This window comes from Anabrus simplex, chromosome 4, assembly GCF_040414725.1.
Source record: "Anabrus simplex isolate iqAnaSimp1 chromosome 4, ASM4041472v1, whole genome shotgun sequence".
In the NCBI taxonomy this organism is placed as follows: domain Eukaryota; kingdom Metazoa; phylum Arthropoda; class Insecta; order Orthoptera; family Tettigoniidae; genus Anabrus; species Anabrus simplex.
Window position 1 is genome coordinate 250,387,662 of NC_090268.1, and position 576,716 is coordinate 250,964,377.

At 39.1% G+C, this 576,716-nt stretch overlaps 2 protein-coding genes across 4 annotated transcripts in view; both read right to left on the reverse strand.

Annotated features, from left to right (window-relative positions):
- Positions 1 to 114,403: 114,403 nt before the first annotated feature.
- On the reverse strand, positions 114,404 to 456,286 carry Tnpo (transportin 1). Its single transcript, XM_067145500.2, has 19 exons — positions 456,155 to 456,286; positions 427,244 to 427,319; positions 420,968 to 421,224; positions 414,476 to 414,609; positions 413,985 to 414,066; positions 413,756 to 413,878; positions 388,766 to 389,114; positions 377,361 to 377,513; positions 377,104 to 377,276; positions 362,265 to 362,414; positions 361,882 to 362,043; positions 361,671 to 361,778; positions 342,045 to 342,291; positions 324,840 to 324,938; positions 299,775 to 299,870; positions 249,133 to 249,208; positions 189,896 to 190,070; positions 138,982 to 139,102; positions 114,404 to 117,895 (listed from the first exon to the last, which is right to left on the reverse strand). Exons 1-18 carry the CDS (start codon positions 456,257 to 456,259, stop codon positions 138,995 to 138,997), a joined length of 2,673 nt encoding a protein of 890 aa, XP_067001601.1. The 5' UTR covers positions 456,260 to 456,286; the 3' UTR covers positions 114,404 to 117,895; positions 138,982 to 138,994.
- Positions 456,287 to 575,881: 119,595 nt separating this feature from the next.
- Positions 575,882 to 576,716, reverse strand: part of LOC136871860 (SLIT-ROBO Rho GTPase-activating protein 1) — a 597,464-nt gene continuing 596,629 nt past the window's right edge. For all 3 annotated transcript variants that reach the window (XM_067145501.2, XM_067145502.2, XM_067145503.2), the window contains exon 15: positions 575,882 to 576,716. This exon is cut by the window's right edge and continues 735 nt beyond it. In XM_067145501.2, coding sequence (XP_067001602.2) covers positions 576,264 to 576,716 — 453 coding nt within the window. In that variant the 3' untranslated portion in view covers positions 575,882 to 576,263.

The window sequence follows — 576,716 nt, forward strand, 5'->3', positions numbered from 1 at the left end:
CTTTCACCACACTCGGCACACCACAATCTATCGATATATCGGCAATCGAGCTCATATCCATAAACTTGCTATGCTTATGGAATCATGGTACCTCGAATGAGAGTAAGTTTTCTCGTAAATAATATATTATCAGGTCCATATTTTGAAATTAACCATAGTTACTCATATGACAGATCTCTCTAAGAATGTGCAAAGTTTAATGAAATTTCGCCCATTGGTTTGGACGCCATGTTATGTCAGAAGGCAGGCAGCCGGCGGGTAAACGTTATTTCACTTTTATATAGAGAGAAGATGTTGCGGATATCCTCCGTTGGTAAAGCTACAAAAGATGAAATCCTGCTAAGAACTGAAGCACGCCGAGAACTTCTAAGGATCGTGAAATGCTGAAAAATCTATAATTTTAGGTCACTAGCAGAGAGGTAAAATGACCGAGCGAATTGGCCGTGCGGTTAGGGGCGTGTAGCTGTGAGCTTGCATTCGGGAGATAGTGGGTTCGAATCCCATTGTCGGCAGCCCTGAATATGGTTTTCCGTGGTTTCCCATTTTCACACCAGGCGAATGCCGGAGCTGTACTTTAATTAAGGCCACGGCCGCTTCCTTCCCATTCATAGACCTTCCCTCTCCCATTGCCGCTATAAGACCTATCTGTGTCGGTGCGACGTAAAGCAAATTGTAAAAGGGAGGTAAAAAAGAATCAGGTGCTGTATATTATCCTTCAAGGCCAGGTGGATATTCATCGTAGTGCTGGCAGAAGACGAACATCGTGTTCGTGCAAAATAACGAGTGGACACAACATGTCGTGCGATGTCGGCATAAAAAAAGATTTCTAATGTCGAATTTAATGTTCACCCGACAAAATTATTTAAAATTCAGCCGTTAAATCACCTTACAGAGGTCCGATTTACTCTTCTATCTGGTAATTGATGCGCACGGGGCAAAATTGCGTCAAATCGAAATGTCTGCACACAGTAGCTGAGGCCATATAATTAGTTTTTATTTTTATTTTTTACAGTTTTCTTTACGTCGCACCGACACAGAATTTATTATTATTATTATTATTATTATTATTATTATTATTATTATTATTATTATTATTATTATTATTATATTGTGATGGTAGGTGTCGACTACAGCTGGGATTTCGTTTGCTTATTCAGTACTTAAATTTGATTTCACTTAGGTCTTGTTCTTCTTCTTTATTGTAGTGTATTAAGTGTGCCTGATGTTGGCTACTAATCTAGCAAGTAGTATATACATTTATATTTAGACTAGCTGATGTACCCGTGCTTCGCTACGGGATTCTCAGAAAGACTGACTTGGTGGTTTTCCTAACTGAATTCAACATAGGTCATTACAAAAACGTCAGTAGGAATGTAGCGATTGAAAGCAATGTTATCATATAAAATACTCGATCAAATGAAAAACCGCACACTTTCTCACTTTCAACGAACGGTACTACGGTGCCGATCTAACAGTCCAAAGCTCCAGAGCTGGAATAACCAGGTCGCAGACTGCCGTGAACACTCCTCTGTCATTATTCCGTTAAATATGCACACTACTCATTCCAATCAGTGCTTCAGAGTAGGGACTGAATAGCTCGAATGCTATGATGAACCAGTGTGTTACGTACCAGCAATATCAGGAAATGTATGAGCCAGAGGAATGGCATACTAAAGAAGAAAGTTATCTAACTCCCCAGCTACTTCCCGCCAATATACAGGCAGGCTGTTACACTCGGTACGACCAGGCGAGTTGGCCGTGTGGTTAGGGGCGCGCAGCTGTGAGCTTGCATCCGGGAGATAGTGGATTCGAACCCCACTACCGGCATCCCTGAAGATGGTATTCCGTTGTTTCCTATTTTCACATCAGTCACACCAGGTTGTACCCTTAATTAAAGCCAAGGCCACTTCCTTCACACCCCTATTCCTTTCCTATCCCATCGTCGCCATAAGACTTACCTGTGTCGGTGCGACGTAAAGCAAATTTAAAAAAAAAACCTTGTTACGCTGCAGTAATCCTATCTATCGGGGATGAGTGGAAACAGACGACAAAAAGCACATCACAACAAACAATGGTCAATGTAACGTTATTGTTGATAAAGTTTATAAGCTTTCTATATTGCAGGCCTTCACATTGGTTACCTTTTCGACTCTGTGATATTAGAGCGTCTTACAAAATTATTTATATCGTAGATTGTAGTTTCTTATTCTCAGACTTTACATACCGATTTTCACTAAATTCTGTTTACCCATTTTCTCGTGACTCAGCGGTGATATGGACTTAGTAACAAAAATCCAAATTCATGAATATCTCTGTGATTATATGCGGTACGGTAACAATCTATAAGACATAAGTGATCGGAAACTTAATAACTTCTTACATAACTACTATTAACGACGTAAACTGAAGTTATGTTAGTTATGTAGTATTTATCGATACGACCACTAATAACATAAATAACTTATTTGAGAATTACATTTCAGGCCTTCCCCTAAACTACCATTTCACTCTGTGAATAAAATTATTGATGGCCTAGATTATAGCGACTTACTCCCCGACTTTGCATACCAATTTTTGTGAAGACACGACCGCTAATATAATAAATATTTGAGAATTAAACTTTAGGCCTTCCCCTCAACTACCATTTTTCTCAGCGTGAATACAATTGTGATAGCCTATATTGTAGCGACTTATTTCCCGTCTTTTTCACAGATTTCCATTAAGATACGACCACTAATAACATAAATATTTGAAAATTAAATTTTAGGCATTCCCCTAAACTGCCATTTCACTCAGCGTGAATACAATTATTTATGGCCTAGATTATATCGACTTATTACTCCGACTTTGCATACCGATTTTGATTAAGACACGACCACTAATAACAAATATTTGAGAATTAAATTTTACGCCTTCCCCTAAACTACCATTTCACTCAGCGTGAATAAAATAATATATAGCCTAAATTGTAGTGGTTCATCACCCGACTTTACATACCAATTTTCATTAAATTCTCTCCAGCCGTTTTCTCGTGATGCGTGTACATACATACATACAGACATACAGACAGACAGACAGACAGAAATTACGGAAAAGTAAAAAATGCATTTTCTTGTTACTGTGGACATGACCGATACAGAATTACCATTATTTTCAAATTCTGAGCAATGTACAGACAAAACTCTTATTTTATATATATAGATTGAATGGGGACCTGCACGTTTAGTCTCAACCTCGGCGCCAATTAACTGTCATCCTATTACTCCCAGTAAATTGTACTTTGATTAATACTGCAGCGAACTTCAGATCTCATTCGAGCCCACTTAAATGCCAACCGACTGCGCTGAGATTCGTTCTCAGAGCCTTAAGCACAAAAGGTAAGTGGCGTATCTTAATTCAGATCATGATGATGCTTGTTGTTTAAAGGGTTCTAACATCTAGGTCATCGGCTCCTGTGTTAATTCAGATGGCCAAGCAATTATATTATCAGTTTGCAATCTTTATAATTGCGGAAAGGACTACTTATAAAGCGATTTATTCTACACGAGAGGGCGATATGAAATACGCTGTAGACACTAGTTTTATGACAACGTTGTGCAATATTGTTCTTTAAGTCAATTTAACTTCTTGTGTTTTAGTTCAAAATATTCCCTCTCTCAATTTCAATGGGCGCAACAAAAAAAAGATAGCATCGCTGATTAATATTGAACGTTATATGGGTGTTGTATGATGAGAATTAGATGAACTGCATTCAATGAATATTAGCACGATTAATATTGTACATTAATATCGTACATTTTCATCCCGGATCCACAATCATTACATCATCTTCTTTTCCTGGTTTAGGTCAATCCTGTCTCCTTTCAAAATATAGACCTGTAGATTTAGTATTATACCGCCCAGCGTGTGATCAAATGAAATGGCGTATGTCTTTTAATACCGGGAGTGTCCGAGAGCATGTTCGGCTCGCCAGGTGCAGGTCTTTTGATATGACTCCCGTAGGCGACCTGCACGTCGTGATAAGGATGAAATGATGATGAAGACGGCACATACACCCAACCCCCGTGCCAGCGAAATTAACCAATGATGGTTAACACTCCCGACCCTGCGGGGAATCAAACCCGGACCTCCTGTGACCAAAGGACAGAAGGCTAACCATTAAGCTCTGGATTCGGATAGTGTGTGATGGGGGTGATTCTTGTTGTTCTAAAGGGAAAATAAGACAATCAACCCCACATAACATTAATGGAGGAAGGAAGGTGACGACGATGCTGTAAACAGGTTAATGTCAAGAGAAGAGGGGAAAAAGGTGGAGAAAATAGAGTCATTTTAGGCATCACAGTCATAACACACTGGAAAATAACAAAAGTTGACCAAACGAAGTCGTGCAGGAAAAAGCATTGTTTTCTTCCTAGCCTGCACACAGTGAGAGCTGCACCATTTGAAGCTCTCTGATGTTGTTCTCGCTAATCTCACAGATTAGGGAATATCAAAAGCAGAATTTCTGCTGTGGAAGACCAAGTCGTCAAACTGAGGGAGATTAATGGCTGGAGCTGTCCAAATCTCTTAACCTAACCCAATTACAAGTTCCCCTAATCTGGTGTGTCGCTCCAGATCAGTTCCACCTCGTCAGCTGTACAGTGTGGCCAGTAACGATGTGGTCAACCACACAGATATGTAAAAAGTACACTCTCATTTATGTTATTGATGTGGGAGTGTACGCACGTGCGCCGTGACACTCACTCCAATAGTACAAGCAGAGCACCTCCAATAAATATAGTCCATATTCAAATTAGACTGACATAAACCTGAGGTATTAAAAGTAGCGGGGGAAGAGCAGTTCTCTACTGCTCTGATGGTTTTCTCTACCAGTTCATTCATCGTCGATAAGAACACAATAAGCTCTTAAATTGGTTGAAGTAAGATATAGACCGAGCGCTGTGGCCGTGCAGTTAGAGTCGCGCAGCTGTGAGCTTTCATTCGGGAGATAGTGGGTTCGAATCCCACCGTAGGCAACCCTGAAGATGGTTTTCCGTGGTTTCCCATTTTCACACCAGAAAAATGCAGGCCACGGCCGCTACCTTCCCTATCCTAGCCGTTTCCCATCCTTCCGTCGCCGAAAACCCTCAATGTGCTAGTGTGACTTTAAACAAGTAGCAAAAATAAGAAATTACAATTATTTTTTCAATTGGCCTTAGGGCGCACCGACACAGATAGGTCGTGAATTTAAATAGCACATACGGATGTTCGAAAAATCAACCCACTAAATCAAAAATATTAGGAAATCAAGTAGTTGCAAAATAAAACAATTGAATTTCGTCTATAAAATCTATGCCGTTTTAGTAAATGTTTCTTTACGAATTTAATTAATAGTTACACTAAAAAATGAAAAATTTAGAATTTGGTGATAAATATGAACAGTTAGTTTTTAAAAATTAGACCTCATCATTTAATTATTTACACGCCAGACTAACTTATTCATATCTTTTTTTTTTTGTTAGGGCCTTATATAAGCATCATATAAATACAAGCAACGAACATAAAGTCTATCGTACCGAGCTCGATAGCTGCAGTCGCTTAAGTGCGGCCAGTATCCAATATTCGGGAGATCGTGGGTTCGACCCCCACTGTCGGCAGCTCTGAAGATGGTTTTCCGTGGTTTCCCATTTTCACACCAGGGAATTAAGGCCACGGCCGCTTTCTTCCCAGTCCTAGCCCTTTCCTGTCCCATCGTCGCCATAAGACCCATCTGTGTCGGTGCGACGTAAAGCCAATAGCAAAAAAATGTCTATCGTCTTAATAATATGCACGTTGAAATACATAGGCTAAATTTTTGAATTGTTAAAAGCCTAAAACTTTGTGACAATCCTTCGCCTTCAGTTTCTGACACATCTGTTATCAGTTAACGCGGATCATGTTTCAGATATACCTATCAATTTAAAAGCAGTCTACACAACACTAAACACACCTGGCAACTCATAAATGAAGTTCTTGGTAAATCTTCAAAATCAACAATCAATATTGCTCGTATCAAGCTAGGAAATGAATGTTTCGAAGATAAAAGTGACATTTGCAATGCCCTGAACAATTATTTTATCTCATTCCCTACCACACTATCTTCAAATATTTTTCCACATCCTGAACGTACTGCTACAATCAACAATAATCCTAACTCCCTTTTCTTATAACCATGTTCTCCAGAAGAAGTGTCTGCAATTGTCAATTCTCTCAAAAATGCTCGCTCACTTGCTAGCGATGGTATTTCCAGTAAACATCTTAAAATCTGTAATCAAGCACTCTCTATTCCAGTACATGAATTTATCAACTGCTTTTTGGCAAAAAGCATTGTCCCTGATTCATTTAAGATCTCTAGAGTGGTTTATATACACAAACAGAATGATATATCCGATCCAGGAAACTACCGACCCACCTCAGTACCACCTGAATTATCTAAAATCTTAGAAACTGTTGTCAAAGGCTTATTAGTTACCACGAAAAATGCCATTATTTTTTCAGACTTCAATATGGCTTCAGAGAAAAGGCTGGGGTGAATCCTGTCATAATGGATATTATAACTGAATTTCAAAATTAAATTGATAAAGGTGGCAAGGCTGCTGGGTTGTTTATTGATTTAAAAAAGGCTTCTGAAACTGTTAGCCATGAACTTATGATATAGAAACTGGAAAAGGCAGGTTTTAAAGGTTCCGCACTCCTCTGGCTTACGGATTTCTTATCAAATCGAAAACAATATGTTCAGATTGGCATGAATAAAAGTAAACTACAAAAGTTCTCCTTTGGTGTACCACAAGGTTCCATATTGGGTCCAATTTTATTTCTCATATATATTAATGACGTAGCCCTGAGCTCTTTTAACGGCAAAATATCGCTTTTGGAAGAATATACTTCACTCTTCTATTCATCAAATTCTGAAGATGAAATAGTTGCAGATATCCAGCATGACAGTCATATCTTAGATGAATGGCTAAGAAAAAATCTCCTAACAGCCACTTACTCAAAAACTGTCTATATGATGTTCCATAAATCAGAAAAAGACCTAAATACAACTAAAATATGTCATTTGGCACCTATAAGTAGCAATAGGTTAAAGAAGTTAAATATCTCGGACTAAAAATTGATAGCGCTCTCTCCTGGACACCTCATATAAAAGTAAAATCTGTCTTGGTTGGTATAATTCGCAAGATTAAGTACCTACTAACAACTGACACTCTTCGTCTAATTTGTTTCACAATGGATACAATACCGACTTTCTTACTTGTGTTTCATTTGGGGCAAAGCAACCCAAAATAACTTAAATAATTTGGAGGTCTTACAAAACAGGGTTATTAATTGACTCCGTCAACTATATTCTCGAAATAAATTGTACTCTGAAACCATTTAATCTCATTAAGTGTATCATTTCTTATTCATAAGGCCTTGCATAATAAAATGTTCACCAACTCTGAATTTCCTAAAGTCACTGACATCCATTCATATAAGACAAGGTAAAAAATAAATTACACGTTTTTCAAAATTATACAAGAAGGTTCGGCACTAAGGGAGTGCAACACTTACTAATAACTGAATATAACAGCATTCCTGGCAATATAGCAATCATCTCTAAAACTATGCCATTTCGTAATAAGCTTAAGAAGTACCTCTTAGGCACTATGAATGAGTAACAGTTAATTCTCTTATATTTTTTATTTCCAAAGTCACCTTAAAAGTCGAAAACGTTGTCCCTCTTGTATTGTTACTTTGATAATAATCCACTTAATGTAATCCTCTCCATCGGGTAAATAGCGATACTCGAAGCATATGTAAAACCACTATTATTACACCTTTAGACCTTAGACCTTAATCCGCCTTTGTTGTGATTATCTATGTATTGTTCCTCTTGACAGAGCTCTTACTCTCTGGAACCCTATTTATCAATAAAAAACAAAACGAGAGTTTGAAATATTGAAAATTAGAATACAAATAACAATTCGTTTTTAAACAATTCCGGATTGTACTCTCCAATTTTTCAGTGCGCTACTAAACTTCGTCCCGAACAACTGTCGCGTTCATGTTTATAAGAGAAAATTAATTATTTTTAAATACTTCATGGCGATTTATTGTTTCATCATTTTGAATTTCCCTTTGAGTAATACTTGTTTTCTTTGCTATTTGCTTTACGTCGCACCGACACTGATAAGTCTTATGGCGACGATGGGATAGGGAATGGCTAGGAGTGGGAAGGAAGCGGCCGTAGCCTTAATTAAGGTACAGCCTCAGCATTTTTCCGGTGTGAAAACGAAACCACGGAGAACCATCTTCAGGGCTGCAGAAAGTGGGGTTCATACCCACTATCTCCCGAATGAAAGCTCACAGCTGCGCGTCCCTTACCGCATGGCCAACTTTAACGGTTTGAGTAATACTATTGCATTTGTAAAACTCTTAACAGAGTCAGCCGATTATAAAATGGCTAAACGTTCACTCTATCCAGAGGCATAGAAATTTTCAGGAAAACCCGAATGGATGTGGGACGTCTTTCTCCTGTCAAATTCATTTTATTTCTACTTGTTTTGCCCACCTAAACAGTAATCTTTGCAGTAAATAAATGAATAAATTAAGCGAACTTAATTAGTCTAAGATCGTATTCGGACATCGCAAGTTTCTCCATGTCATCATTTCTCCTATCAGTTAACTTGCTAGTTATTAATAATGATAGTTTGATCGTAATCTTCCGAGTTGCTTATTCCAACATTACAACAGATCCAAAACATATTATAAAACATATCAGTAATAATAATAAACATTATTGTAAAACAAAATGTATTTATTTGGGTTAACTGTAATAGCTTACTGAATTATGGGGATGAAATTTTTTAACAGATTTTATACATCAATATACTTAGGTAAATACACGTAATAAGATAGTTAAATTTGCTGAATAATTATACTTATTCATTGATTTGTGTACACAAATGATGTAATATTCACCTTTACATACATACGTTTTGCTATAGGAGAGAAAGAATAATCAGTTTCCATTTAGCAAAGTCAGTCAGTTAGCACTGAAATCTCAAATTGTGAAAGTATTTTACCTTATAAAATGATGCCAAAATGCAAAATTCTGACAGCAAAACGTATAAAAAGAATTCCTCATCTACCCGTTAAAAAATTCGTGTGAGACAGACTTGAAGAATGAAGCAATAATGATAATATGAATGAGACAAAATACACGAATTGTTCCCCTGTTCCACAAACATTACCGAATTTCAAAAATTATATTATACTAGTGGACCGGTAATGCTCCACAGCATTCCTTACACTGTAAATAAGTAAGATAACTCGTCTTTATATGTCTGTCATAGTCATATTGCTTTGCCTGCCCTTTTCAGTAGTTTCATGAACATTTATACCGGTACATAATAACTGATACATTCGTAAATTAGTTTATTACACTTCTTTCCACACAATATTCTCTGTGCTTCGACCATTCGGCCGTACCTGGATTCTAACGTTTTAAAACGATCTTGCCCGAGATAGTGTAACATACAATTGGCCGTCGCTGAATACTGGTTTGGGTAAGCAGACTACCCACTTTTTCAAGATATTGTCCCTGCGCTTTATTAATGGTCATACAGAACGCTAGTAGACTTGGTACCTTCCCGGCTGTACGTACGTAGTGCACCTGTCCCGGACTCGGCAGGGCATTATTTAGACAGATTCACAAATAAATATCTGAATGGAAATCTTCTGGATGAGGAAATTCGGAAATCAATCCCGGGCGTCGAAGTCCATCCTCCCTACTTTCACTGTCACAACGGCTAAGCTCAAGAGCATACGGGTCAATGGACTGTTCGTAATAAAGTGGGCACTTAATTTAAATATATTAAAAGCAGGGTGTTCTATAATATGAGAGATATACACTATATTACTGAATGAGAAGAATGTTTGCTCCCATTTCAAAAACAAAAATTTAATAAAACTGACAGTCACAAGAAATCAACGTACCAGGTCGAGTACCGTAGACACATACCAACACCCAGGACAGCGAGAGTAGTAAGGACGTACACCAAGTGTCGTTACAGATCGTGTGAAAGCTACCCATGTAGACGAATTTGAACACATTGAAACTCCCAACACAACAGTGTATCTTCCGAAGGCAAATATGTAATATCAAGATAAACAACCTAGTTTACGAACCTTTAGAACATGTACTAAAGGAACTTCAAAATAAGTTTTATACCTGGAGATAAGAAGCTGGACACTCAAAAGAAAACGTCCAACACACTCCAACTATACTCAGTGAAAAGTAGACCAATATTTTAAAGTATATTCACATACTTTATAAGACATTTAAGCCATTTTAACTACCAAAAAGTATATACATGTTAGACGCTAAGTATCATTAAGCAACCACCTTCACCTCCGCACAATCCACACACAAGCCCTCCTCCCAACACTACCTTCCTCCCTCAATTAGTCTGTATGTTTTAGTTTCCCATGGGAAACTTTTTAAGATTAACTGAAGAACACACATGTGCTTACTTTTTGTTACGGAGTTATCCGTGGTAGTTAGAGGTGAAAGAAGGTGCCGGGATGAATAGGACTCAATCTACAAAATTAAAGTTAATTTTAAAATTTAACAAGGTTATATTTTTCTTTTCAAGATCAAGAAATAACAAATATAACAGGTACTCAGTAGCCTAACAACAAATCGAGAATGTACAATTACAGTGTTACAGGATTTGGGCTCCGAGAGCCAGATACACAATTCTTGAGCAGTAAGCCCAACTTTACCCGTATGCAAGATTCGACAAGGGGCAGAAAACCCCAATCATGCCCAGGAGCACTTGCTCCCAATTACCTAATAAAGAATCCTCGAGGCACACAAAATCAACTTTTAAGAAAGAGCAAACCCGCTCTCAAAATTCAAGCCTATCAAAGGCCACACCGAACTCCACCTTTAAGCTGTCCTCCAATTACAATAACACAGGGGTCAAAAATACCCAACCTACTGAGGCCTATTCAGTGAAGAAACAGGACAATTACATGGCCTCCAAAAATACCAACTTGAGAGGAGGCGTCCTTGCACTCCTAATACACTTTGTTTAAAACCTACTTGGCACTAGGCCGTTAATGCAAGGGCTAATCCCATCCTAAAGAGGTGACTTATATGAGAAAACGATTTACATTACATTAGAAGGGAAGAAACGGTTGTGAAAATAAGTTCACCTCAAAGCAATATGAGTGGGAGCTCGAGAGGGTTAAGCACTCTCTATCCCAATATGTAGTTTAAAGAGATAGAATTTTTTCCAAGAGCCTATTACATTTTAGATGAAAATTACATGGTAAAAGGTTTCGAACCCGCCCCGAGGGTTAAACTGCTGAGCTGGCAAGAAAATAAGTTATAAAACGGCCATTACCTGGTGGTTGAACTGCTGCCCGAAGAAAGAGGCGCTTCCCGCCCCCTGCTACCTAATTTACACAATGATAGGTGTTACTGAAGTGGCGCGGAGACCCGAAAATCAGCAGTTTATATACCCTCGCGGAACATTCGAGGCCTTTCATGAATGAGAACACCCGCCCACAAACCTTTTATTGGACGACCAAAAGAATGCATGTCAGAAGTGAAGAAGAAAACCAGGATTGGTGGAAAATTAATTACAGAAATTACTCATTGGTCGAATTCAAAACTGGCGGAAAGAGAGAGGTTGTACAGCCAACCTAAACAATGACTGAAAGAAATTTAACAAAGAACAAACTTATGAACACAAAATTTCTCCAAAAACACAGTTCTTTCACTTCGCACTATGGTGCATAATTGTAGTCCTTCAGTAGTGCCATCTAGAAGAGAATGTTCACACTTCTTACTACAGGCAAAACAAAAATACATCGAAAAGGACACCGTTCAGAACACTTCAAAATTTACAAGTAGGGACATCTTCTGAGAAACTTGAGAATTAGCACTGTAGTTAAAGTTCAGGCTTCCTCCAGCAGAGGAGTTTCAACTGGCGCAATGTTTGAATTAGCGGAGGTGTACCGCCCGGTACACTTTTAATGTATTATCACCTAAGCTTTTGTTCGTACAGCTGATTATGACTGCAAAGCAGTTGAAACATGTACTGTATTTGTTAATTTTCTTATAGATTTGCCGAATGCAAAGAATAAAATGCATCGATTGGGTGGAAAAACATTATTGTGATTATTAGATTGATTTATCGATACGAATATGAAGTGGATAGTTTGCAATCAAATCAGCTTGTTAACACGTACCAATAATTATCACACATCACACTAAATAAGGGTTTATCTCTTTACTTATTATCGGAACCTGATGCTATCCGTTACATTGATGCATAAACCAAACACATAATTATGCACATATAGATGACATTTCTCGTGAAGCAAACACTACATTTTATAGACATCATAGACAAGACACAGTTGCGCACACTTCCTTAACTATGAAAATCATGCCGCCACTTATCGCACATAAGGTTTACTTGATTACATTAATTATAATATCACATTATCGCATATACGTGTTTCTCCACGGTAGGATCTTAACCTACTACATTTTAAAGCGGGCCCATACAACGTTGGTATCCTGCAAATCACCATAAAACATCATAAAACAATACAAATACATGAATATAAACACACGAAAAATGAGCAATCATCTGTAAACAACACATCGACACACAATATACTTCACACACTTAAATGCATTCTGAAACTGTGACCCTTTCAGATCTCCCAGAGTTGATCCAGGTTCGTCGATATCATCCGGTATCGAACCCGTGTTCGTTGGGTTTCTAGGTGCGAGTTTGAAAACACTATTGCGACTTCATTTGAATATAAAATGGGGCGGATCACTTCATCTATCGAATCATAGAATCTACAACGCTGGTGGTAAAAATATTATTCGCATGTGAATACTCAATACAGTATTAAGTGAGGAAGATTTCTTATATGAATATTGCAAGCATTGACAGACAAAAAGACCCACTGCATGGGCTTGGCATTCCTGTCCCTCGTGAGGGCCATAAATATCTCTCTAAGCAGTAGCCTGTCACCATCAGCTAGGAGAATACTTTCACTTCGTTCCCCAAACATATAAATGGGGAATTCACTTCGCAATTCTTTCGCCCCTTCCAGGAAAATAATTATTTATGGCAACCAAATATCATTTTATCAATATTTCGAATATATTCAGCCCTATTCACTTCATGATTAATATTTTCATTATCATTTTCAATCCGGCATCTTAAACATTGTCACACATTCCGTCTCACCCCTACTTCACACACATTATTTATGCATTAAGAGGATTCTAGTCCAACAGGTAATTTAATTAACACAACTTCAGTCACGTAATTATATAAATCATGGTTTGCACCTCAAGCCATTATCTTCTTCTCCTTCCAAGAGTCATCATCCTTAAGATTTAAGGGCAGTAACTGGACGCATGTATTAAATTGTGAATCACTTAAACAAAATACTGTATATTTGAAATAATGTGAAGACCCGTATCGACTAATGGAACTTGGAATGAATTATGACGTATATTGAAGTATCAATTCCACCCTTAAAATGCTTCACACACTTATAAACACTAGGGGCCTTACAAACTACTTCATGCAAGAAAAATCCACGGAATAAATTTGTGATTATCCATAATTACGGAAGAAAAACCCAAATAAACTCAAACTAACAAAAGGCTTTACCCCCTTGAGCATTCACCTACACTTTATAAATTTACATGCTAGAAAAAGTTGTATATTCGAAATCAAAATTATTGCGGTCTTTATGATTTTCATGTATAGAAAAATGAAGTGTATTCAACATTACTGCGTGTAGTCATGATGTCATCCGGGGGTACACCTCCCGGTTTAAGCCTCTATCACTGAAGCCTCGTTAGCTGAGAGTCCTTGGTTCACCTTCTTCTGGGTCGCGAACATGATATCCTGATCTGCAACTTGCGGTCAGAAGTTCTGAACGGTCCCTAAAGGTATGATTGCAGGCATAATGGCGCGTTCTGGTAGTTTCCCCTCTGCAAATGCTGGTACAGTGGCGTGTTATGGTCGATTCCAATCCTGGATTCGACGAACACTCACATACATATAGGCAAATAGGAAACTGGTTAGTGAAGTACTGTTTATGCGTCTTCAAATAACATACTATAGCTAAACCCACTCATGAACTCGAATGGACTACCCGACCCGAGTAGCGGTTGTCCCTGGAGATCGTTACTCATTTCCCTTTTGTTGTCACACGACACAATTAATGATTGCCGTTATTTTTATGTGAGCGTCACTTATCTAATCATACATCACACCCTGGCTAATTTATCACTTACTGTTAGTTAGATTAGCGTCTCCTACTACCGCACCTGCCTCAATTCCGGCCAGTAATTATTAGTAGAATATAGTTAGCATATCATTACGTCTGAGCGATTATCAGAAGTTTTACCCACTTTCTAAATATTATTCATGTGAGCCGCTACTGATTTTAACATTCTGCATGCCCTTAATATGTGAATATGAGAATTACAGGCACCTATATTCGCACACCATAATCATTATTTTACACCATAAGGTCTGATTGCGTTATACGTGTATCGATGTAACACAGAACAGACTTCTGTCTAACAATTAGTAAAATTTAATAACACACAATATTCTTCAGTTGCACTGAATAACTGAGCACAATGGTTCACAATGACCGACGAAGTTTCACAACGAACATATAAAGACTGTGGTAGAATAGATCAGAATGGATACTAGGGTTTGTTCGGTGTTTTTTGTAGCGAATCCAGCTTGCCGGCTGGAGAGAGGGCTGACTCCGCCCACAAGTGAAAAATCGCTCCGTTAGCAATGCTCTCTCATAGTCGTGTGAATAGTCATTTTGTAGCTCCTGAATTCTACTTTACACTGATCTAATTTCATGTAGATCGCATCGCTAAATCTCTAGTAATCTTACAAGATTTCTCCTACCAATTTGCGCGCCAGCCATTATCAGCCGGGGAATCCCTCACTTCCGTCAGGCTACGAGCGTTCAACATCTGGTTTCCATTAGGCACATCTGTCTAAGGTGCGTCATTACCGATACATTGAAATGAAATGGCGTATGGCTTTTGGTGCCGGGAGTGTCCGAGGACATGTTCGGCTTGCCAGGTTCAGGTCTTTTGATTTGACTCCCATAGGCGACCTGCGCGTCGTAATGAGGATGAAAAGATGATGAAAACTACGCATACACCCAGTCCCCGTGCCGGCGAAATTAACCAATGATGGTTAAAATTCCCGACCCTGCCGGGAATCGAACCCGGGACCCCTGTGGCCAAAGGCCAGCACGCTAACCATTTAGCCATGGAGCCGGACACCGATACATTCATTAGTAGGACATCTTCTGACATCATTGAATAGTAGAAATTACGCTGATTCCAATGAGTCCTTACTCGTAAATTTCACAAGCTTGTATCAAAAATTGTATTATTATTTACGCGCGTGAATTGTGAGCTGACACTCGCGAATATACAGGGAAATCGCTGAGAATCTCCAGTTCTTGGGTTAAAACACTGAAAACAGCCTCCGCCTTCTGACCTAGATGTTCTCTGCGCTTGGCTTGCTATTTACGTACGCGTAACTAGATCTTCACCCTCCGAGCTAGCGCGACGCCGCTCGTATCCAGGATCTGGCGTAAATTGCTCAATACGACCACGTATGTTGTAGAATGACTCGGAAAATGGCATATATTACTTGTTGGCCCTCACGATATGCCAATTAGCATTGTAGTGAACGGTTACAGTAGATTGTTTTCCCCTGGCAGCATGTAAGTCATTAGAAACGTTTTGCCATCTGTTGAGTACATTTAGAAGCTGGGGAAGGTCAGAGAATCAAGGAGTATCTAACAGAGAATAGTACTCTTCCATCATCAGAGGAAGTGTATACTCTCGGGCTTGACATGCAGTAATCATTAATGAAAGGGTCAGTCGCTTAGAAACCTGATAAATGGAGAATGTATGGCGGGTTAGGTTAATATTCGCCTGCAATTATTGGAGTGATCATTTAATGATTCGATCATGAAAATAAATATATTTCCGTTGACTTTTCAAGGTATGCAAGATTTCCCTGTACTATTAAGGCGATTTTGGAAGGTTTTGGTGAAAACCGGACCTTTTAACTCCCTCTGGTTTAAGAGCTTGTGTTTTGTGAAGTATACACGTTAGCGTTTTATATACATAGATTTTAATAGAACCCTCAAAATGTAGTTTGGCTATAAGTACCTCACTTCATAAAATTCAGAATATTGTAAAAGGGATTTTAAGCAGTGTTTTTATGCAGTTTAAATGTAAGTTGTAAATTAATTAAATTCACTTATAGGCCTTATATGTAAACAGGGACGAACTATTAAAAGAAAAATATGTCACTCTGATGGCCTTCTTTTGATTTAAATTATCAATTTTGGTAAACATATATGCTCATATTATCGAGCAGCTCGAAGATTTTTCGAGAATGTATCGAATCTATAAATATGTTTAATAATTACATTGAAAAGTATTTTGGTTACCTCCATTTTTAAACAATTGACAGAACTTTCTGTCTCGTATTGCACGCACATGGTTTAGGACCCACTAGACCGCTATGAACTGACCCTTCCATTTAAACCGTTGAGTTGTTAAACGTAGTGTGCTACTGAAAGAAAATGAAAACATTTGTGTTCGTTAAAATCGTTTTTATAACATAAAAATTAAGCTTGTATTGTCAGGCAGTTTTACTTTCTTTCTTCCTGAGAACATGAAAGTGACCGGGGTCGAGGTATGAGTGATGATAGTAATGTCACTGCTTATGCATCCATTCCCTGTTATAATGTTACCCATATGTTCGGTTGGCGCATGCACTTCAGTGGGCTTGACAGATTGCTATGTAACAGCCACTTCTGGCTCGTGAGGAAAGCAACTGGAAACTACCTCACTCCGTGTTTGCCTAGTATACCTCTTCAGTAATGCCTAGTCCATCTATGACAGCTGATGGCGGAGCTGTTGAGGATCAAGCTGAGCATTCAACATAAATACTTAACGGATTGCGATAAAATAAAAAGTCGGTAAGTAGTTTTTTATTTCCTTCAGTCCATGCCGAATGACAGAGGGACGGACAGGCAGACAAAAATTATCGATATCGTATCATTAATCGTGTAAACTATGAAACCTATAAAAATCGTGACAAAAAACGAATGTAAGATAAGTGTCACGTTAATGTTACAGACTGGATGGGGTACTTGTCTTGCATTTTTCTTTTATACAACACGTATGTTGTATGTAGAGTATTCAGTCCAGAGGCTGGTTTGATCCTCCACAGCTCCACCAATAGCTGATATAGATTGCCTAGGTGTCGCCGAAGAGGCATACTAAGGAAATGAGGAGTGAGGTAGTTTTCCGTTGCTTTCCTCGCCAGGCCAGAAGTTGGTATTACATGTCAGTCTGCCAAGCCCGCTGATATGCATGCACCAACCGACCCTACGAGTGATATTTTCACACCATTCATACCAGGGACTGGCTGCATAAGGAATGGCATTTCTGGCGTCGCTCATACCTGATCACTTTCATATTATCAAAGCCAAGGATGAGACTGAGACAGGTCAATGAAAGTAAAATTTGTTCTAGCCCACACCAGAACACACAGAGCAGTGCAAACACTAGGCCTTGCTAGCAAACATACAGTCGCGAAATTTGTAGTAGGTGATGGCGGGGGTGATACTGTTTTAAGAACATTAAATGGACAACCACCTCTTTTAACACTAATCAGCAGAAAAATGGAAGAAATTTGACCCCTCGAAGAAAGAAGGCATCGGCAAAAGAGGGGGAAGGGTGACGAAGGGCGTGAAAATAGAAGAGTAGCTAAGCTTCACAAACCTAGTACCGTCGGGGTCGGAAGAGAAGAAGATTTAACCAAGCGATGTCGGAGAGGAAAACTGGAAGTGAGGAGCCTGGTATTAGTGCAAGTAATGTCAGACTAAGCTAGTCGCCAACCCACATTCCTTGAGGCTCCTCTTACGACAAACAGAAGATATCCCACAGGGGTTGAGATAATCTAACTGGAATGATCGAGATAGAGGGAGAGAAGACCTCCGAGCCTTCCAATGAAGGTATTGACATAAGAAAAGGAAGAGTTTCGTAAGATGCCATAAGGAAAAAACTTTTTTTTTTTTTTTACAATCTGCTTTACTTCACACCGACACAGGTAGGTCTTATGGCAACGATGGGATAGGAAAGGGCTAGGAGTGGGAACGAAGCGGCCGTGACCTTAATTAAGGTTCAGCCCCAGCATTTGCCTGGTATGAAAATGGGAAACGACGGAAAACATTTTTCAGGGTTGCCGACAATGGGGTTTGAACTCACTATTTCTCGAATGCAAGCTGATAGCTACATGACCCAAACCACACAGCCAACACTTGCACAGTAAGAAACATCTCCTTTAGCCTACTGTTGGAGTTCGAGAGTTGATCAGATAGGAAACATGAAGGTACAAGTAAGTGGAAGCAACGCTAGACTCTACTAGGGACCTTGTGATACAGCCACGGCCAGCTCAAAACAGGCATTGAGAAGTTTGATTGGTTGCTTATAATTTATCATTACACTGCCTCAGACTGGTTTTCGGCGACGAAGGAATGAGATTGGATAGGAAGAGGCCATGACTTTAATACGTCTGGTATGAAAACGGAGAAATCACGCAAAACCATCTTCACGTCTTCGTAGTGATGCATCGAGCCATATACCCAACGAGGAAGTATTGGTTGCGTTGGAATAGGGACAGAAGGTGCGTCTTTTTCGAAGTTTTTCACCCTCAAGGAGCTCTGATACCACCATTCGGAAATTTTTGCCGAATTTCCTCAAACAAACCATGCAAGCCATGTGCAAGGCAAGTTATATACAATACCAAGGCAATCAAAAGGCCAGAACGCCGACCATTTAGCCATGGAGCCGGACCTTACGTCGCTGATGGCCTACAGTGTGCTAGTGCGCCATTAAACTACTAGCGAAAAAAGTAAAAAATTAAAAAATAGAGGTGGCAGCGTGATTAGCTCAGTGGCTTAGAGGCTGACGCTCGAATCCAGGTGGATCCTGAGTTGAGATTTTCATGTCAAAATAACATGGCGTCAGGAAGGGCATCCAGCCAAAACCAAAGTGAACCTGGATGTCTGCAGAAACATCTGACATAAGCACAAGAAAGTTCCACTAATATGTCAATAACAACTTTAAGAAGGCAAAACGAGGTATTACATTTTTAAATAGACAACGGGAGCTAAAATAGGCAACAAAAAAGCAAAATAATACAGGTCCTACCGTTCCGAAACATGTTTATGTCTATCTGACACTTCGATATATCCACCCAGATAAAAAAGGCAGTTGGCCTAACTTTCGGGACTCTAGTGAATACGTGTTATTAAATGATAGCACAGAAGCCTCCGTGGCTCAGGCGGCAGCGCGCCGGCCTCTCACCGCTGAAGACCGTGGTTCAAATCCCGGTCACTCCATGTGAGATTTGTGCTGGACTAAGCGGAGGCGGGACAGGTTTTTCTCCGGGCACTCCGGTTTTCCCTGTCATCTTTCATTCCAGCAACACTCTCCACTATCATTTCATCTGTCAGTCATTAATCATTGCACCAGAGGAATGCGACAAGCCTCGGCAGCCGGCACAATTCCTATATTCGCCACAAGCTGAGGGCTTCATTCATACCATACCTGACCCGGCCATTGAATAGAAAACAGATTGTAAATTTTCACTTTCATAAATGATAGCACATTTATCTCTTTGGTCATATTTTGTCATTCTGTGATCATACTGAGCTATTTTCTTGCTTCTTTTGTTTTTAAATATCCAAAGCCTAGTGATCAATATCCACATCCAAAATTCCAAATCATTTTCCACCACTGGGACAGCAGATGAGCTCCAGTTGTACGGAAGTTCCCTCATCACACTCGGGTGCGGTAACTTCGAGGCGCTCCCGGTAAACCTTTTGACGCTCTGCATTGGACTTTGCAGAATTCGTACAAGTCTTTATTTATTTCCTTGTGAATGCTTCATTGATCATTTTGAAGCCATCTATTGCCCATATTTTGTGGTAGTTAATGGCATAAAATTCTCGCACTTGTTCGCATCACAAATTTCTCAGATATTCACTATTTGATTTTAATGTTGAATATATTTCTTAGGACGCAAAGTACCGAGCTCGATAGCTGCAGTCGCTTAAGTGTGGCCAGTATCCAGTATTCGGGAGATAGTAGGTTTGAACCCCACTGTCGGCAGCCCTGAAAATGGTTTTCCGTGGTTTCCCATTTTCACACCAGGCAAATGCTGGGGCTGTACCTTAATTAAGGCCACGGCCGCTTCCTTCCAACTCCTATCCCTTCCCTGTCCCATAGTCGCCATAAGACCTATCTGTGTCGGTGCGACGTAAAGCAACTAGAAAAAAAGGGGGGGGGCTAAGTTTTAAATTGTGAGTCTTCGTTAGCTCTATCAAACAAAAACAAATTTTGAAAATCACTTCCGGACTAAATGCAGTTCCGGAAAAACAGTCTAAAATCGCTTGTTTATTTATTCGTTTCCTTTTTTTTTTTCAAAACCTAGCTAAATTAACTTATTTACATAATTCATTCCGAAATGTGTTCCTTGGTTCAATACACTCAGGTGTTTTTTGTTATTTTGAAAAAAGTCCATACCGAATGTAAGCATTGACTCACATTAGCGCTCGTAGTGGTAGAAACAAGGGAAACTGCTAATCTAATCGACCAGATAACGATGATTAAGAAAAGGATTGTAATTTTGAGGAATAAATAGAGAATATATTCTCATACTTTATTATATTTTATTTTTCTAAAATTTGTAGTTCATATCCCTAGAATGTTTTCAACATTGAGTAGATTGCCTGAATTATTTTTTACCAGACGAAATTAACGACATGCTACCACGCCGGAGATCGGAGTCACGTGGCATGGCGAATTATGTACCTCAAGACAGCGGTGCTATTGCAAAATCTGATGACTTCACACCGAGGTTGTTAGATACACTGATATCGATTGTAAAAGTATAATGTTAAAAGATGCTCGCCGCGCTGGGAGACTATGGGATTAAAGGTATATTTTCAGAATCAATCAACGGCATTTATGATGGGTTGATGACAATTGGGCTGCAGTAAGAAGAGATGGCAGAATGAGTTCTTGATTCAAGTTACTTAACAGGGGTTAGACAAGGCTGTAATCTTTCACTGTTGTGGTACATGGATCATCTGCTGAAAGGCATTAACTGCCAGGGAGGGATTCAGTTATGTGAAAATAGTAAGCAGTCTTGCCTATGCTGACGACCTGGTCTTAATGACAGATTGTGAGAAAAACCAGCAGTCTAATAACTTTGAATTTAAAAAAAGGCGGAAAGAGTATGATATGCAAATGAGCCTTTTTAAGACTAAATTGATGTCAGTAGATAAGAAATCCAAGAGAACTGAAAACCAAATTGGGGATACAAAGCTGGAACAGATAGATAATTTCAAGTATTTAGGATGTGTGTTCTCCCAGGATGATAGTATAGTGAGAATGAATTAATATGCGGTAAAGCTAATGCAGGTGGTAACAATGGTAGGAGGGTACTCGTAATGAGGAGATAAAAGCTAAGTTATGAATTAACTCGATGGATGAAGCTGAACCCATTGTACTGTTTGTGCCAGCAATCATTCTCGCTACTTTCATGTCTTACTTCCGGCTTGTGAATAAGATATCCTGAGTCCACCCAGCTTTCACTCCCGTAAAGCAAAGTTGGTCTGAAAACAGACCGACGTTAGGATAGTTTCTTCCGGGAGCTGACTTCGTTCTCACAGAATACTGTTGGTCGCAATTGGGAGCTCACTGCATTAGCGAATAAGGCGAATGGAGTAGGATAGTTTACCTAGGAGAGTAATGGACTCTGTTATGGAGGGTAAGAGGAGTAGAGGGAGACCAAGGTTACGATGATTAGGCTCAGTTTCTAACGATTTAAAGATAAAAGAGACAGAACTAAGCGAGCCACAGAGCTAGTTATGCTACAAGTAGAGAACTGTGGAAGCAGTTAGTAAATTCACAGAGGCTTGCAGACTGAACGCTGAAAGGCATAGCAGTCTATAATAAAGATGTATGTATGTATGTATGTATGTATGTATGTATGTATGTATGTATGTATGTATGAACGCTAACCGGCCCAAGTACGGTTCCGAAACCTCAAACATTCTACGTCGAAACGGAACATCGAAACTGACGTTCAGGTAGCCTAAATTGCATCAAATGAATATGCCTGCATCATGGTAGTTGAGGTGAACATAGATATTGCATGAAGGTTAACAAAACAATTAAACGGTACTTATTTTCAAGGATGCTTATTTTGTGTCAGTTAAGAGTGGAAAGATTTTAAGAATCTAGCTGCCGTGCCCGCGTTACCAGGTCTAACGCTAAATTCCTTGAAGTCTCTCGCCTTATAAAATACCACACATATCAAATTACGTTGTACAGACTTGAGAATTGTATGTCACAGGATCATATGTGCACTCTCCACTCTTATCAAAGACATCTTCGCGGTAAGTACACAGTGCTCATAGCCTCGATGTCCAAAACCTATAAGTGAAATTCTTCTGCCACCAAAGCTTTACGTGGATTTCATATCTGATAGGACGCAGAAGCAGTTTGTTTCTTTCAAGTTGCTTTATGTCGCGCCGGCACAAATAGGTCTTATGGCGACGATGGGATAGGAAAGAGCTCGAAGTGGGAAGGAAGCGGCCGTGGCCTTTATTAATATACAGCCCCAGCATTTTTCTGCTGTGAAAATCGGAAACCGCGGAAAACCATCTTCAGGGCTGCCGACAGTGGGGTTCGAACCCACTATCTCCCGAATACAAGCTCACAGCTGCGCGCCCTCTACCGCACGGCCAACACGCTCAGTGAAGCATGTCAGACCGTACTGATGTAAATGGAACGATTGCACGCAGAAGCACGTCTGATCCTATGGCGGTAAATGAGACAACTGCTGACTTCCTCTATAAAGGCAATGATCTGCTACAACACATAATAAAGCTCCTATAAACATTAATGTGTATTTTTTCTCTATAAATATTTTATAAATTTTACTGAAATTTCTTTCACTGTGATGATAATTTGATATAGCATGCTGTATGAAATTACATTAAGAGAGCCATAGGTTAGGCGCGAAAAATTCAGTACGTCTTTGTTTAGATATACAGCAAACTCGTCGGTCAAATATTGTGATTAAGGTTTTTTCTGATCATTTTCGTTCATGGATTGGAAATTTATATTTCCCTTTTAAGAGGGCCCAATTTAATGATTCACTACGTTTTTAAACGCAATGAGGCTTTCCCTCAGATGAAAGGATGAAAGGAATCCATTGAGTTGACATTGTCATGGTTACGGCCGATCATTTCTTGATCAGAGTCCTAGAGCAGGGCTAGTGTGGTGCCAACATCTCGAAAACGGTTGATTTTAGAGCATTAAGACATTGCTTTCGGGGTCCCCTATGGACTTACAGAATTGTGTTCTTCGAGTCGTGAGCTTTGTCTCATCTTGTAGGACAAATTCAATATTTCGCCTATATTAGCCTATGTTATTGTGCCAAAGGGCTTATCTCTAGGGAATGGAGAGGGCTATCCATAAGGAACAGATAGACATACTTTCTACCTTATATTCGTATTGAACCCTTTGGTCCACTCTGAAGGATACCTACCTTCCTTATCTATCAGCAAAATTTCATGAGATCTGTCTCTTGGGTCGTATCGGGTTCTTCGCCACTTGCTGAGGTAAAGGTAGGGTTCAGTAATCCTAATCTATCTACTCAAATGAAAGGTCTTATTCATAAAATATCTGTATTTTAATTTGGAAACATTTACTGAAGAAACTAATAATTTATAACCCATGTATAATTCGGACTCTATCTTGTCCACTTGACACCACAATCATTTTTGCACAGAGGGACCAAACGCTGGTTTGAGCCTTTAACTTAACTGCCCGATAGGCATCCTTACTAGAAACCATTGTCTCAATTATTAAATAAAGAAAGGAAAGTCTGGAAATCCTTAAATTCGGCTTCCATGTGAGACTACATGTACCATCATAATGATTCTTGATGGTCCAGCCCTCGTAACACGAACTATGAACTCTGGGTATAATTAAGGCAGTCCAATAGGTGTGTGCCACAGAGTGGTTATACGGCATGGACCCTTAATTGAATCGATGTGACCTGCGACTATGCCATGGACCGACCTCTAAACTTCTAAGTTACTTTAAAGTCATTGTGGATGATGACCTCAAGGAAATGATGCTACAGTGGCATATGACCCTAAGTCGCTGAGGTTCATGACCCCATGACCATCCAAGTTTCTAAGCTGAAGGCTAAACACAATTAAGTTACATCGGTTGATGACCAAAGTTTCCACTTTACTAACCCCAGCACATTTACTGCTCAATCAATCAAAGTCAAATAATGCAACAACAACAACAACAACGCTCACAATACTTTGTGGCAGTAAATCCATTACCTTCGGATATGTCCCCTTACTCGCTACGTTAACATTTAAATATTCACAGAAAAATAAACTAAGATTTCCAGAATGCATCCTCAAGTTATTCGTTTGCTTTAAAGTTATTTCACAAATATGGTTCCACTGAATTTAATAATTAAATAAATTAAAAATGATTTAATGAAATCTTAATGAACAACAAATTCTATCTCCACGGACAAATGGTTTCTTTCACAAGTCCCTACTCAACGTTTTGACGCAGTTATATTCAATTCATGTTTAATGTTTATCATCTGGCATTATTTTGTAGCTGAATTTTTTTACATCATTCATTTCCAGTATTATATCTTGTTTCATTACATTACACTTTAAATCTAAACTAACCCTAGCCATTATTAATACTTGGATAATCCTAATAGTCTAGTACAAACCAAAAGTAACTCGCCGTATAGTGTAAGCCGATTACGATGTCATATCTTGTCATAACATTTCATAACGTTTGCGCACCGTCACAAACAAAACAATCATCACTACCACCACTCTATATATTGGACAACCTTGAAATTGGCTAACCTCGCTCATTATACTCTAACTTTGGGGTTTCAGATATACATTACAATCTCAATTAAACAAATCCACAGTACCTAATAACCTACACGTTATTCCCGGATGAAAATTTCAACTAGATCCAACAGTTAATGATATCCGCTGCCAAGAATGCAATCTCGTTTTAATGCGTAACACTCTACACGTTTCCGTTATACAAAAACTGTCCCCTATCGATCAGCTGGCGGTATCGAAACAGACGACCCTCGTCTGTCTGTCAGTTTCGACATGAAACATATGTCATCGTCATACATGACTGGCTTCAAATAATGAACTCTTTTGACTTCGCAAAATAGAACAAAATACGATATTCTTACCAAACCAAATATGCACATAGATATACTTTAAAATGTCCCACAGTAACTGTACACGTCGCAAATTAATACCGGCGCGGATTCTCGTACTCTACTTTCCATCCCAAACATTATAAAATCTTCTTCGGGCTCCCACAAAGTCCCGGTATGATCTACAGGCTTCCAATCACCTGATTCACAAATCTTATCTCAACTCATACGACAAATCTAATCTCTGTGTCTCAAACCCGACGACTCTCACTGACAAAAGAACTGAAATTAAAAAAATCCTTACTAGAATCCACGACGCCTAATAACGCACAATACTTTAATAATGAACAACTTCGCACAAAATGATCTCTATTTTAAAACTGAATTTTCACGAAAGTGACTGACAAATTTACTGTTATTATTTTCACTCAGACACGGTTTGAACGGACATAGAATACGTTACACTTCGAGAAAAATTCACCGATCTGCATTACTCAACACTACACACAGCGCTTCCATCCGATTGAAAATAGGCAACCACGGATCCCTTTGCACCAATTCTATCAAAATCCCAACTGAAAATTTTACGTCGAAAAAACATCTTAATTTGACATCACAAAATATAAGCAATAAAATACACGAAATGACGATCTACTTTGTACGTGTATTCACTTCGAAATCCTCATTAATAACTTTTTACAACATTACACGGCACTCGCAATACTTTAAAAATTATCCAAGCAGAAAATAAAACAGATGACCCTTTTCGTCATATTCTGACATTCACAAAGAAACAATATGGGTGACCAACTGCGTCATAAATACCCACTTCAAACACATATAAGTTTGACATCATGAAACAAGATATAGTAGGCGGTAAGATGGCATGTCACCTACCTCAAGTCACGCTAGCGTTCATCTTTGGGCTCAGCGGCCACCCTCTGTCATTCATTTAGCCATTTTTACATTTTTGGCTGTACATTGCATTTTTCTTCCTTTTTCCTGGAAATAAGGCATAAAAAAGGAAATGCCCTTCACTTGTCGTTTGTGTTGATCGCACTCGACTGATAGTATTTATTACACGCACAAATTTATAAATACTTCTTCGGTATCTTGACCGTCCTTTTTATACAATTACTTCTGCTCAAAGAAAAACTATCTCCACATGGAGTCAAGACCCCAGCCACATCGGCTAAAATCTGTTTGTTGGACTTAGTCTACTTGTCGATCGATTTATAGAACAGTTCAACCCTCTGTCTTCAGCCTCACGATACAAAATGCAGGGGTTTCAACATGGTGTCCCTTCTATATTTATAGACAGTACCCCCTCTCTCCAGGCATTTTCCCTTTGCCGCCAAGAAAATTTGCGTAACTTTTCGACTTAAATGAACTGTATTTAAAAGAGTTTTTGATGTAACCACATACTTGCTACATTGCTAACAGAAGTGTTCCTGGACATTTAAAAATTATTCTCATTAAATTAACCTGTTAAATGACCTCATTTGATAGGCACTACTTTTTGTGGACTTAGCGTGGGTAAGCTAGACAAGCGCGTCCATCTGAAATAATCTCCGGAAATGGCTTAGCAGTCTCAAATCCGTCTTACTGAAGATCAAGTGTCTTATAGATAAATACAGGACCCTCATTATATTGCGTTCACCACTAATTCTTTCATTTAATTATATTTATTCAACATAAACTTTCTTCTGTATCCTTCCACTGCCAATACGTGCGGATGACGTCACATATCATCGCGTGGGAATGAAGGTAGCCATCCCCTTGCCACGTGTCACTCCCGTGATATCAAGAAATGTTCAAGCTCCTCATCACAATTAACATGGGGCCTCATGTAGTAAATTTTCATACTTAAAATTCTTAGGGCACAAAAGTCATGGGTTCAGTATATATATAGATAATACTTCTATCAGTCGGAAAATACACCACGTCTAATAGATTTAAAAAGTAGTCAATTCAGCTGACGAACTCCGTCCACAAATGAAGCTTGTTATGTATAGCGGTGAGCAGGCAAGGAAGAGAACGTCCAAGTCACTAGCAGTCGCGAGAGCAGATAGGGGGGATTCGCGGTAATAATTCAATGGAAATGGCTCTTGAAGGTTACATGGTTATATCACATTCTAATAAATAAAATATATCTTGTGATCATTCCACTCGGAGAACAATAGGGTCATTGGTAGGGTATTGTCTCATAAGTGAGGATTTTCTGTTTTCTGATCCTCGTTCTGATGATATAGGATCACAAGAATAGCACTCCTCATATACAATGTTCGTTATAATGATCTAACTCGTTAGAAATAGTATGTACTAATAAATGAATTAATTAACAAAGGTTACTTAGGAGACTAGCCATAGGCCATAGACATAGGAGACGATGGTTAGGATTTATACTACACTAGCTTCTGTACCCGTCGTTGATAGTTTAGTTTTTGTACTATTGTAGTCACATAGCAGAGATGGTGGTGGTGGTGAATTTTGTTTATGATGATGATGATGATGATGATGATGATAATAATAATAATAATAATAATAATAATAATATTTGATTTACGTTCCACTAACTACTTTTACGGTTTTCGGAGACGCCGAGGTGCCAGAATGTTGTCCCGTAGGAGTTCTTTTTACGTGCCAGTAAATCTACCGACACGAGGCTGACGTATTTGAGCACCTTCAAATACCACCAGACTGAGCCAGGATCGAAGCTGCCAAGTTGGGTCCAGAAGTCCAGCGCCTCTGCCGTCTGAGCCACTCAGCACGGCGATTATTGTTTTAAGAGGAAGTAAACTGGGCAACTATCCTCTCTTAATAGTAACGAGAATAAAAATAGAAGAAGTCGGGAAAGAACAAGTCAGGTCAGATAGGAAAGATGAAAGCGAAAGACTGGCACAAATGAGTGGAAGCAATGTCAGACTCAGCTAGGGGAACCGTGGCCGCCAACTCACGCTTCCATGTTGAGAGTATCTGCACCTTTAGCCGCCTTGTATGACAGGCAGGGGATACGGTGGTTGGATATTCACAGGCTGTTAATGAAGATGATCTAGAGATGATCTAAGAACAGTGTCACTGTTATGTAATTTTTGATCACTTTTAAAGGTTTCGAACGTTTTAGACCATCACATCTTGTTTGTTAAATCATCCGAGGTTTCCCCTCATTGTCCCGTGTGTTCGTTCCTCCTCATTTCAATAGCCATCTCCATTATCTTCCTAATTAAAAGGGGCAGATGATCACGCGGTTGCGCATTATACAAAGAAAATCACGACTGCAACCACGACGATTCTCATGACGACTTGATAACATTCCCATGTCAGCGAAGTTCATCGATGATTAACTTGCCAAAAAACAACATTGACGAATATCTCCATTAACGTTTGCTTTATCAAAAAATGCCTAGGGATTACTTCACTTTCACGCCCTTCGGAACCCTTCTAATTAGCGTCAGACCATGGATGTCCAGCTGTACTTCATTCTAAAACAATAATCCCCATAACTATCACCACCACCGCATAAAAATATCCTGCCCTTCTCACGCAATACTCGAACACACACACACACACACACACACACACACACACACACACACACACACACACACACACACACACATACATACATACATATGTCATGGCAATGTTTCTTAAACATTATTGACAACATCCCACGTACATTTATTGAGCCAAATCTTGGGATCGAGTTCATTTAGTCTGCTGTAATCTCTTATACCTCTGAAAATGACCTTGACCTTGAAGTGTTCAGCGAATTCTTATTATCAGAATTGCTGTGACAGTAGTTAACGCTCTTTATTCACACGTGGAGTGTCGTTATACCCCCGCGCGACCACTATCGTAACATTTGTGGCTCAGTGCTCATCTCTCACTTGAGTAATGAAAGTCTTATTGTATGTGAAAATGTATAGCTATGAAAAGAGGCTAGACTACGCGAACTTTTAGAAGAAGATGAAAGTTGTGAGGAAGATTTCGATGAGTCAGATCCAGAAGAAAGTGATAATATTGTGAGGAACTTACCGATATTCTTCAGAATTCTTGTCATTGCCGGAATTAACGCAGCGATCACATTTTCTTCAAACAACCCTGAGAAGAAACTTTTACGCCCAATGTTCCTGCGTGAACTTGGTAGGGAATCAGTGAAGCCAACAATGTGTAAAAGAGTCTATACTGAAAGACTACCGAAGACCATTCGGGAAAAAGTGGCAAAACTAACTGATACTGATGACCGCAGTAAGACAATAAACGCCCGAGAACGAGCTCTGAAACAATCACGGTGCACAGTATGCCCTAGAAGCAAAGATGTAAAGACTAATGCCCCCTGTGGGTGGGGGCCGTAGAATAACGCCCACGGTATCCCCTTGCCTGTTGTAGGAGGCACCTGAAAAAGGCCCCAGAGACTCTGAACTTTGGAGCGTTGGTTGGCAACCACGGGGCCTTTATCTGAGTCCTGGCATTGCTTCCACTTACTTGTGTGCAAGGCTCCTCACTTTCATCTATCCTATCCGATCTCCCTTGGTCAACTCTTGTTCTTTTCCTACCCCAACGGTATTAGGTTGCAACGCATAGGGAATCTTTTATTTTCACGCTCTTCGTGGCCCTTGTCTTCATTTTTCGAAGTGTCGAATCCCGTCCATTTTTAGTCTCTGATTGGTGTTATATAATCACCACCACTGTAAAGAATAAGTTGTACTGTGATCGATGATGTAGCGCGATGTGTCAGAAACATTTGAGAAATGTTACCAAGATTCAAGTATAGCCTACTACAAAGTGATCACCTTGTGTTTAGTGCATTCTTACATGTCTTTACTTCAGTTGATAACAGAAACACTGGGTGCAATTGAAAAATATTCATATATTGATGTGTTTTGTACTGAAATGCAGAAATTGAGAAATGATTTCATTATTTTCATATTCTTGGCTTTTTTTAAGCTAACTTATATTGCGCATTTCATGATTTTCGTATGCTAGTCTCTTTTGCACATATACATTATACATAATATTAGTATTTTCGTTTTTGGAAAAAAAATATCTTTATGTAGGTAGTACTATGAAATGAGAGTTGGGGTGTTGTCAACATCCCGGGCGACTACTAACGTAGCAAATGAGTGCCCGACTCCGTGAGGGTTAAACAAACAAAAGGATCATTTTCATAATCAATGTCAACCATTAATCATCTCCATTTAAGACTGTCGCCTAGGTGACAGATTCTCTATCATTTTTTACCTCATACAAACATTTATTTATAATTGTTACCTAGCTTTTTCTTAAATATTTTCAACGAACTTGGAAATTCATCGAACATTTATCTTGATAATTTATTCCAATCCCTTACTCCTTGTCCTACAAATGAATATTTGCACCAATGTGTTCTCTTGAACTCCAGCTTTATCTTCATATTATGATCTTTCCTACTTTTAAAATCTCCACTCAAGTTTATTCTTTTACTTATGTCAGTCCTTGCCAACTCACCACTGACAGCTCGAAACATACTTACTCCCTAGTCTACAGATAGAACGTAAATGCTATTAGTAGATATGAAATGAAATGGCGTATGGCTTTTAGTGCCGGGAGTGTCCGAGGACATGTTCGGCTCGCCAGATGCAGGTCTTTTGATTTGACACCCGTAGGTGACCTGCGCGTCGTGATGAGGATGAAATGATGATGAAGACGACACATACACCCAGCCCCCGTGCCAGCGAAATGAACCAATTAAGGTTAAAATTCCCGACCCTGCCGGGAATCGAACCCGGGACCCCTGTGACCAAAGGCCAGCACGCTAACCATTTAGCCATGGAGCCGGACATTAGTAGATATAATCTCGCAGTACAATATCAATTCACTGCGACCGAGAAACGAATCCCTGGGCTTTGGTTCTCAGGTCTGTTGTTTACGACTTGTTTTAGTGAAGGTCTTCCGAGATCAATAGATCATTCCTCAGTTGTACTTCCTCTTAAAATAATACTCACGACCACTACTAACAGATATAACACAATGTTAATATAAAATAATCTTCTATGTTGCTTCATATTTGGAAAGCGGAACATGTGTACTTCTAAAACCCTTACTGGGGATCGAAGCTGCACCCCTGGGTATCTGCATGGGAGCACGGTCTGGGAGGACGAACGCAAATATAATAAGCGAAGGGGGAGGGGGAGGTTAGGCTGGGTGAGGGAGGGCAGGGAGAGGAGGGGGAAACGCTCGTAAAGCAATTCCCATGAATCAGTGCGGTAGTCGGCGGCGAGTAATCTCCGCGCTCACAGATATATCATAGGGTAGACAGGATTATGGGTGTCATGAATTTTGGATTATCTAAGATTGAATTAAAGTGCCGTTAAAACAGGACGCAATGTTTTTTTATCTAATAGAATAAACAGCTCCCTGTATATCACTTGCCATGCTGCGGTGGGAATGAGTCACAAGCCGCACAAATTGGCTGTGATTGTTCTCCAAAACATAGAGTATGGAGGTCTTAACCTGGGCACTCCTAGTTCTAACAACATCCACCATCACTCCTGTTACTGCATACGAACAATGAATTTGCAGCAGCTAATTCCATATTCATTTCTCCTGGATGGCAGTATCGGGAGAGAAATCGAAGATGCAAACAAGCTAATCCAGTGAGTTCACAGTTGTGATCAAGAAGAAGTGAGTTTGCTGGTATATAGTTGAATTTCCTGTATGGACGCGACACCTCGGTGTACTTCGAAAAAGTAGTTCAGGGTAAAAGACATCAGAGTACCAGCAGGGCCGCCGATAAGGGGGCAGAGGAAGCCCGGGACCAAAAAATGAATTAGAAATAAAAAATAAAATTTAAATACATTTAAATGCCAATAAGAATACAAACTTTTGTTGTTTAAAACGTGAAAAAACGAATCATCAAAGTAGAGCATGTGTCAGTGTGCAGCAGAAAAGTATGAAGTTGGCGTTGTTGTTGTTGTTGTTGTTGTTGTTGTTGTCGTTACCAATTTTGTACCATATTTGGGGGGTAAATGGAAAGAATGTGCAATAATTTTGCGACAAATTGGCACAAAGGTTGCTTCAGAAATGTACCACAAATGCTTGCTTCGGAAGATATAACAAAAATACATCAACTTTACACCAATATTACATCAGCTTTGAACCATTATATTTGTGGGGTAAATACGAAGAAAATTGCATAAATTTTGCACTAAAATGACACCAAGGTGATTTCACAAATGCACCCAAACCCTTGGTGTAACTTTAGAGCATTTTTTAAATAAATTTGGTTCAGCAGTGGTATAGACAATAAAGAAGGCTGAAAGAAAAACTGGTGTATTTTTGGCGCGAAATTGGTGCAGAAATTGTCTGATTAATGTACTTCATTTTTGGCGTAACTATGGTATAAAATGTCACTTTGTTGGTGTAAGAATAGTGTAAATTAATGTGAAAAAATATGTGGTGTAATTATGGTGCAGTTTTGATGCATTTTTCATTGGTGTTAAATCGGTATATCCATGATCACTTTTGTACCAAATTAGCATCACAAATACACCATGTTTGCACCCATAAAAATTATGCAGCAAATTTACTCCATTATTACACCAATTTTTGATGCAAACTCCGCCGCCAAGGGCTGATAATCAGGTAAGTCTTGGTTATAAAATAACCTGTAAGTTCACAGTTCTGGTCTAAATTAAGTGAGGGGGGGAGTGGGGACCAGGATTTAGAGGCTCGGGCCCCTCAGTTGCCCAGGGCCCGAGAATCTTATCACCAGGCGAGTTGGCTGTGCAGATAGCGTCGCGCAGCTGTGAGCTTACATCCGGGAGATAGTGGGTTCGAACCCCACTGTCGGCAGCCTTGAAGATGGTTTTCCGTGGTTTCCCATTTTCACACCATGCAAATGCTGGGGCTGTACCTTAATTAAGGCCAAGGTCGTTTGCTTCCGAATCCCATCGTCGCCGTAAGACCTGCCTATGTCGGTGCGACGTAAAGCAAATATAAAAAATAATCCTATCGTCGGGCCTGAATACACTGAAATTGTAACAACAGGGAAGATATCCAATCGACCCGATATCTATGGATCATGGAAGCACAAAAACATGATTAGCATCAAGAAGAGAGGAGTAGACTACAGATAGCTGCTGCATAGCCGAAGTTCGATAGCTGCAGTCGCTTATGTGCGGCCAGTATCCAGTATCCGGGAGATAGTAGGTTCGAACCCCACTATCGGCAGCCCTGAAGATGGTTTTCCGTGGTTTCCCATTTTCACACCAGGCAAATGCTGGGACTGTACCTTAATTAAGGCCACGGTTGCTTCCTTCCCACTCCCAGCCCTTCCCTTCCCATCGTCGCCATAAGACCTATCTGTGTCGGTGCGACGTAAAGCAACTAACAAAAAAAAAGTTTGTTTGCACAGAGGACATAGGTATGCCTCGCACAAAAATACGGCAGCCGTACCAGAAAGTTTCGGTTCTCTATCGAGAGAGAACTATAGACATGGCGACTGATGATTATAAGTTACTCCCAACTCACTGTTGCTTATGAACAGAACACGACCACGGTGATGTGAATATGGTGGGGGTCACGCCACTTCTAGCTCGGAGGTTTATTGTGGTTTCTACAGCTACATCACAAACACTCGGTGAAGAAGGGCGTATTGCACAACACGACGCCCAGTGTTCGCCTACCTTCGACAGCGTACACCGACGTAGATGAAAAGACGAAGAGTATGGCATCGTTTTTTCCAAAGAATTGCTCTTGGGTTACAGTACGGCGATAATCGTATACGTAACTAATGGCACCACGATGACGCATTTAGCGAGACCAAAAATATTAATCGCTATGGCGGTCCTGATCACCCGCTGTGGCAGAATACGTCCACGTAAGAGGCGACTGAAAGCCTGAGTTTTCGACCACAGTGCCCCGAGCTGAGTCTGGTATTGCTGGGCTGCTCATTTCGCCTCCTTTTCTCTTCGGACTCCGACGATATTAGGTTCGCGAGGCCTAGGATGTCTCATTTTCACGCCCTTCATGGTCTTTTGCAGATACCCTTATTCTTCGAAGATTCTCAACTCTTGCATTTTTTGTCTGATTAGTGTTAATAGAGGATGGTTGTACGTTCTCTAAAAACAATAACAACCACCACCAACTTCAGTCCTGTTCCTGACTAGTAATACATTATAGACTGTTCTGCTCTTCAGCGTTCAGTTTGTAGGCTTCTGTGAATTAAATACACGCCTCCACTGTCCTCTATTTGTAACTAGCTCTTTGGCCTCGTTTAGTTCCATACCTCTTACCTTTAAATAGTTAGAAACTGGGTCTAACCATCATCGCCTTGATCTCCCTCTACTTCTCTTACCCTCCATGACCGAGTGTATTACTTTCCTAAGTAACCTCACCTCTTTCATCCGCCTCACATAACCCCAGTTTCATCCATCGAGTTTATTCCTAACTTAGCCTTTATTTCCTAAATTACGTGTACTCTCCTGCCATTGTTCCCACCTGTTTGTACCAACACTAATTCTCTCTATTTTCTTGTCTGTTACTTATAGCTTATGAATACGACATCCTGAGTCCACCCAGCTTTCCCTCCTATAAAGGAACATTGGTCTGAAAACAGACCGGTGTAAAGATGGTTTCGTCCGGGAGCTGACTTCCTTCTTACAGAATACCGTTGATTGCAACTGCAAATTCACTGCTTTAGCAGTACTGCACCTTTATTCAATCTCTCTTTCTATACTATCATTCTGGGAGAACACTGATCCTAGATACTTGAAATTATCTACCTGTTCCAGGTTTTATCCCCAATATGACATTCAATTTTCTTGGATTTCTTACCTACTGACATCAATTTAATCTTGGAAACGCTAATTTTCATAACAATCATTTCACCTATTTTCAAGTTCTAAGATATCAAACTGCATCCTTCCCCGCCACTTAATACCTTTCAGCAGATAATCCACGTAAACTATGAACAACAAAGGAGAAAGATTACAGCCTTGTTTAACCCCTATACGTAGCTTGAACCAAGCACTTATTCTACCATCAATTCTCACTGCAGCCCAATTGTCAACATAAATGCCTTTGATTGATTTTAATAACTTAATCTATCCTTAATCCCATCTTTTCCCTCGGAACTCTGTCATGTTTTCTCTAGATCTACGAAACATAAATATAACTGTCTATTCCTCACCTGATACATAGTGACAATACATGATATTGTACCATTCTGTTAATTATAAGAATGGATATTTAACGGTGATAAAATAATGCGCAGCAGGACGCTAACTGCAAAGGCGTGATGCTATACCAAGCGCGGGAACTGAAGGGGATTCCCGAGGCAAGGCGTGGTCATGTGGGACGAAGAAAGAATATGTGAGGAAGAAAGAAAGAGAGATGGGATTTTGTCTGGGGGAGAGACCTGCCATCTTAACAGAGATTTTCAGCGGGAACAGACAGGCTCATCACATTATGGAAATTGAGTCGTAATTCCTATATTTGAAGGTTTCCCAGGAAAGTAAAAGGATGGAAATCAGTGCCAGAATTTTACGAAGCCATAGGTACATCAAAGTCTATTAATATATAATCGAATAAATAACTACGTGGGAGGCCGACTACCGTGAGAAAACATTTCGAGGCCACATGCCAATCTCAAGTTGTTTCCCGGGACTTCCCAGCACGTCGCGTGGGTTCCTGGATTCTATAAGAGCAGAGAAAGGTGGAAGGAGGTATTCAGTCCATGATAAGATCGCTGTCCGTGCGCGTCGCGTCTCTGCTGATATTCGCGTCAGAAACCTCGGTCTAAGACAAAGATTGTGACTAATAGGTGTTGTGGCGATAATTTGATTCAGTAGCTTCGAGATTTGTAAAATTCCCGGTAGCAATTTAAGTAAATGACAATATGTAGACGTGTGCAGTGAGACCGCGAGTGTTTAAGTATTTGACGCAAAGAATGCTACCTGTGTAGACTTTCATTATGAGGCGATGAGAGAGGAGTGGCGACGGGCGAAAGAATACCAATAACAATAAGCTAGGATAGTTGGTATTATTCCGGTCAGATGTAGAAGACTAGATTAGTGGACCAGGAATAGTAAAGTCAGTTTCGAGATTCCAGATATCCAGGACTGATTCCCATGTCAAAGGGAATAAATAGATCGGGAGGTGGTTTGCTGTGAATAAACTGAGTATTTCATTTTAGTGAAGAGCGGTGAGGTGTGCAGGAGACTGGTGTTACGAACTGCCGTCCACGACCCCAAGAAGACGACCAACGGGCCACCCAGACGGAATAAGACATCATGAACGTGGTACACTAGAAGACTGGACCTAAGGGATCGATCTGGGACAACGCTGCCGCCATGACTGCTTAAGCATTCGCAGTCAACCCGGACGGTGAGGAAGAGGTCTCCAAGATGATAGATAAGTGAACTATAATTAATATATATGTGTAGGGTCGGGGGGTTGTTATGCAGAAATACGGTGATTAATTTGTAAATATAGTAGGGAATATGATTACGGCCCATTAGGCCATTTATTGAGGTATTTTCTTTATATATTTTAGGGTAAGGCATATACATTTTATTCTATTTCATAGAAAGCAAGGATCAAGGTAGCTTAGGTGATAGTGTTGCTGTGTACATAGTCGTAGGGAAGCTTAATTACGAGCTTAGATCAATGTTTCTTAGTGCCTGGCATCAGTCGATATCTGCTTGTAATGATGGGTTATTAATGAGAGTGTACCATTTCTTTATATTGGGAAGGGAATCTGTCTGCATAATGTAGAGCACGCATGCGGCCTGGATTGAATTGTTTACTTCGTGTTTGTATTGAGTTTGATTAACTGTGAGTGTAATGAAACTACACCGTAGGCTATGTCACGAATATTTGCGACCCCTCATACTCTGCCAAGTAAGGGACTGAACCCTAGACTTGAGGGTAGCTGGAACTCGTCGCATGGGTTGACGGCGAGGTTGATGTGAATAACGGAATGTTATACTTCATATGTTATAATTGAGACCCAGGGCGGTCTGTCACGGGTGTTGGACAGTTAGAAAAATGTAGATGATTCCTCACTCATTTATATGGCTATTTTCGTCATGTGTAGAAGAGGGTAGAAGCAGGGGCAAAGGTCTTTGCATGCTTGGAAACTAGGCTATGTTTTATCTTCTTTTTGTTGTGAGGGTGTTTCACGGTCGAGTCTTGGAGGTCATTCCCCCAGCCTGCACGGCAGGGAGGCTCGACGCCATTTTTAAAAGGACTGCTGGTGCGTGGAATTCTCTCTTGCAGGCGAGACAAGCTGCCACGGCAGTTTCATTCATTCATTCTTTTTCTTTCTTTCTTTCTTTCTTTCTTTATTTTTTAATTGAGATAGGTAGGAACTGGGCACTAAGGAAACTAGCTTAATCAGTGCATTTTGTAAATATAACGTTTGTTTAATGGACCTTGGTTCACATCCATAAAATATTATTTCATGCGAGACGGAATAGATATGCCTGTAGTTGTAGGTTCAAACTTACTATTTTGTTGTGTGTATTTCCCAAAATTATGTATGGGGACCTTTTTGTGGCTTTATTTCTGCAGGACAATTTCTCACCCTGGCATCATTTCTCTATTTGTAGGTACAGCGATGCTGTTCCGTGTGAGGACACATTTGTTTCTTTGGTTCACTTATCGTCTCCCGCACGACATCAGCCAGCTATTGTATATTTTTGGATGTTTATCTTTGGATTTATGATGTGAGCCTTTGGGGCATCCATTTTAGCACTATTAGTGCAATCAATTGTAAAATAAAAGAAAAGTAAATATTGGTTTAAGAATACACAACTTTGGCTCAAAATGTTAGTAAATGCGTTTGTGTTCCTCATTTCGTAAGCATACGTATAGAACAATTTTTTTTATCTCCCTACTCTCGTTCACAAGAACCCTGTAAACGACCTTTCCTGCCGACTGCAGTTGAGCTGGCGCATTCATCAGATAACAGGTAAGAAGGTAAGATCGATTACACAGTGTTGTTTATGCCCTATAGGGTACAATATATATACTGACAATCTGATCCTGACAACCACTATGTGGTCTGAAAACACACTGGTTTTCATCCAAGTCACCCTCAACCACTGATATCACCCTCCCTTCCAAAATCCCAGCGAACACCTTCCCTGCTCCACTGATGAATGAGATGCCTCAATAGCTGTTGCAATCCTTCGTGCTTCCTTGCTTATTGATAGGTGCAATTACTGCTTTTGTCCAATCAGAAGGGCCCTTACTAACACTCTATGCTACTCTTATTACTCTATGAAGTCATTTCATCCCTGTCTTCCCATTATATTTCTCCATTTCAGGTCTAATTTCATCTATTTCGGCTGCTTTATGACAATGGGGTTTATTTACCATCCTTTCCACTTCCTCAAGTGTAATTTCACCAATAGGCCTATCATTGTCACCCTGGGATCTATTAAGAGTTCACCTGATTTAAACAAAACTCTATTCGTTTCCTTTTTCCCTCCAATAATAATGTTATTTGTTTTACGTTCCACTAACTACTTTTACGGTTTTCGGAGACGCCGAAGTGCCGGAATTTAGTCTCGTAGGAGTTCATTTACGTGTCAGTAAATCTACCGACATGAGGCTAACGTAACTGAGCACCTTCAAATACCACAGGATTGAACCTGCCAAGTTGGGGTCAGAAGGCCAGCGCCTCAACCACCTGAGCCACTCCGCCGGCCATTTTTTCCCTCCCTTTCAAAGATTATTTATTACTGTCCAGAAAGGTTTCCGTGCAGCTTGACGTAGCCTTGCCGGGTTATTACAAAAAATAATTCCCATGACATTTTCGTGCATTCAGCAACAATTTGTTTCGTTCTGTTTCCCTGTCTGCATCAGTCCTTGTATAGAACCTTTTCTGATATGCCTTCTTTTTACGTTTACAAGCTGTTCTCACTTTATCATTCCACCAAGATGTTCGCTTTTTCCCATCTTTAGACAGAGGCTGTTTCTACAACAGTAACCTTGTATGCCACCCCTTCTCTTTCGATATACTGAACCTGCTTACTATCCTTTGCTTGGAACTCTTCACTAATCATATCCATGTACTTTTGTCTGATTTCCTTGTTCTACAAATTTTGTGTCTCTATTCCTCTACTGACAGATTTCACTTTCTCTATCATAGGCTTAGAGACACTTGGTTCACTACAGGTCAGACAGTGGTCCGAATCATCAAAAAATATTCGGAAAACCCGCACATTCCTAACAGAATTCCTGAATTAAAAGTTGGTTAAGATATTTATTATCTATTGAGGGTCTGGTGCCCCTACCCTCCAATGTGTAGCGGTGAACAGCCGTATGCTTGGAAAATGTATTCGGAACTGTTAATGCCTTACCAGCACAGAATTCCAGCAAATGTTTCCCATTTATATTAACTTCCATTATCTTCCCTACATTTACTAATTACCCTTTAGTACCCTTCAGTTGTATTTGCAACTATCGCATTGAAATCGCCCATTAGCACTATCCTATCCTTGCTGTTGACCCTGACTACGATGTCACTCAATGTTTCATAAAACTTGTCAACTTCATCCTCATCTGCACCCTCACATGGTGAATACACTGAGGCAATTCTCGCCCTAATTCCTCCAACCGCCAAATCTACCGACATCATTCGCTCATTTACATGTCTAACAGAAACTATGTTGCGTGCAATAGTATTCCTTGTAAATAGTCCTACCCCACTCTGCCCTTCCCTTCTTACCCACTCATCAAGTACACTTTATAATCTCATACTTGTTCCTCGCTATCTCCCTTTACCCGAATATAATTTACTCCTAACACATCCAGATGCATCATCATTGCTGACTCAGCCAGTTCTACTTTCTTTCTTTCTTACATAAGCCCCATTAATATCGATAGCTCCCCATCGAATTCCATTTCGTTCACCAAGTTGTTTTCAAGGAGTCTCTCGCCTGTCAAATGGGAGTGCAAGTCCGTTACTTCCATAGGCTAGAGCAGGGCCTCTCAGGGTACATGCGCTTGTGCATGCACTGTGCACGGTGCAAAAGACGACTTCCCCCTTGGTTGACCAGAGTGCAGACCCCCACTCCTCGATTTGGAGCAATAACGCTTACTCTCCCTTTCCTCACGCCTGTCTCGCTCGCTCGCCCTGTCTCACTCTACCACACTTGCTCCGTAGCGCTCTAAATCCGAGTTGACTTGAGCCGAGTAGAGCCGAGCTTAGCCGAGTAGCCTAGAGACGAAGCGTTGGTCCGAGCTGAACCGAGCGGGACCGATGCACAGTGCACGGAGCTCTTGCGCCTCGATTTGCACGCGTGAGATTTGGGGCGATTGAGAGGCCCTGGGCTAGATGCTTGCTTAAAACGTTCTGAGCGTGTTCGATGAAAATTCTGTGCAACAGTATGCTAGTATGCTACCCTTACTTACACATAGTCCCAGTGAGGATCTCTCCTCTATCGGGTTAGGGACCATCGGTGGATGGTATAGTCCTAGCCGCCTGAGCACAAGGAGGCCCATGACCCAGAATAAGTCCCAGATGGCCATTCCCATTCCATAGCAACTGGTATCCCGTGCTCTCAGGACCACCTACTAGGCCACTCATATGGTTCACGAACCAGGACGGGACTACTGTAACACAGACTTGTCAGAACGTAGCAACACAGAAGAATCAAACCAACTTGATCTCTACAGGGATGGCGAACCTTTCCCGACTAGCGTGTCAATTAAGGTCTTGTTTATTACAATTTACTGTCTAGTGTGCCATCGGTTAATTTCCTTTAAAATCATCGTGAAACCTCTCATTTGACTTAACTTAGCTATTAGATTGCATTACGTATAAATCCGTTCGGCTGAAGGTTATATGAATGTATTATGCAAACATCACTGAAAATTACATTTCAAAAAACAGGTAAATTTTATGATTAATATACATTTTCGCTTTAACCTAATATAATATGTAAAAAATTAGGCCACAGCATTAATTGTGGCATACTTCTTTATTAAAGCGCAGTGTTAAAATATGTTATGTTGCTATAGCTCATTCCACGTTAAGAAAACAGTATTGCTCTTATGGACTTACAAGGAGTGAACACACCCCCTGTGAGACACCCATAACTTCTGCTGATTAAGGGATATTATACTGTACTTTGTAATGGATTATGAAAGATAGATAAAAAGGATGAGGCATTTTTGCCCGTGAATTATTCAAATAACTACATAATATTTTCTTTTTCATAAATACATGTGTAGAGAGGAAGCACAGTGGCGGTAACAGCCATCGTTTCGTTGCCTTCCTTCATTTTCCTTCTTCTGGTACAAGCCTCGTGTAATCGCTCACTCTGTGAACCGCCGGCAGTTCACTTCTGTAGTGAAGTGATCTAGAGCATTTATTTGTTACATGTGTGTTTTAGGCTTTAAATCAGTGCGTAATAGTCTTGTCTTGAGTGAGAGTTATGCGATAAGCCTACGTGTGTGATTTCTTTCTTTAACATTAATACTGTGATCTTTTGTAGTCATCTGAGGTATTTATTTGTTGCGTCGGTTTTCTAGATTTTATTGCCTGGAGAAATTTACTAAATGCAATTAAATGCATCGCTCACCACTCGAGCCCATAAAAATTATTTCTCTAATTTCTCTCCCACTTTGCCTTACATTTCAATGCTGAGGTTTTTGTATGTGCCGTAGTTTACCTGTGATTGTATGCAAACCTAAAATAGGCCCTGTACATCCCCTTTAGTTCATAGAAATACTTTGTAGATTAGTTTCTTCCGCTTTTTGTCTTGGAACTTAAATACTGAATTTCACACACTTATGTGCCGCCGCTTTCCCGTGTTGGTGTTGAGCAGAGCCGTTCGATATGGCAACCCTGTTGTCATAAAAGCAATACTGTTTTCTTACCACGGAATGAATTACAGAGCGAGCTCGATAGCTGCAATCGCTTAAGTGCGGCCAGTATCCGGTATTCGGGAGATAGTGCGGCAGCCCTGAAGATGGTTTTCCGTGGTTTCCCACTTTCACACCAGGCAAATGCTGGGGGTGTACCTTAAATAAGGCCACGGCCGCTCCCTTCCCACTTCTAGCCCTTTCCTGCCCCATCCTCGCCATGATACCTAACTGTGTCGGTGCGACGTAAAGCAACTTGAACTATAGATTTTCGACCTATTTATTAGGCTACATGATAAAATCATTAAAATATGTTAGTATGTTGCCTGACGTGGCACAGAAGTCATGTCATAGGTTCGCCATTACTGGCCTACATCATACATCAGGTGCCTAGCACGTTTTTAATAATTACCATGTCGCCAGGAGTTGAATCTGATTCTACCTAATACATTTTATGTACTTCTTAGTATCACACTAATTTTCTCAAAGCCTGGATTTTTTGAAAATTTGTTTTCTAGTTGAGTTTTCATGAGGTCAGCCAATTTATCATGTGTACCTTTAAACTCATAAACTGTGTGTTGCATACAACAGTAAACTTTCTCTCACTGAAAATGAGCGGAGTTTTGGTTAACTTTAGTATAGAAGAAAAATATGAATGAATATTGCATTATACTGGAACTACTAAATGTGATATAAACGTAGATGTATGGAATAATATGTTAAGTAAATTTGTATAATCCGTATTAACAAATAACAGCTGGAAAAGTTGTGTCGTTTTTCTTGTTTTTTATTCATTCGTAGTGGTATGGCGAGTAGAAGTGTGGAGTTCCTTACTCGTTGACTAGCTTTACAAACATATATAAAACTGCATTTAAATTGAAAAATATGAAAATTAATATTCATTAAATAAAATACACAATCGTCGGACCTTGTACTCACACTTACTTCTTACCTGCTTACTTACACATACGTATTTTGATGGGCGCCAGCTACCACTCAGTGCAGCAATAATAGAATGAGAATCTTGACTATCTCTAGGGTGTGGGGTAATAAGCTTACTTTTGACAACATACCATATAAGTTCTGGGAAAAGGAGATTGGCGGTCGGTTTCCCCATTAAATTTGAGGTTATGTTATTCTACTCAGGAAATGAAACGCTAAATTAATTTGATCGAACAAAATATATTCTTGAAATAATTTCAATAAAATAGTGAGAACTGCTGCGATTAAAATAGATGAGAATATGAAATTATGACATTGCAACTGAAAGAAACTAGGCACGAATTTGAATTTTTCTTGACCGGAGATTTAACAATTTATACGAAAGATATCCCTCACTGGTTCACTTGACTGTACGTTCAACACTTTGAGTGTAATTACGACGTATTTCTTAGATCTGGTGTTTACTGTAGATGTGTTCACGCCTAATTTGGTGATGTATCCATGTGATTGCTTCTTCTCAAAATTCAAAATCAAATCAATCAATACTGATCTGCATTTAGGGCAGTCGCCCACATGGCAGATTCCCTATCTGTTGCTTTTCTAGCCTTTTCCTAAATGATTTCAAAGAAATTGGAAATTTATTGAACGTCTCCCTTGGTAAGTTATTCCAATCCCTAACCCTTCCTGTAAATGAATATTTGCCCCAGTTTGTCCTCTTGAATTCCAACTTTATCTTCATATTGTGATCTTTCCTACTTTTATAAACGCCATTCAAACTTATTCGTCTACTAATGTCATTCCACGCCAACTCTCCGCTGACAGCTCGGAACATACCACTTAGTCGAGCAGCTCTTCTTCTTTCTCTCAATTCTTCCCAACCCAAACATTGCAACATTTTTGTAACGCTACTCTTTTGTCGGAAATCACCCAGAAGAAATCGAGCTGCTTTTCTTTGGATTTTTTCCAGTTCTTGAATCAGGTAATCCTGGTGAGGGTCCCATACACTGGAACCATACTCTAGTTGGGGTCTTACCAGAGACTTATATGCCCTCTCCTTTACATCCTTACTACAACCCCTAAACACCCTCATAACCATGTGCAGAGATCTGTACCCTTTATTTACAATCCCATTTATGTGATTACCCCAATGAAGATCTTTCCTTATATTAACACCTAGATACTTACAATGATCCCCAAAAGGAACTTTCACACCATCAACGCAGTAATTAAAACTGAGAGGACTCACAACCTGACTTTTAACCCCGTTTATCATCATACCATTGCCTGCTGTCCATCTCACAACATTTTCGAGGTCACGCTGCAGTTGCTCACAATCTTGTAACTTATTTATCACTCTATAGAGAATAACATCATCCGCAAAAAGCCTTACTTCCGATTCTACTACTTTACTCATACCATTTATATATATAAGAAAACATAAAGGTCCAATAATACTGCCTTGAGGAATTCCCCTCTTAATTATTACAGGGTCAGATAAAGCTTCACCTACCCTAATTCTCTGAGATCTATTTTCTAGAAATATAGCAACCCATTCAGTCACTCTTTTGTCTAGTCCAATTGCACTCATTTTTGCCAGTAGTCTCCCATGATCCACCCTATCAAATGCTTTAGACAGGTCAATCGCGATACAGTCCATTTGACTTCCAGAATCCAAGATATCTGCTATATCTTGCTGGAATCCTACAAGTTGAGCTTCAGTGGAATAACCTTTCCTAAAACCGAATTGCCTTCTATCGAACCAGTTATTAATTTCGCAAACATGTCTAATATAATCAGAAAGAATAACTTCCCAAAGCTTACATACAATGCATGTCAAACTTACTGGCCTGTAATTTTCAGCTTTATGTCTATCACCCTTTCCTTTATACACAGGGGCTACTATAGCAACTCTCCATTCATCTGGTATAGCTCCTCCGACCAAACAATAATCAAATAAGTACTTCAGATATGGTACTATATCCCAACCCATTGTCTTTAGTATATCCCCAGAAATCTGATCAATTCCAGCCGCTTTTCTAGTTTTCAACTTTGTATCTTATTGTAAATGTCATTGTTATCATATGTAAATTTTATTACTTCTTTGGCTTTAGTCTCCTCCTCTATCTCGACATTTTCCTTGTAACCAACAATCTTTGCATACTGCTGACTGAATACTTCTGCCTTTTGAAGATCCTCACATACACACTCCCCTTGTTCATTAATTATTCCTGGAATGTCCTTCTTGGAACCTGTTTCTGCCTTAAAATACCTATACATACCCTTCCATTTTTCACTAAAATTCGTATGACTGCCAATTATGCTTGCCATCATGTTATCCTTAGCTGCCTTCTTTGCTAGATTCAATTTTCTAGTAAGTTCCTTCAATTTCTCCTTACTTCCACAGCCATTTCTAACTATTTATTTCCAGTCTGCACCTCCTTTTTAGTCTCTTTATTTCTCTATTATAATAAGGTGGGTCTTTACCATTCCTTACCACCCTTAATGGTACAAACCTGTTTTCGCATTCCTCAACAATTTCTTTAACCCATCCCAGAGTCTGTTTACATTTTTATTTACCGTTTTCCACCGATCATAATTACTTCTTAGAAACTGCCCCATGCCTGCTTTATCAGCCATATGGCACTGCCTAACAGTCCTACTTTTAAGACCTTCCTTTCTATCACATTTATTTTTAACTACCACAAAAACAGCTTCATGATCACTAATACCATCTATTACTTCAGTTTCCCTATAGAGCTCATCTGGTTTTATCAGCACGACATCCAGGATATTTTTCCCTCTGGTTGGTTCCATCACTTTCTGAATCAGCTGTCCTTCCCATATTAACTTATTTGCCATTTGTTGGTCATGCTTCCTGTCGTTCGCATTTCCTTCCCAATTGACATCTGGCAAATTCAGATCTCCCGCTACAATCACATTTCTTTCCACGTCGTTTCCCATATAGCTGACTATCCTATCAAATAATTCCGAATCCGCGTCAGTGCTACCCTTTCCCGATCTGTACACTCCAAATATATCAAGTTGCCTATTATCTTTAGAAATGAGCCTTACACCTAGAATTTCATGTGTCTCATCTTTAACTTTTTCGTACCTTACAAATTCTTCTTTCACCAGAATGAACACTCCCCCTCCCACCCTTCCTATCCTATCTCTACGATACAAACTCGAGTGCCGTGAGAAAATGTCTGCATCCATTATATCATTTCTCAGCCATGATTCAACTCCTATTACAATATCTGGTAAATATATATCTATTAAATTACTTAATTCTATTCCTTTCCTTACAATACTTCTACAGTTCAACACTAACAATTTTATGTCATCCCTACTTGATTTCCAGTTCCCTGTTCCCTTATCACCGCTCCCTAGGCCATCCCGTTTCCCTGAATGTACCTCCCTATTACCCTTCCAAACAAATTTCCTAACTTATACGTACCACTGTGGTTTAAATGAAGGCCATCTGAGCGCAGATCCCTATCTCCTACCCATCTCCCTATCTCCATATAATGACTTCTTTGTAAGTCTGTATGGTATGACTTCATTGCAAGTGTACCCTTCTATGACTCCATCACTGTTCACCATCCACTTCTTCTCTCTTCACCTTCCGTTTAACTAATGACTGAGGCCACTCCATCTCGTTCAGTCAATGGCCAACTGTGCCTCTCCTTCCAGTAGAATAATGACTCACGCTACAATATGCAGCCACCTTTTATAGACGTTAGGTTGACGCACCTACGTAACCTCCAGAAATAACTTTTATCTACTCCCACCTCGCCACAAGTGTTACATACAATGGTGAAATAGCCCGGGGCTCCCTAGGTATCTCCAAGACCGTGAGCACATCGCTAAATGCTCACGATGACGTAGCCATGACTTAGCGATCACTCTGCATTTACTCCAGCAGTATTGCACAATGTAGCAATGTCACATCCACATCTGATATACAGCAACTCTTTACTGTACATGTCTTTAGTGTTAATCTACACACACGTATATATGCATGCAGTTAACTACAATCACGCAAGCGACAAGCATTGCAGAATTGAAATGAATAATAATTATATTACAATAATAGTAATCTCACAAATAAAATAGTAATACTATGGACATAATAATAATAATAATAATAATAATAATAATAATAATAATAATAATAATAATAATAATAATAATAATACAGATATCACCTTGTAATGGGATTTGAACCGTTACAGAAGAGAAAGTGCGATGTCTCCCTTAGTTCATCGGTTCCTCCGCTAGACGATTCTTCCTCCACACTTGAGCTTACAAGCACACGAATAAAACACAATTTTGCATGCAAAAATTATGCATTTACTTGCCATTCCAAAAGCCAGTTTACAGATAGTTTCCGGGTAGACTTGGAGGTCTCAGACAATTTTAGTTCCTTTCTCATCTGTCTTGTTACAAAATAAAATCGACACTTCGTATAATGTAAAACAAGCTTAGGGATAATGTGCACAACATAGCACAGAGCACTAATTCTTTCGAATTAGTATTGACATTGTGTAAACTGTCCAAACACTCGTAAAATCTATCACCCCATAGACTATGTTCATGGGAGAGTTTTTGTTCCACTACACTTTCAACTTGCACGAACACATTAAAAACGGTTCTTGAAGGATGGGTGAGGAAGTACTGTCAATGGCGTATTTATTCCTATAGTCCCTAATAAACGTGAGGGCTGCGGCAAGTATTTTTTCTGTAGGCTTTCCGTGAAGCAGGCTGTGATCTTGGACGCGTTACATACTATATGTCCTCCTAGATAATCATCATCATCACCATCATCTGTTTACCCCTCCAGGTTCGGTTTTTCCCTCGGACTTAGCGAGGGATCCCACCTCTACCGCCTCTAGGGCAGTGTCCTGGAGCTTCAGACTCTTGGTCGGGGGATACAACTGGGAAGTATGACCAGTACCTCGCCCAGGCGGCCTCACCTGCTATGCTGAACAGGGGCCTTGTGGAGGGATGGGAAGATTGGAAGGGATAGACAAGGAAGAGAGAAGGAAGCGGCCGTGGCCTTAAGTTAGGTACCATCCCGGCATTCGCCTGGAGGAGAAGTGGGAAACCACGGAAAACCACTTCCAGGATGGCTGAGGTGGGAATCGAACCCATCTCTACTCAGTTGACCTCCCGAGGCTGAGTGGACCCCGTTCCAGCCCTCGTACCACTTTTCAAATTTCGTGGCAGAGCCGGGAATCGAACCCGGGCTTCCGGGGGTGGCAGCTAATCACGCTAACCACTACACCACAGAGGCGGACCTCCTAGATAATACTAAATAAAATACTCCTTAGCAAGACTGTAGTTAAATTTTTCTCCTAGTCCGGTAAGAGGTCATCCATTTTCTCAGTAAAATCTAGTGCTTGCCTTATTTTATTTAGTACTTTTTCTACTGTACTATAACCTTACTTGTTTCTTCTGCCACATTGGCCAGTGTTCTCATTTGTTTGAGGAATGACGTAAATGGCAATTCGGATTTCAGCTCACATACTACCCTATGACAGAACAAGTTTTTTGATATAAATAGACTGCAACATGTGTAAATTCAGAAAATGTATCGTTGATGGTTGGTCGTCACAACTTAATGAACGTAATATACCAAAGCGCCGTTCTAGCGGATCATCATTAAATTTTGTTGTGAGCACATATCGGAATCCATTATTCCATAAATACCAAACATACTGTAAATGGTTTGAGCATGGTGTTAATAATGCCATTTTGCTTTCTGCTTAATATCGTCTCACTTAAATAATTTGGCTGTATCGACTTCAATCCTTATAAAGATCCCCTGCTGGTGTAGAAGTAGGCCTATTTAATACAACTATTAGGTTATTTAATTCCCTACTGGACGTTTTTGTCGGTTCACTGTCTTCAAATCCTTCTGAATTTATCTGTCTAAAAAAACTTTATGTCCCCAATTACGCAATAGGGGCACAATCATGAACACTAACGCATTATTTGAGAGACAAATTTGTCCCGTGTTCTTGGGTGTGTTCACCTACACTTACGAATCCATCAACTTTTAAAGAATTTGTTTTGAACTGAACCTTTTCTCATAGTTTTACTTCGTCAAATATAAGGATTTCCGTGCGATTGTATTCATTCTTCTCATCACGGAAATAGTTCTCAATAGCACTAATGATAAGGATGTTCACCCCGTAAGGGTACTTAAAACTTTTAAATCATTTTCACAGATGAACCTCCGGTAAAAGAGAAAACATGATATGCCTTAAACCAGACATTCCCAAACTGTGGTCCACGAACTCCTGGGGGGCCCCGACGATAATCCAAGGGGTCCGCAATAATAATGTAAGCTGCAAGTATTTAAAGAGCGAAATTTTATTGTACATACACAATTCATAGATCATTATTCTGAATTTAGGAACATATGTCTTCACTATTGTATAACTTACATACAGTGTATGTCATTCTTGGCCGATAAATGGCACAAGTTGATGGTGTTTTGTGTAGACTAAGTATCACAATTTCACGTCTCTGATAAACGTTTGGGTCCATCACATCCCGTATACCCTACAATTTCTAGAAAGGAAATACTCTGTTTAATACTTTTTCGTGACAACATGTCTGTGTGAGTCTACCTTTCCTGCTCTCACACAAATGAAAACGAATTACAAAAACGGAACTAATGTTGAAGCTGATCTTCGGTGCGGATGACTAAGCTCAACCAATAAGGCTGGAGATTCCTTGGGTGAATGGTCGGCGTTGAGGCCTTCGGTTCAGAAGGCCCAGGGTTCGATTCACGGCTGGGTCGGGGATTTTAATCGCATCTAACTAGCCCTTCAAGCTCTGGGACTGGGTGTTTGTCCCAACACTCTCCTCTTCATATTCAGACAACACATTACACTACCAACCACCACAGAAACACGTAATAGTGATTACATCCCTCCACATATTGTTGGCGTCAGGAAGGACATCCGGCCGTAAAACAGAGCCAAGTCCACATGTGTGACAGTTCTTACGCGCGCCCCCACGTTTGTTCTTTGGAAAACAGCACCGTCCATCCTATTGATCCAACAACTGTATCAAGCGAGTTTTCTCAAGCAAGTTTACAGATCCAGGCTATTATAATTATTAGCCACATGCTACAACATTTATTAATATATTAATGAAGTTGCATTTAAATTTAAAGGAAAGTAATTATTAGTCTTAAATTATATGAATTCAATCAAATATGGTAACAATACAAAATTCTGTTTTTTGTTCACTGAATTCAGCACTGTGTTCTGTGGCTAAGGGGTCCTTGGACATAAATACGATGTGCTAATGGGGCCTCACACACAAAAAGTTTAGGAAGCCCTGACTTAAACAGTGCCAAGAGCCCTTAGGTGATTTAATTTTAAATAAGAGACTACCTAAAAGGAATTCATTGTCATATCTCATTCCTGTCTTATTTCTTAGCTGAAATTTTTTGAGCATGGTGTAAATAATTACCTTTCGCTTTCTTTTTAATACTCGATCACATGACTGTATTGACTTGGAATCTCTTAGTTGTTTTTCTAGCATCAAAATCTTACCATTAGCTATTTTCAATTTAGTACGTTCCTGCCTCTTTAGATTTTTGCAAGTGAACTTCTTGTCTTCTTACAGTAAGTGTGTCTGAAATGACTTCATTTCTTTCAACACTCTCAGAACAAGTATCGAAATTGAATTCGCGGTGAGACCTGTGTGATTGATTGAATTTGTCTCCGTCTTCGGACGTTGTCTTTTACGGGGTGATTTTCGTTTCTTTAATTGTTTCGTGGGATATTGTGGCAAATTTGGGAATACGTGAGGGACAGCGCCAGTTTTCAATTTCCACCTAGGTCTATCTCTAGGAATTTCTACCTATTCGTCTTGTACGACAAATTAAACTGATTTAACTATAAATACGCCATAAAAATGCGAATCGCGCATATAACACACATCGGAAAGATATTTGTATTTTCTCGAACTCGTCTTTTTCTATTTTGAAAATTCATCTTTAAGTGGTTTGAAACTTTTTTTAGTCGAACTTACAGCCTGGAAAGAAGCAAGTAGGCCTAGGTATTTTCTTCTTCCTCGGTATGTTTGTAAGTTTTATAAGCTCAGCACTATGTTTACATTGACTAAAAATGTATACCATCACAAAATCACACGCTAGTCACTTTACTTGACAATAATACACGACACTAACGTGCTTACCTTCACAGAACAACACTACCGAACATAAACATATTACAACTACAGATATCAATCCTCAAATAGCAACGGCGCTGCTTCTAGAGGACAATTCACATTAGTCCGTGTACTAGCCAACAGAAACAACTAAGAGTTCACACTTTCTTCTCCACTCGCTATGCTAATGATTTAACGTCAAATATATTGAAGGTTTTCAACGACGGAAGGATGCCAAAGGGCTAACTAGAATTGTAAAGGTAGCGGTCGTGGCGTTAATTAAGGTAAATCCCCACCAGCATTTGTCTGGTGTGAAGATGAGGAAAACATAGAAAACCATCTTCGGGGTTGCCCACCATCTCCTGAATGCAAGCTTACAGCTACGCGACCATAACCGCACAGCTAATGCCTGTGTTATAAAGGAATATACAGTATATATTTGCATAAAAATCCAAGCCCTGTTTATTAAACATATATATTTTTGCTTTACGTCGCACCGACACAGATAGGTCTTATGGCGACGATGGGATAGGAAAGGCCTAGGAATGGGAAGGAAGCGGCCGTGGCCTTAATTAAGATACAGCCCCAGCATTTGCCTGGTGTAAAAATGGGAAACCACGGAAAACCATCTTCAGGGCTGCAGACAGTGGGATTCGAACCCACTATCTTCCGGATGCAAGCTCAGAGCTGCGCGCTCCTAACCGCACGGCCAACTTGCCCGGTTTAAACATATCTAGTGTGGCATGAGAATACTCATATAAAGCAAGGGAACCGTGAATTGAAAAAAGGTTATGGACCAGTGCATGTAATTATAATAGTTCAATATCACTCTCGTATAAGTAAACAGAGTATCAGAAAAGCATCCAGGGCACAATGCAAGGGACTCTGTCTCAGAGTTTGTATTTAAAATTCGATTATATTTAAAAATTAGGGAAGCGTTGATGACAGAATAACGTTCGAAGGTTTAGACATAGAATCACAGAATTCATAGAAACATCACGGTTAGGGGAAAGGAGACAACGGAATGAACATACAGGTAAGTCTGTTACATTAGTTTACAGTGTGATTTAGTGTTTCAACGTAGTCGAGTTCGTGAGTTGTCAAAAGCTATTTGTTATACGTCGCACTGACTCAGACAGGTCTTATGGTGACTATGGCATAGGAACTGGCTAGATTTCGGGAGGAAGAGATCGTGGCCTTAATTAAAGTGACTGCTGTGGAAATGAGAAACCATGGGAAAACCCTCTTCAGGGCTGCCGACAGTGAGATTCGAATGCTCCCTCTACCGAATGCAACCTCACAACTGCATGATTAAAACCATGTGGCTAACTTGTTCGGTAGTTGTCAAATGACTGCAAGTGAAGGAGATTTCATATTTGTTTCTCAGTTGTACACATTGATGCTTACGGTGGTAGAGGCTAAATCTCCCGGAGGAAGTTTGCATTGCGTGCCGGGGAGGACAAGCCACTGTAAAGGGGATATTCTAATGATTTTGTACTGTAGGAATAATTTTCGCAAAGATCAATTTTAGTTATTTTTGTTTTCATTTTTTAGCAGTTTTCTCCAGATCTGTGGCTTAATTTACCATTTTACTAATGTTTTACCTTTTTTCATATTTGCAGTACCGGCAGATAATTTCCTTAAACTTTATTCCTATTTTGATATGTTTTAAAGTGGGAAGATAAATCTGCACCAAAACACGCAATACTACATTCCTTTATATAGGCGTTTAATTAGTTCAGCCTAATGCCATAAAAATTCAGTATATTCATGAAAAAAAAAAACGGAAATATATTCGTTACGAACCCACTCCAAAAATCGAATCTGCGTTTGTCTTGCAACACTTTAGTTCTTTCTCTCCCCATTGGCTCTGAGACAATAACCCTTAAATTCTCTAAGTGATGGTACGGCGCTTCACCGCCTCGTTCGCGTGCCAGGGAGGACGGACAAACAAGTTGACTCTCTCCTGCGCCCTCCTTTACTTCCCGGATTACCACTCAATAGGGCCAAGCACTTCCAATTACCCAGAACACTCGCGATAAATTTCCCCGCGCGCTATAATCGCCGACTAATGGAATGAAAAGGGCGGCATCTTGCAGTAATGGGATTGTTCCTCACCCTCTTCTCGTTAATTGGGCCACACGACGCAACAGTTACAACTAGCGTACCTTTATAGCCAATATCTGAGTGAAAAACAATTCATTCGACTCACGGAACATTAATTCTTCTACCTGCCTAATGATGCCCACTGACAGGAACTACTTCTTACGCATCAACATTCACTTTGTCCAGTATTTTTGGGTATAAATTGAGAATTTTGGCTAGCGTAGAATAAAAATGAATATAGCATTTCAAGGTGGTGGTGGTGGTTCTGGTGCTGGTGGTTATTGTTTTAAGAGGAAGAATAACTGGACAACCAGTCTCTCTAAAGTTAATGAAAATGAAATGTCGTATGGCTTTTAGTGCCGGGATATCCCAGGACGGGTTCGGCTTGCCAGGTGCAGGTCTTTCTATTTGACCACCGTAGGCGACCTGCGCGTCGTCATGAGCATGAAAATATGATGAAGACAACACATACACCCAGCCCCCGTGCCGTTGGAATAAACCAATTAAGGGTAAAATCCCCGACCCGGCCGGGAATCGAACCCGGGACCCTCTGAACCGAAGGCCAGTACGCTGACCGTCCAGCCAACTAGTCGGAGTCTTAAGCTAATCAGACTGAGTAATAGAAAGAGTTCTGATCCTGCGAAGAATAAGGGATCGAAAAAAACCGCAAGGGCCACGGAGGACGAGAAAATCTAATATCGTCGAAGTAGGAAGAAAACAATAATCCACCAAGGAGACCGTGTATAGGAGTCTGGCATAAATAAGTGGAAGCAATGTCAGACCAGTTAGAAAACTTCTGGTTGCCAACCCACGCTACGAAGTTGAGAGTCGCTGTGAAAGGCGAGGGTTACCGTGGATGTATTCTATCACCATCATCGACAGGTTATTTCAAGGTACTGACTAGAACTTCTTCTTGTTCAGAATATCTGGTTTAAATAATATAAGTTCATGTTTCATATAATGACCCACTATTGTTCTTGGTCTGATACAGGCCTAGTTCAAACGAAAATATTCACCATAGCTCATAGCAATGTCATCACCTTGTCAAAACATACCCGGAATAATTATTTTTTCAAACAAAGTCACAGTCAATAGCAGTTCCAATGTTCACAAAGACCTCACGGAGAAAAAGTCTTCACGTGGAAGAAAGCAATATAAAATACTCACTCAATACCGGAATTTGACGATGTAGAAAGTAATTTAGAAAAATACACTTGTCCGTATTTATACTGAAAATGCCAGAAACATTGTTGTTGGAGATGAAAAAGCAAACTACAGTTATTTTCACTGCGCTGTCCATACTCCAAAAATAAGTTTAACGAGAGCTATTCAGGATGCTCTACTTGCAAAATACACGAAAACAGGGGTCATTTTAGACACAGCATTCATCTAAAAAAAATCAAATTGATAGGAAACTAAAAGAACTGTGCTCTGAACCATGCAAACTGAAAGAGGGCATAATAACTAGAGAAACAGTCAATCAATCACTACTGATCTGCATTTAGGGCAGTCGCCCAGGTGGAAGATTTACTACCTGTTATATTCCTAGCGTTATCTTATATGATTGCAAAGAAACTGCAAATTATTGAACATCTACCTTGGTAAGTTATCCCATTCCCTGACTCCCCTATCTATACACTAATATTTGCCCCAATTTCTCCTCTTGAATTCCATCCTTATCTTCATATTGTGATCTTTCCTACTTTTAAAAACACCACACAAATTTATTCGTCTACTTATGGCATTCCACGCCATCTCTCCACTGACAGCTAGGAACATACCACTTAGTCGAGCAGTTCGTCTCATTTCTTCCAAGTCTTCCCACCCCAAACTTTGCAACATTTTCGTAACGCTACCCTTTTGTCGGAAGTCACCCAGAACAAATCGAGCTGCTTTTCTTTGGATTTTTTCCAGTTCTTGAATCAAGTAATCCTGGTGAGGATCCCATACAGTGGAATCATATCCTAGTTGGGGTCTTACGAGAGACTTATACATATGCCCTCTCCTGCCCCTAAAAACCCGCATAACGATGTGCAGAGTTCTGTACACTTTATACACAATCACATTCATGTGATTACCCCAATGAAGATTTTTTATATTAACATCAAGGTAATTACAATGATCTCCGAAAGGAACTTTCAACCCTTCAACGCACTAATTAAAACTGAGAGGACTTAACCTATTTTAAAACTCACAACCTGACTTTTGACCGCGTTTCTCATCATACCATTGCTTACTGTCCATCTCACAACATTATCGAGGTCATTTTGCAGTTGCTCATAATCTTGTAACTTATTTAACCCCTGTGGGTGGGAGACGTAGACGAAGAATTCACCCACGGTACCCCCTGCCTCTCGTAAGAGGCGACTAAAAGAGGCGACCAAGGAATGATCAAATTAGAACCATGAAACTAATTGTGATTAGTACCACCACGCGGGGAACACAATGGGCCGCTTTTCCTTGCGCGTAGTACCACTATGTTGGGTACTAAACAGGTTTGTGATTATTAGCAACCGAAAGCGCGACGGCTTTTACAGTACATATGATAAGTAGCACTATATGAGCGACACCATGGGATGAGGGAACCCATGGTTCTGGCTTGCCTATGATTAGTACCTACTATATGAGGAACACCACGGGATAGTACGAGTCCCTGTGTTAGTACTCTTATGTGATGAACACCATAAGTTTGCGTTGCCTGTAAATGGCGCCGCAATGTGAGAAACACAGTAGGTCTGTAATACATGTGTGAATTTCATTACCTGTGAGTAGTACCATAATGTGTGGAACACTGCGAGTCTACGCCCCTCTTGATTAGTATCGCAATATGAAAAATACCATGGTTCTACTTTCCTAGCGATAAGTATCATTGTGAGGGGCCGCTGACTTGGATTTTTGACCCCTTTCGACTAAAAGTATCAACGATTCAGTATTGTGCTATAGAAGCAGTCCCTTGGTCAGTAATACAGTGGAACCTTGGATTGCGAGCATAATTCGTTCAGGCAACATGCTTGTAATCCAAAGAGCTCGTATATCAAAGCAAGTTTCCCCATAAGAAACAATTGAAACGCGCATGATTCATCCACAACACAAAAATATTTATTCGCATACCCCTTCTAAAACAAACTATAACGTAAAACAAATTCAAGTGCACATTTCCTTACAATAGAATCATTGTTGGTGTGAGGGAGACGAGAGATGACATGAGAAGAGTTACTGTGTAGCACGAATTTCACCACGGCTGTCTGTTGGCTCACTGGAATTGTTTTCTTTTCGTGCAACTTTAACGAAGAACCTGTCCAATGACTGTTGATTTTACCTCTTTTTTAGGATTTCACAAAAATGTGACATTGCATTGTCATTGAACTGATTCATCGCTCGCACTGGTACAGCCTCATTCGGGTGGAGTTTTTCTACAAAATTTTGCACCGTTTCCCACATTGTGCTCTTCTCCCGAATCTCAGTTGAAGTGAGAGATTCCTTTGAATTTTCCTCCTCCTCTTCCCCGGACGAGATCTCCAAAACCTCCTCCTATTGTTCGCGATGCAGGTCCATCACTTCGTTGGTGGTTAGTTCCTGGCTATGTTCTTCCACCAGCTCTTGAATGTCCACGTCATTCACCTCCAGCTCATTGTCACCAACAATCCCCTCAAAGTCACGTCCAAGAACACAGTCAGGCCACAGCATTCCCCAAGCGGAAGTGAGAGTTATCTTGGTGACTCCATCCCAGGCTTTACTGATGATCTTCAGGCAGTTCACGTTGGGAAAATGATTGCTCCCAAACTCTCGGAGGGTAAAGTTTGTTACTTCGGTCACTTCGAAGCATCGCTGAAATAGTGCTTTGGTGTATAGCTTCTTGAAGTTCGAAATGACTTGCTGATCCATAGGCTGGAATAGTGGAGTAGTGTTGGGAGGAAACAACTTAACCTCAACGAAATTGAATTCCTCCAGTAAGTCGTCCTCAAGGCCTCAAGGATGAGCAGGAGCATTGTCCATAACCAGCACGACGTTGAGCGGCAGATTATTTTCTGAAAGGTACTTCTTCACTACACCACCAAAGACCTCGTTTATCCATTCAAGACGCGAACAGGGGAGAGGAAAACGTAGACACACGTGACGCTCGTATTGCGGAACCTCACTCGCTTATCAAGTTACAATTTATTTAAAATGTTTGCTCGTCTTGCAAAACACTCGTAGACCAAGATACTCGCATTCTGAGGTTTCACTGTACTATTGTTCTACGCCAGCTTCTGTGCATGTGAGGCACTGTGGGTCGGATCCGTCCGTCCGTCCATCATCATCAGTAACTTATTTATTACTCTATGCGGAATAACATCATCTGCAAAAAGCCTTACCTCTGATTTCACTTTTTTACACATATCATTTACATATATAAGAAAACATAAAGGTCCAATAATACGGCCTTGTGGAATGCACCTCTTAATTATTACAGGGTCAGATAAAGCTTCCCCGCCAAACCCCATGGCACTGCAGCCCTTGAGGAGCCTTGGCCTACCAAGCGACTGCTACACAGCTCTAATGCCTGCAGATTACAAGGTGTCGTGTGGTCAGCACGACGAATCCTCTCGGCCGTTATTCTTGGCTTTCTAGACCAGGTCAAGATAAAGTTTCACCTACTCTAATTCTCTGAGTTCACCGAGCTCGATAGCTGCAGTCGCTTAAGTGCGGCCAGTATCCAGTATTCGGGAGATAGTGGGTTCAAACCCCACTGTCGGCAGCCCTGAAGATGGTTTTCCGTGGTTTCCCATTTTCACACCAGGAAAATGCTGGGGCTGTACCTTAATTAAGGCCACGGCCGCTTCCTTCCCACTCCTAGCCCTTTCCTGTCCAATCGTCGCCATAAGACTTATCTGTGACGGTGCGACGTAAAGCCACTAGCAAAAAAATCATAATAATTTTCTGAGTTCTTTTTTCTAGAAATATAGCAACCCATTCAGTCACTATTTTATCTAGTCCAATAGCTCTCATTTTTGCCAGTAGTCTCCCATGACCCACCCTAGCAAATGCTTTGGATAGGTCAATCGCGATACAGTCCATTTGACATCCTGAATCCAATATATATACTACATCTTGCTGGAATCCTACAAGTTGAGCTTCAAAACCCGAACTGTCTTCTATAAAACCAGTTATTAATTTCGCAAACATAGGCTATCTAACATAATCAGAAAGAATGCTTTCCCGAAGCTTACATGCAATGCATGTCAGACTGACTGACCTGTAACTTCGGATTTATGTCTATCGCCCCTTTCTTTTATGCACAGGGGCTAATATAGCAACTCTCAGTTCACAAATCTTATCAATTACAGCCGCTTTTATAGTTTTCAACTTTTGTATCTTACTGTAAATATCGTTGTTATCACAGGTAAATTTTAATACTTCTTTAGTATTAGTCACCTCCTCTATCTGATATTATTCTTGTAGAAAAACCATCTTTACATACTGCTGATTGAATATTTCTGCCTTTTGAAAATCGTCGCATACATACTCCCCTAATTCATTAATGATGCCTGGATTATCCTTCTTGGAACCTGTTTCTGCAGTACAGTTAAATTAGTACAGTTAAATATATATTTTCTTTTTAAAAACCAAAACGCAATTCAAACTAAAGGAAGAAACACTATTTTATAATAAAATTTGAATTAAGATAAAATGAAGCTGATATCAACTTAGGCTTCCTCAAAAAATGAAAGTTGAAAAACTCATAACTGATACCATAATAAAACAGTCAATTACGTTAACTTATTGTACAGAAGGATTAAAATATTTAAAAAAGGAAAATTGGTTGCAACCAGAATATTTGAACGATAAACACAAGGTAATTACTACATGGAAATTCGTTTTAAAGTAAAATAGACTATCATCAGTATGCGGGCCCGCGAATATTAATACTGATTAAAATTGAAATTTGCTACACTACCAAACAAGTAATAAGTCACACGCAAAGGCACACACAAGGACACACGTACAAGAAAATAGTGGCTCCAACCGCGAATTAAAACTACATAAATAAACCAAACAAGATTGAATTATAATAAAACAATAGTGGAAAGCAATCCCAACAAAATGAAGCATATCAGGGGAAAAATACTATAAAAGTTCCCAAATAATAACAGAACACGGAAGCACACAACAGGCGCGACCATTTACCGACGCCAAGCCATCATCCCATAATAATCATCAAAGCCCCAAAATTTATAACGTGTCCATCAGATAAGATAGAGGAGAAATAATAGCAAAGGCAAGGAAACCCAAACAATGAGTAGTATGTGACAAGAAAACGTTAAGAAAATAACAAATATCAAGTTAAATATCGACTAGCAAATTTCAATTTTTCACAGACTTGACGTTATTAAAATTATTATTATTATTATTATTATTTATCCAGTAAGTGACAGTCGAAATTACATTAGCTTTTGTTAAACAGTTCGCCTACAGCTTAGATAATTTAGAATGAAGGGGGCCTTGGATTACGCTAGGATACGTACATGAGGTGTCATTAATTAAAGTCCCGAAAAATGCAAATAACGATCACATCCAATCAATTAGCCGAGAAGGCAATAGCAACACAGAAGGCAAATACGAACAACGAAGAAAGTTAGGGAGGAAAATCCACACCAAAATTAAATGACAGAATAATAATAATAATCACAACGATAATAATAATAAACATCACGACGATAATAATAAAAATCTCAAAGAATGAGTAGGCAAACCTAGGTACGAACGACAACACAGTAAGATTTAAACAACTCACACAAAATACAACTTCATAGACGCATAACTAGCGATTCCAAATGTCCACACATTTCAGTTACATGCTTTTAGTTTTTTTTTTTTTTTTTTTTTTTTTTTTTTTTTTTTTTTTTTCTACGGATTCAGTCCAAAGCCGATACAAGATTTTGCTTACGAAGGTTTATGCGGTGCCGAAAGGGTGTGTTTATGATGTTGGTCAAATCCACAATAAGACCATTCACTTTTAATGCATGGTCGTACAAGATCGCCGGAGTTATTTGTAATTTACAGTACTTACTGAGTGGAGGTATCCAATATTAAGACTTACAACACACACACAAAGTTTTCTTCTTACACTAATGAAAAATCTAAGGTTGGAGCACACTGAGAAGCATTTAAAAGGTAAAGGGCATAGCCCTAACGTCCTCGGACTCATCCTCCAGAGTCAGGCTCCATTACAAACGCTCTCCCGTTACGCCAAGATGTCTCTTTAAGAGCTGTATTTAACGCAGCCATGTTGAACGGTGGCAGCACACACACTCTTCTTGCTCACACCGAGCAGGCGGAAGAAGGAAACTCCCAGCATTCAAAGTCCTCACTGCGCAAGCTCGCAACAATCGAACGATAATCGAGCGAATCAAATTAATCCAGCAAATACGTAACAATAGGAGATATAGTTTTGAAATTAAATGTGCATGGTAAATTCCACAATTAGACGACCGTTCCAAACAATGAGCGATAATGTTAGATAACGTCACGATACACAAGTAGACATGTCAAATAAATAAATAAATAAATAAATACTCTAGATGTTTTCATGTTACAATTCCACTATGCCAGATAAATATTAGTTGCCATTTTCACGTCACACTAGACAATATTTCTTTCCTTTCATTTTTATAGGCAATATTTCTTTCCTTTCATTTTTTTCTTCCCATTATTCCGTAAATAATGGCTACGCAGTGCAAGTGTAGGAACTGTGGGTGTGGTCAAGCATTAAGGAGTATAAGGGAGGAGTTGGAGAGTTTGAGGGAGATAATTAGGATTCTCTCAGAGGACAAGGAGGAAAGTATGCCTCCCTCAAATAATGTACAGGATATAGTAGGGGTAAAGGAGGGATGAGAAGGAAATGTGGGAATTGTAGAAAACAGGTGGTCTAATGTTTTAAGGGGAAGGAGATTGCAGGCTAAGGGCTCTGTTCAGGATCAGAATTCAGGACAGGTGTCTGTGAGAAATCGGTACGAGTCACTGCAGGTAGAACAACCGAGGGCAGATGAGGAACAGGGAACTGTTGCTGAGATGTGTGGAAGTAGGAGGAAGGGAAAAGGTAGGAAAGGGAAATGTAGTGTACTGGAAAGGAAAAGACAGGTGGAACAGGGTCATGGGAGGGAGAAAAGGGAGAAGGAAGTAGCTTCTGCAGCAGTGAGAGAAGATAGGGCTGACCAGGAGGGGAGGGGATCAAATGAGGTGGGTAGGGTTGAGGCTCTGGTCATGGGGGATTCCATCGTCAGACTGTGAGGAAAGTGTGTGGAGGAAAGGGAACCAGGGTAGAGGGTTACCCAGGAATTAGGTTGAGGCAGATGTTGAGGAAAGTAGAAGAGAAGGAAGAGGGAAAGGAGAAGGTGGTAGTGTGTCATGTTGGTACTAACAACGTAAGGCACGCAGGCATAAGTACCAACAAAGTTGGGGATGTGTGAGATCTCGTAAATGCAGCACGGATGAAGTTTAAGGAAGCGGAGGTTGTTATCAGTGGAATACTGTGTTGGAGGGATACTGACTGGAAGGTGATTGGGGATTTAAATGAAACTATGGAGTGGGTATGTGGGAAACTGGGAGTGAGATTTCTAGATCCTAATGGGTGGGTAGGAGACAGGGATCTGCGCTCAGATGGCCTTCACTTGAACCGCAGTGGTACATATAAGTTAGGAAACTTGTTTAGAAGGGTTATAGCCAGGTACATTCAGGGAAACGGGGTGGACTAGGGAGCGGTTTTAAGCGAACAGGGAACTACAAATCAAGTAGGGATGACATAAAAATGTTAGTGCTTAACTGTAGAAGCATTGTAAACAAAGGAATCGAATTAAGTAATTTAATAGATATATACATACCACATATTGTAATAGGAGTTGAATCATGGCTGAGAAATTATATAATGAATGTAGAAATATTCTCACGGAAGTGCAGTGTGTATCGTAGCGATAGAATAGGAATGGTAGGAGGGGGAGTATTCATTCTGGTGAAAGAAGAATTTGTAAGCTACGAAAAAGTTAAGGATGAAAAACATTAAATTCTGGGTGTAAGGCTCATCTCTAAAGATAATAGGCAAATTGATGTCTTTGGAGTGTACAGACCAGGAAAGGGTAGCGCTGACGCTGATTCAGAATTATTTGATAAGGTAATCAGCTATGTTGAAAATGATATGGAAACGAATGTGATGGTAGCAGGTGATCTCAAATTACCAAAAGTCAATTGGGAAGGCAATGCGAACGACAGGAAGCATGAACAACAAATGTCAAATAAGTTAATACGGGAAGGGCAGCTGATTCGGAAAGTGACGGAACCAACTAGAGGGAAGATTATTTTGGATGTGGTGCTGATAAAACCAGATGAGCTCTACAGAGAAACCGAAGTAATAGATGGCATTAGTGATCACGAAACTGTTTTGTCGTAGTTAAAAATAAATGTGAAAGAAAGGAAGGTATTAAAATTAGGACTATTAGGCAGTACCATATGGCTGATAAAACAGGCATGAGGGAGTTTTTAAAAAGTAACTATGATCGCTGGAAAATGGTAAACAAAAATGTAAACAGAGTCTGGGATGGATTTAAAGCAATTGTTGAGGAATGTGAAAATAGATTTGTAACTTTAAAGGTGGTAAGGAATGGTAAAGATCCACTATATTATACCAGGGAAGTGAAGAGACTAAGAAGGAGGTGCAGGTTGGAACGAAATAGAGTTAGAAATGGTTATGGAAGTAAGGAGAAATTGAAGGAACTTACTAGGGAATTGAACCTAGCAAAGGAGTCAGCTAAGGATAACATGATGGCAAGCATAATTGGTGGTCATACAAATTTTAGTAAAAAAATGGAATGGTATGTACAGGTACTTTAAGGCAGAAACAGGTTCAAAGAAGGACATTCCAGGAATAATTAATGAGCAAGGGGAGTGTGTATGCGAGGATCTTCAAAAGGCAGAAGTATTCAGTCAGCAGTATGTAAAGATTGTTGGTTACAAGGATAATGTCCAGATAGGGAAGGTGAGTAATACTAAAGAAGTATTAAAATTTACCTATGATCACAATGACATTTACAGTAAGATACACAAGTTGAAAAATAGAAAAGCAGCTGGAATTGATAAGATTTCTGGGGATATACTAAAGGCAATGGGTTGGGACGTAGTTCCATATCTGAAATACTTATTTGATTATTGTTCGATTGAAGGAGCTATACCAAATGAATGGAGAGTTGCTATAGTGGCCCCTGTGTATAAAGGAAAAGGTGATAGACATAAAGCTGAATATTACAGGCCAGTCAGTTTGACGTGCATTGCATGTAAGCTTTGGGAAAGCATTCTTTCTGATTATAATATACATGTTTGCGAAATTAATAACTGGTTTGACACAAGGCAGTTTGGGTTTAGGAAAGGTTATTCCACTGAAGCTCAGCGTGTAGGATTTCAGCAAGATATGGCAGATATCCTGGATTCAGGAGGCCAAATGGACTATATTGCGATTGACCTATCTAAGGCATTAGATAGGGTAGATTATAGAAGACTATTGGCAAAATTGAGTGCTATTGGATTAGAAAAAAGAGTGACTGAATGAGTGGCTATATTTCCAGAAAATAGAACTCAGAGAATTAGAGTAGGTGAAGCTTTATCTGACCCTGTAATAATTAAGAGGAGAATTCCTAAAGGCAGTATTATTGAACCTTTACGTTTTCTTATATACACTGACTGACAGAGCAAATGCAACACCAAGAAGGAGTGGTCAGAACTTTATGCCAATTGCAGGGTAGACTGACGTCACTGAGGTATGCTCATGATGTGAAATGCGCCGCTGTGCTGCGCACGTAGCGAACGATAAATGGGACACGGCGTTGGCGAATGGCCCACTTCGTACCGTGATTTCTCAGCCGACAGTCATTGTAGAACGTGTTGTCGTGTGCCACAGGACACGTGTATAGCTAAGAATGCCAGGCCGCCGTCAACGGAGGCATTTCCAGCAGACAGACGACTTTACGAGGGGTATGGTGATCGGGCTGAGAAGGGCAGGTTGGTCGCTTCGTCAAATCGCAGCCGATACCCATAGGGATGTGTCCACGGTGCAGCGCCTGTGGCGAAGATGGTTGGCGCAGGGACATGTGGCACGTGCGAGGGGTCCAGGCGCAGCCCGAGTGACGTCAGCACGCGAGGATCGGCGCATCCGCCGCCAAGCGGTGGCAGCCCCGCACGCCACGTCAACCGCCATTCTTCAGCATGTGCAAGACACCCTGGCTGTTCCAATATCGACCAGAACAATTTCCCGTCGATTGGTTGAAGGAGGCCTGCACTCCCGGCGTCCGCTCAGAAGACTACCATGGACTCCAGAGCATAGACGTGCACGCCTGGTATGGTGCCGGGCTAGAGCGACTTGGATGAGGGAATGGCGGAACGTCGTGTTCTCCGATGAGTCACGCTTCTGTTCTGTCAGTGATAGTGACCGCAGACGCGTGTGGCGTCGGCGTGGAGAAAGGTCAAATCCGGCCGTAACTGTAGAGCGCCCTACCGCTAGACAACGCGGCATCATGGTTTGGGGCGCTATTGCGTATGATTCCACGTCACCTCTAGTGCGTATTCAAGGCACGTTAAATGCCCACCGCTACGTGCAGCATGTGCTGCGGCCGGTGGCACTCCCGTACCTTCAGGGGCTGCCCAATGCTCTGTTTCAGCAGGATAATGCCCGCCCACACACTGCTCGCATCTCCCAACAGGCTCTACGAGGTGTACAGATGCTTCCGTGGCCAGCGTACTCTCCGGATCTCTTACCAATCGAACACGTGTGGGATCTCATTGGACGCCGTTTGCAAACTCTGCCCCAGCCTCGTACGGACGACCAACTCTGGCAAATGGTTGACAGAGAATGGAGAACCATCCCTCAGGACACCATCCGCACTCTTATTGACTCTGTACCTCGACGTGTTTCTGCGTGCATCGCCGCTCGCGGTGGTCCTACATCCTACTGAGTCGATGCCGTGCGCATTGTGTAACCTTCATATCGGTTTGAAATAAACATCAATTATTCGTCCGTGCCGTCTCTGTTTTTTCCCCAACTTTCATCCCTTTCGAACCACTCCTTCTTGGTGTTGCATTTGCTCTGTCAGTCAGTGTATATCAATGATATGTGTAAAGAAGTGGAATCAGAGATAAGGTTGTCTGCAGATGATGTTATTCTGTGTAGAGTAATAAATAAGTTACAAGATTGTGAACGGCTGCAGGGTGACCTCGATAGTGTTGTGAGATGGACGGTGGGCAATGGTATGATGATAAGCGGGGTTAAAAGTCAGGTTGTGAGTTTCACAAATAGGAAAAGTCCTCGGAGTTTTAATTACTGCGTTGATGGGGTGAAAGTTCCTTTTGGGGATCATTGTAAGTACCTAGGTGTTAATATAACAAAAGACCTTCATTGGGGTAATCACATAAATATGATTGTTAATAAAGGGTACAAATCTCTGCACATGGTTATGAGGGTATTTAGGAGTTGTAGTAAGGATGTAAAGGAGAGGGCATATAATTCTCTGGTAAGAGCCCAACTAGAGTATGGTTCCAGTGTATGGGACCCTCACCAGAATTACTTGATTCAAGAACTGGAAAAAATCCAAACAAAAGCAGCTGGATTTGTTCTGGGTGATTACCGACAAAAGAGTAGCGTTACAAAAATGTTGCAAAGTTTGGGCTGGGAAGACTTGGGAGAAAGGAGACGAGCTGATCGATTAAGTGGTATGTTCCAAGCTGTCAGTGGAGAGATGGCGTGGGAGGACATCAGTAAACGAATAAGTTTGAGTGGTGTCTTTAAAAGTAGGAAAGATCACAATATGAAGATAAAGTAGGAATTCAAGAGGAAAAAATGGGGCAAATATTCGTTTATAGGAAGGGGAGTTAGGGATTGGAATAACTTACCAAGGGAAATGTTCAGTAATTTTCCAATTTCTTTGCGATCATTTAGAAAAGGCTAGTAAAACAACAGATAGGGAATCTGCCACCTGGGCAACTGTCCTAAAGGCAGGTCAGTAGTGGTTGATTGACTGACATTGATTGATTGATTGATTGATTGATTGATTGATTGATTGATTGATTGATTAAATTATGCTTGCCATCATATTATCCTTAGCTGACTCCTTTGCTAGATTCAATTTCCTAGTAAGTTCCTTCAATTCTCCTTACTTCCACAGCGATATCTATCTGTATTTCTTTCCAAACTGCACCTCCTTCTTAGTCTCTTTACTTCTCTGGTATTCGTAATATAGTGGATCCTAACCATTCCTACCACATTTAAAGGTACCAACCTGTTTTCACATACTTCAACAATTGCATTAAGCCCATCCTAGAGTAAGCTAACATTTTTATTTACCGTTTTCCACCGATCATAGTTACTTTTTTAAACTCCCTCATGCCTGTGTTCTCAGGCATATGGCACTGCCTAGTAGACCTACTTTTAAAACCTTTGTTTCTATCACATTTAGTTTTAACTACGACAAAAACAGCTTAGTGATCACTAATACCATCTGTTACTTCGCTTTCTCTACAGAACTCATCTGGTTTTGCCAGCACCACGTCCAGAATATTCTTCCCTCTAGTTGGTTCCATCATATCCTGAATCAGCTGTCCTTCCCATATTAACATATTTGCCATTTGTTGGTAATGCTTCCTGTCGTTCGTACCTTCCCAATTGACATTTGGTAAATTGTGACCACCCGCTACAATCACGTTCCTTTCCATATCAATCACCCAATCAGTCACTACTGATCGGACAGTCGCCCAGGTGGCAGGTTCCCTATCTGTTGTTTTCCTAGCGTTTTCTTAAATGATTGCAAAGAAATTGGAAATTTATTGAACATTTCCCTTGTCCTCTTGAATTCCAACTTTATCTTCACATTGTGATCTTTTCTACTTTTAAAGACACCACTCAAACTTATTCGTCTACTGATGTCCTCCCACGCCATCTCTCCCTCATATTTGACCAAGTCCTTTGTTCAGATGAGTCAAGTGCACGACCGGGACAATAGGTTTACAGCTAACACCCTTGAGGTTCCACAGCATCGTACGGTAAAGTGCAGTAAGTCGTTCATTGTCACTGCCTCTCAATTATACAACGATCTTAAACTATATGAAATTCAGCAAAGTAGTGTTGGAACTCAGAAAAAATATCTTAAATACCGCTACCTTTCCACTTATTAAGCCATGTAAATGAATTTTCACCAAATTAATTAAATAGTACGAAATATCATAATCCCCTAGATACATTTTAGATGCTCAGTTTTATTAATTCATCCTCGGCTTTAAAAATCTTAGGTTTCTGTTTCGTCTTCTGTTCCTTGTTAGTATAGTGTATGTTTATGAAATGTTAAAGTATTATTGCAACCTCCTAGATGTTTAGTTTTTAATCTTATTCTTATATCCTCAGTAGGAAAATGTATCTTACGCCTTTTATGTATTCTCTCATTCGATTTTGTATGTTAGGTGATACATTTAAGTTAAAGTGGCAGTTAGTTACAGCCAAAGGGACCTCTGGTCCTACTTGTAATTAACTTTAAATAAATATATTTCTATTTCTATTTCCACTAACTGCTCGGAACATACCACTTAGTCGAGCAGCTCGTCTCCTTTCTCCCAAGTCTTCCCAGCCCAAACTTTGCAACATTTTTGTAACGCTACTCTTTTGTCGGTAATCACCCAGCACAAATCGAACTGCTTTTCTTTGGATTTTTGCCAGTTCCTGAATCAAGTAATCCTGGTGAGGGTCCCATACACTGGAACCATACTCTAGTTGGGTTATTTCCAGAGACTTATATGCCCTCTCCTTTACATCCTTACTACAGCCCCGAAATACCTCCTTAACCATGTGCAGAGATCTGTACCCTTTATTTACAATGATCCCAAAGGGAACTTTCACCCCCATCAACGTAGTGTTCCACATAGCTGGTTATCTTATCAAATAATTCCGAATCAGCTTCTGTATCTCTCTTTCCAGGCCTGTACACTCCAAAGACATCAAGTTGCCTATTATCTTTAGAGATGAGCCTTACATCTAGAATTTCATGTTTGTCATCTTTATTTTCATAGCTTAAAAATTCTCCTTTCACCAGAATGAATACCCCCCCCCTCCTATCATTCCTATTCTATCTCTACGATACACACTTAATTCTGTTCCTTTGTTTACAGGTCTTCTACTGTTCAACACGAACGTTTTTATTTCATCCCTACTTGACTTCCAGATCTCTGTTCCTTTATCACCTCTCCCTGAATGTACCTTCCTATAATCCATCTAAACAAATTTCTTAACTTATACGTACCACTGCAGTTTAAGTGAAGGCCATACAAATCAATCAATCAATCAATCAATCAATCAATCAATCAATCAATCAATCAATCAATCAATCAATCAATCAATCAATCAATCAATCAAAAATCCATCAGTCACTACAGATCTGCATTTAGGGCAGTCGCCCAGGTGGCAGATTCCCCTATCTGTTGTTTTCTAGCGTTTTCTTAAATGATTGCAATGCCTATCTGCTGTTTTCCTAGCCGTTTCTTAAATAATTGCAAAATATCTCTTGAAAGCTAAATTATAAATTATTTTCGACCAACTCCTCTGATATCGTACCAATAACTACAGTCGAGTGAGAAATGAAGGTAAATTGATTCTCAGTTTTAAGCCATAGTTAGAATATGTGACCTTTTTTGCAAGTAGGAAATATATGTAACACATTTAAGAAATGTCTTTGAATTCTACTGACGTCGATGCTGTGTATGTAGCCATATTTAAAAAGGATATTGTGAAATATTTGATAGAGAGGGGGAGGGTTGTAAATAAGGGGAGTACGTTACAAATCTATCAGCGAAGGTTCAAACCTAGACCTTAGATTTATGTATCTGAGATTCACTCAAAATCAATATATGGAACCTCTGTGGAAAATAATATCTGACAGAACCTTGGGCAGCGCACAAATTCTAAGAAAGCCATGCGTCAAGAAGGTGACATTGTCTTTCCACTTTAAGAGTGGGGATGGTGAAGATGGAACAAATCCATCTCGGTACACGACGGATCTTTCGACAACATTTGCGAAGGAGATCGAAATTTACAAGTCTTTGCAGGAACTAGAGGACGACTTCACAGACCCTCCGCAATGGTGGAAAATACATTTTCTCCAGCTTCGACATAGATTTTTACATACTGTTAGATAGTACTTTCTAAGTTACAGTTCTCAAAATGTATTATTGTTTACATATAAAGAACTCACTTCCTCCCAAACAGGTTCCCTATCTGTTTATAAGTAAATGTATTATTATTATTATTATTATTATTATTATTATTATTATTATTATTATTATTATTATTATTATTATTATTATGATGATGTTTTACCCTTGATCTATTACTTCCACAAAGAACAACAGAGCGTTCATTCGCGTCCGAGAACTACTGCATAATCACATCGTAAAAAGGAAGGAAATCAAAATAAATAAGAAATAAATAATATTAACACGTGATCTAACTGTTACAAATTGAAAACAGAAAATTCATAGGGGGAAGGGACAAGGGAGGGAAAGGAAGGTATGTATGGCCTTTCCCTATTGCCACCCACAGAACTCTGCGTACGCGAACGAAAATTTCTATGAGGAATTAGTACTAGAAACGAGTACCATGAGTGGGAAATTTGATTAAGATGGAACGTTGTTATTTGGGGACTGGAATGCCAGAATAGGAGAATTGTTCCCGGTTTACAGTAAAGAAGATGAGATGACGATGAGGGTAAGAAGTGCAGATTAAGAAAGGAATGGGTATGGATCAAAACTGTTGGAGCTATGCGCCACAGGCCAATTTTATATTTTGTTGATGCTTGTCGTTTTAAGGGGCCTAACATCTAGGTCATCGGCCCAATTTTATATTCTGAATGGAAGATGGGAAGGAGATGGGGGGGAGGGAGTAAGCTGACATTCATTACGGGAAAATGGAGGCGTGTGAGATTTAATATTGTGTACAGAGGACATGCTAGAGTATATAAAAAATGCAGGTTGGAGACTGGGCTCAGTCCCATAATGCACCGGTATGGGTAATGATAGAAAGAAGCGAGGTGAAAATAGAGGGGGAGGAGGCAAAGGGATGCATGGGGAAGGGCACTAGCTATACTAAATACAGGTGGGCGGATAAGACAGCACAGGACCTAAATGCCCTTTTAGAGAAGGAGCTGGATGTAATTAGGTGTGGATGGGAAGAGGCCTTAAGAGAAGGTAATACTGATAGAGCGCTAGAGTTAATCGAATACCCAATAAAAAGGGTAGCACAGGCGAATAGAGTCCCTAGGAGGTCGAAGAAGAATGAAGAGGGCTGGTACAACAATGAATGTAAAGAAAAAGGAAAATTAGTGATGGTGGCGCTAAAAGAGTTTAGGAAGAAAGGAGGGTGCCAAGAAAGAATAGCGTTCTGTAACCCAAGAAAAGATTACAAATTTAAAATCGCAGAGAGTAAGAAAATATGGATGAGAGAGCAAACAGAGTGAATAAACAAAGAGTGCAAGATGAAACAATTGGACAGGGTATGGGACAGAATTAATAAAATTAATAGGAGAGGGAAAAGGGTAGGCAAAACGAATATAGCGGACGACCAATGGTTTGATTATTTCCGGGAGCTATTAGGGGGTGAAGACAAATGGCAAGGTAGAAATGGAAATGCCAGGAGTAAGAAATCTAGAGGTTCAAATTCAGGAACTTGATAAAGAGATTTCAAGGGATGAAGTGATGAGGGTGCTGAGTAATCTTAAGAGTAAATTAGCGGGAGGATGTAATGGTATAAGTAACGTTTCTTGGAAGGGAATAGGCAAACGCGATCAGATAGTAGAGGTAGAGTTAAACTTTTTAACAGGATTTTCGAAGGAGGGAATTACCTAAAGAGTAGGAAGTTGGTGTAATATGCCCTATTTATAAATAAGAAATGTTGCAGAAATCTACCAAAGAACTATAGAGGAATAACACTGCTGGACTCGCTGAGCAAGGTCTACACAGGGGTATTGATGAACAGGTTAAGTGATTGGGCTGAGAGACAGTCGATATTGTCAATCTGTCACCGGGGGGTTTAGAAGAGGACGCAGAACAACAGATAGTATACTGACCATCAAGATGATCATAGAAAAATATCTGGATTGGAAAGGGGGTAAAGTTTACTTACCTGCAATAGACTTTGAAAAAGCATTTGACTCGGTTAGTAGCTCTATTTGAAAAGTTAAGGAAGGTGGAGGTATCTAGGAAAATGATCAAAGCGATTGAAGCATTATATAGGAAGGTATATTGTAGGGTTAGATTTGGGGAAAATCCGTTGAGCAGTCAAATAGAATGTAAGGTAGGACTGAAGCAGGGCTGTAAGTTATTGCCCATATTATTTCTCCTGTTCATTAACGACATCCTCCAAGATCACGGTGGAAATGTCCGACTCGTTGGCTGAATGGTCAGCGTACTGGCCTTCGGTTCAGAGGGTCCCAGGTTCGATTCCCGGCCGGGTCGGGCATTTTAACCTTCACTGGTTAATTCCAACGGCTCGGGGACTGGGAGTATGTGCTGTCCCCAACATCCCTGCAACTGACACAAAACACACAACACTATCCACCACCACAATAACACGCAGTTACCTACACATGGCTGATGCCGCCCACCCTCATCGGAGGGTCTGCCTTACAAGGGCTGCACTCGGCTAGAAATAGCCACACGAAATTATTATTACGGTGGAAATAACTGAGCAGTGCCAACTGTAAATGGGTTGGAGATACCAGGCTTAATATTTGCCGATGATGTGGTCCTTCTAGTCCTCACAGGGCGAGGTTTACAGAAAAGCCTCAACATGGTTGAGGAGTTTGCAAGGAAATGGTCCCTGAAAATTAATGCAACTAAGTCGAAGGTGATGATAGTAAGTGAAACTAGAAGAAGGAAGAATGAAAGGATATGGGTGGTTCAGGTGGTGGTGGTGATTATTGTTTTAAGAGGAAGTACAACTAGGCAACCATCCTCTATATAACACTAATCAGAGGGAAAAAATGGAAGGGATCCGACACTTCGAAAAATGAAGATATCGGCCAAAGGAAGACAAAGGCCACGAAGGGCATGAAAATGAAAGACTCCCTAGGCCTCCATACGTAATACTGTCGGGGTCTGAAAAGAACAAGAGTTGACCAAGTGAGGTCAGATAGGATAGATGAAAGTGAGGAGTAGGGCACAAGTGGAAGCAATGCCAGTACTCAGCTGAGTGCCCCGTGGTCGCCAACCCACGCTCCAAAGTTCATAGCACCTGATGCCCATTTTAGACGCCTCTTACGACAGGCAGGGGATACCGTGGGTGTTGTTCTACCGCCCCCACCCACAGGGGGCGGTAGTTCAGGGAGTGAAGATTGAATATTGATAGAATATTTGGTAGAATATTTGGGAGTAATTATAAACAGGAGAGGAGGCTGGGGTGACCAAATTAAGACGAAGAAATGGAAGGGGACCGCAGCACTTTCGGTGGTCAACATCCTAGAATCAAAATTCCCTGGTATAATTTACAGCTTGCAGAGACTGGTTTTAAAATCGTTGGTGCTAGGCAGAGTAGTGCACGGGGTGGAACTATGGGGTTTAGAGAACAAAAAGAAATGTTGAAACAGATTATATCCAGATTCAGCAAGTTAATAATGCAATTACCACAGTGCACGGCTAATGCCGATGCATTACAAATGTGGGGGGAGTGTACCGAAGCTGATTGTGTTAAAAGAGTAATAAAATATTGGATGAGACTTAAAATAGGAGCAGGGGGTGTTGTTTTGCAAGCAGCGTATCTCCAACAGTTGAAACGTATGTATCAGGGGTGTTGGCTTACGAAAGTTAAAGCGTATTTGGATAGGATCGGTATGGGGTATATGTGGAAGATAGTGTGGTACGGGGAGGAGAACAGTAGACTTAGAGAAATAGTAGGGAGAATTAAAGACATTCAAAGGCAGCACCTGATAGAGAAGGTAGGGAGAAGTGTTCTCTTAGCCTGTACAATGAAGTCACCGAAGTTGCAAGACTAAGTATTATCAATGTAAACAGAGCAGAGAGGAGGTATGTTATGGTGGTTAATGGGACTGTATAAGAATAAGGGATGGACCAGAAGGACAGATAGGTCACGGTGTTTATTATGCGAGGAAAGTGTCCAATAACCTGCACTTAGTGAAAGAATGTGTTGCTTTAGAAAAAGTGAGAAGTAAATTATTGAATCCAACGTAACAAGCCCTACTCAAGCAGGAGGATGAACGGAAAATTACTAAATGGGTAGTGAATGAATGGTCCAGGGCTGTTAATTTAAATAAATATTTATGTGCTGTTGAAAAATTATGTGTGGACAAAATAGAAGAAGGAAATGGTCAAATATCTTAAAGAAAAAATGTTTAAAAAAGACTTGGTGAATGTGATTTAAATGCTGCTTTTAAATAATGAGTCAGGGTTTAGAAGATTTCGAGTTGAAAGTAGTTAGTGTACAACTCAGCAGGCTAAAGAAATATTATGTGTGTCCTGCGAAATGGAACAATAGAGGATGACTAAGAGCAAGCAGACAGGTCCAGCCATATTAAATAGGGTTCAAGGTCAGTGCCTGCTTGCTAAGATATCTGCATGTGAGGAGGAAATGAACAGACGAGTATTGCTGACACTAAGGATGGGGCAGGTCATGTACCCCCACAGAGTGCCGATGTGTTTTATTTATTTTTCTATTTTATATCGCCGAAAGTCATTACTTTTTCTTTCTATATTCAATGTCGCCGTTCTGCCAAGGTCTCCGAATAGGAGCGAAACATTTCTCTATTTTATTAGTTTTATATGTATTGGGTTAGATGTAAATTAGTAATCACATTTAGTAGGAGGAATAGTATTCTTGGTTTTTATGCGTATGGTGAACATGTATTTGGGCGAAAGCCTGCTATGTTCAATGTTCAATAAACATATTACATCTTAACCATAATACTTCATCTAGATCATTCTCAATTCCATACACCAACTCGTTAATTTCTTCTTTAACACTACTATTCCTCCAGGCGCTCGCCCGTTTTCCTTGTGTCTTTTACTTTACATTTAGCTGTAAAATCCCCCCCCCCCCAGTTATCTCTGTACCCGGTTGTATCCAAGTCTCCAGTAATGCTACAATGCCATAATTCTCGACTACCTTTATCACCTCTTTATTGTTTTCTGCCTAACAGGTCTTTTATATTTATGAATCCTACTTTCCATTCTAGTTATAGTTTACTCTCATTTCCTCCTCCAATACTTTCCTGATACTTACTTTTCGTCATCATTAGCCTCTCACCCTCTGCCTCTCCCCCTTCGTATCTTGACGATTTGGGGTGCTCTTTCTTATCTATATCCTCTGTACCCTTGTTTCTCTTATCCCACCGATCTTTTAAACTCCTGCTTCTTCCCTTTGACAGCATGTCTCTCCGATTTTTATCTCCCTTAGATCCACTTCCTTCATTAATATGCCCCTGCCCCCTTTGTTCTGAATTAAGAGTTTTCTGTTAGTATCATCTGTCACCCCTACCACCTGTGAACCTGTCGTTAGTTCCATGCTGCACTGTACACTTACCCCTTCGTTAGATTCACTTCTCGTTTCGCTCCCTTGTTCCTCTTGGTCAGCCGTCTGTCTTGTCTTGAACCCAGGTCCTCTTCCTTCAGGTTCTCTTCTATAACTTTCAGATCTAGTACGGTCCAGGAACGCCTCCAATTTCTGTCGGACACCCACAGCCGTTGTCCACTAATATATGCTTTCAGTCCCTGCGCTCTTGCCCTTCCTTGATGCCTCCTCAAAATTCTTAGGATTTCACTGCCCTCTCTCCCCATGTCTCTCTTTATCCAAATTTTCTTTCCTTGCATATTGCTCGCGTTTCTTAGTATTATGTCCGCCATTGTAGCAGAAATCAGTTACACTTTTAGTGGCCTCCTACCCTTCACTTTCCTTACACTTCCCACATCGTCTATATCCACCTCACTGAAGTTAATTTTCATAATGTTTTGTATAATGTCCACGACTTTGTATATTGTCACTATCTTCATTTCTGACCCCTCTTCTTGCACTCCATATATGAAAACACATTTCTTCATCCTCTCCTGCTTTATGCCCGCTACCTCTCTCTTCAGTACTACCACCTCTTCTTCTAGACCTGTGATTTTTTCTTTTAACCCCGGGATCTCTTTCTCGTTTCTTTCTGTCCTCGCCTCCTCTTCTGCCTTGGTGCTTTTCATCCAATCTCTAAGTTCCTCTTGCCCCTTAGTCATAACCTCCAACTTCTCCATTACCTTTTCTACTATATCTCTTTTCATTACCTCCCGAATCGTCTTTATATCTTCCCAATTCAGGCTGCCGTTCGGTCCGAGGTTCAATTCCACCCCCCCCCCTTATCACCAGCAGCACTGCTATCACCACCGCTAAAATTACTGCCTCTCCAAACTTTCCTTTTCCATCCTTACTTGCCATCTTCCCCGTAGCTGTCTTTCACCTTCCCAGCCAGCTCCCTATAGCCGCTCGGTATTGCTCTACTCCCACCATGTCTCACCGCACTCCTCTCTCCACACGACTGCACTCGTTGCTGGTTGACATAAGACTCCTGAAATCTAATTATGAGACTGTGTCATCACTATGGAGCCCCAAATACGACCTTCCTATTTACCGTGCTACCATGAGTCGAGAAAGATTCAAGGAGCTGCTAGTTTTTCTGCGATTTGATGACAAATCAACCAGAAGTGCTCGTCGTGAGAAAGACAAGCTGGCACCGATTCGAGACGTCTGGCTCACCAAACATTACCTTCCAGGTACCAATATCACAGTAGATGAACAATTGGTACCATTTAGAGGACGTTGCCCCTTTCGCCAGTATATAGCATCTAAAGCTGATGAATGAACATTTTTTGGGTCTCAGACTCACAAACTTTCTACCGTTTGAAAGGTCTTCCATGCCTGGGGAAGGAAGGCACTACTGTTGCCATAAACCTAGGTTCGACAGTGTTTCAGAATCTCACTGAGCCATACAATCACACTAATAGAAATGTTACGTGTGATAACTTCTTCACAAGTCTGGAACTTGGAAAGAAGTTACTGAACAATGGTCTGACAATAGTAGGCACTGTTAGTAAAAACAAGACATTTATTCCTCCTGAATTTCAGCCTAATAGAACACGAGCACTTCAGTCATCTTTGTTTGGTTTCACAAAGGATTTTACTCTTGTGTCTTACGTGCCTGCAAAACGTAAAACAGTAATTCTTCTTAGTAGTATGCATCACAGAAATGATATAGTTGTTGAAGAGCAAAAAAAATCTTTTATTATTTTCTATTACAATGACACGAAATCTGGTGTAGATATCCTGGACCAGATGGTCCATGCTTATTCTTGCAAAAGAAAGACAAACCGCTGGCCTGTAGCATTCTTTATGAATCTGATTGATGTTTGTGGTGTGGTTTCCAACGTAGTGTGGCTAACTCCAAACCCCGAATGGAAGAAAACAAGGCGAAGGTTCTTTTTGATCGACTTAGCAGAAAGTCTTATTGAAGGACATATAAAACGAAGGCCAAGAATTGGTTTGCAAAGAGGAACGTTGGCAGCTGTTCAAGCTGCTGTTCCAGATCCAGCTGAAACTTCGTTGACATCTCACCAACAGAACCCCCCCGCCCCCGGCCAAGAAAAAGAGGTGCTAGTTATGTGATGCTAAAAAAGGTCGAATGCAAAGCAAGTATGTGACGAGTGCAAGAAAAATGTGTGTTCGGAACACTCTGCTTGTGAAAGAAAATACTTGATATGCAAACGGGTCTAAGTAGGTACTGTATGTGACACTGTAGGATGAGTAATTACATAATTATACTGTCTGTAACTTGTAGTACATATTTCCCTGTAAGTTGTTACCTACTAGAAATTTTCAAGTATGCACAGATTGCTTCGAAATGTATTTAAATACAGTGTAGTGATACATAAATGTGTATTAAATGGATGTGAAGCGTAGTGAAAGCTGTGTTTCGTAACAGTGTCAAGTGAACTCACCTCGGGCAAATTAAGTTGTGAAAAGGGTTATGCTTTCCAGAGTGACAGACTAGTCAATTCAAGAGTCGGTAACAACGCTGAGGGATGGCAGTGAGCTTTAGGAACGCATGGGGAGGCTAAGTGGAAAAACAATGCAGGACGACTACGAACATGTTGTTATGTGTTGCGAATAACTTCGCCACTGCAAACACAAAGATTCCACACAACGATCACCACAGATACACCCGAATGGAGCCTTCCAAAAAGTGATCACTACCTGCTAACCTTAGACATGGTCACTGATTGTCCTAGGAAGAAAAGAAGGAAGAAGCAAAGAAGGACAGAGAAGATCAAGTCATACAAACTGAGAAACAGAGAAGAACAGCCAGATTTCGCTATGACGGTTTTCACTTAAAGGAACAGGAACCACACATAGATGGAGAAAACATAAAGAAGGTTTTGAGCAACTTCAAGAATATCATTTTCACAGTTACAAGAGAATCATGTAGAACTAGTCTGCCTACGGAAAGAAGACCACTTGCTGGTGGAACGGAAGAATTCAAACTCGAAATGAAGAAAAGGTAGCTATGGAAGAATTGTCCATCTCAGACTGCCAGCCATGCAGAAACCAGAGGGCAAGAATGAAGAACGCGGTTAAGGAGGCCAATACAATAGCATGGGTGAAGTTTGGTCTCTTCATGGAATCATCAGCAGCGAAAACCAGAATCCATTCTTCAAAGTGTTGAAAAACTTGAGGAAAGTAAAAGATTGCCCTCTAAACATTCATCAAAGACAAGGAAGAGCACCTCCTGACAGAGGGCGAAGAAATAATGAGCAGATGGAGGGAATGTTTTCTGGAGAAGATTGGAGCTGAAAACGAAATCCAGGAGCAAAAGGAAGTTGAAGCCCCGAAAATCAAACTGGGACAAGATATCACGAGAACAGAACTTACATTAGCCATCAAGAAGTTAAAGCTCGGGAAGGCAGCTGGTGCTGATGGCATCTCACTAGAGATGTTAGAAGCTATGGGCCCTGTAGAACAACTATTACTACGAATCAAGCAGTTAACATGGAGACAAAAGATCGTTCCAAAGGATTGAGGATTGTCAGTCATCATCTCTATCTATAAGAAAGGTGACAACCAAGAACGCTCAGATCATGGACGAATCTCGCTGCTTAGCGCACCTGCAATCGTATACTCGCGCATCGTGGACACCAGACTCAGAACACAAGTAGAACACCAGCTTAACAAACCACAATGCGGTTTTTAACGAGGACGCAGCACGCAGAATCTAGTTTTCAGATTAAGACGAATAAGAGAAAAACTCATAGAACATGGTGCAGGAGTATATATTTGTTATTTAGACCTAGAAAATAGTTTTGACAAAGTCCAATGGAAAGAGTTATGGCATGTGCTGTGGACGTAAAATATGGAGTGCAGCCTCATCGAAGCGATAAAGAGAGTTTACAAAACCTGAGGAAATCAAATGCGCATTTCGGGGAAGACTTCGATCGACTTCAGGGCAACTGCTGGTTTGAGACAGGGCAGTATCTTGTCACCATTATTGTTCATAATGCTCATGGATGGCGTGATGAAAAGCTGTAAATTACATACCAAACCCTTCATTCTTAGGTACTGAGATAAGATATCGGTCCAAATATCAGAAATGGCCTTTGCGGATGACATAGCTCTAGTCGCGAGCATTGCCAGGAACTTGCAGTTCAATCCGACGAGGCATGGTCTTCAGTCAGCATAGAGAAGACTACGATCATAGCACGCAACACAGGGCAGCGTACTACCAATCAGGGAGAAGCTACAGCAGGTTGCACAGTTCAAATAGCTCGGGGAAGTCATCAGCCAGGACGGGAAGACTAATAACGAATTCAACCATACAGTTGGAGCAACATGGGGGTTGTTCTGTGCCATCAACAGAAACATCGTTGGGGAAAGAGAAATCAGCAAGAATAACAAACTGTCTATCGTAAGGTCTACCTTCTACTCTCACACCTACATCCGAGTCCGTCAACGATGTAGAATATAAATGTAAGAGATGAGGTCCCTGAGAAGAGTAAGACAAGATGGGACAGGGTCCTCAACGAGTCCATTTCGGTGAGCCTTGACATGAAGTCTTCCGTTGAAGTTGTTCAGGAATCAGATCTTCATAGGTCTGGTCATATATCCAGGATACTAGATCGTCTATACAACTACTAATGGCCTGGAAAACGTAAGGTGAAGGCAAGCGACAACGGAGTTTCCTCAAATATTTAGTGGGAACGAAATATCCAAGGCGCACTGACTGCTAGACGGCTCAACTGGAAGGAAGCCAGGACCCAAGAAACGGATAGGAATCAGTGGCAAGATCTCTGTCAAACTTCAACACCGCGAGGTAGATGAGGTCTCGACGACGATTATTATTATTATTATTATTATTATTATTATTATTATTATTATTATTATTATACGTCGTAGGCTACAGAGTGAACGGCTTGCACGGAACACATTAGCATTATTATAGTTACAACATGAGCCAAGTTCTATTTAACAAATCATGTAATTTATTAAGCACGACGAAAACTCATCCTTCCTCACCCGCTTATTATGGACTGCGGACGTCGCGGCCTGAGGAGGAAGGGGCGGGTGGGGTAGAGCGCATTATTGCACCCAGAATAACGAGGTGGCAGGCAATGATCCGGAACTAATTTCAAGATTTGCTTCGAGATGTGAGAAAGAAAAGAAAGTTGGGAAGAAGAGAACTAAATTGCCTCCCATTTTCAGCGCGCAAACAGAATAAAAATGTGGCATCTCTCGGCTGAGAATGAGTCAAGTTTTCGACTACTGGAAGACAATGTTCTCTTTTAACGCCTTTATTTATGTCTTAATGTGGAGACATTTGCGTTTGCCAAAGTTCGTGGTAAAATTAACTGCTCTATAAAACAGATATTATCCTCGTATTCCTCTACGAAATAGAACTCGTGTCGAAGTAGCATTCTTCTTAGGACACCGACTTATATCTTATTGCTGGACAGAGTAACCTAGATTATTTCTTAAACTTGCTTACTCCGGACTCTTAATTAATTGATCTTCATGTCCAGCATTCCATATTCTATTCTTGTTTTATTCCAATCCCGACATCTATATAACTGATTATATATTATACAGCGGCACGCGGTGACCCTATAAACAGGCGAAGCACGGGATTCAAGTAACAAAATTCGAAAATAAGTGCTTTCAAACATATCATAAAACATAACCATGTAAAATATCAGTGCAAGATATCAATGAAGAAATCTGATCAAAGTACCAGTTATAAGAACAGTTGCGCATTGTAATGAGAAAAAGAATACAGTTCGAATCTAGAAGAAATTATAGTGTAATATCTTGATATATTTATTTTTAAAAATTGAATTCTTGTTTACTTCTGTACAATTTGTTTCCTTTGATGCACCCGCTAATATTTTAAGAAATAACATTCAACGTCAAGACAAACTGTTGAGATGAAGTATTTCTGCTGAATAACGCCGTACTTTTAGTTACAGGTAGGCCTATGTCATTATTGCAATATTTTACATACAGTATGAGTTAAAAGTACGGAACTATACCCATATACAATAATAATTTCGTGTGGCTATTTCTAGCCGAGTGCAGCCCTTGTAAGGCAGACCCTCCGATGAGGGTGGACAGCATCTGCCATGTGTAGGTAACTGCGTGTTATTGTGGTGGAGTATAGTGTTATGTGTGAGTTGCAGGGATGTTGGAGACAGCACAAACACCCAGTCCTCGGGCCACTGGAATTAAGCAATGAAGGTTAAAATCCCCGACCCGGCCGGGAATCGAACCCGGGACCCTCTGAACCGAAGGCCAGTACGCTGACCATTCAGCCAACGAGTCGGAAACTATACCCATAGCCATGCCACTTAAAAGTATAGTCGTTGGCATACCATTTATAGTTCCATTTCTATGAGTTTCGACTTGACAGTTAACCGGAAGTCGGACACTGGTGCCAAATTGTTAAGAGTACAAACAGCTGATTCCCGACACACAACACTAACTAAAATGTCCAGAATCAATTTGCAGCAACATGCGTAGCTCTCAGAATATGAACAATAACTAATAACATATTGAGGATAAGGCTATAAGATAAAAATATATCAATCCTCAAACAGATAAAACGCGAGAAAATAAAATGAAATTTTTACTCACCATCTAGAAGAGCTCGCGTAGCTGATAGTTTTAATTTCTCCTAAGAAAGGAAAAATCCTACAAAGGGAATACACCACTCATTTCCAAGTCACTATCGGCATTGCCATCGTCTGCTGAGGTTTCACTCTCCTGGCTATTTCACCCACCACGTAAACTGGGTACTAGGGCTTTTTGTTTCACAAGATACCCCTTCCTTATGTTATCGCGAACCGAAATATTGTTTTTCTTCAAGAGCTCAATCAACTCAGTATTTCTAACTGCCAGTGTTGGTGCTTTGTCAAGAATGGCCGAGTGAACTGACAAAGACCGCGGAAAGAACTGAGCGCTATACAATACACCTCTGACAACACGTGGTTAGAGAAAACAACAGATCGAACACTGGTACCGTAACCGGAAATAGAGTTCAACGCGCTCTGTCAGAGCGATCAGCTGCCTATGATTGGCTGTTTATTAATTTACTCAGCCTCCACCAAAAGACTCTTAAAGAAACTTAAAAACTGAACTATAAAAATAGTTTTTGAAAATATGCTCAGGCATATAGGCCTACTCACCTGTTTTATCACCTGTAACATTTATACGTAAAATGTCTTCATAAAAATAAGAATAGGAAAGGTAAAGACACAGTTTCATAATGTTTACTTGCCCTATATGATACGTAAATCAGTATTAAAAGATATTGCTGTAAATAGAAGCTACACTGTCCTCTGATACATAACTGTGAATGGATAATGAGGACTGTTCAAGGACAGTTTGTTGAGATGCAGTTGGACGGTTAACAGAAGGATATTACTGGTAATGTTGGAAAATGTCCAGAATTCAGGTGTGGAAAACGAGTAGTTGTCAACGGAGGTTGAAGGCTCTGCACTGTGGCTTCTAAAATTTTGTTGCGGACATATGCATGGTTCCTGCTGAAACAATTGTTTGTACATTTTAACGACACAAATAACTGGCTCCGTCGCTAACATGTTGACCTTTTGTTCAAGAGGTTCCGGGATAGACTCACGGACCGTTTTTGTATTTTAGCCTTTTCACTGGTTATTATATTTCATCTGGCTTGGGGACTTGGCTCTTGTACCGTTTTCAACGTTAGATTTTGTCCTAGGTAGGGCCCCATCATTACAGACCCGCACTTCACCCATGGGTGTCAACTCGAAAGACCTGTACCAGGCCTTTCCAGACATCAGAAATAACTTATCATGCTGTATATTGTTATCCAACTTTTCAGTACAACAATGTTAATTTTTTTAGTTAGGTCATAGGGTATAGAAGAGAAAGTGTGCTCACTTCACTTGTTTCAGTGGTCCTGACACAGTCACAATGCTCTCCGTTAGCTTTCTGGACTATCCTGTGCAAGGTTTTTTCAAAGAAATGAAAGATTCACCCCTGGGTTCGGGATACGAACTTTATGCAGAGTGCATGATGTAACTAATTACAGCCACTTGAGACACTTTCATAAAAGGCAAATGGTGGGGTTGTACCTTAATTAGGAACACCACCACTTTTATATCATTCCTAACCTTTTCCTAACCCATATAGGGTGACCAGATATTCAGAGACAAAAGGCAGGACCAGATCATAAATATGATCTAGCAGCGAACTTGATCGCCGATTTTTCTCTTTCGTTTTAAGCGATACCAAGCGTAAAAAAGCATACAACGAATCTTACATTATTACTCACTACAGCACGATAAAACTTAAAAACACACTGATTTTTAGATGCTATAAAAAAGGAAGTATGGTGTTCCAATAACAATAATCACCAAATTTTATTAACCTACTAACCTATTATGCTATTACATTTGTTTACATTACAACACACAGTGTTACCGGTACATTAACACGTTGCAGTGTGAAATCACTGTGACAGGCTCTCACTTGAATGAATTGTCTTCAACAACTTTAAGTTTCCACGCAGTATGTCATAAAACTCTATGCAGTTATAATCCAAGTTGCACCTAGTGATTACCATGTGTTCTACATTTTCAGACTTTAGCCTGGATTTTTCATTTGTCCATATATTGTTCATCAATGAAAATACCCGTTCTGTAGGGGCATTTGTAGCAGGCAAGCTTAACACAAATTCTACAATATCACCTATATATCCGAAGCCAATATTCCTTTCTCAAAATTAGTGAATATTTCCACCCACCTCAAATGAGTTGGTGTACGAGCCGAATTCAATTCCTTTAGTTTAGTAATTGTGCCATATTCCATGACATTAACAATTAATCAAAAAGCATTGTATCACATGTCTTTCCCAGTGTACTTAAGTACAAAATCTAATGACCTTTGTACATCACTCCATTCGAACAAAGAATTAAGATCTGCCCAAATTAACACACTGAATTCAGAGAAATGAAAAGTCCACTGGTCTAAAGTATTCCAAGCAAGTGGAGTAAAATGTTTCTACATTTTTGTTGAAATCTGAAACATTAACTAAGCCATCATTTTCAAGGTTCTTTAGTTTAGATTGAACAACTGAGGGTACAAACACACAGTCTAGCCTATTTGAGAGCTTTTTCCTGAGATCCTCAAGTACTTTACACTAGCATCCAACAAAACGACATGTTGCCCTCTAATAACTGAATAACACTGTGAAAAATTGCTGCTTGAGTATGCACAAAATTCAATCACACCTCAGACAAGGGATCAGCAAAGAACTGTTTGATTACAGTTGGACACCTGCTTTGTGATTCAAAATATGATTTCAGGGCTGGATACAACTTCAGTACTCGTTCAATGGAAGGTAACAAGGAAAGCCACCTTATTCTACTGAAACCTTCTTGTTGTTATTATGATGCTTGTTGTTTAAAGGGGCCTAATATCCAAGGTCATCGACCCTCTACTGAAACCAAGAACTTTGGATTACTCAATTTCCACGAAATCACAAAATTCAATCAAGGAGGCCTCACGTGAAAATATGAGATTTTCTGCACTACACTTTGAACATAAACTCACAGCAGTTTGTATTGCATCGTTGACAATTTAAGCACTGCAACCAACACCAACAATCGATTTCTCACGAGACTCCTGCACGATGGAATAAACATTTTTAGATCCTTTCCGAGATGAGCCACCGAAGTTAGTATTAGTGTTGTCTGCACAAAGTCCAACCACTTCACTTTCAAGATGAAAATCATTTAGCGTTTTCAGGACAAATGACAAATGACGAAATAATGTCAGCAGTTTCCCGTACCTGTTCTTCAAAATCTAACTATTTTACCTGTTTGCAAATATTTGCAAATAAAATAGCGAACAAGGGGAAAAGTTTGGTGGATTTATGATTTTAAGAGTCTGTGTAGACAGAGACATAGTTCACATTTTTCAAGTCCTTTTTCACTTCAGATATCGCAAATGGACTAATCACATTAGTAACAATAGCTTCTTCACACTTTGTCTTAGCACACGAATATTTTGGTTCGAAACACTTCTGAAGTAGTTTAGACGTGCAGTCTGCCGAGCGAAATGTTTGGTTATGTTTAACAGTATGGAATGCAAAACTGCCTTCAGAAGCTGCTAATTTCTGTTCAGCTCCTCGAAAGAAAGTAGTGAGAAATGAGCTGGACGCAGCAGAATTGTCAGCGAGTTTGTGGTTCTTAGTGTGCAAATTTCGTACGGTCTCGCTTTTCCCGTCGTTTGCTATTGAAAACAAAGCTGAACATTTGGTGCAGCGAACGTCGCTTTTTGATTTATCTGGTACTATAAACGGGTAGAGAAACTGCAATTCGGCATGATTACCACGGCTAGATTAACACACTACCTGATCATCTGGATAATCACCAGCACCGTTGCCTACGTTATACTCAAAGCCGTGAAAGAGCTGTTATCACAACGCCAATACACAACTACACTGCTCCAAACTGCTCTTCCCGTCGTGAAAGTAACGACCGCAACGACAACCGGAAACGGGAGTGTTTATATCTGAAGCTGTAGCCATCTTAAATATTCGTTATTTCTCGTTCCCTTTCATTCGTTTAAAACATTAATAATTACAAACCGGTATACCACATTCTGCAAAAAAAAAAATTTTTTAAATGAAATGGCGTATGGCTTTTAATGCCGAGAGTGTCCGAAGACATGTTCAGGTCTTTGCAGGTCTTTCGATTTGACGCCCGTAGGCAACCTGGCGTCGTGATGAGGATGAAATGATGATGAACACGACACATACACCCAGCCCCCGTGCCTGAGAAATTAACCAATGATGGTTAAAATTCCCGACCCTGCCGGGAATCGAACCCGAGACCCCAGTGACCAGAGGCCAGCACGCTAACTATTTAACCATGGAGCCGGACTGCAAAAGAAATGAAACCATTTATAATGCAAAATTATTTCACAGTATTTTCGCAGGATATTTATACAATTTTCGAGCCTCTTCACAGACTGCAGGCTAGGATGTTAAAAAAAGGAGTATCCTGCGAAAAGCAGGACATCTGGTCACCTTAATCCCATAGTCACCATAAAACTTGTCTGTGTTGGTGCAACGTAAAACAAATAGCCAAAGGAAAGTATAACATGTGAATGCACCGGCATTAACCGTCCCTGTACTGACCAACCAAGTGCAACAGACATGGAACTCCATCCCACAAGCTGACATCTGGCACCTGTATGACACAATGCATGCACGTTTGCATGCCTGCATTCAAGGCAGCTGTGGAAAACATAGCAATGATGTGAAGCAAAAAGCAACAAACATCCTTGCAAAGAATATATAGACAATATACTGTACCGGTAACGGCGGTACAAACTAAGTCCCCGTCATAGAAATTTTAAAACTTACGTGTTACGCTCCGGGCCGCTTACGAAGGACTGACTGGACGGCGAGCAACAGCTGTGCGCGTGTGACGTAGTGAGCGGGTGACGTCACAGCATGCCTCGCCGCACTACAGAGCCTAGACTGATGTAGAATGTTCTTCGAGTTTCGACGGGTAATAACTTTTCCCACGATAATAATTGAACAAATTTAACAACATCACCATATAACTTGATCCCTTAGCTATGTTCCTGCCGAATTTCACGTGAATCTGACTTGGGACGATAAAGTTATGGAACAAGGGGTGGAGGCCCGGATCAGATATAAATACGTACTGCTTCGCTCAGCAGACGGGGACCTCCAAGAGGCTTTTAACATTCAAGAGCTCTGGTTGGGGACACGACGACTGCTCTCCTCTGCTTCAACGCAACGCATATTTTTTCTTCGGCCGGGTGACTGCTCAACTTTACTTATCACCCTGCCGAGACAACAAAGCATATAGGCTGGCACCACGTAGGAGGTCGGCCTTCCCACAATGCTCTACACCTGCCTTGCCCGCAACGTTCCTCTCGTCTTCTCAGACCAAGATGTCCTCGCTGCTCTTCGTCCGGCGGGTGCCTATGGTGCCTGCCGGCTAGTCGACGACGAAGCTCAACCACTATCCGATGTACTTCTCTATTTATCCACTCCAGCCGACGTCTCTACCATCATCAAGAATGGCGCACGCATCCACAACCATCTCTATGCAGTTGAACCTACTCCAGAGGATCTTTTGGCTGAGCTACCGGACACCGACGACCCTCCGCCTGGAACCATCGATCCGCCCGCTACGACCACACCACCTCCCTACTGCTCACCCCCGCCCCCTTTGTCCTTCCCTCCTGTTACCTCTGCCACTACTCTAACCACTGCTACCTCCACCATTACCACCTCAGTTCACACCTCCTCTTCCCTTCCTATCACTACTACTGTTACCACTCATCCTTCCCCTATCATGACATTTCCTGTCCCCTTACCTCCCTCCACTGACCCCACACACCCCCAGCGCTCATCTGAAGAGGGATATTCCCATCAAGATACTCCTGGCAACTTGGTACAGCCACCATTGGTCCCACCGCCTTCCACCGGCACTACCACCTTTAGCTGTGTCGTCTGCGGTGTGGAGCCCAGCCTTCCATCAGCATCTATCATCCAAACACTCCGCCAGACAGGGATACCAGTGCGCCGAGCCTTTCGGATCTATAACTCCGCTGGACCCACCTATCTCGTCCGCCTTCATCTGCCGACTGCTGAAGACGTTGAACGCCTCATCGCCACCGGGATCCACCTCAACGGCCGTCATCATCGCATAGAACCATCTCGCTCACCTCCACAACCTTCATCTCATCCCTCCACACCTCGAAGTAGTCCCCGGCCGGCCCCACCTCCCCAACCACCTCCTCCATCATTTCATCCTTATCTCTTCCCGCCCCCACCTCCTTACTTTCCTCCACCTCCCTCTTTTGATATCCTTCGCCTTCTTCTAACTTCGCTTGTTAGCTTCTCCTCCTTTTATAACACCCTTGCCCTTCATTTATTTTCCTCTCACCTTGTATAACCCCTCTCCTCTTTGTTCACAGCTCATTTTGACATAATCACAACTGTATTCTCACTTCAATAAAGAATAAATACTTAGGAATAGACGCAATTCCCCTCCCATCTCCTAACTCTCCACATCCTTTACCCACCTCCTTCTTCCATCACATCTCCCCAACCCGCCCGCATCTCTTGGCCAGAGAGAGGGCGACACCCTCTAGGTGGCCCGCCCCACCCCTTCAGGGTGGGGAATGAAAGCATTTAAGCAGCAGCAGCTCAGCAGACACAAGGACGAGTTGATTGCCGTAGTGGAAGCACGTACGTGCCTCTCGCTGCGCTCTCTCTCTCCTTTCACCGAGAACTTCGAGAGACTACACTACCTGTCCCAACCGGTTACCGCCTCTCGGTACCTAGGGTTAGATAGGGATTCCGTGGCCCAGGGACCCCCGTAACAAGGGATAATCCCGCGTCCACTAGTTCGATTTCGTATGTCCCAACAGTTACACACACGGGACCAGGCTTGTTTTTCAAGAAAGAGCAATGTCACGCTTCATAAAAACCAATTTGTCAGCAAGCCTGGAACCATACAGACAAAACTTCAAGAACTTCAAGAAATGACGGGGAGTGAGGAGCTGTCGTTATTACGGCACTCTGACCACTCTACGGCCGTCAATACATCAGCGGAAGGCAAAGCGCAGTTATCACGGCCGCCCCCCGCCAAATACTCCCACCGGCAATATATTGTTTAATAATAATATATTGAATATGAATATGTCTGCAGGGCGGAATGCTACAAGCGCGCATAGCTTGTCGCTACCGGCCCTCGCTCGGGTCAATGACCCGGCCGAGCGGGAGCTGGAGGTGACTCAGCGCCTAGCGTGCTCCGAGAGCAGGAAGCGAAATGTGCAGTAGCTGGGAGCAGGCTTTACCCCTGACTCACAGCAAATAAACCTGACGGGAAACGTTTACCTGACGGGGCAAGCTATGCGCAACTTTGCGTGCGCCACCACCACCACCACTACTACCACCACCACGACATCTCCAATTACCACCCCGTCAGTACAAGCCAGCTCGCACATACCAGTGCAGCCGCTCCCCAATCGGTCGGCCAGCCGCAGGGCTGACCCCCGAAATAAGAGCAGGCGAAGCCTGGAAGCTGAGCTGGAGTGCGTGACGTTGTGCTCGGGCGACCGGGAACCGGGGCTAGCCCCTGATGTGCCGGAACCCGAACACGGGAAGGAACAGTCGTATGGCTCCACTGAGCTAGCGGCTGCGGAGAAACACGAACACAAAATGGAGGCTACTCCTCCCCCTAACATGAACCGAACCCTCAAACCCAACCCAGTGGTCAGCCAGTCGGACGTCGGGAAAGCGGGACCCAGTTCCGCAAACCCGAGCGCGAAGACAACAGCGCACAAGGGAAGGAATAAGAGGGAGAAACGGACTCGGCGGATGGCGCCAACTAAAGTCCAACCCCCACCCGGGCGAGCGGGAAACTCGGACTCGGAGCCGGACGAGGCCCCACTGGTGATCGACCTTTCAGGCGCATCCCGGGAGGCCGAATCTGAGAGCTCCGAGGGAGAGAGACTCAGCCAGCACGGGGTGACCGAACCCGAGGTTCCAGCCACCCAGCCGGGAAACCAGGGTGACGGCTTCAGGGAGGCAAAAGGGAGGAAGAGGGGGAAGGGAAAGGAAAAGTAACTCAGCCCCTAAGCCGCAAGGCCCAGGCAGGCGGGAGAAATAAGCCAAGTACCCGAGTCGATAGTAGCACCGAAACATCTATCGGCTCAACCCAACCCCAGCACTCCACACACAAGAGGCAGACTCGTCAGAGCCCACCTCCACCACCACAACAGAAGAAACAGGTCACCAGTAAGGGGTCAACCCCCCCCCCCACCCCTTACGGTCTACACTACCAACACAAAAACACTCGAAACGGACCTCCTCAAAAAGCTGCCGCATGAAGAGAGAAAATATTATTTCTCTAGGCCGAGAGTAGACGCACATGAAGCGATCCGGCTACATATGACGAGCTCTGAGAGCTACGAAACCGCTATCGAAGTGCTAAAACGGCTAAATATTACATTTGTAAGAATATTGCCCAACAGCACTATGAAGCGGTTCGTAGTGAGGACCCCCGTTAACGGAAGTAATGCGGACGAAATCCAGCTTGCATTGAAAGCTCAGGATATCTCCGCATTCTCCGTTGTGCGGATGCGAGCAGGGAACAGGCTAGCCAAGGGCAACCTATTCCTAGTTGCAGTGGCGGACACCCCAGACGCGGACAATCTGCGGAAAATGCGGATGCTCGCGAACATGCTGGTGTCGGTCGAGCCATACCGCCCCCCAGCCACTGGCCCCCAATGTGGAGTGTGTCAGAGGCATGGCCATCCAGGGGCGGCGTGCCGACTGGAGCCCAGATGCCGCAGATGCGCCGCCTCCCACTTGTCCCGCGACTGCCCCCACGGCAACGACCCCGCGTACTCTAAGTGCGCTAACTGCGGGGGAAAACACGCGGCCAATTTTAAAGGCTGTCCTAGCCGCAAGGACTACGAAGCCGCTCATCAAGGCAAAGGGCCAAAGGGTAATAAGCGTGGCAACCCTAAGGCCCAAGCAGGCCCCTCAGGCACAGGCGCTTCACGCAAAAAGAACCCAGGCCCATCAGGTACAAAGGACCCTTCAGGTCTCGCAGGCCCGTCAGGCACAAAGGGCCAAAAGCAAGGTCCTTCAGACAACCAGCGCTCATCAGGCGGAGGCATTTTAAATTTCAAGCCCGTACGGACGGTAGGCAAACACAACCACGGGCCCTCAGCCCAACCAGCCCCCACCACCGTCCGAGCTAAGACCTCAAACAAGAACAACAAGAAGGCCCAGCCCCAAGAAAACAAACAAAGGCAGGTTAAGTCCACGCCAGCACTTCCCGAGCTGCTAGAAGGCCCACCCCAGGCCAGCTCCACCCCCCGCAGAGAACCTGCCGATAGTCAGCCGGCATCCGCACCACCACCACCCTCGCCCCCACCTCTCACCACACCAATCTCACCAACAACACAGTTACAGGCACAACAGCCAGCGGGGAACATGGCAGTAAAGGCGTTCAGGGAAAGGATAGAAGAAATCCTGAAAACTTTCTTTTCGAACCTGAACCTGTCGGTAGCCATAACCACTGGGGTTATGATGGCCAACATGCTCCCCTACCCCTGGCTAAGGGACCTGGCTAATGCAATCTCCGAACTCCTAACCCCGGATGGCTGAACAACCCAACGAAGATAATAATAATAATAATAATAATAATATTATTATTATTATTATTATTAACACGCAGGAGCTTCGAGTTCTAATATGGAACTGCCAGGGCGTCAGGTCTAGGAAATATGAACTCGAAGCCTTCCTAGCCGCGAACTCAATACACGTAGCTCTCCTAACAGAGACCTTCCTCCCTCCGGGTAGGAAGTTCACTATAAGAGGCTACAAAATGCACAGAAGCGATAAGGCTAACAAAGTTGGAGGAGTGGCAGTCCTGGTAAGGAAGGACATCAAGCACATGGAAGTAGACATACCAGAGCTGGTCACGCTTGAGGCATGTGGAATAGCCCTACCAGTGCAGGGAACACTCATAAATGTAATAGCAGCATACTCCAGACCGACAAGCCTTAACACTCAGGACACAGAAACAGTACTAGGGCTAAATCGAAACACAGTGCTAGGAGGGGACTTCAACTCGAAACACGCCACCTGGGGATGCCTGAAACCAAACCCAGCAGGCACAAGGCTGTATGACCACATGCTATCCCAGGACTATGTGGTAACAGCCCCCAGTGAGCCCACGTTCCTAGCACCGAACGATCACGTATCCGACATACTTGACATAGCCCTATTGCGACATATTCCTCAAAGGCATAGCATTAAGGTAGTGAACGACCTGGGGTCGAGGCACCAACCAGTGATATTTACACTAGATGCGAACCCAGAGGAATATGAGAAAAACCCCAGACACCGGCTCAACTATAAAGCAGCCAACTGGGGCAAATTCGAACGCAAGCTAGACACACTCCTACAGGGAAGCGAAGGCATGCTAATAGACAGCACAGCCCAAATTGACGAAGCAGTCAAAACCCTCGTAGAAGCAATTCAAACAGCCACAACTGCGAGCATACCGCTAAGCAAACACAGAGAATCACCTCTTTTCGAGATTCCAGCGCACATAAAAGAGTTCATACGCAGGCGCAACAGCCACAGGCGTAACTGGGCTCGACATCACAGAGACGAAGACCGCGAGATGAAAAACGAACTAAACACGGAAATACAAACTCAACTACTGGAATACAGGTCGGAAAAGTGGAACAACCACCTCAAACTTTTCGACACCAACACCAGGCCAGTGTGGAACTTAGCAAGACACTTCACGCGAGAATCACACAACATCCCTACCATCAAGGGACCTAACGGCCCGGTATACGAGAACCGTGACAAAGCCGAAATCATAGCGGACTCCATAGAGGCGGCTTTCACTCCAAACGAAATACCATCTGACCCAGCCTTCATCAGGCAAACTGAGGCAAAGGTAGCAGAATTCCTTGAAAACGCACCTAAGCCGGAGGTTAAGAGGACAAATATACACGAAATTAAGTGGATTATAGGTCATCTTAACTCCAAGAAGGCGCCAAGCCCAGACGAGATCCAGAATATAATAATTAAGAAATTAACTTACAAAGCCCTAACACTACTTACCAGCATCTTCAATGCAATGTTCAGACTCCAATATTACCCTGAACAATGGAAAAGGGCTAGGATCCTCGTATTTGGAAAACCAGGCAAAGACAAGTCAGACCCCAACAACTACAGGCCCATCAGCCTTCTGGACGCCCTCAGTAAAGTATTCGAGAAAATACTACTGAAAAGGTTAATAGGGTATATCAAGGAAAAAGGTATAATTCGCAACGAGCAGTTTGGCTTTAGGAACGCACATTCTGCCCCACAACTGCTCACTCGATTCATAGAACAAGCCACCATAGGTCTCAACAAACGAAGAGACACAGGAACGGTTTTCCTTGATATCCAGAAAGCATTTGACAAAGTCTGGCACGAAGGCCTACTAGCGAAACTAATAGACCACGAATTCCACCCAGGCTATATAAGACTTATTAAATCTTATCTGGAGGGCCGAGAGTTCAAAGTAGACGTACATAACACGCTGTCAAGTACTCGCAGGATTAGAGCGGGCGTAGCCCAAGGGTCCCTTATCGGCCCAATCCTCTTCGTCCTGTATACAAACGACATGCCTACTACAGAACTCACTACCACACACCTCTACGCTGATGACACCGCTATCACAGTTCAACATCCACAGCTAGCGTGCGCTCGAAAGAGGCTACAAGTAGCACTAAGAACTCTCGAGCCTTGGCTAACGAAATGGCGCGTCAAGGTCAATGTTGACAAGTGCCAAGCAGTGCTGTTCACTAAGAAGAACAGACTCACACGCAAACCAGTCAACATAAAAGCGCTAAAGCTTTTCAACGAAGATATAGTGTGGCATGACAAAGTCAAATACCTAGGAGTAGTCCTAGACAGAAAGCTCACCATGCTACACCACATCAATGATATTCAAAGAAAAGCACACATACGACTTAACCAGCTATATCCTATACTGAACAAAAAGTCCAGTATTAACACGGAAGTAGCCATAAACATGTATAAGGCCCTAATCAGACCAATAATCATGTACGCAGCCCCAGCGTGGGGGTTCACTGCAATGACGAACCTGGATAAGCTGGAATTAATACAAAATAAATGCCTACGAGCAGCGACCAGACTCCCTTTCGACACGCCAATACGCCAACTACGCTGTGGCTACTCCGACCACTACTCTTATACTTACATTTCCTTCACACAATATACATAACATTTGTTTGAGCGCCAGTTGCTTTTTTAAGAAAAACAACAAAATTCGGTAGAGCATACCTCTTATATCAATTATCTCAAGGCGTGAGGTGATAAACTCACATATCTGGCAATATACAGGGATATGGATCAGGACAATATTAAATTACTGTTGCATTTCCACAATTGAGGATTGTACATGAAACTGGAATCACTTATTATAATTAAAAATAAAACTGAGTTTATGACTAAATTTACGTCACAATGAACAATCATTTACGTCTTTTAATTTAACAAAAGAAATATGACGTGAGATTTGCGGTACAAAGAAAAGGAAAATTTAATCTAAACAAAAAAAGCTATTGGCATGAACTTGAAGTGAGATGTGATATCGCCGCTGATTACACTCTTCTTCATGTTATGAATGCATAACATGTCTGATGCTTTAATTACCTGTTGTCTGCATACACCGCTGTTGAACTTGAAATTCTTGGGAAAACCTGTGAGCTGAAGTCGGGAGCCGTCTGTTGTAATCTTCTTATATAACAAGGAGTTGGCCTACATACCATGTACGCGTGTAGGGAGCTCCAATGTAATTACGTCCACTCAATATATTTTAAATAATTGGAAAATATTATTGAAACATCTTGTGAAGTCCATCCTCACAAGAAGATGATGTTTCTTTATCAGCATAGTACCCGTCTCTGCTCGGATACAAGCACCACTTGTAGACTTCCTCGATGATTACCTCTTCAAACACAACTCATAGCTCTGACCATCACACTAAGACCACTTCTTCCATTTGATACATCTGACTGTTACATATGATCTGCACGATATCAACTGCTTATGAACTGAGTAGATCTGATGAACTGAGTAAGAACAGAATACCTCTCCCCACCGTCGCCTTGACTTTATATAACCTCGCGATGACGACTCCTCTCCCTACTCCTGTTCATCCCTTCCACTTCCACATACAGTAGCTGGCGAATACTGACACTTGGTCGCAATCACGTGTCCACGCACTGATGTCATCAGTCATGTGTCGTCTAAGCGTACCCAAGCGGTCCGAGAATGACTATACCGAATGCGTCACCGGGAAATCTCCTTGCACAGTTAAACATAGCCTCGATTGCAAAATACTATGCCAGCTCATCTAGCCAAAGTTACAAGCCACAGCATGACAATATGAAACCAACAAATCTCACTTACTAAAATACAGAATAATTACAAACATATTCACTTAACCTATGATGAAATACAATAATATACGTGATACCTAATTATTACAGTCTAAATGATGAGAAACAGAATATATAAAATATAATGAATCGGGTTAATAATGATAATGATAATAATAATAATAATAATAATAATAATAATAATAATAATAATAATAATAAATACAGAATGGAGTCTGTAACCCTGTTGTACGGTTACAACGCAGTATTGCGAAAGTCAGCTCAATAAGGCACCAAACACGTAAACAGACACTAAACATGTACAGAAAGTCATGGAGTAATAAGATCAACCCGTTAATAAGCGGGATCGGACGCTACGACGTTGATCTGTACAAAAAGTATCCTACACCGAAGCACATTCTGTTCAGCCACAGGGTTGGGTGGGCGAGAGGCCGATAGCCAACCCACTCCCGCCAAGCTGACACCTATATACCACATAAACCCACACACTGCAGACACCTATGTAAATATGCCTCATATGTTTCAGCTGTCCTAGACCCAGGGACCAGGCGAGGAAGATTGACAAAAAGTACAACCTAAGAAGACGACGGCAACGCAGCCAGACGGCCAAGGACGTATCAATCCACCCCGCCCCCCGACAGAGACATGGGAGCGGAACACCGCCCGCGCCCTATAAACAGTTTAATAAGTTATCTCAATCCTATCTAGGTTGAACGCTGGACACGAGAGCAGGCAAACAGCCGGCACTCCAATGAGAATTTGTATATACATATGTTATTAATAACCTTAGTTTTAGATCTGCAGTGACAAGTGTGTTCAAACAACACCGCATAGAGGGACATCGACAGGAGGAAGAAGATAGCCCCTTACATCCAAGGCTTGGCTCTAATTCCCCCCCTCTCCCAAAGGAGACTTGGCACCAGGGACTGCTGGACAATGGGACGAACCTGTGGCCCAAAGCCCAGACGCTAGCAGACCCGAGCCGACCCGGCAGTGACAAGAAGGACTGATCCCCATAATAACAAAAATTGCAAGGAAATGGTTATGATTGCATGACACCTATTCCTAACTAACACAACCTCTGGACTTTTATCCAGCCCACATCCTTGCATGTGCTATCACAAGATGTCAGGTTTTACATGTAGGCTCTTTCTTCTTTCTGCCTATGTGGTTTTTCCCTGACCCTTCAATACCATACTTCAACACCATATACCTAACACAAACTCTTGCCGTGGTAGCGAGTCTGACTCGGAAACCGGCAGATACTCCTTGTATCACCTCCCACTCCTCCCTGCTATCTCTTTCTTCTTCTTAGAAATATAGCATGTCGGAGGCCATGTAGATTGAGTCGATGGTCACGCGGGGGGAGCGGGCTTCGGGGCGCCCCCCCCCCCCCGAAAAATAAAATTTAAAAAAATAAAAAAAGCTCAGCAGACCAGTGTGTGTTTCAGCATGTTAGAGTGTGCTGCAGTGCGCTGCAGTGTGTTACAGCATGTTGCCAGAGTGTGATGCCAGTGTGTGGCCGGAGTATCTATGTGCACGCTAGACTGTAGTGTTCGCACAGTCGGTTCGCGGGCACCGTGATCGAACGTGAAGCCGCTATTAAGTTTCAAGTCCGTGGACTTTAACCTAATCGTGTTGAATATGGACTTATGCAGATTTCTTTATACTGTGATAACTTTTCACTCCGATAGGACGTGAGATGAATTGTGTATCGTCTGAACATTATCTATTGACTGTTACTCTATACGAGTGTCTAAGACTCGCAAACGTTTTCGAGTGCTCGAAATTGAAGTTTTATGTTATGGACAGGACTTAGAACTGATTGCTCCTTACCGAGTACTAAATACTTCGAGATATAAGACTGTGTTTGAATCCAAATTTAATTTACCATTCCATGAACTGTGTCAATATTTTAGGTCACGAACTGTGAACTGTGCATGTGTGAACAGTGCATTTCAATTCTAATAAACAGCACATTTCAATTCTGCGAACATTCAGTTTACGAACAGTCGAACCAAGGACTGTCAATACTCGATTAATTTCGTCTTTTGATTTCATGTTATTTTCAATACGTGAATGAGTTCTAATTCACGAGTGGAACATCTTTATTTTCAATGAATTATGTTGAACAGTGCTTCAAAGAACTAAGTCATGCGGCATTACCTTACGTTGTACCAAGTGCCACAAACTTTAAGTGACTCTGTTAAACTCGACGATAAGTTTCGAGTGGACTTTTATTTTATGAGTATTAACTTACATGCTTATTCGAGTCTAGTGGCATTCTTTCACTTAACACGGGACAAAATTGAGTGACATTTCACCGTGTGATAAAGATACATTTTGTGTTTGAACTTTGTTAAAACCATTTATAAACGTTCCTCTCATCTGTGCAGAAGCAGCCTTTACATTAACTCGCCCCAGGGCTTAACGATGTTCATTCATGTTCACCATTCACAAGGACTACCTCAACGCCATTCATTAACGTCGCATGGATCTTCAAGACATCGAATGGATTTTCTAGAACTTCCATCGGGGGACGAATGGTGGTTCGCTGATATGGAAAATGGAGCTGCCGGAATCCAAGGACATAGCCAGCCATAGGACGAGGAACATTTTCTACTGTATCCGCTGTACAGAGGTGACATTACTTTCAATTTCTTAATAAACTCTGGAAAAATGTTTTTAAGATTTATTTAAACAAACCCTCTCCCTCTGTATGCACTTCAACGAATGGTACACGCCCTGCGTTTCATCTCTACCGAAGTACCACATCTACTGTTACAATACGTTTTAAGAGACAATTTTTATTTACAATAAAAACTGGCCTCAGACTGATTATCTCCACTGCTTTTCAGTATTAGATCATAAAACTTTGGCTAAAGGAAAACCCACCTAAAATCAAAACTGGAGCAAAACCCTCGAAAACAACAAACTGTCTGGGATTTGCAGACAAGTCCTTTAGCTATTGGCATGGAAGAAGGTCTTGCCCAGATCACCAGTCTCCATAAAATTGCTCTAAAAATAGGATTACAAATATCCTTTGAGAAACCGAGATCATGCCCATGAAACCCCTGAACATAAAGTCTTCCTACATGATGAACAAATTAACATAGTTCTAAAATTTAAATATCTTGGAGAAATCATCACACACAACTTAAATGGGAAAGAAACATGGATAAAAAGAACAAAAAAAAAAAAAAGCCAAATTTCTAACCTGGTCAACACATAATAAGAAATGTCTGTCAATACACACCAAGATCGAAGCCACTTATGCTTGTGAAACCCTCTTCCAAATTTAAAATGTAAGAACTGATCACCTCCTCAAAACTGAATGAAGTCATCAGAACTTGCATAAATAAAAAATACCAGTCAAAGGAGTCTGCAGAATACTTCCTAATGAAACTATCATGAGATTGACTCTATCACCAGCACAACCAAGAAGAAGAAGAAGAAGAAGAAGAAAAGAATCTCGTATTTCTTTCACATCTTGTGACTGCCATGAAACTGGCTTTTAAGACATCTAGTGATGAGAAATCTTGGAAAGAAGAGGGCAATGGATCTACAAAATTCAGGAAGATCTCACATCAGTTGGGCTCGAGATAGCAGATGCAGAGAACAAAAATAAAATCAACATCTTTCTTAAGACTCACAAATTTTCAGCAGAAATAACACATAGAAGGGCTATAGCGATTTCAGAATAATTAAGAAAATAATGATCAGAACAAATGAAAAAGTTCTGGGCAGATCACAAGATCACAGTACAACCTTCAAAGAGAACTTGGAACAAATCAAATGGTCCAATGTGGCCCATAAAGTTCACAATAATAAGTGAGAGCAAAGACCTTCAAGATTCTGCTAGTGATGTGGACATTAACTTCAAATTATTGCTCTATTTCAAGTTTAGTCACCTCACTTCTTGTGATGTTGAAGACATACTGTATTTTCTGCATATAAGTAAATTTTTACAGTTTTGAGGAATTAGCTGGAATCAGAGAATATGATTGAAATTATAGCATCTCAAGAGTTTTACAAAATAAGTTTTGGTTGGATAGTAATAAACGGTAGGTAGGAATAATGTGCTTGTATGTATAAGTAATAATGTGTTCATCTTTACAATTAAAAATATGAATATTTCATGTCATGTTGCTAGCGTTTAGTTTTCCACCTATCCTATAAGACAGAAAGCTTGGAGACAAGAGTTTTTAGTGCATATGTAAGTGCATATTTGGGCATTTTATAGTGCATACTTGCATGCATATTTTGGAATTTTTAGTGTATATAATTCTCAACAGTAATAATAATTATCAGCTATGATGGCCATGTAGACCTAAATTATCCACTAAAAAAAAATTATAGTATTCAAAATTAGTCCTAATGAATTGCATGACATCAAATTCTACTCAATGAATAAATCTGGTATGCAAATTGGATGAGTTTATCCTTGTCATCCTAAACTTCGAATCCTCAGGCATTCAAATGCTCTCTCGATACCTTTTAAGCCTTCAAATAACAGCAAACATGATTCTCAGTCTTCCTAGGGATTTCCTTAAAGCATTATTACTGCTAGTGCTAGTACTACTACTACTACTCCTCCTCCTCCTCCTCCTCTTCTTCCATTGTTCTGTTTTCTTGCTGCTAATATCTATCACTATAAATGAACATGTTTCTTTTTTCCACCATCTTTAGCAGGAGGGTGCACTTACGACCTCTGTAACGTTTATCTTCTGCCCACAGATCCAAGTATATTATTCAACCAATATGTAAGAGATAAAATAAAAATTTGCACTGTTATATTCCCAAATACCAGTTACATATTTTGCACAAGAAGAATCCTGTGATGTACCATTTAATTAGCATACAAATTAATTAAATGACACACTAATTGCTGTCGAGTGAAATGTTTGATTAAAAGTCGAGGATTTTAAAAATAATACAAATAGGATTTAGTTTACTGTACATTTTATTTCAAGGTCTTTACTTTGTTTATCGAGTTATTAATCTTCTCCTATGTAGCATTTTTCTGTTGGTACATGATTTGCTTTGTAGATATCTTTATGCAGTTTACACCAGTTTTCAGATCTTATTTACAGTATCATTCCATCTTTGTTCGGATCATCCATTGCCCTAGTTCCTGACTAACAGATGGTAAGCTGCCTTTGCAATGGTGTTGGGTGCAGCTCTCGACATACCCATACCACCTATTCAATATATTAATCAGAATAGATAGCAGGTGTCCATTTATACTGGAAGAAATAAATACCGGTTCTCAACTGCCTGTTTTCATGCAAAAGTGGCACAAGGCATGCCACACAGTAGTTTTAATTCACGTTCTTATTTACATCATAATTGATTATCACTAATGCTACAGTATAATTATTGAAATTGAAAAATTCATTAATAGAAATCCAGAGTACAGCATGTGTGTTAATATGGGAAGCAAACTGGAACTTTATTGATGTTGTATTACAATTATTTGCAGTCCTGGATCTTTATTTGTGACCTCAAACCATCCATTCTTGATCACTACAGGGCAGATTTTAATGACTTAAAAATCTTCAAAATATGCAAGCAAATATTACCCAAAACTCTTTAATATACGACTGAAAAAGGTAAAAATATGACCCTTTATGCCTATAAATGAATATTTGTCAATTTTGTTTGTTATATTCAATTTCTGTTAATCAAAAAGTTCTTTTTTATCTTCAGATATGGCAGCACACGTATCCTGAAAAAATAAAGAAATATTAGCAACGGATGATGATCTGATAAAATATGTAACTACTTCTGAATGGGCAAATTTCTATAAAAATGACTTTGAAAATATCCATACCTGGTCTTAGTATTCCTTTCTGGCAGTGAAATTGCACTGGATGATCAAATGCATTTTCAAATTGTCAAACTCGAACCGTCTTCGGTAGTCGGACGGAATGTTTCTGTACCTGGAAAAACTCTACTCGACGTCATACGTTATGGGGGCAAATTTGAACAAGGTTATGTCCTACGGAGAAAAATGCTGCTGAAAATCCCCAAGTGTTATATGCTGTCCATAAAGAATGTCAATTATCTTACAAAGCATAGAATAAACTTCATTTGAGAACAGCATTCTTTGCAGTTTTTCAGATTTTTTCCCAGCCATTTCACCCTTCCCTAAATCACACTCAGTGTTCTTAACAATATCACTGCCTTCGTGAAGTACAGGCCGTACTGTAGCAAGCACGGGAAAGCAATCAGCTCATCATTAGGGGGAGAAGTTAGCATGTGAGTTAGTTGAGTTACATGTGAATTCTTCGTTGTTTTATTAAAATTTTTAACGTTGGCTGCATGATTACTCGGATATATATCAGACTGAGTTGTTATCGACTGCATTATTAAGTGATAAGTGCTCAATTAGTGAAGAAAACTTAGTGTGAGCATGTATTCGTGTGAGGCTATAGGCTAAGAATATCGCTCTGCCGTGTTTTAATTTTGTGATTTATTTGTGTAATGTTATATCCATAGTGTAAAATTAATTGAGTTAGTACATTCAGTGTTTTATTATCAATCACGATGTGTATATGATTGAATTACGGTTATCAGTGAGAGAAATCACCATACTACGAGTTGCTGTGTGCCTGGCTGCAAAGCCAGTTATAAATGAGGAGAGTACACTCCACTATTTGTGTTACCTTCTGATGAAGAAAGAGTTAGGTTATCAAAGAAGGCTATTCCTAGGGAGAAATTAATAGTTAATCACCACACAGTTGTGTGTATCATCCACTTTCCTGAAGACTACGATAAATCCTGAGGGAAATAAGAGTGTCTCGTCCAGATGGTGAGTTAAAATTTCTTATTATGTCAAAAACATGGGTAACTCTTATGTAATCAGGCTTATGGCTTATTTGAAAACTCGAATCCAATTAATGCATTTTACCATTTTAGGTAGAAATGTATTGTGACATAACACTGCTGAGATTTTTTCCATCAAATTTCATATCATAGGCAATGGAACAGGGTTATTCCATGAAAAGTGAATATGAAAATAATTGTATAGCCATTATTTGCTGTTTAAAAATCTACATTTTTTGAACAATAACAATTTCATGACAGTGACAGTAAATGTTTTGTTATTGCTGTAGGTTAACTTACTTGTAATCTTTCTTGTAGGTACTGAATTGGTGGTACAGAAATAATTTACATTTGTAGTATATTGTATTGGCAATTGGTTGCTTGTTTTCTATCTGTGTGTATGATGTGAATGTTCCTATTGACTACAAAATGGACAGAAATTGCAAGAATATGTCTCAAAATGTTAGCCTGTACTCACGGAAACAAATGGATATACGCGAGAAATAGAATGTTACGGGGAAGGATATGCATTGTACGTCAGAAATGACAAATATTTATGAATAGTTTTTTGTTTTATAAGGTGTTAACAGTTTCTTAAGTTATTTAAATGTGCATGTTATTCAAGCGGAGCGCATGCGTATCCCCTCCCACCCAAAGCATGACGTCATCACAGCTACAGTACGGCCTGTATATCGTGAAGGGAGTGATAATATCCAACATATCACTTAGTGGAAGCCTCACAGTTTCAAGACGGAGTGATTGCTCTTGGTATCACACCGAAATTCAATGATATGAACACCAAATTTCCGACCAAGCTGACAGAAGTAAACAAATTTTGCACAATCCTGACAGATGATGAATTGCAAAGATCAATTTCCTGAACAACCATCTTGAAGAAATCAGAACTGCTGCAGTAATACTGAACAGCATTGAACCCAGTTCCCCAACGAGTAAGGACAGGCTAAGGTGGAAGAGGCAGAGTAGTAGTAGTTTCTTTCAACTTTTGAACTCGAAGGGGAGCCTTCAGGAATACTTTCTTGCCATTTGCAATTACCTTATCTACTTGAGGGTAGTTGATATGAACCTCTACTCTGTGCAAAGCATGGGCAAGGCACATTACTGGACCACTTTCAGATAAAGTAGATTTAGTCCTTTGGCTGCCGTCTTCATGTACAGGGCGGCATTAGTTACAAGAAGTAGTATGTTGTTTCTTTTTACCCCATCTGGCCACAGTAACTTCACAGCATCATAAAACAGCACTGCAATGGAGGAATGATTTACTTTCTCTAAAACCGCATGTCAGGAGAAACACATTAACGGACTTGCCATCTTTCAGAATGCCAATAATTACGTTAGCTAAGTACCTCCCATTTACATCAGCCGTTTTGACCAATGAAACCCTTATCTTGTGGTTGAGAACTTCAGATGTTATCTTCTTTAAAACATCTTCATAGAGACTCAAGATATAGAATTTTCTCAAAAGTTGATTCACTGGGAATAGGTTGACCTCTCTAAGAAGGACCTGTTAACTTTTTTCAAGGGAATATTTAAAGTAACCATAATCCTGCAGAGATCCTTACAGAATTCTGATCTGTTGTCTGACGGAGCAGTAGCTGCACACGAGGACCTTTCAAAAAGCAAACTCTGCCTATTCTCTGCTGCAGAAGGTTTTATTAAGCACTTCTGATGTTTAGTTGTGTAGTGCAGTGTTGTTGCACATTAAAACGTTTCTGAACACATACTTTCACTTCACACAGTTTACAATGTAAAATAACACCAACACTACTAAAATTCTGTTCCCCAAATTCTTTAACAAACTCCCTTAATTTTACAGCCCCTGAACACTTCGGTTTAGGCATGTTGAAACTACACTTAAAAAGTGGTCTCAAAACAACAAGCCAGACAGTCCTCTATTTTCTAGGAAACAGAAATACCAGTTAATTACCTACGTATGCACCCCAGGATGCCTTTCTCCTGAGTATTGTCTATCAGTTTGTGCTCCTCATTAGGAAATTCAAAGATCTCTTGTTCATAATTCCAGTTACATGCTACCTGCCCATTCCTGCATAGAATAATGTTCAGTCCACAAATAGACTCCCTATTACAGCAAGATTCCTTTGCTGAATAGCTTGCCACAATAATTCACTCAATATGAAAATCCCTAGAATATGACAGGAAATGTGACTATTGCACGTCAAGCAGAATATGACCAATACCTTAAATTTTTACCAAATATGACTTTTCAAGCAAAAATATGACATCATTAAAATCCGCACCTTACTGATGTAACGGACTCGTCACTTCACCGGCATCTACTGCAACGAAATTCGCCATGCACATAACTTTTATCTTACTAATATGGACTCACCCTCATTTTGATAACACACCGTATTTTACTCTGCAACTGGGACTCCAGTGAATATATTTATTGGACATCACATACTCTGCACGGACTTCAGTTCTGTCCATCTTCACTATCTGCTGTCAACTGCCTACCTCTTGCCAGCTGACATCATACGATACTGTTTGGTTTGTTGCGCATGCTCCTGTAACATCTGGAATCTTCCAGACGTATTTCTCCTCAATTATTTCCCCTCTACTCTAGCCTATAAAAACCTGGCCTTTCTCCAATTAATTGAGATGGACTTCAGCCTGTGTGAAGGGTGGAACACTAAACGTCGTCTCCGTAATTTGCGGACCTTGTGCACATGAGTGCTGTTTTTGTGCCAGTACTACAAACATCAAGATGAGGTATGACAAACAAATCATTCATTTACTGTAAATATTAGCAGCTACAAAAGGGACAATTTGCCTCTGAAATTTTAATAGGGAGCATGGTATTTCCAGACCAAGATTCCATCTACTTTCAAACTATTTAATCTCCATTCATGAACTTGGTTGCAATTCTCTTTCGAGCTGTGCGTGTTCGGTATCTGGCACTCCGCGAGTCCTACACACGCTTATACATGAACAGTGCCTCACATTCATGTTTACGGTTGTTCATGTTTCAATGTGAGTGTCTTGGAACAGCTTAATCGGATAATTGTGATTTCGGCCTGCTTGATAATCTTACTTAGTGTGAATTCATGCGGTGACTGACTGGTAACTGATGCAGTTCTAATTTATATTTGGACTTCACTTCGAAGGACTTGGGTGTTGTGAACATTTTTTTAAAAATTCATATTTCTTATTACTTGACTTTTCAATAGGTAGGCATATTTTTCCTTTTTCCTTTTCATTCCTGCTTCACTCTTCCTCATTTGGTTTCTTTCTTTCTTTTTTTCTCGTAGCTTTTATCTTGTATAAAGTTCTGAATCTTAAGGTTTATGGTTGGGAAAGCACCATAGTTGTTTCTTGCTCTTTGTAAATATTTGTAATAAGTTTGGTCTATTTCAATATATATCTTCAAAATTTATTATGCTTTCCTCTTATTTTCTAATCTTGCCCTATCATGTTCCTAACTTGTTTTCACACTCCCTCTTTCTAATGCTCATATGCACAGTTTCCATTGCGCTATTCTGTTAGTTGGACGTGAATGCAATTATCTTGGTAGTAAGAAATTACCATCTTTACCATGGCCTCTATTTATTCATCTGGCATAACTGGATGCCGTGAATTCTATAAACTGGAAACTTCTCGGTATGGTGCAATTTGGGGATCTTGCTGTAGTATAATTATTATTTTTATTATTATCATCATCATCATCATCATCATCATCATTTGGACGTGTGTATACCCCATAGCTTTCCAACTTGAAAACAGCCATTTCTGATTTATCATGAAAAAATGAAAAAAAAAAACATTTAAAATTTTTAGTTAGCTCTTGCTTCTCAGATATGTCCCATTGACGTTATAAGGACAATTTTTATGAAATTTGACGCCAACGCCTGGAGATTGTGTTGACATATCTGAGCATAGCAGTGATGGGTTAAGGGTAATTTTTGTAACTAGTAGGAAAATTTAGAGTCTAAAGATAATGTTCGCACAACTGAACGAGGGAATCATCAGTCACACTTGATAATGTTTTGTGAAATTTTTCATTCTTGCTAATGTTTTGTGACATTTGTTTTGTATAGCTTGTTTCATGTATTGAATTATAATAAATTTCTTTTAGTTTGTGTGTAAATGTAAGATACTATTTAAAGTATTCTGATAAAAATCAGGTTAGATAGAATCTAGAATGCCACGTTATTGTCACAACTCTCCAGACAATCTTTATCATGTATGTGGTGAGGTGACATTTTCTGGTGGATTACTCCAATCATAAAGCCAGCATACCGCCACTATTTTGGGATGCAATTAGGAGATCAAGTCTTGGGCATTGTATACAATCTGCAATACATGTGCTGTGAACCTAAGTGGATGGTTAAACAAAACAGTTCGTTCATTGCCTTTTGCCATCTCAATGATTTGGCGAGAATCTTTAACCCCTCAACGACGGCGAACATTAAACTGTTGTTTTACCCAGTGGGCAGAGGTGAGCATTAAGAAAATGCTATTTTTTTGCTATTTTGCTTCACGTCGCACCGACACAGATATGTCTTATGGCGACGATGGTATAGGAATGGCCTAGGAATTGGAAGGAAGCGGCTGAGGCCTTAAGGTACAGCCCCGGCATTTGCCTGGTGTGAAAATGGGAAACCACAGAAAACCATCTTCAGGGCTGCCGACAGTGGGGCTCGAACCCACTATCTCCCGATTACTGGATACTGGCCGCACTTACGCAATTGCAGCTATCAAGCTCGGTAGAGCTCGGTTAAGAAAATGCTGCAATCTCTTTAAAAATTTACTGTTACAACAGTTTAGCTCAGATTATTTTCAAATGTTCTATAAACATAGCGCAGTGGAAATCGTGCATATGAGCATTAGAAAAACAGGGAATGTGGAAACAAGTTAGGAACATGATATGGCAAGATTAGAAAATAAGAGGAAAGCATAATAATTTCTACATTCATTTATTTTATATTTACATTATGGTGTATTATGGAGAGGAGACTTTCCACATTTTGTACAGAATGAAAGTGACATTCTTGTATTTGCCTTGATTGTTTCACAAAGCACTCAAAACTAGGATAATCGTTGCCCCAGGGAAAAAATAGTTCAAAGATTCATTTAGCACAAATGCCAGGTTAATGAGGCGATTAGTTCACGAGAAAGAGAGCGTATACTTTGGCGGGTTTTGCCGTACATTACTTGACCACTAGCACCATGCTTTCCCATTTCCTTACGTTATGTCTCCACTCTTGCTTTGCTCACAGTCTGGTGTAGTGCTGTTATCATCTGATTTATTAAACTTAACTGCTAATATTTCATTCAAGTTTATTTAATTATTTATCATCAACAGAATTATCAATTCTCCAATTACAGATGATATAATACATTCAAATAATAACAATATTAACAGCACTTACTAGTACTACTACTACTACTAATTATAACTAACCAATATATAATATATACATATTTACAAAACACTGCACTAAGCCATGCTTCTTTGCCATGCAATATCATATTTCAAAGTGACAGCGAGTCAAGTAATTACGAGAGGTAAGAGTTTTCACGGCATTGAAACAATTACAGGAAATCTTGCCAGATGTCAACATTCATATCAGTGAAGAAATGGCAATTTATACTACCAATCTATATAAGGAAACATCCCATACTGAAACATACATCTGATAAAGTGCAGCAGAAATTTAAGCCTGCATGCTCTCAAGCGTAAAGAGGTCAGACTATTTCAAACACTTTAGAAAGGAGAAACAAAACACTGATTTTGGCTGATTCACACATACAGGGAAGGCAGAGATCTTCAACTTTTAAGTATAATTTCCATCTCGACTACTTTGAAACTTATGAACTATAAATTTCATTTTTGTTCTGTATTGTAGTGCAATTATAAGAAATAAATTAACAAGAGGGTCCTCCTTTTCAATACAGACAAGCTAGAACAAAATGAAATTAGGCCTACAGAGTTCTATACCACGCATGGAGGTTGGAGTCATGTGTGAAGAAAAGGACATCTATACGACGTATAGAGGTCGGCGCCAAGAAGTCAAATCACAAACAATTACTGTTTCTACATATGAGAGAGACGCGTGTGCGCGCGTCCAGAAAAAAGAAGCAGACTGTAGAATACCCCCAACATCCCATCAGCCATTCCACCTGACCCACATGGAGATGGTCTGCCTGCACCACTCCCTCCAGAAGAGTACATTCAGTAGTCCTGTGTAGACGAAGACTGTGGAAGAGAGAAGTCACCTCATCCTTCATCTTTAAAAGATACTGCTGCTGTACCTGAAAATGAACTAACCAGTAAACCACAAAGGTTTAGCCAGGCTGAACTACGTGATTTAATTAGAGACTTTAATTAGAGGTATAATTAGAGGCTTCAAGAACAGAATCTTCTACAACCTAATGTCAAAGTGTCTGTGTACAGAACTCGGCAAAGAGATTTGAGTCAGTAGTTTAGAAAGGAAAATACTCTTGTTGACTGTTGTAATGTGAGTGGCTTGATGACAGCTTTACATTTGGAGTGCAATCCAAAGGACTGGAGACTATTCATAGACTCTTCAAAGCTAAGTTTACATGATGGCAATTCCCTCCCTTCAGTTCCTATAAAGGCGGGATTCCACTGAGGCAACATGGAGCATGCGACAGTGAAGCATGCTGCAGTCGACTTTCAATAGAAGAAACACGGCACGACATGTAGCGTGCGGCTGTGTGGCACGAGACATGTTGCCATCTGTCGAACACTCTCTGGTGCCGCATTCCTCAAAAATATGCTTGTCGAACAGTGTGGCCCGGGATCCGACAGTGTGTGGATCAGTGCTACAATTTCCGTGCGACAAGATGAAGTGGGCTATTGAAAACTCTGCGAATTTAATTGGGGATTATCAAAATGCTCCGGAATTGCAGTGTGTAACATTGAGTGATTATGAAAACATAGTCTACGTTAAAACGACCCCCAGAAAAATCTGACTGCAGTGTCCACAAACTGATTTTTTTTTTTAAATACGTTCATTTCCACCGAGAGCATAAAAGAATTCAGAAAACGAAAACTGGTGTTGCTTCTCCATTGAGAGGAAATTTGTGGTTCGCGTATAATGGACTTACCTTTCTCCAAACGTCAGGGGACAATGAGGAACGTGAGGTGAATTGATTTTAAGCCACAGTTTTCCTCCAATAAATGAAATAAGTTAACTGGTTATGAACTTTTGTAAATAAGATTGTGATTTATTCAATGCCCGCCGGGCTGAGTGGCCCAGATGGTTGAGGTGCTGGTCTTCTGACCCCAACTTGTCAGGTTCGATCCTGGCTCAGTCGGGTGGTATTTGAAGGTGCTCAAATACGTCAGCCTCGTGTCGGTGGCACATAAAAGAATTCCTGCGGGCCTAAATTCCGGCACCTCGGCGTCTTAAAAAACCGTAAAAGTAGATAGTGGGGTGTAAAGCCATTATTATTATTATTATTATTATTATTAATTGCCTGGTTTTCTCGTTATTAGTACTGGCAATAGTTTGCACTAGAAGTAAATAAAACTATTAAAAGAGAATTTAATGATATAGTACTAACTACTACTACTACAACAACAATAATAAACTTGGTGGGTTCGATTCTAACTCACTCTGGTGGTATTTGAAGGTGCTATTGTAGACCTACGTCAGCCTCGTGTTGGTAGATTTACTGGCACGTTAAATAATGCCTGCAGCACAAAATTCCGGCACCTCGGCGACTCATAAAACCGTAAAAGTAGTAATGGGACGTAAAGCCAATAACGTCATTGTATACCAATAATAATAATAATAATAATAATAATAATAATAATAATAATAGAACCGGGAGGTACACCTCAACGCCGTGCATTCAAAACAAGCGCCTTAATGAACTCCTCTATCGGTCTAAAGGTGAAACTGAAACTACACGAACTTGAAACTTTAATTAGAAGATGTCACTACTGAAATATTAAGTAACTGTTTTGTTGTGAAGTTTGCTAAACTGACTGAATTTCTCCTTGTTTTGTTTTGCTATACATCAAGAAGTTTGGACATTTTGTTCCACAGATGACACTACCAAAAACACTATGATCATGCACTCTGGTGCAAGGTGAAAGAACTTATAACTTGAAGAAGTTTCATATTCCTAGGTTTTCCATAACTGATCTGTGTTCATTTATTTGTGGTTTGGCAACACTTCCTTTTCTTTCCACCTGTTTTGAATCTAGCCAATCAAAAATTTTTGTAATTAATTTTCAACCAATCCCGCATTGTTTTTTCACTTTGAATTTGCCAATAAAAATAATGATCTCGAACCTTCCCTGAGGATATATAAACTGCGGCTTTTCATGTTTCCTGGCCAATTGATCGTCTTTCTGAGTGTGTGTGTGTGTGTGTGTGTGTGTGTGTGTGTGTTAAGGCAGGACGCGGAGCCGCCTCTTTCTTCAGGCAGCAGAACATCATTTTTTTTTTTTTTTTTTTTGCTAGAGGCTTTACATCGCACCGACTCAGATAGGTCTTATGGCAACGATGGGATAGGAAAGGCCTAGGAGTTGGAAGGAAGCAGTGGGATTCGAACCTACTATCTCCCGGATGCAAGCTCACAGCCGTGCGCCTCTACACGCACGGCCAACTCGCCCGGTAGCAAAACATCTATAAGGTGAGGCCAGAGTGTGCAATATTTTTTTGATGTAATATTACCTTGTGCGGGCTGTAAGAAACCGAGAGCCTGTTAGCTCTTTTTCAAGTTTTGTAACTGTAAAGAGTGCCTCTGGAAGGCTAGATATTGTATTTTGGGAGCAAGTGCTCTTGAATGAGGGGATTTCTGCCCTTGAGTAAATGATTCGTTGCTTGAATTACTGTTGTAAACTGGACCCAGTATCTCTGGAATTGTAACACTAGCGGCTTGAAGCCCAAAATTGTTAATGTTCTGAATCTTGGATTTTTACAAATCTGGTTGCAAGATTGGCATTGTAGCCTACCTGATTGTTATTTCACTTAGTGGAAATTTGTTTTTTGTTTTTTTGAAATTCTAAGGAAATATAACCTTTGTTGAAGTTTTAAATTAATTTGATATTGTAAATAGACCCATTCACCCTGGCATCTTCTTTGACCTCTTTCTGCTCCACGGGTATCCCCGTAACAATAATAATAATAATAATAATAATAATAATAATAATAATAATAATAATAAATTCTACATATCAGTATTTTATGGCATTTCCATGCCGATGGATTTCTCGTAAATACGTCGTTTAATAGCATAACAACAAATGGTTCTCTTTTCTACACAGTTAACACACAACAATTAATCTACTTTTTATTTGGATATCCTTCGCCGCTACTCTAATTACACAGCCTTCCAACACTGTTTCATCACAGTCTTTTTCTTCCTCACTGTCCGGCTCCATGGCTAAATGGTTAGCTGCTGGCCGTCCCGGGTTCGATTCCCGGCAGGGTCGGGAATTTTAACCATGATTGGTTAATTTTGCTGGCACGGGGGCTGGGTGTATATGTCGTCTTCATCATCATTCCATCCTCATCACGACGCGTAGGTCTACGGGCGTCAAATCAAAAGACCTACACCTGGCGAGCTGAACATGTCCTCCGACACTCCCGGCACTAAAAGCCATACGCCATTTCATTTCTTCCTCACTATGTTTACTTATTGCTGGCCCCATGGTGTAGGGGTAGCATGCCTGCCTCTTAGCCGGAAGCCCCGGGCTCAATTCCCGGCCAGGTCTGAGATTTTTACCTGGACCTGAGGGCTGGTTCGAGGTCCATTCAGCCTACATGATTAGAATTGAGGAGCTATCTGACAGCGAGATAGCTGCCTCGGTCTAGAAAGCCAAGAATAACGACTGAGAGGATTCGTTGTGCTGACTACACGACACCTCGTAATCGCCTTCGGGCTGAGCAGCGGTCGCTTGGAAGCCAAGGCCCTTCAAGGGTTGTAGTGCCAATTATTTTGTTTACTTATTGTCATAGTTGCCACGAGTTATCTTTCATTCTCCTAGTATAACTGTATTAGAAATGTGAACTATAAGTTAGTAAAATAATCAGAATATGTTTACGAAATTATGCTTAAAACTAATACACCGAGCTCGATAGCTGCAGTCGCTTAAGTGCGGCCAGTATCTAGTATTCGGGAGATAGTAGGTTCGAACCCCACTATCGGCAGCCCTGAAGATGGTTTTCCGTGGTTTCCCATTTTCACACCAGGCGAATGCTGGGGCTGTACCTTAATTAAGGCCACGGCCGCTTCCTTCCCACTCCTAGCCCTTTCCTGTCCCATCGTCGCCATAAGACCTATCTGTGTCGGTGCGACGTAAAGCAACTAGCAAAAAAAAAAAAACTAATACACTTTAATTTTTATAAAAGCCATTAAATTGCAGTGGACAAGAAGTTTCTTAATCTTCCCATAACTCTAGGCATATCGATTCTACCATGGTACACGACCTTCATCTGAAAAAGTACTCCATAAACTCGTCACTAATGGCTTTCGCCCCTTGAGAATTCCGACGTGGTTTGTTTGCCATGGGCTCCATGTCTTGTCAGCCTGGATCACTCCGCGCCATGTACATTTCCGGGATGATTCGTGAGATGATAGGTTGAGAAATTCGAAACAAGGAAGTATAGTTGTCACCAGCCAGTTAAAGTCGAGTGAGGAATTGTTGTCTTAGTTGCCTTGATGGAATAACGTTTGTAGTTGGCGACACGCGACAAGTCTCCACAAGTGAAGCATGCTACACCCGGCAACACATGTAACAACCCACATCTTTTCTGCCCCACTTACAACAAGCCGCATGCTACAAAGAGCAACATTTGTTGCCAGCCGCATGCTCCACGTCGCCCAAATGTTGCCTCTGTGGAATCCCGCCTTAAGCCATGCTGTCCACATGAAAGAAACCTGTGAAAATATGAAATCACTTCTCACTATAATTAAGTACACTGAAAATCAGTGGCAGATATGTGGAGACCTGAATATCATTGCAATGCTGCTGGGCATGCAGTTAGGATACACAAAGTATTGCTGTTTCCTGCATCAGTGGGACAGTTGGGCTAAGTCATCTCACTACAAGGTGAAGGTCTGGCCCCTAAGGGAAAATCTTTGCCCTGGAAGGAAAAATGTCCAGCATGATCCTCTGGTAGAAAGAAGCTTCTTTTGCCCCAAAGCAGAAGCTTTCCAGTACCTCACAGGACTATTTCCACAGATCAGTGATGCTAAAGTTGAAGGAGGTATCTTCATTAGCCTGGAGATTCGTCGTCATCTTAGAGATTAAAAACTTTGGCCATGGGAAGCATTTAAAGATGTTGTGAACAGCTTCTTGGGAAATCAAAGAGTTTTTATTTAATGTCGTGGTTGTGAATAATCTTCTAGAAAAATACCATCAATTAAGTTGCAATATGTTAGTAAAACTCCACTTCCTACACTGTCTACATTCTCACCTGGACTTCTTCCCCGACAACTGTGGTGGTGTAAGTGATGAATATAGAGAGTGATTACACCAGGACATTTCACGAATGGAACAAAGGTATCAGGGAAAATGGAACACTTCTATGCTTGCAGACTACTGTTGGACAGTAACAAGAAACAACCCAGAAAAGGAGTACAAGCGACTAGCAAAGAAAAGACATTCACGTGAATAAGTCCTTTTATTTGAAGTTGTTGAAGCTATAACATCCGACTTAGATGTACTAAACACCACTAATGTCACATTTATTTTTCTCAACCAAAAATGAGGGTAGTTTAGCTATTTTCAGAAAGGAAAGAATTCCAAAGTGCATTTTTGTTGAACAGTGTAATCATTCATTTTTGAGTATTCGTCAACACTTATGACTATTTCAGACTCGTTTCAAATTCTTTTCCGGGATATAATGTCTACAATTGCTAAAACACAAATATTTGCAATGTACAGTACAAGCTTCTTAAAAGAACATCACCATGGAAATTATGCTCAGCATTTCCTTTTTTTCATTTCAAATCCCTGTATTAAGCCCAACTAAGGGCCCTGTGTATTCACTTCTGACATTTATCGGCTAAAATTTCAAACATAATCTAAAACATACGATCGCAAAAGTGTGAATTTAAAATTGTGGATAATGACGTCTTTTTGCTCTCACGAGAGCATACGAGTTTCAGATAAACACGTGTGACGCTTGGCTATGGTTAAAGAAATACTGTGAATAAAACAGTCATTTTCCTTTTTTGTAAAAGTTGTTCTGTCTTTAGTCAATAGTGACTACTACTTTTATTAGCTTCAGGTCACTGAAGGCTATAAGCTCACTTCCTATGTGGAAACAAAATAAATAAATAAATAAATAAATAAATAAATAAATAAATAAATAAATAAATAAATAAATAAATAAATAAATAAATAAATAAATAAATAAATAAATAAATAAATAAATATAAATTCACAAGTTCAAGAACAAACCTTTTATGAAGAGTTTATTTTCAGACCATAGCATAAGGTAAAGCACTCTTCCTAACTGTACAGATCTAAGAAACAGCGTCACTACTCAGAAAAACTCAAGACAGAACATGTTAAAAGAAATGAAGAAACATACAAGGAAACTTTTTAACAATTTTTATAAGATTGAAAACAAGTATTATTTACTATGAAGGATATAATCCTCAAACATAACCTCTGACTATGATTCTAATTTCATTTATTACATTATACTGATAGCCTGTACACTAACTGAAATATATAAATATAATACAATTACTTATTTACGGATATATCCTAAAATACACCTTAAAAATACAACACGCATAGTACAAAAAATAGGCTACAGACTATACAAAACATACAAACATCATTTATAATCAACTAGCATATATTACAATGCAGCGACTTAATTGCAGGACCCTTCTGATTGGATTTACATGGGAGAAAAAATTCATAAAAAAGAATATAAAAATAGGAAATCAACCCCGAAAGTGGACAATGAAGTTGACAGCATTCTCTTTGACAAATGTGTTGACAATGCTTTGATACTATTGGCAGTGAAGTCACCGATTTTACGGGTATTGGAAGAAAAAGAAAGACTAAATGTAAGGGTCCATTACATCAGTCACCAACAACATTTAAAAGTACTCATTATAAAGTCATAAAATCACTTGATTGCTCAGGCATGGTCGGACTAGGCGTATGTTAAAAATTTAGGCCTTTTTACACAAATTCCATCATTAAGGAAGAAACAATTTAGAAAAAATTACTACAAAACCACCTAAAATATTAATACAGTATTTAAGAATCTGAAGCAGTTATTCTGTGGTGAACTTAAATTTCTTAAGAAAAAAGAGGAATACTTGTTCCGACCACACATCAGGAATCCTGATTATTTCATTATTTTAATGTCTGAAAATCCTGGAAACCACACTTATGAATTAAATTTCAAAATTTCCCAATATGTGAAATGTGATACTACTGCAAGAGTAATAATGTAGTTTCCAGCATTCTGAGAAAAAAGTAACCACTACTTAAAAATTATATATTCAATTCTTTTGGTATCACAGTCAGCATTATCAAAAAAAATGAAGCAAAAAGGCACAAACCTAATAATAATGTGGATTAACATCCAACCACACCAAGTCTCCAACTCACTCTAGCACTTATAAAACATTAGACACTGAAGTACACACTGACCCCAAAAGTATCCATGTCAAATTGCAGAACATACTACACATTCATATCAAATCCTACTACACAGCACCTATACGATTTATTCCTTAAAATTATTAGTTATGGCGCTACATACTTTAGTTTGCATGATGAATTTCCTACAGACCAGGCTGTACACCAAGCTAGCAAAAGGAAAGTAAAGGACAGCTGCACCAAAATGTGGAGACGGAAAATCTACATTAGTCATTAATGATAAAAACGTTCATACTGCAGGAAGTGCATCATGCAAATTAAACTCTATTTAAATATGAGGAACTTAACCTTGCTACTACAGAGGAAAAATCACTAGTAATAAATCACTTTCACGCACAAGATCATGCATATCAGTCATCAAACCCCTAAAACAAAAAGTAAATCTTACTTGGCGTCCTTCCACACGAAGATACCCAGGAGATATACTGTATATATATATATATATTTTTTTAACTAGAACAATTAGGCAACTAATCTAGCAGTTTTATAACAGCAGAATGATGCAAAAATCAGTAATAATAATCAGGCTTACTACTAACAACAAAGTCAGATTTCCATGTTTTTATAACAATGCAAACCAAATTTACCACTATTGCATGACAGAATGAAGAGGCTGGGTATGGAATAATAAGACTTCTGGATACCTACAAGGAAGAATCTCATACACACATGCACTCGGTGTACATTCAAACATGAAGTAAACTCAGATCTTTACATGCACTATGCACACAATGTGTACAGAGAATAATTCGTTGTTTCAATCAATAGTGTAACATTTAGCTCTTCCAAGTAACAAATTTTACATAAGCAGTGTATCCAGCAATTTGTTCGGGCTTATATTTTCACTAAATTTTTCACTAATGAAATGTCACTGAACTCTGAACTTTTGATAATAAAAAATAAATATTTACAAACTCTTTTATTACTCTATACATTGTGCAAATTTGCAAATAAAGTAACAGTAGCAATTATACATGTTAATTAAAAACCTGTTAGCAAGATTAATAACACAACCAAATTTTGTGATTTACATCACTCTCTTCAAAAAGAACTAATGATGGCTCAGTAATACTACAAAAATTTAGTACTGCAATATTACACCCATGATTCTAATTGAACAAAAGGAACAACCGACATGTTGTAAAATCACATCTAACACATATCCATGCAATCCTTTTCCTACAGTCTGGAAATGATATGGTCCAATTTCAGCCCCTTGAGCAGAAAAAGTCAAATATATAACAAGTCTCCCATTCAAGCAGTATAACCATTCTAAAAGCACTGCATTCTCATAAATCCACACTCCATAAGACTAGAGTCACAACCTTTTAATGGATGTTTCCAGGTTGTATGATCTAAGTCCTTGTCAGCTTACCTCTTATAATCCTCATCAGAAGTGCAACCCTGTTGTTTCAAGGCACTTCTAAACCTTGCCTACTTTAGTGACAACATTGGGGAAGGGGGTCTAGGAATCAGAAGTCTTCTGTGACATGCTTGCAGTTAATTGTGTCAGAAACACGATGCAGGGGTCAGAAAAGAGAAAACAAACATAAGAAACCTAGGTTCCAAATGACATGGATCCAATTCGGATATACTGTATTGTAATTTTTAGCACATTAATCTTCTCAATCGACATCACTAAAAACAGCCATCATGACACCGAAAGATGAAAAGTTGGAGTTACTTTACTTCCAGGAGAGAAGTAACTATACACAGTTGAAACTTATGGTGCTAGGAATTTCATTAGATTAAACATCTAGAGTACTGTACCAATAGTTTTTCACAAGTGAAAAATCTTAAAATTAAGGATCTAAATATGTGTGTCTTAAACCTAAACTTAAAATACTGTATTCTTTAGATGCTGTTAACCTAACATTTGCTGCAGATCTGCATCAGGACTGTCTTCCACATCTGAAGCAGAAACTACTTCATTAACCGCAAAATAATGTTTCCAAATATAGATTTAAGCTCCGAAATTATGATATGTAATACCCCTTACGATGTTTCCTGATATCTTGTTAATAAGCATTCTATAACGATCCCCATTACAACAATAATTCTAATGATTGTGCATCAGATAGCATGTGAAGTCTGGGGATTCTGCAAATGCTTCCCCCACCCCACCCTTCCCGTACCGCCCGCCCTCCCGCCCGCCCTGCAGCCCGCCAAGGGCTCCCGCCCGCCCGCTGCTTTTTAGTGGTTTCACCCACCCACCCCAGTCCCTGAACCCCCACGAGACGAGGGTATAGCTCGTCCTCAAATCTGAAAATAAAAAGAAAATTTATGAGGAAAATGAAGGCATATACAAGTTCATAAAACACACATTGTAATTTACAGCAAAATACAAATTTAGATTCATAAGAAAAAATACACAGTGCTGAATCAGGAAACATCTCTGAACAATAGCGAGAAATTCAATAGTAGAAAAAGACTCATAAGACCAAATTAGGGGTGCATTTAGTGTATAGTCGCTCAACAAAAGAATGGACACATGGCATTGTATGTTCCTTCAATTTAACTCATTCGCTTACATGACAGTCGATTCAAAAGGATGAGAGATCTCACTGCTCATCTAGCTGTCAATCTAACAGTCTCAGAAATACAGACAAGTAGTTCAAACATTTTTGGAAAATACCAGCTACATTCGAAGATCGAATACAGCTATCCGTGCAATAATTCAATCTGTGACTGCACACATAGCTATAACCGAGCAAGAGGTGAAAGTTTTGAATAGTAACTAGAAGACTAGAACCCTATAGGAAGTTCACCTAGTGATCCTAGTGATGTAGATACATGTGTATTCATAGTCGTATGGTCAATAAAAGCATGGGAGATGAAACAAAGGTAAACACTGTGAGCAGTCATGTTCCGAGAAATCAAAATCCAAATTGGACAAAGTTGACAAGTGGGTATTGGGAACTGCTTGTCTGTTGACTGACAAAAAGTGCAATTCACTGGAATTCCTGGAGCGAATCAAAAAGCTCCAGGCAGCTTTCTGGGCTCATTTCCCTATTCAGATTCCCCCTAACCCAGTAAAGGAACTCATCAAGGCAGTGTCAAATGTGTATGTGGCAGCAAAAAAAGAGACAGACCAGTACAAGCAGATGGGAGTGTTAAGTCTGCAAAGTAGCTCTTCATATGTTGAAAAAGTGCAAGATATGCCACACTAAACAAGAACTACTAAGTGAGTTTATGGCATTCTACACACAGTTTGCACTATAATGTACCAAAACAGCATTGTTATAATGCATTGTGAATATTTCTGAAATGTTTCATGTTATTTGAGCCTTTAGTTCAAGATATATTAACAATTAGGCAGCTGTGCGCAGTTCTTATAAACAACTTAATTAAAATGGTAATTTAAAGATCACGGAGCACACATTTATATGGTAGGTAGATGGGTTAATATATTATTAGGCTCAATTTTAATTATGGTATCAAAATATAATTCACTTCCCATGCACCGTATTTCTCCACCGAAACCCCCACTTTTTCCTTTAAAAATATAATCAGGTTTAAAAAGTGCTTTGTGAAATCAATTTTATTTAAAACAAATTTCCAATTTAATTTAAGAAAAAAACAAACGCACACAGGTATCATGTAAATCCTAGTACTTTCCTATCATTTTCATTAGAGGTATCTGATAATGCCTTTGAAAGTTCGAGAATTCCTCTTTGTGAGCCTGCATTCGTATCACATCTCATGTTATGGCCATTCCAACCTTGCGTTTTTTGTGCACATACCTCACAATTTCATATTAGACTTCTTTAAAGCATTCTTGTTGTGGGCCACTAAATGCCTTTCTTGTACAGTATGCACTATTAGATCAGTTATATCTTCACGCCAACGCCGAATTTTCTTCCAGTTGCACAATTACTCTTTATTTCTGCATGTTTAATAACCTTTAACTTAAAATTGGCATCGAAGAGAACCCATTGAAAATTTGCTGCAATACCTGTTCCACGTGTCTACAATACAATGAATCAGGTACAACCAGCTTCGGTGGCCAGCGATGTACAATAAAGATGCAGACATGGTCAATGAGGTTCGTGCGCCATGGTATAGCCATTCCACCCTTGCGTTGTTTTTGCACACATACTTCACAATTTCATCGTCAACTTCTTTAAAGCATCCTTGTTGCAGATGCAGTCTTTGTACAATGTACACATTTTTAGACAATCTATCTTCACGATAACGCCAAACACTGGTTTTACTTACGCAGTATTTTCTTGCGGCCCTGCAATTATTCTTCATTTCTGTGTGTTTAATAACCATTAACTTAAAACAGGCATCATAATATCGACAAAAAGCCATTGAAAATTTGTTCCATGTGTGTCTACAATACAACGATCAATCATAAAATATTCCTGCTGTCTATAAAACTGCTATGTTTATCAAGCATCAGGTACAGTAGACGTGTTATGACTTTGCCACTCAGTAACCAAGGTCTTTCTAAGAAATCGAAGGTTCACATCCTTGCTACTCAAATTCGAATGATATTTGCTGCACATCTGGAGCTCAGAAGTACATTGTGCTCAACCTTGCAGTTAGCTTGAGAGTAATGTTTTGATGCCATTCTACGATTTGAAAAAAGTCTTTGTAGAAGCTAGTAGAATGTCATTCTCTCTTCACTATTTTCCGAAAAACAGTGACATTACACAGAGGCACTGAACAACCCGCAGCCACAGCTAGCGATGTATAATAAAGAATAATATATAATTAATAATAATAACAACGTAAACGTTTCCACCTTTTCAATACTAAAATATATTCACAAAATTATAAATTACACGGTACTAGTTTCGACCCATCTAGGGGTCATCATCAGCCGTATTGAAGCAAAGATCATTTTTGGCGAAATCCTAAGAAAATGTTATTTTAAAGAATAACAAGTGAAAAGAGAAGTTATTATGGTAATAGTTAATAATACAAGGAATATACATACTAAGAGGTTTTTAACAAAGAAAGTATAAATGGGGTGTTGTAAAAATTATAATCAAGGAAATCAGTAAGTTCTTGTATTGAAATGACATATATAAAATTATATATGGCTTAGGAAGAGGGCTTAAGGTGGGGCTGAAGGGTGCGGGAGAAAGTGTAATTGTCTTGGAAAAGTACCTTTGATTAAATTTAGGATTGAGTTTAGGTTGGCAGCATTATTGTTTCTGAGGAAAGTGATAAATAGATCGAAGAGTATGTTGGGTTTCTCTGAGATTTCATTGAGATTGTGACTGGCATTAAAGTATTGGTCTAGGTATATGTAGTAATTTTCCATTATGTTGAGTAAAGGGCCCTTGTTTGCTAATATGAGGATGTCCATGTCTTGTTCAATATTGGTGAAATTATGGTTATAATCTTGCATGTGTTGGCCGATGGCTGAAAACCTGTTGTATTTTATTGCGTTAGTGTGCTCGTGGTTCAGTTCAATACGGACCAAAAACATGAAATCCATAACCATTAATGTATAATAAAGACGCAGACGCTGAAGGTCAAAGGGTTTTATGCGCAGGGGGCAGGGGAGGAATGGAAGCGGCATGGTTACTGTAGTAGCTGCCAGTGGTTTTCATTACTGTTAGATCGCGATTGCAAGGCAACCCTTGATTTTTCACACGGAATTCTGAAAGGGGGAGGAAAACCAGTCGCCTTGCATTTTGAGAAATATGGTAGATACAAGCCCTGTGGATACCAACAACTAACATAACTGTTTATGAGAACAACATACCTGCAATGAACTTCCCCACACTCTCATTTTTCTGTGTGACCATAAATAAATTTTTTAAAAAGCAACACAAGAGTATAGTCAAATTATTATGCCCACCAGTTAATATCCAGAGTATTCATCGTTTGCAGTATGGACAGCAGCTGAACAGCCTTGGAGTGACTAAAAAACATGCTAGTATAGTAAAGCGTCGCAGGTATCTGGAGGTATGCTGCCTGCAATGCATCCGACAGCTCCTCAACTAGGTTCTAATTCAGGGAATTATGGGACCTGAAAAGTACTTTGAAGTTTTGGTCATACTCTTCCGACAATTGTTAGACTTCTCTAGTACTTGTCGTACTGTTTTGAAAGAAGATCTTATCTGCACCAGGGAACAAAAGAAGAATGAGAACTTGGTCAGCAAGGATGGATTCATAACCAAATTGGTCAAGAGTGCCTGAGTGATCCCAGATAATGCCATGAAAACACTCCCCAGATCATGATAATCTCGCCACTGGCATGTATTCTTCCAAGCCAACAATTGCATAGTGTTGATTCTCTCCTGATTCAAACCTGACACGCCAATGTTCAGCCACTCAATGAAGCAGAAAAAAGGACTCGTCAGAGAAGACAACCCAGATGTCCATTAGCAGAGGTCCAGTGACCACTTGTTTGCTCCAGAAACTTGTACTCAGCAGGACTTGCTGAACAGTCATTTTAGATACACAACTGGTAGCCCCCACAGTTCATTTTGGCAGCAAGCTGGTCCACTGTAGAGTGTTCAGCGTTGCAAGTACCCCTGCAGCCGAGGTAAACCTCACACAGCAATGTCACATGGTACTCCGCTGTTTCTACCCCAACTATTTACAGTCCTGCCATTTGCAACTCAGTAAATTTTCCCTCCCCCCAGCGATGAAGATTATGTCATTCCAGAGGAACCCGAACAGTCAGAATCCTCGGCTACCCTTCAACTTTCACTGATCCTACCTACTATCCCGAACATCATAAAACACCTCATTTGATAAGACAGGTAGAACATAATGATGTGTATAGGAAGTCTATTGTATACCTCATATGTCCACAATGACAGTTCATGACACACAACAAACTTCATGGCCTACTCACACTGCCAATGTCAAATGGAGGACGTGGCCATAACAATATAGCTTGCCTATGTATAAATCAGCACATGAAAAGAAACAATGTTCAGGAATTTAGAATATCCCTAAATAAAAATTAACCAATTCCACTGTTGATGTTCATCACATAGTGGTGATAATTACACTATTCAACAAGGTTTTCGTAACATTGACAAGAATAACCATTTTTAGGTAATTTGCATGTCCCGATTGCGAATATGGCCTTGGAATATTGCCTGCACTTCACATTTTTTTATTAAGTCATATTTTTTAGTTAGTGAATCATATTAAAATGTGTTAGAACCTACCCACTTTGAAAGAGGTTATGTTCACATAGACCTTTTATACAAAAATGTATAATTTCCGTTCTTTTAAAGTACCATTTGAAACAAACTTCCTCTTTTGTGGTTTAAACATGTTTTACCCTTCTCGGTGATTTATTGTTTTATTATCCTTATTATGTGTCTGCATGGAGGCTAGGCACATCCGGCTATAACTAACAAGAGGAAAAAATGGTTGCTTGTTGTTTTATTGTGACAATACGGTTGCTTGTTGTGGTATTCTGTGACAAAAAATGTTTAGTTCTCATTGTGGAAGTGTTGCGAGCGGTACTGGTTATTCTGAAATAGTATTAAATGGATTGCAATCATTGTTCATGTAAAAATTCTCCAAATAGTTTCTGCCACGTTTGTGGGGAATTAATGTTGAAATCACAACGTCGATCAATTACATACAATGTAAAAAAAAAAAAAAAAAGCATGTTACTTGTATTTTGACTGTAAAGTAGGTGATCAAGATAAAAATTGGGTACCACACATGTTAACGTGTTACGTGAAGTTAACAGAGTGGTTGCGGGGGAAAAATAACAATATGTCTTTTGCTGTTCCAATGATTTGGCGACAGCCTACCAGTCGTCTGGAAAATTGTTACTTCTGTATTACCAACACAGAGGGATTTTCAAGGAAAACTAAAGGTAACATTGTGTGTCCTAATCTTCCATCAGCCATAAGACCCGTGTCACATTGTCCAGAGCTTCCCATCCCTATCCCTCCCCCCAGCGATGAGGATTATGTCATTCCAGAGGAATCAGAATCCTCAGCTACCCTTCAACTTCCGCTGATCCTACCTACCCACCTCTGATACGACAGGTGGAACTTAATGATCTAGTTGGGGATTCAGGTCTTTCCAAACAACATGTTGAACTACTAGGTTATAGATTACAAGAATGGAACTTACTAGCAAGGGAATAGCAAAATTTCAGCGTTCAGAAAACGAAATAAGCTGACTACTTATTTTGCAACGGAAAACTCTGTTTGAGCGTACAAAGTGATGAGCAGGGAGAGCGATTTCACCAAGTCATTACTACAGTACAGCAATGGTATCAAGGAAGATGGGATCTTCCGATGATTGGCGATTATTACTGGTTTTCACAAAGGGAACATTCCATTTCATTTAAGAGGAAAACATGAGGTATTTTTCTCTATTTTATTGCATGAAGAGTAGTTTTTATAAGTCTTAATAGCTGGTCAGTTATTAATATATCAGTTCTATCATATCTAAGCAACCCCTAAAAATTTTCATACAAAAATGAGAACAAAGTAATTTTTAATTGATCTAAAATCCTGATTTATTCAATGTATCAAGTAAATTCTATAACACAAAAACGTGACATATTATGAACTTTTCACTATCATTTTCGTGTTCAGAGCATGCACATTAGTTAAGATCAGCCTATTTTATTAATGTTATGGGGGAAAAAAATTCAAATTTGTTGAGTAGTGTTATGGGACATTCCATGTCAAATCAAACAGTCCAATTCACCATGATGCCATGAATATTGATTTCAATTCGAGTATTGTCCAACATTGAAACAATGTAGTAATGTATTATGACTACAAATTTTGTCGAGTTCTGTAAAATTAAAATTTCTAATATCTAATTTTACAGGAAATTGTCGATATCCCTATTATTATACTTGCAGAAGAACAAGTAATTCTAAACACTAAACATTCCTCCACATTAAATTCTCATATTTTTGCAAACATACCCAGGATAACAAGATTTTAGAATCATTCCGTATTGATGGTTTTCACTTTACAAACGAAACATTAAGTGTATCCACCTAATTCAATTAGGATACACTTATCCCTTCGAGTGCCAGCTGAAATTGCTTAGTAGAGTGATAAAAGTGCCAGGCTGGACTCCAGCTCCATCTGACGATCAAACAGGCTACTCAAGGTTCCAAAAAACCCATACTGAAGTGAGAATTAATTCTCTGAGTCTAACCAAATCCATCATATGAACGTTTATTTTCGAAACCAAACCACAGATCAAACAGAGTGTTAACTTCATATGACTTTACACAGCCTAATTTCAACAAGAACAACGAACTAAAGACATACAAGCTGGACAAACCACCATATGTACAAAACAACGGAGTCATTGTCATTTTAAAAGAATTTTATACTGAAGTGCAATATCATCATGTACCATATTTTATTTAATATTCATCTATGCAGGTGTTACAGTGTGTTTTAAAGTTGTTTTTAGTTATTATGTTTGCCTGATTTTACTCGCTGGCTGATGATTGCACAAGTTTAGTGCCGAAACTAGTACCTCATGTGAACGACATGCGATTCACATTAATAAATGTCTGTGTATTGAATAGGAGGACCCCTATTAATTTCAATTATTGTACTGAAGTTAGTCACATGAATCCTTTTTTCCAGGCCCAGTTTCCTCAATATGCAGAGGTTTGGATAAGTGTTCATAATTTTGTAACTACTAAAGTTAGTCACATGAATCCTTTTTCGGAAGGTGCTCAACATTCCATTCCCACATTTAGCATTTCAAATCTTTAAATATAATTAATGACAAGTATGTGAAAAATCAATAATTTTTAATTTTTTTCCTGATTTTTTTTTTCAGTTTGAGAGCCCAAAAATGGCACTAAATATGATGTTTCAGTCTTATACTCAAATTGAAACACAGAATATTTAATAATTGACAGAAATGCACCATTTCATCTATCTGTGTTCTTTTAGAATCGGCAAATAAATTAGCAAAGTACTACATTGCATGAAAAAACACTACAAAAAAAAGACAACTAACTACAAGAAGAGAATGAAACAAACCACAATATCACATTCCAACATTCACATTACACAAAAGTTTTCAAAATTCACATTTATGCCTTGCGATGCAATCCTTTCTGGCAACGCACACACACAGTAACAGTCCTTTTCTTGGTTTTGTCATTGGAGCAAACTTTACACAGCCTTGTTTGCCTGTTCGGAAGTTTTATGACACCAAAAGACAATGAAGGGCTTGCATTTGTTGAACGAGAAGCATTTGCACAGTTACTTTCCCTCCATACATCAAACAACTCATTTGCAAATTCGTCAATTACAGAATTGTTGAAAGATAATCGTGACATTCTCTTAACATCTACGCTATGATCATATTTGTACAAAATGTAAGCATTTAGTAACATTCTTGCCATTATATTGAAAGTTACCTTTTTCCGATATTTTAGACTCCTCCTTTCGTCCAAATAATTATACAGCATCTGGTCTGATGAATCAATGCCTCCCATTTACTTATTATAGTTCAACACAACGTCTGGTTTTATCGCTATATGACGATTTCTTCTCGACGGAGTTTAAGAAATTGAAGCTGAGGAAGTGATAGAAAGGAGGAAAACTTTATTTTTCAGTGTTTTCTTTTCTCTGAAGCCACAGAGAAGCAGAAAGGTCTTCCGAAAGAAACGAATGTCCCCAACATTGAATTTCTGTAGAATCTGAAGAGGTAGAGATTTTCCGTTTCGTCTGATTGTGCCAGTTATGTAGGTTCCAAGTGAGTATAAATTCTCAGCTAGCAGAATGGATGTGAAGAAATTATCACAGAAAACATGGTACCCTTTGTTCAAGTAGCTGCCTGCAGAGAGAAGATTTACAACAGTGAAAGCAAGACCATCTTTAATTTTTTCTTTGTCTTCTACACTTTTTGCAGCACGATATGGATAGAAACCAAGACAGTAACCCACAACAGAATCGCATACCATCCAGAATTTGATTCCCCATCGGTGATGATGTTTATTTGGGAGATATTGTAATAACTGGGTATGTGATTTAGTTCCAATCACAGACTCATCGATACTAAGCTGCTGATGCAGAGTGTACAAGTGCCTGAAGGTCAGATTTGCACGGTCTACTATGGGCTGAAATTTTGTACACGGATCATATGAAGGGTCACCAGGTGAAGAAAGTTTAGATTTATCTAACAAGTGAAAAAACTGGAGAATAAGTTGATATCTATTGCGAGAAAACATTTGTCGAAACCATGGTGTTAACATGGAACCTTTTACTGACCAGTAACTAAATATGGATGGTTTACGAATTATGCCCATGTTCAAAATACAGATCACAAATGCCTTCATCTCCGGAAACGTCACTGGTTTCCACAGTTTTGCTCTGGATTTCGGCGTAAGATTGGGATGGGAAATGAGAAACTGTTGAGTAAAGCGGTTTGTTTCTGTCACAAGAATACTGAAGTAGTAAAAAACAAGGAAAAATATGACGATGGCTTTGAATCTGGTGGGGGACAATGCTTACGACCCCGTATTTCCATGAAAGGCACTGTAAACTAAGGTGGATTATCCTTACCTACCTTTATTTCCTAACCAGTCATCAATGTTTTTTTAGTCATCACTATCACTGATATTATGACCATTTGCACCATTGTCATTTTCCTGATATGATGTTCCTGAATCACAATCACTATTATCAAACTCACTTTCACTTTCTTCAAAGTCCAAGAAAACTTCTCCTTCCTCTGAGGATTCACTTAAAACAGCACTCATTTTTTGTTCTTCAAGCCGAGCAGGTTTAGTGCTGGACGCCGCCATGTTGTATGTCAGTCAACTGTCACTCACTCCAAAGACAATTTAATATTTCAAAGCAAAATAACTACAGGCTCTTCCAAGTGGCCAAATGAGGAAGCTAAAGGACCCTGCTATTGAGAAAGCATGACGTTAGTGCCATCTAGCGATTACAGAAGGAACTATGTTAAGTTAAACGAAGCGTTGATTATATCACTCCTTGCATAATATCCAAGCTTTGATATAATCAACGTTGGCACTCAAGGAGCAAGTAAGTAAGTAATTCGTCTTTATTCATGGCAAAGTTAGGGCTCAAGGCCCTCTCTTACACTTAACCACAATATTTAAAATAACTAACATACATATAATATTTAAATACAAGTCTTTTTAAAATAATATAATACTAATAGAAATTTTGGAGATTATAATAAAAAACGATTATAGAATGTACAACATGACAATCTAAATGTACATGATAATAAATATAAAACTAACACTACAGATAATAAGACACGGAAACACAGTAAAAACCTATAACAAGCAAACATATTTCTAATTTTAATGAAAATATGCTCATTCAAGCTACACACATCGAAAACTCTGCTAGAAGTATTCACAAAGTGATTTTGGCAATCCATCTTAAATCTCCTACGAGTGCAAATCCCTAATGGTAGCAGGTAGGGTATTCCACAGTCTCGCGGCAGTGACTACAAAGGAGGAGCAGTTGTAGGTCCTGGAGTGACAGAGATATTGTTAAACAGGAGCCAGATCGTGTATAGTGGTTATGATAGGAGGAAAGGTAATTAAATTTTGATGAGAGAGAATTTGGTACATCTGTGTTTAGAACTCCGTGCAGAAGGGACAACGTGGAGACTGCAACGCTCACGAACACAAAGCTATGACAACTCCCTGTGATAAGGTGAAATGTGAGAACCATATCGTAGCTTAAATATGAATCGAATACAGGTGTTTAAACTCCGTTCAAGCATCTTGTTACTGTCTTGAGATACTGTATGTCCGTAAGTACTGCGTCGCAGTAGTCTGGAATTGGTAAGATTGGGGATTTTACCAGTTTTATTTTAAGATGTTTTGGAAATATAGTAGAGTAGCGTTTGAGAGGAAAAAGGGATTTCTGCACTTTACAGTATGTATTTGTCACTTGTTCAGTCCAATTTAGTGTCTCAGTCATCATAACTCCAAAGTTTCTTACTGACATGCAATAGGGCACGACAATATTATTTAAAATAATTGGGGGTACATGTCTACTTTTTAACAAATTAAGGTTTCTTTTGGTACCAAATACACTGACTGACAGAGCAAATGCAACACCAAGAAGGAGTGGTTCGAAAGGGATGAAAGTTGGGGAAAAAACAGAGACGGCACGGACGAATAATTGATGTTTATTTCAAACCGATATGCAGGTTACACAATGCGCACGGCATCGACTCGGTAGGATGTAGGACCACCGCGAGCGGCGATGCACGCAGAAACACGTCGAGGTACAGAGTCAATAAGAGTGCGGATGGTGTCCTGAGGGATAGTTCTCCATTCTCTGTCAACCATTTGCCACAGTTGGTCGTCCGTACGAGGCTGGGGCAGAGTTTGCAAACGGCGTCCAATGAGATCCCACACGTGTTCGATTGGTCAGAGATCCGGAGAGTACGCTGGCCACGGAAGCATCTCTACACCTCGTAGAGCCTGTTGGGAGATGCGAGCAGTGTGTGGACGGGCATTATCCTGCTGAAACAGAGCACTGGGCAGCCCCTGAAGGTACGGGAGTGCCACCGGCCACAGCACATGCTGCACGTAGCGGTGGGCATTTAACGTGCCTTGAATACGCACTAGAGGTGACGTGGAATCATACGCAATAGCGCCCCAAACCATGATGCCGCGTTGTCTAGCGGTAGGGCGCTCCACAGTTACTGCCGGATTTGACCTTTCTCCACGCCGACGCCACACTCGTCTGCGGTGACTATCACTGACAGAACAGAAGCATGACTCATCGGAGAACACGACGTTCCGCCATTCCCTCATTCAAGTCGCTCTAGCCAGGCGTGCACGTCTATGCTGTGGAGTCAATGGTAGTCTTCTGAGCGAACGCCGGGAGTGCAGGCCTCCTTCAACCAATCGACGGGAAATTGTTCTGGTCGATATTGGAACAGCCAGGGTGTCTTGCACATGCTGAAGAATGGCGGTTGACGTGGCGTGCGAGGCTGCCACCGCTTGGCGGCGGATGCGCCGATCCTCGCATGCTGACGTCATTCGGGCTGCCACATGTCCCTGCGCCAACCATCTTCGCCAGAGGCGCTGCACCGTGGACACATCCCTATGGGTATCGGCTGCGATTTGACGAAGCGACCAACCTGCCTTTCTCAGCCCGATCACCATACCCCTCGTAAAGTCGTCTGTCTGCTGGAAACGCCTCCGTTGACGGCGGCCTGGCATTCTTAGCTATACACGTGTCCTGTGGCACACGACAACACGTTCTACAATGACTGTCAGCTGAGAAATCACAGTACGAAGTGGGCCATTCGCCAACGCCGTGTCCCATTTATCGTTCGCTACGTGCGCAGCACAGCGGCGCATTTCACATCGTGAGCATACCTCAGTGACGTCAGTCTACCCTGCAATTGGCATAAAGTTCTAACCACTCCTTCTTGGTGTTGCATTTGCTCTATCAGCCAGTGTATAATAGCCTGAGTTTTCTTAGGATTTATTAACAAGCTGTTATTTTTCGCATAGTCATCCAGTCATCGTAAGTCAAAATTTACTCTGACAATGGCTACATCTATGTCTTGTGAATATGTGTGATGACAAATCTGAAGATCATCTGCATAGATATGTTACTTGCTATATTTCAATGCATCCCCTATGTCGTTCACACTAGCAACAAATAAAAGTGAGCCCCAAATCGACCCCTGCAGGACACCTACCGGTATTGACTTGTTGTGCCATCCTGAGTACATTGTTCCCACTGATACTCGTTGCCAACGGTCAGTGAGGTAGGAGCTAAAAAATTTAAGAGATGTCATATTAAAGTTGAGACTACGGAGTTTCAGCAGTAGTAACCCAGGGCTAACTGTGTCAAAGGCGCCGCTTAGGTCTAGTAGTGTTGCTACAGTCACATATCGTTGATCTATCGCTTGTCTGATATCGTCCGTAACTCGCAGTAATGCTGCCGCGGTACTATGTCCTTCTTTAAGGCTGGATTGAAAAGGGTCAAGGAAGGAATTTTCGGTCAGGTATACAGCGATTTGTGCATGAATCAGACGTTTGAGTGCTTTTGCGAGGGGTGGCAGGATGAACACAGGGCGGTAATCTGATGGAGAATCCAAGGTATTGTTTTTCGGGATAGGCCTTATTAGTGCGTCTTTCCAAACGTTAGGGAATACGCCATTGGGCAGGCAGTAGTTGAATATGTGAGTCAGTATTGGTAGTACAGTCCCCATGATGTTTTTAATTAATTTTATCGGGATACCGCAATTACCTGTCGCATCAGAAGTGATACAGTACAGCACACGTTTAACATTATTTGCGCTAACGGTGTGGAAAGAGAACTGGTCGCGCTCGGAACGGCATGCTAATTTTGTGGGAGTAGCCGGTAATGGAACTGGTCTGACTTTAGGCTGAGGAAAGTGATCATTTAAGGTATCTAGAGACATGGTGGGAATGTGCTCTTTTACGGCTTTGCCTATGCCCAAAGATCGTAACTTCTTCCAGGTTTGGTTTAAATTATTATTTCCTGCTAACTGTTGAAAGTAGTGGCATTTATTGTTGCTAATTAGCTGTTTAACTTTGTTTCTCAGTTTCCTGTACTGTTCAAAGTCATCTTTGTCACGTGTTCGTCTGAATTGTCTGTACCAACGGTCATGGCTGGCCATAACAGATCTTATCTCGGTCGTCAGCCAGGGAGAAGAGGGGGGGGGGGGGGGTAAATCTTATCTGCCTCTCCGGAGCATGTTTGTCATACAAGTTCAGCACTAATGAGTTGAATCTGTTAACTTGTGAGTCAATGTCATGAAAATTACGTATGTCATCCCACGGTAAGTTATATGCGTCATTGCGTAGGTCATCTAATTCAATATGTTTTATGTCTCTTAAGATAATGTAGCGTATTTTATACTTCGGTCCTCGGATATAGTAACATAAGTACAATAAGTCGTGAGTTGAAATCCCAGGAGCTGGGATCTGTCCGTGCTTAATGACTTTCTGGGGTTGATTTGAAATTATAAGGTCAATTAAAGTGTGAGTCGAGTGGTCAGGGAAGTAGACATGGTTTGTAGCATTAAGTGGTAGGATTTCCACATTCAGAGCATGGAATATGTGACAACTTATCTGATTCACTGGTTTGTTTTAAACAAGTCAGTATTAAAATCCTAAATGACTACGACATCTTCGTAGACTGAGATAAGATCAGTTAAAGTTGCTTCGAATTCCTCCATTTGTCTAATATTAAGTGGCTTATATACAATTCCTATTAATATTTTCTTATTACAGTCGAGTTCAACAAACATATACTCAGGTTGCAGGGGAAGGCTTGGGTCTGAGGGGTGCAGATAATCTTGCATTTTAAATCATTCCTGTAGTAAAAGGCTACTCCACAACCTTGCCTGTCAGTACGGTCATGTCATAAGAGTGAGTATCCGTCGAGATTTACAGTACATGACGGCAAATCTCCACGTAACCAGCTTTCTGATATGCCAATACAAGGTATCTTACTATTTCCGAAAATCGCCTGTAGTTCTTCTAGGTGAGCTGCAATGAATAGTGAATTTAGGTGACAACACAAGAGAGCTCTCGGGCGATTCATCAGCTGTCGCCTCAGAATGGATGCCGTTGCCTCGGGGTATGGGAGGGGTGAGGGTTGAGTTAAGAGGGGAGGCAAGGAACGCGGGTTGTTGACACAAGGGATAGATTCGTCTACCAACATAACAGGAAAACTAATAGTAGGTACATGAAATAAGATGAGCTTACCTGAGAACAGCACTGAATACAACCACTGAGTATTACATACACTCACTCACTCACAAACGTAAACTACTGAAAACACACATAATAAAAGTGAACAGTCCACTCGTTCATCCTACACAACTAAGGCATTTAGTTGCGCAATCGTGCATATTTGAAACTTTGTGTTATATTTCAAAACACACATTCTCCCGCCCTCTGTCCAACAGTTTCTTGGTCCCCAAAAGTCCCTAGCATGATTTAATATAGTTTTCCTCACACTTGTTAGGGACTCTGCGAGAAGAAATCCACTCCCCTTCAGCGCATGCTTGGCTCGCCTCACACGATCTCGATCGTGATAGCGCAGGAATTTAATTATAATCGGACGATTTCCTCGCGCAACCACTTGTGCAGACGTCCAGCTTCGGCGCCCCAGCCGGTGATAGCGGTCAACGTCACTCATTGAGAGCTCAATCAAAATTTTATATTTTATTATATCCAGAAACTTATTATACACATCTTCAGACAGTTCGTCCGGGACGCCGTGTAGCAGCAGGCAATTTCGGCGACTATATTGCTCTGCCTCATCCTGTTTCTGAATTTTGTCCTCAATCGCACTTAGTTGTTTCTTCAGGTCACCAATTGCAGTTGTTACATGCAACCTGAATGCCTGGAAATCGCCGTCCAGGATTTGAAGCACAGTCGGAAGGTTGGCAGCACTTACAGCGGAGTCCAAGCGAGCTTGAAAGTCCTTCATCACCTCTTCAAATTCACTTTTTTCCTAGTTGCTTCTTTCAGAGCCATGACGGTAGTGTAAAACTGAGGCTTGTCAATTTATGTTCCACAACTATGCACAGATCAAACGCTTTCTGCAACTTATAATGCGAATCGAGTAGGATATTTATGGAGCGAAATTCCTCACTCATCACACTAGTCGCCATCTTTACAGTTAATTTTACCCTTGTAAAGCACCCAGGATGATCTAAATCTTGTACAAAATTTAGATTTCTTCCAGTCTGTGGTGAAAGTCCTCGCCTTATATATTTTGGGCATTCACTTTTAAAAAAATACAAACACCAACATTCAGTATTGATAGTCGTGTTATAGCTGAGTTCCTCAATTCAGGTTTCTCTATCTGCATTCCTATTTACTGAATCAATCCACCTTGTTCTACGAGGGGCGTTTGAAAAGTCTGTGCAAAAATAAAAACTACTGTACTTACGTGTTTGGGGTAAACTTTTTTTACTTTTCGACATAGTCTCCTTTTAGGCTTATACACTTCGTCCAACGATGTTCTAGTTTGTTGATCCCCTCCGAATAATAGGATTTGTCCAATTCTGCAAAATATCCATTAGTGTTTGCAATCACCTCCTCGTTTGAATAAAATCTTTGTCCCACCAGCCATTTCTTAAAATTGGGGAACAAATAGTAGTCCGAGGGAGCCAAGTCTGGAGAATAGGGGGGATGTGAAACGAGTTGGAATACTATTTCCATTAATTTTGCGACCACAACTGCTGACGTGTGTGCTGGTGCATTGTCGTGATGGAAAAGGACTTCCTTGTGGGCCAATCGTGGGCATTTTTCTAGCAGCTCAGTTTTCAAACAGTCCAATAACGATGAATAATATGCACCTGTAATAGTTTTACCCTTTTCCAGATAGTCGATGAAAATTATCCCTTGCAAATCCCAAAAGACAGTTGCCAAAACCTTTCCGGCCGAAGGAACGGTCTTCGCCTTTTTTGGTGCACATTCCCCCCCCCTTGGTAACCCATTGTTTGGATTGTTGTTTGGTCTCAGGAGTATAGTAATGTATCCATGTTTCATCCACAGTGACGAAACGATGCTTAAAGTCCTCCGAATTCTTCTGGAACAGCTGCAAACCATCCTTGCAACACTTCACACGATTCCGTTTTTGGTCAAGCGTGAGCAATCGCGGCACCCATCTGGCGGATAGCTTTCTCATGTGCAAATGTTTATGCAAAATATTATGTACCCATTCAGTCAAGATGCCCACAGCACTAGCAATCTCACGCACCGTAACTCTTCTGTCATCCATCACATCATGGATTTGATCAATGATTTCTCTATTTGTAACCTCCACAGGCCGTCCAGAACGTTCAGTGTCACATATGGCCAGTCCGAAAATTCTGAAATCACTTATAAACTGGTCTAATCGAAGGTGCAGAGTCATAAAGTAATGTTTAATCACCATACGAAATTCTTTTTCGTCCATTTCTTGAAAATATGACAAACTTGGTGAGCGTTCATTCAAGAGATGCTACTAACTAAACGTCACCTTGATACGCGCCGGTGGTGCCATCTCTCGGACTTTGCATGGACTTTTCAAACCACCTTTTTAGATCTCTCATTCTCAATTGCAGACTTAGATCCGCTCTTGTAAATAGCTGTTTCATGCTAAAAAATTGTCTCCTGGCCTGTTCTATTCTAGATTTTATATCTCTCTTGGAATTGCAGTTAATGTTTACCTGTCCAATATTATTGGTAATGCCCTGAGGGGAATTGAAATTTTATCATATTCAGTTTTTACATAGTATTCCGCCCCCCCCCCCCCCCCCGGCTACTCATTCCTGCCACCCAGCTGACGAAAATTTCTGGGGAGAACACGGGAGGTTATTATGGAAAGTAACGACGACTTTCTACAATTTTCATCCAGTGAATATGAAGAAGAGCTGATATTTTTCACACAAAGAAAAAGAAATGAAAATTATTTACATACCAATAATTAATGTCTATCTTCCTTTAGTTATTTATGTACTGTATTCCTATCAATTCTCTCATTTAGGTTTTCTATTCCAACCTCCTTTCTAATATCTTTGTTTCTTCCTTTGTCTTTCCTTTCTTTTCCTATCATACTTAGCTATTTCATTTCGATGGCTTGAATTCTACTCTCATCCCTACTGTCATTGTCTATGTCTCAGCCGCACAGTCAATAGAGGTGCATACATTTTGTACAATATCTCCTTACACTTCCTTGGTATTACCTCATCAGACTAGGTTTCTTAGACTCGTAGAATGCATTGCCCTGTTGCACCATATTCAGCCTTGTACTCTGCATGAATTCACTCCCTTGGTGTTTGAAACTGTCCACAATTTCAAGTCATTGACCACCAACTTTCACAATGCCTTTCCCTTGTCTTTCTCCTCTTGATATCATCATGGCCTTGACTTTTTCAGTAGTGATTTTCATACCATACTTTTCAATTTTCTTATTCAGTGCATCAGGTTGTTCTTGTACTTACTTGCTATTCGTTCCCCCAGACCACAATATCGTCCACAAATAATATCTTCATATATCTATTCCTCGATGCTTCCTTTGTCTCCTTTAGAATTTTATCTATAACCATTAAATAAAAGAGGTGACAGCACACTCTTATGTCTTCGTCCAGTTTAATTTCTAAACCATTCCGTCTTTCCAACCAGAGTCTGTACATTGCTGACACAGTCATACATTGTTTGCATTATTTCTACAGTTTGTGTACCCAGTCTCTTTATGACCATCATTTCTCGAAACCTTCTCCCTGGGAACAAAATCATATGTCTTTGTTAGATCTATGAATGTCATGACCAGACCCTTTACATATTCTCAATTCTTTTCCATTAAAATTGCCTCATGCTGAGAATTGGGTCCACCGTAGATCTTTCACTACTGAAGACGTATTGTTTCTCTTGCAATTCTCCCTCTACCTCTCTTCTCGTTCTTCTATCTAATGTTCTTTACAGTATTTTTGCCACTTGTGATAAGATATGATTCTTCTAAACTTCTCTCTCTCACTTTTTAAAGACTGGTACTATTCCCTTACTTACTTAAACTGTCGCCACGTAAATGACACGATACGTACGTGGCACCCTTCTTGGTTTTGGCGGAAACAGATTTGCCATAGAGTGGGCGGAAATATACCAACTTCCAGAATTCTGTATGTCAGGAGTACTGTAGCGATTTTAACACAAATAATACCTGCCCCCCAAATGCTTGCGCTAATTTAAAAAAAAAAAAAATAATAATGTGGGGATTTGATAATGACTGTAATGTATATCGGTTAAGATGGTTGAAATGATGCTAATGGAACTAAGAGTAGTCCTCAAAATAGAATATTCTGAGTAAATTGCGCTATGCATTCAGGCCATATCTGCCAAATTCCAAAAACAAAAATCCAGAAGATTCTCATGCAACTAAATAGAACTTAAGTATAAAATCAATAATGAGACTGAAAGCGCAGTGCTAATGATTTTCTTATTTCACCTAGTAGTGAGTAACAAAAACAGAATACAGCAGACATTGCTATCACAGCTGCCATCAGTTGCAAAATAAAATGGTGTATGCTGTGAAGACTTACTAAGTTAGCTGTTGCATATTTTGCCATTTTGTTTGAAAATATATATCTCTGTGCAACCACAGCCATATTTTTGTCAATTTCTGAAGTTGCAAACATTTTTCAAAATAATGCAAGATTAGTTGCAATTATTGGTATATCATACTGTGTTCAACCAATAAAGAAGCAAACAAGCATTCACTCACCTCTTAGGCCCAGTTTCATCAACACGTTAGTACTTAACAAGGTGTTAAATCATTTTAACATACGATTTAAGAAAATTTGCGTTTCATCAACAACTGTTAACGTTAACATATGTTAAACTTTGTATTATAGTTAACATCAGCCATTTCCCATGTTAAATGGCTAACATTAGCATTTAGCAACCTGTTCCAACATGGCTGCTGTGAATCTCCCTTTAGATGCGGAATTGCTCTACTTAGATCTTTTACACAATAATCCTGATCGAAGAAGAGTTCAGTGACGTAATGACTTTGAAAATTTGATGGATGCAGAATTACTTCATAGATACCTACAGGTTATCAAAAATAGCCACTGCTAAGGTTGCTGACGAAATTCTGGTGAGGTTGGAATATCCTACGAAGGGAAACTTACCTCTTTCTCCACTGTTGCAGATACTGATAACATTACGATTTTTTGCTACTGGTTCTTTTCACATTATGGTCAGAGACAATGCTGGAATTTCTAAAGCGAAAAGAGAGTGGAGTTTCCGTGATCATCCGGAATTTGTAAATCTACAGATCGCAAATGGCTTAGAAATAGGGACACATGTTAATACAGACAAGACTGCGGCGGCAACGACCAATTTTATTGAGGAACAATTACGTTTAAAATTAGTGAATTTTATCACCTGGAGGCAATAGGGCAGAAATATATCGTAATCGGAAGGGATATTTCTCTGTAATGTTAATGTTCAGGTGATTGGTGATCCTAACTGCCAAATCAGGGATATAGTTGCGAGGTGGTCTGGTTCTGTACAAAACAATACAATATTTAATAACTCCTATATCAGAGCACAGTTTGAAGTGGGAAAATTAACGAAGGGATTTTGTTAGGTGATAGTGGATACCCGCTAGAAAAGTATCTGTTAACTCCATTGAAATCCTCGCGGACTTTCTCCCATGCCTTGTCTTTTTCTATCGTCGTCAATCATTCTGCGCACATGCACTCAATAACTTCTCTATATTTACTAATTCATTTAACAACTCCTTTTCGTAGGAGGAAAAATTAGGACGACTGTTTTACTTCACGCGTCATATTTAACAGCTGTACTCAAACAAAAGCTCATCAGAGCGTGCTGTAGAACAGCATGCTCATACCACTGCTTCCTTGATTCGCACCAGTTCGCAATGTTGGAAGAGTTAACAGTCGATTAGTTAACATTTCACAGGAAAAGTTCAATGAAACGCAAGAAACCTAACAATATGTTAAATTTTAACTCAGTATTAACTAACTACTTGTTAGTATATATTTAACATGTGTTGATGATACCGGGCCTTAATATGTTAAAATCAGACCCACTAGGAGTAAAAGGAGTGTTGATTTTTCAATTATTTCCCTTCGACTTTGTATTAGAAGTATGCTTAAAGGCCTTCATATGAGTGACTGAATAGCTTTCTTTTCCACTGACAAACATCATAAGAACACATCCTAAATATAATAACTGCCAACTCACAATGACATTATAATTGAGACAATACTACAAGGAAACCATGATAAGCAACACCTTTTTTTTATTTTTTGCTATTTGCTTTACATTGCACTGAAACAGATAAGTCTTATGGCGACGATGGGACAGGAAAGGCCTAGGAGTGGGTAGGAAGCGGCCGTGGGCCTAATTAAGGTACAGCCCCAGCATCCAGCATTTGTCTGGTGTGAAAATGGGAAACCTTGGAAAACCATCTTCAAGGCTGCCGACAATAGAGTTCGAACCTACTATTTCAAGGATGCAAGCTCACAGCAGCGCGACCCTAACCACACAGCCAACTCGCCCAGTATAAGCAACACTAAAAGCGGAAGTATATGAAAATAACTATCAAAAGACTGCCCATTACATTAGAGAGCACTGAAAATATTGATTAATAATTGAATGAGCAAAAACAAGCAGTTATCCAATATCAACAATATTTTGGATATATTTAAACACAATCTATTGGTGGGGTGATAAAATATATGTAAGTGCATATATTGAAAAAAACATACAACAACACAGTTGATCCATATATATACATAAAACACACCAAACATTCATATACATTTTATGGAAAATCAAGAAAAGTTGGTACGTACGATGTATATTCAAAGAATTAATGTAGTAGGATATTATTTTTTACCTGTATGAGTAGTTCAGACACCATACATGGAATAAAGACGGTCTTTCAGCTGAGGGGGGAACTGATCTGAAAATCTCTTCCAGTTCTCCTCACCAACTTGATTCTTGAAACCGTGCAATATCTGGAAAGAAACCATAATGCTCATTTCCTATATGAGAACAAAATTAAGAGATGTTTTCTATAACATAACTCCTTCAATACAAAAATAGCATATTATGCAACAAGCTGATAATGGCATTTATTAAAACGTATGTTTAGGAAACGAGTTTAAACGAGTTACATTATTTTCATCCGAGCGTCTTAATTACTAGTACTGTTAATAATCAAGATACATATGACAGTTTACGTTTCACCAAAATTAAATGTCTAACTTTTAAGTTTTTACAATATATCTTAATTACAGTGTGTGTATACCACCTATGAGTACTGTGATAAAATCTAATCAATCAATCTTTACAAGAAATACCTCGTAACAAGATATACATCACTCAAATAAAAATTCTGATATTCATCAAACACCTTTAATGGTTTTTATCAGAAATTACAAAATAATACACCATAGCCCAATTCCTGGGGGCTTTAAAATACTGGGACACCCTCTCTCCAGAGGTCAAATATGGAGGGCCCCTACCCTGGGTTATGGGTGACGTCCTCTATGGCATATACAGCAGAGAAGATGAACATCGGTACAGTGAAGATAGCGGAAGGGGCTAACCCGTAGCGTCTACTCCAGAGCAGCGGCTATGAAAAGCGTCTGTCTCCATGTTAGGGGCGGCCTAAGTCTAAACCTGGCAGTAGGTATAAAATGCCAAGATAAGGAAGTGCTATTGATGGGAGATCTAAATGCACAAGTTGCAATGAAAAGACAAGGAAAGGAAGATGTTGTAGGGCACTTTGGATATGGAAATGTAAATCCAGAAAGCAAGATGTTCGTGTATTTTTGCATGAGGAACCAAATGATTGTTGGAAACGCCTGGTTTAGGAAGAAGAACGATCAGAAGATTACAAGGTATTATATAATCATCAAGAAAGAACACCGGAAGAACCTTTTAGATGTTACAGCCATGCCTGAAGAAGCCTTTGGTGGAGATCATAGAGTTGTGATAGGAAAACGAAGTAGGAAAGATTGAAAAACCCCCATTAAGAAGAGAAAAAACAAAGTATGGAAGTTGAAGGAGAAAAGCATACAAGAAGAATTTCAGTGGAAAATAATACCCTTGGTACCCAGGACGGAGATGGAGAATGTTGAAGATGAATGGAAAAGATTCAAGGAAGCACTGGTTGAATGTGCAGAAAAGGTATGGTAAAATATCAGGAAAGGTGAAAGACAAAGAGAGCCACTGGTTGAATGATAGGGTAAAGAGTAAAGTGAAGGAAAAGAAAAGGGCATGGGAAGCATGGAAAATATCTAAGACTGAAGAAAGTAGAAGAAAATATGTGCAGGCAAAGAATTTTACCAGGAAAGTAGTAGAGGAAGAAAAGAGGAACAGCTGGGCCTTATTCACACAGAAGATGAGAGATGATATGCAGGGCAGCAAGAAATTATTGTATGGTATCTTAAGAAACAAAAAGAGAGATCAAGTAAACACCAGATTTGTGAAGGATGAAGGCGGCATAATATTAACAAAGCCAGAAGAAATAAGAAATAGATGAAGAGAGTATTTTCAGAAGTTGCTGAACATGAGAAGTAATGACAATCATTCAACGGACCACCAGGAAAGGCAATTAGTTGATGAAGAAATGGATAAAGAAATCACAATGAATGAAATTGAAATGGCAGTAAGAAAGATGAAGAATGGAAAAACCGCTGGAATAGATGAAATGTCAGTGGAGATGATAAAAGGCAGCTGGAGCTGTAGGCCTGCAGTGGACATATCAAGTTCTCAGGATTGTCTGGGAGAATAAGGAGGTCCCACAGGATTGGCAAAAAGTAATAATCATCCCAATTTTCAAGAAAGGCAATAAGGAAGTATTGAAGAACTACAGGGGAATTTCTCTGATATCCCATGTTGCTAAGATAATGGAGAGAATACTGGAAAGCAGGATAAGGTTGAGGGTTGAAAATCAGATACAGAAAAATCAGTTTGGTTTCAGAACTGGAAGATCAACAACAGAGCCTATTTTCGTTATGAGACAACTATGGAAAAGCAATGGAAGTATGGGAATAATATGGTGATGACATTCATTGACACTGAAAAGGTATATGACAGTGTCTCCAGGACTAAAGTTTGGGACAGTCTGGTGCAAAAAGGAATTGGACAGGGAGTAATAAATATGATCATGGCAATGTACAAGGAATGTTGTAGTTGCGTGCAAACACAAATTGGCAGGACAAGTTGGTTCAAAATCACTAATGGGCTGAGGCAGGAAAGTGTTCTATCAGCAATCCTGTTTACAACAGTAATGGATGATATAATGAAAACAGCAAAAGCAGCATATGGAGGAAGAGAAATGAACATGTTATTTGCAGATGATATTGTGATTTGGGGAGAAGACGACATGAATGTTCAAGAACAGTTGGATGTGGTGAATGGGAAGATCGAAGAATGTGGATTGAAAATAAGTGTAGAAAAGAGTAAATCTCTTGTTATGACTAGAGGGGAGAAAGAAGGGAAAGGTCAGATTAGATTTGCAGACAAGCCCCTGGAAGTAGTGGAGACGTTCAAATACCTGTGGAGCGAATTAACGGAGAATGCTCAACTGGATGCTGAGATTAGTAAGAGGATTCAAGCTGGAAGCTGTTTCTATCATAGTGTAAGCAACATGTTATGGGACAAAGATGTGCCAATAGAAGCAAAGGAAACAATGTACAAGATGTATTACGTATCCATAACCACTTACAGAGCAGAAACTTAGACAATAACAAAGAAGGATGAGAGTCGAATACAGGCAGCCGAAATGAAGTTCGTGAGGAGTATGAACAGAAGAGTAGAAGAGACAAAATAATGAGAAAACCCGGGAAGAAATTGGAGTCGAAAAATTGAATGACAGAATCGAGAAGAGCCGATTAAGATGGTTTGGGCACATGAAACGAATGAGTGATGAAATAATGTCAAGAAAGGTGATGGAAATGCAAATGCATGGAAGGAGAGGCAGCGGATGACCATGATTGAGATGGAAGGACACAATCCAACACAGTATCAGAGAAAGAAACCTGGACTGGGACACAGTGTTGGAGGAGGAATGGTGGAAAGGCCGAAGAAAGTGGAGAGGAACCATATTTGCCCCTACCTGGCTACAGCTGGATAATGGGAAATGATGAGTAGAATATAGTTTGAAAAATATACAGATAGCCTGCCTGTACACTGACCACGAGTGTTACTGACTTCAACAGATGTCCTGCATAGATTTAACCTTAGAGCAAGATACATTAAAATAAAAGATACAAATTCATTTTTTCTCCATCCATGACTCACACATCCTCCTTGACCTTTGCAGCAAAAAATTGCCGCAATTTTCACTGATTCAAAATCAGTGTCACTTGCTTTTACCATTTTGGATTGTTGCTTTCAAGGCTTGGGGACCTGTTTGACTGGAAATCAATATTTATATTTGTAAGCTATAAATTTCATTTTTTTTTTTTTTTTTTTTTTTTTTTCCGTATTGAAGTGCAATTATAAGAAATGTAGGTGATATCACATCAGTCTTGGGATTAGTTTCAGCCACTTAGTGGCCATCTTCAGCCAAATAAAAATTAAAGAGATTATGTAATAACTAAAACATATGTATAACAGACAAAGATAATGTTGCAGGAATAATTGTAACATTAAATTACATATAATAACAAAATTTACGGTTATGATCCATCTTGTCATGATATGATGTCTAAGTTCACTTAGGACCTCAGGCAAAGAAGTAAATCTGGAAATGATAGCCAGAATTAGGAATGAATAAACATACAGAAAATAAATTAAAAGGAGAGAAATTATTTATGAGCCTCACTTCTAATGTCTGAAGTAGAACAAGCACTGGCTTGCTGGAGGAAGCAGGCAGGCCATGTAACAAAGGAGTGGGTAGTGAACTTGTACTGACTTGCTGTAGGAAGCAGGCAATGTAAACAGAGGTGTAGATAGAGACAGGAGGGGAGATGAAAGGGTGGGATGGTAGGGGGGGGGGGGGGGGGGGGAGAACAGAAGAGGTGTCTAAGGTGGGGCTGAAGGATGTGGAAAGAAATACTGCTGCTGATAGGAGAATTTAAAAAGATTAGAAAAGAAAGAATTCTTATCTGAGACATGATTAATAAAGATAGGAATTAAAAGGTCAAACGAAATGTTAGATTTCTCTGAAATTTCATTTAGATGAAGTTAGGATTGAAAAACTGTTCCAGGTGGATACAACAATTTTTTGTAATATTGAGCATGGCCCCTTTCTGTATAACTTTAAGAATTTTATGTCTTGGTTGATATTAGTGAAATGGTTAGTATTATCTATGTGCTGTCCCATGACCAAACGTCTGTTATATTTCAGGGCGTTAACAAGCTCTGAGTATCTTGTATGGAAGCTCCTACCTGTTTGACCGACATAATGCATTACAATTATTACAATTGAGTCGATAAACGCACCTTATTATTAATAATCTTGACCATGATGGTCGGGATTGGATCCGTATTGACTTAGTAACAGTAAATATGTTGGAAGATAGTCCGCCTAGTCAATACTATTCATTTATTTACCTTTCACCTTAACATCTGGTACATGTTTCGAGAATAGTATGCATTCTCTTCCTCAGCTAGTGGATTAAAATTCAGTATACAATAAGACCTGACTAAAATACGGGGGCCCCCATTAAAAATTCAAAACAATGAGTATGACAATGTGACACTTAAAAATTTTGAATAGTACAAACATAGAATTAAAATCCCATTTTGTCAAGTACAAATTAAAAACACAATATAGTAATGTCTAATTAAATACAACGTCTTGTGTCCTTGAAGGACACTGTGAATTCATATCATCACAAGACGTTGTATTTAATTAGACATTACTATATTGTATTTTTAATTTGTACTTGACAAAATGGGATTTTAATTCTATGTTTGTACTATCCAAACTTTTTAAGTGTCACATTGTCATACTCATTGTTTTGAATTTTTAATGGGGGCCCCCGTATTTTAGTCAGGTCTTATTGTATACTGAATTTTAATCCACTAGCTGAGGAAGAGAATGCATAATATTCTCGAAACATGTACTAGATGTTAAGGTGAAAGGTAAATAACTGAATAGTATTGACTAGGCGGACTATCTTCCAACATATTTACTGAAACGCACCTTATGTCGGTCAAACAGGTAGGAGCTTCCATACATGATACTTAGAGCAGGTTAAAGCCCTGAAATAGAACAGATTTTCAGCCATGGGACAGCACATGGGTGATACTAACTTAAAGTTCACTAATATCACGTAAGACATGAAAATGCTCGAAGTTATACAAAAATACCCCCTGCTCAATATTGCGGAAAATTGTTTTATCCATCTGGAACAGTTTTTCAATCCTAATTTCAATCCAAATGAAATTTCAGAGAAATCAAATATTTTATTTGACCTTTCAATTCCTATCTTTAGTAATCATGCCTCAGATAAAAGGATTACTTTCTTTTATAATCTCTTTAAATTCCCCTCTCAGCAGCAGTATTTCTTTCCACATCCCTGAGCCCCACTTTAGACACCTCTTCTGTCCTCCCCTCCCTCCCCCTACCATCCCACCCTTTTCTCTCCCATCCAGTCCCTATCAATGCCTCTGTTTACATTGCCTGCTTCCTACAGCAGGTCAGTACAAGTTCACTACCCACTCCTTTGTTACATGGCCTGCCTGCTTCCTCCAGCAAGCCAGTGCTTGTTCTACTTCAGTCATTAGAGGTGAGTCTCATAAATAATTTCTCTCCTTTTAAATTTCTTTTCTGTATGTTTATTCATTCCTAATTCTGGCTATAATTTCCAGATTTACCTCTTTGTCTGAGGTCCTAATTGAACTTATAGACATTACATCATGACAAGATGATCATAAGAATAAATTTTGTTATTATATGTAATTTAATGTTTTAATTATTCCTGCAACATTGTCTATGTTATACTGTACATTTATGTTTTAGTTATCACATAACCTGTTTAATTTTTATTTGGCTGAAGATGGCCACTAAGTGGCTGAAACTAGTCCCAAGACTGATGTAATGTCACTTACTGGATATATTGTACTGATAAGGTCAATTTATTTTTCTTGTAATGCAAATCAATAGTTGGAATAACAACAGTAGATTAAGTCAGTAATTTAATGTCTATCATTAATATACAGTTTCATCACACGTATTATAGTACGTCGAACAAAAATCTCATTACTAAATTCAACAATATGTTAGGGAACAAAAATTATTTTATTAAGCCGAAAAGGACACAGCAAACTCGAAATTTATGCACCATTGATTAATCCACTCTCACACGTACACCTAACAATGAGATCAGTAGTGTTCTAATCACTAGCTAGTATGAGTTTGAGTATTTCCTGCAGGCCAAGGTTTCTTCTTTGTCCAGAGAGATCAGCACAATCTGGGAGGATGAGGGTCACAGTGAATTCGGCACAAGACCACACTGAGATGGTGGTGGTGGTGGTGGTGGTGGTGGTGGTGTTGGTGGTGGTTTTAAGAGGAAGTACAACTATGCAACCATCCCATATATAACACTAATATGGGAGAAAAAAATTGAAGGGAATCCAACAGTTAAAAAAAAAATGAAGGTAAGGGCCAAAGAAAGACAAGGGCCACGAAGGGCATGAAAATGAGACTCCCTAGGATTCGCAAACCCAATACCGTCGGAGTAAAAATAACAAGAGTTGACCAAGGAAGGTCAGATAGTATAGACAAAAGTGAGGAACCTGACACATGGAAGTGCAAGCAATGTCAGGACTCTAAGGGCCAATTGGTCACCAACCGATTGAGGAGAGGGGATCCTTCACTCTTTAGGAGGTACACTATGTGATCAAAAGTATCCGGACACCTGGCTGAACATGACGTACAAGTTCGTGGCGCCCTCCATCGGTAATGGAATTCAGTATGGCGCTGGCCCACCCTTAGTCTTGATACAGCTTCCACTCTCGCAGGCATACGTTCCATCAGGTGCTGGAAGGTTGCTTGGGGAATGGCAGCCCATTCTTCACGGAGCGCTGCACTGAGGAGAGGTAGTGATGCCAGTCGGTGAGGCCTGGCACGAAGTTGGCGTTCCAAAACATCCCCAGGTGTTCTATAGGATTCAGGTCGGGACTATGTGCAGGCCAGTCCATGACAGGGATGTTACTGTCATGTAACCACTCCGCCACAGGCTGTGCATTGTGAACAGGTGCTCGATCGTGTTGAAAGATACAATTGCCATCCTCGAAGTGCTCTTCAACAGTGGGAAGCAAGAAGGTGCTTAAAACATCAATGTACGCCCATGCTGTGATAGTGCCATGCAAAACAACAAGGGGTGCAAGGCCCCTCCATGAAAAGCATGACCCCACCATAACAGCACCGCCTCCGAATTTTACTGTTGGCACTACACATGCTGGCCAGATAACATTCACCACACCCACACCCTGCCATCGGATCGCCACATTGTGTACAGTGATTTGTCACTCCACACAACATTTTTCCACTGTTCACTCATCCAATTTTTACGCTCCTTACACCAAGTGAGGCATCGTTTGGCATTGACCTGCGTGATGTGTAGCTTATGGGCAGCCGATAGACCATGAAATCCAAGTTTTCTCACCTCCCGCCGAACTGTCATAGTACTTGGAGTGGATCCTGATGCAGTTTGGAATTCCTGTGTAATGGTCTGGATGGATGCCTGCCTATTACACTTGACGACCCTCTTCAACAGTCGGCGGTCTCTGCCAGTCAACAGACAAGGTCGGCCTGTACGCTTTTGTGCTGTACGTGTCCCTTCATGTTTTCACTTCATTGTCACATCAAAAACAGTGGACCTAGGGATGTTTAGGTGTAGAAACTCATGTACAGACTTCTGACACAGGCAACATCCAATCACCTGACCACGTTCAAAGTCTGTGAGTTCCGCGGAGCGTCCCATTTTGCTCTCCCACGATATCTAATGACTACTGAGGTTGCTGCTATGAAGTACCTGGGAGTAGGTGGCAGCACAATGCATCTAAGATGAAAAACATATGTTTTTGGGGGTGTCCGGATACTTTTGATCACATAATGTAAGAGTGTGTAGATCTTTCATTATCTATCCTCTGACTACAAAAAACTATGGCCTCCCACCGTGAAGGCCAGAAAGATGACTGCCACATGGCAGTTGTCTTCTTAATTGGTCTCAGCTTGTTGGCAGTTCGGATAACTAGCCACTCCGATTCCCAGAGCGCCAAGATGGTTCGACGTAGTTGAGAAAAAATATCCGTATTAGGTACGGTCAAAGGTCTAGGTGGTAAAAGTACCACTTCTTTTGCAGCTTAATCCACAAATTCATTTCCTGCTGTATCAACCTGGCCTGGAAATCAGCGAAAATGATTCTGGTGCCAGCATCGCACAAACTGGTTAGAAGGTCATTAATCTGCTGCACCAGGTACTGTTGTCAGAAACAGTTATCAATACACTGCAGGAAACTTAACAATTTGGCACACACAAGAAAAGTTGCCTCCTCTGTCACTAAGCACAAACTGCAGAGCTTCTAAGAGAGCAAAGAGCTCCGCAATATAAACACTACAGAAACTAGAAAGGGAGATATTTGAACTAACATTATCGGAGACAAAAGAACACCTCTCATTTTCTACTATCCTAGAAACGTCCATGAAGACGTGTCGCCCATCTGGATACTGGTGAACGAACTCCTGGAAATTCCTGCAATGAACAGAGGTATCCATGTTCATCTTGGATCTATGGAGTAAATCTAGATCTAGATATATATATATATCCAGCTGTGGAATGAGCCATACAGGTACATCGCTAGGGATCCACTCAATACAACAACCGAGAGCCACATCCAACTCACAACACAAGCTACCAATTCAAATCCCAACCGAACATGTAGCATTCACCCGATTTTGTACCTCCAGTTAATAGTTGGGATTTTGTGCATTTTACAAATTTTGGCAGCGACTGTATCATCTGCTGCCTTCTTCATGAAGATGAACTCCTAATTCAGTAAGCAGGCTGGAGATGGGGCTAGTACAGGAAGTTCCGATTGCCAGCTTAACTTCAATAGGGCCACACGAAGAGCCACTGAGAAAGTCTATCCATGCAGAAAACCTTCAACTGACTAATGTACAGCTACCACGAGTCTCTTATCAAAATGGAGACCCAGGAACCTAAAGGTATCTACCATCAGTAAGACACTGTTTCATCCATCCTTCCGGAGCTGCACTACAGAGCTAAATTATCTACATACAGCGATGGAATGACTGCAGGCCCAGCAGCGGCAGCTATGCCGTTGTTGCCAGTTGCGAACAATGTGATACTCTCTACAGTTCACTGTGGAACTCCATTTTCTTGAACATAATACTGATAACATACACTCCCCACTCGGGTGCAAACGTTGATAAATTTCCCCAAAATCCGATTCAGTGTAGGTAGTGAGTGTCATAATCCTTTTCCAGGTCAAAAAGAATGGTGACTAGGTGTTCTTTCCGGAGAAAGGCCTCCTATATGGCGCTCGCCAGTCTAACCAGATGATCGGTGGCAGAATGATAAGAGTGAAAACCACACTGGCAATTAGTCAAGAGACTACTCTCCCCCAAGGCCCACACAAGTCGCCAGTTCACCATCCTCCCAAATAGATCACAGAGGCTACTTATAACGCATACTGGCCTATAACTATCCAGAAGCTTTGAATCTTAACCTGATATGGGACTGGTATTATGCCAATCCCAAGAAAGATCACCACTGAGATTGAAACACTCTCTCATTCCATATTCTGTTGAATAGTATGAGGATATCACTGAGACATTGGCCACTCAAATGTTTAAGCATTTCATTGTGGATTTTTTCCAGTCCAGAAGCAGTGTCCCTGCACAGCACGAGAGCGTTCCGCAATTCCCAATCCAGGAAAGACACGCTATAGGAATACAAAGCCAGCCCTGTAGTGTAGGGGTAGTGTGCCTGCCTCTTACCCAAAAGCCCCACATTCGATTCCCAGCCAGGTCAGCAATTTTTACGTGGATCTGAGGGCTGGTTCAAGGTCCATTCAGCCTATGTGATTACAGTTGAGGAGATATTTTTGACTGTGTGATGACAGCTCTCCAGTCTAGAAAGACAAGACTAACAGTCAAGAGGATTAGTCGTGCTGACCACATGAAACTTCATAATCTGCAGGCCTTCAGGTACAGTAGCGGTCACATGGTAGGCCATTCGAAACTATTGCACCATGGTGTTTTCTTTTTTTTTTTAAGCACTACAGGTGAAGGAGAGGCCTCTGCCTCATGCTTAACATGCAGAAATGCAGGGTTGTACCTCCCACAGCTGGGCGTATCTCTGAAATATGATAGGATGTGATCTGCAATGGCTGACAGATTCGTAAGTATATCTCCATCAATAATTCTGTGGACTGGCAGAGTTATGTCCACACTAATGATGACAGAGTACATGTCATCATGAAAGACTCACACTTTTCCCAAGCAAACTGCTTAGTCTGTTCAATCAAGGAACAGGCACTTAAATGCATATGGTTAGCCATCACAGAATTTCAATGATGATTAAAAACCCTGCCTAATACTATGCATTGCTGCTGCAATTTTGTCGATCTGCTATGGGATTTGTTTCTGGCAAGGAATACTGGATGAAGAAGGTATTGTTTCCTCTGCAGCAGCCAGAATTCCAGTTGTAAAGGAACAAATTTGGTCATCAACAGACTCCAGCACTTCAGGGCCATCACTGCAAGTTTTGTAAACTCTGGCCAAAATTTCCCGCTGTAATAACCTCTGCTACGGTACTTTGGTCTGTTTTTGATTCCTAAGCATGAGAAGTATCAGGAAGTGGTCACTATCAGAGAGGTCATCATGAACAGGGTCTCTCATATAAACTAAGACCAAACACACGGTGTTTGTACTCTCCACTACCACGGCTAACACAGCCGAACTTACGTCACGCGTCGCCCTGCATTAAGTGTGTATACAGCCGTATATGAAATCTTACCTTATAAAAATGCTGAAAGTGCCATCCTTCCTGGGTTATACAGGCACAGCAAGCTCACCGAACAAAAGATTAATCGGCCTAGTGCGCATGCACAGATGGATTGTTAAGCCTGTACAGACAGTGCAACAAACAAGTCCCATGCTCAACCACATGCGCACTGCCTCTACATGAGGACAACAATGGATGATAATTCCATTACGGAAATGCAGTTATTTTGGCTTCATAGATAAGGCATGGAATACTGTGGATGTTATTCTACTGCTCCCACCCACAACAGGTCGACTACTGTTAAGGTTAAAGGAAGAATCCCACCTTCAAATATATTTTTTGTTTTTGTTTTTTAATAGCTAGTTTATGTGATTATAAACATAATCCAGCTTAAAATTTAGTTGATTGGCTGAAAGATTAGTACATGTTTCGTTCTTCTGGTTTGGAACATCTTCAGCTAAAAACATAGTAAGATATGAGAATTGGACATACAGATTTTTAAAAAAACACTTATGAGGATGATAAAAATGTTCCTTCATATTAAGTATTTAAAAAACCACTCAATAAGTTGATGTTCAAATTTATAATAAAGTCTGCGTACGTGAGTGATCATAAGAGGTGATCATCTTGTCTTCAAAATACCGGAAATGTTGCTATTGTTGTTCCATATAAACTCTAAATAACTTAAGACTGACAATGGATTTGAAATACAATGACCGGGAGAAACTCCTTCAGAAAAACTGAAGATAATTCTTGAATAAAAAAAGTTTTAGAGGTGTTGAAAGGAGTCTGTAATAGAGAAGAAATAAAGTTTAAAGAAGAGAGAAAACCTTGTGGTTATACGGTGGTAAGCACTGAATGCTTACCTCACGGCCAGTCCCGCTATGTTTGTTTCCCTTATGCCGTCAGCTTACTGAGTGCCTGTGTTATACGGTTGATCTGTGAGAGAAGTATGAGGCGGAAGAGGGGAAGTGGAGGGGAGAGAAGGGGAATGTCGTAGGGAGTGAAGCCGACAGAAGGGGAGCGCACGAGATGTTATACCGCATCCTCTTTTATGAGCTTCCTGCGTAAATCAGGAACTCTGAAAAGTGGTGGCAAAAGGGGCTCTGGTTAAGACGCAGCAGGTCGTTATGCTACTTAGGTTCCAGAATGGGTAAAAAAAAAAAGTAAATAAGTACATAAATGCAATGTAAATATTAATCTTATACCAGTTGTATAGTATCATTTGAAGAAATTCCACATACTGTATATCAGTTGACTATATTTGTAAGTAGTAGAGGAGATACTATAAGTAGAATTTTGTAAACAATATAAATTTATTAAGGATGAGCTGTGTGTTTAATAGAAAACATTGTTAGCGTAAATTGTATAATATTGTATTATAGGAAAATTTTCTTCTCTTGTTAATTTAATATTTAGTGCTTGACAATGTATTTTAGTGTACCATTTGCCACCGAGGTAGACACCTCATTTGCAAATAAAGAGATTTTGATTTGATTTGAAATCCAGAACAGAAACCACGCGCATATTTACCGTATTTACTCGCGTATTAGACCTCTTTTCTCTCCCACTTTTATAGCCAAAAAGTAAAAGGGGGAGGTCCAATATGCGATAACCCCAAATTTTGTGCAGTGAACACATGACTTCTAGGTTATAAAGAGCTATAAATTGTACATGTGAACATTCTACACAATTCTTTAACAAAGTTATGAATGTACAGTGCACTCCCGCTAATTCGCATTGAGGTTAATTAGCGGGTATCGGAGGGTTATTTTTTTTTTTTAAGTATTAATTCTTACACCAACTAAACATGATGCTGAGTAAAATTATCTCTGCCTAGTTTAAAAGAATTTTAATGCAATGCGAGGTGGTGGTGATTATTGTTTTAAGAGGAAGTAGAACTAGGCAACCATCCTCTATGTAACACTAATCAGAGAGAAGAAATGGAAGGGACCAACCCTTCGAAAAATGAAGATATCGGCCAAAGGAAGACAAGGGCCACGAAGGGCGTGAAAATGAAAGACTCCCTAGCCCTCGCAAACCTAATAGCGTCGGGGTCGGAAAAGAACAAGAGTTGACCAAGGGAGGTCGGATAGGATAGATGAAAGTGAGGAGCCTGGCACAAGTAAGTGGAAGCAATGCCAGGACTCAGCTGAGTGGCCCGTGGTGGCCAAACCAGCTCCAAAGTTCAGAGCCCCTGGGGCCCCTTTTAGTCGCCTCTTACGACAGGCAGGGGATACCGTGGGTGTTATTCTACCGCCCCCACCCACAGGGGGATGCGATGTGAGGAGACGAAATCATTGATATTTGAGGAGATTGGACTTTGTTTCTCTACGATGTAGCAGTAGGCCTATACGCAAACTGTTGCCAGAATACTGCAAACTTGGAAACATTCGAGCATGTTGCTGTGCATGGCACAGCACAGATTACCGTAATCTTGGAAGCAGAAACAATGAAAGAGAAATGCACTCGGAATTTACCCTCTCTTTTCCCACAGCCCACGGTCACTGAAGTGTAATCCAAGTGAAGGGTAGGTGCGCCGGCAGCGAGTGTTTTTCAATATGAGTGGTCGAGAAATGAAAAATAAAAGGTTAACCGTTAGCAAAAAACTGAAAATTATAGAAAGACTGGAGAAAAGCGAGGCGTCATCAAAGTTAGCCTATGAGTTTGGTGTGGGCGAAACAACAGTGAGACACATGAAGAAGCAAAAGGAAACCCTCATCAAGTTTTCTGCTAATTGTGATCGTTCATCGTCCCGGAAATCAATAAGAACATCGCACTATGCAAATCTAGACGAAGCCATGATACGGTGGTTTAATCAAAAGCGAGCGGAAGGTATTCCTATGTCCAGCCCAATGTGTGCTGAGCAAGCAAAACAATTTCACGATGATCTTGGCTTCGAAGGCGATTTTAAAGCATCTTCGGGCTAGCTTACACGGTTTAAGAAACGCTATGGAATGCGAGAATTTTATTGCTATTTACGGAGAGCGTCTCAGCGCAGAGAAAGGTGCTGCTGAAAAGTTTGCACAGGAATTTCAATCATTCATTGAAAAACAACAGCTTGAACTTAAGACAACTTTACAATGCAGAAGAAACAGAGTTGTAATGGAAATGTTTACTGTGCTGAACATTAGTGATGCAACAAGAACAGCAAGCCCCAGGCCGCAAAACATCCAAGGACAGAATAACCATTATGGCGTGTGCTAACGCAAGTGGTGATCATAAATTAAAATTAGGGAAATCCAGAAAACCCCGTTGTTTTAAACGAGAGAATGTACCTTTGCAGTACTACCATCAAAGGGCAGCGTGGATGGGGACACAGATATTTAAAGATTGGTTTCATAACCATTTTGTGAAACAAGTGACGGCCTACCTAATTAACCCGTAGAGAGCCAGACAACGGTATATTGTTGTTTCGTATATACGTGTAAAGTGCCAACCACGATATATCGTTGTTTGGATAGCGCGCAATTCTATACGCAGTAGTACAACTTGGGCCGTCAGATTGCAACATCTTATGTGTCGAGTCCATAGATAATTGCCATTAGATTTTAACTACGCTGCTAGATAGTGCGTAAATTCATTCGCTATCATGTATTGAATTTCTAAAGTCCGTGTTCATCTATGACGTATGATCTCCATGACGCGTGATTAAAATGGCGACTAGCGGGAGAAGTTATTTTGTTAACGATGACGAACTGGCTGTATATCTTAATGCTTGTTAGTGTAGAAGAGGATGATGAAGACTTTGATGAGGAATTCATTCTTCCAACAAGTGAGGAAGGGTAAAGTGTTATTGGGACTGATAACGGCGAGTTTTCTGTAAACACCCAACCACGTGCTCATTGTCCGAATGTAAACATTGAAAGTGGTAATGGCCGTCTGAGTTGGAGTACTGATGATGATGACGGCTGTAACCATATCCAACAGCAACAATTTCCTGTTTTTCGTGAAATTCAATTAGGTCAGGATGAAAAATACCAACTCTAACCTGATTATTATGATACTCCTAGCCCGAGATACGCCCCTTCGTCAGGCGCAAACCTATAGCGTATTTTTATTTTATTTTTCACGGCTCAATTATTGAATCTCATAACTACAGAGATAAGCAGATATGAGAAATCATGTCTTGTCGCCATATGCTAGAGCACAGCAGTGGCGCCCGGTTACATTGACTGAAATGAAGGCTTTCATTGCTGTTTTGTTGGAAATGGGTATAACTATTTTCTTATTGGGTCAAAAAACTCCTGTTAAATTCCGTGGTTTGGAAATATGTTCTCAAGAAACAGATTCCAGTTGATCTTGAGATTCTTTCATTTTGTGAACAATGATAATGTATCACCATCTGGTCACCGTGACTACAACCCATGTGCCAGGTTCGATCACATTGTTGAACATGACAGTTGTATATTACGATACCATTGTACATAACTCTTAAACTATTGAAGATAAAAATGTAAAACTTTACCTGTTTATTCATCTAAAATAGGACATTTCAAAGAAATCACCAATATTTACCGTTGACTAGATATTTCTGTTTTGTTTCTGATTTTTAATTTTTGGTGTTTTGAAATTGTTTGGAAATTTTTTTTTTTTTTTTTTTTTTCAAAATACCCAAGAGCATTTTAGTGCTGTAATTTAGTTCAGCAGTAAGAATGTCTTCTTGGTAGCATTTAATAAAAATTTCAAGTCATAGTTATAATATTTGTGAGAACCTGCAAAATTCTCTAAATCTGTCTGGCACTCTTGGCATACTGTGAGCAATCGGGCCTGGCACTAAGAGGGTTAAGCAGTCACTACCAATCAATGTAACTTATATTCACCAACCTATGGACGAAGGCATTATTGCTGCTTTAAAGAAGAACTACAGGTCACCTCTGTTACAGCAATTGGATGAGGAAGGCATCGATATTCCAACATTTTGGAAGGACTTCAGTTTGTTGGATGCTCTTCATGCAGTCAATAAGTCATGGGACAAAATTACCACTACTATCCTCGCATGATCATGGAAATCTATTCTAGGTGAAGAGCAAGCATTTGCCGGCTTCAGTGACGATATTTCGAACGGGCAACGTAGTCTCACTACGATGATATCATTACTGAATAACCTGGATAAATGCCAAGATGCAGAAGAAAGTTACATCATTGAGTGGTTAGACGTCGATAAGGACGATTATGGTTTCAGGCATGAAAGTGAGGAGAATATTGTACGGAATTTGATGGTTGGTGAGGAAGACAGAGATTCAGACGATATCGAGTGCGGGAGTGATGCAACAGGAACTCCGAAAGTTTCCCCACAGCCAAGCTAGTGTCTCTATAGATACACTTATCTCTTACATAGAAAATAGAGATTAATTTTCATTTCCAGATGTTTTCTTGAGGAATGTACGATCCAAAATTAGAAAAAATAAACAATCGTCTAAGAAACAAAAAGTGATGACCTATTTTTTTCGTTAGATACGAATGTTGGCATTATCCACATGGCATTTCGTAATTTTTCTCTAGTGTGTCTTACAATAAAATGTAAAGCGTTGTAATTATTTTCTGGTTGTTCATAAAATACAGTTCATTATTTTAACCTGCATTTGAGTTATACTAGCTATTTTCGTTGGAAGGCAGTAATTCTGAGCACTACTTTTAGGCCTAGATATACGGTACAGTAAATAGTTTTAGTTACTCATATCACGTCATTCATTTCATCTCATTAATTCCTCCGATGCGGTTCACATCAGGAAGGGCATACGATGGTAAAAACTCGCTACGAAGGTTCGTCTCACTTCATACTCTACCCTGTAGAGAAAAGGGGTACGGGTAATATCATAATATGCAATATTGATACAAAATTTGTTTCTGTCAGTTGAGCAGAACTACCACAAAGTAAACCTGATCACTGCTTACATTTGAATTATCATCTTACGCCGCTAACTTCCCTGCTACCAAGGTGTCACCATTCCAAGTGACGTCGTCTTTACTGCCATCTCGTAAGCTGTGCACTGCAATCTAGAGCCTTCGAAGTCCCGTATTTTTGAACCATATAAAATGTTTTGTTCCCGACTATAGAGTTGAAACGGTGTGAATCCATTTCAAAATGGTTTCTGGAGATGGTGTCTGATATTCCCAGTTGGTGTATGCGTAGCAGAAGCCACTCCTGAATAAAGCCGTGCTGTAGAAAGCGTGCCATACCACCAGCTGCTAACTAGCGTATGTTACGAGTTGTACTCCCGAATGTAATACATAGTGACTGTAAGCATTCTTTTGATAACTGCAGCTCTTGAAAACCAGACCCTTATTTTGAAGTATACGTCATGCTTGTCCTCTACATGTATCACATCAGGATTAATCCAAACAGCTGTAAATGAGATAAGAGAGACCAATTGTTTAGGTGAGCTATCGCATGGATAGTGCCAAAGGTTCCATGACAGAAAGGAAAGTAAATAACAGGAAAATTTGCCGCATTTAAGGATGTCTACATGTGTGGTAGTAATGTGTTTTATTATCATCATGTTTACTTCGTACATTTGTTGTCTCCAGTTTATATTAACGCATATACCCTAGTATGTTTTATTTGGCATATCCAAAAATCGTTAAAAGTGGAGACATAATCATTATTATTATTATTATTATTATTATTATTATTATTATTATTATTATTATTATTATTATTATTATTATTATTATTATTTGTTAGGTACATTGGCGAGTAAAACAGTCATAACTGGATAGTTTTTATCACGTTTTAAATTTGGTTCTCTTCAAAAAATACCTATATTGGACCAAGTTATGAAATATTAAACGATCACTTTGTTAATGATCTCGTTTGCTATATTAAACAGTTCGGTGGGCAATGCAGCAAGATCCGCGGCTACAATTCGCTTGCTCGGAGGGGAACACGGATATATCCGATTCAGATTATATATTCTTTCTCAGCTGCCTGCCTGCAGAGGTTTATTTATTTTTTAGCAGCGTATTCTGGATGAGTCTACCCTCTGATGTGAATTTTTTCAACTATGTTCTCCCAATTCCAATGTGTCATTCACAAGTTTCATCATAAAGAATGCAACTTACGACCGGGCAAGAATGACCTAGAGCCCAATAGCCTCGCGCTGAAGGTTTAGCTCATCGCCTAATTGTCCCTTGGATGCAATAATATTGCTGTAGGTGGGATTTCTAGAGATTGTGATACTGAACAGACCTCTCTGATGACATTTTAGAACTGTGACCTGATTTATTATCCCCAGTCTGGTGTTCTTCCTTCACGACTGGAGGGTGTGTTTAGAGTGAGTTACACAATATTTATTATCGTACGCATCCATAATACAGGCACAATTCATTATTTCCGTCCAAAATGCAGAGACCAGGATTCTATTCGATCTTTTTACTTAATTTTTTTTTTTCCCCCCTGCTAAAATGTCTAAAAGGAATTACCGGCCCCCAACGTTAGAGGAAGATAATTTACTGGCCATGATAAATGAAATGTTGGTATTTAGTGGGGAGAGTAGTGATCATAGTGAAGTAAGTTCTGCCGAAGGGGAATTCGTGACAGGAACTTACCTGGAATAAGTACTGCAGGCTTGAATGTACAGGGTTCGGGCCAAGCTGATGCGAATGTTCAGCAGTCGTGAAAAAGACAACACGTGTTTGATTCCAGTTCAAATAGCGATCATGACAGTGACAACAATAATACTGATTACAATCCAACCAGTGCTACTTCTTCGTCAACATATACCGAAAATGGACAAAGAAGGTCCCGCATTGATCCAAAATTCCATTGTGAATTAAAGGGAGAGTTTTTAGGGAAAACAATAACAAGCAAAATATTTTAATTATTTTTTTATGACGAGATATGCCAGAACATAGCTGAACAGACAAATGATGCCCAGCAAGAAATCTCACATAAAACCCAGTTTAGTAAGATGAAATGAAGGAGTTGACATCAGGACCGGGTCAGAACACACAAGGACGAAATAAAGATTCTTATGGCCATACTGTTGCTGCAGGGGATTGTACAGAAACCTAAATTATGGCATTATATTTCTCGCAATAAATTGTCCAATACGCCTATTTTCTAGGAGCTGATAACACAGAAGAGATTTCTTTCTCGCCAGGCTGAGTGACCCAGACGGTTGAGGTGCTGGATGGCGTTCTGACCCCAACTTGGCAGGTTCGATTCTGGCTCAGACCGATGGTATTTGAAGATGCTCAAATACGTCAAGCCTCTAGTCAGTAGATTTACTGGCTTGCAAAAGAATTCCTGTGGGACTAAATTTAGGACCTCAGCGCTTCTGAAAGCCGTAAAAGTAGTTAGTGGAACGTAAAGCCAATAACATTATTATTATTGTTGTTAATATTATTAGTAGTAGATTTTCCTCCACAGCATTTTACAAGTCTCTGACAATGAGGTGAATAATGGACAAATTTCTCCCAAAATGTATAAGATAAATCCAGTATTTGTCCATCTGTGGGCAAAATTTTAAGAAGCTTATATCCCTGATGGCAAAGTGTCAATTGATGTGAACCATCCATCCATACCAAGAAAACGGTCACGTTTCGGGATGGAATCATACAAATTATGCGAAGCCGACAGTTTATAGAACATGATCTGTTTACGTATATATCATAATGAACAGCTGTTACAGGCATAACACGGTGCAGACTGTAAATATTACTGTAGTGTAGAGTAATATATAGTCCATGTGTGTCACTTATGAATTTTAGGTATATAAACTTGATCCCTCAAAAAGCGCTAACCAACATAACAGAAAATCTTGTGAGTATTATAATTTATTCCACTGTGAATCTTTTACGTACATGTAAACTTTGTAAAGCTACAATTTACATATACAGAAACATTTACTTCCAGGCAGAGATTGTTAGTAAACTGCCTAAAATATTCAGGTAAAAGTTACTGTATAAATGAAAACCAGAGATTTGCTATTAGGAAGAAACAAGCACGATATCACAGTGTGAGAGCACTTAGCACAAAGTATTGAAAAATTAAAATAGGATTTTTCAACAATTAAATACATTGTATTCAAGTAAATAATTCTCTTAGGGCCCTTCAATAGTTCATTTTAGTGTAAGATTCTTTTTATTCAAGTAATTCAATATTTTCCTCAATCAGGGAAAATGGTCTCCACCTGGGAGTGAGCCGGTGTGTACCGAGCTCCCTGCTTAAGGGGTTAATAGCAACAACCGTGAATATTTCTCAACTAAAGAAAACTAGTTTTCTCATCCCGAGGAGGTGCAACATGTACCATTTTTACAGCATATCAACCTCCTTGCCATTCGTAAACCTCTGGCAGTACAGTACCGGGAATCGAACTCGGACTCCTGAGAACGGCAGCTAATTGTGATAACCATTAGGTTGGCAGACATTCTCAACTACAATACACAGACGTATAGCATGACTGATGCATGCTTTCAATGCGCGGGTCGGACACGGAACTATGCACCTATTTGTGCAACATCATCAGGGCTGCAGTAGGCCTACGCTACAGAGGTGGACATTTCTTAACTACAAAACACAGATGTGCCACACGACTTCAACGTGTGTTTTCGTTGCATGGGTTATACGGACGAAACTATTCACAAATTTGTGCAATGCCGTTAGAGCTGCAATAAGACTTGTACCCACTTCGAAACGGAATAGTAGTAGTTCTCTGAAGAATTACGTCCGGGGGGGGGGGGGGGGGTGTCTTGTATGCAAGCTTTATTTTTTCAATTTCTTCGTCTTGAAAAGCCGGGGGGGGGGGGGGTCTAATACATGAGTAAATACGTATTCAGACTAGGGTTTTGCTTTTTGGTCAATCTCAATATAAATGATTTCCTAAATATTCCTTAATTTGCCTTTGATCAATGTGCGTAGGATGGTCCAGTGTTTTTCTATTGTAGTGAAACTATGATTATGCGAAAAGTTATGTTTAAATTAAGCCTCTTGAAAATGTTTGTGATTTGATAAATATTTCTGTTATTATAGGTGAAGTATTTTGTTATTATTCTGCTCTTCTTTCAGCTGTGTTTGAGGTTTGCTTTTTATTCTGATTATTAATCTATCAATGTAGTTCTTCGTATACCGATTAATTATTGCTTTTCTGTAAATAAGACTGATTTATTTCCAAAAAACATTCTTAGAAAAGGAGATATTATAGGCTCTATACAACAGGCTTAGAAAAGAACCTTTTTTATGTGTTTCAGGGTGGTGTGAATCGTTCTGTATAGTATTTAAAGTTCGAGTTGGCTTTCTGAAAATTGAGAAAAACAGATTTTCTTCCTTCCTTCCGAGAGATCCAGAAAATTATCTTATTATTTTCAGTCTCTAGTGTAAATTTTATAATAAAAGGTCTAAGCTGTCGGTACAATCTATTAAATTGGCAGTACATATAAACTTCAGCTAGGATGCCCGATGCCAGGGCTCCCATTGAGAGACCTTTTTGTTGCTATACTGTGCGAAGCAAAGAATAATTGATGTTGAGGGCAAAATTCGAAAGTAGCATAAATTCCTTGAATTCGTGGTTGCTAAGATTTTTGTGCATCCTTAGGTAGTTCTTGATTATCTCAAGGGTCACTTTTATTGGAATGTTGGAATAAATACTATGTGGACCATTTACAAAAAATAATAAGATTCTTAATGAAGAAAAAGGTACTGTGGTCAGGCTAAGGTTTGTTGATGACATTTTTGTACTTATAGATGAACAAATCAATAGTAGTGCCAATTTGATAAACCAAATTAGCAGTTTAGACCCTTTTATAAAATTTAAACTAAATACTGAAAATAACAACATAATTTTCTGTATCCATCAAATGGAAGGAACAAAACCTATTTTTCTCGATTTTCAAAAAGCCAACGCAAACTTTAAATATTATGCGGAAAGATTCACACCACCCTGAAACGCATAAAAGAAGTTATTTTCTAAGCATGCTGAATAGAGCCTATAATATTCCCTTGTCTAAGAACGATTTTCAGAAAGAAATCAATCTTTTTTACAGAATAGCAATTAAATAATGGGTACTGGTACAAAAAGAACTAAATACATAAACAACTAAATAAAAAGTAAACCTCAAACACAGCTGAAAAGAGAACAAAATATTAACAAAAGAACTTTCCTACTTTCACCTATAATAATGGAGATATTTATCAAATCACAAACATTTTCAAGAGACTTTTGGCCATGAGCTTATACTTGACCTATATAATCATAGTTTCACTACAATAGTAAAGATTGGACCATCCTATGCACTTTGAACAAAGGCAAATTAAGGAATATTTTGGAAATCACATGTTGAAATTGACCAAAAATAAAACTCTAGTTTGAATTGTAATGATCTCTTACCTTCCGTCACCAAACGTCTTTTTTTTTTATTTTTTTTTTAATGTGAAGACTGGGTTAGGGAATTTTTATTGTAATGATAGGCCCTCTTGCCTACCATCAATCACAATGAAGTTGAGGAATTTTCATTATAATGGCAGACTCTCACTTTCCACCTGCATTTTTACATCCTCAGGAAGACTGTCTTAGTGGTTTTCCTAACTAAAATGAACATAGGTCATTAATATGACGTCAGTAGGAATGGTGCAATTAAAAGCGATGCTTTCATATGAAATACTCGATCGAATAAAAAACCACACATTCTCACGTTTAACGAACAGTACTACGCTACCGATATATAACAGTTCAAAGTTCCAGAGTAGGAATGACCAAGCTGCAGACAGCCGTGATCTGTGAACACTCTTCACCTTTAATTGGCGGGGGAGGGGGGCCTCGAATAGTGTAGAGACCCAGGGCAAAAACTATGCCCTTTTACAAATCAAATCTGTTTCCTTGGAGTACCCGATGAGTTGGAAAATCTCAATTCACTACACAGGTGGCGGAAAATTCTATTTAATTTGGAGGCAAATTTTTCCTCCAAGCCAGAGGAGAAACCCCCCTTTCACTGCTTCAGTATTTAATTGACATAAGAAATTTCATTTTTTGTCCGTATTGAACTGAGAATTACAATAAATAAACTTTATCCGTCCACCTATTCAATACAATAATAATGTTGTTATATAGTTGTAATTACAACATATTAATCATTTTCAGAACTAGTTTCGACGCATATTTGCATCATCTTCAGCTGTACAAGGAAAACAGGCAACATTATATATACAATTCATGACATACTTTAAAGTGCGTAATATAAAACACAATGAAATCTACAATAAAAACAATGACTCATAATAAAAACTTATTGCACAAGTAGAAGCCTTCCAAGTCAAACATATACTGAAAAGTTCACAAGTTGAATGGTGTCCTTGTGGACATACTGTAGTAAGTTCCTTAAGTTTGATGTGCGGTTTACATTAATAAAACATTTTGTGTCAATTCAACTACAGTATATAAACTGCAGAATCATCTTAAAAATAGTAAAAGTTTGCTGATTGGTTTTTTTTGTGGTTTTTTTTTTTTTTTTTTAAGGATACAATTCTTCTATGTCTAAGGCCTATGAGGTGGAAACAAGTAGCTCCTTAAGATTTAAGTATTTAATCTCCAGAAAGTCTCTTCAAAATTCAACATGACCATTTCACCACAAAAGAGCAAAATAATGGCCTTTAAGGGGAAGGACCCTATCCCGAGTAAAATCTGTTTAGATAATAACATTTTGGAAAGAGTCAACGAATTTAATTGTCTGGGATACAATTTATCTTACCAAGGGGAAATTGATATCTCTGCAAAAATAACCAAATTTACCAAAACATCAGGAATCATAAATCATATCATGAAGCCATCTCTTGTCCAAAAACACACTCATTTAAGTCTTTATAACACTTTAGCCAGACCAACCCTTTGCTACGGCAGTGAGGCATGGACAATAAGAACTCCAGACATTTCCAGAATTACAGCACGTGAAATGATGATCATGCGCAGAACAGCAGGCTATACGAAATGGGATCGTATAAGAAATGAAGATGTGCTTAAGGGACTGAATGTGAAATCAGTAATCAATTACATCTATCATTACCAAGAAAACTGGAAACGTCATGTTCAAAGGATGGAATCTGGAACACTACCATAGGAGATCCTACGCAATCAACCAAGCGGACAGAGATCTATAGGACGTCCAATGAAGTGATGGAAAGAAAATGCAAGACCATAACAGGCCACATGGCCCAGTACTTGGAAGGAGGAGGATGATGATGATGATGACATAATCTCTCCTGCCCAAATGCCAAACTCACCTTCCCGAGATGAAAAAACCTGTTCCCACAGATGAGGCCCTGTCGACCGAGTCATGGCGGTATAACCGTTACATCGATTACGGAGGAAATACTGCAATTTCAGCTAGTCCATTAGCTGAGAGGTGGCAGCCCCACCAATGGTCTTACTTCTTTCAGGCTAGCAACCCATCGGAAGGACATTGGATTGCTTTCAAGTCTTGCAAAAAGAAAAATGCAAAACCGTAACGGGACACATGGCTCAATACTTGGAAGGAAGATGATGATATATCATTCATAATATGTCAGAATATTGTATAAATGAGAAATTGATAACTAGGGCCCGGACTCATATGCATGAAGACATGCACTAAAAATAAAACAAGATACACTTACGAAACGTATTATTTAATTTTAACTCTGTGTTAAACTGACAAACATGTTTCATTCCTTGCAAAATGATGCACGGTAGTAGGTTATCAAGAGTTTTTCAATATTTTCAGGGGTCAATGCCTGTCTGTTGGTGGACAGAATTAATTGGCAGACTGAAAATTATTGTTCTACGTCAATGGAAATAACTGGGCAATACTTGTAGACTGGCAATGATTGCTCGGAACATTCTTCTGGCAAAGACTGCCTGATTCCACTTATGTAGTTGCTTATGGATTGAATTTTCTTTAGTCCTGGGTTTGAGTCCAACACCACATTGAGTTTCCTTTTAACTTTTCTCCAGTTTCACCATGGACAACAAAGAACTAATTGTGTTCTGAATTATTCACCTGATTTGGCACCATCAGACTTTCATCTATTCCCCAAGCTGAAAATTTTCCTCGGTGAATGGAGATTTTCTAAGAACTGACAGCCAAATTGGAAAGGTATTTTGCAGGCCTGGAGGAATCTCATTTTCGAGATGGGATCAAGGCATTGGAACTAGTGATGGGACATTCGATTCATTTTACTGAATCGATTCATTTGATTCCGTTCACATTACTGAATCGATACAGTGATCCGATTCACGGCTCATTGGTCACCGCTCCTACTGCATCTGTGTAGTATGTGCTGGTAAGACAGCAGCAACAGCATTCAGTGCTCGCAGCTGCCATCTGGTCTTCATACTATGAACTCCTTTCTTAGAAAAAATGCTAGTTACTCTAATACATCGAAGGTTTCCGGTGACGCAGGGTGGGAAAGGTTAGGATTAGGAAGGTAGCAGCCATGACCTGAATTAAGGTACAGTCCCAGCATTTCCTGGTGAGAAAATGGGGAAACGACGGAAAAACCATCTTAACGGCTGCCGACGGTGGGGTTCGAACCCACCATCCCCCGAATGCAAGCGCATAGCCACACGATATTAACTGCATGACAACTCGCTCAGTCATTTTAAAAAAAAAGTATTTTTCTATCAGCAGAGGATTTTTTTTAATAGTCATATTTTGTATAGGCTACCCGAGATGTACAGTAGCCCGCTGGTTTTCTGATTCAACATACTGTTATTGCGTCTGTCCACATATGATTGAAGTCTTGTGCAACGATGTGACATATGAACTGAGAGAATACTGAGCCGTTCTTCCCAATATAAAACAGGTACTTTTGAGTGGTCATGAGCATGACTCATAGTCATAGGGCAGGCTAGAGTCGAGTTTAATTGTCAACTAAGTTATAATACTAAGATTCATTAAACTAATAAATAGTATAACCTAATAGCCTACCTACTTACTAGCTACTTCAGAATTATGTTGTGACTACCTTTTTAACACTGCAAATAAATCCATCTATTATTTTAACCTCCCTGTAAGAAGAGGACAGTGAATGCAAATGGGTATTATTTTCAAGTGAGCTGAGCTCGAGAGTCCATTATAGCATACGATTCTTTCAGTGTAGCATGGCTCACTGTATGTCTCGCTGTAGTGAGCCGATAAGGAGCCGTGTGTATCTTGTGTCACACTGAGCCGCGCTCGTTCACGATTCTTTCGATGTGCCATGGCTCACTGTATGTCTCGCTGCAGCGGAAGCTCGGCTCTCCGAGTATCCAGTGAGCCGATAAGGAGCCGTGTGTATCTTGTGTCACACTGAGCCGCGCTCGTTCACGATTCTTTCGATGTGCCATGATTCACTGATTCACTGTCTCGTCTGTCTCGCTGCAGCGGAAGCTCGGCTCCCCGTCAACGTCCAGTGAGTGCGCCACTCAGCACTGTCCGCTGGGAGTAAGCTGAATCATGTGCCGTGAGCTCGCCGTTCCTGTGAATCGATTCACTCGGACACTTGAATGAATCGATACACTGCTTCGAATCATACATTCAGTAGCCAACACTAATTGGAACATCGCTGGACCAAATGCATTAGTCTACAGTGAGACTATGTTGAAAAATAAAAGCAGTTCCACCGAGGTAAGATACTTAATTCTAGTACATTCCGAGAACTTTTCAAACCACCAACGTAGGTATATCTTTCTTATGTAATTTAGGTAAGGCTCGTGCTGTGGGAGTATTAGGGTTCATAAGGATTAGTTTTTGTTGTTCTTGTTCATTTAGTAGAAATGTAGAGTTTTTTAATAATGTTTTTAAATTTCGTTGGATTCTTATTGTGGGATCTTTATTAACTATTGTGTAAGTTTCGTTTGTGAAAAAATCTTCAGGTTTTTTTAAATATAGCCCTTTTTATTTAAAAAAAAGTAGTTTCCCCTTGTCAGCTTTAGTTATTATATTGTTATCTTTTATTTTGTTTTTTATGTCTAATTATTTTAGTATGGTTAAGATTAGCATTTTTATTTAATCCCTCAGTTAATGTTTGCAGTTTCTTTTTTATTTCATGTCTAGTATCATTTTGTAATTCCAAAGGTAGTTTAGAGATATTCATCTCAACCTCTGCTATGGTGGTGATGATATCGTTTTCTTCATGTATACTAGATCAATTATGTTTTAATCCTTTATTTAAGAATTCTAATTCTTTATCTGAAAAGATCGTACTTGTTAAGTTAATTACGGCAGGTGTGTTGTTGAAAGGAGTCTTTTTGTTTCTATCCTCTTGCCTTTTAGGCGACTGTAGTTGATTTTCTTTTAAAAAGGAAAGTTTTTTCATCTAACATTGTTTGTTTCTTATTTAGGATGATATTTAATTTGTAATCTACATGTAATTGAAACTAATTCCATTCTATAGGGGGTAGATATTGAGACAATGATAAGTGTAGTCTGTATAGTTGTAAGTTTAAAAGGGATTTCTTTCTGTAGAAAGTTTTAATTTTGTTTTTAAGCCAAATTTCATTGGTTTTGTTTTGGGTTTTGATTAAATAAGGAGAAGATAAGTTTTTCCTTTGGACATGTCTCAAAAATTTTGGTACTAATTTTAGTCTAAGACATTCTTTTAAAAAGGCTATGTCTTTAATTAAACTGATCTTAACTTTCAGATTGAGATATGTTTAACATATGGTATGCCTGGTTGGCTTTTACATTACATGTTATAATTCTCATGTTTTGGTCCGTATTGAAATGTACAATGAAGTCAAATATTAGAATTTATTTATTCCACCTATTCAATACATAAATAGAGATATTAATTAAGAAATTAAATCTTGAATAAAATTATAGGGACATGTTTTGCCCTTTATATAAGTGCATCTTTAGCCTTAATCTCAATCTGAAAGGTAATTAATCAGGTACCTGATTGTATTAAAATTACATATGAATATGAGGATGATGTTGGAAATGTGCTTCAAATGGTTAACAATAGTGCTGATATTCTTAAAATGAAGCCTTTTAATAAAGTCTTAAAAAACAAATAGTAGTAAATTTACACACTTCCTTGAAAGTCCTTGTTCAAAAATTGGTAACAAATTGTATACTGGTAATTTTATAAGAACGTAAATTGTTACGTTAAACCTTGTAAAGTGGCGTCCTGTGGAGGTTGAGGGCGTTAGAATAATGATAAAAGAAAAAAATGTAGTTGATAATTCCAAATGGAGTATTAAAACATATTAAAGTTAGTAAAGAGACGTAACCGTTGCTCACTTCAAGTGAAGTTTATAATAAAATTGTTACGTTGGAACAAGTAAAGTGGGGCCTTGTGAAGGTTGAGGGTGTTAAGATAAAATTATCGGGTTTTGAACAGTTCAAGCGTCAGGATGATGAAGAATGTAGTTAATAACTCCGAGTGGAGTTTAAACACAATTTTAAAAAATAGTAAAGAGACGTTTCTGCTGCTTAGAACAAGTGGTGTTTATAATAATATAAAAATGATTAGATTGTTTAACTCTCGTGCGAAGAGATAAAACTGTAGTCTTCTAAAAGCATGAGTGAAGAAGAGTGCTTGATGGTAAGCACACTATGTGTTCTTTCGATATTACCAACATGTATTCTAACGTACCAGTCAATGAAACTATAAATATTATCAAAAACAACCTCACTAAACACAGTAAACTTAGCAAGCTCGAATTAGAAGAATTCTAAAGACTCCTAAACTTTGTTCTAAAAAACAACTATTTTACTTTTAATGGTAAAATTTACCATCAAGATGGCCTAGCCATGGGAAATCCCTTATCCAGCATCTTAGCCGACATCTATTTAGATTCTTTAGAACATGATAAAATTTCTACTAATATAAGAGGCCTTAACTTGTGGCTTCGATATGTAGATAACACTTTCGTAATTATTGATAAAGAACTCAATAACAGTACTGATATTTTAAATTTTTTAAACAACTTGGACCAAAATATAAAGACTATATAAAGTCAACGGATCCTTAAATTTCCTAGACATCACAGTAACATGTAATAATGATAATTTTGACTTCCAAATTTATAGGAAACCTACTCACACCTCAACAACAATAAAAAATAATTACATCCAAAATCCCATAAATTAGCTACCTTTCACAGCTTAATTTACAGAGCCTTTAAAATCCCTCTATCACCTAAAAACTGAACTCACTCATATAAAAAAAACTTAGCAAACAATAATGGGTATAAACTAGAACCAATTAAAAATTTAATCAACAAAATCAAACTCAAATTAACAACAAAACTCATCCCTGAAAAACCCAAAAGGAATAGGTTTATTACTTCACATACAACAATCCAGACATTTACCTAATTTCAAACCCCATTAAAAAGAACTCTTGCATAACTTTTAGAACTTCCAACTCTAACCAAAAATTATTCTTCAATCACAACACAATCAATTCTAACAACAACTTTTACACAGGCTCAGGCATTTACAGACTCGCATGCACACAATGTGGCGCCTCTTTCATTGGTCAAACAGGTCGAAGCTTTCAAACTAGGTACTTAGAACATTTTAATGCCATCAAACACAACAAATTCTCAGCTATGAGTTCCCATATGAAAGAAACAGGACATCATTTCACCACTATAGATCAAGACCTCACAATTATTAAAAAAGTAAGTAAAGGAAAATTAATGAATGAATTAGAAAACATCTATATATTTTTAGACCAATACTATAACAAAAATCTAAACCTCAATGATATAGTTGAAGTAAAAAACCCATTATACGAAATTTTACCAACGTTACTGCAATCACTAAATTTAAATCAACATAACATTCTAAATAATATTAAATTGTTATCTCCCAAATCCCCATTAATTCCAGAAAACACAACTCCTACTCTACCAATTCCACCTCCCATATTCTCTCACCATTATAATACCAGAAGCAACAAGTAACAATTATCAAACCACTGATTGACTCTATATTCTCATACATTTAATACATAATTCTCCTCCTTATTGGAGACCTCAAATCAAATTCTCCACATATAATACAGACATGCAAACTTTCAAAAGTGAAAAATCAGGAGAAATTTTGCAGCGAATCACGAGGTATTACGACACATCACTGATGGCAGAACATGTACAAATTCATTATAATTCAATGCATTAACAATTCTATTTGCCCATATATTTTTTTTTTCTTCATAATACTAAATACTGGACATACCTGAACTGTAGGTGACTTCTCATCCTTCAACATGGTGGTCACATTACGACTAATTGTTGTTCAAAACACCAGTAGCTGACTTAGCCCTCTTCAGAAACTCTGAACTAAATTTTTGCTCTAACCACTTGCCTTGCTGAACTGATTTCAAGGTTAAAAGTTTCTCCAAAGTTTGTTCAGACAGCAAGGATCTGAACTGGGTTTTTGTCTTTGTGACTCTGCTAAAAATCCTTTCACATTCTGCATTGCTATGTGGAATTGATAAAATAGCAAGCATCACTTTAGAGAGTCTGTCATATTTAAGTACACCATCAGCTGATGTCATCTGACCTACCAATGCCCATTGAACATCAATTCCTCCTTTTGCCAGGTCTGTTTCTTCAAGCTGAAAGTTACAGAACTGGGAGTGCAGAATATCAGTTTCTTTATCCAAATGTTCCGTTTCACTAGTCAAAATGTTCGGACACTTGTTAATGAAAAATCTAAGGCTAGAAAATGATGCCTTACTTATAGCAGAAATATTTGCAACTTCTGCATTAATTAAAACATCTTTGAATGGAAATTTGTGTACCATGCAGTCACACAATGAAGAGAAACACTTTCTAACAGACCTAAAGAATATGCACTTTTCCTCGGACTTCAAGGTGTTCACTAAAACAAACACAGAGTTCCCTATTATCAAATCACAATCATCCCTTTGATTTGCTAGAGTATGATAATCTACATCAAGGAGAGAGGAGGAGCTTTTAATAACGTCTGGTTTCACAAACCTTGCCATCACACTCTTCAATAGTTCCTCCAAAACTGACCTCAATAAGTGGATGTGCGGCATACTTGACTGAAGAGCTACGTTTGGATTCTCAAAGATATCCATAAAACTTGAGAGAAAAAGGCAAAAAGACTTATGTAAATTTGATGAAAGGAACATGAAAAGTCGTTCTTCACGTACCAATGCATGGCTCTTAGTGTGATCAGTAGTTTCATTTTTTTAAGTGAAACTGATGACAAGGTTTTCCTTTTAACTGAGGAGTGAGGTGAAATGTTATGACATTCCTTAACGTTTTCAGACAAACAAGACACATCTGCACTTAAACTGTGCTTAGGAATTTTGTAAGTCTTCAAAGTTCCCATCTAAGAATCCTTACTCACAATTTCGCTCCTGAATAATGTAACCAAACGGTTACACTGACGGAAAATCGTATCTAAACACCTTCTTAGTGATAACCATCGAGTAGGCATATGCTTCAGAATTTTCCTGATCTCTGTGTTGTGTAGTAAAGTCTGAAATTTTCTGAACTTTTCTTTCCTCTTTGCACTCCTTTCCAGATAATAAAATATACAATTATACTTTCATTTACATTGACGGGCAAGCACGCCGCACCCTTCTCGGCAGCAAGATTAATTAGGTGACGAGAGCAGCCTACGATGATTATGTTACTATTTTCCCGCTTCAAACATCCTGCCATACCATTCTTTAATCCTACCATTACTGGAGCATTATCAGCACCAAGAGCTAGGCAGTTTTTTAATGGATTGCAGAATTCCAGAAAAGTTGAGAGCAAAAGATGGGCAATGTTAGATCCAGTAGCATCCCCTTCTAAATTAGGCACAGAGAGTAGACAACTCTGAATTTCATTGAGTTCAGGCCTAAAAAATTTTACAACAATGGGATATATCTTCAAGTCGCTTTTATTGCTATCATCAGTAGCAACAGAAAATGCATTCACCTGCAAATGTGATACAATTTTCGCCCTTTCTTCCATGCACATTTCTGTAATGATAGCCGCTGTTTTCGTTCTAGCACACCCATATCGTTTAGCGATTTCCCGAATCAAGAAACATTTTGCGAAACAAAGATCCGGCGTGATCGGCACAATTTACAGGCAGGTTATATTCTACTATAAATGACGTAAATAACGCCTCGGCATTCGTCACAGGATTTACATCTTTGTTTTTACATGAAAAGTTCACTTTCTGGTTTCTTTCTACACACTGGACACTCTCCTTATGTTTTTTCGTTTGCATATGCTAGAGTATATCGCATTTCCAGTCATGTGCAACTGAAAAATCACACCTACATATAGTACAGAATGTGAACATTTGTCTCTTTCTGGATTCACTCAAACATGGAAACTCTTCCCTATAAGCACTTTTAAACACTGCATCATATTTCTTTTTTGACATTTTGGCCAAAACAAATATTAAGGCACAACACGGGCACTTCTACAGGTAAAACAACTATGGTGGGCCACTTTTGAGGTTAGGTTACACCAAAGAGAACGTTACTCGTTTGCAAAGAGAATGACTGTATTATAGACCAAAGAGCAGCACATGACTGGCCACCATGCCCCGTACTGCCATCTGGTATCATTATTAGAACTACTATCGACCAGCCATAGTCAGCCATATATCGATAGAACGAGGAAATCCGCGGGAGTTTAAAATAATACGAAAATTACAAACATTGCTCTGAAAATCAGAAGATCGGACCCAGCGATCGGAACATCGGGAGGAACGATGAAAAATCGGGCGACTTGGCACGTCTGATAATAATAATAATAATATTTTTTTTTTAAAAAAAAAAGCTACTTACCATCAAACACACTTCCTCATTCTTACATACCTTGTAAGGACTAAACTTACCTTTTCACAACAACAAAAAAAAAATTCTTTGCTTTGCCAAACTATTAATACTACAATTTGATTTCTTATACCCTCGATGCCTCGATGACGATGACAACAACGAAGGCGACGGTAGTAATGGCAGTGATCTGCAGGGTATAGAGCCTCTCGGATTGTGAATAAGGTAAGAAGGTTTCTGAACTTTCGTAAATTTAACGGATTTTAATCAAAATCTTTTGTGTTAGCACCGGTATATATTATTGTAACATTCATTGGTGCATTTAAAGTGAGATTCTTGTCCGCCGATTTCTTCAGTATTTTCTAACATCGCGGTATTAAGAACTTTGTAAGAGATTTATCTCGTACCATTTTGTGTGATGATATATTTTATTGTGAACTTAATTGGTGTGTTGAAAGTGTGATTGTTGCCGCCCGATTTCATTTGTATCGTGTCCGTGTACTTTAAAAACATTTCTCTCGAGTTTCTAAAATCTCACGTGATGTGCAATCAGCTTTGTGCGCCATTGCATTGTGAAGAATATTTTGTGCACCTGTCATGTGCAACCTTACGCTGGCCCACCTACAAGAGTGCCATGTGTAAACATGAATTCAACAAAGAGTTTGCTGTCTTTTACTGTAAGTGAAAAACTGAAAATTATAAAGGAAGTTGAAATTATCGGAAATAATGCCACCGGTAGGAAATACGATATAGACGAATCTTAGAAAATATGACATAGATGAATCTTGTATTCGAGATTGTAGAAAGAAGAAAGATTTTCTTTTAAACTGTAGTGGTGATTACAGAGCTTTCCGTGGGCAGACTGCACAGTTTCCTGAAACTGAAAGGATTCTGACCAAATATGTAAAAGAAAGGCAAGAATTGGGATATGGCATGTCTACCAAAATGTGCCAATTAAAAGCATTAGTAAATCGCAAAAGAATGCCAGAGTTTGAAGCAACCCAAGAGTGGATCGAAATTTCTTTAACAAGAAGGAATTGAGCATTAGAAGGCGTACAATAATTTCACAGTGTGTTCATACTGCCTATGAAGAAAAACTGTTTTCCTTCCAGTGCCATATAATTTGATTGTAAAAGAAAAATTTGTATCTGCTTTCCCAAATTGGAAATGCAGATCAGACCACCCGTCTATTCTGAAATGCCTTTGGACAGTGCTGCGAGTATTTACATCTGTATTTTACATCTACGTTCGAGACGCAGTGGTCTATACTGAAACCATGAGTACCCATTTGACAATATTCTTTCTTACTGTAGATTCTTCGTAAGATTGTATTCTTGAGTAATTAAATTCTGCTATTAGTTAGAGTTGTATTTATTTCATTAAGGTGCTGGTAGCGTAGAGCATGTATTTCATTGATGGTGTATGCGAGTTGTTTAGGATCTTCGAAGATTTATCACTGGTATATTGAGGCCATAATAATAATAATCATAAAATAATAATAGTGAAGTATCTTGTTAATAATCAAGATGGTAATAATAAAATTTAGTAACCGACCTTAAGGCAATGATCTAACTAAAGTACCGTATTTACTCACATATTAGACCACTTTTTTCCCCCACTTTTACAGCTAAAAATAATAAAGGGGGCTCCAATATGTGATAACCTCAAAATTTTGTGCAGCAAACACATCACTTCTAGGTTATAAAGAGCTATAAATTATACGTATAAACATTCTATACTAGTATTTAACACACTTAAAATGTATTTAAGTTATACTGGCTATTTTCGTCAGAAGACAGTATTTCTAAACATAAAAAGAAGAAAATGGTGAACACGACTTTTAGGCCTACGGTACATATACAAGTCCATTTTAGTTACTCATATCACGTCATTCGTCACATCTCATTAATTCCTCTGGTGAGGCTGACGTCAGGAAGGGCATACAGCCGTAAAAACTCGCTACGAAGATTCGTCTCACTTCACACTCGATCCCGTAAAAGAAAGTGATAAGGGTATCATGTTACCATATAATTAAATATTGATACAAAAAAATAACATAATAGCCAGTCATTTGTCTCTGTCAGTTCAGCAGTAAGCCTACCACACAGTAAACCTGATCACTGCTTTCATTTGAATTATCGCCTTGCACCGCCAACTACCCTACCTTGCTACCGGCACGGCGAGTCAGCATTCTAAGTGACGCCATCTTCACTGCTATCTCTCGTCAGTCGCGTCACACGTCAGCCATGCTTCATTGTCTTTGAGCCATGCACTGCATCAAGAGCATACGAGGTCACGTCTTTCTGAACCTTTCAAAAATAATTTTGTTCCCGACTATAGAGTCTAAACAGTGTAAATCTATTCCCAGATAGTCTCTGATATTCCCAGTTGGTGTATATGTAGCATAAGCCACTCCTTCCGAATAAAACCATACTGTAGAAGGCATGCCGAACCATCAGCTGATAACTAGCGTATGTTACGAGTTGTACTTCCGAATGTAATACATAGTAACTGGAAACATTCTTTTGATAACTGCGGCTGTGGTAATTATGAGACATATATATGGATGGTAGATGCTAAATATGAATGATATTGGATCAGTTAGACGATGCAAGCACACGGAAGGAAATACATTGCGGGAGTAACATGAAATAAGGTATGGATGGTGAATATTCGTATATAGTTGAGATTTGAGAGATGATAGATATAGTATCGAATACAGCTGTTAATATTAAGATACAGTCGAACCTCCCTTCTGCGGACACCGTCAGTTCCGAGAGGTGTCTGCTAAAACAAGTTTGTAAAAATCGGACATTTTAACGGCAAAGAACATCCACCTTAAATATAAGCATACATATCTTTATTTTTATTATTCTAAGTCATTTCTGTGTTAGTACTTTATAGAGAGATATTGTAAGTAATTTTACATCATTTACAAACATTACAGCTTCGTGAAATAATCCATTGTTAATCATGTTTAACAGACAACTGAAATGCTATGGTATTTCTGTCTCCCTAATTAGCGCCTGTACTGTCTTTCCCTTCTCAAGTTGACTACCTGAGCTCGACCTTATCAGCGGCAATCCGAGTTATGAATAGAATGATGCAAGAAGGGAAGAAAATCCCCAGGTAACTTGAAGTCAACAGTCTCAGGCAGCATTTCTGGGCAATTATAATTCTCGGAATAGGTCTGTACACCACTAGGTAGAACTGCATTCCGATGTACCTCCTCTCCCCTTGCTCGCGGAATAAACAAACATTCAAAAGGTATTTCCTTATGACTGAAGAATGGTTTTAAAAGAAAGGATGACATGTGGTCCGGCGGCAAAATTTATCCGGCAACGTGTGAAGCGTCCGCTTAAGTCAAGTGGGCGGGACAAATTACGATGTCCGCTGTCCGGAGTTCGAGGTGTCCGCTAAAATGAGGCCAATTTAACACTTGTCATATGTAAAATAAAATCGGTTCCGAGGAAAATTGTCCGTATAGGGAGGTGTCCGCTGAATAAGGGTGTCTGTTAGAGCAGGTTCGACTGTACATGAATTTTGTGATGTATTCTCATAACATATGTGAAGTGTAAGGTATGTAAGATAATATAATAGAAGTGACGTATATACATAATACAGAGATATCACCAACGCAGATACTTGTTGAATTACTTACACATGATATATTTGAGATAAATTTAACGAAGGAATGCATATTGAGCCGAATAAGAATTATTTAGATAGAATAGTGAGATGGATTATTTTATATTTTGAGTGTTGTTTTACAATTCATGCTAAAATTTTAAATGAGAAGATAGTAGATTAGGAACTGTGATTTAAGAGGCAATAGGGATGGAAACCTTAGCACGTCAGTCATCATAATACAGTTCTTCGGAATGATATTCTACATTAACGAGTCCAGATTTCATGACTTAAAAATTTATCAATTAAAAGGAGGTTTTCAAAAGAAAAAAGATTATAATGTAATTGTGATACAGTGATGCATGTGAATGACTAGTTTAATTTTTCAAAGATGATTATAGAGATGGAAACTTGAGTTCATTTCAGAAACAGAGAATTCATTATTTCATATTATTTTGTTTTGTAAGCCAGCGCTGACTTAAATACTGAATTTCACGAATAATTATTAAAAATTTTAAGCAACGATTCTGGAAGATTAAATATGTTTTCTCATTATTTTATAATACAGTAAGTGATAATTTCTAGTGGTTGTAAGTAGATTAACTTAGTTTGTAAGGTGTTTATTATGCAATTTACGTTACAATATTGTGGTCAGTGATGAATTTACATTTCTATACGATAGGATGGAGACGTTCATCGGTGATTATCGCATACGGTCCCTACATTTTTCTCTGAATTCGCGTAAAGCCTAACCTACAAGAAAAATTAAATATTTTTCTTATTTGATGAGATACCCTGAGATTACATCTGACTGTCGGGAATTTATGGCTGTGTCTTACCTGGACGCGGGAAGACTCAACGGTTAATACTGTACATTCCAAGCCATGTCAATTATCGTACTGACATACCGTACTGTATATGGCCTCCAACATGATTATATGATTTGAAATAAGGTCAACAATAATTGCGAAATAAAGTACCATATAGGTCTACTCTACCACAAAATTGAATATTCTAATCTGATTTTTCATTCCCTTGCTTATTACTTCCAAACATTCACTCTTACGTTGTTGTTCCAATAATGATTATGGGACTTGTCGTACAGGAAATTACGTTTCGGAGCTAAACTGATAAGATTTTCAGTGTCCATTATTAGTTAGGTGAATAAACTATTACGAAACAAAGAAACTTCCCAACTCTATGCAGGAAACAGCCGACTTGCCAGCTGATACATATTATGCCGCCAAACAGCCAGCCAAAAGATCCCGATCGTCTACGAAGTTGAACGAATATTGATAACCAGCTGGGTGTTGGTGAGAGGGGCCTGATACATGGACGCAGAGGCATTGCGATACCACGTGTTGGCATAAAATTGAAAGTTACTTTTACCTTTATACGAGCTAAACATTGTATTATCGTGTCACTCGTAATTATTACATCGCATTATTAGAACGTAGCACAAGGACGAGGAGACATGAAATAAAATTCTCGCGGGGAAAGAAACTGTTTACGTTTAGATGTGCTAGTGTTGCTACTGCGCCTTTATCACTTGCACGTAATACCCCAATACTTTCTCATGCACTCATTTCTGGAACTTCGAACCTGCTTTTCTTTTCTTCATAACCCTTGGCATGAAGAGGATTAAAGCAGGAAAATAAATTCAATATCGGCTTGTCGATGCGGTACTTGCGAAACAGCCAGAAACTACGCCTGTTGCCGTGACAACCAGTAGGAATGCAGGGGCGATTTAGGCCTAGGTTCTAAGAATCTCTAAGAATAAGTTGCCAGATTTCCCATTTGCTGCCGTTAACCTTGAAGCAGGTGTTGGGGGGGTGTGAGGAAGATAGAAAGCACATGCTAACGAACTGTAGTACACGTCTTTGCGTCTTGTAAGCCTAAGCTACGGATTGCCAAGCATAGTGTAGTGTCGTAATTAGTGTGAATAGGAGTCAGTGAAAATAGTTGTACTTGTAATATCAACATACAAACATTGTAAGTGAAAATGAGGGGAACTCAGAGGAAAGTGATGAAGCGAAAGGCACTAACAATTAAAGACAAGTGGAGATTATAAGGAAAGTGGAGTCATCTACACTTTCCCGTGTTGCTTTGGCGAAGGAACTGGGGATGTCGCCGTCTACTTTGAATGGCATTATAATGAAGAAAGAGAAGATCTTGGCTTCTGCAGGGAATACTTCAGCAAATTGCAAGAAAGTTAAATCTGGAAAGTACGATGAAGTAGAACAAGCTCTGCTAATATGGTTTAAACAGCAGCGAAGTTTAAACATACCTTTGAGCGGGACTATTGTGAAGGAGAAAGCCGAAGAAATTGCGTGCAAAATTAGAGGTACCTTTTACCGCATCAAACGGGTGGCTGGACCGCTTTAAAAATCGAGCCGGTATTGTTTACAAAACAATTTGTGGCAAAGCAGAGAGTGTAAGTGCGGAGGAAAGGGGAGCGTGGAAGGAAACAGTTCAGCCTGCTAAAATAAGCAGTTACAAACCTTGCAACGTTTTTAATCTCGATGAATTCGCACTTTTTTACCAGCTTATCCCGGATAAATCTCTAGTTTTGAAGGGAGAATCTTGCCACGGGGAAAAATGAATTAAATTACGAGTTACAGTATTGGTTGGTGCTAATATGGAAGGAACTGAAAAACTACCTCTACTGATGATAGGAAAGTCTAGGAAGACACGTTGTTTCAAAAATGTCAGGACTTTACCGTGCAAGTACACCAGCAACAAGCCAGCTTGGATGACAAGTTCCCTGTTTGAAGAGTATATGCAGGCATTAGATGCCAAAATGGGGAGCCAGAACAGGAAGATTGTGGTGTTTATGGACCACTGCCCTGCTCATCCCAAGGAGTGGCCCCATTTAAGGAACATCAAGGTAGAATTTTTTCCAACGAATACTACATCAGAACTACAGCCCATGGACCAAAGAATCATTAAGGTATTGAAGCAGAGGTACCGAAAATCAGTTGTGCATGCTGCTATGCATGGAAGCAGGCAAACCCATCTACAAACCATCTCTTTTGGACACAATGCATTTCATTGCCTCATCATGGGATTCAGTGGAGCCTGTAATAATAGCAAATCGCTTCAAGAAAGCAGGCTTCGGTGGTGGTTCCAACAGCATTGTTATGAAAGTTGGTGATGAAGAGCCAGGGTGCTGGAAAACTATACACGAGAAGATTACCAGTAGTTTCAACGACTTCACTGCCATTGATGATATGGTAATCACTTGCATCGATGAGATCTGAAGGAAATTCAGGCAGCAGATGAGGAGATTGAAGAAGAAGAGGAGGAGGTCGAGGAAGAGAATCCCCCAAGACCATATTGCAGTGGGGCAAGCATCTGCCTTGGAAAACTGAGGCGGTTAATGGAAGGTTCAGACAGTGTACCATAGAACACATGGAAGGCAGTGTGGAAAATGGAGAAGTTTATACTTCAAAGAAGCAGCAAAATCCTAAAACAGTCATCCCTGGACAATTTCTTTTCCAAGTAGGAGCCTAGACTTTTGTGTTTGGAAATGTATTTAATGTCTAATGCAATATGGAATTTACATAATGTACGGTTACCATCTACCGTTTTAATGTTATTAGTATTTCTTTTATCTCTTGTGCAAGTTTTTATATAATATGTTCCCTTCTCTTATCAAGAATTTTTATAATACAGTATGTTCAATTTGTGTTTTTTTTTTGGTCCCTTGAAAAACTTCTTAACAGAGTTTCACTGAATGTTACATATTTATATGAAAAGAACAGTGTTCTTGAATAAAAAGAAGAGAAATACTCAGCAAGTGAAGCAAGTGGTCAGGCAAGGGCCAGAGTAGCAGTTACCAACAGGATAATAAGGGAATTCCAGATAGTAATTTCAAGAAGGAACAAGAATAAGAAAAATAAAATGGCAGAAAAAGAGCAGATTAACCAAACTCATCTGATATATAGAATTGATACTGAAGCAATATTGGAGCTAATAGAATGTAATTGAAAGCAATCTTATCGGATATCAAAAATAAGAAGAGCAATTTCAGACTGTAAAATTACTGGAGATATTAATATAGATTCTCACACATCATATTTATATTTTGTTAAGCTTAGCTCAAGAAAGAAGGCTGACATGATGTGCAACTAGACCTGCAGTGGGCAATCTTGGAGATGAGTGTGACATGGAGGATCCAGCTGACTCGACGTGGAACGGGAGACCAGCTGATCTATAGTTTCCAGTCGGCCAAATGCAGCAGCCTACATTGGATGGCTGAGGAATTGTGGTGAACCGGAGAATGATACACTAAGTTCTCCTAAATTACAGCTCTTAATTAAACTGATGCAGAATAATGTTCAGAAATTGTGGCCTAAGATAGGTAACTATAATATTAATATAATCAGTGAAGTGTAACCTCAAAATCTAGCTTTCACGATAAAGATATGTTAGGATTGATATACATCGATTGGAAGAATTGACAGTGTGATTAACGAGAATGGGATGCAATAACTATGGTAATCTTGCTATTGATATCAGGAATGAATAGAGTTTACTACTACATAATTTTTTTTTGTTAGGGGCTTTACGTCGCACCGACAGAGATAGGTCTTATGGCAACGACGGGATAGGAAAGGCCTAGGAGTTGGAAGGAAGCGGCCGTGGCCTTAATTAAGGTACAGCCCCAGCATTTGCCTGGTGTGAAAATGGGAAACCACGGAAAACCATCTTCAGGGCTGCCGATAGTGGGATTCGAACCTACTATCTCCCGGATGCACTACTACATAAAAAGATCATGTGATGAGAAGTGGACATAAAATGGGTCAAGTATCCTAGCGTTATGTGTTGAAAGTCATTGTAATATGGTTAGATAGAGATATGCAGGAGTGTTATAGTATACTAGGAGATTAGATATTGTAATAGGAAAGTTACATGTGATCCAGTGAAGTAAAGATGATTTTAGTTGAATAAAATACGTTGTAGGAAATGAATTTACGAGAAGAGATTATAATATTTAAGAGGAATGGCTATGATATGAAGGTATTACGGTTGAATTAAATGAGCTACGTGTTTTAATGAAAGAAATGAGAAATCGTCGAAGGGAACTAATATAAAGCAGGCAAAGAAGAGATAGGAGTGGAAATACAGTGAAACTCTTTAAGTTTTTCAAGGGACCACAACAAAAAAAAAAAGAAAAAAAAAAAAACTTCTTAAACAGGAAACTTCTTAAAAGGGGTAACGCCCGAAAACTTATTCTGTACTTTGACATACATGTGAAACACACAGCCAACAGATTTCCTTGTTTGTGAACAATACCGAAATAGGCTGATATATAAGAGCTACTAAAAGAAACCACAATATAAATACAGTATTAGATTATAATGACATGTATTTTTGGAGATAAACTAAAATACTGTAAATGAACATACTGTATTATAAAAATTTTTGATAAGAGAAAGGAGCGTATTACATAAAACCTTGCACAAGAGATAAAAGAAATACTAATGACATTAAAACGGTAGATGGTGACCGTACATTACGTAAATTCCATACTGCATTAGACATTAAATACATTTCCAAACACAAAAATCTAGGCTCCTACTTGGAAAAGAAATTGTCCAGGGTTGACTCTTTTTAGGTTTTTACTGCTTTCTTGAACTATAAACCACCGAGCTGGATAGCTGCAGTCGCTTAAGTGCGGCCAGTATTCAGTATTCAGGAGATAGTGGGTTCAAACCCCACTGTTGGCAGCTCTGAAGATGGTTTTCCATGGTTTCCCATTTTCACTCAAGGCAAATGCTGGGGCTGTACCTTAATTAAGGCCACGGCCGCTTCCTTCTCATTCCTAGCCCTTTCCTGTCCCATTGTCGCTGTAAGACCTATCCGTGTCGGGGCGACGTAAAGCAACTTGCAAAAAAAAATTTAAAAAGAAAAAAGAACTATAAACCTCCCACACTCCCTTCCATGTGTTCTGAGGCACAGACTGAACCTTCCATAAACCACCTCAGTTTTTCACACCCCCCGACATCTTCAAGTCAACGGCAGCAGACGGGACATCGGCAACTTATTCTTAGAGATTCTTAGAACCTATTCATAGGCCTACATCGCCCCTGCATTCCTACTAGTTGTCACGGCCACGGGCAGAGTTTCTGGCTGTGTTGCAAGTACCGCATGGACAAGCCGATATTGAGTTTATTTTCCTGCTTTAATCTTCTTCATGCTAAAGGTAATGAAGAAAAGAAAAGCAGGTTCGAAGTTCCAAAAATGAGTGTACATGGGCAAGTATTGGGGTATTACGTGCAAGTGATAAAGGCGCAGTAGCAACACTAGCATATCTAAACGTAAACAGTTTCTTTCCCCGCGAGAAATTTATTTCATGTCTCCTCATCCTCGTGCTGCGTTCTAATTATGCAAATTAATAATTACGAGTGACACGATAATACAATGTTTAGCTCGTATAGAGGTAAAAATAAAAATAACTTTCAATTTTACACCAACACGTGGTATCGCAATGCCTCTGAGTGCGTGTATCAGGCCCCCTCTCACCAACACCCAGCTGGTTATCAACATTCGTTCAACTTCGTAGACGATCGGGATCTTTCGGCCGGCTGTTTGACGGCATAATATGTATCGGCTGGCAAGTCAGCTGCATTCATTCTCTTTGGTCGGCTGTTTCCTGCATAGAGTCGGGATGTTTCTTCGTTTCGTAATAGTTTATTCACCTAACTAATAATGGACACGGAAAATCTTATCAGTTTAGTTCCAAAATATAATTTCCTCTATGATAAGACCCATAACCATTATTGCAACAACAACGTAAGAGAGAATGTCTGGAAGGAAATAAGCAAGGTAATGTAAACCAAACATGTTAGAATATTCAATTTTGAGGTAGATTAGGCCTATACGGTACTTTATTTTGCAATTATTGTTGACCTTATTTCAAATAATATTATCATGTTGGGAGTCCATATACAGTACGGTATATCAGTACGATAATTGACATGGCTTGGAATGTACAGTATTTATCGTGAACAATTTTGTAAGTGGCATTCCCTACGGTTGTCATACATGTATTCCTAACAAACAGTACGGTAATGCATAAGAAGCTGCTGTGTTGTGGACAAATACATTTTTTCAGTTTTTAATTAATGTTGATGCCACCTCGATTAGTGACTTCACCCTGTCGCGGCACGCAACTTACTGCATTAATGTTTTATCCAACCATCCATTGCTTGCTTTGTGTTTCCCGCGTAGAATCCCATTCGATTCTATTCTGCTTGATGTAAACGGTGGAGTGGAAATTACAACTGATGGGTTCGATTCGATTCCACAAGGTGAGAGTGAGCTTCTGGTGGTGGTGTTGTCACAGCGTGACGTCATATGGCCTTGGCAAGCCCGGACAAGCTCCATGATAGGCGCAAACAGTCTAACACAGGGTTCAACTTGCACGGGGACTGGGGGGTTCTAACCATGAACTGCTTTGAGCGGATGTTTTCTATCTCAAGGGGATCTAAAATTTGAAGTGTTTAACCGGGAAATATTTTTACAACAGAACACTTTAAGCGGGACAAATATACATATATCTTAATGCAACCAATCAAGGGACCAAGAATATAGGCGGGAAAACTTCTTATGCGTGAACTTCTTAACAGAGTTTCACTGTATATATATTTTAAGACTGGATCGTGTACAGGAAGCATTGTCATAAAAAGAAATCTCATAGAGGGAATAGATGGATATAATGTAGGCACATCTAACCAAGACCGATGAATATGAAGTCAGGTAATTCTCACTATAACCATATGTTGAAAATAAAGTTATTATGTTAGGAATTACCCTTAATAAACATTTCTCATATATGCATGTCACCAGGTAATATGCAGAGAGGATGTGGAAATGATCAATATTGATATCCATAGTTATAATTAAGCTGTCCAAGGAATCGTAAGTGATTACATTTAAGAGGAGAATATTATTTCGTTGATAGTAGACACCTAGACTTAAATGAGAGTTGTAATTAAGAACTGATATGGTTAGAATTCAACCATAGATATTTATTGCCAGAGCTTTTGGGATACGGTTGAAATAATTTACTGCAGTATGGTTAGGCCAGTAGATGCCAGAATTTTATATGGCAGGGAAACTAGAAAAATTAGCAAATCATTCAACGGTAACCAGAATAAATAACCGCGCCAAAAGAACTATTAGTGGACAGAAAGAGTAATTTTAAATGTTGGAAGATAGGAAATATATTCTAATTAACAGGATTTCATCAGATGTTAGCATATTTGTGGACATAATTTATAAGAACTGAGTTCAGTTGGCAGAATAAGTAGAAATACAAGGTTAGCCCATTTAAAACAGCAGATGATCACGATTGGAAAACAGAAATGTAAATATACTCCCATGTTATTCATTTGAATTTTATAAATTACGAAACGAAACATTAAGCTACTTTTCTCCTATACTTATTATTGTTTGATAAACCATTTCGTTCAGGTTAATTATGTATAATGTAATTATTTGTAGGTAGAAAAGGGTGGAATAGTCTACTGGTAAGTGTGATGAGATTCTGGTCTTTGTAAATTATTAAATCACGTGCATAGGGTGGAGACGTCCATCGGAGGAAATATTAGATCACGATTTATAGAAGCAACTGCACCACACTTGAGGATCCACATTAAGCAAATAATTAATATAAAATATACCCTGATAATCTCAGTAGTCTGAGAATTTTATAGCGCTGTTATTGGACACAGTGAGGGCGCAACAGGATTCCTAACCTGCAACTGGTGTCGCGAGACGGAAATGCCTATCCAGTGTAACAGCGCTGCGACTACAGGTTAAGGCAGCTGACCTCACTGGAAATATAACCATGGAACTATTGTTAGTGAAGGTTCTCCTCTTTCAGAAAATCACTGGACATATTTAATTTCATTATGAGATTATTTACACATTTTTAAATTTATGATTATTATTGCCATTATTATGGATGTTGTAAAATATGACCGTAGAAATCACACAGGCTAGATGCACGATATGAAATTCATAATTTTTATGGATATTTGAGGGTCAGCTAGCGACCCATCCTGACTAAAACAGCCCTAACTCCCAAATCGTTTGTGCAAATTACGTACTTTATAAAAGATTTTAAATACCACCGAACTGAGCCAGGATCGAACCTGCCAAGTTGGGGTCAGAAGGCCAGATCCTTAAACGTCTGCGGAAAATAGTTTCTACAGTACAGTACATAATGTAATTTGCAATTTCCATTCTTTGGCAGTTACATTAATAAAATAAGTTAGTGTATAAAATTACAGTAGGGTACCAGTAGTTAAGATCCCGTAAAGGAGAAAATGACAATGAAAATGACATTAGCGAGTGGATGGAAGCTGACTGTCATCAATTAAAAACAGACCAAGAAACTGTAGCTATGGTGAAGAAAGAATCTAGAGTTGATGAGGAACAGAGTGATGACGAAGACCACAATGAACAACTAGTGTCACATGCGGATGCCGCGGCCGCCTTAGAACTTGTCGTACGCTACGTCGAGCAACACTCTGCTGCTACACCCACTGATGCGATGTTTATGAGACGCTGGTTTAACACTGCATCTCCGAGAAGGTTCCAACCACTACGGCAAAAGAAACTAACAGAATTTGTAAAGATAAACGACCAGTGATTGATGGTTTATGATGTGTAATTACATTTACATTAAGTTATTCTAGTAAACTATGACTAATAAAATGCACGTAAATCTTCATTCTATAATATGTTCTTTCATTTCAATAAGGAGAATTTTTTTAAATTGAACATTTCAGTTCGGATTAACAGGATTTCGGATTAACAGGACTCTAGTGTATATGCACCCCCACCACAAATTTTTTGTAGAGCTTGAACAGATCTACATTTCATATGCTTAAACTTGAGGTCTATCAATAACTGTTCAGGCAGCGTAAACCATGGAAGGCACGACTTTGTACTTGTTCCGTAATTTTTTCTAGAATACATTTGCATTTGTTCAACATCCATAGTAATTTTTTCAGTTTCTAATTGCTTTTTATCTTTTGAAATATATCTTTCATTGTAAATGACGTGAAGTTTGCACGAAACTTTCCGCCTAAATACTTATATTTCGCGAAGGTACTTGTGTCTAGTGACATGAACATATACGTCAGTTACGCCCCTAGGTTGTACCGCTAGTATTGCCAGAAACTGCACTTCGCTCCCATACAGCTGTCATTCTAGTACTACCTACAGTTCCACACATCGCTAAAGGAATGCTTTCATTTAACGTGTTTACTTCGGACTGAGATTATGTGAAAACAGAAGTTAATCTATATCTATATATCTATATATATATATTAAAATAAGAGTTTTGTCTGTACATTGCTCAGAATTTGAAGAGAATGGTATTTCTGTATCAGTCATGTCTACAATAACAAGGAAATGCACTTTTTACTTTTCCGTAATTTCTGTCTGTCTGTATGTATGTATGTACACGCATCACTAGAAAACGGCCAAAGAGAATTTAATGAAAATCGGTATGCAAAGTCGGGGAATAAGTCGCTACAATCTAGGCCATAAATAATTTTATTCACGCTGATAGAAATGGTAGTTTAGAGGAAGGGCTAAAATTGAATTTTCAAATATTTGTTTTTTGTAGTCCTATCTTAATAAAAATTGGTATTCAAAGTCGAGGAATACGTCGAAACAATCTAGGCTATAAATAATTTTATTCATGCTGAGTGAAATGGTAGTTTAGCGGAAGGCCTAAATTTAATTTTTAAATATTTAGTGGTCCTACTTCATTGAAAATTGGTATGAAAAGTCGGAGAATTCGCCATTGCAATTTAAGCTATAAATAATTTTATTTACGCTGAGTGAAATGGTAGTTTAGGGGAAGGCCTAATATTTAATTATCAAATATTTATATTATTAGTTGTCGTATCAATAAATACTACATAACCAAAGTTATATAGAATTACATTTCCGACCATTTGTCTTATACATTTTTATCGCACCGGCTATGATAACACAGATATTCATGAATTTGTATTTTTGTTGCTAAGTCCATATCAACGCCGAGCCACGAAAAAATGGGTTAACAGAATTTAATGAAAATCAGTATAGAGAGTCGGGGAATAAGAATCTACAATCTAACCAATAAACAATTTTATTCATCCTGGGTGAAATTGTAGTTTAGGGCAAGGCGCCTAAAATATAATTTTTAAATACCAATGTTATTAGTCCCATCGAAAAGTACTATATAAAAAAGTTATAGAGAATACAATTTCCGATCATTTATCTTTTATTCAGTTTTACCGTGCCGACTATGATGAGTGGTATTTCAGAGTCGGAATAAAATGAAATGTGAAGGCCTACAATATCGAAAGTGCATAACATTGAATAACAATAACATTACATTGACCATTGTTTGTTGTGATGTTCTTTGTTATGCAGCCTCTCAACTCCTATAGATGGGATTACTGCTGCGTACCGATATAACAGCCTGACTGAATACTGGCGGGAAATAGCCGGGGAGTTAGAAAACTTTCTTCTTCAGCATGCCATTCCTCTGGTTCATTCATTTTCTGATACAGCTGGAACGTAACACACTGGTTCATCATAGTACTGTATTTCAGCTATTCCACCCCTACTCTGACGCGCTGTTTTGATTGAGTAGTGTGCATACTTAAGGCAGAGCCTTACTTAGTAGTGGTGGTAGTAGTAGTAGTAGTAGTAGTAGTAATAGTAGTAGTAGTAGTAGTAGTATGGCCTGGTCTAGAATTACAATTTAGACTTATTCCAAATTATAGCACCACAATTCACTAAATAACTAAAAATTCAACCCTGAAAAGAGCCGTTTCTTAAGAAAAGCTTCTCTCTCTTCACTTTTATTAAATTCTACATTCAATTTATTCCAAATTAACAGTGAAGAGGGGGTTTCTCCTCTGGCTTGAAGGAAGAAATTTGCCTTCAAGTCAGATAGGTTTCTCCGCCGCCAGTGTAGTGAATTTATATTTTCCTACTCATCGCGTACTCCTAGGAAACAGATTAGTAATTGGGCATAGTTTTCTGACCCTCTTCCTGCCATAGAAAGCCGAAGAGTGTTCACGGATCACGGCTGTCTGCAGCTTTGTCATTCCAGCTCTGGAACTTTGGACTGTTAGATCGGCAGCGTAGTCCTGTTCGTTACAAGTGAGAAAATGAGTGATGTTTCATTTGAATGAGTATTTCATAATATGAAAGCATTGTTTCTAATCACGCCATTTCTACTGACGTCATTGTAATGCATGTACATTTCACTTGGGAAAACCACTAAGACAGTCTTTCTGAGGATGTAAAAAGGCATTATAATGAAAACATCCCAACCTGATTGTGACTGATGGTATGCAATTGGGTCTACCATTACAGAGAAAATTCCCTCAGTCTTCATATGAGAAAAGATGTTTGGTGACTTCCTGTCGCGTTTCTAGGGTAACGTTAAGAGCTATACAATTTAATACAATCTCGCTCACAACATGTACGCTACCTAACCTAGAATTCTGTATACAATGTAGAATTCCGTAGCGAAGCACGGGTACATCAGCTAGTCAACATTTAAAAGTTTAGAAAAAAGGTATCTTATCGCAAGTTTTCATTACAACGGGATGTGCGATCACAATTTATGTGAAATATATTCCTTAAAAGCAGACTTTTCCTTATGTCGGAGTTCGTTAGAAGGGGGTTTAAATAACATTGTGCTTATGACGATTTCGCTGGGGCTTACAAAAATCTTTCTTAAAAGTGGGAATTCCTTAAAAGCAGGCATGTTAAAACGGGGTTCTACTGTATAGGCTTTTGTATACGAGTTTCGTGAAGGGTAACCTTAGTAAGTAAAATCTGTGTTTTTTAACCTAATAGGTAAATTTGGTATCACTAATGTAATTAGAAAGGCTGTTCTGATAGCGCATTATGGGGCTGATTCTGTAAACAGAACTGTGAAGTGGGTTGTGACCCATGTTCAGAATGGTACTATCTGCGCACTTTTTAGCGATAGATTTGTGTACGGGTTTGAGGAGTAAGGAGGGAGAACTTCCGGTTCAGTTAGCACTGCCAACTGAATGGAAATGAAATCTGAATTGAATCGATAATATGATCGATCGATATGAATTTTCTGAACCTTTCTTATTTTAAGCTAACAACTGTGTCACACACACATTATACAACATTATATAGCATTTCTCGATGCGAATCTTATTCCTAGAATGAATTCTATAGTTTGGCTTTGCTGTGTAAATAACAACAGTACTAGTACGTAAAGTGTACGCCATATGTCGCACAGCGATTCATAGTTTGTGTTTCAAAGATTGCCAGTACGAATCTCGAAGATTGCCAAGGTCGACCGCTTCAGCACTAGGGTGTAAATCTATTGCTAAAAAGTGCGCAGATAGTAATAATATCGGATCTGAGAATGTATCAAATCGACCTTATTAAGAGTGATCACAATCACTGTCATGTTAATGTAAATGGGAGCTCAATGCCTTTGATAACTGTACCTGTTAGGAGCTAATAGGCTCATGTTGTACTGGTGTCAGAGCTTCTGAGCTTTTTCTTTTTAGCTAATCTCCAGTAGTGTTTCACAGCTGTAAGGCTTAATTGAGCAAACTTGTTCTTTTAAGTATTGTAAGCTTGTTGTGATTAAGTCCAAGTCTATTAGAGAAGAAAGAAAGAAAATTTATTGAACCTTGTTAGTTTAACTTCATATTGCTTGTCTGCCCATTCAACCCAGGTGCTTCTTATTCCTCTGTGAGCCACAGAAACACAGCACCAATTACGAATTTGAATACTGACTTATTGAGTGGTTTTTTTAAACTTAGTATGCAGGAACATTTTAAACATCATCAAAGGTGTTTTTTATCTGTATGTGCCAATTTTCTTATCTTACCATATGCTTTTGGCTGAAAATGTTCCAAAACAGACGAACGAAACATGTACTATTCTTTTAGCCAATTAACTATACTTCAAGCAGGAGTATGTTTATAATCATAAATTAGCTATTAAAAAAGAAAAAGTATTGGCAAGTGGGATTCTTCCCTTAACCTTAGTTAAGTTAATGCCAATACGGGACAAAAATAATATTTATAAGTTTCACAATGGGTTGATCAATGAAGAGCACTAGTTGCTGCCAATTCTGAATTACTGTCAAAGTAAAGGTAACCAAGATCTAGCATGAAATGAAATACATTACTACAAATAACATTTTAGATACTACAACAACAAAAACTGTAATGCAAAATAAAATTTTAGAACTCATATTACAGGGGATTACGGCGCCCTATAAAGTAAATTAAAAGCCTTAATGAATTATTTTAAAAATCACATTAATCCTCTTAATTTTGAAATCCTAATTTTATTATAGTATAATTGTTCATTTGTCTAATAATATTTCAGCTGCATTTATTATCCAATTTTATATGAAATTCAGATGGTTAGTAATACCTTATTGAACATTTCCTTGAGGTCTTCCTTGGGATTCATCCATGAAGCAACAGCATCACAGAAGAAGATGAAGTCTTGGACTACACCAGCAGGATTCACAGTGATCATCTGGCACATGCCTCGGAAAGCACTGTCCTTTTCTTCATTATCACGAATGTTCCGTAAGGATGTACACCTACAAAGCAGTAATGCTACATGTACAAGCACAAACATGCCTCCTTACTTCAAAAGAGAACTTTATTTAACTAACTGAATGAACGTATCTTAAACGTATTACAAAGTTAGTGGTCTACTGTGGTTTAAGTATTATGATACTAACTACAGCTACTACTTGTCAATGAAGCCAAACAATCTGACAGATATAAAGCAAGGAAGAGAAATAAAATGTTCAAATATTCTAGAAAGGATAAATGCAGGGACCTTAAATATCTCAAGAAGAAACTACACACAAACAAATGATTGCAGAAGGGTTTTCCTGAATCAGCTAATAACAAACATAAAGATACTTTGTTTCACATTTTTATTAAGTATGATTAAAATTGTAACAGAAACCAATTCAAGAAAAACCTTCAGGAAGTAACTGCAAGGTCCAATTAAATACAATTAAAATTAGGGGAAAAAATGGTATTCTCCCAAAATGCTTTATACCTCCTCCCACTAAACCACACACTTTAGAATTTCTGCAACTCAAATCAGGGCCAGAAATTAGTTCATCTCATCCAACACCTGACTGGCATGTAACATGCAGCATTTCTTCAGAATAATTTCCAGGTACAATGGTTATGAAAAAGAAAACTTTGTTCCATTACTTGATTCCGATTACAGTTCTTATTTAATAATTGATGTTGAATTGAAGATCTAGTACAATTTTGATGACATTTTGGTCTGACGAGTTATTTTACTATAAAACTTTCTAACTAGCCATACCAAGATTACTACCTACTCATTTACTTACAAGCACTTGCTATGCACAATCTACAATTTAGTGATGATATACTGTTAGCCAAGAAAACGCATTGCATGGCCACAAGGCTGCCAGCGTGCCACTATTACAAGCTTTTCAAAGTTTTTGTAATGACTAAATGTTGGTTGATATATATACACATTACCGAAACTGACAACCATCGAAACACCTCCAACAACTTCCAAGTCACTCATCCCCCCCCCCTCCTCACACACGCACGCACGCGCACGCACACGCACACCTGTACACATGTTTACAGCTTCACCAGTCAACTCTAGAAAACCATGACCCCCCTTTCAAAAGCACTGTCTCCAACGGGAGCATCACTAAGTTGTCTTTTGGAAACAAACAGAATGGAAAAGAATACCTGAAGGTCTTATTTTTTTGCTAGTTGCTTTACGTCGTGCTGACACAGATAGGTCTTATGGCGACGATGGGACAGGAAAGGCCTAGGAATGAGAAGGAAGCGGCCGTGGCCTTAAGGTACAGCCCCAGCATTTGCCTGGTGTTAAAAATGGGAAACCACGGAAAACCATCCTCAGGGCTGCTGACAGTGGGGTTCAAACCTACTATTTCCCGAATACTGGATACTGGCCGCACTTAAGCGACTGCAGCTATCGAGCTTGGTAAGGTCTTATTCCACCCGCCTAACCAACAAATAAGTGCACACGTAACTCCTGAAAGATGAGCTTAGGGTTGTTGCTGATGACCCAAAGCAAGCAAGTATGAGTGATTTGAGAGTCAAATCTCTCAAATTTTCTTCATAATGCAACTAAAAAGCCATTCAATTATTTCACTGTTTTCATGGAATGCATAAGCTAACATTTGAAAAGTCCAGTCTAATAAGGTTTCTCCTGCATAGTATTAAACTGTCTAGAAATCTATTTACTGCAGTCATTATTACCATAAGTAAAACACCGATACACTGAGACACTAATCCATCAATTTCTAACATCACAGGAAACAATAACATTGAACCATCACAATTTAAATTTAGTGAAATTAAATATATTGTAATAAGCGAAATTACCTGACCAAAACATTTGTTAACAGTTCATAGATAGGTATGATGCAGCATTCCATGTTACCCTATCCTGTGTTAATTTTTTTATTTCTACATTAACCACTGCCTCCAACACCACATTTCAAAAGTTTCTATTGTATTTTCTTTTGGCTTGTTACTGTCAATGTTTCACTTCCATTCACTGCCATGTCTTAAAAATTATCCTAATAATGTTTTTGATTATAATTGAAACTCCTTCAGTAAGGTCTTCCTTCCATCAGCTAGTCTGTATTTTATGTCCTCGTTATTTCTACCATCACTGATTATTCTACTATCCAAGTTCACCCTGTGGTTGGGGGCAGTAGAATAACACCCACGGTATCCCCTGCCTGTCGTAAGAGGTAACTAGAAGGGGCCCCAGGGGCTCTGTACTTTGGAGCATGGGTTCGCGACCATGGGCCCCATAGCTGAGTTCTGGCCTTGCTCCCACTTACTTGTGCCAGCCGTGTCACTTTCATCTATTCTATCCGACCTCCCTTAGTCAACTCTTGTTCTTTTCAGACCCCGGCAGTATTAGAGCATTACAGACTATGAATCTCATGTTAAATCCGTATTGACGGTTGAAAGTTTTACAAAATTGTACAAAACTATTTTAATCCTTGTAGTCAATACTGTATATTTTACGTCCAACTAAGACGAAACTTCACACATGAATACACAAGTTCCGACCCAGCACTGGGTCATCCTCAGTAAGATATGTATAATGAATTAAAAACATAGGAAACACACAAAATGAAATGTTAGTTAAAACGTAAAAAAAAAAGCATGATGAAATTAAAAAACTGTGAAATGTTGATCGTTAAAACAGTCTTCCATGAACCTACTACACTGGCGTAGCAGGGAGAGAGGTGACACACTCATGTGGCGCATCCCAGGTGGTGGATAGGGGGTCCTAACCGGCTTTCCGGCGGACTTGAGCAAAACAAAATAGCTCTCGCGGACCAAACACACAACCCCCTGCGGAACGGGGATGCAGATGAAGAATACACCCACGGTATCCCCTGCCTGCCATAAGAGGCAACTAAAAGGGGCGACCAAGGGATGATCGAATTAAAACCATGAGACTAATTGAAGACCTCGGGGGGAAAATAGGGATAACCCTCATTTAGTAAGTTCTGAGATATAATAAAATTAATTTTCAAAAAATATTTACTCCTAACATTTTTGATCTTTGAAACATATTACTCATGTCAGTGGTACATGTAGTCCTTCTTTATAACAACCTGAAGAAAAAATGCATTAAAAACCAGTATTGTAGGGAATTAGAGTATATTAAACACTGAATGTGCCTATCAATTTGAGGGCTATAATTATTTACATGCATTGTGGATAAAGTAGTGAACATTTTACAATATAAGAAAACATCTCTATGAAATATACGTAATATGTACACAAAGAAACAAGTTAGTAACACAATTACAATAATAAAATACTTTGATTAATGTCAGTTAAGTAGTCTTTCTCACTCTCAACTGGACTTATCTAACACTCATCATCCTCCTCATCAATGAACATTTCTGTACTGCTTGTACCATTGCACTTCAAACTACCATCAAATTCAGAGTATACTGGTGGTACCCATTGAAGCACTTTCCTTACAGCCTTAGGAAAGGAAGAAAAATTCTGAATGTAGACTTATGTTTAATAAAATGAAAATTTAATATAATGTTATTGTTTTTACGTATCACTAACTACTTTTACTGTTTTCGGATACGCTGAGATCCTGAATCTTTGTCCCGCAGGATTTCTTTAATTTGCCAGTAAATCTGCCAACACGAAGCTGACGTATCTGAGCGCCTTTAAATGCCACCACACTGAGCCTAGATCGAACCTGGTAACTTAAGGTCAGAAAGGTAGCGCTCTAATGCCTAAGCTACCCACTCCGGCATGTTAAAGCGATTTCCGTACGTTTCTTTAAAGGTCATATAATGCAGTTACCGAATTATTTTAAAGAAAATAACACGTAAACTAATTATCATCTACATAGCACCGGTACATCAACAAGTGAAGAAAAAAATTATAACCCACAGTCATATAAAGGACGTGTAAAGAGCAGCTATGTTCATAAAATTTCAGTATAACGACACTAGCTAATTGTACGTGTTAGCATAATTTGATAATAATAATGAATACTAATGCTAATACTCTTGCAAAAGGTATTTTATATCACAGTATGTAAATAGTTATAACCAACATTCAAAACCGACATGGTAAACAAAGCTGCTAGCCATCACGAAAACGTACTTGTTCACTACTTCCAGATGAACTTCCATAATATTCCTGGGTTTCAACATATTCCAGATCCTTTAAACTGTCATCTCCATCCATAAACTCCTCAACTTCATTGTTTTCTGTGCCGTAAATGACCATTTGTTTGGCACAAAAACTGAAAATTTTGAAATTTGAGCGTTATCACTATTTTCCCCCCGAGGTCTTCATTTGTAATTAGTACCATCACCATGGGTCGCCTTTATTTGCACGTAGTACCACTATTTTAGGTACACAACAGGTTTGTGATCAGTAGCGACAGTGTTTGAATCTGCGTGGGTTTTACCGTATCAGTGATTAGTACCACAGTATGAGCGACACCATGGGTCAGCCTTGCCTATGATTAGTACCCACTATGTGAGGAACACCACGGGATACTACGAGTCCCTGTTGATTAGTACACCTATGTGAGGAACACCATAAGTTTTCGTTGCCTGTAAATGGCGCCGCAATGTGAGAAACACCACAGGTCTGTGTTACATGAGCGCATTACATTACCTGTGAGTAGTACCATAATATGTGTGGAATACTGCAAGTCTATGCTATTTTTTTTTATTACTACTGCAACATGACAAATACCATGGTTCTACTTTCCTAGTGATAAGTACCATTATGAGGGGTCGATGTTGAGAATTTTGGACCCCTTTGGACTACAAGCATCATCAATTCAGTATTGAGCTTTAGAAGCAGTCCCTTGGTCAGTAATACTATTGTTTAACGCTAGTTTCTGGGAATGTGGGGCATTGCAAGTCGGATCCACTGATTGTTTTAAATTCATATACATCCATTCATTCCTTGTCATCACGTTTTGAATTCCAGTCAGTGGATGATTTTGGGCTTTTTAAATTGCTATTACATTTCATCTCATTAAGGGCCGATGACCTAGATGTTAGGCCCCTTTAAATAACAAGCATCATCATCATCATGAAAGTCTTCAGCTGGAGATCTTTCTGTTTCAATGTTTTTGTTGTCCTTTGGTGTTGTTCAACTGGTAACTGTGTACTGTTGGCTTAGTTGTTGTGTTCCGACATGGGCTGTTATACATAAGTATTATTGAAATTGAATAGTCTGATTTTTTAGTGTCCAGCTCCCGACTGTCTTGCTCCCGCAGTCGAGATGAAAGACGTTGTCAGAGAATACGGGTGATACAAGTGGATCATGCAACACTAAAAATCACATGTCTTACTGAGGATGACCCAATGCCAGGTCGAAACATGTCTATTTATTATGTGTAAAGTTTCGTCTTAATTGGACGTAAAATATATGGGATTGACAAGGAGGGTTAAAATAGTTTTGTACAATTAGAACACTCAAAGCCTAGAAAGTCTTTCATTTTCACACCCTTCGTGGCCCTTGTCTTCCTTTGGCCGATATTTTTCGAAGTGTCGAATACCTTCCATTTTTCTCTCTGATTAGTGTTATATAGAGGATGGTTGCCTAGTTGTACTTTATCTTAAAGCAATAATCACCACCACCACTACATAAGTAACAACACTCATTACTTCCTTTTGAGTCTTTGTTTCCTAATCTAACAGTTCCTCATTTACTCCAAGATTGTGTCCACAACATACAGCTGTTTCCTCAGATCTACTGCAGACTCAGATAAATACAAGCAAATCTCATAGTTTTGATATCCCTCCTTGAATTGAGATTCACTTTCCAGACACCTCATTTCATTTCTTCTACTGCATGTTCTACGTAAACACTGCAATTAAACGGGCCAAACTGCAGCCCTGCCTCACTGTTTTCTAGATAGCTACTTCTTTTTAGTCGCTCTCCATTCTTATCACTTTAGTTTGACTTTTGTACAAAACTTAAATAACCCTTTCTTGATCACCTTCAGAATCTCCATTAACAGCATCAAATGTTCATGTTGAGTGCTTTGTTTGTTCCAACATTTCTTCAGAAACTACCTTCTCCCAACTCTGATTCAACTTATCACTCCATTCTTCTGTAAATGATGGGTATTAAATCTCCATAATAGTTGGTGCAATTCCATTATTGGCTCCCATAAAGTAAGGAATATGACAAGGCAAGTTCCACTGGGAGAGTTGGCCGTGCAGTCAGAGGCGCGCAGCTGTGAGCTTGCATCCAGGAGATAAGTGGGTTCAAACTCCACTGTCGGCAACCCTGAAGATGGTTTACCGTGGTTTCCCCATTTTCACACCAGGCAAATGCTGGGACTGTACACTAACTAAAGCCATGGCCATTTCCTTCCCACTCCTGAGCCTTTCCCTTCCCAGCGTTACTGTAAGACCTATCTGTGTCTATGCAATGTGTATAAAAAGAGGTAAGTTCCAATATAGTCTGTTATTGGACAACTTCTTACTTCATTATTTTTCCTTCAACTTTCATGACCCTCATATGATAACTCATGAAGAGACAGAGTTAGCATGTTCTGAAGTAACTCATCTAAACACAATATTATTAGCAAACAACCATTTCACTAACACTAGAACAAAAGTGATCTCAATCTACTGCATATATAAACAAAACCTATGACACTATAGCCCTGTTGGACCGTGACCTACCAAAGGAAAATAAAAGCAGAACGCAGTGAGAAGATGTACACACCACTTTGTACCACAAGTGAGGTAAATTAGTGATCAACATTTCTTACGTATAGAAGCAAGCAGTGGTAGTAAAGTTTATAAAAAATCTTATAAGAGGGCCTTATCACATTGAATTATACCACCACTAACCCCTTCCCATAAATATAACACAACTTGAAAGGTAGATTTACTTTCTCAATCTCCTTTCAGCTGTATGCACTTATTTCACCAGACAAGTAGCACCTCCAGATCCTCCTGGAACCATGCTTTTGGAGTGTATAACACTCATGCCTGGACAGCAGCTTCTAGGTCTTCAGAGTTTAACAAATTTTGTCTGCATATGAATTCTCCTCATGAAATAAACAGGTGATAATCAGAGTAGGCCAAGTTGGGCAAGTAAAGTGGATGTACATCAATTCAGTTAAATCCAATCCCAATTCAGCAAATGCAGCAGTCATTTCCACATTCGAACAGGTGTGTGTATTATATTATAGGAGAACACCTTTTGTCCATTTCCCTGGCTGCTCTTTAGAATTGCACGGCAATTTGTGTAGGGTTGCAACACATGCTGTACGCTGCTGACAATGGTCCTTGGTTCCTGCCAGTTAGCAAGGATATCCTACTTAGCTCAAAACAAGTGAGGGTGCTGCCAGGAAGTTTCATCTGAGGGGGGCAAGTTGTCTCTTATGCTCCCACTGCATTGATGAGTCCTTTGTCTCTGCTTTGTGATAATGGGATCACACGTCCTCTCCAGTCGTAATCCTGAACATGAAGCCCATTAGATCCCGGTAAGCGTGTTGCAGGAGATGATTGCTCACATTCACACATATATCAGCAAATGCAGGAGTAATTTTCACATTCCAAAAGGTGTATGCATTATCTTATAGGAGAACACCTTATATCAATTTCTCATAGCTGCTCTTCAGAATTCCATGACTATTTGTGTAGAGATCTTCAGGCAAATCCCATCCTCATCTCCATACCTATGAACGTGATGCGCTTATTGCAAGAGGATGACTCTACTCGAACTGCACAATGCTCTCTTGATGTACAGTCCTTTTTCCAGTCTTTAACCTATTATACACAGTTTTCCTTGACGATGCATATTCTCAACATAGAGCTACCAATCACCTGTGAATCTCTGCCGTGATTATTCCATAGAAACCATGTCATTCAACATTGTCCTTTGTATCACTCTCCATGACCAGAGCTCTGCGCGGATATACAAAATATTATCCGAAACCACACTTCCTTCATCTGCATCTGCAATTTGTTATATGTAGATATTGCAACTATTGAACAACATTACACCTAAGGTACTGAAATGAATAGATCTGTTAACACAATACAATAGGCTAGCAATGAACAAAATAGTTTACAACCGAAAAACCCTGGCCCTATAACATGAAACGTCGTTGCAGAACTCAAGATCAACATTCTGAAGTATCTTTCATTAACATGGACACCTTTTATATACATGGAAACTAAAAAAAGAACCTCGCCGGACATTTTTTTTAAAAATATTTGTGAAGTCAAGTGGAATTATACTATAAACAAACCTTTTTAAATAATCTACTTTACTGTCTTTGAAGGAAAGCTCCTAGGGAAGAAGTCGAGAGGAAGACCATGTCTCTCATACCTTAGGAACATAAGCAATCAGCTGGGTTTTGCTTCCTATGTCATGATGAAAAGGACTGCTAAAGACCGTGGGATGTGGCTGCAGCGACAAGGCTTAGCCTTTAGATAATGGATGGACTGTCTATAATGGCTACTGACTGTTTTTTGTTTAGTTTTTTAGTTTTTATTCAGTTTAGTATTGCATCCATCAGTGTATCACCACCAGTTCATCACTATCACTGTAAAATAATACATTAGATAACGCAATTACATTTCCAGCCTCAGCTGTTGAAAGCGAGGACATTGCATTCTGACCAACTATGGCTATGCAAGTCTATATTAAATGTCCTTGCTTCTATAATGCTGTCCTTCCACCTTGACGTTGGCTATACCCTAGGTCTTATTCCAAGTTATTCTTCTGTTCCTTATTTTTTTCTACATTAGTTCTACGGCCAAGAACTCTAAAGGCTAGGTCACACTTGGTGATTTTATAGGAGCGAGTCAGCTAGCAACAAGAACTCACGGATAAATCGCTCAGTGTGATTACAAAACTGCTAGGTAGTCACGTGATTGACGACACGCAGCAACTCATTAAAGAAACCTGCCCTCTGGTAGCCAGGCTGTCCAACAGAAAGATTCCTTGGTTGAGCAAAGATCTGGCAAACCACTTTAACACTAGAACAGCTGAAAATCTCGCGTACCTAGAACAGCGGTAAGGGGTCATTTTGACACTTCATAAGAAATACTCGGAAACGTTCAAATTAGAACACAAAAAAGAGATGTATTTTCTTCTACTGTGTTTCCACAACTTTATTTTACACATAAATACCTGACATTAGTGTATGGACCTTTTATATTACTGATGGACACATGAATATTCACACACAACTCACCAGGTTTCTGTTTCTCTAAGAAGTTTTCACAAAATTAAGCAATTTAGTCGTCGATATTACAACGATTATACATTTTCAGTAATTCTTTAGGAAAACTGAAAACACGCTAAACACATTTTGCACACACAACTTCTACTTTTCGTGCACATTTTCCGCACACTGCTTTGAGGCACTTGCTGGAGGCATCGCTAGACTTGTTGCCTTTACACAGACCAACTTGGTGCTTCTTCCGCTTTTAGATGGACATGGTCCTGCAACTTCCTCCTCATTTTGTTGTTGTTGTTGTTGTTGACCTTGCTCGCCCTGCCTTGTTAGTTCACTTGCCAGCTGGATGATGAACTTCTTCCGCTTTATCTTCCTACTCGTTACTTGCTTGTAAATGACCCAAGCATTGATAGCTGTTAGGTCAAGGATATTGTAAAAGACATGCATTGGCCACCTTCTGCATGGAGCCTTGGTGGTACGGGACATTTGGTCTACCACATCTACCCCGTGTTTTGTGCCGTTGTAGAATGTTACAGTTTCTGGCTTCTTCTTTCGCTCTGTGCTGATTGTTACTTGAGCGTGTCGTGTGCTGAGTAGAAGGACGTTCTTGTTCTTCTTTCCTTGGTACACTGTCAAGGTGCATTGTGGGTTCCCAGTCTGTCGCAAGATGGTTGTAGAGTACAATTCACACTTGGACTTCTTCACCTCAGTAGGGATTTCCCGACAGATGGGGTTGATTGTTCCCACCAATGAAGTCTTTTTCTCTTGGAGTTTCTTAGCAAGTTGGAGTGATGTGAAGAAGCTGTCTGTCATCACGTTTCGCCCTTGGTTTAGAAACGGCTCCATGAGGCGAAGTACTACGTACTCTCCCAGAGGCTGCTTATCAGGACGCGCGTCAACTTTACCAAGGTATGGAAAAGCATTGCAGATGTATTTTGAGTTCACATCTGCAGCAATCCAGAATTTGAGTCCATACTTGTCGGGCTTGTTAGTCATAAACTGGGTAAATCTGCACCTGGTTTTGCTGGGAAGTAATTGTTCATCGACTGTAATATTTTCACTTGGGCAGTAACAGCGAAGGCAATTTTCTACGAATTTTTCCCAGATTTCAGAGACAAGAGCGAGCCTGTTAGTTGGCAGGCGCTCAGCTCAGGTTGATTTCTCGTCGAAGCGGAGGAATCTGAGAAGCTCCCGAAATCTATCTCTTGACATTGTGTCCTTCATGAATTGCTGTCCATAAGAACGCGACCATAATTCATCCACAGACATACCTTTCGAACACAGGACACCACGGGTATACATGATGGCAATCATAGCCTCCAACTCTTCGAGCGACACGGTCCAGTCCGTGTTCTGAAGTTCTTTCTGAGCGTTTGATTCGGTGTGTCGTTTCATTAGACGAAGCATCGATTCATCAAAGAGGAGACGAAAGGCACTAATAACAGAGTTGTCAACTCGATGGTAAGAATATGTTGTGGGACCTCCCCGCTCCCTCAGGATGTTCACTGAAGCCCGCCTTCCAGATGAAGAGTTCGAATCCAAGACCTCCCACTCGGTTCCGTCTCGGGCGACCATCTTCACTGATGAAACACCTAACCGAGACTGAGACATTTGGGACGAGTTCGGAGGCAGATTAGCACTTTCGACTTCTCCTGCGTGTAATTCATCCTCTGTCTCGTTATGATCTTCGTCCTCGCTCGTCTCACTTGTCTCAAGCAAAAAATCACCATCTGAATCGGATAGTTCACTTTCAGACTCAAAGTCTGAATTTTCTAGCATACGAGACACCTCGTCAGCAGAAAGACGATCGTAGCACGACATGCCTATAAGAAGAACACTTTCTAAATGACGAGATGAATACAATAATCCCGTTAACTGGAACACTCATCTGACAGTAAGAGCTCAACAATACTAATAATGGCCGGGTACACACTGTTGCCTGACAATGCAAACTGCTGTAATAAGGAATATTGTACAAGTGTCAAAATGACCCCTCCCGCTGTCCAGGGTATGGCATATCAGAAATCAATGAAAATATAAATATTTTGCTGGGTGCGATACAGCACCATGAACGGGACGAAAAAAGATGAAAAGTCAAAATATTTGAAGGGAAATGATACAAGAGTGCGCACGTTATTAAAGAAAAATTGAAGGTGGGTGTCATATTGACCCCTTCCGCTGTTCTAGTGTTAATATCATTGGCTATGCTGACGATATTGCCATTATAGTCCAAGGAAAATTTGCTAACACTGTTAAGGAACGAATGCAAATGGCACTTAACGTTGTATACAACTGGGCAGAAAACGACGGACTCAAAACAAGTCCTCATAAAACTGTCATTATTCCAATCACCAGAAGAAGAGATCTAAAGGGACTAAGCCCTATGCTTCTGAGAGGTGAAGAAATTAAACTCCAGGAAGGGATTAAATACTTGGGAGTAATCCTTGACTCCAAGTTAACCTAGAACCAGCATTTGAGCAAAATATATAACAAATTTGTAACCTCCTCCATGATTGTAAGGAGGATGTATGGAAGTACGTGGGGACTAAGACCTACTATGATACACTGGCTGTATATTAAGGTACTGAGATTATCAATAACATACGGTGCACTGGTGTGGTGGACTAAGGTGCAGAATAAAACATCTCTGGTACAACTAGGTAGAATCCAAAGATTAGCCTGCCTAGCAATTACTGGAGCATTCAAAACAACCTCTACAGCGCCTATGGAGGCCTTAATAGACCTGGCCCCGCTTGAATTTTAATCAAGGTGGGAGCAAGGATGGCATTCCATAGGCTAAAACAGGGTAAAATTGGAAGTATTCCAGACTCACTATCAGGAATATCATCAATAACAAAAATTGTAGAAGACTCCATACTTGATATGCGGTCAGACTACACTTCCACACAGTATAACTTCAATAAAACATTCGAGGTAATAATTGAAACACTCCTGGCAGAAAGAACCTGAGCATCCTGAGGACGCTCTGATCGGGTTTACAGATGGATCAAAAGCTGACTCAGGGGTAGATCAGGGGTATATGGAATGCTATTTTTTTGCTATTTGCTTTACATCGCACCGACACAGATAGGTCTTATTGCGACGATGGGACAGGAAAGGGCAAGGAGTGGGAAGGAAGTGGCCTTAAGGTACAGCACCAGCATTTGCCTGGTGTGAAAATGGGAAACCACGGAAAACCACCTTCAGGGCTGCCGACAGTGGGATTCGAACAGACTATCTCACAAATACTGGATACTGGCCGCACTTAAGCGACCACAGCTACTGAGCTCAGTGGTATATGGAATGAGATCAGGAAAAGGCATTACCATTCCACTGGGAAGATATCCTACAGTATTCCAGGCAGAAGTTTATGCAATATTACAATGCATATATGAAAACATATGATCCTATAACAGTAAGATTCTTATATATTCTTACAGCCAGGCATCACTGAAAGCTCTAATAAGCCCTAAAGAATGTCTCAATGCCCTAACTAAACTTGGAAAACAAAGTTAAATTGATATGGATCCCAGGACAAAAGGGCATTGAAGGAAGCGAAAAAACTGATGAACTTGCTTGCAAGGGATCGGCATTAAACTTTCCTGGACCAGAAGCTATCAAAGATTGGATCAAAAGGAACACAGGAAAAGATGGAAGACCAACCCTGATATTAAACAGTCTCATCGGTTAGCTTCAATTTTATGATCACTTCTGCGCATGCGTGTGTGTTTTAATCCCTTCTGGGACCATTTGTTAGAATTCCTACTTTTATCTCCTAATCTACCAAATGGATCATTGCCTGGACTGGAGATTGGTTAATTTCTATTCTAAATCTCTAGAATTGTTTGGCATGAGGTTACATTACAAAGTCCAATTGTAAACAATGTATCAATTTGTGAGCTTATCTTGCAAGTGCATGACACTACCAACTTTGTATTCTATTGGCACGAGCCTGAAACTTTATTTGATGTACCTCCCTTCTAGCGTATTGGGTAATATAATGCAAAGAATCTGATTTCAGAATCTATGGGTTCCCCCCTCCCCCCTTCTTTTTTCCCTAATTGAAGTGTCGGAACATATGTCCGAAGATTGTAGTAATTGGTGCTTAGGAATTCGATTATGACGATGTAATCAAACCTTGTATCACCTACGTGTCTTGATATAAAATTTAATGCTTTTATTACGCCATATGCTGGTTCATACTATTTGTTCTGATGTAAAGATAATTTGTTACCCCTATGAGATTGGTATAATATATTTGTTATTTTCAAATTTGTTTTCCAAAATTCTCTTTCACGAGTTCCTTTCCCCTATTACTTCTGTTTTCATGTGTACCTACCACGGCAAATCTCTTGGGTAGGGGCCCTTTAACCTGTTTATGCTCAGGTATGGAGCTCTGAATTGCACTGTTTACGGTAATGTTGACACGATGTATTCAACTGTTATATTCTCATGTTGCACGCTTCTCGGCACTCTGCACGCTTGGGTACTGTCAGTTCTGAGTGCTTTGATATCTTGTTGTCTAGTATCCCGATCAACGGCACTCTCTTAAAAGCAAATCTCAATTACAACGCTATTTCTAGCAAGTTAATAATAAGCAAAGACACTACCAAGTACAAAGAGCGTTACATATGGTAGCAGATTACCGTTTACTTTAGTCTTTTTCTTTTTCTGTATATCATGGCTTGTTTTTTAGATAATTTCCCTTTAGGGGACGACCTTTCTCTACTATTTTCCCTAATTCCTCAACATTTGTCACTTCCAAATCCTTCTGTTCCCATTTTAATTTCATTTTCTTCTTCTTCCTCACTCTATCCGTCTTCTACTGATCATGTGCCTGATGTAACATCTGATGAGAGTAAACCTCCTCCCTTCCGATACCCTATGCCCCCCCCCCCCCCCCTCCATACCCTCCTTCCCCTGTTCTTCCTACCACTTCGGTGGATAGTTCTCTCAATATTCAGATTATTAAACAATCTTTACTTCAAGTCCCCCAGTTATCAGCAACAGATCCTCGTAGTCTTACAATTTGGTTATTTTCAGCCCGAAAATTTTTAAATATTAAAGTAGCTTCCTTTCCTCAACTGATTGTTCTTCTCTCCACGAAAACCACGGGTTTTTTCTCCACATTTTGGCTTGATAATATGTCCAACTTCTCCAACTGGTACGAATTGAGGCACGCTGTTCATAATTATTTTCTACCCCTGGAAGTACGTTATAAATTGAGTAATGAATTTATCAGACGGCATCAGTTACCTAATGAACCTGCTCATGATTATCTTGACTATCATAACTTATACCGATGTCTTGAATATATCACATAATACCCAGGAATTAATTTCTATTATACAGTTTTACGCGGCTCCCTCATTTCGCATGCTCTTTAACGTTCTAACTCCTCCTGTTTCCCCTTCTGCAACTTTATAATTTAGCCCATCAGCACACTATAAATTCTTTAGGAGATCGTTCGTTCTATTCATCTGTTCCTCCTCCGACTATTCCTTCAACTTCTTCATATTCTGCTTTACCCGCACCTTCCCTTCCCGCTGTCCGCCCTCCTATCACTTGTTATCGGTGCAAACTGCCCGGCCACCTTGCGCGTCAGTGTACTACTCCATTTTCGGGAAACGCATTCCACCCGCGTCGCTAGGCAGTAGACACTTAGATGGGGAAAATCTGCCTCCTTTATTAACGGCATCTTCCCAATCCACTTCAAATTTGGCTTCATTTTTACCTCCCACTTGTCATGTTCTAGTTACTGCCAATAACTCTCCTCCTGTCGCCCTTCTCGATTCAGGTGCCGCTGTTTCTCTTATCAGCTATCAATTCTATAAATTGTTAACCGAACTAGATCCCCATTTACATTATCTTCCTACCTCTACACGTTGTCTTTCTGTCTCTAATCAGCCTTTGAATATTATTGGTGCGGTTTCTTTGCGTATTAAAATGCAGCATTTTTCCTGGCCGTTTACCTTCCTTATCGCTCAATCTTTATCTCTCCCTATCATTTTGGGGTATGACTTTTTTGCTTATACTGGTCTTCTTCTTGATTCCGCGCATTCTAAAGTTTCCTTTCCCTTTTCTGATAAATCTGTTCCCTTAATCCATACTCTTGACTACCCTTCTCGTTTCTATTCTCCCCTTCCTATAATTAATTCTATTCATTCCGATCAAGTTCAAACTTTGCTCACTGAATTTTCGGACGTCATCACCCCTAAGCTCGGTACTGTCAAGGATCTTTTTGCCCATATTGATCTTAATGATTCCACCCCTGTTCGCTCCTCTCCATATTTCCTTAGTCCTCCTCGGATGAAGGTTTTAAATCAGCTAATACAGAAAATGTTGAATGATAATACTATTATTCCATCATCTTCCGATTACGCCTCTCCCGCCTTTGTGGTTGATAAGCCTGATGGCTCTGCAAGGTTCATTGTTGATTTTCGTAAGTTGAAAGAGAAAATTGTTTATGATGCGTACCCTATGCCCAAATTAAACTCTGCTTTTCAACATTTTTCCAGTTCAAATTTTTTTTCGATTTTTGATCTTAATTCAGCCTACAACCAGCTCCCGTTGGATGATATCAGCTCCCAGTATACTGCTTTTATTACCCCTAATGGCCTTTACCAATTTAAAAAAGTCCCTTTTGGTTTGAATTTAGGTTCCCAAATTATGCAACACTTCGTCGACTCCCTATTCTCTGATATTAAGTACGAATATCTTTTCCCCTTTATTGATGATATTTTGATTTTTTCTCCCGATTTCGAATCTCATCTGTCGCACGTTCCCGAAGTCCTTACACGTCTCCGCAACGTCGGCTTAACCGTAAATCCGTCTAGGTTTTGATCGCTCAAACCTCCATTAAATTTCTGGGTCATATTTTAAGTTCTGATGGTATTGATGTTGACCCTGAACGAGTTTCTGCTATTACTAGAATTCCGCCTCCCTCTAATTTAAAACATTTACGATTTTTTTTGGGAATGGTCGGTTTCTATGCCAAATACATACCAAATTTTTCTGCTATTTCTGAACCTTTGAATGCTCTTAAATGTAAAGGTGTTAAATTCCATTGGTCTTCTCAACAACAAATTGCCTTTGACCTTTTAAAAACTAAATTATCTCGTGCACCTCTTCTCCAGATTTCTGATATTAACGTCACCTTTGAATTGTCCACCAATGCTTCTGATATTGCTATAGGCGCCGTTCTCTAACAAACTATTAATGATTGCACACTCCCTGTTGCATATTTTAGCCGTTTATTATCCCCTGCTGAACGTAAATATTCTACCTACGAAAAAGAGGCTTTGGCCCTCATCCTCTCTATTGAACACTTCGCTGATTATCTTGACCACCGCCCATTCATTGTTAGTACCGACAATCAGGCTCTTTCTTGGCTCCTCCATAATGCCCCGAAAATTGGTCGTACGGGTCGTTGGTGACTTCGCCTCTCACGATTAAAGTTTTCTCTTAAATTCGTCTCTGGATATAACAACTCCGTTGCCGATGCTTTATCTCGTTTATTTGAAGAACCTCATTTCAAACCTTCTGAGCTCGATTCACTTCTTGTTAATTCTGTTTTTTCTGTTTCCTCGTTAACTAATTTTCCGCTTTCTTTTCAATCGTGTTTACAACATCAACAGCTTGACCCTTACTGCCAACAAATTTCTCATGACCTGGTTTCCCCTAATTATTCTGGCCCGTTTCGTCATCAGCAGCAACTTCTCATTTTTAAGCCTACTCCCAAGGCCACTCCTCGCCTTGTTCTTCCTTCCAGGTTACGGTCCATGGTTTATCAATACTTTCATGACTCTCCTGTCGGGGGACATTTTGGGAGAGCTAAGACTTATGCACGCCTTGCCTCCCAATTCTATTGGCCCCAAATGCGCAAGGATATTTTTTCATGGGTGCGTTGTTGTGCCTCTTGTCAACGCCATAAGCCATTGAATCACCTTCCTTATGGCACCTTTGCTGCCTCTCCCGCTACCTACACCTGTGAGAAATTTTATGTTGACACTGTCGGACCTACTGTCAAATTGTCCAAATCAAATTCCTATATTTTTACTTTATTAGATGGTTTTTCCAAATTTCTCATTGTTCGCCCTTTGCGAAATATTTCCTCTCAAATTGTTATAAATCTTTTGTCTAACCATATTTTTCCAATTACTGGTCTCCCTAAATTTCTTATTTCTGACAATGCATCCATTTTCAAGTCAAAATTATTTTATAATTTTTGTTTTTCATTAGGTATCAAAAAAATCTGTACTTCTCCATATCATCCTCAAGCCAATACTGTTGAACGGTACCATAGGAATTTGAAAACCTTCCTATCCATTTTTCACTCCAATAATCAAAAGCTATGGGATACTGAACTTCCATCTTTTGTGCTTGTTTTAAATTCTACCATTAATTCCTCTACGAGTTTTTCCCCTGCTAAACTTTTTCTCGGTCGTGAATTGAACACCCCTTTGTCTCTTACCTGGGATTTGCCCTCCCTCTTGGACACCCCTTCTCATCGCCTCAGCCATTCCCAATTGCAGAAGGCATATGACAAGCTCCTTCAGGCAAGGGAAGTACATAGGAAAGTTTGTAACACTCGGGTCTCTCAACCTAAATTTAACATGTTTGACCAAGTTCTTCTGAAAAACCATCCTCTTAGTTCCGCTTCACAAAATGTTTGTGCTAAACTTTCCCCACTTTGGTTAGGCCCTTTTTGTATTCTTTCCTTTCCATCCCCTAATAGTGCTCAGCTTCAATCTCTTCATTCCCCCACGGACATTAAAAAAATCTCATTTTTCTATGTTAAAACCGTTCCATTCTTAAGGCCCCTTAACCCCCCCCCCTTTTTTTTCTTTCTAGGGTGGGAGTTCGGTAGCGATCAGGCCTGCTATCCCTTTTTTTTTGTTTCTTTGGTATAGTTTGCTGTCCAGTCCTTTTTCTCCTCTTTTCTTTTTTTTTTCTTTTTTTTTTTTTTCCTGGTTTCTGCTCTCCCTCCCTCCAGCTCACGCTGTCTAATCTTTTCACACCTGACCTCCCCTCATTATATTCGTTATCTGTGTTACTTTCTTTATATATATTTATTGATCAAGTTTGTCCTTTTATTGTAAATATTTTGATTGCAGACCACTTATCATTGTATTATTGTTATGATAGGATCCGGATCGTTCCTTTGTCCTCTTCCTTCCCCCCCCCCCCGCCCCTTCTTCTTTTTCTTGTTTCTTCTTTCTTGTTACTCATTCTTTCATTCTTTTTCTTTCCCTTTGCTGCTGCATCCTGCCGGGCCCCGGAGATGGCGCCTCGTCTGGACCTCGTCGGATCTGTGTCTCTACGTTTCTTCTGCCTTCTTCTGTTGCTGCTTTCATCTGTTCATCGTGGGATCCGCGCTGCATCTTCACCTTCTTCATCTGTGCTGGCTCCACCATCCATCGTTTGCTCGACGTGCTTCTTCATCGTTCATCGCACCAATCCTTCGGATTTTTCCTGTGTGGTGGGAGTATATGTTGCGAGCTGTTTCTGCTTACCTTACGTAAAAAAATTCTCCCCTTCGAATTGGTGCTCTTTTCTCCGTCTGCTGTTACGAACTGTCGGCTTCCCGACTGCTTGTACTACTGCTGTCACTGCTCGCCTGCATGGCGCATCCACTCTGACGTCACGCCTATAGTATGTTCTCGATCTACCCCGCTCGCATATATATATGGCCTTGTGTCGTTCATTCGGTAAGTCAGTTGTGCTATAACCTTGTTAAAGACAGTGGGAACTGGAACTCTGCACACGGCTGGACCGTGTCCATTTTACTTGTAAACTTCGTGCTGGACTTCTGTCAAGGGTGAGCAGACACTGTTTCTTTCTATCATTTAACGTGCCCTACCTTGTTATACTTGGGCTTCGCCGTAGTAACGAAAATTGAACTTTGGTCCCTTCAGGACACATCTGAGTATTCGTGCAGTGCAAATGTTCTGCCTTTTGGACATTTATATTCCTAAAATGTGGTGTAAATGGTGTACTGGACAGCTGATCTAAAATTCTAGTCCATAAACATTCCTACCTTCTGAGATGAACTTTTGCATCGCGTCTGTTAGTGCTGGGGACTTGGCGGCTTGATCCTTATCCTATCCCATTCCTCCGTTCTTATCTTCCTTGTTCTATCCTTTATCTTCTACCTACCTTTATTTCTTTTCTTATCCCATCTACCTGTTAATTCTGTGTAATAATTGTGCTTGCTCAAAAGATGGGGCCTGCTAATTTAATTAATAGTCTCATCGGTTAGCTTCAATTTTATGATCACTTCTGCGCATGCGTGTGTGTTTTAATCCCTTCTGGGACCATTTGTTAGAATTCCTACTTTTTTTTCTAATCTACCAAATGGATCATTACCTGGACTGGAGATTGGTTAATTTCTATTCTGAATCTCTAGAATTGTTTGGCATGAGGTTACATTACAATGTCCAATTGTAAACATTGTATCAATTTGTGAGCTTATCTTGCAAGTGCATGACACTACCAACTTTGTATTCTACTGGCACGAGCCTGAAACTTTATTTGATGTACCTCCCTTCTAGCGTATTGGGTAATATAATGCAAAGAATCTGATTTCAGAATCTATGGGTTCCCCCCTCCCCCCTTCTTTTTTCCCTAATTGAAGTGTCGGAACATATGTCCGAAGATTGTAGTAATTGGTGCTTAGGAATTCGATTATGACGATGTAATCAAACCTTGTATCACCTACGTGTCTTGATATAAAATTTAATGCTTTTATTACGCCATATGCTGGTTCATACTATTTGTTCTGATGTAAAGATAATTTGTTACCCCTTTGAGATTGGTATAATATATTTGTTATTTTCAAATTTGTTTTCCAAAATTCTCTTTCACGAGTTCCTTTCCCCTATTACTTCTGTTTTCACGTGTACCTACCACGGCAATTCTCTTGGGTAGCGGCCCTTTAACCTGTTTACGCTCGGGTATGGAGCTCTGAATTGCACTGTTTACGGTCATGTTGACACGATGTATTGAACTGTTATATTCTCAAGTTGCACGCTTCTCGGCACTCTGCACGCTTGGGTACTGTCAGTTCTGAGTGCTTTGATATCTTGTTGTCTAGTATCCCGATCAACGGCACTCTCTTAAAAGCAAATCTCAATTACAACGCTATTTCTAGCAAGTTGATAATAAGCAAAGACACTACCAAGTACAAAGAGCGTTACACCATGTAAGAAAATAGCTGAAAAGTTACTTAAATGTAACAAAATTCAGGCAAGATACATAGTGGCTCGTGTCATGGGCCATGCTCCCATGAAAAAGGGTCTAAAAAAAATGGGTATAATCAAAGGAAACCTAAACTGCAGATTATGCGGGAAGGAAACAGACAGCCCATCATATAATCTGCTCTTGCGAAGTTTTAGATCGCAGAAGATTCAATCTTTTTGGGAGACCGACAATTGAACCAAAAGAAATTCATACAGAATCCATTATGGGACTGTATTATCTGTTCAAAGACACAGGGATAATGGACTAGTGTTAATTACATAGGGCAGTACAATAAGCCTCATCGCTGCAGTACATTCCGGAGCTTAGCTGATGGGCCCTTCGGAGAAAAAGAAAAAAGAGAGAGGGAGAGCATGGATAGAAGTTGCAAACTGTTTTAATTCTCATGAATTTGTTTCTAAAAGGTCAGTGAAACAATTGAAAATGTTTTATGATAACTTCAAAAGAAAGGCTAAGCAAAAAAGATGCAAGGATAAGGTGAATATGTTACCTGGAGGTGGAGTTGCTGTAACTCCTTTATTAGACCGAACACCATCACAGTTTCTACAAATAATCAGGGACCAAGTAGAGCCTCTTCCCAACAACTTGGATAGCGATTCTGCATACATAGGCCTAACCGCATCTAGTAGCAACACTATCGAAACCTGCAATGTACTGGTGTCGTTTGCAGAAGAACCAAGCACAGAGATCCATATCCCAATGGCACCGGACGAAGACATCCTACAAATTTTAATTCTTTAACTGCCAATTTCACCTTGTACTACGAAAAGTTGAATATGTTATTTGTATTTGAAAATATTATTTAATGAGTCCTAACTCGTATGATATAGCTTTTGCATTCACCCTTCATGGAATGTTTTGAATTGACATTACTGAATATCTACAATTCGAACCTTCACTGCCGAGTTCATCTCGCAACATGAGTTCAGATGTCACGTGCAATTCTAAGAGGCTGTTAAATCCTAACTCGCATTTGAACTACACTCGCACCGGTGCCATTCAGACCTTTTGTGCCAAATCCATCACGAACCTACATTTTCGATTGGGTTTCATGTGTTTTTTGCATTTATCGAGTCCAAACTCACGCTTGTGCAATTCTTGTCTCACCCTTCACAGCTGTTTTTTTTAATTGACGCTTATTGAATAAGTGATTTCAATCCCTAACTGCCTAATTTCATCTCAACCCAAATATTTTATAATGTTATGTGCATTTTTGAGAAGATTGTGTTTACTGAAATATAACCTATGTTTTGTACTACACTCGCGGCAGGCAACATTCAATGGAAGAGTGTCTGAAGTGATTTGAATATCCAATGCCAATCATCTCGTTCTTCCGCATAGTTTTGTTACAGTTTATATGTTTATATGTTTATTGTTTAAGTGATTATGTTATCTCATGTTTATACAATTTTGACTCACCCTTCATGACCACTTTGAAACTGACCTTGTACTTTGCGTCTTCATGTTCCCTCATTTAATCACACTGATGTAACACCTTGTGTAATATAAATGTCTACATGCTAGCCTATTTCCCACATTTTGGCTGAAGGTGACGCCAAACAGCGTCGAAACTAGTTCCAAGTGTAAATATATGTTGTAAATAAACTAACATTTATTTGTATTGAAAAGGTGGACCCTTTTAAGTCTCCTATCTTCCATATTGTCACTCAACAGTATTTCTTGTCTTAACCTCTTCCAGTCCTACGTCGAGGCGACATTATGTTTCATTCTACTTGAGAAGTTATTTATTGAAATTCTTTGACCTGATTGAGATCAATCGATATCCCTGCAGATTCTAGAGTAAATTTGTGTGCACAAAGGAAGCCGTTCTGTTATCTGCATGGAAATAATACGAGATATATGTAGCCGTGTATCGTCATGGTTACATGCGGCCTGTCAGCTGTGTTTACATTGAGTAGTGCTGCACACGTGTTGTACTAGGTGTGTTTATCTGTGAATGCGAATTGTCTCAGTTGAATTTTCAATATAAAAGCGGAGATTATGAATGAAAAAGAAATACATATGTATGTTTATTTAGACAGCAGTGACAATGATTATTTATTTGAATTAGACAAAGAGTTTAGAGAACTATCAAGTGAAGGTGTAGCGAACTCCAGCATTGCAAGCAATACTTCAGTGCCTGGATCTGTGCGTACAAAAGCACGGAATGATCCTGGACCATCATATACTGATTCTGAAAATTCAGAAGAGGAAGTTCCAGTGACTGCTACAAAAACAAGAAGATACACGAAGGTAATGCACCGGGGTGAAGGAGGGGATATGGCACACGGCAATGACAACACTTCTCAGGGGTGTTGATAATTTGAGTAAATGTGATACTGAAAATACTTCAGCACATACAAATGGGAATGCAAACGACAATAGTGTTTACCACAATGTAACATTTCATGATAGTGAGCCTCCCAGGCTAAGTTATTCATCAGGTCAGAAAACTAGAGGACTGCAGGTTCCTCCTAGCTGCATCACTCCACTTCAGTTTTTTTATGTTATTTTTCACTCCTGCACAGATGATGAAAATTATTATGGAAATTAATTCCTATGCAAGAGAGGAAATTAGTAAGAAAAACTTGGTATGACTGGGTGGATGTAACTGAACAAGAAATGCGGGCATTCTTAGGCCTAGTTATCAATACGGGAATTGTTCATTTGCCAGAAATTACTGGTCTAAAGAATTTATTTGTTGTGTGCCTTTCTTCAGTGAAATTTTCACTAGGAGACTTTTTTACAAATATTTTGGCTGCTCCATTTAGAAAACACTCAAAATCAAGGTACCAGCCTTAGAACCAGAACTCAGAAAGTCAATAATTTTCTAAAATATGCTGACAGCAGAGGTGCCAACTTTTGAAGTGGGTTATCAGTAATCACCCTCCGCCCCTCAGAAAATTTTCGAGTTTAAGTCCAGAGCATGTCCTCCATTCTCGATTATGATACCCACTTTTTCCTTCCCGACACAATCTATTTTTAAGTATATCATATTACGAAATAACATTTGCACAGTACCTTTTAATTCAATGATAAAATATTCTTTGTAACTTGTTTCGCATCCAGCAGATTGTTTGCAGTGTAGTTATTCTTGAAACACCCTTCCCCTGTGATGACATTTTCGTCTTCTGAACCATAAACGATTCCAGTGTACATAATGCAGCCTTCAATTCTGTAAATACATTACTTAAGGATTTGTTCTGGAAAAGAGCAGAGAAACTCCTTCATTCGCACAATGATTTTTTTTTTTTTGCAAGTTGCTTTACGTCGCACGAACACAGATAGGTCTTATTGCAACGATGGGACAGGAAATAGCTAGGAGTGGGAACGAAGCGTCCGTGGCCTTAATTAAGGTACAGCCCGAGCATTTGCTTGGTGTGAAAATGGGGAAACCACGGAAAACCATCTTCAGGGCTGCCGACAGTGGAGTTCGAACACACTATCTCCCGAATACCGGATACTGGCCGCACTTAAGCGACGGCAGCTATCGAGCTCGATACACAATGAATTTCACAACGCTTACGATCGAATAAGTACCGTTGCAAACTCAAGGGCAATGAAACGAGGAGGATTTATCAGACAAGCTGGAAAGGATTGAACATATTTACTTCTTTATTTCTTTTTTCGTAGAAAATGACTTTCGTGATAATGTCGCTTCTCCGTAATAATTTTCCCTTTGACCGTAATGTCGTAATCGTGAGATGAAATCCATAATAATTACGGACAACCCGTAATAGTTGGCACCTCTGTGACAGTAAATGTAGGGAATATTTCATACCTGGAAGGAAGCGGCCGTGGCCTTAATTAAGGTACAGCCCCAGCATTTGCCTGGTGTGAAAATGGGAAACCACGGAAAACCATCTTCAGGGCTGCCGATAGTGGGATTTGAACCTACTATCTCCCGGATGCAAGCTCACAGCCGCGCGCCTCTACACGCACGGCCAACTCGCCCGGTGAGTGAATTGTGAAACACCAAGTGTTCTCTTAAGAAATGAAGCTTTCACTTTTTCTAGAGTTTCCAGATCACGTACTTTTAAATGGTCCCATATAATAATAATAATAATAATAATAATAATAATAATAATAATAATAATAATAATAATAATAATAATAATAATAATAATAATTGGAGGATAGATGAACATACTGAAGATTATAAAAATGCATTCGCTGGAAAAACGTAAGTGGTTATTGCACCCATCGCCTCAATTTGTGGTGCATAATGGGAACACAACTAGTGCATTTGTGAGCAACATGATGACAGCATGAAACAGAGGAATGCAACCCCTCATTCAATACAGCACATTTCCCACCCGTATCAGTCTGCTAACGGACATCATGGACAGAACCCTGCGTTGGAGTTTACTTCGAGGAATCTTGGAGTAGAAAGGATAAATTAAGAGACATCCTCATCTACGTTCCAGCTACGAGAATCAGTGAACAGCACACTGGCCAATTGGCATATTTCAGAATCCATCAGGAGCCTCAATGGCTGTCCGATTCAAGAAAGTAATAACAATAGGAAAATGTTCTCTGTCGCAGAAGTCATCGTTACATTCCACCAAAACAGGGGAACAAGTGCAAGGCTGCATACACTAAAGGCTGTGTTGAAGCACACGACACGCGGTGGTGAAGGGGAGTCGAAAACAAAATGATGTTGGATTGGTAAGCTCCTAGCAAATGCTCACAACTTTCTTTTAAAAAAACCCAGTCTGCAAAATCATTTCAAGAAATTTAAAAAGTGGCTTAGACACACAATATTATAGCAAACTTCAAGTTTTATTCCATTAATTTGCAGTGGACTAGAATTCTTGAAGTTCTAACAAACAAAAAACCAAAAAAAAAAAAAAAATCATGAGAAACTGGTAAATCCAATGACAAAAAAGCTAAAAGGTGCCAACGGCTTCGGAACACCTTTGAACCCTTTCATTGCTAATATGTCGAGCGACTATTAGAACCCTCCATGCTGAATTTTTTGTATGCATATAATATGTAGAAATATACGACACATATTAATAGTGAACAAAAATAAGAAATCTCATTTCCACTGGCAAAAGAATCCAAGAACCTGTCAGTTTTATTATTTCTTTCGCATAAAACGGCTAAGGACAGAGAAAATCTGGGTTATTCATTAAGCCAAAACTAACACTATCCTATAAAATGTTTGATATTCAATCTCTGATATCCGAATACGCAATCTTCCAATTCAAGACTATTCACAGCTTCTATAAGTTAGAAGTCGAAGTGCACGCACTGTCCGCTACTTGAAGACATTTTTACAAGCCCTGGACACAGGTGCTTTTCGGGACTCCCAACCTAGGTTGCGTACTGAGCTTAGTGCATCATTTCAGATATTTACCCACATATAGACTTAAAATGTAGTCTGCACTTTGACTCATGTTCCATTATGTTCCTGAAAGAAGTAGCTTGCTGCCACTCAAGTATGAAAACCAAATGAAACTCCAAAGGTTTTTACAAATATAGCTGAAGTTGCCGACAAGATATCTCAGGCACTGCAAGGATGTGACGTACTACCGTGCACGAAATATCTCGGGCATAGCAGTGTAAGGGTTAAAAACACATGGTGAACTTGAAGCTTCAAAAGTACCAACACAGCATTTGATTATATTATGAAAGCTACAACTGCAGTCCTTTATGGAAGAAAGGGAGGGTGTTTCATCCCGTTTCCTGATATGCGGTAAGAAATTACGCAAGATGAAATAATAATAATAATAATAATAATAATAATAATAATAATAATAATAATAATAAGTCCCGTGTGGGGATTTACCGGTTACCTCCATCGGGCGCATCCCATTGGAATTGGGGAAGCTCGCTGGCTCTGCCGCCAGCAGAGTCAGAGGGTAGTAGGGAAATAAAATATCACCGTGAAAAAAAAAACTGGTCCCTTGCCAGGGTTACGGCGAAGACTGGTAAATAACCAGAAACCAGAAAACATCTTGAGGCAACCTCTAGGGCTAACAACCCTAGTTGTAAAAGGATGGGTACCCGTCCAAAGCAAAGTCAAGTCAAAAAGCATGATGGCACAACATTTCAAGAAACATACCCCAAGGGGTAAATCTTCGGATAAATCCCTCGTCGTGAACGTCACGGCGCACGAGTCTCATTCGGATTCTGGGGGAGACTCGGCATCATGCAAGAGACGAGTCGGAGCGTCTCGGTGTACCCCGAAGAGTCAAAAACTCAGGCCAAAATCTAAAACCTTTCTAGCAACTTTCAACATAAATTCACTTACACAAACTGGCAAGCTGAAAACCCTCACCAAAGCTCTTCACGAAAATCAGATATCCATAATGGCCTTACAGGAAACAAGGTACCCAGATGAAGAGATTTTTGAATCCGAAGGCTACCGATTTTTCAAGAGCAAAGCGCAAAGAGGAATCCCCAATGGAGCTGTGATGCTTGGAACCACGTTTGCTGTTAGAACCAAGATCCTTAAATCGGTTGCAAATTTCGAACCTGTGAATGACAGATTGTCTATACTCACAGTTAAATGCGCGAACAAAACCTACGCCCTAGTTAACGCACATGCTCCTACAAACGATAAGAACAAGTCTGATCCAGACGAAGTTGATAATTTCTGGGACCTACTGGATGAAAAATTAAACAAAATCCCCGAACACCATGTCAAGCTTCTTTTGGGTGACTTCAATGCCCAACTAGGTCGTGAACAGAAGTACAACAGAGTTATAGGAAATTACCCTGCTCACAAAAGAACCAATCCCAATGGCAAAAGACTGGTGTCCATTTGCGAAAATCACAACCTGCAGGTCATGTCGACCCACTTTCGCCATCTACCCAGAAAGCAAATGACTTGGCGTTCTCCCGTCCAAGCTCTCGGAGAGTTCCAAATTGATCATGTTGCAATCTCCAGGAGAAACAGCCCTGAGATTACGAATGTCAAGGTAAAGAAAGGCATCAATGTGGCCTCAGATCATTATATGTCTCTTATCAAATTCAAATCAATTCCCGCAAACACAAGGAAGACAACCAAACAGATCATACGCTTCGACAATGATAAACTTCGGCAAAGGGTCGAGGAGTTCCAGGAGAAGGCTAGACCAAATGACACTGACTTTAACAACGCCAAAAGTCTCCTTGTTGAGGCCGCCAAAGACGTTGCAGAAATCAAGAGAGGCAAAAAGCATGCCTGGTGGAATGGTACCTGCGAATCAGTCCTCCAAGAAAGACTCAATGCATGGAAACAGTACTACTCTACGAAATCAGAAAAAGATTGGGAAACCTACAAAACCCAACGTGCCCAAGCAGCTAGGGTGTTCAGAACTGAGAAACGTAAATACGAAAAATCTCTCATTGAAAAGATAGAACAAAACTTTAGGAAGAATGAAAGCAGAGAGTACTACAGAGCCTTCAAACGCAAACTCACTGGCTATAAACCACCATCTCTATGCTTTGAGCGAAAGGATGGCACACCGGCGACATCAAATGAAGAAAATTGCCGCATTCTGGCAGATTACTTCAAGAATTTACTTAATTGCTCTAAACCTCAAAGCGCCATTGAGACCAAGGAACCCTTACTCAGGTACCCAGATTCCAGACCACCCGAGAGAGATGAAATCAAGCGCCACATTGCCCGTCTCAAAAATAACAAAGCGCTGGGGGAAGACTCAGTAGTAGCAGAACTATGGAAATATGCCCCAGAGGAATCACTTGATATCTTGCAAAAGCAAATAGAAGAGATCTGGAACAAGGAGACCCTACCCGAAGATTGGAAAATAGCTTTGATCCATCCATTACACAAAAAAAGGCACCATGAAGAACATCAACAACTACAGAGGAATATCTTTGCTACCCGTGACTTACAAAATTCTATCACTTGCCATCCTGGAGCGTCTGGAAGCACAAGTCGAACATCAAATAGGTGAATACCAAGGAGGGTTCAGAAAAGGTCGCTCAACAGCTGAACAGATCCAAAATCTCAAAACGATCATCAGATATTGTACACTAAGGTCCAAGCAGTATGTGTCTGTCTTTGTGGACTTTAAGAAAGCGTACTACTCCATTGACCGGGAAGTCCTGCTAAACATCTTAAATGAATTTGGAGTTGATTTGAAACTGCTGGCATTAATTAGAGCTACCCTGACCGATACAAAATCCAAGGTGAAGTTCCACGGATGTCTCTCGCATTCCTTTGACATCAAAACAGGAGTCCTACAAGGTGATGGGCTATCCCCGATACTCTTCAACTGTGTTCTTGAAAAGATCATCAGAACCTGGCGGGTGAGATTACAGGAAACCAACTACAGTCCATTGAGAACAGGAACCAAATCCAAGGGGATCGCAACAGACTGCTTAGCATTTGCCGATGATATTGCTGTTCTCTCAAACGACATAGAAACCGCTAGAGCTCAAGTTGAAATTTTAAAGGAAATTGCCGAACAAACTGGTTTGCAGATATCGTTTGAGAAAATAGAAATAATGACTAACATCAAAGAGCTCCACCAAAACTCCATACAAAATACGGGGACATCACCCAAGTAGACAAATTCAAATACCTGGGTGAGATCATCATGAAAAACGGACTGGACAAAGAAGCACTTCAGGAGCGAGTACGCAAACTGGAAATAGCCTACCAAACATCCCGCACAATCTACAACAAAAAATGCCTTTCCCAAAACACCAAGATACGTCACTATGAAACAGTTCTGAAGCCAGTAGTTCTATATGCAGCCGAAACCCTGTCTCTAAATGCCAACAAAGGACTCCTTGAAGAACTGGAGAAAAGAGAACGCAAAATTGTGAGAGGAATCTTGGGATCAAAGTACAGAAATGGAATCCATCAAAAGAGATCCAACAAGGAAGTCTACAGCAAAATAGAGAAAATTACCGACACAATCAGAAAAAGACGGGCACGATTTTACGGTCATCTGAAAAGAATGGATGGAAGGAAGTTAACTAAACAAATCTTTCACTTTTTTGATTCAAACCCCAAAACCACAATTCCCTGGTTTAGAAATACCAAAGAAGACCTGCAAATGCTACATATCTCAGCTGAAGACGCCCTTAACAGAGATCTCTTCCGCAAGAAAATATTGACGAACGGGCTAAACCGAGACGAGCAGCCGAAGAGAAGACACGGTGCCCCTTGGACAGAGGAGCGTAAGCAGGCCCACTCGCAAAGAATGAGGGAAATTTGGGCTCTAAAGAAGGCCAAGTTCAGTGTCAAATGCAACAAGACTTAACGTGGTCCTTGATGGCCCTAGCGAATTATATATATATATAATAATAATAAATAATGTTTGTTTTTGATTTTGAAGTAAAGCAACTTGGTGCCTTTAATACTTTATTGCATTTGATATGTCTTAATGATACGATCTCACAACTTGATGACTGACATGACTGTTGCATGCGTAACCATTTTCAACAATACAAAATCATCTGACCAATCGGAAATAGGCTTAGAAAGTGCCAACTTCAATTAATGAAATAATTTACAAAAATGAAAAGTCTCTTCATAACATCTTACCCCCCTTGAAAGGAGTTCTTTCAACTAAACTATTGTAACATTGTAATCTTATACCTATTGTAAAAACACTTATTCTGAACATATGCATTAATACAAAACTCTATACATACATATTTTTATCATTAAAAGAAAATAATATTGAAATTATATCTTTGATGAAAAATAACACAAAGTTAAAGATATCACAGGAAATCTTGAATTCAGTTCTCCTTGTCATCCCCTTCAATGGGAAGAGGGCATATTTTCTTGATGCTTCGGGTGAAAGTTCCACCAGCCGTCCGAACGGTGACAACCCTCACCTCACCATCTCGTCCAGGGTGAACTTGAACTATCCTACCTCTGAGCCACTCTAGAGGAGGGATGTTGTCCTCAATTAATAGCACCAAAGATTCAACATCAATACGTCGATTGGTATCATGCGACTTGACGCGTTTTTGCAATTCCTGCAAGTATTCTCGCTGCCATCTCTGCCACAACCGCTGCCGAATTTTCTGCAAGTGCTGCCAACGTGACAAGCGGTTGTCGGGTTCTCTCAACAAATCCCTTTGCACAGGTTGCACGATCGAGTCACTTAGAAGAAAATGTGCTGGTGTTAAGACTTCTAAATCATTTGGATCATTTGGCAAGGGAGTAAGGGGACGTGAATTTAATACCGCCTCTATATCACAAAGAATAGTGTGGGTTTCTTCGAAAGTTAGCACACGTCCCTGTGTTTCAGTCAGCAAATGTCTTTTCATCATCTTTACAGCTGCTTCCCACAATCCCCCAAAGTGGGGTGACCGGGGAGGAATGAAACTCCACTGTATCTGCTGCTGTGCGAGTGAGGTGGTAATGGTCGTTGACCCCTTTTCCAAAAAGGATTGGATATCTTGTAGTGCGTTCGCCGCTCCAATGAAATTCTTCCCATTATCAGAGAAAAGCTGCTTGCACAAACCTCTTCTCGCCGTAAAGCGTTGCAGTGCAGCTAAGAAAGCTTCGGTCGTTAGCTCCGACACCAACTCCAAATGCACTGCCTTGGTACTGAAGCATGTAAAAACAGCTACGTAACTCTTGTAAGTATGAATGCGGCCCCTTCTGTGGCTTTCTCTTACAGATATTGGACCTGCATACTCCACTCCTGTGGTAACAAAGGGTCGAACAACTAACGTAACCCTTTCTTTTGGTAAATCTACCATGTGTACCTCTGGAACTGTAGGATGGTAACAAAAGCACTTCAGACACCTCTTGACAATCCTTTTCGCTTCTCTTCTGCCACTGATAGGCCAATATCGTTGTCGAGTTGCATGTAGCAGTGGCTCTGGGGGACAATGCCTCAGACGACGATGTTCATTTTCCATGATCATTCTGGTGATGTGATGATTTGCTGGTAGAAGCACAGGATGTCTCTGTTCTGATGTTAGCTCAGAAAAACGAAGCCTTCCTCCAACCTTAATCAATCCGTCACTATCCAGAAACGGACTGAGTGACTTTAGAGAACTCTTCTTTGGGAGGTCTTGATTATTAATTAAGCAATGTAGTACTTGAGGGAATGCTTCTAATTGTGTCCATTTGACTACCTGCTTCTCTGCTTTACAAGTTTCTTGTATTTCTAGTGAACCTTTTTTCCTTTCCGATGGTTTGAGTTTGCAGTTATAAATGAATCTTTGAAGGAACATGCTTCCAGGTGGTTGCATCAGTGGCTTCTTGAATCTTTGCAATCCTGTTTGCCACAAATGTCTTCAGCAGCCTTGGCTCAGTGTTGATCCATCCCAAAACAATTGTACTGTCACTCCATAATCTGATCTGACCATTTTTTTTCTTTCAAAGCACTCACTGTTGTTTTGACAAGTTGTGCAAGAAGAAGGGCTGCCTCCAATTCGAGTCTTGGCAACGAAATGGTTTTTAAAGGAGCTACTTTCGTCTTCGCACAAAGTAAATTGGAAATGTAGAGACCACTTTGCGTTTGACAAACTGCATAAATGCATGCTCCAAAAGCCTTCTCTGAAGCATCACTAAATCCAAACAAATCAAAAGAGCCAGAGCAATTCCCAGGATTTATGTTTCTCATAATTCTGACGTTGTTCAGTCTTTCTAATGACGTATAGTACTCGTTCCAAATCTGAAGGTGCTCTCGAGACAATGGCTGATCCCATTCAAATCCATCTACCCATAAGTGTTGCATCAACAACTTCCCTTTGATCAGTACTGGACCCACGAGTCCTAGTGGATCAAAAATCTGTGCGATTTTGGAGGTGACTTCTCTTTTGGATCTTGGTGACTGCTTTGTCAGCTCAACTCGAAACTGAAGGCAATCTTGTGCTGAGTCCCAGAGGAGTCCAAGAGTCTTACTAGCTTCAGCTTTGTCTAAAACCAGTGAAGTCCCTTCGTCGCTTTTGCTCTCCAAATCCTGCAAGATCTCTTTGCTATTGGACCTCCATTTCCTCAAATGCATTCCACCACTCTTGAGTATATTTTGTATTTGCCGCCGTAGCCCGATCACGTCTTCTAGAATGTCTCCACCACTTAAGCAGTCATCCATATAAAAATCATCACGAATAGCCTTTGCTGCTGCTGGAAATTCATTTTCATGAAGAGTAGCCAATTCATTTAAGCATCTCATGGCATGGTAAGGTGCTGATGCTGTTCCATATGTTACTGTATTCAACTGATAAATCCTCACAGGGGCTGAAGATTCCTCTTTCCACAAAATCTGCTGGAATGCTCGATCTTCAGGATCGATGAGGATTTGCCGAAACATCTTTTCCACATCTGCCGTCATGACGTACTTATGGCTGCGAAATCTAAGTACAATGTGAAAAAGATCTTGCTGTAAATTAGGTCCTGTCATGAGCTTGTCATTGAGTGATGTCCTGAGTGATGTTTTTGCCGAGGCATCAAATACCACTCTGACCTTTGTGGTGTCACTATCTGGACGTACCACTGGTTGATGGGGTATGAAGTATGAATTTGGTACATCTTGATTTTGGTTTGTTTCAATCAAGCTCATATGCCCTAGTTTTTCATATTCATCCATGAAATCTGCATAAGCTGTCTTGAGTTCGGGGTGTCTGCTTAACCTCTTGACTAATGATTCTAGTCTGTTTAGTGCGTGCTTTCTTGATTCTCCGAGGATGACATCTGGCATGATAGGGAGCCTTACGATGAATCTACCTGTTGTATCTCTCGAAGCGGTGTCCGTGTACTGTCTTTCACATATTCTTTCTTCTGATGTGTAATGTTGAATCTCCGGAATTGCTTATTGTTTCCAAAATTTCTCCATCTGATCTGATAATTGTTGATTGCTAATTTTCATGCATGATGTTGTTGATCCTTGTTTGTTCTCAAAAACTTCACCACCTATAATCCAGCCTAATCGGGTGTTTTGCAGAGCTGGTTGTCCTTCAGCTTCATTCTTGGGTGGACCTATGACTATTTTCCAATAAAGTCCTGCACCAATTAACATGTCGATGTCTCCAGGCTTGTTGAATGTTGGGTCTGCCAAGCGAATGTCCTTTGGAATAATAATCTTGTCCTTCTTGATCTCCAACTGTGGCAATCGTCCTGTTATAGTTGGCAAAACTAGAAATTCTGCTTCCACCTCAAATCCGTCATTCGTTGAAGCGAGGTGTACTCTCGTAATTCTTTTTGTTTCCACTTTGGAACAGTCTACTCCAATGATCTGTGTGTTTGTCTTGACATTCGGTAAACCAAGTTTCTTATAAAGACCTTCCTTTATTAGATTCGACTGAGATCCCGGATCCAGTAAGGCTCGGCATGTCATTCTTCTTCCGTGAACATCTTTCACATCAATTAAAGCTGTTGACAAAAGTATTTGTGATGTTATTCCTTTCGCCAAGCTCACATTGAGTAAAGCAGGTGAATGCTGAGATTCGACACACAGGTTTATGGGCACTTGATTTTCTTTAACATTTTGTTTCTGTTTGTCATCTTCCTCGGCATGTAAAAGTGTGTTGTGAAGAAGTCCACATTTCTTACATTTTGATCCTCTGCAATTTCTTGCAATATGTCCTGGTTTCAAACAGTTATGACACTGTCCTTTATCTCGAAGCAGTTTTCTTCTGTCTTCAACTGATCGTTTAATTAATTCTTCACATGTAAAAATGGGGTGACTTCCACCACACAGATTACAGCTTGCCTGAGACGTCGTCATAACAACTTCCTTGTTAGGTTGTCTGTCCTTCAGATTTGCCTTCATGTTCAATGCCTTGGTTTTGTTATGATTTAAAAGCATGTATGATTGGGAACGCTCAGTTAAAAATTTCAAGAAATCATCCAATGCTGGCATCTTCTCTGGAGTGTTGCCTCTCACCCTTTCCTGCCAGTCTCTTTGCTCAATGAAATCCAGCTGCTTCTTTGCTAGATGAATAACCAATGTGTCCCAATATTGTACCGGTTACTTCATTGCTTTTAATGAAGCCATGTGAGTTTGAATATGAAATTGTAATTGCCTGAGTGATTCAGATTTGTTCTCTTTAAAAACTGTAGGAAACTTGAAAAGTTCATCTAGATGTGTCTCGATTATCATCATTTGATTATCGTATGTATCTACAAGCAAGTTCCACGCACTTGTGTAGTTTTCTTCTGAAATGGTAAAACCTTCAATGACTTTGCGTGCCTCGCCCTGCAGAAGACCGATCAGATACTGATATTTTTGGATATTTGTTAGTTGAGTATCATTATGAATGGTTGACTCAAAACTGTTCTTAAAAAGCAACCATTTTGTGAATTCGCCGTTAAATTCCGGTAATTTAATTTCTGGTAATTTATGTATTCTTCTGTTATGATGTTGTGGAACTTCCTGTTGATGAACGGCGTTGTTTACTGCCGTGTTCATTTGAGCTAGTAAATTATTTTGAACATCCTCTGCTTCATCTATTATCGTTTGCAGTTGTGTAACTGCGCTGAAGTAAATAGATTCAAATAGCTCTCGCTCTCCCTCACATTCTTCTTCAAACTGTAATGCAGCTGTTTCATCAGTGATCTCAGTTTCCTCTATTTTCATCTGTACTTCTTCAAAAGAATTCCATAGCTCTTCACATTTTTTAATTCTAACCTTCGCCTCTGATTTTGACGTGTCATCTGTAATCGACTTTATTATTCTTGTTAACGTGCCTTTTACTCGACTACGCGATTGTTTCAATTTCGTTAGTTGCGACATATTTAAATTAAGGTTATGCTGTGAAAGTTCGAAGGGATTGCGTGAAGGTTATGTATAAATTTAAAGGAATCATGTTGCTGAATTGAGGTTATATGACAAAAGAATATGGATCTTTTATATTTATGACAACAGGAGGATCAATGGGCTTGAATTATTTTTTTTTTATTATTATTATGTTGATCACTGCATGTTTATGTTTGTTACGAAAACATGCGCTAAGAGAAAGGCTAGAATCTAAGAGTACCGTATGTATAGCAAGGATGGTGTATATGTCAAAGAGACTCACGCTCTCACGGAGATTCTTGCCTTGAGCGGCTAAGAGAATGTAAAACTTGAAATCTTGTCGCTACTTCTTTGGATGTGCTAAGTACGAAAACTCGAATCTTACTTGCCTGATTACTGATTTATGCTGCAATCCATTGAAGTTGTTGGCCTCAGCGGTCTGATCTTCGTTATGAACGAGAATGCAATATCCGTGAATGATTCCACGAATTCGAGATGTGTTGTATTTTTGCTCCGATGCTTAACCTCAATTGCGACGCATTGTTTTCACTTCTGGATTTCACTTTTCATTATCTTGCTTGTATTGAACATCTCAGGTTATCGAGAGCCGTGCTGTTGGGCGTCAATGTTTGTTTTTGATTTTGAAGTACAGCAACTTGGTGCCTTTAATACTTTATTGCATTTGATATGTCTTAATGATACGATCTCACAACTTGATGACGGACATGACTGTTGCATGCGTAACCATTTTCAACAATACAAAATCATCTGACCAATCGGAAATAGGCTTAGAAAGTGCCAACTTCAATTAATGAAATAATTTTACAAAAATGAAAAGTCTCTTCATAACAAATAATAATAATATGTTTTATTTATCCTGGCAAAGTTAGTGATGTGCTCCCTTTCTTACACTTAACCAGTATTAACCTATAACACATAATAATAACTACTGATGACAATAATATGATAATATAAACAATAATAACAGTAATAGCATTAACAAAAGTAACCACACTTTTAAAAAAATCATATCATCTATATAATATAAATCATACGTAGAGTACATTAAGAATATAATTATGAATAATGAGTACTATAACTACTACTTAAGAAAAAGTTAATATGCCACGTTCTTACAGAAAGATGCCCTTCCTGAAGCAAACCTCAGTTGAGCTAATGAAGATGAAATGAATGATAGTGAATGAAATTGGTTAAGGAGGTGAAAGGAGTCAGCTGTGTCCTACGAATGGAAATTGTTCTGGCATTTGGCTAGAAGTGAGAATGGGAAACCAAAGAAAATCATTTTCAGAATAGCCGACAATGGGGTTCGAACCCACTCATCTCCCAAATGCAGTCAGTCCACAGTCGTAGTGCTCATTACTGTCAAACTAGTAAACATTTATTTTTTAAAACCTGTATACAGAGTTCAATTGACCGGCATAAATAATGCTAAATTTTGGATATAATGTCAGCCCTGTGGTGTAAGGGTAGCATGCTTGCAGATGCCGAGGCTCTGATGCCCAGCAGTTCAAGAATTTTCATTCTGGACTGACAATAAAAGGCTGGAATGACGTTCACAGAGGTGATGTTATAGAAGATGCAGCAGACCTAGTATAGAAAGCCAAGCAATGCAGCTGAGGAAATCATGCTGACCATATGGCATTCCATTATCTGCAGGCCATCTAGTCTACCTCTCCTAACAGTTCAACCATATCTGCAAACCTGAGACCATTTCAGCAGACTGACTAAAATCCACCTTCACCAGGCAGCCAAAGACACCAAAATCCATCTAGTGATTACTAGCTGACAAGTCTAATGAGTAACTCTCTGAACATTCTTTTAAGAATGCTAGGGATTAAACTGTGAAGAAAAATAGAGGAAAACATCATCAGTAAAAATAAGTTTAGGCACGTCTTGGTACCAACGACACCATGGTCCCCAGGTTTTAGAGGTTTCCTTATCGACTATGAGAAAGGTTTTGACAACATGAAACAAGATACCCTTATTTATCAGCTGAAACACATTAGGCTTGAGGGTAAATACTGTGTCATAAAAAGCTGTACTGGAATCATACCACTTTATTGAAGAACTCAAGACACAAAATGTGAGGCGAGGCAATTTCCTGCCTTCAATCCTCTGCAACTATTTTATTATTATAATTATAATTATAATTATTATTATTATTATTATTACATTTTATGGCCTACATTGGACCAATTTTGACTTAAAGGCAGATTTATCAGTCCTCAACAGAGTCAATGCTGGTAGTGAATCACCGATTAGCAAGGGCTTGAGCCGAGTTAAACATTAAGGAACATCGACATAAACTAGTGCAGGAGAAGAAACAAATCTTAAAATATCTAGAAGAAAATAAAGAAATTCCATCAAGCCCTTCAACAAAGCCTACATGAAACAACTGGTGAAAAATTTGCAAAAATGCTAATGGATACTGCTGAAGTAATTGGAGGGTTGAAAAAGAATAACACTCGGGATAAGAAACTCAGTGACGATACCATGAACCTGCTAAAGAAGAGGAGAGAAATGAAAATTCAGTCTGACTGTGACAAAATACAGTACTCTTGAGCTGTGCAAAAGCGTACAAAAGAGAATTAAAACCTACTTAAAGAAATTCAATTAAAATACTCTAAGAAACTGCTTATCCGAAAAAACAAGTTTAAAGTCTGCTAAAAGGAAGTTACAGACTGGCAAGAAGCAATTAATTGCATTAGATGAGGACAATGGCCGAATTACCGATAGGGAAGAACTTCTTGAGTTCACCAGAAACTTCTATAGCAAGTTGTACGAGAAGGTTGGTGATAACCTGTCTTTACCTGACTTATCCAACATTTCCCAAGTCCCCGGAAGTTCTCCCATCTGAGGTCAGACATGCTATAAACAGTAAGAAAAAGGAATCAGTCGCAGGTACCGATAACCTTTCAGTTAGCGTTCTCAGGCTTGCTGGTAATGAAACTTTGAGCCACTTGGCAAAAATATTCACATCTTGTCTACGCAATGCTTTCATCCCTTCATCTTGGAATACATTAATGACAATTCTCCTGCACAAAAAAAAAAAAAAAAAAAAAAAAAAAATACATGACATCAGGAACTATCATCCTACTAGCCTGCTCCCTGTCCTATACAAGGTTTTCACCATCAAGGTACTGACAAATCGAATCAGTGCAATGCTTGATTTTGCCCAGCCAAGTGAACAAGCAGGTTTCCGCCGAGGTTTCGGAACGATCGAACACATGTTCACCCAATCAATACTTATTTATTGTGAATGGATTATTACACTAGTACCGGTTTCGGCCTTACATGGCCATCATTGGCTAGTACATAACATTTATAGTCATTAGACAAAATTACAAAGATATTACGTTAGATCATCCGGATGTCTAATGAAGAATGGAAGTAAAATATATTGCAGTATTGTTATGTTAAAATATCTGTGATTAAAGGTGGCGGTGATGGTTACAATAAACTAAAACATATTGAGTACATTAAAAACATTAAGACATATAGGCCGCAGAATAAAACACTTGAAAAATTTTAACACATTAAAACATAGATGGTTCATGTTTGTGGGTTACTGTAGTCACGTCCTAGTTCGTTAACCATGGGCAACGGCTGAGTGGCCTAGTAAGTGGTCCTGAGAGTCGGGATACCAGCTGCTATGGAATGGGAGTGGGCATCTCGGACATATTCTGAGTCCTGGCCCAACTTGTGCTAAGGCGGCTAGGACTATAAAATTCACCGGTGGTCCATAATCCATTAGAGGAGAGATCCTCACTTGGACTATGTGCAAGTAGGTTAGCATCCTGCTTCATGAATTTACCGAGCTCAGAACACTTTAAGCAAGCCTCGGACCTACGGGAGTAATGGAGTCCAACTCCCATTTGACAGGCGAGGGACTCCTTGGAAACAACTTTGCGAACGAAATGGAATTTGATGGGGAGCCATCAATATTAATGGGGCTTATGGAAGAAAGAAGGTAAAACTGGCTGAGTCAGCAAAGAGGATGCATCTGGATGTGCTAGGAGTAAGTGATATTCGGGTAAGGGGAGATAATGAGGAAGAGGTGGGAGATTATAAAGTGTACTTGACGGGTGTTAGAAAGGGAAGGGTAGAGTCTGGGGTAAGGCTCTTTATCAGGAATACCATTGCACGCAACATAGTTTCTGTTAGGCACATAAATGAGCGAATGATGTGGGTAGATTTGTCAGTTGGAGAAATTAGGACAAGAATTGTGTCCGTGTATTCACCATGTGAGGGTGCAGATGAGGATGAAGTTGACAAGTTTTATGAAGCATTGAGTGACATTGTGGTCAGGGTCAACAGCAAGGATAGAATAGTGCTAATGGGCGATTTCAATGCGAGAGTTGGGAATAGAACTGAAGGATATGAAAGGGTGATTGGTAAATGTGGGGAAGATATGGAAGCTAATGGGAAGCATTTGCTGGACTTCTGTGCTAGTATGGGTTTAGCTGTTACGAATACATTCTTCAAGCATAGGGCTATTCACCGCTACACATGGGAGGCTAGGGGTACCAGATCCATAATAGACTATATCTTAACAGACTTTGAATTCAGGAAATCTGTTAGGAATGTACGAGTTTTTTGCGGATTTTTCGATGATACAGACCACTATCTGATCTGTAGTGAACTAAGTCTCTCTAGGCCTAGGGTAGAGAAAGTGAAATCTGTCTGCAAACGGATAAGGGTAGAAAATCTCCAGGACGAGGAAATTAGAAGTACATGGATATGATTAGTGAGAAGTTTCGAACAGTAGACAGTAAGCAGTTCAGGATATAGAAAGTGAATGGGTGGCATACAGGGATGCTGTAGTAGAAACAGCAAGGGAATGCATAGGAACAACTGTGTGTAAAGATGGGAAAAGGCGAACATCTTGGTAGAATGATGAAGTGAGAGCAGCCTGTAAACGTAAAAAGAAGGCTTATCAGAAATGGCTCCAAACAAGGGCCGAGACAGACAGGGATTGGTACGTAGATGAAAGAAACAGAGCGAAACAAATAGTTGTTGAATCCAAAAAGAAGTCATGGGAAGATTTTGGTAATAACCTGGAAAGGCTAGGTCAAGCAACAGGGAAACCTTTCTGGACAGTAATAAAGAATCTTAGGGAGGGAAAACGGAAATGAACAGTGTTTTGAGTAATTTAGGTGAACTCAATAGATCCCAGGGAATCACTGGAGAGGTGGAGGGAATATTTTGAACATCTTCTCAATGTAAAAGGAAATCATCCTGGTGGATTTGCAAACAGCCAAGCTCATGGGGAGGAGGAAAATGATGTTGGTGAAATTATGCATGAGGAAGTGGAAAGAATAGTAAATAAACTCCATTGTCATAAGGCAGCAGGAATAGATGAAATTAGACCTGAAATGGTGAAGTATAGTGGGAAGGCAGGGATGAAATGGCTTCATAGAGTAGTAAAATTAGCGTGGAGTGTTGGTAAGGTACCTTCAGATTGGACAAAAGCACTAATTGCACCTATCTACAAGCAAGGGAACAGGAAGGATTGCAACAACTATCGAGGTATCTCATTGATTAGTATACCAGGCAGTATTCACTGGCATCTTCGAAGGGAGGGTGCGATCAGTCGTTGAGAGGAAGTTGGACGAAAACCAGTGTGGTTTCAGACCACAGAGAGGCTGTCAGAATCAGATTTTCAGTATGCGCCAGGTAACTGAAAAATGCTACAAGAGGAATAGGCAGTTGTGTTTATGTTTCGTACATCTAGAGAAAGCATATGACAGGGTACCGAGGGAAAAGATGTTCACCATACTGGGGGACTATGGAATTAAAGGTAGATTATTAAAATCAATCAAAGGCATTTATGTTGACAATTGGGCTTCAGTGAGAATTGATGGTAGAATGAGTTCTTGGTTCAGGGTACTTACAGGAGTTAGACAAGGCTGTAATCTTTCACCTCTGCTGTTCGTAGTTTACATGGATCATATGCTGAAAGGTATAAAATGGCAGGGAGGGATTCAGTTAGGTGGAAATGTAGTAAGCAGTTTGGCCTATGCTGACTACTTGGTCTTAATGGCAGACTGTGTCGAAAACCTGCAGTCTAATATCTTGGAACTTGAAAATAGGTGCAATGTGTATGGTATGAAAATTAGCCTCTCGAAGACTAAATTGATGTCAGTAGGTAAGAAATTCAACAGAATTGAATGTCAGATTGGTGATACAAAGCTAGAACAGATCGATAATTTCAAGTATTTAGGTTGTGTGTTCTCCCAGGATGGTAATATACTAAGTGAGATTGAATCAAGGTGTAGTAAAGCCAATGCAGTGAGCTCGCAGCTGCGATCAGAAGTATTCTGTAAGAAGGAAGTCAGCTCCCAGACGAAACTATCTTTACATCGGTCTGTTTTCAGACCAACTTTGCTTTACAGGAGCGAAAGCTGGGTGGACTCAGGATATCTTATTCATAAGTTAGAAGTAACAGACATGTAAGTAGCAAGAATGATTGCTGGTACAAACAGGTGGGAACAATGGCAGGATGGTACTCGGAATGAGGAGATAAAGGCTAATTTAGGAATGAACTCGATGGATGAAGCTGTACGCATAAACCGACTTCGGTGGTGGGGTCATGTGAGGCGAATGGAGGAGGATAGGTTACCTAGGAGAATAATGGACTCTGTTATGGAGGGTAAGAGAAGTAGAGGGAGACCAAGAAGACGATGGTTAGACTCGGTTTTTAATGATTTAAAGATAAGAGGTATAGAACTAAATGAGGCCACAACACTAGTTGCAAATCGAGAATTGTGGCGACGTTTAGTAAATTCTCAGAGGCTTGCAGACTGAACGCTGAAAGGCATAACAGTCTATAATGATAATGTATGTAATGTATGTATTAACACATAGTATATATTTTAAAAACGTCTATTAAAATTTGAGTTCATGTTGTGTAGCATACATTCTTCAATCTTCCTGTGGTTCTTGTGCTGATTTAGTTGTATTAGGTGGTCATCGAGAATGTTCTATGGCTGATACACTTTATATTGATATGTTGTAAGAACTCTTGTCATTAAAATTTTTGAAAATTGAGTACTGTGCAATTCAACTATTGATGTACTCCAGTAAGTTTTATATATACTGCGAGACAGGGTTTGGTTTTGGAGCAGTTGGTGGCAACACTTCTCTCGTCTATGTGCGTTATGTGGTTGTTATCTGTAAAGATAAGTTAATGTACCGGTAAGTATAGTGTGCGTATGAAGGAATGCCTGGTGTATGTATGAAAATGAAAAGAGTACTTGCAATTGTTGTTGTGGCAGTTGTGTACCGATATGTTTGGAGACTTGCTGTGTTCTGTTACGAGTACATCTGGGGCTCATGTTAACTGTGGGGAGGGATGTAGGTGGAGGGGAAGGAGGAGTGGCTATTGTGGAGGTAGAGGCGGGGTTAGGCTTGCGATTCGTCGGTTTGTTAGGACGTGTGTTTATTATTTTGAGATAGTCATTCTTTATTGCAGGAATGGCTTTATCAAAGATGATGCTGGTTTTCTCTGTAATGTCGTTAATGTTATGATTGGGGTTAGCGTATTGGTCCAGAGAAATATAGAAATCTTCGGTTATGTTCAGCAGGGGGCCCTTAGAGTTTATGTTTCATAGACATCAATATTGACATGACTGTGTAAACAAAGACATTTTATTAGCCAAATCAGAAATTATGAAATTTTCGAATAATACATTATGATGGGTACTTTCCTATCTCAGTGGGCGTAAACAATGTGTGTCAGTTGGAGATAATATGTCTAGATGGCAAAATACTGAGATAGAGGTAGCACAGGGTGGAGTTTTATCACCCCTTCTATACATAAATGACTTATCAGAACAACTGACGAACTGTAAATAACACATACGCAGAGTACATCCAATTGTACATTCATTCCACACCACACGACACACAAGAAGCAACCCTGAAATTAAAGACCTATCGAACATTAATGGATGGACTAAGTAGCCGCTGTCTGAAGGTAAACCCATTAAAATCGCAAGCCATCATAATAAAGTCTAACAAAGCACATACAAAATTAGAAAACATCAATATACTGGTCATTACGATCAATGGAACACCTATAACACTGAAAGACTCTGTTAACAACCTTGAAATAATTTTTGGTATTTAAGTTGATCAGAGCACATGTAAGAAATATTTTTCAAGTATTCGGTTAGTTACACTCACCATACAAAATAAGGGACTTCCTACCTGTCAATACCGCAAAATTACTCGTTCAAGGACTAATATGACCAATATTTGATTATGGTGATGTAGTCTACAATAAGTTGGTCACTTGGTTCTAAACGTTACCGGGTGCAGATGTCTGCATTCGATTCATTCCAAATGTTTCACTCCATTCCCATATCAGCCCATTCCTCCATCAGCTGTCCTGGTTAAGATTAACTGAAAGATGTAAGTACCATGGTGTTTCTCTTCTGCATAAAGTACTGCAAACAGGTAAATCAGATTACCACAGAATACATTTCAACTACCTCTCCCCATCAGGTAGAGCACCCTCAAGGATATCAACATGATCCTTGCTGTCCATCCCCACTCATGAAGTTAATTCACCTTTGTTTTGGTTGTCTACACTTCACCCTTCCTGTCACAGTCTTATTTTCTCATTCACAGAAGCGTGGATTACCTCCTCTTGCACCACACGGCAACCTACCTTAACCTCTTAAGTGGGTATTATTGATTCGCTTGGTGTAACCTGCCCTGTGTATTTTTTCAGCAGATTGCTGTTACACGGCAAGATAGTCAGAAAAGTTAGCAATATCGTTAATATCACTCATCTGTGATACAAAAAGTATAATAAAGGAGTTTAATTAATTAATTTTAATTTTAGAGAAATGTTCAACAATTTTTACATTAACTGCAAGGTCATTTACCTGGTTGAAGTTTGTTTTGTTCATATGTTAGCACATAAAATTAAATAAAAGAAAGGAATATTTACGAATTACACATCATGCTAGTGACATTGTGAAAGATATTACATTAACTTCATAGTCATTTACGTCATTTACCTCACTAGAACTGCAGTGATTTGTCTCAGAGATAATTTTCGAAAAGTAAGGGGTTGCGATACTTTCCTGTTTTGAGAAGTATGGACTGTTTTCTGGCTTATGAACTATCCCCTGCAGCATTAGAAGTCCAATTAGTGTTTTTATCTCAGCTGGATTTGTATCCACCCAATCTCTCCCTCGTGACCATGGTTTCAAGTTCGGATGGGCTTCTAAAAACTGTTCAGCATACCAGCATACACATTGGCCTGTTCAGCAATAAGTTGAAACATATCACCACTTACGAACTGTTCAAAATAATCCAAGAGATTGGATTAATTGTCGAAGTCCACATTTACACCACTTGCACCAGAAAATACGAATTTCTGACAGGAAACACCATGCAGCGGGAAAGGTTGAAACATGTTTAGCAATTTGCCTTCATCTGATTTGTCATGTTGTTCACTTTGTTCTTCATTCTCATTCTCTGAACCACTTTCACTATCAGACTCACCGCCATCTGTATCAAACCACTTATCTTTGGATTTCTGAGAAGATAAATTGTCACAATCATTCTCAAAGTGTTGAAAAATGTCTTCTTCGAGCGTTTCGAACTTACGCTTTAAACTAGATGCTGCAATATTTGGCCTACTGCGGACAAGTAGCACCGCACGGTTATAAAATAAAAACAAAAAGCTTCAAGAAGCGTGACGTGGTATTTGCTGCCATCGTGCGGGGAAAAGCATCAATTAAGACAATACACAACGCGGCAAAGTAGCTTGTCATACCCAGGAGATATCCGCGGTAAAAGACGAGTATGTATATATTCGTCATGCCCATTACCCTGTAACATTTAGCGTACGAATATATATGGCATGCACTGTTAAGAGGTTAACGGCATGTTTACTCCAGAAAACTGAATCCAATAATAACATCTTACAAACACACGTGATTAAAAGGGGTGAAACACCACAACCATCCTTGTTATATATAGTAAAATACAGTACCGGGTATCGGCCAGGATGCTTAAATCAAACAGTAAGTGCTTGAAAAGCAGGAAAACATTACTGCCTCACATCCAATGATGTTGTACAAGGAAAAAATTAAGGTTAGTGAAATAAACAATCTACATTCATTGTTCATTCATAAAACAAAGCCAACAACCTTCCCATCAAGAAATATAGGATAAAATGTTAAACTTTATGTGCAGTTATCTACTTAATTTCTTCCCTATTTATTATGTGTTGGCATTGTGTGTGCTGGTGAGTGTAGATTCTTCACTTTAAAAATCACTTTTGAAAAGAAGGCTTCGATTAGTTGCTAAATGAAACATGTTGGATATATGAATCAAATTGGAGGCAGAATAGATTGCTTACACGGTGCTATTTTGGTCATTACTGTTGTAATGTAATGTGCGTAGGTAGCAGGTACGGACCCTTTTCGGGGGCAGTCCTACCCAGGGAGTGGCATCCCTGCCTATGCGAGTCCCAGAGCATACTGACCCGGTGTGTAACATCTGGTAGGGCCCCCAGCTCAGGGTTACGAGTGAAGACCTCAATGACTTCTACAGCGGAGAAGGTGGACGTTGGTACGGTGAAGATTGTGGAAGAGGCACCTGTATTCAAGGATTAATTTGAGTACAACCTGCTGCCTTATAGGGTGAGGTGACTGGACACCAAAGGCTAAGGGAGAAAATCCTGAAAGAAAATCTCCGTCTATGTTAGGCTCAGCAGGTCAACCGAGTAGGACACCAAATGCTAAGGGAGAAAATCCTGAAAGAAAATCTCCGTCTGTGTTAGGCTCAGCAGGTCAACCGAGGGATTACTGAAGAAGTAGCTTTCAAGAATAATACGAGCCCCGGATGTGGGAATTCACAACAACATCAGTTTGGTATGAATGACGGTTTACAGCCCGATGTTACACCAGCTACCCAAACCAAACGAAGACAAAGTATCAGAGTCGGAACATTAAATATCCTGACAATGACAAACAAAACTGAATAGTTGACCTCATGGAAAGGAGGAAATTTCTGATCATGGGACTGAGTGAAACAAAGTGGAAGAAAACTGGGAAAATGAATATCAGATTGGACTATAGTCTCTACTGGTCTGGAAATGAAGTAGAGTCTAAGAATGGAGTAGGGTTTTGAATACAATAAAGTCTTAGATGCTTGTAGTGAAGTTGAGTTTGTTAGTGAAAGGATAATTTAGTTAACTGTGAACTTAGGAGGGAAACAGTACAATGTGATCCAAGTCTATGCTCCAAAAGTAGGATGCTCAAAAGAGAAAACGTCCAACTTCCTTAATAACTTGGAAGAACACTCTGAGTATGACAAAATAATTGTAATGGGTGATTTTAATTCCCAAGTTGACTCACAACGAACAAAATATGAATCCACACTGGGCCCACGTGGAATGGGAAACAGAAATGAAGAGGGAGAATATATGCTAGATCTATGCACGAGAAACAACCTGATAGTGAGTAACACTTGGCTCAAGAAAAAGGACTCCCATAAAATCACAAGATATAGCCTGGATGATAAAATAGGTACAGTAATACATTACACTCTGGTAGATCAAAATGTATGGGAAAATGTCAATGATGTCAAGGTCATTCCAAGTGAAGACCTTGGTGGAGACCATAGACTGCTGGTTGCAGTCTGTAACAAAAGAGTCCCAAAAATAAAAACTTGGCAAATAACCAAGACAAGTGTAAAGGAAGAATTCAGGGAAGGTGCCCGCAGGTTGCCGAGAGAAGAACTGAAATTGGTAGATGAAGAATGGGATACTCTAAAGAAGGTTGTGGTTGGTACAGCAGAAAAATATGTTGACGACAGAGTCAAACAAGAAAACCTAAAGAAACTGCTTGGTGGAATGATGATATTAAAAAGGCTATCAGTGACAGAAACCATGCAAGAAAATCCTTATATCCAGCAAGAACATGGGGAGATCAACATGAAATAGAGAAGCTGTCACATTACAGAAAGAAAAAATTACAGGTCAAGCGATTGTAGCTGAAAAGCAGAAATGCAAGGAAGATCTGGCTACCATAATAATGCAGCATGGAAATAATAAAATGTTACACAGTATTGTTAAGAATAGAAGAACTCAAAATTAATCTATCCAATCTGTAGAACTTCCTAATGGTGAGGTGAATAGGGATAAGACGAAAATATTACAGGAGTTCCAAAGGCACTTTGAAACTTTGCTGAACTGTTATGAAAATGTCACTCCATTAAACGACGAACCTTATGATTTTGGCAGCACAAATAACACTAGCCTGACATGGTTGGACGTAGAAACAGCAATATCTAAGTCGAAAAACAACATATCAACTGGATCAGATGAATTAAGTGCTGAGATGATCAAAGCACTAGGAAAGGTTGGACAACAGTGGATGTACAGGGTACTAAATAGAATATGGAAGCAAGGAGTCATCATCCCACTGTTGAAAAAAGGTGATAGAAAGAAACGTACCAACTACAGCGGTAAAACTATGTTGTCACATGGCCTCAAAATCTACAAACCCATCCTTGAAAACAGGATTAGAAAATATGTTGAACCTACACTTGAGGAGGAACAACATGGATTTAGACCTCATAGATTCATTCATTCATTCATTATTTATTTACCATAAACCTTTACAGCATCTATGGAAGGTCAGGGGAAAAGGACAAGCCCCCTACACGTTGTGCCCCCTGACCTTTGAAATAATTACCTAAATCCTAAAGTAAAACCGTCATATACACTATTTACAGGTAAAGTAACAAAGTATAGCCTAATATATACATATTTCTCATTTATACAACCTTTCACTCCCTCATTCATTCTTCCACATGTTCACATGCATTTTCTCACCGTATGTGCTTCTTAACATAACATTTAACTATATTTACATTTCTGCATTTAATGTCGGCGGGTAGATCGTTCCAAAGCCGCGCTGAACGAGCAAAGAAACCTAGTCTGTAGGACTCAGTTCGCGCAAAGGGGGGTATAAGACACACCCCTTTGCCTCTACGGACGGAGCTGTAAGATAAGGAGAGCCGAGGGAATGGTGAAAGGTGAATGGCCCCTGTGAGGGATTTGTGTAAGAAGGTGATGTCGCTTTGTTTACACAAGGAGGCGATTGACGGGAGGGAAGACGGGCAGCTGTTCTTGTTAATTAGTCGTTCAGCGCGACGTTGGATTCCTTCTAGTTTGTGAAGGTTAGCTGCAGTGGTAGGGTGCCAAGCAGGTAGACCATACGTTAGTATAGGTCTCACTAGTGTCAGGTAAGCCGTCCGTATAGCATTTGACTTGCAACCACGGAGGCTTCTATGCATAAAACCGAGCACCCTGGCAGCTTTGCATCTCACTTCCTCTGTTTGTGCGTTCCATTTTAGTTGTTCAGAAATGGTTATTCCTAACAAATGCATAGTTTTAACTCGCACAATATGTACATTATTAATGTTATATATACATTCTACTGGGTGTCGAGACCTACTTAACCTAATATATTTACATTTGCCAGCATTAATGTTGAGACCGTTGACGTAACACCACACCGCTATAGTGTCCAAGTCCGACTGTAACCTCAGGCAATCCTCTGCGCATTGTATATCCCTGTACAATACTGTGTCATCAGCGTACTGAGCTATGGTTGAGGTCACACATTTAGGTAAATCAGAGACAAATGCATTAAATAATAAAGGTCCAAGGACGGTGCCTTGACATACTCCTGAGGTTACTTTAACGGTCGATGATCGAACTCCATCAAACACAACACGTTGTGTTCGTCCCTCGAGAAATGACCGCAACCATGCCAGTACACTTCCCCTAACATTCATCTGTCTTAATTTTAACAAAAGTCGTTCATGAGGGATTTGATCAAAAGCTTTAGCCCAGTCCAAAGCCACGCAGTCAACCTGAACAATTTTAGATTTCTCCAGAGAGAACTGCCACTCATCAATAACCTTTGTTAATAAAGTATTACAGGATCTTCCTGGAAGAAAACCGTGCTGGCTTTCACTTAGCAGATTACCCTCCCGGAAGTATTCCCGTATATTAGAGGCTACCAGTCGTTCCATACATTTACATACGTGGGATGTGAGAGACACTGGCCGATAGTTGTCAATGAGTGCTTTGTCCCCTTTCTTGAAAATTGGAACTACATCAGCACACTTCCAATCTTGGGGTAGTGATCCACAGTGAAGCGACAGGTTGAATAGTTCGCAGAGAGATGGTGCCAGTGACTCAGCGCAGTCACGGAGTATACGACTGGGTATTTCATCAGGGCCGCTCGCCGCATGGGGTCGAATCCTCTTCAAACTTGCTAGCACCTCAAGTTCCGAGAAGTAGAGGCTGGTGAGAGGGAGGGGTGGTACGGGTGTGTTGGTTATATACATGTCCCCAGCTGATTGTGCCTGGGAGAAATTCTCTTTAAATTTGTCACTGAAGGCTGAGGCAATGTCTGCGGGCGTGGAGATGGATTTCCCGTTAGCTTGAAAGGAGCATGGTGCAGCGCTGCCACAGTTCCTTTTTAGTAGCTTCCACAGCTCTTTGGTATCTGAGCAAGCCTTGTGAATGTACTGATCGTAAGCCTCCTTGATCCTATTCTTAGTGTCTTTGCGTGCGGATTTGTACTTTTCCCACGCTTGTTCCGTTTGGCACTGTTTCCACTTTTTGTATAGATTGTTCCGTTTCCTTATTAACTTCAAGAGTTCTTTCTTAATCCACGGGGCTTTCTTCTCTCTTTTTAAAGTGCATTTCGGTACAGTTTGGTCAACGCACCAGAAAAATGTATTTTTCCAGGCGAGCCACAAAGAGTTTACGTCACAGGTTGATAAGGAGGTTGGAGTGGGTAGGTGATTCAGTAGTAAGGTGGAGAGGGATTTCCAATCAGCTTTCCTGAAGTTATATTGAGGCCTGGATTTGTTTTTGACAGGTTTTCTGCAATCTAGGGTAGCTAGAGTCGCTTGAATGGCGTGGTGATCACTGAAGCCGGGTATGACTTCAACTCGAGATACTGAGGAGGGATGATTGGTGAGAAATAGATCTAATATAGAGCGGGATGTTTTGGTGATACGTGTTGCTTCTAAAACAAGCTGTTCTAGAAAGAGATCGTAGAACGCTGTTAGGAATGTGTCTGCCAATGGATTTCCAGGGATGGGAGCGGAATCACGGGTCCATATTATGTCCAGATTAAAGTCGCCTGTGAGGTAGACGGCATTGTACTTGTGCTGAATGAGTTGCATTCGTCTTAGAGATTCCAGTAATCCTTCATTTATACAGGGCTTGGATTTCGGAGCCCGATATATGCTACCTATCAAGAATTTGTTGCCCCTACATGTCACCTCCACCCATAGAGCTTCACTGTCAGTTTCCAAGTATCCAAGTCGGATTGGTTGTAATTCTGGTCGTATAGCCAGGAGAACACCCCCTCCCGATGTCCAGGTTCTATCCTTCCTGAATAACAAGTATGGTTGTGGAAATACTTCACCGTCATAAGTAGCACTGCTCAGCCACGTTTCACAGACACTTACGATTGATGGTTCAATACTTGCCAGTGATGTTCTTATCTCCTGCTGTCTCCTATAACCCATTATACTACGGGCATTAAATGAGAGAATGGTGATGTTTCGGGAGCCCTGTACACTGGTAACTGAGTCATTACTATTTACAGAGTTATTTACATAATTTACTTTGTCTGGAACTTCGAAGAACGAGTCCGATGGTACCGGGAGACAACACTTCCAGCACTGCCAAGACGAAAGGCCACGTTTAATTTTATGGTAATCAGATGGAGAGATTTTCGCGCAGGTCTTATGCGTCGACATTTCACACGACACACACTTCACGTACAGCTGATTGATGCGGCCCTTAGAACAGCAAATATGACATTCTATGTTAGTCACATTTCTGTTCGGAGGTCCTGGATTTGTTTCTACATCTCCACACGCAGCTATGGTAAGGAGAATGAGGTGAAATGTTGAAGAGGGTGGTCTGGCAACCCTGCGCCTCGCTTGAAGCGCACTGCCAGTACCAGCGGTCACGTACACATTTTCACTGGCGCACCATGTTAAGCACGATATTTTACAATTTTTCACAATTAGCAAGTTCTCTTGAAGGATTGAACCGCTAGGACACTCACTGAACACCACACCATTAAAGATCACTTTGTTATTTCCACACGTGACGCGTTTAACCACTATAAACAACAAGAAAATACGGAGCACTTGGAACACTACATGTCGACCCGCCGCCATAACTTAAATACAGACCTCATTTTTTCCATCAGAATGCTCTATGAGAAGTACTGGAAGAAAGGTAAAACACTTCTGTTTTTCTGGACATCGAGAAATCATAAGACCCTGCACCACGCAGGCATATATGGGAATGTTTGAGACGTAAGAAAGTGCCCAATGACATCATAGCACGAGTTCAACGATTATATGATGAAACCAAGTGTTGTGTCCAGGTCCAGGATGGAAAGTCAGGTTGGTTCGAAATGAAGAGTGGAGTCCAGCAAAGAAGTTGTCTTTCACCACTTCTCTTCATAATCATCATGGATGAAGTTTTAAAAGCAGTTAAAAGAAAGGATCCAACAACTAATGCCCTGGTTTTTGCTGATGATGTAATGGTATGGGGTGAGACAAAAGCAGAAGTACAAACTAGACTAGATCTCTGGCATGAAGCTTTTACAACCTTAGGTCTCAAAATCAGCAAAACAAAGACAGTTGGCTTGGTGATGAGTACAAACTCTCCAACTGTTCATCTAAGAATTGGAGATGAGGAGATGGATATTGTAGACAACTTCCAGTATTTAGGTAGTGTTCTGTCATCAGACAATACCATACATCAAGAGATTAGGAACAGAAAAAGGTTCCAAATTCTATCACGCTGTATGTCAAATACTTTGGGATAAAACATTTCCATTAGTTCCCAAGATCAGCTTGTACAAAATATATCTAGTACCTACATTGATGTATGGCCTGGAAGCAACAACACTTACTGGACCACAAAGAGTCATCTTCAGGCAACAGAAATGAATTTCCTCCGTTCTTGTCTACAAAAAACAAAAACGGATAAAATAAGGAGTGTGGATATCTGGCAACAGCTTGGATTGGAAAGAAGCTTGCTGGAGACTCTAGAAGTGAAGAGTTTGCAATGGTATGGTCACATGAAAAGAATGAACCCTCACAGAACTCCTCGAACATACTTTGACCACAATGTTCCTGGGAAGAGACCAAAAGGAAGCCCTCATGATGTTTGGGAAAAACAGATAATGAAGGACCTTGAAATTAGAGATGTGAACAGGTGTCGCATATATGAGCAGCATCTGTGGATGGATAGGACGAACTGGAGGAGGCTGGTACAAAACCGCACCCAGCTTGCTGGAGCAAAGAAATAATAATAATGATGATGATTATGACTGTTGTAACATAATGGGTTTCAACAGAACTGGCTCATTTCCTCTCATTTAACCTCCCATCTCCTATGAATAGTTTCTCAACGCTTTCTTCAAATTAGTTTCATATATAGCCTTGTCTATGCATTGAAATTTTATAAAATGGATTACATAATTTAACAATGTAAATGTTTCTGTAATAGTTGACAATTTACAACAGTATCAAGTGCTTGTAGTGAATAGTAAACATACTTCAGAGCATGAAAACAAAGGTGTTCTGAAATGTTTTGCCCGCTACGAAGTAACTACAATTATATGTACGATTCGGACATGAAACAAGTATTTGAAATCACTGATTCCATATTATCACCATACATAGCAGTGTACATCTACCACATCAGCCAAGGTATCTGCTATACAAGGTCTTTCTTTTTTTTTTTTTTAGCTCGTTCCGCAGCACCACTCAGAGCACGGCACGGCAGGCACACTGACACCCCGTCACTAGCCAGTGTAATGCGCGCTATACCTCCCCACTAACGGCAATTCACACTTATAGAAATCCATTTCTAGTGAAACTATTAGTCTAAAACCTACCTGGCATTACATTTGATGTTCGATATGTTGTCCCTCAGCTGTCTAACACACCTGACACCTCGTAAATAGGTTTGCAGCCACTCTGTGAATCTCAGCCCGTGTGAAGTTCGAAATATTGTATAATCTTCAATACCACCCACACTGTTTTTCGAAAAACATCACATCCAAAATTGGGTGTGGGTCTTATTTAAAATTTTGGGAAATTTATCTTTCCGAATGCGCATAAATCGGGCATCACCACCAGCGCGACTTGGCAACAATGCTCTCTCTGCTCTCAGTATACTCTACTTCCACGCTTGGCGTCAGTCTCACGCACGTTCTCGGAGTATCAACATGAATTCCACAAAGTGTTGTGATCTTTTACTGCGAGCGAGAAACTGAAAGTAGTTCGGGCAGCCGAAATTATTGGAAATCGTGCCACCGGTAGGAAATACAATATTGACGAGTCGTGTATTCGCGATTGCAGAAAGAAGAAAACTGTGCTATTAACATGTAGTGGTGATCGTAGAGCTTTTCGTAGACTGAGTGTACACTTTCCAAAAATTGAAAATAATCACACACTGACGCCAACTGGTCGAATTCAGCAATGTTCAGCTGCTGTGTTTGTGGATTTTGACGGCATGGAATCGTATCCCTGGAGACCTCATACGGAAGAGTTTTAGGAAATGTAGCATTTCTAATGCTGTGGATGGCAGCAATGACTTTTTGTGGGAAGGTGATGGTGATGAAAGTTCCCAAGTTGGTATCGATGATGATGAATAAACTCGTTGGATATCATTCTGGAAATGTTTGTTTACTTTTATTAGTATCTTCTAATCATTTTATATGTGTTAATAAAGACTGTAAATAATTTTGACTTTACTTTTAAATTTTTGTTCTTTCAAAATAAGGGTGCGGGCCTTAATCGGTGGCAGGTGGCATTCGAGATTATATGGTAACTTGTATAATGTTCTCTTGTAGTAGTTCTCTTATGTGAGGGTTGTTCACATACACCTTTCCCTTTAGTATCCCCCACAGGTAATAATCATAGGGATTTAAATCACGAGATCTAGGGGGATAATATTAACCACACAAACTTCAAAAACGTCTCATATTACCTCCATAGACCGATTAGGAGTGTGTGCCGTCACATTATCTTGCATGAAGTAACCATTACTCCTTTCTTCTTCTGTCAGCTCTTGAAAGAATGGTCTGAGAATGAGGTCTATATATCGATCAGCATTTATTGTTTCACGGAAAAATACAGGCCCCGTAATTCTGCGAGCACTTATTGCACACCAAACTTCTATCTTTACAACATGAAGTGGAAGGACATGCAGCTGGTGGGGATTTTCTGCACACCAGTGGCGATTGTTTTGAATATTTACGTAGCCATTTAAGTGTAGCCATGCTTCATCATTATAATATAAAAGTTTTTTCTGTCAACATACCCATCGTGAACTAACTGAAGCAACCAGTTACAATACCGAATCCTAGCAAAACTGTCAGGTCCTCTTAAATATTGGGCAGCGGTGGGTTTGTACGGTTTTGCTTTTAACAGTTTTGTTGCTATGTGGGCAGAAGATAATACCATATTAGCTTGTACGGTGAGACGCGACAGGGATTTTGTTGGAGTTCTTTCCAAGAGAGCTATTTCGTCAAGCTTTTCCTCTGTTAAAACCGTTTGTCTCCTGCACGATTTCTTGTTAAGAATGGACCCGGTGGTGCGGAACTTCTTTACTAATTTACGTACCGTAATCCTATGGGGAGGGAGGATGCCAAGATATTTGCGAATTTATCAAAAGCGGCACTCTGTATAAGAAGAATGCTTCACATAACACAACACAATGAATACACGCTGTTCTACTTTATACATCACTCGTTAAATACATGATTACTTTAATATTCCTACAGAAATGACGTTATTTTAACCCTCTAGTGCATGAATTATTTTTCGTTTCCGTTTGGTGAAGAAAATTTCAAGCTTTAATGTTCAACATACACTCAATGTTTTAGATATACCAGCAATTCTTAACTGGGCCTAATAGCTTAACATTCGTATGTGATGTGGATTGCCATATTGGAATATATATACGATTTTTCACGATTTTACGCTAAAAGACCGAACATTACTGCCTACTGGCCATGGGTACGTATTGCAAGGCGCAAGTATACTTGCACGACCGTAGGTCGGTAATGTCTTCGAGGTTGAGCCAGAGGTACTCCTGAAGCCTGTGGTAATATGATGGGGAGGGCCCACGTAAAATAAACGGTGGTTGATTCGCGTGGATGTTGACGGGGTGGGAGGAGTATTTTTGGCTGTAGGGCTGTTTTGTCTTATGTTATGTAAAAAAACAAGGCATCACTGGGATATGTGTTTAATTGACTGTACAGTTGAAGGTGTGCTGTAAAACTACCTCTGTCTATAATATTTATCCATTTACACAGGTGAAAAATTATTTGTTGCCTAATGGCAACAGTATACAGTAGAGGGTTAAAGTGAAACACATTGAACATGCTACCAATACCACAGATATTAAATTACTGCTGTGAAGTAATGGTTATCGCTACCCTACTGCATTAGATCATCTTAGCCAGTCATGAAGTAATATATCTCTCGACAAATGAGTCACCCGGCCGCCTTATTTTAATTGACAGTATACTTTTTAACACAGTTCCATTGTTATTAATATGATTTTAAATGTGATGAACTGATGTTGAAAAACTTATATGATTGCCTATTTTTCTAAAAAAAACCTCTGTTCAGCTGATAACAACGCACTATAGCGTCAAAACTAGTACTGAATGAAATATAAGACGTTGTAATTACATCTACACAACAAAATTGTAAGGTATTGAATAAGGTGGACCCAAAAACTTTTAATAGAATGCTCCAATCAGAGTGCTGGAATGCACGAAGACCCAATCTAGGACTCTGTAAAAATTAACAGAGTAATAACGGAGGAAGTTCTACAAATGCCTTCTGATCATATTATACCAAAGTACAACTTTCAAAAAAACACAAATTATATCACATGCATAATTTTTAGACTGTAAAATGAACAGAAATTTAACTTTATAGGTATCTCTGAAAACTGGGAGATAACGTTTGTTATGTTTCTTGGCCACAACGTGAAGAGAAAATACCAGAAACTGTCACTGACTCAACTCCCTAAAATACATGCAAACTCGTTAAAATTATGATGTAAGAATGAACACAAATGCAAAGAAATATGCATAACTACCACATACAAAACAGATCAATGTGTCTCGTACATTATTAACATAAGACTTTGGCAGGGGAGAAAAGCACAGAACCGCAAGAAAAAAAAAACATGTGGCCTACAACTCCAACGAAACTACGCGCAGAAACGATGTTAATAGTGCGCGAATCACGCAATAACAAACTCATTCTTTTGTCTCTAGTAACTTAGTAGCTAGCGCGCACTAGCTTCTCTTGCTTGTAGGATGATTCCCGTCTCGAATCCCCAGCTGTAAAGCACACACGCTGCTGTGATGAGCAGGAAACACGATACACAATGGCGATGGATGATACACTCACGAAGTAAAGCATCAAATAAATATGCTTGAAAATGAGGTTGCATAAATTACACAAGCACACAAGAATTTATCCTAGGGGAAGATTATTGACTGTAGTGGAGGAAGAGTTAAAAAACAGAAAGTGTCTGCTTAAATTGGAAGGGCTGGCAGGTATACTAAAGCATAACAAGCCTCAACACCCATTTTTGTAAATATTTAGACCTGTCTGATAATATAAGAAAAGATATTAGCCTGGAGTACACGTCGCGCCTGTAACCTGCATTGTTGTGCAGGGTATTCCAATGAAAGAGAACTAGTCGCTATACCACAAAATTAAAACCATAATCTTGTATTCTCCACGATCCCCTAATAGGAAGCAACAAGTTGTATTAGAATATTGTACGTTTTGTTTCTCAATACAGGGTCAATTAATTACAAAGCTAAAACTTCGGTAACAGCTTGAATAAGAAAAATTCCTATTTTAAACAGGAAAATTACTATTATAAACAGAGTACATTAGAGTTTCTGAAAGCAGCACTGTGATCATAAGTTCTTGAATTACAAACAAGTGAAGAAAAGGAATACTGCAAACTATAATTACAAGCAGCAAAATGGCTAATTCTGATTATAAGAGCTCTTGGTTGCCTTCACTGTTCAAAAAATTATTAACAGTCTACTGGTGTACGCTTGCAGAGCTGATGTCAGTTAACAAGTCATGGTCTTATTCAGGGATACTAGGCCACATCAACATTATAATATTAACACAACTTAATATCCGATAGAAGGCTTATGTGTCTTAATTATGCCTCATGTTTCTTCTATAAAAATTAATCAGATATTTAGACAGGTCCTGTTCTAGTATTTATTTGTATCATAACTACCAATGAAAAGATGAGCACAGGTTGGAAGCAATTGTATTTATTGTATATTCTGTAATTCTATTCAGTCCACTATATTGATATCACTCCACAGGCATACCTAGTAGTATACAGTGTATCACAGACGCAAGGAATATAACCCCTACAAATTTACCACAGCTTATGAAAATAATAGATGTCCTTTGTGAAATATTGAAATGGTAAGCCCTTCTAATGAGGGCAGGTATGTTTCTTAATTTCACCAACAGTATAATACCCAGTGAAACATCATTTCACTAATGTTGCACTTAACATTAGTTATTTTTCTAACATAGTAGTAGGTAGATTCTAAAATCAAGTCAACACCCACCATTTTCCAGAACAATGAAAACGAACGAAGGGATAAATCAGGCAACTCTTCACATTTCCACTTACTATTTATGTTGCTACCTGCTTTTACAAATAACTGAAACATTCTGCAGAGGGAAAAAATAACTATCCTTTCACATGCTGAAAAATATTTCTCAATTTTATGGAATCATTATTTTCACAAAAAGCTACTTTTGTGAATTTTAATACTAAATTAATTCACTGCATTGTGCCTTTATTTACAGATCCTGAAAGTCAAGCTGATTTCAGCACAAAAATCACTTAAACAGAAGATTCACTTATGAACCCTGCACCTCATGTATGCTGCATACATTCTGCCTCAGAATATCAATAAATAACAATGTAGCTTTATATATCATAATTCATATTCATTGCTGTTTTCAAATTATAAAGCTAAATCAGTTTAGATAAACAACAGTATTTATGTTGTTATAATCAATCTTTTAAAAACTTTCAATGAAGTAATAATCCCTCTCGCATAGCCAACTTTCTTTGTCAAAATAATTTCCCATTCAAGAAAAATGCTCATTCAAACATCAAAGATCATTTCTACGGTTACTATTTTTCCTTGAGTTTCCAGATACCTATGAGTATCATTTTGCCAGTAACAAGTAAACTTCATGCATACTGCTTCAGCAGGAACATTATTCCCAGAATAAATTATCTTTCTGTAACCAATGTCATTTCCATAGTTTGAAATATTCACTCCACTTTCAACAAGGATGTCCAAATGATTACACTGATCACACTAATCAACAACCAAATTTCAATCCATTAAACTAGAAGAGAAATTCATGCTTGAAAGTGTGTGCTATATAGCTGAATTTTGAATGTTTTCACAAAAGGTTTAATTTTAATTGAAATACTAATTCCCCACCTGTTTACATTTTCTAATTCACACTTTGAAAGGTATAATTACTGCTACGGAAACAATTAACACTTCAAAAATGACACTGCAGTATGCACAACAAATACCCACAACTTGTTCAGATCCAAATTTGTCTTTCAATAAAAGTGAAGCTTTAAAATCATATTAGAAAAGAAAAATCAAAACTGAAATGAGTAAGAAATTCTAAACATCTTATCTGGTTCAGTGACAGGAGGTTAAAGAAAGAAAACTAATTGAAAATTACATTAATGAGAATCATAATAATAATAATAATTAATAATAATAAAGTAAAGGGGTTACACACCACTGGCGAACAAACTGCTGTAACAGAGGAGCGACGTCATGGGGGCACACATAACCTAGCCGGCCAATAGTTATGGCTAGAGCGAGCGGGCAAGAAAAAAACCAATCAAAAACAGAACACAGAAAAACTCAGAAACAGAAATATTCTTTGATATTACAGGCAAAACATACTGCAGTACTTGGTATTTGACTGTTTCTACCTGAAGGTTAAAACAACAATGTCAATTCAAAAAAATAACTTCAAAATAATTCCATTTGTGCATGTTCTGAAACTAGACCACAAAAATGCCAATTATCAAACTAAAAATTCACATAAGGCACATAAAAACTGCAGTGGAATCTCACCATGTGTTCCAAATGGGCTTACAAGCAGAGATCACAACAACAATACTCTTACAGAGTTTTTGTACCTACCTACATGAATTTTCACTGTTCTTTCTGTAAGAAAGCATAAAAGTTATAAGATCAGACAAGGTCTTTAAAATGCAAAAAATGTAATTACAATGTGGGAAAACCCCCTGCCTGTAAGCTCACGATCACAACAAAGTTTCCACGGCAGTTCCTTACAAAACACTGGCTGCCATCACTGTTTGCATCTACAAAAAACATCCTACATAATAAAGCAATTGCAATGCGCTAAGAAAATAGGCACACAGGAAAGTTATTGTGTTATACTGAAACAGAAAGAAAAAAAAAAAAACCACATTCACAAGACTGGAACAGTGCAAAACCAAAATCATGTGACTAAACACACAAACACCTGAAAACAATAAAACTTGTTAATATCAGATATCAATAAAATTAAAAAAATCATACTTTAAAATTAGTAAATCATCATAAAATAGAATCATGGAGGATTTTTACAGAGATGGGAAAGAGAGAAAGCAAACTGACTAGACTCCAACTATCACATACGAGGAAGAAAAGTGGTGCTACTTTACTATCATGCTCAAATGACGCATGATATGCTGTACAGGTGGAATAGCCACAAGACAATGTTAATAATTCAAGCACCCAAGGTCCAACAATATATATATTGCATGCTTTTCTTGTGTGTACAAATACTTCTCGCAATAGCAATGTTTCCCCATAAACAATACAATCTTCATTTCTCACAAAGGTGGAATAACATTAGCATAGTAAGCATCTTAAAAACATTTTAAAAATCATAAAAAGAACAAAAGGAAAACTTAGGTTGGAGAGTCAAGCTTGGATTGAAATGGCACAGAGCAGATCATCACAGATTTCAACAGCAGGCCTCTCAAGGCTAAAAGATAATTTTTATCTTGTACATGTTAAAAATCTTTCACAGTAATGAAATGCTCTGCAGTGTTTTTATTTCACACAAGCCTTAAAATTCACATTTCATACTTAAGTCCTCCCTTATATCTGGTAAAAGATCTTGAATTCATTATGACTTAGTTAAGTCTAGAGGGACAACAATAAATTCAAAACCACCTACCTGCTTTATATTAGATAAAAATATTTGTCATAAACAACAAATCCTTCCAACAAAATAGCTTATATCGTATATTTTAAAGCTGGGGAATATCAAACATTCTAATGGAGTGTGTTCTATAAAGTCAGCACCCTCTAACTTTGAAAAACTGAAGCTGCTTGGTTGTGGTATGTTCTCAGACCTAGTAGAAAAGCCTGTGGTGTTGACATAACAGTGCAGTTGCCACAACACACAGCAAGATATACAAGGTCAAGCTGGCGACAATGCCTTTATAGTGCGATATGCAGATCGTGTTGAAGGGTTACTTTTAGTGGAAATCTTATGACAGGTGTATAGAAAAATGGAGACATGAATTTCCTGATGTATCCAGACCATGTAAAACCGCTGTGTATGATCTTATATGCCGGTTTTATGAGCCGGGTTCAGTGAATGATAGACAACGAAGTGGAAGACCTATGTTAACCAAATAGAATTTCATTTGCAATATCCAGCAGCACACAGAGATCTACATGGAAATCTGTAATATATTTGTTACAACAGCTTGGATAATCAATCAAGCCCTCACAAAAAGTGCTGAAGGTTACAAAGCTACGCTCGTATCGTAACAAGGTTGTCCTGGAGTAAAAAAAGTGAACTCGTGTCCTCATCCTGAGGTGGTGCAGCTCTTTTCAGGCACACCCCCAATGGAGGTGAGCTGCATATACCATTTCAATTACTATCAGCCCTCCTGCCATTCTTAAATTTCTGGCAGTACCAGGAATCGAACCCAGGCCCACGAGGACAGTAGCTAACACTAACCGTTATGCTACGGAGATGGGCGTCTTGGAGTTTAAAATGCCAGATTAAGCAAAAGCCACCGTTACTACCAGAAGTTCCATATCTCTACATGAAACAAAGTCATTCTGAACAATACCATTTTCATGCATGGTTGCACCTCAGTGGTTACATTCATTCCCAAAACATCAGAATTCGGGCAGCTGAAAACCCACATACCTTACATGAGGTACTGCATAATTTATAAAAAATCTTTCATCATGCGTAATATCACGAAGAACGATCAATGGACAACTGCTTTTTCATACAACAGTTGATGCTAATTTTTTACAATTTGTTTTATGACGCACCGACACAGATAGGTGTTATGGTGATGATGGGATAGGAAAGGCTTAGGAGTGGGAAGGAAGCAGCTGAGGTCTTAAGGTACAGCCCCAGCATTTGCCTGGTGTGAAAATGGGAAACCAAGGAAAACCATCTTCAGGGCTGACGACAATAGGGCTCAAACCCAGTATCTCCCGAATGCAAGCTGACAGCTACATGCCCCTAACCGCAAGGTCAACTCGTCCGGTAATTGGTGCTAAATACAAAAATACTGTGGAACAATTCATGGCCCTATTGTGCTAGTAAATTGGCACTACTTGCCATACTACTGGTGAGACCCTGGTGATGTAGCACGATTTTTTTTGGTGATCAAATAATCTGAAGATTTGTGTCCCCTTTCCCCAGCCCATTTCCCAGATTTGACTTCTCCAGAATTTTTCTGTGGAGTTATTTAAAAGAAAGTGTACAGAATCAATCTGCATTCATTAAACAAACTAAAAATATTTCTAAATGTTTTGAAAAGATAACAACTTTGAAAGAAATGCAGCCAAAAAAATAAACATGTGCAGGCATGTAGAAATGTGCACGTAAGAAAATAGCGGTCCTTTTCAACATCTTTACTTAACCGGAATTGCAGGCAAGCAATGTGCAGGAAACAAGTTGTGGTATTATTTGTGCATTTATTTTTTTTAATACTCCCAGAATACTTGAATATTTCTGATGAAGTGTAAAATTGATTTTCCTTTACATAAAGGTATGTCACAACAATAAATTATTATAATAATATTATTATTATTATTATTATTATTATTATTATTATTATTATTCTCGAGTCGAAAACGTACAAATTTACAGTTAACCCTTACACCTCATCTGTCGGGAGAGTCCCGACATGATATTGTAAAGACCACCGCTCGTCTGCCGTCTCTTAGCCAACAAAATACACTATGCTATACTGTACTGCCATCTTTTGGTTCAGCGTGGAACTTTATAAAATCCAGATACTATTTGACAGTCAGTCAATAACCTATTATTTAGATGGCAGTGTAGACATCAGCTGTGTCCAAGTCCACTCACGCACACAAAGGCTTGAGCGATAGTAAACAAACATGATCACCACATGCTCTTTTAGTCATATACAGTGTACTATTCACTGTTGTATATGTCAGGTAATTGTACAAAACCCCAGTATTTTTGCACCTCTACTTCTTCCTTGTACCCTAAAGAATATATCTAATAGCATTTGAGGGCGCCCACTAGTGAACTGACGATGATCGGCTTGTGTACCATAACTCAGCAGATTGATGATGCTTGTTGTTTTAAGGGGCCTAACAGCGAAGGTCATCGGCCCTAACTCGGCAGATTGACGCCTGGCGCAATTATATATCAACAGGTCCCGATTTCAAGAAATTGCTCTTTACAGCGGTTTCAGGCTACAAACCACCGCGAGGTATGAAATCGGACTGAATGACGAGTTTCTGAATTGCTTTTAACCGATAATTTGTTGAGTGGAATTACTAACGAAACCAATCGGTATAAAATAACGATAGTAATAATAATAATAATAATAATAATAATAATAATAATAATAATAATAATAATAATAATAATAATGTAAAAATAATTCATCTTAAATTGAACATATTGCTTTTATTTGCTCCATTATAGCTTGCTATAAACATTTATAGCCTAAATACATCATTTAAGAGCAAGTACTATCTCCAAAATCACGAAAGATGAATACAGGTCATATAGGATAGAAATTCACATTTAAAATACGAGTAGTAGAGACAACAAAGAGAACTTTAATTTCAGGGGTAAGGGTTAATGTACAACTCAGTTTGAAGAAAACTTAAAAATCATGACATGTGAGATCTTCATATTACACACACCCAGTATTTTACCATGTCCAATGGACTCTAAGTGGGTAGATCTTCCTCTGTGCAAGATGTTGACACAGACGACACTAGAGCATGTGGCTCGAGGTTTCTTTCTGTCCACATTCACACCTTGTATCACTTGTGCTGAACCCGCACATCTTAAAAGCTTTCCCTGGATCTTTCCACTTCCAATCGTATCTTGTTTAGGGACTTCCATACCAGCAAGCTTTCATTATGTCCAGGTGGTAACTACACAGCTGCTGGCACCTATCTGCCTTTTCTGGCGAGACAGTAAGCACCTCAGCACCTCAGATGTCTTCAGAAAGCTCTTCCAGAATCTTCGCCATTGCTGAAGAGGACCATGTCCATAAAGCTCGAGGGTGGCACTATTCCAGCCAGGTAATGGAGCAATTACATGTAATCACTAGATGTGTTAGTGAAATACTTCAGGAAAAAAAAAAAAAATCAGAAATATTTAGTGCAGCAACTTCATGAACACGATTAAGAAGGCAATTTACAAAATTAGAATTATGATTTTTTGCCGAGTGTCAGGAACAGCAAAGCGAGATGACGACTCAGAAAAATGGACTGCCACAGGAAAGTGTGTGGGGTCCAAACATACACTGACAAGAATAATCAACTACTTTCTTACAACATAAGTAAGGTTTGTGCAAACCATCTTGCTTTCAGAACAAAACCTTACATAAAGTTCACTTTGGTCTGCATTGGAAGGGCTTCGCACATACTTAGAAATCAAATTGATCTAAAATGCAAATCTGTGCCTTCCGTCAAAAGAAGAAAAAATAAGTATCCGGACAATGACTTGTCAGGTGGTATATGCAGTGGTGATTTACTGTTTTATGGGGAGTACAACTTAGGAACCATCTTGAAATAGAATACCATTTGATCACCGTTTCACTTTAGAACAATATAGTTACTCTGCATCCTTGGCCAAAATAAGAGACTGCTATAACACCAAGTGGAAGATCCATCCCAGAGACATATAAGATAACTGGAAAGCATTGAGGCACCAAGGTCAAGTATTTCAGACCACTGCTGGTTATTTTTTATTACCTTGCTAGAAGGTTTACAACCATCAAATTTTAAAAAATCACACCAGAAAAGTGCATACAATCTTGAAGACATGTAAGAAGGCCACATGAGATTCAAGACCAGCTGTGTTAGTGAACAGATTGTACAACAGAAAAGAATTTTCACATCTTGAACATAGATGTGTACGCTAGAATGATTTCCTGAGGATGTTTCTGTGAAGTGTGGCACCATATGGAAATGAAACATGGAAAACTGTTACAGAAAAAGTGAGACAGAAGCTTTTGAAACGTGGTGTTGCAGAAAAATGCTTAAGATGATATGGTACACTAGATCATAAATGAAGAGATATTAAAATAAATTGGTGAGATAACAATTTGGCAAAATCTGACAAGAAGAGGCTGATTGATTTCACACATCTTGAGATGCCCAGGGCTTGTGTGAAAAAAAACTAGAAAAAAGGATGTATTGAGGAACAAGATCAATAAGACTGTTGATGAAGTGATTGGAAGGAAAGATTAAACATCATGAGATAACATACAAGAACCGATTGATGAATGGGAGAAGTATAAGAATGTGAGAAAGGAAGGCAAAATAGTAATAAGCTGGCCCGTAACAATAAAGACAATGCAGAAATTCTGGCTAAATATTTCAACAAGCTTTTAAATTGTGAGAAACCTACAGTTCATTTGGACACCAACACCCCGATAAAAACACCACCAGAGAACATCAATCCCCCCACGATAAAGGAATTCTACCAAGCTCTGAATAAATTAAAAAACTACAAAGCGCCAGGAGAAGATCAGACCTTTGCGGAAATCTGGAAATATGCAGGAACATCAGCAAAAGTTGCCCTCCATCAACAACTTGTCTCTATCTGGATTAAAGAAGAACTACCAGAACACTGGACAACAGCCCTCATTCATCCACTGCACAAAAAAGGAGACAAAACCGACCCTAATAACTACAGGGGAATCTAGCTCCTAGACATAACATACAAACTATTTTCAATAATCATCCTTAATGGGACAAGTTTACAATTTAGAAAGAACTAGGAGAATATCAAGGAGGTTTCAGACCCTGGAGGTGCTGTCCTGATCAGATCATGAGTCTTAAGTTGATAATGGACTAAAACAGGAGAAGAAATAGAGATAGGGTGATAACATTTGTAGATTTCAAGAAAGCTTATGATTGCATCCATAGAGAATCTCTGTTTAAAATTTTAAGACACCTTGGACTACACCCCAAATTAATAAACATGATAAAATTGACTCACCAACACCAAATCAAAAGTGAAGTTTAGGGGTGAAACATCAGAGACATTTGAAATTAAAACTGGACTACGGCCGGGAAATGGGCTCTCACCACTATTATTTAACAGTGCTCTAGAAATGGTAATGAGGAAATGGTATAGGAAATGTCCCCCCAAAATAAAGATTGGCCAAAAAATCAAAACAAATTGCCTGGGTTTTGCTGACGATTTAGCATTACTAGCAGTGGACATAAAAGAAGCAAAAACCCAGATATCAGAACTTCAAAACATTACACATAAAATTGGCCTCAAAATTTCAAAAACCAACACAGCTAAAAGAAGTTACCATAAATGGTAATAAAATCAAAATAGTAACTCAATTTAAATATCTTGGAGAAGTAATAACACATAACCTAAATGAAAAAATCTAAATCCAAATAACAAATAGATTAGCTAAAGCACAAAAATTAACATGGGATATCTACAAACCAATGATACGAAGAATATCTTGGGTCTGTGGACAAGAAGACACCATTATAATGGAGTCCGAGAGAGAGACTTTCGTAGGCCTATACATCGAACCACTGACCCCGATTGAAGACATCATAGCAATCATGATGACTGCTCTAGGAAAGACGGCCACGGGAAAAAGTATTACCAAAGCAGGCGACCTAAACTGTAGGCTAGATAAGTATGATTGCAGAAGTAGGGAACTACTACAGATGATGGCTGAAGAGGGATTTACACTGGTTAGTAAGAGAGAAGACAACACATACTTCGCACATAATGATAGCAGTACCATAGACATAATCCTGTACAAAGGCAACGATCTAGAAGTAACGGACCATAAGGTGTTATATTCCGACACGGTGACACCAATAAAGAAACACTGCCCAGTGACAATTACTTTCAAATTGAAAGAGTCTACAGGCACACGACAGGAAACAAACCATACGAAAAGATCCTCCAGAAAGATAGACGAGAATAAAATACGCGAAAATGGAGACAAGCTTACCGTCCTTGAAAACAAGATTCAGGAAAAGGACCTAGATGCTGCTGCAACAGCGCTAGAAAACATAATCAAAGCCAAACCTCCACAATAAATGAGAGAAAGGCAAAGAAATGGTTCGATCAACAATGCTATACAGAGAGAAAGAGTTATATCAGCCCTTCACGTGGCCAAACGCAATCAAAATCAGGACAACCTGATCACAGACTCAGAAAAGAATATAAAAACCTTCTAAAGAAGAAACAAGACGATTTTACAGAACTCGAGGCTAGAAGAATGGTGGAAGAAGCAAAAGAAAACCCCTACATTATTCTAAAGCCACGACAGTCACAGACAATGGGGAAAATAGAGATGCCAATCTGGGAGGCTCACTTCACGAACATCATAAACCCACAAAGGATCAACGAAGCTCCTGAAATAACAAGACAATATGATGACATCAGAAGATTCACAACAGAGGAAATTAGAAACACTATATCAACATTAAAAAACAAGAAGGCAGCAGGCCCAGATGGGATATTTAACGAGCACATCAAAGCAGCCTCGGAAGTTTTAATCCCAGCAATCACGAACATGATGAACTTATGTCTGTATACAGGACAAATCCTGGTGAGCTGGAAAACCTCGAAAATTAGAATGCTATACAAGGGAAAAGGGGAGCAACTTGACCCAAACTCGTACCGGGGAATCACGCTAGAGAACAAGTTTCTCAAAATTCTGACGAATCTAGTGAAGATAAGACCAACAGAAGAAATCGACAAAAAGATTCCAGAGGAACAATTTGGATTCAGGAGAGGCCGAAGCACCCTACGTGCAGTCAACAACCTCATAGACGACATCGAAATAAGATTCCCAAAAGGAAAATTCCACGCAGTATTCGTCGATTTTACAAAAGCGTTCGACAATCTCAAGAGGACCTTAACATGCGCCAAGCTAGAACAGATGGTGGAACAAAACAAGGAACTAAGCGTCTTGATACGCAACATCCTGAGTAAGAACACCATCATAATTTCAGACAACGTAACAACCTCGCAAGCTATTATACAAACGGAGTGTTACAAGGAGACCCCCTTAGTCCCCTTCTGTTCAACGTAGCCATACATGACGTGGTCCAAGCAATAAGAACTTCCGCTCCGTCCCTCAAGATTTATATATATGCAGATGACATGGTGATGGGTTCTCATGATACTAACAAACTCCAGAAAGGAATAAATGCTCTAGGAACATGGGCTGAATACAACGGACTGCAAATAAATGCAGAAAAGACTGTGCACATGGTCTTCAGGAAAGGAGGACGCCTATCCGCAAGAGACAAAATTTACCTCAAACATGAACCTCTACAAACTACGAACAGCTTCAAATATCTGGGTGTAACGGTGCAGACAACAGCACACTCATTCAGAATTCACACAACACCAAAGCGATCTACGACATGTCATTAAGCAAACTTTCCCTGGATACAGCTTTAGCCCTCTTTGAAGCCAAAATCGTTCCTATTCTAACATACGGAATAGAGATAACATGGGAAAAGTTAAGCTATAAAGACCTACTACAAATGAAAAAAGTGAAAGCCAGATTCTTGAAAGCAGCCCTCGGAATTTCAAAGTACGAGTCAAGACTAGCGTACAAATTCGCGAGAGAAACATTTCTAATAGAGGACCTGATATGGAAATTCAATCTGCCCTGTACAGACAACTGGAAGAAACTGCAGTTAGAGAGGGAGAAGAATAAGAAGGAGATATGGCCAGAGTTCTACTCTTCAGAGGCCATCATGAACAGAGCATGGACAGGCACAAACCAGGAGCTAAGACATTTTATAAATTCCATGGCAGTCCATGGCTACCCTGTAGGTCGAAGACATACCACGACCCAGACTCGATGTGCATATGTGAACTCTGTGGTAAACATTGTGACCGATATCACGTACGATGTCGTGTAAAAATCGTATGAGATCAATCATAGACCTCTGTATTGATTAATGTATCCTAATATTGCACAACTTGTGCGCAATAAAGTTTATATAAAAAGGAAAGTAAGAAAAGTATGGTGAAATGCTATTTGATTAAAAAATATTTTACACTTAAGAAAGCAATCAAGTATGATAACTACCACACCATTAGGTTAGTATCTCACACCTGTAACATTTCAACATTATTTGCAGACAAATTGAGACACAAGCAGAAGCCAAGTTGGGAGATCTGTTTGGCCTCTGAAGAAATGTAGAAACATGTGAAGCAACACTAATTCCTTATCCAGTCTTAGAGGATTAAATTAAAAACCAGCCCATGGATATTTTTTAAGATCTCCGACAACCCTGACTGGATCAAATTGCTTGAGATTCTAAAGGTGGCTGGGATATAACACTAATAAAGAAGGGCTATCTAGAATTTGTACAAAAATCTTACTGCAGTGGTGAGAATCGAGGGCTATATAAGAGAAGTACACAGAAAGGAATGACGCAATGTTATAGTCTCTCTCTCTCCTACTATGCAGATTAGCACAGGCATTTCTCAGGAAAAGTAATTCGCTCACTTCAAACATAGATATGCATCCCAATAAGATGTTTTTGCAGACTTCTGTATGGAACATGACACTGTATGAAAGTGAAACATAAATGTCCACTAGCATAGAAACAATAGAATATTTAAGATATGGTATTACATAAAGAGTAATGAATGTGGGATGGGTGGATCAGATCGAAAAATGAAATCACCATGTTGCCAAGAGGATCAAGATTTGGAAAAATTTAGCCGCAAGAAGTAAAACAGATTACAACAGATATAGGATGCAGTAGTTTGGTAGAAACAGAAAGTTAGCACAGGACAAGGTTGCGTCAAATACCAGTAAGCTACCAGATTCTCACAAATACATTTTTTTAGTACACCAATTATCTAAAACCAGAAAGAAAGAAAGAAAGAAAGAAAGAAAGAAAGAAACACATTATGTCCTAGTTTAAATCTGTGACTTACACAGGGAAAAACGTTGTGAAGAGTTGTGCAACGTAACTGTTTGTTGCAGATCTGAAGGTCAAGAAACTTTAAGTCTGCATGTTATCTATGAAAATCCACAGCCTGTCTCCAATCATCTGACCAGATCAGGAGAGGAATAAATGAAGTCACCACCTAGCAGCGAGGATAGGAATTATGTCAGCTCCCCAAGCCTGCTACACTCCCCTAGGGCAATTGTTAATGACCGACATATGAAATTAAAAGATATCGGAGTGTGTTGCTGGAATGAAAGATGACAGGGAAAACCAGAGTACCTAGAGAAAAACCCGTCCCGCCTCTGCCTCCACTTTGTCCAATGTAAATCTCACATGGAGTGACTAGGATTTGAACCATAGTCATAAAAGGAAATGTCAATACGGAAAATGAAATTCATAAATCAAGATTTGAACCATAGACCAAATCGGTGACAGGCCGGTGTGCTGTCGCCTGAGCCATAGATGCTCCTACGTTCTCTATATCAATAAAATTTTAATTTCGTCTGAATGCTCACGTTTTCAACCCATACTTTGCATTTGTCTTTGTTTACATATACAAAAGACAAAAATATGTTAATTTCAATTTGAGACAGTCAGCATGTTTGTCTCAACATCACGAGAAAATAGCTTGACAGCATTTCTTGAAAGTCTATATTTCAGTTCAGAGGTATCCGTCGACTGCCTTAGGTTACATTACATAACATTATTTGTTTACTATACAGTGGCATAGCAATATTAATGGGATCAAAACAGGAAATGTCACATCTCTCCAAAACTAATAATTGTATCGAAAAGCTGAACACTATATAAGTTATGTAAAATATAACTTCTGATCTTTCATGTTTTGTGCACTTTACATTTTTCATTGCTATTAGAGTTGACTGCCTTTAAACTAGCCTTTTACATGTTGAAATTTCCAGAAATATTTTTCAAAACATATTTCTGTGACCTCTTTCTTACTTAGTAATTTTCAAATCTATTCTTAAAGCTTTCTTCTTTTGAAATGTCTCAACTAGGCTTTAGTTTCTTACCAGCAGTTGAACACAGTTCATAAACATCAGTTGTCTCCAGAGTCGATATTGCACTAGTTGCGTCCTTGCTGGCTTAAAAGTTAATTTCATGGAAAGCATGCTTGCTGCACAAGCCAGTACTAGAAGGAAATGATATAAACTGTATAAATGTCATACTGCGCAAATAAAATGACTGTGGTTTTAAAAGGACATTTGAACATTAAAAAAATAAACGTAAATATTCCCATCTTATATTAGGACCAAACCAGCAACGGCTTTATATATATAAGCTGCAACATCTGTTTTGGTCTCTAGAACATAATCATATTCAAAAACTAAATTTGTCTGAGGAAAGAGCAATTTCTTCATGCTCTTGTTTCCTGACACTCAAATGCACTGCATATTTTAGTGAGATCCAATCTGCTATACAACAACAGTCCATGACCAAGAAAATGAATCAGACTTCGGGTCTAGACTTAGGGTTAAAATCCCAGATGTTTATTCAACTCCACAACAAATATTTATTTTATTGCATGGCTCCTAGTGCCGGGAATGTCCGAGAACATGCTTGGTTTTCCTGGCGCAGCAAGTTTATCCATTTGACACCCATGAGCAATCTGCGTTTCTGGAAATACTGACAATGTAAAAATCTTCAGTTTATGACGGTGTTAATCCATACATCATACCGATACCCAAAGAACAGGGTGGGTTTAATTTTATTTCACGATAACTGAAATTGCTCATGTTCACAGGACTGTCAGTAAGAGTCATGAGTTAAGTCCTGTATTGCATTTCTTGGTCTTTCTCTTAAGTGCTTTTCCATTCATTTCTTATTAAACACCCTCCCCATTATACCTTCATTACATTATTCTCCTCATATATGCACTGTAATATTACTCTTTCTTTTCTACCCTGTATGGGATTTCTCCACTAACTCTTTCAGCTGCCCAACTTCAAACTATTTCACAAGCCTGTACCTGCTTTTGTTACTTTCATTTCCACTTTTCTTTCGTGTATACAACAATATGGATACACAGTGCTCTTGTACAAAATTCAATTCTATCTCTGTGGCCCTTCCCTGCTCTGAATTGGGTTTGTTATACTCTTCAGTAAAACCCAGCATTCCCAGCATTTCTACTTTGTTTATTAAGTTTGTCACTTTCCTGAATCACAGTTCCTGGATACTTGAAATTTTCACCATTTTGCTTCCATAAACCCAGCTCTTTTCTCTCACTATTTTCCTATACCTTCAGATCAACCACAAGTAACATTACTTTCATATTAGTTTTCCCAGTCACTTCTGCCTTGAATGTAGCACTCAGCCCGTCATGGGCTCAGAAGAAATAATTAGGACCGATTTAGGAGTGGATCCATTTATGTGATGATGATGATGGTGCTCGTTGTTTAAAAGGGCATGACATCTAGGTCATCGGCACCTACTGGTACGAAATGAGATGAAATATAATGACAATTTAAAAGTCCAAAACTCGTCCACTGACCAGAATTCAAAACGTGGTGATGAATGAATGGATGAAAATTAATTTAAAATAATCAGCATATCTAGTTCACAATATTGAAAGTTAAAAATAATTCCAAAATCAATCCACTCACTAGAATTCAAAAAAAAAAAAAGAGAGAAACAATGATTATGAACTTTAAAAAAAATCAGTGGCTTCGACCCGCAATGCCCCATCTTACCAAAAACTATCTTACAACAATAGCACATACTGACCAAGGGGCTGCTTCGAAACCACAATCTGGAATCGATGACGCTTGTTGTCTAAAGGGGTCCAAAATCCAGGTCAACAGCCCCTCGTAATAACTAGGAAAGTAAGAACCATGGCATTTCTCATATAGTGGTACTAATCATAAGCAACGCAGACGTACAGTGTTTCACACATTGTGGTAGTATTCGCAGGTAATGTAATATGCACGGGTAACACAGACTTATGGTGTTTCTCATATTAAAGAGCCACTAAAAGCCAATGCAAATCCATGGTGTTCGTCATATAGGTATACTAATCACAGGAACTCGTACTGTCCCGCAGTGTTCCTCACATAGAGGGTACTAGAATGGAATGGCATATGGCTTTTAGATGATATAGATGTTAATTACCATAGGGAACCTGAAATATTATTCCCGAACGAGGCAGGTCTTCGGACTTGACTCCCGTAGGCGACCTGCGCGTCGTGATGGGGTTGAAATGATTAAGAAGACACCACATACACCCAGTCCCAGTGTCAGCGAAATGAACCAATGACAGTTAAAATTCCCGGCTCTGCCAGGAACTGGACCCAGGACCCCTGTGGCCGAAGGCCAGCAAACTAACCATTTAGCCATGGAGAATCACGGGCAATGCAGACCCGCGGTGTCGCTCATATAGTGGTAGTAATCACAGGCAACGCCCAGACCCGTGGTGTTTCTCACAATGCCAGGGTGTTGTCCACCAAATACAGATTTTGAAATCCCCCACATCTCCCTGTTTTCCAGACATAAAAAACCAGTTTTTTCCCTGACACACAACGACAAAAAAATAAAATTATAAAGGAAGTTTCCAGCTATGACAGTAATATTAAAAAAACCTTTTTGAAAGCAACATCCAAAAAATAAATGAGTAATTAATGTGCATAAAAAATTCACAACTTGGAAGTTGAATTTAGTCCAATTCACTTTGATATTTTAAAAAATTGATTACCATTACTGTTTCAGCGAAGAAATTTCCTCGTCTATAGCCACCAACAACTGTCCACCTTCTGCCACCACCCTCCACTTCTTTTCTTCTAATTATTTCAGCAACAAAGCGGTCTTAATATCCTGGCCGCAAACACAAATTGTCCTCTGCCTACCACAACGAATTCTATCACATATGATGTCCTCCTCCTCCTCCTCCCATTAAAGAAGGTTCACCAGAGATGAAATGTCTACAGACTTATCCTTCAAGAGAACAAGTAACCAAAGCTGAGATTATATGGTGCATGCATACTGTCATGCAACACCATTCTTTACGTGCCAGTGAAGCTAGTGTACGTTTGTTCCCAGTAATGTTTCCAGACTCTGAAATCGCTTCGAAAGTTCAATTACACAGAACAAAAGTTGCATATACAATCACTCATGGTTTGGCTCCCTATTTTCATAATTAAGTTCTTGAGATGTGTAGTAAGTGCACAAATTTCACCGTTGGTTTTGACGAGTCACTGAATAAAGTTTTTCAGATGGGTCAAATGGATCTTTTAGTTCGTTGTTTATATCCTGATAATGAGGTATGCACTTCTCTATTTTGATTCCGTGTTCCATGGTCACTCTACCTCCTAGTATTTTTTTTTTTTTTTTACACCTCCTAGTTTTTTTTTTGTTTTTTTGTTGTTTTTTTTTCTCGCATGCACTGCAAGGACTCAATCTAAAGAACCCTTACAAATTTCAATGGATTGGACCTTGTGGCTTGCATACTGTGCACAATTCATATAAAATGTCAGTAAAAGAAACTCAGTGGAATATTGCAGAGTTTCTTTGTGCTGTTCCCTTCTTGTTTTGTTACGTTCCTGCAAGACGTGCTGATTATACACATTATTCAGGTTCAAACGTATTTCCTATGAAATATTGTGCTATAAGATGGCTTGAACATTCGAACGTCACTGAACATGCTATAGATATCCTATCTAATGTTGACAAATATGTGGACGGAAAAAACAGAAGACAAAAAAAAAAAAAAAAAAAAAAAAAATCTCAAACTGTAACAGCTTCAAAATAGTATCAACTTCACTATCACTAAGATAGTGGATGCACTTACTAACAATATGCGACACTAAAACAAGAATATGTACATTATTATTATTAATAAAAGAAATAAATTATTCGCGGCTAATTACTGGCATAGGAAGGATGTTATGGCTGATCGAGACCACGGTGCCATTCATTTGCCGAGTCACATTCTTGCCACTTGTCTTTCACGAACTATACTGAGGTATTGTACACAGACGAACTATATACTAACCAACACATGGATGTAAATAAAATTACATCTACACAGAAGACTATTAAACCTATACCGCACACGCTCAGCAAGGTAGCTTAACCACGTGGCTGCCATGTCGTGAAGTATTGTAGACAATACAGTTGGCAGCCAGGTTTCAAGATTGTACTCAATCTATATAAATTGATATGAATGGCAGCTTGGGATTGGCTGGATCAACACCGAACACGTACAATCATACTTCACAAACCCAAAAACTCCAAACAAACAAACAACTTTCATCTTACAATGTGATGTCACATTATTTTAAATCATGTTCTGTATTCACAAAATTACACGTGATGTTACAAGCTACTAGTCGTGCCTCAAACTTCCGAACACCTCGCATGAAAGATAGATTAGAAACCCAAAATGGCGCAGCCAGAACAGTGTCATGATGCATTACACATTTACATAAGGTTTACCTACATTAGTATATTTAATAATCGTAATAATAATAATAATAATAATAATAATAATATGTGGCGTAGGGATGTGGCGAACCCATTGCCCAGTGGGAAACCACTGCAATCAGCCACCCGAGTATTGGCAGGAAAACCATAACTATTCGAGTAACCGGACGAGTTGGCCGTGCGCGTAGAGGCGCGCGGCTGTGAGCTTGCATCCGGGAGATAGTAGGTTCGAATCCCACTATCGGCAGCCCTGAAAATGGTTTTCCGTGGTTTCCCATTTTCACACCAGGCAAATGCTGGGGCTGTACCTTAATTCAGGCCACGGCCGCTTCCTTCCAACTCCTAGGCCTTTCCTATCCCATCGTCGCCATAAGACCTATCTGTGTCGGTTGCGACGTAAAGCCCGTAGCAAAAAAAATAAAAATAAAATAAAAACAACACTATTCGGGTAAGGAGGAAATGCCTGCCTGCAGCCGGAGAACATCTTGAGAACCTCCCGGGGTAACAACCTTCGTTGTATTCAGAATGAGCAATTTGCTCCAAGCTAAGCTAAAGCTTCTCAAGCATGATGGTAAAACAAAGACATGAAGTTAATACCCCAGGTGGCAACTTTTCAAAGAAATCCACCGTTGCCGACAAGCGACGCATGCATCCCATTCGGATTCTGGGGTGGGGTGGGGGGGGGGGGGGATGCAACATCATGCTAAAGACGAGTCGGACGTCTCGGAAATCCTGAACAGTCACGAAAGCTGAAACCCAATCTAAGACTTTTTTGGTAAAGTTCAACATAAACAGTCTAATACAAACTGGTAAGATGAAACAGCTGACCAATGACCTCCACAAAAATAAAATCGCAGTAATGGCTCTGCAAGAAACGCGCTTCACTGACGAAGATACGTTTGAGTCTGAAGGGTATCGGCTCTTCAAGAGCAAATACCATAAGAGAGTAATGAAAAACACCCCTATCTTGCTGTCAACACCAGAATCCTTAGGTCAGTCTCAAATTTTGAAGCTGTTAATGATAGGTTAAGCCTACTATCCCTACGTTGTGCAAATAAAACATATACGCTAGTCAATGCACATGCTCCAACTAATGAACAAATCAAAAATGACCTGTAAGGCACAGATAGATTCTGGAACGTCCTGGATGCCAGATTAGCGAAAATCCCGAAACACCACGTCAAGATCCTAATGGGTGACTTTAATGCACAGGTAGGACGTGAACGGAAACACAAGAAAGTTGTTGGGCTCTACCCAGCACACAAAAAAAACCAACAAGAATGGAGAATGCCTCATTGAACTATGTGATAACCACAACCTCCAACTGATGTCAACACACTTTCGTCACTTACCAAGAAAACAGATGACATGGAGATGCCCAAACAAAACAATAGGAGAATTCCAAATAGACCATGTTGCTATATCTCCAAGATACAGTCCAGAAATTATGAACGTTACCGTAAAAAAGGGAATAAACATAGACTCAGATCACTACATATCAGTAATCAAGTTTCGGCCAATCCCTCTCAATAAAAAGAAGCACGGACCTACCATACTTCGCTTTGACACAAAAAAACGAAGAGAAAGAGGGAATGAATACAAAGAACTTGCCCGACCAGTGGAAAAAGACTTCAACAGCACGAGAAAGCAGATGATACAAGCTACAAAAGGAGTGGCCGATATCAAGAAGAGGAAGCAGCACACGTGGTGGAATGATAACGGCAAGAAGACCTAGGGTATCGTCTGAATGCCTAGATAAAGTATTACACCTCGAAAAAAGAAAAAGATTGGAAGATGTACAAAACACAACAGGCACAAACAGAAAAAAAAATATACGCAGTGAGAAATGCACGTATGAAAAGGAACTACTAGACAAGACTGAGCAAGACTTTCATAGAAGTGAGGCCCATGAATACTTTCTTAGCCAAGTATTTTAACAACCTTCTAAACTGTGAAAAACCAGCCAACCCCATCAAAACAAACAAACCAGTGAGCCAAAACCTGCCATCTTCTCCATCAAATCGCGATGAAATCAGACGCCACATAAAGAGAGTGAAAAATAACGAGGCTCCTGGTGAAGACTCCACGATTGCGGAACTGTGGAAACATGCCCCGGAAGAAGCAACTGACATCCTACACCAAACCATTGTAGATATATGGGAAAAAGAACAACTACCACAGGACTGGAAGCTAGCCTTGATCCATCCTTTACACAAGAAAGGAAATATGACGTGACCAATTACCGTGGAATTTCTGTTCTGTCAGTAACCTACAAGATCCTGTCCCTATCCACCCTTGAAAGACTTGAACAGCAAGTTAAACACAAACTCAGAGAATACCAAGCAGGTTTTCAGAAAGGACGATCAAGTGCAGAGCAAATACCTAACCTAAAAAACCACAATAAGATACCATATGCTGAGAGGTCGAACCTATGTATCTATATTTGTAGACTTCAGGAAAGCATACGACTCCATCGACCGTGATGTGTTGCTTAACATCCTTGCAGAAATGGGAGTCGATGAAAAACTGCTGGCGATAATAAGGGCAACACTAACTAATACCAAATCCAAAGTAAAATTCCAAGGATGTGCCTCTGAACCCTTTGAGATCAAGACAGGCTTTCGACAGGGAGATGGACTGTCACCTCTTTTGTTCAACTGCGTACTTGAGAAGGTAATACAGGAGTGGCAAAAGACATTAAAAGAAAGAAACCTTTACAAACCCGGAAGGATTGGGACAAAGCAAAATGGAGTGGAAATAGATTGCTTAGCGTTCGCTGATGATATAGCCCTTATGACAGAAAATTTCGAAAGTGCAACAGAACAGATCAATGTGTTGAAGAACAGAACGAACAGATTTACAAATTTCCTTTCAAAAGATAGAAGTAATGTCAAATATCAAAGATGATACGGCACAACTGAACACCAAATATGGAACGATAAACCGTGTTAGAAAATTTAAATACCTTGGGGAATGGATTCAGCAAAATGGACTTGACAAAAAGGCCATAGCAGCAAGAATCAAGAAACTGGAAGTCTCTTTCCAAACCACCCGCAACATATACAACAAAAAGGGCTTTTCCCTGAACACAAAAATTCGCCACAACAACACTGTCATCAAACCAGTATCGCTGTATGCATCTGAATGCCTTATCCTGTCCGAGAAATGTTTGCTTGCGGATTTAGAGAGGAAAGAAAGAAAGATCCTACACACCATACTTGGTCCAAACTACAAAAATGGCATCTACATTACAAAATCCAAGCAAAAAGTATACTCTAACAAGGGGGCATTCCCTACTCGTCACCACCGATTTCGCTCAAATTTATAGAACATGCAGGGCTTGGCTACAAATTAAAGTACCCGAAGTGGGAACTCCAGATGGCCAAGCATATAGAAAATAAAAATAAAAATGTTCACACGGCTCTCGCACCGTATAAGCCACTTACGTTAGCCCGCATGCTGAGCAGTAGTTGGCAAAGCAGTAAGAGCTTAGACTAGTAATTCAATGGTCGTGGCTTCGACGCCCCGTGGGGAGAATTTTTTCTCAATTTTATATTATTCGTTTATTTAAATTTATTGTACTTATTTATTTATATGCAAAAGGCATATAAGACATCATTTTTTAATGAGCGCACAATTGTAGAAACTTTGGTGTTGCGAACTTTCCCAACGTGTTCAAACAGAAATTCTTTTTTTTTCTCCTTTATTGACTATCTCCCCTCCTTGGGGAATGTGCCATAAATGTGAATAGTCGTTTCGCTGTAGAATTCGTTCCCACCTGTCAAGTGAAGGTTGCTCCTCGCGGCTGTACACAAACAATAGATTCTTGGCATGGGTTGAAAAAGGTCTGACAATGAAATCCCGATTTCTTACCTTTTCAATGCCTTTTGCGTAAGATATAAATAAATAAATAAAATGAATTATTCACCTCTTTTGCTTAATTGGAAAATGAATAATATAGAAGTTGACAGAAAAATACCAGTCTCCACACAGGGAGTCGAACCCACGACCATTGGATTACCAGTCCGAGCTCTTACAGCTGCGCCAACAGCTGCTCGGCGTGCGCACTAACGTAAGTGGCTTATACGGTGCGAGAGTTGCGTAAACATTTTTGTTTTTATTTTTATTTTCTATACGCTTGGCCCTCTGGAGATCCCATTTTGGGTACTTTTATTTCTAGCCAAGCCCTGCATGTTCTATAAATTTGAGCGAAATCGGTGGCGACTAGTAGGGAATGCCCCCTTGTAAGATAGAGAAGATCATGGACACAATGCGTAAAGGCAGAGTTTTCTTCTACGGTCATATACGACGGATGATCGACTCTCGATGGACGAAGCGTATCTTCAGTATATATGACTCAAAACCAAAAATGGCAATGGCAATGATACGTTAATGTCAAGAAAGATCTTAAAGAACTGGGCCTACAAGCAGAAGATGCACAAGACTGAAATCTTTTCAGACCAGCCCTCAAGACTTTTGGGACTTTCTGGAACGAAAAACGGGCAATTGGTGCTAAATGGACAGAAGAACGTCGTGCTAAACACGGTGAACTAATGAAGATGATGTGGATCAAGCGAAAAATGAACAAATGCCAGCATGTAAAGTGAGGCTCATCGTGGTCCCTAGTTGGCAGATTAGCGAAGTTGAATGAATAATAATAATAATAATAATAATAATAATAATAATAATAATAATAATAATAATAATGAGCACTCGAATGAGTATGAAGTTTAAGTGAATTTCACACTTTCCTTCATTCAGTCTGTGTTTTTTGTCTGTTTTTACATTTTACGAGGTAGTGAATATCACACACGTCATTACATAGTAAACAACACAGTCATTCGTTGGGTTGTGGAATTTTGTCTATATGCATATTTCGCTGTGGAAGCCATGTATTTAAGCGATTAGAAAACTGAGAACGCAATATAGGCCTTGGCGTTCCCAAACACAGAATATTCAATAGTAAGCAGATCAAAACATTGAAAATTTGATCGATCAATCGATTGATCATAGTCACTACTGCTTGCTATAGGCTATCCATATAGCTACTGATGCTGTTGATTACTTAACATTCGAGATCACACTTGGTTTCTTAATGTTTATTCAGTTTTCTTTACAATTTATTCTTGGCATGAAAGACATGCCCTAGATTAATGTTATAAAAACTAAAAAATGTGCTATGAACGGATAAGTGCGGTATGTCCATTTTATCTGGCAAAAGAACGAATTTCCAGATTTTTTTCTGAATTCCCTGACATTTCCCAGTTTTCCATACGGGTGGACACCCTGAATGGTACTAATCACAGGCAATGCAAACCTGTGATGCTCTGCATATAGTGGTACTAACCACGGGTACTGTAAAACCCATACCGATTCACACTCTGTTGCTACTAATCGCAAACCTATTGTTTATCTGGTACTATTCACAAGTAAAGGCGACCCTTGGTGTTTCTCACGTGACGGTGCTAATTACAAGTAGTCTCATGGTTCTAATTTAATCATCCTTTAGTAGCCCCTTTTTGTCGCCTCTTACGGCAGGCAAGGGATACCGTGGGTAATTCTTCGTCTGCATCTCCAACCCACAAGCGTTTGTGTGTTTGATCCACGAGAGCTATTTTATTTTACTCAAGTCTGCCCGCAAGCCGGTTAGGACACCCACTATATAATAACAATGCGATTTTTGAATCTGTTATATGACAGCAATCGGCAAAATTCTACCAAATTTGCAAAATGTAGTCATGTTTTAAATTTACAATAAAAACAATTCACAGGAAATAGCAACAGAGTAAGAACTGCTAATGTGATAAGAGAAAACATTGGTTTACTAGATACCCCACCATTTCATGATAGAGGCAACTTTTTAGATTTATATATTAGTGGTGGTGAAATTAACATGATTAATGTTCATGTATGCATTCAACAATGCTGTCTTCAGGAAAATATTTTAGACCTATTAGTATAGGTCAATGCTGCAAAGGAGGTAATTAATTGTTCCCGTGAATGCCTTACATCAGAGAACATTCTATTTGTGCAGTTAACACAGAACATTGCACCTTGCAAACTCATTAACCCTGTGAATGATCTCTGCCTTGCATCTCAAACACAGGGAAAGAGAAATATAACAAGGTGAAAAGATTAGATCTTGCTTAGATGAAGAGGCTTTGTGTTGGATCAATAAATTCCTGATTTTGAAACTGCATGTACCCCTTCACCATCGCCGAACTCCTTGGCTGAATGGTCAGCGTTGAGGCCTTCAGTTCAGAGAGTTCCAGGCTCGATTCCTGTCTGAGTCTGGGATTTTAATCGCATCTGATTTTCTGGCACAGGGACTGGGTGTTAGTGTTTGTCCCTACACTCCCCTCTTCATATTCAAACAACACAATACACTACCAACCACCACAGAAGCACCCTCCATATAGGGCTGGTGACAGGAAGGGCCATAAAACAAGACCAAATCCACATGTTCAACACAGTTCGCACACGTGACCCCATTGGTGTGGGGTAAAAGCTGTATAAGAGGAGGAAGAAGAAGTTTTACCTGCAATATAAAACTCTTGAAAGAGGAGATAACATCAGAATTGCTTAAAGTTGCCAGTGAATAATCATACATTATATTTCTGTAGTGTAATGTGGTATAGTGTAATAGAGTTAGTAGCTGCCATCTTCGGGGACTCAGGTTTGATTCTCGATACTGCCAGAAAGCTAAGATAGGTGTGAGGGGTGTATGTGGTTAAAATGGTGCAGAGATGTGCCAGAAAAGACGTGCACCACCTCAGCACGAGGTTATGACTCTACATTTAATTACCCATTTATAAAATACAGTATTGTGTAATGTAGGCCTATTTCTGTAATTATAATTGCCATGTTTCCATGGAGATTGAAATTGATTTGAATACACTTTCCGTACTCAATACGTTACCTGTTTCCATGTAAGATTCAATTTGTATTCAGATCAATTTAAATACGATAGTCAACACTTGTAGATTATGAGATTGTGCGAGGCCGTACGAGAATAATCCAACATGTAGTGCTTGACAGCAACGGCCAACCCTAACCAAACTAGAGTAAATAAAGAAGCCCTCGTGCATTATTACCAAAGGAATTTAAAGTCCGTGATACAAACTTGTTTTCTGTACAGCCCGTACAATCTCCGAAAGCAATGGGAGTTTGAAAACTATGGTATTGTGCTTAACAGTGCATCATTATTTCATAAATTTTACCCATTCATTTGAGAGATGAGAAAATGAATGATTGGAGCGACGGAGGGAAACTGCATTCTTCCTGCAGCAGCTGCAGGCACAGAATACGGTTTTTCTTCAGTCTAAGCTAAGCAAAAAAAAGCATATGAAGAATAGGTGGCACTGGGTAAAAGATAGGAGTAAGGACTAGCAGAAGCATATATTACGTTATTCCACAGAAGATGAAATTAAATGTCTTATGGCTTTTAGTGCCGGAATATCCCAGGACGGGTTCGGCTCGCCAGTTGCAGGTCTTTCTATTTGACGCCCGTAAGCGACCAGCGCGCCATGATGAGGATGAAATGATGATGAAGACAACACTTACACCCAGCCCCCGAGCCGTAGGAATTAACCAATTAAGGTTAAAATCCCCGGCCCGGCCGGGAATCGAACCCGGGACCCTCTGGACCGAAGGCCAATACGCTGACCATTCAACCAACGAGTCGGACTCCACAGAAGATGATTTGGTTAGACAACTTCAGGATGAGTTCGACATTTATGTTCATATGTCTGAGTCTTGAACCACACCTCAAATCAAACAAGTTTTTCGTGAGCAAACCAATGTGTGTTGAGAAAAAATTGCGATGGCTTTGCACAAACCAGCTTCATGTGCTGAATATAGAATTGTTGTAAATCAGTTTCCATTGAAGAGCTTGTGTATTTCCTTTTCTCGTATTTCCAATAACGTTATCCTCTCCTCCGGCATCCGCAGATATCTGCTAATACTACACATGGTAAAATATATAAGCAGCAGTAACCTGAAATAAACTGAACAGGAACGAAATCACAGGAAGCATATGACAAACTACAATGGAGCATCTGTAGCGCTTTCAAATCGATTTCAGTACGTTCCACATTTCCATGATACTATATCCGTATTGAGTGAAATTTGATCCCACTTTGTAGCAGGATCAACTTTGAGACCCAATACGAACCGAGTCCCCCTTTCCATGAGGTTTTCGATACGAAAAGTGTATTCAAATCGATTTGAATTCCCCATGGAAACGTGGTAACTATTACCAATTGCACACTGCCATTTCAAATCCATTTTGAAATAATAATAATAATAATAATTATGTCGCACCGACACAGATAGGTCTTATGGCAACAATGGGATAGGAAAGGCGTTGGAATAGTAAGGAAGCGGCTGTGGGTTTAATTAAGGTACAGTCCCAGTACTTGCCTGGTGTGAAAATGGGGAAACCACGGAAAACTATCTTCAGGGGAGTCGACAATGCGGTTTGAACCCACTATCTCCCAGATGTAAGCTCACAGCTGCGCACCCCTAACCGCACGGCCAATTCATCCAGTAATCTATTTTTTAAGGTCTTTGCGGAAGACTATTAAATTTCATACTTTGCTCTGTATTACAGTACGGTTTGTTATATTATTATTATTATTTAACCAATAGACCTTACTTTAACCAATACCAAATCAAAAATGCTGGGCTGAGTGACGCAGACGGTTGAGGCGCTGGCTTTCTGAACCCAACTTGGCAGGTTCGATCCTGGCTCAGTCCGGTGGTATTTGAATGTGGTTAAATACGTCAGCCTCATGTAGGTAATTTACTGGCATGTAAAAGAACTCCTGCGGGACTAAATTCCAGCACCTTGGCATCTCCGAAAACCATAAAAGTAGTTAGTGGGACGTAAAGCAAATAACTTTTTTTAAATTATTAAATCAAAAGTAATAATAATAATAATAATAATGTTATTTGTTTTACGTCCCACTAACTACTTTTTAAGGTCTTCGGAGACGCCGAGGTGCCAGAATTTAGTCCCGCAAGGAGTTCTTTTACGTGCCAGTAAATCTACCGACACGGGGCTGTCGTATTTGAGCACCTTCAAATACCACCGGACTGAGCCAGGATCGAACCTGCCAAGTTGGGGTTAGAAGGCCAGCGCCTTAACCGTCTGAGCCACTCAGCCCGGCTAAATCAAAAGTAAAATCTACAGAAGTTTCTGAACCCTTTTTGATTAAACTTATTTAAGACAAAGAGACTGTTCATCACCTTTACTATTTATTTGTGCATTAAAATAAATGCAATTCTTCATCATTTCACCACCACCACCACCATCATCATCATCATCATCATCATCATCACCACGATGTGCAGGTCGCCTACGGGTGTCAAATCAAGACCTACATCCGGCGAGCCGAACTTGTCCTCGGACACTTCTGGCACTAAAAGCCAATACGCCATTTCATTTCATGAGGGAATGGTACAAGGTCAACCCAAAGTTTGAAACAAAATTTGAAGTTTAAACTGTTTAGGATTTGCTGATAACATTGCTCTATTGTCCAACAATATTCAGCAAAACTAAACAAAATTAAATCTCCACAAAAAATAGCATGAAAGATAGGGCTTCGTATATCGTTTGAAAAATGTAGATCATGTTTACTGATCCACCAATGGTAAATAAAATAATTTATGGACAAGAAATCAAAATTGTTGATAAATTGAAGTAGTTATGAGAAATCATAACTTGTAATCTTAATGAGAAACCAGCTTGGCATAAAAGAATAATAAACTGAACACAGCAAATTATATTACCAAAACTACATACAACAAAGAAACCTTATTGATAGCAAAAAAATTAAGACATAAAACAATCACAGAATCTGAAATAACTTATGCTAGTGAAACCATATTTAAAACTACTATTACAGCTGAAATAAAATACATACTTAAAACACAGAAGGAATAATAAATAGAACATGCATAAATAAACAATATCAAGTTAATGAACAATGGAGAATAGCATCAAATATAAACCCCTTATAATAAAAATGAACCAAAAAAACGTAGTCATTCCTTGGACATCTTATCAGAATACCTGACACCAGAATTAGCGGAAGAATAACTGAAAAATTATGGAACAGCAAGACCAAGATTAAATTAATTATGGAAATTAACGATGATATTAACACTATGTGCCTGCCAATAACATTACAGTACTACCTCCCGGGATGCACCTGAGTGCCGCTGTTAGTAATACTGTTACCACAAAATTTGAAATTCAGCCGCTTGAAAGTTATTCGAATTAGGTGTTGCATTAACATGTTGTCGATTGCCTTTACTATCGATAGGTGGAGATGTTCGACAGCAACTGGTGGTGCAACCTACAGACAATGTTTCAGAGCAACATGCGTTTGGATAGATCTTATCTAATTGCTGACATATGCATTACTTGCGCGCTCCAGTTAGATAACCTCAAATGTATGTGCGTGTTCTAATTATAGATTATGTAACTTCACGGATGTAGAATAAAAGTGTAGTCAGACAACAATCGGCAACTATCTCTCAAATAGTCTATTATTACTATACCCAGAGTGGCCAAAAGTCATGGGAAGGGGTGTCCCATTAGAAAATGTGCCGTGTAAGACCCCCGGGCATTGCGGCTAGCTATGGGGTAGCTGAGCAGTCTGTCACAGACACCAGTGTCATGGAGATGGCAACACATCATGAGTTCTCTGAACGTGGGACGATAATCGGTGCATGGGTCACAGCATTGCAGAGATTACACGCGAATTCGGGTTTCCGAGGTCAACAGTGTCGACAGAGGCCCTTCAATATTTCAGAGAGAATGTTACCAGTGGCATAAACCGCCAATTAGATTCTCGGTTCAATACAGATTTAATATGAAGTTTTTAAACTTGAAAGACCACATGTGTTTAACAAACGGAGATCACGTCACATCCGCAGAAACATACTGGGCGTTTGAAGGGTTAATGTTAGTCAGATCACTGTCCAGATGAATTTTGGGAGTAAGGATCCCATTTCTACCAGAACTGTAAGAAGACAAATGCACCGCATAGGTTTCACCAGCCGACGACCAATTTGTACCCCTTTGCTGACACCTCGTCACAGAGCTCAACGACGTGCATGGGTCCGCAAACGGCAATGCACCATGAAACAGTGGCTGCATGTGGTATGGTCCAATGAATCCTGGTTTCAGTTGAATCAAGCTGATGAGTGCGTGAGAGTGTGGCGTATGCCCCATGAAGCTATGGAACTTGTGTGTCAACAAGGTTGTGTCCAAGCAGGAGGTGGCTCAGTTCTGGTCTGGGCGGCATTCTAATGGTTGCAATTAGGCCCCATTGTCCGGCTGCAAGGAACACAAATGCACATTATATGGGCATTCTTTCAGACCATCTGCATCCCTTTCTGGCTCCAGAGTAGCCTGATAGAGAAGCCATGTTTCAACAGGACAATGTGTCATGTCACCGCTCTATAATGGCATGCAGGTAGGTGGAAGAGCACTCTAGTGAAGTTACGACCATGGATTGGCCCTCCAGATCCCCGTCTCAATCCAGTCGACCATTTATGGGATGCTGTTGCTTGCTGGCGAACGCTCCATAAACCCTGCACCAAATACAAATGTGCAAAATGTGTGGGTCCAGATCACTCCAGAATGATTCCAACACCTTGTAGAGTCGACGCCTCACCGTGTTGCTGCCATTTTGAGGGCTCGCAGAGGAGCAACTCGTTATTAACATCACACTCAGCGTCTTCCCATGACTTTTGGCCATTCAGTGTATATTGTTATATGGATTTCCATCCTAGTACAAGTAAAAGAAATTCTACGTGTGCAAACCAACAGCCCTCAGAGAAGTGAACAGATTATTACAGAACTTACCTGATTTTTTTTTTTTTTTTTTTTTTTTTTTAAACCAAGGGAGGTGAGAAGCAAGGGAACACGACAGAAACAAAATATCACTACTGTGAATGGTCCCCTTTTTTCTGGCACACTAGCATTGAATGCTAATGACATTTGTATTTCTGCAGAATCTTCACCTCTATATTTCTTTGGTTTATTGTTAGACGGTAAAGTACTGACTTTTATCCGGGTGGAAAGTAACTGATATGCCCTACAGCAAATATATCTAAAGAAACAAATGGGGCCTTTGAAACCTAAATTAGTGTCTGCAAAGTGGTTGATGATGATGATGATGCTTGTTGTTTAACGGGGCCCAACATCTAGGTCATCGGCCCCTAATAGTACGATATGAGACTAAATGAAATGACAAATTAAAAGCCCAAAGACATCCACCGAGCACAATTCAAAACATGAGGACGAAGAATGAATGGAAAGAGGTATATAAAATAAAAACGATCCATGGTACCGACCCACAGCGTCGCACATGCACAGAACCTGGCACAAAACAATAGTATTACTGACCAAGGGACTACTTCTATAGCACAATACTGAATCGATGATACTCGCAGTCGAAAGGGGTCAAAAATCCAAGTCAGCGGCCCCTCACAATGGTACTTATCGCTAGGAAAGTAGAACCATGGCATTTGTCATGTTGCAGTAATAATCAAGAGTAGCATAGACTCGCGGTATTCCACACATTCTGGTACTACTCACAGGTAATGAAATTCGCACATGAATTACAAACCTACGCTGTTTCGCACACTGCGGCACCATTTACAGGCAACGCAAACCTATGGTGTTCATCACATACTCGTACCATAGTGTATCGAAGAGGAAGTCCAACGTCTTCATGAGTTACCGTGGACCGCCGCACAGATGGCACTGCCATCCACAGTGATGTCTGAGCGAGAGGATAACAGAGGCATTATCGGGACTACTACTTCAAAATCTACTAAGAAACTCAAGCATACAACTTAAGTTTGAAAATGATTTCATCTGCTGGACACTTTGAAATATTTCCTGGATGATTTCGCTGCCTTCGAAGTAACCAGCTCCCTTCTTATCTCCTTCGCGCAGAAGAAGAATCGACATTTCAAGTAGTGAAATACGAGTTTTGGTAGCAAACACAGCACATGATCTTCACAGCACCCCAACTGCGATGACTTCACTTTAATAACATCTAATTTATCGAAGCACTCTAAAGTATCGCCTCATAAACTATCCATACACGATAGCTTTTCCGCAACATTTTCCACTCGCAACAACACATTATAAACACTTTCCGACGCATATGTGAGATATGTGGCGCTTTGGATTGAGCCGTAATCTTTAATTAGTGTTAGGGAAGCAGGCACACTATCAGTCAGTTTGCCAAAAAGGAAAGGAAGACATAAATCACACTGAATCACTTTTGAAATATTCCTCACTATGTATCCGGCTAAATGATACACTAAGTACTCTTTGTTACAATTCCGCCCACTTAACTCAGGTAAACTGTTTTCTCAGTCTGGTATTTTAATGTCATTTTCAATGTTCACAATTATTTCCCTGATTTCATCTACAGCTTGTCTTCACTGCACGATTTTTACTTTCAATTTCTCTTGCAAGAATACGCATTTGATTAACAAGAGACGTCAATGGGGATTCAGCTCTGTACTCACAGTTTCCACCAGACGATAAGGCAAGTTTAGACGGTACGTAAATAGACTGCAACATGTGTAAATGTAGAAAGTCAATAGTGGACGGATGATCATCACAACTTAGTGATCGCAGGATACCGAAATGGCGTTCTAGGGGATCTTGATTAAATTTTCCTGTCAAAATATAGCTATAATTGTGTTCCCACAAATATTCAGAAACTTCAAAGGTACTTTCCACGGTAACTCTTAAGGACTCCAGTGTCCCTTGTGAAGCGAATGAATTTTGAGTATCTCTGAGAACATTCTGCCATTTAATTAATGTTTCATGTGACTGTGATCCTTTATACAGTGCTTGAGTGGGAATAGACGAATTTAATGCGTCAATCAGACAGTTTTAATTGCTTGTGAAAATTTCCGCTTGTTTACTGTCTTCTAAACCCTGTGTTTTAATACCCCAATAGAATGCTATACCATTAGCGACTGATCTACTGAATAGTTGAAATGCCAGTCTTACATTCAGTTGCTGAAACGAATTAGGATCCAAGTGGGCAGAGGTCAGTTTGTAAACTTTCAATCCAGAAAATTCAGGAGACGAGTCACATTCGTAAATTTTTCTGTAGAATGAATAATCAACAATATTGCCATTATAATTAACCTGTCCTTTGTCATGAAAATGATTTCTTACACATTTAAATATATGTGGCACGTCTGAAAATGCCCATAATTTTCTGTTGGAGTCAGCTGGATTGGAAATATAACACTTCAGATTCTTTGTTACCAGATATTCCTAAGCATTTCCACAACTTTTTATTCGACTAGCTACCATCCGATGTGAAACCAATGATTCGGACATCTACTTGCTCAAATTGTATGATGACTTGAATGAGAATGTTTGCAATTATATCACCAGGGGTGGCGTTCCGGCTAGCATATATCGCTATGGGTTGTATCCAGTTATATAGAAAAGGAACAAACATGAAAACTAGAGCATGATTTGCCAACTGACCCTTGCTTTTATCTTCAGTAAATTTCCCCAAATCAACAAAACCATTCACTTGCAACGATTCCGAGTTAAAAGTGAATTTCATCTCGTAACTTCACCTCGTCAAATATCAACATCCCTAAGCATTCATGTTCCTCCTTTCCATTAAAAAAATCTGCTATGGCAGCGGTAGCATGCTCATTTATGCCATACGAACATTTTAGGCCCTTCACCAAATTTCTCAAGTGAGATTCAGAAGGCAAAGGCAGCAAGTAATGATTTAAACAGTGCCGATAACCCTTGGGAGACTTTATTTTCAAAAGAAGTGCATCAAGAAGAAATTCATCACTATAGCTCATTCCTTTTTTACTTTTCGCTTGACATTTCTTTAACATTGTATCGACTATAATTTTCTGTTTTTTGCTGAGAGAACCGAATTGTTTTGACTCAGTGAAATTTCTCTTTGATTTTATATCAGAAATGTCTTTTTCAAGTAAATGTATCTTAGCTTTAGTGACATTGAGTTGATTTTGCGTTCTAATGAAATTACGTTTCCGATTCTTCAATCTCCTCTTTAATAGCGTAATTGTTCTTCTAGCATCTGCGACAATAGAGCTATCTTTAACTACCGAGCATACAGGTTGATCACTATCACTGATATTTACGATCTGTTCAGGACTTTTATTAGAGAAATCTCTTCGTGTGGATTGCCTATTCGTGGGGGAGTTGCGTTTCATAACTGCCTTAGAAATATACTTGGGTAGATTAGGAAATATGTGAGGTAATGCTTCTGGTTTTAATTTCCAGCGCTGTCTTGGTATCTCTACTCTTTCACCATTCACCGTAAACGAGTCTACTTTTACTACAAAGTCATCGCAAAAATGAATGTCACAAACGAAACAGTTACGAGTTAATTTTAGGTCTTTTCTATGGATAGCATTCTCCCATTTCAGTAAAACACCACTCTCTTTAGGGGGTCTAAAGAAATGCCTACCTGAAGACGATTGGTCATATCCAGATCTGCAGCCGGGTACAAAACACGAGGGCATGATATAGTTTCCTCCCGCACTGATATACGTTGCCTTGTAGCACAATAGCGACAAAGACCGAGGTATTTAAAACATACCACTTCTCACACAACTCAATCGTGAATACACTAATAATGCAAACTGTCGAAACATCTCTAACAGCGACAATAATACATACAAACATACAACATTATCCATTATAGACTGTTACGCCCTTCAGCGTTCAGTCTGCAAGCCTCTGAGAATTTACTAAACATCGCCACAATCCTCGATTTGCAACTAGTGTTGTGGCCTCATTTAGTTCTATACCTCTTATCTTTAAATCGTTAGAAACCGAGTCTAACCATCGTCGTCTTGGTCTCCCTCTACTTCTCTTACCCTCCATAACAGGGTCCATTATTCTCCAGGGTAACCTATCCTCCTCCATTCGCCTCACCCCACCACCGAAGTCGGTTTATGCGTACAGCTTCATCCATCGAGTTCATTCCTAAATTAGCCTTTATCTCTTCATTCCGAGTTCCCTCCTGCCATTGTTCCCACCTGTTTGTACCAGCAATCATTCTTGCTACTTTCATGTCTGTTACTTCTAACTTAAGAATAAGATATCGTGACTCCACCCAGCTTTCGCTCTCGTAAAGCAAAGTTGGTCTAAAAACAGAGCGATGTAAAGATAGTTTCGTCTGGGAGCTGACTTCCTTCTTACAGAATATTGCTGATCGCAACTGCGAGCTCACTGCATTAGCTTTACTAGACCTTGATTCAATCTCACTTAGTATATTACCATCCTGGGAGAACACACAACCTAAATACTTGAAATTATCGACCTGTTCTAGCTTTGTATCACCAATCTGACATTCAATTCTGTTGAATTTCTTACCTACTGACATCAATTTAGTCTTCGAGAGGCTAATTTTCATACCATACACATTGCACCTATTTTCAAGTTCCAAGATGTTAGACTGCAGGCTTTCGGCACAGTCTGCCATTAAGACCAAGTCGTCAGCATAGGCCAAACTGCTTACTACCTTTCCACCTAACTGAATCCCTCCCTGACATTTTATACCTTTCAGCATATGATCCATGTAAACTACAAACAGCAAAGGTGAAAGATTACAGCCTTGTCTAACTCCTGTAAGTACCCTGAACCAAGAACTCATTCTACCATCAATTCTCACTGAAGCCCAATTGTCAACATAAATGCCTTTGATTGATTTTAATAATCTACCTTTAATTCCATAGTCCCCCAGTATAGCGAACATCTTTTCCCTCGGTATCCTGTCATATGCTTTCTCTAGATCTACGAAACAAACAAAACTGCCTATTCCTCTCGTAGCATTTTTCAATTACCTGGCGCATACTGAAAATCTGATCCTGACAGCCTTTCTGTGGTCTGAAACCACACTGGTTTTCATCCAACTTCCTCTCAACGACTGATCGCACCCTCCCTTCCAAGATGCCAGTGAATACTTTGCCTGGCATACTAATCAATGAGATACCTCAATAGTAGTTGCAATCCTTCCTGTTCCCTTGCTTGTAGATAGGTGCAATTACTGCTTTTGTCCAATCTGAAAGTACCTTACCAATACTCCACGCTAATTTTACTACTCTATGAAGCCATTTCATCCCTGCCTTCTCACTACACTTCACCATTTCAGGTCTAATTTCATCTATTCCTGCTGCCTTATGACAATTGAGTTTATTTACTATCCTCTCCACTTCCTGAAGCATAATTTCACCAACATCCTTTTCCTCCTCCCCATGAACTTGGCTGTTTGCAACACCACCATGATGATTTCCTTTTACATTGAGAAGATGTTCACAATATTCCCTCCACCTTTCCAGTGATTCCCTGGGATCTATTATGAGTTCACCTAAATTACTCAAAACACTGTTCATTTCCGTTTTCCCTCCCTTCCTAAGATTCTTTATTACTGTCCAGAAAGGTTTCCCTGCTGCTTGACCTAGCCTTTCCAGGTTATTACCAAAATCTTCCCGTGATTTCTGTTTGGATTCAACAACTATTTGTTTCGCTCTGTTTCTTTCATCTACGTACCAATCCCTGTCTGCCTCGGCCCTTGTTTGGAGCCATTTCTGATAAGCCTTCTTTTTACGTTTACAGACTGCTCTCACTGCACCATTCCACCAAGATGTTCGCCTTTTCCCATCTTTACATACAGTTGTTCCTAGGCATTCCCTTGCTGTTTCTACTACAGCATCCCTGTATGCCACCCATTCACTTTCTATATCCTGAACAGCTTACTGTCTACTGTTCGAAACTTCTCACTAATCATATCCATGTACTTCTGTCTAATTTCCTCGTCCTGGAGATTTTCTACCCTTATTCGTTTGCAGACAGATTTCACTTTCTCTACCCTAGGCCTAGAGATACTTAGTTCACTACAGATCAGATAGTGGTCTGTATCATCGAAAAATCCGCGAAAAACTCGTACATTCCTAAAAGATTTCCTGAATTCAAAGTCTGTTAAGATATAGTCTATTATGGATCTGGTACCCCTAGCCTCCCATGTGTAGCAGTGAATAGCCTTATGCTTGAAGAATGTATTCGTAACAGCTAAACCCATACTAGCACAGAAGTCCAGCAAATGCTTCCCATTCCCATTAGCTTCCATATCTTCCCCACATTTACCAATCACCCTTTCGTATCCTTCAGTTCTATTCCCAACTCACGCATTGAAATCGCCCATTAGCACTATTCTATCCTTGCTGTTGACCCTGACCACGATGTCACTCAATGCTTCATAAAACTTGTCAACTTCATCCTCATCTGCACCCTCACATAGTGAATACACGGACACAATTCTTGTCCTAATTTCTCCCACTGACAAATCTACCCACATCATTCGCTCATTTACGTGCCTAACAGAAACTATGTTACGTGCAATGGTATTCCTGATAAAGAGCCCTACCCCCGACTCTACCCTTCCCTTTCTAACACCCGTCAAGTACACTTTATAATCTCCTATCTTTTCCTCCTTATCTCCCCTTACCCGAATATCACTTACTCCTAGCACATCCAGATGCATCCTCTTTGCTGACTCAGCCAGTTCTACCTTCTTTCTTCCATAAGCCCCATTAATATTGATAGCTCCCATCGAATTCCATTTCGTTCACCAAGTTGTTTCCAAGGAGTCCCTCGCCTGTCAAATAATGAGCAATAAAAATTACTACATCTGAAGGCGAATATAACGCGGGGTAATGGCTAAGGGTCTCTGTTGACATTGTAATCGCCTGTGCTGCCACCAAGCGTGTGTCCGACCAACCTCTTGAGTTCTCTTACGGGCGAACGGAGATGATGTCGCACTTCCTCTTCGATACGCTATGCTCGTACTATCCCGTGGTGTTCCTCATATAGTAGGTATTAATCACAGGCAAACCAGAACCATGGGTTCCCTCATCCCATGGAGACACTCATATAGTACTATTAATCACAGGTACTGTAAAAGCCATCGCGCTATCGTTTGCTACTAATCACAAACCTATTTGGTACCCAACATAGTGGTACTACGCACAAGTAAAAGCGACCCATGGAGTTCCCCGCGTGGTGGTACTAATCACAAGTAGTTTCATGGTTATAATTTGATCACCCTTGGTCGCCCCTTTTAGTCGCCTCTTACGATATGCAGGGGATACCGTGGGTGAATTCTTCGTCTGCGTCCCCCACCCACAGGGGGTTATGAAAAGTGGAAACCAGTGACATTAAATGAACTAAAGGTATCTTTTGCAGTAACGATTCATGTGTGTTTGATTCATAAACCTCTTCTCCGAGACTACTGGTGCACAACACCAATTCCAAAAACTGACTACGTGAAGTCCATTGATATGTCGAGAGAACAGTTTCTATCTATTTGGACAACGTTGGACTTGAATGACAATGACAAGCAGAAACAACAGGACCATCCAGGCTACGATCCTCTGTTCAAAACCTAACAGTTACTAGACTGCCTGAAAACAAGCTTTCTGAATTCTACTCACCTGATTAATCACCGACAATCAACAAACCAGTATGTCCCGGTTTCAGGGACATATATTTTTTTAATTGTTCATGAGAGAAAAGCCAAAGAAGCATGGTATCAAAATCTTTCACTAAGTGAAGCGAGGAGTGATTGTGTGTGCAACATGGATAACTCTCCCTTCAAAGCTGTGGACTGTGCAAACCAGTGAAAAATTGGTGGGAGAGATACAAGTGCAGAGTTCTCCCTAGGACTTCCTTTAATGGGCGCACCGCCCTGCTGTTTTAAACACTGTCCACCTAACATAACCTAGATATTTGTCAGTTACAATATATAAATACATATTTGAGTCATCGTGTGTTCCAAATTAAAATGCAAACACTGTAAAATTGTTTATTTAAATGATAAATCTTCACTAATGTCAGCATAATTGCAGAGGTGCCAACCTTTGAAGTGGGTTATCAGGAATCCCATTTTTAACTCGCGCACCACCCACCTCAAAACGTTTACTAGTCAAATCCAAAGCACCCCGTTTGCCCTTTCCAACAGCAATTTATTCTAAAGTATATCATATCTATATATATAAAATAAGAGTTTTGTCTGTACATTGCTCAGAATTTGAAAATAATGGTATTTCTGTATCGGTCATGTCCACAGTAACAAGGAAATGCACTTTTTACTTTTCCGTAATTTCTGTCTGTCTGTCCACGCATCACGAGAAAAAGGCTGAAGCGAATTTAATGAAAATCGGTATGTAAAGTCGGGTGATGAACTGCTACAATCTAGCCTATAATTTATTTTATTCGCGCTGAGTGGAAACAAGTCACAAAGCACATCGCAGGAAACAATGGTCAGTGTAATGTTATTGTTGATTAATTTTATGAGCTTTCTATACTGTAGGCCTTCATATTAGTTTTCTGCGGGCTTTGTAATATTAGGGCGTCTTATAAAATTATTTATAACGCAGACTGTAGTTCCTTATTCTCAGACTTTACACACCGATTTTCATTAAATTCTGTTTACCCATTTTCTCGTGACTCAGTGCTGATATGGATTTAGTAACAAAAATTAAATTCATGAATATCTCTGTGATTATAGGCGGTACGGCAATAATTGATCGGAAATGTAATAAGTTCCTATGTAACTACTACTAACTTACTACATAACTAAAGTTATGTTAATTATGTAGTATTTATCGATACGACCACTAATAACAAATATTTGAGAATTACATTTTAGGCCTTCCCCTAAACTACAATTTTTCTCCCTGTGAATACAATTATTTATAGCCTAGATTGTAGCGACTTATTCTCCGTCTTTGTATACCGATTTCCATTAAGATATGACCACTAATAACATAGATATTTGAGAATTAAATTTTAGGTATTCCCCTAAACTACCTTTTCACTCAGCGTGAATACAGTTATTGATGGCCTAGATCAGGGCCTCTCAGGGTGAATGCGCTTGGTGCATGCACTGTGCACGGTGCAAAAGAAGACTTCGCTTGGTTGACCAGAGTGCAGACCCCCCACTCCTCTATTTGGAGCAATAGCGCTTACTGTCTCTTTCCTCACGCCTGTCTCGCTCCCTCCCCCTGTCTCCCTCACTTCCTTAGTAGCGCTCCAAATCAGAGCTGAATTGCGCCGAGTAGAGCCGAGCTTAGCCGAGTAGCCCAGAGACGAAGCGTTGGTCTGAACCAAGCTGAGCGGCACCGATGCACAGTGCACGGAGCTCTTGTGCCTCGATTTGCACGCGTGAGATTTTAGGCGTTTTAGAGGCCCTGGCCTAGATTATATTGACTTATTACCGTGACTTCCCATTTTCATTAAGACATGGCTACTTATAACAAATATTTGAGAATTAAATTTCAGGCCTTCCCCTAAACTACCGTTTCGCTCAGCGTGAATAAAATAATTTATAGCCTAGATTGTAGCGGCTCACCCCCCAAGTCTACACACCGATTTTTATTAAATTCTCTTCAGCCGTTTTCTCGTGATGCGTGTACATACATACATACGTTCTCAGTTCAATACGGACAAAAATGAAATTCTTAGATTTAAATGAGACAGACAGACAGACAGACAGACAGACAGAAATTACGGAAAAGTAAAAACTGCATTTTCTTGTTACTGTGGACATGACCGATACAGAAATACCATTCTTTTCAAATTCTGAGCAATGTACAGACAAAACTCTTATTTTATATATATAGATTTTAGAATCACAATTCACACTTTATTTCACCAAACACAACGCCTGAGAAATTAATTTATCCATTTTGTTCCATCTCCCCAAATTAACATCAACAAGCGATTCTTCACACTGCATTGTATTATGCAAGACGGGTGAAAACTAATTCTAACAATTAAGGGTTATAAATTTCATGTTGTTGGTCCGTATTGAACTGAGAATAACATAAGAGTAACAATACAGTAAAAGTTTCCACCTATTCAATACAAAATATATTCACAATATTTTAAAATTACATTTGGAACTAGTTTCGACTCATCTAGGAGTCATCATCAGCCATATCGAAGCAAAGATCACTCTTGATGAAATCCTAAGAACATGTTAATTTTAACAGTAAGATTATTATGGAATAACAAGTGAATGTGGTAAATGAAATGAACTGAGATGTTAGTATGGGACAGGTGAGTAATAGTTAATAAAAAATACAAGGAATATACATAAGAGGTTTGGAAACAAAGTATAAAAGGGGGCTTAGTGTTGTAAAAATTATATAATCATGGAAAATAATAAGTCCTTATAATGAAGAATGCAATGTGAAATGACACACACAAAATTATGGCTTAGGAAGAGTGGAGGTGGTATGGGAGGGGAAGAGGGCTTAAGGTGGGGCTGAAGGGTGCGGGAGAAAGGGTAATTGTCTTGGAAAAGTACCTTTGATTAAATTTAGGATTGAGTTTAGGTTGGCTGCATTATTGTTTCTGAGGAAAGTGATAAATAGATCGAAGAGTATGTTGGGTTTCTCTGAGATTTCATTGAGATTGTGACTGGCGTTAAAGTATTGGTCTACGTGTATGTAGTAATTTTCCATTATGTCGTAATTTTCCATTATGTCGAACATGATTAAAATAGTTTAAGTCACCTATTCCTCATCACTGCAGTCAGATGATGTGCCCCATACTGCATCGTCTTTGGTCTCGTCCATTACGTTGGAAATTAATGTGGTTTTGGGCTCTTGGCTACCTTCACTGCTGGGAATAATTTCCACACATCCAGGCTCCATACACATATTTGAGAAATTGAAGGATTCTTGAGTCGTCTGCTTTGTCTCATTCTCTTAGAATTTCAGCTCCATTAATGGTAGAAACGCAGCAAATAAGCCTTAAAAGGCCAGTTGATGGAGACACCCAGGGGTTGCAGAGTTCCCGTCATTTCACCCCGAATCGTAACGATGACAGATCACTGTTTTCTTACCTTTTTCACTTTCTCTGTCAAGTGACCACAGAAGCTGTCAATCAACTGCATAGACTGCCAATGGAACAGAGCACCAGGACAATGAAAACACACTGTTTTTAACAAGTCCATGCACTAATCCCCATTCATCCGCCTCTTTTCATGGAATTTCTACTTGCATCCCTGGGGGCAGGTTTTCATTTGGCATTGATTTTCGCTTTAAAATTCCACAGGCGGTAGTTTGTCCCCATCCGCAGTAATGCACAACATTACAGTACAAAATTGTTTTTCCACCCCTGCAGTTCGAATATGAACGTGTTTATTTTTCTCCGGCTTTGTTGACCCTAGTTTACCACGCATTTCAAAATATACAGGACTTTCGTTGACATTTCCTATTGCTCCCATGCTGTAACCATGCATCTTCCTTAAGTTCAAGACATGTCACTGGAATGTGAGCAATTTCTCCTGGTACGTTTTGGATAGCCGCTGAGCCATTACGTTCTTCTGCGAATCACCAATTCATGATATAGATGTTGATTCCCATAAGGAACCCAAAATACCTGTCCCGAATGAGTAAATTTATAATACCAATGTAGTTGGGTGATGGTGGTGGTGGTGATTTTTGTTTCAAAAGGAAGTACAACGAGGTAATCATCCTCTTCGAACAAATTAGTGGAAAAGAAATTTAAAATAAAAACAAAATTATTTATTCAACAAAGGAATTTGGAAACAAGACAAAATAAAACAAACATTTATTGAATTAAGCAGAAAAATTACTAACAAATCAAAAGGGAACCTGCGTTCCCTGAGCAACAGTACACTTGTAATTTATATACTCTTGATTAATCCACTGTCGCACATAAAGCGGATGACGAGATTAGCAGTAGTCGTGTCATCACCTAGTATGCGTTCGAGTGTTTCCTGCAGGCCGAGGCTCCGTCTTAGGCCAGAGAGATCGCTGCACTCTGTGAGGATATGGGCCACAGTGAAGTAAGTGGGGGAGAAAGCTTGCATCTTTCATTGTTATAAAACAAAGAACAATGTCTAAAGTAAAATTTCCGCGAAGGATCAAAGTTCGTATCCAAGAAAAAGGTAGGATGGTCACGTCACTCATACAAGAATGGATATGAACGGTTTGGAGAAATCTTATCAGAGTCCCTCTTTCATTGGCCGGCCCTTCTCGTTTTGGGAGGGTGTTTTGTTTTGTTTTTTTGGTTTTTTTTTTTTTTTTTTTGCCGGTATGTCATTATGTACTTACATAAATTCTACTTTTGTTAGTTCATGTTTTTTTCACTTCACTTCAGATCATATTTTTTTTTTTAAGTCGCACCGACACAGATAGGTCTTACGGCGACGATGGGACAGGAAAGGGCTAGGAGTGGGAAGGAAGCGGCCGTGGCCTTAATTAAGGTACAGCCCCAGCATTTGCCTGGTGTGAAAATGGGAAAACACGGAAAACCATTTTCAGGGCTGCCGACAGTGGGGTTCGAACCTACCATCTCCCGAATACTGGATACTGGCCGCACTTAAGCGACTGCAGCTATCGAGCTCGGTCAGATCATATTATCAGCTCATAACGGGAAGAATGTTTTCCAATGTCGGTACATCAAATCCACGTGTCCAACTTACCTGATGTACCCCATTTGACTTTTAAGAAAAAAATCTCACATCTGAATTTTACGCCAGATGAAGATAACCGCAAATGAGTTGAACCAATGGTGTTTGTAATATATTATTCTGCAGCACTTACAAATGCCCTTTTGTAGTTGGACCATTAATCTTCCACATTTCCTACTTCAGTAACAGGAATTTGTTTCAGTTTCTCCAGAAATTCTCCCCTGTGGGTGGGGGTGGCAAAATAACACCCACGGTATCCCCTGCCTATCGTAAGAGACAACTAAAAGGAGCCTCAGGGGCTCTCAACTTGGGAGCATGGGTTGGCGACCACGGGGCCCTTAGCTGAGTCCTGGTATTGCTTCCACTTACTTGTGCCATGCTCCTCACTTTCATCTACCCTATCCGACCTCCCTCGGTCAACTCTTGCTCTTTTACGACCCCGGCGGTATTACGTGTGGAGGCCTAGGGAGTCTCATTTTCACGCCCTTCGTGGCCCTTGTCTTCCTTTGGCCGATACCTTCACGTTTGAAGTGTCAGATCCCTTCCATTTTTTCTCTCTGATTAGTGTTATATAGAGGATGGTTGCCTAGTTGTACTTCCTCTTGAAACAATCACCACCACCACCTCTCCAGAAATTCTTCCTGTATATTCTTATCTTCTAATTTCCACACTTTTGTCTTCCTCCCGCTTATTTCCTTTAATTTTTCCATTTTCTCAGCTCTCATTTTTGCTACCAACAACTCTATGATCTCCATCAAATGCTTCTCCTGATAATACTGCTTTAACCATCAACTGTCTGCAATTTGTCCTTTCCACGAGAAAGTAATCAATATTATTGATTTCATTCTCTATCCCATGCTAACCTCTTCATTTCTACATAAGTATTACATCCTAAATATAGTCTAATCTGATTTTCATGTTCATGCCTTGGTCTACCCATATTAGGGTACGTTTATGCTGCAGCTTCGCTGCTGGCACGTGGATGCTCTCCCTAGCACCTCGCTGCTGGCTATAGCCAAGCTGCTCGCCATAGAGCTTTTACCCTGCAGCAGTCCCGCACGCATGCAGCTGGCAACTCTCAGTTGTAGTTGAAAATTCAAAAAAGCGGAACTGATAGTTAAGGCTATTTTGCATAATTTGATTATAGATATAGAGGGGATGAGCACTTAGACTACGAAGACGTACTTCCAAGAGCTACCACGTCGAGGAGATAAAACGCAGCTCCAGCTGAAGCTTTTGAAGTACGGAATAAATTCAGAGATTTTTTAGCGAGTGAGTCGCAGTTCTGTTGGCGAGTGTATCTTACAATAATTTGGTGTACTGAATGTGAAATTAAAAGTGTAAAATTACTCGCCTAGATTTTTCAGTGCATTCTACTGCGGGAGTTGATTGAAGAATGAAGCTACAAACATTTCATTTCATAATTTAATAGTGTACTTCTGAATAATGTTAAATAAGGGGTTATGGAGTATCTCATTTTGACTTTAGTTAGGTCTCCTAAACAAAATATATTTACAGTTCGAAAAAATAACTGTCGAACTTTCCATGAAAAACGAGGTACTTCATATAAATCACCTGCTTGTAATGATAAGAGGTCCCCTAATTCGAAAGAATAAAAGAACAAAGGTGACGTAATAGTTCCGCATTCTTTTGCCACTTCATTCCATAGTTTGATGATGATGATGATGATGCTTCTTGTTTAAAGCGGGCTAACACCTAGGTCATCGGCCCCTGATGGTACAAGATGGATTAAAAGTTATAATTAACCAACTGACTAGCATTAGAAAAATGATAATGAGGAGGAAAATTATTATAAATTTAAAATAAGTAGTGGATCTAATTCGCAATGCCTATTTTTATCTAAAATTGAAAAGAGTAAAACGTAATAAAATTGAACAAGGCACTGACATATAAGTAAATAGATAGATAAACACACAGCCAATAGAATAAAATAGGTTTTTTTTTTGCTATTTGTTTTACGTCGCACCGACACAGATAGGTCTTATGGCGACGATGGGAGAGGAAAGGGCTAGGAATAGGAGGGAATCGGCCGTGGCCTTAATTAAGGTACAGCCCCAGCATTTTCCTGATGTGAGAATGGGAAACTGCTGAAAACCATCTTCAGGACTGCAGACAGTGGGGTTGGAACCCACTATCTCCCTGATGCAAGCTCATAGCTACGCGCCCCTAACCGCACGGCCAACTCGCCCGGTAGAATAAAATAGTTAACAAAAACAATTAAAATCTTCACTTTTAATCACGATAAAACAGGCCACCCTCCCTCATAAAACAGAACGAGATCTACTGGCCGCTCGTCATCTCATCACTTCTTTTTATCCCATATGAACCTGTTATGATGATCCCCGTGCCACTGGTTCCAAATCGCATTGCGTTCGAAGACAGGCTCAGACAGCAAATGAGCAAGCGATCACTGAACATGTGCATAGAGTGCAAAGAGGGGAAGAGTGGGAGAGCAGGTAACCTTGAAAGAACCAATCACAGTCCAAGTTACAGGATAGCCAGCGATGTGCCAGGCTCGAAAATCAAACATGTTTGAGACCATGGATGTGGCGAGGATAGCAGCCAGCAGCGCAGCTATGAGCCGGCATCCAGGGTAAAAGCACCGATTGAGATCCATTGGTTTGTTTCATCATCGCCTAACATCGGGCAGCGAGGCTTGGAGATGTGCCAGCAGCGAAGCTGCAGCATAAACGTACCCTTATTCTTACCACCTACGCTTACCTCATAACTAACTGAACAAGCCCTTACCAAGTTACGAAGGTTGGAAATTTAATAGTGGCAACACTGCTGTAGAGACGCCATGCAACAGAACATAATGTCGCTGATGGCACGTTAGTTACACACTGACTTTACCTCGGAGCATATGGACTCTACCTCCCCACATCACACGCATGTGAACTGCCGAGAAGAACAGAGCCTCGTGTTAGCTGGCGGTCTAAGGTAGTGTTGTCACGATGTTTTCAAAACAGAAACAACAGAGCTGGATAAAGACAATGTGTCAGAAGTCGTACAGCATAACAGTATCAAGTTCTTCAAAAGGCTTGTTGGGAATCTTCATTGCCTTACAGAACAGTGATACGGGGAGTAAAAGCCTTCAGCGATGGATGCACAAATGTGACAGACATGTTAACCAGGTCATCCTAGTGTCAATGAGGAAGAGGTGCATGCGTCGCATTACGGGACACTGATCGATGCAAATGATTCTTGAGCTGGCCCAAGACACTGGATTAGAGCATACGATTGTGCTTCACGTCCTGAAGGAACGCCTAGAAATGAGAAACATTGCATCATGATGAATTCCAAGTGATTTGACAGAAATGGTTACGATACAACGCTGCCTGTAACATATTGGAGCGGTATGAGCGCAAAGGAGAGGCTTTCTTACACCGTATCCTTACACTAGATGATACAAGAGCCAAATCGTATGAGCCATAATAATTGAAACGGCAATCGAACGAATGGCGTTATTGCAGGTCGCCACGAAAATCGAGAGTTCGTCAGAACCCCAGCAATGTGAAAGTTCTGGTTATTCTCATGTGCAAATGTGATGGTGTTACCCTAATGTATTATGTTCCTCCACAGCAGACCGTCAATGCACAGTATTACTGTTCATTTTTGGAACACAAGCTGTGACCAGCATTCAGATGGAAGCGGCGATGCTTTCTGCAAACCCACCAATCATTTTGCACAACAACGATAACCTGCATACTGAGCAAAGCTATGACTGATTTGTTCACTTGATGGGGCTGGGAATTGCTGTACAATCCAACATGTTTCCCAAACTTAAGCCCTTGTGACTTCGACTTGATTCCTAAGATTAAGGAACCACTTTATGGCATTCCGCTTCAGAACTGTTCCAGTGATTCGTCCGGCAGCAGACTGCTCAATTCTAACTACCAACATAACAGGTGCTGCTATAGGTATCCTACAACTTCCACATCGCTGGCAACTGGTTATAGACAATGCTGGTGACTACTTTGAAGGACAGTAAAACTTTATAACATGCATTTCTTTTGTAGTTGCAACTATTAAAATTCCAACCCTCATTATTTTGCATCCTTAAAGAGGCAGTACAATAAAACTGGCACACCTGTGACCAAAATAGATCATTACAGGCATTATTGAATTGCCACACTATAAATAACCTAAACAGAAATTAAAACTGAAGTCTGCATTCTTCGACAATGGAATATTATGGGCACTTAAACAACATCCTCAATTTAATTTTCTTATTAATGCAATGTTACAGCCAGATTGGTGGCGATTATAGTTTTACACGGTAAAACGAAGTGATTATCAGCTAAATGTGTACAAAGAAAATATGCATGGTATGTCCTACCTGCCTTCCAATTATACAAGGTAAATTAACCCCACCTGCAAAGACAATTCTGCAATTTTCTGCACTTACAATTATCATTCAGTGTCGTGTTTTGTTGGGTTAATTATTTCATCAGAAACCATTTGTTTTCCTAACACTGACAGCATTCAGAATACTTGAAACATTTAATTATGGGATACGCTATATGAGTACCATATTTACTTGTGTATAAAACCCCATCACATATAAAACCCTTCATCTTTACGGTTAGGAAAAAGAAAAATAAATTTTGCCTTGCATATCAGACCCGAAATATGGGTAACAAATGATGTGTGTTTACAACAGAATTCCTTTTACTAGGCATTGGATAATGGGAAATTAATAAGTTACTGCTATTTTTGATACGGTATTCTGAGGATGTTCTTGCATTAAATTTAAGTGTACGGTACGAATTGCTGTTACCGTACGTCACTTTGTGGGTGCCAGTACAAGAAACTGCATTCTTTTGTAACCGGGTGAAAGACTGTAGCTAGCTTCTGTTATAAAAAATAACAAACTCCTGCCTCAAGGCTGCTTTCCAAGCCAGCCAGCCAACCACCTTGAGCTATCTCTCTCTCACTCATTTTTTAAACACGCTTTATCCGGCAGTAGTCATTCAGTCAAATTACAGTAACCCGCTAGCAGTCAGGGAAAATTAAGATATCATTGCAATTAGTTGTGTACTGCTATGAGCGCAAAATTTATTTTCCTTCTTTTAAACTAAATGTTTTTATGTTTGCCGATAAGAATGGTGTGCGGGACGCCACTTGTGAATTTGCTGTTCAGCCAAACAATCAGATATTGGCAAAAACAACAGGAAAAACTAATGGTTGCCAAAAAAATAATATATAAAATCTTTTTGTGGACCACAAACAGGTAAATATTCTGAACTGGATAAGATGATGTTGGTGTGGGTACAGAAAACCAGGAACAGCGGCAACAGTGTCTCATGAAATGCTACATATTAAGGCATGTGAAATCACAAGGAGTTATGGAATCAGTGGAAACTAGTTCAAAGCAAGCAGAAGTTGGGCTGTGCATTTCATGTGAAGAAACAACCTGGCTTTACGGATGCATAAATCATTGTGTCAGTGACTCCCAGAGGAATACACGGATAAAGTGTTAGAATTCCATCGGTTCGTGTCTTGACAGCAGCAAGAACACCAGTTTCTCCCATCGCAAATAGGAAGCACGCATTAGACTGCGGTTTATTTTGATATGCTGAGATGCTCCACTAATGCCAAGGGAGCCTCAAGTGTACTTGTTAAAACCACGGGAGGTGAGAAATTACGCTGTACGGTAATGCTGCCAATTATGGCTGATGGAATGTAACTTCCTCCGTATACTATATTTTTAAAAACCTGGCTCAAGGGCAACTTTCCCAAAGGGATTATTATCCACGTTCATGAGAAGGGGTGAACGGTGGCAGATCTCATGATAAGATTGGTTGCACACCGTGTGGTCTCTCTGCCCCTGACCTTTGCTACAGAAGAAGGCACTGCTCGTGCTGGAGAGTTTGAGGTCACCTTGTTGATGCCGTAAAAGAGAAGATGCTGCAAATGAACACTCACGCCACAATAATTCTGCAGGGTGGGAGGGTGGGATTAACTTCTATCCTTCCGCCACTTGATGTCCCTGTCAACAAGCCATTCAAAGACCATGAGGCATTTTTATGTCAACTGGATGGTAGCTGGAAACAACTCTCTGACAAAAGATGGGAAAATTACAAAGAAACATCCACTGAAACAGTGTGTGAGTGGATAGTTCGTGCCTGGTGATTCATCATGACAGAAATTGTTGAACTAAGTTGCACGAAACTTGGAATTTTGTGCGCCTTGGATGGATCGGAAGATGATGCAATATGGGAAACAAACGATCCTGCAGATGTTACCAATTCAGAAGGCAGTTCAGACAATGATGATGGCAGCAATTATGGACACCTTCACGACAGTGATGAATAAAATGTAACAACCAGTAACTGCAATTTATTTTTATTTTGAAACATTCTCCACTAATAATTTTAATTTTAAAAGCCTAACGGTATTTCCCATTTATTTCAGATGCACTGAACGTGAAATTAGGCCTACCCTACCACGCGCGTGTACTTGCCGCAATTGCGGTAGATTTATATCAGGCTAATACTGTATAATGGTCTATTTTTTTAAAATCTGAATAATACATTTTCTGTTTTGGAATATATGAGGATTTCCGTATGTATAGTTATTTGATAGATGCTCTTAATTTGAAATATGCGCATACAAGACACTCCTCGATTTTTCAGCATTAAAAATATGATACAAATGGATCCTATTTGCAAGAAAATGCAGTATTTGCTGCCTAAACCATGGAAAATAAATTAAAGGATCATCTTTTTAAAAAATCTTAATTCTGAGAAATGGACCGTCATGGACCTGACACCATCAAAATGAACGAAGACAACGACCTACGTTATAAAACTGAATGCAGGTCATAAAATCTTAAGAAGAAAAATAACTCAACTCCACCTGTCCCTTCAATAACTTGTAACATTGAGTGCTACACATTACTTTTAAATCACTACCCTCCTGAAATTCTGTATGACCAATAACCTCTTGGTATCAGCACTGTAGAATACAAGCAATCAACCACCCTTACCCCTTAAGAATCAATCAATGTATTCATGTCTTCAATCTCTGTACAATTTGCTTTATGTTGCACCGACACAGACAAGTCTTCAGGCGACGATGGGATGAGACAGGTCTAGGAGTGGGAAAGAATGAGCCGTGGCCTTAATTAAATTACAGCCCCAGCATTTGCCTGGTGTGAAAATGGGGAAACCACAGAAAACCATCTTCGGGGCTGCAGACAGCGAGGTTCAAACCCACCATCTCCTGGATGCATGCTACAGCTGCATGCCCCTAACCGCTCAGCCAAGTCGCCCAGTTAATAATAAACTAAGCCTGATATGGAACTTCTCTCCACCAGTTATTTATGTTATGGAACTTGTCTCCGCCAGTTATTTAGGTTATTAAGAGCCTCCGCCATACAAGAGACATACTTTATACATTTGGGAAAATGGAAATTGTAATACTACGAAAGAATAAGTCGTTCATGTTCATATTCGAAAAATGGAATTGTATCCACCAGATATGTAAACAAAACTAGTTCCAAGGCAATCGGATCTTCATACAGTCCTCTCCAGCAGATTGTTCATCAACGATACACATCCTGTTTGCAAAGCCCGGGAGAGCTTAGTTCATTTGTAGTCTACGAGGTGCAGTGACGTGAAGGGTTCACTAGTGAAATATGCCTCATCGATGCATACAAGCAGTACATCAACAACTGCCATAAGTTGAGAAGTTACAGATAACATGCCTGCCTAAGAGTAGGTTATCTATGCGGCCTGTAGTAGCGTGTTGGCCAAAATGCATCTACAGTACAGTGTATAGTTTCAGTCATCAAATGACAGTACCTATGCACGGAGACCTGGAACAGAACAGACCTGATGGGCAACAGAGTGCAACGATCACAATATCATTCAGATATTCCAGACAGACCTCCAAGCAACAGCAGCAGAAATTCAAGCTACTGTGGCACCACACGTAACACAACAAAGAACTGACTGTTTACATGCAGGTGGCTTACAATACTGCGTCCCTGAAGCAATTGTAACTCTGACCTTACAAAATTGGCGTACGAGGCTGTCCTATTTCCGGAACATTCATGTAGGGCCGATAAGTGACGTAATCTCCGTCTTCAGTGATGAATCACGCTTCTTATCTTGGCAACAACAATTGTCGCAAACACGCCCGATGGTGTACCAAAGAAACAGGTCATGTCGACTGTATTGCCAAGAGGGAAGTGGAGCCGACCCCATGCACTGCAGTCAGGGGAGCTATTGGCTTTCATATGAAATCACCATTAGTTTACAACTGACTTAACGTCACATAGCCACAGATAGGTCTTATGGCGACAATGGGATAGGAAAAGGCTAGGAGTTGGAAAGATGCAGCCGTGACCTTAATGAAGGTACAGCCCCATCATTTGCCTGGTGTGAAAATGGGAAACCATTGAAAAAATCTTCAGTACTGACGACAATGGGATTCAAACCATATATCTCCTGAATGCAAGCTCACAGCTGCGCACCCTTCACTGCACGGCCAACTCACTCAGTGAAATCACCTTAGTGATTGTTGAAGGCATATGACTGCCTAACAGTATCTGCACAGGGCTGTCAATTCCATAACTGTCCCTCTGATGGCAACTGTTGCAAATAGGAAGTTCAGCACGACAATGCCCAGATATCTCCAGGGAAGCTTTCCAAGACATTATGCTTTTACAGTGGTTCACCAGGTTACTGGACCTAACCCCCATTGAAAGTGTGTGGGACCTGATTGGCAGACGCATGCACAAGTCCCCTAAATTACCCCGAACTGTAAGAACTGACCCTTGCAGTGCAGCAAGCATAGGTCGCAATTCCATGGGACATGATCCAGGGCCTTACTGACCACATACCATGAAGGAGATGATAATTTATTGCACTTCAGATTGGGCTACCCTTTACTGACCTTTGTTCACATGTGTGCACACAGGCACCTGAACTACTTATCGCATCTATCACTCTCAAAATCATCCACTGTGCACACTTGGGATGGTCTAGGCGCATTCTTTCGTTGTTTCAATTTTCATTTTCCCTTCTGAATTATCTTCATGTACTCATAAGAAAATACAATCAGGTCTTCATTCAACATTAACAGGAATCTTGAATAATAAACTATGAAATTTAGTGACAAGAAACAACAAAAGAGAGCAAACAAAAAATGTCAGGTTGGAAACAACTTTAAAACATGAGAGGGCAATAAAAATTGCAGCTCAACATCTAAAAATGGGCAAAGGAATACTGAAGCTATTTTAATAATGGGTAAATAAAACATTTTCAAAATACAGTGAATAAACTGATGAAACTCCTATTAACCATTTCACTGCTATCTTACACCATTTATGTTCTGGAAAAGAAATTAAATTACAAAGTATGATTAATTTCTATTTTAAACCAAACTGTAAGAAAGTCTAACTGGAAATTTCCCCTACTATCTATATTTCAAAACAGAAATGTTAATATATATTTCCCATAGACAGTATCTCATCCATTAGGAGCAATAACTGTTGATAAACCGTCTTCCAGAATCAGAATAGCATGCAACAAACTGCTCTTTTACAAAAGAACTGCAACAATAGCTCTACAGAAATGTTAAAAAATTAAACAAAATTACTGCATTAAAATACCATGCAAAAGACATCTTTCGTTCATTAATACATTGAAAGAAGTGTTGGACAATATTCCACATTTCATCTTTCCTATTTCAATTTCCACACCGCCAACTTTGTAAAAGATCCTTTTATTTCAAATTCCTACTGTTCTCAATTAAGAGTATGGAACTTCCTATATGCCTAAAACTGTCCAATCATTCTATCTTGCACATTTCATTTTAAAAATATTGGCAGGCATGTCTAAATCCTTCCACCCATAAACAATTATTTCAAAGACACAAGTGAACAACATACCTGTATTCTCTAATAGAGTCTTCGGTGTATTGGGCCTATTGATGATAACAATTAACTGGTTAAGAACTAGTGGTATATACGGCCTGGTGTCTGGACCTACAGGAAAAAGGAAAGAAGTAAAATTCATTGCAATACATTCTGTCAGGTATACATCTATATGGATATCCATAATAACCAGAGCATGGTATATACTAGAGCATTAAGCTACTTTCCTATCAAAACAATCTGAGTCATCAGCCCATAGACTGCAACTCTCCATGACAAACTCATTTTGCACGTAACTTTTCATTTCTACATTATTACTACATCATACATCTACTCTAATCTGTTTGTTGCCCTGGCCTACCCCTACCGTTCTTATGTGTACAGTTCCCTCAAAAACTAACTGAACAAGTCCTACGTGTCTTAAGATTTGTTCTATCATTCAATCTCTTCTTCTCGTTCTCCTCCCACCAATTTGAATTAGTATCACTTCAGTCATGATTTGATCTATCCATCTCACCTTCAGCATTCATCTGTAATACCACATTTCAAAAGCTCCTAGTTTCTTTTTTTCAGGGCTAGTTTCACTTCTATACAATGCCACACTCCAGACGGAAGTCTTCAGAAACGTCTTTCTAATACCTACATCAACGTTAGAAGCGAGAAAATGTATTTTCTTAAGAAAGGGCTTCCTTGGTTAAGCCAGTCTACGTTTTATGTCCTCCTTACTTCTGCCATCCTTAGTCACGCTATTACCCAAGTGAAAATATCTCCTTCCTTTTAAAATTCATTTCCTAAAATAGTGTTTGAAGGGTACACAGGAAAAAAGGAGAATGTCAATGTAAAACAAAAAATGAATGAACACTACCCATATATACTTTATGGTCAGGAGAATAGTTTAAGACAATGTCCAACCAAGTAAAGGGAATAGTCACGGTAATGCAAAAAGTTTAAGAATACATGTACAATTGATGAAAGGGGAATGTCACCACAGAACAAGAAACAAAGGGGGAATGTCAGTTTGGTATGTGGCAGCACTGTTTTACACGACACTCAGTTGATAGTCAGTTGTTTCAACTTACCTTGTGTTAATTTTTCATGACTGTTGTTTATCGCGTAGTTTGCATGCAATGTCTGAAGAAGAGAACGGTAGCACAAGAATGGCATCAACCAAGAAGAGACCTAGTTTCGGTCGAGTGAGTGAGGTAACAAACTTAAGGTACAATCTCATGAACAAGAGGAAGACTGTCATTGCAACAGGTTGCAGTGTTTTACAAACATTTCTGAGAACAACAGAAAAAAGCTTCTTCATAACTTTAATCTGCTCAGTACTAGAAACAAACAGAGTAGTTACTTATCTGGTCTAATAGACATTAAGCCAGTTGCTCAAAGGAGAACTAGGAAAACCGAACTGGAAGCACAGTTTCATGATCAGAGATACAAGTATAAGGTTAGAATCCCAGTAGATGGGAATATCGTTGAAAGAAATGTATGTTACAAAGCATTTCTGTCCATCTTCGGTATTTCTAAGAAACGGCTAGAGACCAAACAAAAAAATCTAAAAGCTGGTGCACCCCAGCTTGACAGCCGCGGAAAACAGACAAGTCGACCGAAGAAGCATTCAGAATTAATACTGTGTTCTATTGAGGATCACAAAGTCTTTTAGAAGAAGGCAGAGCCATTACAGTCTCCACGATTCACGAAAAGTGTACTTGCCACATAGCTTATCACTTAAGAAAATGCATGCTACGTTTATGGATAAGAATCCCAATAGTCCTGTGTCATATGAAACTCACCAGAAAATATTCTGTACCAAATTCAACACAAGTTTTGGATATCCTCGCACAGATACATGCAGTACATGCGGCACTTATTCAGCTGAGGTTAAACTTAGAATGTCACAAATAGAATCACTTAAAGATTGTGCAGAGCGTAAGGAAATTGAAGGTTTTGTCTAGAGGACACTCAGTATTCTATACATACCCAGAGACAGTTGCACATAAAGCAGCAGATGAAGTGTGTTCTAAGTTACATCATTTTATATTTTCAGATTTCTCCACTTTACAGTACATCATGCCAAATGCCTCTATTCTGTGAAAATAGTATTTCCCATTCGTGGGCACTCGTACTTAAGAGTGCGATAGAAACATGGCACTAATTAATCTGAAATTTGCAGCTGAAACGCCAGAAGACTGGGTGGATCATTTTAGGAGTGCCAGAAATAAGCCCTTCTCTTTCCATGTAATTGAAGTTGATCAACCAATGATTCGTCAGTGGACCAAGTTTTTGACTCCCTTGTACAGAAAAGTTTGCCCTTTTAAAACAAGACCTATAAGGGAACTTATCTCCATTGAGCATCCACGATTCATAGAATACAGAGAGTTACAACGGCCAATGGGAACGACCTGTTGTAAATTCTCGAAAATCATCAACTCCACACTTCCTAGAAACACCAGTTAATGAGTTTGTTCTTCCAGAGGCATCTTATGAACGTAAGTGTAAGAGTTAATGTACACGAAGTTGCTTGCTCTACATTCGCAAACATGCTGGCAATATTGAGATTTTAAATTTGTAATTTATTTCTATTTCAGGTTTACATCCAATCTCTGCAGCAAAATTTTCTGATCTGCACGTCCTTAGATCATTTTGTGGACCAGAGGGAAGATCATTCATTGATACACTTCCTCACTATAAATTGACAGGTTATTTGTTAGGGTTTGTTGAAAGTGACCTTCCCCTTTATTTCCATGATAATGTGTTCAGAAGACTGACATTCCCCTTTATTTTCATGACAAATGTGTATTTACTTCATTTTCCATTTTTTTTTTCAATTACAAAACTTAATTCTATATTTTCATTATTATCTATTTACAATACCAATATATTAGGCTAACGTTACATAACGTTACATGTACATGTATTATTGTAGACAGTATTAAAGGTTGAAACTTTCAAATTTAATTATCTCAGTTTGTAGAAAATAAGACATTCCCCCTTTTTCCCGTGTACCCTTTATTTCCTGCATCACCTGACTTTGTTCTGACAGCATACCATTACTTTTGTTTTGGATTTATTTATTTCCATCTTGTACTCCTCCAAGCCTGTGTTTATACCTTTCATACTCATATCTTCAGCAGAAACAGATAAAATAATATCAGCAAATCTCAGGGTTTTAATTTTGTCTCCCTGGATTGTAATTCCCTTTCTAAGTCTTATTTTTTATTTCCTTTACTGCCTGCTCTATATAAACAATGAAAAAGTGAGGGGACAAACTGCAGCCTTTTCTCCTTTCTGGATAGCCCTAGATTGTTATCAAATATTTTCGTACAGACTGCAGATAATCATCCTTTCTCTGTATCTGATCCTGATCACCTTCAGAATCTCAAATAGCTTGGATCTACGAATGCCACGCATGTGGACTTGACCTTCCTAATTCTAACCTCTAAGATCAGATGTAAAGGCTGCACTGCTTCAAGTCTTCCCATATTTCTTCTGAAGCCAAACTGATCTCCCAACTCAGCTTGAACTTGTCTTTCCATTCTTCTGTAAGTAATATGTGCTCAAATTTTACAAGCATGAGATGCTAAACTAATGGTGCAGTAGTTTTAACACCTGTCAGCACCAGCATTCTTTTTAAATAGGTATAACAATACCCGGCCTAAAATTGGATGGCACTTCTCCTGTATCATACATCTTACACACTAAATTGAATAACTTCACCATGCTGGATTCTGCTAAGGCAGAATATGTGTCTTCAATTAGAGGTGCCTTAAGCCTATACAGGTCTCTCAAAGCTCTGTCAAATTCTGACCTACAGATTGGGTCTCCCATTTCAGCAGCATCAATATCATCATCTTGTTCCAGAAAATTATCTACTTCTCTCACACAATAAAATTGCTGAATATGTTCCTGACATCTTTCTGCCTTGTCTCCTTTCCCTACAAGTGGTCTTCCGTCGGAGCTCTTAATATTATTACATCTAGTTTTTCTTTCTCTAAAGGTTTCCTTGATTGTCCTATAGGCAGCATCTACCTTTCCTACAACCATACAATCTTCAACATTCTAGTATCAGCCACTCTTCCTTTGCTGTCCTGCATTTTCTAACTATTTCATTCTTGAATTGCCTGTATTCTTATCTCCCCTCCTAATATTTTGTGTTACTGTAATTTTGCCACTCATCAATCAGGTCTCTTGAGTAGTCCATCGACTCACACTTGACCTTGCCTTTCTTCCTAACGTTCCTTCAGCAGTCCTACTGATCGTCCACTCTTCATCTACCGTTTCTTTCAGCCTTTTTACTTAGTACTTGTGCAACATCATCTTTGAAACAATCCCTCACTCTCTTCTCAACTTGTTTAGATCCCATCCCCTTGCTTACCTGAGTGAAATTTCTCGATCCTAATGGGTGGGTAGGAGATAGGGATCTGCGCTCGGATGGCCTTCATTTAAACCGCAGTGGTACGTATAAGTTAGGAAATTTGTTTGGAAGGGTAATAGGGAGGTACATTCAGGGAAACAGGATGGCCTAGGGAGCGGTGATTAGGGAACAGGGAACTGGAAATCAAGTAGGGATGACATAAAATTGTTAGTGTTGAACTGTAGAAGTATTGTAAAGAAAGGAATAGAATTAAGTAATTTAATAGATATATATTTACCAGATATTGTAATAGGAGTTGAATCATGGCTGAGAAATGATATAATGGATGCAGAAATTTTCTCACGGCACTGGAGTGTGTATCGTAGGGATAGGATAGGAAAGGTGGGAGGGGGAGTTTTCATTCTGGTGAAAGAAGAATTTGTAAGCTACGAAAAAGTTAAAGATGAGACACATGAAATTCTAGGTGTAAGGCTCATTTCTAAAGATAATAGGCAACTTGATATATTTGGAGTGTACAGATCGGGAAAGGGTAGCACTGATGCGGATTCGGAATTATTTGATAGAATAGTCAGCTATGTGGGAAATGACATGGAAAGAAATGTGATTGTAGCGGGAGATCTGAATTTGCCAGATGTCAATTGGGAAGGAAATGCGAACGACAGGAAGCATGACCAACAAATGGCAAATAAGTTAATATGGGAAGGACAGCTGATTCAGAAAGTGATGGAACCAACCAGAGGGAAAAATATTTTGGATGTGGTGCTGATAAAACCAGATGAGCTCTATAGGGAAACTGAAGTAATAGATGGTATTAGTGATCATGAAGCTGTTTATGTGGTAGTTAAAAATAAATGTGATAGAAAGGAAGGTCTTAAAAGTAGGACTGTTAGGCAGTACCATATGGCTGATAAAGCAGGTATGAGGCAGTTTCTAAAAAGTAACTATGATCGGTGGAAAACGGTAAATAAAAATGTAAACAGACTCTGGGATGGATTTAAAGAAATTGTTGAGGAATGCGAAAACAGGTTTGTACCTTTAAGGGTGGTAAGGAATGGTAAAGACCCACCTTATTATAATAGAGAAATAAAGAGACTAAGGAGGAGGTGCAGACTGGAAAGAAATAGAGTTAGAAATGGCTGTGGAAGTAAGGAGAAATTGAAGGAACTTACTAGAAAATTGAATGTAGCAAAGAAGGCAGCTAAGGATAACATGATGGCAAGAATAATTGGCAGTATTACAAATTTTAGTGAAAAATGGAAGGGTATGTATAGGTATTTTAAGGCAGAAACAGGTTCCAAGAAAGACATTCCAGGAATAATTAATGAACAAGGGGAGTGTGTATGTGAGGATCTTCAAAAGGCAGAAGTATTCAGTCAGCAGTATGTAAAGATTGTTGGTTACAAGGATAATGTCGAGATAGAGGAAGAGACTAAGGCCAAAGAAGTAGTAAAATTTACATATGATAACAATGACATTTACAATAAGATACAAAAGTTGAAATCTAGAAAAGCGGCTGGAATTGATCAGATTTCTGGGGATATACTAAAGACAATGGATTGGGATATAGTACCATATCTGAAGTACTTATTTGATTATTGTTTGACCGAAGGAGCTCTACCAGATGAATGGAGAGTTGCTATAGTAGCCCCTGTGTATAAAGGAAAGGGTGATAGACATAAAGCTGAAAATTACAGGCCAGTAAGTTTGACATGCATTGTATGTAAGCTTTGGGAAGGCATTCTTTCTGATTATATTAGACATGTTTGTGAAATTAATAACTGGTTCGATAGAAGGCAATTCGGTTTTAGGAAAGGTTATTCCACTGAAGCTCAACTTGTAGAATTCCAGCAAGATATAGCAGATATCTTGGATTCTGGAGGTCAAATGGACTGTATCGCGATTGACCTGTCTAAAGCATTTGATAGGGTAGATCATGGGAGACTACTGGCAAAAATGAGTGCAATTGGACTAGACAAAAGAGTGACTAAATGGGTTGCTATATTTCTAGAAAATAGATCTCAGAGTGTTAGAGTAGGTGAAGCTTTGTCTGACCCTGTAATAGTTGAGAGGGGAGTTCCTCAGGGCAGTGTTATTGGACCTTTATGTTTTCTTATATCTAGGTGTTAATATAAGGAAAGATCTTCACTGGGATAATCACATAAATGGGATTGTAAATAAAGGGTACCGATCTCTGCACATGGTTATGAGGGTGTTTAGGGGTTGTAGTAAGGATGTAAAGGAGAGTGCATATAAGTCTCTGGTAAGACCCCAACTAGAGTATGGTTCCAGTGTATGGGACCCTCACCAGGATTACCTGATTCAAGAATTGGAAAAAATCCAAAGAAAAGCAGCTCGATTTGTTCTGGGTGATTTCCGACAAAAGAGTAGCGTTACAAAAATGTTGCAATGTTTGGGTTGGGAAGAATTGAGAGAAAGAAGAAGAGCTGCTCGACTAAGTGGTATGTCTCAAGTATTATTACAATATTATAAGTCCACCTGTTCAATACAATACAATATGATCCACTATTTCATATGGTCAAATATTTTTTATACATAATACATAAAAGTCAAAGGTACATGTTTCACCCTCCTTACGGGCATCATCAGCCTATATCAATCTTAAAATAATACATATACTTATAAATTATAGGTTAAAATGTTGAAAAATGGTTTCGTAAAACATTATACAATAACATCTAAAACAACGATAATGCACCAAAGTATGTTAAAAGAGAGTGAAATTAACAGTTTTGAAGATTAAAACGTGATTAAACATGAAATTTTGAGAGTCTAAAACTAAAATGGATCCATATTTTTATAATATCATTAAGACTGTGAAGGCCTTGAGTATAAATACAATCATCAAAGGGGGATGTTTCTTCAATTCCCAAGTTGAATCCAAGGTGGTAAAATCACGTTCAGTTATTTAAAACGGAAGTGTGAATGTAATAAACAAGTTTAAAATGTATATGATTGGGAGATCTGAAAGTCGAGAAGAAAATGGAACTTCTGTAGAGGCGTTGCTTGTGATAAAACGTATGTCAAAGCTAGCGGAGTTCGGAAATTATGGTAGTCGAATGGATCTAAAAGATAGTCAAGTTGATATATAATTCCGTTTGAAACATTTGTTGGAAGAAATGTTCAGGATTTTCTGAAATAAAATGTAGAAAAAAGTTTGTTAATAATACCGTACTGTACAAGAGACTTCCCGTACGTCAAAGATGGCTAATGCGGTACTTACTCGTACGGAGCGTATTAAGTACGTCAGGTTGTTACAGCAACGCTAGCTTGACTGGGTTTTCGACTTCTAGTATTATAACGGTGTGGCTGAGGCAGTGAAGGACATGGAGGGGGGGGTAATGGTGGGTGGATCCTTGCGCGCATGTGGTGTTATTGGCGGGCTGTTAGGAGCAAGATGGGCGGGCCTATCATTTGACGAGGTGGTGGAAGCTTTAGAACAAGAAGTTCTAAAAGTTGGCGGGATTGTATTATGTTTTGAATTCACCATGCCTAATAACTTTGGAGTTAGCTCATATAAAGGATTTTTTGTTTCCGTGATATCGTTAAGGTTATGGTCTTTGTTATAGGCTTGGTCTAAAAAGATGTAAAGATTTTCTAATTCATTCATAAGTTTTCCTTTGCCTATGCATTTTAGAATAATGAGATCTTTATCAATTGATGTGAACTGATGTCCTGTTTCACTCATGTGTGAGCTCATCGCTGAATATTTGTTGTGCTTTAAGGCATTATAATGCTCCATATATCTCGTATGAAAGCTGCGCCCAGTCTGTCCAACATAACTAAATCCACACTGAGCACAAGTGAGTCTGTAAATACCAGATCTCGAAAAACGGCTGCTTTTATGATTGACTTTATTATGATTAAAAAATATACTTTGATTTGTATTGACTGTTCTGAAAGCAATATTAGTGTCGTATTTCTTCAGTGTGTTGGCGATCTGGTGGATGGCTGGGTTATTGTATATAAACGTAGCGAAACTAGTTTTTTTAGGTTTATCCGGAATGAGATTCGTGGATAGTTTATATTTAACTTTACTGATTAACTGGTTAATCATTTCAACCTTGAACCCATTAAGCTTGGCCAAGTTCCTTATGTAGTTTAATTCTATTTTTAAGTTGTTAGGGGATAGTGGGATTTTTAAGGCTCTGTGTATTAAATTATAGAATGACGCTTGTTTTTGAGATTTAGGATGTAAAGAGGAATTATTTATGGTTATAGGAGACTGTGTAGGTTTTCTGTAGATTTGAAAATCGAAAGTATTATTGGCGCGCGTGATCGTTATATCTAAAAAATTTAAGGACTGTTTTACTTCGTCTTCTTTAGTGAATTTTACATTAGGATCAATTTTATTTAAAATCTCTAAAACTTCGTCGCTGTTAGTAACATTTTTGTCAATAACTACAAAAGTGTCGTCAACAAATCTCAGCCATAAACATATACCTTTTATATGTTCTTTAATTTTCGTGTATTCTATTGAGTCCATGTAAATATCAGCCAAGATGCCGGACAAAGGGTCACCCATGGCTAAGCCAGTCTGTTGATAAATCTTACCATTAAAGGAAAAAAAGTTGTTATTCAATATAAAATTCAGGATCTTCATAAATTCATCAATTTCCAGCTTACTCAGGCTGCTATGTTTTGTAATATTGTGCTCAGTGTGGATTTAGTTATGTTGGACAGACTGGGCGCAGCTTTCATACGAGATATATGGAGCATTATAATGCCTTAAAGCACAACAAATATTCAGCGATGAGCTCACACATGAGTGAAACAGGACATCAGTTCACATCAATTGATAAAGATCTCATTATTCTAAAATGCATAGGCAAAGGAAAACTTATGAATGAATTAGAAAATCTTTACATCTTTTTAGACCAAGCCTATAACAAAGACCATAACCTTAACGATATCACGGAAACAAAAAATCCTTTATATGAGCTAACTCCAAAGTTATTAGGCATGGTGAATTCAAAACATAATACAATCCCGCCAACTTTTAGAACTTCTTGTTCTAAAGCTTCCACCACCTCGTCAAATGATAGGCCCGCCCATCTTGCTCCTAACAGCCCGCCAATAACAACACATGCGCGCAAGGATCCACCCACCATTACCCCCCCTCCATGTCCTTCACTGCCTCAGCCACACCGTTATAATACTAGAAGTCGAAAACCCAGTCAAGCTAGCGTTGCTGTAACAACCTGACGTACTTAATACGCTCCGTACGAGTAAGTACCGCATTAGCCATCTTTGACGTACGGGAAGTCTCTTGTACAGTACGGTATTATTAACAAACTTTTTTCTACATTTTGTTTCAGAAAATCCTGAACATTTCTTCCAACAAATGTTTTAAACGGAATTATATATCAACTTGACTATCTTTTAGATCCATTCGACTACCATAATTTCCGAACTCCGCTAGCTTTGACATACGTTTTATCACAAGCAACGCCTCTACAGAAGTTCCATTTTCTTCTCGACTTTCAGATCTCCCAATCATATACATTTTAAACTTGTTTATTACATTCACACTTCCGTTTTAAATAACTGAAAGTGATTTTACCACCTTGGATTCAACTTGGGAATTGAAGAAACATCCCCCTTTGATGATTGTATTCATACTCAAGGCCTTCACAGTCTTAATGATATTATAAAAATATGGATCCATTTTAGTTTTAGACTCTCACAATTTCATGTTTAATCACGTTTTAATCTTCAAAACTGTTAATTTCACTCTCTTTTAACATACTTTGGTGCATTATCGTTGTTTTGGATGTTATTGTATAATGTTTTACGAAACCATTTTTCAACATTTTAACCTATAATTTATAAGTATATGTATTATTTTAAGATTGATATAGGCTGATGATGCCCGTAAGGAGGGTGAAACATGTACCTTTGACTTTTATGTATTATGTATAAAAAATATTTGACCATATGAAATAGTGGATCATATTGTATTGTATTGAACAGGTGGACTTATAATATTGTAATAATACTTGAGACATACGTCAACTTCAATACGGAACCAAAATGAGAATAGTTACTTGTAAGTGGTATGTTCCGAGCTGTCAGCGGAGAGATGGCGTGGAATGACATTAGTAGACGAATAGGTTTGAATGACGTGTATAAAAGTAGGAAAGATCACAATATGAAGATAAAGTTGGAATTCAAGAGGACAAACTGGGGCAAATATTCATTTATAGGAAGGGGAGTGAGGGATTGGAATAACTTACCAAGGGAGATGTTCAATAAATTTCCAATTTCTTTGAAATCATTTCGGAAAAGGCTAGGAAAGCAACAGATAGGGAATCTGCCACCTGGGCGACTGCCCTAAATGCAGATCAGTATTGATTGATTGACTGATTGATTTTCTTCAATTTTTTCAACTTCAGGCAGTATTTCATGACCACCAAGTTGCTGCTCTTGCAAAGGTCTTGCAATCCAACACCTGGTTTCTCAATCTGTGTTCAATCATAAATAGGGTATTTGATACCTGCCAGAATCTCCAAGTCTTGTCTACATATACAGCCATCCCTTGTGGCATTTCAACCATGTATTAACACGAACTAAATTATGATCAGTGAAGAATTATATCAGCCAACTTTCATTCTTATTTCTTTATCCCAGTCCAAATTCTCCTGCTACTTCTCTGCCTTGGCCTCCCACAGCATTCCAGTCTCCCATCACAATTAGATTTTCACCTCCTTTTAAATTTTCTATTTCTTCAAATATTCTTTCAATTTCATCACCCGCTGGACTAGTAGGTATATGGACCAGCATTATTATGGTGGATATTCGGTTTGTGTCTATCACGATAACATTCTGCTCACTAAGCTGGTCGTAGCTTACCCGTTGAGCTATTTCCTTATTCATTATTAAACCAAATCCTGCATTTCTGCTGTTTGATTTTCTGTTGATAATTCTCTAGTCGCCTGACCAAAAATCCTGCTCTTCCTGCCAACATCCAAAAAGGCCTCTATCCCCCTTCTGATTTACCATCCGATTGGTTGCACCTACAGCTCGGCTACCTACATTATTGGGACGCACAAGCCTCCACACCATGGTAAGGTTACATAGTTCACAGGGGAAGATTTGTGGTGCAATAAACCTAATAGAGGAAAATACCAGTTTTCACATATTTGCAAGAATGCTGAAAAGAAAATGTTCATATTTATCCATTTTAAACAGTGTACAATATGAATGTATTGAAACAAATAGTTGCCATTAATTCTCAAGATATATTTAAAATCAGATTCTATGACTGCTGGAAATTACAACAATAATAACAGATGATTTTTAATCTAATGATACTCCTCTCGATTTTCTGTGGTAATCAAGGACTGATAAACCGCACGTAATCAAAAACCATGCATAAACTGCAAATGAGTAGAAAATAGTGTTTAAGACTGCATTTTCCGCATTAAAATGCTACACATTTAAACCATTTAATTTAAAAGACATCTATATTATCAATTTTTCTTCAAATAAAGTTACTGTAGGTCTACACTATTTAAAGTCATCTAATGTAAGCACAGACTCTCAGTCTCTTCACACAATCAGTTAATGTCATTACACTGTATATGAAAAGTACGCTTGTATTTATATCTGCTTCAGAAGTCGCTCATTTCTTACGTATGTCACTACAAATTTTCTGCAGAATCAGCTTATCGGCGAGGGAAGCATCTTTTTTGTTGTTCCAGGTAGAACATCAACTCTTCAGTCCACTGAACTGCACTTCCATGGCTGATAGGCTTTCCGGAATGAGAGGAATGCTGCACTCTATGTCACTGCATTAGCTTTGTCTATTTGCCCATGGGTTCATCTCACAATATCACTGTCACTCAACACCTCACGACCAGTTTTGGTTCTGTCAACTTAAAACCACTCTGAAACGCTGTCACTATTGATGTTACTACAGCCTGGGATAGTGCAGTTGATGAAAATTCTTACCCTTCTTCGAAACGGAGGTCTATTTCCACAATCTCTGGTATTAAGCCTATATTCATCTATGACTTGCCTATGGTAAATTCCTTCACATATCCTTTTGATACTTCAGAAATAGTCTAGCACAGTCAACTGTTTCCAAAATGACTGAAGATCATTGCCCTTATCAATGACTTTCTGCAAGAGGCTTCCTCTATACAATTTCTTCGTGGCAGGAATTACTCCTTGGTCAGTTGAATCACCTGAATCGGAACAGTCACATTAGGGGGAAAGTAATTTACAGGTATCTGACCGTTATCTAATTGTAGCATTTCTTCGTTTGGGTGCATCACTGCTTTTGCTGGCAGGCCTTCAACATTAAATGTTCTAGCACCTGCAGTACAAAGCAATTCTGTGGTTTGGTTCTAAAAGGGCCAATGTCATCTTTTATCGAAATTGCGATATTAAATGATACAAACGCGTTTTATCCTGGCTTGCAACATGTTAAAAGGGCCAATGTCTCTGTTAAGTACTAAATGAACAGTTAACGTTTAATTAAATAAGCCCTTGCCAATAATGTTAGATTACCAATAAAGATTAGAGACCTGGCAATTTTTGGGAATACGATAGAAAAGATTAGCGTTTAATAAGGTGACTTCCACAAAGGAAGTATATATTTAAAGTTAGTTGTTGACAAAATTATTGGAAAACTATAAGCAAAACTTCGAATGCTCACAGCTCAAAAACAGGTTTTTTGACATTGGCCCTTTTAGAACCAAGCCACAGAATTATCGAACCAAGTTTTAAAAATGGTAAGATCCATCTAGACTCCTTTTTGATTTAAGTAGGCTACTGGTAAGTTATGTTTTTCCATTCCTTTGAAGCATCTTGGTTCACTAGCGCCCTCTGCCCCCGAAAAAATTCGAGTCAAGTCCAAAGCGTTCTCCTTCCTTCTCGATAATGACACCCCTTTTGCCCTTCCCTCTAGCAATCTATTCAAAATAATAATATATTGCACAACTGCACAATAACATTAGCACACAACCTGTTAGTTGTCATAAAACATTCCTTGTAGCCTTTTCTCACGCAGCACCTGATTTTCAGTGTAGTTTTTCTTGAAGCATCGTTCCCACTGTGATGGCATTTTCGTCTTATGAACCATAAGCGATTCCAGTGCTGGTGTGCTTAATGTACGCCTCACTTCTTTCTCACTCTCTCTGTCGGCTGTCAGGTACGCTTAATATGGCAAATATAACATTACTGAAGGTGAGGAGCAGCTGAGCTCGTTCATTCACCATGAATTTTACAATGCTTATCGGTAGCAAAAGGAAGTCAAGATAGAATAAGTACCGTTGCCAATTAACAAGCATTGAAACGAGGACAATTTTAGAGAAAGCCTCAAAAGGTATTGAACATTTCCTTCTTTTCTTTTTTCCGTACAAAATAATTTTTTCGTCATAATGTCAGTTTTTCCGTCATAATTTCCCCTTTGACCATAATTCCGTAATCGTGAGGTGAAATCCATAATAATTACGGGCAATCCGTAATAGTTGGCACCTCTGCTATCACGGTAAGCTTAAGTTTGGGACAACCTGTACCATTGGCATAGCACAACACCATGATACTTTCCTTCCTAAATTTTTAGCCAGGTACACTTCATTCTGTCTCGAAAGCTAATGTCTTCGCTGGAAGACACTTCCAAAACAACCCTGTTTCATAGGCATTATAGATCTGCATTCAAAGATAAAGGGTAGGATTCTCCACCTGTTCAGTACTAGTAAAAATGTGATAATTAAAATGTCACATTTTTATTGTCAATTTTTAGGTACCGGTTTTGGCATTTTTTTATGCCATCACGCAATTATAAATTATAAATATAAATTATAAATATAAATTATAAATTGCTAGGTATTTGAGAAGGTTTATCTGTGTACATACATATGTAATATACTCAATGTACTTGTTTGCTTAACCCTAGGCTGATGATGGCACTAATTTTTTTTTTTTTAATGCTGAAACTGGTACCTAAAAATTTACAATAAAAATGTGACATTTTAATTATATCACATTTTAAGTAGTACTGAACAGTGGAGAATCCTACCCGTTATCTTTGAATGTAAATCTTTTCTCAATACGGACCAATTATGAAGTTTTTGACGGTAAATTATAGATCTGCGCTAGTACTAAATTTTCCCTAGCAACAAATTCCCTCAATTTGTTACAAAACTTGGAAGCAACTGTGTCATCCCCACTTAATGTTTACCCTTGAATTGTAATCTCACAAATCCCGTGACATCATTTAATTGTGTTAACCACCCGGTGATGCAGTCACCTTATATTCCTGTTTTAGGGAAAAATTGTGCCCATTTGTGACATATTACACCAGACACTTGCAAGCCTTCTTCTCGCTTCTGTTGGAGCCATTCTAATATAGTTTAGTCAAGCGCAAGTGGACATTTTCATAGTTTTTTGTTTCGATATACCCTTGGATAAGTCGGAACTGCTTGCAAAATTAATCTTGTCTTTGTTCTTTCGGATGTCCAGGACTGTTGTTTCGCCTACATCGTAAGACAAAGACAGGTGCTGTGAAGAGCTGCCATTGCTGCACAGATTTAAGCTTCTGGTTTATCATTAACACCACACGTTTTCTCTTTCCAGACGTCGTTCAGCCCTAACAAAAATCAATAATATTTACTGTAGACACACACTATCCAGATTTCACCTGAACACCGAACAAGAACAATGGAAGTAGTCAAGGTCGTTGCATGGTTATCTCCAATGTGCAAGAGACAGGGGAGGGAGGAGACACTGTGCTATCCCTTCTGAGATACTGTACAATCAAACACGAAGGTACATGATACTTTGGAATTTTCTAGGGAAAAAATCATTTTCTTCCTGTTTACATTCTTTTTTACGTCACAGGTAGGCCTTATGGCGACGATGGGATAAGACGGGGCTAAGAATGAGAAGGAAGCGACCATGGCCTTATGCTACAGCCCAGTATTTGTCTGCGCTACAGCCCCAGCATTTGTCTGGTGTGAAAATGGAAAACCATAGAATACCATCATCAGGGCTGCCAACAGTGAGGTTCAAACCCACTAACTACCAAATGCAAGCCAACTACCTGATCCAGCCCATGTGGCGACTTGCTCATTTACCGCCCGCAGACAATCGAAAGTCTAGTGTACGTACTTCAAGTACGTACGCAGAAGTATAATAAAAAGTGAAGAAACAGAAATCAACGGAGTATATGCACAAGATTAAAATTTGGTCAGAAAACAGTACATTCCTATCCATAATTTTTGTTGATCAACATCAATGTCCCTATGTAGGAATAATAATAATAATAATAATAATAATAATAATAATAATAATAATAATAATAATAATAATAATAATAATAATAATAATAATAATAATAAAAGCAAGTATCGGTTCAAAACACACACATTCTAAGCAACTGCACAGTTTCTTACAGTAACACCGGCCTGGCTCCTCAATCTCCCTGGGAGCAAATGCTTGATACCTTGGTCGCTGAGCCATTGCTGAAGATTTGATACTGCAAGCAAATGCTTATGATTTTCTGGGGTACCTTATCTGATAACCTGGCTTAATCAGGTGTAGGTTGCTTAACACAATGGTGGAGACTTTCATGGTTGTTCCCAAAGAGAGAAGAGAAAAGAAAAATTATGCAATCCAATGTATGCAGGCAAAAAAAAAACTCCTCACACAAAATATTCTCAATGAAACAACAGAAAAACGCTGTGGAACTCAAAAGTAATGTTTCCTTACAAGGTGCTTTACATAGTACCGACACAGATAGGTTTTATGGCGACAATGCGACTAGGAGTGGGCCTTAACCCTAGAACTGCAGATCGTCTTTCTGGAAGGACTGTGCACTGTTTCATCAAGTACGATCGTCTTTCTGACAGACGGAGTCGTTCTTCTGCCATAGATTTATAATTGGACACAAGATGGATCTAATATATATACCAGCTAAATACTGACACTTATCTTCAGTTCTGAAAGCCTTTGAAAAACAAGCAACAGTATGGAGAAGTTTATTTAGCTATAGAAGGTGAAAGTACTTTCACATGTTCTTAAAATCAAGATGGCAGCCCACTTTGTTAACTCTTTCCAGTCTAACTGTGAGAGCGGCCGAAATTACGCTCAGGCCCACTGTGGGCATAGCCCGTGGTAAGGTTTGACAATTCACTAAAAATCGAGAACGAGCTATGCATGCATTCTGGTGGTTACATCATGTTTCTTCATGTATTAATTATGAGAGTATTTCAGCAGATGGCAGTATTATGTGTCTAAGTCAGAGAATTTACGATATTTTCGTCCAGCATTCATCAGTTTGTCACTCGGTGACCTCTAAGACATGGCTTCTCGCGGCAAACATATGCTTGACGAAAGTTATATTTTTTATATTTTATGATATATTACAAGTTTATGCGCAAATGAACATATTATTGACATATGAATTTGAAAAAACTTCTTACATATCATTATGATTGGAGTTCATTTTACGGTGTACCGCATGTTCCCTCGTATTTCATATTTGTGTGAATACGAAAGATTGTCTACATGTTAGTAAAGTTGTCTGTTGAGAAGAGTGTATTTTCTCTTTCTCAGAAGTCTTTTGTGGTAAATGGAACAATAATTTTACATTTGAGTAACTTTTGACAAAATTTATCTATTAAAATAAAATTTCAGAACAGTTCCCATTTTCATTATTGTAATTATTTCTATTATTATTAAAAAATAATTATTTTTATATCGTACTCAATATTGTTGTTGTTTTGTAATTGCTATACACATTTCATATTAGCAAAGTAAGGTAAATATAACAGTATTTCAGGAAACTGTACTTGCTTAGTTATCCGTCAGGCTTTTTTTTCCATTCGCAAAACATGGTATAATATATGAACAATTTTAAAATCTCAAGTGATAGTTGACATAATACATACAGTGTTTTTCAAAACTAGCTGCTCAAACAAGCACAAAGAAAAAGGAATCATGCAAATATCTCCTATAAGTACAGAGACTGCCTGCTGTCATTTCTTGATGGATACAGTACTTTTGCATCCATCTCTTGGCACAGGCCAGAGTAAAGTGTAGCTTCCACTGAAGTCCCAGTCAACATCCATGGCTGTGACAATATGGAAGTTGCTGGGGTATGGGTAGTGCTGAGTAATGACATTCAGAGCATGACTAGTGCATCTGAGTGTTATGAAAGGTGCTCCTCATAGGGTCAGTCGTGCTGCAATAATACTTTCTGACCCAGTGAGGAAAGCAATGGCAAACTACCTCACTCCTCATCTTGCCTAGTACGCCTCATTTTGGTGCTGTCATTGGATTTTGGGGTTTCCTTATAACCGCATAACCTTTGGTGGTGCTATTTGAGGATCCAACCAGCCTCTGGGCTGATGACCTAACAGACAGACAAGTACAGAGATATAATGTTTTAAAAATCCTTAAAAATGCCCAGTCCAGAACGTTTGTTAGGGATATTAAGCCCCAGACTGGAATGGGTTAACGATTCTGAAATCGAGCACTTGATTTTTTAAGATCTTAGTGACAGTATTGATGGTGACAGCGATAATTGTGTTAATTCCAATGAGGAAATTATTCCTGAAAGTAGTGAAAGTGACAGCGAAGTACAAGGTCCCTTGGAAGCAATGGAAAATTCCGATAACCGGAATGATGTTTTTTTGCTATTTTTTTTTTTTTTTTGCGTTGCACCGACACAGATATGTCTTATGGCGACGATGGGACAGGAAAGGTCTAGGAACGGGAAGGAAGCGCCCGTGGCCTTAGTTAAGGTACAGCCCCAGCATTTGCCTGGTGTGAAAATGGGAAAGCACTCAAAGCTATCTTCAGAGCTGCCAACAGTGGAGTTTGAACCCACTATCTCCCGAATACTGGATACTGGCCGCATTTAAGAGACTGCAGCTATCAAGCTCGGTGAGGTAATGTTGAAAAGATGGTCATTAAAGTACAGTATATAGAAGACCCTGACTTTCAGTTGGTGTTGCAGAAAATGTTGACATTAACCAGGCTACCGTAACAAATACTTTCTGGGAAATTATGAATACAATTAAGGGAAAAGCATAAAATTGAGGAGTATTTGCTAGAACTATCACTGTCCATCAAAAAGCAAACACAATGGTCAAAACTATACACGATCCCTGATGAGATCAGTGCACTGGACAGCACTTGGATATTAGATAAGGAAGCCAGCTATATATGAGGATGAGTTGTTATACAAGAACGGGTCTTCCTGCAACAACATGCAGACTAGTTTATTGTTTATAGTTTATTGGTTCAAAATTAACCCATTCGTGTCACAATAAATGGAGGACAATAAGAGGACAAATTGGGTCAAATATTCGTTTATAGGAAGGGGAGTTAGGGATTGGAATAACTTACCACGGGAGATGTTCATTAAATTTCCAATTACTTTGCAATCATTTAACTAAAGGCTAGGAAAACAACAGATAGGGAATCTGCCACCTAGGCGACTGCCCTAAATGCAGATCAGTAGTGATTGACAATGGCCAAATTATTGACTGTGAAATCAGATTTAATTTGCCCACCCATAGTTTGAGCGTACCAGTCGCACAAGAACATGAATAAAATAAGAACTAATACAGATAATTCACTCAAATTCTGCATTCATAGCACTGAATGTTATGACTTATTCATCATTCCTTGAGTGACTACTGGCTGTGGTACAAATGTTTCATTTGGAATAATTTAAAAAAGAGCGGATCTGTACACACTAAAAATATGGCAATTGCAAATGGTGGGTGGACTATATATTTTTTGTAAGTATTTCCGAAACACAGCTGTATCCACAAAATGGATATATACGAAGATTATCGTCTTTTTTCTCCCAAGTTCCAATCACTACGGTTCTTTTGTGTAACCAGCCGCGCAAGTTTGAAAGAAATTAGTGCGGCACTTTCACTCTCGCTTCAATATTCTGCTCAGTTCAGTAACTTTCACTGTTGCTATCGCTATCCTCGAACTCTGATTCAGATTCATTTTCCAAAAGGTCATTATTGCCATAACCGCCATCTAAAACAATGTCTAAAAGCGCTTTCAATCTCTCATCGACATTACCGTGAAATCGCTTCTATTGCATAATGAATACTGAACACCGCTGAAAATAAACTGTTATTCAACAATTCCAGTGTCACAAAGAAATACAGATAGCATTGTTTACCAACAGTACATGCCTCTAGTTTCTTAAAGCGTGTATTGTTATAGTCCGCACAGCCTTACTTTCGCAAAACAAATGAGCATCGCCTTTCCTCTGTTGCCAGCGCGCTACGCCCTACACCACTGTAAACAGCCCTTGTAAAATGTAATAATACCCTACTCAGAAAAACTAATGAATATGGATTGGAAACAAATCCACAAAAACTACACTTACTAACGACATCTGACACTAATAAGAGAATATATTATTAAGAATAAAAGAGAATGAGGAAATAAAACATCGCTCGCCACCAATGGCTTACACAGGAAGAAGGTTACGGCCTACATAGGGAACACTCCACCAATCTCAGAGTCACTAGAACCATCCTACAAAATGAAAAACACACTAAATAATGAAGGAAAATGCAAAAGATCGCGAAGCGTACCGAATACCATACACGCTGAGCGAGTTAGGTTAACCACGTGGCGAATGTAAATATTAGAGTTGGCAACTGGGTTTCGAGATCGTGCTCTGCCGATATAAATCTATATGAATGGCAGATTGGGATTGGTTGGATGTCTATGCTTCAGCACATAACCACCAGTCAGAGCCAAAATCTGCCAAAACGTCAATTTACAAGTAGAGCTGTGCGGAGTATAGAAATTATATTGTGGAGGGCATTTAATATATGAAGATAAGCAAGGCACTGCATCATTGCAAGCTGACCTCGTCATTTGATTCTTCTTCTTCATCAATGTCCCACTCCAGTAACCCGGGTGTGGTTAACAAGCCTCCTCCACTCCTTTCAGTCCTTCCACTTTTCCTCCTCCATTACTCCCACCACAGCCAATCCAGCTTCTCTAATATCCTTTCAAATCTGATCCATCCACCTTCTTCTCGGTCTTCTAACTGGTTTCTTTCTCTTAACTTCTCTTTCCAATTCCCTTCTTGCTACCCGTTCCTTTCCCATTCTTTTTACATGTCCGAACCATCTGTCCTGCTTTCTGTATCTTTACTGACGGTTCTATATTTAGCTCTCCTCTGATTTTAATAATTTGAATTCTATCTCTTGTCTTTACAACCGATTTTCTTAAAAATTTTATTTCTACTACTTGGATCTCACTATCTTGTCTCTTATTAGTTACCAGCGTTTCTAGTCCGTACGTAGCAATTGGTATGAAATACTGTTTATACCAGGTGGTACAGCTGCCCCTATTCACGCAGTTTTATGCAACCCGCAGATTATAGTCGAACCTAAAAATATTGACCTTGACTACTCACTACAATGCTCTTACAACGCTTTCCATAATTCGTTTATTCGTGTCAAGGAAATCAGCATTAATGATAAAATACCGATGGATGGTAAAGAATCGTGAAAATTATGTGTCGCAGAAACGTCCTGTACAGAGAATATTATTGGTGAATGACTAGAAGCAGCAGCAACACAACAGCGCTAAACAGCAACCCGTGATAGCCGAGCTTGCTAAAAGTTAGAAGAGAGTATCGGTGTTCGTTAGTAGGCGGTTCGAGTCCTGTGTACGACGAATATTTTTATTGCGTTGTTGATGTTCGTGAGAGTCGTGTTGTTGACGACAAATCTAAATCATAATCAGTTCTCATATTGCAGGTACTCAGCTATGTTTGTTTTTTAAGGAGCTCTTAAAAGAGCTATTTGCAATAAAGTGAGATTGTACCAACAGCGGTGCGATGGGCTTATGCATGGCCATTCGATTAATGAAGCAAATGTTCAAAATGACCACCTGCTTCGTTAATGCACATCTGAGCACGGTGGAGGAGAGACATTCTTGCTTGCTGCAACATATGTGGTGGAATCTGCCTGCAGGCTTCCGTGATGAGCCGCCGTAAATGATTGGGGCTCTCAGGCTCCTGCTCATAGACTCTTTCCTTTAAAAAACCCCAGAGGAAAAAGTCGAGTGGAGTAAGGTCAGGTGATCTAGCCGGCCATGTGACCAGACCCCCTCGTCCAATCCATCGTCCAGGATATGTCCTATGCAAGTGGTTCCGTACTGCCAACGACCAGTGTGGGGGAGCTCCATCCTGCTGGAACCACATCCGTAACCGTGTCATAAGGGGCTCATCCTCCAATAAGAGTGGGAGGTACTCACGAAGAAACTCTAGATAGCGTCGTTCCGTGAGGTTTCCTTCGAAGAAATATGGTCCAATTATCTTGTCACCTAGTATCCCGCACCACACGTTGACGCCCCATTGTACCTGAAATCGAGCTCCCCTGATCCAGTGAGGATTTTCAACGCTCCAGTAATGGAAGTTGTGACGATTAACAGTTCCGTTGTTGTGAAATCTGGATTCATCACTAAAGAGAATGTCCATTAAGAAATTCGCATCAGCTTCAACTCTTTGTAATATCCATTGCGAAAATTCTATCCGTTTTGGGAAGTCATCTCCGTGAAGTTCCTGGTGCAGCTGTTGATGGAAAGGGTGGAATTTATGGCGGTGCAATATTCGCAGTACAGATACATGACTGATGTTCAGTTCATTTCCTATGGCCCGTGAGCTTGTGTGCGGGTTGTATGCAATTGCATTTTGAACAGCTTCGTCGTTATTTCCAGACGTCACTGGAGCATCCCGAACGGGGGGTAATGTATGAAATGACCCCGTTGCACGCAACCGTCTTTCAACACGTCGAAATGTATCTGCAGTTGGCAGCCTTCGTCCAGGAAATCGTTCTTGATACAAGCGTCTGGCTTCCCGTGTATTTTGCCTTGCTTCTCCATAAAGTAGTACCATATTCACATAATCATCCCGTGAATACATAATGTTTGCTTTCGTGCTAACCGTACAGTACGTGCTCACACGTTGCTGCTAGGATTACGATATGCTGTTTCATGTGCTCTACCTATGAATTGTAGACCGCTGTTAGTTGGTCTTCGAGTCGAACGTGCGCAGTTGCTTGGTTGAATGGGTGGGTCAGAATGTTGACAACACGTGCACTGCGCTTCATTCCCTGTAGTCGTTTGCCATATGGAAGTCGCATGTTATTATTCCTTTCGTATGTATGCTTTCTTTGTAAACGTGGCAAATTACTTTTGAGACTTAAGAACGTTAAATATTTATTATGAATGGCCTTACAAGTATAATATAAAAATAAAATTGAAAAGCTCGTAACTAGATTCGCCGGTGCCATGTAGCCACTACAGACGACAAAGAATTGGTCTCGTAGCTCTGTACTAATGGAATTACCTAGGCTATCGCTTCGATACTGATCGTTGATGTTAAAAGTTCTGAACTCGAATGTGCTAACACCACAGTGAACTAAAGAATCGCGTCTCTCTTACGCCCAAATAGTTGCAACCATTTTCTACGCGTTACTTGGTTGAATGAGTCCAGCGTTATGTTTCAGGTGGTATTCACAATCGGTGCGTATGTGGCGATATTTATGATACCTGTTTATTATAACTTCCGTAGAAGAATATCGGAGACTTCAGAAAGGTCTTCGTAAACGATGCCTAGGTGAATACGAAATGACATTAAAAAATGCATGACTCAAGAATGGTTGGAACCCTTCCTGCTTCAAGTAACCTATCGAGGTAGTCTTCCATACGTAATTCCGCGCAGCTATTTGCAACGTACAAGCGCCATCCTTGTAACTCTGTATTCACGAGGAGAGCAGAAGTTCCCGCTTCGACAAGTTACTGATGAGTTACAGCCTTATGGTCCCGTTTTATGCTTCTTTTGATCGCTCTAACGGTAGTAATTACATGGCGTAAGCTATCACATCTGCTGTACAGCATTTGCGTGCCACAGATTATAAACTACAGTGCAAAACACGTTTCTATCAATTTCGATGTGATGAGACTGTACAAAATGGTGGTGCATTGACATGTCTGTAATTGGTCTTACCCTATCACGTTTTCTATGATACCACGACCGCCCTTTCTATCAAAAGAAAATGGCCTCTTGGACCAATCAGGTGCGCAATTCTCTACCGACAGCTATAGGCGTGTTTATGGTTTGTACAGTATAGTAACATTTCGTAAAAATTAGTAGAGTATTGGACACCGCTCTACATACAATGGTACACTGTTTTTGAGATTGACCTCACTTACTGCCTCTTGTACCATTTTTCCATTGTGTGGAGAAGTCTACATCGGGTTAACTGCACATAACATTGCTGTAAGGTGTTGCGCAAGATGGGACTAAGAGGCATTTACGTCCTAGCTGGTTGCATATGGAAGAAGATTGTTGCAGAGACCAAGGTTCTGCAAGGACCGTAGCGTCAAGGAGTAAGTAAGTAAGTAAACTATGTGTATATTTACAAAATATATCATGCTTCCTGTCCACCTATCACAGAATTTTAAAGATTTCCCAAACTAGCAAGTTCTTTCTATCGACTATATGAGTTGCGCGCAAGCAACTCAACAACGAGCTTCCTAGGTAGCCGTAGTCGTTGCTGCAACATCGTTTGATGCTGCCATGCAGTTATTGCATGTGCCCTTCCTGACGTCAGCCTCACCATAGGAATTAATGAGATGTAACGAATGACGTGATATGAGTAACTAAAATGGACTTTTACATGTACCGTAGGCCTAAAAATCATGTTCACTCTTTGTCTTTTTACGTTTAGAAATACTGCCTTCTGACGAAAATAGCCAGTATAACTTAAATACAATCTAAGTTTGATAAATAATAGTATAGAATGTTTACACATACAATTTATAACGTCCCCGTCTTCATTTTCTTCAATAATGTCATCTAATTCTTCGGAATTACTAATGCTAACGTCACTCGAAGGTAATTCAGTATCACTTTCATTGGAAAAACCGTCATTGACATCGCTTTCCTCCAAAAAATGTAATATTTGAGGTCCATCCGACTGCCATGACGTTGACCTTACCTTCACTAAAGCTTTACGCGGCAATTTACTCCATCATATTTAGACTCTTTGGCGGCGAAATACGTAACTGAAGAGCAAAGATAGCTGAAATACGATTACCAACGTCTCGTAGACATGTTGGGATGACAAAGAAATATCGATATGTAACTGTGGAACCCTCAACAAAGCAATAAAGAGGGTGGACGGAAATTTCCGTCGTATTTATGTTAACCCACGGACAATGCCGGAAATTTCAGTCATTGCAAGGCAATGGGTTAAGGTCTTCACCCGTAACATTGGGAATGGGCTCCACGTTATACCCTGTGAGACTGGGTCCCTGCCTGAACTTAGCTCTCCTTCACACCAGCCTACTGATGTGGAGGATATCCACCCCTGCAACGTGAATGCGCCAGACATGAATTACTCAAGTGAAGGATAGGAGAGGTGACCCTATCTCCCTTGAGCCGGGTTAATGGTTGTGTATGATGCCACAACCATTTGATTCATGCGCCAAATCACTGCGCGTGACCACGGCTTGTCATATAACGTGAATAGGTTAATGTATTAAAAATTTCTAATTTGAGCACAAACCTATGGATTTTCATTAGTAATAGTGTTGAATATCAAATTCTTAAAAAGGAACAACACACAGGCCCATATCATTTCAGAAAACTACAAGTGTATGTAAAGCTTACTTACCTAATTTAATAGATATCTCACCAATAGCCCATGTCGCATTATTACATACAGAGATAAATTCAGGATTTAAGTTCTGGCCAAGTATTGGCAGAAAGTCAGCTGAAACGAAGAAGATTAAAATCAATTTTATAAGAAATTACATCAGAAAACTAGAACTAAAATCTCTTCCTATAGATTATTCCATAGGAATAAGATAGAAATATCAGTAGTTTACAGTTCTAATCTACACCCATTTTCATTCAAGAAAAATGAACTTTACCTGGAAATTTTCAATATACTATATAACAATGTCATACAAAATTATCTTCATGCAGTTGATTAAGAGTAATTCCCCACTAGCATTGGAAGAAATGTGAAGTTTAACTTTCTCATTAAATATCAGCAAGTTCTTTTCCTGCACAGTAGTGCTGTACAATATAGTGCAAGACTGACCACTGACCACAGTGACATGTATATGGTGTAGCAGGGTGTGATGAGTTCTTGAAATCATGAATAACCAATCAAGATTTATTATCACCTGAGAAATGAATGAAGGCAACTGATTAAGCACATAACAATGCTTAGTAATGCACGGGGAAGATCATTTGAAAGATTGCTATTTTCAGACAAAATACGATCTACAATTCCACCATTGAAGTAAGATATCAAATTCTGGAACAATGAACCATTATAATGAGGGAATGATTTTTCAAGTTTTATTCTGAATTGATAATCAAGGACAATGGACAATCGTAACAATCATAATTCACGGATGATCCCTCTAGCTCCAATCATTAAACAAAACAGTCCCTGATTCAATATTGTACTCTACGCGAGAGAGTGAGCATGTAGATCCACTGGAAATTTATTTTGGAGCATAATAGGCAATGTATTGTAAGTGCATATTTCAACGACAAGTGAATTTATTATAAATCCATATTGGGAAAACCACAATGATGATCACTAATATTCTGTGAGAAAGAGGCTCTAAAAGAAGAATAAATGCATATATTTACTATATATTAACAGAGCCTCAAACTAAAAGCAGTTGAACGGAAACAATATACTATATCGGACACACAAAGGGCTTCCAGGTCGGAGAGGATGAAAAAGTTCTGGGAGAAGAAGAAGAAGAAATTAACTCAAATGTATTGATTTCAGTGCTCCAATGTGGGCGTAAAATATGTAAATAAAATAATAAATAAAATATTAACAGAGCAGTGGTCCCAAAACAGGAAAGCATAAGAAATTTTCAAGGGGGATAGGCAAATTTATCAAAAAAGTTAAAAATGACTGCTAATATTGCATTTGGATTCATCATCATCCTCCAGCCAAGAGACCTTGTTGTCTATTATAGTCCATCTTTTGTTTGGATGTACAAAAGATCATTCTGCAATAGCGTATATAGCATTACCAATGCCAAAATCACAAATGTGCAAACTTTGAGCGTTTCACGTTATACACTTTCTGAATTCATATAGTTACAAGATTCTTGCGCCAAAATTACATGTGTCAAATCACCAAAAGAACACTATGTTATCTACAATCCCTCAAATGTGTATGTGAATTGAAATTAAAACTTACCATGCCAAGGAACCAAATATACCACAGTCATGCTTTTAAAATGACAATGTACAGGGTGGGCAAAATCCAAATAGCAAATAAAAACCGTAACTATCCGAAAAGAGTTTGAACACCAGAAAACAATGCTCCAGTGAAGAAAACCCTGGAACAAAGTCTGACGAAATCTCAACACAGTTTATCTGTGCAAGTGGGAATTACGAGATTGTTGTCAAAACATTACCGGTATCAAAAAGCACCTACATCTGTATCCTTACAAATTTATCTAGATGAACCTTCACATGTTTAGTTCTCCTGGTGGTTTCTGAGTGGAGTGGTGAACCCACAACTGTGGTCCCCGTGAATATCTTGTAACTTCAGTCTGATTTTGCATTATCTACGAACAGCTGTGTGTCAGCCAAATATGGCTGCTTCTCTTTCAATTGAGACTAGTGAACTTGACCCAATGCTAGCAGATAGCGCCTCGCATGCAAGATCTGTCGTCAGAGCATTTCTTTCTTGCCCTAAGTAAGATTTTATCCCCCCACCCTCTTTTTGTAAAAATCTCTGGGGGTATGTCTTGAGATAGAAGGGAAAGAGCGATGGCTTTCCTCTCATATAGGCGGTGTTTCAGGTGTTCTAAATATATGCTGCGGGACTTTCATTCATTACAGTAGTGCTAAATGATTTATCTTCATGTAGTTCGAGGTAATAGTATCCTTTTGTTCTTTTCCTTTGTTTTGACATGTTTGCCATGAATATCTGAAATATGTGCCTTGACTTGCATTTTGATTGGCGTTGTGGGGCTCTAGACTAGTTTTAACTTTATTTAGTGTGTGTATTTTTGGTATTTTCCACTGTCACGGGAATGATGAGGGCTAGGAGCTTATACACCCTGTTGTGATTTGTGTGTGTGTTATGGCTGAATATCCGTGCATTTGGAGACCATTGCTTTGTTTGCATTATGGGTCCACAATGCATTGCTAGAACCTGAAAGTAATTGCGATAGTATGTTGGGCAAAATTCATGTCCACGTGAGATCCTAATTCGTGTAGTATGAATAACTGATGGCAGCAAGGATGTACAACTACATGACGGGTTTGGTTTGGGAGACCAAGGTTTCCTATTGTAAACCTTGCACATCAGTTTATTTTCTGGACTAGGCAAAGAGCTTAACTGATCGACGACTGCTTGGATATGCCTTGCTGTTATGCTCCTTTGGTTGTGATTTGGATATTGTGCGTCTCTGTATGTGTACGAATGTAGCTTGGAAATGGGACATAACAGCTGTTCAACCCCCTTTCCTGCCTTTAAGACTTCTGTTCTTGTTGCAGGTTTTTCTGCCACTGATTTATTTTTCTCTATTTTATGCATAGTATGCATTACTGGTACTTCTCTGTTTAATTAGAAGGTAGCCATGGCAACACATTTACAGTATTATGGTAGTTTTAGATTATCATGTTCTGTGCTTTCGGCGCATGACTTCCTGTTTAGACTCTCCTCCTCGTTTTCCCATCAATGACCTTTTTCTCTTCCTTTTTGTTCTGTGGAGATTGTAGCAATAAAAAACAGAAGAGTGGCCCTTTTGTCGTGTGTGGAAGGAAAAATTTTATTACCTTGATATGATATTGGTGTTTTTAAGAGAAAGAAATATTCATGCAAGGTTTTGGGTCAAAGTTGGACATATCGTAAGTGTGAAGAAAAAGAGTCAAGTCAAAATACTGTATTGATGATAAAGATTGGTCTTGAGCGGAGGGAAAAGTTATGTTTTGAGATATTACTTGACCAATGTTGAAAAGGGTCTGAGAGTTTTGCAATGTGAGTAAAAATATAAAATCTTAAACCTTGTTTCTTTTGATTCATGAGGGTCACCTTTTTGTTTTGTTTTCCTCTTATTCAATTCTAATAAACCTTTGCATTTCCTTGTATCTTTGTTTTGATGTTATTTTACCCCATGGCCTCCTACCTTGACAACTTTGGTTTTGAGAGGCACAAATCCAGCTCCTCGCTATTCTCTGTCAGTTTCGATCTGGTCCAATATTCAGGACAATTTAGATTGCATTTGGACCTTTTGTGTTTCCACTGCATCAATTATACTATACAGGTCTGCACAAAAAGAAAGGGGGAGGTGGTGGAGTGAAGTCAGGGCTTTTGGAACCCTAGTTTTTCATTTCTTCAAATGAGGCCATTTCCATCCCCTTCGGTTTACATTAATAATTTGTATAAAATATGTGCCAGTGCAATGTTATAACTGGTCTCAGAGTCTATATGTCGCATGGCGTGCACGACTGCTTCAAAGCTTCATACTCCAACCCTTTCTCTGCTTACACGGCGTGATGACAGAAACGTGGGTGAGCTTTGTAACAAGATGGTATAATTGTTGACTCATATCTACAGATGTTTTCAGAGCTTGTGTGTAGTGTCAGAAGTTTAATGTGTATTGAGTCCATACGAGAGCAAATTTCAAAGAAGCAAATGATATGGTTAAAAGATTTGTTTCAGAAAAGGGACATTATGAGCTCAAAGGTCTCCTTCATACAGTAAGCAGTGCACGGCATTTTTCAGAAAATGATCATAAAATTTCAAAATTAGGACTTAAACTGAAATTGGTTTCATTATTCACCTATTCTAAGGAAGTCTTACTATCCATAATACAGTAAAACCTCGTTAATATCGAAGTCGTCGGGACTCAAAAATCGGACTTCGAATCACGTGATTTCGAATTAACCGCCAATCCGCAATTCAGAAGTACCTACCCTTGCCGCGTTATAAAATATTCTAAGGCCCGTTACTGCATGCATTTAACCTTGATTCACAGTTTATACCTTTCAAATGCCATGAAAAAAGAACCATTTCCAAAATGTATCCAAGAAGGTGCATTTACAGTATTCAAATAATACACTCGGATATGTCACTGGTAAACATAACCTCACGCAACGAAAGAAAAAAAAAAAAGCACGATTCAAAGACGAGGAGAAATCTATGCTCGCTCCCATGTGCAAGTGCTTTATTGATTGGATTACTATACTGTATGCATTTTAGATGCCTTGTATTTCCACAGAAAGTACCCGATGCCCTTAAAATCGAACTTTCCTATGACTCTATCCTTGTACGATTTCCCGCCGTGGCACTTCTCTCGTACTTCAGAAATGTAAACACTTGCCGCGTCACGAAGTATTCTAAAACCCATTAATACATGCAATCACCTCGATTCACAGTTTAAACCTTTCTAATGCCATGGAAAAAACTATTTCCGAAATGTATCCAACAAGGTGCATTTACAATGTTCAAATAATGCACTTGGATAAATCGCTGACAAACATAACCTCACGCAACGAAAGAAAAAAAGTCGCACAATTCAAAGACGAGGATAAATTATGCCGGTTCCCCTGTGCAAATGTATTATTCTTTGGATTTCTTTACTGTTTGCATTTTTATTATACATGCTTTGTACTGGCATGGAAAGTGCCCGACGCTCTTAAAACATCGTGGCTTATCGAAGTTTCCTATGACGAGGGGATAAAGTATATCGCTTCCGTGTGCATTGCAACGTACTACTATGACCCCCATCCCTCACACTACGATTTTCCGGGTGGCAATTTCTCCTTTAAAACCATAAGACCGTTTGGGCTCGCATTAAAATAAAACAATGCAGTTTCACCGGCATGTCAATGTTGTTCGGTGCGTACGAATTTATTATATTTGCCACGTTTTTTCGTCAACTGTTGGTATCGCCAGTGTTCGCGGATTCTGTTTTCCCGCACACTGCCTGTTGCGTGATATTACGGCGTTCCTTAAAAGGTTGAACACAAAAGAATTCCGATTTCATTCAACTTAGCAATCATGAAGCGCACTATACACCCACCGAAGTGAGTGTAAGTGCAGAAAGCTACCCCTCCACGTTCCGGAACGCGCGTTCTGTTATGACGCAGAGCGGATACATTTCGAGTTGAAATTACTCTGTAACATACTATTGTTTTAAAATGTAAAGGCAGTTTCGAATTAAAAGTCTGAATTTCGGTAATGGGGCCGACATTGTACTTCGAATTACGAATTATCCGTATTTCAAATTAAACAATTGAAATAACATGCAAAACTGTATCTCATGTTTCCGGGAACGAGAGCTTCTTCGAATTAGGCGGGATTTTGAATTAACCGATTTCGAATTATCGAGGTTCTACTGTACTGGCTTTTGAGATAGACCTTCAAGAAATTACAGAACGTTTGGATACATGGTTACCATGATTGGAAACATTCAAATGAAGCAATAAATACACACGCGACAAAAACACATTTGGACTCCTGTCTCGTGTATGAGCAGTGGCATTTATGTGGTACACTGGATGAAGAACTCAAAACCATAATAAACAGATATTTTGTTGCCAAGAATCACACAGGCTTATTAATGTTAATCTCACTCTTGGAAAGTGCAAATCACCAATCGGAGGACACAGAGAGGAAGGTAGAAGTAAAAATTTAATTAGCAATATAAAACTGCTTGCCATATATGATCAAGTTTTACAAGAAGTGCTCAACAAAACTAAGGGCAGATTACATTATATGACAGTGTACAGAAAGTATTGACCAACTATATTTTAAGTGGAAAACAAAATAGTGAATGAAAAACAATATAATAATCGATGCCACCCAAGATATGAGAGAGAACAGCTGAAATTTATCATTAATGTGTGATCCAGAAAAATGAAAACGGGATACCGAAAGCAATGGAAATTAAAGAATCATTTCTTGATTTTCATTTACTCGAGGACCCATCTACACAGCATTTAGCCAATGACAGATCATGAAAGAAATAGAAAAGAAAGGGATTTCTCTGAAGAACTATTGTGGACAAAGATATGATGGAGCCAGTAACAGATGATAAAACCAGTAGAGCATTTATGTAAAGTCACTTAAAAAAAGGAATAAGCTGGTTGTATGATCAGCTCCCATCAACAGGTTCATTTCAAAGTATTTAATAAACACATCAGGAAGCTACAGCCGGGCTGAGTGGCTCAGACGGTTGAAGCGCTGGCCATCTGAACACAACTTGGCAGGTTCAAGCCTGGCACAGTCCGGTGATATTTGAAGGTTCTCAAATACATCAGCCTGGTGTCTGTAAATTTAATGGAACATGAAAGAAATCCTGCGGGACTAAATTCCGGCTCCTTGGCATCTCCGAAAACCACTAAAAAAATTAGTAGGAATACCCAAGTCAATAGCATTATTATTAGGAAGCTACATTCAATAAATTCTCAAATTCAATCACAATGACTCCAATGCTATATACTTGAAATCTGTCATCTCAATGAAGAGAGAAGAAAAAGCATTCAAAATGCAAACAAAATATTCACGATAGAAGTTCCCTGATGACTTTACAAAGCACATGACATTGCATGTTCTTGTACGGAACATTTTATCAGACAATTTTAATTACACTACCCAGCATGATTTTTGGAGCAAAGCATCTGATAAATAATTTTCACTAAATAAGGTCTCCTGATTTCAGAAACATTACTGATTTTCTTGTGTCACATCTAGTTTCAATAATAATAATAATGTTATTTGCTTTACGTCCCACTAACTACTCTTTTACGGTTTTCGGAGACGCCGAGGTGCCGGAATTTTGTCCCGCAGGAGTTTTTACGTGCCAATAAATCTACTGACACGAAGCTGACGTATTTGAGCACCTTCAAATACCACCGGACTGAGCCAGGATTGAACCTGCCAAATTGGGGTCAGAAGACCAGCGCCTCAACCGTCTGAGCCACTCAGCCCGGCGCACATCTAGTTTCAGTGTTAATCCAGGTACTGTCTGAAAATGTGTCATTGCAGCTCACTGCTACTTTGCAATAACACTGATAAGGCTGTTGTTTGTGTGGCCGTCATTTGCTTTGTTGTTATTGTGTGGTTTGCCAATACAACACCTCCATCAAACTTGTCCCAACCATAGCAATCATCCAATATCAGAGTCTATTTATAATTGTTACCGTCAGAAATGCAGAGATGTAGCCTAGTCCGGTGGTAGTGAGTTGCGTGCTGAGAGTGGTGGAAGTCTGACCTGTTGTTTATCCCTTTCAGACCGTGTACGCACAATTGTGCGGGTTCATATTTTATTTATGTCTGAGCTTATCTGACGTTTTCTTGGCGCTAGACCGGACTGCAGTGCTTGTGCGGGACACGTAGCATGTACTTCAGCTGTTTTTATTTAGTACTTGACCACCAGGGGGCAGGAAGGAAAGTTTAAATATACAGTTCAATAGCAAGATGGCAGGAAGCAGTAATGCCTAAAGTATTTATTTATTGCATTCATATTAATCTAGAAGCTTTACTGAATATCAGAATATAATCAATGAAGTGTGTAAATTGCATACCAAACATAAATTGTGAACTTACATCATCATACGTAATATCATGAGGTTTTGAATGTTGATACGCAGATATGTACTGGGTGCTGTCACAGAAAGGACTGTGAAAGAAAAACTCTTTCTCTACATGAGAAATGTAACGTATACGATTTTAATTGTTTAAAATCGTTCCACACTGTAAAATATAACATTTGATCATGTACATGTGCATATTCACATGTACTGAGTTGAATTTTTTTATTTTTTTATTTTTTGCAAGTAGTGAATGAAGTCCTAACACGCACAATTGTGTGGGTTCTATTTTTCAGCCGATTGTTATTTTGTAAAATAAACTGTAAAAACATGTATTTGAGAGCATTTTAGTAAGTTTTTGACGTTTTGACACCTCCAGATTTCTTTCAGGTCTGACAACAAGTTAGTGCTGCCAAAAGGGCAGTAAAAGCAAAACTCTTCCTCAATGTCGAAAATGTAACGTTTACTTGTGTTTGAACGAAGATTTAATTGTTTTAAATTATTCCCCACTGTAAAATAGAACATTTGATCAAGTACATATGTATATTCATATGCATTGAGGTAATTTTTCTTTTTTGTAAGTAGTCAATTAAGTCCTGACACGAGCAATTGTGCGGGTGCATTTTTTTTTTTTTCAGATGTTAATTTTTATTTTGTAGTATAAACTAAAAATATATGTATTTAAGAACATTTTAGTCAGTTTTTGATGTACAAACAAAAAATCACACCGCCAGTTTTCTTTCAGGTCTGAAACGGTTATAGTGCGTTGTGTCGTCCAAATTGCGAGTTTGTCAAGAATTAGAAGATGATGTGTGAATAAGCCAAACTCATTCTGTAATGGATGTGGTTGTTATATAATTAACACATTGCTGACCGGATACTTGAACTTGTCACATACCCTGTGGACCAAACATTTTTCTACTGAGCATACTAAAGTGCACATGATTATAAAAATGTATATAAATATTAAACTAGTCAAGATTTTATCTTTAAAGTTGTATATATGTAGGTGGATCTTTATAACATCTCCAGCATCAATTTTTAATACATCATCAATGTTTACATCTTTGTCATCATCAGTGTCACTTGAATAAATTAGCATACTACGTAAATTACGGCATGTAGGGGCTTGAATATCATTTCCACTATTACTCTCACATTCAGTTTCCACTAATTCACAAACCCTATATTGATTTGAACGATCATCGGCATACAATTCTTCTAAAATATCGTCGTCAGCTAACGCTGTATTACGCGAGTGCTCGATTTTATCATTGACTAAACCGGCAGAAAGAAAGTCAACGTTTTTAAACTAAATCAAAGAATAAAAGAAGGCCGTGAATAAAAGAAAAGTGGCAGATATACACCTATGATTTATTCTACTCAATGTGCAAATCCAAAATAGTTCAATATATGGTCAAGAGACATCACAGGGAGACTGAAAACAATGTCGTGAATAAAATCGAGATTTCTTGGGGGCAGTCTCCTACCGCTGGCGAGTGTACTACAAGATACCTTGGGGCCCATCACCCATATGTTAAGGGGCAGAATAGCCCAGTAACTGCATTAGTGAATTATGCGTATTTTAAAGTAAAATTAGGAAACCTGTACATGGAATGGGCTCTCCAAATAATTTGTAAAACGTGCCTTGAAAACCTACGAGAGTAGAGCCATAGGGGATTTAGGCCCTTCTATTCAAGAAAGGCATGATTTGGCACAATCCCAAGGACCATACCAGTAACCTACTTTTGCCTGTGTAAAGTAGATGGATTTAATAAGAAAAACAAGGATGCAATTTCCTCCGACATGAGTTCATTTTATGTCTTGTATCCGCGGGTACAGCGTAAACTACATCTATCATTTCTGAAGATGAGAGGTAAATATTAAAGGTGTGAAGAATAAGAGAAGACCAATATTAAAACTTTTTCCGCAGGGCTTATAAAATAATGCCTTTGCTGGCGAGGTGTAGTGTTTACAATGCACTATGTCTTCTGGTATGGGCTATATCAAATTTGTTACTTTCATTGACCTGTCTCAGGCTCATTCTTGGCTTCGACAATATGAAAGTGACTGAGGTATGAGTGATGCTAGTACAGTAAAACCTTGTTAATTTGAAGTTGTTGGGACGCAAAAATCGGACTTCAAAATACGTGATTTCGAATTAACCGCCAACACGTAGTAAAGAAATGCCAACCCTTGAAGCGTCACAAAATATTCTTAAGACCCGTTACTACATGCATTTAACCTTGATTCACAATTTAAACCTTTCAAATGCCGTGGGAAAAAACTTATTTCCAAAATGCATCCAAGAGGGTGCATTTAGAGTATTCAAATAATGCACTTGGATAACTCACTGACGAACATAACCTCTCGCAACAAAAGGAAGAAGGAAAGAAAGAAAAAAGCACGATTCAAAGACGAGGAGAAATCTGCTGGCTCCCATGTGCAGGTGCTTTATTGATTGGATTACTGTACTGTATGCATTTTAGATGCCCTGTACTCGCACAGAAAGTACCCGGTGCCCTTAAAACAACGTGGCTAATCAAACTTCCCTATGATGAGGGGAGAAAGTCCCTCGCTTCCTTCTGCATGACAACACAATACAGTCGCTCTATCCTTGTACGATTTCCCGCCATGGCACATCTCTCGTACTTCAGAAATGTAAACGCTTGCCGCTTCAAAAAGTATTCTAAGGCCCATTAATGCATGCAATCACCTTCATTCACAGTTTAAACCTTTCAAATGCCATGGAAAAAAGTATTTCCAAAATGTATCCAACAAGGTGCATTTATGTTCAAATAATGCACTTGGTTAAATCACTGACAAACATAACCTCATGCAACGAAAGAAAAACAATCACACGATTCTAAGACGAGGATAAATTGTGGTGGTTCCCCTGTACAAATGCATTATTTTTTGGATTACTCCATTTTTTGCATTTTTAGATGCCTTGTACATGCACGGTAAGTGCCTGACGCCCTTAAAACATTGTGGCCTATCAAACTTCCCTAAGATGAGGGGAGGAATTCTCTCGCTTCCGTGTGCATTGCAACACAGTAGAATGACTCTCATCCTTACACGATTTTCCGGCTGGCACTTTCTCCTTTAGTACCATAAGACCGTTTGGGCTCGGCATTAAAACAAAGCAGTGCAGTTTCATCGGCAATGACAATATTGTTCGGTGCCTACGAATTGATTATATGAGCCACGCTTTTCTGTCAACTGTCGGCACCGCCAGTGTTTGTAGAATGCGGATTAGTTTATAATATCACCTATTCAATACATTAAAATTGTAAACAATGATTTATGCCTTGAGGTAGTACGGTGACTGATGATGCCTTCAATGAAAGGCGAAACATGTCTCATATGGAAATAAAAATAAAAATAAAATAAATAAAATAAATAAAATAAATAAATAAATAATAAAATAAAAATAAAAATAAAAAATAAAAAAGCATCCTACATATAGTATCTTCAATACGGATCCATAATGATATTTATCACTTGCATCGGCACTGTTCGCGGATTCTGTTTCTCCGCACACTGCCTGCCTGTGTGATATTACGGCATTCCTTAAAACGTTGAACACAAAAGAATTCCGATTTCACTCGAACTTAGCAATTATGAAGCACAATGCAGACACACCGAAGTGTGTGAAAGTGCAGAAAGATACCCCTGCACATTCCGGAAGACACGTTCTATCATGACGCAGATAAATTTTGAATTTAAATTACTCTCTAACATACTATTGTCTTGAAATGTAAAGGCAGTTTCAAATTAAAAGTCAATTTTGGTAATGTACTGCAAATTACAAATTATCGTTATTTCGAATTAAACCATTTAAATAACATGCAAAACCGTATCTCATGTTTCCGGGAACAAGAGCTTCTTCGAATTAGGCGGGATTTTGAATTAACCGATTTTGAATTATCGAGGTTCTACTGTATTCCCAATTGGTTTTTAGAGATGGACTCTGATATTCCCAGTTGGTGTATGTGCAGCAGAAGCCACTCCTGAAAAAAGCAGTGCTGTAGAAAACGTGCCAAACCACCAGCTGATAATTAGCATATGTTATTTTGAGTTGTATTTCCGAATGTAATACATAGTGATTGGAAGCATCCTTTTGATAACTGCAGCTGTTGAGAGCCCGACCCTTATTTTTAAATATATTCATGCTTGTTCTCTACATTTATCACATCAGGATTTACCTAAAAAACACTGTAGACGAGATAAGGGAGACCGCATTGTTTAGGTTAGGTATGCTATCCAGTGTCGAAATAATGCCAAAAGTTCCATGACTGAAACAATAAATAACAAGAAAGTTTGCCACATATACGGATATCTACAGGTGTGACGGTAATGTGTTTTAAGTGGGGATGTAAAATCATTATTATTATTATTATTATTATTATTATTATTATTATTTGTTCGGTAAGTTGGCAGTAAAACAATACTTATGATGGATTGTACTTTTCTCCAAAAAACCTAAATTGGCCCAAGTTACGAGATATTAAATGATCATTTTGTTAATGATCTCGCCTGCTATACTCATGGCAACAAGCATGAATATTTCTCAACTAATGTAAACTCGTTTTCTCATCCCAAGGTAGTGCATCTCTTCTTAGACACGCCCCCAGTGGAGGGGAGCTGCACGTACCACTTTTATCGCATAACAACCTTCCTGCCATTCATAAATCTCTGGTAATACAGGACCAGGAATCAAACTCAGGCTCCTGAGAACGGCAGCTAATTGTGCTAACCATTACGCTGGTGGACATGACTGATGCATGCTTGCAATGGGCGGATTGGACACGAAACTATTCACCTATTTGTGTGACGTCATCGGGGCTGCAGGTGGATTATGCTAAGGAGACTGATGTTTCTTAACTACGAAACAGAGATATACCGCGAGACTTTGACCTGTGTTTTCATTGCATGGGTCATATGGACAAAACTATTCACAAATTTATGTGATGTCATCACAGCTGCAGTACGGCTTGTACCCGCTTCGAAGCAGAATCATTCTTCTCTAACAAATTATGTTGGGGGGGGGGGGGGGTCTTATATCCCTTTCAGACCGTGTACGCACAATTGTGCGGGTTCGTATTTTATTTATCCCTGACTGTATTTGACGTTTTCTCGGCGCTAGACCGGACTGCAGTGATTGTGCGGGACACGTGGCGCGTATTTCAATTGTTTTTAGTTAGCGTTTGACCGCCAGGGCAAAGTAAGAAGAGTTTAAAAAGCACAGTTGATCGGCGAGATGGCGGGAAGCAGTAGTGCCAAAAGTAAGTATTTATTTATTGCGTTTATATTTATCTAGAAGCTTTACTGAATAGTGGAATATATTCAGTGAAGTGTGTATATTGGTTAGTGAATGTAAATTTTGAAGATACATCATCGTATGTGATACCACGAGGTTTTGAATTTTGATACGCACAATTGTGCGGGCTAGGTCTTCTTACAGACGATGCATAATGGAGTGCTGTGTTGTCACACTTGAGTTCTTGTGATATTGCTTTAGTATAATCTAATTTTTCATAATAAATCCTGTATGTCGTGATATTGCTTACACGAGCAAACAGAACTAGGTAGTAGTAAGGCCAAAAGTACTCATTTACATGCCTCATTTATTTTATATTTCAGAGTTCGAATCACTGGAAAATGACGAAGGAAAAATTTTGGAATTGCTAGAAGGAAGTGACTCTGAAATTGAAGGTCTCTCGGATGATGATGATGATGATGATGATGATAATTCTGCTGGTCTTCTTGAAAGACCAGAAGTGTTGTGCAATTCTGAAAGTGACAGTGAAGGAAATGAACCTGATGCAGTACCATCGCCAAAATTACCAGCACCCACTCCAAATTCTAGACCTTTACTCTGGAGACGGAAGCCTTTTTTATCGAAACCTACACCGTCACCCTTTAATTACGTGGAAACAGTGGTAAGCACTAGTTTTATTTTTAATTGCATTTTGTAGATTAACAGAAAGTATTCAATGGCCTCAGACGTTTTTTTTTCATTTTTTCAGGACCACACAGTCAAGAGGCCATTGGAATATTTCTCAGAATACTTCCCAGATGACTTTTTTTGAAACTACTGCCTACTACACCAACAATTACTCATTGTCTAAGAATGGAAAAGAATTGAAAACTAGTGCATCCGAAATTAAAAAATTCTTTGGAGTAAATATAGTTATGGGGAATATTCCGTATCCACGAATGAGAATGTATTGGCGTGATGATGTACGATTGGACATTGTGGCATCTGCAATAGCTAGAGACAGGTTTTTCGATCTTAGACAGTGTTTACATTTTGTGGAGACAGTTGCAGTGAATTCTGAAGAAGTTTCAACTAACAGACTGTGGAAGGTGCAACCAATTATTGACACTGTTCGTAAGAAATGTCTTGCCATCCCACGTGAATCCAAGTCCTACTCGGTCGATGAACAAATGATCCCGTTTACTGGGTGGTGTAAGCTCAGACAGTATGTGAAGAATAAACCAAGGCCAGTAGGACTAAAGAATTTCGTTATTACTACCTCTTTTGGATTAGTAGTAGACTTCAAAATTTACCAGGGCACAACCACACCATTACCAGAGAGACAATTGGGACTAGGGCCTTCAGTAGTTCTGCGATTAGTACAGACTCTCCCACCTGGTAGTTATGTATATTTTGATCGCTTCTTCACAACCGTGGGACTGATGAATAAGTTGATAGAACTTAATCTGGAGGGTACAGGCACCATCATGCTTAATAGGTTGAAAGGGGTACATTTCAGTCATGATTCAAAGCTTAGACAGGGTGACTATGAAGAATTTTGTAGAAGCGATGAGAAGTTGGTAGCAGTGAAATGGCGAGATAGCAAGTGTGTTACACTTTTGTCAACATGTAGTGGAGCAGAACCAGTGGCAAATGTGAAAAGATGGTCTAAGAAAGAGGGAAAATATAATGAGGTACCATGTCCCTTTGTTGTACGCTGTTACAATCCATGTACGGGTGGTGTTGATATTTGTGACCAGCAAATGGAGTGCTACCGTACATGGATAAAAACCAAAAAATGGACCCTCAAGGTATCCCTGCATTTCTTGGACTTCGCCTTGGTAAATGCATGGATGGAATACCGGGAGGATTGCAGAAAGGCTCATATTCCTGCCAAGGATAATTTGGACTTGCTTGGGTTTCGAACAGCTGTCTCAGAAGCCCTAATTGCTGCACCAACCAAAAAACGTAGACATTCAACAGAAGATGACTGCTCCAGCACTGACGCATCGAGAACTAGAGTCGCGAAAATCCCTGCTCTGGACAAGAGACTCGATGGCTATGACCACTGGCCTGTAGTTGATGAATTAAAATCGGCAAGGTGCTGCCGCCAAAAGGACTGCAAGAGTCGAACTCGTACACGATGTACGAAGTGTAATGTGTATTTGTGTTTGAACAAGGATTTTAACTGCTTTAAGTTGTTTCATACTATGAATTAGAACATTTGAACATGTACTGAGCTGAATTTTTCTGTGTGTGTAATGTGTGAAGTAAGTCCTGACACGCACAATTGTGTGGGTCCTTTTTTTTTGGATGTTAGTTTTAATTTTATAAAATAAACTATCAATATGTGTATTGATGTGCATTTTAGTCAGTTTTTGACATACAAACAAAAATTCACACCCCCAGTTTTCTTTCAGGTCGGAAAGGGGTATGCGAGATTTTTTTTTTCCATTTTCTTCGTCTCGAAAAGCCAAGGGTTTTTTTAGCACCGCACCGACACAGATATATCTTATGGCGACGATGGGACACGCAAGGGCTAGGAGTGGGAAGGAAGCGGCCGTGGCCTTAATTAAGGTACAAGCCCAGCATTTGCCTGGTGTGAAAATGGGAAACCACGGAAAACCAATTAAAGTGGATCTAACATGCGAGGGGTCTAATACAGGAGTGAATATAGCATAACTATGGAAAGTTTCCGATGGTTTGGTCACGTCAAACGTATGTCAGAAAGAAGAATTGCAAAACAATGGTTGCATTCTGAGATTGCTAGAAAGGGACCTGTTGGAAAACCTAGGAGGAGATGGCAGGACCAAGTGAAGGAAGATATCACATCCAAAGGAATCAATTGGGAAGTTTTGACGAAGCAGTGGTACATGAATAGACTAAAATGGAGAGCGCCCGTAAACCACACCCGGGAAACTGGAGTGGAAACTTGATGATGATGATGAAGAACGGCGAGTCCTTGGTTAACCCTTCCTTTTGGCAGATGTTTGTCAGTGAATACAAAACTGCTTTGGTTTAACGTTCTCATTATGTTATAGATGATTTTCCATAAAAGTCGGCAAAGATACCAAACTTACACAAAAAAATATTTAAAATGGTATGAAACAGCAATTTGCAGAGGTTTTCCAAGCAGCGGCTTGCTCATTAACACGTATTTTCTAATTCCAATGGTCTGAACACGCATATTCTGCTCCATTCTTAAAATTGAAATAGCATCATCTAGAGGCGTGTGGCAAACATTTCCATTTTCGTTCTTCGAACAGGGTCACCTAACCTAGGTTACCGCACATGTATTATGAAAACATATTTCAAGCTCCCTATACAATAATAAACTTTTCACTACAAATTTACATGGAAACAGCCTTCCTGGAATTTAACAAGACGTGAAAATACATAACATAAACTCTAAAATTAGTTACGCATACCACTGTATCTGACTTTTATTCAGTACCTAGCATTAAAATTAATTATCGTTTACTTCAGCTTTTATTTCTAAGGAGTTAACAACTGCTGTCACTGCACTTAATGCGAAAACATGTTCTCCCAGTGTTTGTTTACACCAGTCGGAGTAGTGAGGAGAGCTCTGTCTCACTGAAGATCGATTTGGTCGTGCGTAGTGATAAATCGATACAGAAGATGATCAATCGCATTCAACATATATGCTGGAGTAGAGTATATGAATACCGATAACGGATAAAAACTAACGCGCCCGTATTAGCCCGTAATAATGGATGAATCAGTAAAAGGCTTCTCATTGTCACCCAAGAATATTACACAGGTTGATATAGGAATTTACGAAAATTAGCTGTGAAAAAGTGAGGTTTTGAACAAACTGATCAACGTTTCAAAGAGATATTTTTTTATTTCTTTTTATTGTAACTTTCCAGGCTTTTACGAAAAATTGCATACAACAAACTGCCGCAAAGAGTAAATTTTTTGCCATTCTGAGTTCAATAACAGACTTGTACTGTATAATATATGGCCTGACTGTGAATGCAGTCGAGACACATTAAAAATACTCACATATACAGGGCAGAACATGTTGAAAACATGCTTTAGTCAGATCCCCAAGCAAAGCAAATGAGCTCTGCCTGACCTCTGGCATCGGATCTTGCATACATTGGTAAAGAAGCTGCATAATACTAGAGTTGACAACCAATTTTTCTATATGGCCATCCAGTCCTTCTGCCAGTCCAGATAGCAAGTCCAAGGCAACGATCATGAAATCCTTGTCAGGAGCTTCAAATTGTTCGGGCTGCTGAGTATTGGCCTGAAATAAGTCAACAAAAAATGTTTATCAAATAAAATCACCTTTAAAACTGTTATTTTATTATTTACTTAAAACCTGTTCTGAATAGTAATCGTCTAGATCCGGGATGGCGAACCTATGACGCGTGCCACTACACAACACATGAACACGACTTCTGTGGCACGCCAGACAACATACTAACACGTTTTAATGTTTTTAACATGTGATAAATACGTTTAAAATCAACTACATAGCATATTTGAACAGAATGCTTTAATAGTCCGCCTCTGTGGTGTAGTGGTTAGTGTGATTAGCTGCCATCCCCGGAGATCTGGATTTGATTACCACCTCTACCACGAAATTTGAAAAGTGGTACGAGGGCTGGAACAGGTCCACTCAGCCTCCGGAGGTCAACTGAGTAGCGAGAGGTTCAATTCCCACCTCCGCCATCCTCGAAGTAGTTTTCCGTGGTTTCCCCATTTCTCTTCTAGGCAAGTGCAAGGATGGTATCTAACTTAAGGCCACGGCCGCTTCCCTGTCTATCCCTTCCGATATTGACATCCCCCCACAAGGCCCAAGTTCAGCACAGCAGGAGAGGCCGTCCGGGCGGAGCACTGGTCTTCCTCCCCAATTGTATCCCCTGACCCAAAGTCTCATGCTCACAGACACTGCCCTTGAGGCGGTATAGGTGGGATTTCTCGCTGAGTCCGCGGGAAAAACCAACCCTCGAGGGTTAACCCCTCAGCGTCGCAGCCGTTTAAAGAGCTTCCTATCCCTCGGCCGGATGAGATTTCAACTACACGCGACTGAAATACATTGATTCACTTAAAGCGTTACTACTAGTATAAGAGTGGCCCGATATTCACGAAATTTGGAATTCCTTATGGTAGAACTATGTACATGAAGATAATTACATAATTGTTTCACATTTCCTTAGTAATTTAGTTCCGTAGAGTTCGAAGCACTCTTCGAGACAGAGACCCAAGGCACACTCCTGGCAGCAGTACACCGATGTCTTCTTTTCACCGTGTTTTGAACACGCGATACAATGTCTCTGAGGTTTGGATTTCTCACTCTTGGGTGCTAATTTCCTGATAAAACGTATTTCCTGCAACCATGGAACTGTATTATCTGATGCGCGCCGGCCTTGAATATTTCGTTTCCCGCCCGAGAAGCGTATTTTGTACTACGTAAACAAACCTTCCATCAGCTGAAATTGATAAGATAATTCCTCAATGTTTGTCCCTGTGACTTGTCTAAATATTATTGAAAAATCTAGGAATCATAATTCACTGTTGAAAGCTTCCCTTTGACCTGTATGCGTATCTATAGCCTCCTACACGAAATTTCCAAGTACTGATTCCTCCTCATCGTCACTCTCATCATTTACCACTGCTACATCATCTATTTCATTATCACTACTGCTAATACTGCCACTACTACTTCCGACTAAACTTTCATTTGAATTATACAATATTTCAAGCACGCTACACTCAGCAGGAGCTAGCCATTGAGCGCGGTGCGTCACACAAACTGATGAAGCTGCAGTGGGACCGAAAGCGGCAGGACGAAACTGAATGAGGGGAATAACATTTATGACGAATCAAAACAACTCGATACATATTTCAGATTAAAAGGTCGATACATCGTCTTTCAAACGAGATATATACCATGCACAACTGCTTCTCGTGTCGTATGACAGAAAGCAGACTAACTGATGCCTATACAGAGTACTCGTAGAGAGTTACGAAAAGACTACAAGCTGAGAAATAAAGACAAATATAATAAATAAACCGCACTCTTAATACAAAATTAGAGCAAAGAACATCACACGAAAAGACAAACTTCTCAGATCATCATTTCTTTATTTTGTTCTGTGGGAAAGAATGAAGCAAACGGACTATTAAAAAAGCAGGGATTGGTGCTCAGACATAATTGACATATACTTATCCTTGCAAAAGCAGCTACACTTTAACGATTTTCAATACTTATTTGGAACACTGATAAACCCGAAAATGTCTTCTTGGAAACAAAACAATTTGCATATCCATAACACCAAAACTCTTCGCGCTATAGCCGTAAATGCGAAACCATGTATGGGTCTATACCACGTATAGAGGTCGGCGGCTACGGAAGAAAAGGGGGTCTATACCACGTATAGAGGTCGGCGCTGAGGGGTTAAACTGATTAAGAAAGAAAGAAAATTTTAATAAAAGAACTATATCTCAATTCTGTGGCCATATTTATTGTACATGTCATTAGGTTAAAGCAAAAATGCACCTTATTCTTAAAATTTGCCTGTTTAAAAAATGTAAGTTTCAAGTGATGTGTGCAAAATACAATCATGAAACATACATTTGAATTGATTTATATGTAATGCATTCTAATACCTATATTAAGTTAAATGAGGGGTTTGATGATAGCATACTAGACAGTAAAAAGTAATAAACAAGACCTTAACTGACAAGCTAGTCGGTAAAGGTTCTCCATCCCTGGTCTAGATGATACAGTGAAACCTTGTTAGTGTGTTCCTCATTAACATTTTCCCATTTAGAACGTCGTAAATTTGAACTCCCAGTTCTCATCGTATTAAATCTATATAAAAATAACTCACTTATCGCATCACAAATTTGCTACTACCGCTTACTACGATCACATTTTTCCTAGCCCTGAAAGTGTTATTTGTCATTCCTTGTAGAAGGAACGTGATTTCCAACTCGGGTAAGAGCCTCACCGCAGTTGCGTGATAAAGGGAAAAGGTCTTGAATTCTTGAATTTCAAAGGATAACTTTCACCTTTGGGGTGCAAGCCGTTAACCTCAGAAATTCTCAGTTTTGCTTGCCAGTTAGCAGTCAGACTGCGGAATAACACAATGAAGCCTTTTTGTGCTTGTATTTCACATTTCATTCAGAAGTTAGAAATATATTTCATGTTTAGTTGTACATGAAGGGTAACAAATATTTGTTGCGTGATAACCCACATCTGGAACATAATCGTGAGAAGTTGAGCAGCGTGGTGCATATTTGTCTTGTGATAGCCTAATTATGGATACGGAAAAGGTTGTGAAACTGCTTACTAAATTGTTTTCCAGTCAATGACCGGGTCAGGGATGGGATGAATGAAGCCCATTGCGGCGATGATAAGAATTGTGCCGGCTGCCAAGGCCTGTCGCACTCCTCTGGGGCAATGATTAATGACCGACAGATGAAATGAAATGATAGTGAAGAGGGTTGCTGGAATGAAAGATGACAAGGAAATCCGGAGTACCCGGAGAGAAACCTGCCCCGCTTCCGCTTTGTCCAGCACAAATCTCACACAGAGTGACCGGGATTTGAACCACGGTATCATAACGGTGAGAGGCCAGCGCACTGCTGCCTGAGCCACGGAGGCTCAAAATTCCTAACTAATGAGGACAAAATGTTTGTCAGCAAGTCAACTAGCATAGTGGCATCCACATCTTTAAGCGTGCAGAGTTGGTGTGAATGTTGAAACTCGCACCTTCCAGTTTCGACTTGTTCACTCAAGTTGTTCAGGTCGATCAAAGTATTGTTTGATTCAAAATGATGGCTAAAGTAATTCTGTTGCAGTCGCACATGGCTGTGTATAACCTCAAATTCACTGTCTAAGTGTGTGACCAGAAAAGTAATGTTTAATAACCCACTGTTCCGAAATAAAAGGCTTCTACTAACATTTCTTTTTAGACAGAGTGTGATCTGCAATTATACTTCGATATTTTTACGGGCCCCATTCAAATGTTTTCATATTTGTTTGGTGTTTTTAACACTTTTCAGTGCACTATTGCTATTTTATTAGCCCAGCGAAGTAAGTTTTCATATTTGTTCTCTCAAGTTTTTTTACACCTTTTAATACTCTCTACTCAAGAGTTTTCACTGTACCCGTGGATATACGACGTAAAATCCCCTCACAATGGACAAAATCGGATCTGGTGTTTCCATATCCTTGTTGGACAGCTTTTATTCATGCATTCAGTAGTATGTTTTCTCGCTTAACACATTCTTTTTCCTTGTCCCCTGCAGAGAAGTCTTAACGTGGTTTTACTGTATTATTATTAACAAGATTTCACACAGGGAAAATTATATAAATTAGCATCATAATATAACAATAAATAAAGAAATATTGTTGCAACTCATACAAACGCACACTTGAAAAACCATGACACAACAGAATCTATGATAGAAGACAAAGTAATACTGTGGAAGTCATTCTGAACAAAAAGTTATAAATGCTAACGTATCATAGTAAAGAGAATAAAATAGGAACTTGCCAGGTTCCGACTGTCTTGACAAAAGACACAAACAGATTCAAAATAGTAACTTTGTCAACAGAGGAGAGGGTTAAAAGTCAAGTAGTGGCAGGAGGGAAAAATAAGAGCATATCTGATGTTGAAGCCAGGAGCTGGTGTTTAACATTGGAATCCCTGGCCAAGATGGTTTGAGGACAGGAGGGACGTAAATTACTTTAATAACAATAATAACAATAATGAAAATGAAAACCTACAACCTGTTTTCCAGTCATTGACCGGGTCAGGGATGTGATGAATGAAACATATATAGGGATGTGATGAATGAAACATATATAGGCTGTTATTACAATGGGGTCGCCACTCCCAAGGTGATTTATTAATGAGTGATAAATGCTATGAAATGATAATGGAGAGTGTTGCTGGAATGAAAGATGACAGGGAAAACCGGAGTACCAGGAGAAAAACCTGTCCCGCCTCCGCTTTGTCCAGCACAAATCTCACATGGAGTCACCGGGATTTGAACCACGGTATCCAGCGGTGAGAGGTCGACGCGCTGCCATCTGAGCCACGGAGGCTTTACAACAATAACAATAAATAAATAAATAAATAAATAAATAAATAAATAAATAAATAAATAAATAAATAAATAAATAAATAAATAAATAAATAAATAATAATAATAATAATAATAATAATAATACACTCAATCTGTAGGCTTCTGAGGGGCGTGAAGTTCCCGTGCCAATCTCACAATCCTCTTCCATCCTTTTCAATCTTGTGCCTGCTCTTCCCAGTTATCAATTTGGAGGGTCCAGCATACCTTGGTCTGCTTCCTCCAGGTGCTTCAGGGTCTTCCTGAAGGTCTTTTCCCATTAAGCAATCCCTTGTATAGATCTACTGGTGCTCTTATCCTGCATTCTCAGTACTGATGATCTCCTTCTTCCAGGTGCTTTGGTGTCTTCCTCAAAGTCTTTTCCCATTAAGAGATCCCTTGTACAGATCTACTGATGCTCTATTATCCTGCATCCTCAGTACATGTCCAGCCCAGCTCAGTCTGTTGAATTCTAACACACCTGTTATAGTGTGTTGTTGAGACAGGGTGTAAATCTCAAAATTAGATCTTTTCTGCCAGCTTTGAGAGATAGGATCGAACCATGGAAAAAATATTTTCCTATAAACTTTCTTCTCGAAGACTTGCAACTGCTGCTGCTCTTTCTTGGAACCATACAGAGTACTGGTCAAATGATTGTATCAGGACAAATAGAAATGAATAGTGTGACGACTCTCTCTGAATCACACGTTATCAGACACTGTGTACATGTTCTCCGCCACCTGCAGCGCTGCTGTCGATAAAAGGTCCAAGTACGCGCACTTTTTGTCAGCTTTATGTGGAAGTGTATAAACATTTTGTGGTCCTTTTCAGTAGTTTTATACGTTATCCAGTTTTGTACGTGCAAAATATCTGGTGTTAACTTTTCATGAACTGAAAAGTGAAAAATATTACGCATTTGACAAGTAGGACGTATACTTTGGAATACGCTTCAATTTACTACATCTGAATATACTGTACATACATCTTGCTATGTCCCAAGTTGCAAGTCGGGTTACGATAAACATTTGAATGAGAAACGGCAATTTTTTCACTCCCAAAAGATACCACTCTGTTCTCAAAGTGGTCAAGGTTATCCCACGTCAAGATCTGCCTTTAAGTGATAAAAGTCGTATCCGTGATCTGCATTTTGCGGCCAAACTTATCCAAAAATGTGACAGTTTTGTTATTAACGGTGAAAAATTGGAAAGTCCAAGACAGGGATGGAAACTCGATCCACAGCAGTCCCATATATTTTTCGTAATCTTCCAGAATATTTATCACGAAACATCAGAGTAAGAAGATCTCCATATCAACACCAGTCTACCAAATTAGATGTTCCTTCCACTCGTGATTAATCCATACTAGACTCCACTACTATTAGCTCTGTATGCTTTAGTGATGGTGATAAATCACAGGTTAGTGCTGATAATCAGAGGGAATTCATCTTAAAAAAGACAAGCATCTCCAGAGGAAGGTTACTTTTTTAGCAGAAGATTGAAAGAAAAGAAAAATAATGCTGAACTAGAAAGGGAGCTTCAAGAAATTAAATCATTAAAAAAACAGGTAAATACCGCTAATGAAGGACTAAGTAGGAAACAGAAGATAATAATTTATACCACACTGAAGAAGAGCAATACCAGAAGTTTAAAAGGCATGCATTATGATCAGGAATTTCTACTAGAAGCACTCCTATTCAAAAGCCCTGAAAGGTTACAGGCATTGTAAACAGCATGACCTTCAGCCACTGCCATCACCATCACATCTTCGCAGTCTGTTGAAAGACCTGAAGTGTTCGTATTGTATCAAACATCACTCGGTGAGTGCCATTTCTCAAGCCTTTAACTAGAACTTATGATGATAACAACAGGTTAGGAATAGATGAAGTTAAACTAAAAGAAGAAATACAGTTTAATGGCACGTCTTTAAAAATAGATAGATACATGGAATTTGATGATCTCACACCAGAAGATCAACAAGCAAATATTGGAAATCATGCCCTTGTGTTTATGGATAATCAGCAAAATGGCGTGCGGTATTGTGAACACGGTTATGTCTACTCCCGAGAAAGTAAGTGTAAAACTTGATGATAAGTGCGGTAAATGCCGTAAAACAGTTAAAAACGGCATCCTGTGTAAATTGTGCGATCGTTGGTGGCATTTTAAGTGCGGGAAGAGGTCCAGGGAGGAAAAATTTAATGCAATTGAAGACTGGTTTTGTGATCAGTGCGTTGCGAATATTGTTATCGGTGATGGCGGTTCGAAATCTAAAGATCGAGAGCATGAAAATGCGTTGGAAATTATCAATATTTTGCGAAATGACATTGAGGAACTTAAAGCTGAAAATGACGCACTTAAGGATAAGATTAATGTGATGGAGTGTAAATATTTGAACTGTGGATTAGAGTTCGAGTTGGATTCGAATTATGAACCTGTGCGAACTGAAACAGTTAGGCCTAAAAACTGTAGACGATGGGAATCGGTGCCGGTAAAATACGCGGGCTTCAAAAAGCAGATAAAGGACGATTGTCACTTTCCTGTTTTAAAGAATAGGTTTGAACCCCTTGCAAGCGGCACTCATGAATCTGTAGATAACAGCTCTGAAGTAAATTTGTTGGATGTTCGAAGTGAAAGTAACAAGAATATTGTAAAACCAAGTTGCAAAACCTCGCGAAAATCTGTGAAGATAAGACTTTTTGCCGATAGTCAGGGGAGGAATATTGCTTCAGAATTAATTAGAAACAGCAAGCATGATGTTTCTGCTGTGATTAAGCCTGGTGCAAATTTTAATGACATAACCTCAGAAAGTAAAAAATACTGTAAACATTTAGGAGCTATGGGGGTTGCTGTTTATCTAGCAGGGACTAACGACGTGGGAAGAAATAACGCAAGGGGAATGATATCTTCCCTCAGATCAAGACTCCAAGAGTTGCATCACACCAATGTTGTGGTATTTTCGGTTCCTCATAGACACGATCTTCCGGCATGGTCTTGTGTTAACAAGGAGGTAAACAAGGTCAATGAAGAACTTTTGAAAATATGTAGGCACTTCAAGAATGTAAAATATGTAGATATAAGTAATTTAGGAAGAAGATTTCATACCTGGCATGGTCTGCACCTAAATAGGTTGGGAAAAAGGTACGTTGTAAATAGTATATTAGAGTTTGCTAATGCAATTAAAGATGTCGAGTGTAAAACTTTTCCTATTCCTCTAAAAAACTAGAGAAAGTGACCGATGTAGGTCGGTCTGTTGTGTTAGAGCCAAGGAATGATATTAATGCTTATAGTAGTCTAGACAGGTTAGGTACTTTTAAAACTGTATTGGAGAATAGTATTAATGTGCAAGGTAGACAGTCTAGGTTAGGTTATCATCAGTTCACTAAAATCAATGAACCAGTAGAAACAATCATGAGCAACATAGTTATTTTTCACATTAACTTACAGTCAATTAGAAATAAACTGGATGAATTAGATGTAATACTCAATAAAATGCCTACTGATGTTTTGTGTGTAAATGAGCACTGGCTGACTAGAGATGAGACCAATCTATATATACCTCATGATTTTGAATTAGGAAGTATTTTTACTAGAGACTTCCCACTAACACATGGTGGAGTTGCAATATATGTTAAGAAATCACTTAAATTTGAAGTAATAGATGTTTCCTCCTTTTGCATTAATAACCTATGTGAATCAGTAGCTATTAGATTGTGTGAATATGATTTTGTTGTAGTATCTGTGTATCGTGCCCCTAACACCAATATAAAATTATTTATATCACAGTTAGAGAAGTTGATTTCTTATTTAACTTGTAAATATGATCAACAGATTGCTATAGCTGGTGACTTTAATGTAAATATCTTAGAGGTATCACAAAATACTCAAAACTTCCTTAATATGTTAAGATCGCATGACTTATATTGTACACATGGTAAACCCACAAGAAATAATGCATGCCTAGATAATGTTGTAACCAATGTACACAAATCATTTTACAAATGTTCATTTCTAGGACAAGATGTATTGTCAGACCATGGTGGTATTTGGGTTGAATTTAAAGTTAACTGTAAGAGAAGAGTCATCGAGTCATCAAAAGAATTAAAATGCATCAGACGTGTCATATCAATTAAAGGGGTTAATGAATTCCAAGACAAGTTAATAAGAACAGACTGGACTAGCCTTTATGCCATGAATGATGTCAACCTTGCATTTTCTTATTTCATTAACATGATAATTATATATTTTAATTCAGCCTTCCCTGAAAAAGTTGTAACTATAAAGGCCAACAGCTCTAAACCAAGAAATAGAGTTAAAAACTGGTTTACGCCTAATTTGGGTAAAATGCGTAGCATTATGTTAGCTTATTATAATAAGTATAAATTAAATAATAATTTAGAGGATAAAGAAATATTCAAAAACTACAGGAAATTATATAAAAAACATATACATGAGGCTAAACTTGCAGCAAATGACAGGTATATCCAAAGTGCGAACAATAAATGCAAAGCTGCATGGTCTATCATAAGAAGTGCTAGTCATACTTTAAATAACAAAGATGTGATTCCTCTAGAACCTGATCAGTGTAATAGGTATTTTATCAGTGCACATGAAAGCACATGTGATCAGGATAATAGCATTTCATCAGATGGGGATGCAAGTAAACATAATTTCTCAGACTGGTTGCATAACTTTGATCTTCCCTCAAATGTACTGAATAATGATTTTAGGTGGGTGGAAGTAAATCTGCGAACAGTCAGAAGTATTGTCACAAATTTGAATTCATCTAGTACCCAAGACATTTATGGTCTCTCTAACAATACAATCAAAGCAGTTATTGACATGATATTAATGCCATTGACATTTTTAATAAATTTAATGCTTAGACAATGTGTTTTTCCTGAGTGTTTAAAGATGTCTAAAGTGATACCTATCTTTAAAAAGGGGGATAGAATGTGCCCATCAAATTACCGCCCTATAACAATAGTACCCATTCTGAGCAAAATTATTGAATCCTGTATATTTATACAACTCGACGAGTACTTTTTCAGAAATAATTTGCTTTACAACAAACAGTTTGGATTTAGGAAGGGTCATTCAACGATAAAAGCAGTTGAATGTGTCATCAAAGACATATTAAATAATTTTGAGAATAAAACAGTCACAGGTGCTACATTAATTGACCTGACGAAAGCTTTTGATTGTGTCTCGCATGAAATCCTAATTCACAAGCTTGGTTATTATGGAGTAAGGGGTCATGAACTGAAATTAATGGCATCCTATCTCCATCAAAGGAGACAGATGGTGGTAATAAGTGATAAAAAATCTGGTATGGAAACGGTTAAAGCAGGTGTCCCACAAGGGTCTGTTTTGGGACCTTTCCTGTTTTTGGTCTATATCAATGACCTAGCATGTAATGTTCCCTGCACATCAGTTCTATATGCTGATGATACAACTTTCGTAAACAGTAATGTTGATATCACAACACTACAAAACCAAGTCAGCACATCTGTTAAAATTGCTGAAAACTGGTTTCATCACAATAAATTAACTATTAACGTCACTAAAACAGAAAATATCATATTTACCTTGGATCACACTGTAAATAATGGCTGCCGTAATTCTGTTAAATTATTAGGCATACATGTAGATACAAGACTTACATGGGAAATACATACATCAGAACTCTGTAAGAGATTATCCAGGGTGTGGTATCTGTTGCGGAAACTGAAAACCTGCATCAGTCGGGATATGCTACTTGCATCCTATCATGCTTTCTTTCACCCTCATATACTGTATGGGATCAGGTTATGGGGAAATTGTCCCACATCAAATAATGTATTTATATGGCAGAAAAAGGCAGTCCGTCTAATTGCTGGATTAGAATTTAGAGACTCCTGTAAAACTTCCTTTGTGAGCCTAAAAATTATGACAGTTCCCTGTTTATATATTCTTACAAATATTATGCATGTGAAAGAGAATCTTTCCAAATTTAAAGAAAGATCTACAGTTCACATGCACGACACAAGATACAAGAATGATCTGGATACTCCTTACTCCAGGCTTAGTAAAAGCACAAACAGCCACTGTTATCAACAGCTTAAGATGTACAATAAGCTTCCACTACCTATTCGAACATTAGACAATAGTGCATTTAACAGGGTACTGTCACAATTCTTAAGGAAAAAGGCATTTTATAGTGTAGAAGAGTATCTAGAATGTGGTATTTCAAAAACTGACATAATATAGGTAGCTAAAATAATTTTTCTAATGACTCAGGCATAATTACTAAGATATTGTATATAGATTATTTTTATTTATACTGACAATACCTAGTGTACATTTTCTGTACTTGATGGTGGAAGAATAAAATATCTAAAATATCTAAAATATGTCTGTACCACTCAAAGCACTGGGTACAACCTATTGCAAAATAAGCGCAAGTCACAATTCCACACCTGGTGACATACACTGCTGGAAAAAATAATAGCAACTCGGTGAATTTTCTCCTCATATCAAACTATTTCATGTTTCAGTGTGACAGGTCATTACAAAGTAATACAATCTATACATTTTCTGAAAGCTTGCTTTATTGTCTCTCTGATGCAAGGTAACAAATTAATTTATTGCCCTTCACATAGCAATCTGTGTAGCATTTCTTAACTGAAGGCAGAAAACAAAAATTTTGCACTTTACATGCTAGTGTGTATTGAACCGCCAGATAACAGTAAATGCTTCTACTAGTGTTACTGACCATCCACAGATGTCTCTGTTGTGTAAACAGCTGCTAGGTACTACTTCCTGTTGTGCATTCCTACTTCTTGTCTGTTAATAATCCCTCTGAATCCTCATAGAAGTTTTCGTGTTCACCAGTTTCTTTCTTTTTGCTTGAAAGAGTTAAGAGTGCAAAATTGTACTAAAAAATGGGTAGAAAATGTGATATATTACCGAGAAAGGCTGCATGGATTGTGACATTAAGTGAATGTGGTAAAACTAATTCTGAGGTAGCTCGAATTGTGGGAGTGCACAAAAGTACATTTGGGAGACAATTGGCCCAGTTTCGAGAAACTGCTGGTCCTACGAGTGGTAGAGTGAGAAAATGTGGTAGAAAACTGAAAACTTCACCAAGGTCTGACAATGCTTTGCATCATTAATGTATGGAAAATAGATTTGCTACCTCAGAAGTACTTAGAGACAAATGGAGGGAAACGTCTGGGGTTAATGTTTGTTCTAGAACTGTAAGGAACAGATTGCAAAAATTTGATTTGGTGTCCAAAAAGCCTGTAAAGAAACCAATGCTCATCAAACAGCAATGTATGAAGCGTGTTCAGTGGGCTAAAGAACATCAGCACTGGCCAGTTGAGCAGTGGCGTAAGGTTCTCTTCAGTGAATATTCAGTCAATATTCGTGGAAGCGATTGGGGTTGTCGAGTGTTTCGGGAAACAAGTGAAGCACTGAATCCAGACTGTACTCTGAAGTTCCCATCTAGTGTTATGCTCTGGGGGTTTCTCATACAATGGTGTTGGGCGTATTGATGTCCTAGAATCCACCATCAATGGGCAGAAGCACAAGACAATTTTGGAGAAGAAAATGTTACCATCAGGAAAGGATTTGCAGTATTTGCAGGACAACCATTCATTTTTCAGGATGATTCAGCACCCTGCCATCGTGCAAAAGTGGTCAAAGACTTCTTAGGTGAAGAAGAAAATGTCACAGCGCTGTCTTGGCCTGGAAATTAGAAAGACCTAAATCCAGTAGAAAATTTGTGGGCGATTCTGAAGAAGAATAAGAGAAAGGAAGCCCCGAACAAGACTGCAATTGATTGAGGCTATTGTTAATATCTGGTATCATCGAATACCCATTGAAACTCTCCAAAATCTAGTAGATTCCATGCCGAGCAGCTGTCAAGAAGTTTTGAGGTCAAAAGGCTATCCCACCAAGTACTAGAGCTGAGATAAGAAAGTAATTAGTGAAGTGTAAAATTCTAGTTTTGACCCTTCAATTAAGAAATGCTACACAGACTGCTATGTGAAGGGCAATAAATTAATTTGTTACCTTGCATTAGAGAGTCAATAAAACAAGCCTTCAGAAAATGTATAGATTGTATTACTTTGTAATGACCTGTCACACTGAAACAGGAAATAATTTGATATGAGGAGAAACTTCACCGAGTTGCTATTAATTTTTTCGGCAGTGTACTGTCAAAAATAATAATACAAGTTATTATTCAACTGGAAAATGCTGGGATTCACATTGTTGGGTTTGTGTGCGATGAGAGTCAAACAAGAAAGCTTGCCAAAATCTTGATATCAGTGGTAAACTCAATAACTTAAATGTAAGCATTCCCAATCCTGTGAGCTCCTCTAGAAAGGTTTGGGCATTTTCAGATGTACTTCATATCCTGAAATGCATTAGAAATTATTTTCTTGCCAAAGAAAATTCTACCTATAAAGGCCACAGTATCAGCTTCAACTACTACAGGCTAGTTTATGAAAATGACACCCTCCAGGATTCTGCAGGTTTGCGGGTATGTCCAAAAATCTCATCGTATATCAACCCTAACAGCTTTCAGAAAATGAATGCTTGTTTGGCGTTCCAGTTATTCAGCAGGGCTAAGGCAAATGCAATTCAAGCTTCGTTGTTGCACTTGCGAAAATTGGTTACAAAATAAACATCACTTTCAGCTAGGGTACAAACATAATACTTGGAATGTTTCTTTCCGCTGTATTTTCGAAGGACGAAGTCTGTCACTTCAAAAGTCATATTACGGGGTGGATTTTTGTCATCTGCTTCGATCTTGTAGTCTGGGTGTAGAGTGTGTGGTAGTTGTTTCTGAATAATAATATTTTCTTGCCTGAACTATGTACTGTTTTAATGACTCCGCATAGTGAAATTCATGTGTTCCTGGTACTGCACAGACATCGGTGAAGCGGCTTTTCAGAAGGGGTTTACTCCTTTCAACATCCTCAGAAGGAACAAATATAACATTTGTGCTTACTGAATTTCTTTTCGCTACTTCCAAGACATCGTGCACGTTTATAAGGTCTCTTTTTGCACATAGCGCAACAGTCAAATTACGTTTTAATGTTCCGCGAACACCAACTTTCCCATCACCAGACGCAAAAAAAATTCCAAGTTACATTCATTCCAAAAGTCTCCTTAAAAAATGTTAGGTTTGCGAACATGAACCTTAGCTTGAACTGGCTCGCCGCCCCGTCCGAGAAGCTAAACACGCTTGAGATTTATGGTCATTTTGCCTTAGTGTCTGTTAATACTCTGCTTAAAAATGAGTGCGTGGCATATTTGTCATGTTCCATATGGTCAGACATAATCGCATATGAAGCATGACTTCCTCCCGCAAACAACGCAACAGGAGTAAATATCGTAATTTGTCGATAATGCCAATAACAACTCTGAAATTTTATTTAAATTGAGCCACACACTTTTCGTCTACAGAAACTTTTATACCTTTTTCGTTGCGTGTTTACACGACCTGCAGCAATAAATTTGTCGCCTTATTATACCTTATATAAACTGTTAATAACCTAAATAAGTACTTTACTATGAAGAGGAAGAGCATTAGAATTAACATTTACCATAATTATTTTGATAGCTTTTCACCATAATGAACAGTAATTCCTAAAACATTGAGAAATCTCAAATGAATTTAGACTGCACATAAAGGTTCCATTAACCACACAATTAAAAATTGAAAGACGTCAATAAATGAATACATTTCATAAAATTAATAAAATTAAATGTTTTATCTATCATAAAAACCAATTGTTGAGTTTTATTTTAAACTTTACTTTTTTCCTTCTTGGGTTGACAATTCTCTGGAATCAGCCTTTGATCAGCCACCCTTATCAAGTTGGGAAGATAAACAAATACAGTAGAACCTCGATAATTCGAAATTGGTTAATTCAAAATCCCACCCAATTCGAAGAAGCTCTCGTTCCTGGAAACACGAGATAGAGTTTTGCATGTTATTTAAATTGTTTAATTCGAAATACGGATAATTCGTAATTCGAAGTACAATGTCTGCCCCATTACCGAAAATAAAGACTTAATTCGAAACTGCCTTTACATTTTAAAACAATAGCACTTTACAGAGTAATTTCAACTCTAAATTTATCCACTCCGCGTCATAATAGAACGCGAGTTCCAGAACGAATCCGCGAACGCTGGCGATGCCGACAGTTGACGAAAAAACGTGCCTCATATAATAAATTCGTAGGCACCAAACAATATTGCCATTGCCGATGAAACTGCATTGCTTTATTTTTATGCGAGCCCAAACGGTCTTATGGTTTTAAAGGAGAAATTGCCAGCCGGGAAATCGTACAGTGTGAGGGACGGGGGTCATAGTAGTGCGTTGCAATGCACATGGAAGCGAGATACTTTATCCCCTCGTCATAGGAAAGTTCGATAAGCCACAATGTTTTAAGAGCGTCGGGCACTTTCCATGCCAGTACAAAGCATGTATAATAAAAAGCAAACAGTAAAGAAATCCAAAAAGTAATGCATTTGCACAGGGGAACCGGCATAATTTATCCTCGTCTTTGAATTGTGCGATTTTTTTTTCTTTCGTTGCGTAAGGTTATGTTTGTCAGCGATTTATCCAAGTGCATTATTTGAACATTGTAAACGCACCTTGTTGGATACGTTTCGGAAATAGTTTTTTTCCACGGCATTTGAAAGGTTTAAACTGTGAATCGAGGTGCTTGCATAATGGGTCTTAGAATACTTTGTGACGCAGCAAGTGTTTACATTTCTGAAGTATGAGGTACTGTAAGTGCCATGGCAGGAAATCGTACAAGGATAGAGTCATAGAAAAGTTCGATTTTAAGGGCATCGGGTACTTTCTGTATATAAATACAAGGCATCTAAAATGCATACAGTATAGTAATCCAATTAATAAAGCACTTGCACATGGAAGCCAGCATAGATTTCTCCTCGTCTTTGAATCATGCTTTTTTTCTTTCTTTCGTTGCGTGAGGTTATGTTTACCAGCGAGATATCCGAGTGCATTATTTGAATACTATAAATGCACCTTCTTGGATACATTTTGGAAATAGTTCTTTTTTCATGGCATTTGAAAGGTATAAACTGTGAATCAAGGTTAACTGCATGCAGTAACGGGCCTTAGAATATTTTGTAATGCGGCAAGGGTTGGTACTTCTGAATTGCGAATTGGCGGTTAATTCGAAATCATGTAATTCGAAGTCCGATTTTTGAGTCCCAACGACTTCAAATTAACGAGGTTTTACTGTAGTCCCTTTCACCAGTTCAAAAATGAATGTTATTCATCACTTCTGTGGATATATTGTTAAACAAGCAAGCAAAGTGACAGCATGTATTGGGTCTCTGTAAAAGAATACAGAGGTGGCAAAAGGCAGTCCGTTTTCAGCCTTAACAAGCCTAGAAGAATATTGTAACTAATCTAAATCTACCCACTGAATGAATTGTTATTGATGTGTTTTCATGTAGAGGAAGTTGTTGTGAGAAATCTAGGGGGCTGTCACATTGGATCAATCGAATGACTGCAATCAACCGACTAAGGAAACAAACCTACAGAGGGCAGTGGAACCAGTCACACAGCATCGCTCGTCAGCGATCAACTACAATACGATAAAGATCGACTGGTTTGTGAAAACAAACATGTCCATTTTTCAGTCACAGTCGTTCGATAATGGCGGACATTACATTGTGTTCTGTTGATCAAATCTAAACATTAATTTGCCCAGTGTATGAAAACAAAGTGTTGTATAATCCTAGACTCCCTGGATATAGTAATAGGGAGACCGTGTATTTTGTATGGCATTCTATAGCATCGAGAATTGGGACGAAAACTGTAAGTAATTATTAGATTTATTATGACGATGTTATGAGTGGTGTTATCATAGATTATTAATAAATTATATTATAAGAAATAGATTGGTAAAGAAAGTTACACTAAGAGAAGTAGTAATTATCATTCTTATGACTTAATTGAAAAAAATGTTTGGAAAACATAAGCAGTGCTTTCCTAACCTCCATCTCATACCTAATGAAATTAACACCATTGTTCGCTTTAATGACAACTGTGTGCCATAAGTAGACCTACTATATGTATGTTTGTTTTGTTTGTCACAATATTCTAATTCATTGTTTCAGGAAAACGTTCTGCAAAATATGGCAAATTCTGAGGGCAGGGTATCGAACTTGGAGAGATAACATCCCCCCCTCCCCTGCCAGGTTCTGCTGTACAGAAAACAAAAAATGGGTCTACTTCAATGCCCTCAACTTTCTGGAACCCTTAATTGCTGGAAGAAGGTACAATTCTGTAATATTTATTTTAAAAGTAGGCCTACACTGCAGACCAGTGTTCTAGTTGTGAAAGAGTGAGGGGAAAATTCAGTCTGAAGGCCGTAAGTTCTACCCATCTGTTCATTAATGTATCAGATATAACTGAAAGTAATATAATCTAACTTAACAATCATCTTACTAAAATAATTATTGAAACTATTAATTTCTTAAACAGAAGGCTTGTGTGCAGAATAAAATGTAGCTCCAATTTGAAAGAATTGCATTAATATGTTTTTTCAGTTCTATAACGAACACACCTATGGAAGTTGCACCTGATGTAGGAGAGCCTTCTCACCAAGCTGAAATGGAGGAGGAGGAGGAGGAGGAGGCAGAAATAATTTGTGTTGGAGGGGTCTAAATCCTGCAGTTCAGAAATTATTGAAGGGACTTAACTTCCAGTCCAGTGATTTCTGCTTCTAAAAACAGCTCTGCCAGCAGTTTAAAAAAAAAAAAAAAAAAATGTAAAAGTGACAGTGATGTGTTAAGTAAATATTTAGAAAAGATATTGAAAACTGAAAAGAAAACAATATTTTTAGTGTCTTCATGACATGGAAAGACTGAGTCAACTATGTCGAAGGGTTTTCAGAGTTAAAATTCAGGAACTGTTGTACACAATGCTAGATCAAGAAAGAATCCAATAAAATTTATGTCCTTGAGGAATGTTCTAGTTCGTAATTAACTCAGTTTTCCTTCTACTTATCTATCAATATTTAATGGAATCCGCAGTGAGTTGTGTGTATTAGCACCTGATGGGATAGTCACCTTAACTTCAATTTTTATTAATTATTAGCATTATTACAATATCTTAATTTATATATTTTATGTGGTAGAACATGTATGGTTTACAAAAAAAAAGGAGTATTTTGAAATACTGGTAGTAGGTCCTTTCTGTGGGTATGTAGTAAGCAGATGTACAGCACAGGTGGTCTGAAACCAGACCGGTGTATTGATAGTTCTGTCCAAGAGTTGACTTCCTTATTACGGTAGACTGGGTTTGTACAGCACAGGTTGACTGAAACCAGACCGGTGTATAGATACGAGTAGTTTTGTCCATTGAGCCGACTGCCTTCTTACAGAATACTGTTGATTGCATATGCAAGCTCATTTCATTACGTTTACTGCACCTATATTCAATGTTGCTTACTATACTGCCTTCCTGGGAGAATACACATGTTGAATACCTATTTGAAATTATCTACCTGCTCCAGTTTTGTATTCCCAACCTGACATTCAGTTCTCTTTTAGGTGTCTTCCCTACTGCCATCACTTTAGTCTTGAAAAGACTAATTTTCTTGTCATATTCATTGCATCTTTTTTCAAGTTGCAAGATATTAGATTGCACGGTTTAAGTAGACCAAGTCGTTTGCATAGGACAAACTTCTTACTACAGTTATACCTAACTGAATCCCTCCCTGCCACTTTATACCTTAGTAACTTAGCCTTTATCTCTTCATTTCAAGTACTCTCCTGCCATTGATACCCGTTTGCACCAGCAATCATTCTCACTACTTTCATGTCTATTACTTATAACTTATTAATAACATACAGGCCTACTGAAGGCATCAAGGTAGACCCATTCTTTTATTTCTTGTGCAGTAGATCCATGAAAACAATGAAAAACAACAGTGAAAAATTCATTTGTAACTATTTTGACAGGTGTTTCTACCACAGTTTTGTAGATTTTAATGCACAAAATAAAAAACTGCCTCTTTTGTGATGTGATATTAAGGAGATATGAGGGCAGAAAATATACATATTTATACAAAATATATTCATATGACAGTTACATGCTTGTAATAAAAGGTTGAGTAGATTAATTACCCTGTAAGTTAATCCGAGATCTTACAAGAGCCAAGCACCCTACTTTGTCAAAGATCTGTATCTATAAAGCAAGATGTCTTAACTGACTGATAATCAACGCACAGCAAAACCTACTGGAGATAACTGCATGAAACTTGGAGGACATGTTCCTACCGTAGCTTAGATGCGCACCAAGAAAGGATTTTTAAAAATTACTATTTTAAAGGGGTGAAAAGGGGTGAAGTGGGATTTTACTTTTTTGTTGAATTTCTCCATTTCTGTGAAAAATATTGTACTGTGTCGGTGCGACGTAAAACAACTGGCAAAAAAAAAAAAAAAACAGAAAAATTCGCTTTATTTTTATCCAAGGATTAGTAATTTATAAAATGTAAATGTAACTTACAATATGTTGATTAAGTGTCTGTTCCACTAAAGAGACACATCGTCGGTACACAGGTTCACAATATGGTAGGAAACCACTTTGGAGTGCTGTAGCAACACTGGAGAGGCACTATAAAAAATATATATATATTTAAAAAATTTAGCCTGAAAAAAATCTGTAATCTGTAATTTTCAAATTACAAAATTGAAACTATCTACTAACAAGCAATTACCTCAAGCAGTGGAAAAAGATCCTTATCTTCATCCTTAAGTATGTTCCATTTCTGAATGAGCGGAGGCATGAGTAGATTAATATAATCTGGTTTGTTTAGATGATGTCCCACTGAATCTGCTAACGTTCCAATAGCGTCATACAAAATCAGCAGATTCTTATGCTGTAACAACACAAGCAGTTTGTAAAAAAAAAAAAAAAGTTGCACAATGTTCCTAAGAAGCGCAAGAAGGAGCAAATTATATAATAATATGCTGATGATTTCATAAAAGAGAAAGATGTAAATCAAACATTAAATTATACGCAACTTACCATTCACATAACACAAACTCCAGAAATGACACAGATTCTCCGAACACCTCAATCTTTTTTAATATGACTAACCTGATACTTGCTAAATGCAAACACAAGTGTCTCCAGAATAAATCCTAGATATGGTACAAGTTCAGTGCAAGCCTCCTCTTCTAGAGTGGCAAAAGCTGAGCAAGCTGCCTCCTGCACACGTTTGTTGCCATCCAAAACACGCTTCAATAACTGTAACGAGTATACCACAGTAACTTAGAACACAATAATAAACAGCATGCAATACTAAAACAGACCAAATTTATGATATTAAGAGTAGGTAGTGGGAAGAAACTGAACAAGTGCAATTCAAGTCATGTGTTTTTGCTGTTGTGTTCCTTTCAGAGTTTCCATCTTTCTATATATGACCTGAATAATATTAAGAATGACATACATCATCTCATTGCACAATCAAAGCAGGACACATTAGTTACCAGAAAGGTGTACAGCATACATCAGAGACTTACTGACACAAACTAGAAGATATAAACAAATCGGGTTCAACCAGGTGATGCTGAACGTCAGTGATACTTCAACTAAATGATCAATCATAATAAAGAATACCAGACCCTGAAGGATGAGGAGAAAGTTCAGAGTATGTCAGTTTGGATATATAGGAAGTGCCAAATGCACGTCGTCTTGAGCTGACCCCAACATTCATCTTAGGCTAAGAAGCAATATCTGATCTTGTAATGATAAAGAGTGGAGTTCCACATGGCCTGGACCTTTATGTTTTCTTATCTCTAATATACAAAACCAAAAGGCTAACTTGCCGACTCCCTGACATCAATGTTTACCCACTTTCAGATGAGCTGGAAACTTGAAATTCAGCAAACTGATAGCTATCAGGGGTGTAACCTAAGGAAAAATTCCAAAAAGTTCAAATTTTTAATTTCTACTCCCACCCCCAAAAACAAAATGGCAGATGCTAACTTCCAGATGCACTAGGAAATTTAAATTTGGAAAAATTAGAGCTTTTAGTCTGTAACCAATAGATAACTTCCAGAAGTTCCTATTTTTAACTTTTTACCTCCAAAAAATATTGAAAGGTTGAGGCAATATCCAAGACTATGCAGACCGTCACTTTGAGGTATACTGTGGCTAAACTGTAAGTTTGTGGACAAAACGGACAACACATTCGTTACCCAACGTGTAGGGATCTACAACTTTTGCCCTATGACTTTTAGTTATCTCGATCTGTTATACCTTAGAGTTGTATTTTCCAACATTTTCCAATTTTACGTCCATTTTGTACAATTTCCATAAATGATTTTACTGTTTGGAACATTTATATGATGACTGATAGAATCATGAAATTCAACAGGCTTATTGCCACGTCCATGGGCCATATGCAAGTCAAATTGTATGATTCTAGCTGCCGTGTACATCTGGAAAAACGACATGAATATGCGAAAACTGTATTCAAATTTCAGCCTAATTTAAGATTCTAAATCGATCCAAGGTACCCGACTGAGATACAATAAAACTTCAAAGAACCAAAATTGTACAGTGTTTCATCCTTGATATGCCTCCCAAGTTGTCTGTCCATTTGGTGAGGAAAATAATTTCTCAACTTGTGAAAAATGTATGAAATTTGACCCAGATCAAAACGTTTACCTCTATCTATTCAATAAATCGCCAATATATGAAAAAATGTCAAAGGACCAAACATGTAAGCCACTAAAAGGGCAGTTTAGTGGTGCAATCCGTTTGTCAATCAACGTACTGTTTTGCCACAGTAATTATTTAAATGAAGATCTGCACTTAATAAACTTGCATATCCTCTCGCTCTCCACATCTTTATTATATAAAGCCAGAAGGCTAACTGGCTGGCTCATTCAGCAACAATGTTTACCCATTTCCAGGATGAGTTAGTAGAAACTTGAAATTCAGCATACTGATAACTAATACGAGGTGTGTTCAAAAAAAGACCGAACTGTGGCTAGAAAAACTATTATGTAGCTTACATCATTTCACAGACTGTCCCCTTCAAAATAGTCCCCTGCACTATCAACAGCGTGTTGCCAACGTTTCTTCCACTTTTGGAATGCTTCCTGGAATGCACGTTCTTTGATAGCGCGAAGTTGCCTCGTCGCATTCTCCTTGATCTCTTCAATGTCTTGGAAACGATGTCCTTTCAAGGTGGTTTTCAATTTGGGGAATAAGAAAAAGTCTGCTGGAGCCAAGTCGGGAGAATAGGGCGGATGGGGCACGACAGGAATTTGGTGTTTTGCCAGATAACTGCGGACCGAAAGAGAGGCATGTGCTGGCGCATTGTCATGGTGCAACATCCAGGATTTGTTTTCCCACAGTTCAGGCCTCTTCCTGCGCACAGCATCTCTCAAATGCGTTAAAACATTCTGGTACAGTTCTCTGTTCACTGTCTGGCCTCGGGGTACAAACTCGTGATGGACAATGCCCTTCCAATCAAAAAACACAATCAGCATCACCTTGATGTTTGAACGACTCATTCGTGCTTTTTTCGGTCGAGGAGAACCTTTCCCCACCCACTGTGATGATTGCCTTTTGGTTTCGACATGCTAGCTTCAACATTTCAAATGTTTCCACAAACGTTTTCCCAACTTTGAAGCAGAACTTCACGCACATGCGTTGTTCCTCAAGCTGTTTCATTATAGAATTCGACGAACATGTGACACACGCAATCACTTCAGAGGCTCTAACTCAACTGATAATGCAGGCAATGGAATGCGGAAAGCAGCGGTCTGTTGTCAGAAGTTGCCGCTAGGCGCCGCCACAGTCACAACTCGCTCAATGTTGCGGTTTGCGCGCAATTTACAAAGTTCGGTGTTTTTTTGAACACACTTCGTACACTTGTGTATTATATAAAACCACGACTGACTGACATTAATCTTTAACCAATTCCAGACGAACCAGAGAGTTGAAATTTGGCACACTTACAGCCATTAGCCTGCGCCCAGGAAAAAAGTTCCATAAAGTTCAAGCGTTCAATTCCCTCCCCTACCCTCTCCTAAATCAAAATGGCAAATACAAGTTCCGTTCAGACTAGAAAATTTAATTTGGCTCTTGGCCTGTAACAGACTGAGAAATTCCAAAATGTTATATCTCTCGACTCCCGAAATACATCAAAATGTAGGTGCAATTTAATGACCGTGCAGAAGATCATTTCAAGGTTTCTTGTGGCTAAAAGGTAAGTCCTATCACAAGACGGGAGACACATTTGGTACCCATCATGAAGAGTTCTACAACATAGGTCCCATGACTTTTAGTCATACCTAGATTCCTTATACCTTAGATAGGGCTGCATCTTCCAATTTTACGTCAATTGTGTACATTTTCTTTAATTATACCATATGGCACACTTATAAGACCGACAGAATCATGAAATTCATCAGGCTCAGTGGCAAGTTCGTGGGCCATACATAAGTCAAATTGCACGATTCTAGCTGCCGTGTCAGTATGGTATAACGAAAGGAATATGTAGAAACTGTATTCAAATTTCCGCCTAATCTAAGTTTCTAAACCAATCTAAGATGTACCCAGTGGAGACGCAACAAAACCTCACAGAACCAAAATTGTAAACCGTTTTGTCCTCGACACGCCTCTTAAGTTTCAAGACTGTAGCTGTTCACTATGCAAGGAAAATAATTTCTCAACTTGTGAAAAACGTATATTTGCCCCATATTGAAACGTTTACCTCTACCTATGCTATAAAACGCCAATATAACAGAAAATGCCTTTGGAGATAAAACACATAGACCACTGAGAGTGAGGTCAGGTAGTGCATCCCATTTACTGATACACCATAACATTCTGTCACAGCGATTTTGCAAGTGACCACTTCTAATGAATAGCACCGTCTACAGCCCTGAAAATGGTTTACTGTAGTTACACCATTTTTACACGAGGCAAATGCTGGAGACGTACCTTAATTAAGGCCATGGCCGCTACCTTTCCAATCTTAGCCCTTTCTCAAACCTTCTGTCGACAAAAAACCTTTGATGTGTTGGTGTGTCATAAAAAAATAAAGAAAAGGCTTTTTGCAGATGTTATACTGAATAGATTAATAAATAAGTTACGGGATTGTGAGCAGATGCAAAAAGACAATGTTGTGAAACAGACAGCAGACAATGGTATGATGGTAACGGAGTGAAAAATCGGGTTGCGAATTTTGCCCAGAGGAGGTCTTGTCAGTTTTAATCACTATGCTGATGGGGTGAAAGAAAGATAAGTACAATAAACAATAGATAGGCCGTTCTTGGATGCATAGTTAGTGGCGCATCTGAGCTTTGCTTCTCCGTGACGTCACCGCGAGATCTCACGAATATAGTGCGCATTTTATGTTGATGTTCATTAACAACAAGGTTCTTATGACATTTGTTTCAGTTATTTGGTTGTATCTGTGTGTGGTGCTGTAGTGAAGTCAAAGATCATTACATTGTTATACTCCTGAGTCATGACGGGTTATATGTCTTGTAATGAGTACCGATACAGATGTTCATAATAACTGTGCACATTTCAACCTGGTGAGAACAACTCGTAAGCTATATTTCATTTGTATTCTAAAGACATCGAAATTAAAACTGAAAGATTTGAGAGATGTAAATACAAAGACAAGATAGATGTTGATAGTGCAAGTGTATGTTCCATTCATCCATTCATTTCCTACCTGAGGATTATGAAAGAGATTTAAAGAACATACTTGCAGTGTTGCCATAGAAAACAAAGTTGGAACGGAGTAAAAATACCTACAGATGAGTTGAGTCTAGAAAAGTTAAGCACCTGGAAGCAATGGTCCAATGTTTATGTAATTCCATACACGTTCATACCATCTTGACTTATTTCCTGTTTCTCTTCCTGGAGCATAGGGCTTCCATGCAACACTTCCATCTGTTCCTAAAAGTCGTCAACTTCTTATCCATCCAATTATGTTTCACTTCTCTTTAATAGTTCATATTTAAGGCTGTGCGAGTTATTAGCCCACAGCAACCCGAGTTTGGTGGTGGGACTGCCACCTAAGCCTCCAAGCCTTCTGTTTTCTATAGGGGTTGTCTCCCTTAGCCTTTGAAGATCCCTCTTCACCACAAGGCAGTGGTTCCCCTTGTTGCCTCGTCTGTCAGCTTTGCCATTCCAAAAGTCCCTTTTTCTGCCGCATCTGCCATTGAGGACTTCAACAGAGCCGTGTTAGCAGTCACTTTTCAGTGTTCCTGTAGGACCTTCACAGCTATCGTAGCGGTCATGGGGCACACAAGAGTCCTCACTGTAGATCACCCACGCAGGCAATCCCTTACTGCATGCCATTACCCACCTTCCACAACATGGACGAGGGGTTGTGTGCATACCATCAGTAGGTATGTAAATGCTTTTGAGTTCCAACAATTTGTGCCAGCTAGAACAGCCACCACAGTGCATTAGTGCAGTCACCACATGACCATGTCATTAGGCCCAATGGGGTTTAAAGGGGGCACATGCAACATAAGATGATTAGTGAGCAATACGAAAGACCACAGTGAATGCCACGTGCTTGTATGAGACATTACCAGCACTTGACAGATTTTGAAAGGGAGGCTGATTGTGGGTCTGCGAGTGGCCGGCTGGTCGAATCGCAAAATATGCAAGTATGTGGAGCATTCATTTGTGACAGTAGCCCAATATTTGACTGAATATTATTATTTTAATATTATGCCTCAGAAACCATATGCTTAGGTGGTCACTCTAAAATTACAGAAATTGAAAAGCAGGAGCGGAAACTTCTCAGGAAAATTTATGGTCCTACGAGAGAAAATGGAATGTGGATTAAGAGGAAAACAGCGGACCTCTACTCCTTCACCGACAGGTTTACTGATGCTGTACGGAAAAGGCGCCTTAATTTCTATGGCCATATCTACAGAATGAACAGCGACAGACTAACTAAAAGATTATTCAAAGTAATCAACTCAAAGAAGGTCAAAATAAAATGGCTAGAAGAAACTAAGGCGGACCTCCAAGAAATAAATATTACAGACGACATCATGGAAAATCGTGGAGCTTTTAGAACCAAAGTAGCTAATCATAAATTTAGGGAGAAACCAAAAAAGACAACTGGTAGGAAGTGGTTGACAGAATGCAAGATGCAACACAGTGCATTCATGAAGAGATTTTGGGAGGATAAGAAGGCACAAACCATCAAACCAACTATCAAGTTCAAACGCGCTCTATGAATGGGCATAACGAAGGAAGAAGAAGAAGAAAACACTGCTCCAACACCCTTCGTTGATTTGATATTTTGAGTTATTTTACCGCAAAAATAGTAAGAGTTTTGCTAGTGATAGAATAATTGTCACGGTTTGCAATGCCTGGCATCACTGATGCACCAATCACCGTTCATGTGACCATGGGTCCTATCTACCGCTACGCAGAGATGCCATTTGTTTGAAGAGAAACACATGGCCTCGGTCACTCTCTAATCTGCAAGAAGTTCATTTGTTCACGGTGTGTAAGCTATTTTCTTTATTGTGGGCCAGTGGATCGTTGGAAACGATTTTTAACAATCAGTTATAAGAGCCAAAGCCATGAATTTATATACCAGCTGCATGAATATTTTGAGAAGGAGCAGACGGTGGGCCATTTCTTCCCGTTCAAAAGTGATGGATTGAGTTTATGAATGTAGGTTAAGACGACTGTGAAAAGTGTAACAAAAGAAAAGTGTCCACTGGATCTTAATACACCTTCTGAAGTGTTGCATACTCCTGAAAAACTTAGACCAAGATGTCACTACATGCATTTCAGAAAGATGCGATAAGGTGACATATTTATAGTTATTAAAGGAGGTTCCTCATGCATGAGAAACTACTTTCCTCTTTAGAAAAATTTTGCTTGTTCAGTGGAGGAAATGATGCTGCTGATGTTTGTTTAAAGAGCCCTGACAGCTAGGTCATCAGCCCCTAATGGCACAAGGTGAATGTAACAAAAAATTAAAACTTCAAAAATGTATCCACTGACTAGAATTTAAAACGGATGACTAAAAATGATCATGGAAAAAAAAAAATCAGTTGCTCCAATTCACAACAACTTAATTACTGGGATGTTGCTTATTATCTAAAGCAGTCCAAAATCCAGGTCACCAGCCTCTCATAATGGGACTAATCAATGGTAAAGCAGAACCATGGTATTCCTCCTATAGCAGTACTAAGCACGGGTAACAAAGAGTCAAGTTGTTTCTTGCATCGTAGGTAATGTAGACCCATGGTGTGTCACACACAATGGCACCACTCAAGGTAACAAACCCATGGTGTTTCACACATAAGGGCACCACTCACAAGCAACGCAGACACTGGTGTTCCTCACAGAGTGGGACTAATCACAGGCGCCGGTATTCCGGTCGCTTTTCTCACTTAGTGGAACCAATCACAGGCCACGTGAACTCATGGTGTCTCTCACATAGTGCATACATGCCAACCTTCAAAAAGAGAAATCCAGAAGATCCTAAAGCACAAAAATGTCAACACGCACATGCATTGCAAAGTCTTGAGACATAGTGAAAAAGGATGGCAAGAAGGGGAGATTAAAAACAATGCTAATACAAGTCAAATACACATTATGATCACCCCTGCTATTAAATACTTATACAAAGTTACATCTTGATGAGTGCTCATCTGTTTTCACGAAACACTGGAAACAGTTCACACAGTAAGTAAACAACATTTTCCTGCACTTTAAATTTGCGGGTCATTAATATGAATGTTATGGTCAAAAAATTAAACTAAACATGTACATTTATTTTAAAAATATTGTGAAGTTCAAAATATGCAGGCTATTATCCATCACAGGTTGAGAGGACAGATGAAGATAAGTTGCTTTCTTCAGAAATTCTGGAGAAGAACTACTCGAGTAACATGGACCAGTACTTCTGGTTTTCAAAACAGAAATAGCATCCAGAATTTCATTTGACACCGAGACCCTAAACTGATTTTGGTTCTTTTTCACCAAGCTGAACATACGTTCACACTCAGCATTGCTGTGCGGTAGAGTCAGAACAGAAAGCATTAGCCTGTATATCGTATCATACTTGGGAACACCACCAGTTCCACGAATGTTCATTAAGCGAGCCCATTTGGTGTCATCTGTCAGATTCTCACTCTCAACAGTAGCACAGCACGAGGCTGACGTATTAGAGCACCTTCAAGTACCACCAGACTGAGCCAGGATCGAACCAGCCAAGTTGGGGTCAGAAGGCCAGCACCTCAACCGTCTGAGCCACTCAGCCTGCTTCTAAGCAATTAAGCCAAAAAGTGCCCTTCTCACACTGAAAAGCTCAATATAAATTCTGCAGTAATTTATACTGCTTAAGAAGAATAACTGTATGAATAAAGAAAAATTTAAATTTATCAAACAGTTAACATATGCTCCCATCGATCACTGGTGTTCTTCAGGTGAGACAGAGATCACATTATGTAACATATCTTTTACACATCATCTTTCTCCAGATAGTGAAGGAGTTAGGAGAGTCATCAAGTTACAGAGCACTAAATTCCATTCTGTGTCAATGGGCTACGGACCTTAGACGCACGTTAAAACATACATTTTTCAGTGCATTCAAACTGCTCCTACATTTAAAGCATAATTCAAATCTTTGTGTGATTGCACTTTATTCCTTGTGCATTTAATGAGATTTATTTTTTATTTTTTATTTTTTATTTTTTTGGGTCGTGACTCTCAGTTTCCCTCACCACCATCACCACCACCCCACCCCCCTTCCCGCCTATCACCCTACCCAATATCTTGTTCAAAGTTTGTATGATTCACTGTCCATAGATTTAAGACACATTTGTGTAAGAATTTACCAACCTTTGTCTAACAATGTTGATGAATGTCATGGTTGATCTTGTTGAATAGGGTTATTTTGCTTACCTGAACTTACATACCATTTATTCTATTGTTCTATACATTTTCCTGGGAGATAACTCTTTGTAAATAATTTTGGCACTAGTCTCTGTACATGTAGCGATCTACATCAACTGTTCAGACTAAAAGCTGTTTTCATCACCCTTTGTAACCTACTCACCAAATACCTTGCCTCAACATCACTTGTAAAATTTATCTCAAATTCCCATTAAAAATTATCAGTAATTCTTCCCTGCACCCTACACACTACATAAATATATATTGAAGTAAAGGTTGTTGTTACTATTGAAACTATCTTTCCTTTAATTACACACTGCTACCAATCTTTACATTCCGGATCCCTCTGGGCTTGCTTTCCACTGCGTACCCCTGTTATAATAAGTGTTTCATTATTAATATTATTATTATTGATCTTAAACCTACTGTCTGTTATCAAACTCAGACTTCGCCCCAAAGTACTGTAACAAAAAAAAAAAAGCTGGCTTCCAGAATCAAGAGAAGTCATCAGTCATACTCACTGATCTAACAGCTGCATATGATACTGACTGGGGGCACGGTGTCATAATGAAACTTCTAAAAGTTATCCCAAGCCTAACAATGGACAATCTTGTCAACTAAATGCTCAGTAACCATTGTTTCCCCACTACTAATGGGAAACAAAATGAGTTCACATATGAAGCTAAACAACGGAATGTCACAGGGATCTGGCCTGGCCCCTCTCCTGTTCAGTTTCTGCCTGAAACCAGAAGAAGAAAGTTTGGGTATGCTGATGACTGGTCACTCGCAATGCAGCATAAGAGATCTTGAAGTTACCAAGCCTATATTGACCAAAAATTTAACAATTATTGGTGAATATTTCCGCAAATGGAGGTTACAGCCAAGTGTCGCTTAAACAGAAATCTCAACATTTCACCCAAACAAGTTGGCCAACAAAAACCTCACAGTCTACCATGAAGGAAGGCTAATCAGACATAACACAAACCCGAAATATCTAGGGGTCAGGCTTAGAAGGCTCAGTTACAAACATCTAGTAAGAATAGCTGCCAAAATAAAAACTTGAAATAACATTCTCCTGAAACTCTGTGGCACATAATCGGGATCCTCTACATCGACACTCCATACTTCTTTAATATACTGTAATATTAAGAATTTCATTATGGTCCGTATTGAATCGAGATTAACAATGCTTATTGAAGATAAAAGGTTTCCACCTATTCAATATACTGACACAGCGATTCAATTAAGACATCACATATTTATTATAAATATTATGGTGTACATTATGGTACCGGTTTTGGCATTTCGCGTGCCATCATCAGCCATTGAGAAAATTATTGCAAGGTATGTTGGTGAATATATAAAAAACTATTAGTACAATATAAAATATATACAGAGCATACTATTCTGATTAGCGAGTCTTACATTTATATATACACATTAAAATATATGTGACTAAGTAGCAAAGACCAATTAATCTTTAGAATGATAAATACGTCTTAAAACACATTATTAACTTGTATGTCAAAAAATCTATTAATAGTTAAAAATGTCTGTAATTGGCCTACAAAAGTACAAGGATTTCCTTATAAAATATATCATCAGTCCTTCAATAACATCTGACGTGTTGAATACATAATTTCTAGAACATTGTTCTTTGGTTAGGTGCGAGTTATACGTATTTATGTAAAACAGTCCCCCACAATATATAATTGTAAGATTAATATCGTATACAAGTTTTTCTTCCTTTTTTTAAAATATCAGTCTTTGTGTGACTATTGTAAAAACTTCTAGTTGTTGATATAATTTAAACTTCAACTCTGCATTCATAATATTGTTCAAAAAATATAATAATGTATGGCTGAGGCTGTATGTTTATGGCTGAGATCTTGAAAGATTGTTTCAATGTCAGGTGGAATTGGACAGGTTAACACTGATCCTGCCTGATATACACATAGATTTTTTGGAACACACATAAATTCGTGGATGATAATTTTATAATCATGGACCAACGTATCACTGATGCACCCTCCACCCTAACACACTTTAATAACATTGATTCTGATATCAAATTCACAATAGAATCCGAAAGTAATAAGACCCTAAATTTTCTAGACTTACCATCACCAGACTCCCATTTTCTTTTAAATATAAAATCTACAGGAAACCAACACACACAGCTACGACGATCAAACAAGATACTGTACATCCTCCTAGTCATAAAAGAGCTACCTATAATAGTCTAATACATAGAGCATTAAATGTGCCCATCACAGAACTCAAGAAAGAACTCAACACTATACGCAAGATCGCATCCCACAATGGTTATAACAAAAGTTTTATAGAACGCATAATTTACAAGTTCAAACACTGGCCTAGGACTAAGTTACAAAAAGAAGCAACTAAAGCAAAAACCTATGCAACATTCACGTTTAACCCTGACATTTTCCGACTAGCGAATATTTTTAAAACAAGAAACATCAATATTTCCTTTAGGACTAACAACGGAAACCTTGATATTTTTCATAATTCTAAATTGGTTAATGTATGCAATCCATTTGATAGATCGGGCGTTTATAGGTTTCATTGCAACGACTGCTCCAGTGTTTATTACGGACAAACCGGGAGATCATTTAATATTAGATACAACGAACATATTAATGCCATTAGGTACAGGAAATTTTCAGCAATAGACCAGCATATACAAGAATACAAACATAATTTTCACGGTATCAGCAACGATTTGGACATCACTGAAACAATGAACAAAGGCCTACTATTATACCTGACGGAGCAATGTTTCATTACATTAGATCAACATTACAATCCTACTTACGATCTCAATGATCTTTCGGAGAAACCTACATTTTTATTTGATATGCTTATTTCAGTGATAACTTAAAAACACCAAAAAATTAATTAGTACACAAAACATTATGCAGCACGCTGGCTTATTATCCCCAGCAAAGCCCACGCCCCCTGACATACAGTCTAACGCTACCGCAACTTCCCCTTCCCCTACCTAACACGCCCCGCCTAACAGCTGACACTTGCTGGCAGTCGCTTGACACTTCACAATCCAGTTCCTCACAAACACCACACACACACACACACACACACACATCGAGCTAGAGCTGAGTTTCATACCTTATTGTTCCCTTCTTTTCTAAAGCGCCGCCCCTGATTTTCGGAATTTCAACACCAGATTTCACAATTAGTTCTCTATTTTTAAGTTTGTGCTGATTCGAGATCAGTATTAACCTGTCCAATTCCATCTGACATTGAAACAATTTTTCAAGATCTCAGGCATAAACATTATTATAATTTTTGAACAATATTATGAATGCAGAGTTCAAGCTTAAATTATATCAACAACTAGAAGTTTTTACAATAGTCACACAAAGAGAGAGATATTTTTTAAAAAAGGAAGAAAAACTTGTATACGATATTAATCTTACAATTATATATTGTGAGGGACTGTTTTACATAAATACGTGTAACTCACACCTAACCAAAAAACATTGTTCTAGAAATTATGTATTCAACACGTCAGATGTTATTGAAGGACTGATGATAAATTTTATAAGGAAATCCTTGTACTTTTCTAGGCCAATTACAGACATTTTTAACTATTAATAGATTTTTTGACATACAAGTTAATGTGTTTTAAGACGTATTTAACTTTCTAAAGATTAACTGGTCTTTGCTACTTAGTCACATATATTTTAATGTGTATATATAAATGTAAGACTCGCTAATCAGAATAGTATGCTCTGTATATATTTTATATTGTACTAATAGTTTTTTATATATTCATCCAACATACCTTGAAATAATTTTCTCAATGGCTGATGATGGCACACGAGATGCCAAAACCATTACCATAATGTACACCATAATGTTTATAACAAATATGTGATGTCTCAATTGAATCACTATGTCAGTGTATTGAATAGGTGGTAACCTTTTATCTTCAATAAGCATGGTAAAACTCCATACTTCAGCTCTGGGGTTGGTTTACCCTGTTCCGGAAAATTGCTCTCCAGTTTGGATGAATAGTACTCGCACACGACTTGTTGACACACAGCTCAAGCATACCATGCCACTTATAAATGGCACAATCAGACCTACACCTATTTTCTGTCTACCCATATTTAACCACATACAACTTCCTCCTATGCGTCGAAAAAGAGCACTTGTACAAGAATACAAAAAACTGCAGAAAAATCCTCACCTCCCTGTTCATGCAGACTTCCCTGGAAACTGGAAGAATGTTAGTTGACGAATTTAATATTAATGACGAGACAGACATTGCAGATTAATGCTATGATGGAACTTAAGATGCCGTGCATATCATCCAAGCCACCTGGCTTTGAATTTCCACGCAAGATCTGGTTGGTTCTTAACCAAATAAGAACCAACACTGGCAGATGTGCAGATTTTCTGTAGAAGTGGAACAAAATAACTTCTCTAAGTTGCAATTATGGACTGAAAAGCAGACTTTTCACCATATAGTCCAAGAATGTTCTCAGAGAGTTTTCCCTGGCGATGCGGGGATCAACAGAATACATTCGTGGCCTGGATATCAGTTTGTTCTTTTATTATGACAATTGTAAATATTAAATTTCTTGTGATGTAGCCATACGCTACATAAAAAATAAAATAAATTTATTACAAATAGTACTTGTTTGTCTTGCAGTGGTCTGCAATGGCAGAAAGATAAATAAATACGCTTGATTGGGTTGATCAAAAATGGTGGCTACATTCTGCAGCCATCTTCACAAACTTGCTAAAGGACCCGCGCTGCTCCGCAGCATTCGTTATAAATAGGTCAGATAACTCATCTTGATATGCCTGTCGTAGTCATATTGTTTTGCCTGCCCTTTTCAATGGTTTTTTAAGATATTCATAGACATGGATGCTGGAAGAGCCTTTCCAGCATCCATGTGTTTTTTAAGTCTATGAATATCAGTTCATCTCAGTTGTTCTTCGAATATACAGCAGCAAATTTAAGAAGCCAGCATATGTTGAATTCCTTGACCAACAACTGAAAAATTTCCATCCCTATCAACTTTTTAATGCTATACGGTGCACTGGTCTTTAATCGTAAATAAACGACGTGACTTCGGCTCAGTGGTTCTTCAATTGGATACCAGTATCTTAAAGGAGCCAGCATATTCTAATCTCCTTATCCAGCAACTCAAGAATTCTTTTCTATAACATCTTTTTAATGCGCACTGGACTTTTTAATGCTATACGGCGCACTGGACTTCATTCATAAATAAACGACGTAACTTCGGCTCAGTGGTTCTTCAATTGGATACCTGCATCTTAAAGGAGCCAGCATATTCCAGCAACTCAAGGATTCCTATCTATAACATCTTTTTAATATGCACTGGACTTATTATGAATCTCTTTCAACATTTTTTTCTTTTTAACATAGTGCTGCACAATTTCTCACATGGTATGTACTTTTACGAGACCGTACATGTCTTTATATTGTTTAATTTCTTCGTTATTTGTGTTTTAATTTTGCTTTAGGCTGACGATGACCTATTACTAGGTCAAAACTAGTCCCTAATCATTTATGTAATTTAAACCATTTACATTTTGTATTGAAAAGGTAGACCCAAATAATACATTAATTTACTCTATTGTAATCGCAGTTCAATACGGATCTATCATTATGAAACTTATTTAATTACAGAATGTATTGCAGGTTAGGGTAAGCCTTTGCCTGCAACTATCAGTCTCATGATTCACTAGCAGGTAATTCTGGAGGGAACAAAACAACAATGAAGCAAATCGGTCCAGTACAACGGACAGACGGATTTGCCACAGCTGGTTTTTGTAAACTCTTAATATATACACACTCTCGTACAATAGTACAAAGGTGTAACAGTCGTAGAATACATCCCATATTTGTTTTAAATAATCCCAGAATTTCCATTGTCATCTTAACTAATTACAAAAACAGAACGATGGGGTCTCAATGAATTTCCAAGAAGTTCTTAGTCCTTACCTCAGTCATCAGAGGTTTCAAATAGTTTTCGTGAGGCTGAGTCACAACCCAATGAGAATAACGACTGAGGGTCCAACAAGTTATAGCTCGAACAAGAGCCTTTTTATCAGACAAACAATTGATGAGATACGGTATTAGTTCAGAAAGGTGAGGTATCATCCCAGTCATGCAACCTGTAACAGAGGAAGTAAGATTAGTATAATATCAAATGGTACCGTACAACAAAAACTGTAAACATACAAGTTATAGAGTTCTACCTTCTGCAATAGCCCCAAGAGCTAGGATGCCAGATTCCTTGATCTCCCACTCTTGATGGAATAGCGTCTCTTTCAGAATGGGTACTAGTACAGGAAGCAAATCTTCCCGAAAGACATTTGCCAGCACATCCAAGGCAGCTGCACTACATTTTCCTAAATTAAAATTCACAGTTTAGTATAATGTGTACTAAGGGCAAGTTTTTTTTTTTAAATCATGATCTGTAACTATAAGGTAGCCAAAAAAGTTCTGTCCATTTTTCACGCTGAGAGAAAAACGAGCTCACAGATGCCCGCAGAAATGACCCACATGACCGGAATGCAGCCAGAGAAAAAAAGAGACAGAAGGGCTTTGTCATTGGCCTAGGAATGTGAACAGCGCAATTACAGCTAGAGCAGTGGCATAAAGAGATGGAGATGTTAATGCAGCTCGCTCAGGGTTGTTTGCTTTACGACTTTAAAGTAGACCTTTAAACCTTCCGCAGCCACATGTGCCAAGCCTTTGGGGAGACTGCTACATATGAATGCACTGCCAAGCGATGGTCCGCGAAGTGCAAGCAGAGCAAATTTGACTATTCTAATGACCCCCCCCTACCCTCAGTGGTCAACCCAAGGTTGAATGATGAGGCCTTGCAGGAGGCTTGTGGTCAGTTTGCCACACACTTCGAAGTGTCTGAAGAAAGTCAGACTACACCTACACCGCATAGGGAAGCCATACAAGTGAACATGTAACGCACACACCAACAAGGAAGAGCCAGTGACAGCCTGTTTAATGTCATAGTGTTATTTTGCTTTACATTCCACTAACTACTTTTATGGTTTTCAGAGACGCTGAGGTACCAAAATTTAGTCCTGCAGGAGTTCTTTTATGTGCCAGTAAATCTACTGACACGAAGCTGACATATTTGAGCACCTTCAAATACCACCAGACTGAGCCAGGATCTAACTGCCAAGTTGGGATAGCTGCTTTTGCGACACTGCAACACACCCATATTTGATAGAGTGCTGACTGTTGATGAAAAGTGGGTCCTGTACGAGACACCCAAGCATGCAAGACATTGACTGTCAGAATGGGACCCGACCCTCTCTAAACCAACGCAAGATCCTGTTCTGTATCTGGTGGACAAGTCTAGTCTCCTAGTGGTACACTACGAGCTACTATGACCGGACCAAAACATCACCATAGACCTGTACTCACAGCAGTTGGAACATATACAATGGGTATAGAAACAATAATATGTTACTGGTGAATATTGAATTTTCACGATGGCATTGTAATATAGTACGTGTTGAAGAAATGGTAAGTACAGAACACAACCGTATAGGCTGAAAGTTCATTTCGAATCATGTTATTGTTTTTTTAAGTTCTACCAACTACCTTCACAGTATTTGGAGATGCCAAGGTGCCAGAATTTTGTTCCCTCCAATAGTTCTTTCACATGCCAGTAAATCTGTAGACATGAGGCTGGCGTATGTGAACACCTTCTTATACAACCAGACTCCCAACTTAAAGTCAGAAGGCCAGCGCTCCAGCATCCGAGATACTCAGTTCGGCAGTATAGAAACAGCCAGCATTGTTTAACTGCAACGGTGTACCGCTCCTGCAGGATATACTCAACCTCATCTGGTGCAGGATCGCCACAGAAAACATACAGCGACTTGGCTGGGAGACATTGTGCTATCTACACTACTCTCCATATGTAGCACCATCAGACTACCACCTTTTCGAGTCCATGAACAACCCCCTTGGTGGGAAATCAATCGCCAATGAGGCTAGTGTATGGGAGGCACTTGCGAGTTTCTTTGCATCTAACACCCAACCAATTTCATTAGGGCTGACAGCTGGAGACACGTTGGCAACAGGTGCTGGACGCCGCTGGGATTACTTTGACGACTGAAGGTATGTAACATTTGCTGTGTACTCTCTTGTGTCTGACACTTGAAAACGAACGGAAGTTTTATGGTTGCCTTGTAGTTAGAATATACAATGAAATATTATGAAGAAACAATGTACAAGATATACTTTACAGTAGTAAAAACAGAAAAGGGAGAACCAGATTTAAACATTAACTTCACAGTAATCACAAAATTATCTTCAGATACTAAAGTATTCAGAGTGAAGAATGCAAACTTAGGATTCAAGCAAAATTCTCACTAACCAAAATAAAACAATCCCAGTTTTGGAACCAATGCTTCTGCAAAATGAAAAGAAAATTTCATAACGCACGAGATGGCTGATATATCCCGTAAATATATGGAAGTTTTTAAATTTCTAGTGCAAAACATAGAGTAGCCAGTTATCCATGTACCAAGTATATTTGATTTTTGTACATTTTCTTAAACACAAATCTACAGTCATTTATGCAAGGAAAAATTTGAGATGAAAACTTTAAGACAACATAATCATCATCATCATCATAATATTAATAACACATCCTACTAAAACACATACCATTTTGAATGTGAAATAATTGATAGAATTCTATAATGATATTCACATCAGCAGCGACTACACACGATGTATTAATGGTCTCACTACTAGTCTACATTCAACTGATCAACAGCCAACATCAGACAGTTGGTGTAACCAATGGAATGGCAAAAACACATAGCTCGCAGCATACTGTAAAATTAAATTCTGAAAATGAAGTACAGAAGAAATAGTTATAAAACAAAACACTACCAGAATGTTACTGATAACATGTGGACACCGTATTTATTCGCATATCGGCTACACCTTTTATGCCAATTTTAAGGTCCCAAAATGGAGGGTGCTGCTATTCTGTGGAAAATTTTCTGTCAAAATGTTGACAAGAGACATACTGTAGTCATTCAAACTACACTATAACCCCGCGAGTGACCTTGATTTAGCGTAAACTGGCATTTAACGAAGGAAATTTCAAGTTCCGAAAGTTATTCCATTTAGAGCACGCACACTTAGCGCTAACGTGAGATGTCGGATGCAGATACCCCACCAAACGCAGCCTTTGTAGTACAGTAGAAGAGAACCCTGTTGTAAAGACAATATTACTGTGCCCTTCAAAAATTCCTATCCTTCGGTTCCAATAAGAACCCTTTTACCGATTCATCCATTATTACCGGCAAATTTAGGCGTATTCGTTTTTACATTATTAAAAAAAAAATTCATACACTCGACTCCAGCATTTATACAGAATGTGATTGATCATGTTCTATACCAAATCCTCGCTGCATGCATGAGTGAGTTCTCCCCAATATTCAAAAGTGCTGTCGGTGTCAGTATTGCCCCAAAAGTGCAACTAGTGTAAACAAACATTGGGAGAACATTTTCGCAATAAGCACACCGACAGCAGCTGTTAATTCCTTAGAAGTAAACAATTACTTAATTTTAATACTAGCTACTGAAATAAAATAAGAACGTGATGCTTCTCCTTTTCGTCAATGGCGGGATCTCACAGCAAGAAAACGTGAATCAGCAGGCAAGCAGATATTGTTGACAAGTTTATTTTTGTAAGACATTTGGAATGTTTTCATTCAATACTGCATGTACTATACAATTGAACTGATAATTCAATAAATAGAGTGCCATAAAACATGTCATTGTTTCAGTAATACAGTACAGCCTTCCTGTTTTAGTTCATTTTCAAAGTTATTCTGTATTTTCTGTGAACCGACGTACTCCAGGATCGTTCATGTCGAATTATCAAGACTCTACTGTCGCCGTCATCATCATCATCATCATTATCATGTTGTAAAATTACAGTAATTTATTAACATCTAAATTACAATACAAGTTTTGATCCAATTGTTTACATTAACAATTAAAATAGTACACACAATCATTAAAAACCACTTCTTTGAGTTTGCCATAAATTACAGTCTTAAATTCTAACAACCATCCATGTTTCATTTCACTAGCATAACACTGTCAGTTAAATTAAAACACTCTTCTCAGTTGTTTATAAATTCACTGTCTTAAAATCTAGTGACCAATTTGTTTAATTTGTTACACTCCCAATTAAGAGTACAATCACAATCACAACCATTTTCCTTGGTTTGTCGTCACAAAATAGTCTTAACACTATGAGCCCGGCGAGTCAAGATAGCATCCCTACCCTGTGCCAGCGTGATTTAAACTGTCAGAATAAATCACAGTTTTGTCAGTTTTTGCAGTATAAATAAACAAATTTATACATATTCTAGAAAAACTGGACTATCACATGAAATCAATTCAAAAATGCGTACCTACAGCATTGGAAATAATATCAGACTACAATATTGGTACATTCTGTTATCCTTGTTCACGTACTTGAATTTCTAATTCACTCAGAAAAGTTTGATTGTTTTCCGTCACTGAACAACAGAATTACACATTGTTATTCCCAATACCTAGCTTTGGTATGGTAACACTCAAAACATTCTCCTATGCAAAGACCTACATCATATTTACGGCAATATACAGTCGTCATTTTCTTCACCCCTCAGCCTGAGAAGCTTGTAGATTTTCATTTTATTCTTCACAATCACTTTCATACAGATCAGAATCCAAATTGTTTACAAGTTCAGTAATAATCTGTTCACTTATCCGTGGGCTGTATGCAAGCGTAGGATTTCCTTTACTTGTACTAGGTCCGGAATCCATATGTCGATATACAGTATCAATCAACTACTTGAGAGATGATTGCAGACTGCTAAATCACTAGACTATCATTCTAAATCTGTGAAATCATATACCAGTAATCCATCATTAGAACACATGTGCATAAATATGAGCTTATCGAACCAGAGCGAGGGAGGAGTATGTATGTCAACAATTAGGTAAGATCTAGCCGAGCGCACATGGGTACGAAACTTTGTCCCAAGGTTGCACCACTAATCACTATTGATCGATAACACCAACTATCGATGGTAAAGGAAATCGACAACACGTTAAAACAAAAACTAATTCGGCAATTTGAATAGCTTTCAAGTGACTGAATTTCAAATTTCATGGTAGTGGTATTACTAATAGCAGCATTCAGGCACACGCCACGTGGTAGTAATATTACTACCGCCGGGCGCATAGTGTTAAAATCTAATAAAACGTCTGTTTCAATTCACTCAAATCTCTATCTGTTGAATGGGGAACCATAATGCCGTGGGAATTATGTAATTGTGTTGCCTTAAAACACTCTTCTCATATTTTTAAAATTACTATCTTAAAATCTAGTAGCCAATTATTTAATTCCTTCTGTTTTGCTACATTAAAATCTCAATACAATGGGGCTTCATGAAATTAGTTATACTAGTAATTTATATACAGTGGACGCCGTTTATTGTAATCACATAATGATATCAACGGTATTATATAACTACTTTTATGAAGTCCAATATGGACAAATGTGAAACATTGAAAATCTTCCGTATGTGATCATGAATTCGGTTTATGTTATCACATGTCTTCCAGGATTTCGTTCTCAAGTATGCGAAAGACTGAATGCAAAGAAAACGCTCCCACCCTATAAAAAGCCGTTTATCACAGCTCCTGCCTTCAAGGCCACTTTCACGTCTCATCTTTTGTAGCAGGTGTACAGTAGAAAACCAGTCAGTGTAGGTGGTAACCCTCCTGCCTACACGTTGCCTTTTGTTTATTCCCTTACGCTAGTTTGGCGGAGGACCACCCACTCGAGTCTTACCAAAGCTTTTGCACTGTGAAGTTATTAACATTGTAGTGCAATGATGGCTAGTGTGAAAAGCAAATGTAAAGACTTAACCATTAAATAGAAATTTTCAATTACAGAACACCATGACAAATTGCCTGCAATGACAAATGCTGCTGTGGAGTTACAAAGTTCACAACCTCCTCTGAGCAATCTGTTGCAAAATCAAGACAATATTCTTAAGGCAGCAAAAGAAAACAAACTTCAACTGTAAGCAAAATCATGGTGGAAAAAGGCAGTCAAGTTGAATCAGCTCTAAACCTATGGTTCTCAAATGTTCGTGAGATAGATACTCGTATTGATGGTCCTCTAATGCGGCAAAAGACCGAACAACTAGCAAAATAATTGGGGAAAAATTAATTTTGTGGCAACGGAAGGACGGTTTCACCGTTGGACGAAACGAGAAAATATAGTGTACAAACGAACGCATGGTGAGCAGAAGGACGCAGATTCTGTCGCTGCTCAGAGGTGGATAGACAAGGAGTGGCCTAAAATTGCTTCTGAATTCCCTCCCGAGCGTGTGTATAATGCTGATGAGACTGCACTGTATTATCGGTGTCTTGCTTGAACACAATTGTTCAAAAATGAACGTGCTAAAGGCTGTAAAACCTCTAAGGAACGAGTAACAGTTTTATGTTGTGCGAGTATGTCTGGTCAAAAGAAAAGACTTAGTGATTGGAAAAAGTAAGAACCCACATTGCTTTGAAGACATCAGTAAGTTTCCAGTGGACTATCATTCCAACTCGAAAGCATGGATGACTGCCTTGATTTTCAAAGAATGGCTATTGAAGAGGGATAATAGGCTGGACCATACAATAGTCCTGCTGACTGACAAATGTGCAAAACACATTGTGAATTGTGAGCTCAAGAACATCAATGTGGTTTTCTTACCGGCGAATACAACTTCATTAATTCAACCCTGTCCAGCTCCATGGCTAAATGGTTAGCGTGCTGGCCTTTGGTCGCAGGGGTCCCGGGTTCGATTCCCAGCAGGATCGGGAATTTTAACCATTCTTAGTTATATCAAAAAAGGCTTTCACGGCTGCAGATCTTATATTCTTATATTCTTGGTTAATTTCGGCACCACAGGGGTGTGTGTGTGTTTTCTTCATCCTCATCACGACGCGCAGGTCACCTATGGGTGTCAATTCAAAAGACCAGCACCTGGCAAGCCGAACTTGTCCTCCGACACTCCCGGCGCTAAAAGCCATACGCCATTTCATTTTCAATTCAACCCAGCGGTCAAGGAATCATTCACACCATGAAAGCATATTATTGCCCTGAAATGTGCACAAGAATCTTAGAAAACACAGATGACTCACATAAAACTACTGCCAAATGCCCTTGCAAAAACAACCAGCCTTCTCGATGCCCTGCATCTTCTAGCCATTTCTAATGTCTCAGCACATACAATAAGGAACTGTTTCCAGCATCGAGGATTTTTAAGGTCACAGGAAGTAGAGGAGAATGTTGAACTTTGTCCAACAGGCTTACCGGAAGATGAATTTCAGGAATGGATGAACATCAACGAAGGCATCATTACTGATCCAAAACAGATAGAAGCGACATATGTGAGGCAGTTACTTACGCAGAATTAGATATGAGAGGTGAAAAACACTGAGCAGAAGATAGCGATGCTGATGATGACGATGTTGCTAAAACTTCCCGAACACCAACGAATGCTGAAATGCGACAGGTGCTAGATATCTTGCGACGAGGTGTTCAGCATAGGCCAGTGGACTTCCAAAAATATTATGAGTATGAAAGATTCATTAATGGCCTTTTGAGACACAACCAGAAGCAAACAACAATTAGAGGAAAGTATTTTACATAGCTGAAAACAGTTAACTGTACTGCATCGCGGTGTACCAGTATCTGTTTCATTGTAGTGCATGTAGGTTATGAAAAAATACTGTAGGCTACGTATCAATTTTTACTTTTTCAGCTACTGTTATCAAACGATTAAATTATCTGCGTTCCAAGTGATCATAATAAGCGATATCCACTGTACATTTATTAATTTTGGCCATGTGAACTTAGTGTTGGAAAGTGGTTTATCAGCTAGTAGTTGTACTCTTGATAATTGCGAGTTCAAATAGAGCTGTCGAAATGTGCTCTGTCTCTTTCCAATTGTTGTGGCCACACTCTGCTTTATAATTTCCGAGGATTCAATACATAATATCAGCTGAATGCGATCTTAAATCGGTCCCTTATGCAAGTCCAATACCGATCGCTTTCCCAGTACAGTACTTGCTCTAATTATCACAATAACGGGACGTATCAGGATTCATAGGTATGACGTACCCATCCTTTCGTAAGAATACTTTTTCTTGAAAAACGCTTGATCGAGGATTTAGTGTTGATGGAACTGAAATTTCTACGCGGTTGACCTGGGAAATAGTTTCTTGGAGGAACAGATGACGCAGGATTTTTACAATATGATTTAATGAGAATGTTTGCAGGACCATATAATTTGAACAAACAATCCAGGAAAACATAGTTTCCAGGAACAGATGATCTCAGGTTCCTCTGTACTTGAAACAAGTTACTATGTGCCTTTAAAACAATAATTACTGTACTAAATGCCGAGATAATACTCTAAACTCAAAACGTTACTCAGGGAACATGCTCAAAGGACGTGTTTTGATCAGCTCACTTGCCCATCATTGTGACAAAAGGAGAGTGTAATTAACTCCAAAGGTTATTTATTTCAATTGCAAATCTGAAGTCAAATTTGTAGTCAGCCTAATAAACTAGTAGGAGATGTGAGCACTGTGTTCCTGGATCAACTTGTTTGTGTGCCAAGTCTGCAATTCATTCTTCGCTTTCTCGCACAGAGAATGCTTCCTCACATGTTGTCGTGAAGACCACTGCGAGCTCAATCTCATACCCGTGCTGAGATGGAAGTGTGTCACACATTTACGATCTTCATGTTACTGATACGGCATTGTCAATAAAATACAAAAGCCATCAGTAACACGGTAATGAATACTATACGAAATTTGTAATCTCACGAAATATTTTACCGGATACACTCAAAAGGTGGTTTTTTTATTTACAAACTTACAAAAAACAAAGAAAGATTGAAACTGTACAGAGGCTACTTACTAGTTTATATTCCATTCATAATTTACTAAAACTATAGGCCTTCCAATTGTTTACATGTCAGCCTCTACAGTGTTAAGTGTTATTAGCTGCCGTTCTTGGGGGCCCGATTCGATTCCCGTTACTGCCAGAGATTTAAGAATTACAGGAGGGCTGGTATGTGGTTCAAAAGGTACACGCACCTCACCTCCAATGGGGATGTGCCTGAAAAGAGCTGCACCACCTCGGGATGACACGAGTTTTCTTTTACCTTCACTTGTTTACATTAAAAATACTAGGGAGAAAAAATACATTACAATAATACAGTACCATGCCATTAAAAAAAAAACTTCTTATGAACATTTACTGGAATCTCAGAGTGGCTAATTTCACTTTCGTCTCGTGGACACCTGTCAGGAATGCGATGTTCTTTGGTAACGTTTTGTGTTTAAATATAACGTACGGAAGTAGTTTACGGCCATCAGCAGTAATGGCCAATATCGCAGTACAACGTAACTTTACGTTGCCGGTAGTTTTAATTAGAATACCTGCCGCTCTTTTCTCAGAAACAAAGGGGTTTGGTCAGCATTGCTGATCTGTGAGAGGAGATATGAGTTCTGCTGCCTTAACCCATCACGTGCTAGGGAAACTTACTTTATTTGAGCAGTCATTAGGCATTTTGGTTGCCACAAAGGCACTTTCCGACACAATGACATTACATGTAATTAATCTCATAATAGAACCGTATTGAGGACAATATTGTGATTAAAAGGATTTTATAATTTTAATACAATGACATTACGCTGCATAAACAGAGTAATCCACCCATACATGACTTGCCTTGAATATTTTCCCCGGAATATCATGGGATTGCACAATTTTCCGTACTTTTAGTTATAACATTTCCTGAGGAACACTGCAACCGCTGCTCTGCATCACTCTCACCCATTCCAGTAACGCTTCCTCAACACCTGGGAACTAGCCCAGTTTTCGGCCAAGAAATGCCAGTTGGCTTACGAATATATTTGAAGCCCCTTTTACTATTAGTGATGTATACGGGTCAACCTTTTTTATAGCAACAGGCTTCCATGGGTCACATATCATTGCTGCTTTCTCCAATTTTTTACTAGTTTTTCATGAATAGAAAACTCACAACACACTGCTCTGTTATTTTCTTCCTCAAATTTCACCAATTTTAGCTTAAATGAATAATAACTTAACTTTCCCCACGACAAGTATTTACTAACAAGCTCCACATGGTTGAGTTGACTGTGAGCTGCAGTGGCCCTTTCTGTTTGTTATTGCAGACACACATTCTTGTAACAAGCCCACAAATTCAATGTGCGGCTCTTAATAGGCGCAAAAATGTATGCAAATATTCAGTCAAAAAATCAGGGGTGTGGCTGATATGCTAAGGTGGCTGATATGTGAGTAAATGCAATAATAATTAATTCCCTAGCAGTTCCAGTATTTCAGAGCTTACACGCATTGTTTCAAACCATAAATCTGAACATCTACTCAGTCTTTCCCTCATCATATCATCACCACACCTTTTCCAGCGAACACCCGGTGAGGACAAATATGGTTGCTCACCACTCGCCCATCTCTCCACAATTCCTCACCCAGTACCATTCATTTCTCATTTATCATCATTGCCAATAAATACTCTAAACAATCAAAAAATGCTGCATGCTGTCATCCCCATTACCCACATACTACAGGAATAATTACCATCGTATCCTCAGCAAAGATAGTATATTACATACTCAACATAACAGTCTGCAAGTGCTGATCACCATATACTAGTTTTATTGCATACTGCAATCTATACAATTCTAAATATTTCTAAGAAAATTTTAATTGAAAATGAAATGTGTTCTTAAGCAAGAACATTTCTTCACAAAATTAAGGCAAGGAATGGGGTGTGTCCATTATGTGGTAGCATCCATCATGTGAATAAATACAATATTTTGAAGGAATTTTCATTTCAAAATGTCAGATGCAGATGTCAGGGTTCTGAAAATTGGTTGTGTCAAAAACATTTTACCAACGAATCCTGCCATAAATTACTCACGGATTTATGAAAATGAAAAATAAAATTCCAAAATCAAAACAATCACAAACTTAAATTTTGTTTCTTTTCAATCATGAACAGGAACTTGTACTACACGTTTTCTAGTCCATTCAGCTCTGAACTCTTAGCATTAAAATATTTGATCTGAAGGTAGTATTACATATCAATTGCAGCTTTTTTTTAAATACGGTCTTCACAAGATTCAACACTAGTGACAAACCTCTCTGCAAACCATGTTATCTGTTTATCCCTTCTGGTTGGCTGATTTGATATACAGGTACAATTGGACACAAAAGCTTGAACTTGACATGTTCTTAATTACTTTCTTAATTAATTTCTGAATAATTATTGCAATACATTAACACAGCAATGAAGTTTCAAGTTATGGTTTGCTTGAGAAGGTGACACCACAGATTAATATAGTTGAAATCTATGCCTTGGCTTCTTGATCTAGTAACTTTTAGGTTTCTGTACTACAGTAAACAAAAACACAAGTTTGCACACTTCAGCCCAAATATCTACAACAAAATATATACAAGCAATAAAAAAATATTTGTTAAAAAAATACCTACTCAGATTCCAGTCTGAAAGTGAACTATCATCATCCAGGCCATCATCATCCTCATCTTCCTCCTCACCATTCTCCTCAGCATGTTTGATTGTGTGTGTTTTTGATTTATGAAACCGAGGAGGAATATCCTCTTCCCTGTCTGGGATCATTTCGTCCTCTTCTACATCTCCTTTCAACAAGATTATGTCTATTTCGGAATACTTCATACCTCGGACAAGTATTGGAACGAGTCGTGTCAGATGTGGCGAAAGTGCTTCCTTACATATAGGCTGTTCGGCCAGCGATAACCAAAACTCGCAAGCTTCTAGAGCTACTCCATCATCAGGATCCTGAGTTCTCATAAGCATATACTGAAAAATAAAATAAACAGTTGAACTGACATGCAATCAAAGAAAAGACCACAAAAAATATTTAAAATACTCCTATACAATAGTTATTAAATGGTAGGTTGATAAGAAATGGAGAAATTTTGAAAGAGGAGTCAAATATACCAGCACAATGGTCTACAGGATGACTTTTCAAGAAAAAATTCTGGGGAAAAAAAATCTTCACACAATACATTTTGTGCATCCTACCTCCAGTTCGTATTACGATTATCATACTAACTGTAATAGAAATGACATTCTTTCTGGAATATTTCACATGACAGACTATTTCTAAGTAAAACTTCTTATCTCACAAAGACTGTACTCAGCTTCTTTAGAAAATTTGTAATGTTTCAGCAAAAAATGGGAATTTAGTTTTGAAACACTGAAGACTGAGAATGAACTTCAATGATCTTCAGCCTTTCTCACAATAAATTATTCAGTGTGAACTGCATTTAAAGAAAAAGGAACAGGCTTATGCATTTATTTATTTATTTTTATATATTGTTTTTGCAACATTTAGAAAGATAAAACAACTTCCAGCACTTCCAGTCACAAGTAAATATCTACAATTTGTTTTACATCGTATCCAGACACATAGGCCTCATGGCAATAATAGTAGAGGACTGGGATAAGATTGGGAAGGAAGTAACCATGACCTTAATTAACCCTGACAGTAACACGTCTATAAATATCGCTTTAGTTACACCACACGTTTCAAAGACGTGTCACTCAAAGCCTATTATTTAAAGTTACATTAAAGTTACCAGATGGAATGAACAAGGAATAGAGGTGGTGGAGGGGATAACTCTCCCCTCCTTAAGAGGAATAGATGGCATTAATTCGCGCAACACGTCAGAAAAACGTATGGTGTTACTGTCAGGCTTAAGGTACAGCCCCAGCATGTGCTTGGTGTGAGAATGGAAAAAACAGAAAAACTTCTTCACAGCTGCCGACAATGGGGCAATCCTTTGACGTAGCTGTCACCACATCATTTTTATTTCAACATTCTTTCATGTTCTCAAAACCAGGTGTATACAGATTTCGATGCAATGACTGCAGCAGCTCATATATTGGGCAAACTGGCCGTAGCATAAAAATTAGGTACACGGAATATACGAACGCAATTAGACATAATAGATTTTCCGCGGTAGGCCAGCATAATCAAGACGCTAAGCACAAATTTTACGGAATAAACCGGGATATTGAGATCCTTGACACGCTTAGCAAAGGCCCTCTTTTAGATACTACCGAAAGCTGCTACATTCATTCAGACCAAATTTTTAATTCAAACTCCAATTTAAATGACAACTGAAAATCCTGTTTGATGTTCTCATTGCAGTGTTTAATTTATTCAAAATTCCAAAAAATAGCTCAGTCTTTCAGATAGAACAAAACTCTTTGACACGATATTCCCTCCCACCTCCAAAACCCACTGATCCCACCCCGTTTATTGCCCCTCCCCCTCATCCTACCTAACACTCCTCCCTCTCCCCTTCCTACCCCAGCTGGTCTACACGTTTCCCTTGTCAGTTCCTCTTAAACTCTACTCCGCAGTACATACAACCAGTCAACCAAAAGGTGAGTCTCTTCATAAAACTTTACTTTCTTGCCCCATTTCCACTATCCGAGTTAACTCGTTTTTATCTTTCATACTACAGGCCTGCATTAGATCGAAAATATTTTAACTTCTTCAACATACAGATCCGGTCACAAGATCCATTCACCCCAAAGAAATACGACATAACATCGCACTTATGAAGACGGTTTTTATATGTTTAATCTACTGACTTAATATTGTTTTTACGCTCACAGAGGAACATCATCCACTTCTTTCAACGTATTTAACATTACTGTATCGCAATAAGCAGAGATTTCTATACACACGTTGATGCCAATGCTGTACAAAGCACCCAAATCTAAAAAAATTTTAAATTGTCAATGACTTCGAACTTATTTCTACGGGGCTTCCCAACTTCAGTTTCTTATTTTATTAGTGACTAACAAGTTGTCAATCTTGTACTAATTATATAATCAAACCTGGACATTTAGCACAAATATGCATTATATTTTAACTTGTTATAATTTTAATTATGACAGTCAATTTTATGTGTTTTAACTTTACTGTGTATCTTTGTATAATGACCCTATTTGGCTGATGATGACATCCATGGATGTTGAAACTGGTACCATTTAATAAATGATGTAATTTTTATCAACAACATATCTTGTATTGAAAAGGTGGATCTTGTAATCTCTATTCAATGCAGACCAAACATGAAATTCTTGACTTTAAACAGAGGAATGGCATGCTAAAGAAGAGAGAGATCTAACTCCCCACTCCCCAGCTACTTCCCACCAATATTCACAGGCAGACTGTTATACTCTATATGCAGCAGTAATCCCATCTATCGGAGATAAATGGCAGCAGAATACACAAAGCACATCACAACAAACAATGGTCAATGTATAGTACGCGAACCTTTTCTTGATCCCAAGTCTTGTGTTATTATTCAAGCGATCGTTCCTCCATGACTTTTTCTCATTCTTACAATCATCTTCAAAATTTAATCACTATCACCACCAATATTATTATAGTCGGTGCGGTAAAACTGAATAAGACATAAATAGAGACAATACGCGACACTTTGCAAGATATCGAGGGACAGAGATTAGAGCTCCATCTAGCGGAGTGACCTGAAAGTTACCGATTCTGTCACAAGAGCATGTATATTTGTTTGTGAAGTTTTTGGCGTCATTTATGCGTTTGCATTAAGTTGACATAAGTAAATAGCAGCGTGTGTCATTCCTTTATAACTCCTCTCAATATGAGTGGGAAAGATATGTGCTGTGTTTGGCTGCAATAACTATGAAGTGCAGAAGGATTCAAGGCCTTCCGTTTCCCTCGTGACAAGAAAATGTAGGTAAATATTGTGATTGCATATATATTCTTCCAGTTACAAAGAGATTTTTATAGTACTTCCTAAACTTCTGACCTGCGCGACCCACATTTTAACTGGCTTAAAATATAATAAGCTTATTTTATTGTAAAGTGCAGCAGTTAACCTTCAATACCGATGTGCTGTTGTAGGTGTGATCTGTGGGTTTGATTTAATTCAGAAAAATACATATGCATATATGTGTGGCTGGATGTGTTCCAAGTTACCCTATTTGGAATGCCGTAACGCGCTGTCAAGCACTGAAGAAAATATGGGTGATTTAAGAAATGTACATATTTTGTTGAATCAATATGATGCAAATTTGCTTTACCCTAATGTAGTGGCATTATGCCAAATATTGCTTATAGGGAAAGTTTGAATGTTTTTGAGGCTAAATTTATAGATTCTCTCTCTGTTAGTAGGCTTCAAGTTAAAAGAAAAATTGTCCAGCTCTTAAATGTAAATTCATTGAATCATGCATAAGGAATGTGTTGATATTTTTGTTGACAAGTGGTTTAATGGGATACAATGCTTTTAAATGAAAAAAAAAGACAAATCTAACCGTGAAAGTTCAGGCAGGAATGCTAAAGCTATAAAAGTAATGCATAAATGAAAAATCAAGCCCTTTCACAGCAGTCCATTTCATATCTTGATTATATGTCTAATTTCAGTCTTTAAATAATAACCTGTTAAATAATTCCTCATTCATTTATCCAGAATTGCTTTAGCAACTTTGAAGTTAATATCTTAGTAACACTTTCTTTCTAGACGTAATTTATTTATCCATTTCCGTATATACATTTCCATTGATATTTGAATTTAGCGCGAATTTTCAGGTCACGGTACTACGAGCGCCACTTGCGACTTGTCTCCCATTTTAACAAGGCTAAATCCGGAAGTGTCGCGTATTGTCTCTACTGTATTTGCTTTTATTATGTAGTACTTTTCAATATGACCAGTAAGATGGGTGATTAAAAATTAAATTTTTGACACCTTCCCCTAAACCACCATTTCAAACAGAGTGAATAAAATTATTTATAGCATAGACTGTAGTTCCTTATTCCCCGACTTTACATAAAATTCTGTTCACCTATTTTCTTGTACCTCAGCGCTGATATGGACTTAGCAGAAAATATCCCAACTTCATGAATATTTGTTATCATAGCCGGTAGGGAAAAAATGTGTAAGACATTAATGATAGGAAATGTAATCTTCTATATAAATAAAATCGTAATGACCGTGTGTCTGCACATTGATTATTTTGGCGAAATTTCCGTAGTTATCCGTTTCAGGTGTAATAATGACAATCTGCATAATTTTTAGCTTTGGTGTCTGTTTGTCTGTCCTTCTATAACTTGAAAACTACTGGATATATTTCCACCAAACTTCATACTTAGAATCCACCTGTCCTTGGGTAGGTTTTAGGGCAAATATTGTTTCTAAATCCCTGAACTAATTGGGGGTTTATACAAAACCGAAACAGTGATTTTGCACTCCCTCAAAATATACACAACCAAACTTAATGGAAATCTACCTGCCTTAATGGAAATGAATTTCTAAACCTTTTTTTCTCATGCGCATCATTTCGATACCAGGATTAATAACGGAGATATCATTAACGGACTGTTTTTCGGTGCAAGTCCCACCAGACTTAACGCAAGAGCGGGTGCGCGTAAAGCGAATTTCTTGCAACTTGAAAACTACGAGATATTTGAACCAAACTTTATATTTAGCATCCACCCCTCCAAGGGTAGGTTTTAAGGTTTATACCATTTCAAATTCCCAGAATGGACTGGGGTTTTATAAGGGACCGAAATGGTGATTTTTACTCTCCCACAATATATAAAGTACAAGATCAACCTGACTAGAAATCGATCAAACTGTTTGGAAATCCAATTCTAACTTCTTTTTCTCATGTGCATTTTTCAACAGGACGATTAATAAGGGAGATAACATGAAAGGTCGGTTTTCAGGCTAAGTCTAGCGGACATAGCCCAAAAGATGTTATACGTGGAGCAGATTCCTTATCTAGATGAATAATATCGTAACGACCGTGTGTCTGTGCATTGACTATTATGGCAAAATTTTCATACAGCTTTACGTTTAAGGGGTAATAATGACCACCTGCATATTTTTTAGCTATAGTTTCCTGGAAGTCCTAAATTTAAGCCCCCCCCCCGCTCGCCCAAAATCAAGATTGCCTCACAATCTGCCACACGAGCTGAATAATTGAAATTAAGCAAATTTATACGTTTTAGCCGGTAACCTACGGAAAACTTCAAAGATCTTTAAATATTTCACTTTTTATGCCGAAAAATATCGAAATATAGGCAATTTAATGAGGGGGCGGACCTTCGTTTCGAGGTATTTCGCGGCTAAACGGTAAGTCCTATCACAAAACGGATGGCACGATCTCCGTTCAATTTCGAGTGATCTACAACTTTGGACCTGTGATATTTTGTCGTTTTTCTCCCCCTCCTCCCCCCCTTATAGGGTAGATTTGGCTGTATATTTCGATGGTTTGTAAATTTTGTGCTTTTGACACGTGTATTACTTAGTTTGACACACTTATAGGAAAGGTAGAGTCATCCAATTTGGCACGCACATTGACACGACCAATGGCTATATGTGAACCCAACTTCATGATTCTAGCTTCCACATAAGTATGTGAAAAATAATGTAAAATGACGAAAATGTACCCAAATTTCACCCCATTCAAATATCGTAACTCAATCGAACCCATAAATATGCGAGATACGAGCAAATGTTTTAACACCAAACATGTAGAGCGATAAAAGGGACGTCTGAGGGTGCAAACCGTTTGTTGGTATGATGTACCGTTTAGGATCAGTAAATCTGTAAATTGTGTCTGTCGGTTTGATTGTATGAGTAACTTAAAAACTACTGAATATATTTCTACCAAACTTGATATTTAGAATCCACCTGTCCTTGTGTAGGTTTTAGGGCCAATATTTCTGAATACCTAAATTTACTGGGGGTTTATCCGAAACCGGAACCATGATTTTGCACTTCCTCAAAATATGCACCTCCGAAATTAATCAAAATCTACCATCCTTAATGGAAATCCATTTTTAAAACTTTTGTTCTCATGTGAATTTTTCGACAGGAGGATTAATAAGTGAGATATCATGAACGGTTGGTGCCTGTACATTTACTATTTTGGTGAAATTTTCGTACAGATAACCGTTTGAGGGGTAATAATGATCGTCTGCATATTTTTTGGTTTAATTTCCTGAAAGTCATAATTTTTACCAACTCACCCAAAATCCAGATTGCAGCATAATCTGCCAGACAAGCAAGAAAATTGAAATTTGGCAAAATTACATGTTTCAGCCTGTAACGAACGAAAAACTTCACAGATCTTTAATTTTTTCATTTTTTATCCCAGAAGAATATCGAAATATGGAAGCAATTTTAATGATGGTGCAGACCTTCGTTCCGAGGTATTTCGTGGGATAAACGGGAAGTCCTATCACATAACGGATGGCACAATCCTCGTTGAATTAGGAGTGATCTTCAACCTTGGTCTTATGACTTTTTGTCATATCTGTATCGCTTATACGTTAGATTCGTCTCTATTTCTCGTTTTTAAGTAAATTTGGACTTTTTACCTATATAATTCAATCACTTACAGGAAAGATAGTATGATCAAACTCTACACAAACATTGGCCCACCCAGTACCCATATGTGAGCCAAATGCTATGTCACATAATTATCCGAAAAGCAACGCAATGTAAGATAATCTTACACAAATTTCAACATATTCAACGTTTCTGACTCAATCTAACCCATGAATAGATGAGATGCGAGAAAATATCATAGGACCAGCCATTTAGATCGCTAAATACTGCGCCTTACTGTACAATCCTTTGTCAAGATGACGTACCGTTTAGCAGCAGTTAATCTGTAAATGAAGGTCTGCAATATTGTAAACATGCATATACTTTCGTATGTCATACCTGCCAACTTTACAAAACAAAAAATCAGGAGTTTTGATGCAAAAATCAGGAGAAATCGGGAGATACAATTTGTCAAAACTGCTTATTCTACATGTCTTGCGCAATTAAAGGATTCGATCCCGGGATACCGAAAACCAGGATCCCGCGATCCCGACCGCTTTTCAATCCCGTAGTTTTCGGGATTAAGTTTTCCGTATCCCGGGATTTTTGGAATCGACATCATTGTTACTTTAGACGGCGTTTTAATGCGAATGATGGCCTTAGATGGCCTTGCTTTTAGTGTCCTTGTAACCTCAAAAGATTTGAGAGCGTTATTATTATCAAAAGGATATTCAGATTTACCGAAAGCTGCTTCAACAGTCGTCAATTACAGCTACAGAATTAAAAAGCATACAAAAGCTGAATTAACTGTTTTAAAAACTGAAGACCAGCGCTTTAGTTTGAACTTTGATGAATGGACATCGACTTCTAACAAAAGGTACATGAACGTAAATATTCATTCCGAGAAAAAGTTTTGGAGTTTAGGCCTTATTCGTATTGCTGCATCTTTGAAGGCGGAAACATGTGTTGATGTTTTAAAAGAGTGCCTTTCTCAATTCAATATTTCACTGGACAGCGAAATCGTGGCAATCGTAACTGACGGTCCAAATGTCATGCTCAAAGTCGGAAAACTTGTCAATGCAGAGCACCAAGTTTGTTTTGCTCATGGCATTCACTTAGCCGTTTGCGATTTACTTTATAATGAAAGTATACCCTGGATACCGGCTTCAGAAAATGAGTCCTGAGATCCACGAAGTAGTCTCAGATGATGATGATGGTGACAAGGATCTTGAATCAGGATTAGACCTTGAAGAAAGAGAAAATTGTCCGGCTTTGACGAATGAGCAGAACATCAAGGATGTAATAAAAAAAGTTTGCAAAGTGGTTCTTATTTTCAAAAGATCGTCGTTTAAGAATGATACCATTCTTCAAAATATGTGAAGATAGAACATGGCAAATGCGTAAGTTTACTTCTTGATTGCAAAACCAGATGGAACAGCCTCTACACTATGCTCGAGCGTTTTGCCTTCTTGAAATTTAGTGCCAAAAAGGCGCTTATAGATTTGAATAATCCGGTGCAGTTGGAAGAGTCCGATTTCGAGCTCATCGATGAAATCATTAAAGTCTTGGCTCCAGTCAAATTAACTGTAGAAGCACTGTCGCATTGATGCGAATTTATGAACAGCTGATGCTGCCCATAAGTTTCTTTTTAAGCAGTTAAATGACAGTAGCTCCGAGTTGGCTTCTAAATTCAAGATATATTTACAAAAGCGTGCATTAAAGATCGCCGAAGAAATGAGCTGAGTGGCGTATTATGCTACCTACAAAATCATCATAATGACAATGTGGCGTTGGCGTTCGATGATGAAATAAGGCATACATTTTCAAGTCCGAACGAAGTCCTGATAAAAACCAGATTGTTTAATTGACAGATTAAATGATTAAAAAATGACAAAGAGGGAGAACAAAATATGCAAGTCGAGCCTACAAAAACAGAAAAAAGGGATTTGACACTCAAAGAAAAGCTTCAGCTAGAAATAGAGAACAGCATGAAAATTATGTCTGAATTTTCCAGAATTGTTAAGAAGGAAATGAATCTATACGAGTCTTCAAATTCTATTCGCAGCTATAACCTAGAGCAGGCTTATACGCATTTACTAGCGATGCCTCCAACTTCCATCAAACCTGAACGCGCTGTCTCAGCAGCTACATATATGTGCAACAAATTGAGAAGCAGGCTTGGTGATGAGACACTGGACGCGTTGTTATTTCTCAATCATATTTTCGCAATTCAAATTAGAATGTTCCCTTAAATTAGTTTTCTTTATATTTACGAGAAATGTGAAATGTGACTGATTAATGTTATTTTTAAATACCTTTTGCCAAGAATCTTTCTAGCTACTTATTATGTTGTTTCATGAAAGTCGTCTATTTAGTCTATGTTCTTAGGGATTGTTGCTAATTTCCAAAGTTAATTTGCATAGCTTGTTACATACGGGGTTTTTTTTAAATTTATGTAAGTTTAAAGAGGTCTCACTGATTCTTGGAAAAGAATAATTTTAACACATACACTGAGTGACTTTAAATCTGGTTAGTCTGCCTCTAAGTCTGATTAGTTAGAGTGATTAGATTAGCTAGCTGTATACCGTAAAATAAGTTGATTTTTGTCTAAATTTCGATTTGCTGATTAAACAGCTGATTTCTGTAAGATTTTCTTATTTATTTATTTGTACTTCAATCCCGGGATAATCCCGGGACTGACCACGTGTAATCCCGAAATCCCGGGATTAGAAATAAGGGCCGGGATTGAATTCCCTATACGCAATGAATAACACATTGTCTCAAAACTCGACTGTTATATGAGGTTACAAGACTAAAAAATTACATATCTCTATTCCCTCACATGTATGTGAATGAGACGATCGGTCTCTAATAAGCTTTCCGAAAATTGTATGAACTTATGCTCCACACGTGTGAATCAGTCATGCACTTAGATGCCATTACTTAGCAATTGCATAGATTAATACATTACAGCACGCACCCGCGCGATTATGCAAAGCGCAATGCAATTGTCATCAAGTAGGTAATAAATTAAAAATTGCCAGAATTGTCTCCAAATGACTCCTATCTAAAAAAAAGTCGCTATCTTTGAAGTTCTGCCTCTAAATTACTAAGAAAAGACTCAAAATCTAGCGACTAGTTTCTAGAATCGACTAGACTGATGTGAACGAACACGAACAATAGCATGCGCGAACAAGAGGTTGACGATCGATATACGCATCGCAATATACAGGTTTCAATAAACATCGCACATTCGTGCACATTTCTAGTATTAATGAGCGTTGATATTTCATTTGAAAGCGGCGAATGAGCGAAGGACTTCCGGCCACTGGCGTACTAAGCTTAAATGGCGGGCTTTGAAAACAAATGTTTGAAGTTCACAAAAAAAAAAGAAGCTAAAATCGGGATAAATAATAGAATAATTGGGAGGCGGGAAAAACTGTCGAAAATCGGGAGTCTCCCGCCTAAATAGGGAAAGTTGGCAGGTGTGGTATGTCCATCTATATATATTCATTGATGTCGATTTGTAGCGATCGAGAAAGGGTGTGTCTGCTATTGTAATCAGTATGCCCTACACCGACTGACTGCTGGCAGTAGGAATGGGGTCCTTCACCAACTCCTGTGTAACTGGCATTAGTAAGGAGGGCCTACCATTTTAATGAATAATTCACTTCTCGATTTGTCTTGCAGAAGGCAAGGGATCATGCAGTTTTGTTCGAAAGTCCCCTATCCTATTGTGTTTGGCTCTAGGCCAGGGTGCCCGCCATTATAAACAAATGTTCCAATCTAAAATTTGACTAGCATTAGGCATAGTGGCCTGATATTTTCATGGAAACTCACTAATTCTGTGTGACTGGCAGTAAGCTGGCTGGCAGCAGTAAAAAGGGCCTGTCATTATAATGATAACTGCACAACTCAATTTTGACTGGTGGTAGGGAAGTTGCCTGCTATTATAATAAAAACTCCTCAACTGTAACCTGTCTGAAAGTAGAAAATGGGTCTGCCATTGTAACTAAAACTCCCCAAATCGATTGTGACCACGCAGTAGGTAATGGGGTCTGCAATTATAATGTAAACTTGCCAACTCGATTGTGAATGGCAGTGGCAAGTGAGCCTGCCGTTATCACAATTCCGCAACCCTCACTTTACATTGGAAAAAACGTATGGGAACCTCCCCATGCAATTTCTCGGATAAGGCTAAGAGACATGCAATTTTAAAACAATCTAATTTACTGCAAGCACAGTCTTTACGTAGATATCCGTATACAATGTAGAATACCGTAGCGAAGCACGGGTACATTTGCTAGTAATATATAACTTCAGTTATGTTGCCGCCCCTCAGTTGCTCCTCCCTTTTTCCCCTAGTTCCCCTCTTCGGCCCAAACCAACCTTGAACACTTGATTGCTAACAGAACACGGCTCGCTAAGCTACTCGGTGCTTCACAAGGACAACGATCTTTTGAGGTGAGTCACATAAATGTTTGCGTTATAAGACGTCAATTTCATATTCCTGCCTTTTCAGTTTAGCGATAGTTTACTAGATTCCTATTATTTCAGGTCTGCATTGAACTGGGAATGAGATAATTGGTAACATCTTAAAGCACCGACTGCTCGTTTCCACTTTACTACGATTGCTCCATTATAACTGGCTTGAAGATTTTATTGAATTATTTTAATGCAGTTCCACATCACGGTTAAAGAAGTGTTAAACTGAGCTAATGTTTCTTTAAGAAGATTGTGTTTTCAGTGGTTGTTCTTGTTAAACCCACGTTAATTTATGAGGAAGCAAACCAACTTACATCGGACCTCATATGGACTTTGAAACAATATAATTTTAACATGGTTTTTAGATCATCAATATGTTTTTTAAAATTTGTTTTATGTGACGTAAATAAACTTGTGTGTTCGCCAATATTTCCTAAAATGTATATCAGCTCATGATGACGCAAAAAAAGGCATTGAAACTAGTTCTGATAAAATATATGTTGTAATTTTATCTTAACAACATTTTAATGTATTGAATAAGGTGGATACAAATTTTAATAAATTGTAATCTTGGTTCAATACGGACGAATAATGAAATTTATTAACTTATTTATGTAGTATTTATCGATAGGGCCAATAATAACAAATATTTGAGAATAACATTTTAGGCCTTCTCCTAAACTACCATTTCACTCAGCATGAATAAAATTATTTATGGCCTACATTTTATTTATATTGAGTTAAATTAAAATTAGTCAAAATTGTCTCCAAATGGCTCCTAAAATCTCTAGAAAAGTCACTAGTCGTTATCATTGAAATTCTGTCACTAAATTACGGCGTCTACTGTAACGTACGCGTAGGAGTGCTCTGTCTATATCTCGCAGAAGCCGCATAACTGGTAGCATATTTGTCCTGCAAGTGTGTACTAAGCGATCTTGTAAAGTGTGGTTCGAGTTGGACATAAATAACAGATATGTCCGTCCAGAAAGTTAATAAGCGGATTAATGCTTTTGAAGCAACGATGAAGGACTTCGAGACACCTTCAGTTGTTAACCAGTTCTGCCAACCCCAGGGAAGAGTCCCTAGACTTGCTGAGTCAGGATTTTCGAGACTTCCGAGGCGCCATCTCCTCCGAACTTGCCGTGCTGAAAGAAGAGCTGTGCAAGTTAGCACGGCAGCTCGACCATCAAGAAGCACTCATTGATGAAGGAGAGCAGTACAGCCGTAGAAACTGCCTCCTAATCCATGGAGTCTCCGAGGAACCGCGGGAGGACATTTACGGAAAAGTGAGGGAAACCTTCCGAACGAAGTTGAACGTGGACTTCACGATGGAGAGCTTCGACCGGTGCCACAGGATTGGGCAGCCTCAGCGCTCAGCAGCTGACGTAGTATCTACAGGCAGGCGCCCAATAATAGTTCAATTTACCCGTTACCACGAACGTGACCGAGTGTGGAAGGCGAAGCGGCTCCTGAAGGGCACAAAGATACTCATCACAGAGTCCCTCACCAAAACCCAAAAGTGCACATTAAACCTGGCTAGGGATCACTTCGGGCCATCCCGTGTATGGACCCAAGACGGACGCATCGTAATTCACCTGCCTAATGGGACGAAAAGATCCATCAGAATGTCAAGGTAAGTTGCATGCTATTTCTGTTCTACTATTTCGTTAACATTCCGTTATTCAGCTGATCCAGAGCTCTGTACCTGACACTGACCTTGGCAACATTCCCCCTCTCACCTCGTCACCTCTCACCACCGGCTTGCTTCTCAAACAGGCATTATCTCCCTCCACCAACTGTTTCCAGTGTTGCCATGTCAACGCACTCTCCTTGGTAGCGCACTTCGACGAAATTCAAGCCATAATGAGGGAAAATAATATCCATATTTTTGCTATTAGCGAAAGCTGGCTTACTCCGAGCATACCCTCTGGTATGGTACAACTTGACCGGTATTCCCTCTTACGTCATGATAGATCCGATGGCAGAAGAGGAGGTGGGGTGGCCTTGTACTGCAGAAACGATTTAAAAAGCCGGGTGATATGTGTATCATCTAACAATGCACAGCTAGGGCCAGAATTCATGTTTGTTGAAGTCATTATTAACCAACAGAAAGTCCTTATAGTTGTTGTATACAAGCCGCCCAAAATAACAAATATGACTGAATTCAAATTTCGCTTACTTGACCTACTGCCTAGCTACGAGCATATTATTGCCGTAGGTGACTTCAACATTAACCTGCTTACTAAAACGCACGAAACTAAACAATTTATTGACATGTTTTCTTCTTGCGATATGACCATCCTCCGTTTAGAGCCCACTAATCATACTTACACAGAAAACTACGAAACACACACGCTTATTGACCACATTGTGACAAATAACCCAAACAAAGTCATAACTCATGGCCAGATTCCAGTCCCAGCCATCTCCACTCATGACCTTATCTACCTATCCTACTCCCTCCGAATGCCAAAATATAAACCTAAGTATGTTATTTCCAGAAACACAAAAGACATGGATATGGACGAGTTAAGACATGACGCTTACAATCTACCCTGGAATGACATACTCCTATTGGACGATATAGACGCGAAAGTAGACAAGTTCAACTCCCTTGTAATCACTCTGTACGATAAACACGCCCCTAAGCGACAGATAAAAGTTACACGCCCATCTTGTCCCTGGCTAAATACTGAAATAAAAAACACGATGGCCCACCGCGATGCACTTTACCGACGCTTTAAACAAACTCGTGACCAAAGTGACTTCGAAAATTATCGGGTCCTTAGAAATAGAGTTAAACAGTTCGTTAGAAACCGTAAATTTACATATTTGAAAAACATGACTGCAAACATGAATTCTGGCAGTGCTTGGAACGCGCTTCGCTCCTTAGGCATAGGGAAACCTCGACAACAACCCCATGTGCCAGACATACCACTCGATAAGTTAAATGAGTTTTTTACTGAAGAAAGAACACCACCTAATGTACTAAATTCCCCAAACTCAGTACCCAACCCCGTTATGAACCCTTTACCTGACAAACAACATTTCACATTCCACCCTGTTACTGCTAATAAAGTTAAAAAAGTATTATATTCTATCAAATCAAAAGCCAGAGGAGTGGATGATATCCCTATAACTTTCTTACACAACATTATTGGTGCTGTTTTACCAATTATTACCCACATTTTCAACTACTGCCTTAAAAATGGAACCTTTCCTTCACTATGGAAACTAGCTAATGTTATCCCTGTGCCTAAGAAACCTGACCCCTCCCTACCATCCGACTACAGACTAATTTCTATCTTACCAGCGATTTCCAAAGCACTCGAGCGTCTGGTTCACAAGCAGCTGTTGGAATACTTAAATAACCATTCTCTCCTATACCCATTGCAATCTGGCTTCAAGAAGGGACACAGCACAGCAACTGCCCTGCTCAAAGTGACTGATGACATACGGCACGCAATGGACCAAAGACTAGTGACAATACTTACTCTCCTCGATTTCAGTAGTGCATTTGACACTATAAACATCCAGGCTCTATTAAACAAGATGCAATCTTACTACTTCGATCAACGAACTATTAATTTCTTTTCATCGTACCTCAAAAATCGCGCGCAACGAATTATAACCCTTGATCAAACCTCTCACTGGCGAACCAGGAAGGAAGGCACGCCACAGGGTAGTGTTTTAGGCCCATTGCCCTTTATTTTGTATATAAACGACATTTCCTCTAATTTAAAGAATTGTAGCTACCATCTTTTTGCGGACGACTTACAAATTTACTGTCACTGTAAGACCTCCGATTTGCCGCATGCCATATCAGGCATCAATGCTGACCTTCAGCGACTTAACGCTTACTCCTTGAAAAATTCCCTCCTCCTTAATCCCTCCATGACGCAAGCAATCATTATTGGCTCTCAAAAATTGTTGGCCACACCAAGATACGAAACTATTCCTTCAGTTATACTGAATGGTAAAGTTATCCCATTCAGCCAAACTGTGAGAAATCTAGGAGTGACAATGAACGAAACTTTAAATTGGTCTGAATATATTAAAAATGTGTGTAAAAAAATATTTTCGATACTTCATTTGGTTAAAAGAAACAGCGATATTTTACCTTGTATTGTGAGAGTCAAACTCATACAAACGCTAGTGCTTCCCGTCCTCGACTACTGTGACGTCATTCTGGTAGACACAACAAAAGAGCAGACTTCGAAACTTCAGTGAGAGCTTAATTGTTGCCTTAGATTTATATACAGTCTGAGTTATGATACACATGTCACCCCATACTATCACACTATTTCATGGCTAAAACCTGACAAACGACGGATGTATCACATACTGATACAGATATACAGACTGCTCTCTGAAGACAGACCACTATACATTTCATCCCAGCTTAAGTATTTGTCCTCCTTTCACTGCAGTAATACCCGCTCTGGTTCCTCCCTTTCTATTCCTGTTCACCGCTCCTCCATGTACAACAACTCCTTTGTTGTGGCGGGTTCTAGACTTTGGAATTCCCTGCCTGTCAGTGTCAGAAATTCCACTTCATTACTTAAATTTAAGACTGCTTGCCGAGAATACCTGCTGAATGCAGCTGACTAACTTGTATGACTGGAAAGAATGAATGATCGTATGAATGCGAGTTAGAAAAGTGTAAGGTATTTTTGTGTAGGTTATCATTTATTATATAATATGTACTCAAACTCTGCTCTCAATGATGTGTACAGTGGTTAAGCGTAAGAGAGGGCCAAGAGCCCTAACTTCGCCACCTACAAAGGCATGATGAATAAATAAATAAATAAATAAATAAATAAATAGCTTAATATGATAATAGTGGAAAGTCCTGCGAGAAACTGGCGACACTGCTTCTGCGTGCCATCTAACGGTTCGAGGGGCTAACTACACTTGCTACTGCTGTGAGCCGTGTATGTTAGAAGTATCTCATTTGTAATTCAGATTGTCTTATACTTGTTATGCATCACTATTTTGGAAATGGAAGGAAGAGGAGTTATTTTAGCTATATATGGGTGTTTTAATTACAAAAGACAAACTGATCGCAAGTCATTTTGCAGATTTCCTAACAACAAAGTGCTGTGAGTATAGGCCTACCTGTTAATGTTTAGGTACCTGTATTTTTTCTATTTATGTGAACGTACTTTCTTTAAAACAATGTTATTATTAAACCTATGCATTTAATCGATTTTTAGGTGTACTCAGTGGGCTGTGAAGAGCAGAAGGCAGATTTAGATGAAATTCTGAGGACCAAAGGAAAATCCATACCATTACCGGTATGTCATGTGCTGGGCATGTAGCAAGTTTCCCCGTACTGAGTGTTTTGTCATCTTATAATGATTATAGGATGGGAAATTTCCACACAGAAATGAAGTAGTATGATAATTCTAAAATGATGTTTCCAAATATTTGTTGGAGAAAGTTATGTGCTTGTTTTCTTTAAATGCAATTTTGCTTTACATCACACAAACACAGATAGTTCTTATGGTGACAGGAAAGGAAGCGGCCATGGACTTAAGGTACAACCCCAGCATCTGCCTGGCGTGAAAAACCATCTTCAGGGCTGAAGACAGTGGGGTTCGAACCCACCATCTCTCGGATGCAAGCTCACAGCCGCACACCCCTAAACGCACGACCAACTCGCCCGGTTAGGTGCTTAAATATCAGGAACATTTCAAGATAGTTTTTGTCAGTGTTTTGTTAGAAAGCACATGTGGAATTAGAAGAAAATTAACTGACAAGTTTTTGTTATTGAATGATTGGACAGAAGGCTGAATGAATTTAGTGAAGGCATAATATAAAAGCTGTATAAAATTACTGACAAGTTTTTCAAAGTCCTTATAAATACACATGTGAATAAAACCAATGATTCAACACCGAAAAATCTTGCCAGCAAAAATATCAAATTGAAAATGATATTGCTTCTCTGATTTGCTCTTGGAGACTGTAGGCCCCAGCCATAACATGACGATCGAATGTTTTAATTTGATAATACATTTGTTTTATTCTTATCACTGGTTCTTTCAGATCAACATCCGCCGTTTTCCTTCCCTATATTATGTTCACAAACATCTTAAAATCTGTATTCCATTGAGTTCAAAGTCGGAATGTGTAGTGTTTTAATAGCTCGTTGTGTTAGTGTTCTCCTCGAGCCGCTAGATGGCGGTGCCACGCACTGTCACCGCTGCTCTGCATGTTAAGCGAGGAGAGTTTCCACTATTGTCATATTAAGCTATTTAGTGAGACTCAATATGTAGCGACTAGTCTCTGGAATTGACAAAAGAGAATGGATTGAACTAGACTGATGCGAATGAACACGAACATAGTACGCGAGAACGAGAGATTAACAATCTATATACGTGTTGCGATATATATGTTTCAATAAATATCGCACATTCGCGCACATTTCTCGCATTAATAAACGTCGATATTTCGTTTGAATGTGGCCAATAAGCGAAGAACTTTCGGCCACTGGCGTAAAAAAGCTGAAATTGCGGGATTTGAAAACAAATATTTGCAGTTCACCGAAAAACAGGATAAAATCGGGAGGAATAATAAAATAATCGGGAGGCGGGAAGAACTGTCGAAAATCAGGAGTCTCCCGCCTAAATCGGGAAAGTTGGCAGGTATGCCAATATTACGTCCCGTTGAATCACCCACCAAGGCTGGGACAGACAACACTGAGCCTACTATCTTTTCCTGCTTTGCCACAAAACAGCTGATTACAGAGTAAAACTCACATTACTATTATTGCTCCCAGCTGTAGCAGAGGAAAATGGTTCACGTTGCATGTAACAAACTAGTTCACTTCTTGAATCCGTAGCCATTTCTTTCAAAATGTGTGTAGTTTTCGTACGACCACAGCCATATGTTTTCGCAATTTTTGAACCTGGAAACATTTTCCTAAACAGAGCACCAGCATGATCGGCAGCAGCTAATGGGATATTATGTTAAATTAAAAATGAAATGAACAAGCATTCCGTTCTTACTATATGAAGGTCGGCTCCAGAAGAGGTAAAAACTAATTAATTTTCTGACTGCCATCTTTAAATTTTGTATTGAAGGCGTGTTTAACAGATTTAACGAGATTTACTAATTCTGTTCTACCTCCGTGAGAAACCTTGATATCACACGAGCACACAGAACAGAATGCAAATATTTCACCTTTCCATGATCGTATAAAATAAGGTAATTCAGCAAAATATGCCTCCAGAAAAGATTGTTAATCCCGTTTCTTAGTTGAACTCATTACAAACACCACAAAAATACTAAATCTCTTACAAATTCGCCACACAATTCCACGAGTTTCAAAACAAACCGCCAATGTTACTCATCACCTCATAGCCACACACAAAGCCTTTCAACCACTACGAAGCACGACACAGTTACTAAGGCTATATATAAATCCTAAGCCTGCTAATTTTCACTTATTTATTTTCTTATAAATCATAGCCTTCTACTTGTTTGGGAACATCTCAGTGAAGAGTGAATGAAGTATCAGTTAAGGTCGAACAGGTGACAAAAGCACGGTGATAATCGATAATGTGATTATAGATACATTTACCAGTCGAATTTCAGCTACTATCGAAAGTCAAATACGATTTGGATGCAGAAAACAAAAACAAGCACGGATATTCAAAATCCGTACAATAACGCTGTTCATCCGTACCACCACAAAACACATTTTATGGAAAAAACAGAGTACTTGGCAGGTATGCATGAACAATCAGAAATTGTATTCTCTACAACTCTTGTTATGTAGTACTTTTTGATAGGATAATAACATAGGTATTTAAAAATTAAATTTCAGGTGCCTTCCCCTAACTACCATTTTATCCATCTCAGACTCTCGTTCCCTATTCCCAGACTATACGAACAGATTTTTATTAAATTCCATTAACACATCTTCCAATGGCGCTACGTTTATATGGGCTTAGAAACAAAAATCAAACTTCATGAATCTCTCTGTTATTATACACGGTACAGTAAAATTGCATAAAACATAAATGATCGAAAATTTAATTTTTTATAATTTTAGTTGTGTACTATTGATTGATAGAACCACTAATAACAAATATCTGAGATTTAAATGTCAGGCCTTCCCCTAAACTAACATTTTACTCAACATGAATAAAATTATAGCCTGGATTGTAGTAGCTCATTCCCCGACTCTACATACCAATTATCAGTTTTCAGTGAAGCATTCAAAATAATTTTACTCACCAAAAATGTCAGAATGAAGATTACATACATACTGTACATCTTCATTATAGACTGTTATGTCTTTCAGCGTTCAGTCAGCAAGCCTCCGAATTTACTAACAGCCACCACAATCCTCTATTTGTAACTAGTTCGGTGTCCTCATTTAGTTATATACCCCTTATCTGAGTCTAACCATCGTCGTCTTGGTCTCCCTCTACTTCACTTACCCTCCATAACCAAACCAAACCAAACCCCATGGCACTACAGCCCTTGAAGGGCCTTGGCCTACCAAGCGACCGCTGCTCAGCCCGAAGGCCTGCAGATTACGAGGGGTCATGTGGTCAGCACGACGAATCCTCTCGGCCGTTATCCTTGGCTTTCTAGACCGGGGCCGCCATCTCACCGTCAGATAGCTCCTCAAATCTAATCACATAGGCTGAGTGGACCTCGAACCAGCCCTCAGGTCCAGGTAAAAATCCCTGACCTGGCCGGGAATCGAACCCGGGGCCTCCGGGTAAGAGGCAGGCGCGCTACCCCTACACCACGGGGCCGGCTACCCTCCATAACAGAGTCCATTATTCTCCTAGGTAACCTATCCTCCTCCATTCGCTTCACATGACCCCACCACCAAAGCCAGTTTATGTCTACAGCTTCATCCATCAAGCTCATTCCTAAATTAGCCTTTATCTCCTCATTCCGAGTACCCTCCTGCCATTGTTCCCACCTGTTTGTACCAGCAATCATTCTTGCTACTTTCTTGTCTGTTACTTCTAACTTATGAATAAGATATCCTGAGTCAACCCAGCTTTAGCTCCCGTAAAGCAAAGTTGGTCTGAAAACAGACCGATGTAAAGATAGTTTCATCTGGGAGCTGACTTCCTTCTTACAGAATACTGTTGACCGCAACTGCGAGCTCACTGCATTAGCTTTACGACACCTTGTTTAAATCTCCCTTACTATATTACCATCCTGCGAGAACACACAACCTAAATACTTTAAATTATCGACCTGTTCTAGCTTTGTATCACCAATCTGACATTCAATTCTGTTGAATTTCTTAGCTATTGACATCAATTAATCTTTGAAGAGCTAATTTTCATACCACACTCATTGCACCTATTTTCAAGTTACAAGATATTAGACTGCAGGCTTTCGGCACAATCTGCCATTAAGACCAAGGCTTTCGGCACAATCTGCCGTTAAGACCAATGCGTCAGCACAGGCCAGTCTGCTTACTACATTTCCACCTAACTGAAGTTCTCCCTGCTATTTTATACCTTTCAGCAGACGATCCATGTAAACTACGAACAGCAAAGGTCAAAGATTACAGCCTTGTCTAACACCTGTAAGTACCCTGAACCAAGAACTCATTCTACCATCAATTCTCACTGAAGCCCAATTGTCAACATAAATGCCTTTGATTGATTTTAATAATCTACCTTTAATTCCATAGTCCCCCAGTATAGCAAACATCTCTTCCCTCAGTATCCTGTCATATGCTTTCTCTAGATCTACGAACCATAAACACAACTGCCTATTCCTCTCGTAGCATTTTTCAGTTACCTGGCGCATACTGAAAATCTGATCTTGACAGCCTCTCTGTGGTCTGAAACCACACTGGATCCAACTTCCTCTCAACGACTGATCGCACCCTCCCTTCCAAGATGCCAGTGAATACTTTGCCTGGTATACTAATCAATGCGATACCTCGATAGTTGTTGCAATCCTTCCTGTTCCCCTGCTTATAGATAGGTGCAATTACTGCTTTTGTCCAATCTGAAGGTACCTTACCAACACTCCATGCTAATCTTACTACTCTATGAAGCCATTTCATCCCTGCCTTCCCACTATACTTCACCATTTCAGGTCTAATTTTATCTATTCCTGCTGCTTTTTTTTTTTTTTTTTTTTTTTTTTTTTTTTTTGCTAGGGGCTTTACGTCGCACCGACACAGATAGGTCTTATGGCGACGATGGGATAGGAAAGGCCTAGGAGTTGGAAGGAAGCGGCCGTGGCCTTAATTAAGGTACAGCCCCAGCATTTGCCTGGTGTGAAAATGGGAAACCACGGAAAACCATTTTCAGGGCTGCCGATAGTGGGATTCGAACCTACTGCTGCTTTTTATGACAATGCATTTTATTTCCCATCCTTTCCACTTCCTCAAGCATAATTTTACCAACATCATTTTCATCCTCTCCATGAGCTTGGCTGTTCGCAACACCACCAGGATGATTTCCTTTTACATTGAGAAGATGTTCAAAATATTCCCTCCACCTCTCCAGTGATTGCCTGGGATCTGTTATGAGTTCACCTGAATTACTCAAAACACTGCTCATTTCCTTTTTCCTTCCCTTCCCAAGATATTTTATTACAGTCCGGAAAGGTTTCCCCTGCTGTTTGACCTAGCCTTTCCATATTATTACCAAAATCTTCCTACGACTTCTTTTTGGATTCAACAACTATTTGTTTCTCTCTGTTTCTTTCATCTACGTACAAATCCCTGTCTGCCTCGGCCCTTGTTTGGAGCCATTTCTGATAAGCCTTCTTTTTATGTTTACAAGCTGCTCTCACTTCATCATTTCACCGAGATGTACGCCTTTTCCCATCTTAACACACAGTTGTTCCTAGGCATTCCCTTGCTGTTTCTATTACAGCATCCATGTATCCCACCCATTCACTTTCTATATCCTGAACCTGCTTACTGTCTACTGTTCGAAACTTCTCACTGATCATATCCATGTAATTCTGTCTAATTTCTTCGTTCTGGAGATTTTCTACCCTTATTCGTTTGCAGACAGATTTCACTTTCTCTACCCTAGGCCTAGAGATATTTAGTTCACTACAGATCAGATAGGGGTCTGTATCATAGAAAAATCCCCAGAAAACTCGTACATTCCTAACAGATTTCCTGAATTCGAAGTCGGTTAAGATATAGTCTATTATGGATCTGGTACCCCTAGCCTCCCATGTGTAGCTGTGAATAGCCTTATGCTTGAAGAATCTATTCGTAACTGCTAAACCCATACTAGCTCAGAAGTCCAGCAAACGCTTCCCATTCCCATTAGCTTTCATATTTCCCCACATTTACCAATCACCCTTTCGTATCATTCAGTTCTATTCCCAACTCTCGCATTGAAATCGCCCATTAGCACTATTCTATCCTTGCTGTTGACCCTGACCACAATGTCACTCAATGCTTCATAAAACTTGTCAACTTCATCCTCATCTGCACCCCTACATGGTGAATACACGGAGACAATTCTAGTCCTGATTCCTCCAACTGACAAATCTATCCACATCATTAGGTTATTTACGTGCCTAACAGAAACTATGTAGCGTGCAATGGTATTCCTGATAAAGAACCCTACCCCAGACTCTGCCCTTCCCTTTCTAACACCCGTCAAGTACACTTTATAATCTCCTATCTCTTCCTCATCATCTCCCCTTACCCGAATATCACTTACTCCTAGCACATCCAGATGCATCCACTGTGCCGATTCAGCCACTTCTACTTTCTTTCTTCAATAAGCCCCATTAATATTGATAGCTCCCCATCCAATTCCATTTTGTTCGCCAAGTTGTTTCCAATGAGTCTCTCACCTGTCAAATGGGAGTAGGACTCCGTTACTCCCATAGGTCGGAGGCTTGCTTAAAATGTTCTGAGCTTGGTAAATGAAGATTTTGTGTGATAAATCTCAAAAACATTTGGATATATGTAAAGGCACTTCACACTTTTTAGGGTCTAAATTGCTCCAATATAATTGAATGTGAGACTTATGAACCTGAGACATGAGAATGCGCAGGGCAAAGTACTATAGGTACTAATTTCATCCTCATTACAAAACCACTTGTCATCGTCTATTCTTTATTTCCCATCTGATTCCGATAACCATTCCGTAGCATAAACATTTATTTCCTGCACAATATGGAAAACAATGGGCCTATAAACTCAAACAGATGACTCCGATACAGAATCATCTAAATATTTGTCTCTCGGTTCTCCTGACACCACTGGAAAGACTGTAAAGTGATTAATAATTGGTTGGTTATCATCACAATTACTAACCCGCACCAAGTCACTATTTAGCTTTCGCACGTGGGACTTTAGGTACGATTGCACAGGCACTCATTTCAGATCAATTATCACTTTCATATAAGATATCTTCTTCAGTGTTATAATCACCATCAATGTTCTCTAAATTATTGTCTAAAAACACTTTCAATTAACCCAGCAATAGCATTGCTGTCACTAGCCTTTACAACGCCCGGAACCATAGCTAAGAGCCTGACACCTGATGAAATGTTTGTGCAATTTGACAATTTGGCAATAAATTACAGTACAAGTTCTTAGAAGGAGAGCTGTAAACAGGTCACATTCCTGTTCTATTCACAGAAGTTCGCAAAAGGGAAATCCTAGCAGGGGTGGCCAAAATATAAGTTAGTACATAAAACTTGGCGCAGTGCGTGAATGTCTCATCATTAGACTTGGAAGGCCTGGTCAATGCTCACATGAAAGTCACATCAAATGAATCGAGTGAGTTAAACAGACTAACAGCAGTGATGACGAATTTACGATAGCAAGCAAAATGTACTTTACTTCAAGTTGTGACAAAAGATACAGTGCACATCCAATTAAGATATGGCAGAAATTTGGTGAATTCCACCATTTATTCCAGGAAGTGAAGAAAAACCCATAGAAATTCCACAACGATTTTTGAATGTCAGTGCAGACATTTCAATGTCCGAGTCCTTGCCTGAATGACCAGCGTTGAAACCCTCGGTTGGGAGGGTCCCGGGTTCGATTGCCGGCCAGGTCGAGAATCTTAATCACGTGACTAATTCTTCTGGCTCGCGGACTGGTTGGTTGTGTTTGTCCCAACACTCTCTTCTTTGTATCTGATTTTGAAAAATGACAAGTAAGCAGTAGTGTGGATGCAGAAACGCAAGTTTAGAACAAACTGATTGCCGCTTCATACTGAATTGTAATGTGTATGAGATTTTTCCGACTTTTATACAAAAATCGGAAATAACGACAATCTGCTATAGCAAGTAAATTTTTCGCTGTTGTGAATTTTTTAAAGACATTAGAATAGAGTAGTACCATACTAATTTTGAAAGCATTTAAATATAAATTCGAGTATAGTACCTATATTTTATGCCCCTTTAAAAATTTTTAGTGGCTTTTTACCTGCATATTTTGCCATTTTTTAATGCCGAACAACTAGTCTCGAGAGATCACAGAAGACAACCCTCTAAATACCCACATAAAAAAGTCCAAGATCTGAGCAAACTGTGTAACCAGTTAATGGCTCTCTCTCTCATTTTTTAAAAATCGAGTATCAGTAACAGAGTAATTCCAAAAAAAGTTCCATCTTATCATAAAAGAGATCACGTTACCTCAATAATGTTGTGCATGTGAAGAATAAGCCGGTCCATTCGCACTTCGAGAAGCATTACTAGGGCTCGGCAAACATTCTTTCGTACCTCCGGATCGTCATCAGTGGCCAAATGGAATAAATTCTGATCAAAAGAAAAAACTAATTACTTCACTGTCACAAATACAGTATATGTGGAATAGAAAACTGAAAAAGTAACTGCCCAAATCACCAGACGAATTACTGCTCACCTCAAGAAAGTCATCTATATGGATCATAAGAGCTTGAGTCCTATTGATGATGAACTGATTTACACATGCAATGGCATGAGACCTAGAACAATAAATTAAAGAAATAATTAAGGAACCTCTTTATTAAATTTAAATTTAAAGAACCTCACAAAATGAGAATTTCTTCAGCCAGTACATTTTTTTCTAGTAGTTTAACAACTCACTAATACAAAGATTTTTGGCGACGCTAGGATGGCAAAGGGATAGGACTGGAAAGGTAGCGGCCACGGCATTTGCCTGGTGTGAAAATGGGAAACCATGGAAAAACCATCTTCGGGGCTACAGACAATGGAGTTTGAACCCACTATCTCTCGGTTGCAAGCTCACAGCAAAGTGACCCAAAATGAGTGACCAACTTGCCAACTTAAAACAAACTTTATCTGCCAAGACCCCTGAAAAATGTAGAAATTAAGCTTTACATGTATATGTAAGTAAGTGCAACTCCTCCTTACCTGATCTTGGGACTAGTATGCCTGAAGAACTGTAAAAATTTTGGTATAAGAATATTGAGGGGCCTATTAAGAGCATCACTATCCAATAATTCAGAAGAATCCTCACATATTTTTTGCAATGCTCCAAAGGAACCCTGTAACATAATATTCACATATTACTTTCAAAACAAATTACTTTTTAAAAAAAGAAGGAAAGTGTAGAAATGTTAACATTAGATGTGTAAAGGACAAAAAAAGGCAAAGAGGTCTGAGGAGGTTGGGAAAAATAATATCTATTTTCAAAAATCATCTAAGTTGTGTAATACTTAGAGCAATCATATCCCACGTTACTCAAGTCGTGGAAAGAATAGAGAAAGACATATTAAGAGAGCAACTTCATGAGGGACAGGTTTTCCTTTTCAAGTGGAAGATCAACACAACACTCGACACCAGTCTTTTTACGAAATGAAATATGGGAAAACATTGGAAGTGAAGAATATGACATTTATTGATTTACAAAAGTGCTATACTGGTAAACCCCAAATTCTGAGAAAGTCTGGTATACATAGATATTCAAACAATAAACACATGAGAATCAAGAAGTCTAAATTCAGCTCTGAAATTCTCTACATTTTCATGAAACTGATACAGCACTTAATCGCGATTTATTGTATTTATAATGCATTTCCTGCTGCAAAAAAAAATTTTAAATTTAAAAATTAAACACGCTGATTACACACTAAAATATGATTCTTAATATTTGTTATTTAGACATTCTGGATTCTGTTATATTGCTTTACCTTTGTTGATGAAAGTACCCACTGTTAGCTACTGCTAGCTATAATACAAACAACTTTCCCTTCCTTTCAAGTGTCTGTTGGTTTAGCCTCTTTTCCAACAATGACTTTTATTCAGTACTGCTCCAATATTTGCATGATAGAGAACCACTGCAGAAATGAGGAAAATAAATATCTTAAGTGAAGAAAAGTGTGCAGTGTCATGTGCTTACAAGACGGTTGGTCAAACTGATAAGAATGCTGCAAAATAAGGGATTTCTAAATTTGGTATTCACTCCACTTCGAAGCGAAGACAAGAGACAGGTATTTGAAAACAGAGGACATAGTGAAAATCCTTTTTTTTTATTATTATATATATGCTGCTGAGGACAAACACATTATAATCATACCCCGGGAGAGGGCACGCAACCAGCAATTTCATGAGAGGGTGTGCGTGGTCGATATGACCGCACCTTATATTTACTTACAGCAATCACAGTTCATTGTTGTATCATAGGCTTGGGGCTTTTGAGAGGCTGGAATGTTGTAAATTTCGGAGCTCAGTCTCCTGGAGTGTAACCGAGTGGAGCAAAAGTGCTCTTTGAAATAGTATAACATTCGAGCTACAAACTTATTTAGTAATTTATTGTGTACCTGAAGTTTGATTGACACTTTTCCTGTCATCAGAGCTGATGATCTCATCGTAATTCTAACTATTATTTGGTGTTGTTCATCAAAGTTTAAAGTTAGAAAGAAAGAAAGGAAAGAAATAAAATTTCAAAATTTTAGTGCTTTAAATTATGCTCTCATCTTTTTCTCTGTCCACCCATTCAAGACCGCACCTTCTTACACCTCTGCAACCTATCAAAACGCAGGAACAAGATATAAGACGCCGGTTTTGTCATATTTTTTCCATTTGTTTGTTTATTTTGACCAAAACTGTTTTGTAAGAGACATGTTTAAGCTTCAAACTTTCAGTTTTATGTTATACCGAGTGTATCAGAATTAAACAGACAAAAATACCACAAATGGTCTGTGTTATGAACAATGGTGCAATCGGATTGGCAGAGAATTTTTTTTTTTTTCAAGAAAATCAAGTTACTATGTTACTTCTGGGCACGCGATTCAAATTGATGAACTTGCCATATATGCTATGCCAGAGAACCGGCCGCTACCTGTTGCTGTGCGTCAGAAGAGGGAAGGGAGGGGAAGTGGGAAGGGGGAGAAAGAGACAATGCTCAGTGCAAAAGCAAAAGTTTCTCGTTCGTTTTGCATAGTCACTTCCCAACCCCAGTAGGCAATGTACAGTTTATTCTGCCCAAATTGACTAATACGTGAAGCCGTAGAAAGAGAAGAACTTGTACCAAGAATACAGGCAGCTTTCAGGTCATTCACGATACCTCACACATCCTAAACCGAGTCCAAAGGTCACTACTAGTGAACTGTGCATCGAAGTAGGAGGGGGGGGCAAACTGTACATCCACTGTAATCAAACCATTGGGTGTATTGTTTCCTCCATTCAGTATTCCAGTCCATTTACAATGTTGAGATTTAAGGAATACACAATTGCAGAGATGCCAACTTTCAAGAAAGGCAATTCGTAATGCAGCCGTTCAGACATGAGGGGAGATTTGGGGGGGGGGGGGGGGGGGGGGGGGGCAGCCGTAAAAATTCTTTTTCGAGATCTTACTAACTTACATATCATTGCAAAATCAATGAACACCATACAATTCAACCAGATATTCAAAGACTGGCATATAAAGAGTGTATGATTCATACCTGCTAAAGTAACAGGTGATCTGCAGTACATATCTGAGTGGAGGTTGAAGGATCATTTCTTTTGTTGAGTACTGTAGTTGCTCCCTTGGCAGCTTGTAGTTACTGTTTGGTAAACATACACTGGTGACGTGCTTTTCCTTTTGATATCGTGTGCATTCTCTGCACTAACAGAGCATTTAACAGTTCAGTGTTCATATTAGCACGGAACTCAGGCTTGTTCTTCCTCACCATGCGCAACTAAAAAATCACAGCTACACACACTACAAAACACGTGGGAATGAGATATTGAGGAACACAGTAAACAGGGCCATTCTTTCGAGTATTCCTCCCTAAATGTTCGAACTATTTTTGGTTTATTACTTAGCGTCACTAATCATGGTAACGTCACCACACGTGTTTTCCTGCGCAAGAAATCGCTTCTTTATTTCAAACCTTTTGCAGTTTGTAACACACGATTAGCATATATCCTAGAAGAGCAATATATGTAAATTTGGCAACCAAAATCGCAATAAATACTTCAATAGCCACACACACAGTATCCACAATGAAACTGAGTTTGTCACCACTTTGCCATCAAAACAAAGACAAAAGAACTCTCATACTTTCATGGAAGTCTGGTCATGTGACGAACAAAGACAACTCCGCAAGATATACCAGTTCACAGGTGCCTATTTTTCCAGTACTGGAAGCACACTCTGCGTTCGGCACATTAAAACTCGAAATATTCTTGAACGAGGGAGAGGAAAGGGGTATAAATTATTATTGAGAAATCTGAAAATAATATTCTGAGAATTCAAGCTGTAAAGGAATTCCTTGTGTATCCTTTTGAACACTTCATACACTTAGATTTAAAAATCAACAAAAAAATCTTAATTTGTGGTGTGTGATTCGTAAAGGCGTAATTGTGATGGGTAATTCATAATTATTAGGAATGAATTGTAATAGCTGGCATCTCTGCAATTGTGGGGCAGCAGCGTTAAAGGCTAAGGGAGATAACCATGACAGAAAATCTTCTCTAACGTTAGGCCTAACAAGTCACTTGGTGAGTAATTGCTATCACTTTCAAGACAAATACGAGCCTGGGATTGAAGAACTCAAGATGACAACAGCTAGGTGCGTATGACGGCTAACACCCTGAAGCTTCACCAGCTACGAAACCCAAATCAAGACCCAGTTGCCAGATTAGAACATAGAATATTCTAAGACTGACAAAACTGAAGAAATAGTTGATATGTTGGAAAGGAGGAAAATTCTTTTCATGGAGATGAGTGAAACCCAATGGAAGGTAACAGGAATAAGACACCTCCGTCTAGACTATAAACTATACTGGTCTGGAAATAACTTGGAGTCAAGAAATAGAGTGGGCTTTATACTTCATAAAGATATTGATGTTTGTAGCCAGATTTAATCTGTCAGTGATAGAATTTTTAACCCTTACCCCTCGTCTGTTGGGTGAGGCCCGCCATTACGATATTCCCGTATTGAACTCTTATGTATTGAACAGGTGGAATTTATAATCTAGTATTATATTTGACTTTGCCGTCTCTTAGCCGTAAAGATACACGATGCTATACTGTACTGCCATCTTTTTCTTCACCGTGGAACATTTTAGAATCCAAATACTATTTGACGGTCAGCCAAAAATCTATTATTTAGATGGCAGTGTAACCGTCAGCTGTCCACTCTCGCACATGAAAGCTTGAGCGATGGTTAACAAACATGGCCACCATGTGCTCTTCTAGTCATGTACAGTTTACTGTTCAATGTTGTATATGTCAAGTCACACACAAAACCTCAGTATTTTCACACCTCTACTCCTTCCTTGTACTCTAATGAATATATCTAATAGCATTTGACAAAGCCTAAAAGTGAAGTGGCGATGGTCGGCTTGTGTACCGTAACCCAATATGTGCCTGATGCTGACGGCTGGCACAATTATAAATCAACAGATTTCAAGAAATCACAGTTTACAGAGGTCTCAGCCTACAATATACCACGACGTATGAAACCAGAGACTGAAATAGAGTTTTTCAACTGCTTTTCACCAATAATATGTTCAGTGAAATTATTAATGAAACCAACTGGTATATAATATATAATAGATATATATAATGAATGGGTTTAAAACCCTCGGAAATTTAAGATACGAGTTTCTGTCACGAATGCGTGACGTAAAAGCTTACCATCAAAGTTGTGTGAAATTATATATCTCTCGCTTTCCAGACTTTGGCTTTTGAAAGGAATATTCATAAGAATTAAGCTATCAATATGGTGGTCAAGCAGCGCAGATCTTTGGCAAACGACAGGCTATATCAGAAGCATTAGATTCCTTCTACCAGAAATAGCTTATTTTTGGAAAGGAATTTTCATAAGAATTAAAGCTTTTAAGTATTCTGGTCCAATTTTCCTATTCCAAGACCAGAATTCAAATCTCCCTCAGTCAGTACACTGAAGCTACCAGCTACCAGCACTACATGTCATATTTTAATGGAATTTCATTCAAATTTTAACATCGAAGAAAATTTTTCACAAGAAGTGATGGACAATTTTATGTAAATATTATTTATTGTCTTTAGCGTATTCTCAAACAGTTCGTAAAGGGCATGGGTTCTTCCATATTTTTAATTATTAGCCAGCAAATTGTAAATTGTAAAACAACTATATCGAGAGACAAAGAGCTGTGTGCAAATTCAAGGAGGCAGGTCAAACTGTTTTGAAACCAAGAGCGTAGTCCAACAAAGAAGTTGTTTATCACCTTTTCTCTTCATTACTATAATGTATGAGGTTATAAAAGCAGTGAAAATGAAGGATCAGACAACAAATGTACTTTTATTTGCTGATGTTATGCTACGGGGTAAGACAGAAGCAGAAGTCCAAGCTAAACTGGATCTTTAGCAAGAAGAATTTGAAAGAATAGGAATGATCATCAGCCGAACTAAAACCGCCGGTTTAGTGACGAGTCGAAATCCTGAAGCAGTCCACCTGTGAGTGCAAAATGAAGAAGTAGACATTATCAATAACTTCAAATACTTACGAAGCTTCGTTTCTTCTGACAATACCATAAACCAAGAAATAGGTAATAGAATACAAGCTGCATCAAAATTCTACCACTCTATTCATCAATTACTTTGGGATGACTCATTTCCTCAAACTTGCAAGCTCACGCTGTACAAAACATATCTTGTACCAATTCTAACATACGGACTGGAAGCAGCAATGTTGACTAGATCTGCACAAAGTCGCCTACAGGCCACTGAAATGAAGTTCCTTCGGTCATGTCTCAAAAAGACGAGAGACAAAATAAGGCAGGAAAGTATTAGGCAAGAACTTGGTCAGAAGCCTGTTGGAAACCTTAGGCTTATGCTTTGCCATAGAAAATACAGCAAGTTTTTCAATTTGAAACGTGCACCAGAAAGTAACAAAGAAACCTCATTTTCTCGAAAAGAGAAAGTTTTTTTGCCAAACCAAATACAGTATTGTTCTTAACATAATATGAAGAGCATCCACGATTTTTTTGTCGGTATAGTTCTGATACAACCTGTTTATGCAAGTTAAGAATACAGTATTTTCAATGAAGTATTAACATTGTATTAAAACACTGTATTAATACTAAACTTGCGGAAAAACAACATAATACTATAACCTTTAATACATTGATTAATGGTCGCAAAAATGCTGAATACCCAAGAGTTAGAGTAGCACTCCACCAACGGAATTATGAAAAGTGGCGCAACCAGGAGGGTTAAACCACACAGAAAAGTTTGGACATATTGGTACTTTTAAATAAATCCCAATATATTACCCAAGATTCAACAGCAGCTGCATTCATGAGAAGTGAGTCACTATACCACTTACACATCCAGCTACCTTGCTAAGAACTGCTTTGTAGCACTAATGACCACACTTTTATTTTACTCAATAAAAAAGTAGCATTACACTTAAGTGACATCTACTTCACCTCACAAACATTGTAGTCTTGAGAATCCAACATGTTGCAGAGAGCAGGCAGCAATTCTGGCCAGGTGGTGAGTTCCCCCTTCGAAGCTATGGTGGTTATCAAGATACCCACAGTGGCTCGAATAAGGGGTGAGGGATCGCCCACCGCAGACAAACATTCTTGTTTGATAAACTCCGTTACTTCTGGCAGAAACTTGTGAAAGTGAGCCTTCACATTGTTCTTCAAGATCAAACCACTCAAGGATCTGGTTGGTTCATCTGCAAAGGCAAAAGTACACAATTAAATTTTTAAGAATTCAAACTCAAAAACATGAAATTATTAATAATAATAATAATAATAATAATAATAATAATAATAATAATAACAATAATAATCATATGGCCTCAGCTACCGTATGCAGATATTTCAATTTGACACCATCTGGCTGTCTGCTCGTCAATTTCCACGTACCGTTTTAATATGCCTACCAGATGGCAGACCAAGTAAACCGAAACTCTCTCGGGCGTCTATGGCTGGGCTTTAATTTTGTCAGGTAAACCCCAAATGTGTCACCAGAGATCTTTTACATGCCAGCATCGTACGACATGGAGTGCCCTTCAAAAATCCGACTACCTCCACCGGGTTTGAATTCGCTATCTTGGGATCTGGAGATCGACACTACCACTGATCCACATGAAATTAATGTTATAGTATTCGGGACATAAGGCTATACACTAAAAAGTAAATATATCACCACCCTATTATTTTTTTAATGGCTCTTCAATGCTGCCAACTAGACTCTACATACTCAAATCACGAGACATAACAATCAACAAACTAACGTAAGTATCAATAATCAAAGTTCCCTTACACAAGTAAACGATCAAGATATTCATAATTAAGTCTGTTTTTAAGCTCAATGAGGAATTAAGGAAATAAACACTTTTCTCATCCTCACTCAATTTGTAGTTATATATTTCTGCCTTTATTTTGATATACAGATATATACCATATTCTTCGGTGTTTGCCTGGTGTAAATAAGTCAGCTCCCTTCTTAAAATTTGCTGTTACTTGTCGGACTGAAGTGAAACCATGCTGTAATAACACACACAAGCAAATATATTTCATGTACATATGCCGTAATTCAATAAGAATACACAAAAGTTCTATCTGTAAACCGTACCACAGTCTTCACAAGATTTATGAAAATCTTCTATTTCAACTGAATTGAACTTTAGAGAGGAAGGTAATGTAGCATTCCTTTTTCAGAGGAGTTCTTATATTTTTTCTTGCTTCTTATACATCCCAATTGAATTCTATATACAGTGTGAAGCGAAATTCGCGCACTCGGGCGTCGCAGCGCGACTCCTCACATGCCAAAAATAAAAAATGTCTCTCACAAAAGTTCGTCCTGCGAGTATATCCGGCAGAAAAACGACGTTGGAGAGTGGCAATCTGGCAACACTGTGACCACATGTAGGGCAACTACCTATGTCAGCATATACTGGTCATGCTGTACAGTTGGTGCAGTGGAGTATTGGGTTTAGCATACAGGAGGTCGAGGGGTCGATCCTGGGTTGAGGCGTATGCTTTTTATTTCGTAAATATAGTCCAGGTGGATGGTATCTGGCATCTTAATCGTCAACAGTGATTGCAGCGGGTCCTCTAGAAACCATTTGTACTTACATACTACGATCCTAGAAATGGACGAACAATCGCTTTCATTTGCCAGCTTTGAAAGACGCCCTTTTCACGTCGTGGGCGTGAATTTATTCGCAGTTGACTATTAAGATGCCAGATACCATACTACCTGGACTACATTTACAAAATTTAAAAAACATACGCCTCAACTCAGGATCGACCCCTCGACCTCCTGCATGCTGACCCAAAACTCTATCCACTGCACCAACTGTCCAACACGAGCAGTAAGTGCTGACAAAGGTAGTTACCCTACACGTGGTTACAGTGTTGCCAGATTGCCATTCTTCAACGTCCTTTTTCTGCCGGATATACTCGCGGGACGAACTTTTGTGAGAGACATTTTTTTATTGCTGGCATGTGAGGAGTCGCGCTGCGACGCCCGAGTGCGCGAATTTCGCTTTACCCTGTATATGAATTGGACAAAATAAGCCGGTATGGATAAAATGCTGCGTTCATCATTTCACACCTACTACAGCATTAAATTCATTGTTCAAACATGCCGCAGTTCTACTCACTTGGTATTACTTAAACAGAGAAAACATGCTTTACTTATACCCGCAAATAGTGATGTAAGGAAGGCACTGGCAACGTGCTTTGACACCCAGTGCCAGAGACTGCATGGTAGACACGATTTAAAATGAACCAGTGCCAGCGGTACTGCCATAAAAATAAATCTGTGAAACGTTTACAAGAATAAAAAGGTTTTTGACATGAATATTGACCTTATTTATGCCATTAGTAAGGACAAGAACACATATCAATGAAGCCTGTTTTTCCCACAAGTACATCGAACAGTATGGCAGGCACTGGCAGGTGGCACTGTTGCCGAATGAAGCACTATTGTGTGTGGCCACGTGACTGCCTTGTGCCAACAGCATGGCACGTACAGACCAGTGCATCCCAGATCCGCGCCGGTGTCAATGGCAGTGCGCCAGGACAGATCGCTTCTACAGTACCTACTGATCACCCCGTCCTTCCAAGTGCTGCCAAACCGTGCCCGCTATGCTTTATTCTCATTCGTTATATTATCAATTGTCTTGAATTTCATGTCAATGGCAGACAGATTTTGTAGAGCTATTTCACTCCAGATGATAAAAACCAGTAGGTACATAGCAGTGTGAGATATTTGTAAACCTTGTACAGTAGAACACCGTTTATCCAAAATAAAGGGTGCGGAGTCACGGCATCCCACAGAGTATGGTGACTGTTGGATAATACGTCTTCGAAAATTGGGAAATGTAAGTCGACATGCTGGCTTGAATTCATGTTGGGTCAGGCAATGAAACAGAGCGATTGCTTGATTGCCGAGGTCTGTTTGACCCCATTCACGAGCGCTTTGCAGCTACGCCAGGCTGTGTTTTTTCCACGAGACGCCCGAATGAGGAAGGATTGCAATCTTGACAAGCGACTAAGAAACAAAAGCTCACTGGTGAACAGAGGTTGTCCCGTTTTAAGTTTCCAGACTACAACATTCTACATGATTGGTCAAATGTTATATTCTCTGAGAACACGTTTCCCTCAACGAATGATGGGCTGGTGCGTGAGTTTCGCCCTCTCGGCATCCGACACAATCCAGCATACTTGGCCAAGCATTGGTGTTCTGGCTCTGTATCTGTTGTTGGGGTTGGATGAACTCCGGCGTGATACGAATGTTGCACAGAATCCAGCAACATCTGACCGTCGGGCTATGTCAGCACGTTAGAGAATTACCCGCTCACAGGCAGTCCTTGGTGTGTCATCAATCAATCAATGATTTGCATTTAGGGCTGTTTAGGTGCTAGTTCTTTGTCACAGCTTTTTGCACTTTTTTATCCCCAAATTGTGCACCCAAAATTCCTAACTCCAGTAATCACATAAGCTGAGTGGACCTTGAACCAATCCTCATGTCCAATGCCTGACCTGCCTGGGAATTGAACCAGGAGCCTCCAGGTGAGAGGCAGGCAAGCTAGACTGCGGGGCCAACTTCAAACATTATAGATTCTTTACATTTAGTTTTACAGGGGAAACTTTGTCAGTTTCCTGTGAAAACTTCAGGTCAACAAATTTAATCAGCCGAACTCGTTAAAAAATCTAATAATGCCAAGCCAAACAATAAACCACCACAAGTAGGTTTTAAAATCTCAAATATAATCAAATGAAGCACATTAGATACAAAAGCACCCAACATGATGGCAAATCCCCCCCCCCCTTTTCTTTTTGATATTCCATTGTAATTTGATCACTAGTATACAGTAAGTTTATGGAAAGCTTGTACTGTGTAAATTAGGTCTACATCGACTTTTAAAGGATAGGCTGAACTCCAGAATATGGTCTCCAATGTAAGTATCGATTCTCAAAAGTTCTCGAATGCATTATATTCAATTCTGCCTATCACTAATCACAAGCAAAATTTGAAAGAGAAAAAAATATCATCAAACTTCCAGAAATTTCCGTTATTCGTAACCTTGAGCTCAGCCAGAACGTACGCTCGCTGCACAAGCCAGTACAAGTAGGAAATAATAAACCTTTTAAAATGTTACGCTGTGCAAATAAAACGACTACGTTTTTATGACATTTTCACACAAAAACATAAAATTCCCCATTTTATATTAGGACCAAAACAGTAATAGAGAATCCCAAGACCTCCCATGGCTTTATGTATGCAAGGTACAACATCTCTTCTGGTCTCGAGAACATAGCCATATCCAATAATATTAAAATACTACAAGGGTGGATCAAATATAAATGGAACTTTTTTAAAATTTATTGCATCAACCAAAATAATAAACATATAGAGATTACTTTTCTACATAATGTCCAGGCATCGATACACATTTTCTTTATCAGATTGGTAAGATTTTTGATGCCGTCCTGATAGAAAGGAGAGGGTCCTAAGAGAAAGGAGAGGGACGTGTGCAGAGCTAGTTGCGCACGAACTCTTCTACACTTACATCATCATCAAACCACTGTCCTCCTAGGTCTTGTTTGAGTGGTCCAAACAAATGGTAGTCGCAGGGCGATAAATCTGGACTCTACAAAGCGTGTTCCAGATGTGTCCAGTGAATTTCCTCCAGTTTTTCCCACATTAAAGCGGCAGTATGTGGCCTGAGAAGAATGAAGTTTCGGCATCACTTGCGATACACAGCTTTTGCTTCATCCAAAAAGCAACAGTAATAGGCTGCATTAATTGTCCTTTGATAAATGTTTGAATTTTACAGCATTACTAGCAGTCGTATCCACTGTTCACTGATTTATTAGCTTCCTCGGGAGATCAGTGGTGGTGTCTGACCCATGACCACAGGTTTGATTCAAACCAACCAAAAACACTAAACCTGAAAGAGTGCATTTCATTTTAGGAGATCTACCTATAAAAAGAAAACTATATTACTACTACAACAGTAGCCCTGCAGTGTCTTCCTTTTTTTTTTTACGTCGCACCGACACAGATAGGTCTTATGGCGACGATGGGACAGGAAAGTGCTAGGAGTGGGAAGGAAACGGCCGTGGCCTTAAATAAGGTACAGCCCCAGCATTTGCCTGGTGTGAAAATGGGGAAACCACGGAAAACCATTTTCAGGGCTGCCGACAGTGGGGTTCGAACCTACTATCTCCCGAATACTGGATACTGGCCGCACTTAAGCGACTGCAGCTATCGAGTTCAGACAGTGTCTTCCTAGAAGGATGTCGAAGCGAAAGGGAGTGAAATACCAGCACTCTGTTATCTGTATAATTAAGTCAGAAGTATGAGGTGAGGAAGGATATATGATGAGGAACGCATGTGCCTATTTGGAAACTTCCAGAGAACTTTGAGTCTTTGAGCTATCTCTCCTTCATTAGCAGTGGAGATCTGATGGACCGAAGCCTAGCACACCTATCCCCCTAGTCCCCGCACCTATCAGTCACTCAGCAGCAAGCCATTGGAGGTGAGGCGAGAGGACAGGGACGCAGTGTCTGGGCTTCAATATCTTTCTCCGATGCCTTGCACTCAGAAATGCGAGCGACATTTTATCTCATTGCATTCAAGTTTGGTAAATGGAACAATGTGCCAGATGCTTACAATATAATGTGCTTTAGATTTTCAATGTTCTTGTTTGAGGCTAGGGCTTCACCAATAGCCTTGATAGCCCTCAGAATAGGCCACTGACTCGCGTGGTGACTAAATTCAATAAAGGATGAAGGAGGCCCCTAAGTTTCTTGCCTCAAGTTTCAATCCTTCCACATTCCTACAGCAAAGGATGTCCAAACCACATGGAATATCGCTGTCATGATCTACAGATAGGTGGCACCTTCCGCGTTCATTTCCTGGCCAAATGCTATTTCAGCAATCTTAGATTCATTTGGAATGCACATGTACTGAAAAGGATTACGACAAAAATTTATATATATTTTCCATTAGTCGCAAAATTTCCTTCCATTTCTGTGTCAGACAGGTTCTGCTAAATTTAGGCAAACCTACAGAAATATTAAACCATAATTCACGGGACTAGGAAAATGTTCTAATTTAGTTTTCAGATTCATACAGGTTCCACTAAAGGCAGGTTTTACTGTATATTAAATGTTGGCATAGTACTACAATGAGAAGTAACATGTTTTAGTTCAATAAGCAAATACACCTACCTTCTGAAGTAAGTTTTGTAAGCACAAAGATTAAGTAGTTATTGAAATCTGGAAACTTGTTCAGTTCTTCAAGTTTCTGCACATATATTAAGGAAATACATACGAATATCAAGTCACAGATAAAAGAAATTGTTCAAGTTCAGAATATCTCTACTGAGGAAACAAGTTTTCCAAAATGTTTCTGGTTTCACAAAACCAATCAAAATATGTAGTTTGATTTAAGCAAAACTTGAATACTGTTAATAATTATAATCTGAAATTTGCAATAAATGAGTTTTGATTCTCAAGGAAAATATTTAAATATAAATATAATATTCTGCTAGTATGAAAACTATAAATATTCATATATTTAGGCCTCTTCTAGGATTCAGGCTATGTTGGGTACATGCCACAAGCAGTGGACAGGCCAGGGGAAGTTGAGGTGCAGAGGGGTACTGATTGTGACATTGACATTGCCATTGTCATCGGCTAGGCTCGGTCATGAGATGGACTATGGGGGAGGTCATAGCTCCCCGAACACGTGTTAACATAGCCAGGTTGCCAGACAGTCAGCTGCTATTGTTCAGTTTGCCGTTACAAACGTAATAGGGTGCGTTTGCATTGTATATGTTCAGTGATATTTCAGACATTTGTTAATTTCTTACGACTTATCACAGTAGTGGTAGAGACTCCACCATTCACTGTACTGAGCAGCTGACAAGCAGCATGTGTAGCAGTCATACCTTTAGCTTTAAACCTACCGCTGTAAGACCGGCAACACTGCTTGTCTCTACCCTTCTACCAGTCTGTGCTCAACATAAGACTGAATCCTAGAATAGTAACCATTACGATTACAGAGAGACAAATCTTATTTGAAGACATGTCCAGAAAAATGAAATAGACTTAACCAATTCTAAAGAGGAAATACCTTATTAATAATTGACTTAATAAATCACCTGCTATCCTTGTTCTGTACTTCCTCACATATTCCAATAACCAAGCAGAGTACCATAAACTATGGTTGTTATTTTTTTACGTCGCACTGACGCAGATAGGTCTTACGGCGACGATGGGATAGGAAAGGCTTAGGAATGGGAAGAAAGTGCCCATGGCCTTAATTAAGGTACAGCCCCAGCATTTGCCTGGTGTGAAAATGGGAAACCAAGGAAAACCATCTTTAGGGCTGCCGACGATGGCGTTCAAACCCACTATCTCCCGGATGCAAGCACAGAGCTGCACGCTCCTAACCGCATGGCCAACTCGCCCGGTAAATTATATTTCAAGAGGTTACTATTAAGTGAAGAAGAAATTCATGGCTGAAAGACCTTCGAAGATGGCACTGCTGTACTTCAGAAATGGCATTCCATTCTGTGCTGTCAAGATCAGAGCTAGTTACGTGGATCGCCAACCTCCGCTCGGAGACGGCGTCTTAAAGAAGAACTATACATAAGTATCCATATGGCACGTCATTTGGAGCCACAAGCAACATACTAATGAAAGAATCTTTTCATTTCATTTCGAGTAGGACAGGAAGTTTTAAATTAGGTCCAAACATAAGCAATGTGACTTAATTTCTGAAACCTCATAGGCACATAAATTAGTACACACTACTTTGGTAAGTAACAGGAAGTGGTGAGACCCTACACATCAGGGCAAAATGAAAACATACGGCAGATATTCCAATTTTCAAAAGTAAAAAATCAGAAGAAATTTGGCGGCAAATCGTGGCGTATGACACACCACTTATGGCAGAACCTGTACTAATTCATTATAATTCTATAGATTAAAACTATTTGGACTACATGTATATATATTTTGCATTATTTATATGTGAATACTAAATACTGAACATACCTGAACTTTAGGATCATGAGACCTCTCATCCTTCAACATGCTGAACACATTACAACTAATTGTTGTTCAACACACCCATAGCTGACTTAGCCCTTCAGAAACTCTGAACTAAATTTTTGCTCAAAGAACTTGCCTTGCTGAACTAATTTCAAGGTTCCAAGTTTCTCCAAAGTTTGTTCAGACAGCAAGGATCTGTGCTGTGTTTTTGTCTTTGTGACTGCTAAAAATCCTTTCACATTCTGCATTGCTATGTGGAATTGAACAAATAACAAACATCACCTTACAGAGTCTGCCATATTTAAGTACACAATCAGCTGATTTCATCTGACCTACCAATGCCCACTGAACATCAATTCTTACTTTTGCCAAGTCTGTTTCTTTGAGCTGAAAGTTACAGAACTGGAAGTGCAGAATATCAGTGTCTAACTAAAGGTTCCGTTTCACCAGTCAGAATGTTCGGAAATTGTTAATGTAAGGCTAGAAAATCATACCTTACTTATAACAGAAATATCTGCAACTTCTGCATTAATTAAAACATCTTTGAACGGAAATGTGTGTACAATGTAGTCACATGATGAAGAGAAACACATTCTAACAGACATAAAGAAAATGCACTTTTCCTCACACTTCAAAGTGTTCACCAAAACAAACTCAGAGTTCCCTATCATCAGATCACAATCATTCTTTTGATTTGCTGGAGTATGATAATCTACATCAAGGAGAGAGGAGGAGCTTTTAATAATGTGTTGTTTCACAAACATTGCCTCACATTCTTCAATTACTTCCTCCAAAATTGACTTCAATAAGTGGATGTGCAGCATACGTGACTGAAGAGCTAAGTTTGGATTCTCAAAGATGTCTAAAAAACTTGAGAGAAAAAGGCAAAAAGATTTATGTAAATTTGATGAATGGAACATGAACAGTCGTTCTTCACGTGACAAAGCATGGCTCTCAGTGCCATCAGTTGTTTCATTTCATCTGGGCAAAACTGATGTGACTGGGTTTTCCTTTTAACTGAGGAGTGTGGTGAAATGTTATGACAATGCTTCACCTTTTCAGACAAACAAGACACATCTGCACTAAGACTGTGCTTAGGAATTTTGTAAGTCTTAAAATTTCCCATCTGAGAATCCTTACTTCACAATTTTGCTCCTGAATAAAGTACCCAAAGAGTCCCACTGCAGCAAAATCCTATCTAAACACCTTCTTACTGATAAACCATCACGTAGACACGTGCTTCAGAGTTTTCCTGATCTCTGTGTTGTGTAAAGTCTGAAATTTTCTGAACTTTTCTTTCCTCTTTGCACTCCTTTCCTGATAAAATACATCAATTATACTTTTATCTTATGCCTTTGCAGGCCGGACCTGTTGTTTACAGTGCACTATGTCTTCTGGTATAGGCTAGAACAATTTTTGTTACTTTCAATGGCCTGTCTCAGTCTTATCCTTGGCTTTGACAATGTGAAAGCGACAGGTAAGAGCAATGCTAGTAATGCCATTCCCTGCTATGAATGGTGTGAAAATGTTGCTCATAGGGTTCAGTGGGCTTGGCTGGCTGATATGTAATAGCATCTTCTGGCTCGGTGAGGAAAGCAACGGGAAACTACCTCACTCTTCATTTCCCTAGTATGCCTCTTCAGTGATGTCTAGGCAATCTATGAAAGCTGATAGCAGAGCTGTTGAGGATCCAACCAACCTTAGGGCTGAGGACTGAACATACATATTTTAATCTACATTTACATGCATGCACGCCGCACCCTACGATCATTATGTTACTATTTTCCCGCTTCGAACATCCTGCCACACCATTCCTTAATCCCACCATTACTGGAGCATTATCAGCACCAAGAGCTTGGCAGTTTAATGAAATGCGGAATTCTTGAAAAGTTGATAGCAAAAGATTGGCAATGTCAGCTCTAGTGGCATTCCCTTCTAAATTAGGCACAGAGAATAGACAACTCAATTTCATTGAGCTCAGCCTAAAAAATGTTACAACAGTAGGATATATTTTCAAGTCACTTTTATTGCTACCATGAAAAGCACATTTCTGTAATGATAGCTGCTGTTTTTGTTCTAGCACACCCATATCGTTTAGCAATTTCCTAACCAGGAAACATTTTGCGAAACAAAGGCCCCGGATGGTCAGCACAATTTACAGGCAGGTCATGTTCTACGACAAATGACATAAATAAAGCCTCGGTATTCGTCACAGGATTTACATTTTTGTTTTTACATGAAAAGTTTAGTTTCTGGTTTCTTTCTACACAATGGAGACTCTCCTTATGTTTTTTCGTTTCAACATGTTTGACTTAATCGCACTTTCCGCCATGCGCAACTGAAAAATCACACCTACATATAGTACAGAATGTGAACATTGGTCCCTTCCTGGATTCACTGAAACACAGAAACTCCTCCCTATAAGCACTTTTAAACACCACATCATAATTTATTTTTGACATTTTGGCCAAAACAAATATTAAGACATACAACCAAGAAGTACTACGTGACGTAACACGAGCACTTACGCAGGTCCTGCCCCGAGTAGACATCTATGGCGTGCTACTTCCGAGGTTATGGAGATGTTAATTCCCATAGGGAATTTTGGGAATCTCGGGAAGATCAGACTGCTACCACAAGCAAACCAGGAACGTCCATCGAGACAGAACTGAAGATTTCTGCATCGAAAATCAACAGATTTCTTATCAACAGACCACCTCGCAACAGTGCATATTAACAAGGAAAGGAAGAGAGCGAAGAATACTGTTTCAAAGAACTTCCCATATTACCTCCATAGGTTAGGTTACTCGCTTGCAACTTCCACTTCCTATTATTAAGCTGGCCACTGTGCCCTGTACCGACATCCGGTTGTGATTATTAGAACTACTATCGATAGAATGAGGAAACGTGGGAGTTTAAAATAATACGAAAATTACTGAGACTGTTCTGAAAATCAGATGATCTGTGCTTGCAATCGTGAGATCGGGAAGAACGATCACTTAAATTGGGAGAGTTGGCGCGTCTGCATACAGGCATGTACAGAGTGTAACAATCAGGTACGGCCGAACATTTAGAACACATTCCTAACTCACAGAAGAGAAAAATATGTTATATGGACATTTTCCACAATTCTACATAGTAAATTAATCACAGAAAACGCAAAGGAACAGAACACACCCCAGCATACCACATGAAACTCACTCTTACATGAAATGTTCAAAATGCCCTCCATTAGCACTGAAATACTGATAGTGTTGATGTGATGTTTAACAACTCAAGCCAGTTCGAAGTACATTGCACGTCCACTGGATTAGACTCGTTCCGCAAGTCCTACGTACCACGAACGGCCGGTGCAGGCGGAAGTTAGAACGCCTATTACACATGTAACACTGCTGCTTTGGAGGATTTTTTCAATTTATGAATCAAGAAGTTGTTTACTTCCATGCCATCTCCGTGTCATAACACAGTATAGGCACCGTGCGTGTCGCTCTAGCGGCCGGGCGGAGAACAACACGTGAGGCGGACTCCAGACTTGCAGTAACTGTTCTGTTATGACGGAGCGTGTAGTTACTCCGATGATAATGGAAGAGAGAAGGAGATCAAGTAAACGCAATTGTTGTATTGTCGGATGTTCCAATACTTACGCAAATATGGGAAGTGAAGTACAATGTTATTGTTTTCCAAAACGAGCGATAAAGGAGACCGAAGGAAGCGATGGATACACGCAGTTAACCGAACGAAGTGGGCCTACACATAAGTACTGCACATGTTTGCAATAAGTTCAACTGATCCGATTTAATTAATTTTTGGTTTTAATTTTTAGCACTGATGGATCACTTTGGCAGCCTACGACTTACTCAAGAACATGTAGTGCACATTTCATCGGAAACAAAAGATCTGGACACCCACTAAGTCCAGCCTATGTTCCGACAATATTTCCAGATGAATACAAGAAGAGGAATGTGTCACCGGGACCCAGCTTACAGCGCTTTCACAGACAACTCAAGCGATTAAAAAAGAATCAGACGGAAAATTTTCGAGTACAGTTTGGGAACAGATGCATCCGATTTTCATGATTCAGACTTCATGACTTCTTCTTCAGTAAATAAAAGCAACGTAAATACACAAGCATGTATTCCACTTAATTTCGGTCTGAGAGGGGACATTACGAAACATGATAAAATGTGTGGAACGGAAGACGATCATGCAGACATCAAGGGTCCAGGTTTTCCACGGCTACAGTTCCATAAGGAACAATACACAAATGCGTGATTTAACAGGTGTGAACTTCAACGTCTTTGCCTTGCTGCTTGCATTATTACCAAACTGTAACGTTTCGAAATTATGTAAATAAACCAGATTATTGACTTTCCTAGTGAAAATTAAAACCGGACTCTCCTATTCTGCTTTGAGAGTGCTATTCGGTGTTAACAGGACAACAATTTCACGTATTTTTACGACCGTACTTATGCAACTGGCACTGCGTACGAAACATTTTATATTCTAGCTTAGTAAGGAAAGTGCTCAAGAAACAATGCCTCCAGCATTTAAGGGAAATTACGGTAATTGTCGAGTCATTATTGACTGCACGGAATTTAGGGTTGAACAGCCTCCCCAAGTAGATCAGACAGTGTATTTCTATTCTCAATACAAGGGTTCTTACACGGCAAAAGTTTTAATTGCAATCACGCCTAGTGGTATGATCGCCTTTAAATCTAAATGTTACGGTGGAAAAGTTAGCGACTCATTCATAACAACTGACAGTGGTTTATTAACTTTCCTTCAACCTAGCGATGAGGTCATGGCTGATAAAGGATTTACTGGCATCAGAACTAACTTATCTGGCCGCGGTGCCGTAATAGTGACACCGCCGTTCTTACATGACAGGAGATTAATAGCTGAGGAAGTTGAGAGTACTTGCAATATTGCGACTGTTAGAATTCACGTAGAAAGGTGTATTCAAAGAATCAAAATATACAATATATTACAGAAATTGCCAACAGAACTTTTTCCACACGTGCATGACATCGTGCATATGTGTTGCGTGTTAACGAATTTGCAACCTCCAATAATTAAAGAATAGTTGGAGAATTGTTCTACCATCAGTTTGTTTTATATATTTTTGTTTACATTTTGATCTTTTCAACGTTCAACAAGCAGGGATTGACAAATACATACTTATTATTATTATTATTATTATTATTATTATTATTATTATTATTATTATTAGGAATACCGCTAATTTTTGGCAAGTAATTATTGAAATAGAACTTTGTCATTTTGGTGAGACATTCCTCGACGTACTTATTGTCCTGATAAATAATGTATTGGCAACTGTTGTGCTTTGCTGTATACATATAGATCACATTTCCACAAGCCAGCTACATACATCAGTATTTGTACTTGTGTGTAATACATATGATTTGTCTTTAACTGTATGTTATTTTGCTCATCAAAGTAAAGATAACGTACTCGCACATTTCCTGACTCATCTACTATTGGTTTATCTTTACAGGAAGATGGGCAATTAGCTTCTAACACTGTCAGCTACATTTCCTTTGAGAACTATGCCATCTGGAGATCCACAAATCCAAGGTTGTTTCTTGTGGATTATTAACCCACATCGAATAACACGAACACCAAATGAACTTCCATAGCATTCTATTGCTTCACTTTCCATTTCACTTCCGTAAGAAAGATTGTTCAAAGCAGCTCCCCCAATTGGAGATTCAGTTACAAATGCGAGAGCTAAAGTATCAAAGTTATGTCGCCTAGTTTTGATCCGATGTGCCTTCGTGCTAGCAGATATTCTTATCTTCCTTTCTTGAAATCATCGAGGGCTTTCTGATAGAGATAGTGTCCAGGGAGATTTTAATTATATGATCTGTATCAGCCTGCACTTTGCTGGTAAAAAACATTTCGTCACTCACAGTGCGAAAGGTGTATTTGTCTGGCAAGCGCACGTCGTTAGAGACTTGTAAATATAATAGCTGTGTCACAATTTCCTCACATTCTCTCTCCACATCATTCACTGCCCTGTCTATAAATGATGTGACTACGGCCCTGCACGATTGTTCGATTTCAGTACTTGCTTCTGCTCGAAGCATTGTACGACGACTGCAAGGGATGTGTTTTAAAATATCCTCAGTTAATTCGAAGAGGGGAAGAGATGTCTCCAAAGTCTTTTTACCGAACAGTTCTACTCGTTTGCCTTTTCTATATTTTTCTGTTAACATTGTTTTCGGGTTCGGTTCTCCCCATTGTTGCGGACGGTCCGTTTTGGAGACAACACTTTCATTATTTATATAATACACTACCGCAGCTATGTGTTTGCAAGTTCCTCTGGTGTCGGCAGGACAGGAACATTCGTTGGTAGAGACATTACGATTCTGGTCAACCTGAACACAAAGTAAAAATGCGTACAACTTAGCAAACATGCATTAAGTAAATAACCTTTATAAATTGTTACCTAACTACACCTTTCCTACCTCGAGTTTCACGTCATAAGGCGGCAAAGTGACAGACGTTTGTCGGGTGACTTTTCCTGTGATGTATCTGAAACCATTCGAAATTAACTCTTTAACGCCGTTCACGTGGCCACTGACAACAAGGTTTCTTCCTTTATTGCATGATGATTCACTTAGATGTCCGAATTGAATCGTTTTAAACCCACAACTTGTTCGATTGTCACACATGTTGTACTGAGACTCTCGCACTACGCCTCACCTCTTGTTTCAGAACGGGCCACTATGTAGCGCTAGTAGTAGCATTTCGATCTATCTGCACGGTGCCTATAACACATTTTAACTTTTTTCACTCTCGGAAATGAAAATATATAATTCTAGTTCATTTGCATATGCTGATTTTGGTTCTAAAATTCATTTTTCCCGATCACCTAAAAGTTATCTAAGAGAATATGATGAACTTCCCGCAACATACTGCATAGGCTTTATAATTCACTGTAGTTCATTTGCAGTTTTCTATTTTCTATAATTATATTTGGTGTAATTTCAACCCGAATCATCCATAACACAAAATACACAACAGAAATATATTAAGAATTCTACAATTGTATTTATGTTGCAAAGACTTCATACAGTAAAAATTCTTTTAAAATTTGTGAAATTAATTTCATTATGGTCCGTACTGACAATAATCCGCCTCAATTTCCGATTGTGATTGAGGCTGATGACCCAGTGGAAGGGTCGAAACCAGCTCCACTTACAGGGTTCCTTTTTTAGCTCGTTCCGCAGGAGCACAGCACGGCTGGTGCAATGACACTCCGTCGCTAGCCGGTATAATGCGCACTTTTCCTCCCCACTACTCTGGGCAATTCACACTTATAGAAATCCATTTCTAGTGAAACTAGAAGAACCCTACGAGCAACACCTTTCACAACCCTTAGACGCACTGGATAAGCTCCGAATGTCATCACTCAGCAAAACCCATACCTCAGCAGCTTCCGTATTATCACACCAGGGATGAGAATGGGACTTCAGTGGAAGCTATACTTTGCTCTGGCCTGTGCCAAGAGATGGATGCAAAGGTATGCATCCATCAAGAAATGACAGCAGGCAGACGAGATACATACGGAACCTAAAAAGCTTTTCAGAATTCAGCCTTTCCTGGAAATTATAAACGAACATTTTCAGGCTGCCTAAATCCCCACCAAAAATATTTCTGTGGACGACACATAGGGTGCTATTCATAGTAGTGTATAGTCCGGACTAAAGCCGCACTAACTATGGACTAAGAGCATACAAACGGCTTTTCCTGTTAGTCCAAGGATGATCCAGCTTTAGTCTGGACTAAGTTTAGCCCTGGTCTAGAGGTAGTTCAAACGAGGACTAACTTCAAACCATGGAGGTCATACATGAAGTTGCGGTTAGTTCGCAAAATAAGGGAGTTAAGACATATGAAAAGGTATGGAATACAACCGATTTTCATCCTGAAATATGATATCAGTTTTATGAACAGATATAGTTTTACGAAGACGAATACAAGAGATCTGATAGAAGTTGTGCGTCCTATCCTATTATGAGCATGCAACCCGGAGGTCTACCTGTTTCTACAGAGAACCGAATTCTCATTGCCTTGTGTTATTACACATGAGGTGAAATCTAAGACGATAGCACAGATCTGCACAGAATTAGTCAGCTTACGGTCAGTTGAATTATTTAAGAAGTCTCCGTTGCGATCGCCAGACTCTTATCTCAAATAGGGATAACTTGGAATCAGCAAAGAAAGTAATTTTCCACGCCCTCTTATATCAACGGCGTTGGGCACTTCTTAGTCTTTCCGGCAACAGGTAAAAATTATGCGATTGCTATTCTTAATCAGTCAATTTTACATCATGACCACATTTCTCACACACTCTCTTACTTGAAAGCAAGTCGTGCTCTTGATAGAATTGCACTAAACCAGTAAATTTCTCACAATAATTGCAAGCAAAACCACAAATAATAATCACATACCCCACCGCACAAAGCCATATCAATAACCAACGGAGGTAATGAAAAAACAATCAACAGGCATTGGCGGGCAGACGTCACATCAAATGCACTGCACTCTCGATCCCGAGACCTAACTACCCAGAACAAATTATTCCTTTGCCAAAAGCTGCAGCTATGTCAGTGTTCACTTTTCGCCACTATCCAACTTAGAATGCCCTGCTATCACCGTATGGAATGCTAGAGGCCTAACAGCCGGTTTGCGGCCTTAACCCTTTGCTTGATCCCAGACCAATGGCTTGGTCACTAGACAGACCTAAGCAATCCAGACCAATGGTTTGGTCACTAGCCGGACTTAACCAATAGCTGGCATGATAAATTACTTCTGCTTTCTGAATGCTCTAATATCACCGTACGAAATGCTGGAGGCCTAACAGCTGCTTTCACGGCCCTTAAAACCGAATTGCTGGAATTGGTGATGACTCAGGCCTCGGTTTGAGAAATATGCAATAGATGACTTAACCGAACAAGCAGGCTACACTGTACTTAGATCTCCCCCGTATCACTGAATTAAACCCAACAGAGATGTTGTGGAGCCAGATCAAACTTTAAGTTGCCACTTTCAAACTTCGTAACATGCGTCACCATTTTAACACAGCATTTCATGAGGTGACAGCTGATCAATGGCATTCCTATATCCAAAATGTGGTGCACGAAGAGAAAACTGTGGATCCTGGAAAGTGCCATAGATACTGTAGTTGAAAAAATGGTTACCAATTTAGGAAAGGATTCTAGTGATTCAAGTGACAGCGAATTGTCTGATCTGCAGGGAATCGAGCCTCTTGCAAGTTCGGATTAATGAAATGTCACATAAGTAGGCATACTTATTAATTTTCATGGCAAATGTATTTTATAGCAAAGATGATGTATTTTTGTTACCGTATCTCAAATATTTTGACATGTATAAATCTGTCAATTTTCATACTGACGTAAAGAGCAGGCAGCGAGACACGTAGAACTTCACGGAATGATACAAAATGTTTGTGTCTACTTTATTCTTTTGTTGGAAACAGTTTTAGTTTGGTTGAGATTGGAGAGTGGATATAACCTATATGCCAGAAATAATATATTATTTACTTACCCTCAATATATGTGCTCAGCCTAGCTCGTATACTAGGATGGTCAAGCTTATTGAGAGGAAGATTTGATCCCAGGAAGGCCGACACCGTACTATTGATGAAGTCTTCTTTATCCGTTAACCTTGTTGCCATTCTCGAGACTATCTGCATTCGACAACTGCTTTCTTTTATGTACATGAGACTCCTTGTTTTTCTTATCGACGTCACTATTCAGGTGTTTGTTGCACAAATCCTTCCTTTCCCATGTGACTTACATGTTAGATAATTTACACTTCAAGACTTTCGCTTTTGAATCATATACATAAAAACTTTCTATTGCATATTCTAATGCGAGAGTGTACGGTAACCGTATTTGGCTTCCGCGTGACTTGAAATGTGCCAGAACAGATGACAACAACACAAGACAAACATAATAACACACGACCAGATATACTGCACATCAACTTCAGACACGCAATAATCGATACACAAAGTCCATGGGAAATCGGAATTCTATCTAAAACGGAAGAAAAGTAGAATGTTACATGTTGATAAAAGTGAAGAAATGACCAATTACAGTATAACGAGTATCGTAACAAACATTTCAAAGCATTTTACTCGACATTTAAACGTAAACCTTCAGTGATCTGTCAGCACTACTGTAATCGCCTGCAGAACTTGAAGCGTCATCAGGCTCCAACCTGCATCATTTTCCATCCCATCCATTACATTTGAAATGCTCCTTTTCTTTTAAGAATTTCATGAGGAGATCCTCAGGAATAAGATCCCACGCATCTTTAATCCAAAAACATACGTGTGAACTTCAGTCTCATTTTACCTGTAGTCATCCTGATGTGATTAGTTCTTTTGAGGTTGTGATATTTTCGCATTAATGATAAAAAATTTTGGAAACTGAATTTTATGTGCGGAAATCACTAATCTCATGAATAAAATCAGAAAACAATGTTTTTATTCGTGAATAATCAAAAAACTAACCATTTGACGGTATCACACCATTGGCATGAATTTAGCATTAAAAATCATATTCACCACAAAATACTTGCAAAAACAATATTCGTGTAGACTGAAAAATGCTGCTATTTACCTAAGTATGTGACGAGGAAGTGAGAAGCGGCACGATTTTTTCTGAGCCACTCAGCCCAGTAAATGGGGATTTATTCAGTACAATAAGTGTATTTGAATCATGGCTGTACTCTGTCTAATACCCTTTTGTTTACTTCAGCATATTCTTCCTTTCTTTTTCTAATGTTGACTAATAGCTAACATCTCCTACATCCCCTTCCTCATTTCCCTTTATGACATAAGGAACTTGAAATAAATGTATGTCAAACAAGCTACATCTTATCATTAATTGCCAATCTGAAGTAGATTATCAGTAATTCAATCGTAAACAGTCACTACAAAGCATTTAGACCTTAAAAGGCAGTACAACCGTAATGGGACAATTCATTTCTTTCCTTCTCCCATGTTCTGCAGTTGGAGCTGTCCTCTAATTAGGGGGTTTGCCACATGTCTGTAATTAAGGTTATTGCTTAAAATGGGTGAAAATCGCATCTGATGTGTTTGTCCAGCCCTTGTCCCGTTTCCCTACGAGGTCGGATATGAGGTGAGAAGAATCTGTCATGGCGGGTTTTATGACCAGATGCCCTTTCTGACGTCAACCTCATCAGAGGAGTTAATGAGATGAAATGAATGACGTGATATATGATAGTAGAGAGAGGGTCAAACCCAGTGCCGGCACATAGCCTACTCCTGTCTAATAGCACCAAGGGGTCTGCTCAAGGCTTAACGTCGCCATACGACGGACGAATTACCATCAACAGCGTCATATGCCCTAACTCCATATGAGCACTGCGGAGATGTTTGGAATTTAATCCAGGCTTTTGGCACGCAATCTAGTGATTAGAAATTGAATACCACCACCTCCCCTACCCTGCCGGCCAATATTCTGATGGTGAAATTTTTTTCAACCAACGGGACTCGAACCGGCTAACCTCGGTATCAGACCCTTTAGACATCAGCGCCTTAACAATCATAACCACCAGGCGGGCTGGTGAAAATCACACCTGATGTCCCCAACAAAAAAATATAAAAAAATTGAGAGTGAATATGTCAATATGATTGAAAGATGCGCCAAATGAAACATTCCCATTGTATGGAGCTTGTCATGCCATAACTCTTAATTTATATTCATTACGTTTGTAATTTTTTTCACTACTAGTACAGAAATATTTTAGCTCAATGTAAATTTCATTTTAAATTTAAATGATAAGAAACTGCAATATGTGTTTTTCTTTTCAGTCATGTTCAGAGATTTTTATATGCTAACACAAAAAGGTCAGTTGCTGGCCAATGCCTTTGCTACCGACTTTACATTGGGGATCAAAGTGAGGCAAATTGCCTTTGGATGTGGAAGTTATTTTCTTAAACTCCATGTTCTTATCTCACTTAGTTCTTCATTTACAACAGGAAGTAAATCTCCACCGTTTTGGTTCCACATGTGATTCGGCTGGCTGAACTGCTGGTGGGAAAGTATTACAAACAGTGCACATTTAAATCTGTAGCATAATACTGATAGATGTACAATTTTTGAGAAAAAGTGGATTGTGTTTGTATCGTTTGTGAGTTCATACTCATGCGTGGGGATTCATAGTTCAAAGAAACAAGGCAGTAGTACACAATGGATCCTCCAATTAAGAAGGAAAGTTCATAGGTAAACTCAGGGAGAAAGAATGCAGTATTATAATGATTGCTCTGGATTATTTTTCAAAAGCAAGTAATGCAGGTAACAAAGTCAGTAAAATTGCTAGCCAGAGCTACAGGTTGTTCCGAAAGAACAATCAATGATGTATGGAATGAATACACACAGGGTCCTCTGCGAACTCCCACACACGCTAAAAAGCAAACAAGAGGATGGCAGAAAAATGCAGGAAAATTAAATAATATATTGTGCAAAATGGATTGCATCAGGCTGTTACACTCTTATTTGCAAGCACACCACCGACAATGAACGTTATTTGACTTGGGTAAATGGAAACAATTCTTTACCACAGTTTTACAAAACTATGTTTTATTACTTCTTACATGATATAGGCTTCCATTACTTAAAACGAGGTAATAAAGCAGCTTACATCAAAACCGATTAAATCATTAATTGTAGGCACAGATATATTGCTTGTTGGTTAAAGGGGCCTAACATCTAGGTCATCAACGCAGGCACTATATTTCAGGGAGATAAGTTAAAGGACACAAAATAAACATATAATTTACAGATGAATTCTAGGTAGATGTTGGACAATCAGTGGCCAAAAATGGAAGAATACAATGGTGAAAAGTGCACACAGGCTGCTATCAAAGGGATGAGTTTGGGCCTTACGACACCGAAAGGCTGAGGACCATGACTCACATTAGTTCACGCAGGTACGTAACATGGTTTTATTCCAAATGCTGAACTACCGTTTTTATGCCACAAAATCACAGCAGATGTCCACAAGGAAATGACCGGTGAAATTTATGAGAAGTGCTTTGCGGAACAACTGTTGCCGAACACTCCTGAAGGTATTTCTCCCCGTGTGTAAGTGCGGCAGAATACAACTATGGTATCCCAGCTAGGCATATGAGGCGACAAAGGGGGGCTAGGGGCTCAGAACTTTGGAGTGTGGGCTGGCGACCAGTTCCCCTAGCCGAGTCTTGACATTGCCTCCACTTACGTGTAAATTAATATATTATTTTGGGTCCACCTTTTCAATACAAAATGTAAATAGTTTAAATTACATAGGGACTAGTTTCAACCTAGTTATAGGTCATCATCAGCCTGAAATAAATTAAAGCGTAAATATCGAAGAAAAAATAAACAATGTAAACACAAGTACAGTCTTTTTAAAAGTACATACCATGTGGGATATTGAGCAGCAATATATTAAAAATAACTCTTCCTATTGACGAAGCTCTGAGCGGAAGTTATGTTGTTTATTTATGAATAAAGTTCAGTGCGCCGTACACCATTAAAAGTCCAGTGTGCACTAAAAGGTTATAAAGAAGAATTATCAGTTGAATGCTGGCTTCTTGAGTTTGCTGTTATATATTCGAAGAAGTTACGTCATTTTTTAAGGTATTCATAGACGTCAAAACACATGGATGTTGGAAAGGCTCTTCAGTTTTTTGGAACTAGGTAATTGTTGCGCGTGGAGGCTTAGGAGTCCAGAGAAGCGCTATATTATGTTAAAAAATAGAGATCCATAAAAAAGGTCCCGTGCATCGTATAAAAATGACAAGTTGTGAAAGTGGAAATCGAAAAAGGTTGGTTTTCAAGCGATGATGATGTTCATTCAGAGATCAATTGAAATTAAAGTACCGTAACATTGTCTTCTCAAGATGTTTATAAACTAGAAATAATTGTCGATGCGAAGTAAGATGCTAGAAGAAAGCTCTTCTGCTTCTGGAATCTTGAAGGACGATGGATGTTTCACGAGGCGGAATAACATATATGGAGTTAAATAAAGGTGGATATAAATTCGCAGTTCAATGCAGACCATACAATTGACTCTGAATAAATTACAGTAGGAAATAAATAAATTTGGTCAGGTGGAAGAAAATGTTTAAATAAAATATGTCATAAGAGAAGAGCACATCTGTTTTGACTGGATTCATGGTCATTGTGGAATATCTGGAAACAAGAAAGCTGATCTTCTGGCAAAAGCAGCAGCTACATCGAATTTGGAAATTACTTATGACAAAACGTCACCTAGCTACGCTAAAACATCATAAAGAAGCACGTAATCCATCAATGGAACAACATTTGGACTTCTTCCACTAGAGGCTAAGTCACCAGAGAAATATTCTTTCCCGAGGTTTTCAACCGCCTGCAAAGTAACGTGTTGGTGCCAAGCTTTGAAATAACTCAATTTTTGACTGGTCATGGCAAATTTGGTTATTATTTTCATCGATTTGGAATCAATCGTCCTGATGGCTACAAGTGTGTCTGTGGATCCTCACAAACAGTGGACCACCTACCGTTTGAATGTGATGCATTTGAAAGAAGAAGGCATGACGAACTTTCATTTAAATTATTGCAACATCGAATTATCAAAACCCCCCGTATCATTTGTTTAAGAAGCCATGCAGTTACAAATATTTTATTAACTTCATCCACTTCATTTTCTGCCTATTAGATACACGAATTAATTTTCATTGTAAAATTGAATGTGTATTTTAACTATAACTTAGTATACTATGTAAAATCTAAATTCAAATCTGCCTGCAGAAAGTTTTTCCTGGGAACATAAAACTGAGTTGTGTGTCATTGTGTGTATGTTGTGTGAATGGGTTTTCTTAATTTATTATTATTATTATTATTATTATTATTATTATTATTATTATTATTATTATTGTTGTTGTCACATTAATTGCTGTACTGATATGTAGGCCTAACTTAGTCTTAGAATTATCTGTCCGTAGTATTATTTCTTTTTAGAATTTCTATGTCCTTTTATGTTCACATTTTTAAATTTTGTTTATAGTGGTTAAGTGTAAGAGAGGGCCATGAGCCCTAACTTCGCCACAAAGGTAAGTCAGGAATGAATAAATAAATAAATAAATAAATAAAATAGGGTTCTAAACTGCTTTGGATATTCAATTTATTATTACAGTATTACAACTTCCCCCATGCGGAGGCTGCCACAAGGACAAAGTATGTCGACTACACGGTATTTTGTCTTCTAAGTTACTGTTGACTTTGCTAGTGTGCCAGGCAGAAAAATCACCACAATAATATCTCACTAAAACTGTGATGAACCAGAATTCAACAAATATAGCCAAGCAAACCTACATTAATAATCAAGAATGTCTTCCACTCAACATATTTTTAACTGTGTCTAGTATAGAACTTTGGCAATACTTTCTTACATTGTGATTTTTAGCTTGTATACTGTCAAACAAAGTAACTTTGGACATATTTTTCACATTCTTCATTACGATACTAAAACTGCTCACTCCACGCGGAGAAAAATTGCTGTAATACCTTCATCATAATCTTAACTTACTGCTAATATTATTATCTTCAACAAATTAGTTCAGTGAAATTACATTTTTTTTTTATTAGCATTCAATGTTACCCCCATTAGACATGGGTATAAAACATAACTGTATACACTCCCTGGGATCATTTTGGAGATGCTAGTATAGAGAAAGAAGCTGCCAGGAAAGTTAATTATAAAACAAATTTTAAATGAGCACACAATAATCATACACTTGATAATTATAATATCCTAAACCACACACAATAAATCAAGGTAAAGGTTACGGAAAGCTGTTTTCAGGGTGGATGCACGAGTGTGTTGTTTAGGCCGAGCATCTTGGCTAGCAGCACTCGGTGGAGGTGTCAAATCTTCTCTTGGCAGGCTTACTAGTGGTAGCAGTCCTCACTGGTAGAACTATTTCCAGGCTGGACATTAATTTTCTTTCCACCATTCTTCCTTCTTGGAGTCTCACAATGTAACTTTTCAAGAATGTCTACCACAGCAGAGGAAACAGAAATTTGAAACTCTGTGGTACCATTTCCGGTCCTCTTTTCTGGCACCTGCTTGAGCATATGCTCTTCATCAAGAAGATGTATTCCAGATTTTAAATTTGTAGAATCTCATCCTCCTCCGTGTAATTTGGACATAAGCTGGCCCAGAAGTGCAGGAAAACAGAGACCACACAAAATTATCTGCTAACCTGGTAATTAACAACATATCAATGAATAAAACAAATTTCTGTGGGATTTATTTGTGGTAACTGTCCAAAGTTACCCCAGAAAAAAATGGACCTCCATTATTAGGAACACCATTGTCTGCATAAATTTCATTACTGTTGCAAATTTATCTTAAACATACCAACCCCCTTAAGTGAATTTTTCGAAAACAAAAATACACGTTTATTTTTAAAGGAGATTCCAAATACCAATTTTCACATCTGTAATATCTTCAGTTTTGGTGATACCATCATCCTAATAAAATAATTCAACCCTTTTTCAGTAATTTTACCTACCCCTTAAGTGTCTTTCCTAAAACAAAAATATGTGTTACTTTATTTTTAAAAGAGATTAAAAATACCAATTTTAATGTCTATAACATGTTAAGTTTTTTAGATATAATACAGATTGCTCATTTTAAAAATTCACCCCCTTTTAACACTTCCCCTTAAGTGGTTTTTCAGAAAACAAATAATGCGTGTTCCTTTAGTTTTACAGGAGATTCCAAATGCCAATTTTCACGTCTGTAACATTTCACACCCTCAGAACAAGACTGTCGTAACTACCAAATCACTATTTTGAGTAAATTGCAATAACAGATTTCAAATGCACTTCAAAATTCAGGGTTTTAAGATAGACACTAGAATTTTTTTACTCACACTTGTATATCAATCTGCCACCTGAAAATGTAACTGTTTACCTTCAATGTATAAAAATAGGCGTAAAATAAACTACAAACTATAGTTACGACAGTTTGTGTGTTGGTATATTGTTGAAATGAAAAAAGTGACATCAGTCATACAATACAGTAGGAAATGCACAGAAGTGAGTTGAGACATCATGAGGATTTAAATAAAGTGTTATTAAAGTTAATAATATTGCAATTCATATGTCCTAATATTAAATGGGCTATAAATTCTTAAAATAAAAAGAATAAATAGTATTATAAAATTTACTTTGTGAAACTGGCAATGATTGGTAAAAAGCACTTGGTATTATATTTCAATCACACAATGACATTAGGTCTTTCTTCTTTTCAGCCAAGATACACGGTTGTCATTTGTAGGCAGGAGTAACTGGATTGTGTTCGAATTGATCTTCTTCCCCTTTGACGGCCCCTAATATTTTAATGTAATTGCACTCTTCACACTCGAAGTTTGTCTTGTAGCATAGAGTATAATTCTGGCCCTTATCTACTTTCAACACTAATTTCATTTCATTTGACTGATTCTCCTTTATCATTCACTGCGTAGTTGCTACCCATTTTGTCAGTTAATTTCTTCAAGTCATGGAATTCATCTCTCTGACCTGATATTCTGTCCCTCTCTTCGTGGCACATTTTATTATTCCAGTCCACTGTGCAGGCACATACAATGGACCACTCCTTAAAGCTCTTTTCCTTTGCTTCTCTATGCAGGAATGCATAGAATCACCAGCATTCTGCATATCTCCTACAATTAAATATTTGTGAGTTATGGATTGTAGGTTTGGAATGGTATCCACTGCATACAGATACATTGTTGCTAGGAACTTATTCTGGTTCTGTGCAGGGCAATTATCACTGTAAAACATAATGGGCCGATTGCAGAAACGGCATTTAGACGATGTCTACGGTTAAACAATGCCTAAGTATGGCTGCCGCATTGCAGAGACGTCATTTATCACTTAGACACTGTCTAAAACCGATGTTCAACCGGTCATGTTTAAACACTGCCGAGAGCACTGTTTAACCTCAAATGACAGGAGTGAATCTCAATCAGAGGTTATGTACCGTGAAATATGTAATTTGTATTATCATGCTGAGACGATTCCGGGAAGAAAGGTTAGTCCGACGGCCTTTCTGTGGGTTGCCCGCTGCTAAATCGCAGCAATTCGTTTGACATGCTCGGGGAGATAATCATAAAATAAGGTTTTGCTTTACGAGAGACTCGTTTCTTGAGACTGACAAAGTGACAGTCCGGTAACTGTCAACTTGAATACAATTTTCTTGGCAATCGATATATTTTATTATATACATCGGGTAATTTCCATGGAATTATAGGTCACTTCGACTACATACATATCAGAATTACGTGTCCCGATCGTCAGAGGGCTGTCACATACATCAACCGGGATAGATTCAATTATATTTACTGCCAAGTAAACACACATAATAGTGAAAACTAAAAAGTAGGTTGTATGGGATTTTTATGTATATAATCGCATAGGTTTTCGGCAACTATCAGATAGGAAAAGGCAAGTGGTGGTGATTATCGTTTAAAGAGGACTGGGGAAGAAGAGCCGTGGCCATAATTACAGCCCTAGTATTTGCCTGGTGTAAAAATAGGGAAACTACGGAAAACAGTCTTCAGGGCTGCCGATGATGCGTTTCGAATCTACGATCTCCAGAATGCAAGCTACTTCTATATGGCCCATACAACACACTCGGTTACACATTACTATTGCTTCATCTTTCCTTCGTCGAAGCTACTGTATTTATGAGTAAATTACACTCACTGTAACAACACTATAATGAAAGCTACACTTCCCCGTACAGTGGCGTGTCGCTTTAGTGCCGATAATATTATGATATTTAATTTGCACCGAAAGCGATACTCTTATCAGTGGGCAAGTCATGCTCAGCCATATTTGAGTAATGTGTAGGAAGACAAACAGCTGACTGGCGTTCGGCGCGCGCACCGACGAATTTCATTGCTTGTGACAAGCAAAGAGTTGCATGAAAGATGCTTCTGTCTCCATTTTCAAACCAAAATTGAAACTTTAAGGGATGTCTAGTTAAACATCGACTGAACATTGTTTATGCAATGGAAGATCGTGAATGATTTAGACGTTGTTTAGGTAGATGATGTCTAAGGCTTAAAATTAGTCATCGTTTCTGCAATCGGCCCAACGTCTTTACACTCAATGGATTTGAGATATTCATAGACACAAGATGCAATTTCTATTGCTCCTTTCTTACCAGATGCTTCATTCCAAAGGTAGCAATAACGTTTTTTGTTGCATTATCAAAAATTGTGAAACTGTACACATTTAGCCATCATTTATAATAAAACACTGATAGATCACCACATGATGCCTGAAGGACAGACTGCAGATCAAAATCACATACTTTAATATCGTTACCTCCAAGTGTTTTTTCTAAATCAGCATTTCTCTTGGTCTCTAGTGAACACGGCAGTAGGTCTATGTATGTTCTTTGAGATGGCAAATTAACGATGTCAACATGCATCATGCTACACTACTTCTGCTCGATCAATTACACTAATACAACATTCACCAGAAGAAATGTGACAGAGTAATGATCCTCTACTTGGGAATACACGTTTGCAATCTCGACAGGACATCATTGCATCTATATCACTTTGTGGAGTTTTACTCGCTACACAATCGCAACTTGCCAATGCCTTGGTACAATACTATCTTTCTATAGAAAGCATAACACTGTCAACACTATACAGACAATAATAATGTGCCCCACACACGACTTATGACAGTTTTGTCAGTATGTACCTCTGCAAAATGTTCTACAGGAAGACTGTCATAATAGAGATACAACAGTTTATCAGTATAAACCTCTACAAATTCACAAAACCTAAAAACTGTTGTTTGCGTGTTTTGAATGGTACGGTATGACTTACAGATACAACAGTTTTACTGTTCGATACAGGACAAAATATCAGTTTTTAATGTGTTCGTAACTCAAAATTCAACTTTTGGGCGTTACGACAGTCTTGTTCTGAGGGTGAGATTATACTCATTAAAAAAATCCACCCCCTTTGTGACTCCTGTTTAACCTCCTCTTACGATGATTTTCCAAAAAACAACAAAATACGTATTTCCTTATTTTCAAAGATGATTTCATATACCAATTTTCAAGACTGTAACGTCTTCAGTTTTTGAGATATATGTATCCTAAAAAAAGGTACTCAAACCCCTCCTCATCTTTTTTCACAACCCTCAAGAGGATTTTCAGAAAACAAAAAAATATGCGTTTCCTTATTTTTAAAGAAGATTTTAAATACCAATTTTCATGTCTTTAAACAGTAAGTTTTTGGGATATAGATACTCTCATTTCAAAACTTCACCCACCTTTTCACCCCCTTAGCAACAGAATATCCTAAAATCCTCCATTAGCGAGCACCTACATTGTAATATAAATGTATCCTCAAAATTTCATTTCTTTATGTTCAGTAATTTTGGCTTGGTGATCATGAATCAGTCAGTCAGTTAGGACATGTTATTTTATATATATAGATGTCATGACTTGTTTTTAACATAATTTTGGCTGAAGATCTGAATCTATGTAATTATTGTTACAATAAATGAGTATTGAAGAGGTGGAAACTTTTTAGCTCTTCCTTTCACATTTGTAATTGCTCTTCAATACAGATCATTAAGTTCATTGCTTATGAGCTGGGCAAATTACGTGAACCACAAAAAGAAGTTTTGGAAAACAGGCGAACTGCAGGATGACAACAATGAACAGTTTTTAGCAAGACATCATCCTACACTTCATTTCCTGAACCCAGTTCATCCAAAGTGGGAATATCAGGCCTTGCAGAAATCACATAAGGTGTACGTTATCTGAGAGTAATGACAGCGATTAAGGTAACTATTACTCGTGAAACTTTTAGAAATACCTGGAATCCCTAGTGCTGAATCGGTAGACCTCAGCAATCTTCGAGATTCACATTGGCAACCGTTGAACACGATCTATGAATCACTGTGAGACATCTGGCGTACGGTTTACGTATAGTTGGGGACAAAACATGACGGCCTCAATTCGTAGAAGAGAGCTGGAAGCCAGTAGTCAATCACATCCTGTACCCTGCTGAGTTAACAAGGTCTAATTGATCTTTGTTTGTTTTGGAGAGGCTGCCAAATCACTTTCTTCCTCACTATCTGTAGTATTTACCCTTTCTTTGTGTAGAGTGCAGTAGCCGATTTGGCAACTCTGGCTGTAGTAGAGGTAGTAAATCCTTTAAGTCGCTAATAGACACTGAGCTGCTGCTGGGAAGTAGTGGTGTGAGGTCGTCATGATTTGTCCCCAACTACACTAGTACTGTTGTTTACACAGCAAAGCCAAAACATAGAATTCATGGTAGGAACAAGATTTGCATCGAGAAATGTTATATAATGTGTGTGTGTGTGTGTGTGTGTGTGTGTGTGTGTGTGTGTGTGTGTGTGTGTGTGTGTGTGTGTGTGTGTGTGTGTGTGTGACACAGTGGTTGGCTTAATAATAATAAAGGTTTAAAAATTCTTATAGATCGACCATACTATCGATTCAATTCCAATTTCATTTCCATTCAGTTGGCACTATTACCAGAACCGGGCTAGCTCCCTCCTTACTCCTCACACCCGTACAAAGAATTATTGCTAAAAGATACGCGAGTAATAGTATTTAATTTATGAAAATGAAAACCTACAACCTGTTTTTCAGTCAGTGACACAGTCAGGGATGGAATGAATGAAGCCCCCATCTTGAAATGAGGATAGTAATTGTGCCGGCTGCCGAAGCCTGTCGCACTCCTCTGGGGAATGATTAATGACTGACAGATGAAATGAAATGATATTGAAGGGTGTTGCTGGAATGAAAGATGACAAGGAAAACTGGAATACCCAGAGAAAAACTTGTCCTGCCTCCACTTTGTCCAGCACAAATTCCACATGGAGTGACCGGGATTTGAACCACGGAAGCCAGCGGTGAGGGGCCAACACGCTGCTGCCTGAGCCACAGAGGCACCATAGTATATAATTTACCATGCATCAAATATCCATTTATGAATTAACTTCAAATTTTAAACAATAAATGTGCAACTGTGACACACTGCTTAAGTTACACTCCAAGCGCGCTCTATCTACACTGTACTGCACTTTAAGGTCCAAACTCTAAACAATTCACACAATTTTTTTTTTTTTTTTTTGCTAGGGGCTTTACGTCGCACCGACACAGATAGGTCTTATGGCGACGATGGGAGAGGAAAGGCCTAGGAGTTGGAAGGAAGCGGCCGTGGCCTTAAGGTACAGCCCCGGCATTTGCCTGGTATGAAAATGGGAAACCACGGAAAACCATTTTCAGGGCTGCCGATAGTGGGATTCGAACCTACTATCTCCCGGATGCAAGCTCACAGCCGCGCGCCTCTACGCGCACGGCCAACTCGCCCGGTACAATTAACACTACAACCAACGAAAATGAACTACATTGCTCACAGCACGCCATCCGTCAATCACTCTTCAAAGTGGTGGTAGTGCCGATTGTTTTAAAAAGAAGTTCACCTGAGCAACCATTCTCTATGAATACTAATCAGAGAGGAAAAAGAAAGTGATCCAACACTTTGAAAAATGAAGGCATCGGCCAAAGAAAGACGAAGGCCAGAAAGAGTGTGAAAAGAAAGACCCCCAGCCCTCGCAACCCAATAGCGTTTGGTTCAAAAAAGAACAAGAGTTGACCAAAGAGGTCAGATAGGATAGATGAAAGTGAGGATCCTGGCAAAAGTGGAAGCAATGCCAGGACTCACCTAGAAGGCCCCGTGGTCACCAACCCATGCTTGCTCATTGAGAACCCCTGGGGGCCCTTTAGTCACCTCTTACAGACGGGTGTTACCATGGGTGTTATTCTACCACCCCCCATCCCCACCAACCCACAGGGGGATCACTCTCCAAACTAACACCTGTGTTCATCAGGGACCTTATTCTTGAAATTGGTGTGACTGTACCAGTTTCTAAACACGCTCTTAACAGAAACAACTGGGTTGGCGTTCAAAAACTCAGGAAGAGGATCCCAGTTCCTGTAGCAAATTGAAGTGGCTTTCAAACATGTATGCCGGTCAACTAGTGTGACAGAAACAAGCACCATTGACATTCCTTTCATTGTAAATTTTTTCCTATGATAATTTTGCATTTCATTAATAATTTCTCTTTAATAGTGGTGAAATCCATAATATTGGGTAATCCATAATAGTCAGCACCTTTAAATAATGTAAATTACATGGGTAGTTTTTAAAACACTGGGCATTTTAAAAGGAACATTAAGAAGATTATAGTTATTTTAATTTATAATTTAAGTTTTGCTTTAATGAGAACAATGCAATTACAAATTAATGGGGGAAAGTTATTATCTATAAACATTTCATTTCACTGTCAAAGACCTGGAATTTGAGTGTTTAGCGCAAGTATGTCCATCTTTTTCATTTACTCTCCCGTACTAAAGTATGTGCTCACCATCTCTCAAAGTACTACTCACTGTCTAGAACTTGTGCCACATCTACACATCAGTCTCGCTCGATCATTCCGTTCGGGTCAGATCTTAGATCAAAATCTTAATTTTGACATAGTAAGTCATTTCCCTGCATTTTCCATGTGTATTTTCTATCTTTTTATTTCACTGTGTTTTCCTCGTTTTTCCTGAAAATGGATAGTCCTACCCAAAGACAAGACCATACAGCTGGGGACAAGCAAAGGAGATCCAGGGGTGTAAGCTCCCACGTTAGGGCCAAAGGCCTTTAAGCATCCCCAGGAGTCCTGCTGAAACTGAGCCAAAAATTACAAACTGAAAAAAGTAAGGTTATTTTATTTGAAGACTGTTTGAAATTGCACACAACGGCATTATGAACAATAGTGTCATTCTGCATACTTTCATCATTAGATGGTTACCATACACTCCACAAGGAATAGATCCCCTCATTAATCAGTTTTTATTCTATTAAAAGTAAACTAGCCCATTTCCCTGCATCACACCGGACTGCAATGATCATGCGGGTTCCGCGCTTCGTATTGCAGTTGTTTTTATTTTGATAGTCAGCCACAAGGAAGCAGCATATGTGTTTAAACTTTTGTAAAGGAAACATACCATGCGGCTTCAAGATAAGTTGTCCCTTTTATTGTTTTTTTTACATATTGATTTCATTGTGAATCTTTTTAAAACATCCTAGAATCCTATGTACATTTTTCTGTTGACCTCCATTCTGCTGTTTGAACTGGCCGCTCTAGTCATATGGACAAAGATAATGAGAATCTAGAGACATAGCACTCCCATTCCACGGTGCTAGCCCTGGACCTGAAGAAAGTAACAAAAGACGGCACCAGCAGCGAATGGACAAAGATAATGAGAATCCACAGACATAGCCCTCCCATTCCACGGTGCTAGCCCTGGACCTGAAGAAAGTAACAAAAGACGGCACCAGCAGCGGAGTACGACAAACCAGTCCTGTCTACAAGCCTTAAGTATGTTTTCATATTTCTCAAATGACGACGGCATTTCTTAATTTGCCGCAGATTTTTCACTTGATATGTGTAAAAGCAATTATTATGTTCCATTTGTAACAAATTTTAGTGATATTTGGGTGATACCAATGCTCACTATACCCGTTTTATAACCTATTTTAGTTCATATATTTGATTCTCTGTAAATAAAATCATCCAATTACAGAATTTCATATGATCAACATGTGTCATTCAGAAAAGAAATGTGTTCAAATAAACCATAACTAGCATGATCGTGCGGGTGGTTTTCCACGTGAATGGCAAAGAAAATAATTTTTTATACTATTTTTCCTGAAATCTGGGCTCAAAATTACATCCATTTGAGTAAGAAAAAAAATTCAAATTTCAAAGAAAATAGGGTGGAAAGGGATAGTCAAAACGCTTGCATGAAATATAGTGCGACCACACCCACTAAACACCAAGTCCCTTTCAAATACTGCTATTTCCTTATTTTCACCAAATGCTGTATCCCTGTGTCCACACATCATGTAAGCTCTATTGGGGAATATATGAACATCAACTGCAACACAGCTCATCGCAGCTGACCAATAGGAACAAAGAATTTGGTGACAATCACTGGATAGCAGCTGTGCCAGTTTGAATTATTCTATACAAGTAAGAATACTTTTAGGGGCAGGTTGAAGGGTCTTTGACAAGTATCGAGGAAAATAAATCACAGATGCACACACTCTGCAACGCTCTAGAGACTACTCCGCAATGTTTAGTAACACAAGGTTACACTGTGGCGAGCGCGAAGTGACTGTCCTTTGTCTAATACTTAGGTGTCCACTAGTAGCGCTGAGGTAACTAGAGATGAGTAGAATAGCAATGCTGCCAACTGTTGCTCATTGGTTAGATATGGCTATACTTCTTTCCTTGCCGTGCGGACAGTATGTGCCAAGGCGATAGAAAAGAACCTTTCGAAGGGTCGGGGCCACTGTTCTCATGACAGAGATTGGCCTGGATGAGCAAAGATAGCTTACAATGACTGTCCATAAGCCTCGAGATCAAAGGAGGAATTGAGAAAGTGCAAGGTTACTGTCCAACGCCATGACATTTTCAAACTTCGCGGGTCTCTATAGATTTTTTTCTTTTGCCGTGGTTGGTAACGAGAGCCAATGCCATCATCCTTGGCACAAAGAGAATGCCTTTGTAGAAGCAACGGATAATGGCACCTCAACCACTACTTTAGGTTATACTTTACGGGTGGGCAGGTTGGTCCCTGGCAAGCGTATTGTACACACTTCTCTTCCACAATCATTTTTAGGTGAGATTAGCAACATTAAAAGTACTTTTTTTTGCTAGGGGCTTTACGTCGCACCGACACAGATAGGTCTTATGGCGACGATGGGATAGGAAAGGCCTAGGAGTTGGAAGGAAGCGGCCGTGGCCTTAATTAAGGTACAGCCCCAGCATTTGCCTGGTGTGAAAATGGGAAACCACGGAAAACCATCTTCAGGGCTGCCGATAGTGGGATTCGAACCTACTATCTCCCGGATGCAAGCTCACAGCCGCGCGCCTCTACGCGCACGGCCAACTCGCCCGGTATTAAAAGTACTATTTTCGTAATAATCTTAGCAAAGTACCCTGTGGAGCTCTACCCACACACTCTAGGCGTAAAAGTCTGTAATATTGACAGTATTGCCAATACCGATGTCCCAACCATACACAATTGTAATATTCTTCGGTATTCACTTGCATTCCATCATTCCGTCCATTTGCGACCAATATTACTAACCCTGAAAGTTCTGTTTATGATAAAAGATACTTGAAACGAACACTGCCCCAGTCGTCCCTAAAGAGATGAACGCAAATTATCTTAACATTTTAACAGGAACATTTACACACTACCAATTCAATGTTCACGGCTTTAGGTAACATGCACAAATTCAACCACTAAAAAAGCAAAACTTGCAGGAAAATTAAGGACAAAGATTAAGTTTTAATTCTTGAAGTCTTAATTCTGTAACGTATATAAATTAAAACATGAATATCTCACATCCCTTAACTCAAACCTTTATTATAAAGTTGATAAAAGAACGAATACTCTATGGAACATTTACAAGCCCTCCTAACTTTTAGATTTAAAATCGCAGAGATGTTTCCACAAAACATGAAACCACTTTCAATAGCCTTCATGAAACAGCAAGTGAAAGCACAGACATAAGACAGAAGTATCTGTGTAATCAAATTAACAACTGCTTCACCATCAACTGACAAATTTGAAGTATTACAAACTAAAAATACGTTATAAACTCAAAAACCAACATTGGTTATATGATCAAAACGTCACACTATATAAGTAGGCTGAAAAATATCTCATTCAAACAAAGCTGTAAACACTGAACTATGAATATGTACAATTAGGCCAGTCAAATAACCAAACAAACAAAATATCAAAACGGTAAGATAGGGCGAAAGCCGATAATTCTCCAGCACATTGATAAACTCTGATTTTCAATCTTATAAGCAAATAAATCCAAATTATTAAGGATACTTGTTGTACAGCTCTTTGTGTAGCAGTGTCAGGCGATTGGGACTCCTTTAAGAGTTGAATTATTTGTCTCAAACCTTCTTCTTGAGGTTGCCACGCCATTTTCATTATTGCCTATCGTCTCGCACCTGAAAACGGGAAGTCATAACTCCTAATAAAATCACGTGCCGAACACTACTTTTTCTGAGGATAAAATAAGGATATTAAAAGAACAAAGACAATGATTCGGCAAGGATTGAACTTAATGGATTTTTAAACCAAATTTATGCCCTGAAAAGATACCTAATAAGAACACAATTTGATCAAGTACTAATTTGACTAACAGAACAGTGCGAATGCAGCGTTGCCAAATGGAAAAAAATATCATTGATCGGATGGCGGGTAAGTTACACTTCAAAATAAGCTTTCCTCCGTGTTATCAGAATACCATTAACATTAATATAATATTCGTATACATGTAATATTATACCCTCCTATCAGTTACTTCAGTAAAATTTTAAGTTCATTCGAGAAGTCACAGAAATTTCAATAACCTATAAATTCGGAATATGGCAATATTGCAAATGAGTCGATACAGTCAGCTGCAGTCTATAAAAACAAGGTAAAAAAAATTGACCCTAAGAAAATATAAACTCTTTGTGTTCCAAATAATTTATTTCTATCTCAAATATAACTAGGTATGTGTTTTAAAATACGATCGTAAATTTTAATTAACTGAATGCAACTTAGCCGATCTGATAAATCGAACACCCGAAAATGTCCCTCAGTTATAATTGCGCGAATACCTCCATTAAGAGTAGCCTAAGTCAATACATGTTTCCATGCAGTTCATAACGCAGTCTGTCTCAAAATGTATAGCAAAGGAAATGAAACAAAGATTTCACCTATAAGGTAGAGAAGGAGAAGAAAATTTCGAAAGTTGTCAACGAAAAACAACAATATCCTGCACCGTATCTTCCCTGTAAGGTAATAAAGATAATGTATGTATGATATTTGATTTCTTGTTTAGCCTATTTATTAGACAAACGTATTAATCAAATATGTTTAAACCTTAGACGAATAGGCAGCTATAAACAAAACAGAAATACAGTACCCCCTATACCTATCCTCTGTACAGATATTCAAGAAGAAAATAAACAGTAACAGAGAAAATAAATGAAACGTTAGAGGGCATTCGACCAGTGCAGATTATTGTAAATAAAAAAGTGTGCGAATAAATTAATTCCATCCCTTAGTCTATGGAGTTTGGGCAGCCGAAGTAGGGGACTACCTGTAGGGGTGAAGTACAGTGGGGAATTCGAGGGGCCCTGCGACCACTGACGTAGCTGTGAAGGCCATTCAGGAACTCTGAAAGTGGTGGCAAAAGGGGCTCTGGTTAAGACGCAGCAGGTCGTTATGCTACTTAGATTCCAAAATGGGTAAATAAATAAATAAATAAATAAATAAATAAATGCAATGTAAAATTTGATCTTATACCAGTTGTATAGTATTATTCGAAGTAATTCCACATACTGTATATGAGTTGACTATGTTTGTAAGTATAGGAGATATTATAAGTAGAATTTTGTAAACCATATCAATTTATTAACCCTCTACTGCATGAATTATTTTTCGTTTTCGTTTGGTGAAGAAAATCCAGTTCAGTGTATTAGATGTACCAGCAATCCTTAACCGGGGCTAATAGCTTAACACTCATATGTGATTTGGATTGCCATAGTTGAATATGTATACGATTTTTAACGGTTTTACGCCAAGCTTTTAACATTTAAAGACCGAACATTACTACCTACTGCCCATGGGTACGTACTGCAAGTACAACTTGCAGAACCGTAGGTCGGTAATGTCTTTGAGGTTGAGCCAGAGGTACTCCTGAAGCCTGTGGTAATGTGATGGGGAGGGCCCACGTAAAATAAACGGTGGTTGGTTCGCGTGGATGTTGACGGGGTGGAAGGAGTACCTTTGGTTGTAGGGCTGTTTTGTCTTATGTTATGTAAAAAAAAACAAGGCATCACTGGGATATGTGTTTAATTGATTGTACAGTTGAAGGTGTGCCGTAAAACTACCTCTGTCTACAATATTTATCCATTTATACAGGTGAAAAGTTATTTGTTGCCTAAAGGCAACAGTATGCAGTAGAGGGTTAAGAATGAGCTGTGTGATTTGATTTGATTTGATTTGATTTGATTTGATTTGATTTGATTTGATTTGATTTGATTTGATTTGATTTGATTTGATTTGATTTGATTTGATTTCATTTCATTTCATTTCATTTCATTTCATTTGATTTGATTCCTCGTACTTTTGGAATTTTGCTTGCACAGTAGCTCCGGCCTCTGCTGGATAACATGGTTCAAATCCCGGTCACTCCATGTGAGGTTTGTGCTGAACAAAGCGGAGGCAGGACAGGTTTTCTCTGGATACTCTGGTTTTCCCTGTCATCTTTCATTCCAGCAACACTCTCAATTAACTTTGCATTTCATCTGCCAGTCATTTATCATGGGCCCAGAGGAGTGCGACAGGCTTCGGCAGCCGGCGCATCTCCTATCATTGCTGCTAGATGGGGGCCTCATTCATTCCTGGCCCGGTCGAAAGACGGGAAACAGGCTGTGGATTTTAATTTATTGTGAAGTAGGTCCAGTCACTGGTTTCACCGATTGGCAGAGATACACATGTTACCACCTAATTCTCCCCTCCCCCCCCCCCAAACACATATTCCCTGGGGGGAAGGGGGTGGAGTAGAATATCACCTTCCTTTCATAAGACGTGACTAAATTCTCGGATCCAAGAGCCTTCATATCGAGAGCGTGGATTGGCAACATGGGTCTGCATTGCTGCAATGTATTTGTCAGACTTCCCGCTTTCACATTTCCAATCGTACCTCCCTCGGTTAACTCTTGTTATTTTCCTACCTCGAAAGAATTAGGTTCGATAGGCCTAAGGGAGTTCACCTCCGCGTCCTCAGTGGCCCTTCCCTATCTTTTGTAGATAAGTTACGTTCATTCTTCAGTGTGTCGGACATTTTTTTCTTTCTGTTCAGTGTTAAGAGAAGATGGTTCTCCGGTTGTACTTCCTCTTAAAACAACAATCACCACCACCACCCTTGCAAGTTTAAAGGCATAGACCAATGTGGACAATGTTGTACCACATTAGGGACTATCATTGTTTCAGGGTAACTACCTCTCACATACATACATACATCATCAATATAGACCGTTATGCCTTTCAGCGTTCAGTCTGCATTCCTTTTAGAATTTAAAAAACATCGCCACAATCCTCTATTTCCAACTACTGCTGGGACCTCATTTAGTTCCATACCTCTTGTTACGGAGTTATCCGTGGTAGTTAGAGGTGAAAGAAGGTGCTGGGATGAATAGGTCTCAATCTACGAAATTAAAGTTAATTTAAAATTTAACAAGGTTATATTTTCTTTTCAAGATCAAGAAATGACAAATATAACAGGTACACAGTAGCCTAACAACAAATTGAGAATGTACAATTACAGAGTTACAGGATTTGGGCTCCGAGAGCCAGACACACAATTCTTGAGCTATAAGCCCAACTTAACCCATATACAAGATTCAACAAAGGGGCAGAAAACCCCAATCATGCCCAGGAGCTCTTGCTCCCAATTACACAATAAAGCCTGCTCTAGGCACACAGAAACCAAATTTAAGAAAGAGCAACCCGCTCTCAAAGTTCAAGCCTATCAAAGGCCACACCAAACTCTACTTTCAAGTTGTCCTCTAAGGACATAAACACAGGGGTAAAAATACCTAACCTACTGAGGCCGATTTAGTAAATAAACAGGAAAATTACGAGGCCCCAAAATACAAACTTGAGTGGAGGCGAAACTTGCACACCGAATATACTTTATTAAAACCTAATTTGGCCCTAGGCCGCTTATGCAAGGGCTAATCTCATACTAAAGAGGTGACTTATGTAAGGAAACGATTTACATTACATTAGAAGGGAAGAAACGGTTGTGAAAAATAAGTTCACCTCAAAGCAATATGAATGGGAGCTCGAGAGGGTTAAGCACTCTCTATCCCCATATGTAGTTACAGAGGCAGAATTTAGATCAAGAGTCTTTTACATTTTAGAGGCAGGTTTCATAGTAAAAGGTTTCGAACCCGCCCCGAGAGTTAAACTGCTGAGCTAGCAAGAAAGAAGTTATTAAAAGGCCATTACCTTATTGATGAACCGCTGCCCGAAGAAAGAGGCGCTACCCGCCCCCTGCTACATAATTTACACACTGATAGATGTTACTGAAGTGGCGCAGAGACCCGAAAATCAGCAGTTTATATACCCTCGCGGAACATTCGAGACCTTTCAGGAATGATAACACCCGCCCACAATCATTTTATTGGACGGCCAAAAGATTACATGTCAAAACTGAAGAAGAAAACCAGGATTGGTGGGAAATTAATTACAAAAATTACTCATTGGTCGAATTCAAAACTGGCGGACAGTGAAGGGTTATACAGCCAACCTAATAAAAGACTGAAAGAAATTTAACAAAGAAGAAACTTATGAACACAAAATTTCTCCAAAAACACAGTTCTTTCACTTCGCACTAGGGTGCATAATTGTAGTCCTTCAGTAGTGCCATCTAGAAGAGAATGTTCACACTTCTTACTACAGGCAAAACAAAAATACATCGAAAACGACACAGTTCAGAACACTTCAAAATTGACAAGTAGGGACATCTGAGAAACTTGAGAATTAACACTGTAGTTAAAGTTCAGGCTTCCTCCAGTAGAGGAGTTTCAACTGGCGCAATGTTTGAATTAGCGGAGCGGAGGTGTACCGCCCGGTAGAGCTCTTATCTTTAAATCGTTAGAAAATGAGTCTAACCATCGTCGTATTGGTCTCCCTCTTCTTCTCTTACCCTCCATAACAGAGTCCATTATTCTCCTAGCAAACCTATCTTCGTCCATTCGCCTCACATGACCAATGACCATCTCCTCATTATGAGAACCCTCCTGCCATTGTTCCCACCTGTTTGTACCAGCAATTATTCTCGCTACTATCATGTATGTCACTTCTAATTTATGAATAAGATATCCTGAGTCCACCCAGCTTCCGCTCCCGTAAAGCAAAGTTGGCCTGAAAACAGACTGAGGTAAAGAAAATTTCGTCCGGGAGCTGACTTGCTCTCTACAGAATACTATTCATCGCAAGTGTGAGCCCACTGCATTAGCTTTACTGCGCCTTGATTCAATATCACTTACTATATTACCACCCTGGGAGAGCACACATCCTGAATACTTGAAATTGTCCACCTGTTCCAGTTTTGTATCACCAATCTGACATTCAGTTCTGTTGAATTTCTTACCTGCTGATCTCAATTTAGTCTTCGAAAGGATAAGTTTCGTACCACACTCATTGCATCTATTTTCAAGTTCCAAGATATTATACTGCAGGCTTTCAGCACAATCTGCCATTAAGACCAGGCCGTCAGCACAGGCCAGACTGCTTACTACATTTCCACCTAACTGAATTCCTCCCTGCCACTTTATACCTTTCACAGATGATCCATGTAAACTACTAACAACAAAGGTGCAAGATTACAGCCTTGTCTAACCGCTGTAAGTATCTACCCTGAACCAAGAACTAATTCTACCGTCAATTCTCACTGCAGCCCAATTGTCAACATAAATGCGAAATCGCGAGGGGGAAGGGAGGGATTCCCCCTCCCCCACCGACGATTTTATCTCAAAGGTTCCCCCCCCCCCACTAAATTTTCCCGGGGGGATTATTTCATTATAAAATTATGAGGAAAATGTAGAACACACATAACTTATGACTGAAATTAATGATTTTTGCTGTACATATATTTATGAAAACATCAGCAATAATTCAAGTGACTGCCAGACCTTCAGCAATAAAACAACGCAGCAGTGGCAATCCGGACATGCAACCTATCATTCATATTTCACTCTGACAAGTCCATCTGAAATCCTGGAAAAATATAAATTACTTGAAGCTCTCCTTTGTCATTTCTCTAAGTAGCTCGAGCTTACACCTCTCTTGTACTTCTTGGAGAGGGTGTGTTTCCGATAAGTAGTCAATAGGACAATATTCACTTAAGCAGTGTACAAACCGACAAATTTTTTCAGACAAAAATTAGCCCTGGTGGAGGAAGGTTCCACTAATAAAGCAATAAATCAAGACAAATCGCGCCTCATCTCTCAAAACTTCTCAGCTGATTGGAATAATGTTCTAATGTTTATTATTCTCGTTATAACAACAAAATTCAAACAAAAATATCTACAATTTACATTTGTCTGGGGAGTGTTTTTTTTCAGGCAGTATTTCGCGTGGGTGGGGAGGGGGTTAAATTTCTCCTGTAATTTAATTACCCCCTCCCTCCCCATTTATTTCTGATTTCGCACCCTGATCTTACCTCGTAATGATCAAATTATGAACTCATAAATTAACTATCGGCGGGTGATAATTCAAACGATTGCTTGCGTAAATAAGAATATTGAGAATGTCCAGATAAAATGGCCATCGCCTGTTTCAAAAGAGGCCATATCCCACATAACGAATTGCATTTCTTACGTGAACAATTATTGCTATTGTTCACTGATCTCTCATTTAGTGAACACAGACTGGAATTTCGAATTCCCCTGTGGTAGGAGGTGGTAGAAAAACGTCCATGATAAACCCCGCCTGTCGTAAGAAGCGATCAAAAGCAACTCAGGGCCTCTTAACTCGGGAGCACAGCAACCATGGGGCTCTTAGCTGAGTCCTGGCACTGTTTCCACTTACTGACACTTGTCTCAGGCTACGCACTGCCATCTATCTATTCATCTGTCCATCCAATACGACCTCCATTGGTCAACATTTGTTCTTTTCCAACCCCGACGCTATTAGGTGCCGACGTCTAGAAATTCTGTCGTTTTCAGTCTCTTCGTGGCCCTTGTCTTTCTTTGGCCGATACCCTCATTTTTTGAAGTCTCGGAAACCTTCAAATATTTCACTCGCATTAGTGTTAATAGAGGACGGTTACCCAGTTGTACTTCTTCTTAAAACAATAAACACTACTACCACCACCACCACCACCACCTGGAAGTTCTACAACAGTGCTCTTTATACTTCCGCAGTATATGGGCAACAACATATACGAAATTTCATTGGTCTGTTATAATTTTAAGAGTGTTGAAAGTAGAGGATGGCAGAGGAGAATCTTCGCAACATGAGTAGGGATACTAGACGTTGCTGATGCACTTCACCCAAATGCCCCGGAAGCTCTCCATTGGGCAATAGCATCTCGTTTATAACATCACCTACATTATTTCGGTGGCATTACATTTTATAATAATTTTGCTCAAAAAACATATAAGTATCGTTTTCGTTATTCGATTGATACATTTTAATGTTCGTTTCAGCTGTACAAGAATTCAAATATAGCGCTCCGGCCAGACGATCACAAGCGAATCAAACCTACAAAGTTTCGCAGTTTGCATAACCCATCAATTTCGTGTCTTCAAAAGACAAAAAAGAAGGGGCCGGGGTGAATGAGCTATCTACAATATCAAATTTAATTTAAAACTTTAACAATATATTTCTTTAGAATTTCAAAAATCAACAAATAACAATGTAACAGGTACAATTAGCAATTTAGAAACAAGTCAAGAAAATACAATATAGTGAATTCTACAATTCCTGGGCTCCAATCACTTCGCTTTACGATTCTTCAGCTATCAGCTCAAATTTACAAAGAGCACACATTTATTCAAGAGCAGAAATCCCCTAATTCATGAAGCACTTGCTCCCTAAATACAATATCTATAGAGCGTTCCAACCTTAAATTGCAGTACAGCGTAGATGGAGCGCGCTGTGCGAAATCGACTCGTGAAGATCACGCTCGAGTGTGACTCAAACAGGGCGTCAAGTTCCACATTTTTCGTTTGTAATTTTGTAATTTTAAGTTCATTCATAAATAAATTAATATTTGTGGGACGGGGAAATAAATACACTATACCTTAATCACTGACGTTGTTCTTAGACATTGGACACCTTCTAACATTTCTGCCAGGCCTGATGTTCCCGCTTTGGATGAAACGGGTTCGGGAGATGAACTTGAGGATGATCCGGACGATGAAGAAAGTCGTATTAAAAACTTGTCATCGTCGACATCGTCCTGTAATTCGTCTGCTTTCCACAAAACTCTTTCATTTTTTCTTTACTTCGTTCACGTAATTTCCCCAATTGTCTTATGTTTTTATGGCATAAGAATTTTAGTTCAGCATTTGGAACAAAACCATGTTCATTTACCCGCGTGGACTAAGGCAAATCACGGTCCTCGGCTTTTCGGTGGCCTAAGTCCCGAACTCAACCCTTCACCGGTGGCCTGCCGTGCACTTTTCACTGTCGTATCCTTCCATTCTTTTGTCACTGTCTGCCCAATATTTACCCACGATTCATCTGTGTAAATTATAGCTTTATTTTGTGCCCTCAAACGTTTTATCTCCCTGAGATATCTGTGCCTCCAATTAATAATTTCATCGGTTTCAGTGAAAGCTGCTTTATTACCCCGTCTTAAATAACGGAAGCCTATATCATGTAAGAAGCGATACAACGTAGTTTTGGAAAATCGTGGCAAAGAATCTTCTCCATCTACGCGACTCAAAATCACGTTCAATGTCGGTGGTATGTTGGCAAATAAGAGAGTGAACCACCCGACGCACTCCACTTCTAACAACTTCATCATATTTAATTTTTCTGTCGTCCTTCTTTTTTCTTTTTTTGCGAGAGTTCGCAAAGGACCATGCGTGTGTTCCTTCCTTATAGCATATATTGTTCTTTCGGAACAACCTGTAGCTTTAGCTGTTTCACTGATTGCGCTGCTCATATTCATAGTCTTTAAAAATAATCCAGGACACTCATTATAATATTGCGTTCTTTTCCCCTGACTTTACCTACGGAACGTTTCTTTTTAATTTGACGATCCATTATACATCCTTCTGCAGTGGTGGTGGTGGTGATTATTGTTTTAAGAGGAAGTACAACTAGGCAACCATCCTCTATATAACACTAATCAGAGAGAGAAAATGGAAGGGATCCGACACTTCGAAAAATGAAGGTATCGGCCAAACAAAGACAAGGGCCATGAAAGGCGTGAAAATGAAAGACTCCCTAGCCCTCGCAAACCTAATAGCATCGGGGTCGGAAAAGAACAAGAGTTGACCAAGAGAGGTCTGATAGGATAGATTAAAGTGAGGAGCCTGGCACAAGTAAGTGGAAGCAATGCCAGGATTCAGCTAAGGGCCCCGTGGTCGCCAACGCACTCTCCAAAGTTCAGAGCCCCTGGGGCCCCTTTTAGTCGCCTCTTACGACAGGCAGGGGATACCGTGGATGTTATTCTACCGCCCCCACCCACAGGGGACATCCTTCTGCACTTTTTCTTCGAACTAAGAACCCCCCGCACGAGCACAAGCACGAACTGACAACTACACAGACTACACAAACACAATCCACTTGTCCTCAAGAACTATACATTTATCACTGATCTTGTCCGGCTCCATGACTAAATGGTTAGCGTGCTGGCCTTTGGTCCAGAGGGTCCCGGGTTCGATTCCCGGCCGGGTCAGGGATATTAACCTTCATTGGTTAATTCCAATGGCTCGTGGGCTGGGTGTGTGTGTGCCGTCTTCAGCATTATAATTTATCACAAGGTAGGGCCCCATTCTTATAGCCGCGCAGGTCACCTATGCAGTGTCAACACTGGAAAGACCTGCACTCGGCCTCTTCGGAGGCCACAGGCCATTAAATATTATATATATCACTGATCTTTATTTAATCAATCTTATAATGCTAATTAAATGAACACCACTGTACACGGCTGGCAGTATATTTAAAAGCTCAGCCAGCCGATTCACTCGTGAAACGTAAACAAACGAGATGTTCTCCCTGTCGTAAATTAAGGGATAACGAGATAGGGACTTGAGGTATGATTTAAAAATAACTTCCATATTCGAAGAGCGTTTGCTTTGCTTTAACCACGCCATGATCCTTCAGCACATTTCCTTCGAAATTTGATCCCCACGCACGAGCACGAACTCACGAACCACACAAACGAAATACACTTTCCCTCAAGAATTGTACATATATCACTGGTATGTATTTAATCACTATTATACATACTACTGACGAAATGAGCACTGCACTGCATGCGACTGTCTGGAAATGTTAAAAGCGCATGTTTGGGAGATCACTACCGGTACTTCAGACAGCCAGCCAGCCAGCCAGCCAGCCAGCCAGCCGAGTCACACGCGAAACCAAAATTCAAGGATATAAGTAGTATAATAAGCGGGTTCGGCCGCCTCCTCCTCCTCCCGCCGCCACCTCCGCCTCCTCCTCCGCCGCCGCCTCCGCCTCCGCCGCCGCCGCCGCCCGCGGGAAATTTGAATTTTGGCGGGAAATTTGAATTTTGGCGCGAGATTTGAATTTGTAAACAAAGCCACGTGCTTTTTGACAGCTGTCATCGCCAACAACGCAACGCTAACCTCACTGCTGCCATCTTGACGGGCCTAAACCTCACTAGTGCCAACTTAACCTCACTAGCGCGAGGTAAACAAAGCCACGTGTTTTTTGACAGCCACGTGCTTTTTGACACACAACAACGCATCGCTAACCTCAGTACTGCCATCTTGACGGGCCTAAACCTCAGTAGTGCCAACTTAACCTAACTAGTGCGAGATAAACAAATCCACGTGCTTTTTGACAGCCACGTGCTTTTTGACAGATTTGTAAACAAAGCCACGTGCTTTTTGACAGCTGTCATCGACAACAACGCATCGCTAACCTCAGTACTGCCATCTTGACGGGCCTAAACCTCAGCAGTACCAACTTAACCTAACTAGCGTGTGGTAAACAAAGCCACGTGCTTTTTGACAGCCACGTGCTTTTTTGACAGCTGTCATCCGCCATCTTTAAACTACAGAGCACCGTGCTGCCCTCTTTCATCACCTATCATCGGCAGTGCTGCCATCTTGACAGACCTAAACCTTAGTGCTACCAACTTAACCTCACTAGCTCGAGATAAACAAATCCACGTGCTTTTTGACAGCCACGTGCTTTTTTGATAGCTGTCATCCGCCATCTTTGAGCACAGTGCTGCCCTCTTTAGCTACTTACCTTTGAAATGTGGTGGCGGATAATTTGAAAAATGCTTTTCGACAAGCAGCCATCTTTAATCCAGAGAGAACAGTGCTACCCTCTATGTGGTGGCGGCAAATTGAAAAATTCCACGTGCTCTTGTTTGGAAACAAACTCACGTGCTTTTTCGACAGCTACCATCTGCCATCTTTAATCTATAGAGCACAGTGCTGCCCTCTTTAGCTACTTACCTTTGAAATGTGGTGGCGACAAATTCCACGTGCTCTTGTTTAGTAAACAAACTCACGTGCTTTTTTGTCAGCTGTCATCCGCCATCTTTAATCTATAGAGCACAGTGCTGCCCTCTTTATCGTAGTAGATGTAAATTCGTCACAGCTGTCATCCGCAGTGCTGCCATCTTAACGGGCTTAAAACTTAGTGCTACCAACTTAACCTTACTAGCGCGAGATAAACAAATCCACGTGCTTTTTGACAGCTGTCATCCACCATCTTTAATCTATAGAGCACAGTGGTGCCCTCTTTAGCTACTTACCTTTGAAATGTGGTGGCGGATAATTTGAAAAATGCTTTTTGATAGCAGCCATCTTTGAGCACCGTGCTACCCTCTTTTGTGGTGGCAGGCAATTCCACGTGACAGCAGCCATCTTTAATCATGAGAGCACCGTGCTGCCCTCTATGTGGTGGCGGCAAATTCTACATGCTCTTGTTTGGAAACAAACTCACGTGCTTTTTTCTGACAGCTGTCATCCGCCATCTTGCATCACAAACCTCAGTGCTGCGCTCTTTAGCTAGATACCTTTGAAATGTGGTGGCGGCAATTTGAAAAAATCTATGTGCTCTTGTTTAAACAAAGCCACGTGCTTTTTATGACAGCTATCATCCACCATCTTTAATCAATAGAGCACGGTGCTGCTATCATGCAGGCAATTTCATCACCTGTCATCCGCCATCTTTTAATGAACAGAGCACCGTGCTGCTCTCTATAGTAGCGGGCAATTTGAAAAGTTCTGTTAGCTGTCATCCGCCATCTTTAATCAAGAGAGCACCGTGCTGCCATCTATGTGGTGGCGGCAAATTCTACGTGCTACGCGCAGCTGTCATCCACCATCTTACATCGCAAACCTCAGTGCTACACTCTATGTGGTGGCGGATAATTTAAAAAGAAAAATTCTACATCAGTCCTCTCTCGACGCTAATTGCACAAGATGGTGACTATACATGACTCCTTAAAGGTGCTTATGCAAGATGATCGCTATACATAGACGCCCTTGGGATGCTTGCGCAAGATGGCGGTTATACAAGGCTCCTTATGAGGGATGCTTGCGCGAGATGGTGGTTGCTCTTATGAGGCGGCTTAAGGATCCATGACTAGAGACGCCCTAAGGATGCTTGCGCAAGATGGCGGATGCAAGATGGCGGCTATACATAGCTCCTTATGAGACAGCCAGTACTCGATACAACATGTGATCAGAACATTGATTGATGTGTTCAGAACACTGTACTCGATACAACATGTGATTAAAACATTGTGTGGTGTGTTCAGAACACTACATAAGTAGAATCGAACGCTGTATTAGGGGATACCTTTGTTTAGATTGAAACATAACAAGACTAGAATTGAACAATGCACATTGATTGATTGATGTGTTCAGAACACAAAATAAGTAGAATCGAACACTGTACTCGATGTCGTTAACTTCAACATGTGATTAAAACATTGTCTGGTGTGTTCAGAACACTACATAAGTAGAATCGAACGCTGTACAACATGTTAGGGGATACCTTTGTTTAGATTGAAACATAACAAGACTAGAATTGAACACTGCACTCGATGTCGTTACATGCGATCAGAACAATGATTGATGTGTTCAGATCACGAAACAAGTAGAACCGAACACTGTACAACATGTTAGGGGATACCTTTGTTCTAAGAAGATCAGCTTGAAACATAACAAGACTAGAATTGAACACTGCACTCGATACAACATGTAATCAGAACATTGATTGATGCGTTCAGATCACGAAACAAGTAGAACCGAACACTGTACAACATGTTAAGGGATACCTTTGTTTAGATTGAAACTAACAAGACTAACACTTCAAATGATTTGCTTAGTACGAAAATAAAAAAATATATACCGCGTAGCTAACTCGTTCATCACACTGCTAAGACGCTTAGTAATTGTGAATACACTCATACGAAAATCAAGAAAGCACACTGCGTAGCCAACTCGCTCGGCTCACTCGCTTAGTATTTGCAACACACACGGATAAGAATGTTCCGAGATACTTACATGTTTTTTAAGGGAGGGTGAAAGATCATAAATTATATGTACACATGTTGTCTCCTCCAAGTTGTAAGATGAAATAGACGCAGTACTGCGAGTTTCCGCTCTAGCTGGCGAACGGAAGTAGCATGATATCTCAGCAAAAAATAAAAATACGCGTGAGCTTGCAAGTCAGACACAATGATGGATACCGCGATTCAAATCCTGGTAACTTATGCCGTCGGGAAGGGTATCCGGCGAGCATCTAGCTGTAAATCCTCGATTCTCGACAGATTCTTAATCCCAGTTCTTTGACGTCAGGAAGGGCAACCGGTTGAAAACAATTATCGAACACGAATCGCGAAGGCAAGAGTGTGCAGCGATATGCTTGTTTAGACTTGCAGATTACGAAAGAAACATAACAAGACTTGAGTCTTAAAACAAATTCTTGCGATTTAAAATCTTAGTCAGGAAGGGCATCCAGCAGTAAAACAATAGTTCGTGATACTGCGATTTAAAATCTAGCTGTATATCCCCCGATTCTCGACAGATTCTTAATCCGAGTTCTTTGACGTCAGGAAGGGCAACCGGTTGAAAACAATTATCGAACACGCATCGTGAAGGCAAGAGTGTGCAGCGATATGCTTGTTTAGACTTGCAGATTACGAAAAGAAACATAACAAGACTTGAGTCTTAAAACAAATTCTTGCGATTTAAAATCTTAGTCAGGAAGGGCATCCGGTAGTAAAACAATAGTTCGTGATACTGCGATTTAAAATCTAGCAGTAAAACCCCCGATTCTCGACAGATTCTTAATCCGAGTTCTTTGACGTCAGGAAGGGCAACTAGTTGAAAACAATTATCGAACACGCATCGTGAAGGCAAGAGTGTGCAGCGATATGCTTGTTTAGACTTGCAGATTACGAAAAGAAACATAACAAGACTTGAGTCTTAAAACAAATTCTTGCGATTTAAAATCTTAGTCAGGAAGGGCATCCGGTACAAGACTTGAGTCTTAAAACAAATTCTTGCGATTTAAAATCTTAGTCAGGAAGGGCATCCAGCAGTAAAACAATAGTTCGTGATACTGCTATTTAAAATCTAGCTGTATATCCCCCGATTCTCGACAGATTCTTAATCCGAGTTCTTTGACGTCAGGAAGGGCAACTAGTTGAAAACAATTATCGAACACGCATCGCGAAGGCAAGAGTGTGCAGCGATATGCTTGTTTAGACTTGCAGATTACGAAAAGAAACATAACAAGACTTGAGTCTTAAAACAAATTCTTGCGATTTAAAATCTTAGTCAGGAAGGGCATCCAGCAGTAAAACAATAGTTCGTGATACTGCGATTTAAAATCTAGCAGTAAAACCCCCGATTCTCGACAGATTCTTAATCCGAGTTCTTTGACGTCAGGAAGGGCAACCGGTCGAAAACAATAGTGTATGATGTAAGAGGTTAGATACTACCAGTTTTGCGTCAGGAAGGGCAACTAGTCTTAAAACAAAACAGATTCTTAATCCGAGTTCTTTGACGTCAGGAAGGGTAACCGGTCGAAAACTATAGTGTATGATGTAAGAGGTTAGATACTGCCAGTTTTGCGTCAGGAAGGGCAACTCAACAAATTCTTGCGATTTAAAATCCTAGTCAGGAAGGGCAGCCGGTCGTAAAACTATGGTGTGAGGCGGGGTGTGCAAAAAAGCCAGCATTAAGTAAGGGCTGTTGATAGGAGGCGATAAACCATGTGCATGCTCCTTCACCAGGAGAAGCCTACATGCCGGTACCGTGCAGGTTCTTTCGATAGGAGTAGGCACTGTGTGTGTTTTAACCTCTCCGTACAATCATGATATTTTACGTTAGGAACTTACATAGGCTAAATGCTACACATTCCGTGGCAGAGCCGGGAATCGAACTCGGACCTCCGAGGGTAGCAGCTAATCACACTAACTACTGCACTACAGAGGAGGACTATTTCAGAATATTTTACAACCTTAATTTGTACTGTGTTTTAAGAGCTTACATGCTACTCAGCTAAGAAGACGTTCGCGAGTTACGAGCACGCCGTGTCCTCGTTCAAGGCCGAGCCGGAAGATACGTGTACAATTTCAGCTAACACACGCATTCCGCTGCTCGCTCTGCGCTGATACGACTTCATGGACAGTAGAACAAACCTATAGCCTACAGTATGCATGCCTCTCACCCGGTAGTCTCGGGTTCGATTCTCTTGGGAATAAAAATGTGTTTAAATCGCAAGAATTTTTTGAGTTGTCCTTTGCACACTCTTGCCTTCGCGATGCGTGTTCGATAATTGTTATCAACCGGTTGCCCTTCCTGACGTCAAAGAACTCGGATTAAGAATCTGTCGAGAATCGGGGGTTTTACAGCTAGATGCACTTCTTAGATTTTAAATCACGAACTATTGTTTTACTGCTGGATGCCCTTCCTGACTAAGATTTTAAATCGCAAGAATTTGTATTAAGACTCAAGTCTTGTTATGTTTCTTTTCGTAATCTGCAAGTCTAAACAAGCATATCGCTGCACACTCTTGCCTTCGCGATGCGTGTTCGATAATTGTTTTCAACCGGTTGCCCTTCCTGACGTCAAAGAACTCGGATTAAGAATCTGTCGAGAATCGGGGGTTTTACTGCTAGATTTTAAATCGCAGTATCACGAACTACTGTTTTACTGCTGGATGCCCTTCCTGACTAAGATTTTAAATCGCAAGAATTTGTTTTAAGACTCAAGTCTTGTTATGTTTCTTTTCGTAATCTGCAAGTCTAAACAAGTATATCGCTGCACACTCTTGCCTTCACGATGCGTGTTCGATAATTGTTTTCAACCGGTTGCCCTTCCTGACGTCAAAGAACTCGGATTAAGAATCTGTCGAGAATCGCGGGTTTTACTGCTAGATTTTAAATCGCAGTATCACGAACTATTGTTTTACTGCTGGATGCCCTTCCTGACTAAGATTTTAAATCGCAAGAATTTGTTTTAAGACTCAAGTCTTGTTATGTTTCTTTTCGTAATCTGCAAGTCTAAACAAGCATATCGCTGCACACTCTTGCCTTCGCGATGCGTGTTCGATAATTGTTTTCAACCGGTTGCCCTTCCTGACGTCAAAGAACTCTGATTAAGAATCTGTCGAGAAACGGGGGATATACAGCTAGATTTTAAATCGCAGTATCACGAACTATTGTTTTACTGCTGGATGCCCTTCCTGACTAAGATTTTAAATCGCAAGAATTTGTTTTAAGACGCAAGTCTTGTACCGGATGCCCTTCCTGACTAAGATTTTAAATCGCAAGAATTTGTTTTAAGACTCAAGTCTTGTTATGTTTCTTTTCGTAATCTGCAAGTCTAAACAAGCATATCGCTGCACACTCTTGCCTTCACGATGCGTGTTCGATAATAGTTTTCAACTAGTTGCCCTTCCTGACGTCAAAGAACTCGGATTAAGAATCTGTCGAGAATCGGGGGTTTTACTGCTAGATTTTAAATCGCAGTACCACGAACTATTGTTTTACTACCGGATGCCCTTCCTGACTAAGATTTTAAATCGCAAGAATTTGTTTTAAGACTCAAGTCTTGTTATGTTTCTTTTCGTAATCTGCAAGTCTAAACAAGCATATCGCTGCACACTCTTGCCTTCGCGATGCGTGTTCGATAATTGTTTTCAACCGGTTGCCCTTCCTGACGTCAAAGAACTCGGATTAAGAATCTGTCGAGAATCGGGGGTTTTACTGCTAGATTTTAAATCGTAGTATCACGAACTATTGTTTTACTGCTGGATGCCCTTCCTGACTAAGATTTTAAATCGCAAGAATTTGTTTTAAGACTCAAGTCTTGTTATGTTTCTTTTCGTAATCTGCAAGTCTAAACAAGCATATCGCTGCACACTCTTGCCTTCACGATGCGTGTTCGATAATTGTTTTCAACCGGTTGCCCTTCCTGACGTCAAAGAACTCGGATTAAGAATCTGTCGAGAATCGGGGGATATACAGCTAGATTTTAAATCGCAGTATCACGAACTATTGTTTTACTGCTGGATGCCCTTCCTGACTAAGATTTTAAATCGCAAGAATTTGTTTTAAGACTCAAGTCTTGTTATGTTTCTTTCGTAATCTGCAAGTCTAAACAAGCATATCGCTGCACACTCTTGCCTTCGCGATGCGTGTTCGATAATTGTTTTCAACCGGTTGCCCTTCCTGACGTCAAAGAACTGGGATTAAGAATCTGTCGAAAATCGAGGATTTACAGCTAGATGCTCGCCGGATACCCTTCCCGACGGCATAAGTTACCAGGATTTGAATCGCGGTATCCATCATTGTGTCTGACTTGCAAGCTCACGCGTATTTTTATTTTTTGCTGAGATATCATGCTACTTCCGTTCGCCAGCTAGAGCGGAAACTCGCAGTACTGCGTCTATTTCATCTTACAACTTGGAGGAGACAACATGTGTACATATAATTTATGATCTTTCACCCTCCCTTAAAAAACATGTAAGTATCTCGGAACATTCTTATCCGTGTGTGTTGCAAATACTAAGCGAGTGAGCCGAGCGAGTTGGCTACGCAGTGTGCTTTCTTGATTTTCGTATGAGTGTATTCACAATTACTAAGCGTCTTAGCAGTGTGATGAACGAGTTAGCTACGCGGTATATATTTTTTTATTTTCGTACTAAGCAAATCATTTGAAGTGTTAGTCTTGTTAGTTTCAATCTAAACAAAGGTATCCCTTAACATGTTGTACAGTGTTCGGTTCTACTTGTTTCGTGATCTGAACGCATCAATCAATGTTCTGATTACATGTTGTATCGAGTGCAGTGTTCAATTCTAGTCTTGTTATGTTTCAAGCTGATCTTCTTAGAACAAAGGTATCCCCTAACATGTTGTACAGTGTTCGGTTCTACTTGTTTCGTGATCTGAACACATCAATCATTGTTCTGATCGCATGTAACGACATCGAGTGCAGTGTTCAATTCTAGTCTTGTTATGTTTCAATCTAAACAAAGGTATCCCCTAACATGTTGTACAGCGTTCGATTCTACTTATGTAGTGTTCTGAACACACCAGACAATGTTTTAATCACATGTTGAAGTTAACGACATCGAGTACAGTGTTCGATTCTACTTATTTTGTGTTCTGAACACATCAATCAATCAATGTGCAGTGTTCAATTCTAGTCTTGTTATGTTTCAATCTAAACAAAGGTATCCCCTAATACAGCGTTCGATTCTACTTATGTAGTGTTCTGAACACACCACACAATGTTTTAATCACATGTTGTATCGAGTACAGTGTTCTGAACACATCAATCAATGTTCTGATCACATGTTGTATCGAGTACTGGCTGTCTCATAAGGAGCTATGTATAGCCGCCATCTTGCATCCGCCATCTTGCGCAAGCATCCTTAGGGCGCCTCTAGTCATGGATCCTTAAGCCACCTCATAAGAGCAACCACCATCTCGCGCAAGCATCCCTCATAAGGAGCCTTGTATAACCGCCATCTTGCGCAAGCATCCCAAGGGCGTCTATGTATAGCGATCATCTTGCATAAGCACCTTTAAGGAGTCATGTATAGTCACCATCTTGTGCAATTAGCGTCGAGAGAGGACTGATGTAGAATTTTTCTTTTTAAATTATCCGCCACCACATAGAGTGTAGCACTGAGGTTTGCGATGTAAGATGGTGGATGACAGCTGCGCGTAGCACGTAGAATTTGCCGCCACCACATAGATGGTAGCACGGTGCTCTCTTGATTAAAGATGGCGGATGACAGCTAACAGAACTTTTCAAATTGCCCGCTACTACAGAGAGCAGCACGGTGCTCTGTTCATTAAAAGATGGCGGATGACAGGTGATGAAATTGCCTGCATGATAGCAGCACCGTGCTCTATTGATTAAAGATGGTGGATGATAGCTGTCATAAAAAGCACGTGGCTTTGTTTACTAAACAAGAGCACATAGATTTTTTTCAAATTGCCGCCACCACATTTGAAAGGTATCTAGCTAAAGAGCGCAGCACTGAGGTTTGTGATGCAAGATGGCGGATGACAGCTGTCAGAAAAAAGCACGTGAGTTTGTTTCCAAACAAGAGCATGTAGAATTTGCCGCCACCACATAGAGGGCAGCACGGTGCTCTCATGATTAAAGATGGCTGCTGTCACGTGGAATTGCCTGCCACCACAAAAGAGGGTAGCACGGTGCTCAAAGATGGCTGCTATCAAAAAGCATTTTTCAAATTATCCGCCACCACATTTCAAAGGTAAGTAGCTAAAGAGGGCACCACTGTGCTCTATAGATTAAAGATGGTGGATGACAGCTGTCAAAAAGCACGTGGATTTGTTTATCTCGCGCTAGTAAGGTTAAGTTGGTAGCACTAAGGTTTAAGCCCGTTAAGATGGCAGCACTGCGGATGACAGCTGTGACGAATTTACATCTACTACGATAAAGAGGGCAGCACTGTGCTCTATAGATTAAAGATGGCGGATGACAGCTGACAAAAAAGCACGTGAGTTTGTTTACTAAACAAGAGCACGTGGAATTTGTCGCCACCACATTTCAAAGGTAAGTAGCTAAAGAGGGCAGCACTGTGCTCTATAGATTAAAGATGGCAGATGGTAGCTGTCGAAAAAGCACGTGAGTTTGTTTCCAAACAAGAGCACGTGGAATTTTTCAATTTGCCGCCACCACATAGAGGGTAGCACTGTTCTCTCTGGATTAAAGATGGCTGCTTGTCGAAAAGCATTTTTCAAATTATCCGCCACCACATTTCAAAGGTAAGTAGCTAAAGAGGGCAGCACTGTGCTCAAAGATGGCGGATGACAGCTATCAAAAAAGCACGTGGCTGTCAAAAAGCACGTGGATTTGTTTATCTCGAGCTAGTGAGGTTAAGTTGGTAGCACTAAGGTTTAGGTCTGTCAAGATGGCAGCACTGCCGATGATAGGTGATGAAAGAGGGCAGCACGGTGCTCTGTAGTTTAAAGATGGCGGATGACAGCTGTCAAAAAAGCACGTGGCTGTCAAAAAGCACGTGGCTTTGTTTACCACACGCTAGTTAGGTTAAGTTGGTACTGCTGAGGTTTAGGCCCGTCAAGATGGCAGTACTGAGGTTAGCGATGCGTTGTTGTCGATGACAGCTGTCAAAAAGCACGTGGCTTTGTTTACAAATCTGTCAAAAAGCACGTGGCTGTCAAAAAGCACGTGGATTTGTTTATCTCGCACTAGTTAGGTTAAGTTGGCACTACTGAGGTTTAGGCCCGTCAAGATGGCAGTACTGAGGTTAGCGATGCGTTGTTGTGTGTCAAAAAGCACGTGGCTGTCAAAAAACACGTGGCTTTGTTTACCTCGCGCTAGTGAGGTTAAGTTGGCACTAGTGAGGTTTAGGCCCGTCAAGATGGCAGCAGTGAGGTTAGCGTTGCGTTGTTGGCGATGACAGCTGTCAAAAAGCACGTGGCTTTGTTTACAAATTCAAATCTCGCGCCAAAATTCAAATTTCCCGCCAAAATTCAAATTTCCCGCGGGCGGCGGCGGAGGCGGAGGCGGCGGCGGAGGAGGAGGCGGAGGAGGCGGCGGGAGGAGGAGGAGGCGGCCGAACCCGCTTATTATACTACTGATATATTCTTCCTGTCACAAATTAATAACTAAGCAAGATAGGAACTTCGGGATTGTTTTAAAAATAACTTCCATATCTGAATACAATTTGCCTCGCTTTGACCCCCCATGCAAATTCAATAGGAAAGACGATGGCCAGCGACTGAATTTTTCGTGCCGACACATAAAATTCCCTGAACATGACTGAAAATAAACGCATATACTGCATTTTGTTATCATTTAAATTTAAAAATAAAATTATCTACATCGAGCTGAAATGCTTCTTTACCAGCAGTGAAAAAATTAGGAAAATAATGAATATAAAATAGGAATTATGACATGATAAGTTCAATGCAATGAAGATTTTGCATTTGGCGAAACTTTCCATTATATTACCATTTTTACACTAATTTTTTTTTACATTTTTTTGTTAACGGCATTAATGCGCCTTGAAATTCTGTACATAACACGATATTCACCCATTTTAACCGATAACATTCTGATTCACGGATAATTGGCAAACCCGCTGCATTACAGTAGGACAGCGCTACCCGCAAAACATGGGAGATGGAGAGAGACGGAATTATCCCATTACTGCTGTACTGCAATTTAAGGTTGGAACGCTCTATAGCCTTCCAGAGGCACTCGTTACAATCACAAAATTTGAAAAAAAGAGCTAACAGGTTCTCAGTTTCGTACTGCCTACTCAAGGCAACATTACATCACTCTCTGGTCTCTCAAACCACCATTTACAAAATTGAACTTACTTTTACATACATACATACATACATACATACATACATACATACATACATTATCATTATAGACTGTTATGCCTTTCAGCGTTCAGTCTGCAAGCCTCTGAGAATTTACTAAATGTCGCCACAATCCTCGATTTGCAACTTGTGTTGTGGCCTCATTTAGTTCTATACCTCTTATCTTTAAATCGTTAGAAACCGAGTCTAACCGTCGTCTTGGTCTCCCTCTACTATTCCTCTCGTAGCATTTTTCAATTACCTGGCGCATACTGAAAATCTGATCCTGACAGCCTCTCTGTGGTCTGAAACCACACTGGTTTTCATCCAACTTCCTCTCAACGACTGATCGCACCCTCCCTTCCAAGATGCCAGTGAATACTTTGCCTGGTATACTAATCAATGAGATACCTCGATAGTTATTGCAATCCTTCCTGTTCCCTTGCTTATAGATAGCTGCAATTACTGCTTTTGTCCAATCTGAAGGTACCTTACCAACACTCCATGCTAATCTTACTACTCTATGAAGCCATTTCATCCCTGCCTTCCCACTATTCTTCACCATTTCAGGTCTAATTTCATCTATTCCTGCTGCCTTATGAAATTGGAGTTTATTTACTATCCTTTCCACTTCCTCAAGCATATTTTCACCAACATCATTTTCCTCCTCCCCATGAGCTTGGCTGTTTGCAACACCACCAGGATGATTTCCTTTTACATTGAGAAGATGTTCAAAATATTCCCTCCACCACTCCAGTGATTCCCTGGGATCTATTATGAGTTCACCTGAATTACTCAAAACACTGTTCATTTCCTTTTTCCCTCCCTTCCTAAGATTCTTTATTACTGTCTAGAAAGGTTTCCCTGCTGCTTGACCTAGCCTTTCCAGGTTATTACCAAAATCTTCCCATGACTTCTTTTTGGATTCAACAACTATTTGTTTCGCTCTGTTTCTTTCATCTACGTACAAATCCCTGTCTGCCTCGGCCCTTGTGTGGAGCCATTTCTGACAAGCCTTCTTTTTACGTTTACAGGCTGCTCTCACTTCATTCCACCAAGATGTTCGCCTTTTCCCATTTTTACACACAGTTGCTTCTAGGCATTCCCTTGCTGTTTCTACTACAGCATCCCTGTATGCCACCCATTCTCTTTCTATATCCTAAACCTGCTTACTGTCTACTGTTCGAAACTTCTCACTAACCATATCCATGTACTTCTGTCTAATTTCCTCGTCCTGGAGATTTTCTACCCTGATTCGTTTGCAGACAGATTTCACTTTCTCTACCCTAGGCCTAGAGATACTTAGTTCACTACAGATCAGATAATGGTCTGTATCATCGAAAAATCCCCGAAAAACTCGTACATTCCTAACAGATTTCCTGAATTCAAAGTCTGTTAAGATATAGTCTATTATGGATCTGGTACCCTAGCCTCCCATGTGTAGCGGTGAATAGCATTATGCTTGAAGAATGTATTCGTAACAGCTAAACCCATACTAGCACAGAAGTCCAGCAAACGCTTCCCATTCCCATTAGCTTCCATATCTTCCCCACATTTACCAATCACCCTTTCGTATCCTTCAGTTCTATTCCCAACTCTCGCATTGAAATCGCCCATTAACACTATTCTATCCTTGCTGTTGACCCTGACCACAATGTCACTCAATGCTTCATAAAACTTGTCAACTTCATCCTCATCTGCACCCTCACATGGTGAATACACAGACACAATTCTTGTCCTAATTTCTCCCACTGACAAATCTACCCACATCATTCGCTCATTTACGTGCCTAACCGAAACTATGTTGCGTGCAATGGTATTCCTGATAAAGAGCCCTACCCCAGACTCTGCCCTTCCCTTTCTAACACCCGTCAAGTACACTTTATAATCTCCTATCTCTTCCGCCTTATCTCCCCTTACCCGAATATCACTTACTCCTAGCACATCCAGATGCATTCTCTTTGCTGACTCAGCCAGTTCTACCTTCTTTCTTCCATAAGCCCCATTAATATTGATAGCTCCCCATCGAATTCCATTTCGTTCGCCAAGTTGTTTCCAAGGAGTCTCTCGCCTGTCAAATGGGAGTGGGACTCCATTACTCCCATAGGCCCGAGGCTTGCTTAAAGTGCTCTGAGCTCGGTAAATTCATGAAGCAGGATGCTGCCCTACTTGCACATAGTCCAAGTGAGGATCTCTCCTCTAACGGGTTATGGACCACCGGTGAATTGTATAGTCCTAGCCGCCTGAGCATAAGGAGGGCCACGACTCAGAATATGTCCGAGATGCCCACTCCCATTCCATAGCAACTGGTATCCCGACTCTCGGGACCACTTACTAGGCCACTCAGCCGTTGCCCATGGTGACTACAGTAACCCACAAACATAAACCTTACTTTTACAGGGGTATTAAATACCCAACCTACTGGGCCTTCGTGGATTAAGAATAACAGGCTAAATTAATGGCCCGAACACAAAATGAATGGAGGCGTATACATGCACTCCTAGATATGAACGCTAAAAAACTAAGGGGTTCTAGGCCGATGAAACAGAGGCTATTCCCAAACTACTGAGGTGACTCGTATAGAAATTACATTAACATACTGCAGTAGGAAAAACACTTAGAGAAAACGTAGTCACCTCAAACCAAGATACAGCTCGCGAGGGTAATTCAATCTCTATCCCCGATTTAGAGTTAAAGATTTTCGAAGATTTTGCATTAGCAAAAGAAAAGTTACATTTTGGAAAGTTAGGTTACATTGTTAAAGATTTGGACCTTCCCCTCGGGTTAAACTGCGGAGGTAACAAGAAAGAAAGTAGTTATGTGGCCATTACCTTGTAGATATTCTGCTGACCGATGAAAGAGGCCACCCGCCTCCTGCTTTGACACACACACTAAGCAAGATGACGATCATTTGGCCAAGAGACGTGAAAAGCCGCGGATTATAAACCCTCAGGAAAGGTTTGAGATCATTCAAGATGAATCAGGACACGCCCTCTTAATTTTATTGGTCAAATACAAAGTGAAGAAGAAATACGAGATTGGTTGGAAATTAATTACAAAAATTAGGGATTGGCTAGATTCAAAACTGGCGGAAAGAAAAGGAAGAATTGCCAACCCAAAAACAAATGAGCATCAATCAGTTACAACAACCTAGAAATACAAAACTTCTTTAAATCATAAGTTCTTTCACTTCGCACCAGGGTGCATTTTCACTGTTTTTTGTACTGTCATCTGTGGAAAAATGTCCAAATTTCTTGATGAATGTCAAACAAAACAAGTAGAAATTCACTCGGGTTAGGAAACTGCACAATAACAAAATTACTCAATATTTTAGTGGTGACACCTTCTAATTAAAGTTCCAAGTAGGTATAGTTTCAGTTTCACTGTTTCACCAATAGAGGAGTTCTTTTAGGCGCTAATTTTGAATACGCGGCGTAGAGGTGTACCTCCCGGTACATTAATAATAATAATAATAATAATAATAATAATAATAATAATAATCATCATCATCATCATCATCATCTCTGATGCGTATAACGACTGGGTGTTCATTACATTACCACGGTTTCGATTAAGGAAATTACACCTTGGTGTTAGAAGAGAAGACACGGTGTGTACAGTTTTTCAAAATTTAATTTTATGTTTTAATATAATTTTAGCCCGGAAATATTCCTAATATTCCCAGTGTAAATCAAGGATGGTTCAAGCAAGGTTCCGTTTTTATCTGCTTAACTTTTTCAAAATTTTACTTTTGGTTTAGTTTTTCGGTTTAATTATTACCTTGTTTCCTTTCTGCTTATTTTTGGCACTTATTTTTAATTTTGGGCCTGTTCTGTGTCGTTTCGCATTTGGCGGACATGTTGGTTGTTGTTGTTGCGATAGAAACGAGTTGTTGATTTGATTGTTGTGATGGCTTGTGTTTTGATCGGGCCGGTTGGAATTAATTGTGCCTTCAATTGTGTGTTTTTTATTTTCGTGTGCATTAAGTGTGATGAGTTCCTGTATTTTATTTTCGCCATCCATTTATCTCCATTTTTTGAAGGCGATTAGTGTTCTTGTTCTGTGAAGATACTATCCTTGCGACAGCTCCCTTGACGAAGAATGGAATTTTAATTGTGTGAGAATTTAAAGCAACATAAGGCAAATAATTTCCTAGATCTAGGCGTATCTAATTTTAATTAAGATAATGTTTAGTTTACCATTTTTTAATTAATTTTTACTATAAGTTTTAAACCCTTCGGATTTTAATTTTTTATCGAGGTCAACATTTCATTTTCTTTTATTAAACGTAAGCTGGTTTACATTTCATTGTTCCTTTAAAACCATCAGGCTAATCAACATTTTTCTTTTAACAAATTTGAATGGCTTTTCAACTTATCGTTCCTTTATGAACCTTCCCAGCTACTCAACGTTTTATTGTGCCTGAAAATTACCTAAAAGTTTGTTGACACTTTTTAAAGATTTTACATTCAAATTGAGTTTTTGTTATTTCCTCCTATGAGTTTTGCCAATCTATTAATTCTTATGAATTAAAGTTACCTTGTGTTAAAAGAATGATGTTGATTTTCATTTCATTGGATCAATGGAGCACTGTCACTGTTTCTTTTGTTTGATTTTGACCACGGCCTCAAGCTCATTCCTCCCATTCCCCAAAGGTAAGTGCGTGTTTTTCTCCTATTAGCTGCTTATTGTGTTGCGTTGCAGTTGTTTGTTTATTCCTTCGTATCTTTTGCACTCTCTTGTGTTCGCTTTAACTCCCTTCTGGGGTGAATACACTAACAACCTTCTCACCTGGTGGTCTAACCTCTAGGAGTGTAAGGTTAATTTCCCATCTTCCAAAGGGTTATTTGGGGTTGCCATGAGGACGGTGTCGGCCTGACATTGAAAGAAATGACTGAGAAGTAAAGGAAGGAGATAAAAAGAGGATTGTTGAGAAGGGTAGAAGGTATATTAAACATAAATGGTCACAAAAAGTAAAGCAGGAATTTTTGCTCTTATAGAAAATGAACTGCAATTAATTAAGTGTGGCTGAGAAGTACCGTTGATGGAAGACTATGTTGATAGAGCGCTGGAATGAATTGGATACTCAGATAGATGTAAGAAAAGAAATACGGGAGGGGAAGACGGATGGTACAATAAAGAGTGTAAGGAAATGAGGAAAATAGTCATGAGGTCTCTAATAGAATACCGAAAGCACGGAGGGAGTGAAAAATAGTAGATTTTTCTAAATTAAGAAAAGAATACAAGCTTAAAATTGCTGAGAGGAAGAAATTATGGCAGTAGGATAATTGGATGGTTCGGCCGCCTCCTCCTCCGCCCGCGGCGCGGGAAATTTGAATTCTGGCGGGAAATTTGAATTTTTGGCGGGAGATATGAATTTTAGCGGGAGATTTGAATTTGTAAACAAAGCCACGTGCTTTTTGACAGCTGTCATCGACAACAACGCATCGCTAACCTCACTGCTGCCATCTTGACGGGCCTAAACCTCACTAGTACAACTTAACCTAACTAGCATGAGGTAAACAAAGCCACGTGTTTTTTGACAGCCACGTGCTTTTTGACAGACAACAACGCATCGCTAACCTCAGTACTGCCATCTTGACGGGCCTAAACCTCAGTAGTGCCAACTTAACCTAACTAGCGCGAGATAAACAAATCCACGTGCTTTTTGACAGCCACGTGCTTTTTGACAGATTTGTAAACAAAGCCACGTGCTTTTTGACAGACAACAACGCATCGCTAACCTCAGTACTGCCATCTTGACGGGCCTAAACCTCAGTAGTGCCAACTTAACCTCACTAGTGCGAGGTAAACAAAGCCACGTGTTTTTTTGACAGCTGTCATCCGCCATCTTTAAACCACAAAGCACTGTGCTGCCCTCTTTAGATGCAAAATTCGTCACCTGTCATCCGCAGTGCTGCCATCTTGACGGGTCTAAACCTTAGTGCTACCAACTTAACCTAACTAGCGCGAGGTAAACAAAGCCACGTGTTTTTTGACAGCTGTCATCCGCCATCTTTAATCTATAGAGCACAGTGCTGCCCTCTTTAGCTACTTACCTTTGAAATGTGGTGGCGGATAATTTGAAAAATGCTTTTTGACAGCAGCCATCTTTGTGCACCATGCTGCCCTCTTTAGCTAGATACCTGTGGTGGCAGGCAATTCCACATGACAGCAGCCATCTTTAATCAAGAGAGCACTGTGCTGCCATCTTTAGCTAGATACCTTTGAAATGTGGTGGCGGCAAATTGAAAACTTTCACGTGCTCTTGTTTGGAAACTAACTCACGTGCTTTTTTGACAGCTACCATCCGCCATCTTTAATCAACAGAGCATAGTGCTGCCCTCTTTAGTTTGAAATGTTGTGGCGGCAAATTCCACGTGCTCTTGTTTGGAAACAAAGCCATGTGCAGCTGTCATCCGCCATCTTTAATCAACAGAGCACCGTGCTGCGGGCAATTTCGTCAGCTGTCATCCGCCATCTTTAATCCACAGAACACCGTGCTGCCCTCTTTATTGCTACTACCTTAAGCACGTAGTAGCGGGCAATTTGAAAAGTTCTGTTAGCTATCATCCGCCATCTTTAATCAAGAGAGCACCGTGCTGCCATCTTTAGCTAGATACCTTTGAAATGTGGTGGCGGCAAATTGAAAAATTTCACGTGCTCTTGTTTGGAAACAAACTCACGTGCTTTTTTGACAGCTACCATCCGCAAGAGAGCATAGTGCTGCCATCTATGTGGTGGCGGCAAATTCCACGTGCTCTTTTTTGGAAACAAAGCCATGTGCTCTTTTGACAGCTGTCATCCGCCATCTTTAATCCAGAGAGCACCGTGCTGCCCTCTTTAGATGTAAATTCGTCACCTGTCATCCGCAGTGCTGCCATCTTTAGCTAGATACCTTTGAAATGTGGTGGTGGATAATTTAAAAAGAGAAATTCTACAGCAGCCCTCTCTCGACGCTAATTGCATAAGATGGCGGCTATACATGACTCCTTAAGGGTGCTTACGCAAGATGGCTGCTATACACAGGTTCTTATGAGACGCCCTTGGGATGCTTGCGCAAGATGGCAGTTATACATGGCTCCTTATGAGATGCCCTAGGGATGCTTGCTCAAGATAGCGACTGCTCTTATGGGACGGCTTAAGTGTCCTTGCACAAGATGGCATGAGACGCCCTAAGGATGCTTGCGCAAGATGGCGGACACAAGATGGCGGCTATACACAACTCCTTATGAGACGCTTTAAGGGTGCTTCGCAAGATGGTTGCTACTCTTAGCTTAGAGGCTAACGTGTCGTGCTAGTTCGATTCATTAAATTTAGGGCTTAAATGCAAAATGTTAAATATATCGAAAACGGTGCACCGTAGAGCAAAACGGACAAAATTTTTCTGCCTAATACCTAGGTTCGCAGTATGAGGAACAAGAAAACCATAGTCTAATGATGGGATCAACGGTTCGGTTCCTACTTAGGCCCTTTGACATTTGCTCTGTTTTAGCTTGCATTGAAGCGAGTCTTCGTAACATGATCAGGTCTAACTATGGTAGAGAGTATAACGTACCATGCTGGTTCGATTCATTAAATTTGGAGGCTTAAATGCAAAATGTTAAATATCTCGAAAACGGTGCATCGTAGAGCAAAACGGACAAAATTTTTCCGCCTAATACGTAGGTTCGTAGTATCAGGAACAAGAAAAAACATAGTCTAATGATGAGATCAACGGTTCGATTATTACTTAAGCCCTTTGGCATTGGCAGCTATCTATTTCTACAAGATGGTGGCTGCTCTTATGAGACACAAGATGGCTTGAGACGTCCTAGGGATGCTTACGCAAGATGGTGGACACAAAATGGTGACTATACATAGCTCCTTATGAGATAGCCTAGGGGTGCTCGCACAAGATGGCAGCTACTCTTATGAAGAAAGCTAGCTTAGAGGCTACTGCGCAAGATAACAGCTGCTGTTATGCATGTGGTGGAGGGCAATTTGAAATTCTATGTGCTTAATCAACAGAGCACCCTGCTACCCTCTTTAGCTGAAATGTGGTGGTGGATAATTTGAAAAATTCTTTTGACAGCTATCATCTTTAAACAATGGCGACTATACATAGGCTGTTAAGGCCTTATCATTCTCCTCCTCCTCCTCCTCCTCCTCCTCCTCCTCCTTCTCTACCTCCTCCTCCGCCTCTTATGTCAAGGCATAGCTTTATATCGAACAAGTTTAAACCTGCATCGCGAAGGCAAGCGTGTGCAGCGATAACATTATTATGCATGTTTAGACTTTCGAAACATAAGAAGAGTAGAATCAAACGCTGTACTCGATACGACATGTGATCAGAACATTGATTGATGCGTTCAGAAAACAAAATAAGTGATCAAGACTAGAATCGAACACTGTACTCAATACATCATGTGTTTAGAATATGTCAGGGGATACCCTTGTTCTAAGAAGATAAGATTGAAACATAACAAGACTAGAATAGAACACTGTAATCGATGTTGCTAACTTCAACATGTGATCAGAACATTGATTGATGTGTTCAGAACACAAAATAAGTGATCATGACTAGAATCGAACACTGTACTCGATACAACATGTGATCAGAACATTGATCGATGTGTTCAGAACACAAAATAAGTGATCAAGACTAGAATCGAACACTGTACTCAATACAACATGTGTTTAGAACATCTTAGGGGGTACCCTTGTTCTAAGAAGATCAGAATGAAACATAACAAGACTAGAATCGAACACTGTAATCGATGTTGTTAACCTCAACATATGATCAGAACATTGTGTGATGTGTTCAGAGCAAAAGTACAATTTTGATGATTTGCTTAGTGTAAAATCAAAAACTATGGAAACACACTGTGCACATATCGCATAGCTAACTCACTCAGTAAGCAATATTGCAAAACTACAACTTCAATGATTTGCCTAGTGTAAAAATAAAAAAAACACTGTACCCATACTGCGGAGCTAACTCGCTCGGTAAACGATATAGCCAAAGTATAACTTCAAATTATTTACCTTCCATCATTCGTCTTGTGTGAAAATCAGTCGAACAAGTTATCGCATAAACATGTAACATGAAATATCAGTCAATCTGTTGGCATGGGTTACAAGCATGTAGCTTATGCGGGAAGTAAAATTAAACAGAACGCTAGTGCTATAAGAAATACTCTGCTTACATTTAAGTCCCTAGCTGTTGAACAAGTTATTACATAAATATGTAACATGAAATATCGGTTCGGAAACATATTGTTTCAAGGATGAAAGGACTCTTCCTCCTCCTTACCGCACATTCCTTGTAGGGCTAAGGGGCTAATGGGCTAAAGGGCTAATGGGCAAAAGGGCTAAGGGGCTAATGGGCTAAAGGGCTAAAGGGCTGAAGGAGCAACAACCTCATCGATCGCTATCAGCAAGAACGCTTGTACTTTGTTAAGTGTAGAAAATTAATCTTTATTTGTAAATGGTTTCATGTTCAGAACAAGGAATGGAACCTAGGGGTTACGTCTTACCTAATAAAATCCCCGAGGTGCGATGAGTTACGTTTTTCGAACTAGTGTTTGGAACACTGAACTTTTCAAGATGATAGCAGAGAGTTTAGCAATGTTCTGTTGTTGGATTATAAATTCCGCGCTACAACATGCATAAGGTGGCAGCCTTGAGGTTTACTGCCGTAAAGATGACAAGAGTGAGGTTAACAATGTTCCGTTGTTGGATTTTAAATTCCGCGCTATAACATGCATAAGGTGGCAGCCTTGAGGTTTACCGCCGTAAAGATGGCAGCAGTGAGGTTAGCGACGCTCTATTGTCCTTCAAAGTGAGGTTAGGGTTCGTCAAGAAGACAGCTGTCAAAAAAGCACGTGGCTATGTTTACCAAACAAGAGCACGTGGTCGTGACGTCACGGTCACGTAGTATGCTGCCTCAGCATGCAATGTCTACACCTACGTAGTAAACATTCTGCTGTGTTCACAGGATTTTTTACACATAACTATTCTTTATGCTTTAAGTTCATGCACATAGGCTATGCTAACATGCGAACTTTGTACATTCTAATGGAATATGTTTAGTACTGCGTGCATCATAGATACATGATGTGTACACGCATTTAAACATGGCTATACTTAATGCTGCTGCTTTGTTTACAAGATTTTTATACATTGCTATTCTTTATGCTTTAAGTTCGTGCACACACAAGCGATAGTCGTACGCTCTGGCAGGAGAAGTTTAGTACGATATTCGATACATTATCGGTGGGTGATGTGTACACGCTTTAGAACATAGCTCTTCTTTGTGCTTTAAGTTCGTGCACATGGGTTAGGGATACACAAAAGCGATTGCTACATGCTCTAGCGGAGGAAGTCTAGTACGATAGTCGATGCATGTAAAATCGATAGGTTTTGCTAAGGTAGCAGCACACTTACACGATTTTAGCACAATCTAGTGGAAAAAGTTTAGTATGATAGTCGTTTCGTGCAAAATCATTAGGTAATGTGTACACGCTTTGAAACAAGGCTATTCTTTGTACTTTAAGTTCATGCGTACAGGTTATGCTAAGATAGCAGCACAACCTAGCGGAAGAAGTTTAGTACGATATTTGATGCATGCAAAATCAATAAGTAATGTGTACACGCTTTAAAACATGGTTATTCTTCGTACTTTAAGTTCATGCGTATAGGTTAGGCTAAGATAGCAGCACAGTCTAGCGTAAGAAGTTTAGTACGAGAGTCGATGAATGCAAAATCGATAGGTGATGTGTACACGCTTTGAAACATAGGTATTCTTTGTACTTTAAGTTCATGCGTCTTAGTTATGCTAAGATAGCAGCACAATCTACCTGAAGAAGTTTTGTACGAGAGTCGATACATGCAAAATCGATAGTTGATGCGTACATGCTTTGAAACATGACTATTCATTGTACTTTAAGTTCATGGCTATAGGTTATGCTAAGATAGCAGCACAATCTAGCGGAAGAAATTTAGTACGATATTTGATGCATGCAAAATCGATAGGTAATGTGTACATGCTTTGAAACATGGCTATTCTTTGTACCTTAAGGACATGCTAAGACAGCAGCACAATCTAGCGGAAGAAGTTTAGTACGAGAGTCGATGCTTGCAAAATCGATAGGTAACGTGTACACGCTTTGAGACATAGCTATTCTTTGTACTTTAAGTTCATGCGTCTTAGTTATGCTAAGATAGAAGCACAATCTACCTGCAGAAGTTTAGTACGAGAGTTGATACATGCAAATTCGATAGTTGATATGTACACGCTTTGAAACATGACTATTCATTGTACTTTAAGTTCATGGGAATAGGTTATGCTAAGATAGCAGCACAATCTAGCGGAAGAAGTTCAGTACGAGGTTCGATGCATGCAAAATCAATAAGTAATGTGTACACGCTTTGAAACATGGCTATTCTTTGTACTTTAAGTTCATGTGTATAAGTTATGCTAAGATAGCAGCACAACCCAGCGGAAGAAGTTTAGTACGATATTTGTTGCATGCAAAGTCGATAGGTAATGTGTACACGCTTTGAAACATGGCTATTCATTGTACTTTAAGGTCACGCGTATAGGTTATGCTAAGATAGCAGCACAATCTAGCGGAAGAAGTTTAGTACGAGAGTCGATGCGTGCAAAATCGATAGGTTATGTGTACACTTTTTGAAACATGGCTATTCATTGTACTTTAATTTTATGTGTATAGGTTATGCTAAGATAGCAGCACGATCTAGCGGATGAAGTTTAGTTCGATGGTCGATGCATGTAAAATGGATAGGTGATGTGTACACACTTTGAAACATGGCAATTCATACTGCTGCTCAGTCCCCAAGACTTTTGAGCATAGCTAATCCTAATGCTGCCCTTAACGACGTCGAGCTAAGGATTGATTACGTGACCGTGACGTCACGACCACGTGCTCTTGTTTGGTAAACATAGCCACGTGCTTTTTTGACAGCTGTCTTCTTGACGAACCCTAACCTCACTTTGAAGGACAATAGAGCGTCGCTAACCTCACTGCTGCCATCTTTACAGAGGTAAACCTCAAGGCTGCCACCTTATGCATGTTATAGCGCGGAATTTAAAATCCAACAACGGAACATTGTTAACCTCACTCTTGTCATCTTTACGGCAGTAAACCTCAAGGCTGCCACCTTATGCATGTTGTAGCGTGGAATTTATAATCCAACAGAACATTGCTAAACTCTCTGCTATCATCTTGAAAAGTTCAGTGTTCCAAACACTAGTTCGAAAAACGTAACTCATCGCACCTCGGGGATTTTATTAGGTAAGACGTAACCCCTAGGTTCCATTCCTTGTTCTGAACATGAAACCATTTACAAATAAAGATTAATTTTCTACACTTAACAAAGTACAAGCGTTCTTGCTGATAGCGATCGATGAGGTTGTTGCTCCTTCAGCCCTTTAGCCCTTTAGCCCTTTAGCCCATTAGCCCTTTAGCCCTTTTGCCCATTAGCCCTTTAGCCCATTAGCCCCTTAGCCCTACAAGGAATGTGCGGTAAGGAGGAGGAAGAGTCCTTTCATCCTTGAAACAATATGTTTCCGAACCGATATTTCATGTTACATATTTATGTAATAACTTGCTCAACAGCCAGGGACTTAAATGTAAGCAGAGTATTTCTTATAGCACTAGCGTTCTGTTTAATTTTACTTCCCGCATAAGCTACATGCTTGTAACCCATGCCAACAGATTGACTGATATTTCATGTTACATGTTTATGCGATAACTTGTTCGACTGATTTTCACACAAGACGAATGATGGAAGGTAAATAATTTGAAGTTATACTTTGGCTATATAGTTTACCGAGCGAGTTAGCTGCGCAGTATGGATACAGTGTGTTTTTTTTTATTTTTACACTAGGCAAATCATTGAAGTTGTAGTTTTGCAATATTGCTTACTGAGTGAGTTAGCTATGCGATATGTGCACAGTGTGTTTCCATAGTTTTTGATTTTACACTAAGCAAATCATCAAAATTGTACTTTTGCTCTGAACACATCAAACAATGTTCTGATCATATGTTGAGGTTAACAACATCGATTACAGTGTTCGATTCTAGTCTTGTTATGTTTCATTCTGATCTTCTTAGAACAAGGGTACCCCCTAAGATGTTCTAAACACATGTTGTATTGAGTACAGTGTTCGATTCTAGTCTTGATCACTTATTTTGTGTTCTGAACACATCGATCAATGTTCTGATCACATGTTGTATCGAGTACAGTGTTCGATTCTAGTCATGATCACTTATTTTGTGTTCTGAACACATCAATCAATGTTCTGATCACATGTTGAAGTTAGCAACATCGATTACAGTGTTCTATTCTAGTCTTGTTATGTTTCAATCTTATCTTCTTAGAACAAGGGTATCCCCTGACATATTCTAAACACATGATGTATTGAGTACAGTGTTCGATTCTAGTCTTGATCACTTATTTTGTTTTCTGAACGCATCAATCAATGTTCTGATCACATGTCGTATCGAGTACAGCGTTTGATTCTACTCTTCTTATGTTTCGAAAGTCTAAACATGCATAATAATGTTATCGCTGCACACGCTTGCCTTCGCGATGCAGGTTTAAACTTGTTCGATATAAAGCTATGCCTTGACATAAGAGGCGGAGGAGGAGGTAGAGAAGGAGGAGGAGGAGGAGGAGGAGGAGGAGGAGAATGATAAGGCCTTAACAGCCTATGTATAGTCGCCATTGTTTAAAGATGATAGCTGTCAAAAGAATTTTTCAAATTATCCACCACCACATTTCAGCTAAAGAGGGTAGCAGGGTGCTCTGTTGATTAAGCACATAGAATTTCAAATTGCCCTCCACCACATGCATAACAGCAGCTGTTATCTTGCGCAGTAGCCTCTAAGCTAGCTTTCTTCATAAGAGTAGCTGCCATCTTGTGCGAGCACCCCTAGGCTATCTCATAAGGAGCTATGTATAGTCACCATTTTGTGTCCACCATCTTGCGTAAGCATCCCTAGGACGTCTCAAGCCATCTTGTGTCTCATAAGAGCAGCCACCATCTTGTAGAAATAGATAGCTGCCAATGCCAAAGGGCTTAAGTAATAATCGAACCGTTGATCTCATCATTAGACTATGTTTTTTCTTGTTCCTGATACTACGAACCTACGTATTAGGCGGAAAAATTTTGTCCGTTTTGCTCTACGATGCACCGTTTTCGAGATATTTAACATTTTGCATTTAAGCCTCCAAATTTAATGAATCGAACCAGCATGGTACGTTATACTCTCTACCATAGTTAGACCTGATCATGTTACGAAGACTCGCTTCAATGCAAGCTAAAACAGAGCAAATGTCAAAGGGCCTAAGTAGGAACCGAACCGTTGATCCCATCATTAGACTATGGTTTTCTTGTTCCTCATACTGCGAACCTAGGTATTAGGCAGAAAAATTTTGTCCGTTTTGCTCTACGGTGCACCGTTTTCGATATATTTAACATTTTGCATTTAAGCCCTAAATTTAATGAATCGAACTAGCACGACACGTTAGCCTCTAAGCTAAGAGTAGCAACCATCTTGCGCAAGCACCCTTAAAGTGTCTCATAAGGAGTTGTGTATAGCCGCCATCTTGTGTCCGCCATCTTGCGCAAGCATCCTTAGGGCGTCTCATGCCATCTTGTGCAAGGACACTTAAGCCGTCCCATAAGAGCAGTCGCTATCTTGAGCAAGCATCCCTAGGGCATCTCATAAGGAGCCATGTATAACTGCCATCTTGCGCAAGCATCCCAAGGGCGTCTCATAAGAACCTGTGTATAGCAGCCATCTTGCGTAAGCACCCTTAAGGAGTCATGTATAGCCGCCATCTTATGCAATTAGCGTCGAGAGAGGGCTGCTGTAGAATTTCTCTTTTTAAATTATCCACCACCACATTTCAAAGGTATCTAGCTAAAGATGGCAGCACTGCGGATGACAGGTGACGAATTTACATCTAAAGAGGGCAGCACGGTGCTCTCTGGATTAAAGATGGCGGATGACAGCTGTCAAAAGAGCACATGGCTTTGTTTCCAAAAAAGAGCACGTGGAATTTGCCGCCACCACATAGATGGCAGCACTATGCTCTCTTGCGGATGGTAGCTGTCAAAAAAGCACGTGAGTTTGTTTCCAAACAAGAGCACGTGAAATTTTTCAATTTGCCGCCACCACATTTCAAAGGTATCTAGCTAAAGATGGCAGCACGGTGCTCTCTTGATTAAAGATGGCGGATGATAGCTAACAGAACTTTTCAAATTGCCCGCTACTACGTGCTTAAGGTAGTAGCAATAAAGAGGGCAGCACGGTGTTCTGTGGATTAAAGATGGCGGATGACAGCTGACGAAATTGCCCGCAGCACGGTGCTCTGTTGATTAAAGATGGCGGATGACAGCTGCACATGGCTTTGTTTCCAAACAAGAGCACGTGGAATTTGCCGCCACAACATTTCAAACTAAAGAGGGCAGCACTATGCTCTGTTGATTAAAGATGGCGGATGGTAGCTGTCAAAAAAGCACGTGAGTTAGTTTCCAAACAAGAGCACGTGAAAGTTTTCAATTTGCCGCCACCACATTTCAAAGGTATCTAGCTAAAGATGGCAGCACAGTGCTCTCTTGATTAAAGATGGCTGCTGTCATGTGGAATTGCCTGCCACCACAGGTATCTAGCTAAAGAGGGCAGCATGGTGCACAAAGATGGCTGCTGTCAAAAAGCATTTTTCAAATTATCCGCCACCACATTTCAAAGGTAAGTAGCTAAAGAGGGCAGCACTGTGCTCTATAGATTAAAGATGGCGGATGACAGCTGTCAAAAAACACGTGGCTTTGTTTACCTCGCGCTAGTTAGGTTAAGTTGGTAGCACTAAGGTTTAGACCCGTCAAGATGGCAGCACTGCGGATGACAGGTGACGAATTTTGCATCTAAAGAGGGCAGCACAGTGCTTTGTGGTTTAAAGATGGCGGATGACAGCTGTCAAAAAAACACGTGGCTTTGTTTACCTCGCACTAGTGAGGTTAAGTTGGCACTACTGAGGTTTAGGCCCGTCAAGATGGCAGTACTGAGGTTAGCGATGCGTTGTTGTCTGTCAAAAAGCACGTGGCTTTGTTTACAAATCTGTCAAAAAGCACGTGGCTGTCAAAAAGCACGTGGATTTGTTTATCTCGCGCTAGTTAGGTTAAGTTGGCACTACTGAGTTTTAGGCCCGTCAAGATGGCAGTACTGAGGTTAGCGATGCGTTGTTGTCTGTCAAAGAGCACGTGGCTGTCAAAAAACACGTGGCTTTGTTTACCTCATGCTAGTTGGGTTAAGTTGGTACTAGTGAGGTTTAGGCCCGTCAAGATGGCAGCAGTGAGGTTAGCGATGCGTTGTTGTCGATGACAGCTGTCAAAAAGCACGTGGCTTTGTTTACAAATTCAAATCTCCCGCTAAAAATTCAAATTTCCCGCCAGAATTCAAATTTCCCGCGCCGCGGGCGGAGGAGGAGGCGGCCGAACCATCCAATTATACTACTTATGGTTGAGATAAAGAACAGAGGCAATAAACAGGGAATGTAGGATGAAGCAACCTGAAAAGTTGTGGGACAGAGTAAATAATATTAATAAGGGGGAAGAGGGTTGACAAACCGAATATTGACTATGATTTATGGGTGGACTAGTTTCGAAAATTATTAGGAGGGAAGGATTGATGGGAAGTTACAGGGGGGAGAAGGTCGTACAGAGGGGAGTGAATATACAGATATATGAGCTTGATAAAGAAATATCAGAAGAGGAGGTAATAGGGGTGATAGAATAACTTAAGGGTAGGTCAGCCAGAGGAAGCAATGGTATCAATAACTTATGTTGGGAAGAAACAGGGGTATATAGTCAGATGATAGGGAGCATAGTAAAATTATTCATCAAGATTCTTGAGGGTGGTAGGTTTCCAAAAAAGTGGCAAACTGAGATCATATGCCCAATTTACAAAAGGAAAGGTGAGAGAAATCTCCGCAGGAAATATAGAGGAATAACTCTACTAGTCTCCTTGAGAAAGATTTGTAATGGGGCAACATTTCAACTCCACGCCAAGTGAGTTTTTGCATTTATGTTAATATTAACGGCTAATTTTAGGCTAGGTATTATTTTGTATTGTCAAAATCACGTATTACATTGTCAGCATACTGTGCATTTGTTGATGTAGGCGAGTCATTGTCTGCACGTTGTAAGAACTCTCTGTTGGACTGGTGGCGTTCTGTTTCTAAAAATGCTGGAAATCTTGGTAAAAACAAGCAAACAAAATGTAGAGAATTGTGAAAGATTTTGGTCCCTGTAAAAGAGGTGGTTCTCCGGCAGTTTTCAAGGCCTCAGAGCGTCAAATTGGTGTAATTATTTCAAACGGTGTCCCACTTGTGGTAAACATGGAATATTGGAATAAGGTAGTACAGAGATAATATGTGATTTGTAGAGGTTTTCTTTATGGCTGGTTTGATGGGGAGAGGTATAGTTGGTGTTGAGTGGTGCGAGTGTTATGATCGGTTTATTCTGCTTGAAGTGTGCGGTGTTCAGCCATGATGTATGATGGCGTATGACCGTTGGAGATGGGTCTCGTGTATGTATGTCCAACTGAGAAGCACCGCAGGATTAGAGAGCATTAAATGCTATCTACACTAAATGTTATACCCTATGAAGTGCTATGCCGAAACACAGGCGCAATTTAATCTGAGTATGAGTTCAATATAAAAAAAGAAGGAACCAAGTACTTGACACTTAAGCTTAGCAGAGTTTGGCCGAGGCATGGTGGCATTTAAGATCAACCTCAGACTACAATTAATCACCCACTGCAAATTAATTCGATATGATGTAGCAGATTATGCTTCACAGATTTGTCATCCCAATTTCTCAGACTAGCCAGATTGTATATAAATTCAGCTAAAGGCGGTGTATATATATATATATATATATATATATATGTATGTACAGTGAGTTTTGTGTCTGCCAAAGGACGGACTAAGTCCGAATGCAGTGTTAATACATATGGTCGTCAGACCAGCTAATATATTAAGGTTGTAACTATGAGAGGTAACTTCTGTTCGCGTTGTGAATAAGAAGAGATACAGCGTATGTTTGAGGTGATTTATGTTTTGTATTTTTGAGGAGGATAAGATTGTAATTATATATATTTGAATGGACAGTGAATCATTTCAAACTAGGTTATTGTATTTGATATATTGAACTAAACAGGCCTTGGCCCAATACAGAGTCCAAATTCATCATCATAGCCTGAGCCGACAACACCTTATAGAAATTGGACATAAAAATGATAATACATTGAAAATAAATGGCCAACGATCGACAAGCTACCGGAGTGCCGTTGGCACTTGAATGACTCTAACCTACCAAAATAATTACTGTACAGCTGTGATCAGTATAGTGTAACCCTCACGCAGTGACCATTACCCGCCGAGGCCTGGTACGGCGAGGCTGCTCCCCGTAGCACAGCAGGTCAGCCTGGGAATGCCCACTGCGCGCATGGATCTGGTGCAAACAAGATGTACGTGATGCCAGGGCTCGCGAGGATGCTCAAGAGATTATAAAAATTGTATATTGACAGGATAGTAGTAGAATTCATCCCAGCAGTGCTGACAACTGGCGAGGCTTGGTGTTGACCAGTTAACTCGGAAATGTTACGTAGCCAGTTTACGTTACGCAGCATATAGGTATAAACTGCACTAAGGTGCATGATTAACGTAGGCGACATTCGAACTTGTCCCAGATTGACTTTGCCTGTGTCTGCCAGTCTGGCAATACAACACCACTCCTAGCAAACCCTGGCAAGATCACGCTTCCCGCTGAGTGTACTGACTTAATTGCTTACGCAGGGCATTTCTCTTACCATTTAAATTATTTTCCGATTGCATATTACATTCACCTAATGTCTCCACTGCACTTGTTCAATCTGTTGAGCTGTGCCTACCACTCAAACTGTTCTACTTACGAGTTCCAACTCCGCACTCACTTACGCAATAAGAAAAGCACGCACCAATGATCCACATTCTCCTCTAACTCACCAACTAAATACTCTTCGATATAACTCTCTCATAATTAACCTCCAGGCTAAAATTCTAATTTCTCAACTGTAAACACATCTCCAGAACTCCTCTTACATTTAAGTCTACCATACAAACTCAAACCACTGTATACCATATACTATAAACAAACATCCCATAATCACACTTCACCTTTACAAACACATACCACGTAATCCCCTCTAAGCTATAAACATACCTCCCATAAACACACTTCATCATCGTTGATTTCACTGCACATTCCTCCATAACATATTTCACTAATCATTTCATCATACAAACGCAAACAACAATGTATCTCCGAACTCATAACCAGCTTCATCCTTACCAAATACACTACATACCAATAACAACTTGCTCAAATTAAAGAACACCTACCACCTTAAACCGTCAGCTCCACCTCATTCTCATCCTGTCTCTGACCATAAACATACCTCCAAAATACATTTCACCAATAATTTCATCATAAAAACACAAACCATAATGTATCTCCAAACCCATAACCACATTCACTTGAATACTATACCCTTCTTTTGACCATATCTTATCCTCACTTCTTCACTCTTACCAAATACTCTGCATACTTATATTGATTAGATTAAATAACAACTTACTCAAAATACAAACACCTACCTCTATAAGCCGCCAGCTCCACCTCATTCTTGTCCTCTCTCTAATCATAAACACACCTCCAAAATATATTTCACCAATAATGTCACCATACAAACACAAACCACAATGTATCTCCGGACTCATAACCACACTCACTCAAATGCCATATCCTCCTTTTTCCCATATGATAACCTTACCTCCATTATACCCCCTTCACACGAATAACATAAAGACACCACTCTCTTTCCTTGTATAACCACCATGTCTTCGACAACCATTCCAGACTAGCATATATCCTTCCTAGAATCTTCTAATGCCTTCACTTTTCAGTATAAGTCATCAGGCTGAGAAAGCAAGCCGGGATATCGTCAGCGTATCAAGTACACTGGCGTCTAATCAATTTTGTTTTGTTAGTTCAGAACAGTTAATTAAATGTAAATGTACTAGGGAGTCCAGAAGTTGTAGATGCTGATAGTCTGTCACAGAAGATTCATTTTATGATAATCATAATAGATGAAGGATTATTACAATGTGTAGTGTAAGCTTAAAGAGGATGTCTTCAGTTTAAATTCTAGATAGCTGGTGATCACGTTGTGGAGCTTGTGATTAACTAGTAAGAGTGCAGATTTATTGAGGTATATTAACGAAAAGACTGAGAGATTGTGCGGAAGAGCAGTCGATACTGTCAATTTTCAGGGTGGTTTTTGAAAGGGTAGAAGGATGACAGATTAATACAATGACAGTCAAGATGATCCTGGACAAATATCTGAATAAGGAAGGAGGTAAAGTATATCTAGCAATCAATGATTTTGAAAAAGCTTTCAATACAGTGAGCAGAATTGCGTTAGTAGAAAAAATGAGGAAGGGTGGGGGATTCAGGAAACAATATCCGATCGATTGAGGCTATATACGATATAATCTATTGCAGTATTACATTTGAAGAAAATTTAGTAAGCGATCGGATTGAATGTAAGATGGGATTAAAACAGGGCTGTTAATTATCGGCGATTTTATTTATATTATATGTAAATGACATTTTGCAAGGTCACAGAGAGAATAACTGGGCATCACCGGTTGTAAACGATATAGAAATCCCAGGATTGATTTCTGCTGATGATGTGATATTAATGACTTAACAGGGAGGCGTTTACAAAGAAGTTTAAATGCGGTTTACGAATATGCAAGTAAGTGGTCGCTGAAAATTATCTGTAATATATCGCAGGTTTTAGTATTTCGAAAGAACAGGTCGAGAAAGAAGGAGAGAAAATGGGTCGTTCAGGGTGAAATGATTGAAGAGGTAGAAATATTGGAATATCTAGTAGTGCTTATAAATAAAAGAGGAGATCGGAGGATCATATTAAGGGAGCGAAAGGGAAGGGGTGGCGGCTCTCTCAGTTGTCTTGATTTTGAGACTAAGTACCCGGGTATAAATTATAGTGTCCAAAAGATGGCGTTCAAGACATTAGTGTTGAGCAGACCGCTTTATCAATAAATCAATACTGATCTGCATTTAGGGCAGTCGCCCAGGGGGCAGATTCCCTATTTGTTGTTTTCCTAACCTTTTCTTAAATGATCGCAAAGAAATTGGAAAATTGCACTAGATAAATACTTAAGTAGGGATGGAGGTTTGTGTGTATCTAGCGAACATAGACTTTGAAAAAGCCTTTGATACGGTTAGCAGGAAAGCTCTTATAGAAAGATTAGGCAGGTTGGGAGTCTCAAGAAAAATGATACGGGCGATAGAGGCGTTATACAAAAAGGTTTACTGTTATATCAATATAGAAGCTAATTTAATTAGCGAGCCAATATCGTGCAGAACGGGGCTAAGACAAGGATGTAAACTTTCGCCTTTGTTATTCTTAGTGTTCATTAATGATATTTCAGACTGGCACGGAAGAGAAAATGGGCAGTGCCGGTAATGAATAATTTAGAGATACCGGGTTTGATTTTCGTAGATGATGTCATATTAATAGCCCTGACAGGAGGGGGTTTACAAAAGAGTTGGAATGAGTTGTCGGAGTTCGCAAATAAGTGGGCAATAATAGCAAACATTAATAAGTCAAAGGTATTCATTATAAGTAAGAATAAGACGCGGAAAGCGAAAAGGAAATGTATATTACAGGGAGAGCACATAGAAGAAGTAGACAAGATAGAATATTTAGGAGTACTAAAAAACAGAAGGGAAGGGTAGGAAGATCATATTAAGAGGGCAAAATTGAAGGGGGTGGCAGCGCTTTCTACAGTCAAAATTTTAGAGGCAAAATTCCCGGGGATAAGCTACAAGATATTCATATTAGTATTGAAGACGTTAGTGTTAAGCAAAATATTATATGGGGCAGAAGTATGGGGAATGGAGAGAAAAGGAAGATGTTAAGCCAAATTATACATAAATTCAGTAAGATAAGCATCAGGCTACCGCAATGTACAGCGAATGTGGAGGTGGCAATATTATGTGGAGAGAATATTGAAGTGGATTGCTTGAGAAGCGTTCTGATCTACTGGATGTGCCTGAAACATAGAGAGGGTGGCATAGTGGTTCAGGGGGCCTTCAAACAGCAGGAAAATGTATGTATGCAGAGAGTTGGATGGTTAAAATTAAAAACTACGTGGAGAGGGATATATTTGGTAGGAGACATGGAAGAGTAATGGAAGTAGTGGATAGAGCGCTATGATAGCTAGAATTAAGGACATGCAAATGCAGAGGTGGATAGAAGAATGTGGGAAAAGAGCTTCTCTTAGTTTGTTGTAAAAGATACTCCAAGTCTCTAAGATTAATATAAGGTTTGGAAATAAAAGGCAGTAAGGGGAAATGATTTGGTGGATAATGGGGTTATATAGAATAAGGGTTGGACCAGGAGAAATGATATCTCACTATGTATTTTGTGCGGGAAGAAAACCAATGATTTACATGTAGTTGGAGAGTGTGTAGGAACTGTGAAGTTAAGGTAGAAATTCCTGAGTGATAATCAGGTAGTGATGTGTAGACACAGTGTGAATCCAAATGTTATTGCATGTATAATTAAGGAGTGGAACAAGGCAATTTGAACAAATACCTAAGGGCCGTGAGAAAACTGTGTGAAAAGGAAGTGAGAGCAGAATGTTGCTTAGATAGAAGTAGTGATTATGTAAGTGAACATATGGACAGGAATTTAAATGATAACGAGGACAAGCCAGACTCAGCAGAAAGAAGGGTTGCGCACTCAGAAGAATGCCTTGCTTTGTTGGAGCCAGTCGGTAGTAGTATATAGTAATACTAGACCAGCTGGCTCTTGCAGGGGAAAAGTGAGTCATCACCAGGCGGTGGCTTGCATAACGAGATTGCCTTATTTTAAGATATCTGGTTACGCAACCTAATTAAAAGGAGTCGTTCCAAATTTTATCATTTGCCAAATAGTGCCGATTGCCGTGGTTCTTGAGTTTCTATTTAGCTTGGCCTAAGGACCTAGTCGACGGTCCCGAACCTTGCTTTATTCCTTAGACACTCATTCTGATTTTGATTCGTTTTTTTCCTCATAGTTTATACTGTTCAGTTCACTGGCCTTCAGAACGTGTATTTTAGGCTAAGAGCATGTAACGTTCGATGTTTAAACAAATTAAATAAATATATTTCTAGAAAATAGATCTCAGAGAATTAGAGCATGCGAGACTCTATCTGACTCTGTAATAATTAAGAGAGGGAAATCCCCAAGGAGGTATTATTGGACCTTTTTCTTATATATATAAATGATATGCGTAAAGAAGTGGACTCAGAGATAAGCATTTTTGCGGTTGATGTTATTCTGTATAGAGTAATAAATGAATTACAAGATTGTGAGCAACTGCAAAATGACCTCGATAATGTTGTGAGATGAACAGCAGGCAATGGTATGATGACAAACTGGGCTAAAAGTCATGTTGTGAGATTCACAAATAGGAAAAATCCTCTCTGTTTTAATTACTGTGTTGATGGGGTGAAATTTCCTTTTGGGGATCATTGTAAGTATCTAGGTGTGAATATAAGGAAATATCTTCATTGGGATAATCACATAAATGGGAATGTAAATAAAGGGCACAGATCTCTGCGTATGTGTATGGAGGTATTTAGGGGATGTAGTAAGGATGTAAAGGAGAGGGCATATAAGCCTCTGGTAAGACCCCAACTAGAGTGTGGTTCCAGTGTATGGGACCCTCACCAGGATTACTAGATTCAAAAATAAATCCAAAGTAAAGCAGATCGATTTGTTCTGGGTGATTTCCAACAAAATAATAGCGTTACAAAAATTTTGCAAGGTTTCGGTTGGAAAGACTTGTGAGAAAGAAGACGAGCTGCTCGACTAATTGGTATCTTCCGAACTGCCAGCGGAGAGATAGCGTGGAGTGACATTAGTGGACGAATATATTTAAGTGGTGTTTTTAAAAGTAGGAAAGATCACAAAATGAAGATAATGTTGAAATTCAAGAGGACAAATTGTTTATAGGAAGGGGAGTTAGGGATTGGAATAACTTACCAAGGTCGATGTTCAATAAATTTCCAATTTCTTTGAAATCATTTAAGAAAAAGCTAGGAAACAAAAGAGAGGGAATCTGCTACCAGGACGACTGCCCTAAATGCAGATCAGTGTTGATTGATTGATTGATTGATTGATTGATTGATTGATTGATTGATTGATTGATTGATTGATTGATTGATTGATTGATTGATTGATTGATTGATTGATTGATTGATTGATTGATTGATTGATTGATTGATTGATTGATTGATTGATTGATTGATTGATTGATTGATTGATTGATTGATTGATTGATTGATTGATTGATTGATTGATTGATTGATTGATTGATTGATTGATTGATTGATTGATTTGTGGACTTTACCACTTTCTCTTTCCGACATGGTCTCATTTTTACCTTTATCTTGCCTACAGTCTTTTAAAAAGTGGAGACACTTGATGTTCTTTAACTCGCTTCATATTGAAGAAGTTAAACGTATACTCTGAATGTCGTACACGATAGTCGCCCAGAAACGGAAAAACTGGACGAATGACAAATGGATTTCGATTTACTCGTTTTGGAGAGAGAACTCGGACAGTATTACCAGATTTCAAGAGGACAAATTGGGGCAAATATTCGTTTATAAGAAGGGGAGTTAGGGATTGGAATAACTTACCAAGGGAGATGTTCATTAAATTTCCAATTTCTTTGCAATCATTTAAGAAAAGGCTAGGAAAACAACATATAGGTAATCTGCCACCTGGGCGACTGCCCTAAATGCAGATCAGTAGTGATAGTGAAGAACGTGTTTTCTATGCTTTTCACATCCTCTTTCCTTTCTCATTTCAACTCAACGAGCTAGGATACCGTAGAGAGGCAGAAGGGTTGCCTGGCTGAAGCTTATTCAACGAACGTCCACCATGTTTTCAGTGATCAAATAAGCAAGGGGGCGTGGCTTTCGAATGACGATAAATATTGAAAATACGCATTACAGAATCACTAGTACGAAAATACCGTTATTTGAAAGCTTAGAGCATTCATAATCATAGAGTGCGAAAAGCGCCATTTCAACCACGTTGCGCCGTTGCTCTGCAAGGCCAATATCACGATCAGCTGATTGTAGGGTACTTCGAAAAGGATATAAGGAGAATCGTCATACAGGGACATACGAACAGGCCACTAAATAGGAACAAGAGCGTCACCCTGCTTGGCTGTTGTAGTTAAGCGTAGATTTCGATATAAAAGGTAGATATAAATCAGTATTTATGAATTAACTCCTTGAAACGAAAGGGACCTACGATAGGTTACAACCTCATACTGATCATATTTTTAAATGCATTGTATCCTCATTCGTACCACCATAATTGTTTAGTATAGTTACATATTTTTGCTGCTTGTTTAACGTCCCACTAGCTCATCGAAGGTTTTCGGTGACGGAAGAAAGGGCTAGGATAGGGAAGATAGCGGCCGTTGCTTTAATTAAGGTATAAATCCAGTATTTGCCTGATGTGAAAATGGGAAAATGGGAAAACCTAAACGTATGGCCAATTCGCTTGGTAAAAATATTTATCATACTGTACAGGGGACATGATTTTTACTTTTTACCGTATCACACTGGAATTACTAGCTGAAATGTAACCTTGAAATTGGTCTATTATGAAGTGTAGCTTATTTTAAATATTAATGCGACTGACATCGTCAATAATTTTTCGTTTTTGATTTTACAAGTTGTTTTACGTTGCACCTACACAGATAGCTCTTATTGCGATGATGGTATAGGAAAGGAAGCGGCCGTGGACTTATTTAAGGTACAGAACCAGCCAGCATGTGCCTGGTGTGAAAATGGGCAACCACGGAAAACCATATTCGAGGCTGCCGCTATCTCCTGAATACTAGCCACAGCTGCGCCTCCCTAACCCCACGGCCAACTCACTCGGTGTAAAATAAACACTTCATAAATTCCACGACCACAGTTAAAATACTGTCTTTATCATGCATGGTGTACGTTTCACTGAAAGAGACCTGCATCAATCCAATGGCCAAGAAAAATATAAGTCTGCAAGACTATTATGGAGAAAAAAGAAAGAACCTGAATATCAAACTTCAATTAATCATACACCAACACCAGATGGCAAGAAACATGAACCTTCAAGGGCAAAGGAAAAACAGGTACCAAGAAATCATCACTTAGGTAAATCTGAAAAAAGGGACATAATCAATCACCTTATTCCGATTAGTGCAGCCGTGCGTTGGGCATACGGCTCTCTGGCATTCTTGAAGGCAAGAATCGAACTATTCACTTCTTAAAACTCAAGAAGTGCAATCGCCGTGCACAATCTCCATGTCACCTCATCATATGTTCACGCGCTAACTCGCTTTGTTTTGACAACTCGAAATATGGCTGCTCTTTCTGAACTTGCCTCCGCAAGGAGCGCTGATGTCATTCATACAGCCCCGCTAAATTATCAAGGCTCGTTGTTTCAACCTGAAGGCTGATGCAGTCACTTGTAAATCGCTCGACACACTTGTCGGCCGGCTGACAAGTTCGGCCCCAGGTAGTGTTTTCAGCCATCAATCTACTGTAGATTCTTCAGAGAAAAATTAGCCTGCCGCCTGCATTTAGTCAGCCAACGACCTTTCAGCTGACACGTTCAAAGGCTTTTAAACGCAATTTATATACTTACACATGGAGAATGACTTAGAATGGCGTATGCTATTTTTGTTTTCTTTATTTGTTTTCTTTCCTTGAGAACTTAATTGAGTAACTATATTAAAGAAATGACGCAAGAGTATAGAGGTTTTACAAAAGATAATACCCAGATTATTAGTAAACAGGCGGTGCCTTGCATGAAATAAAAGTACCACTCCACTACAGCATTGCTGTATTTATATTGTACGAGGACAAATTACTAGTGCGGGATGGAACTGAAAGTACAAGCACAGTAATTCTTCAAAATATACTCACAGTTGTTAATGAACCCAATTAGCCCTAAGAAATTAGAAATGCCATATATATATGATAGTTTTCGATTCGAGGGTCATTTATATATGAACATAAATTACACTGTTCAGGACCGCCATCTCTCTCTCACTATCTCTCTCTCTCTCCCTCTCTCTCTCATTGGATTATGAAAATGCGAGCGTAGTCAGATACACTTAATATTTCAAGGATTGCGTTACGTGTGGAAGGAAGTCTACATTTCTTGGGCAATTCCCCAACGTGATTTTGTTGTTGTACCAATGTATTTTTGTCCTATTTGTTGAGCTCTATGTTAATTTCTTTACCTTTGGGAATACCAGATCTCAAGTTTACCTACACTGTCAATTGTGAAATATAATTAATTATCTATTCTTTGAACTTATCGGTCGGTGTTGATAGTGAATGAATAAGGAAAAGTACAGATATTACATAGTGAGCCACGTCCTACTTCGGATATCTGTGTTACTATTATTATTATTATTATTATTATTATTATTATTATTATTATTATTATTATTATTATTATTATTATTATTATTATTTTATAATTTTATTATTATTATTATTGTTATTAATATTAATATTGAGACGAGCGACGATTCAAAGTACCGTAGGTCAGTAAGTAAGTAAGTAAGTAACAAACAACAACAACAACGGATACCAAAACACAATCCAACATAAAGAACGAAATAACCCTATCTTGTCTCAGTAGGTTTAGGGTCGGTTCTAGTACCTACGGATGAAGTAGCGCGTAACTTGCCCTCCGCGTAAGAGGACATTTCCTTTCGACCACTCCCGCGTATCACTACCGGCAGCATAAATCGTAGTTACCCGGCGTGTAATTTATCGGCCATGTAGAATGATCGATAAGACTTTACCTACAGGGCAAGTTTTGAGAGCTGAATATTATTAGCTGCATTTTTGGTGACATACAGCTTAAGTTAGCTCACTACGTTGATAAAAGCATGATACCGTAACAGTGATCGGTATTGTATTGCAGGATTTGGACATAAATGCTTCCCTTGAGTTGCAACGGTCACATCAGTCTCTCATATCTACAGCGTCATAGACGCATGTTATATGTCAAGTTTTCGCAAAGAAACTCCACAAGGATAATCAAAACCTATTTTGAAATCATCTCAAATGAGCTTTCAATTTCCAATTTCAATTTTTAAGCTTCAGACACCAGGTATACGTTATTATATGTATATGAGTTACTCTGAATATTCTCGTAGAGTTATGGCTAAAGCGCTCGCTTTCTGATACTAGGTAAAAAAGTCCGAGTCCTCTTTATAACGAATATTTTAATTTTTGTAATTAGATGTAGTCAACTGCATGCCTCTTTTCATACGTCCTTATGTTGATAATATATTTAATTGAAATGTTTAATCACAATATTATGTCTACTAGCAAAATGCTTTCTATATGTGCTATTTATAGAAGGTGACGAAAATGCCACGTGATTAATAGTTAACTGCATTTATTGAGTTTTCCTCTAACTTTCTGAAAGCATATATCGACTTTTGCAAAAACTAGCGATTTCAACCAATTCTATACACGGCAAACACGACTTATGCAAAAAATGATCGCGCAGGATGATGAGCAAGGTCAAACTGATAATATTAGCATGCATAACTCACTTTCGAAAATGTTTGCATTTATCGAGTTTTGAAAGAACGCTCCTCAATTCCTAACTCTCTTACATAATGGCGACCGTGACAGGACGGGAAAAATTGAAGAAAGAAAGATCGCAATTGAGACGCAGGTTTACGCGGGCTATCAGCCAAGTGAAACAAATTCTACAGGAAAATACCGTAGATAAAGTGGAATTGGGGTCGTCGTTCAACATATTTGAAGATAAGATAAATCGTCTCTTCAAACTGGATGAAGAAATCCATGAACCTCGGTTACGTGAGAGCAAACCAGAAGAGGAAGTCTACCAGAAAGACTACGAGGACACATAAACCTATAGAGATGAGTATGTTATCATCATAACAATGTATGAAAATGCTATTCAAGTCCATTCTGTAGATGTAGACCAGGTCTACGAGATAAATAGTACCATAGTACAGCCACCTAACAGAAACATCCGTCTCTCCCTAAACTGGAGCTTACGAAATTCGACGGAAATGTAAATAACCGGCTTGGATTTTGGGATCAGGTTAATAAAATGATGCCGACAAATCTTTAGACTACGATGATAAATTTCAGTATATTTTGCAATCGATGGTACCAGGTTCGAAAGCTAGGGAGCTGGTGAAATATCTCCCTCCATTAGGCGCCAATTATCGTCATTCTATTGAACAGTTAAAATCTCGTTTTTCAAAGGATGAACTCCTTATTGAAATTTATGTACGTGAGCTTCTGTCCCTTATTCTAAATCAGCCAACTAGGGAAGGGAGTATGGCACTGAACACTTTACATGATGAATTGTAAACTCTGCTAGGAGCTTTGGAAACCTTAGGATTTACCCGGGATAAATATGTTGCCATGTTTCACCCTTTAGTGGAATGTTTATTGCCAGCAGATGTAATGTTAGCCTGAGAAAGAGCACAAAACAACAGGAGTGAAGCAGACGACTAGGATATTCTAGCTAGCTAATTGGCATTTTTGAAGTTAGAAGTTGAAAGTGAAGAACGCTTTACAATCGCTAGATCTGCTTTCAGCTTAAGTTTTGATATTAATATTTCTGCGTAGGAGGTAGATAAAGTACCCACTGCTGCATGTATTTTAGCAAGTGAGAGTAAGTGTTTTACGAAGGATGGATGTTTATGTTATGATAAATCATCCCACACTTCTGTAGAATGTTTAGTGCCAAGAAGTTAACGGTAGAAGCCTAGAAGAATAGGCTAAAGCAAAGGGGAGAACGTTACTTGCGTCTTAAAGCAGTACACAATGCTAAGAAATGTAAATGTTTCGTGAAATGTTTGATCTGTGATAAGCGCCATGTTACAATAATGTGTTCACAGTTGTGTACGGAAGTAAGACAAATGTCCAACAATACACCCAGGGATTCACAAACTAATTGAACAGACAGTTTACAATCTCAGCAGGGAGGATAGACCTTGTTACAGACACTTATCGTAACTATAGTCACTGGTACGACGACACGCTTGGCAAACGGTCTTCTAGATTCTGCCTCACAGAGATCATGCATTGTAGATCACATACCCAGAAAACTCAATCTAAAATAGAGAACTCTATCTAAAATGTTTAGGAAAAGAGACATTAAGCCATAACCACTATGGTGGAGACGAAATGAGGGAGCAGAAACATAAAAACTACGAACCTTAGACCAGAAATTTGAATGTTCAATGACGGTGTGGATCAGAGTGAAATATGTAATTTTGTTCCACGACTGAAAAATCAGGAAATATTTCCACAGTTGAAAGAAGCGAATATCACACACACAGATCAAAGTCACAATGCACGAGACATTGAAATCCTATTAGGAGCAGATGTCTTCGGTAAACTTTGAACTGGCAAGACCATGAAAACTGGCAATTTAGACACGGTTAGGATGTACCAACATGGGATTCGGGAGGAATATAACATGTGCACAAGTGGCTGGGCTCACTAATGTGCACTTCAGTTTAAGAGATCTGTGGGAACTAGACGTCATTGGATTCAAGTCCAAGTAGAGCTGAAATCGAAGGCACAAAAAGAAGAATTCCGAACTGTTGCAGCTATCTACAGATGAAGACAACTGGCATGTAGTTTGCTTTTCATGGAAGGAAGGACAACCTGAGTTAACTGATAATCGGACAACGGCTGAGAAAAGGCTACTATCGGTGACAAGACATCTTTCTATGACTAACATACGCCCAGTATTCGAAGCCTCTTCTCGAGATACTCGAGGCAACTCGCTGAATTCTTGCTTGAAAACAGGACCAAATTTACTATGTATGTTTATTAATGAACAAAACAGGCGTTCAGCCCCGAGTACATGTTCACAATAATAATATATAAATAAATACTAAATACTGCTACTGTACACCTTGGCCGTGCCATGAAGCCTGTAAGATACTCCGGAAACGTGACCTCAAGTTAGGTCACCACGGTAGTCATCTTCCGTCTCTTCATGCCACGTCCAGCTACTCCCCTGTCTAATTCTAAATTCACACATAAAACATCAATAACTATTAAAATTAATAAACGAAGTCCAACCTAAGCCACCCCTCTCCACCATATACAAAATAAACTGAACAATAAAACAAAAAGACCTAACGCTAAAGTTATAGACCAGACCTCCTCCGCCGGGCCTATATTTACATTCTGTTGCTGGTGTTGCAACTCTCTGCTTGTTATCATTCACACGTAACCACACATCACGCAAACCTTCATGCTTCAGCATTTTCATCACCTTTATTGTTCCCTGACCTACTCCAAAATAAGCTACAACAGCAACATTACACTATTGCATACCAAACCAGCCATCTTTCAGATTTTGCTTACTCTCACACATACACATAGACCGCTATGCCACATCTCTAATTACCATCTAGTTAACAGACATACTTCTACTCTCACCACATGTTAACAATGGAAACCCCATCATCACAACATTTCAGCCTCCACAAATAAATACCCTAATAATAATAATAATAATAATAATAATAATAATAATAATAATAATAATAATAATAATAATAATAATAATAATAATAATAATAATAATAATAATAATAAACCACTCAGTTCACCAAAAAAAGAAGCGAAAATTATCGTAGAGTAAAACTAAAAAAGAGAAACATAGTAATAATAATAATGAAAGTAATAATAATAGTAATAATAATAATCTATGTATAAGAGTATTATTCGTAACAGTCATTTGCTGTAGCAGTCTCTTACTCAATATTCAAGCTTGCTCATCAAGTGTCCTTATTTCGTTCTGCGCTTTCGTCACTTTATTGTTACTGACCTACACCTAATCAATACTGCAAACAACACAAATACCAATCACGCATATACCAACACCTCTCCAACCTCATATTTCTTTCTCCTCTCCATACAAACAAACCAAAATTTACAAAATGATAATAAACTCATCTCTCTCACACTATCACGTCAAATAAATAATTAGATGAATAAATAAAAAAATAACTAAATATACAATACCCCCTACCCACATATAAAATAATAATGATATCAATAATAATAATAATAATAATAATAATAATAATAATAATAATAATAATAATAAAATAATGGTAATACTCATAATAATAGTAATAATAATAATAATATTAATAATCAACTGGCCAACGGTAGATTCCCTCTATGAACCGTTTGCCTTACTTACAGTAAATAATAAACTTAAAATATCCCATATGCGATCCCGGAGCACCCCATAATACCTATTCCACTCTCACATGTACATATAGGTCCCTATGCACTCCTTCTCTGAAATACACTATAATTAAAAGACGTCTTGCCCTACACAAGTACTCTATATACCAATGTCCAGACCTTACCAACCATTCTCGCTTCTCATCTCTACTTTCAGTAACCAAACCACCTACTACTGTTTTTTACTTCTAGTAACTACTCCCCTCTCATATCCACTTGTACCCCACATTTCTGTCAGATCTCTGTTCCTGTATCTGGCCCTACTCTGGTCTAGGCTCCCCAAGTTTAACCTTGCCGTTACCTTTTTACCTTGCGTTTCCCTTACTTCACTGCATACACTTCCTTTACTTCCCTCTTCACTGCAAATAGCCATATTCTCACTTCGCCTCTCTACCAGCACTTCTTCACTCCGAACACTGCTATTGGTCACTTTAGCACTTGGCACTTCTCCCTGCCTCTCTTCACACGGTACACTGATATTTCTGGTATTTTGCCTATCATCTCCACTAATCGCTGCACTACTCTCTTTTTCTTCGGCCTGCTTTGACTTCATCCCTACGTCCATCCTCAGCACACTGTTATTTGTATTTCTCCTCATTTGCCTACAGTTTATTGCACTACTCTCCTTTTCCTCATCTTGTTTTAACTTCAATTCTAAATCCATCAATCTATCCACAGACCAGATCCTCTTCCAGCTTCTGTCTGACACCACTAGATTTTGACCTCTAATAGTTGCCTTCAGCCCCTGTTTTACAGCCAGTATCCTGTGTTTTCTGAGTATCCTCTCGTTTTTGATCGCGTCACTTCCTACGTCTCTCTTTATCCATATTTTCTCCCTCTGTACGTTTCCCGCATTTGTTAACACAACATCCGCCATCAACGTTGAAAACAATTGTAGCTTTATAGGCCTGTTGCCTCTAGTTCTCCCCACTCTCTGCACATCATCAATATCTACTTCACTAAAGTTTATTTTCATTTTTCCCTGTATTAGATCCGCTACTTTATAAGTAGTAAGTACTTTGCTTTCTCTCGACTCCTCAGGCACTCCATAAATAAACAAGCACTTCTTCCTTCTGTATAAAGTATTTGTTTCCACTTCTGCTTTCAGCCTGCAATTCTCCTCTTCAAGTCGTCCTACTTTTTCCCTTAATGCTACCACTTCCTCGGTGTTATTTCTCGCCTGTGCATCCATGTCGTCCGTTTTTTCTCTTATCCATACTTCCATTTTTTCAATCTTACTGGTTTGTTCGTCAATCATCTCCTATATTTGCCCGAAAGGGCAAACTTCTGTCAGCACCTCTTTTACAGCTCTTTTGATAGCGTCCATATTTTCCCTTTCCTCACCTCTACTTGATGACGGGCCTGGGTTCAACTCGACCCCCCCAATACATAGTAAAATTATAATCACTGCTGCCGATAACAATAGTTCTCCTTTCCTCTCCATATCCATTTTACACCCACCTGGCTTCTTTTCTTCTTTCTTCATTTTCCTCTGCCATCTTCCTATCGTCACTCTGTACTGTTCTATCCCAATCATTGTCGACCCACTTCTCGGCGACCTTCCAACACTCCACACTCTCGAACTCCACTCCCCTCCCGGGACCCACAGCTCACTGCGACCTCCTTCGTCCGTGGCTTAGGCAAGACTGTGACCAAAGTTACTAGAATTGATTCCGAATCTACTACATTTTAGAAAGAATGCAATTGAAGTTACTGTGGACATAGGCAAAGCATTTCTACACATCAGCGTAGCACACGAACTGGACAGTTTTTTGAAATTTCCCTGGCGGAACAGCTGTGACTCGCGAGAAGTGATAACATTAAGGCATTGTAGGGTGGTATTCGGGGTTGCGCCAAGTCCTTCCTTGCTAAGTGCTACTCTGCGCAATCATTTGGAACAGGCGACGGAGGAAGTAAAGGAAACAGCTGAAAAACTGAAGAAATCATTCTACGTTGATAATTGTGTTTCAAGTGTCGATTTGAGCGGGAGTTGGTAACATTCATCGAAGAAGCAAAGGAACTGATGTCCACTGCAAAATTTGATTTCCGAGGATGGACAATTAAACAACTTCATAAGGACGTGTAAAAGGCGGGAAGCAGTACAGTACCATTGCTTGGACTACTGTGGATAACTAACGCGGAAAATATTTTCTGTGATGTCGGTACTATAGGATTCACTAATAACAAAATTGCAAAACGTATGCTGTTGTCCATTGCTCAGACAGCCTTCGACCCTCTCAGTTTTGCTAGTCGAAAGATGTTAGTACCAAAATTGCTCCTACAGGAAACTTGGAGATTAAATAACACTTGGGATGGAGAAAGACATACTGCTGGAGTGATTCGTCGGTCGTTCTCGCATGGATAAGGAGAAATTATGATTTGAATTTCCTTGTCAGTGACAGGTGCAGAGAGACCAGAAAAAACTTCCGGTAGAGATACTGGACAAATTTGTGGCATGGCTGAGAAATGTGCATTGGCTTGGGAAATGTCGGGTAAAATGAAGATTAGCAGAGGCCACGATTAAACCAGAAACAGTTGGCATATATGATTTCAGCGATGCCAGTAAGAAAGCATACGCTGCTTGTGCGCTCAGAGAGCATGATGGGCACAGGCCAAAGCAAGGGTGACACCTTTAAAGAATTGGTGTATCCCTTGACTTGAACTAATAGCAGACCTTATTGCATCAAGATTATTCCGTGAAGTGAAGGAGAGATTAGGAATAGAAGGATGTAAGACATACTACTGGAGTGATTCGTCGGTCGTTCTCGCATGGATAAGGAGAAATTATGATTGGAATTTCCTTGTCAGTAACAGATGCAGAGAGATCAGAAAGAACACCTCTCCACATAAATGGTACTCTATTCCAGGTGCTCTCAATCCGGCCGACTTGCTTTCCAGAGGGTGCGATGCAAAGGTTTTGTTCTTCAGCCGATGGTGAGAAGGCCTTGGCTGACTTCAGGAAGAGAAAGGACAGAGGCCGCAATTAGAGATGCTTGTTCCTGAACAGGATGTGAACAAGGAAAGAAAAAAGACGACTTTGTGAACGGTTTCAAGCGGCCACCCAAGATTCAGTGGTGATCTTCATTATTTTTCCAGATACGTGAATTCTAAGAATGATTGCTTGGATACTGGGATTTCGACATAATTATGCAGTTCGAGCAAGCAAACTGGAGAACTTCACTACGAAGAAGTAGAGAATGCAGAAATAATGCTGTTACAATGCAACCAGTTACAGCACGTAAGAAATGAAGAATCCAAAACCCCGAAGGCACTCCAGACGTTCAAAGACCAACATAGGATGATTTGAGTCCAAACAAGGTTATTGCTTAGCGATGAACCAGGCGAATTTAAGCACCCGATACTTCCACCTCATGACGACGTCATAATCCATCGAATAGTATTTCAGAAGCACTGTCAAATGCAGTATGCTGGCAGCCAGATAATGATCGCCAACATCAGGGAAACGTTCTGGATTATTGGCATCAAGATATAGGTTCGAAACATGGTGAGGAAATGTGTGATTTGTAGACGATATCAAAGCAAACCGGTTGAAACCCCTTCTACACCATTAATAAAAGGCGGCATTTGAAGTGATTGGCATTAATATGGCAGGCCCCTTATACCTGCACAAGGGAGATGAGGTATGTATAATACTATTCACGTGCGCTGACTACCGTGCAGTGCACCTTGAGCTTGCCATGTCCCTAGCCACAGAATGCTTTATGATGGGCTTGTGAAAATTTATTGCCAGACGGGGAAGAGTACATGTAATATACACTGAAAACGGCACCCACCTTTGTAAGGAAAACAACAGGCTGAAACAACTGATTTGGCAGGAAATAACGGCTATGTCCTCCGTAAAGGAAATCAAATGGATCTTCAACCCTCCGGCTGCACCATAGTGGAGGGGGGATGGTGTGGGAAATTGATCCGCATGGTAAAAGAACTGCTTCGAAGAATCCTAGGCAGAAAATTTGTAATTTTTGAAGAGCTGGAAACCATACTGTGTGACAGTGAAACAACATTAAACTCTAGATCATTGACTTTCATAGAAGACACGACAGAGACTCAGAAATTATTGATACCGGCCATGTGTGTGCAAAGTCTACCAAGAAATTATGTCATAGACCTGGATGAAATGGGTGAACGCTGCCTGAACAGAAGGCTGAGATATCGTCAGAAACACCGAGATAGCTTCCGTCAGCGTTTCCGCAATGAATATTTGGCGATGCTGGTCCATCAGAGGGTGCAGAAGCAGGGAACTCTACAGGTGGAAGAGATTGTGCTGATCGAGTCAGATGGGGTGAAGAAATTCAACTGGCCCCTCGATCCGGTATTAGAAACCTACCCAGGAGCGGATGGCAACGTAAGAGTGGCGAGAGAAAGGACTGCTACTTCCGTTCGCCAGCTATAGCGGAAACTCGCAGTACTGCGTCTATTTCGTCTTACAACTTGGAGGAGACAACATGTGTACATATAATTTATGATCTTTCATCCCCCTTAAAAAAATGTAAAATGTAAGTACCGGTATGTAGTATCTCGCAACATTCTTATTCTTATCCGTGTGTGTGTGTGTTAGGAGAAAAAAAGAGTAACGTGTATCAGTGTTCTAGTCGTGTTGCAATTACTAAGCGAGTGACCGAGCGAGTTGGCTACGCAGTGTGCTTTCTTGATTTTTCGCATGACATATATCAGTGTATTTGCAATTACTAAGCGTCTTAGCAGTGCGGTGAACGAGTTAGCTACGCGGTATAGATTTTTATTTTTTTATTTTCGTACTAAGCAAATCATTTGAAGTGTTGCCGAGTTAGCTATGCGATATGTGCACAGTGTGTTTTTGATTTTCATACTAGGCAAGGGATAGGCGAGATAGCTTCGCGATATGTGCACAGTGTGTTTTTGATTTTTACACTAGGTAAATCATTGAAGTTGTACTTTTGCTCCGAACACATCAAACAATGTTCTGATCACATGTTGTATCGAGTACAGTGTTCGTTTCTAGTCTTGTTATGTTTCAATCTTTCTTAGAACAAAGGTATCCCCTAGCATGTTGTATCGAGTACAGTGTTCGGTTCTAGTCTTGTTATGTTTCAATCTAATTTTTTTAGAACAAAGTTATCCCCTGACGTGTTGTATTGAGTACAGTGTTCAATTCTAGACTTGTTATGTTTCAATCTGATCTTCTTAGAACAAAGGTATCCCCTAACATGTTGTATTAAGTACAGCGTTCGATTCTACTTATGTAGTGTTCTAAACACACCAAACAATATTTTAATCACATGTTGAAGTTAACGACATCGAGTACAGTGTTCGATTCAAATCTTGTTATGTTTCCATCTGATCCTCTTAGAACAAGGTTATCCCCTGACATGTTGTATCGAGTAGGCCTACAGTGTTCGATTCTAGTCTTGATCACTTATTTTGTGTTCTGAACACATCAATCAATGTTCTGATCACATGTTGTATCGTGTACAGCGTTAATTCTACTCTTCCTATGTTTCGCAAGTCTAAACATGTACAATAATGTTATCGCTGCACACGCTTGCCTTCGCAATGCAGGTTTAAACTTGTTCGATATAAAGCTATGCCTTGACATAAGAGGCGGAGGAGGAGGAGGAGGTAGAGAAGGAGGAAGAGAAGAATGATAAGGTCTTAACAGCCTATGTATAGTCGTCATTGTTTAAAGATGACAACTGTCAAAAGAACTTTTCAAATTATCCACCACCACATTTCAGCTAAAGAGGGCAGCAGGGTGCTCTGTTGATTAAGCACATAGAATTTCAATTTGCTCTCCATCGCATGCATAACAGCAACCGTTATCTTGCGCAGTAGCCTCTAAGCTAGCTTTCTTCATAAGAGTAGCCGCCATATTGTGCGAGCACCCCCTAGGCTGTCTCATAAGGAGCTATGTATAGCCGCCATCTTCCGTCCGCCATCTTGCGCAAGCATCCTTAGGGGGCGTCTCTAGCCATATTGTGCAAGGATCCTTAAGGTGATCATAAGAGCAACCACCATCTTGCGCAAGCATCCCTAGGGTGTCTCATAAGGAGCCTTGTATAACCGCCATTTTGCGCAAGCATCCCAAGGGGGTCACATAAGAACCTATGTATAGCGATCATCTTGCATAAGCACCTTTAAGGAGTCATGTATAGCCACCATCTTGTGCAATTAGCGTCGAGAGATGGCTGCTGTAGAATTTTTCTTTTTAAATTATCCGCCACCATTTTTCAACTAAAGAGTGTAGCACTGAGGTTTGCGATGTAAGATGGCGGATGACAGCTGACAAAAAGCGCGTGAGTTTGTTTACTAAACAAGAGCACGTGGAATTTGCCGCCACCACATTTCAAAGGTATCTAGCTAAAGATGGCCGCACGGCGCTCTCTTGATTAAAGATGGCGGATTACAGCTAACAGAACTTTTCAAATTGCCCGCTACTACAGAGAGCAGCACGGTGCTCTGTGGATTAAAGATGGCGGATGACAGCTGACGAAATTACCCGCATGATAACAGCACAGTGCTCTATTGATTAAAGATGGCGGATGACAGCTGTCAAAAAAGCACGTGGCTTTGTTTCCAAACAAGAGCACGTGGAATTTGCCGCCACCACATTTCAAAGGTATCTAGCTAAAGAGTACAGCACTGAGGTTTGTGCTGCAAGATGGCGGATGACAGCTGTCAAAAAGCACGTGAGTTTGTAAAGCACGTGGAATTTGCCACCGGCACAAAGAGGGCAGCACGGTGCTCTCTGGATTAAAGATGGCGGTTGACAGCTGTCAGAAAAGCACATGGTTTGTTTCCAAACAAGAGCGCGTAAAATTTACCACCACCACATTTCAAAGGTAAGTAGCTAAAGAGGGCAGCACGGTGCTTTGTTGATTAAAGATGGCGGATGACAGCTGTCAAAAAAGCATGTTGATTTGTTTCCAAACAAGAGCACGTGGAATTTGCCGCCACCACATATCAACTAAAGATTGCAGCACTGTTCTCTCTGGATTAAAGATGGCGGATGACAGCTGTCAGAAACGCATATAGGTTTGTAAAGCACGTGGAATTTACCGCCACCACATTTCAAAGGTAAGAAGCTAAAGAGGGCAGCACGGTGCTTAAAGATGGCTGCTGTCAAAAAAGCATTTTGCAAATTATCCGCCACCACATTTCAAAGGTAAGTAGCTAAAGAGGGCAGCACTGCGCTCTATAGATTAAAGATGGTTGGTGACAGCTGTCAAAAAATTCACGTGGCTTTGTTTATCTCACGCTAGTGAGGTTAAGTTGGTAGCACTAAGGTTTAGGTCCGCCAAGATGGCAGTACTGCCGATGACAGGTCACGAATTTACGGCTACTGCGATAAAGAGGGCAGCACGGTGCTCTATAGTTTAAAGATGGCGGATGATAGCTGTCAAAAAAGCACGTGGCTGTCAAAAAGCACGTGGCTTTGTTTATCTCGCGCTTGTGAGGTTAAGTTGGTACTACTGAGGTTTATGCCTGTCAAGATGGCGGTACTGAGGTTAGCGATGCGTTGTTGTCTGTCAAAAAGCACGTGGCTGTCAAAAAAACACGTGGCTTTGTCTATCTCGCGCTAGTTAGGTTAAGTTGGTACCACTGAGGTTTAGGCCTGTCAAGATGGCAGCAGTGAGGTTAGCGATGCGTTGTTGTCGATGACAGCTGTCAAAAAGCACGTGGCTTTGTTTATAAATTCAAATCTCGCGCCAAAAGTCAAATTTCCCGCCAAAATTCAAATTTCCCGCGGGAGGAGGAGTAGGCGGCCGAACTGTCGAATTATACTACTAATCTCTTCAAGGTAATCTATTAGATTTTCCCTGTTTTCGTACACTACGTTCTTAGTTTTTATAATTCAAGCGCGTGGGTACAACTTTCGGCATTTTCTTCTTAACGATGCTTTCGAGGAAATCCGATCTCTGAGATGAATTCGAAAAGAATGCAGATATCGCTGATAAATTTGAAAAGAAATTCCTCACTTTAGGAATATGATTTGTTGATTGCTCCATGATAACATTAAGCTTATGGGCATAGCAATGTACGTAATATGCGTACGGATAGTGCTCACGAACCTTTGCCTGAACTCCACCAAGTGAGTCGCTAAAAAGATGGACTCCATCATAGCTCTGTGCAATTAACTTATCGCGAGAATGGCTTACCAGAGGATTTATCTGTTCCAATAAGGTTTCTGTTATTCCACTCGCCGATTTGGCGGATGGATAAAATAATCCTCAGAATCTTTCATGTGCCGAGCCGTCGTGAAGGTATCTTAAAACAATGACCAACTGACAATGCTTCGAGATGTCGGTTGTTTCATCACACTGTATACTAAGAAATTCAGTCTCTTTAAACTGTTGAGATATTTCCTCCCTACACACTTCCAGAATGCAACTTAAAATGCCATTTTGAATCATATTTGACGTAATAATAATAATAACTTAAATGTTTCCACCTTTTCAATACAATATATTCACAAGATTACAAAATTATACGGTACTAGTTTCGACCCATCTAGGGGTCATCATCAGCCGTATTGGAGCAAAGATCATTTGTGGCGAAATCCTAAGACAATATTATTTTATTATTATTATTATTATTATTATTATTATTATTATTATTATTATTATTATTAATATTATTAACTATTACCATAACATCTCATTTCACTTGTTATTCTTTAAAATAATATTGTCTTAGGATTTCGCCACAAATGATCTTTGCTCCAATACGGCTGATGATGACCCCTAGCTGGGTCGAAACTAGTACCGTATAATTTTGTAATCTTGTGAATATATTGTATTGAAAAGGTGGAAACATTTAAGTTATTATTATTATTACTTATATATTGTTCAATACGGACCAAAAACATGAAATTCATAACCATCAATCATATTTGACGTTCCTTTATATACACTAGCTGCTTCTAAGTGTTGCTTCATCGCGCTATCCAGAGCAGCCGTATAGTTAACTAATCTCTTAAATACACCTGGAGTTAAAGAATTATCTTCTTCATTATGGCCTCGGAGCGGCAATTCAAATTCCACACAAAAACGTACGCAAGTGATGAGTCTCTTTAATATTTGCCTATTCTTGTCCACGATCGAATTATGTTTCACTGTAGTGATCTAAACAAGACACGACATTGACTTTACCAGGCATTTCAAAGTCCATGGTACTATTGATATGTTCTTGGGATCTTTCATGATTTTTAATTTTCTCATTAATATTCTTGATATCAATTACTTCTGCGGTGATCCATTTATCTCCTTTCCTAGAACGGGAGAATAGCTAGCAAGGAAAGCAGTAAAAGTTTTCTGAAATATCACTTTCACATATCCACTGGTTCCTGTTATATACATCAGGAGAATTAATTTGTATTTGGAAAGGAGGATCGAGACGGCGGTGCGGCCTACCCATATAGTTAGTAAATAATACACTAGAGGTAGCATTGGTGCTGCAGTCGCATGCGAAATTGAATGAGCGTGCTGTTTGGCAAAAGCTGGATTGTTTGGCACTGTCACTACTGGAGTTTCTCGATAAATTAGTCTTATACTTCTCTTAAGGAAAACGTTAGTCCCCTGGGAGGGTTTATGGTTACACGGGGAGGTTCATAAAGGGATATGGCATATCATTTCACAGGTATGTTTATCTGAAATTAATTTTCGTGCGAATAAAATATTAATTTGTGTGACATATATCATCATGTGAATTGGTTTGGCCTGCTTGCGCTGACTTCGCAGTTTCTTTCGTTGTCGGCGTGAATGAGATTCTTTGGAATTTACCATAAAGACTGAAGTTAATGTTTTAGGAAATATAAGACATTTTTCTTCCATTGAATGAACATATCTTTGCAGGCGAATATCCAGAAAATCTTATGTATAGATCGTATTAGTAGATCAGACATGCATGATTCCAATGTTAGAAGTAGGTTAACAAAGACAATTTTGTTTCGTAACCAGTCGGTTGATACACTATTACTCTGCATTATAATCAGAAAGTAATGTTGATTTCTCAACATATATCTTACAGCGCTGATTATATTGCCGGGTATAATTGGCTCCTCATGGGCATGATTACTCAGTGTTTTTATAAGTTAACCTTATCTATTTCTTTTCCTTTCTTGTAAGCCACTGATGTGCATGATTCCGAGCGAGTGGTTGCGGGTTTTGGGACGCGTAGCTGTGAACTTGCATTCGGGAGATAGTGGGTTCGAACTCCACTGTTGATAGCCCTGATGATGCTTTTCCGTTTTTTCTTTGGTTTCCCATTTTACACTAGGCAAATGCTGTGGGTTGTACGTTAATTAAGACCACGGCCTGTTCCTTCCTACTCCTAGCGCTTTCTTATCACATCGTCTCTATAAAATCTATCTGTGTCGGTGCGACGTAAAGCAAATTGTAAACAAACGAAATATAATTGTGAATATTTTTTCAGTTCTGTTCAATCATATAATTTACCACTCTCACTTTCCAGAGCAGAAAGAAAGAAAGTGATTTTACAACTTAAAATCTTAAAGCAAATCAAACATTTCCCGAAAAGCTAAATAAAAAATTCTGTAATAGAGTTAAACCACAACCGAGTGTCATATTTTCATTTGTAATCACGTTTAGTAAACAGTGATGACGATATTCTACTTCTTCTTCTTCTTCTTCTTCTTGTCGTTTCGGCCTACTGAGGACTACGGGGCTATTTTCAACTCCTTGTATGGAAATTCTGTTTTTCTTCGCCCAGAAAGCTTTCATCTTCTGGCTGTGTGCTTGTTTATTATTATTATTATTATTATTATTATTATTATTATTATTATTATTATTATTATTATTATTATTATTATTATTATTATTGGCTTTACGTCCCGCTAATAACTTTTAGGAAGCCGAGGTGCCGAAATTTTGTCCACCGGGAGTTCCTTGACGTACCGGAAAATTTCCAACACGAAGCTGACATATTTGAGCACCAAATATCACCGGACTGAGCTAGAATCGAACATGCCAACTTGTGCTCAGAAAGCCAGCGCCTTAACCGGCGATGACATTTAATTTGTCTACTTCGCTCCAAAATCTCGTCAACGCTTTTTGGCCTAAAAACTCGCTTTTTCGCTTCGTACAAGAGAGAATGTTTTCGGTCGTTGAGCAGAATTATGCCGAAGTCCCATCCATTTATTATATTTACACAAAATATAGCGAATTATACGTATGCCCAGTCTAAATGTATATTAGAAGACTTAACATGAATAGTAAATTGATTTTGTTTACTTAACTGCAATTGGACACCGTCCTATCTCATCAAGCATTTGCCCTGTATTTCTTCTTTTTGTCCTTTCTTTCCACTGGACAGAAACGTTGCAAGTATACTGTAGTGTCCGAGAATGTTTACATGTAAGAATTTTAAACCATATCTATATATCCGCACAGTTTTAAAAGTCCCCTATTTACATTGATGAGTACAGTGGAGTGAGCTTTTTGCCAAACAGCTGCGATTTCAACACGCTCCGCTCGCTACAATGATCTGTCGTAGACGGTGGCGCCAATGCTATCTCTAGTGTATTAAATTACTAACTCTATGGGCCTACCACACTCCTTCCGATCGATTTTCTTCTCGATAGAAAGAGAAAAAATGTTGGTTCTTTAATATGTTCGACGGTAATCATACTGTACGAAGCGCAAACATAACACTACGCCTACGTATAAATCACAACCATTCTCCTAATTTCACCTTGTCACAGTGACTTACTTGTCAGCGATCATTTAAGAAAAAGCTAGGAAAACAACATCTGGGCGACTGCCCTAAATGCAGATCAGTAGTGATTGATGGTCAACGTTTTTCGGTCATTTTTTTCCGTTAGAGTTTGTCATTATATTGGGCGATGTAAATTGCCACCATACGTTGTGGGGGAGTGAGCGGGACACAGCTAAAGGAACACATTTACTGTTCGAGGCTCAGTTACATGACTTCATTATTCTAAATGATGGTTCGCCAACGAGAATATCTCCACCAGGTGCACCACCAAGTGCAGTTGATCTAACTCTTTGTAGGTATTATATGACCCCCAATACAACAAGGCAAACACTTGGCGACACTCACTCTCACCGGGCGAGTTGGCCGTTCGGTTAGGAGCGCGCAGCTGTGAGCTCACATCCGGGAGATAGTGGGGTTGAACCCCCACTGTCAGCAGCCCAGTAGATGGTTTACCGTGGTTTCCCATTTTCACACCAGGAAAATGCTGCGGCTGAACCTTAATTAAGGCCACGGCCGCTTCCTTCCATTCCTAGGCCTTTCCTGTCCCATCGTCGCCATGAGACCTATCTGTATCGGTACGACGTAAAGCAACTAGCAAAAAAACACTCACTCCAGCGACCACTACCCCATATACGTCACATGCGGTATAGATAACTCCCGCTTGAAATATAATATTAACCTACATTAGCAATGTGCGGATTTTCGTAATTTTGACAAACAAACTTACAGCACATTTGTCCATGAACAACTTCGGAATAAACGGCCCCCGACATTCGAATATTCGGACCTCATACTTATACTCTATAATTATGTAAATTCGTTTCATCCTTATAAATTAATTACTCCCAAATCATCACGTCCATTTCAGTGTTTCAATTGGTGGGAAAGTGAATGTCATAACATGATACTTCAGCAGAAACTCTTAATTCAACGGCGTAGAAATGCCATTAGCGCATTACTTGGCGTTGAAAAGACATAATTCGTGCACCAAGAAAGTTTTTAATGAATAAAGACGTGTTTCCTGGCAATCATGCATATCATCGCTCAATCAACATATATATCCGCCTCCAGCCTCTGGAAGCCATTCGCGCTCTTACACGGGTTCCACCGACTAATAATACTCGTTCGGTTATACCGCCAGACATTCTTCTCCCTTTCCTTAACTCGCTAACACCGGATTTCCCAGTTCCTCGCCCTTTTCATTCTTTCCGCAACACATCCTTTCAATACACCACACTATCAAATCCAATCCTGTTCAGTGAACTACAATCTGTACTAGACTCCGCCAACAGTACCTCCCCCGAGCCCGATAGCATTACCTACACTATGCTACGATTGCTACATTCTTCAGCCACACGGTCTTGCTTTCCTTTCTTAATGACTTTTTAATCACCTTACATATACCGGCACAATGGAATATTTTCCATTTAGCACCGATTCTCAAACCAGGAAAAGCATCGACTAACCCAGCAAACTATTGAGGCATTATATTAAGTTCATGTATCAGATTTTTTTGAAGATTCTCTTAAAGAGATTAGTATGGGTATTGACATACTACAACCTACTTCCAAAAGCTCAATATGCATTCTTTAAGGGAAGAAGCACACAAGATCCCATAAACATATTGATCATTGAACTGCTCTTAGCGTGTCATAGATACCACAGTGCCATTACGTTTTTTCTTGATATTAAAGGTGCATATGATTCTGTACCTTTGAGTCTATCATGGACATACCTAGATTCGAAAGGATTTCCTAACGCTTTTATCACATTATTGGAAAAGTTATATACATATTGTATACTTCTTATTAAATCAACCCACCCACCAATTCCCAGTAGACAATGTTCATAGGGTTTGCTTCAGGGAGATATACCAAGCGGCGTACTTTTGCGCTTTTTATGAGTGGCCTAGAGCGTCTAGTTACATCACGAGCAAGAGTATTAGCTTACGCTGATATTTTTTATTATATGTCTCCCATAAAAATATAGATAAATGTAAGAAGATTCTTGTCCAGGTGATGAGTGACGTCATAGACTGGTTACAAGGTCATGGTTTTACACTTTCTATCACTAAATGCGCAGCTATGCTGTTTACGCACAAACGTGCCTATAATAGTTCGCCCCTATCTTTCGAAGGATTTTCAGTACCTTCGTTTACGTGGAAACAACATGTATCGATGATTAGACAAAAACTGATAAACTTTATCAAAATATTACGCACGGTTAGACGTAGAAGCTGGGGTGCTGATCCCAAAACTGCTATTACTCTATACCGTGCCACCGTCCGATCTAAAATGGATTAGTGTGCGTTTTTTATCGATATGGCACCCTCCAAACGCTCACACATTTAAATACAATTCAATTCCAAGCATTACGAGTGTGTATAGGCGCACTCAAAATCACCCCTACCAATCCCTTACTGATTGAAACGTGCGAATATCCTATATGGATACGTAGACAGACTCTCGCTAATAAGTATCTATTCAAGCATTTCACGCTGGCACAGTTTCCACTCATTGCCAAGTTGAAACTATTGCATGAATATTACTCTCAACAATCTCCACGTGGTGATCGAACCCCTGCCCTATACAACGCATATAAGTCCATTAGTACGCAGCGAATTGAATTCCTACGTATGCCCAAACTTCCTATGTATTCCATACCTTATGAGAGTGTGTTTTCTACCAACTATTATATTTTCTCACCCCTGTGGGTGGGGGCGGTAGAATAACACCCACGGTATCCCCTGCCTGTCGTAAGAGGCGACTAAAAGGGGCCTCAGGGGCTCTGAACTGTGGAGCGTGGGTTGGCAACCACGGGGCCCTCAGCTGAGTCCTGGCATTGCTTCCACTTACTTGTGCCAAGCTCCTCACTTTCATCTATCCTATCCGACCTCCCTTGGTCAACTCTTGTTCTTTTCCGACCCCGACGCTATTAGGTTTGCGAGGGCTAGGGAGTCTTTCATTTTCACGCCCTTCGTGGCCCTTGTCTTCTTTTGGCCGATATCTTCATTTTTCGAAGTGTCGGACCCCTTCCCCTATTTCCTTCTGATTAGTGTTAGATAGAGGATGGTTGCCTAGTTGTACTTCCTCTTAGAACAATAATCACCACCACCACCTATTATATTTTCTTCGATAGATACTTTTCCAAGTAAAACACAAATTTTTTATCATCTCTCCTTTAAGCTTAAACGCGTTAAAATCGCCTTATCGGATGTTGAAGTTAGCATTTATACTGATGGTGCTAAATCCGTAAATGTCACCAGAGCAGCGATTTTTATACCCCATCCATATACACTTACCGAGTTTCACCTCCCCTACCATTGTTCTATATTTACCGCCGAATTATTCGCAATACATCAATCTCTCCTTCTCATTAAGAACAATTCCTATAAAAAAACTACTATATATACGGATGCTAAAAGTGTTTTACAAGCCTTACTCTCTAAAGTGCCTTCATTTAATCGGTATTTATATAATGTGAACTATTTATTATATTCTCTTGACCAGGCTGGCGCGTACATAACATTAGTATGGATACCTGGCCATGTAGGAATTCCTGGCAACGGGAAAGTTGATGTTGCCGCTAAACACGCAAGCAGTCAATCTACTACACATCTCTCCATTGCGATTCCTTCTTTAGATTACCTGTCAGTAACTCACATAAGCCTACCAGAGATGGGAATATGAATGGCAAAATTCTTCCCGTAAAAATGTACATATTATCAACTCCAACCTATAATCGCACCTAAACCCTGATACTTCTACGGACCTTATACAAGACGTTACATCACGAACATCATACGACTCCTTTTCAATCAAGCGTTAACTCCTCAATATAAAAAACGTTTTCATCTTGATCAACAAGATTACTGCGTGTGTAGTCAGTCTATTGTGATAGCAATCATATTATCTTACAATGTCTGGTCTACGATTTACCTCGAAGAACTTTATTATCTTGTTTAGCGAAGATGGCTATCCCCTTTCCTACCAGTATACCTTATTTATTGGCAACACCTTCCCCTAATCTCATTACTAGTTCAAATCAGTTTCTTGATGACGCTCAAATAATGTTGTAAATGTACTGCTGTATCTAACTTCCGCCACCTCTGTCCACTGTTAAGCGTGTCTTTCATTTCTTTTAATATGCGTCTGCTAATGACCTTCTAAATATCAAATTACTTGTGTCATAAACATCTTATGTCACTATTAGACTACCATTTACTATCTACAAGTTCACATTAATCATGAATTTAGATTTAGATATATCCAGGAGGGTACGTATAAACAATGTTAAAGTGACGGAGCTCCACTGACTGACATTTAACACCAACATGTTAAATTTAACATGTTATAATTGACATGTATGTTGTGATTGTGTCTTCCAATTGACTTTGTATGATAACTCAGAATGTTGAGATTAACACTTTTAACGTGTTGGCGTGTTTTCCGGTCCAAGTGGAAAACATCTTAAGTCAATTCGTTGTTCGTGAGATGTCTGCACAGCTTCGGCAACTTCCGTGCTGTTACCATTCCAACAGATAGCCTAAACGACACAAACGACTTACTTGACGTGATGTAGGATTATAGTTACAATACTCCGCAATACTCATTCTTTTTGTTATAAGCTACAAATACAGTACGCGAACGTATGTCGTTCTCTCTGCACTATACCGGTACTAACATTTATAGTCAGAAATGGAGTGGAGCAAGGAGATTATTCTGGACTTAATGATATAATAGAAAGGCCTTATTTTTGGGATGTCTCATCAACGGAATGCAGAGATATAGCGAAGAAAGCCGACAGTTTCTAGGAACTCAAAATTATCTAAAATTCTTCCCGTGAGCGCATCGAAAAAGAGAACACTAGCGTCCCTCCGCTCTCAGTACGGTACAGTCGAGAATTGTAAAAAGTTCAGAAAAGTCGGGGGTGGCAGCGGACGAAGTTCATACTTCAAAGTGGTTTGCTCTAGAAGCAATGCGGAGGATGAGAGGAGGAAATGTGCCTAATAAAACTGTATTTCAAAATCATAACAAGAAGCAGGAATGGCAGTAACAAAGGCCAAATACTCTTCATCTTTTTCTTTTAATTAGTGGGTTTACGTCACACAGACAAAGATAGGACTTATGGCGACGATGGGATAGGAAAGGCCTAGGATTTGGAAGGAAGCGACCGTGGCATTAATTAAGGTACAGCCCCAGCATTTGCTTGGTGTGAAAATGGGAAACCATGGAAAACTTTCTTCAGGGCTGCCGACAGTGGGATTCCCCACGTCTCCCAGATGCAAGCTCACAGCCTCGTGTTCTTAACTGCACGGCCAACTCGCCCGGTAATCCTCTTCCTCTGAGTCCATTGTCCTTGTTTGAAAATACTCGACACCACCTAAGTGTATTGCCACAAATTGATATAATGAAATACCTGTATATAGAAAAAGGAAGTCAAATTTAACATGTTTATTAAGTGCGGACACATTGTTAAATGAAAAACTATTCAACATTTAACGTTTAACATGTTGATGGTGTCACCAGCTAACATTTAACACTTTTAACATTTAACATGTTGTTATTAAATGTTAATCAGTGGAGACCGACCTTAAAGAGTCCAACCAACCCCTCCAGAAGAAGAAGTAGAAGAAGAAGAAGAAGAAGAAGAAGAAGAATACGTCAAACGTGTTTACCACGCGACTGTTTGTAACACTGTGCAGCTGTTAACTGCAAAAGTTAGTACATATTTCTTTACTTTGTATTTATATGGATAGTACCTGTAAAATTTACCTTCGTTTATACAATATCTCAACCCTACAGAACTCTTTTAAATCGCTTATTTCGTAAGTTAATAATACAGCAATATCATGGCGTACAACGGGGCTCTCGCGAACAACTTTTTCGGCATTACCCCGGGAATTTTACGATTGATAAAACTCATTTTATTAATTTTAAATCATTCAATTCAGGGTGATATGTCATGTTTTATGTATCACAGACATGGATTTATTTATCTGTTCATTTATTCATTCAGTTTATTTATTAACACATCTTAAAAACGTTTCAGATGAGAAATCCGAAGCGGAAGAGAGAAAAAGCGAGCTGGACAGATGAGGACCTCGAAAGAGCCAAGAAAGTTAGAGCAGAAGGCAGACCTATACGAGAAGTAGCTAGGGCACCAAACATGAGGAGAAAACCTGTACCGTATTTTCTATAGATAAGGAACAAGATATGGCCCTCATGTAATTTGTTTAGCCAAAGCTTTCTATGGAATTTGTCCAAGTGAATTAAGACGTTTTGCATTTGAGTTTGCAGAAAAGAATGAAATCACAAGTAACTTCAATAAGGAGAAACGTAAAGCTGGTGACGATTGGTTAGCTGGATTCTTAAAAAGAAATCCTTCTGTAAGCGTGAGGAAACCTGAGGCAACGAGCCTGAATCGCATAACAGCGTTCAATAAAGATGAAATTCACAGTTTGTTCTTCACTCTTGTCCGAACTGATGACTAGGTACAACTTCCCTCCAACAAAAATACCGCCTTCTTCTGGAAATTTATGGACTTTTGACGTGTCGCCCAGTCACAAGAAAATACCTTCAAATGAGGTGAAGTGGGACAGTTTGAACTTGGCGCCGTTTTCCTGTGCTGAACTCTATAAAGAAATATATTTGGATGCTCAACTGTTTGCTCAGATTGCTAATGGAGGTTATGTGCATAGCCACAAGCGTGTTTGTATTGTAATCTTGTGTATATCAGAGTTCTAAAAAAAATCGCACCATTGTGTGTTTCCAAGAGTGCTATTCAAACCTGCTTCGTTGTATAAAATCAAAAAGCTTTACAAGATTGAGTACCAACGTGTATAGTGTTATTAATTGTAAAGTGATTTGCTACAAAAATTAATTAACCTTACTTCAACGGATTTTCTTATATATATATTTTTCAGAACCTGAAATTCACGGGGCGAAGTGGGACATGGTGCGAGTGTACTAAAATGTTGTTGGGAATAGTCAACTCTTCAACTACCGTGAAGAGGACATGGTTAGCGCTTTAAAAATGTAAGGTACAGGTAAAAGTGTAAGGTATGTTGCCGAAAAGTATGGCGTACCGAAAACGACTTTACACAACAGATTGAAAGAAAACTTTGTGAAGAAGCATGGCGGTCAGACAGTCTTGAATGACGAAGATGAACAGAGAATTATTGGTGGGGTTTTACTCTGCGCTGACTGTGGATTTCCATTGCAGTCACGTGACATTAGTGATTCAGTGCAGGACTATTTAAGCAGACAACACCGTGTTGTGAAAAACTTCAAAGAAAACAGGCCTGGAATTGATTGGATCAGAAACCTCCTCCGACGAAACACAGCACTTACCCAACATCTGTGCGAGAACATGAAGAGGGCTCGAGCTGGTGTCACAAAATAAACACTTCAAGCTTATTTTGATAATCTTAGCAAGACTTTCGAGGGCATACCACCTTCAAATATCTACAGTTACGATGAAACCAACCTTACGGATGATCCTGGGGTATGCAAAAGTTGTCGTAAGAAGAGGTTGTCATGATGCGGAAAGGGCCATTGATCACAGTAAGCAGTCTACAACTGTAATGTTTGCTGCTTCTGCAGACGGTAATTTACTCCCGCGTTTTGTTGTATACAAGGCACTTGGTTCCAGTTCAGTGTCTGGTGTATACCCGATGTGGAAGGAAGGAGGAGTATTTAGATCAGAGTATGGTACGAACAAGTCTGGTTGGTTTGATATGCAACTGTTTGGGGAATGGTTCATGAAGATAGCAATGCCTTATATGCGTAGATTACAGGAAGGCTTTGATTGGAGATAATCTTCCAAGTCATGTTTCAGAACATGTGATTAGGGCGTGCAGTGAGAATGACAATGAGTTTGTACTCCTGCCACCAAACTCAACTCACCTCACCTCACTCAGACTCTTGATGTCTCTGTGTTTCTACCATTGAAGGAAGCTTGGAGGAAGGTGCTAACAGACTGGAAAGAGAAACATTATGGATGTGTACCAAAGTGGAATTCCCTAAGTTGCTGAAAAGGTGTGTTGAAGAAGCTGGAGGCCAACATACTCTCTGGCTTCAAAGCTTGTGAGATTGTTCCAATGGATCCAGAAAAAGTTATTTCAAAGATTCCATAACTGAATGTCACAGATAAAGAATAATGTGATAAAACGTGGATGGATGTTCTATCTGAAAAATTTGCCGTCGCTGGAACAAGTAGCCCAGACACAAGTAGATGTAGGAACCTTTAGGTGTCTCCTGGTACAAGCATCTCCCCAAAAGACGTGCAGCCGAAGCAGTGTACAACCTCGGTATCATTGAAACATCAAAGAAAGGATAAGAAGAAGTCAAAATATCGTAGAAGGTTTGCTTCAGATTTGCTGGTAGAGCCTCAAATCAACGAAAACTGGTATCGAGGAATTGTTTCTCCTGGGGTTAAATCATTGAAAGGACCAGAAAGAGATTTCATAATGGTGAAATTCATCACACAGGAAGATAGAAGAGTGAAGTTTTAGGTGGGTGAAGTGGTGGGTGATGGGTCTCCAAAGGGTTTTATAACAGTAAAGTTTTAAGGAAAAAGGAAAGCAAAAAATTATCTTTTTCCACTTTCCTGAAGTTGTGGACCAGGGTGATGTCGCGTATGGAAATATTGTGGTACGCCTGATGAAATATACAGAAAGGAGGGATCGATACATCTTTCCAACTTTAGATGATTATGCAGATGTGTCAAACGTGTGGTAGGGAGTTTATATAGACTAACATTATGAACAGAAAAATGGTGTCATACATTTTCTGGTGTTTTGTTTTAATTTTTTTGTAGGTACCCAATTCGACAGATAAACAATGTTTTAAACATGCATTGTTTTATTCTTTCATATTATCACATAAATGCACAGTGAGTAAAGAAGGGTGATGTGTTTTTTTACTTTGAATAAAATGAAAATGTATTGATATTATTACTATAATCATTATCATAATCATTATCCTCCATTGAAATAATTGCACGTGAATTTAATTGACCCAGTTCACCCCAGATGAATAATGAAGTGGGACATACGGCAAATTACAAATATGTCCCGCTTCACCCCAACCCACGGGGTGATGCGGAACAGGATTTGAAAACACATAGAAGTTTTCAAATTAACACAACAAATATAAATATAGTTTAAGCTTGGTGTAGAAGAATGAGAAAGACTATATACAACATTTCAAGGCTTTTCTGTAGCATTTAATGTATAAAAATTTTAAAAAACATTCAAAATTTTGTCCAGCTTCACCCCATTTGACGGTATTTAATATGCATGGAAGTGGCTTAAGTTGTGTCCAGAAACCAGGTTCTATTCTGGCTTCCAAATGTCGGAAGCAGATAGGAGCTGTTACTAGTGGAGGAAGGGGAAGAACAACAACCATATGCTGTGCAATGAATGCTCTTCGATCGTACTGTAATGGTTATAGCGTCCGCCATGCCAACTTGCTACGGGCCGAGCTCGTCACCCATCACCCCATCCCCGTTACGCTCGACCGCGCCAATCGCGAGCAACATTTAAGTGCTGGGCCGGCCCTTCTCTCTTCTATCCGTGGTCGCGCCGCATGGGACGACGGAAATTACTCGATTATTAATCTGGAGTCTTCTATCTCGCGAGGTTCCTGGATACATCTAGCATCCGGACTGTTCTAGAGGGGCCAGCGCAGGTATATAAGAGAGGAACGACCTGCCTGCAGTGAGTAAGGGTGAGTTAGTGAGTGAGTGAGCGAGAGCGAGATTGAGTTCGCTGGTATGAGTTAGCGAAGAGCGCAGTCAGTGATAGCCTGGGCTGAGATGTCAGCCTGATGGAGTATCTGCCTGTTGGAGCCGAGGACTCGTTCCTGCTTCCCTGATGTCGTGTGTGTGTGTGTGAGTCCCTTGAGGCCGGCTGCTGGAGAAGAACCTTGGGTGTTCTGGAACAACGCGAAGGGAACACTGGGTGCCGACGTATGGAGACTGCGAACGGGGTTCGACGGACTGAGTGAACAGCGGATCCTATTCCGACCTGCGAGACTGACGTGTAGGCTGTGGATCGTGACAGCGATAACGAGTGTGACTGAGTGAATGTAGTATAAATAATCGATGGCTCTGTGTGTGTGTGTGTCATTGAAGATGGAACATAAGCTAAGAGAGAGAGAGCGCGAACCGTGTAAGTGTGTAATCAGTACCAATCAATGAATGCTGATCTGCATTTAGGGCAGTCGCCCAGGTGGCTGATTCCCTACCTGTTGCTTTCCTAGCCATTTCCTAAATGATTTCAAAGAAATTGGAAATTTATTGAACGTCTCCCTTGGTAAGTTATTCCAATCCAAAACTCCCCTTCCTATAAATGAATATTTGCCCCAGTTTGTCCTCTTGAATTCCAACTTTATCTTCATATTGTGATCTTTCCTACTTTTACAAACGCCACTCAAACTTATTCGTCTACTAATGTCATTCCACGCCATCTCTCCACTGACAGCTCGGAACATACCAATTAGTCGAGCAGCTCTTCTTCTTTCTCTCAATTCTTCCCAACCCAAACTTTGCAACATTTTTGTAACGCTACTCTTTTGTCGGAAATCACTCAGAACAAATCGAGCTGCTTTTCTTTGGATTTTTTCCAGTTCTTGAATCAGGTAATCCTGGTGAGGGTCCCATACACTGGAACCATACTGTAGGTAGGGTCTTACCAGAGACTTATATGCCCTCTCCTCTACATCCTTACTACAACCCCTAAACACCCTCATAACCATGTGCAGAGATTTGTACCCTTTATTTACAATCCCATTTATGTGATTACCCCAATGAAGATCTTTCCGTATATTAACACCCAGATACCTACAATGAACCCCAAAAGGAACTATCACCCCATCAACGCAGTAATTAAAACTGAGAGGACTTTTCCTATTTGTGAAACTCACAACCTGACTTTTAACCACGTTTATCAACATACCATTGCCTGCTGTCCATCTCACAACATTTTCGAGGTCACGATGCAGTTGCTCACAATCTTGTAGCTTATTTATTACTCTATACAGAATAACATCATCCGCAAAAAGCCTTACCTCTGATTCCACTCCTTTACTCATATCATTTATATATATATAATAAGAAAACATAAACGTCCGATAATACTGCCTTGAGGAATTCCCCTCTTAATTATTACAGGGTCAGATAAAGCTTCACCTACTCTAATTCTCTGAGACCTATTTTCTGGAAATATAGCAACCCATTCAGTCACTCTTTTGTCTAGTCCAATTGCACTCACTTTTGCCAGTAGTCTCCCATGATCCACCCATTTGACCTCCTGAATCCAAGATATCTGCTATATCTTGCTGGAATCCTACAAGTAGAGGTTCAGTGGAATAACCTTTCCTAAAACCGAACTGCCTTCTATCGAACCAGTTATTAATTTCACAAACATGTCTAATATAATCAGAAAGAATGCCTTCCCAAAGCTTACATACAATTCATGTCAAACTTACTGGCCTGTAATTTTCATCTTTATGTCTATCACCCTTTCCTTTATACACGGGGGCTACAATAGCAACTCTCCATTCATCTGGTATGGCTCCTCCGACCAAACAATAATCAAATAAGTACTTCAGATATGGTACTATATTCCAACCCATTGTCTTTTAGTATAACCCCAGAAATCTGATCAATTCCAGCCGCTTTTCTAGTTTTCAACTTTTGTATCTTATTGTAAATGTCATTGTTATCATATGTAAATTTTTTTACTACTTCTTTGGCCTTAGTCTCTTCCTCTATCTCGACATTATCCTTGTAACCAACAATCTTTACATACTGCTGACTGAATACTTCTGCTTTTTGAAGATCTTCACATACACACTCCCCCTGTTCATTAATTATTCCTGGAATGTCCTTCCTGGAACCTGTTTCTGCCTTAAAATACCTATACATACCCTTCCATTTTTCACTAAAATTTGTATGACTGCCAATTATGCTTGCCATCATGTTATCCTTAGCTGCCTTCTTTGCTAGATTCAATTTTCTAGTAAGTTCCTTCAATTTCTCCTTACTTCCACAGCCATTCTTATTCTATTTCTTTCCAGTCTGCACCTCCTTCTTAGTCTCTTTATTTCTCTATTATAATAAGGTGGGTCTTTACCATTTCTTACCACCTTTAAAGGTACAAACCTGCTTTCGCATTCCTCAACAATTACTTTAAACCCATCCCAGAGTCTGTTTACATTTTTATTTACCGTTTTCCACCGGTCATAGTTACTTTTTAGAAACTGCCTCATGCCTGCTTTATCAGCCATATGGTACTGCCTAATAGTCCTACTTTTAAGACCTTCCTTTCTATCGCATTTATTTTTAACTACCACAAAAACAGCTTCATGATCACTAATACCATCTATTACCTCAGTTTCCCTATAGAGCTCATCTGGTTTTATCAGCACCACATCCAGGATATTTTTCCCTCTGGTTGGTTCCATCACTTTCTGAATCAGCTGTCCTTCCCATATTAACTTATTTGCCATTTGTTGGTCATGCTTCCTGTCGTTCGCATTTCCTTCCCAATTGACATCTGGCAAATTCAGATCTCCCGCTACAATCACATTTCTTTCCATGTCGTTTCCTACATAGCTGACTGTCCTATCAAATAATTCCGAATCCGCGTCAGTGCTACCTTTTCCCGATCTGTACACTCCAAATATATCAAGTTGCCTATTATCTTTAGAAATGAGCCTTACACCTAGAATTTCATGTGTCTCATCTTTAACTTTTTCGTAGCTTACAAATTCTTCTTTCACCAGAATGAACACTCCCCCTCCCACCATTCCTATCCTATCCCTACGATACACACTCCAGTGCGGTGAGAAAATTTCTGCATCCATTATATCATTTCCCAGCCATGATTCAACTCCTATTACAATATCTGGTAAATATATATCTATTAAATTACTTAATTCTATTCCTTTCTTTACAATACTTCTACAGTTCAACACTAACAATTTTATGTCATCCCTACTTGATTTCCAGTTCCCTGTTCACTTATCACCGCTCCCTAGGCCATCCCGTTTCCCTGAATGTACCTCCCTATTACCCTTCCAAACAAATTTCCTAACTTATACGTACCACTGCGGTTTAAATGAAGGCCATCTGAGCGCAGATCCCTATCCCCTACCCAACCACTTGGATCTAGAAATTTCACTCCCAGTTTCCCACATACCCACTCCATAGTCTCATTTAAATCCCCAATCACCCTCCAGTTAGTATCCCTCCTACGCAGTATTCCACTAATAACAATCTCCGCTTTATTGAACGTCACCCGTGCTGCATTTACCAGATCCCACACATCTCCAACTATGTTGGTACTTATATCAGCTTGCCTTACGTTGTTGGTACCAACGTGAAACACTACCTCCTTCTCCTTCCCCTCCTCCCCCTCTTCTACTTTCCTCAACATCTGCCTCAACCTAATTCCTGGATAACATTCTACCCTGGTTCCCTTTCCTCCACACACTTTCCCCACGTGTCTAACGATGGAATCCACCATGACCAGAGCCTCAAACCTACCCACCTCATTTTATCCCCTCCCCTCCTGGTCAGCCCAACCTTTCCTGATAGCTGCAGAATCTACTTCCTCCTCCCTCTTCTCCTTCCCATGAGCCTGTTCCACCTGTCTTTTCCTATCCTCTACTCTACATTTCCCTTTCCTACCTTTCCCTTCCTCCTACTTCCACAACTCTCACCAATAGTTCCCTGTCCCTCATCTTCCCTCTGTTGTTCTACCTGGAGTGACTCGTACCGATTTCGCACAGACGCCTGTCCTGAATTCTGATTCTGAATAGAGCCCTTAGACTGCAATCTCCTTCCCCTTAGAACTTTAGACCTCCTATCTTCTAAAACTCCCCCCGTTCCTTCCCCTCCCTCTTGTACACCTACCGTGTACGCGTGTAAGTTGTAAGCTCGGCTATCGTCTGTGTGTGTGTAAATCTGTAATTGTAGTGCTTAGTTAATAAATCTTTGAAATAGGACGCTGCCAGGTTCTGTACTCATTTATTCATCTATTTACCCCTCCAATGCGTTTCAGTACGTTCCCCCAATGTTGATTTTTTTCCTGCACTGTTCCTTAAAGCCGAATTTCGTTCGCGGTGGACCAGAAGGAACAGTCTAGACTTGCTCCAAATCAGGTTGGATCACAGAAGAGTTGTTTAACACCTGATTGCTATATTTCGCTTCTTTTTTGGTGCCTTAAGATCAAACCCCGTGCTTCCAGTGCTGAACAACCACTCCAGCCACATGTCTTTGTCTTCATATAATTTCTGCAAGGGCAATGGTATATGCATTCTATCGTTACCCCCACATTCTTCTCATCGCATGCAACACCTTGACATTACTTTCTATGGGCCTCTGAAAGCCGATTTCAATAAAGAGTGTGATATTCACATGAGGGAGAATTCAAAGATCATCATGTCATATGTGCCGGTCATTTTCAAGAGATCCTTTATCAAAGTAGCGAACATTGAGAAAGGGATATCAAAATTAAGAACGATAGGAATATACCCACCTAACCCAGGTTTTTTTCAGTGAGGAGGAACTCCTTGGTGCTGCAGTGAGAACTGTTCATTACAATTAGACACCTGAATAAGGAGAACAACTAGAGGATGAGATTCGTGAAGGAGTTGAAAGCAGGCCAAACACAATTTCAGCGGATCATGTGACTTTGCCACTTATGACCAATCAAAAGCGGAATGGGTACATTTCTCTTGGAGATATGTCACCTATCACAGGCCCTTCATCAAAATCTGGGCAAAAACATCGTAGAGCAGGTGCACGAAAGAAACAACATTCAGAACATCTAACGCAACTCCAATGAAAGAAATACTTCAGGAAAAGGAGAAGAGAAGAAAGTTGAATGAACAGAAAAAAAGTTGGTAGTGCCTACAGTATCTAAAAAAGGTGTTGTAAGGAAAAAGAAGATTACCGTTGACAAGCATTCATGCAGTAGGTCAATTAATTTTGGATCATCAGAAGATTGAGATCTAAGTGAAAATATTTGTGACGAAGATGTTGATCTTGTTGATGTATTGGACGTAGAGGGTGAATCCAAAACTGACTGTTAGGCAGTATCATATGGCTGATAAAACAGGCGAGGGAGTTTTTAATAAGCAACTATGATCGATGGAAAACGGTAAATAAAAATGTAAACAGACTCTGGGATGGGTTTAAAGCAATTGTTGAGGAATGTGAAAATAGGTTTGTACCTTTAAATTTGGTAAGGAATGGTAAAGATCCACTATATTATAACAAGGAAGTAAAGAGACTAAGAAGGAGGTGCAGGTTGGAAAGAAATAGAGTTAAAAATAGCTGTGGAAGAAAGGAGAAATTGAAGGAACTTACTAGGAAATTGAATCTAGCAAGAAGTCACCTAAGGATAACATGGTGGCAAGCATAATTGGTGGCCACACTAATTTTAGTGAAAAAGGAAGAGTATGTATAGGTACTTTAAGGAAGAAACAGGTTCCAAGAAGGGCATTCCAGGAATAATTAATGAATAAGGTGAGTGTGTATGCGAGGATCTTCAAAAGGCAGAAGTATTCAGTCAGCAGTATGTAAAGATTGTTGGTTATAAGGATAATGTCCAGATAGAGGAGGTGACTAATACTAAAGAAGTATTACAATTTACCTATGACAGCAATGACATTTACAGTAAGATACAAAAGTTGAAAACTAGAAAAGCTGCTGGAATTGATAAGGTTTCGGGGGATATACTAAAGACAATGGGTTGGGATATAGTACCGTATCTGAAGTACTTGTTTGATTTTTGTTTGCATGAAGGAACTTCACCAAATGAATGGAGAGTTGCTATAGTAGCCCTTGTATATAAAGTAAAGGGTGATAGGCATAAAGCTGAAAATTACAGGCCAGTCAGTTTGACATGAATTGTGTGTAAGCTTTGGGAAAACATTCTTTCTGATTATATAAGACATGTTTGCAAAATTAATAACTGGTTTGACAGAAGGCAGTTTGGGTTTAGGAAATGTTATTCCACGGAACCTCAACTTGTAGGATTCCGGCAAGATATAGCAGATATCGTGGATTCAGGAGGTCAAATGGGTGGATCATGGGAGACTACTGGCAAAAATGAGTGCAATTGGACTAGACAAAAGAGTGACTGAATGGGTTGCTATATTTCTAGAAAATAGATCTCAGAGAATTAGAGAAGGTGAAGCTTTATCTGACCCTGCAATAAGTGAGAGGGGAATTCATCAAGGCAGTATTATCGGGCCTTTATGTTTTCTTATATATATAAATGATATATGCAAAGGAGTGGAATCGGAGGTAAGGCTTTTCGCAGATGATGTTATTCTGTACAGAGTAATAAATAAGTTACAAGATTGTGAGCAATTGCAAAATGACCTCGATAATGTTGTGAGATGGACAGTAGGCAATGGTATGATGATAAATGGGGATAAAAGTCAGGTTGTGAGTTTCACAAATAGGAAAAGTCCTCTCAGTTTTAATTACTGCGTTGATGGGGTGAAAGTTCCTTTTGGGGATCATTGTAAGTACCTAGGTGTTAATATAACAAAAGACCTTCATTGGGATAATCACATAAATATGATTGTTAATAAAGGGTACAAATCTCTGCACATGGTTATGAGAGTATTTAGGGGTTGTAGTAAAGATGTAAAGGAGAGAGCATAATTGCCTCTGGTGAGACCTCAACTAGAGTATGGTTCCAGTGTATGGGACCCTTACCAGGATTACTTGATTCAGGAACTGGAAAAAATCCAAAGAAAAGCAGCTCGATTTGTTCTGGGCGATTTCCGACAAAAGAGTAGCGTTAGAAAAATGTTGCAAAGTTTGGGCTGGGAAGACTTGGTAGAAAGGAGACGAGCTGCTCGAATAAGTGGTATGTTCCGAGCTGTCAGTGGAGAGATGGCGTGGGAGAACATCAGTTGACGAATAAGTCTGGATGGTGTCTTTAAAGTAGGAAAGATCACAATATGAAGATAAAGTTGGAATTCAAGAGAAAAAATTTGGGCAAATATTCGTTTATAGGAAGGGGAATTAGTGATTGGAATAACTTACCAAGGGAGATGTTCAATAAATTTCCAATTTATTTGAAATCATTTAAGAAAAGGCTAGGAAAACAACAGATAGGGAATCTGCCACCTGGGCGACTGCCCTAAATGCAGATCAGTAGTGATTGATTGATTCTTATGTGTTATGTTTTGTTTGTGCGGAATTTGGACATGACAACGAGTTATGGTATGAATGTTCAAATACATCTTGCAAGCATTGAACTCTCAATGACTGCAGTTCTTGGGAAAAGAAATCTGAACGTTACTTATGTGATTTTTTCATCAGAAACTGTCATTAAGAGTTTAACCTAAATCATAGGGGTAATGGCGAACATAGTTTTCATTATTACCCCTGGTAGTAGGAAAATGCCAAACGTTGCAGTAATTTTTTGGAACTGATTTTTAAAATATTTAATCTACATTTGAATGTTATAATTGAGAGTGCTTACAGGGTAAATACGATGGATTTCACTAATCGACATGCTTTTTCATCGGTCTTTAAAAGTTTGTAAAATCTCTCTTCAAAGCTTATGTGTTCGGCAATACCTCAGTCTCCCCTAAATGTTATCAAAAGCCTGGAAATGTACTGCATGTTCAACTATGAAACCCCTAATACAATTAACGAAAGTTAAAACAGAATGTCAGTGTCTTAAACTGTTCACGACTTATTTGAAGTGGACATCTTAACTGAAAAACCCTGTATAATTTGTTAACTGTAGATAGGATGAACACTTACCTGGATCCATCTCAATTGTTGTCGACAGCGAGTGGCTGCACGGTTTGGGTCGTGTAGATATCAGCTTGCATTCGGAAGATTGGGTTGAAACCCCACTGTCGGCAGCCCCGAAGATAGTTCTTTCTTCTATTTTCACACCAGGCAAATGCTTAATTAAGGCCATGGTTCCTTTCTTGTTACTCATAGCCTTTCTTATCCCATTGTCGCCATAATATCTAAATGTGTCTGTAGGGTAAAACAAATTGTAAAAAAGCCTCTCTTCAACAGAACAGCTGCCTGTATCAACCATTTGTATTGGATTATCTTCAAAACTCTTAAATAATATACTTGTACAGTGTGCTGAATGGTGTCCAGCTTTTTCACATAGTAGGTACCAGTACTGGAGATAATCGATATGGTCTATGTAGACAGCTCTTCTGTGTTGACAGAATTATTTTTACTCGTTCACACAATGTACACTACAGTAGACGAAGACTTTCACAGAATTCACTTGTTCAGTTCAAATTTTATTTCATCACTGAAAGTGTATTATTCCACTAATTTAATTCACAGTTCACTGCTTCTTAATGGAATTTCGTTGATATATATATCCTACATACGTATTTACAAGCAGTAGTTGGTGCAAAATATATTATTACAACCCCGTTTTTATTAATTAGACAAAGGAATATAAAAGGACACCATACAATGCATTTCATATTTATTGTTATCTTCTTGTGCCGATAATACTAAATAACAGCAGCAGTATCAGAGACTGCACGTCTGTGGTTAAGGATTAATAAAAAATGAAATGGCGTATGGCTTTGAGTGCCGGGAGAGTCCGAGGACAAGTTCGGATCGCCAGATGCAGCTCTTTTGATTTGACTCCCGTAGTCGACCTGCACGTCGTGATGAGGATGAAATGATGATGAAGACGACACATACACCCAGCCCCCATGCCAGCGAAATTAACTAATTAAGGTTAAAATTCCCGACCCTGCCGGGATTCGAACCCGGGACCCCTGTGACCAAAGGCCAGCATGTTAACCATTTACCCATGGAGTCGGACTAAGGATTAATGTAACCAAAATGTAGACACTGAATTTCTTGCATTCAAGAATATGGCAGCGTACTTCGCTAACTAGACTGCAACATCTTAAAAATACGGAAATTAAATTCCTGATGGCGGATACCTGAACACAATTCAAAGTTTATTTCTGGGTTTACAAGGAAACACACAAAAGTGTTTGAACTACTGTCGTGTCGCTGACACGGCGCCGCCCGCAGTCTGTACACGACAGAGCGAACGGTCCGACCTAGAGTCGAACCGCGACCTCCCAGTACGAAGAGTAATGTAAAATAAGAGTCATAGAGTTAAGGAAAGGAAACTCGATCAAAGCTATATCATAATACAGTAGTGAAATACTAGATCAAGGATTGAAAATGTCGGAGTAATATAATTATATAAGGAAATAATTTTAAGACATATATTAGAAATCTCAAGACAATGCAGCTTCGAAAACTTGAAACCAGCTAGACATGATGAAACATTAGAGTACACAACAGGATGTTTGTAACTCCCTTATCACGGTGTGTACACGGTCAAAGGACAGCAGAATGAAGCTTAGAGGACACACGTAGACGGAAAGTTTCAGATATTTCAAGCTACCAGAACAATCGAACGATTACAACTTCATTAGGGTAGGGATGTTACTGACCAATAGGAAAACGACAACTCAGGATCACGAGGAGGTCGAAGTCGACATTGCGCGGTAGTTTCGGGAACACCAAAGGTAACTTAAGCAGGTAACAATAAAAAGTAGGAAGTCTGTTGGGAGCAGAAAATCAGTCGGGAACAGAGTTTGAACAAGGAAGTCCAACGGGACAGCAAGCCGGCCAGGCCGCGAGACGGTAATCGATTAAGAGCCCGGAGTCAGAACCTAACAGTCAGGAAATCGGTGATCAGTAAGTCACTATTGAAAGTATCCTTAAGGCAGTTTGCCGGGAAATCATCTAGATTGAGATGATAGAGTAGACGGTCAGAACGACACTTGAGCGGGTTAGTCAATACTGCAAGTACGAGAGAAAAGTCTCTCAGGTAGCAATATGCGACCAGGGATTTGCACAGGTATCTGGGCAAGGAACCGATCCTCACAGCCGTAGTCGATAAAAATTTAATAAAGGGCAAGTGACTGTTAAGGAACATTGGTCGTCCTGTTGAGGACGAGTTGAATGTCTCTGGAGGAGCCCATGGGGTAGTTCATTAATCCTTACAGGAACGATATAAGGGAAAGCTCACGTAAGAGGCATGGGGCATTCAGATCACAGACTCGAGCGGGAATAAGGAAAATTGCCGACGGCAGAACAGACAATTGGGAAGAGGTAACCACAGAAGGAGTAGATCCAGTACTGCTACCGAGTCCAATACCAGGGAACTAATACAGACAGTGACACGTAAGAGGCATCAGAGCTGCATTCTCTTGGGTCTAGGTCTGTGAAGCGAGTGAAGTTAGTGAGTGTTAAAATGTGGTAGTAACTACGTAAAACGAAGAAAGAAGACATCGTGGAAGCCATCTTTCATCTCGGAAGATAAGTGTTCACTAGCAATAATTGATTAGCATGATTCGTTGTTGTTAGAACATACTGAATAACAAGTAGGCTGGTCTAAAGGGAACGATCGAATTGCAGCAGATGTTATGAAGAATGAGCTAATCATATCAAACTTCTCCACAAACACCACACATTAACCCTTTATAGGGCAGGATTTGTTTTGTTGGTAATGAGTATACTTTTATGTTTCTCTTAATCCTGAGTTGCAAACGAATAGGTTAGGACAGCTTTTAATGCAATTTTCTCCTAAATTTGTTATACCGTAAAATGGGGTTACTTTGAACACTTTCAAATTTTATTGTACTACCCCTCAAATATTCTTAATTATTTTAAATGGTTCAGTGCAGCCAGGTAGGGGGACTAGGGACCTCAAATGATAGTGCATGTCAAAATTGATCGTATGTGTATTTATTATATATAATAAAAATAAAAGGCAGTGTTCAAAATTACCCTGCAATTGGGGTAACTTTGAACAAACATTATTTTTTTATTGCAGTTCAAAGTTAAACTCCGTGAGGGTAACTTTCATCATCAAAATTGTTTTTAAATGGAATTGGTGATTGAATAATACTGCATTAAGATGGAATACCATGCAAATATGGTTAAATTAAACTGAAATTTAAAAATAAATGTAGTAAAATATTTTACAAACATTTTCATAAATCAACAGAACAGAACACAGTCAAATGAAATCTTTGGAGTTATTACTGTCTATAGATGTGTTTTTTGGTACACTGCCAGTTCCTTCCTGCTGAAAAGTACAACACCCCTCTTATCAATATCTGGAGCACTCAGGAACTTTACAATGTCTTCCTTACTGGCCATTCCTTCTAGTGTTGTCTACTGAATACATGATTCGAAGCAGTGTATCGACTCATTCAAGTGTACGAGTGAATCGATTCACAAGAACGGCGAGCTCACGGCACACGATTCAGCCAAAAACAATAGAGACAATACGCGACACTGAGCGAGATATCGAGGGACAGCTATTGGAGCTCACTCTAGCGGATAGACATGAACGGTACTGATTCTGTCATAAGAGCACGTGTATTTTTGTGTGAAGTTTTTGGTGTTATTTATGCGTTTTCAGTGAGTTGACAAAATTAAATAGGAGCGTGTGTCATTCCTTGATATCTCCTATCAACATGAGGGGAATGGTATGTGCTGTGTTTGGCTGCAGTAATTACGAAGTAGAGAAAAATGCGCGGTCGTTCTTCAGGTTCCCTCGTGACAGGAACATGTAAGTAATATTGTGTTTGCATATATATTCTTCCAGTGACTGAGATTTATATAGTACTTCATAATCCTCTGACCTGCTCGACCTACGTTTTAACGGGCTTAAAATATAATACGCATATTTTATTGTATAGTGCAGCAGTTAACCTTCAATACCGATGTGTTGTTGTAGGTGTGATCTGTGGGTTTTGAAATGTCACAGAAGCGATTTGGATAAAGTGTATAACAATTATAAGATCTGTTCAGATCATTTCCAGGCCAGCGACTTTAAAAATCTTCGACTATACAGCCAAGGGTATGTTACTTACTCTAATTGTACGTAAATATTCCTCAAAGCATCACTATCGACAACATTTTCAAACTTTTCTTTCGTTCATCCCTCTTCTCAGATTAAAGCCGGGATTTTATAGATTTTCTTTCTGTTAGTAGGCTTCATGTTAAGAGCAAAATTGTCCAGCTATTAAATGTTGATTCATTGCATCATATGTGTAAGGAATGTGCCGATATTTTTATTGACAAATGTCTTAATGTGATGATACAATGTTTTTAAATGAGGAAAAAAGACAAATCCAACCGTAAGATTTCAGGCAGGTATGCTAAAGCTAAAAAAGTAATGCATAAATGAAAGATCAAGCCATTTCACAGCAGTCCATTTCACACCTTGTGTATATGTCTAATTTCAGTCTTTGAATAATAACCTTTTAAATAATTCTTCATTCATTTATCCAGAATTGCTTTAGCAACTTCGAAGTTAATATCTCAATACCACTTTCTTTCTAGACGTAATTTATTTATCCATTTCCATTGATATTTGAATTTAGTGCGATTTGTTCAGGTCGAGTCACTAGGAGCGCCACCGTCGAATTGTCTCCCATTTTAGCAAGGCGAAATCCGTAAGTGTCGTGTATTGTCTCTACTGTATTTGATTCAGCTTACTCCCAGCGGACAGTACTGAGTGGCGCGCTCACCGGACGTTGACGGGGAGCCGAGCTTTCGCTGCAGCGACACAGTGAATCATGGCACATCGAAAGAATCGTGAACGAGCGCGGCTCAGTGAGACACAAGATACACACGGCTCCTTATCGGCACACTGGACAATTGGACACTGGCGGACAGCCGAGCTTCCGCTGCAGCGATACATACAGTGAGCCATGGCACAGTACACTGAAAGAATCGTATGCTACAATGGATTCTCGAGCTCAGCTCATTTGAAAATAATACCCATTTGCAATCACTGTCGTCTTCTTATAGGGAGTTTAAATAATAGATGGATTTATTTGCAGTGTTAAAAAGGTAGTCAAAACATAACTCTGAATTAGCTAGTAAGCAGGTAGGCTATTAGGTTATACTACACTGACTGACAGAGCAAATGGAACACCAAGAAGGAGTGGTTCGAAAGGGATGAAAGTTGGGAAAAAAACAGAGACGGCACGGACGAATAATTGATGCTTATTTCAAACCTATATGCAGGTTACACAATACGCACGGCATCGACTCAGTAGGATGTAGGACCACCGCGAGCGGCGATGCACGCAGAAACACGTCGAGGTACAGAGTCAATAAGAGTGCGGATGGTGTCCTGAGGGATGGTTCTCCATTCTCTGTCAACCATTTGCCACAGTTGGTCGTCCGTACGAGGCTGGGGCAGAGTTTGCAAACGGCGTCCAATGAGATCCCACACGTGTTCGATTGGTGAGAGATCCGGAGAGTACGCTGGCCACGGAAGCATCTGTACACCTCATAGAGCCTGTTGGGAGATGCGAGCAGTGTGTGGGCGGGCATTATCCTGCTGAAACAGAGCATTGGGCAGCCCCTGAAGGTACGGGAGTGCCACCGGTCGCAGCACATGCTGCACGTAGCGGTGGGCATTTAACGTGCCTTGAATACGCACTAGAGGTGACGTGGAATCATACGCAATAGCGCCCCAAACCATGATGCCGCGTTGTCTAGCGGTAGACGCTCCACAGTTACTGCCGGATTTGACCTTTCTCCACGCCGACGCCACACTCGTCTGCGGTGACTATCACTGACAGAACAGAAGCGTGACTCATCGGAGAACACGACGTTCCGCCATTCCCTCATCCAAGTCGCTCTAGCCCGGCACCATGCCAGGCGTGCACGTCTATGCTGTGGAGTCAATGGTAGTCTTCTGAGCGGACACCGGGAGTGCAGGCCTCCTTCAACCAATCGACGGGAAATTGTTCTGGTCGATATTGGAACAGCCAGGGTGTCTTGCACATGCTGAAGAACGGCGGTTGACGTGGCGTGCGGGGCTGCCACCGCTTGGCGGCGGATGCGCCGATCCTCGCGTGCTGACGTCACTCGGGCTGCGCTTGGACCCCTCGCACGTGCCACATGTCCCTGCGCCAACCATCTTCGCCACAGGCGCTGCACCGTGGACACATCCCTATGGGTATCGGCTGCGATTTGACGAAGCGACCAACCTGCCCTTCTCAGCCCGATCACCATACCCCTCGTAAAGTCATCTGTCTGCTGGAAATGCCTCCGTTGACGGCGGCCTGGCATTCTTAGCTATACACGTGTCCTGTGGCACACGACAACACGTTCTACAATGACTGTCGGCTGAGAAATCACGGTACGAAGTGGGCCATTCGCCAACGCCGTGTCCCATTTATCTTTCGCTACGTGCGCAGCACAGCGGCGCATTTCACATCATGAGCATACCTCAGTGACGTCAGTCTACCCTGCAATTGGCATAAAGTTATGACCACTCCTTCTTGGTGTTGCATTTGCTCTGTCAGTCAGTGTATTTATTAGTTTAATGAATCTTAGTATTATAACTTAGCTGACATTTGACAATTAAACTCTACTCTAGCCTGCCCTATAACTATGAGTCATGCTCATGACCACTTAAAAGTACCTGTTTTATATTGGGAAAAACGGCTCAGTATTCTCTCAGTTCATATGTCACATCGTTGTACAAGACTTCAATCATATGTGTACAGACGCAATAACTTAACCAATAGTATGTTGAATCGGGAAAACCAGCGAGCTACTTTACATCTCGGGTAGACTATACAAAATATGACGATTTAAACAAATCCTCAGCTGATAGAAAAATACATATTTTCAAAAATGACTGAGCGAGTTGTCGTGCGGTTAATATCGCGTAGCTATGCGCTTGCATTCGGGGGATGGTGGGTTCGAATCCCACCGTCGGCAGCCGTTAAGATGGTTTTCCGTATAGTTTCCCCATTTTCACACCAGGAAATGCTGGGACTATACTTTAATTAAGGCCATGGCTGCTACCTTCTTAATCCTAGACTTTACCCATCCTGCGTCGCCGGAAACTTTCGATGTATTAGAGTGACTAGCATTTTTTCTAAGAAGGGAGTTCATAGTATTAAGACCAGATAGCAGCTGCGAGCACTGAATGCTGTTGCTGCTGTCTTACCAGCACATACTACACAGATGCAGTAGAAGCGGTGACTAATGTGCCGTGAATCGGATCACTGTATCGATTCAGTAACGTGAACGGAATCAAAAAACGAATCGAATGTCCCATCACTAATTCCTTCATCTGGTACATTAGGCCAATAAAATTTGAAACCAACTTTATGATTTGACAAAGAAAAGCTAAATCATAAATTACTCCACTGTTATCATTACTGATGTTTAGAATTTGCCAACATAGTGCTTCAAGGTTTTCCTTGCATGGAAACGAACCAAACAGAAATCTCCTCTTTCTGGATCATTGGTAGCACCTGAAGAGCCTCTTTCAGAATATCTGGATCATCACAGATTTCCTGTCGTCCATACTCCTCATCATTGGGTTCCTGGAGCTGTCTCTCTTGTTCCTCATCAGCACTCGTACTAGAAGAGTCGTCTTCTTGCACAGAGCCTTGTTTTCCTTGGGCGGTTTTGCCTGGTAATATATCTTCAGCACCGATACTCCTCCCAGTCACAACATTAATTCTTCTCTTCCTCTGTATTTTCATTGCTTCGTCAGCATTTCTCAATTTCTTCAGCATGTCAAGCACTATCTGTGACACAGAATGTGGGGGTGAGTGTATTCACAGCATTCACAAATTTCTGCAGAAAGCAACTCTTGTATGGATGGGAATCAGCTTTACGGACGTGTCTCCTTGTCATTTTAGAACTGAAATATATAACGAATCTACCTTGTAACACCTACAATCAGACCTTTTAGTAGATATCAACAATAAGCTTCAGATAAAAAGAGAGGCATTATCAGTAGAAAATAATTTATGTGTTTGGGGTAACTTTGAACAGCCAGTGGTACAAATGTGCTAAAAATGTATCCTTAATATCCCCAACAGAAATTTACCTTAATATATTTCTTCAATAGCATTTTTAACAGTAAATATAATTTCCAGGAAAAGTGTTCAATGTTACACCATTGTTCAAAGTAACCCCATTCTACAGTATACGAATAAAAATAGGGTGGCTAAATATTTAACTACCACCCATTCTGATCCACGACTTTCTGTACGTGGATGGTAGCTATTTACATGAAGTCACAATTTTCTTTCATTGGTAGGAACTTTTAAACAATACTGTAGGACAAATACAAATAGTCTTTACAAATTTGGATGAACCTTGATGACAGACTAGGAGAATTTTCAGGATCATCTTGTACGTCAATGTCATCAGTATCCATGGAATCAGCTGATTTAATCTCTGACACACAGTGTTACCAATCCATAAATCTTTTCTCCGCTAAATTTTAGTTGAAAATCCGCTAAATTTCAAATTGAAACAAAAGAGCATATACCAGCTGTTTTAATAAAATAGATTAACTCAACACTCACCATTTCAGAACAGGAGTTCAGCATCTTCTCTTCCCCGCACTATATGCTGGGTTGAGGTCTTGTCTCCTGTGGTTTTTCAAAATATATGCTGGCAGTTCACAGCAGCAAAATAGATAAGGAAATTTTCAAACCTATGTCGAAAGTTATTTTCACTTTCGTTACAGTTTTCATTCCTTTTGATAAGTGCGGAAATAAATAATGCCAAACAATTTCGCATTCATATTGCACAGCTAATAGATGTAACATCCGTGTTTGTAATTTTTGGAAAGCTCAACCAACTAGTCTTTTAAAGTTTAATTATGTACGGCAACCACTCTTTACGAAATATTTGACTCCTTTCTAACCTTTTCTTTCGACAGATTGACATACCAAAATTAGCCTAATCTCAAAAGAAATACGATATCAAGCACAACACTACCCGGCTCATCAAGAATACAGTAACGATTGTAACAAATTCTGACTGAGGTTGTGGACCAGAGCTGGTCTAGGAAACGATTGGTAGTACCGTATGCAGCATAAGTCCAATACAACGGGATAAGTAAACTATCATACCGTAGTAAGTTCTATATTATTTTTTCTTCTGGTGTTGAAAGGTGATATTGTTACCGCTGAAAATCGCTAAACGAAGTTCGAAAATCCGTCAAAAAAATCCGCTAAATGGAAAATTTATCCGCTGTTCCATTAAAAAATCTGCCAAATTTGGCGGAAAATCCGCTGAGTTGGCAACACTGCTGACACATTATCGTATATCGTGCAATACAGAATCATTGCTGCTTTTAGAACGAGTAGATATATCCATCACCCGAGTTCTGTATGCAACAGAATCTTCAGCATTCCTGGGAGTCGTATGCTGCTGAAACAGCGTCTAGTAAGTCGAATAGCTCGTCTGCCGACAACTTATTTACGTCCATATACTACGCCATATACTACGTATCTTGAAACACAGATAAGGAAATACGGTTAGACAGATGTTTTCTGGCAGCTGGAGGCTGTTATAGTTATCATTTATAGCATAAACATAGGCCTAGGCCTACGGTTAAAAGTGAGGTTATGTTTCGTCACTTGCCAACTCGGAAAAGGCGATAATATTATTATCTGAGCGGATAATTTCCCATACCAAAGTCGCTAATTGGTTACATATATGTTTTATTTCCACATGCAATTTTTCTACCTCAGACTATTCTATAACTGTTTCCTTTATAATGTAAAATAATTATTTGGCAAGCGTAATACTGTTTGGCGCAACGTCAACAAAACAACTTCATAAGATAATGTACTTGTGGAGAGATCTGCTAACTGTTGGCAGAATAGACTGTCTGAATATCAACAGTAGACACTGATATAGCCACAACTAGGAATTCAAATTCGTTTGCTAGAAAAACTACATCGAATTCCCTCCAATACAGCAAAACCACGTTTTCCCATGGAGTCTCAATGGATGGTTACAATATCCTTAGCCACCTCGATCGTATTCCAATCTCAATTGCATGCACAGCCTTCATAATCTTCTTTGTGGCTTACTATTTAATCATAATCCGTTCAGGCATGTGGCTTATGGCGATAAAGACCAAATTCATTGCAGTTTGTTAGCAATATGGACCTTTATGTGGGGTGGCTAAATATTTAGCCAGCAATCTATAAGGTGTTAAAAGAAGATGGCCCTATGAAGTACACTAAGTTATATACTTCAGTTATGTTATTGTTGCTTAAAATATGTAACATGAAGACTACGTCACATAAGAAGAATTTCAATCACATTTGCATATACATTGTAGAACACACATCAGTTCCTCGAACCAAGGACTTTAATCAGATTATTTTAAATTTTTAAAATAGTAATTGATACCCTAGTTGGAATGTGCTTCCTATCATCAAACTGATGAAGTGTATTAGTTTTTTTACATTACACAATAGAACCACATTATGTGAATTTTATATTGTACTACAACTATATTTCAGTATTTGTATAATGACTGCTTATTTAGTTTAAGTCCACAGATGTACATTTTAGCATTTACATGTTAATTTCAAACAGTTTCTTTCAATCAATTTCTTGAGATGATGCAATGCTGATGATGCCTACTAAGAGAGGTGAAACATGTACCATTCTTTCTATTTATTAAGGATAAAATCGTAATTTTATGACTTTAATGTATTGAAAATAAACATATAAACATATATTGTTATTAATTTAATATAATTACTTTCAATATTGAACCACAATGATATTTATCACATGCAATTCTTAGCATCACGAACAGCCCCAAAAAATTTGGGCCACCCTCAACAGAATAAGATCAAAACACAGTAGAAACATAACTGGGAAGTAGGGATGGCAATTCTAGCTTGAGATTCTCAAGGCTGGCAGTCAAACATTGAAAATCTCTTAACAACTCAAGTACCGGTAACTGAATAGTTCTGCGCTCCTTGTATGTTATAAATACATCTCTCTTGAAGCGCAGGACTTGAGCTGTTTTGGTTAATCTGTCATAACATCTTTCCAGAATTTCTTGCCTTATATTGGATTTTCTTTGTTATCATCATCATTTCTTCTCTCCAGCAAGCCAGGTGCGGTTGTGTATGAGCCTCCTCCAGTTTGTCCTATCCATCCACAGATGCTGCTCATACATGCGACGCCAGTTCACGTATCTAATTTCAAGGTCCTTCAATATCTGTTTTTCCCCAATCATCATGAGGTCTTCCTCTTGGTCTCTTCCCAGGAACATTGTGGTCAAAGTATGTTTGAGAAGTCCTGTGAGGGTCCATTCTTTTCATGTGACCATACCATTGCACTCTCTTCACATCTAGAGTCCCCAGCAAGCTTCTTTCCAATCCAAGACATTGCCGGATATCCCTTATTTTATCCATTTTTGTAGACAAGAATGGAGGAACTTCATTTCTGTTGCCTGAAGATGACTTTTTGTTGGTCCAGTAAGTGTTGTTGCTTTCAGGCCATACATCAATATAGGTACTAGATATATTTTGTACAAGGTTTGGAAACTAACAGAAATGTTTCATCCCAAAGTATTTGATGTACAGCATGATAGCTTTCTGTATTCTGTTGCTAATCTCTTGATGTATGGTGTTGTCTGATGACAGAACACTACCTAAATACTGGAAGTTGTCTACAATATCCATCTCCTCATGTCCAATTCTTAGATGAACAGTTTGAGAGTTTCTACTCATCACCAAGCCAACTGTCTTCGTTTTGCTGATTTTGAGATCTAAGGTTGTAAAAGCTTCATGCCAGAGATCTAGTCTAGTTTGTACTTCCGCTTTTGTCACACCCCATACCATTATATCATCAGCAAAAACCAGGGTATTAGTTGTTGGATCTTTTCTTTTAACCGCTTTAAAACTTCATCCATTATGATTATGAAGAGAAGTGGTGAAAGGCAACTTCCTTGCTGGACTCCACTCTTCGTTTTGAATCAACCTGACCTTCCATCCTGGACCTGGACACAACACTTTGTTTCATCATATAATCATTGTACTCGTGCTATGATGTCATCGGGCACTTTCTTATGTCTCAAACATTCCCATATATGCCTGCGTGGTACATGGTTATATGCTTTCTCGATGTCCAGAAAAACAGTTATAATTAATTATAACAATTATAATTAATATAACTGATTACTTGGAAAAAGAATATAACAAAACCGTGTTTAGCAGCTCTTCAAAAAACAGACAAATATGATTTGCAATTAAATAAAAGTGAGTGCTGTTATTAGTTTGAACTATGCTTTCCCTTGCTTTTTAAAAAATAAAGATGTAGTATTTAACTGTAAAATTGTAACTACTTATTTGCAATAAGAGAAATGAAGAACAACATAGTTCAAACTTCACTAGCAGCTGGAAAAGTAAACGAGCTACTGGCTGATGCTTGACTGCTTTCAATATCCCACGGCTCTTGAGTCACACAAAATGTTTCTCGTCAGCATGGCACTGAGGGAACTTCTCACACTTCTCAAGACATGCACTCTCGTTTTCCATCCTTAATTTAAACACCAGTGCAATATATCCTTTGAGTGGAATAGGTCTGATTGTAACAACTTTGTCTCCAAACATTGTCCCCTCATTGGCAGAAAAATCCAGAATGCAAAAGAAAAGGTACCAAGAAATGAAAATTATGCTCATTTCAAACACTGAACCTAAAAATAAAATCTCTGAACATGAAATATTTTGATTAGCTGGAAGTAAATTCAATGTGCAGGAAAACAAACAACAAACAGTACTGAAATTACAAACATGGTCTGAAAATCAAGATACACCATTATAACAATCAAGGCAATGATGCAACACTTATCTAACTGTATTAGTACAGCAAGTCTTCAAAATGTGCCCCCTCAAGCCTCCGCACTATATTTATCCTGTAGAATGTTGAACATGTTGATGAACACAGGTTCGCTAGGCCACAACTGATAAATTTGTAATTTGCAAACTTTCCTGACTGGAACAGTCATTCTTTCAGCATGTTCCATATGGAGACATCCAAGGACATGAGATCTAGGGACTGGGAAGGGTATGATGGGAATTCAGTTCCACGGGAACTTACGAACTCGAGGAATTAAGTGACCCCCTTATGATATGGACTGTAACTCCATCTTGTTGCATTCATTGTCATTGCAGTGACAGTTTTCTGATGACATCAGTACTGTTTAATGTTCAGATCACGTATGCAATTTACTTATGTTTGTTTTGCTGAATTCTTTATTACATCTGTTACGATCAAGTGAAATGTTAAAGAATAGTACCGGTACATAAAAAGGAGAACACCACTTGTAATATCAATGTTACAGAAGTTTTATATTTTATTTGGATCTTATGAGTATAAACTCTACAGTTCTATACAGATACACATACAACATACATATTACTAACAATGTAAGATCCAGCCGCCCAACTCTATGGTATACAAAATGCTGGCACACTCAGTTTTGGTATGAAGCATCTATTCTTCACAGAATAATACTGAATATCGGAAGCAGTCTCATAAAATGTTTAATATAAATAACATCAGCTTTGGTGTTTTGTTTACTCTTGGGCCAAGTTCTTTTACAATTCTTGAAATACATTTATAAAAAGGCAAATATATTAAAATATATTTATGAAATCATACGAAAAACATACAGGAATTACAGTTACAACTATTAATACTGAACAGTTATCAGTGCAGTTTGTAATTAGGATAGGATCTCATGGGATGAAATTTATCAACGTATAAACCACTTAGTTTGCCTTTATTAAATATTTCCTTTATACTTTGTACTAAAATAATGATAAAATAATGTATTATCAATAACACAACCTCCCACAAACCCATCCATATTCCAACCTGTGATAACTGTACCCACTATTCTTCCATCAATCACATCAAGATTGACCACACAAGGCATTTCCACATAGTAATGATAGAATATACCTTTCATAATCTACACAAAACATTATTACCATTATTTTCACAAAGAACATTTTTATGTTTCCGAGTAGAATATATTTATTACATCACACATACGTTTCCAATCAACTCGAAGCAGAGTTGTCTTCCTATCTCAGTACACTAAGAATAGTTTACAAATATACTTTCAGAGCACTGGAGAGGAAAGTTTAAAGACTTCCTTTGTTAAATATCAACTTCTTTGCAAAAAAATGATGAACTGTGCTTTTCAAAATGAGGCTGTGTTGATAATATACCTTTTGAAATTCTAAATAGACTTTCATGGTCAAACTATCCATTATACAAAGATTTGTGTTTATGACAAACACACTGAAATTAGATGTTTTGTGGAGACCATCTTCAAACATCTAACAAATATACTTGAGAGAGAAAAAGAGGATATTATAGATGTTTCTAGCATTGTAGAAAGTTTTGTGTAGATAAAAGTGCCAATGAATGAAAAATAAACTATGTATAAGATGTATTACATACCTATAACATATGGAGCAGAAACCTGGTTGATGACAAAAAGAGAAAAGTGAAGAATGAGGAAATATGGAAAAGTTAAAGTGCAGAAGTTATATATTAGCCAACTGCTTTGGGCAGATGAGCTAGCATTAGGAGGGTCATGGTCCTCTAGTGGAGGAAATGCAACTAGAACCCATCAAGCAGCATCTGTACTCCATGTTAGGAGCAGCCTTATATCATATTTCCAACAGATGGAGTGACATATCAGTTGGAAAATTTTCTCAGTCGCATCAATTTACATGACTGATCGGAACTTTATTATAAATAATTTTATTGGCTTTACGTCTCAATAACTACTTTTATGGTTTTCGGAGATGCCAAGATGCCAGAATTTAGTTCCACAGGAGTTCTTTTATGTGTCGGTGAATCTACACAAAGCTGACGTATTTGAGCACCTTCAAATACCACCAGACTGCGCCAGGATCAAACCTGTCAAGTTGGGGTCAGAAGGCCAGCGCCTTAACCGTCTGAGCCATTCAGCCCAGCAATTGGAACTTGATTATGAGAAAGAATGCTAGTGCGTCCCCCGGTAAGCAATTAGCGTCGTCCTCGCCCAAACGACTTGGAAAATGTGCAAGACCTACCTGCTCAAGGAGAGAGCAGGCTAAAGAAGCTAGCTCACCATGGCAACCCTCATGCCTCACTGCCGATCACCAGCAGTACAAAAATGGAAGTCTGCAGCAAAATAAATAATAATGTTGTTTTCATGTTCCATTTACTACTTTTGACAGTTTTTGGAGACGCTGAGGTGCCAGAATTTTGTCCCTCAGGTGTTCTTTTATGTACCAGTAAATCTACCGACACGAGGCTGACGTATTTGAGCACCTTCAAATACCACTTGACTGAGCCAGGATTGAACCAGCCAAGTTGGGTCAGCAAAATGAACTGTCACAATAGCTAAAGACCAGCACTACGTAGAGCTGCACAGACAGCTGGACACACCAGAAGGGACAAACAAAATCGTTCACCTTGCCAATTCCAATCATCACTCAACCCTAAACTTTGGCCACATCATAAATATAAAAGATGAACACCACCAAGTCCTCCGAGATTCGGCTGAAATCCTGAGCACATGGAGCAGTTACTTCTCCAAGATCAGTAACTAGAAGTTCTCCTGTCCACCAATTCAAAGAGCCAGCAGGATCTATTGACCAGTTCTGCCATTCTCAACCACAGAAATTCAACAGGTAACTGACCCCAACGACATCCCTGCTCAGACGTGGAAGATGCCTGGTCAGCTTTGTGTCAAAATTCTAGCATGTCTATTCAACAGGATTTGGAAGGAAGATGCAGCACCACAAGCCTGAACCACCAACATTGTGGTGCTCATTTAGAAGAGCAAGGGTGACGTCAAAGAGTGTGCCTACTAACGACACATTTGACTGTTCTGTCATACAATGAAGATCTTAGAGCAAATCCTCTATAGCTCCCTCCACAGCCTCTTCAAGATCATGCCTAACCAGTGTGGTTTCATGAAGGGCAGTGGAATGACAGATACCATCCATGCTGTCAGACTTCTTATGGACAGACACCAGGAGAAGAACAAGACAATCTATGCAGCCTTTTTTCATGGAAGAAGAAAATATATATATTTTTTATCATTGATCTTTTTAAAATGCTGCTTAGCAGTATGAATCTCTAAAACAGCTATGCTGATGAGTTAATTTTCAGTTGATTGTTTACAGGGCAAAAAAACTATCAACACACTTTCAAAGAAGACAGAAACCAGAAAAGTTATAAAATATATACTTCTTGACAATGGTGGATTTTTTTCCTGCGATATTTGAAGCCATTTCTTTTCAATTTCGAATCTATTAGATTGGAGAGAAGTGAGGACTTCATGGAGATAAGTTCCAAATTTCAAATATTTGAGGATGTAAACAGAATTTAAGCATAAATATTTATACATTTCTAAATATTTTTGAGTGTGATTTGATAGAACAAAACATGTCATTCTATTTTTAATTTAGATGCTTCTTTTTTCAGGTAGTTCATAAACGTATTTATTCATACATTAGTTTCAACAGACTGAAGAACCTAACAGTTATAAATTACCTCGACAGAATATTATAGTGGAATATCAACAGCAAGAAATATGAACAGAGAAAGTGGCAAATTTCAGAACACATTTTAAGAGGAAGAACTTGAACTTTGTTTTTCCTTGAACATTCAAGAGACTTTTGAATACAATAACAAACATATCTAAAATATTTCACATTTTAGACTAACCTGTTTTAAGGAGAAAATGTTCATTTTGTAAGGAATTTGAAGAAACAAATGTTAATATTATATATGTAGGTGCATATATTTCTTGCATCTATTATGCAACTTCTATTTTCTTCTGATTTCCCACTCTGCTTAATATTTGTAGCCTATTTCTTTGGTGGAAGCATGTCCAAGTGCATTCCTTTGTGTAGGCCTACTACTCTTGTTTAGTTTAGTTCTTTTCCTGAGCCTTTCTTAGTGGTAAACAGAGAATTTCACTCACATATTCTTTATTAATGAAGTAAGTCTCAATCTAAGAAAAAAAATACTCTCCATTTATCCCCTAAACTTGTTAGTAGTATATCAAATCAAAGACATAATTTTCACAATTTTTATATAGGGGTTTTATTTTTCTTTCATAACTTCCTGATTAGTCATTTCCACATATTGATAGCAGATCACTACTGTTACAGTTACAGCTTCTATTATTTACTGAGTAAATAACATTACATAGATTCAAATTATTAAAATGTTCATGTAGACCTACTTAATTTGTACAGATATGAAATTCACTTTTTTATATAGACCTACCATGTCTTGAAAATATATCCAAAACTTGAAAATGAATTCAATTAGGCAAAAAGTAATTTTTCTTTGAGACTAAACAAATATAATTCTTTTCTCTTTCATTTCCTGTCCACCAACGGGTTTGCATGGAACTTAAATAATTGCGAAGAAATAATACGACAATCAAGATATGTACACTTGTCAGTGTAATTGTAATGGAGTACATCTTTATGTTAAAGCAATCTACTTAGGTGCCACAGGGATATTTATATCTGCCAACAGTATAACCTTATGTTAACTTACTACTCGCTTACTTTATCGTGTGGATGATGAGGCATGAAGTAACTACCCTACCTGATTTACTCAGTACCATTGGAATTGCAGCTTGCACATACTGATGTACTGAGAATATACACGTTCAAGAACTATTACAAAGAGTACTGAAGCATTTTTACTACTATCATGATATAAATTAATATTAAGTTGTGAAACCAGTTATGACAGAATTTTTTTTTTTCTAGTACGAGTCTATTCACTTTACAAGAATACTTGTACATTAATGTTTTCTCCAGCTTCAATTAAGTGAAATTACTGGGGAAAATATTACAATATACAGTTAGTAAGGGCAAACAGGACAGGATCAGGCTGAGATAAGTTGGGTATATGTAAGGCCATCCATCTTTCCTCTAGAGTGCTCTGTTTCCAATAGTAATGCTTAGTAACATTTTATGAAATTTATCACAACTAGGTCCAGTTAATTCTGTATTGGAATTAAAAATGTATGCTTAATTCTTGATACTTCAAAAACTTTCTTAATAATCAGTCAATCACAGAATATAATATTACTTATGTGCATAAGTAATTGGATAAACAAGCAGCTTACAACATTTGCAGACATACACTACCTTCTTTCCCAAGCTTTTCATCAATTTCTGCATCAACGTTAGTAATTACAAAGAATGCTTATAATCAAAGGACTAAAGATTCTAGTAATATGCCGCATATAAGGGGAAATGTCGTAGAGTCAAAAAAAGAAGTTCCCTACCTATTAAATGTTAAATAGAATAACATTCTATTGTCTTGTCTTCTACCTTATAATGTTATAACAAATGACAATAAATGACATTTAAAAAAAATACAGTATAGGATTGCAGACAAAGTTTTAGATCAAAGATTCTCCTTTAAGGCAAAACTTAATGTATCGTTTCCTTAGTCACTCAAGTTAATATACATACGGAGAGACCAATACATACTGTATTCTCAAGAAGGACTGATGAGAATGTTGGAGGAATATAGCATTATAACAGTTGTAAATGTCATTCTCCTAAAACCAAATAACTTTGTTTGACTTCAACAGAAGTTATGCAAATTTAAAAAAATAAAAGACTTAGAATCTGATCAGAAATGCATATATTCCATAACCATTACTAACCATATACAAAAAGGTGTACCTTATTATATTATTTAATTTATGTATTGCCATAATTACTAAACAATACCGCTTCAAATTCATTATTCTTTTCCCTCTGGGAAAAGTATTCAATTTATCTTAATATTTTCAAGCCAGATCAGGTTAGCTGAATGTCTGCACTAGTTCAGCAGCAGAAGTTTGAAAGAAAAAGTGTACTATATACTTATTACAGAGATTCAAATCATCATTTTACAGGTAAAATAAGACACTGAAGACAGCAATGAAAAATGGCCGTTTCACAAACAACAACACTGTTCCGATCTTTCTCAAAGTATCATATTAATTTATTTAAATTTCTGAAAACAAATTTCAACTGGCACTATTGTACTTCATTTTTTTCTTTTACTTGTTTCTCCTGATAAAGAAATTTTCTTCTTCTTTACAAGACTGGGACTTTAACCACTCCGAAGATCAATAGAACTTTCCTTGTTAATAGGAAATATTTTACCAACAATAAAAACTCTGAAGTTCACATTATGATTATGATTAGCCATTTTGTAATTATATATGTATTAAAAATAACAAGAATGTTGTAATGTAGCCCTCGTATCTGTCCCATTACACATTATAAAATAAACTAGTTAACTATCTCACATCAGACACTGTTTGTATATAATTTAGATTACATCTGCTGTGTAATCTTATACATAAAATTGGATGTTGGTATATTTGACGTTAATAGACTCAAAAACTACTGGACCAATTTTGCCGAAATTTTCACAGTTTGTTCTTATTACATCTGAGAGGGATTATGAAGTGGTTTGAATGAAATCTGATTGGTAGTTCAGCAATGGGGATGAGAAGGGGTGAAAAAGAAAATGGGGGAAGATAAGCAAACTGCAAGACAAGTCTGATCAGCGGGTTGCCTACAGTATGTGAAGATTATGATGTGTTTCTTAAAACTTATTTCTACTTTTATCTATATACTTATATAAAAATGGAAAGTCCAAGTTCTGTCCCCATGGCACAGGGGGTGAGAAGGTGAGAAAATGTCGCAAATTACAGAGATTACGGGTGAATGTATGTTCCAGCATAGCTCTCAACCAAATCTGAAACTCAGAACTTACTATCTGGAAAAATTACTGTAGGGGCAAGAAACCCCTAGCACCCCTAAAGGAAGGGGGTGAAACTTAAAAATCTGAAAATGACGATATTAGTGACAAATTCATAGTCTTTGGGGTAGCGGAGATGAACTGTGGCACTTTGAATGCTGTTTAAGTCAAAGTTCGTTCCCAATCGGTATGGTAAACATATTATGACTTATTGTTTGGGAAAGAAAACTGTAGGGTAAGAGACACATACGGGCGGGATCGTACAGCATGTAAAATGACGACTGTCATGACTGACCGACCGACCGATTCATTATCGCTGAGCCAAAACTACTGGGCATAAAGAAATGAAATTCTGGATGTTAAATTTATATTACGATGTAGGTGCATGCTAAGGGAGGATTTATGGATATTCCGCCGCTAAGGGGGTGAACAGGGGAGCGAATTTTTAGAATGAGTATCTATATCTCAAAAACTTAACAGTTTAAAAACATGAACATTAGTATTTGGAACCTCCTTTAAAAATAAGGAAACATGTATATTTTTGTTTCCGGAAATTCCTTTTAAGGGGGGTGCGGTGAAAAGAGGTTAAATAAAGGTTGAATACTTTTTATGAGAATGCTTATATCTTAAAACTTAAGATGTTACAGACGTGAAAATTGGTATTTTTAATCTCTTTTAAAAATAAAGAACCACATATTTTTTGTTTCTGGAAAAAATCAGGGAGTGGAATTCCTTTTATTAGGATCCTGATCTCAAAAATTGATTTTACAGACGAGAAAATTGGTATTTGGAGTCTCCTTTAAAAATAAAGAAACACGATTCTTTTGTTTTTGGAAAATCCACATAGCGGGGAATAATTAAGACATTAGTTGAATTATTTTTCACGAGGATACTTGCATCTCAAAAACTGAAAATGTTACTGACATGGAAATAGGTATTTGGAATCTCCTTTAAAAATGAACTCTTTTTTTTTTCGACTTGAGAGAAGACTATTTCTCACACCTACAGTTCTAAGTCGCATCTTAGCCCTAAAAGGCAATAGAACAAACATGGTGTACAAAGACTTTCTGGGGTAAATTAAACTCAATTCTTTGGCGAGTTTTTATACTTTAGGGATTTTCAGATACGATTACTTTTATCAGACGATGAAATCTACGCGAGCGAAGCCACGGGTAACTGCGAGTTGAATATGTATGTACTGCAACATTAAGAGCTTAGGCTCAGGTGTCCCTTGAAAGATTTTTTTTTTTAACTGAAAAGTGTACAAATTATTATCAATATTTCTCATTAAATTATTCCGATTAAATAATAACAAAATACTGCTATTTATCCCTAGTGATAACCATGTGCTTGGCTTCTATTTACCAGTTTTGATTCCCTCTGAGCTCACTCTAGGTTTAGGAATTTATGATTTTTCTAGAGATCTTACTGTAGGAGTATTAAATTTTCGGGCACAATGTTTACATAGTACTGTTTTAACTCTTAAGTGCCAAGGAGCGGGAATATGCTCTTCCTGACTCTCGCTAAAATTGCCATGAGTGCTATCATGCTCTTATCGCTAGAGCATTATTACTTGGGCGTAAAGCGGGTGGCATTCTTAGCATACCCACTTTAAATAGGTATGGCATTAAGAGGGTTAATTACCAGGCGAGTTGGCCGTGCGGTTAGAGACTCATGGCCGTGAGCTTGCATCCAGGAGATAGTAGGTTCGAATCCTACTGTTGGCAGCCCTGAAGATGGTTTTCCGTGGTTTCCCATTTTCACACCAGGCAAATGCTGGGGCTGTACCTTAATTAAGGCCAAGACTGCTTCCTTCCAACTCCTAGGCCTTTCCTATCCCATTGTCATCATAAGACCCATCTGTGTCTGTGCGATGTAAAGCCACTAGCAAAAAAAAAAAAAAGGAGGGGTTAATGTATACTTATTTTCATTTTTCATTTTTAAACCTAATTTTATACATCGCTACACTTCAACTTGCATTTATCAATACAGATTGTGCATTTCAAGAACATTTTCAATACAGATTGTGCATTTCAAGAACAAAGATATACTTTCTTTCATGCTGCTCACATAAAATATTTGTATTTTTTAGGCAAATTTTGACTAATTTCAAAATATCATGTATACAACTTAATGATGTACAAATTTCAAAAATATTATGTAAGTAGCTTTATGCTATGTCAGTTTAACATGTGATGTACACATCTAACAACGGGAGGCCATGGCGCGTGGGTGACCAATTCGATTCATCTTTGGTACTATAATCTATGAGCTTCATTGTCCGTATTGATAATTTAAGAACACAAGTATGAAGGATGAGTTTTCCACCTAATCAATACTTTATATACAAAAAATTTAAAATTATCTACATGAATGTCTTTGGTACACATGTAGGACATGACTAGAGCTCTGTACGGATGCAGATATCCGCAGATTTATCTGTCTTGGCGGATACAAACTATGGCAGTGCGGATAATTTTGCTGATAATTTGTAAATGATGACGTTTATTGATTTTCACTCATGAATACTTGTATTTTAGCTTGTGGTTAGGTGACCCTTGACATTGGTATGGGAGAATAGTGATATATAAAGAGCCTTCAGATCAAAAAGCCATAAATCTGGCCTAAGCCTAAAAGGCTCTTGCCCGGAATTAATGGAAGGAAGGAAGGAATGAAGATCAATACGTCGGTAGTTGTCGCAAGAGAAAATCCCTCAGAAACCTGTGACTGTAGGGGTTCTGTTGCCAGGTATCAGAGCTATTGTATTATGTTGACAGATCTATCCGTTTCAATACCTTGGGTGTAATATACTGTGGTTAAATATTTAAATTATCTGCAGATAACTATTTTGCAGATGCAGATAACCATTCACGGATGTGGATGAAGGAAGTGCAGATGCAGATATTATTTTGTATATCCGCGCAGGGCTCTAGACATGACCAGGAGTATAACAGGTGCAAGTAGTAAGGCGCAATTCTCAGCCGTTCCCGAGAAATTAATTAATGAAAAATTGCAATGCGCTTATGTGCAAGCTATGTTTGCAAAGCGGACAACGAGTTTGTGGCACAACGGCAAGCGCTCCGATTTGTAAGTGCGGGATTGAATCCCGCCGATGGATGATTTTTTTCCAAATATTTCACATTTCCCAAAACTTGTCTTCAATAATGTTCATTTTTGAATCAATTATTCCCATGAATTATTTTTTTAGCAGGAAAAGGGTTCTGAAAAATTTGTACAGGAATACATTTTTTCTTTCAATCACATACATTCTACATTATCTGCATTGTAAATAAATTATTATTATTATTATACAGGTTTGCACATATTTTATTATATGTATACTTTTATACGTAAAAGGCGCTGTTTGTTCCTTTCATCACTTCTGTCAAATATCGATGACAGAACATCGCATGAACGTCAACGAAGTTTGCTTTGCCATAGACATATTCAAAACCCTGCAAATGCAAAAATACGGCATTTATCACTTGCATAAGATGCCGGAATAATTATTGTTTCCCCTACTTCTATGACCAATATCAGCCTACTTCGTGCAGTAATTCGCCACGGGAAAAGCACGATAATGAATAAAAAATAGGGTAGAATAAGTTGTAAAATACTGGGAATAAAGTTATTCATTTTTCAAACAGCTCCTGTACGATTTTTCAGAACCCTTTTCCCGCTAAAAAATAATTTATTGGAATTGATTCAAAAATCAATATTATTCAAGACAATTTGTGAGAGATGTGAAAAACTTGCAAAAATCGTCCATTGGCGGGAAGTGATCCAGCGATTCTGTGCTTAAGAAACGGAGCACTTGCCGCTGCGCCACACGCTCGTCTTTTTCGCAAACAATGCTTGCACATAAGCGCACTGGAATATTTCATTATATCATTTCTTAAGAATGGCTGAGAATTGCACTTCACTACTTGCACCTGTTACACATCTGGTCATGCCCTACATGTGTACCAAAAGTGGCCATTGTAGTTGGTCCGTTATTGAACATTAGAAATTTTCCAGCTAACTCATTCCTGGCTGGTGCTATTTACCAACTGATGAGCCCAACTTAGCACATTGGGGCGAAACGCCTGCAACCAGGAATGCTAGGGGCTTTACGTTGCACCGACACAGATAGGTCTTATGGCGACGATGGGATAGGAAAGGCCTAGGAGTTGGAAGGAAGCGGCTGTGGCCTTAATTAAGGTACAACCCCAGCATTTGCCTGGTGTGAAAATGGGAAACCACCAACCAGGAATGAGTTAGCTGGAAAATTTATAATGTCCAATAACGGACCAACTACAATGGGATTATAAATTTACTCATTCGGAACAAATATTTCAGGTTCCCTATGGGAATCAACATCTATATCATTAACAAAGGTAGATCGAATGTGTCACCCATGCGCCATAGCCTCCCCTTGTAAGCACAGTTTTTGTGACATATCCAGTTTTATATAAACCTCATTTACTGGAAATAATATATTTTAAACTTGAATCCAATACAAAGTTTGCATATTTGCCAGTCTCTTAGAACAACAACAACAACAACCACCACCACAACCAACTTAGGGTTCTACTGGCAACGATCATTCTTGAACAATATTTTACGAATGCTTTCAAACAGCTTCTGAGTTTTGCTTCAGAATTAGTCTATTATTTTGGATGTGCACTATCGATCGAAGTTGCAGCTTAATTTTCATCTTTATTCAGGAGCCATTTATCAAAACCTTTTCATTAGACATTACCCAACAATTAATGATAAAACCAGTTAATGACTTAAAATAGATTCAACCTGGATTTTAAGTTCTGTTTGTGCAATTACCTGTTGATCAGGTTAATAAATTTTTAGCTCCAAGCTCTATATTTCTTGAGCATTAATAATGTGTAAATACATCTTGTCAAAACAACATGGCTCACTGCTCATAAAATTCAAACATCATAAATTATGCACTCTGAAAAAATTTTCTTTCCAAGGATTCTACAAGCTACTGAAAAAGAAACCAACACATTTCTAAATGTCAGTACTAGAAACAAATATGTGGCCCAACAACTTGGTAGGGCCTTGTGCCAGATGGTCTGCAGATACTGGAGTGGCATGTGGTCAGCATGACTACATTCTCTGCCGTATTGTTTGCCTTTCTTGACCCGGTCTGCTGCCTCTTGTATTAGACAGCTTATCAACTGGTCTCACGAGGCTGAGTAAACCCAGAGCCTCCAGCTACTCCACAAGGCTGATATTTTCTAAATAACTAGGATTAGGGAAACAGTCATAGTCCAGTGACCATTTTTTTATATTGTTGACAATAATGATTACAATCTTAAGTAAATGTAATAACAGAGGTGACAGATAAAGAAAATTTCAGTTACTAAGTTGTTGATAAACTTAACCTGTCCTTTAGAATAGTTTCCAGCTGCTAGTAATGTTAGCCCTTGGGAAAAGATCATGCATTTTTGAGTCACAGTACCAATTTTTTATGACGTTTAGGACCTTTGTAGAGAGAAACAGGCCTATATAGAAATGGAAAGGAACTATCCTAACCTAAGTAAATTATTAACCAAAGACACTTCTCTGGCCTCTCCAACACATGTAACTAGTACTCTTATTTACCTTTCTCTCAGGTTTATGTTTGGAGTGACATTTCTCTTCAGAAAATAGTTGGATCAACATCGAAAATCTATATACATGTACCGGTACCGTATATAAAATAAGAGTTTTGTCTGTACATTGTACATAATTTAAAAAGGATGGTATTTCTGTATCAGTCACGTCCACAGTAACAAGGATATGCACTTTTTAATTTTCCGTAATGTCTGTCTATCTGTCTGTCTGTCTGTCTGTCTGTCTGTCTGTCTGTCTGTCTGTATGTATGTATGTATGTATGTATGTATGTACCATCACGAGAAAACAGCTGAAGAGAATTTAATGAAAATTGGTATGCAAAGTCAGGGACCTAAGCTGCTACAATCTAGACTATAAATAATTGTATTCACGCTGAGAAAAATGGTAGTTTAGGGGAAGGCCTAAAATTTAATTCTCAAATATTTGTTATTAGAGGTCGTATTGATAAATACTACATAACTGAAGTTATATAGTATTAAATTTCTGATGATTTATGTCTTATACATTGTTACTGTACCGGCTATGATCACAAAGATATTCATGAATTTGGATTTTTGTTACAAAGTCCATATCAGCGCCGAGTCACGAGAAAATGGGTAAACAGAATTTAATGTAAATCAGTATGTAAGGTGGAGAATAAGGAAGTACAGACTATGCTATACATAATTTTACAAATCACAGAGTCAAAAGAAAACTAAATGTGAAGGCCTACAATATAGAATGCTCATAACATTGATCAACAATAACATTTCATTGATAATTGTTTGTTGTGATGTGCTTTGTGTCTTCTGTTGCCACTCATCTCTGGTAGATAGGACTACTGCTGCGTACTGAGTATATTTTTATTTGCTTTACGTCGCACTGACACAGATAGTAGACGACAATGGGATAGGAAAGGGCTAGGAGTGTGAAGGAAGCAGCCTTGGCCTTAATTAAGGTACAGCCCCAGCATTTGCCTGGTGTGAAAGTGGGAAACCACGGAATACCATCTTCAGGGCTGCCGACAGTAGGGTTTGAATCTACTATCTCATGGATGCAAGCTCACAGCTGCACACCCCTAACCACACGGCCAACTTGCCCGGTCGTACAGTCTAACAGACTGCCTAAATATTGACAGGAATTAGCTCTGGGGAGTTAAATAACTTTCTTCTTTAGCATACCATTCCTCTGGTTCATAAATTTTCTGATACTACTGGTACGTACCAAACTGGTTCATCATAGCATTCGAGCTATTCAATCCCTACTCTGAGGCACTGATTGGAATGAGCAGTGTGCATATTTAATGGAATAATGGCAGAGGAGTGTTGACGGCAGTCTGCAGCCTGGTCATTCCAGCTCTGGAACTTTGGACTGTTAGAGTGGCACCGTAGTACTGTCAAAAACTTATCAGATTGTCAAAACACTGGTTAATAGAGCAAACGCCTGAAAAGCCTTACATCTGATATGTTTTTGACATTTTTGACATGCTCTATTGGTGAAAAATATATAATTTCCTCCATGGGAATTTAGAATTTTCCAACCGTAGTACTGTTCGTTAAAAGTGATAAAATGTGCGGCTTTTCATTTGATTATTTTATATGATAACAATGCTTTTAATCACTACATTCCTACTGACGTTTTTGTAATGACCTATGTTGACCTCAGTTAGGAAAAACCACAAAGTCAGTCTTTCTGAGAATCCCGTAGCGAAGCACGGGTACATCAGCTAGTCACCTATATAAACATCACTCACCCCAAGAGTGATGCCATCATACACATTGTAACAATATTCTTCTCAGGGCTCAAATATGAACATTAATTCATAAATAATTATGAGCAAGAGAAAGGTTATGATTCAATGCATTTTAAAAACTTGTTCTCTGTCTCCGCTGTAGACTCAGAGTTGTTGATAGGATGACATGGTCATTAACAAAGAAGCAACCTGTCTAATACCATGTATTACTCTGGTGTTTGCATCAGACTTTTGTAATCAGTAAGTAGCAGACACTGACTTGAGAAAGGCCCTATCTCAATATTTTCCTGTGCATAAATTAAGAAACCACAAAAAAGTAACTATACAACCAGATTAGATCTCCTCTTGCTTTGGAGTCAATGATTAGATAATAAACTGGCTTTAATACAATGATCTACTAGGATTACAGAGACTTCAACATCAAAAAGGTTTCTTGGCGAGTAACTTACTTTCCTTTTCTTCTGCTCTATTTTCAATTACAGGCAACACAGGACTTCAAATCTTTATTCAATTCATAGTAGAGGGGCAATTAAACCCAAGCATAGATGCTAACCATTTTAACAATGTGGGAGTAATTTTATAAAATAGATCAATTAAGTACTAACTTACAAAACGTCCTAGAGGAAGATTCTCTTAACAGACGCCCACAACGTTTCAAGGAAATAATTCTAAGCCTGTAAACAAGAAGAGACTAAGAACTATTCTATATGATACACTGAATCTTCATCTCCAACTTGCTGCTAAAGCTTCTTTCAGGTGAAAGGTATAGTTAGAGCTTCTTTCAGGTGAAAGGTATAGTTAGTATGCTGATATTATCATAGCAGAAGACTTTGCTGGTAAGTTTATTTTAGTGCTATTGTCAAGACACCATGAAATGCAAATAACTTTATGTAAAACTGTAATTGTGATTTCTGTAAATTTACAAAAACTTCATCTTCAGGCTAACAACCTTGCACTACATCCAAGCAATGCTGCTTATGTATAAGAGACTATTGCTCAGTAGCATACAGCTAAATGTTACTAAGGACTAGTTCCATATGACCAAAGGATAGGCAACAAAATATCAAGAGTATTAACATCCCAACCCCAATTGAAAAGCAATCTTGCCTTGTAATATAAAAGTGATATTATACCCTGAGAACTGTAATTGAATTTACAGGCACATGCATAGTCCAAATGTTAATTATTTCAGGATCCATTACAACGATTTTTCACCCAAAATTGCAGGACGTAAGGATCGATTTGTTCTTGAGACCAAATAAAATAGTTCACTTTTAAATAACACTCTGACAACTAGGAAAAGAAAAGAAAAGAATAATAAAAATACATTTTAGAAGTTCAACAAACTAAACTAACTCTGTTACATAGCACAGTATTGCCTAGAATATCAAAATAAATGTAGGGCACTATACAAAAACAGTGTGTTCAACTCCTGCACCTTCTATGCCTTTACATGAACTTCTTATGCTTAAACCCAACATACACAGACAGGACCACAGAGATCAACAACTTTCCCTTATTCACATCAGGCTTATTATTGTCATATATTTTGGTGGACTCTCAATTATTTCAAGTTCTCTTTTGTTACTATGGCACACCCCACCTTCAAAATGACAGTTTTTGAAATTAACATAGGCTTATTAAGTACCTACCTAAAGCAGTATAAGAACAGGATAATACTGTATCCTGAGATTATCCTTTTGAGATGAAACTATTCTACCATACTGCCTTTGAATAGTCAACACTTACAAATTATATTACACACTATAACTGACCCCTTATTTGTCTACCTTCACAAACATGCTTGCACAAAACTTTTACATTGGGACAAAGCAGCTGGTTTCTGTTATGATTTTACAAAATCACTTATATGCTATGTAACAATGTCTTATTGTCCTTAATTGCTTCCACTATTTACCTATCTTTTATCAGCAATTGTGTAACCATATTATTTGACTTTGTTATATTTTTACCTTGTGGTAGCCTTGATAATTCTCATGAAGAAAATAAAATAATAACCATGGCTGACAGGAGCGCAGCAGTAATAGCAAGCTTGAAAGATTAAGTTCATTACTTGCAGTGGTTGTGTATGCATGTGCCAAGTTGCTTTGTGAGAAACTGAAATTTTTCATAAGTGATGGTTATTGACTGCACATGAAAGTGACGAGACAAAATGAAAATCAGTTTACTAACAATTTCAATAAAATTCAGGAAATAGAATATTTGGATACCAGTTCAAAAGGAAATGAGTAAGCCTACACTAGTATAAAAAAATTAAAAAAATTGTGACTGTGTTCCCTTGGATATTTCTTCATTCTCCTCAATTGAATAGAATGATTCAGAAAGAATCATCATTGCATTGTCATCTGCTACAGAAAATGAAAACAATGGACTAAGGAACCATGATTATTATTATTATTATTATTATTATTTTTTTTTTTTTTTTTTTTTTTTTTTTTTTTTTTTTTTTTTGCCATTTGCTTTTTTTTTTTTTCCTAGTTGCTTTACGTCGCACCGACACAGATAAGTTTTATGGCAACAATGGTAGAGAAAAGGCCTAGGAATGGGAACGAGGAACCACGATTAGATCATAATACTGTACCATTACATGTACATTACGTTGTAGTTCATGTGGATATATAAAAGAGATCGGGACAGACAAAATGGCCAACGGCGACTTCAAACAGAATAAATGAGCACAAAGTGTCACCGAAAATCAGATGGACTGCATAATAGAAGGCATGGAATCGTTGGGGCCATCTATAAGAACCTCGGAACGGAATCTGGATGGTTTTTAAAAATAATTGAATTCTGAATCATTCTTTACTGAGAAAAAAAAGGATAGCACACAAAAAAACTGTGAAGAAGATAATATCAAACCGAATCGTCACTGTACATCAAGAAAACTGGTTAAAAAGAAGATTAAAGAGGAATTTTATGCCCGACAGCATATGAACAGAGAGAAATACGGCAAGAAAATCCGTAATTTCAAAAAGAAATAATAATAAAAAGAGATATCTGGACCATTGCATCGGGAAGCAACGAGAGGGCTATTCGTACCTCTAGGCAATCCACTACAAGAAAGAGCAGAATTAATTACGTAACATTCATATTAGCCAAGAGAAATTATAATTATAATTAACAAGCATAAGTCATATCCATATATTTATACCGTATATATACACATCACAAGTAGCTCAAGAAATAGCAATATACTGTAAGTGGCTATATGAACAGTATAATTATGTATTCTGTCATCCGAATGTTCATGTATGTTTTCATAAATGAGTGTGACACCATGGAGTCTTGTTAAACATGGGAGTGGATTGCCCAGAATTACATAATGAGGCACAAGATGACAATTCATTGTGACCTGAGATGACGTGCAGAAGACCAGATGCCGGCCGCAAGGATCCCATGTAGCAGCTGAGAAGAAGAAACCAGCTTGGAAGGGCGACGGATGTGAGATAAGTTTCTTGTTTTCAAAATTCTTTGTATTATTTGGTAGATAATATTCTAAACATTTCAATTGCCAGTTATATTTAATCCAGGTGCCAAACATGACCGACAGAAACTAATTTAGGTCAGGTAAACTGACAAATGATACTTGTGCTAGTCCATATGTATATTGGTAGGAAGTGACATTCGTTTTAAGTAAACTCTAACCTCAGCCACGGTTGTGTTAATGTCATAAAAGAGTGTATTGTGTATGAATATAAGATCCCAAGTCATACGAAAGGGCAATTCTGTCATATTTTAGAAAGTATTGGGATACATGCTGTGTGAGATGTAGATTGTTTTTAGGAGGCATGTATCTTGACAGACATGACTACAACTATATAATGCAAAGTAGATTCTATATGAATTATGGGCAAATACAGAAGCAATATCATCGAGGGAAGGTTAGTATTGTAATGAATGAGAGATTTTTAAGAAGATTCGAGATGAGAAGAGTTGTGACTACGTAGATTTGAATTTAATATTTATGAAAATGTAGAGACACGACTGTATATGCATCGGGAATTATGAAGAAAGAAGAAGGTATTGCGAAATTAAATGGCACATGAGAGTAGGATCATAGCTGAGTAATCATTATATGGCAAGGTTTGGTTCCAAAAGTGAATAGACAAGTATGCTCACAGCGGAGTCCCATATTAAATAAAAGCTCGTAGTAATGAACAGCAGTCAGCTCATATCCTCCATATTTGTTAATAGATGTTGATTTAAGGATTTATAGTTGGAATAAACGACATGTTTAGAGTTTCTCCTTCCCAAACAGAGTTAAGACTGAGGTCACGGTCCAGTTCAGTGAATGGCACTACTGAATAACTATATAGGTTAATGTATAACTTACCAAAGATGAAAGCACAATACATATTGGCACAATCTTAGATTCTAATGCTAATTTATGATTAATGAAGTTTAGGCTTGGCATATAAATGTTTGCTAATGTGATATATGATTTTAAAACAAAGGATATGCGTGAATATATTTTATTTGGCAATGATTAGCCTTACGACAGTGAATAATTGCTGTATATGAGAAACTTATTTAGCATCCCAAAACCCAAAAGTCAATGAAATTCATAAGATACCAGACCAGCAGATAACATACAATAAGGTTCTAAATAATAAAATTATAGATGATAGGGTTTCAGATAATAAAATTTCATACAATAAAGATAATAAATGATTAGATTCAGACTGAAACTGTAGAATTGTGTGATGTAGATCAGTTTAGATTCAGATTTTGATCAATCTGAATAGATTATACTTTAGGCAGGGCATTTTACTAGTGATGTTAAAAGCCAATTTTCTAACAGTGGAGTAGATCAAACACTGAATGAAGAAAGTAGATTAAAATGAAGAGAAGTGTCAGGTTTAGAGAATGACTGACCAGTTTTAGTTAAAGGAACCTATTTCAAGTATGACTATAATGCAGATGAAATGTAAATATGAAGGACTATTGTACAAATGAACATTTTCAGTGGATGTTTACTTCATCAGAGAAAATGAGACATACAGGAACACATAGTTCTCTTCCCATATTTTCTTTTCCTTTTTCTTCAAGTTATTATATTTAATAAATAAGTAGAAATAAGGATTAATTGTGTTTGTTATTTATAAGGATTATCATAGATTAAGATAGATAGAATTAAGGTTTTGAATTTTCAGCACTGACACATTGCCAAGGTGTGCCAGATGGAGACGTCCATTTGGTAGGGTTGCGATTGATGGAATAATATTTTGTTTGCAACAGGAAGATGATGTTTCTCAGATCCCACATAAAATTAGATGAAATTATAACAATTCCCTGAGAAGTTGACCGGGAACTCTTTACGTTGACCTGGACGCAGGTGGGGTAGAATACCAAACCTGAATGGATGGGGAAGTACAAAATAAAAGTAACTGGACTAAATTACAATAACCTGAAAAAAATATTTTACTCAGATAAAATGACTTATCTTATTACTTTTTTTAACATGTAATGAGTAAAATTACTTCACAGAACACGAGTCATTATGAAATCACCAACTTTTTTTTTTCCACACGGGGCTGGAATAATACCAAAGTTTGCAAGGAATAATACATTACATTATTTATTTTACTAGAGACATTAAGTGGTTATTATCACTAAGCGAGACTACATAACTTTCAAAATGATTGCTCCCAAGCAAAGTTTACATATCACATTTTTGTTTTAATTATTTTCGGGGCCAACTAATTCAAAATATTTATTCAAAGACTGGAACGGAAATTCATTAACCCCTTCACCATCAAATGTTTATTCTGGTTCTGACCATGTAATATACAGTTATCTAACTCTAAACCATCACAATAAGATGCGAGTAAATAAATGAATGCATGGCATATCCTTGGCTTTATACACCTTGTGAGTGCTGGGGTTCCAAAGTTGACAAATTCTCAATGCAATATCAATTACTAAAATGTAACTATTACAATTTTATTTCAAGGAGTAAATTATGAATAAAAATTACATTCTGAGGAAAGTAACTATTACAAGTACAAATTACTGAAAAAGTATCTGTTACAAGTAATTTGATTACTTTTACTCAATTACTTCCGAACTCTGATAATAAACAAGGGTCATTTATGGTGCAATGATTATCATACTGTTTTATGTGTTATTTAGGACACCAAAAATATTGGTCATTATCATGAGTATGAACTAGTAAATTTTCAAGTTTTGTATAGTGATGGCAACTGAAGTATTTAGGAACTAAGATTTTAATCCACTAAGCATCTACAGCATACTGCCATAGGAATTACTGTATTTTGGAATCTAAAATATTTAAATTAGAAAATTCTCCATTCATGTTACAGTGCTTCAGAAATAACTAATCACATTTTATTATAATTTAGGTAGACTCATTACTGAAAACAAAAAACTTTTCTGTCCTCATTAATGAATGTATAACTGTAGATTTTTACAACATAATAAGAGAATATATTGCAATTTTCATTAATTCCAAAGAAGAAATTCTGCAATTACCATAATTGCTCTCAATGATCACAAAGCTGAAACTTTTAAACAGCCTTTACTCCTAGGTTTGACAGATTACTTCTTTCTTTCATAGCAGTTACATCAACTGTATATCATTACATGGAACTGTTGTAACCATTGGTTGGCTCCAGCAAGTCATGATTGTGTTGCTGATGTAAATGCCATTAATAACTTCACAAATTATTCAGCTAATAATAATAATAAATATTAGTAAAAAAGAATTTAAAAACACCACTTTCCCTACGAGTGCAGTTTAACAAAATAAGGGTCGTAGAGTTGACAAGGGTTTCTAACAGCTTTAGATCTCTTTTCACAGTAAGGAATGCATATTTATCATTAGTTACATATTTCAGAAAACTTCCAGTGATGAAAGACAGTAACATCCTGGAATACATCTGTATGTGGAATCAGCCGAATTTCTGAAGGATGTGGCTTTGATGTGTAGGAAAAACTAGCAAGTTTGCCCATATAACTTCAGGAGAAATACGGTATATCACAATTATCTGCATGGACAAATTAGATCACAGAATCCTCTGCATAATTGAAACATTCAAATAGAAACATGGAATATTGGAGCAAGAAGCAAACTGATCGTCAAAGAGTATGACATACCTATGGATTGCTTTCACAAAAAATTAGAGAATTCTGAGCGTAAATAGACACCAATTCATTACTGATGTCACCAACTTAAATGCTTATTGCATTAAAGTACAGTATTTTGTCTCATCAAGGTAAGACAGGTGGAAATGGAAGTGAAATGTATGAATCTGCAGGCAGACTTTAAAAGTTTGAATCCTGACACATGACCTGAAGATGCACAAACAATTTGAGGTACAGTGAAAGAAATATGATCCACACTCTTTTTTTTTTTCTTTTTTTCTTTTGTGGTAATACAAGGGCCACAGTAAAGGGTTTTGAGAATATTTTGATGAAGAAGGTAAGGAAATTTCTAGCATTTTGGCCTCTTTATTAGTAACAATAAGATCAAAATAGTGTGGCACAGAACTACATGAACGAGGATTTCGTGCAATGAACATTATATCACCAAATTTAGAATTAAACACAATTAGTTACATTTCGTACTGATTTTCACAAACTAAACATCCCCTATATCTACATAGAATGCTGGACAGTACAAATAGCTGTTGTATCACCAACTGGCTTAGGACACTAACTCACAAGATGAGCACTAGGAGGAAAAGAAGGAAATTTGCAAGCTCTTCAATAGGGTAAGTCTTATCTTCCATTTTTTGTACAAGTGATTCAATTAGCTCTTAAATTTCATCTTATCAGAGTTTAATAAGCAATTTGTTAATTTATTAGTCTGTGTAACAGGTTGCATGTATGTATACTGTAATAAATAATAACAATAACAATAATAATAATAATAATAATATGTTAATCTTCTACAATATTTTATGTCATTGTGGTGCAGTTCATACTGTGTTCTGGTCCCATTTGTTTGACAACAAACCACTGCTGATAACACCAAACTAATGAGGATTTCCAGACTAAAAATGCCTTTCATTTCAAAATTCCATGCCACAGCATTATTACTTATTCTGATTCAATATCACTTCAAAAACAACTACTACTTTTACCTCCTCCTTAATGTAGAAATTATCCTTCTAACAGACATGTTTCATTGGCCAAGACATCGAGACATTAAATAATCTGAAGAGATTAGGTCAAAAAAAAAAAAAACTGCTGGAAGCATTTCACTTCTTAGACAATAAAGACATTATGCTAATGTATGGTGACAGTCAATCACGGTCACTGTCATATTAAATTGACTAGATATGTCATTCCATGAAACTAATTTTGCACTATAGGGAATAATATAGCACGATACAAAAACATTAGCATTTTTCAGCACACCTGTGCTAACTTGAAAATATTATGAACCAACGCATTCTTATCATAGAATATAACCTCTATATTTTAACAAATGGTACAACCATACAAAATGTACGAGAATGAAATACAAAACGAACATCACCCTGTCATCCACCCTTCGTGTATGTAGTGAAGAAAATAGTAGAATACCTTTAGTATGTATGTATGTATGTATGTATGTATGTATGTATGTATGTATGTACAGTCATGCTGGATCATCACTAAGTGGCTGATGGTAATTCAGAACTTAACGTACTCTAAATTTAAAACAATACTTACAACATGAAACAAGGCCTAAAACACAACAGTCAATTCACACAACACAAAAAGATAATATATTACAGTGGTGGCACAAATTATTAAAAACATCTGTGACATGTGCAAATCTTATTAAATACAAAAAGCCTCTTTAAACAAGTCCAGCACTGATAAGTGCCTGGGAAAGCACCAATGACTCATACCAGATTAAAAGAGTAAACATGTGAGCAGTTACATATTGCTGAAGTAGTTCGACAGTCATAATCAAGGTATTCCACTGAGAGTACATCTCTGACAGGAACACTGAAAGAGTATTATACACGATATAAAAGTACAGAGTAAATATCTAAAACACTGATACTCCAAACAAGTTCATTCAAATAAAAATCAGTCTTTTAAAATAATTGAATGCAGCAACGGTAAAAGACAGTGTCATTTAATTGATCTGCTCTTTTCGTACCAACTCAGGGGATGGCTGAGTGTGATGGGGTTGTGGGAGTGGCAACACTGGTTTCCGTAGGATTTGTGGCTTCACTTTCACTTGCGGCTTAAACGAAGATACAGCCCCAGTTTGCAGGGGAAGTGGCAAAACTGGAAGTACTGGGACACCAGTACTATGAGGGAATTTAGTTCCAAATTTGGGAGTAGTTCGTTGTGGACCTGGACTTCGTATGGGAACGAGTTCTGATTCTGTCGACTTGACAATTTCAGTGGTTAAATTATCGTTGTCATCTCCTAGTTTGTTTGAATCGGAAGGCATTTTATTATCGTTGTTCGCTTCTGCAGCCGCAAATTTTGATCTTTTGGCCTTGACCGTCTGTGTCTGAGCATCAATAGAGACTCCTTGAGAGGCTTTAGTGTTCTTTTTGAGAGTGCACTGATTCTGTTT

Coding starts and splice junctions, on each gene's coding strand:
- Tnpo (XM_067145500.2), bottom strand. CDS start 456,259: ATGAAAATGGCGTGGCAACCTCAAGAAGAAGGTTTGAGACAAATAATT. Junction 427,320..456,154: donor CACAAAGAGCTGTACAACAA/GTATCCTTAATA, acceptor ATATATGTGCAG/AAACTTGAAGAACTGAACAA. Junction 342,292..361,670: donor AGACACTTAATCAACATATT/GTAAGTTACATT, acceptor GACTTATTTCAG/GCCAATACTCAGCAGCCCGA.